Genomic DNA, 553788 nt, shown 5'->3' on the forward strand with positions numbered 1-553788 from the left:
TCCCTTCTCCCAGAAATGGTGGTCTTTCTGCGTGCATTTCCCGCTTCTCTTGTGACTGGGTCCCCACAGCCTTTCTTGGTGACCGTCACCTGCCCGCAGTCTTAGTCCCTTCTACATGAACTCAGATAGGACGACAAGACCATTGACTCAGAGTCGCATGGACCCGGGTTCGAATCCCGGCTCTGCCACTTGCGAGCTGCACAACCTTGGGCAAGTCACTGAATTCTTCTGTGCTGCAGTTTCCAAGCCAGACAAGGGCCAAAATATGTAGATAAGAAGAGAACGATCCTAACAAAGTCAGAGTGATCAAAGTAAGCATTAACTCCATTGGCCACGTGGGGTATGCCGGGTGCCATGCTAAGGGCTTTACACATACGGGTCATCTGAACCTCACCACGATCCAGGGCAGTGGGGCCACTGGCCCCATTTGACAGATGAGAAGACAGACCTGTAAGTCACAGTGACCATGGGTAGGATACTCAATAGTGATCGTGGGCGGGAGACTCACCTCGGAGCTAGACCCTGGCCTCATTGCATCCTCACACCGGCTCCCCTGCTGGTCCATCACTATACCCATTTTCCAGATAAGAACACTGAGTCTCAGAAGGGTCAAGGGTTGGACCACGCTCACCACGCTCATAGGCAGAGGCAAGACTCGCACTTAGCCCTCTCTGCCCCCAAAGCTCTAAGTTATACAGGCACGTGGTAGACACTTGGTGACCGGTGCCATCCCTCCCTTGCAAGCAGGGAGCATTGTCTGATGCGTAACCTGGCTTCTTCTTGCTGTCACACAGTTTTCTCATCTGCTCTGGCCTCCCAGAGAACATACCGCAACAAGGAAGAGCAAGTCGTCTCGAGTGCACAGAGAGTGACCTGCAGGAGAAGGAAGCAGGGCATCTCGTCTGCTGCCCACATCAGCGGGGCCCAGCCGCCCCCAGCCTGGGCAACCCCGGCTCCTGAAAATAGCCCTCCGCCAAGCCAGGGGTCTGGTTACAGGGAAAAGCTTTGAAGCAGAACAAGTGGAGGGACGTGGACATTGCTCATCTCTGAAGTAACGGCTACTGTCTGACCCGATGCAATCGATACACTTCTGCCCTTCCCACACGGAGGGGAGGTCATAAAAACAAATCTCCCAGGAGGCAGATGAAAGTGGGTGCCCAAAGTCGGGTCTGGGATGAAAAGCTGTTTTTAGCCAGAACAAACAAAACATCATCCCCGTCCTTCCAGCCGTCAACGAGGAAGGAAAGTGTGGGGCGTGCGGGATGTCGCGTTTAATCCTAAGAAGTGGATTCAGCTGGGAGCCGCCTACCCCACCTAGACTCCGGTAACTCATCTTGCGTCGTAGGTGTTCTCACAGAAAGGGCAGAACCGTAGCAAGCGTGCTATTTGGGGAAAAAAGGAAAGTGGGGAGCCGGCGACTCACATCTGTGAGTCATTTGAGAAGAAATGAGCACATTCTGCTGGGCACAGAGGTGGAGGAGGGGCTGGGGCAGTTGGTTCCCATTAAGCCTGGTGGCTCGAGCATTTGCTGCGTGTGGATCCGGGCTGGCCCCGGCCCCAAGCAGGAGTCCAGAACGCCAGAGCCCCTGGTTCGGCCTGAGAACTTCCCTCCTCCTCTGGGCCACTGACACGTGGGACCCCGGTGTCTCCCCTGGGCCTCGTGAGAGAGAAGTAGCTAAAAGGCCTTGGGACGCTATCCTCCAACCCGCCCCATTCTCCAAGGCTCCTAATTAGGTATTTACATGACAGACCAATTATGGCCCTGAAAGAGTGGTTCCAGACCATTGGGTAATTAGTGACATTTTTAAAATACGTTTTCAACCACACAAAACCGTGTTTATACAATGTTAAGGAACAGGCTTCAGACGCCAGAAGTGAAAAGAACTTTGCAAAGGCAGAAAGTCCGGCCCTGGAGTGCAAAGGGCAGTGTGTTCTCTCTGATGCTCAGGCCACCAGTGTGGGTTGATCTGCTCAAGGGCTGGTGGTCAGTTTTCCTGATTCCTGGAATCTAAGGACCTACTATGTGCTGCCCCAGGAACTGGGGAGACAAGAGGGACCACAGATCAGTCTCTTGACTTGAGGAGCTCACGATTCTCAATTGCACAGTGGCAGCTGTTACACTGTTATTTTCATTCATGCATACACTTAGGAATTCATTCAACAAACATTGACGGGACACTTCCCACGTGCCCAAAAAGAGAGAAAAAGACAAGCGAAGGCCTGGTCTCCTTTTGAGGAGTTCGCAGACCTGGATGATCTTGGGACTCTCTTTGTTCTTGGCATCTCCCTGCAGCTGTGTCCACACTCGGCGAATGTGCCAAGTGCTGCTCGAGGCTCAGGAGACTCAGAGCGAGATACAGATCTCGGTTTTTCCCAAGTTCACAGTCTTGGGGTGGCTTTTCGATATTATTATCTTCAGTTCATTCGTGCATTCATTCATTCATTCCTTCACTTGTTCACACACGTGCTGAGCTCCCACTCTGTAACAGAGGCGGGACCAAGTATGGAAGATTCAGAAATAAGCCAATAAGATTTGGTCCTTGCCCTGGGCTCGGAGAAAGACACGTGGGTCCGTGATGTGAGCAGAGTTAGAGAGTCCCATGGGGGTGGAGCCCCCAAGGAGGGAACTGAGCTCTGCCTGGGAGGCAGCCCTGAGGGGGTCCCGGTCTTAATGAAGGAATAGTGAGCAGCCCGGTAAAGAGCAGGGAGGGGGTATCAAGGTTCTGGGCAAAAAGCAAGCAAAGGCATACGAGCAAGAATGGGTGAAATGCATGGAAGGGCCTGGAAGGAGCGGCTAGAGATGAGCTGGGCAGGTGAACAGAGGCCAGGCTATGGGGAGCGACCGCGCTCCATGCACATCCTACAGCGGATGGGAAGGTGCTGGACCACGAGGTCAGTCCTGAGCTCTCCCAGAGGAATGGGACATTGCCAAGAGAGATGGAAGTCACCGGTCACCTTCTAAACAGAGGGGTGTCCGGCAGGAGGGAGCGGTCAAACGTTGACTGGAGTTGACCATGTCGTGAGTTTAAACAAAATGCCATGAGGAGCAGGATCTGGAGCTGTGGCCGGAAGAGTCCTGATGGAGGCAGGGAGTAGAGGAAAGACAGGGAGGTCCCAACCCCTGCTGCGCCCTTCCATAAGCCCGGGACCTTGAGCAAGCCACCGATTGCTTCAGCCCTTGGTTTTCCCATCTGTAAAATGGGGAGCTCACCACCTGCTAGACCTGTGATTGTGACAGTGATAGCGATAACAGCCTATCCACTTAGCCCGTATGATTAACGTGAACTGCGACCGCTGACACTTCAGCACTGATCATCTAGGCGCCGTTCTAAGTTTTTTATGTGTTACTCATTTCATCCTTATGTGTGTTCTATATGACTCAGCCCCATTTTGCACATGAGGAAAGTGAGGCCCAGAGAGGGAAAGTAACTTGCCCAAGGACTCTGCATTCTTGAAAGGCCTGTTCAAATGCCCTCTCGTGCAGGAGGACTCCCCAGAGTGCGCGGCTCCCTCCTCAGAGCAGTCCCAGCATCTCTGTCTGTTACCCTCGCCTCTGACCTTCAACGTCACCTACGTTGGCCGTCTTGTGGTTCCTTTAGTGCCCATATGTTATTTTCCTGCTTTGATTTTCCCAGATAGAGTAGACCCTCCTTAACTATTTCATTCAATTAACAAGTCGTTGTGTGTTCAGCATTGTTCTGGCCACTAGAAATCAGCCTGTGAACAAAATATGCAAGGACTCTGTCCCCAGGAGAGAGATCCTACCATGAACAAGTGGACATATAAGAAAATTTCACATAGTGAGCAGTACTACAAAAGAGATGAATTCATTAACATGTTATAACAGAGTGAATGGGGTGATGGGGAATCTTCCTTAAATAAGGTGGTCAAGGAGGCCTCTCTGAGGAGGTGGAATATGAGCCGAAGCCTTAAGCAATCAAAGGACCCAGCCATGAAAAGAACTCGAGAAAGGGAGTCCTAGGCAGAGGGAACAGCACATGCAAAGGCCCTGAGGTAGGAACAAATATAGCACTTCAAGGAAAAGAAAGAAGGCAGTCGTGGCCGCATGTGGTGAACCTGAGGAGGTGAGGTGGGAGGTGAAGTGAGAGAGCTAGATGCTGGCCAGAGCATGGAGGCCCTGGGGAGGAGCTTGAGCTTATTCTGAGTAGAGTTGGGTCAACAGATCATTTACTTTGAGGAGCTCATGAACTGAACTACACATAGTTGCCAGAGTGTGTTGGTCCTATCTCTTGTGAGCATCACCAGCCTCTCCCCATCCTGTATCAATTAGACCACTAATTCCATCGCTCCCAACTTCAAAGGGGCAAAATGGCGGAGACTTTATAAAGAACAATAAACCCGGGCTGTGGCAGGCTGCAAGCCCATAAACTTTTACCAGCCCCTCAACTGCCTAGAATACGCCAGTCTCTGCCTCGCCACCGAGGAACTGCCTTTATCCACAGCCAGCACAATAAAAGCTTTTTATGGAATCCCATGCCGCCTGGGAGAAAAATCCTGGAAACAATCTTTGCCTCAATGAATCAATCTAATTTGGAGTGATCAAGGCTGTGACTGGGCATGCCGATTACAGTCACAAATTGCCATTGATCTATGCTTGGGGAGCCCCCACCAGACACTCAGTCAATGTGTGACCTGGGCAAGTCACTGTCCCTTCCAGACTCAGTTTCTCCTATTTGAAACTATGGGTGTGGGCCACTCTAAAGGCCTCTCTTTCTACATATCTGGAAGTATGTAAGTTCTTCTCAAGGATTCCCTAAGAGTTTACTGGGTGACACTAGGCATTGGCAGGTATGTGGGGAGACGGCGCACTCACGCACAACAAGTGGTCTTATGAATTGGCACAAATTTGTGGAAGACAGTTGGGCACTGTGTAGCAAGGACCTTTAAAAAATAATACACACACTTGGATCCAAGAAATGATCACAACAGAATACAAAGGTGCAGATCAGGGGTTCTCCACTAGGAGCGCTTGTGCTCCCCCCACCCAAGGGACACTTGGCAATGTCTGAAGACCTATTTGGTTGTCACATCTAGGGAAGGGGGTGCTAGTGGCATCTAGTGGGTGGCGGCCAGGGATGCTGCTCAGTATCCTGCAAGGCACAGGACAGTCCCCCCCGCCAGCCCCCCACAACCAAGAACCATCTAGCCCGAAATATCAAGAGTGCCCAAGTTGAGAAACTCTGGTTTAGATAAAAGGAAACTCACCCAGTGCTGTTTCAGGAGACTTAAAATAAAATTTTAAAAACTGAAAAATACTTCAATGCAAAATAAAAGGGACTGAGTTAAGTAATGTGTGTTAAACCCACACAAAAGGATTCAACGCAGCCAGAAAAAGGTGAGCAGTTTTGCGGTCAAAAGCCGGGAGATCGTCTGCTGCCGGGGTTCAAATTTGCCTCCAGCACTCATTACATGAGCGACCTTGGGCAAGTCTCTACCCTCAGGAGTCTCAGTTATCTATCTGGAAAATGCCAACAAGAGTTGTCACTCCTTCAAGGGGCTCTGGGGGACTCCAAACACCCTGGATAAGATCCTGGATCAGATCAGATCCTGGAAGGATCTGAGATTAGTGGGCTCAGTTCATTCCTGGCCCTTGCGTGCATTTGAGTTTGCAACCCTGGAAAATAGCACAGAAAGCATGTCTGCTAAGACGAGCCAGCAGCTGGCTGAGCGTCACTGTGGCCTCTGCCGCTGACCTTTAACTAGAGTCACGCAGCGAGAGCCCCGGCTGGGCGCTTGGTTTCACATTTTCTCAGAGATGCCCTGAGCTGAGTATCTTACGTGCATCATCCCATTTCACCCTCACAGCCGCCCCGTGAGGAAGGTTTAAGCATCATTCCTGTTTTATACACGAAGAGATCGAGGCTCAGAGAGGTCAGGGACTTGCCCAAGGCCACCTGCTGATGAGGAAGGGGTGCAGGTAAGACTCTACACCAGGTCCGTGTGACGCCAAAGCTCAGGTCCTCTGCTCCACGCTGGATGATGTTCTTGAAAGGCCTCATATTACAAAGACTTAAACAGGCATTATTTATTAGAGTTCCCCAAGTCACATGGGGCCGGGGACCAACTTGTCCCTGTCTCCCTGGTATTCTCCTAGTTTTTGCATCAAAAGTGCCACGTTCTGGAAACCTTCTCAGCCCTCAGCAAACCAGGATGGTTGGTCCCCTGCTGGGGGTCAGGACGGAAGTCTGTGTCTCTGCTTCCCTCGGGGCACCCAGGCCTGGTGAGGGAGAGTTTAAAAGTGGGAAATTTCAGTCTTCTAGGGGCTTAGAAACTTCTCCAAGGCCACAGGGAGAGGAGCCAGAGTTCTGGCCAACGTGTCAGGAAACCTGGTCCTGCCACCAAGTCACTGCTTAAACCTCCTCAGGCGCTTCTCTCATCCAGTGAAAACAGACACGATTGGGTTAAATTGCCCCAAAAGTCATCCATCTATCATCCCAATATCAGGCCTTCTACTCACCCTTCCATAATAGAGTGTTGTGGTTGGCTGCCCGGACCTGAAAACCTGCTCTGATGCTCTAGCTGTGTGACCTCGGGTAAATGACCCACCTCTCTGAGCCTCAGTTTTCTCAGTAAAATGGATAATAATGGAAATCCATGGCACAGTACAGTACATGGAAAGTCTTTATAATGGGGTTTGGCATACTGGAGGTGTTCTGTAAGTATTGGTTAATATTATAGTAACACTCATTAATGGATGCATTTACTTTACTCAGCAAATATTAACTGAGCACAATATACGTGACACAAACTCCGCACGGCCCCTGCCTTTCCCATGAAACATCCCAGATTCTAAATCCAAATGAATTAACGACCAACTCCTTTCCTTCTGAAGTCGAGATTAAAGAGAGAGGGAAAGGCAAGGGAAGAGAGAGAAGCGATGCTCTCCCACGTATGTAAGCCCAAACACATCCTGCTCTGCACAGCCAGCCATAAATCCATCACTGGGCCAGGGCGCTTCCCAGCTGGCAGGGCGACCGTGCGGGGCTCTCTACCCTGTTCCTCCATCACCGGTGGTAATTGCCAGCTGGATAAGTATCAGGCCAACCCACTTCCCTCATACCTCTCAGCTCGGCAAGCAGGGAACAGCATGAGGAAAAAACCTCCCTTCCCCCGGGTCCGTGCGCCTCCCAGCCATGCCAGCCTCGGGAGGTCCCTGCCAAGAACGCTCCCCACCCTGGGAATAAACGGCCTCGCGGAGCAGAGTGTGCCAATGCCTTAAATTGTTTTGTGTTTTTGTCACTATGAATTAGAAGCCGTTAACAGAAGGCCGCCCAAGGAAACTGAGCACAAAGTATATTCGGTTACAAATGAATGGGAGAGCTTTCTTGTTCCTTTTTTTTTTCCTAAGAAAGCGAGCACGAACGTTTTTTGGTTTTCCTTTTGAAATCGCTGACCCATTTGGAGCTAGGTTCTTGGAGCCCAGAGGGTGTAAAGAGCACATCCTCCTGGGCGCGGAGGAGAGGTCCCTTCTGTCAACATCCTTGCCCAGGCCAGTGGGGTTTGGCCTGGAATGCCCCTTGCAGACATGTGGTCAAGGGCAACCTTTGGAAGCGTGGACGCGCGGGCTGTGCAAATCCTGGTGTGGGAAGGAGACGGCACTGAGGTGGGGGCTGCATCCATGTGAGCCTGTTTCCGGATCCCCAACCAGTGCCACCAGCCCTGCTTGACCACTGCCCTCTCCACAGCCTTCCCACCATCCCGATCCCTGGCTAAGCGCGGGGATTCTGAAGTTAGTAACTGCAGGACAAATCCTGCATCTCCCCCTCCCGACTTGGGCAAACCCTGTGTGCCTGAGTTTTCTCATCTGTAAAATGGGGAGAATACGGGTACACCCTCACAGGGCTGTCCTTACGATTAAATGAGGTAATGTTCACTATAATCTTTGATACCAATGTATGTCCAATAAATGGAGCCGACTATCACAAGTTACTTAGCTCCTCTGTGCCTCAGTTTGCACAGCTTTAGAATGGGGATCTTTGGGGGAGTTGTCATTAAGATTAATTTAATTACATTTAATTGGTCAAATATCAGTTGCTGAGTGTGTATTTTCTGCCCAAAATCATGCTGAACGGTCTACATACATTTTCCTATTAGATCTCTATAATAATTTGGAAAGCTCAGCATCATTTGAAAAATGAGGAAACTGAGGCTCAGATAAGGACTATTTCAAAATCAGTCTGATCCCAAATCTGTTAGTGTCTCTTAAAGTACGCCTCCCTCTGGGATGAGAAGGCACAAGAACTTATGGGAGGTCCTCCTTGCTTTCCCTTCATGCTCTCTGAACAATCGAGTCTAATTTGGTTTCCTTGTCTCAGGATTGGGAAACCCAAGAGAGAAGCATCTAGGGTATGTGATAAGAAGGAACAAATATGCACCATAAATTGCCCTGTTAGTCTAATTTCTACCCCAGTCTTGTAGAAATTTGGTGAAGATGCGTCACTTCTCCAGATTCTCATCAACTTGGTTACATTGATCAAATCAAGTTTCTGGGGTATATTGACCCACAAAGAACTACCACCATCATCACCATCATCATGGCCGTTACCAGCATCACTACCATCTCTACGGCCATTACCACCTCTGCCATCACCACTGCCATCACAATCACCATCACCACCATCATCATCGCCATTACCACCATCACCTCCACCACCTCTTACCACCATCACCAACCCCAGTACGATTAGCACCACCACCGCTTCCACCACCACCACCATCTCTACCACCACCATCTCTAACACCACCATCACTACTCCAGAAGGTCTTCTCCTTAGAACAAAATCTAAATTTTGGAACAAGGAAACATTTAGTTGAGAAGTAAGGCAATTGGATGCATTAGCAAAGCCGTGGAGATGAAACTGAAAGTGTGACCACACATAATCCTCTGAAGTAGTAAACATTCCAGCCAATCCCAACTGCCTTTACATCATCTGAGCCAGAGTTTCAGCCCAACTAGATGCAAGATAAAGACAAGAAGAGATAGATGTTTCTCAGAAGGATGGTCACGACATAATGTCTGCAGGAAAAAAACAGGTCTTAGAATCAGGCAAAAACGTGTTTGAATCTGGCTCTACCATTTACCAGCTGAGCACCCCTAGGAAAGAACCTAAACCTCTCTGATCCTCAGTTTCCTCACCTGTAGAATGTGGATAATGATGCCTGCCTTGCAGTTTTGCTGTGAGGGTAAATTGCAATCTCGTCAGTACAGTGGCCAACACCGATAGGCTCTCAATAAATATAGTATCACATTATTAAACCTGAGATCACTTCAGAGCCTTATTTTCTACGCACTCACACCAAAAACACTCTTATTAGATGCAAGGTAGCAGCTCATTATCCCAGAGCCAGTGGGAGAAGTTAATTCTGAAGAAATTAAGACATTTGCAAAGTTTGAAACGACGATCTCTTATTTTGTTGTCGTAAAAAAGAAAATGCTACAAATTGCAACACAATCAGCAATACAGAGGAGATGCACCTCATCAGAGATGAACTCTCTCAAGAAGAAAGGGTCATTTGGCGTGGCCGAGGACAATTGAACTCACGATGTAATTCCAGTGAGTTGACAAATCCAAACAGGTACAAGGAAAAAGCTCTCTTCTATTTTCAGTCCTGCTTCTTGTGATATTTCTTTTAGATTTGTTATTCCCTCTTTGGGTCAAAAAGGAAACCCATTCCATGATCAGAGAGGTGGGCTTCTCATTTTCCTAAACAGTTCCCATTCAGCAGGGAGTTCATTTTCCTGTAATCAGATGGCTCAGCCCAGAGCTCCAACTCGGGTGGTGATGCAGCAAGAAGGTAGACACAGAGCTTGAAGTTTGATCTCCCTTCCACTCTTCCCCCTCAAAGGGGAAGATCATCCAGTCGCTTTGAATGAGCTTTGCTCACTGGGGGTTCCATGTTCCTGGAAAGAAGGAGTCAGAAGCCACCCAGGGAAGATAAACCAGAGGACCTCATGTTTTCATCAGTCAACAGCAAACTGAAAAGGAAAGAAAATGTCGTGAGTTGTTCATCGGGGTAAATGTATTCAATACCAAGGACAGCCCTTTACTCTGAGATTCTGTTCTCTTTATATTTATTGTTATGACAAGATTCTCTCTTTTGCAATGGAACACAAGTGAGTAGTGCTCACCAGTCTTTTTTTTCCTTCTCCTGCCAGCTAAAAGGATTCAGATTCTTACTGCCCAGGGTCCTCCTTCTTTGCCCTTGGGGGACAAAGAGTCTTCATTTGCTGGACAGTTAGGGGAAGGGGGGGGAGCTTTTCTGATGCTGAATCAGAGAAAGGGAGGAAGACACTGCCACCAGAAAGAAGAATGGAAAAGGAGAAGAAAGACTGAGGGGGTGAGTGGTTAAGCCAATCTCCATGGCACGGAGCTGGGGCAGGGTGAGGAAGGCAGGGGGAGACCGGAGATGGGGAGAAATTAAAAACCCCACAGAAGGGGGCTGAGAGTTTGAACTTATGCTTCTTTGAAAGTAGCTTCACTTCAGAATGGAAACTTTTGGGCCAGGGTTTTAATCAAGTTACACATTTACAAACTGATAGAGATTGCAGATAGCAAATTTTTAAATAGGACTTAACTTGGCAAAAGAAAATGTTGGCAGCCTTGTGTCAGTCTCCCAACAAGTTTTAGAATCGCATCGTTTGTGACATTCCAAAGTTTACGAAGCATTGCTTTGGCACACAGAGTTGATCTTTTTCCAAGCATTGTTCCTTTTATTCTGGATATAATGGGGTCTCTTCTTAAAAGAAAATGGGAGGATAAGCCACCTTCTGAATTTAATTAAAATAAACAATCTCTTAATAATTTTTTAAAAGCTGATTATTGACTTATGAAAGCTTATATGATCCCAGGTTTGGGGGGTAATGGAAATGGAAATGAACATTTAATGTTTGGGAGTAACTTCCACATGGCAGGCAGAGGCTGACTCAGGGGGCAGGGAAGGAGGTAATGAGTTTTCATAAAGGAGAAATTGTGATTGATGGAAGGGGGAGGGCGCAGGAAAGGAATGGATCAAGAATGACTCCCAGATTTTTGCCCTAACTACTGAATTGGCTGTGGGGCATTCCCTAGGCTAAAGAACATCACAGGAAGACAAAATTGGAGGAAAGAAGGAAAAATCCTAAGTTGTATTTTAGATCTGCAGAGTGCCCAGAGAGGTACTCAAGTGCCGACACCCAGGAAGCATCAAGATAGATGGGTGTGAAGTCCTGGAAAGACATGGAACACGAGACTTGGATTTAGAAATCAACCATGTAGATGGTCCCAGAGAACACCACTTTGTATCAAGCTCCATCCACCCTCTCACCACCCTCACGTCTTGTCCATCTTCAAAGATTTCCTGTGAAGATGCAAACCCCACTCCAGAGGAGTTACTCTTAATTTCCTGTCATTTAATTCTCAGTAGACAATCTCGAGAATAATAATAACTATGACCAATGTCTCTACTGCACCGATGGTTTTCAAAGCAGCTTTACCTACTAAATTCCAAGTCTGTCATGGGATTCTTTGGGTTGCAAATGACAGAGAGCCAATTCAAACTAGCTGAAGCAAAAGTGGAAGGTGTTGGCTGGTGTGTTCATTCAGTTCCTACAGGAAGCAGAAGCCAAGATGGATTCAGACAGTCAAGAGACTTATTGGGAGACACCCGTGAAGGGCAAAGGAAGAAGAGACAAGAGCAGACGGGAGAGCCTTCAGACTGGGACACACTGGTCGGACACCGGGGAAAGGAGAGAGGAGAGGAAGGACGGCAGCGCAGCTTCCATCAAGCCTCAGTGAGGCCAACGCTCTAGAACCCCCACCAGCTCAGTCATTGGCTGGAGCAGCCCAGGGAGAGTGCGGCTCCACAGCGAACCCTGTGCAGATCCAAAGTTGTGGTAGTTAGAGGCTTCCAACCATGCCACTCCCAGCCGAGAGACCTGAGCGGCACGTCTCCGTGCAGCCCCGTGTAGCTGAGAGGTAAGCGTCAGACACAGCGGATCCAAAATTCCATTAGAACATGTCCTTAGATGCCAATCTCTCTCTCTCCTTCTATTTTTCTCTCCATCTCTCCTATCTTCTTTCCTCTCTGTTAGCTTCATACTTCTTGTGAGCTCAATTGATGCAAAACCAAAAATAGCTCTCAGCAACACTAGGCTTAGCGTATTTCTGGAGAAGCTCATAATTTCTAAAGGAGGAAACCCACTCCATTCCAGCATCCGTCCTGACTCAGCAAAGGACTCGTGAGTCCACCCCTCAATCAACCCCCTACACCCAAGGGAAGGGAGATGCCCTGAAGAGCCAAGCTGAGTAGGATTGGAGAGAAAGGGGTCCCTGATTTAAAGTCCCACCGGAGTGACATGGAGCAGAGAAAGGCAGTCAGTAAGAATCCACTATCACCTTTAAGGCAAGTGGGAAGCCAGGGAAAAAAAGGCTGATTCTTCAGCTGGGAAAAGAATACACAGGGCAGGCTAGGTGAGCACCATTTTATTTTATGAACCGCTAGCTAAAGGTTAGTTTGGCCAAAAGAACTGAGGCTGGATTTCATCGGGCATTGGGTTAAGTGTAAGGGGAACAAGAAAATTCTCATAGTAAAACTAATTATGATTTCTTTTTGAAAAAAATAAATAGACGCCAATGAGAAATGTTAGGAATCTCAGAATTAAACTTCAACAGCGGGAATTACCATTTCCAAATGATGCATTTCCCAGTTTAAAGGCACGGGCTGTGGAATTCTTGTCCCAGCTCTGCTACCTTCTAATTGCAAAGCTGTGGGTGATAAGCTCTTTGCTTCTTTATCTCAAAGTGGGAGGGGTGAGGGAATATATTTTATAATAAGGTCATTGTAAGAATTAGCTGCGATCATAAAAGCACCCAGCACAGTGCCTGGAATTTAGTGAGTGCTCAATACATTTGTGTCTAATATGATTAAGCCTGAAAGATTCTGTGCGCTTCAGCTAACATTGGCTTCCTACCCTCTAACACCAGTGAACCACGCCAGCAGGCCTGAAAAAGCCCTTTGCTTCATAATCCAATAATCCCATGGAGCCCTAGAAGGGGAAGAAAGTGTTCCAAGCCCAGTGGCTATTTTTGGAAATGAAGCATCATCCCATTATTTGCAGAAGAAAAAGGGAATGGAGCAGAGAGTGGCTCTTCAGTTATCCTCTGCCTACAATTAATAGCGCCTTGGGGAAGTTTCCATTAGAGCGGGAGAGATGTTTCAACATCCTAGAACACAAAGAACCTTGACAATTGTCCTTGATTTACTGTGTCTCTGAGGCTGTATTCTAGCTCCAACCGCAATCCGTTTGGGTCAGCCCAAGTTTCTGCTCCTGTATGTTCAAGGGCACGGCCTCGAGCCTGGAGTGGAGGAGGCGTCCCAGGATGCTCCCGTGCTCTGCTCTGAGCCTGGCTCCGCCCTCGAGGCCAAGGGGTCCCCAAAGTTCTTTGGAGTTTGTTTCTTGCATCTTTTGGAAGTTTGTCTGGCTAATCCAGATACCACTCTAGGGCAGCAATTTCAAAAAAAGAAAGCAAAGATATAAAAAAGCTTATCTTTAAAGATCATGGTCTGTGGCCCTGCTGGCTGACAGGAGGGAGCAAAGCATCAGCTTTCTCTGTGATCAGATGAAACGAAGCAAACGGCGAAGAAGCGTTCCCTTGAATAAACATTGGTGGGAGGAACGTACTGTTAACTTTGGCAGGTGGGAAGAGAGTGCTGTGCACAAACTTTCGATGCAGAACAGGTACAGAGTGATACCTGGCGGGCTCAAGCCAGCTTCATCAAGGTCATACTGGATACCAGAATGAAGAGTTGGCACTGCGTGTTTTTTTTTTTTTTTTTTTGATGGGAAAGATTCACCCTGAGCTAACGTCTGTTGTCAATCTTCCTCTTTCTCTTTGTTTCCCCGCAAAGCCCCAGTACGTGGTTGTATATTTTAAAGATTTTATTTTTTTCCTTTTTCTCCCCAAAGCCCCCCGGTACATAGTTGTATATTCTTCGCTGTGGGTCCTTCTAGTTGTGGCATGTGGGACGCTGCTTCAGCGTGCTTTGATGAGCAGTGCCATGTCCGCGCCCAGGATTCGAACCAACAAAACACTGGGCCGCCTGCAGCAGAGCGCACAAACTTAACCACTCGGCCACAGGGTCAGCCCCCATGCTTGTATATTTTAGTTGTAAGCCCTTCTAGTTCTTCTATGTGAGCTGTCGCCACTGCACGGCCACCGACAGACGAATGGTGTGGTTCTGTACCTGGGAAGCGAACCCGGGCCGCCAAAGTGGAGCACACCAAAGTTTAACCACTAGGCCATCAGGGCCAGCTGGCTCTGGGCACTGCTTTTGAGAGGGGGTTAGATCAAGACAGCATCTTCAAAGCTCACAGCCTTAAAATACATAATTAGAATAATTCCTGCAATTATCGGGTGATTATTATGTTACGCTATGTACCTCATTTCATCCAAGCAGATTAAAAAAGGAAACTGAGGCTCCAAAAACAGAGCAAAATGGCCCATCGACTCCACTCGTAGCTAACACACCCAACAGAAGTGACGGCATGTGTCACCAGAAGACAAGCACAAGAATGTTCCTAGCACCTTTATGTATCACAGCCGAACACTCAGAATGGTACAAACACCATCAAGAGAAGAATGGATGACTACGTAGTGCTATCTTCATACAGTGGAATTCTACGTCACAATAAGAAATAAACTACTGCTACGCGCAGCAACATGGATGAATCTCACAGATATTATGTTGAGTGGAAGAAGCCAGACACAAAAGAGTGTATTCTGTCTGATTCCATTTATGTGGATTTCAAGGACAGGCAAAACGAATCAATGGAAGATAGAAGTCAGAGTAGTGATTGCCTCTTGGTGGAGTATAGATCGAGAAACAGCATGAGGGAACCGTATGGGGTGCTATATCCTGGGTGGTGGTTACATACAAACACGGGATATGTAGATATATATACACAAGTACATGATATGTATATTACTCATATATGTCAGTAGTCATATAACATTAGTGTACCAAACACACTTGACTTTTCTGTGTTATACCTAAATAAGTTTGCAAAGAAGAGAGGGAGGGAGGGAGGCAAGGGGACTTGCGCAAATTCTCACAGCTAGTAAATGACAGAAATGGAATTTGACCTCCCATCTGCCTGGATTCAGAGCACAGTTGAACTACTGGGCTACACTGCCTCTTAGCTGGGTTTATGTTGACTATTGAATAAACATCTGTTGATGGATGGGTGTCTGTTTATGGAAACTTAGCCGCATTAGCTCACCGGCATTCAAGATTTAGATCCCGAAGAATTCCCTCTGACCTTTCCTATCACCCCTTTCAGTATCTCTCGTGGTTCTTGCTGAGGAAAATTTAGCTACAGCAAGGCTATAATGAGCTTCCACTGCAGGCTGAAGTTTCGTGGTGAATCTGGCCTCCTTCTCAGGCCATCTTCGAGTGAATGTGGACAAGAAGAACAGAGACAAGTATTGATCCTTGTTCATTATTTAAATGCATATGGCGGCAGGCAGCTCTGCTCAATAAAACCCTGACAGAGACGCCTCAGGTCTGAGTGATGGCTCCGGCAGCACCCACGGGCTCCTCAAGGGCCCTGAGACTCAGTTTCCCCAACTAAAAAACTAGGAATGTTGGCAGGCCCATCCGGTCAAGCTGATGGCTTGGGAGGCTGTTATGATTACACTTCCAATGTGTGATAGCTTTGATATTTTTGTATTCGTAGCACAGGGGAAGCATTCTGTAATTTTTCTCCTGCTAAGTTGAATTTAAAAACAGAGTATCTAAAATCCTGTGGGTTTATTAGAGTTTCAGCGTGTTCATAGAATTAGCATAGTGGTTAAGAATTCCAACCCCGAGAGAGAGACTTTCATTTTCATCCTGGTTCCGCTGCTTGCCCACACGATCTGCTTGGGCAAATTGCTTCACCTCTCTAAACCTCAGTTTGCACGTCTGAAATTGGAGACAGTATTCAGATATACCTCGTAGTGCTGTTGTAAGCATTACATAAGTGCTAATGCTTATCATGGCACCTGATCCAGACTAATCTTTCAACAAGTATGCTGTCATTCTATACCAACAATGATAATGATGACATTGGTGACCAGGACAATGAGTATTATATACTCTGGATTCCCCCTTTAGCTAGCCAGATAAAAGAAAAAGCCATTTTTGAGATTTATATTATATTTAAGTAAAAGTCAATTCTAAAACATCTTACAATGACTTTTGACAAATCACCTAAACTTTCCAGTTCTTTGTTTTCCCAACTAATCTAAAGGACTAAATGGCCTATAAAGGCTCTTTTAGCTTAAAACCAGGATTCTATAGAGAGAGCTCTTGGGGACATTTCATCTGCATGCCCTAATCTGGAGTAATGGAATTACAGAGCAGGCTTCTGGAGTCTTATTTCTATGAGGACTCCGTGGACTGGGAGAGAGGAGTTCATGAAGAGTACTCCAGAAACGGATAAACAAGTCCCGAGATTCTGGGAAAACATTTTTGACAAAGTTTTACCCCTAACCATAGAGTAGTTACCCAAGTGGACAGTGTGGTCTCAGAAGTTGAGACTCATCCATTTTCATTCATTCATTCATTCATTCATTCATTCCATATGTATTTGAGGTGCTTCTCAAGCCAGTATTGCTATCTATGTCCATTCTCACTTATAAGGGGGCAAGGGAGTACCAGGAAGCCCCAAGTGGATTCCCTGAGTTCCCTGCCCCCTTTGTGTAAACAAGACCCTTCCTCCTGCAGATCAGGGTCAATAATTCCTCTCAGTATGGCAACTCCTCTTCTCACTGGCTTGTTTCTAGACCTAAGATATCTATAGTGCCCCCACCACAGCCGTAGCTTGTAGTTCAATGGGACATTTGCTGTGCTCCCAAGAAGATGTTCCCTTTGGGGTCCGGACCTCCAACCTGGAAGAACCAAGAATGGAAGCAATGGGAAACATAAATTCCCCAATGGGTCATTAGGAGTGATGGTGAGTGAGGCCACTCTTGTTTTCACCCCTTGGTTACTGGACACATGCTTTCCTGTTGGGGACAGCACATATTGAGGCACTGATCTAATGCAAACCCTGCATCCTGAAAGATGGCTCCCTATACATCCAGAGAGTTGCCTCCGAGTTGTTCAGATGCATCTTTAGAAGACTGCTCCAGAACGTCGCGAGGGCAGCTTTTTCTGGAGGATGTGATGTATTTTACAACGAATGAATAGTTGCTAAGTGAGCCCCCCGTCTCATGCTCTGTAGTGTGAGATTCCATGCCTGTGAGTCAGGCATTCTGCAAGCACCCAGATAGTGGTGCCAGCTGAAGATCTATAGGCCAGAGAGGCAAACCCACCCCTGGAATCAGTATCTATCCTGATGGACTGCTGGTCCTTCCACAATGAAAAAAGTCCAGTGTCATCAATTTGCCGCCAAGTTGCTACCTTGTCTCCTCAAAGAATAGTGCATGGGGCTCAGTGTTGATCTCTGTGGCTCGTCCACTGGACATTCAGAGGCAGCACTAATTAGATCAACCATGGAAAGTAGGAGTCTGTTTTATTGGGCTACTATGAATGTCAACTGGCAAGTCATTTTGGCTACCTGTCTTTTCAGTATTTCTTTATGCCTTCTATAGTAAGTATTACCATGTATACAAAAATCGTCACGCTCTGCACGCCCTTCCTTAGTTCCGTCCACATGCCTGTATCTCAGACCTCCTTGTCTTTGATCTTCCAGCCATTTTCCTTCCAGGCACCTGACCAGACAGTCGGGTCATTAGCCACTGCCCAGGAATCTATATATGTTCTCACCTCAGGTTACTTTTCCTTCCATAGGAAATGGATGACTGATGCACCAGTCACAGTTTTGTCTATTAGGAGCTTTTTCTGTCTTCACACCTCTTTCAAAGCCACCCCTGAATGTGTCTACAACGCAGTACCATCCACTTTCAGCTTATACTCACATACCAACCTGATTCATCCGTAAACAAGCTTGGGCTTTTCCTCCATTACCAGGCCTAGCATATTTGCAGCCAGGTTATGCTGGCATTTAACCCTAGTTATTGGCCCGGCAGCAAGGAAAGGAGGTAGGTGAGGGGAAAGGGGGCATCTGTTGCCCTGGGCCTCTCAGCCCCATACCACCCCAGAGAGGCTGGGCAGATGAAAAGAGGGCACTTCTTATCCACAGCTTCCAGCTTCATTCTCATTTTGGAGAAGTTTGAGGAAGGAGATGGTGGTTCCTAGATGTGAGGGCGAGATCTCTGCAGCATCTTCCAGCGTGGAGGAATTTCCAGCGCCTCTTGGGAAGGAGTGAGCCAACTCTTCAAGCTCTCGGGGCTCATGAAAGTCTACAGCACCAAAGTCTTCCAGGGCATCCATCCAGATGTCCCTATCTCATGTCAGAGTCCCAGATTTTCCCAAGCAGTTTCCCCGGCGTTATCGTAACAGACCAGCCACGAGTGAGCATTTAAGCTTTGCCGGAGCTCTGTGACTGAGCAGATCCTAAGTCTGCTTCCCAGCTGTGTCCACTTTCACACTGAAAGAAATAAGGTCCTCTTTGTAAGGTACCAAAAAAGCTCCTTGGCCCTCACACTTAGCTTTTAACTCCTTGTTACCGGCCCTCAGATTCTCATTATTCCTCTGGAGAGAACTCACGTAACAGCCACAACCAGCCAACTCCACTGTCCTTGAAAGCATCGGCCCCCTGCCCTGTGTCTCTCAAATCTCTGAATCATTGCACCTGCAAGGATTTTCCCCTCCACTGGGATGTTTTCCTGGGTTACCACCAGTGACTACCACCATGTTTTCCAGCAATGGGGCTGCCATTTTGCATCAGAGACTGAAAGCGACCTGTTTCCACTTGGTATGCAGTCTTATTCACGTGCTGGGTTGTGAGTGGGCCAGAGACAAATCCCCTTCTTACCACCTGCTTTCTGGGGTCACTCTTGGTACCAGCTGTGTTCATTTGGGTCCTCCATCAATGCATACACTAAGACAAAATTAGACCTGCAAGAAATTCAGCAGGGGAAAGATCTGTGACAGATGAAGGGGAGGGAGCAGGAGTAAGCAGGGAGAGCCTTCAGAGCGTGATGCACCACAGAAGAAGAAAGAAAAAAAGCAGGATGAGGTAGGAAGAATCTTAGATTGCAGCTTGATTCCAAAAACGTTTTAGCCAGACCAGTGAGAAGATGTCAAACCAAAGTTGCCTGTTAGAGGAGTCATGCATCCTGCAGGAACAGACCCTCAGCAGTTCCCCTGAAGGGCTGTGACTGGCTGGGACAGAACATGATCTCCATGCAAACGTGGCGGTGGATCCAGGGGGAGGGCAGCTGGCGTCTTCAATCATTAATACGTCCCATCGCAGAAGATGTGAGTGGTGCATTTTCATAGCCACCAGTCCGATAAGCCCCAACTAACCTGAAATACCTACTATGTGTCCAAGAATGTGCCAGACATTAAGGATATAATGGTGATTAAGACAGACATAGTTTGTGTTCTCAAAGTCTAGTGGGAAATATTAACATGTATATGTAATATATGAAAATGTCATATATGTAATAATAAACCAAGATATATATTAACAAGTTAAATATAAATATATTATCCTATGAGATCATATGTTATGTATACACATATTAAAATATAATTGCAAGCCAAGAGAAATGTTCACAGGGAAAAGGTCAAAATTTTATGGACACAGGAAACAAAGTCATCTGACACAGGACATGGGGTTTGAGGACATTTCTCTATTGTGGTGACCTTTAAGCTAAGGTCAGAATGATGAATAGGAGTTACCTAATTAAATAGGAGTGCAGGGGGGAAAAAACTCCAGACAGATGGAACAGCATATGCAAAGTGCCAATTGTGGGTGGAGAATGCTACTTTCAAGGAAAGAAAATCAGAGTGACTGCAGCCCAGGATGTTGACATGAAGCTGGAGACACAGACGTGGACCAGCTAATGTAGAGTAAACCATTGACAGGTTTTACATGAGAGGTAATATGTCAAGATTAAAACGCTTCAAGATTAAAAAACAGCTGTGACTACATTGCAGAGACAGAAGGAGAATGGGGAAGAGTGGACATGAGAGTCATTAGGAGGCCACTGCAGTGGCCCAGACCATAAATGATGGTAATGTGGAGTCAGATGCTAGCGGAGATAGAGAAAAGAAGTAGATTCTGTAACGTGCCTTTCACCAGAGCAAGGACACCAGGGAACAAACATATTGGGAGGGTGGGGACTGGAGATGATGAAAACTTATTTTTGAGTACCTTTGAGATACCCAGGTGGAGACATTTAGAGAGCATCTGGTTATATGCCCTGGGGTTCAAAGGAGCTGCCTGGAGGACAGGTATAAATTTGAGGACCACAGAATAGAGATGGCATTGACTCCATGGGAGTGGATGAAGTCACCTACGGAGAGAATGTAGGGACTAAGCTAGAGGATCTCCAATATCTCATGGCTGATACAGGAGGACAAGGTAAAGGGATGGAGAAGCAGCCAGAGCGGCAGGATAAATCAGAAAATTAATGAGAGACTATGAACTTATTCAAAACAAACAAAGAGTTTGTATCAAGAGGGAAGAGCGTTTAATTGTGTCGAATGCTGCTGAGAAATCACATAACATGAGAAATAAAAATATCCATTGGATGGTCAAGTAAAACGAGCATACCCATTGGATTTAGCAACATCATGGAGGTCCTCAAGGAGTGTAGGGAGACAAGGATGGGTGGAGAGGTAGGGATGTGAGCCAGACCGGAGAGGGTTAAAAGTGGGAGATGAGAAAATGGAGACAGTGAGTACAGAGAACTCTCTATCCAAAAGCTGTCATTGAAAATGACACCTACCACCCTTGATTGGGTATGGGTCTGAGGACGTATACTTCTATTATTAGACTGCATTATACTTCTATTATTCCATGTGTGGCTCTGGAAAAGGAAAGAAGTCAAGTCTCTGAATAGGTCTCTCTATCTAACTTTGAGGCTTGAACTTCACTTTCTGATGAGTTCAAACCTAATGGAATGCAGAGCTTCGAAGGGGTAAACCTCAAGTGCTAACACACATACACACATTCACTCACACACACATGCACAGGCATACACGCATTTTAAGAGGCTTATATACAACTCGTAACTCTTCTTGGACATCAAATGGCTCTTTATAGGCTCCATTTTGATGACCTAAGTATACTACAAATTAAACAGAAACATAAGGATTAAATTTCCCTCGAAGTACCAGGGCTTGGAGGAAAACTAAGAGGAAAGAAAGAAATGCCTGGATGATCATGTTGTGGTTTTTCCTTTCCTTCATAATTCTGAAACTTTGCAAATGCAGTCTTAGAGAGCACACCAAACCCATGTGACATCAGCCACCACATCCCACGAACGCCGTACCCTGAAGCATCTTCTCATGCCGTCCCCTGTGGGCAAGAAGGAAGTGGGAAGACAGATTCTTATGCTCTTGTATTCATGAGTGGAAGCAGAGCCTTGCAGACTAGCAGGATTCTTAGAGGAAGGAATTCAGACACAAGGCCCCTTGTTTTAATCTGAGGGCCTGGTACTCATGATGAGTGGGGAGTGGCCAAGACTGGGTAAGACGGCACATCTTGTGCTTCTCTAGCTCCTTTGCGTTAGGCCATGGTAATGGACAGCTGTTGTTTTAGTCTGGTTGGTACCCACTTTCCCCTTCAGTGGGGCGTACCTCTCCCCCAGTCTATGCAGTTGAGATCCCTGGTCCCCGTAGGACATATGTGAAGCAGAGCCTGCCAATCAGAGCAGTGCATCTCAAAAGACAGGGATTGGTTCAGAGATGGGCAAGTGACAACTGATAACCAATTAAGGAAGTGAATAACTCCCGGTCTTTTCTTAGAACTATTGGGAAAAGAGGTGCTCCCTTTCTGGTGCACTTCAAGCTGGGAGAACAGTACATAAATCTGGAACTGTGGGTGCCATCTTGTCATGTTATTGTGAAGGGAAAGCCTGGCTGAGAATGGAGCCCATATGGAGGAAAGCATGAAAGAAGAGTGAACAGAATAAAACTAAGTCTTAAATATATCATTTGAGCCTTTGGATCCAGCCACACCTAAATTCAAATCTACCAAATGGTTTTTTTCAGTAACTCAAGCCTACAAGTTACTTTTCGATTAATCCTATTGGTTGAGATTTCGTTATTTTCAACTAAGAGTCTTGATTGAGCCAGCCTTTTTTGAGGTGTCCGCAATATTGTGAACTATCTATTATTTTTGGAAACTATTTCTGCCTTGACTTTACCCATGAGTTAATGACAATAGGGATCCCTTGCATCTGGGCTGTGCTTCATGCTTTCCTGAACGCCTTCACCAAGGGTGGAGAGTTGGAGTGGCCATCCTGCTTGTTACAGTCAGCATCTGCCCAACATCTGTTCCAATGGGTCCATCCTCCTGCTACACAGATTGATAAATATTTTGGACATCATCTTTGCTTTTGCCTACATGATCACATTTACACTGCAAACCAAGTGGCAGCAGACCAAAGACGGGGCCACGAAGCACATTTTAGAGATGAGCAACATAAGACTCTCAAGTGACTTCTCCAAGTTAATCAATGGCCAAACCTGGGTCTGAAATCCAGACTTTGGTACCAAGGCTCTTTGTGCCTCACTGTTTTACACAAAATGTAAAGATACACTATATTTTCCCCTTATTATTTATCAGAAACTGGGCTAGGGGAATTACACACAATGAATATTCACAACAAACTCAGGAGGTTGGTTTTATCTTCTTCTTCCTCACATTGTATATAAAGAACCTGACACTCAGCGAGGTTAAGTTCATTTTGCTAGGAAGTGGCAAAGACAGGATTTGTACTCAGATCTGCCTACTCTAAAAAACGATGTGGCTTCTTCCCTCAAGAATCCAGTTGTAGAGACAGGATATGCAAACCTTTATTAACCATGGGCTAAAAAATACAGTGGATGTGATTATACTCAGATCATATATGCTATAGGAGATCAGAACAAGGAGGGGTCAACTGAATTTGGGCCACTCAAGAAACGCTATTTGTGATTTTATAATACCGAGGCTGTTTGTAGAAACTTGAGGAGCTGCATTAAGTCTTGGATGATGAATGGGGCTTAGTTAGGCAGAGACAAGGGAATTCTGGGTAGAAGGGCCAGCACTCAAAAGCATGTAAGCATGGGGAAAATCTGGAAATGTTCAGGAAAGGAAGCCAGTCTTCCCAAGTCAAGGATGGCTAATCAGCTTTATTTCACACGCCAAGATTCATCAACTGAGAGTGGTTGCCTGGAGCACCACGTTGAGGACCTGGATAAGGCTGCGAGTGAAGTCGAGGGAAGAGTTCTGAGATCGCTTAGTGATGTCTGCCATGGACACTAGGTTGGAACCTGGTAGCACAAGCACCATATATCTGCCATCCTGAGATTGCTGAGCACAGGGTGTATCAAAGAATGAGTAAGCAAGAAGGCTGAAGTGCTGTCTTAAGGTATATCACAGAGAGTTATCTTCTGTGAGGACATGGAGTTTGGACTTGATTTAATGGGTAAGAAGGTGCGATTGTGAGCTGTTGAACAAGGAGGCTCCCAATAAAGTCAGGACATCAGTATGTGAAATAACTAGAAGGCAGCTATGTGAAATTTGGTTCCTGGCCACTCATCTGAAGAACCTGGTCTTCTTCTCATGGAGCCAGTCATCAGGTATCAAAATGATGCCTTAAAAAGAAGAAAAAAAGTTTTATATTCGTTAATAGGTAAAAGCTCAAGTTGGAAGCAAGCAAGCACCTGGCTTTCACCACAGCTGCAGGATTGGCTAATGTCACTTCCACAACCCTGGCATCTCAACGGTCATTAGATCATTTCCATTGTCTTGGGATATGATATTCCAATGAGGGAGATAGTGTCACTAAAGACTATGGTCTGACCTGATCTCATCGTAGGGCGCCAACTCACGACATTTTATCCTTACCATCATCGCTCAGGTTTATTGAGCATATACTATGTGCTAGGATAAGCCTTATTATACATTTTTGTCTCAGTTTATCCTCACAATAACCCTAAGACCTGCCAGTGTGCCCATTTTATAGGTGAGTAAACTGAGGCTTACAGAGGAAATATGAATTGTCCAAGGTGGAGCTGGAGATACAAAGGGAGGTCTATCCATTGCCGAGGCTGTGCTGTTTACCACGATTGTCACTTAGGCCATCGCTGTGCACACATGGACTCCAGCATCTCATATTTCCACTGACATCACACCATGCAAACCACAGACAAGCCTATGTGAGTGCACGGCGGCCTGAGACTTCTGCCCCACTCCTTTCCCAGACAACGTCGACAACCAAGCCACAAGAACCTGGAAATGAATTCCTGTGTGAACCACGCACACCGAAATACCTAGAGTCAAGATGGAGGATTGGGAGTGTCTGACCCCAAAAGCATCATTTCCAAGGTCTGTAGAAAATATGTCTGAAGCATTAAATACATTCCTGAAATTGGGGGTAAGGAAACATCATAGATCACGATTGGGGTTAAACCTCTAGTTTCCCCAAATCCACAACCCTCCTGGAAGCCTGGGGTTCACTTCAGTTTCCTGAGGCATCTAAAACTCCCAGTGTCTAAGTCCAGTTCTCTGCTCTTATGTGTTCTCTTTAGGATGATGACAAAAACAAAAACTCCAGGTGCACCTAATGCCATATTTTAAATATATCTCTGAAGAGCTGGATGGTGACCATAAACTTTCCCATTCTGGTTCCAGAAGACTTGTTTATTTAACTGATACATGATAAGACCATTTTCTTTCACCTTTAACTTTTTAAAACGCACTGTGGTTTTTGTAGATTTCCTTTTCCCACGTACAGTGTCACCCACTTCCATTTTCATTATCTATAAAAGCTGTATACTTTCCATCAAGCACATATTGTTTTCAATAAGAATCCATTTCAGGGCATGTCAGAGCTGAGTAGAATCTCTCTCCAAAAGCTAAAGAAGGTTTTTTCCCCTTGTCTTTACTTGGATCTCTACAGTGGGATTATTGTAAACTGTGATGGAGGTGTGAACCTCTGAAACACTGATTTGAAGAACGAAGATTCCTATGGTTCATTTTCCAGTGCCCAACACTGTATCAGTCAGGACAGGCTGGGTTTTGCTGCAGTAACAAGCAAGCCCCAGTTTCAGAGCCTTAAAACAGCAAAGCCTTAATGCTCGTTGCCACTACTTTTGTCTTGCAGGTCAGCTGGGGGCTCTGCCCACCATGTCCTCACTCTGGTACCAGGTTGACAAAGCAGCCAACATCCAGAACCTTGCTGGTCACCATGGCAGAGAGAAAGACACGTGTGGCAAATTGCATACTGGCTTCTAAAACTTCCGCCCAGAATGGATGCATCACTTCTAGTTGTATTTAGTGGCCAAAGTCAGTCATATAGCCATGGCCACCCCTAACTCCAGGCTGCAGGGAGGTGCAATCCTTCCAGAATAAGGTCAAGAAATATTGAGCATCACTGAGCAATGATGACGTCCACTATCGTATCACCACATCATGCCATCCGTGAGGAAGGCGTGCACGACGATAATGAGGACAGCTCATCTTTACAGAGTGCTTCCTATATGCAGATATGAGGTTAAACATTTTGCACACACTGTCTCATTTATTCTTTAGGACAACTCTATGAAATTGGCAACTTTACCCCACTTTAAAGATGAGGAAATTGAGGAACAGGAAAGTTGCATCACTTGCCCAAGGTCACCAACTAGTAAAGGGTTGTGCTGAGACTTGAACCCAGGTGGGTAGCCCGGCCCCACATCCTGCCCTTCTAACAGCTCTGCCATAATGCCTCCCAATGCTACCATTGCTATTCTTACTGATATGCCTCTCAGCTCGGTTTTCCTTATCTCCACAGTGATAACGATGAGGCACGCCTCTCATGATTCTTGTGTGGTCCACCAGAGAAAATACAGCAAAACTGCTCCCTATGTCCAGTCTTACCAGGCACTCTCTGGTTCAGTGGACACCTAGAGACTCAGAAACAATCAACAAAATGAAAAATCGACACAGAGACTGGGAGGAAATATTTGCAAACCGCATATCTGATAAGGGGTTAATTTCCAAAATATACAAGGAACTCATGCAACTAATAGCAAATAAAATAAAATAAAATAAACCAATTAAAAATGAGCAAATTAATTGAATAGACATTTTTCCAGAGAAGACATACAAACAGCCAACAGGCACATGAAAAGGTGCTCATGGATAACCATCAGGGAAATGCAAATCAAAACCACAATGAGGCATCACCTCGCATCTGTTAGGATGGCTGTTATCAAAAAGACAAGAGATAACAAGTGTTGATGAGCATGTGGAGAAAAGGGAACCCTTGTGCACTGTTGCTGGGAATGTAAACTAGTGCAGCCACTATGGAAAACAGTGAAGAGGTTCCTCAAAAAATTAAAAATAGAACCAGCATATGATTCAGCGAGTTCACTTCTGGGTATGTGACGAAAGGAACTGGCATCACAACCTTGAATAGATATCTGGATTCTCATGTTCACTGCAGCATTATTTACAGCAGCCAAGGTATAGAAACAACCTGTGTCCACTGACGGGTGAACAGAGAAAGAAGATGTGGGATGTGTGTGTGTGTATCCACATGTACACACACACATATATATACACACAATGGAATATTATTCAGTCTTTAAAAAGAAGGAAATTCTGCCATTTGCAACAACACAGATGGACTTTGAGGACATTATGTTAAGTGAAATAAGCCAGGCAAAGGCAAACACTGCATGATCTCATATATATGTAGAATCTAAAAAAGAAAGTTGAACTCAGAAACAGAGACTAGAATAGTGGTTTCCAGGGGCTGGTTGGATGGGGGAAATAGGGAGAGGCTGGTAAAAGGGTACAAAATTTCAGTGATAAGATGAATAGGTCTGGGGATCTAACGTACAACATGGTGACTATAGTTGATAATAACGGATTGTATAATTAAAATTTGCTAATAGAGTAGGATTTGTGTTCTCACCAAAAGAAAATAGGTAAATCTGTGAGATGATGGGTGTGTTAATAGTGGGAATTCTTTCACAATGTATATGCACATCAAATCATCACATTGTACTCTTTAAATATATTTACCAGTTTTATTTGTCAAATATACCTCAATAATGCTGGAGGAAAAAAAGGACCATCATTTTTAAGCAAGAATTTTTAAATTCATCTTCTTGGTTAAGGTAAGAGAAATAACGTATCTCAGCTGGCCACCTAGAGATAAAAGCCGGAGGCTTCGGAATTATTCTTGATACCTCCCTCTTCCTTCACCCCACATTTCCATCCCCAAGTCTTTGCAGTTTACCTCATCTCTGTTTCTCACCTCCATTCACTTCTTTCCAGCCTCACGTCTGCTTAGTTCAAGCCACCATACTCTCCTGCCTGGACGATTGTAATGGTCTCCCCTTGAAACGGGCCTTCGAGTTTCCACTCTTGTCCCAGTCTTTTCTCCACCCTGAAGCCCGAGTGGTGACATCTGACATGTCCCACCTTTAGTGTGAGTGTGCGATAAATATCTGTCTGAGCCCCTGGATTCAGCAGTGTCTGAAGCCAGCTCCCCTTGGATGTTTCAGTCAGCTTTCTGTCCTTCGCAACTAATGCACCCAGGCTGCGCCATCGTCCTCTGCCATTCCAGACCCCCTTAGTTATCTGTATCCAACGCCCATCACGTGTTAGACACACAGCGTGTGTTTGCCAAAGTGAATTGATCTGGATGATATTCAGAGTCTTGCTCTACATCAAATGCGGCCTTGAAAGGGAAGGGCCTTGGCTTTGTCCTCAGAAAACCCTCAAAACATCACGGCACAAAGACATACAAGTCAAATCTAACGGTTGACAAGAGTTGTCTCTGGGCTTCTTCTCCTCCACCAAGTGTTTTTTTAAGAACAGTTGGGGGAGTTTTTCTCACTCCCTTAAATGTGGTTTTGCTTACTTCCCAACCCCAGGAAAGGCTCTCATCTCCTAGGCCTCTTTCATTTTCAAGTTCAGCCTGGAAAAAAAAAAATGTGCGTGTAGAAAATCCTATAATTACCGGATCTGATTTTCATTTAAACTTTTCCTCTCTGACATCACTGCAGAGTTCTTCGGTGAAGGGCAGCTGATGAGGCCCCGATGTGTGTCTGTGATAGAGAATCTGCTGGGGGCAGGGGAGGGTGTGTGTTTGTGAATGTGTGTGTTTGTGCGAGTGTATGTGGGGCATTTGCATGTGTGTATGTACAAATGCACATTTGAGCGTGTGAAGGAAAGTGCATGGAGTGTGTGTGTGAATGAGTGTGCTATGTAAGTGAGTGTGTTTTGAATATACACATGTGTATCGTGTGTATAAGTATGAGAGAGTGTGTGTGTGTGAATACGTAGGATGCTAGAATGAATGTGGGGAGGTTTGTGTCTCTGCATGTACATGTGACTGAATACGGATGTGAGTGTGTGTGCTCGTGGGTGAATGTATGTGTGTGCCTGTGGGTGGATGTGAGTGTGTGCATGTGTGTAAGTCAGCAAGAGCTTTACAAGCCAGGACAGCATTTGAAAAGACATATTAAGTGCTAGGCAAGAACAGAAGGAAGAGAGGACACCAAGAGGGACCCCAGTGCAGCGAGGCTGAGCGTGAAGTCTCGGGATGGAGATGCAGAGAGACCTCAGCTCTGCAGGCAGGAGGCGTCCGTGTGGGAAAGCAGAGACGTGAGCGCACATCGAGGGTGGGAGGGCTTGGAGTCAGCCCCAGAGAGTCCATGCACAGAGCTGTGCCTGGGAGAGTCCTCAACAAACCTGTAAAGAGAGTAAGTGGATGTGAGAAGCTTAGAACAAGATGTTTATTTCAGATGGGAGAGCCTAGAAATTTTATAGGGAAAAGTGTGCCTAAGGTGGCAGTGGGTGGGGTCTTTGAGGACAGACGCTGGCCTTATTTAGTATGTAATGATGAAGACCAGGAACTCCAGAGCTGGGCTTCGTGGGTTTGATTCTAGGATCTGCTACAGCATCTCGGGTAAGGTAACTGACATTTCCCTGCCTCAGTTTCCTTAACTGTAAAATGAGGAATAAGGTAGAATTTGTCTCATAGGGTTGTTAATGATGATGTTTAGATGAGTTAACACGCATACAGAGCTTAGAATAATGTCTGGCTATTTAAGTGTTGGTTATTGTCATCATCCCCGTCAGCAACATCAGCACCTCCCCATCAAGTGAAGTGCTAGCTATAAATGTAAAAGGCATCTCATCTATGTTTGCTGAATGAATGAAGTGGTTTTGGATTGATAAGCCAGACTTTCCTTCCTGAGGCCTTGACAAACATCATTTCCTCTGCCCAGAACACTAGCACTCTTTTTCTGACTCTTTGCAGCCCTGCCTCGGTCTAACTGCATTTTATCCATCCCCCTGGTCTGCAGTGAAACTTCATTTGCTCCAGGGAGCCTTCCCTGACCTCCCACATCCTCCAGACATAAATGTCCCCAAGCATCCTTGCAACCTTTCTTCCTCTGTAAGTACTCATTCGATGTCTTCACTACTTGGCTGGACATCCATGAGGTCAGGAACTTTCCTCTGCTCACTTCGGTAAACGCAGGACCTGGTACATAGCGGGTGCTCACTGCATATTTGGTGAAAGAATGAATGATAGAGCATGTGCCACTCAAACTTGAACGTGCACGTGAGTCAACTAGGGACCGTGTAAAAATGCAAACTCTGGGAATCGTGTGAAAAAGCTGGGACTCTGTGTCTCCTACTAGCTCCAGGTGATGCTGATGCTGCTGGTCCACAGACCACACTTTGAGTAACAGGGTCCTAGAGTACCTACTTGTTCGAGGATTTTGAAAATATAAGTATTTTGATGCCATGTAAACATGGACATAGATGGAAAAGAAAGCAAAGTTCACATGAATGTTTAAAATCAAGGTCAAGGTTTTGAGGACACGTATAAAACCACAGCCCCAGGCCCATCAGAGATTCTCGTCCACACTTCTTGATATGCATGGGGTTCCTTGAGAAGAAAAGTTTGAGAACTCCTGCCCTACCCAATATCTCAATCCTGGAATGAGGATCCCAAGGCCGCAGGGAGACAACCCAGAGCCAGTCTTAGAAATAGGTGAGCCAGTCCATACAGCATTTCTGGGTTACCAGGAAGAACTTTCTCCCCCAAAAACATCTCCCCCAAACACACCAGGTTCCACCTGAGGGGACAACACAGCAGGGCTCAAAGGTCCACCTGAGGGGACTGCTCAGCCTCTGCCACCCCGACTTCCCTTTGGTGAACCGTCCCTGGGTATGGCCAGATTCTGCCTGGGGGGCTGCCCTGCTGCCTGCGGCCTCTCCTGGCCTCTTCCTCAGCCCTCCCTTCAGCCCCGTGAGCATCTCTGATAAACTCGCTCTTGGCTCGAGCAACCCACAATTGCTTCTGTTACCTCTAAGCAATACAGTTCCACCAACACTTCATCGTTGCTTTGGGCAAATGCATTGGTCCCCAATAAATAAAGTAAAAGTGAAAAGAAAATAAATAAGCAACAGTTATGAACAACCTAATTATTTCTAACAGTGCAAGATCGGTTAAATAAATTATGGGATAATCATTAAACAGAGTATCGTGTAGCCATTAAAATGAACGCCGGTATCTCACAGACATAACATTGAGCAAAAGATGCCCCACCAGAAAAGCACATAACGTGTGATATTATTTGTACACAGTAGGAAACTGGCAAAATGAATCTGTGCTGTTGAAATCAGGATACACCATCTTCGTCAGGGTGGTCGAGACTGGGAAAGGGGCTGCGATGTTCCGTTTCTTGCCGTGGGTATTGTTTCCGAGGATACACTCACCTTGTGGAAATTTGCTGAACTCTGTGATATGAGCACTTCTTCTGTATGCATATGACAGTCCAATGAAAACATTTAATGATGAAAAAGAGTAGTTTTAAAATTTTGCTTCCAAGACTCTGGAAAGCCACATGGAATTCCTCAAAGACCACCACATGAGGGCAGAGGGGGCCTGAAGCAGGAGAGTGGAGGCCAAGCGGATAAGACTCCAGGCTTCCAAATGCGGTGAATCCAGAGCAGTTCCATTCGTGTCTCCTTTATATATTAGGGAAGGAGGGAGGGCAATGTGCTAGAGAAGGGTTCACCGGGACACTCAACTGTATCTATAATGTGTTAAAATAAGTGTCTGAGAGAAGGAGAGAGAGAACAGACACCAAGCTCTATTGGCATTTTCTGTTTTAACTACCAAGCTCTCCCCATTCCCCTGGGAGCTGAGACCAGCTCTTATCCACATCCAGAATCTAGCATGGTGCTGGATTACTAGTCAATGCCAACAAGTGCTTGCTGAGTGACTGAAAGAATTAAAATGGTAAAATCAGGTCCTTTGAAACATTGAGCTCCTAGATCGAGACTTGCCTGAAGCCACCCCTGCTGTGATGCTTTCCATTACATTAAATTCCTTTTTGTGTGAAATCCAGTTTCAGCAGGGTTTACTAAGACTTGTATCTGAAAGATTACAAATAGCTACAGTGCCTTATTCTCTTTGTGCCTCAGTTTCCTCATTCCTCATGGTCCTATGAACACATGAGGAAGACACGAATTGTCAAAAGCATAGAGTTTGGATCCAAATCTTTGCTCCATCACTAGCTAGCTGCAAGACCTTGACTGAGTCACCTCATTGCTCAGAGCCTCAGTTTCTTCATCTGTAAAATGGGGACAGTGCCTACTGGATAAAGCTGTGGGAAGTATTAAATGAGATGATGGCAGCGCTCTTCACACAGCATCCAGCACACGGTAGCACTCATTCAGCGTCGGCTGGACATGAAGCTCATTTCCCTCACCCCCCTCATAAAGGTTTCATACATGAAAAATGAGTTAAGTTTATACAAAATCTCTTGCCCCAGACAGTAGATCACTATTATTATTATTAGCAAGGTAAACGGATTTACAGAAACCAGAGCAGACCAAAGGCCAAAGGGAAGCGAGATTGTTCTGGAAAACAAACCAAGGAAAGGGGGTGCACACAAGTGGAAGAACCAGGCTTTGAGGCAAACGTGGCTGTTTGGAGGGAGAGAAATGCTGGTGGAAAATGGAAGAGAAGATGAGGATTTTCGAGCTTTAAAAAGAACTACTTTTCTCCCAACTCAATTCAGAGAGAAAAGTGCAGTCAGATACAATCAAGGGCTGACAAACAGCAAAATATTTGTTCCGGTAAATACACTCATCTCTTGCAAACTCACTTGAAGCATTTTCTGCTTTCTAAAGAAGCTCTTATGAACTCCGAGCCGCAAAGAATCACCTGGCAAGCGGCTGTTCCGAGAGGCCACTCAGTGCTTCCGAGAAAAGGCGGCCCAGCCCTGGACAGTCAGAGCCCAAGGTCCTGGATGGGGTGTCACGGAGGGTGACCTCAGAGGGGCTTTGTACCCGCAGCCACTTAATGCACTAATGGAGATGGCACCGTGCACGAGACGTGAGCCACAGATGGGGCTCCTCCAACCAAGGAAGGGCGGGGAGGTGGCCGGGGCGATCTGAGGACTCCCGCCAGAGAGAAAGGAGGGTGCCAGCCACTGTCTTCCTCACTGTTCCATGCACCAATGTCCAGCTGCGGTCACAGGGCCTGGAGAGAATGAGGGTCCAGGTCCTACGTGCCCAACACAAAAATCACACAAGCCACGATTGTTATTTAGAATTTTCTAGTAGCCACATTAGAAAAGAAAAGAACAGGTGACATTAATTTTGATAATATTTTCATTTAACCCGTAGACCCCAACTCCTATCCTTTCAACCCGGAATTGATGTAAAAATTATTAATGAGATATTTTACATCCTTTTCTCCCTAAGTCTTGAAAATCCAGTACGTACTTGATTGACATTTACAGAGCACGTCATTTGCATCAGAAGAGCCACAGATGATGGGCGGCTGCCATATTGGAAAGCTTGGCTGTAGGCCATGCCAGGCCAGCAATTGCCCCCAAGGACTTATATTTCGTTTTCCTGAGAGTAATAACAAGTTTAAATTTAGAAGGGAGGTACCTCTCAGGAAGCTGCGAAGTCCTTCTTTTCATTCTTGGTGCTCACTGGTATTTAATTCTGGGAGAGGAATCTCGATCTTTCTCTCTCTCTGCTCTGCTCTGTCTTTCTCCTTGTTTGCTTCTGTGTTTCTTCTCTGTCTTTGTCTCTCTTTCTCTCTTTTCTCTGTTTCCCTCTGTCTTGCTGCTCTCTGTTTTCATCTCTCTAAATCGGTCTCTGTCTCCCCTAAAATTAATTTTTTTCTTCTTACAAAAGTGAGCCCGGACATGGACACAAAATAACAGAAATGGAAGGGGGCAGAGGAAATTCTACCCAGATGGGTCAGTGGGGGAAAATGTCTCTGAAGATAAGTCATTTAAGGAGATGCCTCCAGGATGACAGGGGACTAGCCGTGGGAAGATGGCTGGGAGAAGACTGTTCCAGACTGAGGGAACAGAATGTGCAAAGACCTGAGACAGCCAAGAACTGGATCAGTTCCAGCAACTGAGGGCTTGGGGGCGGGGGTTAGGGGGATGATGACGACACTGGACACGGGAGGACGGTGGAGGGAATCATCCTAGAGGAGAATGGCGTGAGATGGGGATGAAAAAGGTAAAGACCAGCCGATGAAATGATGGGTGGATAAACAGGACATTGCTATAAAGATGATTTGTCCTTAGGAGCAAATCTCACAGAGAATACATAAGGATAGTTGATAAAGAACATTTTATAAACTGTTTCATGCTATAGTTTGGAAGAATAAAAGTGAGGCAAAGGACTAAAACTACAAATTTTATATATAACTCTCATGGAGTGGGACAAAAAAGTTTTTCAGTTTTAGGTACAAAGAAAGAAAAGCATGAACAACAGTGACAGGTCGCATGGGAACATTTGAGTGAAAAATCATGAGCCTCTGCTTAGGTCCTCCCGTCCAACTTTCCACGACACTGTCTCCCGTACGTCCGCCTAGCACATCCTTTAAATGAACTTTTCATAATGAGTGTGGCCTTGAAAACTTCTGTGACAATGGAGTATTAGGACCTCAATTACTAGTCACCCGTTACCTGGTAGACCAACTGGATATGTCCCACCAGTTGTTCTCTAATGGGCAATGAGCCCCAGCAAACATTCTCAGCCTCCCGCCTGGGACCCCCGATCTCTTTCTCCTTCTCTACCTCTCTTTGTACTTCTCAACTTAAACGGGAATCCAAAACATCAAGGGAAAGTTTTTTTTTTTAAATACAGATTCCCAGCCCATCTGCCAGGAACTCCTGCGGTAGTTTGCCTGGTGCGGAACCCAGAAGCCTTCATTTTCCCATCCCCGCTTCCCAGATGATTAAGATGCCAGTGGAGGGCTGATGCTACGTTATGAAACGCTTGTCTAAGGCAGCGCTGCCCGAGAGCCCTTCCTGCGAACCGCAGAAAAGTTCTCTCTGTGTTGTTAAAGGCAGTAGTCACTCCCCGACGTGACTACTGCCCACTTGAAATGAGGCTAGCAGAAACGAGAAACTGAATTTTCAATTCTAGTTAATTTTAATTTAATTAGCCACATAAGACTAATGGTATGAGCCTTTCTTCCATTAATAAAATTCATGGCAGCAAATCCCTGGTTAAGGAAATTCTTGACTCTCTACAGATTGTTTTGGGTGTGCATAATTACCCATCCTCCACAATTAAATCAGTTTGGAGATATTTATATATGTATGTATATTTGAAGATGATAGACGATAGATAGAAAGGCAGATAGGTAGATAGATAAATTTATTTTTTCTTTCTTTTTTTTTTAAGATTGGCACCTGAGCTAACATCTGTTGCCATCTTCTTTTTTTTTCTTCTTCTCCCCAGTCCTCCAGTACATAGTTGCATATTTTAGTTGTGGGTCCTTCTGGTTGTGGCATGTGGGACGCCGCCTCAGCGTGGCCTGACGAGCGGTGCCACGTCCGCGCCCAGGATCCGAACCAGCAAAACCCTGGGCCGCTGAAGCAGAGCGCATGAACTTAACCACTGGGCCACGGGGCCGGCCCCACTAATTTTTTCTTAACGCGAGCTTACCAGTAATTATCATTTAGTTCCAGGCTCATCAAAGAGTCTCGCTCAATATTTACCCTCCCCAGAGCACCAGCCAGATCCAGCCCTTAGAATACAACAAAAGTCAGCTAAGGCAGGGCGCAGATGCCCCAAAAAACTCTCTTCAAAGAAAAGCGCAGGTCTTCTCCTCTTGTGCACTCAATACTTCATGTGCACAACTCCCTCATGGACCCCAGCTGCCCAGAGCTCACTGAGGTCATGGGAAATGAGGTTAAGGACGGAGAAAGTCACATGGCTCAAGGGTCAGGAGACACTCACATACTGGAGACCTTGAGAAAGACTCCCGCGGGTAGGAAGCTCAGTGTCCCCACCTGTAAAATGGCTAATGAGCTCAGGATCCCTTGACTTCTACAGTTCTTATTTAAAACAACACAACTTACCTACATGTATGGAAGTGGCCATAATATATTTATATATTTGTTAAGTGAATAAAGCAAGTTTCCCATTTTTGTGAGATATGTGTATATACACACACACAGATTATTATAATACGTGGATATACACACACAGTACAGGTAACCACACCGCTCCGTCTTTCAGTCCATGTGATTTGGATGGAGTTGGCTCCACCTCCCTCCCCAGCTCCAGGGGTGGACATGTGACCCTGGCCTGGCCAATAAGAGAACAGTCCCGCCCCCCCCAAAGCTGTTCAGGTTGGGCGCATAACCCACACCGGCCAATCAGAGTCAATCCTGAGCCTTGCCAAGAACTATGAGCAAAGAGCTCTCTTTCTTCTGGAGAGCCAAGTCTGGAGGTGCCCTGGGCCATCTTTAGGCCAGGAGGAAGAGCCTATGCAGAAGACACAGCTGAGCGATTAAGACATGCAGAAGCTGACGGTCTGCCCTGAAGCTCCAGACCCAGCTGTACGTGACAGTATCTCTACTCTGGGCTTCGTAGGCTAGTAAGTCAGTCAATAGATTCCACTTTCATCCTGAGGCCAGGTGGGGTTGGCAGTGACTTGCGACCTTCGATAATACATAAGTGACATTGGCTGGTAGGGTAAGAAGACGACCTCCATTTTTTATATCACGGGCTTCTATTTTTGTTAGATTCTTTTTCACAATGAGTATGAATTTACTTTTTAAAAGTGCTTTGATGGCCTCGGTCTTGACAATAAACATCACACATGTGCAAAGCTCTTGCTGCAGATCAAACGCTGGACTGAGCACTTTGGGAGCATTATCTCATTTAATCTTCCAGAAGGACCCCGTAAGTCAGGACTCTAAGGTGGTTCTGCTCTTATGACCATTTTATAGATGAGGAGACCGAGTCTGGAAAAGGAGAAGCAATTGTTCAAGGTCACGCAGCTAATAAGCAAAGAGACGAGACTGGGACACATGTCCGTCTGTCTCCAAAGATCCAGTTTTGTCCTGGTAAGAACACGACACCAGAGGATCCTTAATAAAGATCTGTCTTGGGTCCTAGAAGACAAGGTCCCACAAGGGGCCTTGTTCATTACTGAGCACCCAGCACCTTCCACAGTGCCTGGCACCGAGGGGGCTCAACCAACACTTGGGGAGCGAGCAGATGCACGAATGAATGAGACGTGCTCTCTGAGACTGGAGGCCAACGTATATGAAACACCCATTGCGGGCCGACATCTGAAGCATTCCTCCCAGCTTCATCGGGGATGTATCTTAACAGCTCAGACATGCTTTCCAGTTGAAAACATTCATTTAATTAGCAGGCATTTTCCAAAACGGATGTGCCTTCCTCAATCACTGTGTCTGCGGCAGACATTTGTTGAAAAGGTGCCCCCCTCCCCCAAAGATCAAAGCTTCTGCTCGGCAGACCTTTCTCCCCCAATTACTTCCATTGGAGCAGGACAGCCGGGCGGCCGGGAAATGGGTCACAACATGCAAGAGGTTTTCCCTTCGTACAAAAGATGCTTGTGGTGTGAAGTCCCTTTTTTGGGGAGGGAAAAAAAAACTATGTCTTTTTAAAAGCTGTGTCTTTAAAAATGTTTCTTCTGCCAACATGGGCTTCTGACGGTGAACTGCCAAAAACCATTTCTCGTTGAGACCCAGCTTCCCTCCCAAAGACAGTACCAAGAACCATCTATAAGACACTGTTTCATTGGGTTTGTTTCATTGCTTCCCAATGTTTGCGGCTCCTGGGATGGGCATTCCGGCCCTTGTGTTCTGCTTTGCTTTGACCATTAAAACTCAGCTCGCGTCGAGACTCTGCGCCCTCTTGTCTCTTGAGTCCCTGTATCCTAGAGCCTTGGGCAGCAGTAGGTATGAAGCAGAGATGGTGTCGATATTTCGGGGAAGATGTTGCTCCTTCAGAAAACATGATTCTCCCAATCCACTGAGGTATAGCTGGAGTTGGTTAGATCAAGTCTTTGCCCTCGACCCTTCGATAGCTCCCCATTGCCCTCTGGACAATGAATGGATGCCTTAGCATGGCTCACAGATCTCAATTCTGCCCACTCTCTGACCTCAATTCTGTCCCCTTTGGGCAAACAACTGGTTTGTAGTTTCCAGCATCCTGCTTCCGCCTTCACCATCGGCCCCTTTGTCCCTGCCCTTCTGGGTCCCTGAAACGTCCTCTCTGTCCCACCTTCTTCATCTGGTTAATTCTACTCCAGGTGAGGTGGCACCTCCTCCAGGAAGCCTTCCCTGCTCCTTCCATCCACCCCCCCACCCGGAGAATTGAATTCAGTGCCCTCCCCAGTGCCATCACAGCTCACCCCTCCCACAGCACTGCTGGCCCTCTCATACGCGCCCGTTTATTCCTCCATCCCCCTCGCTGGACCTGAACCCCTTGCGTGCTGAGTCTCAGAGCCTGGCACGTAATAGACCCTCTTGGAACAGTCGTTGAATGAACATATAAACACACGTGGGTGCGGGGAGGGAGCCGAGCATTCAGGTAGAAAGTAGTTGAGTTTTCCTCATGAAAGCGGTTGAGTTGCAGAGTGTGGAACATGATAAGGAAGGCAGTCACATCCCATCCCTTACTCCCAACACCTGGGTGCACAGACACTAAAGGTCCCCTGTCGAGGGCCCAGCCAGGAATTCAACTCTTACCTACAAGGTAATTCCAGCCAAAGGGGTCTGAGTCCTCCCGCAAGCTAACTCCGCCCCACAGCCTGAACCGGCAAATTCGGCTCCCAAGACAAGCCACTCAGAATGAGCCTTCAAGGTCACGGTGAGGTCGGGGTGAGAAGAGAAGGTTAAGAAGATGGGAAGGTGGAGATTCTGGGACAAGCGTGCTCTCTCCCCTTGGCTTTTGGTCCCGGTCACATCCCTGTCCAGCAATTGCCAAAGAGCCAGGGCTGAGTAATGAAGACACAGTGGGAAAGACTCTTCAAGACTGGAAGCGTCTTTTCCCGGCCAATTTCGGAGTCCCAGGAAAACCCATTTTACCGCCCTTCCCTGGTCTGCCCCACGTGGCGCTTTACCAGGTCAGTGGGTTTGGTATTCTTCTGCTTCTGAGCATCGTGGGCAAAGCTCACTGGTAATCAGGAGAGGCCTCCACCTGCACGGCTTCTCTTTAGGACAGTAAGTTTACACTCCCATCTCTCAGTCTCTCCAACCTCTCGCTTCCCTAGGCCATGGCTCTAAGAAAAGTTCAAGGGGACTTCTGGCTCAGTGGGTTTTCCTCATGAACAGAGAATCCGTTCCTGCCTCAAAATGTATGCTTGAAACCCATGCTTAGATATCCTAGTTCAAAGCCCCCTCTGCCAAGCCTTTGAAATCTACCTTTGCGTCTTTTGGGCTGTGTGACCTTGGGCAAATAACTTAACCTCTCTGAACTCAATTTCCTTGTCAATAAGTAGGAGAATAATAGACCTCTCTCATTAATTTTCATGGAGATTAAATAAGATGATATATGCAAAGCATCGAGCATGGCTCCTGGCTTCAACAAAGTACCTATCACCAGCAATTATTACTCCTTCCTTGAATGAGGGCTTGCAATAGAACACCATCTTTTCCTACTCAGATTTTGCAATCCTAAAATAATACACTGAACAAACAAAAACAGGTTTTGCTGTCTGATAGAAATGTTGAGCCCCAGAAACACAGACAAGACAAAGAAGCGATTTGGTTGACTCCAGGATGCATCATGGAGGAGTTTTGTTATTTTCGTTGTTAATACATTCCTGATAGCCACTTGTTTCCTGGTTATTTGCCTCTTTGGCTCGGATTGGCAGAATTGCAGTTTCTTGAGGTTTTGACTGCATTTGGAAGCTATGTTATAAAAACCTTGAAGCCTCTACGAAAATGAAAACTTCCTTTGCTTCCCCTTTCTCCCCAGAGTGTGGGGCCAAACGCCCCTCCGATCTGGAGGACAGTCCGATTTCAAATGGTCTGCAGCAGCAATTCCACAACGATCCGCTGCCTCCGAAATTATAGCATTTTGGCATCTAAACTGTAATTCCCTGCCTTGCCTTTCACACTGAGATGTGGTCAAGAAAAATCCTTTGTTGGTTCCTGCATCCCACGTTTTGATTCAGATCATTTGAATCTATATTTATGGTATATCTCCCTTTTTTCTTCATCCAGGACCTCCATCATTCAACCATTATATTCAACTGTCAGTCACCTTCCCTATTTCTAACAATGTCACACACATACACCAATGCGCAGACACGCACCCCACACGGTCATCTCCCGCCTCTCCCTCCGCCACAGGCATCCCCATCATTAGGATTTATACTCCATAAAAATTTTGGTTAAAAGGTTTGAGAAAAAGCAAATCCCTTTCATTATTGCCACGGGATATGTGACGGTGTTGTCATGACACCACTAACCAAAGAACCCATTTTTCCCTGAATATCCGAAAGGACTTGGGTAACGCTACAAAGTCACAGTTTTGTTTTCTGGTCGATGGTGGCAGGCCAAAATACACGCACACCAAGATAAATGGTTCAGTTTAAGTCTAGCAAAACATTTCTCAAAAGCCAGCCGGCCCCACAAGCTGCAAACACAGCGCCTTGGCTCGATTACTCTCCTTCTTCTGTAGGTCTCTCGACGATATGGTTGACTATCCAGAATCAGCCCCAAAGTGTCCGTCCACACCCTTGTCCAAAAGACCAAGAACAGCACCAAAATCAGCCCTGGGAGGAGTCACCGGGGGGCGAGTGCCATCTGCTGGCCATTTTCGTAAGACAGCTTCCAGCTTCTCAGCCCACACCGTGAAATGTTTCCCCATTTGGAAGCTGCAGGAAAGAAGTCGAGGGTCACGTCAGGCCCGGGGACACATGATTTTACTTTATTCATATCCTCTTAGGGGGCAGAGGCATTTAGAAATAAGTTTCTTTCACTTTTTTTTTTTTTTTAGGCATTTAAAGGCAAAACAGAAATCTGGGAGAAATCTGCTTATAATTGCTTGTATTATTGTTATTACTTTGTTGTTCCAGTGTTATATTGGTGAAGAAGAATAATAAACTCTTTGGGACTTCAGTTTTACACACTCATAATCAGGAGCCCTCAGTCAGCATATCACGGTTTGCAAAGGCATTTATGATCCTTCGTAAGTTTACGAGACCTTAACACAACCAGAGCAAAAAAATAAAGAAAATTGAGAAAAATAAAACAGAAACGAATGAGCTCATTCCCAAAGAAACAAGAATGGAGCTAGCGAACATGTATTTTTGTGATAGGTTGATACATTTCACATGAAAATAAGCGTTTCAACTTAAGATCAGATGGGCTCATTTCTTTTTTCCAGGCTCTTACAGCTTTGTAGTCTACTAAAATCCGGGGAAAACACAGACGGTTCTCCTTTTTAAATAATTTTGCCCACTCTGAGAGAGAAAACAGAAAACCTCATGCCTAAATGTGCTTCTGCAGAGCTCACTTGCCTATATTCCTTCTGGTTTCAAATCAAACAGTGAATTGGCAAAACTGGCAGAAGAGAAAGGACGGCTTTCTTTAAAAGAACGTGTGGCGTGTTTATATTTGTAAGATTCGCCAGGAAGCATGTCAATAACATACAAAGTCAGATAGTCTCTTTCCAATGGCACCATATGGAAGTTGTCCTAAATGATCATGGGCATAAGTTTAAACAAATATATGGACTGGTATAAGTTGCACAGACACATACATGTTTCGATCTGCCATGCTCAGCAATGCCGTGCTGGAGGAGCCTTTTCCTCTGGGTGGCCGTGTGCAAGCTCTCTGCACCGAACAAATCTTTGGGATTCTAATAGTTGCTTTTGTTTGTGCTCTCTTCCGGCTTCAGTGGCACCTAGAGGCTCCTTTCTGGAAGGGGAGGATTTGGTTAATAGTTCCTAGTATTTTCAGCCCCCTGGTTGATTTCCTTCCTTTCTAGTATTTTTAGGTCCTGAGATAAAACCTCATTTATAATAAAGTCAAAAATCCCTGGAAAACATTTCGTCAATGAAACATCCAGCTTGGCTGTTCATTATTTTATTGAATGAATGTTATTTTTCCTTGAAACCTGGAGATTTTGTTCTGATTATTTAAAGGCAGAACTGGGTGGGGTTTTTCTAATGTTTTAAGATGCAAAAATCTTAAGAGTGTTAGCTTTTTGCCTAAAATAACCTTTCCAAAGGCACAAGTTTGCTAGGAGCAAGCCATTCACTTTAAGAACTAGGAGACGTCAGCACCAGTTTCAATTCTGGCAGATCCTAATTAAATATCTGGTTCAGCGTCTCTCTCTATCATTGCGTTTTACTTACGGTCCCTGGTCTAAAATGTTGAAATTCTGAGGCATGATCAAATAATATTTTTAATTGAAACTCATCAAATAAGGAGTTCTTTTTCTTTCTTTCTTTCCTTTTTTTTTTTCTTTCTCTGTTAAGGAGTTCTATTTCTTTACGGGGTCCTTTCATTATTTTCCCAGAAATTTCAGGAGGTTTTTGTAAGCATTGTACATTTGAAATAACTGGCTGCTAACTTCGACCTAATTTTCTGCCTTGTTTGAAAAGGATTTTTTGTTTGGGTTTAGTGGGGTTAGGATTGAGAGTGTGTGTGCGTGTGTGTGTGTGTGTGTGTATGTGTGTGCAGAAAGATAGAGCAAAAGAGAGAAAAAGCACGCAAATAGTTTTGCTTTGAAGTCGCTACATAATTACCATTAAGGTCTATGAAAATGTACTGAGTCGCAGCGCTCCTTGCTCAAATCTGATGAATGAACAGGCAAACAGCGTCTCAGAAGACTTTTCAAAAGGATGGATCAAATTAAGGACAAGAAGAAATGTACCCAAGGTAGATGGAAAGATGTTGTGGTTTCTGTTGTTGTTTACTTGTAGAGAAGCATTAGAAAAGAAAGAGAGGAAGGAGGAAGATGGGAGAGAAGGTGACGGGGGAAAATGAAAAAGAGGAAAACATTTATAGAGACGGGGTGAGTAAAAGAAGGAGAGAGGGAGGGAGAGAGGGAGGAAAGGAAGGATGGAAGGAAGGCAGGGAGAGAGGAGAGAGAGAGAATGAGAGAGAAACATTTACCGAGCTGGTTTATCTTTGTTTTTCTATTCAAAGCCCTGTGTCCTTGATGAAAAAATTAGACATTACAGACGGAACACAAAAAAAGAAGGGAAAACTCGTTGGTTTTCCTTTTTCATTTCCTTTGTTGGAACACTGGCTTGAAACATCTGAAGAGAAATCGGTTGCAAAGTTGGAGAATTTTTTTCTTCTTTCAGCATTGATCAAACTAGCAGCCGCTTCCCAAGAAAGTTCTTAATGCCACAGTGCCCCCTGGAGTATGGTCTGGAGGGCACCCTCACTTCCACCTTCCACTTCCCCACTTTCTAGTTGTTTTTCTTACAATGGGGAGAGGATTGGGGCAGGCGAGGAGGAGTGAAGGGGGTTGGAAAATTTTTAAACAATCTCAGAACCTTTTGAAGAGCTGCCACTGGCCAGGGGAGAGGAGGATTTTGAGAAATAACTTCCGATTTATTTCAGATAGCAGAAGAAGGAAGGAGGGAATAAAACCCTCCCCTTGATTTTTTTCTTTTTCTTCCCCCTTACCCCCTTAATCCTATTTTAGTTGAGGTCTGACCTTGGAAATTTCCAAAAGACTTTAATCTCTTGTACTCCAAATTGCTAAAGAGAGCTGAAAGAGAGAGCGTGTGCATGCGCGTAAAGGCTATTTAAAGTTGTTTATTTATGAATGGGTTAGACTTTCCTGATAGTAAAAATGTTAACTAGTTCATTAGGCACTCTTCGTAAATTTCAATCTTCTTTTTTTTTCTTTTCATCTCCCCCCTGTTTTGTTTTTTGTTTTTTTTTTTTGTTTTTTTTCAGATACATAGATTCAATCATTAAAACTCAGCTGAGAAAAATGATCTTAAGCTATGCCTTCTGCCTCTGGGTAGATCTGATCCACGCCAGCGGTAATATTCTCAGATAGCTGGGAAATGCCATTCGATATTTTCTATAACTACATTGCTCTTCTCTACCCCTAACTCTTTCAGAGAAAACAAATTACCTTCATGTCGAAAGAAGGGGGCGGTTGAAAAAACAAGAGAAAGAATCATTTCCATAAATATTTTCAAGATATAAAAGAAATCCGGGCACTGTGCAGATCTCAAATTTGGGGAGGTACGAATTCACTGAAATCATGAAGTATTTCATTTTTCAGATGAAAGACTCTCATTTCTCATTACCATGTAGGGTTCTGATGTAATGTGAAGTGTCACTTGGAGGGGTCTTGGTGATTAAGTCTTTTTTCTTTCTTTTATTAAAGGGACGATTTTCCTGACGTGGGTTATAACTTCATTCTGATCTGAAATTTCACCCACCCTCCCTCCAGCCTCGAAAAAGGTCCATATGTGTGACTGATTTTGAAAGAATAACAAATCCAGTTGTATACTTATTTTTTTAACTGCTTCTGATTTTATTGAACTACGAAATGCACAAACCACTTTGCTATCATTCTCAAAGGTCCATTTTGAATCATAAGATACGTCAAGGTATAGTTACTCACATTTAAAACATTCTGTAATTATAGGAAGAAAGAATAGAAAAATGGCTTTTTTTAAAAAAAAAAAAGGATTCTTGGAAGCAATTGACTCTCAAGAAATGTCTGTCTTTTATAAAGTTCATAATTTCCCAGTAAATTCTTTTAAGTTAATAAGCATCTTAAGCACAAAGAACCTTGAAAGCTCCCTGCCCCCCCATCTGCCACCACACACACGCAGGAAAAAAACTCAAGTCTTTTAAAATGTGCATTTTTTTCTAAAAGACCTCAGAGACGGAAATATTTCTCAGGAAATGTCACACACGAACGTCTACATAATATCTACATGAAATAATAAATCAAAATCAGCTTTTTTTATCTGACAAAGCACAATAAACGGGTTTGGAACATTATTTTTGTACATGTTTTTTAGCTCTCCAAAAAACCCAATAATAACTAACGCCCTATTGGGAAAGATAACGTGTGTTTTCTCGTAACTTGGTGGGAAAAATATTTTTTTTTTGCTCTTTGTCAAGGAAATTAGATATATATTTGGGGGAAAAGAATATAATGTTTCACTGTGATATGATCCAAAAAAAACCCAGGAGATTCAAAGTCCGACTGATGCTCTCTGCTAAAATTTCGCACCATTGTGCTGCTTTACCGACAACAGATTTAAGAGCCCAGAATGGCTGGGTGAACCTCAAATTTCCTGACTTCCAGCCTCTCATGTCTAAACATCAAATTGTTATTTAAACGTCAGCCGGCCTCAGAAGGGCTGCCATTTTTTTTTTCTTCTTTTGCTCGCCCATGTCTATTTCCTATCATTGCTGGTCCTTGTCTCCCATCACCTGAAAGGTACATATTGCAATTTACCCCAGTGACTGATACGCTTTTCTGGGCAAACTGAGTTCTTTTTTTCAAGGAGAAGAGTATTTAACAAGAGAGGAGAAGAATCCTAGAATCATGCAGTTTCCGAGCCGAGAGAAAGTGACGATATAGAACAAATAAAAAGGAAAAGAGAGATCAAATGAGAAGATGAAGAACCGGGGGTGGGGGGAACCCCAGATTCGTCAAGGGAGATCTGTTGGGCTGTGCCTAGAAAAATATTAACCGTCGGAGAGTCACACGCCTTTGTGAACTTTTCAGTTACAAAATCAAATTCTAGAACCTAACACGCTGTCAGGAGCCCTTTCTAAATATTTCAGCCCCCTAGTTCCACACCATTTGTGGACTCCAGATCATTAATTTACTACTGGATTGTTAATTACAACAGAGTAATGGAAAACCCGGCTTGTAGCTTTTATGGACACCGCGTCTGTGCAAGCGACTGTTTCTCCTTCCAGAGCCTAAAAGCTTAAACTTTAACTGCATTTTAAGTATTTGGGACTGGGGTGAAAAGGCGACCTGTGGGTCTTTTGAGCAGGTAAGTAGTTAGTTATTAAAATGGGCTTTGAAGCTCTTTCTTGGTGTACGCCTGCATATTTTAAGGGTCCCGGCAAAAAAACAACTTTTTTTTTTTTAACACACTTGATTTGGATTTCATTGAATTGTCTGCATGCGCTGATATTAGGATATTTTGATGAATTTAATTCCCCCAATCCCTCTGTAAGAAAGAAAAGGAACTCTTTCTTGAAGAGATTTAGAAAAGGAAGAAAAATCCTTTTTAAAAGGCTTGTGGTAGGGGGTGGTGGGAATAAGTGGTAAGAAGGCTTTATTTCCTAAAGCTCAAATTCCCAAAGAGGAAGGATGGTCTACCTAAGAACTGAAACTAATTCACCTGAATTCCTTTGTCCCTGCTTGGCTCTTCACTATTAAATGATTCTTTTCACTAGCCAATAAAACCAAATCAAAAGCGTGTTTGGGGTGGCGGGTGGTGCCAGGCAGTCCCCTCAAAGGAAAGCCAACTTTCTGTGCTGTGTTTGTTTTGGTTTCTCCCAAGAGAATTTTCAGAGAGGGAGCTGAGGTTTGGGCCACCCTGTTCGGGTTCCACTCTGATGAGGGACCGCGGGAGACTCGTTCGCTCTTGCCCGGGCACTGAACTGCCTTCGGTGTCACCCAGGAAGGTAAGAGAAAGGACCCCGTCTCAGCCAGATCCACAAACCGGTAGCCCTTTTCTCTTTGTTTCCTTTTCAAAGGCTGTTTTAGGATCCCTGCCAACGCAAAGGTGGAGGAAGCGTTCGTTACTCTTTAGAAAACAGCTCAGACTTTCTGCATTTTCACAGCCCTATCTTTTTTTAAACGACAAACAGTGGTCACCGCCTTCCATCCTAGAAGATGTCGAGAAGATGTTTGCAAAAGATTTGGGAATCCTTAAAAGCAAGTGGCCATACAAAAAGACAGAGATTTAAAAAAACACAACACTAGGACTGTCCCCTCATTCGATGCCTGACGTCCTGTTGGTTTGCATGGTAAAGAACATAAGAGAACGGCACAAAAAGTGCTTAATAATGATTCCTAGCACAAAGGACCCAACACAGAGGAGGCATTCAATAGTGAATATTTAATTTTAATAGAGTTAATAGCCTTTCCAACTCTTTCTTCCCATTGTTAAACTAGAAAAGCTTTTTCCCCCCTCTTTTATTGTAGGAGATCAAGTAGAGGAAGAAAGGAAGATAAGACTGCTCAGTGATCACTGTCCCTGGATTTTCTCCGCTCGAGCGAGGCTCGAGGCCTTTCTTCCAAGTCTCTCCCAGACAATGACATGCATCCGATTGAAAAATGGATGAACTAAAACCTATTGCTGTTCTCCCGTCCAAATTGGATTGGTTACCCAATTTGACCGAGTGCTTAGAAATGAGTCAATAAGGCAACTAATTAATAATTCAACTGGGGGGAAAAAGTCAATTTCTCAGTGGCACACAGATGTAGGTGGGGGTTCACCGTGAGCACCTTGCTCTGTCACTCCAGCAATACCTTGTGGCCTTGAAAATCTGCAGGCTGAGTTCAAACAGGAATTCCGGGTTCAGCCGACTTTGCATTAGGTCTCATCTTCCCAAGGGAATATAGAGTGGAGGGAAATGATATGCAGAGGGAAAAAAGCTGTGAGAAAGCGTTCATGGAATACAAGATAAAGTAATAACATATTCTATGTGACATATATTTATAAACTATATTGCATAGTAAAAAATATAGTTGTTATAATCAGAATGTAGCAAGTATTTACTCCGTCCTAGGTACTAAGTACCTTGAATACATTCTCTTATTTAATCCTTGGGGCCCCACAATGAGGGAGGTGCTACGATCCCCATTTTACAAGTAAGAAAACTGAGACTCAGAGTTCAGCCACTTACCAAACAGGCTCACACAACAGTAGAGAAAATAGCGAGATTTTGAACCTAGACTCATGGATTCCAAACCCTGCTTTCCAATTTCTGTCCTCTAAAAGCATCGGGAAAATTAACCAAGCGGCTTGTTGCCAATTTTCTTGTTGCCCAGGGGAAAACTGAATGGCTTCCAAGACTCGCCCTAATTGGCTGTGTGGAAATGGACAAGGCATGGCCCCTGTGGGTCTCAGTTTCTCCTGGACAAAATCAGGGACGTCTTCTAGCAGTGGCCCCATAAAATAATCTTATCATTCGACACTCCTGGCTCGACCAAGAAACGTGTTTTTAAGAAAACGTCAGATGTTCCGTCTGTACCGAGAGACGACAAAACTTGAAAACACACTAGGATTTTTTTTTATGTAGAGGGTTCTTAAGAGATCATTTAGAGGAGCTTTATGATTTAGTTGTTAAGAACTAAGGCAGCCTGTGTTTGGTTCAGGCTCTACCACTCATTGGGAAAGCAGGCCCTCACCTCTCTGAGCATCAGTTTCCTTACCTATAAACCTGGAATAATAGTATTAACAATACACACATACCTCATTGGGCTGTTCTGAGAATTTGATAAAAAAATACTTTATACAGTGAATGGCAGAGTGCCCGGAACGTCGAGAATGCTCAGTAAGTGGTCCCTAGAATAAGGATGATGATGGTGGTGGAGTTGATGATGGTGACAATGGCGACGATGGCAGTGATTGTAGTAAAAACGGTAATGAGATGATGATGTTGGTGATGATGGTGCTGATGATAAAGGTGATTGAGATGATGGTGGTGGTGATGGTTTTAACAGTGAAGGGGATGAGAATGATGGTGTTCATTTATTCAGTTTACAATGGAGGAAATTGAGGCCCCAAAGTCATATACTAATGACCAGCCTAACTGAAACCAGAAATCTCTCTCCCCAGTGCTGGCTCTCTGCCTCTCCCATTGCCCCATGCTAAAAATAAGCGGAGCAGGATTTGGCCGAAGGCAACTGGGAACTGCAGGTCATGGCTGGGAATCAGCAGCCTTGGCTCGCCCTGCACCCGCGGCTCGTTTTACAAGGCCAGAGAAATCACTGTGTCCTCGCCAGACCTCATTCCCTGCTTTATATGGACGATGCCACCTCCCGACGCTTCACCGGGAGGTAAGGGGAGGAGGCAAGGCCCAGAAAGCTGCTTCTTAACCAGTAGCTCCGTGATCCTACTGCAGCCGCCCTGACACTGCATCTTGAGAGATTCTCCCCAGAGGAACTGATTCGCTTTCTGGTTTCAGCCCAAGAGACAAAGTAACCTATTGAATTTTTCAATTTAGTTTTTCGGATGGAGCTAAGTGGTCCCTCGAAGGGCTTGTGATCAAGACTCTGAGAAACCTGAGTCGAAGGGAAAGAGGAGAACACGAGAGGAAAAAAATACATACATGTCACGCCATGGAGTAGCAGCAGAACTGATCGTTTAGGGCAGAACGCATCCCCAAAGGGCACTGAGTTTTCCTCATCATCAGAGAGAAGGGTTTTAGGATTCAAAGGAGCCCTACCATCAGGGGACAGACGCCCCACGAGCCCAAAGCTAACAAATAGGAAGAGCAAGGGATGCTGTTTCTCTTACGGCATCCATGGCAGACATGGCTAACAGATAGTGGCATTCTCCACCAAGCCCGAAGCAGCCTCCCAAGGCTTCGCACACACAGAACTCTGGGCAGCCATGAGCAATCGATCAGAGTGGACAAAAAGGATGAAACCCATTTTCCGCTTGGCATGTGGGAGCAAGACCAGTAAATGATTCATCAGCTCTTATGCCTGCTGAAAAAGCCATTAGGAGATTAGGTGAGGGGAGGGGTTACCCTGCGGAAACCAGGGGCAACAGCCCGATTTAGGCCTCCCAGCCTAATCACATTCCAAAATGGTGGGTGCTATTTCATTCATTCATTCACTCATTTATTCATCCGGCCATCCATCCATCACTCATTTCTTCATCCATCCATTCATTAATTCATCACTCATTTATTCATCATCCATTCACTCATTCACTCTCTCATTCATTTCTCATTCATTCATTCCCTCATTTACCTTCTTAATCCTTCAGCCCTTCATTCCTTCTGTCATTCATTTTTTAATTCAACAAATATTTGCTTAGTGTGTGTTTTATGTGCTGGGCATTGTCCTGGATGCTGGAGACATAAAAACAAGCAAGACAGACCCATCCCTGTCTCCATGGAGCATATAGTCCCACAGAAAAAACTGAATTTAACAACTACACAATTAATTATTTCTCGTCAGTTGTGATCATTGCAGCAAGGAGAAACACTGGATGCTTCGAGAGCATAGGTCAGGGCCTCAGCTTAGACCAGTAGGAAAGACGGGGTTAGGAACAAGGGAAAGAAAGTTTCCCAGAGGAAGAAACATTTGAGGTGAACGCTTCAGGAGGAGTGAACTAGACAAAGAGGGCAGAAGTGTTTCCAGGCGGAAGGAGCGGCTTCTGCAAAGGCCTAGAGATGGGTGAAGCATGGTGGGCTCTTGGAAAGGAGAGGGGGTCGGAGGGGCTGGAGCTCCAGGGATGCAGGAAAGAGTGAGGCTAGCCAATGCTACAGAGGTGGGCAAGGGCAGCGCCCTTCCCGCACATGAGTCCGAGTGGGACCCTCACCTGCTCCAAACCCTTCGGTGGCCGCCCCAGTCCTCACAATGAACTCCTAGCCCCTCCGCACGTTCCGGCCCTGCTGTCCTGTCCACCTTACCCCACACCAGCCCTTCTCCCTGAAGACACTCAAGCCGGACCAAACACCCAGTTTCTAGAAGGGGAAACACTAGAACACCAGGCCCTTAGGAGCAGAACCTCAGCGTGGTTTGTTTCCCGTGACATCCCCCGCCGTCGGCTTTGGCACAATGCCAGCTGCATACACGAACTTGAGAAATACTGTAAATGTTCAGATGGGTGATTCTTGACTCCACCCTTGGCACCGTGCCCAGCACGCGGCACTGAAGGCTCAGGTGTTGGAAGAAAGGAGGGAGGAGAGTGGAGGCGGGAAAGGAGGGAAGGAGAAGGAAGGAAGGGATGGAGGCAGGGAGGGCAACATCCACGTGAGTCCCGGGAAAGGGTCACGCCGTAAACCAAGCTTTTCAAAACTCTAGTTCCCATATAAAAAGACCCAGTCATTCTAAATCATTTCAAGAACAAATTATTTAAAAAAAAAAAAAAAGGTTCAGACTCACCAGCCTGGCAATGCGGGGTCCAGGAGTGAGAAGGACGGCTGGCTCTAAGGGAGATGGGTGGGGCGCTTTGGGACTCTGCAAGCCAAAAAGCGTTTTTGCGGCCTCGTAATTTCTGAAAGCTCTTGGCAAGGTTAACTGGCTCCAGGCTACTGCAAAGACCTACTGCCCGGTCTTTGCAGTTCCTCAGTTCCGCCTGTGCACCTAACGCCGGCCAAGCTACCTGTTGGGCCTCAGTTTCCCCATCTGTAAAATGAAGCAGTTGGGTTAGATCATCTTTAATCTGACCCTAGACCTTATGAGTCTCCCTTAGGTTCTCTTCTTGGAATCCCTTCTATCCATTCACATGAATCCCCAAAATATTAGTAATAATTATGATATGATTGGATTATTATTATACCAGCTTACCTCTCATTGAAGGACTTTCATTCCCTCTTCACAACCATCCTATAAGGTAGATCTGCCATTTCCCTTTTACAAATGAGGAAGCTAAAGTTCAGAGAGGTTACGTACCTTGCCCAAAGTAGCACAGCCGGGAAAGAGAAAAGCTGGAACTTGATCTCAGACATCCCAAAGCCCACTCTCCCCGACCTTTATCCACAAATCCTGCAGGTCCTGGTGGGGCCAATGTTTACCGAACACAAACACAGGTTTCCTGGTCAGTGTGCCACTCTCCCTGAATTTCTGCCAGTCGCCTCCCACCTTCACAGGGTCTGTCCGATTGGAAGGAGTTTCAGAAAGTGGCTTTTTAGTCACTTCTTCTTCCACATCCCTAGGGTCCCTCTTCCTTTCAGGTGCAACTGGGCAACTAATGACCCCAGAAGAGGCGGCAGCCATGCTGGCCTCTGACTCTCGGCATTGGAAATTAAATAGTCAATGAAAGGCACATTTTCAACCTCAGCTCAGCTAGCAGGAATTTCCCATGATGCCTTAAGGAGCATCATTTTGCCTCATCCTCTACTCCTCTCCGTATCTAGGCCGGGACCTGGATTGAAAGCGCTACAATAAAAGACAGAGGGATGCCTGCTAATTATTTCCATTTTGTGGGCTTTGAAATGCTTATTTTTGCCATGCTCCTCTCATCGGGTGTGATTAGTGGACTACTTTAATTACCTAGAAACTCTGGAACATTGCTGGTGGGTCCTTGGGTGAGCGTGGTTTTTAGGCGAGAAAACTGGCTCATTTCCTCTCTGTCAAATCCAATTAGCTTCTTTCACCGATCAAAATGTAGCACTGAAGGTACCAGAACATCATCACTTGGTCCCATCTGTGATCTGAGGTCCTGTTGGTAGCTCAGTCCTGCCTGGTGGGTAAGAACATGAGCTCTAGAATCAGAAAGTCCAGCTGTGTGACCTCAGGGACATTACCTGAATTTTTAGAGTTAGTTTTCCAATTGGTAAGGTGGGGACCCATAGTTGTCCTAGTTGTTGTCGTTGGCCTGCTCCTGACCACAGAGCCCAAGTCCTGAACTTGTGTGCAGGTAGTTTATCTTGAAAGGGATCCGAAGAAGTGAGAGTGAGCAAATGAGGAAGAAAAACCCATTTTTATGGGTGTATTATCAAGGTCTCTGCCCCATGCAACAGAGTCTCGATTTTGCAGGGACCTCCTGAGGACCGTCTACGGAGTGACTCCCAGAGCCATCGACCGCTGGGACAGGAGGCTGGAGTATTTATTCACGGGCTCCTGTTGTCCATTGGGTGAGCCCCTGCACTCACAGACAGTTTGGGTGCCGTCTCTCAGGCTCCCAGGGCATCTGAGAAGGCCCCGGGACAAACGCAGAAACACGGGGAACAAGTCCTTGCAACTGTCAACGTAAGGTGTGTCTGAGTTCACAGGGAACTGTCCACTGCTGCCGAAGCTGAAGTCAGAATTGACTGGACGAGCCGTGAAATGGCGCCACGGCACCTGTGACATCTGCCTAGAATTCTTCTAAAATGAGATGAGATGGATCCAAGCCGATGATAAGCACTCGATAAACAATAGCTGCAAGTGGGAGTGTCGAGTACCTGGGATAATTCCACAAGTACTACACGGTCAACTCAGAATAGCAAATGAGTTTCCTCTCCTGCGCCAACTCTGGTCCGTTGGGAGTGGCTGCCTAGGGCTCTGTTGTGGCAAGGGTTCTGAGACACCATCTGAGCTCAGTGGGAAGCAGTGCGGTGATGGATTATTGATGTCTGCCATGAGAATAGGGTGGGGAGTAGTGGAACGTAAGCTGCTTATCTTGTATGGCCAATATTTTAAATATATGTTTCTTTCTTCAAATCTTCCATTTCACACCTAGAGGTTAAGTGTCCTCATCTGTAAAATGAGGATAATACTGTGCTAGACCTTCTGGCCTCACAAGAAGATGTTGAAGTGATAAATTTGAAAGTGCTTTGGAAAGATGTAAGATACGCAGAAATTTGAGAGCTCCCAGTCAACTCCTTCCTCCCCAAGAAGTGGGGAGGAGCTTTGGGGAGTAAGATGGCTCTCTAAGCAGACAAATGTGGTTCCCCTTGCTACCTAAATGTACTGAATGAGGTTGATTGATGGCTTGGGGACCCTTATTTGGTAAAGATCCTCAACGGTCAATAAGTTGCACTTTTTTGCCTATTTTTTTATCTAAATTTAAATTTTTGGTTTTGATTTAAATTTTCTTTTGGTGAAATAGTACACGAATTTCCTTGTGGACCCTCCACACAGCCAGCCCATCTGGTTTGGGTCCATCTTGCTCCAGGGATGGGACGTTAATGGGTCTAAGCCGGGAGTCAGCAAACTGCAGCCCGTGAGTCAGTCACCTGCTTCTGTAAATAAAGTTTTATTCAAATACAGCCACGCCCACTCATTTGCATACAGTCCATGGCTTTGTTCATGCTGTAACAGCAGGGCTGATAGTTGCAATAGAGATCATATGGTTTACAGCCTAAAATAGTCACAGTCAGGCCCTCTGAGAAACAGTCTGCCAGTCCCTAGTCTAAGCTGATCACCCTTCCCATCCCCTGGGTACCATGATTGGTTTGTAGATAAAAACTTTTTATTTTTTGCAGGGGAAGATTTGCCCTGAGCTAACATCTGTTGCCAATCTTCCCCTTTTTTTACTTCTCTCCAAAGCCCCAATACGTGGTTGTAAGTCCTTCTGGTTCTTCTATGTGAGCCACTGCCACAGCATGGCCACTGACAGACGGGTGGTGTGGTTCCATGACCAGAAAATGAACCTAGGCCGCCAAAGCAGAGAGAGCACTGAACCATAACCACAAGGCTATCAGGGCTGGCTCCGTAGATAAAATTTGACCCAAAGCAGGCCAGTGAAGCTCAAAACTCTCTTTCCTCTGGACTTGAAGCTGAGAGGTCTGGAGCCCAACAGCCATTTTGCAGCTATGAGGAAGGATTCATCTTTCTGACCTCAAAGATCAAGGAGAGGAGGCAAGACACACAGAATAGAAAGGGTGGAATAAGAGGAATATAAGGCTCTTAAGAGGTCATAGACGAATAAAACCTTTAGCGGCTTCAGGCAGTGGTGCAATTGGAGCTGGCCCTAAAGATTAGAGGCATTTGGCCTGAAGGACAGAAAGAAAAGGGTGCTTCAGGTGGAGGCAGCACAGTTCAAGGCCTGGGCGGGGGTGCATAGAGAACCTAAGTGGGGCCACAAGGAGCGCTTTGCTGGGGAGGAAACGCTGTCCCACACCAGCAGGATTGGAAGCCACGTGCAACCACTATGGAGACTCTCGTTTCATGTCTCAGGCTACAAAGATGTCCTCCAGAGCTTAAAGGACAGAAAGGGAAAGGCTGCTTAGAGATAAAAGAGTAACAACACTTTGTGACATAGCAGCCAGCCGCAGCCTGGTGCCCAGGGGCTCTCTGGGAGGAAGCTTTGCAGCCCCCGACTGCGGGAGGAATCGCCCACACCCTGAGCACAAGCGTCAACACTTACTTGGTCTCAGTTCGTTTCCTAACTGTCCTCTGAGGGGCGCCCCGTTCTTACATCCATTTCACAGAGGCAGCGACTGAGGCTCAGACACGTTCGATAGCTCGTCTGGGACATGGCGAGGATTTGAACCAAGCTCCCTGCCACAGCTCCTCAACAAAGTCCCCGCCTGTCCCACGCCGGCGCCCTTGTTGCCGGTTAGCCGTTTCCTGGGCGTGTGAAGGAAGTGTTGGAAATCCCCGCCGCTCTGTCGCTTCTCCTGCCTCTGCTGCCCACCGCCGTGCTTCCGCGGCTTATGGTATTGTAGGGTGATGACATCCTGTTTACCTGGCCACATCCTGGGCCTTATGTGGGGATTCCCATGCTGGAGATGTTTCCTGGATAAGTCTCAGGTGGGAGAGGGGCCAGGGGCATCCCAGCATTCCCAGGGGTTGGCTCCATCACCCCCAGAATAAAATTCAGATTCCTCGCCATGGCCCACCGTGGTCTTGCTCCTGCCCACCTCTCTGGCCCCATCCCACCCCACTCTGCCCCTCACCCTTGGACTCTAGCCACATTAGCCTTTCTTCCTTTTCTCTAACATTCCATGCTCCTGCTTACCCCAGGATCTTTGCACAAGCCATTCCCTCTGCCTTGGAAGTTTTCCTTCCGTTTAACTCCTGTGCATCTTCCAGACTCACCCAACTTCCCTTCCTCTGGGAAGCCTTCACTGACCACTCCCAGAGCCAACCAAGGGCCCCTCTTGTAGACTCCAACAGTCCCTGTGCCTGTCCTTTCTGGAACTTACCACAAGTGTATTTAAGTAACTGCTTGGGTCCTTCTTTAATACCAGCCCTCCCCTCTAGAATGCAATCTCCACTGGCCAGAGCTTGTGTACCCCATATCCCTCACAGTCAATAAGTAGTTCACTGAATGAAGAAATGAAGAGCCCCGCACAGGCCCCCCCGCCGGCCCCCAGCAGGCTGCTGACAGATTTTTTCTGGGTAGAGAAGGCAGTTTCTGCACTCACTTCAGTAAATATTGACCAGATACTATGATGCAGAAGCACCTGAAGGACGGGACCTGGCCCCAGAGGCCCACAGTGAGGGAGAGAGATGCTCGTACCCCTTGGTGAGGGCAGTTCCTAATTCTCTGGTGGTCGCTTTATGCCAAGCCCTGCACCTGATGCTTAACACGTGGCATCTCTCTAGAAAACTTGTTCCCTTTAGCAGATGAGGACAGTGAGGCTTAGAGGAGCCAGGTTAACTTGCCTAAGATCACACAGCAAATAAGAGATAGAGGGAGCCTTGGACCCCACATGCATCTCACTCTGGGGCCCAAGCTCCTAACCCCGCCACTCTGCCCCCTCTGTTTTCATACACAGCAGAAGGCTTAAGAGCTATAATCGGGTCCAAGGATTCGAGGGGGCAGGAGTATAGAGCAACGGCGAGTTAGCTCCATCTTGGAAATCAGAGAAGGCTTCACAGAGGAGGTGACATTTGAGCTGGACCTTAAGGGTTAGGATGGATTTGAATACAAAGCAGCACCTGGCATTCCAAGCAGGGGGCAGAGCCCGAGCAAAGGGGTGGAGCGTCCCCTGTCCCACCTCTTCCTTGGCTCCCATGGAGAGTTAGTGTCAAGCTGGGGCTCCGACACTCGAGGAGCTATGTAAATGAAGGGGCAAGGTTCCCCATCACTATTTTCTGCCCCAGCGGGTTATCCAGCTCTCACTCTGAGATCTGGGGCAGAGGAGGTGGGAAAGGCATCGGGACAGAGGGAAGGGAGAGGAGAGAGGAGAGATGGGGACAGAAGGTGTCAGGGTGGGAGCAGGCAGAGCCCAGGAGGGACCATCGGCCCCCTCGCCCGCCCACTGGGGAGCCTGGAGCAAGTCGCCCTGCTCAGGCCTCCATTTCCCCATCTGTGGGGATGCCCTCCCGCCAGCCCCATCCTCGACTTCTCCGGCTAACAACTTGTCATCCTCACGTCTCAGCTTAGAAATCCCTGGCCCCGGGAAGCACCCTCCCCCCCTTAGGTTAGATGCCGCTCCTCCATGCTCCCCTGGCCTCTGTGCATGGATCGCCTGGGGCGCCTGTCTCCCCACTAGGCCATGAGCTCCACGAGCCCAGAGGCCTTGATGCCTCCGTCTCTGCTGTGCGCCCAGCACCCAGCCGGGAACCAGACCGACTTTCCATGGGGCTTTCAAAGTGGACAGACGACCCCAGGAAGACAAGACAGGCAGAGGGGAGCTGAAGCCACACTCTTCAGCAGTGTTGACCCGCCCTTGGGTGGATGGACATACGTGCAGACCCACAGACAGAGTCCACGTCTCGTGGTGTCCCTTTAATTCCTGGACATGCCCTGGACGGCTCTGTTGTACAAGGACACAGGCGCATGCGCTCCTTGCCAGGCCCTAGCAATTTTGCCTTCATAAATTTTGCTTTCAAATTATTAACAAGGGCCTCTCAAATTACGCACACTGTCAGCCCCCAGAAAAGCTGGGTCCTCCCCAGCCTCTACCCTTAAGGGATTGTTCTGGAGAGAAAAGTCAAGACACTTTTAAATTTTAAGAAGTTACGCTACTCCAGCTTGGAAGCCAGACCTGAGACGCCCCACCCAGAAAGGTCCAGAAACTGACAGATTCCAGCCAGCTTATCAAGTGACTACCAGCCAAGCCATGACTCCGCTCACCCCCAGATCTGGCATCAGAGGTGCCGTCCCGGGTCTCGGCTCAGGTAGAACTCACCATGGCACGGATGTGATGAAACTCTGCCAAACAATTAAATAACTACCTAAGATAATCCATAATTAAGGGCCAAAGTATTGGGTACAAACTGTAAATAAGGAAAGAGAGGGGGAGTCCAAGTTGGTTGGAGTCATGAAAAATTCTCATTAATAGAACTGCTAACAACAGGTGCCATGTAGGGAGCACTTTCTACCTGCCAGGCACGTTGCCAGCTGCTCACTACAGACACACTCTGCGAGAGTATCATATCCATTTTGCAGATGGAGAAACTGAGGCTTTAGAGAGATTACATGACTTGCCCAAACATCGAAGGAGAGCGAGCTCCACAGCTATTTCCAGTCCTTGCTCCGTTGCTGGCTATGGGTACTTGCTGGCCCTGGTTGCTGAATTTCCCCCTTGTCGGTTCATCTTCTTCCCAAGGTTCCTGTTCCCCATCTCCCAGTGGCCAATGAAAGCGAGGATGCTCCAACCTCGGAATTCAGACTCATGAGAGACTGTCTCCTCTTCTCTCCCCTCCCCTCCAGAATTCCATTCTCCTCTCCCATTCCGGTTCTTGGGTCCCTGTACAGGGCTCTGTCTGGAGGTCCCCATGGAGCAGTGGTCTCACACTTTCAGGAGCCCAACCCCAGAGGACCAGACCACTTCCTGCCTGGAGATCGCCCAGACAGACCCAGGACTTAACCTTCGCTCAGGGCTCACAGTCAGCAGAGAGCACCTGCGAGTCCGCAGCTTTTCTTACAGGCGTGTTACCTCCCACGCGCTGGGCTCCGGCGGCTGGAGGCAGATAAGGGGCTTGATAAGTGAGGACTCACAGAGGGAGAGCCCCACGGCAGGGGGAGCACAGCGAGGAGCTGCCTTCGGCTATTCCCATCACTCCTCCACACCTCTGTTTCTCAAAAACGCATATCTTCATTTTTCCCCGTAATATATATGATGATTGTTAAAATCTCAATATAGAGAAAATAAAAAGTCCCCTTGATCTCACCTCTCACAGAGATCTGTAGTTACCAGTTTGATGTATTCTTCCAGCCTTTTCAAGACTCTTTTTTAGATAAATAAGATTATCCTACACATATTATTTTGTTATCTACATTTTTCATCTAAAGAGACAGGCATCTACCCCCGGTGATACAAACATACTTACCCTATTTTTCTGAATAGTCACCCATTATTTCATTGTTTGGGTGTACTACAATTTATTTACCCCATTCCCAGTAACAGACATTAAGGTTATTTCCAATTTTCAGTATTATAAACAACACAGCAATGAACATCTTCGTCTACACGTCTTTGCTGTTATTTATTTTTTTAGTCAGTTCCTGGAAATGCGATTGCTTCTAGGTCCAAGAGCCTCACATGTTTAAGGCTTTTGATACATATTGCTCAGTTCTCTGAGTCTCTTTGTCAATCTGTTACCCCACCACCAGTGTGTGAAAATGCCAGTTTTTCCATATCCTCGGCTTACATGTAAATAAAGAGGCAGCACCAGCAGGTTCTTTTTACTTTTTATTTTTAAATAACTTTAGGCTTAAAGAAAAATTGCAAAAACAGTAAAGAGAGTTCCCACACGCCCTTTACCTAGCTTTAACTGTTAACATCTTCCGTGACCATAGTACCATTATCAAAACCGGGAAATTAACATTGGGACGATACTCTCAGTTCATCTACAGACTTTATTTAGATTTCACCAGTTTTTCATTAATGTCTTTTTTCTGTTCTAGGATCCGACCCAGGATCCCACATTACATTTATTACATTCTCTTATCCCGTCTCTTTTAATTCTCTCCAATATGTGACAATTCCACTGTCCTTCTTTGCCTTTCATGACACTTTGAAAGAGGACTGGCCAGCTATTAGGTAGAACGCCCCTCAGTTTGGATGTGTTGATTTTTCTCAGGATTGGACGGAGGCTTTTCATTTGGGGCAAGAACGCCACAGAAATAATGTTCCTTCTCAGAGCCTCATGTCAAGAGGTTTCAGATGCTGTGGTGTCTCATTACTAGTGATGCTCACCTTGATCGCTTGGTTCATATGGTGTCTGCCAGGTTTCTCCGCTGTAAAGTTACTGCTTACCCCTTTGCAATTAATATATATATATCCTGGGGGAGATGGTACAGTTGAGGTTATGCCAATATCTTTCTTCTCACACTTGAGGTTATGCAAATATCCTGCTTCCCACTTGTCTCAGTATCCATTCATGGATCTTGTCAGATGCAGCATCTTTTAAAAACTGGACCAATAAGGGGCTGGCTTGGTGGCGTAATGGTTAAGTTCGCTCTCCGCTTTGGCGGCCCGGTGTTCATGGGTTCAGATCCCGGGCGCAGACCTAGCACCACTTGTCAGGCCACGCTGTGGTGCATCCCACATAAAACGGAGGAAGATCGGCACAGGTGTTAGCTAGAGACAATCTTCCTCAAGCAAAAAGAGGAGGATTGGCAACAGATGTTTGCTCAGGGCCAGTCTTCCTCACAAAAACAAAACAAAACAAACTAAAGAAAACCTGGACCAATAAAATTAAAAATGCAACCCCATGGCCAAGTGGTTAAGTTCACGCGCTCCACCTCAGTGGCCCAGGCATGGTTGGATCCAGGAGCTAAAATGAAATCATTAGGGCTTGAGTTCTCTCTCTCTCTCCTTATCTTGGAGCTCTATTTTCATTCACCCTCAGGAAAATTCTCTCTGCAGCTTTCATAGTAGTTCTAAGCTACTTCCTCTCAGATCCAACTCCAGTAGACAGTGAGCACTTCTTTGCCAACAGTCCAACAAGTCCTGGAATGGACTCTGGGTAGCCTGGGATGATAAGCTATGACCAGGCCTTCCTGCTGAAAAGCCCCAAGTGCAAAGCTCACAGGCCCTATAGCAAAGATCCAGATAAGGGGACAACGCCCCAGTGCTGAGTTCAAGGGCTAGAACCTTAGAGCTTGGTGATGTGGTTTCTGAATCAGAGAATTACTGCCTTATGTACAATAAACATTGTGCCTGGATGCTGACACAGTGGAATATGAAAGGCAGCAAGTCTCTATTCTGCCCACCTTTGACATGGAGGTCATCTCACTCTACTGAGCCGATCAAAGGTCACACATGCCTCAATGAGAATATGAGAGGGGAGACAGTGACCCAAGTCACCACGTGCAGGCTTGTGTCTTCTCTATATTTTATATTGCTCATTAAATGCTTCAGTAGTAACGCCACCAAGTGCAAAGGACTTACTCTTGACCATCTTCAAACTCCGACTAAACCTTGTAATCTAGTCTAACATACCTGGTTGGGTCACGTGCCTCCCTCTGAACCAATCACCAAGGCCAGAGGGATAGCATGCTCTGATTGGTCATGTGCTTGCTGTTGAACCAATCACCAAGGCCAGAGGGATGGAGTGCTCTGATTGGTCATGTGCTTGCTGTTGAACCAATCACCGAGGCCAGAGCGATGGAGTGCTCTGATTGGTCATGTGCTTGCTGTTGAACCAATCACCGAGGCCAGAGGGATGGAGTGCTCTGATTGGTCATGTGCTTGCTGTTGAACCAATCAATCGAGGCCAAAGGGATGGAGTGCTCTGATTGGTCATGTGCTTGCTGTTGAACCAATCACCGAGGCCAGAGGGATGGAGTGCTCTGATTGGTCATGTGCTTGCTGTTGAACCAATCACCAAGGCCAAAGCGATGGAGTGCTCTGATTGGTCACATGTTAGCCCCTGAAATAGGGAGGTGGCATCTATCCTACCTGAACCATTAGATCTAGGAGTAGCACTTTCCCAAAGAAAATTAGGATGATGGATGCTGGAACAACAAAAACAACAGATTCCAGTGTGCATCTCCGCTGAAGGAAGCAATTATTTGAGAACATTCTTGTCTTCAATTCCACACTCAAGGAGTGTTTGCTCTCTCCAAAGGATCAGAAAAATTTTATCCTCCTCATGAAATCTATCACCATTACCAATGCTTCGCTTGTGGGGGCATTCAGCTGGGCTGTTCGGAAGCAGACCTTCCAGACAGCATCTCTGGCACTCAGGAGATCCGGACTGAGGCCAGATCGACTCTGCTGATGCAGACCAAATCAATTCTGATCAGTTGATGATGGTCTGTAGTGCTGTATCAGGATCTGAACTCAGTGTAGAAGAGTGCGATGATTGATTAGTGATGTCTGCCTTGGGCACAGGCAAGGAGGATAGGAGCATGTTTGCAATGTATTGCTCATCATTGAATATCTCAATGGCACCTTCCTGCTCTACATGCTAGGAGTCATCCAGCCTACATACTAACATGCAGGTCAAGGCACTAAATTTTGGAGCACACATTGTGTATCCCTCAGGTGAGGGGGCATACAAAATGAAGCTTTGAATACAAGCTTTGTTCTATCACGGAGCTTACTTTTAACTGGGAAGGCTAGACATTTAGGAAAACGTCTGGATGGTGGACTCAGCCTCAAACACTCCCAATGACTCCTGCCCACTTCTTCCAGGCTTAATTGTCTTCAGTTCCCAGGAATATCTTTAGCCTTGGTTGGGCAGCTGTCTCTGCTCTTGCCCCTGGATTCAGGAACCCTTTGTAAGGTGTTAAGGACAGATAAGGCCCAAATAGAGACTCCCTTCTTGATGTAATCAGAAACATGAAAGAGCAGCGGCAAAGAGAGAACATTGCATACCCAGGACACAGTCCCCTCGTGCCTGAATCTTTAGGACTGGCGCATTCACTGCCTCCTTGTGTTCATGGCGATGCCCAAAACTGATGCTACTCATGGAGAGAGTCTCTCGAATGTTACAAACAGACGCACGCAAGTGGAGGAGGAGAGTCTGTTGGGTGGCACTGATAACCTTACCATGCACGGGAGTCATCTGAGGATCTTGCTAAAATGCAGAGCCTAACTCAGTAGATCCAGGGTGCTTCCAGGTGATGCCAATGGTGCTGGTCCACGGACCACACGGAGCAGGGGGCTGGGTAATGGAGGACCAGAATGCCTGGCACAGACCAGGTGCTGTGGGAGGACAGGGAAGGGGACTAGGGAGCGGGTAAGCTGTCCTGCACGGGACGAGGGTAGGAAGGGACATGAGTAACGTCTGAGCATCTGCATGAAAGCCCCAACCTAAAGCCTCACAGACAATGTAAAAAATAAAATAAAAATAATAAATTCCTGTCTTCCTTCCCTCCTTAATTCTTATGACCCTGGAAGTAGGTGGAACTGCTATTTCCACTTCCCACCCACCCCAACACACACACACACCTTTCACATGGGGAAACTGAGGCTTGGAAGGATGAGTAACCGGTCACAGGTTTCACTTTGGGTGAAGAGTCAAGCCAGGATGCTAGAAGCCAGCTCATGCCTGCAAGTCCCACCACTGTGCACTGTGTCATGGGACCTAAAAAGGGCTTCGAGGGGACCTGGGGGGTGTGCAGGACCAGCTTCAGGGCCCTTGTCCAAGGGCCTCCAGTTTCTCAAATAATGAGGCCAGTTGGAAGCTGTTAACCCAGATGGGAACCAGCCAGCAACAGGTGACAGGCCGCTCAACCCATCAGCACTGCTTTCAGCCACGCACGCTCCTCGCTTCCCCTCCCCAGCTTCCGGGGGCCCTGATGCACCTGCCACCAAATGAGCTGTGGCCGGAGGGGGGACCTGAGTCTCCCCCACTCTGAACTGGCTTCCGTGTCCTCCCATTTCCTGGAGCCCCTCGGGAGAGCCGTCCCTCCAGGTTAATATATAGTGTTAATGAGGGGTAGCCAGCGGGAAAAGGCAGGGTCGACTTGAGCCAGAGCTTGGAATGAAGCCAGGGTCTCTCTGGCCATAGATCCTCCCTCTCCTTCCAGGCTCGTGTGCTGTGTGGGGAGATTAAGATGTATAGTCTGCAAATGGACTAACCTTTTCCAGGCCTCCTTAATGAGGCTTCCTATAATGGAGCCATTTCTCTTTCGTATGTATGTGTACCCCTTCACACACACACACACATATTCCTTAACATAATCCATATGGAAATAAAAATCTCTCCCCTGCTCTATTTTTTAAGTGGACTCTATAATGGGCAGCCCTTTTTCCCTTTGAGTGAAAATCCACGGTTCAACAACACGCATTTCCAGTGAATCAAGAAGGTAGTTCCAGCCGACTGGCTGGGCCCCCTCTTAAACCTCAGCTTTGTGGGTAGCAAGCGATCAATGGGACGGGCTGTTCTTCCAGAGGATAGTGGGAAGGTTTGTACCAGGTACGGCGAAGTCCCCAGGAGACATACTCAGTTCCAGGACTCTCTCTGGATGAGGCGGCATGAGCTGCTTCTAAACCTAGATCCATGCAGTGGGAGGACCTGAGGTTTGATATCATTCGGACCTTTATCCACCTAGAGGGAGAAAATTCTAGCCTCTGTTGTGGCCAGGTACCTGCCAGCTCTCAAATGTACAAAGGGGAAAATTAAAAAGCAGATTCTGAAGCTGCAATCCTCCCCCCCCCAACTCTTGACTTCTCAACAACCACCAATTTAATCCCCATTAGGGCTGCAGACAGGAACCCTCTGGGGATTTCAGCTGTTTCAGTTCCACCCCGGGTCAGAGTTCCGTCTGACTTCCCAAGCAGCAGGGGCATCCTCAGGCCTGTCTCAGACACACGAGCCCTGAACTCAACATGTCAAGCATGAGCAGTTGCTCAACATTGAATCGTCTGACCTCAAGGTCATGAAACTAGAAACTTCAGTATCTTTAAAAACCCTGACCACTTAGACATTTAAAGGCATGCTCCCAAATAACTTGAGATGAAGAGGAAATCAAAACCAACAATTGCAACAAGAAAAGTAACAATAATGAGGATACTGCTTATTTTAAAAATTGCTTTGGAAGTGCCCAAAGCTGCAATCAGAAGCACAAGTCATAGTATTAAATGCTACCATTAGCGTATTTAAAAGGGTACAAATAATTGAGCTGGGCGTCAACTCAGGAAGTTAGAAAAGAACAACAGAACAACCCAAGAAAAATGCAAAGAACTATTAACAAAAAAAGAAAAGGAGATATACGTGAATTTAGATTTTAAAAATCCAGAGCAAAGATGCAAGACTCCAAGGGGTCTAATCGAGAAAAAATAAGCAAGATACACAGAATTAGGAGGAAGAGAGTTGGTGGAATAACCACAGAGATGGAAAAGATTAAACACAGCAAAGCCTCTTGGTCAAGGGCAAAAGTCTATGCTGAAATATTTGCAGCATCCAGAGGTTAACATTTTAATTATAAAATAGTTATTAATGTTCCGATATAAAGCATGCATGCAAGTGAATAGGAAAATAAAAACCCATGGTAGAAGAATGAGCAAAGAACGTGACTAGGCCACTCAGAACAGAATAAATACATATAGGAAATTAACATATCAGAAAATGCCCGAGCACGCTGTAAATCAAAGAAGTGAACATAGAAACGACTGTGATGTCATCTGCTCCCCGTCAAATTAGCACAGTTTTGTTTCTGTGGTTGCTCTTTATGTGAATGGCTACCTGCAACAGGAGTGGTGTGAGATGAACCAGGTGCTCTCCCGCGTAGGTGAGAGGAGTGTAAGTTAGTAGGTTGGTCCATCCTTTCTGAAAAAATTCCTTGGAAACGTTTCAGACGAAAGTCCAGCAATTTCCCTTAGATGGAGAGGTTATCAATGTAACTCTTTACAAAGGCTTATGGACTGGGGCCTGAATTCTCCAATCTTCTTCTTATTTGGGGTCCCGAGATACCAAAAGAATCAAATTCGGGGTGCACAAGAATGAGATCAAGCCAAGAATGAGGATGCCTGGCTCCTGGCCTGCACTCTGCCACCACAAACTTGTATGACCTTGACAAATTATTTAATTTCCCGCAACCTGTGTTTCACCGCCTGAGTAATGAGGGAGCTAAATTTGATCTCTAAGACCTTCCTCCAACGCTGACATCTTGTTTTATTCTCTTCCCAGTGCCCGGGTCTTTCTGATGTCTTTGAGATGGTAACATTTCTGCACAAGAAAGAGGAGAAAGATTAATGGGATGGAAGTCAAGAAAAATGGACTAACCCACAAAAACAAGAGAAAGTTCCTGACCTCCCCTCCACTTCGTGGCCTGCTTTTCCTAAAGGCATGATAATGCTTTGTAACTCAAGCTCTCAATAAGTGTGTGTTGAATTCATTAAGATGTAATATGAATGAATGAATAATATAGAGAGCTTATTTCCACAAGTTTGTTCTTGCTCATCTCAAATCACGAAAAGGATGTAATAAAAAATATCGATCAGTTGATTAGGGTCCCTCCATAAGAAGTGGTGGGCCAAGGAAGGATATACATGGACTCTGTTTTCTTGTCCCAAATGAGGCCTTACTTACCAGGGCCACAAGCAGAATAAGCACCAGCCACTGTGGCCAAAAATTCCCAAAGCAACTGGTCATTTCCGAGGGGAGAAAAGACAGCCAAGCCAGTTAAAGGTGGTTCTTCAGAGCTGGGAGTCCTGTGGCCGATGGTGTCAGCCACAGGGACTCAAGCATGTCCATCCATTCCTCAACCATCATTGTCAGCCTGGTGGTCAGAATGGAGGAACCACCGAGGGCAAAGGCACATTCGGGTGTGGCTACCGCACAGTGTGGCTCTCTGTCATGTGATGGGCTCAAACCAAATTACAAAGCAGGTCAGCTCAAGTTGGGTTCAGCCAAAAGGACAACCCCATGATGCATGTCACCCCTCCCCAGTCTTTCCCCTCCAGCAGACGTCATCTTAGTCTTTCCCCCCACCCCGTGCCCAGATAGGACCTCAGAATCCTTGCAACTCTGCGCCTTCCAGGCTGCCAATAGCAGCTGATGAGAAGCATTACACAAGACAAAATGTGTCTGTGATCCCTGGTCCAGATAAGATCTGACGTGCAGGTAATGGGATTATAGGCTGGGTTGTGCCCTCCCAAACTTCATGTGTTGAAATCCTAAGCCCCCAGGCCCTCAGAATGCAACAGTGTTTGAAGCCTGGGTCTTTGCAGAAGGGATTAAGTTAAAATGAGGTCATTCGAGTGGGTCCTAACTTCATAGGACTGATGTCATCGTAAGAAGAAGAGATTAGGACATCGACAGACACAGAGGGAAGATGGTATGAAGACACAGGGCAAAGACGGCTGACTGCATTCAAGGAAAGAGGCCTCAGGAGAAACCAACTCTGTTGCCATCTTGTTCCCAGATTTCTGGCCTCCAGAATTGCGAGAAAATACGTTTCTGCTGTTTAAGCCCCCGGGCTGTGGGTCTTTGCTGCGGCAGCAAACCAGCACAGTGGGCACGTTGATCATTTGTTAGGGGAAAGAACTAAGTGACAGAAGAGTACGTAAGATATAAATTGAATCACACATCCGGTGTGAATGTGGGGGGGGGTGCACAAGAGAACGTGTGCACCCACAAAGGACAACATGCAGAATGTTCCCCGCCAAAATGCTCACAGTGGCTCTTTCTAGAAGGCGGGATTATAGGTGATTGGAGAGAGTGAGGGAGCGGTTTCTTGTCCTTGCTCATCAACACTCCTTTTTCAGTGACCACGTATTAATTATGTCATTCTAAAGGATTTAAAACAGTGTGTACATATCTGACCATAATAACAGCCAATCCATATATGATGCTAACTGTGTGCCAGGTGCTTACTGTTTTATCTATTTGAGCTCATCTAATCTTCACCATCACCCCACGAGGTAGAGACTGTTACTATCTCCATTTTCCAGGTGGGGAAACTGAGGCACAGAGAGGCTAAGTGACTTGGCCAAGATTACGAAGCTGAGATGTGGCAGTGCCAGGCCCCCAAACTAGGCGGTCTGGCTTCACGTCCATGGCCTTGACCACGAGGCTCGCCTGCCTCTCCACCGGTGCCCGGTCCATTCAGCACTTTACTAAGAGTGTATCTGATCACATTTGGATTTAGTGCGTGATTTGATGCAAGCGTGCATGAACACACACACAAACACACTCAGGCACGTTTAGTGTGCTTCACAGTCGGCAAATGGCTTGAGTCCTTTCTTCTTGAGGTTCACAATTTCATTGGCTTTGAGACCCCGCACCGGAGAGGGTGATGCCCCTCTTGCAAATAGACGGATGGAGACCTCAGAGGCTCCACTCCCCCAGGTTCCAGGGGGATGACCCTTATGTTCTTGGATAAGCGGGCAGAGTAAGCAGCCCATTCATATTTTATAAGTTTGTTTAATGGAGGCTTATTTTTTGGGTTATGTATTTTTAAAGACCACATCTCTCAGATGGATGGAGACACTTCGCTGATTCTCCTCTTACAGCCAGGGAGCAGGAGGAAGCCCAGCCCTTCTGGGGCCGAGGAGGGACAGAGAAGAGTCACAAATGGACAAATGCCCATCAGCAGGGAACTGGGTAAATAAATTATGTTGATCGGCATAATGCACTCTATGCAGCTGTTAAAGAGAGAGAACCGGATCTGCAGGTCCTGTCGAGGAAGAGAGTCCGTGATATACGGTTAAGGGAAAAAGTCAAACTGCAGATTACCAGGATGATATGATCCTATATGGGGATAGAAGATTCTAGAGTGTGTCTGTGTGTCATAACGACCAAGGGTGTGGACCCCGGTTGAACAAAGCAGAGTTCACATCCCAGCTCCACTAATTACTAGCTGTGTGACCTTGGGCTTTCTTAACCTCTCTGATCCCCAATTGCCTCACCTGAAAAATAAGGAGAAACCCCAGGACCCATCCCATCCACAACGTGGTGTGCGGTGACGTGAGAGAAGGTGTGGAAAGCACTTATATTTGCTTGGCACATATTAAGCACTCGAAAGATGCTTGTTATTATTTATTATGATTATTATTTAGAAAAGGTCCAGAAGGAAACCTGGCAAATTTTCCGGTGTTCACCTTTGGGGAACAATATTGATGAAAAGGAGGCCTTCAATGTGTACCTCATACATTTATTGTATTTGAACTTGGCAATGTATATATTTGACTCGTCGTTAAAATACAATAAAGTGGATTTTTTTTTTTTTTTTTAACGAACGAAGCTGACTGCTCTCCCGAAAGGAATCACGGGAGTTCTGACGTTTCCAGCAGGCTCCTTTCTCGGGAGCTGGTCTTGTTGCCACGCTCCGGGGGCGGGTCCCGTGGGGTGGAGATGAGAGTGAGTTACTCCGAATCTCTTGGGTGGAAGCATCAGCGAGGGGGTCCACGCCTTCCAAGACCAGACCGTGGCGGTAAAGTCTGCCCTCTCTTACTGACAATCCCCACATCCCCTCTTTCGGTTCACTTCGCGCACACTGAGCACACGAAGCTGCACCGAGGGGCAGATCTACCAAAGCTGAGGGGCTGAGGAAGGCAATACCCTAGCAGACAGGCGGCGGTAATTTCCTGAGTCCTTCCAAGCGTCAGGCGCGACTCCAGATACCTCTGTGCCACCTCATTTCACTGCTCAGAGAAATCCTTTAGGTAAGCCCTGATTGGTCCCCTTTCTTACAGAGGAGGCAACAGCTCAGAGAGGTGAAGACACTTGCTCAAGGGCACACAGCTCATCGCGGCTCAGCCAGAATTTGATTCTAAGTCAACCTGGCCACAAACGTAAGCTTTCCATGGGGTGCACAGTAACAACCTGTGTGCTCTGTCATCGGGAAAGGGGTACGCTCTTCCCGTGGGCCATGAAATACCTAGACGCCCTCTGCTATCTAAGTAAGACCAAAGGAGAGTGCAGATTATTTCATATTTGCGACTTCCCCTGAAATTTTGGGGATAGCCCAAGTTCAGTGTTTCCCAAATTGTTTCTGGGACCCCATTCTGTTTTGTGTGACGTTAATAAGCGTTTTGTAAGAAAAGAGTTTCAAGAACTAATAATTTTAGGGAGTTCTGGGTTAAATTCATTTTGTGTAGTAGGTTCTGTGGTTTCAGGACTCGTCAGAGCCTTCATTAGGCCAAGAGGGTGCTACTGAATTCAGCGTTGCCCAAACTCATTTGATCACGGAACCCTTTTCTAATGAAGCATGTCCCAGAACAGAACTCACTTTGAGAAATGCTATCCTTGGACAAACAGGACTTTCTTTGTCTTGCTTGCTTTCCAAGCACATTAAAAACAGTAGAAAAGTTTAAATACGCTGAAACCTTAGACCACAAGAAAAATTACCTACTTCTCCCCTGGAATTGTCCCTGAGCCTTTAAAACACCTCCTGTCCTCAGGTGCACATCTGAATACAAGGCGACTCCAACATAAGGGGAGCTGTGTATGAGGGAAGCCCATGCTTTTCCCCCTGGGGAGACCTAAAAATCATGTTTAAAAGTTATATAGATATAAAACTTGAGTTTACCAACTTTTAGGGACTCGAAGGAGTCAAATGTTTACTTATCTTATATAATTTATTAATTGAGTTGGACATTTATTTTAAATGCCCTGTAATGTAAAATAACGTCGAGGCAGAAAATCGACTTTCTCCCGCTCACACGTATCATGAAACAATTCAATTCAAACTCTTTGCCGCACGTTTGTCTCAGGAAAGCCCCGTTAGTCGCCCTCCCGCAAGGCGTTCAGCTTGCGTCACATTCGCTTCTGCCTGAGTCGTTGAGAAATGCAGCCGTATTGAACCCCCCAGAAATGCCACCCCCGGGCCGCAAGCGCTGGTCCTCGTCGCACAAGGCCAGTTGTGACAGCTGGGCTGTTCCCCTGGTTCCCCCTGTAGGCGTCCGCCTGTGATGTCAACAATGTCCCTGCTTCCAGAGTGGTTTGTAAAGTGAGCTTGAGAAGACTTGCTTACGCGACATCAAACACTGGCAGGGCTGAGCCACAGCTCCTGGAATGACTCTGCAGTCTCCGGTTCCGACAGGTGAACGCCGGAATCTTCCAGAGCACTCGCTTTGATGCCCCAGTCCCTCCCAAATAGGACTCAGCTGCTCTAAAGAAAATAATGGGGGGGGGGCGCGCCCCTTGACACGAGAGATCTGGCAGAGACAGAAGTTTCTGGGCCTCCTTCTCTCCCGCGGGGTGACAGCAGGTCGGCCTCTCCGTTACAGATGGGCGCGTGCGGTATTTTGAAGGGAAGCCCTCCCAACTAGGAGGATGTCGGCGCTCTGGCAGCCTTGAGTGGGTTAAGCGCGAGCTCTGCCCTCCAGCTCGGGAAGGAGTCAGGCCTGATGTGGCACGGGCCTCTCGCTGCCCAGGGCCAGGAGGAGCGAGGGCAAGAAAGGAAAAATTATTGACTTAGGGAGAGCGCTCAATTGCAGCCTCATGAGTAAATGGGCCATTTATCCCCTGGCCCCGAGCTCCTTGAAAAGGTGGCCGTCCATCACGCTCTCCCCGGAGCTGGCCCTTGATGAGCTGTTCTATCAATGGGCTAATTTAGCTGATTACAGAGGAATTTGAGAGGAACGGGCCGCCCGAGCCTGGGTCCGGGCCAGCAATGCATTAAAGTCCAGCGGCGTCTCCATCACTCCCCACTCGGGGCCGACGGGGGCGTCTTATTCCTGAAAACATGTCCCATCTGATGGGCTTTCGTTAAACTCAGCTCCAGCTTATCAGGTGATAGGTGGGAAACCTGCTGCCACAGGGCCTGGATTGTTCTGTCCTCCGAGTCCTTGATGGCGGAGGACGGCCTCTGGGACCAGGGCCAGGCTATTCTCGGCTGCTGGTCAGCAGCCTGTCAACACCCAGCCCCATGGGATGGGGGTGCAGGAAGAGATGGAGAGGCCCAGGCCGGACTGTCGTTGCACTTTACCCCTCTGACTTTTTACAGTGCACAAGGTTTGGAAAATGCCCCACCATCTGCCAACTCAGGAGGCCTAAACTCACATACAGGTAGAATGGATGAACAACCATGCTAGGAATCTCCCCGCTCCTTTCAAAAGGAGTCACCTTTAAAATCTCTCTCAATAGCCTCTAACATTGCCTACAATTCCTGTCTTTTGGATTAAAGTATTGCCTTATCCAGCTACCCTACTTAAAACATTGACTTGTTAGCCATTTACACTTTAGTATGAGTTAGTCTATCCACTGTATTTAAGGTGCTAGGAACAGGACATATGAAGAAAGTTCAGAAGACAGAGGTCCATCCAGCAGAAGGAGGGCTGAGGGATGCTACATTGGAGAGCACAAAGGCTTTCAATTCTCTGCACAATTAGGGCACTGCAGGTTTCAATGGAGGGAAAAGGAAGGTACTTAAAGAGAAGGGAAGAGGGCCCGAGAATGTAAGAAGCTTGTTGCATTCTCAGTTTAACAGAGAGGGCTCCCAAATGTAGAAAAACATGAACCTTCCAGCTCAAACCTTTGTTTAAAGGAATAGGAGAAATGGGCTCATATAGACAGCTATAAAGCGACTCGGGTATCAGGCATTTCTATTAAGGAGGGTCTGAAACCATCCCCCTCTTTTTTAGTGGACTTTCCTATTAGGACGGTGTTGGTATGTAAGTAACCACATTTGTTTATTTCTCCAACTTAATCCCAAGCCCATCGGTATTTGGCAGAAATCTTTGGATTGCAAGCAACAGAAATCAAATTGAAACCAGCCTGGACAAAAGAGACTTTATTGGCTCGTGTAGCTTTAAAATTTAGAGGTCTGATTTCAGGCATGGCTGGATCTAGGGGTTCCAATGATGTTGCCAGTAATCTCTTCCCAGCTCTCAGCCCTCTTTCTCCCACTTTGTTGTTTCTCCCTCTTTGTTCCTAGACAGGCTTTCCACATGTCGTTTCGAAAAGGCTGCCAGGAGCTCCAGACTCACATTCTCCCAGCTCAGAAACCTGCTAGAAAGAGAATCTCTCTTTCCCGAGGGCTCCAGCGCCCAGAGCTGGTTCTCATGGACCCATTCGTGTCTCATACCCATCCCTCAACCAGTCACCGGGCCCACGGATGGACCGCTCCGTTAGCCAGACTGAGTCTCATGGCCAGCTTGGATGTGATGAGGGTCGGCCGTACCCAGGCTGTGTGCCCTGTGAGTGAGAGGGGTGCTCCTCCAAAGAGAGATCACGGGAAACAACAGCTTTCCCTGTTCAACAGATGGGTGCAAGAAAGTGTTCTGGGTTCCCACACGGACAATTCTAGATCCCGGTGGTGGTACCTCCAGGAGCAGGACCCATAAGCCCTCACCCAGACAAGTTCATCGCCCTCTGGAGATTTACTTCGTGTCCCGATAGTCTGAAATCTGCTGATCCTTTTAGATTTCCAACCCAGTTGGCTTGCCTGTGTCTTAAATGGTCCATCGAAGACCAGCTGCTGGGAGAAGAGGCTTGATCTCAGAGGAAGCGTGTGGGGTTGGGTTCCAGAAAGCAGATTCCTTTCTTCATCTCACGGAGTAACTTTGAGCCAAGCCAAATGACCTCTCTAAGCCCCTCGCTCGATCCAGCCCCACAAAGGGTGGTGAGTAAGAGCTTCTCTGGAACCAGCACTGTGTTTACATCAGCAGCTGTCCTGTGTGACCTGGGGATAGTAAATTAACCTCTCTGAACCTCAGTTCCTTCATCCATAAAATGAGGTTCAATAACCTCTACCCATTCGAATTGTTCTGATGATTGGATTCATCATACACTCGATGTTATTCGAGCTGCTACACTTGCCAGGCACAGTGCCAGGTACTGGGGAATATGAAAAATCAGCAAACTCAACAAAACTCTCCACTATTACGGAGTTTATATTCTAGCAGGGGAAACAGGCAATAGACATTAAGAAATAAGTAAATTATTTTGAGTGTTAAAGGATAGGTTCCATAGGGGGAAAAAATAGAGCAAAGCTGTAGACCTTAGGAGTGAATACGGAGGGGAGAAAAGTTTCAATATTGAATAGGATGGTCAGGGTGAGTCTCACCGAGAAGGTGACATTTGTGCAGACTTGAAGAAAAGGAGGGAGGGAGTGAGGAGGTGGGGAAAGAGTGTTGCAGTCAGAAAGAAGAGCTGGTGCAAAGGTCCTGAGGTTGGAACGTTTCTATATAGTCAAGAGCAACAAACAAGCCATTGTGGCTAGAGAGTGAGCAAGGAAATGGACAGAGAAGAAACAAGGGGTCAGATCCTGTAGGGCCTTGTGGCCACTATGAGGACATGAGCACATGAAGTGTTTAGCACAACTCGGCCCATGGAAGGTTCCAAGAAGTGGAAGGGTCATGATGAAGATGATGGTGACGATGCTGCTGCTGAGGGTGAAGATGCTGCTGCTGATACCCATGGTGAAGATGCTCATGCTGGTGGTGATGATGACCACAAGGTGATACGAGGTGGTGTCCTGCACTCCAGCCACAGCATCCAGGCTAACGCAGACATACTCTCACCTTTCTGAGCTGCTCTGAGGATTTCCAAATTAACACAAGCAATTTGCACTTTGAACCCGTGCTGAGAAAACGGCTCTGTAAACATAGGGTGTTTCCTGCCATCACGAGTCTTTATCATGTGCCCGACACCATTATCACCAGAAGGTCACCAGGTGGCACCCATTAGCAGGGCTGACATTTGCCCTGCTTCCACTTCGCTCTTCTTCCCTTCCTCCTGATATCGGCAGAAATGCCCTGAATCCCGCAAACCACCCCTGGATATTGTGTGTTCCTCACTCATGGCCTTTTGCCCAAACTGAGCGGGCCATTGCCTGGGTGATACATGAGATGTGAGTCCAAACTATCTGGATATTATTAACACCAACTGACAAGGCTCCAGGCTATCAGCATTGACATCATCTGACAGCGCCTGCCTCCTCGTGGCTCCGGGCTCCTGGAAGCCACTCCGAAGTGTAACTAATGCTTCTCCGATGGCCATCGCCCCAGCTGAGCGGCACCAGAGCACCGTTTCTCTGAAGAGGAGTTTCCCAAGCACGTCCAGCACACGGAGAGACACACATGGGAGGTTGTTGAGATGGCCTCTGAGGATGTCCCGTCCCCTGACCTCTGACCTGACTAAGTGAGCTCCTCCTGTCACCTAAATTCATGTTCCAAAGCCACTGCAGTGGGAAGGCTCTTTTTCTGAAGTTTCATTCGGAAACGGTCGAACTATTCGTTGTCTTCCGAATGCCCCCGGGAAGGTCCAGACTCCTTAGACGAGGCTCTCCATGACCAGGCCTCTGCCCTCCTCTCCAGCTTCGTCTCCCACCAGCCCCTCCAGCCAGGTCGAGAACTTGAGAGCTGCTATGCCTTCACCTCCCTATCGCCCATGCTGTTCCCTCAGCCTGGCCAGCCCCGGTGTGTCCACCTCGCCCGTGAAGCCTTTGTAGACCCCCAACCCTGGCCAGGAGCCCCTGCCATGTGGCCACCCGTCCACAACCCCATGGCAGCTCGTCCCGCCCATGCTGTGATGTGCCTTGATGTGGCTCTCTCATCTCCAGACATGGTACCCACTCCCCCTCGGCTCTCCACCCCTGAGGAAGGGATCTACTCATAGCAGATGCTCGTAGCTGTTAGTCCCTTGGACAGAAGAACCAGTTGTGTGCTTAGTCACATCTGATCCTCACTTCATGCCCCAAAGCAGTTGGAGACACAGAGTCCAGAGTGCACTGTAGCAGGCTGGATTGGCAGACCGGGGTTCAGATCTCTTCTCCATCTCTTATCAGCAGATACCTTGGGTAACTCGACCTTTCTAGTCACAGTTCGTCCACCTCTACAAGGGGGCTAGCACTCACCACTTCTTAGAGCTATGCTGAGGACTAAACAAGATATTCTAGTGGGTATTCAGTGAGTGTGAATAATCATGATTATTATGTTCTCCACGGTGAAGGCAGTGGTCCCCACATCCACAAAGCTAAGGATGTTTGTCTATTTGTTCCCTGATGTTTTGCAGGTGCGTGCCACAGTGCCTGGCACATAGTAGGTACTCAAAAAGCATTTAATGGGGGCCAGCCCTGTGGCGCAGAGGATAAGTGAGCACATTTCACTTCGGCGGCCCGGGGTTCACTGATTCAGATCCCGGGTGTGGACATGGCACCGCTTGGCAGGCCATGCTGTGGTAGGTGTCCCACATATAGAGTAGAGGAAGATGGGCATGGATGTTAGCTCAGGGCCAGTCTTCCTCAGCAAAAAGAGGAGGATTGGCAGCAGATGTTAGCTCAGGACTAATCTTCCTCAAAAAAAAAAAAAATTTAATAAATGAACAAACAAGCTGGTCTTGCTGGATGGAGGGAGAAGCTCATTGTATCTTTAGAATTATTGGCTTCACCTGTAGGATTCCCAAGATGTCATTTCCCCATTCCCAGAGGCCCTTGGGTGGCAGGGCACGGGCGGAACATTTGAACGGGCTCCCCGTGGTCACTCTGTTCTCCATCGCTTCAGGAGCCTCAGCATCCGATGACTCGCATCTCCATCATCCCCCCTCCTTTCGCAGTGCATCCCTGCCCTTCCAGCCCCGGTGTCTAAAAGCCCCATATTAGCGTCAGAAACGCTCGTTGCTCCCGGGCTGATATTATTTTCGTGAGGCCCAGGGACCCCGCAGAGGCTTTTAAGTGAATACTTGGTAATAGAACAATCAACTTAAAAGATTAGTGTGACACAGACCATGAAATAGAAAGTATTGTGGCCAATTGATTTGGACCACACTTATGGGTTTGTGAAATGAATTTCATTTTCTGGACCAAATGGAAGCCCGTCTTATAAATCACTGCCGCTCTTGGAGATTAATAAGGGAAACAGGCTTGATTAAGAATTCAGAGCATTGGGCCCCTTGCAGATTTATGGACCCAGAGGTCTTGCCACAGGGATTTCAAGATGTCCCACCTGTTAATTGTCATTTAGGAAGATTAACCCTGGGGCTTCTGGCTAAGATTTGAGGGCAGGGCCGTAGCTCTGTTGGGGAAATAAGGTAGATTCTAAGAAATGCGTTTCTCCGTGCGTTTCCAACCGTCCCCCAGAATGGACTAGTCTTGTGGCCTTTGACGTAACGTTCTGCGGAGTGTTTGCTAAATTCTGGCCAGGTGGGGAATTTGATTTGAAAATCCTTCCTCATGTCTGCTCAGACTTGGCAGAGCAGGGTTGAGTCAAGATTTTCAAATAAAAACGAAACAAAAGCAACAGGAGAGAAAGGTATGTAATGAAAGGGAGCAAATGCGAAACAGCCCCATCCTCTCTCTGATGCTCGCACACCCTGCCTGTGGGAAGGTTTACGTCGAGGGCTAAGGCATTTGGCGTTCGAGAGTGTCTTTGGAATTCCTTATCTGTCGAAGTTCATCTGCTCAAGACCAAGAAGAGAGCAGAGCTTGTGAAGCTGGTGTGGGGAGAGGGAACAGGAGCACGCTGACAAGGTGCACGCTCACTGGGACAGAACCAGCCTGTTACCCAGTGAACTGTCCCGCTTTGGGATCCAGTATTTGCAAACGTGTGCTCTGCACACAGGGAGGCAGGCTATCTCACACTCTACTCTGTAATATTTTTGGCCCTGATGGTTTCAAATCTAGCAAAAGTTATTCAGGACGGCGTCAATAATGATGAGAAAGGAAGGACGACGGAGGTTTTTGAAAGGCTGATAATGTTCTGCTTCTTGATCTGGATGTGAAATTTTATCAAGCTTTATACTTAAGGTGTTCACATTTCTGATATTTCTATTTCAATAAAAAGTTAAATCTTTAAAAAGCAGCATGAGACTGTTGGAACCTAATGAGTATGTCTATTATTCTGCAAAATACTGGTAGATGGCTTAAGTGAAAACACCAATTAGGACACCTCGTGTGTGGTTTGTTTTCCTCCAGGCATTCATTCATTCATTCATTCATTCAACAAGCGCAGTAAGCCAACTCTGTTTATTCTACAAGATTCTGTTTTACCTTCTTCGGGGACTGGTCATTATCTAAAATTATCTTGCCATTTATTTATGACGTATCATTTGTCTTCTCCCAAGAGAATGCACCCTCCTGGGAGCCGGGACCTTGTCTTTCCTGTCACCGTGGGATCGCCAGAGCCTGGCACATAGTAAGCACTGAATGAATATTTGCTGGTTTCCCAAATAAAAGAAATCCAGGTCGTTCCCTCAGCTCCGGAGCCTGCGGATGCAAACCCCAAGAGCAGCACTAGGGCGCATGGTCATTTTCAGTCAGCAAATATCAGCGAGCATCTGGAGGCTCTGGAATTATAGCCCCGAGCAAAACTGAAACAATCCTGCGCAGACTCCCGCCTCTGGAGCTTAGGGTGGGGGAAAAAAGCAATTAAGGTAACAGGTGATAAGAGTCATGAAAGCGGAAAAAGAAAGTGTCACTGGAGGTCGGGAAGAATGCAATTAGAAGTGAGACGAAGCACAGGCAACAGAAGCAAAAACAGACAAGTGGGACTCCATCAAACTGAAAAGCTTCTGCACAGCAAGGGAAACAATCAACAGAGTGAAAAGGCAACCTGCGGAATGGGAGAAAATATTTGCAAAAAATAATCTGATAAAGGATTAATATCCTAAATATATACGGAGCTGTTACAACTCAATAGCAAAAAATAATAATAATAATAACCCAATTAGAAGATGGGCAAAGGACCTGAATAGACATTTCTCAAAAAAAAGACATACAACGGGTAGATAAAGAGGCGTTCACCATCACTAATCGTCAGGGAAATGCGAATCAAAATCACAATGAGCTGTCACCTCACACCTGTCAGGATGGCTATTGTCAAACAGACAAGAGATAACAAATGTTCAGGAGGACGTGGAGCAAAGGGAAGCTTTGGGCACTGTGGGTGGGCACGTAAATGGGTGCCGCCACTATGGAAAACACTATGGAGATTCCTCTAAAGAATAAAAATGGAACTACTATATGACCCAGCTATTCTACTTCTGGGTATGTATCCAGACGAATTGAAATCAGGATCTCAAAGAGGCATCTGCACCCCCATGTTCACTGCAGCATCATTCACAACATCCAAGACATGGAAAAACCTAAATGTCCACCAGTGGATGAATGGATAACGCAAATGTGGTATATACATACAACGGAATATTATTCAGCCTTAAAAATAAAGGAATCTTGCCATTTGCGACAACACGCATGAAACTAGAGGACATGATGCTAAATGAAATAAGCCAGACACAGAAGGACAAATACTGCATGATTTCACTTAGATGAGGAACCTAAAATAATCAAACTCATGGAAGCAGAGAGTGGAATGGAGGTTCCCAGGGGCCGGGGAGGGGAAATGCAGAGGTGATGGTCAGAAGGCGCAAAGCTTCAGTGACACAAGATGATCGAGTCCTAGAGATCCACTGTGCAGCATAACGATCAGCGTTAACCACACTGTATTGTATACTTAGAATTTTGCTAAGGAGGTAGATGTGAAGTGTTCCTATCACCAAAAATATAAAATAAAATAAGGTACAATAGAATAAAAATATAAAATAAAATAAGGTACAATAGAATAAAAACACAGAGGAGAGGAGGAAACTTTCGGAGGTGATGGATGTGTTTATGTGTAGACGGTGGTGATGGTTTCACGGGTGCATACTTATTTCCAACTCATCAAGTTGTACAATAAATATGTAAAGCTTTGTGTATGTAATCATACCTCAATAAAGTGTTTTTTTAAAAAAAGAAAGAAGGAGAAGGAGAAGTGAGAGAGAATGAAGTGGATGCTCACTGCAGATGCTCAGTAAAGAGCTGAGCCACCTCGAAGGTGGAAACTGGAATATATAGCACAGACTAGCTCTGAAGACCCCAGAGCCCCTTCCGCCAAGAAGCTCTGCTGAATTCCCCTCACATCCCCGTCATAAGCCCGTTCACCTTGAGTTTTAGCCTAAGTTAGAATCTCTTAAAACCAAGTGCTGTGGACCACATTGTGCCCCCCCCAAACCCCAAATTCTTGTGTTGAAGCCTTAACCCCCAGTGTGACTATTTTTGGAGATGGGGCTTTTAAGGAAGTACTTAAGGTTCAATGAGGCCATAAGGGTGGTGGCCCAACAGAGCTGGTGTCCTTACAAGAAAAGGAAGGGACCCCTAGAGCTCTCTCTCCACACACGTGCACCCAGAAAAGGCCACGCGAGGACACAGCAAGAAGGCAGCGGTCTGCAAGCCAAGGAGAGAGGTCTCACTAGAAACCACCTCTGCTGGTGCCTTGATCTTGGACTTCCAGCTTCCAGAACTGGGAGGAAATAAATTTCTGTTGTTTCGTCCATCCAGTCTGTGGTATTTTGCTAGAGCAGCCTAAGCAGACTAAGATCCCAAGTGTATCGGGGTTTGTGCCTTTCAGTTGCACATTTTAGCTGGAACTCTGCTAATACAGATGTGCCACGAAGGCCCTAGTGGAGCAGCTTTTATTAGCCCAGAAAGAGTCATTTACCATCAGTATATTACTAGACATCCTATAAATCCTGCTAGGGATGGGCGATCAGAAGGGATCATTGGCAATGGTTTAAACATCGTCCCTGTAAACTGTCTTCCGGTTCATTCATTCATCCAACAATTACTGAGCGCCAGCCAGGCACCCAGGTTGGCCAGGCCCCAGGGAAGCAACAGTAAACAAGGCATAGCACGTCCTGCTCTCATGGGGATGTTCTAGTGTGGAGGGACCGAAAATAAACAAGACAACATCAAAGAGTGCTAAGGGCTCTGAAGGAAACTGGAATAGGGTGACACGATGGGGAGCCATAGAGGGGGGTGGTTGACTGGATGGTCATGGAAGGTCGCTAAGAGGAGGTGGCATCCTGATGGTGCTGAGACCTAAAAGGCCAGCAGGGGGCCAGCCGACAAGAAGACCTGGAGAGAGAGCATTTCAGGGGTACAGGGGCGATCACCCTGAGACAGAAATGAGGTCACGTCAAAGCCCCTTCAGCCGAAACTTAGAATGAATGCTGGATTTGAAGGGAGGAGCAGCTCCTCAGCAACTCTCTGCTGCTTGAACCGGAGAATCGCTCACCTGTTTCATCGTATGCCGTCCACACCTTACCTCCAGCCGACGTGGGTACACCAGAAGTTCCCAGAGCACTGGACCAGGCTGATCCAGCAGACGTGGGTGTGGATCCCGCCCCACCTCTTGTCAGCATCAGGGGCTATTGAGAGCAGTGCACTCGTAGGGGAGGGCAATATTTATCTAGTTGGATGCCATTTGTTCAAATCTTATTGTGTCCCTCAACTTCGTTATTGAAAGAGTGGTCCTCAGACCAGCAGCATCAACATCTCCTGGGAGCTTATTAGGAACACAGGATCTCTTGCCCCACCCATACCTACAGATCAGAACCTGCATTTCAGCAGATCCACATGAACGTCATAGATTGAGGCTCATTGCCCTGCAAACCACTTTGCACCCCTCATTTTATTTCATCCTTGGAAGAAAGACATTAGAAGATGCAGACCCATATGCAAAAACATGACTTCGTCCTCTTCTGCTTCATCTTTGACTCACACCCACTTCGTTTAATAGGTCTAGAGAAATACAATGACGACGTGGGTGGGCAGAGGCACGATTCAGGAAACAGACAAATCTGGAGATGGCTCCTCAGTCAGAAGGGCTCAGAAGGAAGGAGACCCAGAAATGTTTGGTCTTCTTTTTCTATTCAGCTCGTCCCAGAAATCAGAGTCAAATGGGGACAGATTCCCCCCCGAGGAAAACCGAGACCAACCAGCCGCACTGAGTCATGACTAGGGCGCTTTACGGGAGGCGGGATGGTCCTTTGGAAGAAGCTCTTGTATGTCCCAGAAAGGGGGCAATTACCAGCAGTGGTTACACACTGCTTCAGGGGCCCCCGGCCCTCAGGACCAGAGGTCTGTCTTCACCGAGGAATCGGACTGTTGCTACTTCTGAATCAGAGTTATCTTCAGTGGGGAAGAGCCTCCAGAATTTGGCCAGATACAGCTGGTGCAGCAAGGGGTCATTTTCCCGGAAAATTAGGGCAGTCGTGCCTACAAAGCCTGAAGCAGGAAACTGCAGGGTCAGTTGAAATGGTCTCAGCATCCACGGGTCAAATTAAAAGCCAAAGAGAAGAATATAATCTATAATTCAGGAGCCCCACCAGAGCAGAATAACGACATTAGAGGGAAACGCATCCACACATGCAGGAGCGCCTCCATTGCCTGCACGTCTTCAGGAAAACGATTACGATTATTTTGCCCAGGAAGGAAAAATGTTTCCGAGAATCGATGAAGGACACTGTTCAGAAACGTCCATAAGCTGGCTTAGGAGATAGCACAGGAAGGACCCGAGTACTTTACAGATCGTCTAAAGGTGCTGATGGTGCAATCAATTACTCAGGCAATCCTCTAACTTTAGGAGCATCCTCTGAAAGATGGATTTTCCCATCCCTGCCCCTCAAAGTCGTCCTCCCAGGTCATCAATTCTGCCCACCCTCCAGGAGCAGAAAGTAAGGAGATGAACCACGCACGAGGACGCCTCACAGAAGTTCCAAGGCCGCCCTTGACCTCCCTCCCTCCCATCACTGGGTTGAGATGGGGATCCATCAGGGAGGGAAATCCAAACCGCAGCCCCAAGGTCACAGGAATGGAAAACCAAACCCTGGGCAACACAGATTCCCATACAGAGACAACTGAGATTTCTCTAGACCAAGGGTCAGCAAACTTTTTTCTGTCAAGGCCCAGGTAGTAAATATTTTAGACTTTGCAAATTGTAGGGTCTCTGTAGCAGCTGCTCAACCCTGCCAGTGTAGCCCGAAAGCAGCCAGAGACGATATGTAAGGAAATGAGCATGGAGTGTTCCAATAAAACTTTATGGACAAAAACAAGTAGTGGGCCAGATTTGGCCCACGGGCCAGAGTTTGCTAACCCCTGATGCAGAACAATTTTGTCCTATCTTCTCATTTTACAGATAGAGGCCACACACCTTGGTCAACAGAGCTCGAGCTGAATTCAGGCCTGAAACGTTGACTCCGCCTTTTAAAACTCTCTCCACCAAACCACATGGTCCCTTCCTCCCTTCCTTTCTGCCTTCCCTCCTTTATTATGTGCTAAATACTGGGGAGACCATCACAAACACACAGGCCCTGCATTCCCGAGCCTCCAGCCTAGAGCCATCCCCAGAAACCAGTCTTTAAATAAGCTTACTTCCAGAATCAGCATTAAGTTTGCATTGGCTTGTAAATATTAATATTCTCAACCACTGCAATTAAATCATTAGAAAAGTACTGACTTGAGGCATGCAATACTTCTGAAAATGTGTTCTCCCTTTTCATAGGTACATAATTATTTCTTGATTAATTATACAACTCATCATGCTCCCTGAAGGGAAAAAAATTTTGATGTGAGTGGAAAGACAAATGGCCCATTATCTCATCGTTCAAAGCTATCTACATTAGCAATCGAGCGTGTATTCTTTTGCTTTTTATTTATCTTTACATAGACACAGAGATACGGGAGAAGATGTGCGTAAGGGCGAGTTGGGGACAGGACGGTAACAAAAATGAGATCTTTCTAGCACGCGTTCCGCACAGGTGCAGCGCTGGCTTCACGGTAAAATGCACATTCATTCCCACCAACTGACTTACCAATCGTTTTTGGGAACAGCCGGTTGTGAGCTGGCATTTGTCCGAGTTTCTCAAAAGCCGGTGGGGTCTAAGACGCAGCGGTGTTGGTGGGGTTGGGGCGAGGCAGGAAGACGGGCAGGAAAGCTTCTGATCTTATCCACATTAGGAAAGGTGACGATACGAGCCTCATCCTTGAGTGTTTAATTTTTTAGCAGCATTGCCTAATGGTCTCACCTTTTTGGATGACTTTGAGGGTCCAGAAATAAGCAAGCCACCATTAGCAGAGAATATCGTTTACAAAGATCCTGACCCACGAGCATCTGTGGATAAATAACCCATGGATGGGACCGATTTGGCACAGGCCTCCAGGGAGTGGACTGGGGTTTTTTTACCTTCTCCATCTCAGATTTATGAACCTGACAAGCAAGGAAAACGTGAGACCCTCTCAGGCTGGGGCGACTCGGGGTTGTGACATCGAAAACCCCAGGAGCTCAGTGGTTCCCTCCTCTTTGAGTGGCGCCTCCTGTCCGGTAAATCATCCGTGTCGTGAGCCAATTCAAGCACAGCCATTTTCGGAAGCTGGCAAGCGGAGCACTTTATGATCCATCCTGATTAATCCCAACCATCCGTTTTCGAGCCCTGACGAGACAAAAGTATTCATTTAGGATTTTCTCATTTGCAAGCGACAGATGCCAACTTTGGATTACGTAAGCCAAGCAGGGCATTCTCGGAAGATTACTGGGTGGGTCGCAAACCCTGAAAAATGGACTCAGAAAAGACAAGAAGCAGGGCACTGGAGGCAGAAGTGGGAACTAAAAGCGACATTCTTCAAGGCACTATGGGCTGGATGAATCGGCTCCCACCATTTTTAGACTTTGCACCACTCTGCTCAGGACTTCATTTTCTGGAGAGCCCATCTGATCTTCTGGGGTCCCACACTCACCCCACAACTAGGGACAGACAACACGTTGACTGACATCCCCACCATTGAGAGAAGGGTGGCTTCCCCCAAGCAAAGCTGGACTGATGTTTCCGGGGAGAAGGGGCATGGATGCCAAGGAGGCAGAAATCACAGATGGCTGCAGGAGATGTGCTGCAGCTCAAAGCTGACTTCAGTTAGACACAATCAGAGGAGCTCACAGTCCGCAGAATGCATGGTTGGTTGTCCTTCTGTAGCCTAGTGGCCCATTCTTCCTTAGGCAGGTGATATCTGGGGGGCCTAGGGGGCAGGCTACATTTCTGAGCTTTCCTCACAGCTAGGTATGATCATGTAATCAAGTTCTGAGTTCTGGACAAAAGAATGTAAGCAAAAGCGGCTTTGCTCTTTTGCTGGCTAGAATGAGGATATGATGGCTTGAGCTAGAGCAGCTATATTGGGCCATGAGGTAACTTTGGAAATAGAGGCATGCATGGCACAGCAGCAAGCTTGATCTTGACTGCTCACCTCTGGACTTTGAAAAGACTGAGAAATAAACATCTAGCTTGTTTACGCAATCAAAATTTGGAGCTTTCTGTGATAATCAATCTAGTCCTAGGTAATGCAGAGTGTGTATGGGGTAACTGTCATTCAAGAGAGTCAAAGCAAAAGCAATGGAGATTCGGGAAGCCAAAATCCCGAGCTACATGGAGACAGAGAATCAGGGAAGGTTTCGTGGAGAAGGGTGTGTTTGAGGCAGGAATTGTGGAATGAGAAAGGGACAGGAGTGAAGAGGGCCCGTCAGTCCAGCCAAAGAGAATAGCGTAAGGAAAGGCAAAGAGCAGAAGAGCTTCCTTGGCTGTGTGTGACTGAGGCCGATTTTTCATACACAGGAGACTGATGAAGATAACGCCGAGAAACAGGGGTGTTGGGTCAGATTCTGGAAGGTTTTGAACTCTAAGATAAAGAGTTAAAACTTTGTCCTCTAGGCCAGGGGTCAGCAACCGTTCCCTGTAAAGGTCCAGATAGTAAATATTTCAAGCTTTGTGGACCACATACAGTCTCTGTTGTGACTGCCTTGTTACAGACAAAAGCCACTATGTAAATGAACAGGCATGACTGTGTTCCAATAAAACTTTATTTATAAAAGCAGAAGTCCAGCCCACAGACCTTGGCTTGCTAACCCCTGCTATAGGCTTCAAATCCCCAAAGTGTATTGCCTTGACCACCTGTGCCTGAATATGCTGCAACAGAAACATGGTTCCGTCAGCAAAGAACACTGGGAAAGAGTACATCCTCTCTCCATCGCCTAGAGAGTCACAATGCACGTTAGTACAGTAAAGGCTCTGATAAGTCCTGCAGGAAGGAAACCTGTGGGACCTTGTTTAACACCCCCGCACTTCTCTAACTTATTTTATGACATTTTTAGTTCTACAGAAGAGTCCTTGGAAACCTTGTGTAAGTGATGGGGAGCCAGTGACGAGGCCCCACTAAACCAGGGGCTTCCAAATGCTGCATTATGCTGAAGTTTTCATCAGCCCTCTGTGCAATGATCAAAGCCACATCGATGTAGTAAGTTTCTCAAAACGCAAACTTCATTTGATTTGCAGAGCTGTTCTTAATTTGGAAATTATGGTCCTTCTAATTTGATGTTCCATTTTTTTTCTTTTATAACGTGCTAGTTTTAAAAGAGAGTAACCATCATTCTTTTCAAAGTACTTAGTAGACAAAATTAAAACCTGACAGCTCTATGATGAGCCCCAGACAATATTTTTGCTTTAATTTTTAATTGTGCAATTAGCACACATACAGAAAACAGCACAAAGTGTAGCTATACAGCTGAATTATCGTAAAGTGAACACCCGTGTAACCACAATTTGGGTCAAACAATAAAATATTCTCAGTGTCCCGAAGTCCTTCTGTTGTCCCTTGCTTTTCATCACTGCCTCGCTCCTCTCCAAAGGAAATCACCCCCCTGATTTCTAACTAAAAGTTAGATACTTTTTAGTTTTCTAAGTGGAATTATAAGTTGCATATTCTTTTGTACCTGGAGGGGGGAGGGGGGTTTGCCCAACGTGTTTCTGACTGTCATCCATGGTGTTGCGTTTAGCACAAGTTCATTTAATTTTTCGTGATGCACAGTATCCCATTGCATGATGGGCAATTCCACTTGCTGCCAGTTTGCAGCTGGCTGCCGGGAACACTTTGTGCATGCATTTTTTCACATGGGCACACATTTCTGTTGCATACACACACACACACACACACATAGGTGTGGCATTGCTGGACCATAGATATGAATACAGTCCCACTTTGGTTGGGTTAGCCGTATGTCCCTGGATGGTCCCAATCGATGTCCATTGAACCGGTTAACAGTGCCCTCTTTCCTTCTCAAAAGTGAACTGGTTTGGACAATAAATGATGTGGCCACCTTATCTGTAGTGGGTGACCCCAAACCACTTTCCAAAGAGGTTGTGCCAATTACACTCCCACCAACACTGTGGGAGTTCTAGTTGTTCCACATCCTTGCCAACACTTAGTATTAACAGTCTTTTTAATTTGAGCCACTCTGGTGGGTGAGTAGTATCTTATTGCGGCTTTCATTAGAATTTCTCCAACGTCTCATAAAATTGAGCACTTTTTCATAAACGTCTTGACTATCTGGATACTGTCTTTTGAACGTTCCTTTTCAAGTCTCTTGTCTGTCTTTCTGCATGGTTGTGCCATCATTTTCTTATAGATTTGGGAGGGGTTTCTTTACATATTCTGCATAGAGCCCTTTGTCAGGCATACGCATTGCAAACACCTGCTCTAGCTCTGGGAGCTGCCCTTTCATGCTCTTAATGTATTTTTATAAATTCTTGCTGGTCTGTGAAGCCCAAATGCTCTCTTATTAACCCAGAAGCAACGTAGGGCTGGTGACCTAGTCGTCCGCTCCCGAGGCCAGTGCTGTCCAACAGAACTTTCTGCAATGAGGTGGCTATGGAACATTCGATCTCCCTGAAACTGAGCAAGTGAATCCTTAATTTTATTTAATTTTCATTTAAAAAGCCAGATGCAGCTAGTGACTGCCTTGTTGGACAGTGCAATTTCAGAGCCTGGCACACGATAAAGAATGGACGACAATGAACGAATCAATGTTTCTGAGCGGAGAGATGACTTGACAAAAGTGGCCTTTTCGGAAGAGTGACGAAGCTGAGGAATCAGGCTGAGACTTCTGGGCGCGACTACAGTGGGTTCCAAACTGTTCGTCTTGCCGCAGGGGCAGGGACTGTACTGCTCCTCTTAGGTAGGATCTCCAGTGACCAGCACATAGTAGGACCTCTATCCATATTTGTTCAATGAATGAACCAGTCACAAATCAGCCACAGACAGTGGAGTGTGAGAGTTACAGGCTCAGGTCTCGGCGGCAGACGAACCGTGTTCAAATCCCACCACCACTCCTTCCTGGACATGTGAGCTTGGTCCAGTTATTCAAGTTCATGACTCAGTTTCCCCTTCTGTAAAACAGGGGTACTAACAGTCCCTCCTTCATCGGGGGGTCAAGTGAGTTAATACACGTGGAAAGTATGGGCCTCGGGGTCTGGAGCAAGGCAAGCACAGAGTGATGTCAGCTCTTCGGGCAGGGAACGCAGAAATAAGCACATTAGTGACTTTGCTAGGACACGAAACATGTGGCGTTTACTGCCTTTCAAGACAGTTCTCTCGCATTTCATACCGTCGCCGTCCTCGAGCTCCTTCCGTCCCCGTGTCTTGTGTTTCTGGCTGGTTTGGCCATGCTTCTCGTTGCAATGCAATTTCATGGGGTTTGGGAAGAGATGATGTTCCTTGAAACTTCCGCCCACGGCTCTCTCGAGATTTCTCAGAGATAGAAAAGCAGATTTGGCTCCGCTCTGAACCCGTTTCAACATTCTTTGCACATACTTCAAAAACCCGAGTGCTCTGGACTTCTCACTCATTTACTCTTGGCAAAAAGCAGCTTCCTGCTTCTGCGAAGTTAAGCTTTCAAGCTTAGGGGAAAAGGCTTTTTGGACAACAAACAGCCCTTTAAAAACAATATTTTGATGAGTTAAGTGTAAATGAATCAGAAACACATGGATTAAGCCTCTCTTGATGTACACATGGGTTTAATAATTATTGGAGGTGGGGGAGAAGGGAAACGGGGCTGGAAAAGCCGTGTCTTGGGTTTTATCAAATCGAAAATGTTTGAGAAGTAATTCAAGACATTCCACACACCCCCAAATGTAGCCAGATTTTCCGATTCCACTTCCAAGCAGCCACACAGGATCTTTCTAGTAACGATTGAGGGTTCCAAAGCGCCAGGTTTTCATGGCTTCTCATTGGCTGGGCATGAAGCTATAATTTATGAGACCCTTCCAAGATTTATATATTGCCATTATAACAAATTCCTTCCAAACTGAACGGTACCCAAATGCAGCTTTATAAATATCTTTCCTGTTAGAAGCCTCTTTCTATTCACAAAACGCTCCTTCTTTGCCTTTTTTCCCCAGCCCCCCCTTAAGCCACAGATTCTGCCCATGAGGTCTCAGACCAATGACGAGGGAGGGAATTAATTTTACCACGGCCGAAACCTGTTTCACTTTGGATTGAGTTTTAAATGACTTGGGTCTATATAAGCTTCGGGTCATAAGAAGGTTATAGCTCAAGGGCTCATAAGTTAGGTGAAGGGTGAAAGGGGCGGAATTTTATAAATGCTTATTGCTTTCATAAAAAGAAAAGCGAAGCTGTGTTCGTGGTGAACACAGCCAAACACTCAATACGTCAGGGCCCACGGTTTCCTAGAGGAAATGTCCCATATCGCTTTGGCGGGCTTTTGTCTTCCTCCATGGCAATGACGTCATCCATGTTCGATAAGTCACTTCTTGCTCATGTCACCATCCATGCGTCTTTCCTCCAAATAAATTTTGGGTCACTCAAAGCTCTGTTATTGTTAATGCCATCAACTGGATGCTGATTCCTAGCCACCTGTGGACAGCACAGCGGAACGCTGCCCGGTCTTTTTGCTCCAGCCTCTCACCTTCTAGTGCTCTATCAGACAATGCTCTGTTGCTATTCACAGGCTTGTCATGGCCAGTTTTTTCGCAAGTGGTTGACCAGGTCCTTCTTTCTAGTCTGTCTTAGTCTGGAAGCTCCGCTGAAACCTGTCCACCATGGGTGACCTGCTCGTATTTGAAATACTGGTGGCATAGCTTTCAGCATCACAGCAACATGCAGCCGCCACATATGACAACTGCCTGATGGATGTTGTGGGACTGACTGGGAAAGGGACCCGGGTCACCGCAGTGAGAACACCAAATCTTAACCACTAGACTGCCATCACAGCTCTGGGGGATCCTAAACTACATGGCTTAATGGGCAGCAGAAAAGTGGGGTGAAGGGTGGGGGGAGAGGACACCCTGCTTTTCTAATTCATGACCCCAGAGGTCTTGTTTCCAGGGACTTGCTCACAAGCCCCATCCACCATGGCTTACAGGGGTTATCAGGAAGAGAAAGAGAGTGAAGACTGCATGAGGTTGAGGGGCAGGCACGTGAGTGCAAAATTGGAATGGGAGAGTTGACTGTTTTAGCAAACACACAGGGGAGATGATCCAAGATGCCACATAGGGCAGCCATGGTGACCAAGCCATCTGTGGTAGTCAGCTATGCCACAACCAGCCTGCATAACAAGCTACCCCAAAATTCAGTGGGTTTTAAGGACCATCAGTTATTCTCGTGTTCACAGCTACAACCAGCTGAGCTAGGATGGAATTCAGGCTCCAGATTCTGACTCTGGGCTCCAGGCTGTAAATTGGGGTCAGATCTGTTTGAAGAGTCTTGCCCCAGTGGTCACCCACACGTCACATTCTGGAGCCCAGATCTGCAATTCCTTCTCAGATACAAACACTATTACTATAACACACTGCTTCTTGTTCTCTACCGTTCATGACGTAAGTACTGAAACACCGAATTGATACCTGTGTTCCTGGGGCTGAGAGCAGGAGACATGAGGTGGTTACCAGACCCAGCGAAAGAGAGTCGTGTAGCAAGGGCTTCCTGGATGGAAGTGGTGTCCTTGAGTCCAAGGACACAGCGAGACCAAGGAAATCCAGAAGAGGAGCCAACGAATAACTTCAGCAATTTCCCACTCCTCCCTCCCTCCCATCTCCTTCCGGCAACACCACTGGTGAAACCCAAGTAGGAGACAGAGGGCAGAGGAACCCATTGATGCCATCCACACCATCAGCTACCTGGGCAGAGGGCAGAGAAAGATGGAGAGTGGAGCCGGAGTGGCAAGCAGAAAAAGATCCAGCACAAGCAACATGCTCAGAAAAGAAAGGACCAGACGATTCTGGATGTGTTCATGGGTACAAGATAGCAGCTGCCAGTTAGAATAGAATAGGCAACACAGAGGAAGTCAGGAAACCTGGATTGTCAACCCTACGGTGCTGCATACAAGCTGGACCTCAAATAAGTCACTTTACCTCTCTGTGTCTCACTTTCCCGATCTTTGAAAGAGGGTAGTTTGATACCCCCTGAAAGGATCACCTGAGGTTTAGATGAGCAGACAGGTAGGAAAGTACGTATGTTTCAAGAAGGCGGAGTTTTGTTCTCTGCTACGGCTCCAACAGAGTCTAACACATAGTAGATGCGAATACATATTCCTATAAATAAATAATAATGAAATTGAAACCCAAGCAATGTCTTCTAGAATCCCACTGGGGTGGATTCACAGCCCCATCTGCCCAATGATGGGGTGGGGCTGTGTAGACGGAAATCTCCTTGAGGCTGTAGCCATCGACCTATCTTAGAAGCAGGCCACGCATTCAGAGCTGGTCCTTTCATAAACTGAGTCACGACGGTGGTAATGAGTGCCAGTGAGAAGCCTACCGGCAGCTAGAAAGAATAGAAACCCAACTCAAATTGGTGTAACCAAAAAGGGGGATTTATTGGTCCCCATAACCAAAAATTCCCTATCAGTTCACGCAGGTTAAAACAGGGACCCAGGAGTGAAAACAAGCGCCCAGCTGCTCTCCATTGCTCCGTTCTGTCTTGGAAAGTGTTAACTTTGGAGAGTGTCCGTTTACCTTTGGACTTCCGCACAAGGCCCTCTGAAGTCCAGAAGCTTCCTTTCTGTTAGCAACATGCTTGCCGCGTATCTCCTCCCCATTCTGAGGAAGACAGTCTTCTCTGGAGGCTCTCTGGGAAGGGAAAGGGAGCCCATCTGTGTCAGAAACCCAAACAAACGTCTTCTTGCATTTGACAGGCTCTGGTTGGTTGAACGCTCATCCCTGAGCCAATGACTGCCATCTGGGGAGAGGATTCACTCATCACTTGAACCGGTTGGACCCTGGAGCTGGGTGTTGGGACGATCCCCCGCAAAGCACGTGGCTAAGAGGGATAAATGCCTGCAGAGAATTGCTAGGTAGCGCTACGGGGAAAAGAGTGAATTGAATGCTGGAGGACCCACTACGCACCACCACCTCACATTTGGGTCACCTTCTTACAGTTTCCAATGCTTTCCCCACACATTATCCCCATGGAACCCTTATCCCCACAAAAGCTCTATAAGGGACATAGTGACGTTTTGGGGCTCCGTATTTTCCACCTTGTTTACCAAGAGGCCACACATCTCTTCCTTGCCTTCCGCGACACCATATTAATGGCTTGAAACCAGCCGTCATGGAGCATTTACACCACAGAAACTGACAAAAGCTACAAGTCAGGGCTTTTTTGTTATTTTCAGAGAGCCAGTTTCCTAGAAGACCGTTGGATGTACTGAAGGTCTGGCTCTGAGATTTTCCACCATGTCCCCCAAGAGGGACAGAGAAGGATCTGTTTACCTTGCCCCATCCACCCTCCATTCCACCTCCACAACTGTCTTCAGAAAACACAGATCTCACTAAGACGCTCCATGTAAATCCTCCCATGGCTGCCCATCGCTTCACCTTGTCTTTCCAGACCCATTCCCTCACTCATCCTTTGAGCTCTGGCCGTAACAAGCTGGTCCCTAAAACACCAGGGGTTTCTCACCTCTGTGACTTGGCACATGTAGTCCTCTCTGCTCAGAGCAGCCTTGTCAGCATTGTCCATCTGATGGACCCCTCTCTTCCGTCAAGACCCACCTCAAATCTTTGTGTTCTGCAGCTCCTCCGGGCAGAGCTGACCGGTCCTTCCCTGTGGGCCCATCACATCTCTACTCCAGGACCAGCCACTTGAACTTAATTATTCATTGACACATCGGTCACCCCAAAAAGACCGCCTACTTTGTTCACTGTGCATTCCCAAAGCCTAGCACAGAACCTCACACACAGTAGGTAGTTCGAAAATAACTCTCAAACTAACCATGGATAAAACAAATACGTATTTATCACCCATTATGTGCCAGACTCTGTGCTAAGCACTGGACATTGTGACAGGGATCGAAACATGGTCCCTGACCTCAAAAAGCTCTGATTAGGCTTAGAAATAAACAAAATAGAGACCTGTCCTGATCATCTTCACGTCCCCTCCACTCAGCATTTATTACATACTAAACACCTGTTTGTGGTGAGAATGGTGGTTCAAACCCTCCCTTGGCTGATTCGGGCCAGCGGGAGAGCGTTTGTGACTCAGCTGTCGTTTGTCATCCACCATTGTCACCAAGCCCCATTAAGCATCCTTGTGGCATAAAGGCAATGCAAGTTACGGACACGCAAACCCTGATGGCTGAGAGCCTGCATGCAGCTGATGACCTCAACTCTCAGTAAACAGGAAAGAACAAAGAGGCAGAGACACAGTGCTCCACAGCGAGAACGGGAACGGGACGCACGGTCCCCCAACAGGATCAGGGCACAGGGACACAGAGTACCAGGACCTCGGGCCAGCCGCCCTATTTGGTTGAGAGAAAGAGCATGAATCACCACCTCACTCCCACTCTAAGGAGAAATGAAACGACGAAGGCTTGGATGGGAGGAGCTCAGGGCTGGGAGATGATAGTGGCGGACACAGGTGACGTTTTTGAACTGCTGTCTACGCTCCAGGCACCCTGCTGAGTGCTCTGTCTCTGCCTGGTCATGGAATACCCATAACAAGCCTGATGTTAACATTCGCTTTATACAATTACAAAACTGAGGCTCAGGAGCATTAAGTCACTTGCCTAAGATCACACAGCCAGGAAGAGAGAAGGATGGGTTTCCAACTCAGAGCTGTCTGATTCCTGAGGCTGAGTTTGTTTTTTAAAGATTGGCACCTGAGCTAACAACTGTTGCCAATCTTCTTTTTTTTTTCCTTCCTCTTCTCCCCAAAGCCCCCCAGTACATAGTTGCCTATTCTAGTTCTGAGTGCCTCTGGTTGTGGCATGTGGGAAGCCGCGTCAGCGTAGCCTGATGAGCGGTGCCATGTCCGCGCCCAGGATCCGAACTGGTGAAACCCTGCGCTGCCGAAGAGGAGCACGCGAACTTAACCACTCGGCCACGAGGCTGGCCCCCTCAAGGCTGATTTTTTTTTCACCATAGCACACCACACCACCTCTGAGAAGTTAGAAAAGAGGACAAGACAAGTTTTCACCCACTTCTTCCAAGAGGGAACAAGTTTGGGTCGAGTGTGCATAAAAGTTTGAGAATCAGCCAGTCTTCAATTTGGCTGACTCAGGCCAGCGGGAGAGTGTTCTTGACTCAGCTGTCAATCCGCCATTGTCACCAAGCGCTAGGAAGCATCCTTGTGGTATAGACACAAAGCAAGTTGTGGAGACAAAGACCCAGATGATTCTTGGCTCTGAAGACCCTGTTGGACCTCCCGCACAATCCTGATATTTTACTGGTTATCTTTCTGTCTTCTTCCTGGGATATTAGGTGGGTAGATACAAGAAAACATTCGAAGGTCCTAAAGGAGAAACATCTACAATATAAATCCGTCACCCAAACAGAGTGCCACCGTGAAATATCTCATTACCTCTTTGCCAAGGAGCCTTCGGAGAGTGACCCTGTGGAATACATTGAGAGTGATAGGCTAGTTCTCACACAGTGGTTCTTGTAGGGGACCTGTGAGGTGCTTTTTGGCCACCCATCACCTGTTGAGCACCTTTGGGGAATTTCTCATTATAGCAGTCAGGGTCCCTGAAGGAAAGGGATAGCATACTCCCCCTGGGTTCCTGGGGAGAGTTTAATAAGGGGATTATTTACAAACGTAGAGGACGGTCAAAGAGAACCGACAAGGGAAAGTGCAACGCCCAGGGGCTGGCAACAGCTGGGAGCCGCTGCTACCCTGGTTCTGAAAAGGAAAGAGGGAAAGTAGCTGTTAGAACCTGAAAAGAGAAAGTCAAGTAGAAGAGGAAGCTTTGAGGAGAATACTGAGCTGTGGCGGAAGGCCTTGATCAAGCTGGGGTGACCAGACAGGAGGAGCCTGGATTGGAAACACTCCGGGCTCCATCTCTGCAAACCCAACCCCACATCTCACGCCAGGACCTCTCCACAGATGATTCCAACCAAAGCCGGAAGACAGGCAATCCCATCGATGCAGTCCGGTTGGGTCCGTTTCCCGGGGTGAGAAAGTGGATCCGAAAGGACTGATGGGAAAAAGACGGCACATCCACTTCATGAATTCAGGCCCCTGGAGGTAGAGCCTGAAATTCACCATCCCAGCTTCCCTTGCAGCTAGAACCCAAGCATGTGACCCAGGCTCAGCCCGTCACACGTGGTCGTGTGTGACTTCCATTGGGCTGAACGGGGATTGCCCACAATGCCCTCTGCCCTTGTGGTGGGGAGACGTCCAGCCTTCCGAGGGCCCAGTGACAGGTTCTAGTGGAGGTGTTCTGGGCAGTGTTGCTGGGTTGAGTTGCAGTGCCCGGACCTGGTAGAATAACCGAGGGATATAAGTCACATTGTGCAGACTTTAAGTCTGGTTTTCTGTCCTGGAAATTCTGTGAGCTTTCTGGTACCACCCAACACAATCCTTTGCCACCTAAACTGGCTAAAGTAGGTGCTGTTGCTGGCAACTAGGAACTCTGACTGATGCACTCTTCTACTCAAGAATCTCCCATGGCTCCCTATTGCCATCAAAGCACTAAACTCCCCCACAAGATTCTTCAGGACCTAGATCAAACTCAACTTACTTTCCAGGCCTGAGTGAAATCCTCTCCCCACTCCCCTCTCCCCTTCAAGTGCCTTGCTCTCCAGCCACAAAGCCGCCATGCTCTTGATCACCTCCACGCCTATATACGGGGTCGCCCCCTGCCTTCCATTTTCCTTCTTCTTTATCTGACAAATTCAGCCTTTGAGAATGGAGTACAAAGTCACCTCCTCCATGCAGCCTTCCCCTACTGCCTCTAGGAAGATCCTATGATCCTTTCTCTGCTCCCTTAGTGCTGGGCTGCTATGTCTACTGAAGTTCTTGTTATGCTCTCGTGTGTTTACACATCCATCTCCCAGGGTCTGTGTTTTAGACTCTGTAACGGTTTCCTAAGGCCCCGCTACCAGATTACCACAAACCCAGTGGCTTAAAACCACACAAGTGTGTTCTCTCACAGTTCTGGAGCCGAAAGTCAGGAATCAAGATGGCAGCAGGGTCGGTTCCTCCTGGCGGCTCTGAGGGAGACTCTGTTCTGTGCCTCTCCGAGCCTCGGAGGTGGCTGGCGACCCTGGATGTCCCCTGGCTGGCAGAGGCACCCCTCCGATCTGCCTCCATCTTCAGGGGGCCTGCTTCCTGCGTCTCTGTCTCAAATCGCCCTCTCCTTTCTCTATAAGGACATCCATCAGTCATTGGATTTAGGACCCACCCAAATCCAGGATGATCTCATCTCGAGATCCTTAATTAATTACATTGGCAAAGACCCTATTTCCAAATAAGGCCACAGTCACAGGTACGGGGGAGAGGACTTGGACATATTTTGAGGGAAGGGGACAGGATTCGATCCACTAGAGACCCTCAGGAAAGTGTGAGGCACGGGGCAAGCACTCAAAGACTGGGCTGAGTGATGAATGCAGATACTTGGTCCACTGTGAAATCTCAGCACTGAGAACTCTGCCTGGCATACAGTAGGGACTCAATAAATGCTTGCGGACTGGGTGAATGAGTGAATGAAGTATGCGGAAATCTCTAGGGTGGGTCAAAATGCAGTGTTTGCTAACAGCACTCCCTTTCCTTCAGCCGTGACTTTTATCCCCTCTCCACCAGGGACCAGGGTCAAGCGCGAGGAGCACCTGCCACGAGAGAATGAAGCTGCTCCCCCACTTCTCCTTCTCGGCCTCACCCCCCACCAATGCTTCAGTCAAATGTTTTTATAGCCGACGAACCCAGCCAGGCAAGCAGGATTGGCACAAATCCCCCTTTCAATTCCTTAGCTATCTAATTTCCTTTTTCTTTCCCCTCTAATTTTATCAAGGTGCGGTTGACAAATAGAAGCTGTATATATTTAAGGTGTACGACTTGGTGTTTTGATATATACACACGTTGTAAACCAATCAACACAACCAAGCTAATTAGCATATCCATCCCCTCACACGGGTACCGTTTTCTTGCGTGTGTAGTGAAAACACTGAGGCTCTACCCTCTCAGCAAGTTCCACGTGTACAGCACAGTATTGTCAACTGCAGTCACCACGCTGTGCATTAGGTCCCCAGAACCTAACTTGCATAACTGAAAATTTGAAATGGGAGAAAGTGTGTGCAAACCGTATATCTGATAAGGTGTTAGTATCCAAAATATATAAGGAATTCATACAACCCAATAACAAAGAAAAAACAATCTGATCAAAAAATGGGTAAAGGACCTGGATGGACGTTTCTCCAAAGAAGACAGACAAACGGCCAACAGGCACGTGAAAAGGTGCTCATCACTAACCCTCAGGGAAATGCAAATCAAAACCACAACGAGGTATCACCTCGCATCTGTTAAGATGGCAGTTATCAAAAAGACAAGAGATAACAAGTGTTGATGAGGATGCGGAGAAAAAGGAACCCTTGTGCGCTGTTGGTGGGAACGTAAATGGCACGGCCACCGTGGAAAACAGGAGAGAGCTTCCTCTGATTTCCTTTTGCGCTTCCTGCAAGTGACGGGCTTGTTATAAATTGAACGTTCTCACGAGAGAGAGTCTCAGCATTTCCCTTGCTCTCCCCTCTGGCCCAGCCTACAATGCCACCATAATGGCTTCCCTCGGGACAGGAGGTAGGAAGGGAGGAGGCAGCGAGGGGTGTGAAAGAAGTCGAGTGTGGAGGCAGGAACAGCTCAGACCCCCGCCTGGTGGCTGGACCTGGTGGTGAGGGGGAAAGAGTGACTCCAAATGCAAAGTCAAGTTTCTCCTCTTTTGTTTGAAAGTTACGAATCTACGTTTGACGCAGACTCAACCTCGCACAAAAAGAGAAGCCGGGGTCAACCCCCAGGTCCCAGGTCCCTGATCAGCTAACAAAAGCTCACCACATTGTGAATTGTCTAAGGAGCAACCCCAGTATCGTGTGTCTGTTGCTGCACGGGCTGTGAAGCTGCTCTATCTTGCCTTAATTCTCTGCTCCAGCTCTTGGCAGACGTGTTGCAGGGTGAACAGTGGCTCCCCAAAGGATATGTCTACCCGGGACCTCAGAAGGGGGCCTTGTCTGGAATAAGGGCCTTTGCAGAGGTGACTGAGGTGAGCACATCTGGGTTGGGGTGGGCCCTGTAGTCAATGATGGGTGTCTGGATAAGAAAGAGCAAAGAGAGGACACACAGAGAAACCCAGAGGAGAAGGCCGCGTGAAGACAGAGTCAGAGACTGAAGCGATGAGTTACAACCCAGCAAGGCCAGGAGCCACCAGAAGCTGAGGAGTCAAGGAAGGCCCCGCTCCCAGCGCCTCTGGAGGGAGCGTGGTCCTGCTGACCCCTGGATTATGGACTTTTCACCTCCGGAACTAAGAGAATAATTTCCGTTTCTTAAACGACCAAGTTTGGCAGTCCCAGAAACTAACACAGCTGCGATGCCAGGCAGGCCATTCCGTCTGTCCTCTCTAGCCTCTGTTTTCTCACCTGTGAAATGGTGGACTAATAGCTACTTCTCAGGCAGGACAGGAAGATCTGTGGGAGGACGCACCCGGGGCAGGGCTCAGGAAACAGTAGCTGCAGCGTTATAATTCTTAGATGCCCATCAACCACAGAGGGGAGATCCGTGAACAGACCATTCCCACGTCTTGGGCCGAATGTCTCGGGTACAGAGAGAGAACACGAGGATGCAATGTGTCCTTCTCGTGGACTCCAGCCCTGGACATCAGAGCGGGGAGCTGGGAAGGACAGCATAAAAGCGGAGGAGACCTCAGATGACATGGGGGGGTCAGGGACCCTGGAGGATGAAAGGAGAGATGCAGACAGAAAACAAAAAAAGAGATCACGCTCCTTCCGATGCTTCTGAGAGGGCCTGAGACACAGCTGTGCGTCGCTCGGAGCCTGTTTGTTTTTCTATAAAATGAGGCTAAAAATAGAATGTCTCTTACAAGCTTGTTCTGAGCATGAGATGAAATTCTGTATGGAACATACTTGATATAATGCGCGGTATTCATTCGCTCATTCCACTAATAATCATTGGACCCTTCTGTGCACCAGGCACCACGCTAGGCAGATAAGAAGCACTCAGTAAATGCTCTCCATCGTTTTTAGTTCTGTCATTGTCACTGGGTGAGCTGGGAACATCTCCATGGACCACGGACATCCCTGATTGTGGAAGAAAGATGCAGAGAGACCATCCTTTCTCCTCTCCCTGAATCCCAATCAGCCTCCAGAGGTTCTCTCTGGCGTCCCTCCTGGAGGCATCCAGCCATCATCCAAAGAGTTTTCAGGACCACAAAGGAGGAGAACCCTGTGGGCCACCTCCTTCCAGCCCTGCACCGTGGGAATCCGTCCTGAGGACACAACCCGGCTTCCCAGAATGGTGGGACAGCCATAAATCTCACCAGTGACTTCAAGCTGATTGCTGCTCTGCTGGGAAACCGGATGCAGGGACTTCACAAGCTGCATTGTGCCCTGAGACCCAAAAAGAAAGGTTACTTCATTTATTCATTCTTTTATTCATTTGTTCAAGAAATGGTTATTGAGCATCTCTACGTGTCAGGGACTGTTCTGGGCTCTAGGAAGATAAAGGGGAGAAGAAACAGACAATGTTCCTCCCATCATGGACCCAACAGCTCTATTTATTGTACAGAGAAATAGACTATTTCAAACCATAACCAAGTACATCGAGGGGAAGTTACCCAAGGTGATGAGCGTGTTTACAGAGGGGTCTCATCATGGAGTTCAGGAGAGGGGACAGATTGAAGAAGGTTGAGGGCTGAAGAATAATGAGTAGGAATTAACCAGGCCAGGAGGGAAGTGGAGAAGGATTCCAGACAGTGGGAACAGCTTGTGCAAAGGCCCTGTGGTTACAGGCAGTATAGCTGGAGGAAGAGAGAGAGAAGGGCTTACAGAGAGCAAGGAATGAGATGGGACTGGAAGCGGGCAGGGGTGAGAGTTGCAGAGTCTTCTAGGCAATCTTTAATAACAGAGCTAACATTTATAGAGCACATCCTAGGTACCAACTGCTCTGCCCACTGCTCTGCATGGATTGGCCCTGTCACTACCCACACGGGCTCACAGGACTGGTGGCTTTCTCTCAGCTCCATTTCACAGGTGGGAACCCAGGTCAAGAAGGATAGGAAGTCCTTGAAGTGTTTTAACCTGGGTGTTTTGGTTCTTGTTTTGTTTGTTTGTTTCTATAAGCGAAGGAAGACAGGGAGAGTTTTTGGGAAGTGGGTGGGAATAAGAGGGGAGGGCATCGGCATGCATGACTTGAGCACAGTCCCCAGGACAAGCAGATGAGCGAGAATGATATAGTCACCTTACGTTTGAATAGCACTTTTCCTTTTCTGTTTATGCTCTCCTTAACTTTCAAGGAAGTATTACTATCCCCATTTTCCTAGAGGGGAAATTGAGGCAACGACAAGTGGAATAACTTGCTCTGAAACCGAGAGTACTCACAAGTCCTAAAGCCAGGATTTGAACTCTACCTCCCTGACTCCTAAACCAGTGCTCCTTTCTGCTATGTCCAGCTGCCCCCGTGGAGCACCAGCTCTCTCTGCCCCAACTCTGTCATCCCAGACACCGTCCCCTGATAAGACCATTCCCACAAACTCACGGAGCACAATCGGAAGACACTTTCCATAGGAGCTTTAGTGAGCTCTACTCTGGTTTCTGTACTCTCCTTTCAACAGGAAAAGGATGAAAACTAAATGGTTGTCAGGGACTTAATCTTTTTCAAAGTAACTTTTTATAGGTCAGGACCCATATTTTCATCCTCATTCTCCTATTTTTCACATCTGTGATCTTGGCCAAGTTTATTTTAACCTCTCTGAGCCTCAATTCTCTTGCAAAGACTGTTAAGACTGCTGTTGTATAAAAAGATGGCTAAGACTGTTGTGAGAACAACACAAAAAAACACGAGTGAAGTCTGGATATAGCGTCAGGTGCACAGAAAGCCCTCAGTTAGGTTAGCTGTTACTGTTGCTATAACGGTGATTATTCCTGTTGTCGGCATCGCTCTTCATACCTTGCCGGCCAGTGACCCCGCGATTCAGAACAATGAATGAGCTGTCCTCAAGAATTTCCTTCATGAAAAGAAGAGCCAAAGGTAGTCACAAGACAAGGCATCAGCCCATTTTGGAAAGACTTTAACAAACAAGCTTTGGAAAACAACAGAAAATGAATTATCTGATAAACTGCTGGTTAATTGGGGGAGAAGTGTGTACGAACTGAAATCTGTGGAGGAGGCTCCTCACACAAGTCCTGAATCATAGCAGACGGACAGACTTCTGCTGGGACAGTTGTTGTGCCTCCCTCCACCCTGCAGTAAAATCCCGAGGACGTTATATCCCCATCGGGCACCTCAGAACCACCCCCTCAGCTGTGACAAGAAAAATTGGGTTAACAGCTGCTTTTCTTGAGCGCTTATTCTTTCCAGATACCATGTTAGTCTTGATACACATCAACATATGTTACATTCCACTTAAGCATCGTATCAACCCTCTGAGTATTTATTCTTGTTAGCCCCACTTTACAGATGAGAACACTGAGTTTCGTTAAGCTGTTTGCCCAAGAGACAGAGGCAGGTTTTGAACCCTGGGCTGTTTGATCCTACACTCTTAGTCCATTTTGCTCAGTAGCCCCACTGGTTGGTGTCCAAGCCCTTTCTCGCTCTAAAGATAGCACACTTCTCCAGTGTAGACCCACTCTTGGCCCTGCTTCTTGGAAATCCTCTTATAAACATTATTCTTCCATAGGTCAGTCTTGGCAGCCCCGGGCAGGGTCAGAGGACAGCCAGGCCAGGGAAGCTGAGTTTCTAGGACCATAAATCCCCTGTCTCTGACATGTCCCTTAACTGCTTACCTTTGGAAAACATGACCCGGGATAAACCGGAGGAATAGCAGGCCAAGTCATAAAGCAGCCACCCAGGGAACATGGGGTGTCCGGGTTATGTTCCTGACTTTCCAACTGGGCGATGACAGCAAACTGGCCCACTCTTACCTCCCCCTGCAAAACAGCCTGACCCATCGAGATGCTACAGGAAAGTCACCAGAGGTCTTCTCTCATCTCTCCCCAAGACATCCATTCTTGCCAGATCCCCTCTGAGCCATAACCCTGTGGCTGTCCTTCACCCTCTGATTTGTTTCAGATGTGTGACTATGATACAAAAGCTCAGATTTCAAAGCCCCTGTGGACTGATGCTCCAGCTTCCTGGGCGCCAGGCTCAGCATTAAGGTCCTTTCCCGTGGATGGGTGGATGGATGGGTGGATGGATGGGTGGATGGATGGATGGCGCCAGCACACACCACTGCAGTGGCACCATGTTCCCAAAGGTTTTCATCTTTCTGACAGAAATGGCACCCAGAGGGAGGCAAGTGGAAGAAAGCTGGGGGGAAGATTAAACCCTGCTAACCCAGGGCTGAGCAGTCAGAAAGCTCGAATGACCACACACTGGGGTGCGGGTACTGGGGGAACCTACAATCATTGCAGACCGTTTTCCAACAGCAGCATCTGGGGCGGGGTTCCAGAGCCTCAGCAGTGCATCGACATCATGTGGGAGAGCTTCTTAAATACCACTGACTGGCCCCATTCCTGAAGATTCCAATTTGATTGGCCAGAAGTTGGACCTGGATGTTGGCAGCTGTTATGGCCTTTGTTCTCTAAGCTCCTTACGTGATTGTGTTCGCTCTCTGTTGCTGCGTAACAAATCACCACAAGCATAGGGGCTCAAAACAACACACATTTGCTGTGGCCAGGAACCTGGGCATGACTCAGCTGTGGCCTCTGCTTCGGCATCTCTCACGAGTCAACAATCAAGGCACCAGCCAGGGCAGGAGTCTCATCTGAAGGCTTGGCTGGGGAAGGACCTGCTCCCAGTGCTGTGGGCAGGATCCAGTTTCTCGCAGGTTGTGGGACTGATGGCCTCAGTTCTTTGCCGGCTGTTGGCAGGAGGCTGCCCTTGGTTCTTTGCCACATGGGCCTCTCCAACATGGCTTCTTGCATCATCAAAGTCAACAAGAAAGAGGATCTGCAGGCAAGATGGAAGTTACAATCTGATGTAGCGTATCACAGATGCAGCATCCCATTCCTTTGCTGAGTGCTAGTGGTTAGAAACACGTCACAGGACCTGCCCATACTCACAGGGAGGGAGTTACCCTCATGGGTAGAGATGAGGAGACAAGGTTCACTGGGGGCCATCTTAGCATCTCTCTACCACAGGGTTACTAACACACAGCCAGGGTGAGAACCGTCAATCTAGGGCAAATCCCTCACACCAAACCTGTACTTCTCATGCTTCAAAAAGCATATAAATCTGCTGGAGGTCTTGTTAAAATGCAGATTCTGGTTGGTGTCCGAGACTCTGCACTTCTTACAAAGTCTCGGATGATGTCAAGTCTGCTGGTCCTCAGACATGGCGGGAGAAGTGAGGAGCGAGAGGATGTCACAGGGCTGGAGTTTTTCAGGTCCAGCTCCCACTCTGTCTTTAGCATCGTTAGACTTAAGGCATCATCCCCAAACGCTGTAAAGCATAAAGCTCAGTCCCCAGGACACTGGGTTAGCCGGAATCTTGTCTTCAGTAATGCATCACTGAGCATGCCTCCTGTTTCCAACCTAGTCAGGTGGTCACAAAACCCTAATAATTTGGCTTTCGACTTTTCTCTTTATCGATCAAAGGAGTTGATGCCTGTAAATGCATAGACGTAACACACACATTATATAATGCAACACATTATATAACACACATTATATAATGCAGATAATGTGGGGATGCTACAGAAACATAATATTTACTGTCGACCTACTGTAAGCCCCAAAGGAGACCAAAATTTTAAAAAGAGAACAAACATCGAGTTTTCAGTACAGACCCTTTCAATTAAAAACGTGAGGGCCATATTTCCTTGATTCTCAAGAAACAATGCTGAAGTCCAAATGTGTATTAAACGGATGCGTACAGCTGATAGAGTGGTTTTTTGGTTTCCCTAAGACATCGCTGATAACTTGGTGGATACGTTTATGGCAATAATCTAAGTCTCCCTGCCTCCACCTTTGCCCCCTAATCCACTCTCAGCACAGCCGCCAGAAAATGTAAGTCAGATCAGGTGCCCCCTCTATGCAAACCCTCCTGTAACTCCCATCTCACCCAGAGTGGAACCCGAAGTCCTTAGCATGGTCGACTGCGTGATCAGGCCCCCTTGACCTCTCTGACTTCATCTTCTGCCTCCCTTCCCATCATTCATTCTGCTCCAGCCACATGGGCCTCCTGGCTGTTCTCCGAATATGCCAAGCACAGCCCACCCCAGGGACTTTGCACGTGCAAGTCCCTCTGCCCAGAACTCCCAAGCTCCAATATTTGCTTGTCTCACTCCCTCCCTTCCTACGTGTCTCCGCCCAAATGCCAGCTTAGCAGAGGGCCCTTCCCTATTACCCTATTTAGAAAGGCCCTGTATCCAGCTTTAGTTGACTTCATTGTACTTCTCGCTTGTCTGGCCACCCAAACCAGAAGGTACACCCTCTGAGACTAGAGACTTGTCTGCCTTATTCATTGCTGTGTTCTCCACACCTAAATAGTGTGCGGGCTGCAGTTGGCACTCAAATATTTTTTGAAGGAATGATACGTTGATGGTGTCTTAGAATTTAGAAAATATGATAAATATGGCCCTTTTTTAATCTCTCCATAACATAGTGAAGTAAAAATTCCTATTAACCCACCTTACAGATGAGGGGTCTGAGGGTCAGAGAGATCAGCTAAGTCACCGGGTGCCAAGCTGGTAAGTGGCAGAGCTTGTATTTCCTTGTGGCGTGATAGCCTGGGCCTTCCCCTCACTCCATCCAGGGCCCCAGGTGAGGTCGGAAGGGACAGGTGAGTCCAAGCTAGTAGTCAGAGCTGTCCCCAGGGGACCCAGAGGGTCTGGTGCCCCCTGGGGTCTGGGTGCTCTCTTCGAGAGCCTTGCCCCCTGGAGGCAGGATACCAAATCCCCAACCTTCTCCCCAGGTGGAGACCAGCACTGTCTTCAGGGCCACAGCCCAGAAAAAGAGTAAGGAAGCTGCTCCCCCGGCATTCCTAACCTTAGACAGAGAGCTTTCCCCGGGTGTGTCACCCACCACCATCCCTGGCCCAGAACGGGCATGAATAGTTCCTGAATTACTTTTAGTAAAGCTTCATCTAAACTGATCTGGATTGTAACACCTGCCACTTTAAAACCATCCAAAGATTGAATAAAGGAAACTACACATTGCCTTCTAACACCTCTTGACTCAGTTTCCCCCAGGGTACACATCAGCATCAGCAAGGACTTATAGGGAGGCTGTACAGACCTGGGTTCAAATCCTGTCTCCACCACTTACCAGCTGTGTGACCTTAGGCAACTTACTTAACTTCTCTGTTCCTCATCCATAAAATGCATATAGTTCTAATCTCATAGGAATATCGGGAGAATTAAATGAGATAGTTTGTGTAAAGTGCTTGACACATACTAAAATACTCCATAAATATTAAGGTTTAATTTTTTTAATCTATGCGGCAGGTTGTCCTTTATTTTGAGGCAACAACCAGTTTGTGAGCACTTCCAGTATGCAGGTCTTCTATGATATTATTTCATTCCATTCTCGCGGCCACCCACGTAGCCTGGTTCCACAAATGCCTTTCTGTCCTGAAGCATCATCTATACAGAGGAAGAATTGTATCATTTCAACATGCAATCAAGCTGAAAACTATTAGGTATGTTATACATCGTGTCTTAGTAACAGCGCATCTCAGTGTGGACCACCCACACTTCAAGCACTCGACGGCCACGTGGGCTGGTGCTGCTGTACGGGACAGCGCAGGCCGTCCTGGATGCAAGCTCCCGTAAGTGACTGTCATCTGAGATCAAGATGCTTCTCTCTCCAGCAAGTCCTTCCCTCCACCCCGAAAGCTCCCGTCTGTCTATAGCCGCCGGCTGCTCCCTATAACTTCGAAGAACCACAGGGGGGCAGAGTCCTCTCCAGAGCTGTACCAGCCGAGCCCAGCCCAAGCACGCCTCTCCTCCAGGCGACAAGAGCGTGCAAGTCGTGAGGTTCTGCCCTCTCTGCCTGCCCCGGCCAGCCTGCCCTGCCCTGCATCCTGTGCCCTTGCCAGTGCCTGTCTTCTCTCTCAGCCTCAGCCCCGAGTGAGGAATGCAAACCGACGAAGCAGGCATCTGAGTGTAAATGCACAAGCACACACAGCGGAGCAGTGGGGACTGTGGCAAACGAGGAGCCACGTGCCTCATCCAAATGGGCTGCCTCTTCTCACCTTCCAAAAATTGCTGCCGATCCAGACGTGAGCCCAGTGTGGCTAGACCTCCCAGCTTTTTAAGCTAACTGAGAGATTGGGATTATTATGTGAAATCTCCTGACATTTACTGCTGGCTCAATAGATTTTTTTTTTAACAGACTTTATTTTTTAGAGCAGTTTTAAGTTCACAGCAAAACTGAGCAGGAGGTTCAGAGGCTCCCCATATACTCCCCTCTCCCATCCATGCACAGCCTCCCCCATTACCAACACTCCCCATCACAGCGGGACGTTTGTTACAATCCATGAACCCACGCTGACACATCATTGTCACTGAGAGTTGACACTGGGCTTCACTCCTGGTGTTGTGCATTCAGTGGGTTTGGACAAACGTGTAATGACATGTACCCATTATACGTCTCATACAGAATAGCTCCACTGCCCTAAAAACCCTCTGTGCTCTGCCTGTCCATCCCTCCCGCCCCCACCTCCAGCCCCTGGCAGCCACTGATCTTTTTATTATCTCCATAGTTTGGCCTTTTCCAGAAGGTCGTATAGTTGAAATCACACAGTATGTAGCCTTTCTGATCGGCTTCTTCCACTTAGTCATACGCATTTAAGGTTCTTCCATGTCTTTTCATGAGTTGATAGCTTATTCCTTTTTAGTGCTGAGTAATATTCCATTGTCTGGATGTACCACAGTTTATTTAACCATTTACCTACTGAAGGGCATTTTGCTTGCTTCCAAGTTTGGGCAATTATGAGTAAAGCTGCCAGAAACATCCGTGTGCAGGTTTTTGTGTGGACGCAAAAAAAGTTTTCAACTCCTTTGGGTAAATACCAAGGAGCGCAATTGCTGGATCACGTGGTGAGAATGTGTCTAGCTTTGTAAGGAACCGCCAGACTGTCTTGCAAAGCGGCTGGGCCATTTTGCGCTCCCACCAGCAATGAACGAGAGCCCCTGTTGCTCCACAGCCTGGCCAGACCTGGTGTTGTTTGTTCTGGATTTGGGCCATTCTAATAGGTGTGTAGCGATAGCTCGTTGTTACTTTTCCACAGACTTTTTAAAATACACTATGAACCCCCAAAAAAGAACAAAAACTTTCTGCATAACCAGCGCATCTGTTCTAGAATAGCAAAAGGGGACAGTGTTCCGCAGAGCAGATCTCCAAACCGGGGTGCCCTGCACTGGGGGTGCCCGAGCTGATCCACTGGGGAGCCGGGAAAATAGCGACACACGGGTTTCCATTTGTCTTTTCGTGCCATGCTTTTTAAAGTTCTGACTGTGTGCCTGTGTGGTGACATTCCTACTGGATGTGTGCAATGTGGCAGACGTTCTGGTCGCCTGGGTCACCAACCTTTGGCTCACCCAGTTTCAGTTGTACACAGCCAATGGCTGTGTGTGAGCTGTACTCTCTTCAAGCTGAGGGCCCCACCTGTGTCACTCCCCACAGCTTTCTGCATGGACCCCAGGGCCTTGGCTAACTTCCTGAGGGCTTGCTGCACTGCGCAGTGCAGTGTAGCCCAAAAGTGCAGCGGGGTGGATGGTTCGGGAGGCAATGCTCAACTGATGAGCGGCAGGTGCAGACGGACAAACGTGTCGCCTCCAAGTCTCTCGACAGACAACTCCAGGAGACCTAAAATCAAGCCCAGCTGTCCACAGTGACAATCCACTCACAAACACATCATTGTGTTGACTTTGCCTCCGTCCCTGCCCATCTCCCCTGCTCCTCCACTCTTGTCACCTGGGACCATCTCCAAGCAAACTCTCTGTGCCCAAACCCAGTCCTCTGTTAGGCTCTGCTAAAAGAGGAATGAGAATTGAGACAGCACATAGTAAACGAGTACCATCACTCATGCAGACAGTTAAACATAAATAGATATACATGCGTTGGCGTCGCACGTGCAAAAACAGTTTCACTGATACCGGCAGAGAATCAAAAACATTCCTAGACCACGACTCTGGCGCATCCGATACGCAGAGACAAGGTTGAGTCCCACGCAGGAAGATGAGGTTGTTAGGCCCTTTTGTCACAATTGTGCTATTGTCGCAGGAGCATCCAGACAGTCCTACCTACCATGGACAATGGTTTCAGAGAACACAACTCCTGCCATTTTTCTGGCAGTAGACTCTATTTTTCAGAGAAGTTTTAGGTTTATAGAAAAATTGCCAGAAATTACAGAGTTCCCCTGGACTCCTCGCCTCCCTACACCCCGCTTCGCACACAGTTTCCCCTATTATTAATATGTTGCATTAATGTGGCACATTTGTTACACCTGATGAACTGATATTGACATGTTGTTATTAACTAAGGTCCATGTTTACATCAGGGCTCCCTCTCGGTGTCGCTCAGTTCTGCGGGCTTTGACAAACAGATAAGGACAGGCATCCGCCATTGCCATCAGACAGGATAGTTTCTCTGCCCTGAGGATCCTCTGTGCTCCACCCGCTCCTCCTGCAGCCCACCACCCCGGCAACCACCAATCTTTTGACTGTCTGTAGAATTCTGCCTTTTCCCAAATGTCATGTGGTCAGAATCATACACTATGCAGCCTTCCCACATTGACACCCTCCACCTGGCAATATCCATTTAAGTTTTCTCCGTGTCTTTTCGTGGCTTGATAGCTCATTTCTCTTTAGTGATGAATATTATTCGGGCACATGGACGTACCACAGTCGGCCTATCCATTCATCTGTGGAAGGACACCTTGGCTGCTTTGTCATTTTTCATTGCAGACTCGTCGTCTGAGTCAGCTTGGGCTGCTGTAACAAAATACTATAAATCGAGTGGCTTACACAACCGACATTTATTTCTCACCGTTTTGGAGGATGGAAGGCCAAGATCAAGGCTCCCGGTGGGGGCCCGCTTCCTGGCTCGCAGACGGCTGCCTTCTTGGTGCGTCCTCACAAGTCAGGGGGAGAGTGAACTCGGGTCTCTGTTCTTCTCACGAGGACACTAATCCCACCCAGAGGCCCCGCCCTCATGGCCTCTTCTCACCCCAGGGGCCCCACCTCTAAATACCATCACACTGGGGGTGAGGGCCTCAACATTGGGGGTGACACAAGCATTCAGTCCATCAAATTTGTCTTTCCCAAAGTCCTATGGGGGCCGGGCAGGCTTCTAGCCCAAGAGGCAGACGCAGGGCCCCGACCCAAATCAGCCCTGTCCTTCCAGGAGGCCCTGGGCCCTCTCTGTCCTTTCCCAGAAGGCCCCTCTGTCACTCATTCCAGCAGACTTCCTGGAGACGCCTCCGTTCCGTGCCCAGGAGGAGCCCAAATGTGTCCGAGTAACGGTGGCAGAAGCAGCTTAAGCTCCGGTTAAAAAGAGCCATTACCACCCAGAAAGGGGACACAATGGAGAAAGCCATCACACCCCTGAGCTCCTTCTCCGGAAATCATGCTTTGTCAAAGGCTGTTGGGCCCTGACAAAATGGTGTGATAGAAAGCAGTGTGAATATGAAATGGAAACATCAGCAGTCAATCGAGGATCAGGTCGAGAAGGTCATCAAGGACTGTGCTTTCTTTGGACACACACTTCTCACCAGCAATGGGGCAGGCCTCAGCCGGGGCCCTCTCCACTGTGTTAGAACCTGGCCAGCCCTGCCCCCACCATCACCACCATCCCAGCTTCCCGAGATCTAAGGAAGCAGCTCCTTATCTCCAAGCCAAGGGGTCAATTCAAACTCCAACCATTGTGGCACAGTCACAGCCTCTTCCAGGCTCCCTCTTGAGTTCCACCTGGATGTTAAATTTTTCTTTTGTGCGTCAGCATGTTCCAACCCTCCATTTTAGAATCACATACAAGAAACGACATGTGGTCCCATAGTGAGTTAATGGCACAGGTGGGACAAGAATTGAAGCCCCAGAATCCTGGGCGAGAATGGTTACCCTTGAACTCCTTCACTAATTAAGAAATATAAGAAAACGGCTACCATCCTATTTTCTGATCCTCAGTTGTCAAGCTTTGTCACAGAGGAATCATTTGGTTTAAAGTAGCAGGAAGAAAAATTAAACAATAAAGAGATTGTATTGGCTTCCATTAAAAAAAACACACATACATAATAGAAAGTAAGGATTCAGGTGCAGCTTGATCCAGGCACTCAATGCTACTATCAGGATTCAGCCTCTTTCCTTCTATGACTCTGTCTTACCCAGTGTCACCTTCATCCTAAGGCTGGATACTCCTGCAGTCACAAGAAGAGTACTCACTCAGATTTGGCACTTTTAGTTAAACAGTCAATCTGATCCAATCCCTGGCTAGAGGAACAGGATTAAACAGTATGACTTGGGCCAGTCAGGGTCCAACCCTACAGCTGAAGGTGGACTCTGTCCTTTCACTCTGAGGCTGCTACACAGCAAGGGAAAGATGGAGTCAACACTCAGAGGTTACCAAAGAGATCAGCCCAGAGCCTCCCCAATGAGTAAACATTAGCCTGACGCTCTTCTCACGTTGAGCTCTGCATTGTAATAAAACGCTGGCACGCTCTTTTTTGGCCCGATCGTCCAGGATGACTCTGCCTAAATCTCTAGGCAGAACATTCATGGAAATAAACACTGCCGGCTCTCAGAAAACCGACCCCTCTGGGCTTCTGATGCGCCTTGAATTAATCATAAAATTCCAGCCACTTATTTGGTTCTTAAGGGCAAGAGACATGAAACGCCACAGACGTTTTTTGTAGCTACGACTAAGAAGTCTTTCTGTGACCTGCCACATGACCTGTGGGTGTTCCTACGAGTTAGAATCCATAAACCCAAATAGCTCAGTGTCAGAGCTCACCAACCGCACCGGCGCTTCCAGAGTCCCGAGGGCCTCCTCATCGTCCACGGCTCTGCCGAGTTCCCCAGGGAAGGCACGCTCTCCTGGAGCTCCAGGATGGGGAGGTGGGTCCCCGGGCCTTTGGACCCTCTTGAGAAGGTCAGGTTAAAAAGAAAGTGCGAGCCTGTCTTTCTCTTCTGCCTTGTCACTGCCATAGAGGATTACTGAAACTTTTAAAAATTAATCGATCACTCAAGCAACGTCCAAGTACGTGGTGGTTGTGAAAACGTTAAGCAACGTGTAGAAGCATAAAAAGTTGACTATTTCACATTTCTCTTCGCCCCCCCAAACCCACCTCTCTGCACAGATGTGGACCCCATTCATATTTTGATGTGTATACTTCCAGATAATCTCTCAGCATTTATATAGCGTGCATAGACACACACTCTAATTTCATCTTTAAAACGCCATAAAATGTGATATTTTTAATACGTAATTGTATTTCTAAAATGTGTTTTTCCATTTAAAAACATAGCTTGGCAGTCTACCCCTTGGAGACCCACCTACGTCAGTCCAGGCAAATCCACCTCGTTGCTTTGAACGGTTGCGTAGAACTCCCTACTATGAATGGCCCATGGTGCAATTCATTCATCACTGCACTAAGAATTCATCTGGATTAACTCCTTTTAGTCTCAGTTACCCATCTGTCTTCATTCCCTCCTTCTCTCCCCCGTGTTTACTCCTTTATATCCCACTGGCCTCCCTGCTGTTCCTCAAACACACCAGGCAGGCTCCTGCCCCAGGGCCTTTGCACTGCTTGTCCCTCTGCCTGGAGTGTGCTCCCTGAGATAGCCACATGTCTCTCTCCCTCACTTCCCAGTCTTTACTCAAAAGCCACTTGTCAGTGAGGCCTGTCCTGGCCGCCCTGACTAAAATTCCAAACCCACCCTTAGCCTAACACTTCATACCTCACTTCTGTTATTTTTTCTCCTTAGCACCCAACGCCAGCTCCTATATGATCTGTCTTTCCCACCAGAATGTCCCTGACCCACCAGGCAGGGGTTTTCATCCGTTTTGTTCAATGCTGCGTCCCCAGTGCCCAGATCAGCGCCTGCGCCTTGTAAGCACTCAGCAAACGCTTATTGAGTGAATGAATGATGACAGCGCTACGTAATTAGCACTCCTTTTCCCCATCTTACTAAAGAGGAAACTGAGGCACAGAGAGAGGAAGCGCATGTTCAAAAGACTGAACACGCCCAGTGCGATGACCCCCTCGCTCAAGACAGTCAACTGCACTCTCAGCTGCTGCTGGGCGTCTCTCGACAAATTCGTGTAACAAACATTTCTTGAGCGCCTGCGTGGAGCTTGGCTCTGTATAGAGTAGATTTGGGCTACAATTCGGGCCCTGCCCTCAAGCAACCTACAGTTTGGTGGATGAGCAGGCTAGAATACCACAATGACAATTGAGAGACGACCTCAGGATCTTGATGAGGGGTGTTCACGAGACTCGCGGGTTAGGGAGGCTCCCTGGAAGAGGTGACACCCAAGGCGAGACCTGAAAATGGAAGGAAGAGCATGGCAGGGGAAGAAACAGACGTGCAAAGACCTGGAGCCTGGGAAGAGAGCATGGTTAGGTCAATATCCGCTGCAACTGAACAAGGAAACTGACTGCATTTGGCAAAAGGTACCCTGGTCCTTTTGTGGGTAGCCAGCCAGGAAGCCCCAACGGCTGCCAGCACCTGCGATGGGAGAGCCGCAATCATTTTGCTGGCACTTAAGCTGGCCCTGACACTTCCAAATGCTGGGGGCTCCTTCTGCTTTAATCCACGGAATTAACTTCTGGCCCTACCAGCGCCATCCTCTGAATTGCCGGAGGGCAAAGGTCAACGCATTAAGCAGGCAGATTAATACCCAGCCGTAAATCCCAGGGGCAGCGTTTAAGCGGCAGTAATATTTCACATGGGATCGCGCTGCCATCGATCGGCCCGTCCTCTGGAGGGTGCGCGCCGCGTCCCGGGCCGGTGTTTACGAGCCCTCCCAGGGAGCGCCCCCACACGCTGCCCTTTGATCAGGGAAATCCAATACCCGGGGCCTGGGCTTTATGGGCAAGCAAGTCTAGATTAAGGAATTAACCACAGGAGATTACAACAAATAAAAGTGTGCTGGCCCCACCGCAGCGCGGCCCTGCGGGCAGGTGGGGGCCGGGCCCTCCTCCCGACTCGGTCCTGGTCCTCCCAGAGCCGGGCTGTCAGGGAGGCTGAGTGTGTGTGTGTGCGTGTGTGTGTGCAGGTGTGTTTGTGTGTTTTCTCATCTAAACTCCCTCACGGACTTCTTTTTCCTGCGTCCACTCTCCATGGAACCTTTCAAGGTACCAATATAGACGTGACATTTCCTAGAGGAATGGGGACTCCGAGGCAATCCATTGATTGATTTATTTCTCGGTTCAGCCATTCCTTCCTCAAACGTTTATGAGGAAGAGATGTGGTGGCACTGTTGTGGGTTGGGTTTGTCCCCCCCCAAAAGATATTTTCAAGCCCTAACACCTAGTACCCGTGAATATGACCTAAATTGGGGAGGAGGGCCTTTGCAGACGTGAGCTAAGATGAAGTCATACTGGCTGAGGGTGGACCCTATGTCTAACCATTGGTGTCGTTAGAAGACACAGAGACGCACAGGGAAGAGGCTGTGTGACCGTGGAGGCCGAGATTGGAGCGATGCGGCCACAAGCCAAGACGTGCCGAGGATTGCCAGCAACACCAGGAGCCGGGGGAGCACGGAACAGCTTCCCCCTCTGGGCTTCCCAGAAGGAACCAACTCTGCAGGCAGCTTGGTTTTAGACCCCTGGCCTCCTGAACCGTGAGAGAGTAAATTCCTATTGGTTAGGCCACCAGTTTGTGACAGTTTATTACAGCAGCCGCGGGAAACTGATACAGGCAGGACGGCTGCAGCAGTAAGTGAAAAAGACCCGAAGTCTACCTGCCAGACCCTCCATCCCCCCGGAGACAGACGAGGAGCAAAGTGAGCTCAGGGCCCCCTGGAGGGTGAAGGAGGGGCCCCTAGCATGGAGGCATCACGGAAGGCCCTCAGGAGGAGGTGAAGTTTATGCTGAAGCATAAGGATGATTGGCATTGGCCAGACAGACTGGAAGGCAGCAGCGCTAAAGGCAGAGGGTGCAGCCAAAGAGTGTCCAGAGGTGAGGGAGACAAGGCTGCACCGGAGGAGAGGAACTCGACTGCTAGGAGCACGGAGAGAGACAGAGAGGATGCTGGGCGGGAGGCTGGTGAGGAAGGGTCGGTGGGTGGGGGTTATCCTGTGGGCAGAGGGGAGCCACGGAGGGGTGAGCGAGCTAGCCAGGGCTACACTTAGAGCTGATTCTGGCAGCTGGGCATTGTGTTCATCAGAGTGATGCTAAGTGTGCCTGGAGGTGCCTTCAGGTAAAGTAGATGCCGCTGTAGGACTCTCCCCGTTACGGGCTCCAAAGCCCCGCTCCTACCCTCTGTCGCTCCTAAAGTGCAGAAAACAGGGGAAAGGGCCTCTGGTGAGCAGGGCTCACAGCCAGGCACGTGGGCTGTGAGTGCCCTCCAGGAGTTTGCCGAATGCCTGCCCGGTATGAGTCCCAGAGCTCCAGCAGACGGCTCAGCCCCTGCTCTGCAGGAATATGCCGGAATGTGTGCAAGGGCACACTCCTTTGAATGTGCGTGAAGGCAAGTCAACAATGTCATCCAGTCTGCAATAACGGAGCCCAGGCTGCTCGGGAATAATGCAGAGCCAAGTCGTGGTCAGAATAGGGCAGAGGCGTCTGGGAAGAATTCCTGATTGAGAAGGTAAATTTTAAGCTGGGCTACAAAGCTGGTAGTTTCAATAACACAACAGCGATAATAACAAGAATGCGCATTTATTGAGCACCTGCTGTATGCAGCACTCATTGCTCAAAGGGCTCTGCAAACAGCTACCTCTTTTAATGCACCCCACAGGCCCACACTGCCACACCCAATTGGGTCTCACCACACCCAATTTACAGATGAGGGGGTTGGGCTGCAGATAGGTGGCCTGTTAAGGTCACACAGCGCTTGAGTGGCGCAGCTGGATGTGTCTTAACCTGAAGCCCGTGTGCTTAACCCCTGCCTGCCCTGATGTGCTTTCTGAGTTTTGAAGCAGAGGGTGATGGAAGGAGAATCAAGGAAAGGAGATGCAAATCCAGCAGTGTTTGGGCCTCTGTTTAATTAAGGAGGATGGTGGGGCAAGGATCCCTCACCCCACCCACCACCGTGACATGCGCACCTTCCAGTGTCTCCCCGAGAACAGGTCCCAAGTTCATCCGTCAGCAGCTGAGGGACCAGATGGGAAGACAAGCCCCAGCCATCGATCCATAAATATCCAGTCCTCTGTGCGGGACAGCCGTTCCAGGGCTGGCAAAGCAGGAGAGAAACTGACTCTTCAAGCCAAGTCTGAGGATTTCGGCAACGACCCCACCATTCTAGTAAGATCTACTGAGGAAGCTGCCCCCTGCACATCACGCGTCTTCCCCTTTCCCTCCTTCTCTCTTCCCACTGCACACACTGTGGCTGCAGGCTCTATGTGAGCAATGAAAACTCGAGAGGAGTGTGGCAGGTACCCCTCAGATGTCCACATCCTAGACTCCGGAAGCTGGGAATGTGTATGTCCCACGGCCGGGGGCACTCAGGCAGCAGACGGAATTCAGGTTGCTGCTCCGTTGACGGTAACATAGGGAGGGCACCCTGGCCTGTCTGGGTGGGCCCAGTGTAATCAGGAGAAAGGGAAAGAGAGTCAGTGTCGGAGGAATCTGATGTGGAAAAGACTTGACCAGCCACTGCTGAGCCGAAGATGGAGGGGCCCTGGGCGAGAGGGGGGCGGGCTCAAGAAGCTGGAAGAGGCACGCGAACCGACGCTTCCCCAGAGCCTGCAGAAGGAACGCAGCCCCTCTGACACCTTGCTTTGGCTCCATGACATCCAAGCTGCACATCCCAGGAACCCAGCGTGGTGCTGGGACATAGAGCCGCTCCGGGGCAGCCTGGGAACCCTCCAGACTCCTCTCCCTCCCATCTCACTAAATATGACCCCTGTCTCCCAGCACCCACTCTAGAAACTGGGTCTCCTCCTTCGTTCCACACTCGGAGCTGTCGACGCCACCCCCTCGATGGCACTCACCACTAGTCACTCCTCCACATTGTCAATGCCCACGCCTCGGTTAAGACTCTGCACATCTTGTCTGGAGTACTGCCATGACCTCTGTGATGATTAATTCACGTGTCAACTTGGCTAGGCCGTGGGACCCAGATAGTCGGTCAAACATCAGTCCAGATGTCACTGTGAGGGTATTGTTTTTAAATGAGATTGGCGTTTAAATCAGTGGACTTTGACTAAGGCAGATCACCCTCCATCATGTGGGTGGGCCTCACCCAATCAGTTGAAGGCCTTCAGAAAAAAAAGACCAAGGTCCTTTGAGGAAGCAGAATTCTGCTCCAGACTCCCTTCAGACTCAAGCTGCAACAGCAACTCTTCCCTGGGGCCCTGGCCAGCTGGCCTACCCTGAAGATTTTGGACTTACCAGCACCTGCAGTCACAAGCCAATTCCTTAAAATCTCTCTCCCTGTCTCATTCTCTCTCTAAATATGTATATTTATATATTAAAAAATATGCTATTTATATATAATTATGTTATATACATATTTATAAATAATTATTACGTTCTATCATATATTTATATATAAATTATAAATATAACTTATATTCATATATATATATATACACACACACACATCTATTTTTTCTGTTTCTCTGGAGAACCCTGACATAGCCTCAATCAGTCTCCTGCTCTTCCTGTCCATTATCACTCACGTATCTTCAGTCACAAAGCTTCCTTTGCCTGGAACCACCACCCTCCCGATTGCTCTCCCCCACACCCCACACCCTGGCGTCCCAGCTTGTCCCAGCCCACACAGAACTGACTGTCAGTGAGGACCAGCCTCCAGCCAGGCTGATCTGACCCCGAAGTCCATGCTCTTAGCTGTGGTTGCTCAAAGGCACACACACCTAATTCAAGTGGGCTTTCTTTAATTCTGGAAATTTCCAACGTATATAAAAGTGGGAAAAATAATATAATGCACCCCTCCCACCCATCTCCTAGCTTCAACAGTTATCAGCTCGAAGTTATTCCTGTCTCGTCTACACACATCCCCCTTCCTCATCTCTTGCATTATCTTGACGCAAATCCCCAACATCATATCCATGATCAACTTATTCATAAATATTTCAGAATGTATCTCCAAAAGATAAGGACTTTGGGGCCAGCCCAGTGCGCAGCGGTTAAGTTTGCATGTTCCACTTGTCGGCGACCTGGGGTACGCTGGTTTGGATCCCAGGTGTGGACATGGCACCACTTGGCAAGCCATGCTGTGGCAGGCGTCCCACATAGAAAGTAGAGGAAGATGGGCATGGATGTTAGCTCAGGGCCAGTCTTCCTCAGCAAAAAGAGGAGGATTGGCAGCAGTTAGCTCAGGGCTAATCTTCCTCAAAAAAAAAAAAAAAAAGATAACTTTTTGTCTTAACCTAACCACAATACCATTATCACACCCCCAAATTAAATAATTTAACTAATTTCTTAATAGTATCACATGTCCAGTCCCGTGTTCAGAATTCTAGTTATCTCACATATGGCATTAATGTGGGGTTTTTTTCAGTTTTTTTTTAATTTGATTGAATCAAGATCCAAGTAAGGTCCAGGTAATTCCAGGCACAGAATGTGACAGACCGATGTCTCTTTAAGTCTCTTTTAATCTGTAGGTTTCCCACTCTCTTAGTGTGAGCTCTCCCAAAAGCAGACCCAGAGACAAGGATCTGGGTGCAAACAGTTGATTTTCGAGGTGACCCCGGAAAGCATGGGGAGGTGACTCATAGAAGGAACAAGAGCCCGTAAAGTGTGCGTTCATCAAAGGCAGCCCTTTGGGGCCGCTGGGGCTCAGTCCCACTGCATAGCGCACGCTTCAGAGCTGCCCACCAGGGGGACAGGAATGGGAGCATCTCTCTGCCACTCCTGCTCCCCTTGGTGGAAGGTTGTTTCTGGGCATTAACTCCCCAGCACTTCTGCCTGCCCCACGGGCGGAGCCAGCACGCGTCAGCAGCCAGAGGGGACCCTCCGGCAGAGACACGACACCGACACCGGAAGCCGTTGGTGTGTAGGGAGCTGTCTGCAGCTGATATCCAGGGCAGACGGCCCACAGGCGGAGGCGCTGATGCTGTCAGCTACAATCTCCATTTTTAACATCCATCTTCTTTGTTGAAGTTTACAGGTCATTTTTGTTTTCTATTTTGCTGTAACAAATGACCACGAGCTCAGTGGCTTAAAACAACACAAAATGTATTATAATTATGGAGATCAGAAATCTGACATGGGTCTCACTGGGCTGGGACCAAGGTGTCAACGGGGCCGTGCTCCTTCTAGAGCATCTGGGGATAATCTGCTTTCTTGTCTTTTTCAGCGTCTAGAGGCCACTTGGCTCATGGCCCCCGTGCTCCATCTTCGAAGCCAGCAATGGTCGGTCAGATTCAACATCCAAACACTCTGATACTGACTCTCCTACCTCCCTCTGTCACTTGTAAGGATCCTCGTGCTTATACTGGACCCACCCAGAGAATCCAGGATAACCTCCCATCTCAAAGTCAGCTGATTAGCAACCTTAATTACACCTGCTCCTTCATTCTCCCTTCCCATGTCTCTTAATATATTCATAGGTTCCAGGGAATAGCATGTGGACATATTTAGGTGGCCCTCATTCTACCTGCCACAGGTCCTTTGTTCTGGAGAATGTCCCCAGTCCGGAATTTGCTAGTGCCTCCCCATGGCACCATTTTAGCCTGTTCCTCTGTCCCCTGTATTTTCCGCAAATTGCAGTTGAATTTCGAGACTTAATTGAATCAGTGTCGATTTACTCTTGGCAAGACTATGTCACAGGCGGCATTGCAAATGGGAAAGTTTTGAAGAATTAGTTTATTTCACAGGATGAGACGCACTGACATATCTAATAGACTGAGAATTTACAGCTGCTTCTAACCAGCTCTCCCTGTACAATTCATCGGGTGTCAAAAATTGGACTGGGAGAAGTTTTTCAAGGAAGACAACGTCAGGAAACCAGAGATATACACTTCTTGTATTCTTTGCACGCAAAAAGTCCCTTCTGTTCACCTTTGAGATAAAAAATAATCAAGAAAGAGAGCAGATTTTCAAAGAATTTTTCATATGGTTTAAAGTAGAGAAAAAAGAATTTCCTAAATGAGGCAAGAACTTGCATACCCAGCATCCTCTGACCAGGAGTTCTAAAAAGTACATTTTATCTCAAACTCAATTTTCTGAGCATCAAGGGCTCCCAGGTTTTCCGCAGGAGATGCGTAGAACCACACCCGCAGGAAGAAAGATCCCCAGACTGCATTCAAACAAAGGTTAGGTGAGCCAAAAGCACAATGAGATACCACGCCACACTCATTAGGATGGCTACTCTCAAAAAAAAAAAAAGAAAGAAAGAAAGAAAATAAGTGTCGGTGAGGATGGGGAGAAACTGGAACGCTCATGCATTGCTGCTGGTGAGAATGTGAAATGGTACAAATGCTGTTGGAAACAGTGTGACAGTTCTCCGAGAAAGCAAACATAGAACCAGCATAAAATCCAGCAATTCCGATTCTGGGTGTACACTCGAAAGAACCGAAAGCAGCGACTCAAAGAGGTACTTGGACCTCCATGTTCCCAGCAGCATTATTCAGAATAGCCACAAGGCAGAAACAACCCAAATGTTCATCAAATGATGATGGATAAACCAAATATAGTATTTATGTACAACAGAATATTATTCAGCCTTAAAAAGGAAGCAAATTCTAGGACGGGCCCACCGGCATAGTGGGTAAGTCTGCACGCTCTGCTTCGGCAGCCCTGGATTCTCAGGCTTGGATCCTGGGTGTGGACCTGCACACCGCTGGTCAGCCACGCTGTGGCAGCATCCCACATAAAATAGAGGAAGATTGGCACAGATGTTAGCTCAGCGACAATCTTCCTCACAGAAATTAAGGAAAAAAAGGAAGGAATTCTGACACATGCTACGATGTAGCTGTACCTTGAAGACATTCTGCTGAGTGAAATAAGCCAGACACAAAAGGACAAATACTGCGTAATTCACTTGTATGACCCAGAATGGTCAAATTCACGGAGACAGAAAGTAATGGTGGTTGCCAGGGGCCGGGGAGAAGGGGGGAATAGGGAGCTTTGTAAGGGGTATAGAGTTTCCACTGGGGATGATGAGAAAGTTCTGGAGGTGGACGGTCACGCTGGTTGCACACCATTGTGAAGGCACTCAGTGCTATTGACCTGGAAATTTAAAATCATTAAAATGTTAAATTTTATGTTATGTATAGTTTACCGGAATACTGAAAGGAAGAAAGAAATACAGTTGTGTCTAATTTCCTTACCATTTCCACCACTGGAAAAGTCCCAGCCTCAAAGTCAAGTCAGAAGAGAAACAGTTCGCCAAGGGACAAGTAAAGGAGAGACTGTGCCAGGCAGGACGAGGCAGGGAAGAAAAACCAGGCCGCCCAAAACACGGAGTTATTTTCATTTTCTTCCATTGTTGCCACTTATGTTTTCAATTTTCTAAAATTGCTACATCTCTGGGTTTTCAAATGTCAGAGGCAGAAAGTTTCTCACCATACAGAATCTCCCAGAGCCCTGTCATCAAATTACACACTGGTCAACAATGCCATTAACATTCATCTCTGTCACAGACGAACATCGTATTTCACAGCAACTGGTCTTTAAAAAAAAAAAAAAAAAAAAAAAAGCAAGCAACTTTAGACCAAAGGACACAGACTTGGCCAAGAGAGTGGAAAAAGACGCAGGCAGAAAGGGAAAATGTTTTTCAAAGAACTTTTAAGAAGGGGAGGAAGAGTCGTTGGTGATAAAATGTGGATTCTGTGCATGAAAGCCACAAAATTTTAAAGAACAGTGAATTTACCCACTTTCATAGAGCGAGGAGAGAATGGTTGAGGGTATGCTTTGCAGAATCGAGCACAGTTATACAAGTAAAAGAATGTGCTACCATTACATATATTTAAGTAATACATAATTTTTTGGCTCTTCATCATTGTAGGTTTTCTGACTAAAAATATGCAATCCATACTTATATGCATAAATTAGCAAATGGAAACTTTTCATAATTCTATCACATAGAGAAAACACCATTAACAATTTTGGATAAGTTCTTTCCAAATTTTTTTCTATGCAGAGAAATATATAATCATACGTGTTCTTATATAAGTAAAAAATGGTCACCCCCATATATATAATTATGTATGACATATACAATACATTATATATCACATTTTCTATGACAGAAAAATTTCCTCAAAAATAGGACCATATAAAACATTATCTTTCCACTTGCTTTTTTAGCTTAACACGGAATCACGGCCCTCTTTGCCTCTCGACACACGTCTATCGCCCTTGATCTTTTGAACTGCTGTATTGCATTCCGTGAAGAGCAGTGTTTGTCCATATAACTTCCTCCCTATTAACCGGCATGTGGGTTCTGATCTTTCGAATGACCTTCTAGGGGAGAGAAAGCAAGAGTGTATTAAGCCCCTTCTGAAAGAAAAGCATCATAAAATAACCTCTCTAAAACCCTCTTTCTTCAACCTACCACATAGAACTCAGAAAATTTAAACAGTGTCCTCTCTTTCTTTTGGGGGGAGTGAGGAAGATTGGCCCTGAGCCAACAGCTGTTGCCAATCTTCCTCTTTTTGCTTGAAGAAGATTGTCGCTGAGCTAACATCTGGGCCGGTCTTCCTCTATTTTGTGTGTGGGACGCTGCCACAGCACGACTGACAAACGGTGTATGTCCACGGCCAGGATCCAAACCTGTGAACCCTGGGCAGCCAAAGTGGAGTGCACCAACTTAAGCACTATGCCATGGGGCTGGCCCCCCGCCCCCAACGCTGTTCTCTCTTAACTCAGATTCCATTGTCAATTTTCTTTGTCTGTTTGCCCAGGGTTGGAGTCATTATAATCCTTGGTATGACACGTTCTTACCATTGGTCCATGATTTTATTTAACAATTTGATTAGTCATCGTTTGACAATGTTATTAGTTTATAGGAGCTCACCACCAACGGCAAAATCTAAGACCATGCCAACCACCCACGTCCACCTCCCTGGGCTCCCGGCCCATCTTCCTGCTCCTGCCCCCACCGTGGAACCACCATCCTGAATCTTATATTCATCAACCCCTTGCTTGCATTTTTTACAGTGCCTTTTTACATCTATATGCTCTCCTAAAAAGTATTCTTTTCTCTCCCTGAGGAAGATTGGCCCTGAGGTAACATCTGTTGCCAATCTCCCTCTTTTTATTTTTTGCTTGAGGAAGATTAGCCCTGAACTAACATCTGTGCCAATCTTCCTCCACTTTATATGTGGGTTGCCACCCCAGCATGGTTGACGAATGATGTAAGTCCGTGCCAGAGATCCAAACCCGCAAACCCAGGCCGCCAAAGTGGAGCATGCCAAACTCAACCACTACGCCATGGGGCCAGCCCCATTTTTTAGCCTTTTTTTAACTTAAAAAAAAGGATATCCAGTTGTATGCAATTTCTTGTGACTTTCTTTTTTCACCTGATATGACACCGCCATGCACCTTCATTTGGAGTCCCCCAGAAGCTGAGTAGGGGAGAGGATCAGCGTGCAAGTGTTTTTTAGGGAGAGATGGAGAAGTAAGACAGAGAAGCTCAGTCTTTGCAAGCTGCTATCACAAAATTCCATAAGCTGAGTGGTTCACAAACAACACACATTTATTTCTCACAGCTCTGGAGGCTGGAAGTCCAAGATCAAGATGCCAGCATAGTGGGGTTCTGGTGAGGCAGGACGAGACCGCATTCATGAGGGCTCCACCATCACAACCTAACCACCCACCACAGACCCCGCCTCCTAACATTGTCGCGTCGGGGGTTAGGGTCCAGCCGATGAGTTTTGGGGGGACACAGACATTCAGTCCACAGCAGAAGGGAAGACCATCAATTAAAACACGTTATCTGGGGTGCAACAGCCTAATGGGTAGGGTTTCCTTTGTGGGTAATGAAAATGTTTTGGAAATAGAAAGAGGTAGTGGTTGGACAACGTTGTGAATACACTAAATGCCACTGAATTGTTCACGTTAAAATGGTTGATTTATGTCATGTGAATTTCGACTCAATTTTTCTTAAAGCGCATTACCAAACCAAGCCCACTGGGGATGCCTGGACTTAACCTGTCTGGGGAAAATCAAGGTGTGTCGTACACACATTTCAGAGTTACGTGCCCCGAGCAGTGAGGGGGCTGGGCTGATAACACACCCACTCCCGTCAGTGGGTGGTCAAGAGCTCCTCCCAAGAGGCGCTATTTTGCTGGCCCTTCCAGCATGCAATGGAGGGGGCAAAACGGGCTCCAGTTGGCGGCACTAAAGACGGAAGCACAGGGTCACAGGTAGGACAGGCAGGTACCATCAGTGTCACCTGCATCAAAGTTCACCGCACCGTTGCCATCACCACCCTCCATTTTTTTGACGGTGATGTTATATTTCTTTCTTTGAAAATATGTCACTTTTTTCATCCACTCCATCACCAATGGGCATTTAGTCTGTTTCCAGCCATTACTGCACACCACGGCCCTGGGAACATTCTTATTTCTCTTGGTATACGTCCAGGAGAAAATTTCCTAGCTCAGAGGACATCTGAATTTTCAACATGAGAAGATAACACTAAGCTGTTTTTCCAAAGGAGATGCACCAATTTGCATTCCCTCTGCACGCCATGTTCTTCCCATCCCTTGGCTTGTCGGAGTTTTTAAATTTTTGACAAACAAAGGAGTGTAAAATAAGATCTCATGCTGGCCTTGATTCGCCTCATCATCAAGGATGTTCAACAGCTCTTCATAAATGTATCAGCCACGGATGTTCCCTCATTTGAAATGTCTGTTCACGTATGTTGCCCATTTCTCTATTGGGTTGGTGATCGAGCTATACTTGTTGATTTCTGGAAATTCTTTACATATGCTTCATAATACTCTCCTTTGTTAGTTGTGTGTATCGTATGTTCTCCCAGTTCGTAATGTGTCTTCTATATTTTTAAGTGTCTGCTGATGAGCAAAATTCTTAATTTTAACTGTCAAATTTATCAATCTTTCTTAGTTTTTGAAAGACGAAATATGTGACAACAGGGAACTGATCAAACAAACTGTGGTATGTCCATGCAATGGAATATTGCATAGCTATTAAAAATTATTTTGTTGAAAAATATCTCTTGTAACAGAAAGATGTTTGCAATTTAATGTTAATTAAATAAGTTAACAAAAACAAACATATCAAAAAGCAATATGTATATCAAGATATCACAGTATGATGTTTTTCTAAGTTTGATAATACCCTACATTGGCAAGCTTGTGGACAAATAAGTTCGCCCATTCATTACTGGTGAAGGATGTAAATTGGTACAATCTCTAGGAAATGCAATTTGGCAATGTCTATACAAAATTGAAATGTATATATAATTTGACCCAGCAAGTACTTTTCTGGATTTTTACCCAACCAATATCCTCACATGCACGCCAAGACAGAGACATATAATAATAGTCTGGCCCCACTGGTTAATAGCAACAGATAAAATTTTGAAGCAGCCATAGAATAGAACACTAGGTAACTGTTACGAAGAAGAAAATAGTCTATATGTGTTATAATGAAATCATCTCCAAGGCGAATTGTTAAATGAAATGGCAAGTTGTTATTGTGTGATGTGATTTGCACAACAAATATTTAAAGTAATGTAAATTCTTTGCGTGCATCATTTACATAGAACATCTCTGGCAAGGAGCCAAAGAAACAGGGAACTGATTCTTCCTCGGAGGGGACCTGGGTGGCGGTAGGGCGGCCTCAAGCCTCTTTGGGAAGTAGATGTTTTTGTTACATCCATTGGAGGTGAAGAAACTGAGAACAGAGCGCTCCTGAATCCTCAGTGGGGGGAGAAAAAAAGGGATCAAATGAAGTCATCTCTATGAATTCACTTCAAGTTTCTTTACCCTTTCTTTGTTCCAGGCTCTATGGGATAATAATAGCAGGCACATTTTGTTTGGTGACTAAAGGAGACCCCATAAGCAGGAATTCGCTCCCCACGGGTGCTCAGTAAATGGGAGTTTGTTTTTATAACAATAGTTATTAGGAGTATGATTTATTTCGCAGCTTATCTCATTACTTGGTTTTGCCAACGGCTCTTTGTATTAAATAAGGCAAGGATGGTTTCTGTCATACCCATTTTAGAGAAAATTGAGGCTCAGAAAGGTTAAGTCCATGGGAGATCCTCGCCCAGCTTTGGAGAGCACAGACAGAGATTCCAGGAGGAGGCGGTGCCTGCCACAGACTCTACCCCTGGATGACTGGGATCAAATCCTGGCTCGACCCCTCACTCGCTGTGGGACCCTGAGGAAGTTACTTAAGCTCTCTGTGCCTCAGTTTTTGCCTCTGTAAAATGGAAACAATGAAAGTACCGCTTCCTAGAATAGGAAGACGAGATGAGTTAATGAGTGTTCATTACTGCAGCCAGTGATCCTTTTAAAAACATAAATCAGATCATGTCACTCTTCCACTCAAACCCTTCCTCTGTCTCCTTTCTCACTGGGAATAAAAGCCAAACTCCTCACAGGGAGGGGCCCATGAGGCCCCACATGGCCTGGTTGTCCAGCTACCTCCCTCTCTGGTCACATCCTTTGGCTCACTCATCCTCCAGCAAGGTCCTGGCGGCACCCCCCCCCCCCACCTCCCGACACAAGCCCCACCCACCCTGCCTGCGGGTCTTCGGACGTTTGGTTCCCTCTGCCTGGAACGGCTCTCCCCACAGATACCTGCGTGGGTCCCTAGGCCACTTCCGATCCTGCACAAGCCGGCTTCCCCTGCCCGCCTCCCTCCTTATCCTGCTCGGACATTGCTCACTAGCCCTCATCACCACCACATATCTGTCTGTCTGTGTATTCATCTCTCCCGCTTAAACATAAGCTTGACGGGGGCAGGTCCCGCTCTGTTTTGTTCGTTGCGGCATCTCCAACACAGAGAACAGTGCCTTGCACCCCTCGAGCCCTCTGTAAATGACATCGCTCCAAGAGGTGGAGGGAAGGGCGTTTCAGGCTGCAGGCACAGCCTGAGCAAAGGCCTGGTGGTGGGGAACGGAGCATGACCCCAGCAGGGAACCACACGTGCTTCCTTCCAGCTGGTCCGCCAGCTCGCTTATGGAAATAGCCTCATTTACCACCAGGAAGCTCAGGTGTACGGATCCCCACGCTGTGGGCGGGGCGTCATCTGCATCCTCAACCTTCTTCATCCTCAGCCATCTCTTCTTTTCTGGGGGCCTCTGCAGCCTTAGCCTCCAGCCCCAAGCCTAGGGGTACAGACAGTCCCAGCCAGCAGCTTTGGGGGCCTTGGGAGGGCCTGTGTCTAACAGACTGAGGGAAAGACTTTGGGGGGGAGCCTCCCCCAGGGAAAGCTGCCTCGTAGATCGCTGACAGCTCACAGCAGATAAACAGAAGACAACTGGAGAGGGCCTGCATCTCCTCCACCCCTTTAAGAAAGGCACCTCGGGACTCTGGCTGGATGTCACCACAGGAAACCACACACACAGGAGAGCTGCCCAGCCAAACCAATGGTCGTTTATTAAGGTACCTGTCTATGCAGCCAGAAACCGGCCCAAGGGTGGGGAGGCTCCTGAAAAGGGTGGCCATCTTTAAAAAGAGAGAGGGGGGAAAACTCTATTTGAAACAGTTCTCTCCAGATGGGACGGGTACAAACTCAGGCCCTCAGCCTGGTTCCAAACCTCACAGGAAAAGGAACAGCAATGAGCAGCTTTCTAGAACCTTCTGGGGTGGAAAGAAGGCCCTCTCCAGGCCATTATGCTGGCTGCTTGGCCTGAGCTAGCCCCAGACTTGTGCCCACAAGGCTTTCTCTGAATTTATGGCTGGGGATGAGATGATAGCCCAGCGGCACATTTGTTTCTGCAAAGGGAGGTTGTCTTTGAAATGGAGCCAAGACGAGGTCTGAGCTGGGATTTCCTGGCCACGGCTCTGGGCAGATCATCCAGGATGGGGCTTCTCCCAGCGCCAGGCTGGCTCGGGCACGCTGCTCTCCTTCCTTGAAAGCTCGCTCCTTCCGTGGAGCCCGTGCAGGGTTTTGTGGCTTTGCCTGGAATGTTCTTGCCCCACCACACCAACCCCCCCCCACCACATACCACTATCCACCACCCCACGGCCTGCGCAGCTCCTCTTCATCTGTTAGATCTCCGTTCACCCAGGGGCACCTTCTCTGATCAGGCAGACAAGTGGAGAGGCCCTGTTGTGGGCTCTCCAGTACCCACCCCTTCCCCAGATTGCACGTCACCAGTGCTGATCAAAGCCGGCGGTTCAGCTCTCACACGATGGGCCTGTCTATGGCCATTCTCCTCTATTGCTTCTGTCGTGCTCACCAAGATAGCCACAGTGCATGACACATAGTAGGCTCTCAATAAAAGGTGCTGAATGAATAAATAAATGGACCCTCATGAAAAATACCTGAGTATACCTCAGGCTCCTAGACATGTGTCCAAACATTTGGATGCATGCATGAATGACTGACTGAAGGAATGAGTGAGTGAATGAATGACTGAGTGAATGAATGAATGGAGTGAGTGTGTGAATGAATGGAGTGAGTATGTGAATGAATGAATGAGTGAGAGAATGAGTGAACGAGAGAATGAGTGAGTGAGTGAATAAATGAGTGAGTGAATGAATGAATGGGTGATTGGATGCACCCTCGAGTAAGCAAAAGCGAGAATGAACAGTGGTGGCTCCCTCGGGGCGGCCCTATCTGTTAAGACCTCTTCTCTGTCTCCTTTTCTCTCTGCATCAGAGGAGAAGGCAGGAGAGGCTGGCATAAACACGTTCTAACCAAAATCCCACAGCAAGAGGTGGGCATTTCCCGAAGGGGCACCTGGTGGGGGGGCTTCCAGGCAGAGGCTGACCCCGAGGGGCAGCTCCGTCCCTGACCCCTTTCACCTTCCCTGGCTCTGATCTTTATGGGGCCGTCTGCCTTTCGGCATCAAAGGAGACAGCAGGGCCGCGATTTGTCCCACAACAGCTCTATAAAAATGTAATTACCCAATAACCCGCTGTCTGCAAAACAAACCATCTTCCTGTTTCTTCTCCCATAAAAAGCCTTTGACAGCCCTGTTCTATCAGCTTATAAAACCTGGACAGAGTTGACTTAGCCCTCACTGGAATGAAAATCCTCGAGGCGGGAGAGAAACACACCTCTGGTCTCTCAGCCAATCGGCTGCACAGTCTCGGGAGGTTTCTAGACAAGGCGAGAGGACCGAGTCATCTTGGTTCGATGTCGGACTGGACAATGCAGGGTCGCACCTAGAAAGAGCAAGGGGAGAGGCGGAGAGCCCAGGCCTGCCGCAGGCGTGGACAGCATCCTCAGGCCTCGCTGGAAGGTCCTTCCTTCATTTAGTCACTCAGCAAACAGGACCAGGCACCTACCACGCACTAGACAACAGGCTAGGCCCTAAGGGCTCACGTCCAGGAGACACGTGCTGGTCCTTCAAGAAGCTCACGTCTGTAACATGCACTTACTTTAGGATGACGGGGCACTTTGATCTGAGTTTGACATGCACAAGGTGTGCATAATCCTTCATTACGGGGATGGAGCAGGTCATAAAACGATAAGCACGCTGTGGCCCCATTTTGATTTTTTTTTAATTAAAAGAAAAAAATAATGGCATTTGAGGGAGGAGTGAGAGAATTCTTCTGTGTCTTGATTGTGGGGCTACGTAGTGGGTTGAATTGCGTTCCCCCAAAAAGATATGTCCGGAGTCCTAGCCCGGGTACCTGTGCCGAGGACCTTATTTGGAAATAGGGTCTTTACAGACGTCATTAAGACAAGGATCCAGATGAGATCATCCCAGATTAGGGTGGGTCCTAAATCCAACGGGAGCATCCTCACCAGAGAAAGAAAGGGAGGTTTGGCAGAGACAGGACGAGGCCTCGGGAAGACGGAGGCAGACGCTGAGTGCTGCAGACAGAAACCACGGAGCGCCTGCAGCTGGAAGAGACGAGAAGGATTGTCCCGGGAGCCTTCAGAGGGGGCGTGGCCCTGCTGGCACTCTGATTTTACACTTCCGGCCTCCAGAACTGGGAGAGAATCCATTTCTCTTGTTTAAGGCACCCAGTTTGTAGTAATTTGTGACAGCTGTCACAGGAAACCAACACAGGTGGCTCCCAGACTGTATGCATTTGTCATAGAACCGGTCACTAAAATGGATAAAATCTACTGTATTTAAATTAGGCTTTGATTTTTAAAGTATTCTGAAAACAAGGAGAGCAAGGACTTGAATAGACGCTTCTCCAAAGAAGATCTATGAACGGCTAATGAGCCCATGAAGAGATGCTCATCGTCATAAGTCAGCAGGGAAATGCAAATCAAAACCACAGAGAGAGACCCCAGCACCCCCACTGGGATGGCCGTCACCAAAAACAGAACGAAACAAGTGGTGGGGAGGATGGAGAGAAACTGGAACCCTCGTGCGTCGCCGTGGAGAATGCAAGATGTCGCAGCCACCATGCAAGATAGTTGAGCAGTTCCTCAGAGCGAAACATCCATTACCATGTGGCCCAGCACCTCCACTCCTAGGGAGGTGCACAACCGAATTGAAAGCAGGGACCCAAACAGGTATTTGTACACCGATATTCTCAGCGGCATTATTCACAACAGCCAAAAGGTGGAAATGACCAAATGTCCATCGACAGATGAACGGATAAACAAAATGTGGGAGGTGCATCACATTAGGTGAAAGCAGCCAGACACAAAAGGACAAAGCATGTGATTCCACTCACATGAGGCTCCTGGAACAGGCAAATTCACGGAGACAGAGAGCGAAATAGAGGCCACCAGAGGCTGGGTGAGGTGGGTAAGGAGAGTCATTGTTCACTGGGGACAGAGTTTCTATTCGGGAGGACGAAAAAGCTCTGGAAATGGATGGTGGCGATGGTTGTACCATATTGTAAATGCATTTCATGTCACTGATTTGTACACTTAAAAAGGTTAAAGTGGTGAATTTTATGTTGCCTATGATATAAGTGAATATAAATTTTGAAAATAGATGAGATGCCTATATGTCACCAGGCACTTGATGTTTTTTGTTTTCTTCTTTAAACTTTATACTTTTTGGCGTTTATAATACTTGTTTTCCTATGAATATATGTTGTATAAAGAACTCAGTCTGGTGGGGAAGAGAGAGGAAGAAGTCAGCGATTACAACATATGGTAATGTGCACACAGATGGCAGCATCTAACTCAGAACTGGGGGGGTACCATGGACGGGTCCCCAGCAAGAGGACAATGAGCAGGACCGAGCCAGGCAAAGAGATGGGGGTGGAGGGGAGAGGACATTCCAGGTGAGAACCAGCTTTGAAAATGCAATAAGACCGCCCAGTCTGATTCTTGGCCTGACTACATACTTGCTGTGTGTTCTTGAGAGAGTTAGTTAACCTCTCTGAGCTTCCGTTTTCTCTTCTGTAAAATAAGAATAAATAAGTGTATTTCCCCCAAAGGGTGTTGTGAGGATTAAGTGAGTTAGTACATATAAAACAATTCCAACAGTGTCCAGCTTATGGTCAAGACTATAGAAGAATTAGCTTTCTTTTTTTTTTAGTGACTATAAAGGACAGGAAACTTCTGGAAATAGTACAAAAGAGAAACGGAATGGCTAAAAGGGCCTGGGAAAAGAGCAATGTAAGAATCATCTTCACTGAAATAAAAAGCAAATAAGGCCTTGGAAAAAAAACAAAGGAAATCACAAATCCGAAAATAAAGTGTCCTATGACGACGGGATTATGTTTTGGACCTAGATATTTATAGCTAAGAAAATTGAGTTAAAATGGGTTTTGACTGAGCACAAAGATGCCGAAAATGCATAAAGGAATCAGGCTTGAAAGGCCGAGTATAAGTCAGCCTCTTTGGTGGAGAAAGCGCCACTGTATTCAACATTTGGAATTGATGACTTGGTGGTTTCCTTTGGGGAAGAAAACATTTTGACATTTCCCGGCAAGTCTTCCTTCCTGCCCCCTCGCTCCCAACGACATCCGATAGGAGTGGGACGTCCCGGCTTGCGCACTGACGGCTGCGTGCTCGCAGACAATATCCAGAATATTAGCCGTTTGCAGGCTTACCATGGTGTCCGTGTCTTCACAAAGATCTGAGCAGCTCCACTGCCTAAGCACCCCTCACGATCACAAATCACCGTTTCATAAATTCCAGGATTTCAAAGCCGTGGCATAAATTTCCAAGCTAGAAGAGCAGCACGGAAGCCTTCAGTGCTGGGTTTCAACCCTCTAGACTCTGTGGAACCATGGTCTGGGGTTCTGGCAGCATCGAAATGGCCCTTTCATCCATCCGAGGGATACGGATGGTGTGTTAAGCCAGTGAGAGACAGCGTGTGGTCTTTGAATGGAAGCCACAGTGTGTGTTGCAAGGCTCTTGGATCCGCTTTGAAATTTTGAATGGGGACACTCTGCTCCTCCTTCCTTCGTATTATCATCTTTTAAATGGGTATGGCAATGTTACTCTGGCACAGAATAAAAGGTCTTAAAGTCCTTGAGGGAAAGAGGACTGGGCCAGTTTAAGCCTATAAATATCAGGACTTTATTTTCCATTTGAGGGAAAGGTTTGGAAACATCCCTTTCTCCGTTAGAAACACATTCAGCTTCAAGTAACAGACTATCTCACTACAGTGGCTTAAATGAATAGGGATTCATTATTCTTACGTAACAAGAATTCCCGAAGCAGTCAGCTACGTGTTCTGGTTCAGCAGCTCTACCATGTCTTTGACCAAGGTGTTGATAAAAGAGCTGCTGCAGCTCCAGCCATCAGATCCAAATTCAAGACAGGAAAAAAGTAGAAGAGGAAAGTGCTGCATCTGTCCCCTTTTTCCAGGAGAATAATTTTTTCCCCAGAATCTCTTGCAACAGACCTTTGGGACAGAACTGGGTCACACATCTTTCCAGCTGCAAAGAAAGCTGGGAAATTAGGCAACAGAACTTAGACCAATTATGATCCCTGGCCTGGGTCTGGGCTCACTGGGAGTCATCGTACCCACTTCACAGGCTGGTGGAATGAAATGAAATGATCCATAGGCAGCAGTTGGCACTGCACCTGGCACACAGCAAGTATTTCACAACTGACAACTATTATGCAATTCTCAGTTTCTGAGATTCCTTTGGTCTCTTCTTTGAGTCATCTTGGCCTGGGCAGTCTTGGAACTCAGCCATGTCAACCAATCCATCTTTATAGGTGCTTTGAGATGTCTGAGATCAAAGGGCCCCAGAGCATCCATCTCTCCTCCTTTTTCCTTCCTACACAAATCGGGAAGTCCGTGGACTAACGTCTAACAACCCAGACAAGAAGAAAGAAATCAAAGAGTGATGAGAGCTTTAATTCCAAATAAAGACAGACCAAGCAGCTCTCAGATCTCTTAAAACCAACAGGGATCAGGTGAAGTTGCAGGATTAGACTCAGGGACCATCTGCCTGTTTCGAACCACAAAGAAGTTTCTCAAGTGATGGAATCGGGGGCATATGTCTTGCTTTATGGGGGCCCTGTGGCCTCATTAAGCCAAGTCAGTAAGAGGAGTTATTTAAGCAGATGGATAGAAGCCGGTGATTGTTTGGCATCTTATTGGCTAAGGGCTGATCCATTCTCTAACTCAACCTGTTCCTGACCCACGCTGCTAATGAATTGTTTCAGAGCCTCTCGCTGTTGGGCGGGTACCCTTGGGTGCCTGGAATGAGCAGGTATTCCCATGTTACAGAGAAAGAAGGTGAGAAACCCCCTCAAGGAAGAAAACTGACACAAGGTGTGGTTTACCCTCATTTGTCAGCTAAGGAGAAGAGAGTGGGGACTGAGTCAAAGGTAGGTAAACCTGCGCCGGGTAAACCGAGTTGGCCGCCCACAAATTCTGCCCTCAAAGTCCACAGACTCAGGTAGTCCCATCCAGGGATCAGAGCTGCGTTAAGCTCAGAAGATTATTAATAGTAATGACAACAATAATAAGGATTTAGCTGCTACTGTTCCTCACTGAGCCCTCACTATGTTCCAGGCACTGAGCTAAGTCCTTTGCATTCACCACCTCTTAGATCCTCCAACAGCCTTACAAGGCAGATTCAATTATTACTCTGTTTTATAGACAAACCGAGGCGCAGAGATCCTCTGTGACTTGCTCAGCATCGCTCACAGAAGCAGCTGCAGAATCAGGATGTGGCCCTAAGCTTTCTCAGCTCCCACCTGTGTCTATGTTTCTGGGGTTTGTAAGGATTCTGGAAGTTCAAGAAGCCTGGGCATCAAGCTCAATTGCTTCTTAGCTTCAGGAAAAAATTGTGAATCTACAGACTTTTTAGGAACATGAGCAAAGGAATCGGGACCCTAAATGGCCACCAGGTGTCGGCAATTCCCTGTTTGCCGGACACAGTACACCCCTGCTCTGATTGCGTGTTCCTACCAGCCCCCCGGGGAGGATGCTGAGCAAACCAGCATGTGCATAACCAGCATTCAAGACGGCGCCGTCTTCTTTCCTCAAAGTGGCCTGGGGTAGCCTTGGGATCCCCTTTCAAGCCACTCCTCCCACCTGTGAAATCTGGAGGGAGCGTTTCTCTCCACGCAAATGAGACTTAGGAAGACCCAGGGATACCAGCAGAGTCCCAACCCCTGTTCCTCTGGTCCCCAACCCAGCTGCTGTGTGTCCCCCAGGAATTCCGGGTCAGGGACATTGGGTAAGTGTGTTAGACCAGGTCCTCTGAGAAGCAGACACCAAAGCAGGGTCATCACGGAGGATTTTCTTGGGGGAAATGCCTGTGCAAGAGACAACGGGAAGGGAGCTGGGAGAGACAGACACGCGTCTGACCCGGATTGGAGGGAAGCAGGGGGCAGGCTGGTGGGAGCGTCCTAGATGCTGTGCAGCCTCAGGAAGGATCAGCGAGGCCTTAGGAGGGTCCTGGAGGTAAGTCAACAGCAGAGTAGCCCACCCATGTCTTCCGGGAATGGACCTGCCTCAGTATCCCTCCTCGCTCGGCCATCGGCTGGGGCAGCCTTGTGGGAAGCCAGGCCTGGTGTCAACACGGATGGACGGCAGAGCAGCAGCCAGAGCCCCGGGAAAGATGTGGTCTCTGTGGTTGGGGGTCCGTGAGGCTCGTTCTCAGGGCCACAGACATTACAGAAACGTGAAGCAGGCAAGGGTCCCTGGGGCGACCCCAATCCGGTCTCCGTGCTGGAGGACGCTGCGATCCACCTGCCTCGGGGGCTGGCAGAGGCTCACCTGGGCCCACCCAGCTGCCAATGGAGGGGGGAGAGCCTCCATGCGGAGGGCAGCTTGTGCTGGAGAAGCCCTGGGCCTGGGGAAGGAAGGAGGAGAGGAAAGAGAAGGAACAGACAAGGCTGGCTGGGCCCGATTTCCGAGGCGACCTGGACACACAAATTGCCCTGGCCACAGGGCGCTTCTCCCATGCTCAGCATGACCGTTGTGCGTTGTCAGGCCGGCCGGCATTTCCGTGGACTTCCTCCTGCGGGGGGGTCAAAGATGCTAGTGGTTAGGGGCCCAGGCTGACTCAGAAGGTGTGGGTTTGAAGCCTCACCTCCCCCCTCGCTCTCTGGATGGAATTGGGAAAATTGTTACTTTGCTGAACCTGTGTCCTCATCTGTAAAATGGGCTCGAGGAGATACCCCGTCCCAGGGCGGATGTGGAAAGTAAAGCAGAGAGAGTGGTGAGGCCTGATTGTGCGCCACTGTCCTCACTCGATAAATGGTCCCCAGAGTCCCACTTCTCACCCCAAATAAATGAAAACTACCCACTTCACAGGATTGTTGTGAAGATGGGGGGAGACAAGATGCATCAAACACTTCACACAGAAACTGGCACACGGCAGCTATTACTATTCCGTCTGTACCATGCATAGTAACCAAAATAACTAGCCCTCAACAGAGCATCACATGATCCAACCATTTAGGCCAAATGGACCATCTAAGTGTGTCAATTTTTTATTTTTTTTTTGCTGAGGAAGATTAACCCTGAGCTAACATCTTTGCCAATCTTCCTCTTCTTTTTTTGTATGTGCGATGCCTCCACAGCATGGCTGACGAGTGGCGTAGGTCCACACCCGGGATCTAAACCCACAAAGCCAGGCCGCCAAAGTGGAGCACACTGAACTTAACCACTAGGCCATGGGGCCTGCCTCAGTGTGTCAAATTTTGACAGGTTTATCATCTTTATTGCCCATATCAGTCAGCATCCTAGCCACAAACAGAAAACAGAGACAAAGTGGATAATTTCATGAAGGCACGATTTGCAAAGCCGTGGGCAGAGGGTAGAGAAAACACAAGGATGGTTCAGCCTCCCAGAGCCAGCCCCAGCGAGAGCTGTTAGAGCCCTAAGTAGGAGGGAGTGGTTCCTGGACCTCCAGAGCAGACTGTCTGGAGAAGGGCTGCTCTGACCTTAAGCAGAGGGACACAGCAGCCCACAGTGACCCCACACGAAGGGAGTGGGGAATCAGTGCCCTGACCCGCTCTCCTCCCTCCTTCTGACACCCTGCTGATGCTCCTTTGGGTGAACTCCCAGGAAGCCAGAGGGCTCAGGAGCTGGTCCTGCAGTGAGGGAGGTCAGAGCAGAGGACAGGATGGAAAAGCAAGGACAATGGACCTAGAGGGGCAAACAGAAGCTACCTGGCTTCTCAGGGACCCCAAAACCTGAGACCCCCATACCCCGACTTGTTCTCAGGTTTGTGACCAATAGTGATAGCTCTGACAATGACAAACGCCAGCATGTAAAATTGAAAGAACTCGCGTCTAAGAACCCATAAGCAAGAACTACTGAGCACCCACAACATGCTGAGCCCTGGTCAACAAGCCACACGCGCTCCCCACCCCCAGAGCTCCGAGTGTCGTGGAGGACACAGACTAGCACACAGGCAGTGCAAAGGCACCATGACAGAGAAATCCCTGGTGCCGTGGGAGCCCACAGCAAGGGCAGTGCTCCCAGCTGTGGGGCATCCGGAAACGCTTCCCGGAGAAAGGGACACCCACCTGGATGGGAAGGAAGAGAGGAGAGCCATCGTCCTGGGAGGGAGAGAGAGTGGGTATGAAATTAACTTTAAAGAATTCCTCAGGCTGGAGTGTGGTATTCGAGGCGGAAGCGGACAGAGATGAGGCTGGGACGAGGTCATGCTGAGCCTCGCAGACCTTGGAAATGGACTTGAGCGAGAGACTGGGGGCAATAGGGAACCATGGAAGAAGCTGAAGCAGGTGAGTGATGTGTATTCCAGACCCAGCAGAGAGGGAGGGAGGGTGGGAGAGAGAGGGCGGGGGGACTGAGCACATGTGCTGGGAGAGATCAAGCGCATAGGAATGGAGCTTCGCCTGGAACCCAGAGACAGGCGTGGGAGTCGGTCTGGTGTCTAATTTCTGCTGGCGTGTGCAGCCGGGAGAAGCGCATGTGTGACCTGACCTGGGAGGAGGTCAAAATGACCCACAAACAGCTGAACATTCCTGATCATTCTATTTCCAATCCCGGAGTTGTTTCCAGGAGCTCAGCGACGTCTCCCTCCCTCCCGAGTGCCCCCACCGCCATTGTCTCCCACACGCCCCCCTCCCCCTTCTCCTTGCCCAACTGACAGCTCACCCGGCTGCCAAAATGCGACAGATGGATGGGTGGGGGGAACACTTCGGGACTCTGAGGATGACACAAGACAGCTTACTCGGAAGGCAGAAACGTGATCTGTCCTCCTGCGGGCAGGCGCCACGAGGGGGGCAATGAGCTGCCAGGTATAATTAGCCTAAGCCCCAGCAACAGGTTCCTTGCCTCAATCCTGTCAGCACCCTCTCCCTGGCGTCTCTTTCTGGGGCCTGAGCCGCCTTGCCTTATCTAACCACTGCCCGAGGAAGCCTCCCAGCAGAGACGGGGCCTGTGGTCTGCCCCTCCGATGGGCACGGCCACAGCCATTACCCTCGGAAAATTAACAAAAGCAATAATAAGTAGTTCATAATAACGATCGATGATAACAGTAGAAACAGCAGTACTGCAATTACAGTGACCAGCTTGGGAGGGTACGCTTAGTGGCATGAACTTGGCAAAGTAGTGAACGGACGTGACCTCATTTAACCCACGCAACCAATCTACGGGGAAGGTGATTTTAGCCTCGTTTTCCAGATGACAACTGGGAGCTTCAGAGGACTTGCAAGAAGAGCAAAAACTGAACTCAGGTTTTCTGGACTTGCGAGCACAGATCCTTAACTGGTCTGTCCTGTTGACTGATGGTGGCCTCCGAAAAGTGATGCCATTGTTCCAGCTGGTTAGGGAGCTCCAGACTCTGACCTAGGATTCTGAGAACTGGACTCATTGGATTCTGACCCCAAATGACCAGCCCTTTATTCTCTGGGCGGGGGCGGCCTTGCGTACACAGTGGGATGCAGTAGGAGACAGGTGGAAAGGAAACTGGCCCCCGATCTTGGAAGGCATTAAAGGTGTTTGATGAAGACAGTGAAACAAACAGAGTCGGCCTCGATTTGGTGGATGTATTTCTAATCAGCCTTCTCCGAGCCCAGCTTTGGTAGCAGGCCCCACACGTCAGTACTCAGATGCATAAAGCATTTAAGGAACTCTTACTGGACACAATGGGTTGCTATAGGCACGCTACAAAATGCAGGCAGAGTCCAAAGGATGGCTCCTTAGGAGGGTCTAGTCGTTGATGGAGGCAGGACACAGCCTCCCCACGTGACACAGAGATACTCGTCACCGTCTACACATCTAGTGGCTACAAACCACTGTTCCGTGGCTCCTCGAGCGGGCAGGTGAGTTGGAGAAAGCAGGCCTTCAGCGGCCACAGCTTCCCCACACCCTCACCAGACAAGCATTCTCTGCATCCCCTTCCAGCTCCCTCCACCCATCCTCGAAGAGAGAACGAATTTTCCCCCTGGTAACTCCCGAACCATCAGCATCCTGTCAGGCAGCGGTATGCACGGAGGCTGATGGAGTCTTCTCCCGTGGGGTCTGGTCCAGTGTCAGAACGCCTTGTTTATGCACGAGCCCAGCTTCGGACTGAGCAGCAGACAGGCTGGCTCCGAGGCATTGAAAAGGTCAAGGATCCGGAGCCAGAGGGGAAACGGCAGGGGTTCTGCTCTAGACATTCAGGGCTGAGCATGGTTTCTCAAAGCACCAACGATGTGCTTTGTCCTCAAAGAGAATGAGACCCATCAGTCAGAGGAGAGCTTCTCTAGCAGAAGATCTTTCTCTCCAGTGCCTGACGGCCAAAACCCTCGGACAGCTGCCCTCCATTGGAAGCATTGCCTAAATCACTTTGCCCTTGGGGAAACTGAGGCAGGAAAACAAATGGAATTCTGCCATGGAACTGGGACCCACAGAGCCCTCAAGAGTAATCTCTAATTCCAATCAGGTGGAATAGTGGTGACTTAAACATAAACAGAGCCTTTTAAAATCTCGTTCATGCACCAGATGTTCCCACCGAGCGCTCTACACACGTTATCTCATTTAATATAGCGACACTAAGAGGTACTTATTTTTAGCCCCATGTTACATGTGAGGCTCAGGTTAAACCACTCGCCAAAGTTAACCAGCTGGGTAAGCGGCGGAGCTGGGGTTTGAACCCGGGTCTCTGTATCTGGGTTGGCCTCGCTGGCTCTGCTGGGAGGAAACGGCTGCGGTCTAGCAGGTGGGCGTCATAAAGGCACTGGGGCAGAGAGCTTGGGGAAGCCCAGATTGGAGGGAAAGGGCATTTCTATTCGCTGTTTGCTTTTCCCAGCACAGTTCAGGGGAGAAGGTGCCCTGACAGGCTGAACTGGTCAGACGGGGGTGATACGGTGCCGGACTCAGAGGACAGGCGATGACTCATTGCCCCGGTGTTTTACAGCTGGTGGGAAACACAGAAGGAGAAACGTGTTGGCTCGTATCTTAGAAGAAACTCTCCTCATTTTATACATGTGGAAACCGAGCCACAGATGGGAAGGGTCCTGGTCAAACATGGACTGGGTTTATCGGTTTCCTGGTTCCTAGAACACTTCTTTTTCAAATAACAACAATAACAACCATAATAATAACAAAAGCAGCCAACATTTTACTGAATGCTTAATATGTGTCAAGTTCTGTGCTAAGCATCTTATATAGGTGTAATACAATTATACATGTATTTTATATATATATATATATATATATATATATATATATATATATATATATAGCTCAATCTTCACAAAAGCCTCATGGATAAGTTCTAAGGCTCAGAGAGGTTGGGTCAATTGCCTAAATCACACAGCTAGTAAATGGTAGAAATAAGATGTTAAAACTTAGCCTGACTCTAGAATCTGAACTGGTCACTCCTACTCTATGCTTCCGCTATAGAATAGCATTCATTCAACAAACATTGCTTAAGCACCCACAAGGTTCTGGAGGAATGAGACCCTGCCTATGCACTCTGAACTCAGCAGTTCATCAGAAAAGCAGACACATGCATGGATAATATAATACAGCGTAAACATGCGTTAGTGGGGAGGGAAGCACATACCAGCCTGAGCTGGACAAAGACTATCAAGAGATGTCCTATGAGCTGAGTTTTGTGGGATAAGTAGGAGTTTGCCAAATAAACAAGGAAAAGGCATTCCAACAGAGGGAATAGCAAAACCCGAAGGAAGAGCTAAGAAGTACATTGTGTCTCTGGAGAAACAGCAAGAGATTGTAGTTGGCTAGAGTATGACGTGGCGGTGGAAAGAGATGAAGCTGAGGAAAAAGCCCAAACGCCCACCAACAGGTGGATCAATTTAAAAAATTGTGGTGTAATCATAGAATGGAATATTACTCTGCAAGAAAAAGAAACAACCCATATGAGCAACAATATGGACAATTCTCGAAACTATCGTGTGGAGTGAAAGAAATCAGAACCAGACACGAAAAAATATATACTGTATGATTCCGTTTAAAAGAAATTCTAGAACAAAAAAAACTCAGTGATAGTGATAGAAATCAAAAACAGTGGTTGCCTCCCAGAAAGGCAGTGAGGGGACCTCGAGGGTGATGGCAATGTCCCAGATCTTGACTGCCCTGGTGGTTATGTGGGTGTGTAAGTTTGTCAAAATTCATCAAGGAAAACTTGTAAGATTTGTGCATTTTATTATGCGCACATTATACCACAATGTGAAAAGAGAGAGAGGAGAGAGGAGAGGGGAAAGAGAGAGAGAGAGAGAGAGATCTTAACCTGAAGGACTGTGTACGCCTTGCTAAGGAAACTGGACTCTAGAAAGCGGGGGGAAGTTGTTGAGATGTTTACACACAGGAGTAATGACGTGGCTCGAGTTTGAGAAAAGTCACTCTGTGCTCAAAAGGAGGGTCGAGAGCTAGGAAAGGCAAGGAAGACAATTAGGAAGCTAGTCCCCAAGCGATGGCTGCAGATTCAAATAGGGCAGTTGCCATGGTGATATAGGGAAGGGGTGGGGACGCTCAGGAGGCAGAAGTGGGAAGGTCTGGATACCAACCGGATGTGGGACATAAGGACAGGGAAGAGCTGTGGAGGACTCTGAGGTCTCTGGGGGACCAGGTAAGTGCCACCATCCTTAACAGACATGGGACTGTTTTTAAAGGGCAAGGTTTGAGGACACAGGAGGGAGTTTGATCAATGAGTTTAGGTTGAGTTTACACATGGTGGGAGTGAGGAGCTTGTGGGACATCCAGGGGGAGACGGTCAGGAAGCACACGGATAAGGGAGACAGGGGAGAGATTGGGGACCAGTGAAGAGAGATTCAACAAGCAAGAGTGGGGGACAGTCCTAAAAGTTACCTTTGAGAATATGCTTCCCGCGTGCTTGACATCTCTTGATCCTCACAAGCCCCCTGAGGAGCCTGTCTCCACAGAAAGGGGTGTGAGTGGCTCAGAGTCACCCAACTGGTAGTGGGAGGAGAGAAGATTCAAACTCAGGCTCACCAACCCCAGTGCTGAGGAAGTTCCTGACCCCGAGGGCACAAGAGTGGGCAGGAGCCCTCCAGGACAGTGTGCTTCACGTCTAGCCAAAGCCTCCACTGGCCCATAGCTTTGTTGCCCCAGCATCATGGTCACCTGCCTCCCCCCATAATACATTTCACATCAACAAAACCTGATGGAGGACCATAGACATCAGGGAATATACAGGTTTCAAGAACAGGGTTCCTCCCCTCCAGGAGTTTACAAACAAATTCTAGACCATCTTTGGACCTATTTATTTGAGGAAACCTGTAGACCATGAAGGGGTTCCTCAAGGCCAAGTTTAGATCTGGGTCCCAAAACAGATCACCTCTCACTATAAACCAATCCTGGGCCCACTGTGCATCACCCAGTCTGGTATAGGCAGCAGCAACCTGAATCTTTGTGGAAGACAGTTCCTCTGTGCATTCACTCAACAAGTATTTATTAATTGCCAACAATGTGCTGGGCATCGTGATAGGCACTGGTGAACATGAATTTTAAAAAGAGAGAAAGAGAAAAAAAAAACTGCTTAAAGTGTCAGCAAAGCAGGGGCCCCGAAAAACTAAGGGAAAAAAATTTTTAAGAAATTTATATTTTATATTGCCTCTTAAAAACCACACAAATGATCATCGTAACAGCAAAAGTCAAATTTAAGTGGCATCACAATATTTTCAGTATGCTGGGTCTTTAGTCCGAGAAAGAGACCATGGTCTCCTGTCTCTCTGGAAGTGGGTGAAACCCATGTTAGAGAAGGTTTGAGTGTGGTAGAGTTTCTGAGTCAGAGAGGCGTGGTTCAAAACTCAGTTCTGCTCCCTTCCAGCTGTGTGATCTTGGACAATCCCTTAAATTCAGAGTCTTGATTTTTTTTGTCTGTAAAATGTGGATAGAAACAACTAGTTCTTGAAGCTGTTATATGGATTTCATAAAGTAATGTCAATAAAGTGTACCGTCTAAGTCAACAGAAACAGAAACTTTTATGATAAGATCTTCCTTCTCCTCGGCTGTATTAGTTATCTATTGCTGCGTAACAAATCACCGTGAACTTAGTGCCTTAAAACCACACACGTGTATTCTCTCACAGTCTCTGTGCATCAGGCATTCAGGCACAGTTTACCTGGGGTTCCTCTTTCAGAGCCTCTCACAAGCCTGCCATCAAGGTATTGACCAGGGTTGGGATCTCCTCGGAAAGCTCATCCGGAGAGGTTTCACGTCCAAGCTCACTCATGTGGTTGTTGGCAGGACTCAGTTCCTTCTGGGCTGTTGGGCTGAGAGTCTCAGTTCCCAGCCGGCTGTCAGCCAGAAGTCACCCTCATTTCCTTATCACCTGGGCCTCCCCAGCATGGCAACTTGCTCTATCAAAGCCAGCAAGGGAGAGAGTCTGCTAGCAAGAGCCAGGTGACAATCTTATATAATAGAATCATGGAGGTTCCATCCCATAGGGTTTTCCATATTTCATGGGTTAGAAGCAAGTCACAGGTCCTGCCCACACTCAAGGGGAAGGGGTTACACAAGAACGTGAATACCAGGAGGTAGGAGGCATGGGAGGCCGTCTTAGAGACTGCCACACTGCTGACACCTCTCTCACCTTCAGCAGAGGCTTCTACCACTGGCCCATCAAAGAGAATTCACCTGCTCTTCAGCCCAAAAGACCTGTAGCCGTAAGACCCTCGCCAACATGGCAGACCAGATGGCCACTGGCCAGGAGGCACCAGAAAATCCAACATCCTATCCTTGAATAGCAGCATGCAGAGGCGTGGCTTTTCGGTCTGAAATACAAATAACATGTGCTTGGTGATCTAATTGGATGTGCTGGCTCTCCTAAAGGCAGACTGAACTGTGATTACAAAGATTTTTATAAAAAGAAGATGTCCTGTTTGAGACTAGACAGAATCACATAGAACTCAGAAGACCTTTGAGCCCAAGCTATGTTTATTCATCTAGCAAATATTTGTTGAACATCTCCTTAATGCCAGCACTGTTCCAGGCGTTGGGAATACCATTGGTGATTTTTTAAAAAGACACCACAGATAAAACGTCTGTCCTCTTGGAACTCACATTCTGTTGGCAAGACCAGAAGGAGGGATCGAGGAGAAACAGAGTAAAATAAACGCACTTTCTGCAATATCAATTATTTGTCATATGTGACTCAATTATACTTTAAACATGAAATTTAAAATCCATGGTTTATTTCCAAATATAAGAATTGCTTTAAAATGTTTATTAACCATTCCAGTAACTATTGCCTCAGTAGAACAGTTTCCCCAAAATGAAATTAATTTTTAAATAACCATGAAAATCTTAATTGAAGTGGTAATTACATGAGTAAACACATTTGTCGAAACTCATTGAAATGTTACATTTGGAATGTGTTTTATTGTCTGTAAATTACACCCCGGTGAAAAAACAAATAAATAAAAGTTCATTTCAGAAAAAATCTACTTGAGAACTAACATGCCCAAAGAAAGATTTTTTTTATTTGGCATTATCATCAACAGATCACAAATTATCTGAAAATAGTGATTATCACCATATAATCAGTCATTTTGCTGAAACGGAAGTAAGAAAACACATTTTTACATTATGAATATACAGTAATTTGTGAATTATATAAGCCTTTATTTTATTGCTCATCCAAACATCGTCAACCCATTAACAGAAGACCGTCTTGCATGATTACAATTAATATTTGATATTTTTGTTGACTTTCGGTTATTAAAAACTATATTATCACATAAAAATTTTTCATTTTGTTTATAAGTTATCTATGTCAAGATTGGAGCCCAGGATGTATTTTACTTAACTTATTTATTATTATTTGTTATTTTGCATAGAACGTTTAAATTTTAGACGTTGAGGGTGTGGGTCTCCCCGGGTCCCCTTGTCCTGGGTTCACCCATGTCCAGGGCAGGCCCGCCAAGTGGCTCAGCTTCCACCTCTGAAGGTAATGCCTTGCAGCGGTTGAAAGCAAAGCCATGAGACTCACTAAGTTAAAGCCAGCTCTGCCTCTGCACAGCTGTGTGACCTGGGCAAGGCACCCACCACTCGGAACCTCAGTTTCTTCCTCTGTAAAACGGAGCTGACAATAGAACATACTCCACAGAGATGTTGAGAGAAGTAAATGTGATGACAGCCTGTAAGTCAGTTAGCACCAGTCCTAACAAGGCAAGAAATCCAACAAATAAATTAGCGATCACTAACGTTTTGGTGGAAACAAGAAAGCCCCCAGCCTTTCTCCGAAAAAAATTCCTTTCGAGTGTTTGTGGTAGGGCCAGTGTGGGAGGCACAGAGCTCAGAGAACTGGGCACGATCATGGAATCTCAGCTCATATTAGAAACCAAGGCAGAGGGAGGAGGAATGAGCAGAGAGAACAGGTCCACGGGTTGTGAGCTAATTGTGGCTCAGCTCTACCATTGTTCAGAGGAGAATGACAATGTGCGATACCCACAGGGCCCCGGACCCACCTGGGGACAAGGACAACTGCGTCACAAACACTGGTGGCCACTAGCACCACCCAGGGAGCTTGTCAAGATGCAGATTCCCAGGACCCCCACGGAAAGTCCGATTCAGGAGGTCCTGGGATGGGGCCCAAGACTCTGAATTTGTTACAAGCCTCTGCTTGTAAAATTATGATTGCAAGGACTGTTCTCAGGGCAATTCCAAGGATTCTTGCCCTTCTCATGTCCTAACTAAGCCATACTCATGTCGCCTTTTAAAACATGCACACTGTGTGATCAGTCAGAACGCCTGGACCTCTGCATCCCCCCAGGAGGGACAGGAATTCGCAGGAGATGGCTTTCTCCCCCTCTGGCTAAGACCCAGCTATGTTCCAGCGTCAGACCAGCACACGGGAACCACCAGACTTAGGAATCATGGGGCATCAAATACCAGGAGAGCAGACACCCAGCCCGGAGCAGCGGGTGGCAGACTCCTTCTGTAAAGGACCAAATGGTCATATTCTCAGCTCTGTGGGCCAGACAGTCTCTATGGCAACTATTCACCTGTCACTGTGGGGAGAAGCAGCCATAGACATACACAAACCATAGGCGTGCCTGTGTGCCAATAAAACTTTATTTACAAAAAGAAGTGGACATGGCCCCTGGGCCACAAATTTACCAACCCTCAATCAGGATCCAGATGGAATGGCTGTGAAATCTCAGCTCCACTCTGCTGTGGATCCTTGCAGAAGTCACCTAACTTCTCTGAGCCTCAGTCTTCTCACATGCAAATTCAGAAAAATAATAATACCAGCTTCATGGTGTTGCCATGAGAATCCTCACATTTTAAATACAAAGTTTTTAGCACCATTCTTGGAACTCAGCACACTATACTAAAAGTCAGCCATCACTACTGTCTGGTCTAGACCACCAAGGTTCTGATCCTGGCCTGCCCCTTCCCAGCTGAGTGACCCTGGGCCAGTGATGCAACCTCTCTGAGCTTCAGTTTCCCATGTATAAAGTAGGAATAATAACAGTTGTGAGAATTAAATAAGACAATAAATAAAAAGTGCATAGAATAATGCATGAAAACACACTCAACAGTTAGCTTGACTTACTATCTTTGTTATATCACGATTATAAATTACTGTCTTCTTATTATTCTGTCATACAGTGTCTCAGAGAGAAGAGATTGAATCAACACAGTAAGGGACAGAATCCCCCTACAAGCAAAGACAACAGCACCCAGAGCCTTGCCTCTTCCGAAAGCTCTTAAGGTTTGAGCCCTTCACCAAGGACCTCGACTGGTTTTTGCGCCCACAGGCCAGCTCAGAGACAGCCACACTGAGACCCGCAGGGCCAAAGCCAAAATACACTCATCACACTTGGCTTTGCCCCTAAATTCTTCCTAAAGGTGAAACAACGTCTAAAACCTCTGTGGGAGCTTTAAGACAAAGCTCTGAAATAGGGGGAAAAAAAAGTGGGGAGCCTATTTTAACAAATAGATCATTTTTGTCTGGTTTGAATCTTAGTTTCACACGGTTTCATCCTTCATGTAGTCTCCAGAATGTGCCATCAGCCTGTCAAAGACCAGAGATGTCTCAGTAAATATGTTAGCTGCGGTTATTTATACACATATGTATATAGTAAGGCCTGTGCGGATGGAGGTTCTCTAACACGCACAGAAGCCGACACAGTTCGCTTTCCTTAAAGGTGAGGCTGTCGCCCTCGGAGTCCATGGGCCTCGCTGGGTCGCTACAACACACGTGCGCACACAGTCCGCACAGCACTAAAGTAACCGAAGCCGTCGGGACTGAGTGGCGCTCGGAGTGACAATTTGGCAACTTACCTATGCCTGCCATTTGGAGAAAGAATAATTTATGATTCAAGCCAAAGTGCAGAAAACCAAGGCAGACAGAAAGAGAATTCTGATGAGCCCGGAGGAGTGAGCTGGCAGGAAGGGCCCCCGAGCCTCTAGGAAAACCGGGAACAAAGCAGCAGATGGCCCGGTTCGCCCAACGCGGCCAGCTGAGCTTCCAGGGCGGGTCTGCTCCCCTGGTGCGTCGAATCCAAGAATTCCAGGGCCCGGAAGGTCTTAAAAGTCTAATCGTGGACACAGCACAGTGGAGTCCATTCGTTTGACAAATGAGGAAACTGAGGCTAGAGCAGGGCCTGACTGGATCTGACTGTGGGTCACCTGCATGCCAGATGCGAAGAGTTTACCGCTTTATCTGGACGGTGACTCCAATCGGAGGGGTCTGGCAAGTCCAAATGCCCTTTCTTTGTAAATTACAAATGTTTGTAACTACAATTACAAATTCAGTTCGCAGAATATATGAGCTCCGTGGATTATTTTCTCTTCTGTCCACTGCTGGATCCCCGGCACCCAGAACAGCAGCGGGCACGCAGTCAACACGCAAGACATTTTTGTGCAATCGGCTTTCAGGAGCAGTTGTCCCTGGATTCAAGAGATCCCTGGTACAGCTGGGTAGGCTCTGCCCCCAAAAGGGTGCCCATCTGGGGGACCGAGTCATGAAAACAAACGATCTAGAGACTCAACATGTTTCATTCGCACTAAAGATTATTTCACGGCCTCTCAGTCAACAGTCCCAGAGACATGGACGGCCACGGATGAGCTCCGTGCAGCTAGGGGAATTGACTAAATGGTTGGGACTCCCCCGAATGCACTCCCGCCACGGCCCCACCTTTGCTTACGCTGTTACCTCCACCTGGGAATTGCTTCTCCTACCTCTGAATCCTCACATCCATACTTGAAACCCCAGCTCACCTGCAACCTCCTCCAGGAAGCTCTCTTTGCTTTTTCCTACACAGAAGCAATCCCTCCTCTCATGAGCTAACTCCAACACGGCCTTTGGGACTTTGCTTAAATGCCACTTTGTCAGGGGGCCTTCCCTGGCCTTCTGGTTGAAGTTAGATTTTCCTCCTTCAGATACTTTACTCTCAGAACGCTGACTGCACTTGCTTTATTATCTGCCTTCCCCCTTTAGGGAGTGAGTTTCATGAGGACAGAGATTATGTCTGTTGTTTCACTGGTGTACTCCTAGAACCTAGTGGTGTCTTGACCACAGGAGGCCTGAATAAATGGAAGGACAGATGGATGGATGGATGGATGGATCAACTAATCAATGAATGGTTGAACGAATCAATTAATAAATTAATCAGCGAATCAGTAAATGAAGCAATAAGTGAATGAGTAAATCAATGAATTAGTTACCAAACCAATGAATCAATAAATGAATCATTGATATGCTATTTATCCAATGTCTGCCATGCTGTTGAATTTATTTCTCAAAGACAGAATAACTCAGTGTGGTTTCCAGACCCAGGCTGCCTGAGATCAAATCTTGACTCTGTTGACCACCTGTGTGACCTTAGGCAAGCTTCTTAACATCTCTGCGGCTCGTTCTCCCCATCTGTAAATGAGAACACCCACACTGCCCACCCCTCACAGGACCGCCACAGGGCTAAGTGAGAGAACACACGTGCAGTGCTTGGCACATGACAAGTGCTCGATAAACGTTAGCTTCTATCGTTCTGATGTTATCCCACTTGGGGCAAGGATTGTCAACTCTTTGTAAGGCCCAACACCCAGCGCAGTGCACACATTTAGTTCTTAAAAATATCAGATACGTGGGGCCGGCCCGGTGGTGTAGTGGTTGAGTTTGTGCGCTCTGCTTCAGAGGTCAGGTTTCACACATTCAGATCCTGGGCTGGACCCACACCCTGCTCATCAAGCCACGCTGTGGCTGCGTCCCACATGCAAAATAGAGGAAGATTGGCATGGATGTTAGCTCAGGGACCATCTTCCTCACAGAAAAAACACAAACGGATACTTTAAATCTCTTTCCCAGGACACTTCAAAATTATGGGAATGTCAAATATGTCAGTGTCATAGAAGGAAGCCAAGGAGACGTGACAGCTAAATGCAATGCCTGATACTGGACTGGATCCTGGAAGAAGGCTAAGAAGGACATTATTGGGTCCATTGACAAAGCTGGATGACAGATGGTAGATGGGACAAAAGTATTGTATCCATGTTAAAGTCTCTGAAGCTGGTGACTGTAATGTGGTTACAGGAAGCTATCTGTATTCTGTGGAAACACACACTGAAATATTTAGGGGCGAAAGGCCATGATATGTAAAGCTTACTCTCAAACATTTCAGAAAAGTTATATATATATATGAGAGAAAAGGAAAAAACAAAATGTTAACTATAATAACACGTAACAACCAGTTGTTACTTGTTGTAACAAAAATATTACAATAGTAACAAGTAAAATGTTAACAACAGGTGTCCAGGTAAAGGACATATGGATGTTCTTTGTGCTATTCTTATCCTGGAAATTTTTCTGTAGGTTTGAAATCATTTCCAAATAAAAAGATTTTTGCGGATTGTGGGGTGAGTCTGGAACCACCTTGTGTTCCAGTTCTGGGCTTCCAAGTGACAGTTGGGTCTGAAAAGCAATCTAGTGAACCCATCTCCAGGAGGGGATCAGCTGACACGCCTGCAGATGCTGATCCCCATTCGTGGCAAATATTATGAATCAAGACGGCATCCTTTCTCAGACACAGCCTCAGAATCCTTCTCAACACAGCTACTGCAATCAATCAAGGTTGACTCTCTGGATGAAATAGCCATGAATTTGGTGCCCGTCAGAGATTTTTCTGTTCCAGCTGGAGACTCATCAAGATCCACAGCCTGTCTAATGAAGGTACTTCAGTTCCCGGAACGCCTAGGTCGATAGGCTACAAAGTACAGCTCAAAATCCTCTACACTTTCTCCCTACCAAAACTGAGAATTGATTTTGCTTTAGTGAAAGGAGGGTCTATGTGGTAGCAAGATGCTGGCAGTTAGATATCCTTGTGTTTGAATACCATCTCTGTCACCTCCCAAACTGGACAAGTTGCTACCTTCCTGTGCCTCAGTTTCCCCATCGACAAAAAGGAGCTAACCACCCCGAGGCTATGGTAAGGATCAGCTGAGGTAACGACTGTGAGTGTCTTGTACCCTTTACAGCTAAACGGTTTATGGACGGACCATGAGCATCATGAGCGTCAGCATCATTGTCATCAGCATCTTTCCCCTTTCTCCTCCTTCCAATTACCCCGGCTAATGGAGTCCTGTTTCTCTTTAGAGGGTGGACAGCCGCCTCTGGCCAAAGCATTTCCAGCTTGGGTTTTTCAACAACCCACGGAGCTCTCCTGCCTTAAGCCTGAATCATGATGGAGTTTCAAGAGAGCAGTTACATGTCCATTTTCTTCGATTATCAGTGAAAGGTTAAGTGCCCGGCCCTCAGCCCCAGATGCCCATCCAGGCTTTCCATTACGAGCCAAGGCGGAGCAGCCGGCGCTGCGAGCTCATTCTCCGGGCCCGGCCCTCCAGCTAATACAACCTCAGCCACTCTCTCGAGCAGAAAGCTTTCTCTCTGGGCAGAGCCAACCAATTTAAATGGCACTCAGAGCTCGTGCCCGCCTGTCATGGGCTCCGAGTACCGCAAGAAGCCGGAGCAATAGAGTCTATTAGGTCTCCTTTGTGCCATCTTGTCGTGAACTTCTAAGAAAAAGGCACTAAGAGGATCAGTACCCGGAAAAACCTTCATAATTGTGGCTTCTCTGCAGCGAATGAGGACAATTACCAAGGCAACCGGCCAATCCTTCTGGTTAAGGGCACGGGGAGTTTAGTCAAGGAGAGACTGTTGCGCTGTAATCAGACAGTAACCAACATTTTAAAAGGCCCTTGTGTAAAAACAGGAGGGACGGCAGGGGAGGGAAAGAGGAGAGTGGGGGGGGGAATTAATTTCCTCTCATTTTCTGCCCGCTCCATTGATTGTGGTCCACAGCCAAGAGGATGCGCTGTGTGCCCGTGCACCTGGGGCCGCAGGAGCTGGCAGCCGGGCCGGTGATGTCGGGTTCTGTGTACGTGTTTATTTATTATTTTCCCCTGGGCCCGGCATCTGCAGCCTCGACGTTGTGATAGGTGCAGCAAAGGTAGCAGTAAAAATCTCTAAGGACAGCATCGAGCCTCTTCCAGGATCTTCTAGCCCCGTGAGAATACAAATGATAGCGCATCCTTCTTCATCCAGCCTTCTGCGCCTCGGGTGCTGGTGTGGGGCAGATCATTTTGTGGCAGAAGTGCTTTTGCTCATCAGAGTGTCCCCTGTGAATGTATGTTGGAAATTAGGGTAATGTTGGGATGATGGGGGCGTTGGGAGTACACAAAACTCCACACGCTTTTCCATCGTGGGGACTCCAGAGTGGTCTAGTTGACTGAATAAGGACTGACTTCTTTCTCCTGGGCCGTGCGGGGCTCCTGGGAGGGTTGACGACTTTGGTGGGAATTTGTCTTTGGTGCGCAGTCTCCGTGTTCTCAGCCCTCTGACCCTGGGACTCCTGCCTTGGGCCGGCCCAACCTACCCATCCATAGCCAGCAAAATACTCCGTAACCTGCCCCGTGTTTGCTCGTCTTCCTGGTAAAATTAACAAAGCCATAATAAGGAGCCACCTTCTCCATAAAAGAGCTCCCCACAACAGGAGGTGTGAAAGGAGAGCTGTCTCCACTTGAAGAGCTTCATGTATTCACTCAACAAACACAGGCCAGGCACTATTCTTCCAGCATTTGGATAGAAAATTATTTCTAGGTTCTTTCCAGCTAGTAGAGTCTATCATTCTAGTTTCAGTGAGATAACAGTAATGAAAATCATAGCAGTAGAGATAAGAGTGACAACAGCAACAAGTGGACTAAGCATTTGCTAAGTGTCAGGCCATGTGTCGTGATGCCGCTTAAGCCTCTAGGATATGGTGGCATCCGTCAGGGTCCCAGCAGGAAGTAGGTGGCACATTCAAAGGTTTAATTGAAGAGATTTTAATCAAGGGTATCTCTTTTTTTCTAGATGTATGGCCATTTTTTTTCAATTTCCAGCTTTATTGACATACATAATTGACATATAACATTGTGTAAGCTTAAGGTGCGCAACGTGCTGATTTGATAGACACACATATTGCGACATGGTGGCCACTGTAGCGTTCACTGACGCCTCCACATGTCACATAATTACCATTGCTTTTCTGTGTTGAGAACATGTAAGATCTTAGCAACTTTCAAGTATATCGTACAGTATTGCCCAGTTCTGGGCATCTAATAAAGGCTGTCTTTACACAGGTGTGAACAGGGTCAAGGGAACGAACGAGGGATGTTGAAATTCCTGGGGCCAGCAATAGCGGGGAGCCTGCCACCCTCGGCCAAATGAAGGGGAGCAGGGTTCCCGGACCAGGGAGGGCTGGATGATGGGAAAGGAGCCCCCAAAAGGAGCTGGGGAAACAGAACATCCCAGTGTGCTCTCCTTCTGCCTGCCAATCTCTAACCTGCGATTTCCACAGGCCAGTCCCAACGGGAGACCAGAAGGCAAAGGAAGCTGTTACACAGTTGGTGCAGGTCAGCCCCTGGGAGCACAGGGCAGGGTAAGAAGGCCGGAGAGTGGATGGGGGGGTGGGAGGGGCTAATGGAGAGCAACCAGCACATGAGCGAACCCATGTTACAGACAGAAATATTGAGTCCTCGAGAGAGGAAAAACTAACCAAGGCCACCCTGCCAGCAAGTGATGGAGCGAGAATTAGAAGGCGTATCTGCCTTACACGAAAGCCGTATGGAGGGTGAGGCCCAAGATTCCTAGATCAGAAACACGGAGGGAACTGACAGAGTGAGGGGCGGGGCCAGTGGTCCTCAGCTTTAGCACGGACAAGGACCGCTGGGAGCTTGTTTAGATGCACGCTCCCAGGCCCTATGTCCAAAGATTCTGATTTGGTAGCTTGGGGAGTGAGGGTTGGGAATCATAAAGCACCCCTGGTCATTCTGGTGCAGGTGGTCCAAGACCCTTTCTCCCACCAACACAGGCCCCTAAACAGATGGATATGGGGCATCTCCATCAAACAGAATCACTTAAAGCAGACACGATGCTTAGTGATCCCAACAGAGCCACCTGTATAGGACCTTAAGAAGATGAACAAGTCCTTCTCCCACCTCCCATGGGACCAAACCCACCATGACCCAGAACATTCTAGATCCTTGATTGCGTCATCTAAACCAAATCAACTAAGAAACCACTGTCAAAGTTTCACTATATTTGCTACACATTCCTGTTATTATGAAACATATTCCTGTTATTTAAACATTAAAGATGCCTTGTGACTATCAGCAAGCTTGTATTTTTTCAGCAAGCTTATTTTTAATATAACTCTTCAAGAGTTAAAAAACAGATGAAAAAGTGAGGTCTGGGTTTTCTTTGCTATCTGCATGATACCAAAAGAAAACAGCCTCTAAGTTGGGCTTCCTTTTGGCCCCAGGGTCTGGTGAGAGACCCTGCCTGCTGGTGTCCCCCAGACCGAGGTTTCAAGCTCCCAGAGAAAGAGCCTGTGGTTCCTGGAGAGCGTTCGTCCCATCTAAAGGACGGCCACTTCTCAGCTCCACCCAGTTGTAGCCACGCAGATTTGAGGACCTAGTCTGTTATCTCCTCCAGTTTTTTAAGAGAGCCCAGAAATCCAGATTCTTATGTGGAATCTTCCCCTTTTTAAATGAAGGCAACTAACGCAAGGAGCATCACCAAAATAAAGTGATACAAAACCGCCACGGTGGGGACCAGAAAGTGCGTCTGAGGGCCACGAGTTTGCGATCCCCATTGCAGGCAAAGCCATCCAGGATCATTGGGCCTTGAGGCAAAGACAAACCCTGGCTGTAGTCCTGACCCTGAAGCTGATACCCTGTGCGTCCTTGGGCAAGTCCCGACCCCTCTGGGGACCCCAGTCTCCTTGTCTGCTCACCTGAAGGAGATGGAAGATGACAACCCCGAAGACCCTTTTCGAGAACTTCAAGTTTCCTGATTTGGTACGCTTTCCCCTCAGAAGTGAAGCCATTCAATCGCACATTTATTTCTAAGAAACTTCCACCGTTACCTTTAAGAGCTGCTTTTCCCAGTTCCCCTCCCACTTCTGTCTGCCTAATCTCCAACTCTGATCACCTTCTCCCCTCTCTCCCTAAGAAGCAAGAAGGTTAACCAAAAAGTATGGAACAGTTATCTGGAAAAATCTTTTGGGACAATATAGAGCCTCCTCAAGTATCTTCTAGTCCCGGGAGGACAGTGAAACCGGGGGCCAACTTGCTTTAACTATACTCAGTTACTTGTCTGTTTGCAAGAGTAGGTTGATAACCAATTACTAAGGCCACCCTATAGATGACACCTCTGATGCTCGGGTCACCACAGCAACGGGGGGGTGGGGGGTGGTGCTTACGTTTTTTCTGGAACTGAGAGTCCAGTTCAGGCTGGTTGAGACCACCGGCTCATCAAGTGGGCCTGTGCAGATGACGGATAAGTGACCCTTTGATGTCAAGGAGGGGAAAACTCCACCCTCAGACAGATCATGGTAGCACCGCCATTTTGTGAATATGCGTCCTGTGGAGAACCATGAAGCTGAACTACGCTTGCACAGATCATCAATTACCTCACCTCTCCTTACCTCCAAAAGTCCATTCCTACTTCGGACCACCCCGCCCCCTTCTCCCATAAATATCCCGTAGCCCCGTATTTAGGGAAGGCGGATTTAAGATCTGTTCTCCTGCCTCATCACTTGGCTGCTTGGTGATTAAATCATTTCTCTTTGCAACCGACAGTCTCAGTGACCGGCATAATCCTGCGGCGGTCAAAAGGAAACTGGTTTGCTAACAATAGAAACAATAGCGCATGCTTCTTCATCACCTGAGTTGCTGGTTTAGTCAGAACATTTTGTTACTGAAGTCATTCTGCTCATCAGAGCATCTCTTATGAATTTACAGGAAGGATGTTGGAAATCAGGGTGACGTTGGGACAGGACTGGATGATATTATGACGGAGGATTCAGGAATATTGGAACCCGGCCCCAGACCACAGGATGTCCCTGAGGGAACTGCATACAGGGAATGCACATGTGGAAGGTGGATCTGGAGAGTTAACCATAAACTGTCACGCAGGACTCCAGCTATCGTGGCTGGGCCACCTAGGAAGCACCTTCAGTTACGACAACCCTCGACCAAAAGCTGACTCAAAGCCTTTCCTATCTATTTCATCCCCCAGACCCAAGCCTAAATTTCAGCATCCCCGCTTCTGATGCGAGGATGTCCATGCCTCTTTACTTCCTGCCTGGATCATGGCCACAGCCTTCTAACTGGGCTCCCTGCTTCTTTTCCCTGAACTTTCTCTAACGTTGTTGACTAACGCTTTATTGAGGTATTGGAATCTTTATTGAAATACTGACAAATAAAAATGGTATCGACTTAAGGTGCACGTCTCGATATTTTGATACATATATACATTGTGAAATAATCACCACAATCAAACTAACTAACAATTCCACCCCTCATATAGTTACCGTGTGTGTGCGTGTTGAGAACACTTAAACATCTACCCTCTTAGCAAACTTCAAGTATACATTACAGCATCATTAACTACAGTCACCATGCTATACATTGAGTCTCCAGAACTTACTCCTCCTGCGTAACTGAAATGCTGTGCCCTTTGACCAATATCTCCCCATTTCCCCTCCCCCAGCCCCTGGCAACCACCATTCGACTCTCTGCTTCTACAAGTCTGACTATTTCAGATCCCACATATAAATGAGATCATATAGTATTTGTCTTTCTGAGTCTGGCTTCTTTCACTTAGCATCACATGCTTATGACTTGCTTGGATTAATAGAAAATGGCAGGAGTGACGTGTGGGCATTCCAGAGCCTAGGTCTTAAGACACTTTCAGCTTCCACTTTCATCCTCTTGGAACCCAGCTACAATGCTGTGATGAAGCTAGTCTAGAACACTGGAGGACCACATGGAGAACTAAGGCCCCAGCCAAGAGCCAGGACCAACTGCCAGCGGTGTGAATGAAGCCACCTTGTACATCCCTGCCCCCGCCGATCCCAGCTGAGTGCAGCCACATGAGCGGCCCCAGACAACACCCCCACAGGGCAGAAGTGAGTGGTCCTGGTGGAGCCCTGAGAATCACAAAACTGTGAGCCAATAAATGGTTGTTATTTAAGCCACTATCTCCTATTTATAGCAAGAGATAACTGAAATAGTGCCTTTTAAATATCCATCTCCAAGAAAGATTTCCCCAATGAGTGTGTTAGAATCTGAATTATGCAAATTGATGATTCCTATCCCCAGGGTCGGGTAAGGGGGTGGGGGACGAGAGGAGGCTTCTAGAAGGGGATAGAAGGAGCAAACGTTTTACCTTTCAGGGTCCTGAAGTGTGTGAACAGCTGTCATTCACACCAGTAAAAGCAGAGCACATGAGTTGTTTTATTGCGGTAAAAGACACATGGCACAAAATTGACCACGTTAACCATTTTAAAATGTACGTTTCAGTGACGTTAGGCACATTCACAGCGTTGTGCCACCATCACCGCTCTTGAGGTCCAGAACTTTTTCATCACCCCAAACAGAAGCCCCGAATCCATTAAGCAGTCTCTCCCTCTTCTGTCTTTCCCTCAGCCCCAGGTAACCACTAATCTACTTTCTGTCTCCATGGATATGCCTATGCGGGACATTTCATATAAATAGAATCATACAGTTTGTCATCTCTCGTGTCTGCTTTTCACTTAGCATCATGTTTTCAAGGTTCGTCCATGTCATAACATGTGTCAATACTTCCAGTTCTTCTTGTGGCTGATGAATATTCCATCGCATGGATGGACCACATTTTCTTTATCCGTTCATCCATTGATGGACAGACACTTTTTAGCTCTTGGGAATAAGGCTGCTATGAACGTTCACCACGCAAGTTTTCATCTAATCCGGTGGTTCTCCACTGGAGGCCCTTGTGCCCCTGGGGACATTTGTGACATTCTCCATGGTCACAAATGAGGGGAGGGGCTATTAGCATCTAGTGACTAGAGGCCAGGGATGCTGCTCAACAACCTATAATGCGCAGAACAGCCCCACCGCGAGAACGACCCGGCCAATGTCATCAGTGCCAAGATGGAAAGCCTCTGCTGTAACCCCGCCTCCACGGGGGCATAGGGCTTCCACGAAACTTCCCCTTGAGTGTGGATTCTTTCAGAGCCCCCAGCAAACGATAACTTTATCTCCTTCCCGTCCCCGAATTCACGGCCCCCAGCGGCCAGTTTAGCAACCTCTGATTCTTTTTAACACCCACCCTCTCCAAGAAGGAGATCAAAACAAAACCCTCCATGTCAATTTGCAGGAAAAATAAAAGGATATTGCTGATGTTTTTCTAAGCTTTTCATCCTTTTTAAAGCATGGGGTGGGGGGTCAAGTGGCAGGTGAAGAATAAAAGCCAGTGCTCGGCGCGCCAGCGACCAAAAGTCCACGGAAAATCAAAACAAGCCGGCTCTCAGTGTGCGTAATTACGGTACCATCAAGTCATGAAAGCTTGATTGGTTTAATGCGATTCCCTCGAGTGGCGGCAAGCGGGAAGGAGTGGGAGAAAGAAAGAAAATGGATATGAAAGGGGAGAGGGCGGGGGGAGACATGAAAGAGGGGACTCGGAGAGCAGAGACGGAGAAATTAAGATGCACCTGTAATTAAACTGCGCGCCCCGGGTGTTGGCCCAGCGAGGATCCACAGGAGCTCCAGGAACAGACGCGAACGCCGTCTCCAAAACGTGTCCCTTGGCCTTCACTCAACAAAGCACCTGTTGGTACTCTCTGCTTGGTGCTGTTTGGGCAGGGGACCCAGCAATGAGCAAAATAAAAAAAGTCCCTCCCATTCCTTCTGGAGCTTACGTTCAAGTGAGGAAAACAGGTGTTCAATGAAACAACAAGTAAAATGCACAGTATGTTACACAGAAAAATAAGGCAGGGAAGAGGGATAGGAAGTGTCAGGGATGGGGAAGCAGTGGAATGTAGGTGGCCAAGGAGGGGATGACAGATGAGCAAAGACCTGAAGGAAGAGGAGTGAGCCAAGGGCAGATCTGGGGAAAGAGCACGCCAGACATAGGGCAAAGGAAGTGCAAATGTCCTGGGGTGGAACATGCCTGTGGAGGAAGAGTGAGGGGGCCAGTGTGGCTGCAGCAGAGCAGGGAGAGGCCAGAGGGAGCTGCGGGCTGGCAGGTAACGGAGGCCAGATCACGTGGGACCCCCGTGCGGCACAGGAGGGCCTTTGGCTTTTACCCTGAGTGAGAAGAGAGCCCTGGATAGAGGAGGGAGACAGGAGTACTCCGCCTGCTGGGTGGAGAGGAGAGAGAAGCAGGGCAGGGACGTGGGTGTGGCGAGTGAGGCACCTGGGGGCAAAACGTCAGGAGGCGCTCCCTCTCAGTGCTCAGCGTGTCGCTCGCCTCACCCCGCATCCCAGCCCTGGAAGGAAGGGTTGTTTAGACCCTGATGCAAAATCCGTGGTGGACACCCACCACCCCATCCAAGGAAGGGCTTGTTGCCCTAGCCTCTAGGAGTCCGGTGGCAGATGCCTCAGCTGTCAGCCCCTCCAGGGATGGCCCTGGATGCAGACAGCTGTCTCTCCCAGGGTCATGCCCCTTCCCAGGGTGAGTTTTAAAATGTAGATTTTCTTGGGGCCTGTTTGGTGGCGTAGCGGTTAAGTTCATGCATCCCACTTCGGCAGCCCAGGGTTTGCAGGTTCAGATCCCAGGCACGGACCTACACACTGCTCAGCAAGCCACCTGTGGTGGCGTCCCACATAAATAGAAGAAGTTGGGGCTGGCCCTACGGCTGAGTGGTTAAGTTTGCACGCTCCACTTTGGCGGCACAGGGTTTCACTGGTTCAGATCCTGGGTGCGGACATGGCACCGCTCATCAAGCCATGCTGAGGTGGCGTCCCACATGCCACAACCAGAGGGATCTAAAACTAGAATATCGAACTATGTACTGGGGGGCTTTGGGGAGAAGAAGGGGGGAAAAAAAAAGATTGGCACAGATGTTAGCTCAGGGACAATCTTCCTCACCAAAAATAAAAATAAAAATAAAATAAAATGTGGATTTTATTATGGTTCTGGTATGATGAGGCCAAGGATCGGGAGACGACTGCCATAGAAAAGATTGTTACACTTACATGTCCTAAGAGGAGGGGACATGCGAGGCCACCACACAGGGGCCATGTGGGGAAGCACCAGGGTCAGGCAGGAGGCAGAGGGAGCAGGAGGAAACAAGGACAAGAGCCTTCTGTGGTTTCCCCCAGGAGGAACGGGGGAGGCAGAGTCAGCAGGTTTTGGATGGGCTATTTGAGGAGTTGGGGCAGGCTCTGGGGTGCAGGGGCTGGCCTTGGCTGTCTGGTACCCAGCCCCAGGGGAGGAGGGCAGGCGGACCGTGGCTTAGGGTGAGAGCCCACAAGGATTCCATGGAGGCGAGGGCTCTGGATGGGTTGATTTGCATACAAAAGGTGGGCTCACAGGTGGGTCACTTACAACCTCTAGGAATTTGCTAGCCCTGGGAGGGGCAGAGGCCACAACATCAGAAGAAAAAGACAAGTCTAATACAGCGGGGCCCACATCCAGTGACTGATCCACGCAGGCATATAAAGGCCCGGGCCTCCCGTTTTCACTGCTGTGTAGTATTCCACGGTACAAACATACCCAATTTTCTCGTTCTACACTAATGGACATTTGGGTCAACAGGCAGGTCACAAAAGAATTTCTCCAATGGCCAATAAACAGGAAAAGATGCTCCACATCATTAGCTACCATGAAAATGCCAATTAAAACCCAAATGGGACACAACTACCCACCCACCCGAATGACCAAAATTTTAAAGTTGGGGAGATTCTAAGGTGAGGCCAGGGTTACACAGGAGGGCTCCTGACACACGTGGGAGAGTTGAGGGCAGCCTTCGGTTCGTGGGGGGTTAACAGGGTCTGTTCCGCCTGGGTTGGGAGAGAGCAGGTCAGTGCAGCCCACATTCCTCATGCTGTAGCAGAATTAGTGGGCGTCTGGGGGTTTGGAGGGCATCTGAAGACAGAGAAGGAGAAAATCCTGTTTTGGTCTCCATGCAGGAGCTCATTTTTTTCTGAATCTCTCCAGTGACAAAGGACAGGGGAGCGTGGTCTCGTCTGCATTTCCAGATTCTTCTGCCTCTGAGTGTGATGGTAGCAGGTGAGGGGGCCGTGCTGATGCCTTTCAAGGCAGACAAGTGTGCTTTCTCTACCTAATCTTGCCTGAGAAAGGAGCCTAGAGAAGGAGAAGAAAGAGGAAGAAATGGCGGGTTTTCAGGCCTCGTTGTCTCTAAGCCGGACGTGGTCACCTTCATGGAACAAAGACAAGAGCCCTGGGATATAAAGACAAAGGAGACCATAGCCAGACACACAGTAGTGTTGCTGCTACGACAAGTTGGGGACTGTCTCCTTGTCACGAACAGAACGTGAGGAATGGAGTTGCTGCATCGCCATTTCCATCCAGCTTCAAGTTAGTCCCATGACCACTTTGTCCTTCCTCGGAAATGGTTAAATCCATCCCACTAATGCTGGAGAAGAGTCTCCATTTCCCCCTCAGCCCCACACTGCTGGTGTCCCAATTTTTATGAGTTGTATGCCCCTATATGTTATTATTGATCTTACTTGCATTTCTTGGATTGCTCGTGATGCGTTTATAATGTAACACGTGGTCCACCACCTGAAGTCACTAATCTGTAAATTGCCTCGTCACAGTCATAATTCCATCACTTGTGTATTGTTTTCCTTTTGCTTATGGGATGGTAAAAATTATTTTCTTTAATCTATTCTGGATCTGTTCTTGTTCTGGGTGACGGGCCTTGCAAATCGATCCTTCCATTTCACGGTTGGTCTTAACTTCTATTTTCAGATGGCATTTACTGGTTATAACACAGCAGAGTTTCATCTACTCCTTTGTAGTTTGTATTTTATATCTCCCTAAAGAAAATTCTTTTAACAATTTTGGACAATACCAGATGTTGGGGAGGCTATGGCGCAATGGCAACCCTCTGTCCCCAAGCCAAGCTGCGTGGTCCCCGGGTTCCTGGATGGGAAGTCAACCGTGTTCGCCAAAACCAAAGGAAGCCTATAACAGAAGAGGCTGATCAGAGACTTCACAGCAACCAAGTAGGTCTTTAGTAGGAACAGACACCAGGCAAATTCACCAGTCCTCCATCCCACCTCGTGAGCTCCACATTCAGCTCGGTTTTCCCAGGGAAGACAATAAACCCAAGCACAGTTGAATAGGGGCATATATTTTGGCCTCAGCACCAAAGCAAACGGGCAAAGAATGGATGCACCATCTCTGACACAGCTGCATGCTTGAATCCTGAATCTTGAGAGCTGGTGGGGACAAGGACAGTCACATCTCTGACATATTGCCTGAATCAGACCCGCGTAAAGTCTTGTTCAGGTCTGGTTGTTCTGATAAGAATCCAACTGGCTTTCAAAAAATAAAAATAATCTAAGAGGTTACAGTGATGGATATTGAAATTCAAATCCTGAAAGCCTTCTGCCTACGGGGCTCCAGGTGGCTCAGAGAGATTTTTTTTTTCCCCTCTTTTAATCTAAATCATGTTCCCAGACAGCACAGAGCCTGGTATAAATTCTCTTCTGCACTAATCTTTTATACACTTTTATGCTTGTCTGAGATGATTGAACATGACTCATTCATGGTTCTGTTTTCAAACACCACTGGTCGCTTCCAGTCAGCAACATCTGGTTTTTTGCAGTAAAAGGTCCCCTTTGTCTATCACAGAAGTCTGCGGTGTTCTTAGCAGAAGGGGAGTCTACACCGAGGGCTGGTCCAGCGCCAGGAGCTGCCACGACCGATAGTAGAGCCCAGACCATCTGCTCTATTTATTGATGGTGATCTGAAACCGGATGTCAGCTAAATGAACACAGCCAGCTCCACAGTGTAGACTGCTGGGTTTCGACCTTTTTGTTTTTATTCTTTTTGTTGCAAACCTTTTTTTTTTCAAACAAAATTTAAATAAAACTGAAAAGGATTCCTATTCAGGGTGAGACACACCCTCCTCTTTACTCTCAAGAGAATTCTTGGGGCACCTTCTCTGAAACATCCATGCTCCGGAAAGCCACTTGAAAGCCACTGTGTAGACCAAGTCCATGGTATAGTCCTAGTTAACACAGATTATCTCCAGGTGATTTTGATTTTCTTCTGCTCTTTATATATTTTAAGTTCTCTGTGATGAACATTTATAACTCTGTAATCATAAAATAAATTGAATGTCTTAAAGAAAAGTAGTATTGTTTGATGGTTCCTAAACATACCTCGTAAAGCATGAAGCCCATTTCTGGCAATCAGTCCATAAGTATTAACCAAATGCTAAGTGGGTGCCAGGCACTGTTCCTGGCGTTGAAGCTATGTTGGGGAACAAGAAGGATAGTGGGTGACCTCAAAGATCTGGCATTTTAATGGCAGGAAGACAGGAATAGGAGGGTTTCTGCTCACCTTCATGCTCCAGGAACTCACTTGAGGAATTTGTGATTTCCATGCCTGCAACTTGGGGCCCTGTGGGTCTAGAGACCCTAATACCCAGACGGAGGATGCTTCTGCCACAGGACTCAGGAATAGTCCCACTAAACTCAGGTCTATGGCTGCCCCTCGTCACTGGGTAACTCATGCTGGTTGGCCAGAAGGCATAGCAATCATCACACTGGCAACAATTCATTTATCCATTCTTATGTAGACGGAAATCCGAGTTGTTTCCAACTTTTAGTTACTAAAAGTGGCTAAAGCTGCTATAAAAATTCTTGCACAGGATTTTTTGTGAACATGCATTTTTCTTTCTCTTGGGTAAATACCTAGGAGTGGGCTGACTGGGTCATAAGGTGAATATATGACTGAACATTATAAGAAACTTCCAGTTTTCCAAAGCGGTTGTACCATTGCACACCAACAATGTATGAGAGTTCTAGTTGCTCCACATCCTTGTCAACATTTAGCGTTGTCAGATTTTTAGTTTTAGCCCATCTAGCAGGTGTGAAAGATCTCATTGCAGTTTTAATTTGCAATTCCCTAATGGCTAAGATGCTGAGCACCTTTCCACATATTTATAAGCCATTCATGAATCTTTTCTTCTAAAATGTCCATTCTTTTATCCATTTTATTGAGTTATTTGTATTTTTTGTTACTGATTTGTCGATTTTTTAATATATTCTGGATACAAGTCCACAACAGATATATGTGTTGTGAGTATTTTCTCCTCACCTGTGGCTTGTCTTTTTTGTCTTTTTAATGGTGTCTTTTGGTAAAGCAGGAGTTTTAATTTTGATGAAGTGCAATTTATCTTTTTTTTATGGTTAGTGCATTTTGTGTCTTTTCCAATAAATCTTTTGCCTGCCCCCAAGATTGCTGAGATATTCTCCAATGTTTTCTTCTAGAAGTTTTGTAGTTTAGCTCTCACATCTAGGTCTACGATTCTTCTCAAATTAGTTTTGGTTTGTAATGCGACGTAGGGATTGAAGTTAATTTTTTCTAACATTTATCCTATTGTTCCAGTGCTACTGGTTGAAAAGATTTTCATTTCCTAATGGAATTGGGGCATTTGATGAAAATTATATGTGTATGAATCTATTTCTGAAATTTGGATGCTGTTCCATTGATCTATTTGCCTGTAAGTCATATTCTCGCTTATCTTTTTCCCCTGAAATGTTTCCTTCATCCCTCCTCTCTGGAGAGAATTCTCTTAAACCCCTCGAATAACATTCCCATCACAGTCTCTGTTTTCAGGGAACTGGACCTCAAAGAACAGTCAACAGACATGCAAGTTAACGGCTAAATGAGATACTTTCAGCTGCTCATTTGTGCTAGGAATATCATAAAATATGGCAACACTGCAGAAAGGGACTGGCTTGGAGAATTCAGAAAAGACCTCTCTGAGGACATGACATTTAAGTCAAGTCCTGAGTAATGACAACACAAGTGGATGGTTGCAATGGGGCAAGGAAAATCATCCTTGGAGCCAAGAAGGTCTGGGAACTGAGAGCGAAGGGTGTTGAGTATTAGATCTTCAACGTCATGGCTGAAGCCACAAAGCACGGCGGTAAGAGAAGTTTTGGAAAGTGGGTCAGAGAACCAGCTGCTAACCAAGGTGGGAGTTTATTGAAAAATCCTTTGAATTAGCTGGGGATTTTAAAGGAGGAAGGAGTAGGGATCATGTCAAAGTGTCAGTGGAGAGCAGAGAGGACACCTACCCCGTCTCCAGGGGCCGAGTTCCCCGAGAGCTGGGAGGGAAGCACAGCCCACGAAGAGAGCTGTAGGGGAAGCATCCTCAGGGAGCAGCCAGCTTTCCTTCGGAGCAAGGATTTGAGGGGATGATTATGAGAAGGTGTTTAGGATGTAGAGAAGCGTGCAGACCATGGACCACAAGTTCCGAAGGGCACGGGGGAGGGGCCGGTGGGCAGGGAGACATGGTGATGGAGGCACATGAGGGTGTGTAAGGAGTAGGGCGGGAAGGAGAATCCGGTGATGACGGAGATGTTGGGGGGGGGCCTGGGCTTCTGGGGGTGTCAGTGGTGAATAGGACTGCAGTGTTTGGGTACCTCCTGAAGAAAGAACAGCAGCCAGCGGCAGCCAGTGATCAGAGACCCGGGGAAGGCTGGACTGGACCAGCGTCCCTCAGAGCAGGGTTTCCTAAACTCCAGGGACCACCTTCAGGCTTTTTGACGCGCCTGCATATCACTGTCCAACCATTCACATAGCCATTAACTTCCATTTAAAACTTGAAATCTGTTTAGAAAGGAAAACAGTAATATCCTTAAAATCTTGATTTCACGTGCTGACTATATTTTTGAACAATCATTAAAATCATAATTCCAGGGGCCGGCCCCATGACCGAGTGCTTAAAGTTCCGTGCGTTCCGCTTCAGCAGCCCGTGTTCACAGGTTCGGATCCCGAGCGTGGACCTACCCTACTCATCAGCCATGCTGTGGAGGCGTCCCACATACAAAATAGAGGACAATGGGCATGGATGTTAGTTCAGGGCTAGTCTTCCTCAAGAAAAAAGGAAAAAGAGGAAGATTGGCAATGGATGTTAGCACAGGGCGAATCTTCCTCACCAAAAAAATAAATAATAAATAATAATAATAATTCCATAATTTTATTAAAAGAAAAATTAGATCCCTAAAATGATCCTAATATCCAACCCCACTTGGGAAAACACTATTTTTTTTAATTGAGGAATATTTGGCAACTAAAAACTGTATATATTTAAGATGTCTAATTTGATGATTTGATATACATATATAATGTGAAATAATCACCACGATCAACCTAATTAATATATCTACCACCTCAGATGGTTAGCATTTTTGGGGGGGAGATGAGAACACTCAAGGTCGATCGACCCTCTTTAGCAGATTTCAAGTACACCATAGAGCGCTGTTAACGACAGGCACCGTGCTGTGCGTGGCATGCCCAGGGCTTATTCATCCTGCGTAACTGAAACTTTGTGCCCTTCAACCGTCACCTCCCCGTTTCCCCTCCCCCAGCCCCTGGCAACCACCACTCCACTCTCTGCTTCTATGAGTCTGACTGTTTCAGACCCCACATATCAACGAGATCACACAGCATTTGTCTTTCTGTGTCTGGCTTCTTCCACTTAGCATCATGCTCTCCAGGTCCATCCACGTTGTCGCAAATGGCGAGATTTCCTTCATTTATATGGCTGAATAACATTCCATTTTATATATATATAATATTCCAATATATATTCCATTATTATATATCTATTCCTGTATATATATTCCATTCCATTATATTATAATCTCACATTTTCTTCATCCATTCATCCGCTGGTGGACATTTGGGTTGTTCCCACATCTCGGATGTTGTGAACGATGCTGCAATGAACATGGGGGTGCAGATACCTCCCTGAGATCCTGATTTCATTTCCTTTGGATATAAACCCAGAAGTGGAATTGCTGGACCATACGGCAGTTCGATTTTTAATTTTTTGAGGGCCCTCCATACTGTCTCCCCCAGCAGCTGCATCAGTTTCCATTCCCGCCAACAGTGCCCAAGCCTCCCCTTTTCTCCACATCCTCACCGGCCCTCGTTCTCTCTTACTTCTTTGATGACAGCCCTCCGAGCAGGTGCAAGGTGATATAGCAGGTGGTTTTGGTTTGCAGGGAAAATACCACCTGATGGTATTTCCAAGTCACAGCCAGCACATTTCTAGGTGTGCCTCCTGCCGTGTGCCAGTCACTGGACTGGGGACACCACGGTGAGCCAGCAAGGAACCTAAAGTCACGTGAGGGATGGAGAGAAGAAAACTGGCTGTTATCACACATGTGATAAGTCGTATGACGAAGGAGCGGAGGGCGCAATGGGAGCCCGTGATGGAGAGAGAGTCCTAGAGTTTGGGGCGCGGTGGGTGAAGGGTCATCAGTGAAGGATGCTTTGGGGCTGACCTCACTTGATCAGTGGTTCTCAGACTTGACACGTAGCAGAATTCCAGGAGAGCTCGTTAAAACACACATCGCTGGGCCCCACCCAGGATTTCTGACTCAGGTGGGACCCAGGAATCTGCATTTCTAACAAGCTTTCAGGCGATGCTGATGCTGAGGGCACAAGGAGCACACTTTGAGGACCAGTGACTTAGACAATAAGGGATCAGGAGAGAGTCCGTGTCAGGGCTGGTTCAGTGGTTCAACATCGGCAAGTCGATGGGCCGTTTCTGTTAATAAGGCTGTGTTGGCACGCAGCCATGCCCATTTGTTCACATACTGTCTGTGGCTGCTTTCTTGCTGTCACAGCAGAGATGAGGAATTGCAACAGAAACCATAGGGCCTGCAAAGCCTAAAATATTTACTGTCTTTTACAAAGGAGAAAATCGAAGCTCAGAGCAGTTAAGCAACTTGCCCAGGAACACACAGCACATAAGAAGTAAAGACAAAATTCAAACAGCTCAGCCAGCCAGCCAGCCTTCCCCACCCAGAAGGCATGCACATGGCAGGTGCTCACTCAGTGATGGCGCCCTTCTTGCATTTTGATTCCCAGTGGGTCCTGCCAGGAGTATGCCCAGGGAGGCAGCCAAGAGACACAGGCCTGAAATTGTTCTACATGTGGGGTTGGGAGTGGGGAGGGCACCGGCCCATCTTTGGGCTGGAAGCTGCTTCCAGCAAGCCCACGTCAAGCTGAGTTTTCACCGTAAATATAAACCCCTCGTCAGCCCCCCTACCCCCGAGCCACATACAAGTGAAACTCAACCTAAAGAAATGACTCGGGGACGCTGGGCCCCAAGGGCTTGATGAGCAGAAAGGGCCTTTTAGTGACACACATATGTATTGAAAACCCAACTAGGCCGGGCCCTGCCTGTCCCTCCACCGCCCGGAGCCAGGAAACCATTTCTTACATATTGAAATGCGGCCTCTAAGCCGGGAGATTAAACAAGAGGCAGCCCGCTCATCTCAGGTGGAGTCTCGGAGGCCCTCCTGGTGGAACCGTAACAGGATCCCTCAGCGAGGGAACTAATCACCCTGAAAGCTTTGTGGGCCTAGCGGAGGGCGGAGCACAGAGACGGTTCCAGCTGGCTTCCCCACGGTGCCCCTAAGAAGAGAAGAAACCCACCCACGGGAGCCGGGGCGCTCGGCCTCACTGCAGCGGCAAAGCCCACAGCTGGAGACCAGGAAGGCAGGACGGCCAGGTCTGGGGCACTGACGGGGCTCCGCAAGTCTCGGTGGGGTGGCCTCTGAGCCAGCGCCCCCCAAAGAAACGTGCAGGAAGCCACCCAGGGCTGCAGACCCGTCGGGCCCTCTTGTGTTGCAACCACGAGCCTGGCTGGCCACCCTTCAGTGGGAGATGCGGTCCAGGAAGATGCTGGAGGCTGACGGTTGAAGAGTCAGGGGTTTGGGGTGTCCCGTGTGGAACTGCTGGCAGCTTGAAGTCAGACGCAATGGGAAGGTTCACACCACGGAAATCAGCAAACACAAAAATCGGGGTCTGCAGTGGCTGTTTTTCCCAAGAACTGGCTGACCAGCCCACCATGGTGTGAGATGCTATGACAGCTTCTGGACTGAATCCAGAAAGGCTTGAGTTTCCATCCCGGCTCTTCCACAACCAGCTCGTGACCTTGGCAAGTTCTTTATCCCTCCTGGCCTCAGTTGTCTCATCTGTGAAATGGGGCTGATACTAGTAACTAGGTCATAGGGCACATGAGGATTAAACAAGATGTGGAAAATACTTAACACGGGCCTCGCTGACTCGAGACCCACGTTGGCTTTCATTGCAATTAAAACAATGATATATTCATTTCTTTCTCTCTCCCAGCAGTTTCTTCTCACTGCCCAGATCACGGGCGCCCTTCCTCTCTGAAACCCCACATGCCTGGGTATCACGATATTAAGGCAGAATGAGGTAAATGAAAGTAAGTGAACAGTAGAGCCCCAGAGACCCGGGATGGGGGGGCGGTCCCAGCCTCTCAGCCCCTCAGCAGCTGCGGGAGCTCCAGTGGTCACATAGCGTCTCTGAGCCATCATGTCCTCATGAGTGAGAACGGGAGGCGGAGAGGATCTGTGAGGCTGCTGCCAAGATTCAGTGAGAGACACGTTTGTGAAGCACATGGCATCTGCGGGTACAGACGTGGGGAATCATTGCATCCCCCAAAGCTCGTGGGTTCTACAGAGTTCTATGCCCGGCACAGAGTAGGTGTGCAGTGAATTCTAATCGAAGGCCATCAACCCGGGGGATTCACAGCTGCCTTTCTCCCCTGCCCACTCCCAGGAGGCCTCAGCTCATCCAGCAGCCGTGCTGGCAGCAGCAGGACAGCTGGTTCTTTGGGAGAAGCAGATAGAGTCGGTACTCATCTGGGCGGTGCCCTTCGGAAGCCGATGGCGTCACCTCAGCCAGCTTCTAATCACTCTTTCCCATAACTAAGAGGAACGCAGGGACCAGCTGGTCTGCTTTCCTAATTTTAATCTCCATTCCCCAAAGAAACACACACCGTCCTGCTCCATGTGGCGGCCCAGGCCCTCCTCCCACTGGGAACGCCGTCCCTTCCTGGCTCCAGGAGTCCTGCCCGTCCTTCGAGGTAGGCTCAGCTCCAGCCTCTCCTGCCCAGGGAAGCTGGCCTTAAAGAGGAGGGATGGTCCCCTCTGGTTAGGGACAGTCACTGTTGACAAGTCCACATCCTCTGCTCTGGGCTGAGACACAGCTCCAGCCAGACCGGGGTCCAAAGCCAGCGTGCGTGATTTTAGGCAAGTCATTTGACCTCGCAGAGGCTTGATTTCTTGAAAAATTCCCCAGAACTACTCCAGGCGTTGAATAAACAAAGTATGTATAACGCAGAGCCTGGTCCTCAGCAAGCCCTTAATAAAGGGCAGCTGTTATTCCTAAGGAGGACAAGCCGCATCTTCTCCACCCGCCCAAGACACACACACACGCCTTCCACACAGGGATGCTCAGCAAGGATCTGCTGTGCACGGCTGGTGACACAGGGCAGCGGAGGGCCACCAGGGGTGAGCTGACAGTGCGGTCTCATTGTCCCCGTCAAGCGCCCGCTGTGTGCGAGAATTGCACACTGGGGAGAAAATCACGACAAAGGGACGAGCCAGAGGGTTCTGGATGTGAGGGAGGCCGATCTGCAAGGGGAACAAGGATTGTCTGCCACAAACAGGACGAGGCTTTCAACCATCAAGCTGCTGATCCTCCCTGAGCCCCGCTTTCCTCATCTGTAGAAACGTTAGGGATGTTGCGGGATTGTGTGAGCGGTCAATAAAACAAGGCACAGAATGTACCAGCACAGAGGCAGTTAAAAAACGTCCGCCTTTATCAATACGATTGTTGCTGGTGGTACTAAACCCCAGGGGGCGTTACCTCGGCGTAAAGGGTCAGGGAGAAGCAGGTGATGAAAGAAACCCTGGGCCGCTGGCCTTCCTTCTGTCTCTGAACGGAGAAAGGACCGTGCTGGGAAGAGCTGTACTAGTTAGGAAGGTGCTCAGCTGCAAGTAACAGTCTCTCCAGGCCCACCTTCAACAACGGGGTTTAATTTCCCACCTAACAGGGCCCGAGCGGGCTGCCTGGGAGCTCGGGGAGGCCCAGGTCCCAGACTGACATCACTGCGGCTCTCCTGACCTCAATTCACAGACTCAGCTCCGCCACCCTCACCTGCCAGCCTCCGAGGCAGCGGGGAGAGGAGAGGTGGGGCATTTCCCAGGACCCCCACAGCTGCCACTGGGTCCCACGGCCAGAGCCGGGTCATGTGGCTTCCCGTACACCAAGGTGGCCCTGGCAAAGGGACGGGATTTACGTGACTGCTTAGAGACCCGCATAATTCATGCCCTGGGGCTGGGCTCACCCTGCCTGGAGACCAGACCCTGTCCCTTGCTCCCTGAAACAGTGGGATTTTATTCACAAGAACACAGAGGCGGAAGCGCCCCCATGACCTTCCTCCCTGGGAGGCACACGAGCCTTGGAGCATCTCCCTCGCTTCCACACCCTCAGAACCCAAGGACAACAATAAACGGACGTCGTTTGCTGTGAGCCCAGCGTCGTGGGGAGCACTTCACGGGCCTGGTCTCATCTGATTAGCACAACAACCAGCCTGGTAGGTACCCCTAAGGCCCGCATTTCACAAATGGGGAAACTGAGGCACGAGACATTCAATACCCAGAGAAGCAGGAGGAGGGGAGAGGGTGTCCGTGGGGAGCCAGAACACTGTGTTCCGGTCTTGGCTCAGCCACAAACATTCTTGGTGAGCCTGAGTCCCTCCCCCTCTCTGGGCCTCAGCCTCCCCTTGTGTAAGAGGGACGCACAGAGCTCCATGAGCGGTAGGTCACGAGTGTTGCTGAGCATTAGAAACCTGGGGACTTTCTAAAACCCCCGGTCAGATCACAGGCCCGTTAGATCAGAACGTCTAGGGCGCGAGCCCAGCATCGGTGGCTTTGATTCGGTTCATTTTTTAAAGTTTCCAGGTGATTCCAACACGCAGCCAGGTTTGGGAACTGCTGCTCTAAGGGTTCTGATTTCCTGGCTGCCTACCACACAGCGAGGACGGCCTGGCATCGCAGGAAGGCATCGCCACAGATAAAATTAAATTAAATGTCCAGAACAGGCAAATCCCTGGAGATAGAAAGCAGGTTAGCGGTTGCCAGGCGCTGTGGGAGGGAGAACGGGGAGCGACTGCGAGGGGGTCCCAGCTTCCTTTCAGGGCGACGAGAATATTCTAGAACTAGAGACAGGTGATGGTTGAGCAACATCGTGAACGTGCTAAACGCCACTGAGCTGTACGTTTAAAATGGTTAAAATAGTAAATTTTGCTATGTATATTTTACCACAATAAAAAAATAAAAACTAACTCAATTAAAAGTACGGTGTGTCTCCAGCAAGGTCAGGACTCTGTGGTCCAGGAGGGGACACACAGGGTCGGAGCCCGGTCTCTGGAGGCAGACCTGGGTTCATATCCCCACGCTGCAACTTGCTAACTGGGGGGCTGTGTGCCCCTGAGCAAGTGACCTCACCTCTCTGGGCCTCCCTAAAACCGCAGGTAAGAAAACTCCTACCTGAGGGAGCTCCCCCGAGGCTGCAGGAGAATTTGCTCCCGATGCTTCGCTGGATGAGCGGAAAGCGCCGTGACTCTGAGCCACGGGAAAGCAGCCCCGGGGTTTAGGAGACCCGGAGCGCGGCGCCCAGAGAGGGCAGGGACCTGCGCACCGTCGCCCAGCGGGGCGGGGGCCAAGCAGCGGAGCATCCAGTTGGGCCGGGCCACCCACCTCTGCCCGACTCCCCCCGCCTTCCACGTGACCCCCGACCCCCGCAGCTCCGGGCGCCGCTTTCGGCCCCCGCCGCCGCCTCCAGGTGGGGCCGCCAGGTGGGGTCGCCCGCGCCGCCTCCCCCGGTCTGTGGCGACACCTGCCGGCCGTGCGCAGAGGGACGCGACCTCGCGGCGAGTCCCCGTTTCAGTCCGCAGCGTCATCCCGGAGCATCCTCCGCGCGCGCGGGCGGCGTCAGGGGTGCGGGACGCGCCGCCTCTCTGCTTCCCCCGAGTTTACAGACTCCCGGAAACTCGGCGGGAGACACGCCAGGAAAGAGGTGCAGGTGTCATTCCTTGCTCAGATGCAGAATAACTGGTTGGGGACATCCCGGCCCATCCTCTTTGAGGAGATGGCGGGGGAAGACTTAAAAGAAGCTAAGAAACTCTCCATGGAAAGGGGGTGAAGGTAATCCAAGCATTGGAAACAGCGTGTGCAAAGGGCCTGAGGTAGGAAGGAGATTGGCTATTTACAGAATGGCCGCGGGCTGAAACATAACACAAGTGTGGTATGAAGTGGGTGGAGACCAACTGAGACCCTCCATCTGTACTCTCGCTGTTCATCAGGAGAACTGAGACGTGGAGGGGAAAGGATTTGCCCTACGTTACAGAGTGAGGCAGGGCAGCCAAGTGTGGCGGACTCCCTGTCCAGAGTTCTCTCCACCACTCCACGCCAGCCGCGTCTGCTATTAGTGTCCAAGAATCCATTCAATCATTGAACAGACATTTCTTGAGCAGCTAGTATGTGCCAAGGACTGTGCTAAAAGCATTAAGGATACAATGGTGAACGAGACATATTCTCTAAGATGCTCCTTATCCAGTGAGGGCATCTAACCAGATGAGGAAGATTAGAGAGGGCTCCCCATTCCCCACAAGAGATAAACTCAAAGGAATGAATCTCTAATGGTGGAAATCTGGGATAAGTAGAGGAGATATCTTGGCACTCTTCAAAGCATACCATAGGAACAAATTATCTTTATCAATCCTTATCTCCATGTTTTTGTAGAAGTGAAAAGTTAGGTCACAGAGGGACTGAGTTGGGATACTGAGCTGGACCTCTACTGAGATGTCAGAATCCTGGTGGCAGATTAAGCTCCGAGGATGTGTCTTAGGAATAACAGTGCACCGCAGTTATCAGACAAGAGAACCTGTCCTCTGCCTTCTGCAAGAGGGAGGGTGCCCAATACCCACTGCCTGGGTCAGGTGGATGGGGCTAATGTCACCCACCACCATGCTCCTCCTCTTCATCGTCATTGTCCTTCAGAACTTATCATCATTGGCATCACTCAGAATTTACTCTGAACCCAAGTCCCCGATTTATTAAACCAAAGAAGGTGCGTGCCTCACTGCCCCGTTCCAGCTTTGCCGTTTGGGGCTGGGCCACACTCACAAAGGAAAGCTGCCCTTGAACAGCTCACGGAAGAGGCAGATTGATGTTTAAACAAATAATCCCAACCCGGGGGGGCGGGGGGATAAATGCTGCAGTGGAGGCCATCTCCACTCGAGAGGACGCGCAGACGGCCGTGGACTCACGCTGCCCGGCGAGGTCTTCAGAGAGAAAGGATACGTGAACCGCAAGACGGTTCATCCTCATCTCCAGCCGAGGGGCTCTCCAAGTGTGGTCCTGACACAGCAGCCCTTTTCCCACTCGGGGACCCGTTAGAAATGCGAACGCTGGATCTGAACCTCCGGGGTGGGGCCCACCCTCTGTGCTCGACGTCCTGCAGGTGATTCTGACGCTGGAGGAAGATAAGAGCCTCCGGCTGAGGAGGGAAGGCCCGGAGGAGCCTGTCACTCTGGCTTTTCAACAAGCACCCGAGTGGCTTCCCATGATCCAAGTGCCTGGGGACGGCACTTTAGTTAAAATCACTGATTTTTCTTTTCACTCAGCTTTTACATTCCCTTTTTCTTTTGTCTCAGAATTATCGTCTCGTCTTAATTCTGTGAGTGTCTTTGTTCTCGCAGATAGGACCACACCAGAAGCAAAAAGCGCAAATGTGGTCAACAAGGGACACAGTGACCACCTGTCCTTTGCCCGGGACTCTCCTGGGTTTGGTGCTGGAAGTCCCACGTCCCAGAAAACCTTCAAGTCTTGGGCAAACCGGGACAGCCGGTCACGCTGGGTGGGCATGTGTGTGCGTGCTGGACTGCCACCCAAGTAACGACATGAAATGCTGGGGGAGTTTCAAATCACAGTTTCTACAACCTTTTTATGTCCACCCAAATCCTAAGCTGAATTCTGTAATCTTCGCCCTCGTCCTCTTTATGATTTAGTATTGCGGATCGGCTGTGACTAACACGTTTCATTTTATGGCCATTGGACTCATGAATATCATTGAAACTTGACTGTGTGAGGTCAGAAGTGAACACTCTGTGATTCAGCAGTTCCGCTCTTAGGAGAAACTTCCAGAGAAATGAGGTAGAAGAGAGCCCACGGCTGCACTGTAATAGTCTTGAAATATGGAAACGTCAATGATCAACCAGAGAACGGACCACCGCGTGGTAGTGAAAATCAGTGAAGAAAAGCTCCACGTATCCTCGTGACTGTCTGAACAGCAGTGTTGAGGGAAGAACGCAAGTTGTAGAAGGCCCCACCTAGTATTGCATTTATATAAAGCATAACTGACTGCAAACAGGGCTGTATAAATTTTTATAGAGGCATAATATGCAATAAAAGTATAAAAATTGGCATGAGAATGATAAACAGGATGATGGTTCCCTCCAGAGGCAGGAAGGGGAGGATGGAGAGAAGGAGAGCCGCCAGAGGCTTCTAACTATGCTTTTTGACTGCCTGTTTTCTCTCTTAAGCTGAGACACATGATAAATCGCTATATTATTACAACAAAAATCATTAAATCATTCTCCATACTTTTTGGCCTGTCTGAAATATTTCATAGTAAGTGTTTTGCATACTTTATGGTTTGCGGAGGGATCCCCACTGTTTTTAACGCATAGTCTGCATGCCAAGGAAAAAACTTGAGAATGGCTGGCTGATTAAGCCAAACAGGAGTGTCTTGTGCTGTATCGACTTGGTATGTTTTCTTACGGAAAGGCTGTGTATTTTTCATGCATTGCTGAATTCTTGATGCCTACCAAAGGGCTTGACACCTTGTAGGTCCTCAATAACGTTTGCAAATGAATAAAATATTGATTAAAACTCTTCATTTTGGGGGCCACCCCCATGGCCGAGTGATTAAGTTCATGTGTTCCACTATGTCGGCTTGGGGTTTGTGGGTTCAGAGCCCAGGCACGGACCTACACATTGCTCATCAAGCCGTGCTGTGGCAGCATCCCACACAGAAGAACTAGAATGACCTACGACTAGGATATACAACTCTGTACTGTGGCTTTGGGGAGAAGAAAAAAGGAAGATTGGCAACAGATGTTAGCTCAGGGCCAATCTTCCTCACCAAAAAAATAAATAAATAAAACTCTTCATTTTACTGATGAGGAAGCTGAGGCTCAGAGGTGAGGTGGTTTAGCCCAAACCAGCTACTGACATAGAGAGAGGACCAGGGATTTGCACAGAGTCTCTCAAATTCCCCAGCAGAGTCCTGTCCCACCGCACCGGTGGGTCTCAAAGTGTGCTCCTGGTCCGCTCTGTTCTGGCAGGGTCAGCAGCATCCGCCCCTGCCCTAGCATTGCCCACAGAGACCTCCATCTCCCCAGCTCCCTACGTTGATAACGTCACACCAATTGGACCTGCTGAGCAGGAAGGGACAAGGATTCCAGAGGCCTTCGTACGACACGCAGACAAGACGGAGGAGATCAGCCCCCGGAAGTTCAGGGGCACAGCCCTCAGGGAAGTGAGGGCCACGGTGGTGTCAAGGATGTTGACATAGGGGGCTGCACTCACACCACCTGCAACCCAATGCCGGGCACGATGCTTGGCAGCCCTTTTAGGTTCTGGAGGCGACATGTCATACGTATGAATAAGCTACTTGGACCCATCTACAGGGTTACCCAGGAGGCCGCCAGCTGCAAGTGGGGACCAGAACGAAAGAAGGCTCTGTGAGGTGTTCAGGCTGCAGCACAAGCTGCATCACCCGGCAGGTACACCAAGACGACAGCGGTCCCCCCGACGTGGAAGATGGGACCACCACCTGGACTCCTCGTGCTGCTGAACCAAGAAGGAGAAGAACAAGGAGGCGTTAGTTTGCCGGCTGGAGTGACGGATCCCTGTGGCAGAGTGGAAACTGGGCTGCTTCGACCCGACGGAGGCCACGAGGGTGACGTCTGGAACCGGGGGTTCTCGGGCGCCCCTAGTCTTTTCCATGTCAGCCTGGCTGAGGACTCAGACCCCTCAGAAATGAAGCTTTGGGCCACTCCACCATGGAAAGGACCCCTGCCAGCTGAAGTCCCCACCGAGAGTGGGGGAAACACCGAATGAGTAGTGGGAGAAGGACACTCCGGAGACCAATTATGGCCTGGTGACTATGACTACAGAGACGAGGACTTTGCACGATTTTTATTTGCATGTTGTATGGATGTGTTTGTTCATGCATGCAGCCATTGTCGTCTTTTTTCTCCTCCTTCCCATTTTTATTTTATAGACAAGTTGTTAGAAGTTAACGTTACAGTTTAGCCTTCGGGGAACAGAATATCCAGGGGGACGGTGACTGGATCTCAGGAGTGACTGATATCTCCAGTTACAGAGACAGTCGCCCTTGGGACTGTGCGCTCCCTCATTCTGGAGAAAAGAGCGGGAACTGATCTGGAGGTAGCATGGCTTACCTTGTTGATAGGAATATAAAGTTCTTTTGCTGGTGACTATAAAATAAAAGTGTGCGTAGCAGGGTACATGTGGAAGCTGAGTCGTCAGAGGAGGGAACTGTGCTGTCACCAATTTAGTGCCCCTGGCTCCAAATTCACCCTTTTTGCCCACTCTGCAAAGATGCATCTGGGCCCTTAAATATTTTCCCTCTGCCGCGGGCATGAATTGCTCTTTGCGGGTAGAGGGTGCTGGAGAGGCCTCGCAGGGGAAAGGCCTCCATCCTGGCGCCGATGGGTTGTCACCAGGCTTCTCCAGAGCACCCCCTGGTGCCCGGCTCCCGCATGGCAGTCCACAGCATCCTGCAGCTTCCCCAGGCCCCTCGGGGGGCGGAGTTCTAGCAAGTTCTGCTGGCATGATGCCACAGCACTTCGCTGCCATCTCGGGAGCCACAGCACACCCTGCCTGCAAGGGCTGGCTCTCAGCCCTGTGGGGGGCTGCGGGGGCCTCCTTGGCCTCTCTACCTCGGCCCTAGGGTAGCCGCTGCTCCTTATAGCTGCGATTCCCGTGTTCTTCAGCATTCTCTGCGCTTCTTACCTAATTCTCACTAACAACTTAAGGCAAAGACAAACCTCCCCGGGGACAGGGACCACCTAGGAGTCATCTCCGGCCTGCCTCTCCCCTTCTTCCCTCCTCTCCTCCTCTGTCCCCTGTTCTCCCTTCTCCTCCTCGCCTTGTCACCTCCCCTCCATCGTTTTTGGAAAATAAACAGCTCCAGTTTGGATGCGCTTGAGATGAAGAATGCGTCAGATCCATTAGTGCTTGGCAGAGGGCTCTGGGCTTTCACCACGACGTTCCACTGGGAAGGGGTGGGCCGAGGGGGCCAGGCGGGCACAAAGGGCCTCATGGCCACCCCCCAGCCCAGAGGCCTGCACAGCGCTGGCCTCCCTTCAGGTGCTTCCTGCCAGCTCCATCTGCAAACGTGCTCCTTCAGGGAACGGGGACTGAAAAATCCACACAGAAGGGTCTAAAGAAACATTGAGACACACAGACAAGCCCTGAGGCTGGGGCAAGGGTTATGGGGTCTCCCCTCAGCCCCCAAGGGAGGAAGGAAATTGGCGCAGTGTGGGGCGGTCAGTGCGCCCCCTAACGGCCAGTTGCATTGGATGGAAATAGTGAAGTGTCATAAGCACATTATATATGAACATGTTATATGATAACCTGGGTTGTACGTTACCAGCTGGCTTTTGATAACGGATTGTGGGAGGTGCTGTGCCCGTCCCTCAGGAGGGCCAGATGGATTACTGCAGACCCACACGTTGGGATGCAACGCAGCCTTTTAAAGAAAGGGGTAGATCTCCGTAGCAGTGTGGAAATGTGTCCGTGATGCATTGATGAGGGAACAGGAGCAATCTGCAAATGTACATGTGAACGTGGACATTTCTTATTAAATCCGGAAAGGTTAAGTACCACCTTGTTAAAAACCATCATCTCAAAGGGAAGGAGTTGAGGAATGCAGAAACCATCACTTGCAACTTCACAGACTTCCGTAATCTTCGACTATTTGACCATGTGTGTTTGATCATCTTGTAATAGAACTGAGATATTTCCAATTCGGAAAATGAAGGCATGAAATGCACAAGCAGACTGAGGCCAGTCAAGTCCCTGTTCTGGGCCTCAGTTTTCCCATCCGTCAAGTGGGGATGACCTTCTCTTCCTCACGTTGTTTTATCTATTTAACAAATATCTACATGAACACTTTCTCTGTGCAGGGACCATGCTAAGCACTTTATAAATATTAGCTCAATCAGTCTTTATAACAGGCCTATGAGGGAGGGACTCTTATCATCCCCGTTTTATAGATGAGGGAACTGAGGCACAGAGAAGTTGAGTGGCTTGTCCAAGCTCACCCAGCTAAGTGGCAGAGCCAGGATTCGAACTCAAGCAGTCAGATTCCAGAGTCTGGCTTCTTAGCTACTATACAAGGTTGGGAAGAGTCGGTGAGAAGGTATGTAAGTGGTTTCCATATAACATGTGTCAGCAATCTTTGGTGGAAGGTAAGAATGCATCCCAGTCTCTACATAAAAGTACGTGCTCCCCACAAGCCCCGAGGACAGCTCCTGGCCCACAAAACCATTGGGACCCAACGGCTGAATTAATGATGGTGTGAATGAATGAATCAACAGATATTTGAATTACAGCCTTATGTTTCTTAGCTTTTTGGCGTGGCCAGCCTTTAGCCCAGGAGTTAGCACATAGTAGGGCTAACGGGTGGAGGGAGAGTGAGGTGAACAGCATTGGGCACACAGTAGGCCCTCAGGAATCGACTGATCAATTATAGCAGGGTGGCCTTTCTTCTGTTTCCTATAGCCCCACCCTGACTCTCCCACTAGTCTGGGAGCTCCTTGAGGGCAGGGACGCCAGCACCCAGTCCAGGGCCTGGCACACAGTAGGTGCTCAGGAAAGACTGAAGAACACGTGGCTGAGCAGAGTGGGGCCTGAAGGAGCAGAAGGGGCCAGGGCTGGCGCTGAGCGCTCAGACAGAGTGACCCCAAAGGTCCAGGGCCCCTGCCTCTATGGGCAGCTCAGGACGGTGCCTGGTCACGCCTGGGTGACAGACAGCAGGTTCCTCCTCTGGGAGGGGAGGCAAGTGGAGAAGAAAGCAACTGAGGCAGGTGCCCAGGCCTAAGGCCAGGCGGGCCCGGGAGGAAGCCTGCCGTCTGTCCACTGTGGGTCTGTGGCCAAGAAGACCCCACCTCCACTGTGTCTTTGTTGGGGAGCTCCTTCCGGTCCCCTCTGGGGAAAAGCATCCTGACCCCAAGGAAAAGGCTCTTGCAGGAAAATATATGCAGCATCCCCTAAAAGTCCTCCTTTCCCCCCAAAAAATCTTCAGCGTCCTCCTAGAAGTAATCGCACCCCAGGAAGAGCCTCTCCCAGTGAGTGAAGCCCCCAGGGGCAGCATAAAAGCAGGCCCGGCCTCTCCCGGTTTGCCCAGGCCCCACCCGGCCCTCCTGAAACCTGGACCATGTCAATCTCCTTTCACCTCCTTTTCTCCCGGAGACAAGACTCCCATCAGTGATTTTTGTCGAAGTTCACGTGCTTGAAAAGAATGTGTGGTCTCTGCTTGCGGGGTTCTCTGCGGGTCCATTAGATCTGGGCTGTTAATTGTGTTGTTCCGGTCTTCTCTGCTCTTCTCTCAATTACTGGGAGAGGCATCTTAAAATCTCCCACTGTCATTCTGGATTCGGGGTATGTTAAGTGCATACAAGTTTGAAATGATTCCAGCTTCCCGTGAATTAAGTCTTTTAACATTATACCGTAAGCCTCTTTACTTCTCACAGCGCTCTTAGCCATAACGTCTTTTTGGTCAGATATTAATCTAGTCGGACAAGCTTGCTCTTAGCAGTTGCCTGGCTTGTATTTTTGTATCCTTGCGTTTCTAATCTTTCTGCGCCCTGACAGTTTTAACTGTGTCTTTTATAAACAAGGTATAGCTGGTTATTACTTTTATTTTTATCTTAATCCAATAAGATGAGGCTTATTATTGGTATTATTGATATGTTTAGATTTACTGTGATTGCTGATATATCTATAGCATCTTGTTTTTGAACTATTTATCACACTTTTTCTATGAATCTTTTTTCCCCCCTTTTCTGTCTTCTACTGGATTGACTTTCTTTAATTTCCCCTTTTACTTTTCTTGGGTTAGAAGCCATACATTCTGGTCTGATTTATTTTAGGGTCTGTACTTAAATTTTTAATTTATCCCCTTGGCTTCAAGCTAACTGTGGATAATTGAGTTAATCAATGTCTCTTCTCTCCTCTCCAGCAAAACGAAGACTTAGAACACTTTTATTCAGATTATCCTGCGACAGTACCGTCATGTGCCCCATAACCTTGTCTTGGTCAACACTGAACTACACATACGAGGGTGGTGCCATAGGATTGGGACACACAGCCCAGGTGCGTAGTAGGCTTTGTGTGAGTGCCCTCTGCGATGTTCGCACAATGACGAAACCACCTAAGAACGCATTTCTCAGAACGCGTCCCCATCCTTCAGCGACACACGACTGTATTTATTTCCACGTGGTTTTATATCCTAGAAAACATTCATTGTTGTTGTTTTATACCATTGGTGCATTTCAGTTTACTCACATAGTTGCCAATTTCTTTTCACCTTTTCTTCCCCTCTTCTGTGCTTCCCCCTGCCTTTGGTCTCCTCCTTCGTAGATTATATACGTCGGTAGTTATTTCATCATGTCAGTTGATGATAATAGCTTTTGTTTATTTGAAAATGTCTGTTTCTGCCCTCGTTCTTGACCGACGGTTTCTCTGGGTGTAGCATTCGGGTGTCAGTTACTGTGTCCTCAGCTCTGTGGAGACAGTGACTTTTCTGTTGTTGCCGTTGAGAAGTGTGATGTTGGCCCTTGCTGGTGATCTTTCTTTTCAGTTGATTGAGATCTTTTCAGCTGATTGTGGTATTTTCTTTGGCTCTGTGTCCTGCCGTTGTGTTATGACATGCATTTCTTTGTATCTATCCTTCTTGGGGGTAGTTGCCCACGTTGAATCTGAGGATTCATGTCTTTCATCAGTTATGAAAAAATATTCTTTGAATAATGCCTCTGTCCAATTTTCTCTGTTCTCTCCTGCTAAAACATTACATATTTGTCAGACCTCATTCTAATGTCATGGCCTCCTAACCTCTTTTTTGGAAATACAGTTATTGTTTTCTTTATATTATTCTGTATTTTATTTAAAGGATTTCAGAACATCACTCTGAGAAGGGATCCTAGGCTTCCGCAGACTGCCAGAAAGGTCACAGCACAAGGAAAGTTGAGACTCTGATCTAAGAGGCTGTTTTGTATGTGATCCAAAATTTGTAGGTATCTTGTAAGCAGAGGAGTTTCAGTTTTGGAGTTCACAGTATTGCCAGAAAAAAAGGCAAAGTCACTCTTGGGGCTCCCCATGTGTCCCCAGCAGCCCCTGGCCCCGAGCTCATGGGCAGGTCTGGCGGGGGAGGGGACGGGGTCAGGAGAATCCTCGGCCTTAGCTACCAAATGGGTCTGGCCTTCGGTTAGCCCCCTGGTTGGGCGGGACGTCAGAGCAGAGACAACTGGCACCAGTAATTCAGGTCACTTGACAGGTACTCAGAGATGCTTCCTTCGGAAGGGGGTTCTCCATGACCGAGGGCAAAGGGACGGGGGAGCAGGGAGGAGCTCCTGCAGGGGCTGGTCCAGGCGCTGCGAGAACAGGGAGGTAAGAGGTGTGGATCCCACCTTTGTGCAGTTCACAGTCCCACAAGGGACAGGCCCGCTGGAATTTAATGGGGACATCGAGGCTCCCAAGTGGTGGCCCAATTGTTAGCGAAGGTAACATGCCCCCCACGGAGCACCTGATGCAGAGGCCGCTCCTGGGAGCAGCAGTGCACACGGGCAACACTGTGGTTTACAAACTGCTTCCACCCTCACAGCGGCCTACTGAGTTCCTCTTTGAAAGATAGGGAAACTGAGGCTCAGAGGGCAAGTCATGTAACTTCTCTGTGCCTCAGTTTCTTCATCTGTCGAATGGGGATAATAATGGTACCAACCTCTTTGGGCCAGTGTGAGAATGGAATGAGTTGATATACTTAAAGCGCTTACAACAGTGTCGCAGGTAATAGTAACAGCAGGTGTGACACAAGGGTTAGTGATCCATCTGACTCACACATCGCCCCAGCATCTGACCTCCCCAGTGCCTTGTTTCACTTTCTTCATAGACTCATCGCGTCTGAAATCGCTCCCTCATTCTCTGTTCCCTTGTTTACTGTGTCTCCGGCATAGATGCTGCATGTCAAGAGGGCAGGGACCTCGTCTGGTTTATCCACCAAGCGCCCTGGGCGTGGTAGCCACGATAGATATTTCTCAAGTCTGTGAGTGACTAGGAAGCTGACGGAGGTTTGATTTGGGGGAGCCCCCCATTCACTTTGAGCCACGGGCCAGTCACTCGCTGTGAAGTACGGAAAGTAGCCCCTGACAGGTGCGCACCCGTCAGCCACAGCCACACTTAGAGTCGGTGCCACCAGGTCCAGCCCCGTCTCCTCCAACAGCGTCCTCATCCCTGGGCCACGTTTATTTTGTGCTCCTAATACACTCTGCTTGGATCTCTATTTATAACACCTAGTGGCATTCTTGATTTCCTGGGCAGCCGGGGAAGGCTCTCGTAGGCAAGAACTACACTAGTCATTGCTGAATCTCTGGCAAGTGCCAGGCATCTGGAAGGTGTCTGAATGACTGACTGACTGAAGGAACGAATGAATAATGGATGACACCAGGAGAAGATTATCAGATATAAGATACTTGGTTTAACTTGAATTTCAGACAAATAATGAATACTTTTTTAGTATAAGTATGTCCCAAGTAGGGCATGGGATAGTCTTATACTGAAAAGCATTTGTTGGTTATCTGAAATTCAAGTTTAACTGGACATCCTGTGTTTTTATTTGCTAAGCCTGGCAACCTTATAGGAACGGCACCTACAGCAAGGGACTGGAAGTGGAAGGGGTGACAGAGGTCACACTTAAGTGTGGGCCTGGGCTTGCTGGGGAGGAGCACCCAGCAGGCAATGCGGTAGCAAGAGCAGTGGGCTCTGAAGTGTGGCCGTGAAGTATGTGAACCGGGGAAGGTGGCCAAGGGCCTGCGGTCAACCCCTCTGCCTCTGACTTTGTAAAGGGACAGTCAGGGCGTACTTAGGGCGGATGGCTGCGGAGGGAAGTGGAATGTCAGGAAGGTCACCTTGGCTGAAGGGAACACTCTGGTTTCATAGCCTGGGACTCTCAGGGTCTAGCCTATAACAGATGCTCAAGAGAGGCGTGCCCAGCAGAAACACACACGCACACGCACACCCACACACCTGAGTCCAGTTCCAATCTGTCTTCCCCAAGCTAAGCCTGATTTTGAGAGACTGGCAGGGGTGTCAGATATTTTGTTCACAATCAGGAAATACCGCTGTCTTCCAAAGTTAAAAAACAAGCAAGGAAAAAAACCTGCCCCACCCATTTCTACAGAATTTTGCGTTTTTTATTTTTTTAAGATTTTTTTAACTTTTCCTTTTTCTCTCCAAAGCCTCCTGGTACATAGCTGTGCATTTTTAGTTGTGGGTCCTTCTAGTTGTGGCATGTGGGATGCTGCCTCAGCATGGTTTGATGAGCAGTGCCATGTCCGCGCCCAGGATCCGAATCAGTGAAACCCTGGGCCGCTAAAGCAGAGCGCGCGAACTAAACCACTCGGCCACGGGGCCGGCCCCCTTGGTTTTTAAATTTTACTCTTTATTAGGGAAAATTTCAAACATCCACAAAGTCGAGAGGAGAATCCTAGAAGCCCCGTGGATCTGTCACCGATTTAGCCACCGCCAACATGAGGCCAGCCTGGCTGCCTTTCCGCCCTCACGCCCCGCACAAGGATGCACTCATTTCTCCTGGGAGGGTTTTGAAAGCAAGTCTCAGACATCATATCGTTTTACCCAACTTTACGACTTTTAAGGGGTTTGCACACTCGCTGGTGGGTGCTGTAGTCCCATTTTACACATGTGGAAACTGAGGCTCGGAGAGGTAAAGTTCTTGTCCAAAGGGACAGTTGTGCACGGCAGGGCTGGCGCCCAGCTGTCAGGACCCCGAGGCCCTAAGACACCCCTCCCTCCACGAGGCCCCAGGCCAAGCCCAAGGGGACCCAGCACTGAGCCCCCAGCCAGATCCCCCTCTTCCCCGAGGCAGGGCTCCAGACGGCCAGCCTTTGATCTCTGCCAGGGCCGAATTCCAGATGGAGGCCTCGCCAGCCCACGGGCAAGGCGATTGATGGGGTGTTAATGATGTCAGGGTTTACAGACAAACTCCGGGCCTGGCCCGGGGTGCGGAGGGCCGATTGTCAGCAGTGATGGGAACCAGACACCTCGGCCCCATCGGCTCACGGAGGAAAAGGCGCAGGGTGAGGACAAGGCCCCAGGGCTGCTCCCACCGGAGCAGCCAACAGGAGCAGGAGACACTGGCTCCTCAAGGATCCTGGGGCGGTCCTCGAGGTGTCGGGGGTGTCCTGAAACCTCTCTCAGTGGGATCCAGCAGGAAGGGCTTTGGACTCAGAGTCCAGCGTCAGCCACTGAGCATGACCTGGCTCCATCTTTCCCTCTCTAGGCCTCAGTTTGCACATCAATGACAAAAGAAGGTGTGACTGGGGTCAGAGGTCAGCACAGTCTTTCCGTAAAGGGCCAGGGAGCCAATACCTCAGGCTTTGCAAACTACACTGTCTCTACTGCAACTACCAGCTCAGCCGTTGTGTGAAAGCCACCACAGACAAGATCGAGTCCAGTGGGCATGGCTGTGTTCCAATAAAACTTTATTTACAAAAACAAGTGACGGGCCGCATTTGACCCTCAGGCTGTGGTTTGCTGACTCCCTGGACTAGACAGTCATTAAAGGCTCTTTGCACCTTGAAAAATGTGAGTCAGAGATTAGGCATCCCAAACACATATACGCACGGGGGCCAGGCAGATAACAGGAATGAGCAAAGCGAAAGCCAGCGCAAGGCACTAGGGAGTGGCAAGGACTGCAGCAAACTGGTGCCTCCGCCTTGACTGAAAGGGGGTGGGGCAGGGCGCTCTCGACTGGGCTCCAGCCGACTGTGGCCAGGTGGAAACGCAGACCAACTGGCTCCCACGTCTAGATGATTGTTCAAAAGAACAGCTGGAGATTTGTTTTTTAAAAACTGCGAATTACCCCATTTCGAAATGTTGGTTACTAACTCACTTTCAAAAACACATCGCATGGCCCCAATCCCGTCACACACGGCTGCAGGCCGGATGAGGCCAAGGGCCCCCATTTGCAATCTGTGCCCCACACTCAGAGTACCCCCCCTGCAGAAACTGTCAGCTATTTACAGAAGCACAGGGTCACTTGGGGCCTCGTCTTCCCTGCACTCTTTCCTTTCTGCACTGCGGAAGTCAGAGGACGGATGGAAGGGTCAAGAACACTGAGAGGGGAGGAGCCTGGCCTCGGCCTGCCCAGCTTCAGAGGCCTTGGCCCAAGGATCTCCCTTGGGGGGCCGTTTCGCTGTGGGCCAGGGACAAGTGACTCGTCAGGCTCCTTTGCCTGCAACTCGAGGGGACACAGAGCCTTCTCTACCGGGGAGGGAAGAAGGCAAGACTGTTCCTCCAGCCCCCTGACCTAAAGGCCCCGATGGGTGAGCTGAGAAGCCCCTGTAGGCTCGCCCCTCCAAGCCGGCCCCTCGGGAAGGCGGCGCTGCTCCTGGATGTCGCCCGCTTCCCAGGTGGGATGGCAGGGTGACCAGCCCGCCGTCTCTACGGCGACGGCCAACGAGACGTGTGATCCAGAAGCGGCTTCGCGGGGCAGGAGGCGAAGGGGGCGGGCGTGTGGGGCTGGCCCGGGACAGGGATGTTTGTTTTTATTTGGGGGGCCTGCAGGCCTGGGAGCCATTAAAAAAAATGCCTATTAATCTTCCTGTTGATCTCAGAGGGTAAAATTAGAGCCAGAAACGAGGCTGGAGCTGCAGGGACCCGGGGAGCCCATTTCACTGCTCTGTCCGTGAGAGCCGCGAGGGAGAGGAGACCGCCTGGGTCACCGCTCCTCACGAGAGACCAGAAGCGCCCGCGGCTGCATCCTCCTTCTAAAATCAGGGTTATGGAGGTAGAATCTATTTTCAAAACATGCACCCATTCTGGTGCAGCCACTGTGGGAAATAGTAAGGAGCTGCCTCAGAAAGTTAAATAGAATGGACATACGACCCAGGGAGCCCACTTCTGGGAGTGCAGCCGAAAGCACTGAGAGCAGGGTCTCCAAGCGACATTTACAGGCCCACGTTCCTAGCAGCAGAGACACAATAACCAAAAAGGGGAAGCACCCGAGTGTCCGCAAACAGGTGGACAAAATGCGGCCCAGCCAAACAACCAACTATCACGCGGTCTTAAAAAGGAAGGTAATTCTGCCCCAGGCTACAGTGTGGACGAAACTTGAGGACACCATGCTGCACCAAAGGACAAACCCTGCATGATTCCACTTCTATGAGGAACCCAGAGTTGTCAAATTCACAGGGACAGGAAGCAGAATGGGGGCTGCGGGGGGCTGGCGGTGGGGGGAGCTGGTGATAAATGGGACAGTGTTTCAGTCTGGCAGGACGAACGAGTTGAGATGAGTTGCACAAAAATGTAAATATCCTCACACTACTGGACAGGACAGTTCAAAGGGCTGTGAAGGTACGTTTTATGTTGGATGTTTTTTACACAATCAAAAATTTTTAAAAAGCACCCACTTTAAGTGTAAAGTCCTCTGGACTTTGCCAAATATAACATCACCCCAATCAAAATCGAACCTTTTCCCTCAGCCCAGAAAGTTCTCTCACGCCCTGGTTTGTAAACATTCTGCTGGATTGAAGCTGAATTCAACAGGAGTGATGTTCCCACTGCCCCAGGGTCTGGGCCCTACCGAAATGTCTGTGGCTGCAGGAGCTGGTTCAGCTTGGGTCCCTTCCTACCTGGGCCTCGAGGCCACTCGGAGGGACCACAGGAGGGACATTTGCTTTGGCTTCTTAATTTCTACAGCTGCCCAGGTATGACAGTGACAGCAGCGACCACACACACACACACACACACCATGGCCCCAGCCCTGTTCCCACCCACACACACACACACACACACACACACACGCCATGCCCCCCAGCCCTGTTCACACACACACACACCACGCCCCCAGCCCTCTTCACACACAGACACACACACGCCCCGTGCCCCTGGCAGCCTCTTTGCTCGCGACTGTGAATCTGCCAGGTAAGAGCCACACTGCCCTTGAAGCCACCCCCACCCCTGGCCTGACGCCCCGCCTGGAGTCCGTCCCCGGGCCGCGGGCGCAGACCAGCCCCGGCCGCCCAGCCCTGACTGTGGCCCAGACAGATTCGTGGTGAAGGGCGCCCCCTGGTGGACGACCTGAGACATAACCCAGATCCGTCCGCGCCGCCGCCGTCCTCCCGCAGAATGTACTCCATCCACAACACCTGCGGGGGAATAACAACCGGACGGCAGGGAAAGCCAGGAGACACCGTCTCAACCACGCGAGCAGGGTTAAGGTCGCCTGTAGCACGACAGAGGGACATCGGGTGCCCCTGACGTGATGCACGGAGAAGGGTACCTCACTTGCCCCGAAACGCATCATCTCGACTTCACCACGAGAACACGTCAGACGGGCCAGACGGAAGGACGTTCTCCGCAATAACGAACCAGCACACTTCGAAAGTCATGCAACGACCAGGAAAGAGAGAAACGATCACAGACCCGAGGGGACGCAGGAGACCGAGGAAGGCGTGCAACGTGGGGTCCGGGCCTGGACGCCGGAGCCGGGAAAGGCCACGAGGCGAAGGCGCGCGCTCGGAACCAAGCCTGGCGTTCGTTGGGAGTAAGGCCCCAGCGTCAATGTCCTGTTCCCACACCTGTACCACGATGACGCCAGATGTCAACCTGCGGGGAAGCGGGTGGACGGGATGCAGGAACCTGCACGTTACTTTTGCAACTTTTCAGCGAGTCTAAAATTATTTCAAGATTAAAAATTATAAAATATTTGTGGGCCTTCTTCCATAGACGGAAGACACTGGTCTCTAAGTTGGGGACACCGTCCCTGCCTTCATGGGACTTATGTCCTAGTAGGAGAGAGGACACACAGACAAGCCAAAGAGGTGCATCTGTTTGGAGTGATAGGGGCTTCAAAACAAAGAAGGAAGAGCGAAGCGTGGGTCAGGGGCGAGCTCTCCGTGGAGATGACTGTGCAGTTGGGACCCGAATGAATGACGGTCAGCCCCACAAACTCAGTCATCAGTTCCACAGATATTGCTTGAGAGCCCGCTATGTGCCAGGCGCTGGGAATGCAGAGGAGAGCAAGTCCCTGCATCCCGCCCGTGCTTACCTTCCAGGAGGGAAGAGAAAGAAAGTCAGTCAGTAGGCAGCACCATCTGTTCCATCACACTAAGTGCTGTGGACGAGAAGCAGGGAGGGGGCTGTGCTTTTCAAACAGTGTGTGTAACCAGGCCTTGCCGGGCAAGTGACAGGTGAGCCCCGGCCTCCAGGAGGAGGAATAATGAGAATTTCTGGTGGGAGGAACAGGACATGCAAAGGTCCGGTGGTGAGAGTGCGTTTGGCAAACTCTGGGGCTGGCAGGAAGACCAGTGCAGCTGGGATGGGGCGAGGGAGCGTGTCGGGGGCTGATGTGGACTCTTGCAAGCTGGACTTTATTCCCAGGATGGTGGGGTGCTGAGGAGGGTTCTGAGCCCAGGAGCAACAGGGTGCGGCTCATTCTTTGAGAGACCACTGTGGATGGAGGATGGAGAAGGAACCGCACAGAGGTCTGCGGGATGAGAAGGCAGCTCCGGTGGGTCCAGGTGAGAGTTCTGGGCTTCCATGACAGCGAGGGCAGGAGGGGTGGTAAGAACTCAGACTCTGCGGTCATTTTGAAGGTGGGGCTCACAAGATTGCAACAGATCGGATGTGGAGGGTGAGAAAAAAAAACACCAGTCCAGACCCACCCCGAGGTTTGGGGCTTGCACTGAGCATCTGGAAGAGAGAGTGGTGGAGGGGCACACAGGTTTAGGAGAGAAATCAAGAATTCCACTTCATCCATGTTGGAAATGCCTATTTGCCAAACACGGGGAGGGATGAAGTCAGTCCTTTTGTGACTCCTGGAAAAACAAGAACTGGCATTCACTGAGTGCCTGCTGCATGCCCCACACGGTACCGTCCCACGCAGGTGTCAGTCCACTCAGCCTTCACACCAGGCGAAGGGATGTGCAATTAGCATCTGTATCTTAACGGGTGAAAAAGCAGGCAGAGTGAGCCACGGTGCAGCCAAGATTTGAATTCAGGATGTTGGTGGCAGATTTGAGCTCAAAACCCCATGTTCCTGAAATGTTACAGGGAACTTGGGTCAAACAGGGATTGGTTGATCCAAAGAGGGAACTTCTCTTTCAAGTTTAGAAGGTTCTAGAAAAATGGCCAGGAGAGACTCGTCTCGCCATGGCTCATGACTCGGCTTACTCTTCGAATGTCTCGCACGTGCCGGAGAGGCAGGGTCCGTGGGGGAACCGTCAGCTGGTGGCACAGCGTGGTCCGTGCCGATGGGGGAAACACCAGCCTCTCTGGAGTCTGGGAGGGACCGGGAAGCCAGCGCAGTGTGGAACGGACCCCAGAGATGGGAGCCCAGGAAGCCAAGGCTTCGTCTGCACCAAGACCGGGCTGAGAAGAGCCTCAAGCAGAGAGAATGTTCTAGATGTGAGCCACACTGCAAGGTGGAGTTTTGTCCTACGAAGTAGAGGCAGAAAAACAAGACTTCAGTGTTTCCGAGGTTTGCTTTCCGGTGTGACCCTTTGAGAGGAGCTCCCTGTCCCATTTATTCCCCGACGAACTCAAGCCTTAGTGCAAGTCAAGGGCAGGGGGTCGATTCTATTCCCGCCCCTGCTCTGCTGCCCTGGACACCCCACTTCCCTCTCTGGGCCTCAGTGGGTTGGACTATTTTCACTCGTTCATCACCAAGAATCCAAAACGGTTGCTCTGTGCCAGGTTTAGACGCCACCCTACCCCTCTACCTTCAAGGCCAAGTTGGGGAGATGTAAGTAAACCGAGGGCCCTTCCGCAGTAGTGTGAGGGCAAGCACGCAGTGCGTGTTGGGTCAGCCCAGCCTGCCACGCCAGGCCTGGGATGGGAAAGGAGCTCCACGCAGTGGCTTGGGACAGGAGCCGGTGAAGGTTGACCAAGACCAGACCATGATGAGCCCGGTGTTCCCTGCTGAGCAGGCTGGACTTCCCCGAGACCACTGAACAGTTGGGGATGGACTGAGAGGGGCGGGCGTGGGGTGCAAGGTGGGCAGGGAGGCTGCTTGGAGATCCCGGGGAGACGTAAGGTGATGGATTGCAGGGGGACTTGAGAGTTGGCATCAGCAGGATTTGGCGATGGAGAAGCAGTTATCCAGGATGACAGGATGACATCGATGTGTCTGCCTGGGGTAAGTGGAGTCGTGCACGAATCACTCGGGCCCCGGACAGATCGCAGATCCACGCCCCTCTGCGATGACGTGGCGAGAACAGGAGCGCGTGCAGCTGTAGGCAGTTCCACTGTGTTCCCTCTCTTGGTTAACGAAATGGTCTCTCCAGAACGTTCAGGGCAAACGACGCTCTGTTAGTAAGGACGGGGCTTAACACGAGCTGGAAGCATGAAGCTGGGCTCTGCGCCTTCCCAGGTGCCCGGGGCCACCTTCCCCGGTGCTCGCCCACCGTCTGTCTCACGCTGGAGAGGCACGATCTTCCCGAGCTCAGCCGAGGGAGGGCGACCTTGGCAGACTGTTCTGAGCTGCAGGGGAGGCCACATGTGCATTTCCAGCTCTGGATCCGGGGCCTGGCTCTCGATGTGCCATCCAGTGTTCGCAGGCTGGTGTCGAGGGGACGGGCCAAGGCCGGCCTTCTCCATCTGCATCCCGGGCCCGGGGAGGAAAGCCGCCTGACGCGCAGATGGGCGCCACGCTAAGTTCGTGGTCTCAGAGCCGCTGGTGCTGTTCTCGTCGGCTCTCGTCCCTGATGTGCACCAGGGCCACTCCAGATCGTCTGAGACCTCCTGCCCTCCACACCCGGCTCGTGGGCTCTGGTCTCCTTCACAAGGAAACAAAGCGTCGGCTGAGGCGCTCTCTCAACCGAGGGCCGGATCCCTGCCCCTTGGGCCCTTCGCTCTGTCACCTGTCCTCTGTCCTGGCAGTTCAGCACGCTCGAGGGTCTCCCCAGTGAAAGAGCGAACCCAGCCAGGCTGCTCACGGCGCCACGCCCGGCGCTCGCCACCCGCTTCTCCCCCTCGTTCCTCCCCACCGCGTGTGCCCCCTGCCCCTCGGCCGAGCTCGCTCTCAGCAGGCTCATCAGTAGCCTCCTGGTCACCACAGCCGTTGCGCTGCCGTCTGCCCTTTACTGCTGAGGCCAGAAACCTCTGTCGTTCTGAGTCCCCTCCCCACACCCTCACCTACCTCATCAGCCCACAAGGTCTAGTGACTCATTCTTAGACAGCCCTTGGAGCTGTCACCCTCTCACCCTCCCCACGGCCTGGGGGTGTCCCCACTGCCTACACTGGGTGGGGGCCACCTTCGCCCTTCCCTCCGTGTCTACCCTCCTTCCATAGCCAGGAAAATGGTTCTAGAAGGTCAACCTGATCAAGCCTTTAACTTGCTTGTGACTCCTCAGCGAGTTCCCATTTTCCGCAGTCTTAATTCTTGAGCCTGGCTTGATCACCACCTTGGAATCTGGCGCATGCTCACACGTGAGGCTCCATCCTTCACCACTGCCTCCTTGTCCCCTTGCGGTCGGTTCCCTAGCCTTGAGTCTTGCCCACACGCTGCACCCACCCCTGGGACACAGCTCCCTCTGTACCTCCGACAGCTGCCTCCCACTGGTTCTGCAGACCTCCTTTAAAAGCTCACTTCCCCAGAGAGTGTTTTCCAGATGTGGCAGCACCTCGCGAGTGCCCACCATAGTGGTTCTCACACCACGTTGTAGCCCGTGCTTTTTCTCCCCTACAGATCTCACTACCACAGCCCACGTCAGGCCGGGGAGGGGGTCCATCCTGTTCAACGTGGTGTCTCAATGCCTGGCCCGAAAGAGACAGGACGACGTTGAGAATGTAGAATCAGTGAGCGACAGGACATGGGGGATGAGGGGAAGAGAGGTCAAGGATGACACAGATTTCAGGACTGATGAGGAGGACGAGAAAGAACAGAGGAACTGAGTGCCATGTCTAGAGTGACGTGGACTTTGAGGCAGAGGCCTCTGAGAGGCAGCTGAAAACATAGACTCTACAGCTACAGATTTGAGTGCCACAGGAGAGGATGAGATTATCTAGCCAGAGTTCACAGGAGAAGGGCTGGCCCAGTGGCATAGTGGTTGAGTTTCCATACTAAGCTTCAGTGGCCTGGGGTTTGAAGGTTTGGATTCTGGGTATGGGCCTACACACTGCTCATCAAGCCATGCTGTGGTGGCGTCCCACATACAAAATCGAGGAAGATTGGCATAGATGTTAGCTCAGGGCCAATCTTCCTCAGGTAAAAAAAAAAAAAAAAGTCCCTAGGAGAAAAGCTATCCCGAGTTTTAACACAGTAATGGCAGTCGGATGTACTGAGGTACCCTTTGCTAACTGCCTGCCTGCCCACATTGGCTCAGCAGAAGTTAAGTTGAATTGGACAAAATATTTCTCCAAGTGTGGTCCACTGACTCCTGGATCAGAGTGCCCTGGGGAGGGGAGGGCAGTTAATGCAGATCCCTGGGCACTGCCCCCCCAAGCTGACAGGATCAGAACCTGGGGGTAGCCTGGGAATCTAAATGCTAATCAGCTCTGGGGAACAAGGATTGAGACTTGCCCAGAGGCACGAAGAGTAATCAAGGTGAAGAATCGAAGGCATCAGCAAGATGGGGCTAAAGTGATGGATGGCTGGGTTGTGGGACAGCGCTGGACGCGGGAAGTACTTGTGCCCTATGACAGAGGTGGGCTGATAGAAACTGGAGACAGAGCCTAGAAGACGCCAAGCTGAGGAAAGGAACGGGTTTGCTCGTGGCCCACGCTGCACTGGGAAGCGGCCGCAATGTGCAGCTCTCGTAAGCTGGTCCACCGTGCCATGGACGGTCTCCTGGACCCCGAGGATCCCAGCGTGGGGCTTCTTTATCCCGCTTCTCCCAGCACAGGACCTGGCACCTTGGAGGCACACAGTATCTGTTGACAGAATCAACAAATTCCTTCTGCAAATACGTCATGGTTCTGTGGAATGGGGACTGAGGGGACCTAATGTAAGATGCCCCCGTGTAAGAGTGGCTTCTACATTTGCTGGGGAGAGAAGCCTGTAAGGAAGGGAGCTATCTAAAGCTGAAGGGCAGTGTCCAAGGGAAAGGAGGAGGATGGGTGAAAAACATGCTGCCCAGATTCCCCCGGGGCTGGGAAAGGCAGACAGCAGAGTGCGCGCACACACACTCAGGCAGGAGAGGGCACGTGGGGCTGGGGCTGTGGATGAGAGGGGATACTTTTTTTATTAGAATGGGTACACACGGAATAAGAAGAGCATTATGAAGGTTTGTGGATTGTTTTAAGGTAATCACTAATAGAATCTGAAAATGGAAGTTTCTTTCCAAAATGACTCCCCCCGCCCCCACCGAGGAAGACTGGCCCTGAGCCAACATCTGTGCTAATCTTCCTCCACTTTATATGTGAGCTGCTGCCACAGCATGGCTGCCGATGAGCGGTGTAGATCCGCACCTGGGAACTGAAGCCGGGCCACTGAAGCAGACCGTGCCAAACGTAACCACTAGGCTAGAGGGCCAGCCCCAAAACGTTTTTAAAAGATAAAAGCAAATAGCAGGGTCTATACATAAAAAAGGCAAAACTGAAGAGGAAAAGGAAATAAATATGTGCATTTACAAGAAGTGGCTGACAAGCCAAAGTGTAACACAGAACAGGAAGCACAAATGGTAAAAATTACCCTATTGAGATGAAATTATTACTCTATTAGGAAATAAAATGCAACAACTTGAATGAAGAGCACCTAACACAAAATGACAAAGGCGGAAAACAAACGGTTGGTCAAAGATATACTACTAGAATTCTAATCACAGGAAACAGGGGTAGTGATATTAGCATCAGAGGATAATTTAAGGGCCAGCCCGGGTGGCGTCATGGTTAAGTTCACACACTCCACTTCGGCAGCCCAGGGCTCACAGGTTTGGATCCCAGGTGCCGACCCAGCAGCACTCATTGTCATGTTGTGGCGGTGTCCCACGTAAAAATAGAGGAAGACTGGCAAGGCAACAGACATTCGCTCAGGGCCAATCTTCCTCAACAACAACAAAAAAGGGTGGGGATAATTTAAAGCAAAAAGTATTATGCAGAATAAAGGGTCATTATACAGACATACGTTATAAACCTTTGTGCACTTACGACACGGTACAAAACACGACAGCCCAAAATTGCAGTGGGAAATTTTAACTCCTACTATCTAGGCTTGAGGGCCAGACAAGGGCAAGGAGATAAGGAAAATATACTAGGACAGAGCAATCGATTTCAAATCTTACACTGTAGTGCTACACTGTGGCGATCACAGGCTTTGAAATGTGGTGAGTGTGGCTGAGGGACCAATTGTTAAATTTTAGTTAATTAAAATTTAAATTTAAAAACTGAAGTAGTGTAAAATATTCTTTCTGTTAAATTCAACTTTATCGTTTTGGTAGAACTAGATTTCACTTTAACCACTGAAAATTTAGCATCCAAATTTAGCGTGCTTAAACATAAAATAAGTACCAGATTTCAAAGACTTATTGCAAAAATGAGAATGCTAAACATCTCATGGACAATTTTTATATTAATTCATGTTGAAATATAATAAAATTTGGACATACTGGGTTAAATAAATTAGTAAAATTAATTTCACCTGTTTCTTTTACTTTTTTAATGTGGCTACTGAAAAATATAAAATTACATTTATGGCTCACATTATTTCTATTGGACAGCACTGCCTTATAGGACATTCCTTGTTTTGAAGGTTTCAGAGAATGTTTGCAAAAACCAATCATTACTAGATTACATTGTAGTGAAAGAAATTATATTACGAGAGACTTTAAAATCCAAGCAGAATTTTCTTTTATTAAAAAAAGGCAGATTGAAAAAGAAATAAGGAACTAAGAGTCTAAAAATAAAAATGAAAACATTAAACATCAAAACTTGGAGGATGCAATCAACTTGAACATAGTCCCACATCAGTCATTTTCATCCCTTTCACGGTTGGACACCTCTGGGAATCTGACACACAGCTGCCCCTAGGAAAATGCACACACAGAAAGGATTTTGCATATAATCTGAGGAGGGCCACACACATCCAGAAGCCCCAGGCTAGAAATGCCTGTCTCATCAAAAGAGAAAACAAATTACCCAAGCAGGCAACTAAGATTCAGGGAAAGGAAACACACCCTCAAGGAAACCAGAAGGAACAGCAAGACAAAAGTGAGGATAAAAACGGTAGATATGTTAAATCCATGAGCTGTTTCTTTGGAAAAGTCAAACAAAACTAAAAAACAGCACACTGCTAGAAAATAAATCAAGAAGGAAAAAAACGTCATAAATATCGTTAGAAGCGACAAGGGGCATACATTAGCATAAAGCACAGGCTCCAAATTCAGGGAGGACTCTCAACAATTGCATAGAAACACGTTGGAAAAACTCAATTTTTTTCCCCTGTAAAAATCTAAATTACCAACATTGACCGAAGAAATAGAAAACCTAAATCAACAACAATAAAAAGAAATTCCTGTATTTTCTCATATGTAAAATATATTTCTTCTGCTCCCCCAAAAGGCATCAGGATGTGCTGCACGTGGCGGTGAACTATTTCTGATTTTTGAGGTGCATTCCACTCTTTGACAGCCTGTGTTCAACAAACAGCCCTGGGGCCTACTCTTGGCCCAAGCCACAGTCAGCCCAGCACAAAGTCCTGTCGTGTAAACTCTCCCGTGTCACAGAAAAGGACTGAGAGCCCTCAGTTCATCCTGTGTAGCAAGCACGACCTGGATCCCTAGACCTGAGAAGGGAGGTCACTTCCGAAGCTTTGCGGTGGCACAAGAAACATCAACAGAAAAAAGAAATCGGCATGTGTATTAAAGTAGACAAACATCTCCTCTACAATTAAAAATCACATACTTAAAAGGAAGCAGACAGGACATTATTTAGGTAAATAATGCATATAATTAATAAGAACAGCATCAAGACCTCTAAGGAAACAAGAGACTTAAAAAGAGGAGGAGCTAAGTTGTAAATAAATGCTTGAGAAAAGTTCAAGCTCAAGATAAATAAAACAATTACCACCTCACACGTTAAACTAAAGATCTCCCCCCACAGCAAACAGGCAAACATTTCCTTGTGTCAGCTGTCTAATCTTAGCTCCAGCATGGCCAATTTTCCTGACTATTGTCTGGTTTTATGAACCAGGTAGATTGAACCATCCGCCAGCAAGGCAACGAAGGCATCAAATAGGCAGCAGCAGCCAGAGAAAGGCCGAGCGGGGCGGCTCACAGTCCTGGGTAAATCTAAGTACTCCGGGACAGGCGTGCTTTAACCCCTATAAACGAACAGAGCACTGAGTACCAGTCCAGACGAACAGAGTATTTAGCAGATTATTAAAACAAAACGTGCTTTTCTCACTTCCCTGCTTGTCTAAAAAAAAAAGTGAGCCTGACCTGGTGTCTGTCTGCATCTTCCCATGGCTGGAAACTCATGCTCATGGAGGAAACAACCCTTACAGAGAAAACTCAAGCCAAGCTCCTTCCTGGGGATTAAACTTTCTTCCTTATCAACTTCTATTTCTTACCTGCTTCATTACTTTGCAGATCTAGCCAGAAGCAGTGAGTATCAAAAGATCTTTTTTAAACTTGACCTGAGAACTTCAAGTGAAGTGGCGGCCGACTGGCAAATCTGGTTCCAAGCAGAGTAAGATGCCCAGGGCAAACCTTACAACCGTGTAATTACCTGGCGCAATAGCATTTTCTAATGGTGTCTCATTAGGTGTCAATGACATGGAATAATTACTGTTAAGGTGACCTTTTGTCAAGGGAATATAAACAAGGGAATCATTTAACACCAAGATAACATGGTAATACATTAAAATCACATCTTGATAGGATTTCAGCGTGCAGTGAATTCAAAAGCGAAAGAACCTGTCTTTATATAATTGCTAGCGTTGTCTAAACGACAAGTAGCAAAGACTGTTTTCAGTGTGTGGCTCGTGCTTTGGCATTTAGTCTGATGAGAAGTCGGCTTTTAGAAACTCCTATTGATAAATGACACTTTTATAAAGATTTTTATTGGCTCTTTGATACAAGTTGGGCACAGATCCCCGGACCCATGAATTCCCGAACTGCAGGAACATCAAACTATGCTACGGCGTCGCTGGAGGGAATGAACTAGTGTTAAGCAGAATCTGAGCAATGCAAATGTCTGGAGGCTGACGGTTCCTAAGTGCCAAGTCACATTTATCTACATCTAGTTTGCAAAATGTTTAAATGCATTCGACAAATAATTTTTCCTACCTCAGAGACTTAGCTTCTGTTGCCGAATTGGTAGACTAGTAGTGGTTATGAGAACAAAGTTCCCAGTATAAATAAAGCAACAGTCACTAATTGTCAGATAAAGTACCACCCAATGTATGAGCAGAGTATCCAAGCTAACAGATGCTTGTAAAAGCACCACCTCATTCTGATGATTACGGGGACACAGGAACCACTGGACTGCCCTGATGGCACAGGATGTGGGAAAGGCGAGAGTCTTCATAACGCTTTCGGCAAGCAGCATTACAAACAGTGCTGTGACCTGTATCTAAGGCAACGGGCACTGGATGAGACAGGGACCAGCATTATCTCTGACCCAACACGGGGCCTCCCTTTTCTCAGCCTTCTTCAACAGTGCAACTATGACAACACAGACACAGCTTTGTGGTTTGCAGAGCATTTCTCACAGCATCGCCCTCATCCCTCCTTTGCAGATGAAATGACTGAGGCTGAGCAGTCTTCATAGTTTTATCTCTAGATTCAGACGTTGTTAGATTCAGAACAATGGATATTTCTAAATAGATGGAGGAAGAGTAAAAGCACGGTCTTTCGAGTTACTCAGATTTTGACTATGAGCTCTGCCAAGTCCTGGGGTTTACCATTTTAGCAAGAGATTCTCCCCCAAGAGCATGCGGTTTTCCTCCTGGATGGACCCAAGGAGAGGAGAACGACGTAGTGGGTGCCGCACAGTCAATGAGCGCCTTGCTTGTATATGGTGTGTTGGATGACGTACTACCGTCACTAGCCTGTGAATTGGGGAAACAGCAAAGAGAGACGTCTGTTTATTCTAAGGAACGTCAAAAAGAAACTGGCTGGGACTGTGAAGAGAAAGGAAGTGGAAAACACACTTGTAATTTGTTCTGGGATTGACCGCAATCTTACAGCTGGGAGACACCGTTAGATGTGACCCACTGCAACAGTTAATAACGGAACTAAATGACAGGATCCCTAGTTCAACGCTGTGTGTGTGTGTTCAGGCTCTAAAAACTGATCTAAGGACACGCTGGTCCTCTGGAGTGTGAGAACACCATCTGAGAACAGCTGTGGGATGGGGGATTGGGGCAGTAAAAGCCTACGTCCAGTTTACTCTGGAAGGCGGAGCCGGGCTCCTAGTCAAGGATTGTTCAATCCACAAAACATACACCTTTTGAAGAGGTGTGGACCATTTTTATTACAAAGGCAGGATGGAGGGGAAAAAAGCCACTCAAAGTTTCAGTAATTCAATAATTTATTCCTCTAAAAAAGTGTGTAAAAGTATATAGCTCTCATTCACAAGGTATATATGAATGACATGTAAAATGGAGGCCTTTAGTATTGTTTCTTTTTATCAAAGTCTTTTAGTGTACTGTACCAGCGCTATACTGTAGTTTTTTAAATGAACTTCACATATTTTTGTATTCTTTCAAATTGTTTGCTATATATAAAAGAAGCTCACTGCAAAATGCCTGAAGGAAAAAAGGAAACAAAAGAAATTCAGAACTTCCCAGAAATGTACAGCTTTTACATTTAAAAAAGGTTCTGAAATATACATACAAGCATGCTGGACAATCCCGCCCCTCTCCCCTCCCTATTTCCCCATTTTAGTTCAAACCATGGTAAGAGTTCTGATTTCTGCAGAATTTCCAAAATTAAAAATAAAAAAAAAATAAAATAACTTCTCACTCTGTAGCAAATCCAGGGCTTGTACATTTCAGATTAATTCAGTAAAAAACTCACAAGTAAAATAATGCATATTTAAGGGAAATATTATACAGACTTTTTCACACAGAAGTACATAATAAGATTTTTTAAAATCTATTGCCATTCATTTATTTTTGCACAAAAACGTATAAATATGTCACCAGCTTTTCTTAACTTAAAAAACTTAAATAAAAGACACCAGATGAAAACTACCCTTTGCTGCCTTTTTTTAAAATTTTTGTAGGGGTTTTTTGTTTTTTGTGGTTTTTTTCTTTTTTTTGCTTAGAATCGGGTTTCTAGGGAAGAAAAGCCCCTGCATTAAAAACAGCCCATTTTAAAAAAAAATTCAAAGTTCTGATGAATTCTGGGAAAAAAGCAACCCCAAAGTGGTAAAAGATTACAAATATCTACTTTACAATTTGTCTTCTCACCAAGATAATTTTATACAAGTTTACAATCTTCATCATCTTATGCTCTTCAAAAGGCCTTGAGAATTTTTCCTTTCTGATTAAGAAAAAATAGCACTGCAATATTTTTAAAGTCAATTTTACACTGTACACATTAGATACAAATGGTTCGATATATCAGATTTTTTTTAACCTATACATTGCGAAAGTCAACCCCCCCTTTGATTGGTGGTACAGAGAACAAAATTATCCATTTACAAGTTATTTCTCTGCTTTCAATTCCCACCACACAACTTTTTTTTAATATAATGTTTTAAACGTTAGATTATTTCAAGAAAAATACTTTTACAAAATCATATCAGTTATTACATTTTTCCTTTTTTTGTTAACGACCAGGATATGGAAGTCTCTTGGAAGATTTAAAATGTGCATGATTCTCTCCACAGCTGACTAGGGCGCACGGCCTGATGAGAGCGGCTCGCAGGAGGCAAGCCCACGCCCACTGCCCTCAGACAGACACGCACAGCAACATAAGGGTTAGAAACGGAGTCTTAAAGACAATCCTCTTGGGCCTGGAATGAGGGGTCATAAGATACTTCAATTAGCCATTAATGCTTTCAAAAGGCATTTTTAAAAAAGTCCCACCATGAAGGCTCAACTTCAAGTACTAATTTAATGGTTAAGTTGTAATATTTCTTTGAAATAATATTCCTATGGTCCAGAAAAAATTCACCATATTTATAACTGATTTTATGAGCAAACACTTTCGACTGTGATATGTACATGAGTCCCTTTTGATCTAATGAGAGGAGAGACCTGGCTTTCAATAAGAATTCACTAGAAAATATATTCCCATTGTGACTATATAAAACTAATGAAGGTACTTGCCTCCATGGCTCTGGGTTGAGCTTGACTGCCTTCTGTATAAAAATGTTATCCTTCATGAAACGCTGGCCACTTTTAATAAGGAACATGGCAGAATGTTTACCCAGTTTGTTCTTAACAAAACCCACTGTTGGGTGGTTTTAAATATATTACTTTTTAGGCGTGATCTCCCCAATTTGTTTTCACTCCTTTTCCGGCTTCTAGGACAGAGGTATGTAGTCAAAGAATCCTATGGTGGATCTGAGTTGGGTTTCAGCTACTGTACCTGGTCCTTGTGAATTAAAAAAATTAAAAGAAAGTCACAAAAACTATATGACAAGACAACTTAAAATAAATAAACAAAATGAAGATGTCTCAGACCTTTTGTATCTACACACAGGTATGAAGTCAACCAAAGCACTCACGCCAATCTAGATGGGAGCACTAGGGAGACAGAAACCCCATTATGAAATTGTCTACTTGAGCTGGTTCTTATTTTTAAAAAGTCCCAGATTATGGAGTTCACATAACCCACAGGCCATACACCAATAACTAGAGGATTTCATCCAAAGGGCTAAACTGCCCTTATTTTTAAACAGAGACTGAAAACACAGACTCTTGTGCAAAAGGATACTGTCTCTTCTGTTTCCCTCTTAAAAACCAACAACAAAAAAAACTTCCTGTGGACCAGTGGTTTGGGGCTGCACACGCCATGACACTGGCTGAAAGTCACTGCTTATGGAAGTTTCCAGGTCCATGAGAGAAGTGTCAGTGAGTCACTCTGGTAAAGAACACTGCAGAAAGGACATGTGCCTGCTGAGAAGGAATCACAGTGCAGGACTGTGGAGAGTGGTCTCGAGAGGATGTGGGCTATCTGCAGAGTGTAGCAGGTTCCTTGGGCTGAGGCTGCGGGGAGAAGGAACTGAGCCAGAGAGAACAAGTGCTTTTCCAATTAAAGTATATTCATGATGGCATTGTACAACTGAGTGAGCACCACAAAGTGGACGGGAAGGCAGGAGGTACGGTCCTGGGTGGCCGGATTGCACGTGAGCCAGGACAGAGCGTTGTACTGCTCCAAAACGAACCTGCCGGAGGAAACACACAGATCAGAGCCCGACGCTGGGCAGAGGGGGGCTGGGCTGCAAGTCCTAACCCTCCAGACGCAGCAGCAAGAAGGCCTAACGTCCCTCCTTCACTCGCCCCAGGCTCCCTCCTATAGTCCCCTTTCTCCTGTTCCCTCTTCCTTCTAGACCTGCACTGTCCAATACGGCAGCCACTGGCCACATGGGAATTCAGACATGCTGTCCAGGCCCTGGGCTTCAAAGACTCAGTGTTAAAAAAAAGCATGTAAAACAGCTCCCCAATATTTTTATATTGATTACTGCTGAAATGATTACTTTTTATATATTTGATATTACTTTATCTTTTTGATATAACTGGTAAATTCATTACTAAAATTAACTTCACAGATCTCATTTTACTATTTTAACGTGGCTACTAGAAAACTTTTACTTAGCTATGTGGCTCACACTGTATTTCTATTGGACAGTGTTGCTCCAGAGGCCCTGGAAGCCAAAGCATGTTGACCAGGTTTTCTTGCTTAACTAGAACTTTCAAATCACTCGAGTCATTAGAAAACATTAAAAAATGCTTATGTATTTTCTCAAGTACATAAAGAATGTCCATGGCGTGTTAAAGTGCAAGAGCATTAGGCCACTTCTGGGAGGCACTTCACAACTATGGAATTCACGTTCTAGTTAATTTATTTACATAACGTATGCCAGGAAGGGGAAGAAACATTCTCAAAGCCATGTGCTTTAATCCAGACTCTGTCTTCAGACTACTCGCCCCTACGTCGATCTATTTTCCGCAGTGGGAAGTGCCTCCTCTAAGCGGGGGGCAGGGCAACTGCACCTGCACGGAACTCATCCAGCTTCACAAGGCATGTGCCACTGTCCTCCGCTCTATCAGGGGCTGCGGCTCTCACCAGCCCATCAGACAGTGCTCCACGGCACAGAAGGTAACAGCTCTTCCCTGAATGCCACACTTCAGTTAAGACACCTTGGAAAACAAGTGTAAAGGAATATAACTTCAAATTGTGCTGCTATGTTGACCAGGTCTGACTCTACCTTAAAACATCAGATGTGGTTTTGGAGTCAAGAGGATGTGGAACCCGCTGAGAATTCCTGGCAGGGAGCAGTTCGTCCGTCTGTGCTACAGAAATGTGGTGGTGCAGCGAAGCCTGGCGAAAAACAAAGATAGTTACCTTCCTGGTCCAGGCAACCACAGGGCAGAAAAAGGCTGGCCCACACCTGCCAGAGCAGATGCTCTCTAAGTCCTTACAAGTCAGGGCTTCTGTGAGTCTACGGATTTTAATCTGCTCAGTAATCCCAGTGTGATCCCAAATAACTCCATATCCTAGAGTTGAAAAAAAAGCTAGCTTTGCAAATGAACTGCAGATGACTGACTAACGTGCCTCTTCAGGTCGTAATCCGTAGAAGGCCTCACTGGATATGGCTGCTTGTGTCCTTGTGGTGGTGGTCTTCTTTCCTGATTTCCCACAAATCAACAGTTAGTTCTAGAGGCTCAATCAGGTTCTGATTCTTTTCCGTGGTGGTAGTCGGCGAGAGAACACTCCATGGCTGCTGCTGCGCCCTTCTCACTGCATCACATCAAAAGGCACCTAACCTCTGCTGTCCCACTGGAAGTAACAGGACTGATCGCCGGATTCGGCAGGTGCCAGCACTCTCCATCCCCCATGAAGCTCCCCACCATTTTTCCACTTAGTGGTTTCGGCACAGCTTACTTTATTAAATAACTAAGAAATATACTATGTAGAGGAGAGGCAATATAAATGCTTGATCCTCTCTCTTTATTTTTCAATTTTCAGATTAAAGAGCTGCTGCTCTAGCAGCTTCAAAAGGTCACTGATAATTGTTTTGTTTTCAGCACAATTATGAACTCACGGATTTGTTCCAATCTACTGCTGTCATCACGCTTTTTGATGATCAAATTGTCCCATCCCTGGGTAATGGAAACCTCTGCAAGCGGGCTCCTGGCTTCTTTGATAGGACCCTAATAACCTTAGGTAACTTCTTTGCTTTTAGGTGTGGTGAGATGTCTCAAGTTCATTGTGAGTACTTCTTACTTCAGAACTGAAATCAGTTACTTCTTCAAAGAACTCTGGTCCTTTCGAATGATAAATGGTATTGAGGAACCACAATTGTGGCAACAGAGGTGTTTATTGCTACTAAGCTGTAATTGCTGCTAAGCTTTTTCAGTAGACGGAGAAAAAAAATCTGTAGACTAATTTTTGAGAGAGGAAAAAGTAAATCAATCTAGCTTCATGCTGATAACTCTAATTCAAAATAAAGATTACATGGCTTTTTATATAGCTTCTTTGATTTCATAATATGTTAAAGTCATTAGGAAAAGAAAATGGCTTGAACTGTTTTTGGTTTAACCTTCCACTGTTTCTTTCTGAAACTATATTCAGATGTGTGTATACATATGTATGTATGTGTGTGTGTGTGTGTGCGTGCATCTTACTGATTACTCCATGGTAATCTATACTCCACAGAACAATTATATAAAAATATTCCTCTTTTTGTTATGGGTGACTAATTCTCCACTATAAGGATGTCCTACAGTTTACTGAACCAGTCCCTTACTGTTGGACATTTCAGTTGTTTCTAATCTTTTACATAATGTCATTTTTTGTTTTCGCCCATGTGTCCTTTGAACGGATTTCTAGAGGTGGGACTGCTGCCTCAAAAAGAAAATGTGTGGGGTCGTCATACTTGGCTTTCCCACCGGCACCAACACATTCTCCCCACAGCCCTGCCAACAGAGTACACTGGCAAACCTTTGCCCTTTTGCCAATCTGGAGGTGAGAAATGGATTTCATTCTAGGTTCTTCCATCTAAACTGAAGTGACAAATGTTTTTTTAATCCTTAATTTGGATTAAAAGGCTCCAAGGAACATAGAGGAAGAAGCAGACATAAACACGGAACTTCGTAGCTGACTCTTGTCCTGCTCCAATGAAGAACACCGACAGCCTGTGGCAGGCGAGGAAGAGGACTGCTAGTAATCTTCTTCTCCACCCAGGCTTACCCTCACTGACAGCAATGTGATATCGACTTGGAGAAAGACTGTTACACAGAACCACGTGTCCATCCGAGATGTACCCTTCGGGCCCCACAAAGTCTTCTCCTTGCGTTAATGGGATTCATTTCTTTGTGACATAGTTTTGGGCTCCTCTCTAAATACTACTCTCCACCTACAACTGTAATTAGAATATCCTCAGATTATAAGTAAATATGAGAGAAACAGGGAACAGAATCAGATTATGGTGATTAAGACAAAAATTTCTAAGCAAAATTGAACTTAAGTATGTCACTCATCCCCCAAAACTTCAAATATGGCAGTAAACCAACCTTTAGGAAGAGGGGGCACTGGTTCTGAGCCTGGGGACATGATGACCAAAACCACTGCGGGAGATTCTCAGCTCTGGCAGTTGATACCAAATACCCAAGGGCCAGAGGCTGCTGCTTCAGCTCCTCGGGTGCTTCTCGAGAAAGAAGGCGCTCGCCCTGGCTCTGAAAAACAAAGTCCCAAAAGCACACTCAGCATTTGCCACTTCAAACAAAGCTTTGAAAATCAACCTTTCATCAAGTCGCCCTGTACACTGTAGTGACTAATCCCCTTTCTGGCAGCATCTTACACAAAAACACCAGGTGACCGAGAAAGGTCAACAGGGAGGCACTATCTTTGCTGCACACACAGATATCTGATGAAAACTATGGCTCAGGCAGAAGATACCAGCAAAACTAATAACAGCAGTCAAGAACGTACAGATTTATTTTCTCTGGTTAAAAACTACAGAGGGTAAAACCTGTTCTGTGGCATCATGAGGTAACAAACTAAAAGCTGAAAGTGGAACCCTGACAGCCGAAGGTACCGCCACACCCATGTGCTCTTTCACCAGCAACCAACCAAAAACACACAAACACTTGACCGTCCACTGTCAACAACGCTGATTAGGAAAACGTAACATACTTCACCAGTCTCTGCGCAGCACTGATATTCATGGCCTGCCAGCAGGGTAAGATCAGCTCCTGAAGAAGCTTTTTAATTGTAAATTAATATGAACTAACCCCCTTAACAAGAGCCTTTCTGCAACTGACATTTTCCTCATCTTTGATTCTGTTAGCTAGTTTCAAGAGTTGAAAAGGTACCTTTTGTGCAAGCCAATAATAAGTAATGTGTTTGTTTTCAAAAGCCTTCTGTTTTGAGGGAAAAAAATCCTCAACCACTACATCAAGTTGTACTAATTCTGAGTTGGTTAAAAAATAAAAATTTACTGCAACCTTGAACAAATTCTTTCCTCTCTTATAATGTCTTAATTGGACATCAAAGAATGTTTAATGGCTCAGAAAGAGGAAATGCTGGAAGCCTCTCAGGGGTCACCTGGCTGCAGGTGCTCAGGACTGAAAAAGGCCACCTGACCAGCTTCAGAACAGTGCTGATTAAAATGTGCCATTCAATTAAGACTTGAAGGCTTGAGGCTCCAGCGAAGGGAGAAAACACAGCACACCTCTGTTTCTTATAAAACTAACATTACACTTCAATTACCAATTCTTTGTTAATGGATAAACTGAGTTACAACAACTGGTACCGGGAGGCAGTTGCTATTATTTCCATTTCACAGATAAGGTAACTAAGGCTGCAAAAGGTAAAGCAAGCTTGTCCAAGATTACAAATTGAGTAAGCCGTACTGCTGTAACTCAGAGCTGGACTTATCAAACTCCAGAGCACACAGGCTTAGCTGCTATGTTATGTGCCCCAGAATTCAACAACCCTAATGAAAACTACCCAGTGTAAAACATGTGCTCTCGGTTCCTATCATAACCATCTCCAATGAACCAATCAACTGTCATTAACCGGCAAATGACTGTGGGGGAAATAAAGACATTTAAAATCTCCCCCTTCCAGATGAGGAAATGGGGGGCTGGCAGTTCCATGGGGCGGTTCACGAGCTGCCCTTTCCTGGTTTACCTGCTCTCGGACTAAAGTTCTAAGTCTTCTCTCTTGACTGTCCTGCAGTGAACCGCGGCTGGAGTCCCACCTGACAGGAACCTGAGTCCTCTCAGTGTGCCTCTGTGTCTAAAGGAGTGGAAGCAGGCTGCTCACCCTTGTGCAGTTTACAATATTAGACATAGCTATGTTTCTGTGTCTCAACCCCTCAATCTCATGCTATTTTAAATACAAAGTATAATACAGTGATAAGGCATGAATCATCTAGCTTTTAAATGAAGTTAACACAAGCTACGGCAGAACCTTTAACTCTGCAATCTTTTGTTAATCCTCGTCCCATATCCCTGGGATATGTAAAGATGAAACTAGTTGTAAGCTCTGGTTTTTCCCTTAACACTCAGGCATTAACCTGGACATTCCTCCACAATCAGCCTTGCCGGGGCTCCGGCCATCCCTGCAGGCTGGCCATGGGGAAGCTTGTGATGCGTGAACAAAGGCACGTGAGGGACACGAGAACAGTCAGGCTCCTTTCGGAATAGTTAACCATCAATGATGTGTTCTTCAGTTAACACAGCTACCTGGCATGTTAAATAGGGCTGTTGAATTAGCCTCTGAAAAGCCACTATTTTGGCAAAAAATAAAACATAACTGGGAAGCACCAGGCAATCAAAAACTAATTTTTGCTAAGAAAAAAATAATTGCACAAAACTCTTGCAGCTACAAATAGGACTCCGCTTCTGATAAACCATATTCATCAGGAATAATGATACATTTCTTCCGAATGCCTGCCTTCAGTCAAAATGGAACAACTACAGAGTTGCTTTCGCACACTTATTTCTCTTGCACCTGGGTCTAAGACTGACAAGAAGAAAAGCACATGTAGTAAAAAGAAGATGACACTTCCAGAGGATTATTCCTGAAGGCTGAGGTTGTTTTAACCAACCTACTTCAGATGGTCCTTACCCGACTATGCTGGAAGTGAGAGCCCACACCAATTCCAGAAGGAGAGCCTGGGGAAGGGACTGGGGAGGAGTTGGGAGAGGAGTGGAGGTTCCCAGTCATTAATATGCCAATGTCATTGTCCATATCATCTGGGAATGGAAGGTCAACAAACATATCATCTAGAGGGGAGGGGGGAAAAAAAGCACAAAATTAAAAAAATACTCCATATCCTCAACTTATCCAATACACTCTTTTTGTTGACCTGTGACTGTAATAGACATGTGTTGTTCAGAACTTAGTAAGATTTAATGCATGACTACTGGGTGCAAAGTATTCCTTCTGCCAAGCATTCTTTCATTTTGTACTCTTTCCAAGGATCTCCTAATGTGAAGTATTAACAGAACGGAGAAATAAAGAACATAAATTAAAACTCCACATTTTGTATAGCCTCCAAAGGCACTTAAAAAGATGGCAAAACAGCTAAAGAAGCAATTTAATTATTAAACAAAGTTAAAATTGACACCATCCAAGAAAACAGCAGACTCCATCCATGCATCCAATTAGCATCTAAAATAATGGAGCCTGAATTAACGCACGTTAATAGGTGTGAACCTGCCCTGAACTGGAGGCCTATTCCAGAAGGAGATCAAAGCACAAGGTTTTCATTAAAAAATTCTCTCCCACATTATAAAAGTAAGGTACACTCACAGCAGAAAATTTGGAAAGGAAAGGGGAAAACCATTACCCATGACCCAATCACCTCCTTTTTCTCTTATTTGTTATTCCACTGTGATCATACTATACATGCTATACACATATATGGTAAGTATGGCATCCTTTACCCTCCCCATTTAACAGGAGCAAATGCTAGTAGCCGTTAAAAATTTTTCAAAAGACACTGCAAATGCCTGCGTAATATTGAGCGTTTTACAGTTTATAAATAACCATTTCTTAACAAGTGCCTTAACAGATATAACCACAACAATATAACCACAACAATATATTAAGAATAATCAAATAAGAAGTTGTTTTAGAGCAAATCAGATTCCCAATGATTAGCTAAAGGTAGGCGCTATCTTCATTTGGCCTAGTAGTCCTCATACATTCAAACCAAATAAAGAATACTTATTGAGGGGCCGGCCCCATGGCTGAGGGGTTAAGTTCACATGCTCTGCTTTGGTGGCCCAGGGTTTCGCTGGTTCGGATCCTGGGTGCAGACCCAGCACCACTCAAGACATGCTGAGGTGACAACCCACAAAGCTCAACCAGAAGGACCTACAACTAGAATATACAACTATGTACTCGGGGGCTTTGGGGAAAAGAAGAAGAAGAAAAGAAGATTGCAACAGATGTTAACTCAGGTGCCAATCTTTAAAAAACAAAAAAGGAAAGAAATATTTATTGAAAGAGTGACACCCACGTGCAGGACACTACCAAGCAGATAGTATTTTTTCGTCTTTAATGAAAAACAGGAGAAAGTTAATTACCCAGGAGAGGAAAGTATTTATTTGGTCTTGGTAACTGTGCAAATTAAATCTTCAAAACCAAAAAGCTTCTCAAACCTTCAATCCCTTCTTCCTATTTCATATTGTTTACTAAAACACAGAACACCCTGCAGCAGCCTGGTGACTCCATACTCTAGCTCTGTGCCTTACTGAAGAAGTTGAGCCTCTATCCATTTGGGTCTTCCACTCACCATTGTTGGGGCTAAATCCATCTTCATTGGGATAGTTGGCTGGAGCCACTTGGATGGTTGATGATGTTGGGAACACCAAGATGTGTGTACAAGAAGCATCTTGAGGGGTGTTAAGCTGAGATGACTGCATGTTTAGTGCGGTACTTCGGCCAAAAACAGAGCCCATTGTGACAGCATCTTAAAGGAAAAAAAGAATAGTATCAAGTCCTCTTGTGCAGCAGTAAACAACTCCAGGAATGAAGTTCTGAGAAGACCTGAGCTAGAGTGATATGAGTCTGACACAACTGCCATGCTGGACACCCATTTACAGCTGAGCCCAAGCATTTAAACAACTTCAAAGACACTGACTCAGAGCACATAGCTATGAGAGCCCAAGCCTCACTTCACACTGGAAAGGCTGGGATAAAACTGGATTGAGGCCACCAAATATGTCTAAATTACTTGCATAAGCAGTATTTCTACAAATCAATCTCCCACTTTCTTTCCTCCTGTGGTTGCTCACAATTTGTAAGTACCGTTCTCCTAAATGATACAATTCTATAGAAATGGTACTATTCAACTAATAATTGTTATTAACTAACATTTACTGAATGCTTACTATGTGAACACTTTATTCCTGTCATCTCATTCAGTCATCATAGCCACCTTGAGGTAGGAACTACTGCCCTCATTTCATGACGAGGACAGAGCACAAAGAAGTTATTAACTTCCCCAAGAGGTGCAGGCAACAATTAACCTAAGGTCCAACAAGCAGGCCAATATGGGATACCTGTCTCTCAATGGACTGATGACAAATAAGCTCACTCTCACACCACGACACTATTGACTTTTCCAGGAAGTGAGGGGACAGGGTCTCCCATTTGATCAAAGAAATATCTGGATGGTAAAAACAGGTTTAAAAAGTCTAAAACTGCTTAGCTATGGGGCTAGCCCTGTGGCCGAGTGGTTAAAGTTCCACGTGCTCCACTTGAGCACCCAGGTGTGCAGGTTCGGGTCCTGGGTGCAGACCTTCTCCACTCATCAAGCCATGCTGTGGAGGTGTCCCACATACAAAACAGAGGAGGACTGGCACAGATGGTAGCTCAGGGTGAATCTTCCTCTCTCTCTCTCACACACACACACACAACTGCTTAATTATAAAACAGCTTAGCTGCTAATTTTTCAAAAAATTCTGTGGCAACAATGTCTTGCCTATCCACACAGTGGCACTTACAGTGACTGAGGGCTCACTATGGGCCAGGTACTGTGCTGAACGCTTCACCCCTACTTGCCTTACCATTCATCCTCAGCCATATCAGAGTCTCTAAATATCCTCTCAAGGCTGCTTGGAGATTCTGTCAAATACCTGTCTTCAAAAGGATACTCAAATATGTATCATGCTGGTGTCCACTTTAGTAGTTTTTGGGGGGTGATTTCACACACTAACAACAAGTTGGGGTCAGGCATGACTCCATGACTGTAAGAGCTCTCAATTATGTCCAGAACTTAGGCTTTCCCCAAGCTATGGTCAACAAAGATAATAAAGTCACAAGCCACTCCCCTTGGAAGAGACCAAACGATTTCCATTTTTGAGCCCAATTTTTGAGTACAATCTTCTCTTATAAAGACAATAAAGATATATTCTACACTTGTCTGTGGACTTAAGTTTGAATGGACAGAACTGATGTGCTACCTAATTAATGAAACTGACAAGAAGAGATTTACCTGGCATCACTACAAAGGACCCCTGGGGTTCCATAGCAACCAGGCAGGCACTAAGGATAGAAGGAGAGTCTGCGGCAGAGATCCCACACATCCGGCACACGTCCTTGAGCCGTTTGCTGATTGTCTGTAGTGAACATTCTCCAAGGAGGATACTCCAATCTAAAATCAAGTGTCACAGGCACACACAGTCTTTAGAAAGTCACACTGATAGCAGGTTTGAGCATTTTACCAGTTTTGCCTGGTTAATTGAATTTCCAGGATTGGGGCCTAAAGGGAATACGGCTTTTTACAGGTTCCCCTCCTTGCTACAAAGAAAACATTACGTGACCTCTATTACACTTCATTAACAAAGAAACAAAGGCCTCCTATGCTGTAGACTTCACTATTACACTTCATTAACAAAGAAACAAAGGCCTCCTATGCTGTAGACTGAAGTCATCTCCGACATGACCTGTGAGAGGCCAGCACAGCCCCAGGTAGATTTAGGTCCTCAAATGCTTTCTGACAACGGGGCCAGACTGTTCTGTCCTTTCTCCTCCTTCTCCAGTTCTGGATCTTTCACTGCCCCATCAGCACTTCCCTTTAGAAGGGAGCACAGTTGGGGGCGAACCGCAGTGCTGTCACCACTGTAGGTTAGTTGTTTCCATGAAAGACAAGCAGCAGGAGAACGGAAGGGGAACCCTTCTGAGAACGCCCGAAAGAGCTGACAAACTATGGGTGTGAGTGAAGCGCTCCTAACGCTAATGGTTCAGATTTAAAAGTCGGCACAAATTTTCTTTCTAATACGTGTTTCTTGCCTCCAAACAAAGGCGCTCTGTCTGCTCAGAGAACTGTTGAGGGTTATGTTAGTCTGGGCACTGAAGAGCACTTGGTCCTCTCCTCTGACCCCGACACACACACAGGAAGCAGGTCAGACTCCTGCAGCGGCACACTGCTGTCGCGGCACGGCCCACGGACGGAATGCCACTCCACTGTAGGCTTTTCTACCTCCACCTATTTTTTCAAACAAGCTATTCTCCCCTTAAAGGGCAAGAGAAAGGAAAAATTTTTTCATATTTCGTATTCCTAAAGAACCTCAAACTGAAGTGGCTGAAATAAAAGTGGCCAGGAACATTAAGAAGGTATTTTTAAAAATCAGAGAGTAATCACACAGATGTGAGTTCTGTATTTAAAACCAAATAAGAAGGAAAAGACAGTATGAGTATTTTATCACACTTTGGTGATGAAGAATAGAAACTGGCAGGGCTGACTGTGAGACCTGCAGGTCCATACCTGATGCTGTCCCAGAAGCGCAATGTGGCACAGACCTCAGGCCCCCAAAGGAAGGAAATGCAGATTAGCAAACTCACTTCCCGTACACTAGGCTCTTCTTCATGTTTCACCCCTCGAAAGTGCGTTTGCTCTCAATCTTTTGACAGGTCCTCGGTCACACTCACATTCCTCTCCTCTTGGAGCTAAGAAGAGTGTGTCCCTTCTAAAATACCAGAAAGGGAAGGCAATTGCCCTAATAATTTTTCCAAAACACCAACTGACTAGACTACTAGGCTACGTTTTTATCCCCTCTTCTTCTTTTCTATTATATTCTAACTTTTCCCAAGGGTTAACAGTAGCTCAAAGCCTTTAAGAAATAAGATTGACTAAAAGGCATCCTAGGAGAGAAGATAGGAATTCTGACAGAAATGAAATGATGAATTCCCTAATGTATTAGACCTCCAGGCTACTAATACAAGATTCATTATAAGTAAGAAATTCTTTAAAAAATGAAAAGGGTAACATTTTCTATTAGTCTACAGTATAATTTGTTACTAAAAAATTTTGTGTACGATAGATTCCTAAGAAACCACTTATTTAATACATATTATGTAATATTTGAATCCACTGCTGTTAAAACCCACTGTTAACTGCTGTTAACTCACTCAGGCAACTTGTTACACTGCAAGTTATATCTGTACCAGGGGTTTTAATTTAGGGGTTCCACAAACACCTATAAAGCAATAACATGCACACTCTAATGCAAGAGTCAGCCAACTATGGTCCACAGGCCACAGCGCCCACCGCCTGTTTTTGTAGACAAAGTTTTATTGGAACACAGCCACGTTCATTCACTTAGGTATTGTCTGTGGCTCTGATGTGACAATGGCAGAGCTGAGCAGTTCCAACAGTGACCAGCTGTCCTGCAAAGTCAAAAATATTTACTGTCTGGCCCTTTACAAAGAAAGTCTGCTGACTCTGCTTTAATATACTTGCACATACAAAATCACAAAGCTAATCTGTGATATACGCTTTGCTTTTGTACAGACTTTAGAAAAAGACTTCTACCTATATGCATATATTGAACTTTTCATAAATGTGTCATTAGTAAGACTTTAAAAAAATAATCTAGGCCTGTTCATACTGCTCATGTAAAACTGTACAAGTAGCTACACTAGGACAGTAAATGAGCTGGGCTCGATGCCAGGCAAGGCAGCTGCCAGCGGTCAGCTGTGTTATGTTACAGTTCCTTTTAGTGCTTTGTGACTGACTGTTAGACTTATGATAAGGAACAGAAGCAGTTGGTAGCTCTATCTGGGGAAAAACATCCACTCTCTTAAGCGTCCAGTCTGAAGAATATCAGACAGTGGCAATGTGAATAAAGATGGATCCAATTTGCAACTACTTGTCCTTGTAAATCAGGATTATCTTGCTATTGTACCACCTAAACAAAATAAAGAAATATAAAACTCATCACCATCGACCACCAAAAACAAACAAACGAATGAAGGAAACTAAAGGCTGTTCTTACTTATAACTTCTACTATCATCCATAATCTCTGACATAAAATTTTTATGTTAAAATTGACTTGTTCTTCTCACTGATTCAGTATATAAATAAATGTTAGAAATTCTAATTTACTGAGTATCACTTCTGTATTAATAAAACATTATTTTTCTGCTTTATGTATTGGACTTCAATATTTTAGATTTTCTTTGGATAAATGGTTGGTTGCTAATGAGAAGTTTAAAGAACACTGGTTTATCTTGTACATTGAAAAGAATCAGAAAATACAATCTGCTTTACTCTTACTACTAGCTTTACAATTTTCTCCCTCAGCTCGGTAATGATGTTAGTGCAGCCCTTTCCCTTTGTTTCTCGTACATACTGCTTCAGGTATTTCTCACCTTTAAGCTCCCCATGGCCAAGACGCCCAAGTCGCCCGATTACAACTCTCCAGGGTAGAGACGTCATTTGGACAATACCTATGCACCATTCCCATAACTTCTGTAGTCCAATTTTACGTGCAGATACTTTACTCCTCCGTGATCTGAAATAGAAAGAAATGGGAAAGGGACCCCCAAATGAATCAAAGCTATCTCTCAGTAAGATAAAATCTAGAAAATTCCAAGGAACCCACCCACACAGTACCCACTGCATTTAGATAAGAAAATAAGAAAGGTTCATATCTGAGGAAAGGCACAGCATCAACGACATGCACCATAAACACCAAGGCTCCTCACCTGTTTGGTAAAGCAATATTTACAATACAAGTTTCTAATAACTCCCCATGGAGGTCAGTGCAGGAAGCCAAAAGCCAGCGCTGATCATGAGACAGACAATAGCCCACAAAGAGCACATTGTACTTCTGGCTCGCTTCACCAAACGTCTCTCCCAGCTCTGTCTGCTTGTCTTTGATGGGGGCCAATATAAAAGGAGGGGAGTAAAGCTGGATTGGACTGGGCCGCTGAAATCAAAATCAAAATCAGTATCAACACAAAGCCACTCAATGTAATATTTACAACAAAACCCAGAACAGCACTGAATGAAATCAACAGGGAGTAATGACAATAGATTGCCTCCCCTAGTACTCTCTATATAAATAGTAATGATAATACAGATAACAAAAAGATTGTTTAAATGATATAAGCTAAAATTTCCTTATTAAAAGAAATTACTAATTTAGAAAGTAAACCGACCCAACTTTATTAGCCATTAGGAAAGTGGAAATTAAAACCACAATGAGATACCACTATATACCCACCAGAATGTCTGAAATAAAAAAGACAGAGAACACCAAGTATTAGTGAGAATGCAGAACAACTAGAACTTTCATATATTGCTGGTAATACAATCCCTTTGGAAAAGTATTTGACTATATCCACTAAAGCTGAGCAAACACCTACTCTGTGATCCAACAAGATGCATATATGTGTTTACCAAAGGACGGGGATAAGAATGTTCACAACAGTATTAATTGTAATGATTGCTCCAAACAGAAATAACCTAAATACCCATCAATGGGAAATGGATGCTAAACTGTCATACAATCACACAAACACAACATTAAACAGCAAAGAGAATGAAAAACTACCACCACGAGCAACAAAACGAATGAACCTCAACACTGAGTAAAAGTCAGACACAAAGGAACATAAATTATACGATTCAGTTTATATAAAAGTCAAAATCAGGCAAAACTATGCTGCTGTAAGTCAGAGTGGTGATTACTGCAGGAGCGAAGGGACATTAGAGAGGCTTCTGGATGCCTGTTATGCTTTGTTTCTTGTGCTTGCTACATATTTTTACTTAGCGAAAATTCATCAAGCGGTACACTTATGACTGGGTACTTTCCAGTATGTATATTATATTTTAAATGTGTGTGTATGTATGTAATTTAAGAAATCAAAGCATTAACTACTACCTAAGACAAATATTTTAAATAGTCAAACTGTGACAAAATTTAACTGTCATCTTTGTTTACAGCTATTATACACAATTCCATATTTAATAAACTACAGCAGTTGTCAGCCAACTTCTATAAAGGACCAGATAGCAAATATTTTAGGCTTTGTGAGTCTCTGTCACATAATCTTCTCTTTTTAAAAATGTAATTCTCATGTCTCTGTAGCTGATCACACAAATACAGGCTGCAGGCCAGACTCAGTTCACAGTCACAGGGGCTAATTCCTGAACTATAAAGCATAAGAAATAGTAGTAATGGAATTACAGAACTTTAAAGCCAAAAGAGACCTTGGAAATAATCTAAGCCAATTCTTTCATATTAGGGACACAAAATATGGGCTTAGGGATATTCTAAGATATTCTAACAACTTGCTCAAAGTTTCAAAGCTAACCTTATCACTGCTCCATTCATTCTCCATAAACCTGGAAATTCCACTTCGAGGTATTTACCAAGAGAAGTGAAAACATAGCCACACAAAAACTTGTACACAAATGTTAAGAGCAGCATTATTCACAATAGCCAAAAAGTGGAAAAACCCAAATGTTCACCCACTAATGAATGGATAAACAAAATGTGGTATACCCATATAATGGAATATTATTTGGCCATAAAAAGAAATTAACTACTGAGACATGCTATGACATTGATGAACACTGAAAATATTTATGCTAAATGAAAAAAGCTAGACATAAAAGACGACCTATTGGGGTTGGCCTGGTGGTGCAGCGGTTAAGTTCGCATGCTCTGCTTCGGCAGCCCAGGGTTTGCCAGTTCAGATCCTGGGCATGTATCTACGCATCGCTTATCAAGTCAAGGTGTGGCAGGTGTCCCACATATAAAATAGAGGAAGATGGGCACAGATGTTAGCTCAGGGCTAATCTTCCTCAAAAGGAAAAAAAAAAGACGACCTACTGTATGATTCCATTTATATAAAACGTCCACAACAGGCAACTCCATAGAGGCAGAAAGTAGATTAGTAGCTGCCAGAAGCTGGCAGGAGGGGAGACAGAGGAGTGATTGCTAATAGGCATGGAGTTTCTGTCTAAGTTGATAAAAATGTTCTAAAATTAGTGGTGATGGGGGTACAACTCTGTGAATAAACTGAAACCACTGAACTGTACAAGTTTGGAAAGGGTGAATTTTTATGACATGTGAATTATGTCTCAAAAAAGCTTTTTTTTAAAAAAATAAAGAGTACAGGTGGACAGCTAATCTATGGACAGCTAATCTTTGACAAAGGAGCTGAGGGCCTACAATGGAGAAAAGAAAATCTCCTCAACAAATGGTGCTGGGAAAACTGGACAGCCACATGTGAAAGAATGAAAATTGACCATTCTTTTTCACCATTTACTGAAATAAACTCAAAATGGATCAAAGACCTAAAGATTAGGCCTGAAACAATAAGTCTTCTAGAAGAGAATATCGGCAGTACACTCTTTGACATCAGCTTCAAAAGAATCTTTTCGGACACCATAACCCCTCAGATGAGGGAAACAACAGAAAGAATAAACAAATGGGACTTCATCAGACGAAAGAGCTTCCTCAAGGCAAGGGAAAACAGGATTGAAACAAAAAAACAGCCCACTAATTGGGAAAAAATATTCACAAGTTATTTATCCAACAAAGGGTTAATCTCCATAATATACAAAGAACTCACACAACTCAACAATAAAAAAATCAAACAACCCGATTACAAAATGGGCAGGGGACATGAACAGACATTTCTCCAAAGAAGACATACGGATGGGAAATAGACACATGAAAAGATGCTCATCATCACTAATCATCAGGGAAATGCAAATCAAAACTACACTAAGATATCACCTTACACCTGTTAGAATGGCAAAAATATCCAAAACCAAGAGTGACAAATGTCGGAGAGGCTGTGGAGAAAAGGGAACCCTCATACACTGTTGGTGGGAATGCAAACTGGTGCAGCCACTATGGAAAACAGTATGGAGATTCCTCAAAAAGTTAAGAATAGAAATATCTTATGACCCAGCCATCCCACTACTGGGTATCTATCCTAAGAACCTGAAATCAGCAATTCCAAAAGTTCCATGCACCCCTATGTTTATCGCAGCATTATTCACAATAGCCAAGTCATGGAACCAACCTAAGTGCCCAGCAACTGATGGTTGGATAAAGAAGATACGGTATATAGATACAATGGAATACTACTCAGCCATAAAAAAGGACAAAGTCGTCCCATTCACAACAACATGGATAGACCTTGGGGGTATTATGTTGAGTGAAATAAGCCAGACAGAGAAAAGCAAACTCTGTATGACTCCACTCATAGGTGGTAGTTAACATACGGACAAAGAGAACTGATCGGTGGTTGCCAGGGGAAAGGGGGATGGGGGGAGGGCACTAGGGGTGAAGTGGTGTACCTACAACATGACTAATAGTGATGTACAACTGTAATTTCACAAGGATGTTAACTTTCATAACCTTAAGAAAAAAAAAAGAAAAAAATTATCTCAAAATAAAAAGGTAGGAAAAATTAAAAAAATGAAAAAATAAAGAGTCCAGGTGAGGTTGCCTGAAAAGTTTTGTGTAAAACAAAAGGTTAAATGTCAAATATTTTAGATGCAATAGATAGCCTGTGATAAATCACTAGGTAAAACATTATTCCCAAACTGTGTTTTAGGGATGGTAGATATTCTGTGAAAAACAAAAGGGATCTAGTGAGAGGATTTCTTCCAAAGCTTGCATGATAAATACTAAAATACGCTCTTTCTTATATGAGAGCGCAACTGCATGAGACTGTGGCACCGCAGAGATTAGAATTCCTGGGGCAGGAGCCTGGCTGTCATTTAGCACTGCATCCCCAGCACCTAACACAGCGCCTGGCACACAGTAAATAGTCGGCTGTATTTACTGGATGAAAGTGCAACATTCTAGCTGCAGACTGAGGGAGAGGCAGCAGTGAGCAATTAACCATTACCTTAATGAAAGAAAAAATTCGAAATCTCAGTAAATATTCATAACATTTGGTTCTTTTGTTTTTAATAAAATCAAACTATTTACTTCTCTCTTCCTGGTCCAAAGCAAAAGGAAAAAAAGCCTACTTTTGCCATGTATTTTAATCTAAGCCCCACTTTATCTCATGAGCTCCTGATGGTGTTCTGCCCATGTGTTATAATCTTTAAACACGTCACATAATGCCTTGGGGTATCTTAATATAGGTAGTCAGCCTTCCCTCTCCTCTATGCACAACATTATTAGTTATCATTTGAAATTGTGATCACTTCTTGCCAAAGCATAAGGAATAATTGCATCTGAATTGCAGAATAATCAAGAGATAAAGAACTAAAGGATTCTAAGTTTATAAAGACAATAACTGAATTTCTGGAGACAAAATAAAAGTAGAAACAAAATTTTTCTTTAATTCTAGAAAAAGCTTTTAGAAAACAGATGAGTTGCTCACAAAAGTGAAAAATTCAAACTCAAAAGAATAAACTAAGCTAAAAACTGCCAAATATAGAAATTTTATATAATCCCAGAAGGAAAGTAGCTAAGCAGTCTCCTCTCTCGGGATGAAGATGACCTGAACCAAGTTACTACAAATGCAGTAGTCGCATCGTTTTTCACTTCTAGGCTTTTACTTATAAAAGAGATAAGCATTTCATAGAGTTTTCCAGAGAAACTTACACTACCAACTAAAATCAGCAGTGTTTGGTGCTTTTAGAAAGTTTTCTTATGGTGAAGCGGTGTTTGCTGGCTTTCATAAACGAGTAATCTTTCACACAACAGGGTTGTGGAAACTTATTTTTGAAGGCTTTGAAAATTCTAACCATTGCCCTGTACCTCTGTTTTCAGGATAAAGAGATTGTGTAAAACTTTGGTTTAAAACATGTTTGGCTTTGGTGTTTTAAAATTCCCCTTGAGAAAAAAATTATGAGTACCCTTGAGGTACTCATCTGTGGGCAGCAGGTTTAAGAAGGAGAGAAAAAGCATTCATTTATCAACACAGGCACCGAGACAAGCGGAGGAGAAGGCAATCCCTGTACACGAATGCGCCTCAGAAGAGGGGCCGGGCCGAGCAGACACACGCAGCTGCTGCGCCCGGAGAGAACAGAGCTGGGGAAGGCAGCCAGTTACAGATTTCAGACGCAGGTCAGCGTCAACAAATAAAGAACAAAATAAATATCAGAAAGTCAAACATTAACAAGTACAAGTGCTAAGTATATTGCTGCCTTGGGTCCTACATCAAAAATCTGCTTGCCTCTTTTCTCAAAAAATGTTACAAGTTCAGAGAAGTATCTCCTCCATTTTAACTGAAGGATTAAAGAAACCTACCATTTATATATAAAGGTAGAAGACCAACTCTCCGGGCCTACATCTTTAATATGAAAGTACTGTTTTTGAAAATTCTGCCCGGCTTACTACCTACCTCTGGGTTCTTGAGAGTCATCTCGATGCTGGCGGCAGGTCCAAATCCCGTGAGGGACTTGATGTGGATCTGTGTAGGCAGAGGCCGCCTGCACTGGCAGTACACTGAAAACGCCATGGACTTCAAGTATTGAATGTAGAAAACGTGCTCATCCTTCATTGTCTGCAGCATGTACTGGCAAGGCACAATCTGCAGGTGCAGACACAAACGACATGAGAAACTGAGAGCTAGCCCACCAGTAAGAAGGCTGGAAAGTGGAACGGCGGAAGTTCTTTACTTGGATGGGGGAGGGAACTTTAGTTTAAGCACATAAATGCCAAATATAATATACTTCAAACTTAATTTCTTCCAGTGACATAATATCCTATATTCCAAATACACACCAGCAATTTAAGAAGAGGTGCCATTTTGTTGGTCAAGTTACACTGTCACTTAGAAATTACCCTGTGCTCACTTTAGGGGTAAATTCTCAATTTACTGCTGCCATGTCCCAAAATTTAAAAACCTGCTTTTTAATCCATTTCTCATTTTTATAATGTATACACACAGTGTGCATGGCATCTTTGGAGTTATTGTGAAATACTTGAGACACAAACCTCAAAACAAGGAGAAATTATCAACAACCTATTCTGCTAACTTTAATTTCAATCTTTTCATTCTATAAAATGGCTTTAGTTAAAGCGACAGTAAAACAAAACCCAAACACTCAAGGCATCCTTTCCCATCTATTAAAATTATTAAAAATTTTTAAATTATTACACTATGAAACTGGCAGGGGTGCAGTGAAAACAGGCATGCTCATTCACTGCTGAAAGGAATGTAAATAAGTATAATTTTTTTGGAAAAGAACTTGGTATTATTTATCAGTATCTATATCTAAGAATACACTTCAAGAAATGACCTGAAATGTGACAAAGAGATTATACGTAAAGATGTTTATTATGCCTTTATTTATAGTAGTGAAAATTAAATATCTAACTGTACAGGAATAGTTAAATATGGAAAATATGCAGTCATTAAAAATGTTGCTTGTTGGGGGCTGGTTCCATGGCCAAGCAGTTAAATTCACATGCTCAGCTTTGGTGGCCCAGGGTTTGCTGGTTCAGATCCTGAGCACAGACCTATGCACCGCTCATCAAGCCATGCTGTGGTGGCATCCCACATAGAAGAACTAAAATGATCTACAACAAGGATATATAACTATATATTGGGGATTTGGGGAGGGGAAAAAAAGAGGAAGATTGGCAACAGATCTTAGCTCAGCACCAATCTTCCTTACCAAAAAAAAAACCCAGAAAAAAAGCACACCTAAAAAAAAGTTGCTTGTGAGAATTTTAACATGGAAAAGTATTCATGAATACTATTAAGTAGAAAAAGACCCAAAATTATATTAAAAGTATGATTTCAACTGTGTAAACAAACATACAGAAAAAAGGCTAGAAATACACCAAAATGGTAATGATAGCTGAATCTAAAAGGTAAAATTATGAATATTTTTTCTACTTTCATGTACTTCCAATTTTTTTTTTAATCATGAACTTGTGTTTACTTTCATAAACACAAACACAACAAAAGTAAAAATAAACTTGCAAATAGTTACCTGGAGAATGAAAGAATTTCTCATATGCTCAGGTAAATTATCCAGCATCTCTGTGTAGCAGCGCATCAAACTCAACAGCCAAAAGTTTCCAGAAGTGGAGTCTTCCTCTGCAGTGTACGTGAAGGGGTCCACCATGTAAATGACAACAGCTGGAGGATAGGCTTGGCTGTCTGCAGAGTCGGGCTCCGTGGGAATTCCTATTCTCTCCCTTTCTGTAACACTGCAGAGACAGCCACTTATAAGACGTACAAAATAAATACACATTACACAAAATAAATCAGTTCTAGAGCACACTGACTCCCTGGACAATGATTACAGGTCAAACGTAACATTAATACGTATCATATTATCAAAATGAAGTCAAACCAAGGCAGGAAGCACCAAGAGGATGGAAAACAACAACATACTCCTCTAATATGGGAGATCTATTTTTCAACTCCCTTTTTTTCCTATAGTTATATTCTACAAAGATATTCTATTATACTATTAACAGCAATAGCTTACTATTACTATTATCTACATGTTATATTTATATGACAACATTAGTATTAATAGTAATACTTACTATTAAGCTAATAAGTTTAACAAAAATAAGTTAAATTCATAAGTCGTCTCAAACTCCTTAACAGAGGCTATAGATGACAGCTGTCATTTTCTTTCAGGAAGAAGAGAAGTGGAGCACGGAACTGGACTTAGAGACTCGTGAGGCCGAGGGGAGAGAGGGACGCAGAGAAGAGTAGGTAAGGGGTCCGAGCGGAAGGAAGCCACTCTTCTCGGTCAGTGAGTAACGTACCTTTCTTGTCCATCCTGTGAGGGCTGAGAGGAGCTCTGCCCAGACTCAGTGTCTCCAGCACAGCCCGCGTTCCCTTGAGTTCGATCTGCAGAACCGGCCCCAGCGCTGGGGTTCTGCCCTCCAGCACTACCACTGAAGCCTGAAGAAGAGGCAGTGCTTATCTGGTTAATACCAGGAGCAGAGGCGGCTGACGAGACGGGTGGCACGGAAGAACCAGATGCAGAGCCACTCGCTGCGGGGTTCGCAGAACTACCGTTAGACGTGGGATTAAATGTACTGCCAGCTGAGGGAGCTGCCGATCCTGAATTAGAAGCTAAAGGCCCAGCGTTCCCAGGTGTAGGTTGTCCCTGCGCTGCTGCTGGTGGGGTCTGGTATTTAGGTGGTATCAACAGGCTGCTATCGAGCTGCAGAGTGGCTAAATAAGGTGCTGAAAGAGTCCATGCAGAGAGGTGACTTTAGTGATGTTCTGCAGTGTCAAATTGAATCAGAAATCCACAATAGTCACTTTTTAAAAAATCGTGCTTTCGGGCTGCAACACTCTGATTATGACACCTAAAATGCAATCTCCACAGCTGAACGTATGCTTATATATTCAGCAAACATGGAAATGAACATGGAGCTACTGAGCATAAATTCTAGAGAAAAGCCTTATTTGGAAAAAAAAAAGAGAAAAAGAATCAATTGTAGGCTTTTCCTTTCAGACTGATTCCATACGCCTTCACCGAAAGCTGAAAGGCCATCTATTCCACAGCCATCACGGTATATTATGCCCCTACGTGTATACAGCTTCACGAGCTTCTAAGATTCTCTTGGAATCTGCGTTACCAATTAAGCAGATAACACCAAGTCATGCTGCTAAGTTTCTGAAATGTGAAGTAAATTAGATATGACTTCTCTAGGCAACTTTAAATAACTTTTTAAAGAATATACGTGCATATAAAAATTAGCATTTAACCACCTAGAACACAAAAATTAGACCTAAATAAACACAGGAATGGAGCGCTAACATTACTGGAGACAAAAGCAGCATAATGTTGCACCCCTAACGGGGGTTGGGGAATGGAGAAAGAGAAGCAATTTGCTGTTTTACTTGTCAAATTCCACTTTGGCAAATAAAGTGCTACTTACCCAGGTGATGGCGACAAACTTGCGCATACAGTTTGAGTCTGGAATGATTGTCGTTCTCCTCACTGCCCCAGGGCTGGGTGAACCACTCGCTCACAAGCTCGTCTGTCAGCTTCTGCGCCGCGGTCTTGCCCACGCGCATGATCCCGTCGCGCATCACTTTGCAGATGGGCTTGTGCTGCCCAAGCCTGCACATCTGACAGCACAGACAAGAGCGCTGTTTACAACAGGAGCCCCCCTTCAGGTGGCACACAGCGCAGCAAGGCGGACTCCTTACCACGCGGCAGCATCTTCCTCCTTCCTTTCACGTTACCACATGCAACCAAACCAACATTGCGAGCTGTTCCTTTCTGCTAATTATAACGTACCCTGAAACTGCTACCTGTCTCTTCAAATCTGGAACGAGCCCTCTAAAGAAAAATAAATATCTCTTCATCTCAACCACTTCCCTCTGCACAAGGGAAAACTGCTGAGCATTACCCGATTGCTGACAGTCAAATAAAGAACTGACCAGATTCCTGCCTACCAAGGCCAACTGCGACATATGTCCACTAAAACCTCTTAAGTGATCCCTACTCATAACGTTTTCCCATAAGATAATGTTAAAATTTTATGGGCCATCTGTCACACTGTTACAGACATTTGGAGATCACCAAGAGTAGAGGTCACTGAAGCAGTGGATATGCCGATCACCTTTAAAAAGTAAATCGTATTGGCACAATGAGATTCTATTACTAATCTCCAGGGCACTAAATGGGTGCTTACGGCAGAGAATTAATATGATACACCTGCAAAAAGTGACCTACCTAACTACCTGTTCCCCAGCAGGAGAGCCCATGTTATTGCCCCTCACTGGAGTGGACCAACTGAAGGCTTGCCAAGCCCCTACAAAGCTGTCTATTGCACACTCTTCTGAAGCAAGTATGCATTACAGCCAAATGAGCAATCCTAGGAAAATCATTACGATCTAAAAAGACCTGGCAATTCTTTTATGTTCTGTAACTTATGTTGAAGTCTTCACTTAAGAGAATGGCTGATCCTTAAAACTGCTTAGACAAGTTTTCTGAGTTAGGGTAATTATGATTTAATATTATTACGGATCCACGGACCAGGCAATATTTAGAAATGACTGTATCCAAGGATTTCCTTCAGTGGCTTGATTGATGCCCTTACCTCATGTGTTAGCATCTCCTTACTTTGTGGCAGCACTTAAGTTTACTATTTCATGTGTACTCATACATTTATAGATAGTGAACGTTCTGTTATGGAATATTTTTGAAATTCAAGTTAGCATCTCATTTAACAAACACTTTTATAATGCTTATAATGCCTGTCACAGTTCTAAACATTTTATAAATACTAATTTCATGTAATCTTGCCAAATATAAAGACATTAGAAGTATAAGGTTCAAATAACTTAGTGTGCATGTACATTGGCAGAAGAAATGTGGCACTCTTCAAAGATAGACACAATTCTAATTTTTCAAAAGTAACAGGAATTTATGTACTAAACATACAAAATTATCTACCTGGCTTATATATTATCTACCTGGCTTGTATATTATTAGGGTTATTACATTACTAACCTGTATGAAAATTTTAGTATTCACATGAATGTAGTGTTAAATAAAACATAACAGGGACGTGATTCATTAAACTTATCTTTCAATTCATAAATTTTCAAGCTAAACATTTTTATACTGTTTTCAGGAAGTTTCCCCTCCCCTTCAAAAAGAGTAGATGTACTTTGTTTTTGTAAAGCTCAACTTCTGAGCAGCCACTTTCCCCTGGTGAGCAATACTTTTAAACTCAGGCACAAAAATGGAGGAAAAACAGCTGACAGGATTTTAAGATGTGTGGTAAGGCCGGGAGATGAAAGTCGTCTAATCTCATAAAATATAAAATCAAGATGGGAAAGCAATTTACTTCCAGAAAAACTTGCCAATTCTTTTCTGCACCCTCCAACTATTTGCAAATTTTCTTTGAGATCTACTTTTAAGATATTTTCTCTTTAAAATTTAGTCATAACTAGAAACAACCTACGAACCTATATCATAAAAATGATTTTCATCTCTTTCTCACCTCATATACAGCGCTCAAGTCCCTGAAGAAAGTTTTGGCTCCTTCGAGCAAGGCCTCATTTTCTGGACACACCACGATATAGGCAACATCACGGTGGCCCCCATACGGGTCCAACAGCAGCCTCTCCCAAAACGGCAAGGAGAAGGGCGAGATGGTGAGGAAGTCCTTGTCATAGCCCACCAACAGAGTGGGGATGGGCAACGGCTCCGGAGATTCTTCTGAACCTAAAACAATGTTACACTTTAGAAGGTGGGAGAGAGCCTGTTTCCCACAACCTGGACAATTTAGAAGTTCCTGGTGCATTCTTCTTAATTCTGGCATCAGAAATTTCATTGTAGGTTGACCTGATACTCTTAAAAGTATTCTTCAAATCTCCTAATTACATGGCCCTTGATGAGAGTCAAAACATGCTTACAAAGGTTCAATAAGATCAGAGGGCAGACTAGAATGAGTTAAAGTTAGTTTTCCAAGCAACACTAGGTCATTTCCTTTAAGATAAGCATTACAATCCTGACTACAAAGAAGCTGAAAGAACTAGTTCAGGAGTATACCCAGCGACAATGTAGTGAGACTGGCAAGATGAGGAGAACTTAAATATTCTATTTAGGGTTATTTTCTTCACTGATCTTGTTTATGCCAAGGATGTTTAGAACACTTAACTCCAAAACTGACTGTAGGAAAAGAAAGAGATTATAAAACTTCTAGTCACAAAGAAAAAGATTCTGTTTTGTCAGTGAAGCAAGGTAGTAACTAAAGCTGTTTTTCAGGGAGCAAAAATCAGAAGGCATTCAAAGAGGGCAAAGACTGTACCATAGGTTCCCCGGCCTGCCATCTTGTGGAACTGCTGCCAGGTGAGCGGTCCCTGCACATGCTGGATATTCTCCCAGGTCCTGCCTGTGCGCTTCTTCTGGATGGCGTCTTGGAGAAAGGGCTGCAGGGACAGCAGCATGCGGACTACGTCTTGGGAGGACAGCATGCTGATGTCGAGCACTGGAACAGAAATGGAATGAAATGAAAAAGAACAGAAATCTTAGAGGGGAACTGGCACTCTCCTCTCTCTGGCCATCATTTTGGACCTCAGTTATATAGTCCATGACAAAGACATTATCGGCAGTAGATTCTATTTTTGGTAGATTCTAAAATACTTAAGATCAAGAAGAAAAAATATTCTTCTTTTAAAGTGAAGAAAATTTATAATTTATCATTGGAAATAATAAAAGGGGAAATAAGTTACTCTCTATAATAGAAGTTAAAACTGTAGAATTGCTTAAAAGTGGAAAGATGGATAGGTCTGACCTTTTAAAATCATTCAAACCTATTTCCATGGGGCCGGCCCGGTGGTACACAGGTTAAGTTCGCACGTTCCGCTTCTCAGTGGCCCAGGGTTCCCCGGGTGCGGACATGGCACCGCTTGGCAAAAGCCATGCTGTGGTAGGTGTCCCACGTATAAAAGTGGAGGAAGATGGGCACGGATGTTAGCTCAGGGCCAGTCCTCCTCAGCAAAAAGAGGAGGATTAGCAGTAGTTAGTTCAGGGCTAATCTTCCTCAAAAAACAAAACAAAAAAAACAACCCTATTTCCAAGGCTGTTCATAAGAAAAGAAAGTTGCAAAAGTTTCTTAATTATTGTATGACTTTTATTTACAAATATCAATGTTGGATTATATGATGAGTGGGAAAAAGGAACTTAAATAGAAGTTTTAAAAAACTTATTAAAATGTTCTTAATGTAAAGTATTTTCACAAAACGCACAGAGAAAGACAGTTCCACGCAGGCAGAGGCACATGAAAACATGGCAGAAGCAGCAACAGGACTGAAAGCTGTCTGCATACAGAAGGAGGGAGGGGATTCACAGTTTCAGAACAAGTAGCTTACAGGAGGGCTTCTTAACCTAGAATCTGAAAAACCTCTGAAACTCTATGCAAAACTGTGCATGCATGCATGAACATATGGTATTTTTTCCCAGGGGGGAAGGTCCATGATGCTCACCAAATTCTCAAAAAGAACCGAACAAAGAGCTAGCTAAGTTCGAGGCGATCAGCTGTGAATCAAAAGCAGTGGGTTCCTGAGGAGCTTTCCACACTCTTACTTCTCTGGCTGCTGAGGAAAGGGGCGTGAACGGAAATCGGAGGTCTCCCAACTAAATCTGAAACACGGGGCACTTAAAGGTTCTTGAGACATTGTTGGATGGGTCCCTAAATCAAACCCAGACTGTAAACTAGTGGCCCACAGAGTTATTTTTTTTAAATTCTGGAACAAATCTCTCCAGGAAATTTCCTATACAAATCTGGATTTCCAGCTTCTCTTGAAAAACGTGGCAACCCTGGGGCTGAGACCCATAGTGCTGCCTGACCACCACTTGCTGGAGCTGAGGAGCAGCTGTCCTCTTCAGACAGTTCCCCAGGGCCCCTGCTCCAGGGCCCCTGAGACTGAAGCAGTCTTAACTGCTCTCATCTTCAAGCCTGTGCTTCATTTTTCCTTATGGTAAAGACAAAAGTAAAGAACTTGTTGTCCCCATGGCTCTGTGAAAAGCAGGAAAATGACAGACGAAGAGAACCATAGGTTAGAGGAAAATAAAAGCAGACATAATTCTTTGTGAACTCTATTCCTGGGCAGACAAAATAGAAAGTGTGTTGCGAAAGGAGACAATTTAGGGCATTGCTTTTTGCAATCATTTTGCATCATTCATTTATATTATCTGTCTGGTACTTTTCAGCATCTGAATTTGGAACCCACGCCTCCCCTGCAAAATAAAATGTGCTGTTCTTCCTATCCAAAGATGACCCCACTGATCCGCCCACACAGACTGTTTTTCTGTCTGAAGGCCACTATCTGGTAAAAGGAACCACAAGATAATCACCCACATTTCTTTAGGAGAAAGACTGCTCTTTTCTTAATTCATAAATTCATCCAGCAGACATTAATTAAGGCCTGCTAAGTAAAAGGCACTGTGCTGAAACCTAAGCACTTATAAAAATGAGTATAACCCTTAAATACTTCCTTAGGAGTCTCCACCTTCAAGACGTCTCTTGCTTGGCCTACTCAGAAAACGCCTGTCATTCCCTACTCCACTGACCTCTGTCCTCTAGACACACTTTTATTATTCCAGATTTCAAACTATATTTAAGAAGCTTGTATAACCTTCTCCTCTACAAGACAGAGTTGTTCAGAAACAGTGTCCATGTTTCATTCATGTAAGCCCTCCAGCCCAGCCTCTGTTCTCACCACTCTACAGAAACTGCTTGCTAGGTCAAAAGACATGCTTAATCCTTATCTTACAAGCTCAGCTGCATTTTAATGCTTGTTGACCACTCTCTCTTTCTTGAGACTTGCTTACAGGGCAGAATTCAGCAAAGCTCTGCCCCAGGCACTCTTCTCATTCTATACTTTTCTCCTCCTCCTCTGTGCCCCTACTGGAGTTACCACCTACATGACAACTACTCCCTTTCCCCTGAGCTCCAGGCCCAGGAAGACTCAAGTGTCTACCGGACATCTCTACCTGGATATCTCAAAAGGAATCTTTAAAATTTCCAAAACTCAACTACGAACTTTCTCCACAGACTTGGTCTTCCTCCAGTATACCTATCTTTGAATGACACCACTGTCTGTCTGGGTATACAAGTCACAAACCTGTGTGTTTTCCTTAACATCTCACTTTCCCCGACCCCCATAATTCAACCCATTACCAAGTCCTGCAGTAATACTTCCTAAACATGTCTTGAACGTTTCTGCTTCTTTGCCAGGACATCAAGCCAAGCCACTGTTTCTTAATTGATCACCTGCAATAACTCCTAGCCTCCCCAAATCCATTCCTGCCATTTTCTAATCCACAGCCCACATTATGGTCAGAGTACATTTTTTTCTTTTTTAACCATACAAATCTGATGTCAATGCCTCTTCATAAACCCATTAATGATCTGTCTGGGCTGTTTGGATGAAGACCCAATGCCCAGCACATCTCAAAAGGATCTTGGGATTCTAGCCCCTGCTGGTTTCTAAGCACCTTTCAGTTGTCTGAAGGCCCCAAGCTCTGTACAACTCTGGGCCTTCAGACTTGCCACTCCTGCCTGCGACACAGTTCCTTGCTTCCTACCCTCTTTATCCAGTGAGTTTGTACTCATCGTTGAGATCTCAGATGTTACTATTTCTTCAAGGAAGTCTTCCCTGACCTCCAGCCTAGGGTGGCTCCCCTAACCCATGTTTTCATCACTTACAATGGCTTATAACAATATGCTTATTTGTGTAATTATTTGATGAATGTCCATTTTCCAGAATAGATTAGAAAGTCCCTGAGGGCAGATACCTTGTCTCCTTCAGCCACCACTTTATTCCCCAGAATGCATCACAGTACAGATAGACAGTGAATAAAGAAGGGAAGGGAACAGCAAGTTGCTTGACACTCTCAGAGCTCAACTCCAAAAATGTTTGTCCACTGGAGCTTTTAATAACAGAAGAGCCAGAGACACACCCCAGTAACTACAACACAAAGTAAAATGTAATCATTGTTACAAAAGACACAAAATACTGGGAAACAAGAGGAAGGAGAAACTACTCTGTAAATAGGTAGAAGGCTTCATGGAAGAAGCATCATAGAAACTTGATCTACAAGAACGGGTAGGTATTGTTTTTTGAGGACGATTAGCCCTGAGCTAACATCTGCTGCCAGTCCTCCTCTTCTCGCTGAGGAAGACTGGCCCTGAGCTAACATGCGTGCCCATCTTCCTCTAGTTTATATGTGAGACGCCTACCACAGCATGGCTTGCCAAGCGGTGCCATGTTGCACCTGGGATCTGAACCAGCGAACCCCGGGTGGCCAAAGCTGAATGTGCACACTTAACCGCTGCACTACCGGGCCGGCCCCAAGAATGGGTGGATTTAAACATGAACGGGTGGGCAAATTATCAGTGCGTATACTCATGACGACTTTGATATTCAGCAGTCAAGCTTTCCAATATGAATACAAGAGGAAATTTTCACAAAATAATCACTCTTCTCCAAAGGTGTTTCAATATAAAACATTTCCCCAGTCCATAAATTTAGGATGAAATCAACATAGTCCTCACTTTAGCTCTGTCTTTTAAAAAAAAAGGTTTTTTAAAGATTGGCACCTGAGCTAACATCTGTTGCCAATCATTTTCTTTTTCGTCCTCTCCCCAAAGCCCCCCAGTACATAGTTGTATATTCTGGTTGCAGGTCCTTCCAGTTCTGCTATGTGGGACGCCATCTCAGCATGGCTTGATGAGTGGTGCTAGGTCCGCGCCCAGGATCCGAACCAGCAAAACCCTGGGCCGCTGAAGCGGAGCACACAAACTTAACCACTCAGCCACGGGGCTGGCCCCGGTGCTGTCTTTTCTAAGAAATGAAATTTAAAATTGTGTCATATAACAAAGTAAAGGCAGTTTGTAAGTTATCACTTTTCAAAGTAAATCTGAATTCTGGGAAACCTACCATTGCTATGAGGCCAAGAGTGCACAGTGGCACTTCTCACCAGAGCTTCATCCACTTTTCCACCCGTGGGATTATCCACATACTGCCGGCCCTGCTCCAAGGCATTAAAGCATTCCGTCCAGTAATCATTATTATCTGCTTGCACCCGATCATAACTCCAGCTTACACAGGGAAGAGTTTGGCGACTATTAGAGGAAATATAGTCCAGGAAACTCAGTGAAGCAAAAGGTTGTGTATGTTGATTCTGGAGGAGGAGGAGAAGGCTTATAGGTGGCTCCTGGGACTTTCTGGCTCCCTCCATCTGAGGAAGGAAAGTGGTCTGACACATCATTAAGCGTCTCTCCGCAGCCTGACCAATATCAGAATTTTTCCCAAAAATATCCAACTCATCTTCCAGGAAGAGTCCTGAGTTGTAGCCCAGTTTGCGATTCATAATGGCACTAAACCCACAGGTGCAGCGGTACTGGTCCTCATTGGAAGAATCGGGGATGTAAAGCCCGACGTCCGCCCCTTTGATGTTCATGTTGCAGGCACAGATGCAACAGCTGTCAAAGTTTCTGTCTTTAAAGATGTTCATCACCGAATCGGAGAGAATCAGGGTGACATAGAGACTGTGGGCTTCGGGAATTGGCTGCATGGTAGCAGGCTCCACAGAGTTAAGGGGCCGCGTGGTAGAGGGGGTAGAGGCTGGTGACCCCTGATCGGTGCTGTCATATTTAACAGACCCTTGACCACTGGCAGTGCCCCCACCTCTGGGAGTTCTTGGGGTCCTGGGGGTTCGTGGTGTGGGAACAGAGAAGCGAGGGGTTGCTGGAGATGGCAAAACTCCTGCTCCACTGTTGCTGGCTGGGGCAGCGCTGTTCAACGTCACTGGTGTGTTCATCTGTGGTGTGTTCAAATAGTCTGGATCTGCGAGGCTCCCGACACTAGGCACGTTACTGCAACAAACAGCACCAAGTGAGAACAGGAGCACGTCAGAGATGCTGGAATACACTCATAAGCACCCCAACCTGGCCTGTGCATTTCTTATCATATATGCGTGCTATCACTTGGTATATTCAATTTTCTCTTTAAAAAAAGAAAAAGGATGCAAAAGAGTCAGTGCAGTGTATAGAAAAGCAAGAAGCAAGGTATGAAGAATAATTCAATATAGCATTTTCCTTCTACTTATTCCACATTTAAGCAATCCTCATCTTAATCTTTGCAGGGAACTTTTACTATTTTTACAAAAAAATATGATGCTGGGTTTGGTCAATGTAATTTTGAAAAACTAACTACTAAATGGAACTTTAACACATGAGTTCAGATGCTAAATTAGCTAGAAGACCAGAGGATGAAATTTCCATCCAATTTGCAATTACATTTTTGTCATTTTTTGTAATTGAAAGTCTGCCAGTGTACTTGTTCTCTGAGGCTATAATCTATATATGGTTCTAAACTAGTTACAATGAAATGCACATGAAAATTTAATATTTTCCCAATTTTGAAAATGCAGTCCTCTCTAGGCTTGCATTTTATAGTAATGAGTGAGCATGAGGGAACTCCATTTCAGGGAAACCCACTGGCCGGCGCTACACTACACTTAATACAAATATTACATACGCTGCTGAGAGGCCTTAGTGTTCATTAGGTGGTTGCACAGAAGTACACATATCAGATCACAGCTTCCAAACTTCTAACTTTTGTGGGGTGTAGGAAATTCTAGTTCATTCTTTATTTTCCAATATGCTCTGCATTACCTGTAGCACCATTATTTTTAGGTCCCAGAGACCGATCACACTGTGTTAGCTACCTTCTCATAAGCAGTGACTTCTTTTTGGAATAGCCACATAGAAGACAAAAGAGTGTCTACAACGTTCTACTGCCTTATTATTGTAAAAACTTCTCTTGATATACATTCTTAGATGCACATGTAAAACAGCACTGAGACCATTCTTTCCAATTAGAAGCTATCAAAAGAAGTCTTTTAAATGCTTAATATTCTTTTGAAATCCAGTAATACTGTGCTTAAACCAATGTTCCTCCAATAAACTTACAATTCATTCACTTAAAAGTGAAAAAAGAATGTCATAAAGTAATGACTCTTCAAATAATTTTCTTGCGATTTTTAATTAGCTATGCCTAAACTACCAGCCAGAAAATCCAAATCAGGTCCCGTAAAGAAATTTTAAATCTGAGGCACAGTGTTATCTTGAGTACAGATAAAAAATGACCCAGAAACCTTGATCAGCAATCACTGCTATCTCAGAGACCCAAATAATAAGTGTATAATAATGATCTTTACTCTAACTGGACTCCATTCAAATTTTCCTCCTCAAGAAAACCCTAAAATTATGCAGTTCAGATCAGAAAAGGAACTATGACTACTAACTGAAAACCTAAATATTAAATTGCTCCCTAGGTAGTAAGAATGGTTTATCTTGTACAGTAAGCTCATTTTTACCATTCAGTAAAAATGAAATGAGTACCAACCCTAAGCTAGATGCTGGATGTTCAACAGTGAAAAGGAGGAAGAAAAGTTAGCTCATGGCAAATATGACAGACATCAAGCGAGTGAATGCTGGTGTGCTGAGTGTGACAAGCAGGCCCCCAGGGGACGGAGACCACAGCAGGAGGATTTCACATAGTCTAGAACTGTGCTGGCCAATAAAGTAGCCACTAACCCATGTGCTAAATTTAGATTAATTTAAATAAAACTAAAAATCCAGTCTTGCTCTCAACTAGCCACACTTCAAGTGGCACACAACTACAACATGAGGGCAGTGGGGCCATATCAGAAGGCGCAGATACAAAACACTTCCTTCATTGCAGAAGGTCTGTTCACAGTTCTAGTTGAGAACACCAAGAATCTCTGGAATGGCAAATGGTAGATTCAACAGATGTAAACAATGACCTAAATATTGATTATTTAAAATATCATACAGCAAAGAGTTGCATGTCACTCTTTCGAGGAGCCTGCGTGTGTAAAAGATGACACCGTGGGAGGGGTTCTTGAAGCCGCTGCACTGTCTGCACGCGGTGTGCTAGCCGCTCCAGCTGCACAGTCCCAGTCTCTGTGAAACAAGCTGGAGTGCGACTGAGCACAGCAGCAGCAAACAGGCCAGGCGGGCGCATCGCAGTATTCCTGAGCAACTCTTCCTTACTGCTGGGAGTTGTTATTTCCACAGTACTACAACCATTCATTGCTGAGGACTTTCAAAGTTTTTGTGTGGGAAGTGGGGCAGGATTATCCCATTTTAAAGAAGGGAAGACTCAGGTAAAATGGTCCTTTAAGGTCAAACATAGAATAAACACAAAAGGCAGAACTTGAGTCCTATGACACTACAGCTGAGCCTTCTCAAGGCTAGGGTTCTTTACACTACTTCTCTGTCACGGTTTTTCATTCTGAGACTGACTTTATATACATGAGCACAAAATCTGTTTAAGACATTATAGTTGATCTTATCAAGGTAGTTTTTCATGAGGTCACAAATAAGTAGCCCACAGACTGGATCTGGACCACAATTTTGTTCTTATTGGCTCATAAATGGTAACTTTGAACCAACTGTCCACATTTTTAAAAAGGAAATTTACATAAAAATCCAGATCTCCAGTCTCCCACATTCCTGCCCGAACAACTTGCTGAAATCAAAGAGCAAAGGTCCGTTTAAACAGGGCGTACTCTCCACAGTTCCTCACAGACCCTGCTCACTCCTGCTGTCCCTCACAATGACACTGAGAATCAGTGACGCCAAGTCTGCTGCTTGACTCAGTCCATTTCATCCACACATGGCTTACCTGGTCCTGACAGAAATTTGAGTTTGTGGCTCTCTATTTTATAACATTTAAAGTATTTGATTAAGAAATTATTAATCATAGGGGAAACTGATTCTATGTTGTTAATGTAAGTGCTATATTTTGGACACTATGAAATATGTCCAAGCTATGATAAACACCTCCTTTTCCTTCCTTCATATCATATCACCGCTCTGTTGCTGCTTTCTTATACGACATGAGGTCAGTAACAGAAAAATTATCTATGCTAATGCTTCATTTTAAAGTGCCTTAGTAAACACATTTGAAATAACTAATTTATATAAAACAAAGTACTTACCACCACCACTCAAAAAATATTACCAATTCCAGTCTAGTGCTGGATTCTGTGGTAGACACCGGTTTGACTCTGAATGAGCATGAACACCATAGTTCTCTATACAAATGACCTTAATTTAGTTGAGAAAATAATGCACATTTTCAACACAAAATAATGTGCACACAAACGTGAATGGCCAATAAAGGAAGTATTAAATGATATGCTACTGTCATTGTTTTTAATAAATATTTAGTTAAGACAAAAATCACATTAACTGTGGCAAGAAACTTGCCCCAATCCCGCACATACTTGTAGCCATCTCTAATGAAAGTGGCTGCAGGTGGCATGGGCAGTTGTTCAATTTTGGGAGGGATTGCCCACGAAGGCCGAAACAGACAGGCATCAGGTATCTTCAGAGGTAGCAGGCATTGGCTCGGCAACATCTTCAGTGGAGCAAACATGGAGGATCCCACAAAAGGTTGAAAAGTTGGAACTTTGTGCACGTATGAAAAGTCCTATGACAACAAAGTGGGGTCAGTGGTAATGCCGGTAAATGACTTAGGACACACTGCAATAGTATCAAGAATGATTCTAATCCAGTATTTCTCTCATCTGATCAGTAGAAAAGTGCTAATGCCAGATTTCAAATTAATCAAAAGACATTATTAATTAATACACCAAGTGATGTACCTCATGATCCAATTCAGAGGATTCTTACAAACTTAGCATAGATAGCATATAAATAATGCTATTTTAAAGAAGATGTATATGAATCTGCTTCAAAACCACTCTGCCTTGTTAAAATTAATATATTGGCAACTACCTTTATTTCCTCAGGCTTAGGACTTCCTAATCCGTCTTCCACTTCCATTTTGAATTCTGTGAGCTGTGTTGAAACCATACTGACCATAGGGCTCTCCATCATGCCTAATGCTGTCACTGTCTCTGAACTGATTCCATCTTTATAATTCATCACAGGAGAAAATGCAGGGTGCTGTTCCAAAGAAGGAGGAGTGGGGAACATCCTTTGCAGGTCTGCAACTGCTAAAAAAAGAAAAGAAGAAAAAGGAAAAAAACAGAAACAAAAACAAAAACAAACCATTTCTTTTAATAGGCACGACTTCTAAAAAAATCCCAGTTCATAGCCAGGCACCCAATTTGGCATCAGATATAAAGCTAACTGAATGGTCATATCAGTTACACAATAGAATATTAATAAAGGAAGTCTCTAAGAAGAAGGCCATCAGCAGAAAAGTATCCTTTTCTGGAACTTTATCACGATCCTCTTAACGCCTTATGATTTGGCTTCACGTTAATTAGGTGAACAAAGCCTACATAACATACATTTTTCTTCCAACAATTGATTCCCTGAAAAGTCGAAAGAGATGAACTAAGTAGAAGCGAGAAGCAATCACATGGAGTAACCACTTTATTAAAGTTCTATCCCCGCTGACAAGTATGTACAAAATATTCCAGAATTGCAGAACAAGTGCTACATAGCAAATTTTACATGGAAAACCAGTCAGTCACTTACAGCACAGAAAATAAAAATGGCTTAGAGCGAGAAGAGTGGTTTATGTGTAGCAGGATTACTCAGCTAGTTTGACAAATCCACTAGACTCGCTACTCTTTGGGGAAACAGTTCCCATCTTCTTTCCAAACTGACATTAAAATGAAACTTCATAGTTAGGAATAACAGTCCTACCTAGAACCAAAAGTCAAGTCATTGAAAATCAACTGGGGGAAAAAAGTACCTTTAAGAAATACTTAGGGGGCCGGCCTCAAGGCTGAGTGGTTAAGTTTTGCACACTCTGCTTCGGGGGCCCAGGGTTTCGCCAGTTCGGATCCTGGGTGCGGACATGGCATCACTCATCAAGCCATGCTGAGGTGGCATCCCACATGCCACAATCGGAAGGACCCACAACTAAAAATATACAACTATGTACCATGGGGCTTTGGGGAGAAAAAGGAAAAAATAAAACAAATAAGAAGGTTGGCAGTGGCGCAGCAGTTAAGTGCGCACATTCCGCTTCTCGGTGGCCCGGGGTTCGCTGGTTCGGATCCCGGGTGCGGACATGGCACCACTTGGCAAAAGCCATGCTGTGGTAGGCGTTCCACGTATAAAGTAGAGGAAGATGGGCATGGATGTTAGCTCAGGGCCAGTCTTTCTCAGCAAAAAGAGGAAGATTGGCAGTAGTTAGCTCAAGGTTAATCTTCCTCAAAAAAAAAAAAAAAGAAATACTTAGAACAGTGATTCTCAACCCCTTTTTAAAAAAATCATTTTTCTATACCCAAGGTTAACCATCATTAACAGCAGCTCATTAAGGCACTGACTCTTAAAGAAGGGGTATATGTAATGAAATGCAGGTTGTGGTTGTGAAATCTGGCCACCAGGGGGTGTCCCATACAGCAAATTTTCTTACAAATTTGGAGCCACAAGTTTAAATCAGAGATTTAGAATGGTACCTGATATCCCATTTTCCAATCATATTGCTCTTTCTAGCAATTTCAACATTTAAATAGGCAAGTAGTAATCACTGAAGAGCCTAAGCTATGACTTCTAGCTCTGAATGAGTAATTAATAAAGAGTAACTGCACCATGCCCTGCCCTGGCGGAGCCGTATGAAGCAGGCACAGTGGCCTAGGTTCCACAATCCAGGTGCTCCTCGCACAGTGCTGCTGTGGTCAGGTCCCCTCCTCCCTCAGGACCTCAGTTCCTTCATCTAAAAGGGAAGGCTTGACTGAATGCGTGATTCTCACCAGGCTTTCTTTCTTTCCTTTGTTTATGAGGTGAGGGGAAAGCCTCCACCATATGGAGGCAGAAGACAGGTGAGATCTTCTGGATCAGATGACCTTCACCACACTTCCTAGTTAAACAACTATATCATCCTGAATAATTTGCCCTCTCTTGGCCTCAGGTGCTTATCTGTAAAACAAGGGGAGGAAGAGGCCAATAGACAGGGTTTCGGATCCCACCTCTCACTCCCATTAGAGAAGATCCACTTCTATTTATTTTCCGTAACAGGATTCTGCATGAGACTGCATTAGACAAAATGGTACCTGCCGCTGCTAAGAGAAAGAAAAAGAAAAAGAAGAAAATCTAAACCCCCAAACTGTTCTTCAAGGCACCGTTTTGCTCTGACACTACTGTACCCTTACAGAACGTAACAAGTCACAAAACTAGGGAGACGAGACAAGCCCAGCCCAGCCAGAAACTACCAGAGAACCAGTAGAGACACTAGACAGTTTATCAATTCTGTGGTGGAAGAACAGGTCTTCAAATGCAGCAGGAACCAGATCAATAAGTTTTCTTTAAAACAAGGCTGAAGACTTAACACAGAGTTAGATTACACTTGAACTACTTCCATTACCTTTAACCTCTCGCCCCGTTCCTTTTCCCAAGCCAAAGAGCAGCTACTAGTCAACTTTAACATAAAATTAATCTGTAAGTATAATATTTTAAACTATGACTTTCATAAAATCCTCAAATTCATATTACTTTATAGATCTTAATCACCCAGTAGATATTTGGAAAATAAAGAAACTATATAAATTCTCTTTGAGTTAAAATGACAATGAATTTAAACATAGCCATTCCTTCACTGACAAGTATTCTGGCTATGGTACAAAATTTTACCAAAAAATTATTTTATGAAATTAATTTTAAAATTTTCTCTAAGAAATGTACTGGGGCATTTTTCACTTAGGGCTACTCAACTTCTTTGATGCTGCCTAACACAGTTACATATCTCAGTTTTCAAAGCCTCAGCCTCCTTGATAATTTTATCAAAGGTAAAAGAGAACACAAAAAAAGTACAGATGAAATGAGATTCCACTTGCCAGAGATTCACTTTAGAAAGTGGTCTTCACCATTTCTATTATTAAATAGTCATGCGTCACACAACAAAGTTTCAGTCAATAACAGACCGCGTGTACGAGGGTGGTGCCATAGGATTGGGACATACAGCCCAGGTGCGTAGTAGGCTATATCTCTGGGTTTGCGTGAGTGCCCTCTATGATGTTCGCACAATGACGAAATCACCTAAAAACGCATTTCTCAGAACGTATCCCCATTGTTAAGAGACGCATGACTGTATTTTTAAGGAAGACTCAACCTCTAGCTTCAATTTCCTCATCTGCAAAATGGGAATAATATCTACCCCATTTTTTTGTGCAAGTTAAATGAGATATCTATGCACAGAAGTGAACACTTTGCCATGTACACCTAAACATTCAGTAAATGATGAAGTCAGCAATAATCAGTCCTCACTCCCAATTTTGGTCTGACTGGAAAAAGATGGAAATGCTGTGAAGTTACATGGAATTTCTGAAAAGAGATGACCCCAAATAAGTTTTGAGATGAAATAAAGAGAATTGGACTCAAAGTAGGTAATGCAGAAAGAACACAGAAACCCAGAGAAACACTCTGGTCCTCCAAAACAGAACAACACGGCTTGCCTGTTTAATTTTCTTGCTAAAAATGGCTAAAGTGAGGGTGGGAACAGCTACCAGAATGGACTGGAGTTGAGGTGTCTTGCCTACAATGCTCCACTTACTTATGTCCTGCCCATCCTTCCAGATCCACACTGCACTTTAGCTGGGACTCCTTAAGGACACCAACTATCTCCTGTCCTGGACTTCAAGCATTCACGCACAGGACTGAAGCCCTCCCACAGAAGCATCAGCACTAATTTCTCCAGATTCTCCTCGCCCCAGGGCACCTAGCAGAGTCCCTTGCAAACAGTAAGTGCCCTTGCAGAATAAATAAATGAAGCCAACTCAAATGCCCAATTTTTGCATTTGGCCTCCTCAAAGACTCATGCTTCAAAATCACATGCTTTCAAAGACAAAAATTCATAAGCAACTGGTTAGCAGTAAAATCTAAGAAAAACACTTCCGTTTTTATTATTATAACACAATACTACCTCAACACAGACTTGATGCTACACTAAACCTCGCTGTCACGGCATGCTGCTTTCTTGATTATCACATACACCAATGAACGGGTTTGGACCTATGCTATCCAACACAGCATCCGTTAGCCACACGTGGCTGTGGAGCACTCAAAATGGGGCTCGTCCAAACTGAGATGTGTTGTGTGTGTAAAACATACACCAGATTATGAAGAGTGAGGACAAAAGAAGAATGTGAAATATCTCAATATTTTTTATACTGATTACATGTAAAAATTACAATATTTTGGATACATTAAGTTAAATAAAATAGATTATTGAAGTTAACTTCATATGGTTCTCTTTACTTTTTTAATATAATATTACAAAACTCAAAATTACCTATGTGGCTTTCATTTATGGCTCACCTTGTATTTCTACTGAATAGAGCTGTTCTAGACATTAAATTTTATAGTATGTCTGTCTTTCCACCTCAACATACAAGAAAGCTGCTGCAGAGATGAGCACTTCTTGCCACATTTTCATTGCCTTGTCTCAGGAGCAAATATTATGTATATGACACCACACACACATTTACACATACATACTTTGTACACATTAAAAAGATCCTCTTAACTTTCGTGTATCTGTATTTTCCTGATGCTAATATTTTTGCTATACTTCAAATTCATTAACTTTTATAACCTGTACTTTATCATAAAATTGTGAGTAGCTTCTTCTTGAAACAATTCCTTGAATAAAAATGAGAGAAAGAGAGTACGTCATATACATACTGGGCTATAACACTAACTAGCAGGACGGTTTGTGAGTGAATAATCTTGGATGAGTTATCAGACATTTTAACATTTAATATCTCTAAGTATCACTTAATGTCAAAAAGGGCAGAGGATTAACTGATTCAATACAAAGGAAAAAATTCATTCATCTGACCTATTCCATATGGAGCTACTTTAATACTGTTTCTTTTAATCTGCGAGTTCTATGTTTGTAAAATTCTGCAGTGCAGAGTAATAAAAAAAGAAAAATGTTTAATTAAAAAAACTACAGCAACTGGCTGGCCATCATTATTCATTTTCATACATGTCATGCTTGAGAAAGCTCTGCATATTTTACAAAGCTATGGATCCACTCAAGCTGTCAAGATCCCATCTCTGTATACTTCACACTTCCACATTGGAGTAAATCAGCACTACATTTATAGGTTCATAAAACTTTTCGACTCATCCCTGTGACACGGTGGTTTTTCCCCTCAATTTGTTCTCATTACCAGTTGAAGTTAATGAGAAGGTATTAAAGAATGATTTGCAATGGAATTATGTTTCTGTTTCAGAGTATCCACAGAAGCTACCCTGACTTTCTTTTCTCTTATAGAATAATGTGGTTTCTTAGGGTAAAGGGTAACTAGAAAAAAAGAAAGTTTCTCCTCTTGCCAGCATAATTAATAAAACCAAAAGGAAACACAAAACTTTTGGTATGAATTGAACAAAGGACCACAGAAAACCAACAGTCATTATCCTTGTGTGAATTAAATGTATGGAAATTGACACATTTTAACACAAGCTTTTATAGTGGAGTATCGCTCTGAAAATCACTGTGCAGTATTTATCCTACTAGGAAAGGGCTATTAGAAAACCAAATCTAAAACACGTTTTTAACCTTAAAAGTTAACTCTTAATTTGAAAACAAAAGGAAAAGGAATTCAAATGAAGATGCTCTCTTAGCTGCCTGCCATCTTAGGAATACCACCTTATAATAAGTTTTAATTCGTAGTTAGTATTCTATTAGAAGGGAAAAAAAGGGGGAATCTCAGATAAGGCACCACTGAGTATGACACCATTTTATGTAGGTTAAAAGTAGTATGCCAAAGCTCAATTCCTTTTCTTACTTGGTGGGTAAGGAACAGCAGCTCTTCCATCCTTCCCAAGAGGCCGGTCTTCCGTCCCAACCGCAGGCAATTTTGACGAGCGCAGTGCAGGTGATACAGCCTTAGAACAGATTATTATTATTAAAACAGAGTAACACATTTGTACATAAGTAGGGCAGTAGTCAATTATTACTCAGTGTATGCCAACCTATATTTTAAAGGAAAGATAATTCCTTACGTAGTGTTTACAGGTCAACTTCTAGAAATAACAGCAGACAGTGAAACAAAGGAGATGGCGACCAACTTATCAAGTATGAGTAATCGAGTCTCTCCCCTTTTCACGGATCTAGTGGGGGCAGACTGTGCCATCCAAGCAGAGTTTGCAGACCCTAACAAATCTTCCCTCTCGGCTCATTAGAGAAGTAGTCCCAGGGATATCATAATCCCATTAGGGTGGTGCCTCCAAGTAGTAACTGGGTATCAGTCTGCCTTTCCTCGTGTTTGGAAGCAAGTAGCTAAAACAAATGATCTCAAGGCCTCCCAAACTATTATTCTTTTACTTTTCACCATAAAAAAAAAAATCTGCTGCTGCAATTTCCACAGTTACTGTTCATCTTCATACAAAATAATCTTATCTCATAAAATGATTGAAATATATTGAGATTTTTCTTCGATTGGTTATTCAAAACAAATTAGGTACCTTAATAGGCAAGATTACCTTAAGAACTCAAGTGAATTGGTGGCAAGATAAAGATAAAAAAAAAAATGATTCTCACAAGTAGAAGGCCTTGTATTTATGTCATAGAGTTGAAATGTAGAAGTCGATATGTAAAATTTCATCTCAAAGACATTTGGGATGAAAACTTGGACAATGGCCTCCCAACTCCAGTTACTAGTAAGACGAATTAGCAAAACGATTCTAAGGTAAACTGTTCCCTTGATTAAATGCCAGGCTAGAAATCCAAGTAAAGAAGAAACCATTTCAGAGAAATGAAAATTAGATTAAAAATGTCCAACTCTCCCTTGCATGCTAACATTATGAAAAATATATTCAAAAACAAAGTAAGCGTGTCTTCATTGAGCCCAACAGTCATTCATACTCATGCAGAGAGTAGGTAGGAAGGCTCAGAGCAGAGATGATGATCACCAGGGACGGTGGTTGTGAACAGCACAGGCCACTCCACAAGGCTTGCTTCTTTTCTCACTTCTCCCGTTCTACTTGTTGATGCCTTTTCTTTTCACACTTTGTTCCCACCATCACCACCAAAGCATCTACCCTAACCCTCAGGATCTTTAAAACCAGTCCTAGATAATGCTTGGCTTCACACAGATAGTCAAGTTCAAAAAGGATCTCCAATGCCTGGATCAACAGTAAGGAAACCTGTCATTTCTTCTACTAAAGTTTTTCACATTGTCCTGTCCTTTTCCTTCATGCAGCCACTGCCTGAATTCAGGTCTTCATGTTTTAATCCAACAAAATTTACCAAAGAGTACTCCTGATTCTGCATACCAGATTGATAAAAAACAGCACTCACTTCTACCAGGTCAGTTCCACACTTAGCAGCCTTCAGGGTAACACATTTCTAGTGGAGTTCAAAGTCCAAAGCCTTTAGCATGGCCAAAAACCTTTCTAGCCCTATCAATCTTTACCCACCATCCAGAAAACAGACCGATGGCCTGAGCATTATCCCCCAGAGCTCAGCTAGCTAGTCCATTCTTGTTGCTTAACCAGGCTCCAACTAACGGGACCTCTCCCGATTCTCACTAACCCAGTCTTGCCACATTTAAAGTCAAATCCATTCTTCGAGGCCATCATGATCTCATCATCTTCTAAGTACTTATAATACTAATGGTATATAATATCTGTTATTTAGACACATTTTATTTTAAAGTGACAGTGGGCTTTAGAAATCTGATTCCTACTTAACCTTCAAGCCTTAATTTAAACACTGCTCACTGGTCACTTTGTACTTGAACGTCCAGCATCTTTAGATTCAGGTCAATTACTGCACTCACAGCAATAAGTATATTTTTAACTTTTTTTTTTTCCTCTACTCTTTTTTTTTTTTTGGTGAGGAAGATTAGCACTGAGCTAACTACTGCCAATCCTCCTCTTTTCGCTGAGGAAGACTGGCCCTGAGCTAACATCCATGCCCATCTTCCTCTACTTTATACGTGGGACGCCTGCCACAGCATGGCTTTTGCCAAGTGGTGCCACGTCCGCAGCTGGGATCCAAAGTGGTGAACTCCGGGCCACCGAGAAGCGGAACGTGCGAACTTTGCTGAGCCACTGGGCCGGCCCCCTATTTTTAACTTTATTTATATGACATCTGTGAGTATTTCAAGTATAAGGGTGGAAATTTAACAATATCTGTAACCTTGAGTACCTACCACGAAGGAACTGATCATCAAATGATTAACAAGTATATATAAAATGGACGGATGGGAGGAAGGTAAGTACATAAATGAAAGAAAAATAAACTAATAAACTGCCTTCCTTGAAGAGAGGGCCCATCTCACTCATCTCTAGGTCCCCCAGAAATAACAGGCACTTCTACTTGCCCAAAGGTACAGAGTGGGTGAGGAGGACGAGGACACAAACTTCCTGACTCAGCTCAGTGTTCTCCCCAAAAATTATAATTCTTATGTCACTTTGATCATATGATGCTTTGTATTATTTGACTTCTATGCACATAAATTCTATTTCCCTACTATGATGCCATAATGCTAAAAAGTATAGATCATATTTGTATACCTCACAAAATGCAGACTAAGCTCTGACTTAATAGAGGACCAAACCTTACGTGGGTATCATCGTTAAAATCGGAGCTAAAGGAACCACACTCATACATTTCTATTAGTCTCATGGTATTTAGAAGGACTTTTTTAAATAAATGTGAAAGATTTTAATATTTACAACAGGAATAACACTAATGAAATAAAGCCCTCAGCAAACCAAACCCAACGGATGTTACAGACTACACTAATAAATTTTAGAATCCTTTCCAAGTATATAAATGCTTCTGAAGACCATTCAGAATCTGAAATAAGAGCCCTCAATTCAGGAGACCAAACTATAAATAACTACTGGAACAGACATAAGTCCTCCGGTTCAGGGAAGTTTTCGTTTCCCTTTGTGTAGCTATTGCAGACTCACCCCAAGTTCGTCGTCATCAGAATTATCAAAGATGTTGTCTAAGTCATGCAGGGAAGGTGCCAAATCTGTCACCTGTGTAAGGCTGCTGGAGCCAGCTCTGCCAGCAGCATTATCCTGCCGGACATCTGTGGGAAAGGAGGCAGAAAGACACAGAATGAGCAACTTCATCAAAGGAGGCAGCATGAGGAGAGAACAGGGATCTCAATGAGCAAGACCTGCCTGTGAACTGTTTCCCTATGTTTTCAGTTAAATTTAGAGACAATTATTTCCAAATATGTTTATCAGTTTTGAAAGGAACTGAAAAATGAACTATGAAAAATACATTAAGGATGAGATCAAATTATTGCTATCACAATAAGAATATAATCTTAAATTGAGAAGCATCTCCCTCGCATTTTATTTTAGCAACAATCCAAGTGAGGCAAATAATCATTGTACACACCTGTTTTAGTAGCAGAACTGAAAATAGACATGGCATTTTTCCCATCAGGCACCGGCGTGGAATGACCTGGTGTAGTGACATCCTTGGTACCAAATCCATCCTCTGACTGTGTAATAAATTCAGCCAAACAAAACACATGAACACCAACCCAAAGTGTGGAATATGAGGGAGAACACAAAGAATTAGAGGGTAGAATGGAACTTGTTATGAGCACAAGTATGATAAACCATGGTCTATGCAACCAAAGGAAATAAAAGGTATGTCCTTTTCCCTGAATTGAAACAGAACCAAAAACTCCCACACTTTCCCCTCAATCCTCTGAAGTATTCTGAGTCAATCAGCGTTTTATGTCTAAATGGTACTGGTGGCATTTGATGACAGATCTGCCACGGTGTTAAAAGCTGCCTTTAATATCATTTTGGAGGCTGAATTATGGTTCAAGCTTTCTGGATCTAGATAGATCTCTGTAAAGGAATCTAAGATGCATTCTCCTAAACTATACTGGCCTCTTTTAATTGTCTTTTTTCCTCTATTCTCAAGAATACCTCTTTAAATGGCCCAGTATTTTAGAATGTTTTAAAATTTAAGGGTAAAGACAGCAGACACCCCCAGTACTCATTTTTATGACGATGAAACCAGTAAAATTAATACTAACACAGTCTAGGAGCAGTGTTGATATTAATTCAGAAAGATATATAGGTAAAGCGCTTGGCACAGTAAACACAGGAAGCGCTCAATAAACAGTAGATATTGTTATCAACATTTTTTCTTTACATTTTGGGTATTTTGGAGTAATAATTAAAAAGAAATAAGTAGGGAGCATAGGCCAACAAGAATTAGCATATGAAAGGAAACATGCACTGTACAAGCTATAGCCTGGAAATATGAGGCTTCATTTATGTTCAGCTGACTTTTAAACAAAGGTGAGCCATGACATAAAAAGGAACAATATGCTGTTCAATACAATAGTACCAAGAGCATGAATATGGGGACAGAGCAATCAGGCAAGACTATCTCAAACATTCTGCCTCAAAAAGTCGTCCCACACGTGTTGTACTGACATAGATCGAAACCCACACCATATGCTGGACTCTCTCTATGTTAAATGGTACCTTATTCTTTTTCAGGGAATCTTTCTCTGTCCCTTGTTTGCATTTCTTGTTTGCTGTGAAGATGTATTTTATGTCTCCATCCTCAAAGGTATATGGGTCATTGACTTCTCCCAAACTGTCTCCAGGTTGTTGTGATAGAGGCAATGGGTCAAGGAAGTGGAGTGGCTGCATCTGCGGCTGCTTGTCTTGCCAGATTTTAAACCGTTTGTTAGGTTGTGCTAAGAGTCTAAAAGGGAAAATAAATGACAATTTAAAAAGAAATAAGTAGGGAGCATAGGTCAACAATATCAGCATATAAGAGGAAACATGCACTGTACAAGCTCCTGCCTGAAAAATAGGTAAAAAAAATAAAGTAAAAAGTTCGATGTTTAGAAAAAAAGAGAAGCATTTATGACACAAAGCATTTGTAAAGCTTAAACCAAACTTAAAAAGCTAAGATAAAAATTCACCTATACAGAGAATTTCTTCAGAGATGATATTCACAATTAAATAAAACTTAGTAGCCTTTGTCAAGAATCTATGTTTTGGTCTCTGATTCCACGGATTCTAGTTAACAGCACAGATGGGCTCTGAGGACAGACTGTCTAGGTTCAAACTGCATCAGTGTCATTTACTAACCGCATGATCCTAGTTTCTTTCTCAGCTATGAAATTACGGTACCAATGTGGTTGTGAGAAAGATTAAATGAGATAATCTGTGTAAATTGTTTAGAATAATCGGTAGGTCACAAGCACTATAAATATTAAGTATTATTACTAGACACATGATACATGCCTGAATGCAGGCAAAGCCTCCTTAAAGTGTCAACATACCAAGAAGGCACTGACCGAAAGATGGAAAGTCTCAGAAAGCCATATTCGTTGATTAAGAAACAGCAGGCCAAAAGTAAATTAATACTACTGTGCTAAATGCCACAATGAAACCTTTTTATGCCAGCATGTTTAAATAATGACGTGCATTAAACCCCACGAAGAACAAAGCATTTGACTGAAACACTTTCCAAATGCAGAGTGCAGGATGGTGAAGAAAATCCTCCTTCATTTTGGATCTGGAGGTTGAGCAGGGAGAGATGAGGAGGAAGGCTGATGCCCAGGAGCCCAGGGCCCTGGCCTTTCGGCGGGTGGTCAGGTGTAGGGGGAGGGCTGCCTTACCTTTGCAGTGCAGTGCTCTCTGAGTTTACCTCCATTTTGGCATCACATCTCTCACCCTGGAGCTCTGGAGGCCGGAACTCAGCATCGTCAAGGGGTGGGAGACGATAACTATGCCACCACTTATCTGATGACTCTGGGTTCGAGGGCCTAATCCCACAATATAAGGCTGTCTCGCTGACCTCTGCCATCAGAGGCAGTCTTTGGCCTACGAGGACAGTTCTGTCATCCAGAGTAGACAATTGCTGGAGTTCTAGCCCATTTCCATAGAGGGCTGGATTCACAGGAACAGATGGTGGGTCCAAACTCTCCGTTTCCTGACCTCGTGGCTGAGGGCTGAGTGTTGGTGGCAGAGGGGAAATAGGGGAATGAGGTGAATCCATAGGATTCAGATTCATTTGCTTGCTTGTATTTCTGGAAGGCACGGCCATTTGCTTATCATACTTCCTACTGCTAGACACCTCCAAGGAGGAGTCTATCCCTGCCAACCCTAGCTTCTGTCCTGCTGTGTCTTGTTCCATGCATAACTCTTCGGCCACGGAGGGCCTATGGTGAAATGGTATCAAGGGTCTCTTTTGCAACTTGTCTCCCTTTTCCTGTCTTTCTGTTGTTTTGTGCTTAGAAGAAGCAGGAGGTGGTAAAGACGAAGACGATGATGGTCCTGCACTGAACCCTGGTTGAGATATTGTGGGAGGTCTATTGGGTCCTACTGCACAACGTTTTAAAAGTTTATGCCTGAAATGAGAATTAAAATGAAGTCAATACAGATAAAAATAACTGTATCATTATAACCTTACAAAAGAGATGCCTCTGACAAGGTCATGTCTTTTTAAGCACACATTAGATGCACTAATACATTGAAAAGGACTCTCGGTGTTTACACTGCTAACCCTTACAAAAATACTGATTTTAAAAATCCCCAAATCTTTCAAATTTGGTGAGGGCCTCAGATATCTGTTCACATCGCATCTTAAAACCAAGAGTAATGCGATCATCTACCAAGAAAAAGAGAAAAACAGCTTCCTATTTCTATTTTACAACATTCCACTAACTCCAATATAGAATGGTTTATAATAGCTTGTAGTGTTGTATATCAGGAACAAAGCATCTCTTCCCTAAAGTGTGAAACTAAAAAATTAGGGTCAATCCTGAGAACATTTAAGAGGATAAATATGCTAGAAACCTTATATGCCACTATTATCAAAGAAAGAAGGGATAGGGCCAGCCCTGGTGGCCTGTCAGTTAAGTTTGGCGTGCTCCACTTCAGAAGCCTGGGTTCAGTTCCCAGGCACGGACATATACCACTCATCTGTTAGTGGCCATGCTGTGGCAGCAGCTCACATATAAAAAGAGGAATATTGGCAGCAGATGTTAGCTCAGGGAAAATCTTCCTTAGCAAAAAAAGAATAAAAAGAAAAGAAAAGAAAGAAAGAAGGGATAAAATAAAAGACAATTTGGATCTTACAGACATACATTAAAATGAGACAAGTAAAAAGGTCATGAGTGAATATTATAACACACATATACACATGCATTTGTACTATCTAAGCAGGAATAGCAAGTTTGCTCACATTCTAACATACTTCTTGGCAAGCGTGGGTGTGAGAAATTGCTCAGTAAGGGCCCACTAGATGATGCCAAGGTTTAATCTGTGCAACAAAGTTATATAGCAGGTCAGCCAGTTCCTCCCAATATATAAATCATTCCCAGGGAAAAATGTAGGCTCTCCTGCCAGTGTAGCAGTAACTCTCTGAGGCCACTAGGGTGACATTAAATTACTGCTGCATTGCACTAAATGATGCCCAGGTGGGCAGTAAAAGGGATTTGTGCGGCATAATGGTATGGTTTAGTGGGACAGCAGGATGGCCACTCTGCCCCATAAGGTCATTAAATAGTGTAAGAAGTGGACCATTCCATAACGGGTTTGGTAATCCTGCAGCAGATAATCTGAAAACACTCTTGCCAAAGTCTTTGCTACTCTAAAAGAAAAATCATGACTTTGAAGAAGGTGCTACTGTCAATAAGGCAAAAATTGTGCTTTAAATCAGCACAGTAAGAGATGAATGTCTCGTGAAAATATCTCAGTTCTATCTTCTAAGGGTGCTTATTTTAAAACCTAAGCTCTAAAAGTCTTTTACATAAAACTTGTTGATATAGATTTTCTCAGAGAGCATTTAACCACACCAGTCTTTTGATAGATATGTTATGGTAGCCTCTTCAAAGCAAGGACTGTTTGCAAAGTGGATAATCTTATAAAGTCATTTTTTCACTGTATTTAATGACTCAGCTACATTGTAAAATGGTTAGAATTAGGGATACGCCAGTAAGTAATGGACTATCATTGGAAACCTCTGAACAGGTAAGGGAGCTCACTGAAGCAGGCAGCAGGAAGATCAGGGGGAGAAGGCTAACTATGTGGGTGGTCCAGTGTGGGAAGGAAACAGAGGTAGGGCCAAATAGTGTAGAAACAAATGGTGACTAAAAGAATGAGGAACATAGAATGTCTATGATAGACATTTCGAAGGAAGTCACTGTGAAATGTAATAATAACACTGATCTAGAAAATGAAGAAAAATACATGATCAAGTTTCTAGACTGAGAAGGGAAAGTTGTGATAAAAATGACTGCAAGAGTATCTGATTTGTGAAGAAACAGACCTCTTGATATTAAAGATACTTCTTAAAGGTACCCCGAAAATACAAGACTGGAGTACATGTGAGAAGTCAAGTCTAGAGATAAACATTTGGAAGTTAATGGAATGGCATACATAACTATAAAAAAGACCTGGAAGTACAGGAATTTGGTGAAGAAATAGAGCAATAACTCCAGAGGACGAAAGAAAAAGTGTCATTTGTTTATTTACACTTCAGGTAAAAATAATTCAAGGTAGCAAATAAAAATGTGATAGAAATCAGTAAAAAGGTTACTTTTAAAAAGTGAGAAACTCTGGATTAAGAGCAGGAAAAATAAGATGAAGGCACAAGTGAAGTTAAACACACTAAAATTTTTATCCTATGCACTTCCTAAAAGTGGACCATAATTTGGCTGTGAGCTGTTTAGAAATCCATGTTAATAGAAAAACATTTTTTGTCATACAATTTACAATGGCCTAGAAACAAAAGCAAAACAGGGATTCAACTGGTATCCCACACCTATCCCAAGACTAGAGAGAGATTCTCACATGTTCGGAGGGAGGACACTTAATGAGCAAATGACTTCTTCAAAAACACCCTCCTTGAAAAATTGATCATGAATTTCATTAGGCTGATACAGCATCTATCAACGAAAAGCTTGCCTACGAAGGCAGAACTTGATAGAAGAGAATCAACTGAAGGGGCAGGGAAGGACAGGAAGAAGGTATCAAAACTGTTGCGTAAGTGTACAGACATATACAAAAGTTAGCCTACATTCTCAGGGGGCATATGACTGCCTCCCTACCCCGAAGCCAGTTCCTTAATGCCACATTAAGAACTCCCCAATCTAAACTAGAGAAATGAATGGCCAGCTTCTAAATGTACCTATCTCAACTGAACTTTTTATAAGTATTGAGCAGTACCAAATGTGAAAATGCAAACTCTGGAAGCAAAGCTACTCTAAGTGATTCATGCTGATGAGTAACCATCACCACAGGCTCTAACAGTCAGCTGAGCTGGGGGTAAGGCTGACGTACACTGAAGAAATCTAAGAAGCCTAATGAAAACCCATGACAATAAGGTTCTTTACTATCACAAGGAGTTTAAGTCAAGGGAATACCCACCGAGGAGTGCAAAACTTTTCTACGCAACGCAACGTGAGGTCCTACTCAAATATCAAAACGAATGAGCAGCCATTTCAGCTTTTAGTTTTGTGACCAAATGCCTGCCTCGGTCACCAAAAGACACCCGCACCAACAACAAAGTGTCTACGGAAGGTCTATTTAATCAGAACTCTACTAACTCCAGCCAACTTGTTTAACATCTCCCTCTGCTTGCACATTAAGAGGATCTAAAGACACTCATTTAAAGGGAAAGACACTGTCTTGCCAAACCGATGCCTTCAGTTTTGAAGTGGGCACCCTGAAGAAACTTGTGGGAGTGATTTGGTAACAGGGCCAGTTGTCTAAAAAAGCTCTTTCTGAGTCTTGCTAATAAGACTGTATCATCTGCATATAAGAAAAGACCAATCTTTTTCTTCACTACTAGAGGAGGAAGAAGATTTAAAACAAAACAAAATAACGGGGAAGAAGTGGTCTGAGAGGCCAGGAGACAGCCAACCAAATGTTCCACCATTCTGGTCGACCACTGTTCTGCCTTTTCCCCTACCCACCTAGAGCAGGAACAGCTGACTCTTTGGGTTGGATCCACAAAATCCCAAGTAGCAGGATTGTTAGCGGGCTCTTCTTCAAGAGTTGGAGTTGACATTTGGCTCCTCCTAAAAAATGGTTAAAAATGTGACTTGCATAAACATGAGATAATATTTATACCCCTGGGGGAAAAAATGTTAAAAACGAATACATTTTACATAGCAATGGTATCCTGTTGATGTATAGTTCAGAGCAACTCAGGGGGGAAAAAACCCCAATTACTTGTTCTATACACTAGAAGAAGCAGGATTCAAAATATTTTTATTTAAGTTTAACATACACGGTAACACAGGTGGTACACATAGCAATTAAAACATCTGGCACTATTAGTTGTTGCTTAAAAAAAGTCTCCTAAATTTTGTAGAAGTAACCTCAATTTTTAAAAATTATCTTTTCACAGCATCCATGAATTATACGCCCTCACATAGACTGCTTGAATCACTATTAAAACTCCTATATTTATCAGCATTTAAGGGCAGCACTCCACATTTGTAATGTGAACTAAAAGACAAGAAATAAAAATAGCTTCTCCAGGTCACTGATAATTGGGAGCAAAAAGCAGCTATCTATTGTTACACGGTGAAAACAAGAGCACTGGGCAATATTTCTGTACTGCCGCCTTTGCTACAGCTGACACTGCGAAGCGTTTCAACGCTGGCTCTGCAGGGAGTGCTCTTGCTCTCCACCCTCCCCTGCCTTTCTGGTGTCTCACTTTCCCATTCTGTGGCGCTGATAGAGAGGCTGGGGTCTATTAGAGCTGACGGAGGTGAAAGGTTAGCAGTGATAAGAATCAAAGATGGTAAATGAAAGGACAAGGAAAAGAAAACGTTAACTTGGAAGTTGTCTAGGCATTGCAGATAGAAGTGAAAAATATCTGCACCAATTATTCTAAAGGAAAGGATCATTTTAAGTGACAAGAGATACCTTTTTAACTCTAGAAAGTGACGTATGATTTTTCCATTCTATTTTGGGTTTTATCTACTACATCTTCTTCAGCAGCCTATTCTAGAATTCATTCATTGGGAAATAAATATTCAGTATGAATTTTCTAAAGCTATGTCCAAAAGGACAGGTTTTAAATCTGTACATAAAAATTTGAATAATGGTCACTTAAGAAACATTTAATTGACTTCTAAATGAGTGGATTCTTAGCAGTTATAGACAAGAATGTCCACATTTATTCTGTCCCAGAGAATCAAGAATCATTTGTTTACCTGCATCAATCAAGAAAGTGCACATATCAGTCATATTAAAACAGATAGGAAAACATGCTGAATATGTTTACATATATCTTGATAAGTGGAATAGCATCTACTGAGTACTGTTTTTCATTAGCATTCACAAAATTAAAATAATCACCAGCAATCTCTTAGAATCAATTCCCCCGCTTTTCTAAAAATATCTTAAGGAAGGAAGGAGGGAGGGAAGGAAAAGACGGGAAGGAAAGGAAGTAAGGGAGGAAAAGAAGGAAGAAAAGACAGGGAGGGAAGGATGAAGAAGGGGCAGCAAAGAACACAGTTTCCCCAAATTAACAACCAGAAGCACAGCAGCTGGTGCACACCCCTCTTACTGCCAGCAGTTCAGTTCAGAAACGTACTGTCAATGAAAACAGAACGTGGTAAACGTGAAAATATGGCGAAGAAGGGCATTTCTCTTTGCATGTAGGAAACATCCATAAATTGGTGCACAAAGGAAACCCAAACCCGCTGATTACTATCTTGACGCTCAGCGTGAATTTCTGAGCCACCTGTGCTAAAAAATGTCAGATGAACTATGATCTCCATAGAGATCTGAAGACGATCAGGAACTTCCAAAATGTCCTGAATAATCAAATCAAGTAAACGTCTTTATTTTAACATCTTTGTTCTGAATTTTATCTTATTATGTTCAAAAAGATGAAATACCGATCCAATGACCAGGTTTGGTCACACAATAATGTAATCTGATTGATCCTCTTCACATAGTAATCAAAGAGATGGTTACTAAACCATGATCCAGACATACTGCAAAAAACCTACTTGGACTGGGTTCTGTTGAGGATGCATTCCTTCCAGACTCGATGGACCATGTGATTGTGGAGTTTGGGAGGAATCTTCCCCGATCTCTTTGGACTGTGCATAGTTATCATCCCCCCGTCTTGGGAACCGAGGTGACTGAGCGCACTCTGCATACCTCCACTCTCACCTGAAAAAGAAAGACGACGTGGAACGTCAGAGTTTTCGCAAACAGTCTTCTAGTGCACAGACTGCCGGCTTATTAAACACAAACATTTCAATTGTTGAAACTCATATGCATGTAGCTTTGCCCCATTCGCTGGCAACAATCTGTAGCTATGAGTACATGTTGTTTCAGTCCATTTTTTTCCTAGCACTTTGTATGACTCTTTGTGTTCTGCCTAAAAGAGTTAATCACATCAACACACACAGACCCTCACAGTGTACCCATACACTACTCCACTGGTATTGAAGACAACTTAAACGGAAGGTTTCATACATCACAATATTAAAGATGGAAACATGCGTGATTGTTTTAAATCCCAATGCAATAAATATCTTTCAAGGCAATAGAAAACAGTAGAGGGAGCCTTCTGCTCATTTAGCTACATGGCTGTGAAACAACTGCACACAGTGCCCTGGGCAGGAGAAAGAACTTCACGGCACAAGGCATTTAACAAGGTCAAATTTCAAATTCGTGTGTGCAACTGTTTGTCCTTATGCCTGACACTATTTAGGAAAGCTCAGTACTAAAACACTCAAAGAGCTTGTCTCAACATTTTCTATCTGGGGATTAAAAATTCACTGGTTTCTCTCTAATAACTCCACTTAGTTTTCCCAACTACAGTTGGTATGTGATCCACTTCTATCTATTATGTCACTACGATTGCTGAGAATACTGGTTGTAGGTTATATTATTTTACTACATACAAGACAGATACTGAAGTCCCCTTCCAGTACTAAATTCTGATTCAATTACTTCCATCTATTTGATTTCACAAATATATTGTGGGCTTTATTCTCAATAGAACTATGGTGCAAAACATCTTGACCAAAATAACCAATTTAAGGTACTCTGGAAGCCTCCACTCTCATCCGAAAAAGAAAGAAGCAATCTTATATCACAAATTAACATTCTTGGTATCAATGAAACGCAATCATTTAGATGAGCTGAATGGTTAGGCTTAGCTCTATTTTTTTTTAAAAAAAAAAAGAAAGGAAAAAGAAAAAAAAAAACAACCCAACATGCCTACATCCTAAGGAACTGAAGCTTTCTTGTCCCTCAGAAAAGTACTGTTATATTACAAATGAGACAAAGGAGACAAGAAATTTGGTCTTTCATTACTACCTTTTATCTTAAAAGCTCTCTGACTTGGTTCATGTTGCAAAATAAGTCATTTCAGTTTTACAACAGATTTTCAGATGCCCATTATAAAACTAAGCAAAGTGAAGAAATAGACATAAATAACATAGCCCTCCAACCCCAAACACCCTACAATATAGCTCAAGAGACCCATACCATAATATCATAAGGGAATAATTTATGACCAAAACAGAAGAAAGACGGGGGAAACAAGCTTTTCTGGTTAACGCTGGCTTAATGCTCTTCATTAGTATTTAATGAGTTAACTGAAATATGTGTGCTATCTCATATGGAATTAAATCAGACTTGTACTCCCTGCCGCTAAATGCATACTGAACGTTGTTTCTCACAACTGTCTCCACAAAGAGAAGAGGCAGGCTCATGAACCTATCCACACGGGGCATGAGTGACTTCACCAGATGTAACTGGACCCTCGGTCCCCTGACACTCTGGAGAGTCTTGCCCTTTTTAGGGGGCAAAGTAACCCACTGTGTCCTCTCTGGGAAAACATGGCAATGCTCAATGTTAGTCACCTGCAGAATGAGAAAGCTGAGCAGGACTCTCTCTGATGCAGCATTAAGTATCCTAAGTTGTAATTCAACAGATCATAATACGAAAATTTGGACAAATTCAATTTATGACAAAGATAGCAGCTGCTTTTTAGTTTTTTGTCTGTCAGTTCTAGGCAGTGAGGAGGCATCAGGGGATTTATTTACCCAGGGCCTAGCACGATAACTAGAGTTAGAGGGGAAGGAATTTGAAGACCCATAGTTACGAAGTTCACAACGAAAGCTATGATAAACAAAACCTCTTGTTTTGGAATTATGAAATTTAGAGTTCTGAACTGATCAGCAGTCAAGGCATCATCCACACAGCAGGCCTTCAATTTGAAGTTGAATACAAATTTCACTAAGTACCAGGCACAACAAAAATGAACAGATAAACAAAACTGATGACAACTTACATAGTACAATTGATAAAAATCCAAACCTTGAAATGAAATATGATTAAAACTTCCAAAATACTGATAATTCTAATCTTTATATTAATATATCTTCTCAAGGGTGATTATTATAAGAGATTGGAAAAGTGCTTTTTTTCTTTTACAGTTTAAAGTAGTTTAACAAAACTTAGTTGATGGCAAATCCTTTTGACAAGCAATCATCCAAATTCTCTACTCTACCATATTACAGCTGGATGGACACTTTTTTCACCATCTTAGCAACTACATGGCTCTTAAAAACAGAGGCTACGTGTTGTCCATTTCTGTGTCTCCCACACACCGGGTAATTCCTTCCAGATAACTTAATAATGTGTGCTGAAACTGGAGTTTTGAGTACTGCTTTAAATTTTTTACACTACCATCTGTATATTGCTTCATTGCTTACAGAATGTCAAGTGCACTACCGAATATGTACAACAACCCTATCAAGTATGTAGGATTTAAAAGAGGAGGAAACTGAGGTACACAACGAGTATGAGGATTAAATAAGGCCACGCATCTAGTAAAAGCTATGGCCAGGTTTTAAAATTAGTTGTGTTTAATCACAAAGCCTACACTTTTCCCCAATATATGGTTTAACCATGAACATTTATTGAATGCCCACTATGTGTCGAGCACTATGCTAGAAACTTTGAAATACTATCTTACCTAATCCTCATGAAAATCACCATGTAAGTGTGTACCATGCTTGATAGTCTGCTTTCAAAGTCTAGCAGTCAAGACTTTATCTACTCTGAAGCTCCTGCTAACACGGCCCACATTAAATGCCTATAAATAATCTCATTTCTGCTCAAGTATGATGAATATCCTCTCCTTAATGACTAGATTTCCAATTAAAATGAAGTCAACCACAACAACAAAAATGTTAATATAGAAAATATACTACTCAACAAAGCAGGCAAAACCTCCCAATTTAAACAATTTTTGAATTTTTTCATGAAAAAAAGCTGTTTAAACTGTCAAAATTTTCACGTGTAGGTAACATTTTTCATTAATGTAGACAGATTACTGATAGGAGGAAGCATTTATCCAGGGCTCCTGGATGCCATTCTAACTTTAATCCAAGTCTTGTCCCTGGCTGGCCATGCCAACTGGACAAAGGCTTCAGCCATTCTCTGATTTAGTATTTTACATTTTAAAAAAAAAGCAATGTACATCTTGCCTCCTGACTGTGTGTGTACATGCACACACGCTCACATGAATGTATCAAGGGGCAGATGTGTGTGCAGAACTTAAGAGAAACAGCTAAACTGATTAATTGGAGTAAAGACTAATGTGTGCACAACTGAAACTCTGAAGCACATAACTTTTGTTTGAAATTCTCATTCTCTGTTTTGTAAAATTCCCACGTTGCTCTACCTCAGTCTCTTCCCCCAGGAATTTCTCAATGTGAGCTTTCTCACTTGCCCTATGGCAAGGGAACTACCTGGCTTTCTGGGGTCTCTTCCACCCAGGAGGCTCCTGGATTGCACTCACCTATGACAGCCTGTTCGGGAGAGGTGGGAGGGGTGAGAGGCATCCCACAGTTGCTTGGGTCCTTCACACTACCAAGTCCCTGCTGCCCAACTGTAATGTGACCTCCAGCACTTGCAACACTCTGAGGAACTGGGATGTCATTCTGAGAGATCAAAACAAAAGCTGATGGATAAACCATGCGAACACCACCTGTAAGGAAAGAGAGCAAGGAGAGAACCAGGCCTGAGAAAAAGTTCATACTAGACTGCCAACTTCATTATTCCAGTGGTCAGAGTCAAAGTTCAATGGTGAAAATGAGATGCTCATTAGGTACTAGTAGCCAAAAGTGATATGTTCCATTCTTTCATAAGTTAATAGCTGTTTAAACGTGTGTTCCAACATTGTGATAATAGCATTTGGAATACAGGGACCATTGGTGCTTCAGGCAAGATAACTACTCAGCATATACCGTGTCAAGAGAATAAAAAAAAGATGGGAAAATTATGGAGATTATTTTTGATGAATCTGAATGATTATCTTTTTAAATTAAGGAAGATGAAGAAGATAGAATAAAGTTCTTCAGGCAAAATATTTTCTCTTACCAACAATTACTTCAACTGCCACGGGGAAATCATCATCATATCCCAACTCCTCCTCTTCTTTCAATTCTTTCTTTTTCAGCACCATTGGATAGAAATACTGCCATTCCTCAATCAACTTACGGGTGGCTGGGTCTGACATCTTGTATGCTTGGCCTGTTAGCGTGCCATTTAAGCCATAAGGACTTACCAGTACTAAGGAAGGGAGGAGAAACATGTTACAGACCAGAGTCATAATTCCTACTTAAGTGTAATGCTACATGTGGTAATTTTTGGTTAAAGCATAGTATCACTTAATGTTTATTGTTCTTTATTTCCTAATTCCTTTTAAAGTGTGACTTTCAAGTTTCTCATTTTATTATTTCTCATTCATATGCTTCTCAACTCGCATCAGTTTTGCAAGGAAATCAAATGGGGGAGGTATAACACTATCAGACAGCTATGTCAACACATGATATATAAATTATCTATATATTAAAGAACATACACATCTGTTTGATAACAGCTCATACAATGTAAACACTGAATCTTCCCTAACAGAAGAATATCATCCAATACATGCACCCCAAAACCTGCCTAGAACTGGAACATTTTTCCTATGGCACCTGAGACTTCCCAAATATCTGCGGTAATTACAAAACACTGTTAATAAAACTTCTAATAGCAGAAAAGTCTTAAGGTACCAAGTCTGAAATACAATGCTTAGTTATAATTTCAGCTATGACTGTTTTGAAGGTCTGATGATTAAACTACTATAAATAAAATTTATTTTATTCAAAGAGGGACTCAAAGCCCCTCTAATCTTTCTCTTTCAGTATTTGACCTTGATGCCATTTTCACTGAGCTAGACACAAAAATGTAGTTAACATGATACTATGTATAACCCAGCCAGTTCCTAGCCTGGGGGTCAGTATTTCAACCTTCTGAATAACACTTTTCTGGGGATAAAGGTTATTCTTTCTTAATCCTAATTTTTAAAATATCTCAGCAAAGTCATTTAATGAGATGTCCCCTTTTTATGTCTATTTTTTAACAGCTGAATGCTATATCACATTAATCAAGACAGAGAAAGCTGTAGATATCACATAGTTCTTGATGCCTTTCTTCTACTCCTCACTGATCTAAATGGAATAAAAATACTCACTCCAACCAACACAGTTAATCAAGGGCAATTTTCCTGTATTAACACTTCTAGGAAATTCCCACATCAATATGGTTAATTATCTTCACTGTAATCATCAATAGGCCAACACCTGCCTTAAGAATGTACCTCCTCCACACCAATCGTGTGAAATAAACAAGATAGCGTCCCACAAATGTTTTCTATGATTCGAGGCATTAGTAACAAACCAGTAAGATTTAAAATAAGTGGTCTATAGGGTCCTGGTATTGCTAACATTATCTTTCCCAACTTAGAAGGTTAGTTCCCTCATGACTAATAATAATTCCTTCTGTTATTACCATAAATAAATGCTTGAGTGATAAAGTCTATAATGAAGTCAGATGGCCCTTAGCACCTTCATAGTCAAGGAAACATAGTATTTAAATAATTCTGGCAATCCGTAATATGCACATACTGTACAATTCTTAAGTGTACAGTTTGAGAATTGGGTTGTTTTGAATTTTATAGCAGTTCACACATAAAACACCACAAATTACAGAATGATAAAGTCTTAAAATGTCTTGCAAGAGGGGGGAAAAACGTAGGTATAAATTAGGACACAGTTAATTGAGGATTCACTGTTCTTTTATATTTTAAGGAAAAAAATGCTTAATTATCTCTAGGGCAAGAAACAGATGCTTTCATCAAATTAAATCAGAATCATACGTAGAAAACCGGAAAGCAATCATAAATAATATGGAGGCTAAACACTCATATGACAGACTGATATATCAATAAAAATACTTTAGTCAAGTCTGTTAAAATATCAGTGTTTTTTAAAAATTACATTTTGTGATATACTATTTCAACCAGACATCTCTAGTAATGATAAATTAGATTGAACCAAAAAAGATTTTTCCTAATGGTTCAATCTAATATTTCAACATTTAAAAACAGTTATTCACAGAAAATTCTGAGTTCCAAAGACAAAACCCAAAGATTTAGGATGTACAGTTAGCGAAAAGGGACATAGAGTTATTTTGGTGATATCTAGGTGATAAGCTGAGAATTAATCAAAATATGAACATCAATTAAATTACAACCAATGTAGTCTGTAATTAAAATAATAAAGATATTAACATCACTGAAAAAACTATATTCTACACAACTCTAGAAACTCGATTTTGCTTGAAATTTCAAAGACTGTTTAATAATAATTTTCTTAAGTCATTATGTTCTTGAAACCATGGAACAAACAAAACAACAAAAAACTTCAATTTATGAGACCTGTCAATTACTCACTGCATTCTATTTTTCAAATACTTATTGATCTTATTTTGTTCTGAAGGAAATTCTCTATATTTTATTTCTCAGTACTACTTCACATAAGACCATGTTGTATATATGATAAGCTTTAGGCAAAAAACTAGCAAGCTATTATTACTTAATTGTAAAATGATGGCCTTTCATTTCTTCTTCAGAAATTGACCCTTATGTTCAGCTTTAAAATGTCCATTTAAGATAATATCTCATTCTGTAAAACCGTACGGGGCAAGGTAACTATCCTCTTGGTGGGCGAGAGGTGGATGGCAGGGACGTCACCGTCTGCTTACCTTGAAACGGTGCAGGTGAAGACTGGGCCATGTGTATATGCTCCTCATTGATCAAATAAATTGGCTGGTGCTGGGCAATCTCCACACTTGTGCATACATTACTCTCCCCATGAAGAAAGAAGGTGAAAGCACAGGACAAATGCTCACTAAAAAAGAAACAATGAGAAACTCAACTCTATATTTTGGTAGGAAATGGGTGCTAGACACAGGAACTACAGATGGGATACAGGTTTACTTTATGACCATCCAGCAAAGCTTGCCTCTGATGATACGAACAGCATCCACAATCACTTCTAGTTGATTGTGGACAATTATATAACAATAACTTGTTGACAAACTAAATTAAAGCTTCCAGATAAATCTGAAAAATTACTTATGTTGCATTATAAAATTTTCAAAGCTATTGTGCAGAATGCTTCCTGTTTTATTTGCATAAAGTCTCTTATGCTAACTATAAACTCCTAAGGACAGAAAAAGAATCACATTTTTCTACCTGCTCATATGCTAGTATCTGAACTGGCTTTGAACTGACTGTAGAAACAATGACAAAAGTTTTGTTTATGTTTCATATGACTTAACAATAACATCAAATTTACAAGCTTACAACATTACAATAAGGGTAAAATCGTATGTAAATTCCCAATATACAACTGCTAAGGTAATACAAGTCTCTAAAGGGCTCCTAATATATTTAATTTTTGCAATTTACTTCTGATCACAAAATTTTATTAAAGCATTCCACTTCTCCATTTTCCACACAATTAGCTAAAAATAGATAAAAATGATATATCTTGGAGAAAAATAATTTCAAAATTACTACAGTGGCACATTCTTTCAAAGTTGTTAACTTTGGCCCTAAGCCAGCCGTAACATCTCCATTTCTCAAGACAGCACCTAAGAACATTTGCTGATGACATAAAATCACAGTAGGTCAGACAACCACCATTTAAAAATCATCTCTAGGATCTGCTTTTCAAAAGTTCTCTAAAGTATTCTAAAGTATATTTTGAGTGCTACTCAAAAACTTAAATTTTAAGTATAAAATTATAATGCTTTAAGGAAAAATTGAAATAAAAATCATAAAATTTTTACTCTATCACACAGTGAAGCATATACATTCTTCTCAGGTTGAGATACCCTGAGAAAATTTTCTGATTTACTAAAATGTGAAGTTTCATCCATAGGAAATACCCAGTCTTGAAATTTGGGTATTTAGCACAATAGAATAAAAACTTAACATAGTACCTAAAATTTTATAAGAATTTTGAAAAATTTAAACATCCCCTTGACACCAAAATTCTAAGTTTCAACTTCACAAAAAAGAAACAATGCATACAATTTAAATGTATACAGGTATAAAACAGTATCAATAATAAAAATGTGCTGTCCTTTATTTAGAAAAACGACACTAGAAACACATCATTCTCAACACACAACAATATGCCTGGCACATAAGAGGACTAAAATAGAGGGTTACTGACTGTGAATTCATTAACTTTCCATCTGTAAAGTTCAGTGGAGGGGTTGCAGCTGACTTATCCCTATGACGCACACTACCCCATGTCGTCAAGAGCATGTTTCTAAAACAACCGCTTAGAGTTATACATATTGAGTATGGCATAGAATATATCCTCTATTCCACTAAGATGCCCAACTGTACATGAGAACAAATACAACCAACATTTATCTATCAACTGGTAAGTGCAAAGAACAGTGCGAGGAGCCTGAAGTAACGATGAATAAAACATGGTCCTTGCCCTCAAGAAGCACGAGCTAACAAAAGATTGATATGAACGCACAGCAATAAAACAAAGCCAGGCACAAATACAGAAACAGAAATAAAAACAAAATGCCACAGGAAGGCTAAAGTGTACTCATTTTTTCAATTAGGAAGATCCAAATGCTTCAAAAAGAAAAACAAATGAAAGGGTTTCAGTAGTAGAGAAAAGAAAAGGTAAAAGAGAGAGTATATGACAAGGAGGAGATGTAGTTAAGAAGAGGATATAGTTTGGAAATTTTGAAGGGAGGAAAGACATGACATAATGGGAAAGGAGTCTGACAAAGAAGTCAGAGGTCACCCTTTGAGAAAACAAAAGGACTTGTATGTGAAAAATAACAGGGAGCCAATTTAAGGTTTGGTTTTAAAAAGTCAGCTGAATCTAAAGAATCGTGATGAAAACTTCAAAACAGTATTCATTTCCCAAAAGACACAGAGGAGAAGCATAAATGAAAAAGGTACGAATTGAATCAATGACCTAATTTTTTATATTGATAACTTTAAAAACAAAATATCCTTTTGAAAGGGGCAAAACAACCTAAGAAAAAACAGCAAGTTATGGTGGAAATATAACAGAGGCCACCAGTAGCTATACAATTTTGTAAATTACTTCACCTTCATGATGGAAGGTAAAGATAAGCTACTTGACCCCTCTGATCAGTTTCCTCGTAGGTAAAATCAGCTTTGGGCACAAACTGCTGGAACTCCCAGAAGTTCTGACTCAGGAGGTCCAGGGTGGGCCTCGAATCGGCATTTGTATCAAGTTCCAAGTGCTGTTGCTGCTCCTCCTAGCCCAAGGACCACACTTGGAGAACCACTGAACTTGACGGTACCCAAATCCCTTTCCAGCTAGAAAGTTCTGTTTTTTCTAAGATCATACGAAACAAGAGAGCAAGGATGGCAATACTGACACTAGAAAGTAGAATTCCCTTTTGACCTAGCTATACCACGTCTAAGACTTTATTCCACAAATAAAATTACTGTACAGTTATTGACCACAGCATTGCTTGTAATAGTTAAAGACTGAAAGGAGCCAAAAGGTCCATCAGTAAACAACTGGATAACTAAACTACGATACATCCCTACAAAGTAATACTGTGCAACCACTTCAGAGAAAATTATCAGAGTGATATGGGAAAACCTCCAACACAAACTCATAAAGATGAGGAAAAAAACAAAGGTACAAAACAGTTATGAATAATATACTCCCATTTGTATCAAAATGGGAAAGAGGGAAAAATATATACACTCACAATTTGCTTACACTGGCATAAAATTTCTCTAGAAGGATACAGTTTAAAAACCTACTAATTTTGTTTGCCTTTGGAGAATGAACCAGCATGACTGGGGGAGAGAAAGAGAGAATTCACAATATTCTTTTATACTTTTTGAATGTGGGGCCATACGTCACACAGAAAGTAATGGTGGAAAGATCTGAAGAGACCCTGCCTCCTATCCTCGTGCAGTGTTTGTTGGCCCAGCTAAAGAGTGCACCAGAGAAATCCACGGTGTTTCATCTTGTCATATTTGGCTCTTAGCTGAAGCCTGCTGAGACCATCTTTGATTCTGATTCTGTCATCCAACATACTGGCTATTTGATCAACAAGGTGTCAATATCTTTATCCATGCCATTGCTAAAAATGGTGACAAAGCCTATACCGAGGATAGACTCAGGTGTCATCTATCAGATAATTTCCAAGTTACAAATCCCCCAGAGTGCTGCCACCCATTTACTCTTTCTTGTCCACAAAGGATAATCTAAAAGAGTATGTCAAATGTCTTGATAAAATGCAGATACAAAACAACTGCCATATTTCTCTGATCTAGAAACCCGCCTCAAAGTAAGATTCAGGTAGTCTCATACAAAAGATAATCCCCCTCATTTTACAGATGAGAAAATAGGGCTATATCTGGCTTGCCAATGCCCTTCTTAAGAGGCACAACTGGAATTAGACTTGAAATGTAATGTTCTTCACCCTAGCTAGCTCGTCTATAAACAAGGATACTAATTTATATCTCTACCAAAATATATAAATACATATATATATACATACACATGGGAAAGATTTTCTGGGAAAATTTTGCTGGGAAAGATTCACCCTGAGCTAACATCTGTTGCCAATCTTCCTCTCTCTCTGGTTTCTGTCCCTCCCCAAAGCCCCAGTACATAGCTGTATATTCTAGTTGTAAGTCCTTCTAGTTCTTCTATGTGAGCTGCTGGCACAGCATGGCTACTGATAGACAAATAGTATGGTTCTGTGCCCAGTAACTGAATCCAGGCCACCAAAGCGGAGCGCACTGAACTTTAACTGCTAGGCCATCAGGGCTGGCTCACCAACTTATATTTTTATATAGATAACATGAGATCAGATTTCTGAATGAATACTAAAAACAAGTGGCTCTACAAATATAATTACAGTCATGCATCACTTAAAGACGGGGATATGTTCTGAGAAATTGCTACATGATTTTGTTGTTGTGCAAACGTCATAGAGTGTACTTACACAAACCTAGATGGTATAGCCTATTACACACCTAGGCTATATGGTACTAATCTTATGGGACCACCATCACATATGCAGTCCATCATTGACTGAAATGTCGTTATGCAGTGCATGACTGTGCAGATGTATTATGTTATACAGTGTTATTATAAAGTTAGGTGGTAAAACTTATTACAAGCTCCATACCTTTTCTTGCTTCTTCTACATCACCCACTTTTACCTGAACCTTCAATTGTTCAACTCTATCTATTTCATACACTCTCACCATATGAAAATTGAAAAGGGCTTTAGAAATAATGAAGCTCAACCCCTTTCTAATTCAGGAGGAAGGCAAAACTGTGCTCAAAGTTACACAAGAAGTTTAGAGCACTGTTGGAATAAGAATTCTGGTTCCCCTTCTTAACATAACGTTCACAGTACATTCCTGACACTCCCCCTTAGATCAAGGCTACATTCATTCCTATATAACACATTCACTCATCAGTATGATCACAGACTGTGTAACCTAAACCAGTCCCTCCATCATTTCTACTAACCCCTACTGCTATAGACCAGAAGGCACTATCAAAATGATACACAGCACCAAAAACATTGTAATTTCACTCAATCAAACTAAAATTGGAGCCTCACCTCTGTTCTCTTAAAGTACTCCACTTGACAAGTATTCCAACCTTCTCAACTCTGTTTATTCTCTACTCTTTACTCAGTAAATCAGGTCTGATTCAGGTAATTCTTTATTTAACCTCTTTTTCACCTTAAACGTGTCTGTAGTAACATTTATCTCATCCTTCCCCAGAGTCCTGGAGGACTACGTATTTCCTTTTCTCTGGAAAGTTACTCCCATACCCATTCTCTCCCACTTATGAATAGTCTTTATTTCTACCTCTTTACTTGCTCCAGGTCCCCCAACTCTGAAATACCCTCTCTTGACCATGTTACCCCTTTAAGGCTCCTGTTGTATCTTTCTCCATCTAATGACTAAGATCAAATAATCAACATGTAAATAAAATGATTACTGTAATAGCAGTATTAATACTAACATCACTAAATTATCTATAGATAAAATAAATAATTTTTGTGTTATAAAAGAAATAAATAAGATACTAAGATATAAAATAATGGAGAGATGCTATTTTAGAAAGGAATGGGTCAGAGAAAAGCTTCCCTGAAAAAAATGGGGAGCATTTAATCTGAGGCTTGAAAGTTAAGAAAGAGGAAAGCAGTAAAGACCATTCCACGAAGAGAAAATTACATGTGAAAAGGTATTGCCTTAGAGAGTTTAGCATTTTAAAGGAAATTTTTTAAAAGGGGTAATGTGGCAGCATCACTGTGAAAATGAAGACTGGTGTAGATGAGTTTAGAAATGTAGGTATAATTTCTTCATTCTCCGCCTCAAATGGCTGTAAAAAGAAAGCAAATCCATCTATATGCTGCTTGCGAAAGACACAAAATAAAATCACACCAAACAAAGGGATGAAAATAAAAGGTAGAAAATGATATGCCAGGTGAATCCAAATAAAAATGAAGCAGGTAAAGAAATAACAATAAATAAAACAATGAAATATTTTTAAAACTTAGGTTTATCACTACATATAGTAAACAGAGGAATTCAACAAGAAATTTAAACAATCTTGAATGTGTATGTACACAGCCATGTGGTACAGAACACAACTTAGAAATATATAAAGAAAAAACTGAATGAATTACAAGGAGAAACTGACAAATCTGCAATCAATAAAGATTTTAACATACTTTTCTCAGTATTTAATGAAATAACTAAATTATTAAGAATACCAAACAGGGGCCAGCCCTGTGGCCTAGTGGTTAAGCTTGCCATGCTCCACTTTGGTGGCCCAGGTTTGCCCAGGTTCCCAGCCATGGACCTACACCACTTGTTGGCAGCCATGCTGTGGTGGTGATCCACATACAAAATAGAGCAAGACTGTCACAGATGTTAGCTCAGGGTGAATCTTCCTCAAAGGAGAAAAAAAAAAACCCAAAGAAAAAACTCAGGAATGACAAAAACATACAAACTTGAGTATATAGGTTGGCTTTCCAGAAATCTATTTTCTTTGCAAAAACACACTGAAAATGTGCAAAAATGAATGGGATACTAACACACAAGACAAGTCCTGAATTTCAGAGAACTGATATCACGCAGACTACACATTCTCCAATTACAGTGCAATTTACTGAGAAATCAACAATTTAAAAAAAGGTTAAAATAAAATCCATTTGTTTGGAAACTTAAACATGCACTCGCTAAATAAATCATGAATTACAGAGAAAATCACAATGGAAATCTCAAAATACTTTACGTTGAATGACAACAAAAGTAATACATGTCAAAATCTGAGAGAAACAATACTTAGAGAGTAATTTATATCCTTATATGACTAAAAGAAAGTCTTAAAATAAATGAGATAAGCATTCAAATCAAGGTGAGGAAAAAAACAACAAAAAAGAGTAAATTCAATGAAAACAGAAGGATGAAAATAATAATGACAAAACATATTAACAAAACAGAAAAAAATGGAATCAATAGAAAGGATTAACAAAATCAAAATCTGTCCTTTGAGCAGACTAGCAGATGACAAACCACCAAGCAGAAGGATTCAAGGAGGGAAGCAGGGAAGACACCTGTGCAAGGAGGAAGGGGCACAAATCAACAATCCTGGGAACCAAAAAGAGGAAGGAACCATAGACACAGTACGAATGCCTTAATGACAAGAATGCTGTAAGTAACTTTATGCTAATAAATCTGAGACACATCAAATGGATAATTTTCTATAGAAACAGGAGATTTAGAAAATATTTTAAAAATAACTAAGAAATCCACCCACCCACTTCAATGCCAGCTTAGAAACTTTTATCAAACTTTCAAGGAACAATCTTTCTATTTAAATTGTTTCAACAAATAATAACGAATAAAATTCCTAACTCTTTCCATTAGGCTCCTACAATTTTGAAAGCAAAACTGGATACAGTTAGTTTCAAAAACAGAGTCACCATCTAACAACTTCATTCAATAAACACAGATGCAAAAATACCAAATTAAAAAATAGTAAGTTAAATTCAGAAGTGATCCAGAGATCTACAATACAACCAAGTGGGGTTTATGTTGGAATACAAAAACAGATTAACACCAGCAAATCCATTAATGTAATGCAGTACACTAACAGATGAAGGAGAAAAATCAAAGAACCCATCTAAATACACAGAGAAAAAGCATATATTCAAATTCAAAAGATTCAACAATCATTGTTTTTATTTTTATTTTCACTTATTCTTTTTTCTTTTTGAGGAAGATTAGCCCTGAGCTAACATCTGCTGCCAATCCTCCTCTTTTTGCTGAGGAAGACTGGCCCTGAGTTAACATCCATGCCCATCTTCCTCTACTTTATATGCGGGACGCCTGCCACAGCATGGTTTGCCAAGTGGTGCCATGTCCACACCCGGGATCTGAACTAGCGAACCTCAGGCCACTGAAGCAGAACATGCACACTTAACCGCTGCGCCACAGGGTCGGACCCTCATTATTTTTAAAATAAATTTTTAGCAAACTAGGAGTTGAAAGGAGCTATCTAACTTAAACAGATAAAGCAATGATCTTGCTTAACGTTAAAACTTTAGAAGGATTTCCTTTTTAAAAAGGGAGCAAGACAAGCATATCTGCTTTGATACACAACACTGTCCTAGATTCCAAGTCAATGCAATAAAGATGAGAAAAGAAAAAAGAGGTATAAAAACTGGAGAGGAAGAAGTAATGCAATCTATACTTGCAGATGATATAATTCTCTTAGATTTTCCGTGTAAGCAGTAGAAAGACTAATAGAATTAACGAGAGAACATGAACATTTGTAAGGTTGGCAGACACAAGATTAATAACAGCTGTATTCCTACATAGCATTTAGAAAACATAGTGGAAAAACAATACCCCATCAGCAATAGCAATGAAAACTAAAAGGTACCTAGAAAATAAATTAATAAAAGATAAATATTAGGCTTCTATGGAGAAATTTACTGAATATTCAGTTTGAAAAATATAAAAGAAGATATAAACTCTTTTAAAGATGTATCATATTCCTGGATACGGTATCAATATCATAAAGATTACAATTCTCCCTAAATTGATCTATAAATTCAACACAATTCCAACCATTATCCCACTAAGTTTTTGAAAAGCTGATTCTAAAATTTATATAGAAGAACAAAGCGTCAAGAAGAGCCAATGCAATTCTGAAAGGGAACAAAGCAAGAGACTTAACCTACCAGTAGCAAGATTTACTAGCAATCACAGTAATTACAACAGGGTAGTAATGACTCAACGACAAAAGCCAACAAAACCGAATAGGGAACTCAGAAAGCAACCCTTCCCATGGCTCCCCATCTCACAAAGTGTAAAATCAAAAACCCAGTAAATCGCAGCATCCAGCCCTGGTTACCTTTCTGACCAAGTGGCCTATTGCTGCCTCTCCCCTTCCCTTTCTCCATTCCAGCCCAATAAGCCTTCTTGCTATTCTTCAAACAAGCCAATCACAATTTCTCCTCTGGGCCATTGAACTTACTGTTCCCTCTGCCTGGAACTCTCTCCCTCACTTCCTACAAATTCTGCTTAAATGCCCCCTCCCCAGCAGGCTTATCTTCACCATATAATTTAAAGTCAAAACCTCCCATAACTCTCTTCCTCCCCCCCCCCATAGCACTCATCACTTTCTAATATTACCTCTGGAACATCAACCACAATGCTCAGAGACACTGTGGATCTAAAAAGAGTCTGGAAACAGGAAGGTCCTTTCTACATTATGTTTCTTCTATAGATATTGGGAAAGAAGCGAGATACAGAGGTAGAGAGGGGAAAAGAGGAAGAAAGGGAAGGAGGAAGGAAGGAAAGATTTTTTACAAAAAGAATAAAAGAAGAAGGATGGGGAGAGAGGGGGAGGGAGGGGAAGAGGGAAAAGAGGAGGAAGGAAGAGAAGGGGAAGGAAGAAGAAAAGGAGAAGATGATGGGGCAGGAGGGGAAGTTTCTGGAGTCTGTATGGGGCAGTGTGTGTGTTTACAATGTAATTCTGTCTCAGAGGCTCGACTGAGTTTACATTCAAATTAAGAACTTCACAAGGGTTTGTTGTACAGCTTTATCATTTGCCACTTGTTTCATTAAAAATCAACACAAGAATTTTAAAGAATAAAAGTAAAATAAATGCTAGAACAATTATTTTGTGACTAATAAACACCTAGGCTTCTAGTATGTCTGGAAGTTATTCACAAGAAGTGCCCTACATGAACACTATTGATGAAATAAGGGATCACTGCAGCGATTTATTAAACTATTTCCTAAACATGAAAGTCTTACTTCAAGTATATAATAGGACTGAGGGAAGCTTATTCAAGCTTAAAATCCTTTGAAGGCTTCCTCTCCCCCTCCCTCCTTCTCCTCCTTCCTCGCTTCTTTCTCTCTCCCTTCCTCGTTCTCTCTCCTCCTTCCTCTCTCTCCCCAATCCCTTTTCTTTTATTCTTTCTTTCTCTCTTTTCTCTTTTCCTTCCTCCCCCGTCTCCACCTCTCTGGCCCCCTCACTCTCCCTCTGGGTGTGTTACTTTATTTTACCTACGCTACAAGTACATCTCAAAATACATATCACCAGGTGATTCCAACTCTTTATTCTAGGCTTAAAAGACCTATTTCTTTCAGAATTAAACTAAGAGAAAGAAACCAACAAAACATTTTGTTTCAAAGTAACCCCTAGGTAAAGAAGGCAAAGTCACTTTGTGAGCAGTCAAAGCAAGTGACTCCTACCTCACTTTGGAGTTTCCCTAGACACATACATGGAAACTATGTTAGAGAAATCTCTTGTACTGCTGAACAGTTAAACGAACGTGAACTTATTCCCTCCTGGCAACGAGTGCAACAAGACCGTTAAAAAGGCATCGTTCAATATTAGCACTGGTACGCAATCACTCCTGAGCCACTCTCGCCTCCGCGGGCCATCCTGCTTCAAGACTGGTCACTTCGCTGTGCAAGCCGCACTGCTTCATGTCTATGCTTTTGTCTGGGCTGTTCTTTTGTCTAGAATAAACTTCCCCATCCTTCATCTGACTCCTACTCATCTTTTCCAAAAAATCATCTTTAAAGTCCCAGAATAGGCTAAATGCTCCCATATTTCTCTCTATCTCGGTCAAAGCACTTAATGTTCATCAGCTTTACGTCTTGTCCATCTGACTAAATTTTATGAGGACAGAACTCATGCTTTATCTATCATTTTGGACCCCAGCACTTTGCACAGTACTTGGTGTGAGTGGATGCTGCACTGATACTTTAGTTTGTAACACATTATATCTTTCCTCGAAAACTTTCTAGCATTTTACCAGGAGACTTGGAAATAAGTCTGGAATTCTGAGTCATGAGTGGAGAAGAATACGAGCGTATAGCCATGATATTCCAGCCAGGAATATAATAAGGGATACCTAGCCTTAGTCTTGAGAATTCCTGACAATCTCTCTAAACCATTCTTCCAGGGGAGCCTGCGTGGGGCCTATCACTGACAGCTATGGAGTATGATACGGTGTGACTCTCTTTGGAACCCAAGGCAGTTTATATTCCCTGGACTAGAAAGGAGACCAGCACAGAGTAAATAAGAACTAACCATACAGATCCACAGGGTGTTCTCTTCAGTAAATGCCACTAAGGAATTCTGTTCCTTTGCTCTATTATCCACCCTAAGTAGTTATGGCCAAATTAATCCTCCTAAAACATATTTGTAATCAAAACTACTACAGTACTCAATTCCATGTCATAAGCCCCCACAGCCAGAGGAAAAAACCTAAACCCCTCTGCATATTAGTTCAGGTCTTCTTACTATGGTACAACCCACTTTTTTTTTTTTTTTTTAAGTAGTATTTAAAACCCTACTTCCCTGTACAAACTCTCAATGACAGCCAGTCCGGAATGGACAATACTTTGTGCATATACCACTTACATTCCTGTTACTCCCCACAATTTCCCACTCCTTCATTCTCCTTAAATTCCATCTTTCAAAGTCCAACATCAATTCTACTTTCTCCATAGAGCCTTAATATTTATATTAGCTCTCTCCACACAGATCTCTTTCTTCTCTGTTACCAAAAGTACTTATTTCTTGTTTGGCACCCATACTATCAGAAGAACTCATTTAATCAACAAACATTTACTAAGCACATCTATCTATCTTGTGCCAGATACTCTGCTAGATTTAGGGATACGGAAAAAAATAAGACCAGAATCAGCCCTTAAGTATTTTACAGTTTCCTAAGCAAAGTACCTAAAAACTTTAAAAGGAACAAAAGTACTAACATGGAACTATGGTACCCACTGGCATGCACAGCAAGATCCAAAAGACTTTAAAAGGGGTAGAAATATGAAGATGGAAAAATTCTGGTAGGATACTTCAGTCAAAATTTTGCACTTTAATATTAGATCTTAAAAAAAATAAAACCTCTCATCATGTAATTATATCTTATTTGGTTTGTACCTTATGCAATCGTAAAGAATGATCAGTTTATATAAGAAATGACAGGAACCCATGGGAATGAAGAGAGGTCTAGCAAAAAAAAAAAGATTTTCTTATTATTTATAAAATATCTATTCCATCTTACTGTCATAATTGGCTAAAAATCTATATTCTCAGAGGTCCAACAAATAAAACTAAAACTCTATTCCAATAAAGAAAGAAATTAGGTTTCATTCTCTCTCTCCAACATCATGTCTCGCCACATTAATTCATATGTCCAAGGCTTCCATCACCCAATTTGTTTCCTTCTTAGGGCTTGTCATAATTTGCAATTGTTCATTTTGATGGTTTCCCCCACCATAATGTATGCTCCCTGAGAAAAGGAACCATGTCTGCCCATTGCCTTCTGTACCCCCTGCACCTAGCACAGCTCATGACACACAACACTTAATAGTCACTGAATACATGAATGCAATTTTAGTCATAACCAAAGATTAAATTACTCTTCTTAAGAAAGTTCCGTCATGAGGAGAACAAGAACAGTTGATGTGCATAGTGAATATACTTACAACGGGAAGAGGTTTAACTATTACTAGGAGGCAGTATGTAATTTGCAGTGATAGGAAAAAAGGCAACTTCTAAGCCTGTTTACTTAGGAAACACAGCGGTTGGTGCAGGTTGCACCTGTGCAGTTGGAAAAGGACTAGCATAAATGCAAAAAAGGAAAGACCAGTATTCCAGATCATTTTATTCTCTTACAATTTTCTAAAACTTAAAAAAAGATTTTTTTGCTTCTTACACTGAGTTTTCAGAATGCAAGCATTACACGTGCTTTCTAAACGCATTATGAATATTAAGAAACTCCTGTTCTTTTCACGGTGTAAAAGTGTTTTGATAACAGATGCACAACGCAGAATGCATTTAGATAATTTTATCCAAATGCTTTCTGTGTTAGGAACTTATTATCTTAAAATTTTCCAAGTTGTAATTAACCAAATCTCTTGCCAGAAGGAATCTGCCTCACTCTATAGATCCTCATTTGGGAATATTTTGCTAATGTTACTTTATCACTTCTTTCCCTTAAACACACATCATTTGCTTTGGCAGTCTGCATAAAGACTGTTGAGACCCTTTGCTCACCAGCATGCTGACCTTTCTCTCATAGGACAGGTCTTAACTTCCGTCTCCTTTTTAAAAGAGGGTGGCATTATAATATTCAAATAACCAGACAAATTATTTTACAAAACTCTGAGATGCTTTCACTATTCCATATATCTTCCCTTTAAATTATAAGTTAAACTTGATTACAAAGGCAATGAAAATGTCCAGGAAAGTTAATGGCACACAATTTTTTAAAAAAATGAGAGATAGTACTTGTATTTTAACTGTTAAATTATTATTACAATTCTATGAATAATCGCCCTTCTAAGAAAAAGAATTACCAATCACATTGTTACAATACAAACTTGCCTCAGTGAACAATTTTCCTTCATATATACGTATGTGTATTTATTTATATATAAGAGAAATTAAATCAGCAAGCTCTGTGACTGCTCCTTTCTACCCTTCCACCCTCAAAGCTAAGTCATTCCCTGGCAGTAAATTCAGCACTAGGGCGATGCATTAATTCTTTCTAAGCACAGGGGTACCGTTCCCGGCACTGTAGTGGTAACAGAGCAGCAGCATATCTTGCTTTAATGCAAAAACAGTGCCCTAGTGGCCTCAAGGACTTAATGTTTCTCCCTGGGTACCTCACTAGAAGCAAGTTGACAGTGTGGAGGCTCTGACACAGTATGTCCTTGATGCAAAGGCTGGAAGGATTTGAGGGTTCCCATCCTGATGGTACAAACTATATAAGATAATTTTCAAGATGCTAAAATAGACAATAGGAGCTGCTCCAATCAGGGATGTGTGCTTGAAAACCAGAAGCTGACATACACAAAACTTGAGGGAGCTTATGAAAATCATCTTATTAAAATTTCTCTTGTGGTTACTAAACTAGGCCAGATTACCTAGTCACAGTCTCTGGACAGCCCTTTGAAAATTCAATGGGAGTGTGCCTGGCAGAGAATACAGACTGAACTGACATTTATATTAGGTAACGCCTAACCACCAAAGTGCTTTTATTGCTCACTTTAACACATGTTTGGCTTCTTTTTGTTCTTTTTTAAAGTATAAAATGAAACCATTTTTTGGTTACTTTAAAAGATAGCAACAAAGTAGGGGGGAGTAATAGAAGGGTAAGGGAGAATGACAAATTTTTCTCACTAAATACTACCAGGGGGGCCGGCCCTGTGGCCGAGTGGTTGAGTTCATGCACTCCGCTTCAGCGGCCCAGGGTTTCACTGGTCCAGATCCTGGGCGCGGACATGGCACCGCTTGTCAAGCCATGCTGAGGCGGCATCCCACATGCCACAACTAGAAGGACCCACAACTGAGAATACAAAACTATGTACCGGGGGGGCTTTGGGGAGAAAAAGGAAAAATAAAATCTTAAAAAAAAAAACTACTACTAAGGCATTAGAAGGCTTTAGGTATTGTTTTGCCTCTCTGCCTGAGAGCATAAATTAGCCTTTCTCCATTGCTCCTTACTGCTAAACTGAAATGATGTATCTTCCCAAATTACAAAATATACTTGTATGGTACATCTTAAAATCAGGAATGTTGACACATATTTTACACAAACACCCAACCACCTGACAGCTTTTGCTGCCCGAGGAGGAGCCTGAGTGGCAGTCATGGTGGAGCTCTTGCCAGCTTCAAAGAAATGTAGGGACAGACCTCTGACATCTGCCGAGATTCCCACACCCAGCTCACAGTGGGGTGCATGACCTGCCAAAAAGCGTAAAGCAGATGGGAATTCCAATATGTTGTCATTCATCAGGTGAACAACAGCAAGTCGGGCTTCACCTATCTGGTCAAACGACGACAAAACAAGAAAATCTGGTAGCAAATACTGGTGCTAGGTATAGAGCCCTTCTGCTTTCACAGAGCGTTACTTCTCCATACTCCACTACTGCACCTTTCATCACATGAGTATCAATCCTTATTATTTCTCCTGTCTCATTATATTTATTAGATGTAAACAACCTTAAATACTTTTAGAATGAGATGAGGCAGGAAAAAGGGGAAGGATGCATGCTGAGATTCTCTCTCCCTCATAGCCCAATTCTATTCCAGGAGCTGATAATGTTTAGCATTACGTGACAGTATGTATTTAAGGGGAGCTGATATAAATTAAACAGTACAACATCATAAAATTATTTTATGTCCCTATTCACAGTAATGGTTCTAGTTATATTTTTAAAAGACCACCTACAATAAACAAAGCACGGAAAAAATCTACCTTTTTATATTGCTCTATTTCAGATCTAGCAGCTGACACTCAACGTGGCCTGGCCAGTTCTTTCCAGGCTTTCCAACATTTGGCATTAGCCTACCAGAGAGCAGGGCCTTTTATATTCAGCACTATTGCAAAATGTCTCACTCACCAGTACTCAAAGGAGGTCACAGTTTTCCCAGCAAAAAGGAAAATAAAATTGGAGTGGACACTTCTTTGGTAGAATGCTGATGTCAGCAAGTATTTATCTTCCATACTCTTCCCATGCCAAAGGCCTACACCAGAAGCCAGGTTTTCTTTTGCTTTATTTAAAACACAGCGCAGCCTTTAATCATCAGCATTACTCATGATCCCAACTCCCCTATCCCTAACATAAGAAAAATAAACCTGATGGCTAAAGCCAACAGAAAAATAAACATAAGATACTTCAGACTTTCCTTATAGTCTACTTAAAGTTATAAAGTCAAAGATAGCTATATGTTTTGCAATACATTCTACCAATTCTGAACAAAATTAAGTTTGATTTTCAACAGTTAAAAGCAATTTCTTCTAATGAAGTAAAATTCAACTGAGAGGATATAAAAGAAAAAGGAGATACCAGAACCAATATAGAATCAGTAGGTACTGTAAATCTGAAGGAGAGTATCTATTCAATATAACGGACAAATAGAAAACACAAGGTCCTTCAGGTGACGCAGCAACTAAAAAGCTGGCGTATATCCCAAAGATACCCAATAAATACCCACTCTTCAAATATTCTAATGCGTACAGTAGTTATGCAAACATTTATTTAATGACAGTCACATACAATCATCATCTGGTCACTATCAAAAAATATGAATGCTTAAAATTATAGATGTTCAAAAGTTTTTTTGAGAGCACCAATTTGCAAAAGGTTTAGAGATAAAAAGATTCTGACAGAGTATCTCCTTTCATTATCCAGAATGAGTAGCTTAAGAAACTTTCAGTTCATTTGTTCATTCAACAAATGTGGAAACACTGCCCTAAATGACTCTCACAGAGCTTACATGTTGCTGGGGCAATCAGACAGTTTAAACATTTTTAAAAAGATAATTTCAGGGGAAACAAGCAATGAAGAAAACAAAACGATGTGTTTGAGAGTGGCAGTGGAGACAGGCAGGGAAGAAGAGAGAACACGTTAGATGGGAGGGAGTGGTGGGTAGCAAAGGCTTTTCCTTCAAGGAAGGGGAAATGAAGGGTCAGCCCTGGTGAGACCCAGGAGAAAGGGGTTTAGGAAGAGGGCATATACAAAGGCCAGAAGTATGGGAACAAGCTTAATGTGCTTGGGGAACAGAATGGCCACTGTGTTGGAAGCTTATAAATAGGAAAGAGACAGACACAAATTGAGGTCAAAGAGGTGAGCAGGGCCTAGAGATCATGTAAGCCTTTCAAGAATGGGATGGGGCTTGAATTTTATTTGAAATACATTGATAAATCTTGCAGGATTTTAAGCAAAAAAGTTACCATGGTCTACTTTATATTTTGAAAAGATCATTTTCGTTACTCTCTGGCTAATTCATTTTGAATTGTGGAGTTAAGAGTAGAAGCAGCGAGAACAGCTAGAAGGCTATTTAGGCAACCCAAGCAAGAGAAAAGCATGGCTGGAGTAGGTTGGTAGCAGTGAAGACAAAGGGGCATGGATTCAAGATGGATTTTAGAAATATAGCTGACAGGACATGCAAGCAGAGACGCCATGAAGGTAAGGAAGAGGTAAGGAAGGGCGAGATACCATCTTTGGGAGACGGCCACTCAGGGATGGTACTTGAAGCCAAGGGGATGAGTGAGGGCACCGAGGCCTAAGTCCGAGAGACTCTAGATAAAGAAAAAGTGATACTGCTCAATCCCTGCTTTGACATCCTCAGCTTCTTTCAGGGGCAGAGAGGGGAAATGCTACTGTGTTTTCAGGACGCCAGTATGTGAAGCACATCTTTTAATGATACTTCTCTGTTTTAACAATAGGTAAAGCAAAAAAAGAAAGCTGTGGTGCTTTTTCTTAATTTCTGTTTGTTTTTGTGACAGAAGCTTCACACACACACACACACACACACACACACACACACTCTCTCTCCCTCTCTCACTCATTCCCATTTGTAATTTAATGAATTTAACTGAATCAAACTAATTGTCATATTTTCTCCTTTCAAAACTATCTTTCTAAAATTCACAAAGTTTAGTAACAAAATTTACTATAAACAAATAACGAAGTTATAAAATTATCTGAATCAAATTATCATCTGAATAAATACCAGTTCTGCTAATTAATAAGCACACCTACAAATCCAATTAATATCACGATCTGAAGTAATAATAAATGAAGCAATCACACAATCTGTTTTACATTAAATTCAGAGATTTCCACCTAAAATAATTTTCCCCTTTCATAATGCTAATAAAAGTGTGGGGGAATTGTGTTAGTTACTGTTCTTCCTCTGGATCAGGCTGGGTTATTTCCTCAAGAACAAGAGACTCCATCAGATCTACCACTTTCTCACTGAATGACTCTGACACAGTCTTTCTTACTAACTTTAAACGTGTATCAGGACTGGAAACTACCCAAACTCCTACCAACAGTAGAATGGATACATAAGTCAAGGTATAGTTACACAATGGAATACCATACAGCAATCAGAATAAACAATCAACAAGTACACATAATAACCTGAATGACCATCACAAACAATGTTGAACAAGAGGAGAAACAAAGGATGCAGGTTGTACGATTCCATTTATATGAAATATAAAAACAAATCAAACTAAACTAACCTGTTAGAACTCAGAATAGTGCTTATGCTTAGGAGGGGTGACAGTGACTTGAAAGGAAAATGAGGAAGATTTTGGGGGTGCTGGTAAAATTCTATTTCTTGATCTGAGTGCAGGTTACATAATTGTGCTCAATTTGGGGAAAACTCATTGAGTGTGGGCTGTATGTTATACTTTAATAAAAAGTTAACACATGCAATCTGAAAGAAATATAGCAAAATGTTAACATTTTGGATTATAAATGTTTTAGGTTAAATCTAAGTTGTAAAAGCATAAGTATTTATTATTTGAAATAAACAGAATAATGGTTTCCCACAGACGCCTGTGTCCTAATCCCAGAACCAGTGCCTATGTTATGCTATAGAGCAAGGAGGAAGTAAGGTTGCAGATGGATTAAGTTGCTAATCTCCTGACCCTAAAACAGGGAGATGACCTTGGATCATCCAGTGGGCCCAATGTAATTAGAGTCTTTAAATGTGCAAGAGGGAGGCAGAAGAGTCAGTGTCAGAGCAACATGATGTGAGAAACACTCAACTAGCCATAGCTGGCTTTGAAAAGAGAAAGAGGCCACAAGCCAAGGAATGGAGGCAGCCTAAGAAAGCTGGAAAAGGCAAAGAAATGGATTCTCCTCTAGAACGTCCAGAAAGGAACACAACCCTACCAACATCTCGTGGTGATGTGTTATAGCAGTAATAGGAAACTGATACATTATGCTCTTTATTTGTCTTTATTTTTGGGAATATGACATAATTTACACAAAATAAACTTACCTTAAACAATACACACACTTTAAAGAAAACACATGATAGAAAAAATGTTAAAATACTAAAAGTAGCCTGTTGATAAGTGTTAATATAAGGTACCATTCCCTCATATCCTTAAAGTCCTCCTCTAATCAAAGCATCCATTCACTGCTTCTTCTATTTATTTATTCAATAGATATTTTCCATTTCCATCAACAGATACTCAAGTCAGTTCTCAAATCCATTCACTGTATGGAATTAGGGCAATTATTTTAACAAAATCAATCTCTCAATTTCCCTGAAAAAAAAAATCCAATGAATTTTCATGTTATTCTTTATCTCCTGAATTCAGTGAACAAAACATGAATGAACGAATTTTTTTCAAGGGGAAGAAAGAGATCATTCTATCCTAATTCAGTAATATATAAAAGCAAAACAATGAGGAAAAACTCAATTTAGGAACATTAGCAAATAGCCATATGATTTCTAACTTATAATTTGACCTGATGAAAATCAGCCCATTCCAAAGTCAAGGCAGAGTCCAATGAAATTCTGCAAAGAATCTGAAGACTAGAATTTCTAAAATTAAATTTCTAAGGAAGCCTGTAGTAAATGATCAACCACACATACTTGTTAATGAGATATCTGAATAAACATTGATTGTAACTGTCATTTCAAGATAGCCCCACTTTTTTTTCTAATGACAGCTGAATACTATTACTTTAAGCAGCTAGATTTAAGATTACACCCACAGGGAAGTATCAAGAGGGAGACAAAGAATATGATGTCATACGACTTTTCATTATTACTAAATTTTAACTAACTGCTTAAAGGAAACAACATCTACCTGGTAGAAAACTTTTCAAGAGATAAATGCAGATAGAATTAGCCTAAAATTCAACTATAGCTTGTGTAAGTTTAGGACTTCCCGAAGAACAACCAGAGGGGGTTTTAACTGATAACAGGAGGCATCTCAATGTGATTGGCAAAAGGAGCTAAGGCAATCATAAAATGCAAGCACAGGACCAGATGCAGAGTATCTAGAACACAGTGTGGGGAGGTGGGTGTAACTGAAATCCCCACAGGAGACTGCTTTTCAAACCAGACAAGCTCATCCCCCCTAAAAACTATAGGCCTAGCGAGGGGCCGCTGTTACTGACGAGCATTTGCCCTGTACATAAGATAGGCTGCGGCAGAAAATGTTACAAATCACCAATTAAGAACAAGGGGGCTAACAATCGACTCTGCTCGAGCTCTATGGCGTGGTCAGTTTAATTCTGGATACCACACGTAAGAAGGATATTAAGCAAACTGGAACTCACTCAAAGGAGAATACCACAAGAACTTAAAACCACCCAACGTGACAACAATTTAAAGAAGCAGAGGTATTTTACCAAGAGATGAGACAACTTAGGGAAGAGACATGAACAATCTTTCATGCATAAGCTACACTCAAGTGTACCACACAATGAAGCCTATTTTGCTCAGCGTGGTATTTTATAATGGTTGTTAGAATAGTCTATGTTGTCCTAAATTGTAGCAAATATCAGTTTTACACATTGATCAAAACGTGACAACATACTGGTCAATACATTATGGTACACCAGAGAACTCAGGCATACCAGTCAAGCACCACTGATGTAGAGATCACAAAAAATCAGATTTCAATTCAATATAAAGATTTTCTGGGCCAGCCCCGTGGCCAAGTGGTTAAGTTCACGCACTCTGCTTTGGCGTCCCATGGTTTCGCCGGTTCAAATCCTGGGCGCGGACATGGCACTGCTCATCAGGCCATGCTGAGGCGGCATCCCACGTGCCACAACTGGAAGGACCCACAACTAAAAATACACAACTATGTACCAGGGGGCTTTGGGAGAAAAAGGAAAAAGAAAATCTTTAAAAAAAAAAAAAAGAGAGAGATTTTCTAACTGGGTTGTTTAAAGAAAAAAAAATGGGCTTACAAGAAAGGTAATATATTTGCCGTCCCTGAGGGGTGGTGGAGGAATCTTGGGCATATTGAAAGGGAAGAAGGACAGGATGACCTTTAATGGTGGCTTCAATCCTGAGATTCTAATGACTCTACATCTCAATTCTCAGATAAGCTGTGCCTGTTTTAAAATATCCCATACGGACTGATTACTCAGAAGCAGACAGAACACTGAAAGGCAAAGCACATCAAATTATAAGGGAAAGATGTACTGAGACAGGGTGAAGAGAGGTATCTTGAAGATAGCACTCTGAAACTTGCTAGAATTGCTAGTAAAGCCACAAATACATGAATTCTTAAATCAGTCCACTGAACCAAACTTTTCTGCTCTCTTTTATTACCAGGATTACTATCTGAAAGCAGAACTTACATCAATACCTATTTATAAGAGCAACAATATAACAGAGGTGAATAAACACAAATTTATTCTCCCTGGAAAGTAGACATTGAGGGTGACAGCCTTCAAGAGCAGCATCCTGTCAGACTGAAGTATCAGCCAGTGAGTTGGAATGAGAAAAACTGATATTGTGTGAATAGAAATAGTTATAAAAAGAAGAAAATCTTCCCTGAGTATGGTGCCATTTCACTGTTTAGCCTCGAGAGCTGAAGTCTCAATTCAATTCTTCCGAGGATAAAGGGCTGTATTTACCCACTGTTAGCCATTCATCTTGAACAGTGTACTCACAAAACAGAAACTTTTAAATTTCTTATTCAGCAACACTTAACTTCTGCGCCTGGGGTCATCACTGGTGAGAGTTCCTAGAAATATTCTTTCTCTGGAGATATTTTCACTACCCTGGAAGAAGTACCACCTTAAAACTCAATGGACGGTTCCATCCCTCCAGCCCATTTAATCATTAGACGCTGACTCCCCTCTGCATCGATTAAGCATACAACAGAGTGCAGTACATAAAACCACAATAAGCAATACAGAAGAAAGGATTAAAACCATGAAAAATGGATTAATTTATTCTATGCAATGCACTTGTAATTCTTCCACTTTCAGTCAAGATCACAGTACAGTTTAATAGTCTGGTTCAGGGACCAATTAATCCTTTTATATTTAAATCAATCACTGACTCCTCTCCGAATAATTTAGCCTCTACATGCTGCTTCCCATTTGATGTCTTTGGGGAAAGAGCACAGTTAACACTATGTGGCACATTAATCATGTTTGGTAATAGGAAAAGAAACGCATTATCCGAGAAATCTCATACAGAAAGTAGAGCATGCTCTAAAACTTGTTAGCATAATCGGCATATATGCCATCATTTTCTTAATTAAAAGAGGCAAGTTAAACCTGGAGCCAAGAGTGCACCCTGCATCCAGCTTTTCAGAGTATGTGTGCATGCATGTATGTATTTATTTTGATTATGTATAAAATATGTATCTTTGGGGCCGGCCCAGTGGCGTACTGGTTGGATTTGTGTGCTGCTTTGGTAACCAGGGGTTCACGGGTTTGGATCCCGGGAATGGACCTATATACAAAATAAAGGAAGACTGACACAAATGCTAGCTCAGCAACAATCTTCCTCAAGCAAAAAGACAAAGACTGGCAACATATGTTAGCTCAGGGCCAATCTTCCTTACCAAAAAAAAAATTTATATATATATATCCAGGAATAAAACCACTCCACACAACCCCTCCCTCCACTATGGTCAGATTCCTCTCTCCCATCCCAACCAAAAGCAGAATGCCTTGATGATGCTCAAACAATGGAAAAGGGGAAAAGTAACAGAAAAGCATGCATTTTATTCAAACTGGCATGTGTTTGGCATCTTGCCACAAAGCTGCGCCCTTTCCCTTGAATAATTCTGAAACCTAATTAATAGGGTTAATTCAACGCAATAGTCATCTGTCATATAAAGATTCTTACCACTGCATGTAAAGCAGATGTCCATGTTTTAAGAATATTTTCTCTAATCAAATGTGTCAAGAAAGCATTGAGTTCATGTGACTAAGAATGACAACAATGTACTAAATGGTACTTCTTACTCTGACCAATAGCAAGAGAAAGAGGTCCTCCTTTTCATTCCTGGATCTTATTCACCACAAGAATAACTCAACTTTGTATTCCAGTAGCCATACCATGGATTAAAAATGCATGATTTAGCTTCAGAAATTTCCAAGCAAACATAAGCACTTTTCAAATGATCCATAAGTAAGTGTTTTCAAAAAATGTTAACCAATTAACTTTGGATGTAGATCCAGCGCTGAGAAAACTGGCATCTGTATCTTGGCATAACCCAAAGGCACTGCTGACTCAGGAGCTCTGCCAGTCCAAACAATTCCAAAGGGAGGAAAGCACACAGTGAATGTTAGCTCTGTGCTCAATTCCCACCAGCCCCGAGAAATCCAAAGGTAAAAGTTTACGATCCACTCTGTCACACTAGTGAAGAAAAGTGAAAACACAGGTCATGCTACAGGTGGTGATCTGAACTCATAAGCGCACACAGCATCTAAAGACAAAAATTCAAAAGCCTGACTACATTCACTGTCAGTCTGAAGGAATATTGCTCTGGGCCCGGGAGCTGCGACAACCTTTGAGAATTTGGTTGACAATTACAACCTACATATAATTATCAGGTGGAAAAATATTGAGTGTCATTCTCCTTTAATCCCCAGAATAGTCACATCAAAGAAACACCTGGAAAGAATGTAAGTCTTTTGTCTGAAACACTACTAATTGAGATTAAATGAACAAACCAAAGCTCATCATCAAAAATCATCACCTTGTGCCTAGAATATGAAGTCACACCAGCTAACAAGCTACTAGCAACAGGATGTATCTATCTTGTGTTGATTTCATGGTGGTTGGGATAAGTTTGTGTGGATTCATGCACACTCCCCTGTCTAGTTTCCCCTTGCTAAGCAAGAGTCAGAAGTGCCACACATGCGTACAGAGATAGTACAGACGTTACGGTCACTACAAAACACACCAATGAATCCCAGCAGTTAAATGGAGGGGCGAAAAAACCCTGCTCTATGTGTTTGGGTAAAATGAACTCACATTTCAGTGACTCTATCTTTCAGATGGTGACTCCCAAGAGGGAAAATGCTACGTGCTCTTTCTGAATTCAGTTGGGGACAGTGTTCAAAACAAGGTCATAAAGGGCCGGACACAGCGTCCTTTTGAACAGTGGTGTACCTTCCCTTTCTTTCTCTTCTCTGCTCTTCAGCTAGCTGTCCCAATTCCGGGCCCAGGTAGCACTGATTCCGCTTGACTGAGAGAACAAATGAAAGCCTCACCGCATCCCTAAAGTGCCTTCTCTCAGGCTCAGCTCCCGCCTGCGCTGCTCTGGACAAATCCTTCCCATCATCCTGCAGCAGAGGCTGCCCTCAGCTTCTGAATGGGGATCGCAGGTGCTTCTTAAAAGCCCCTGACTTACCAGGCTCTCTCTTCCTTTACTAGACCATACGGACTTGTGACTTACTGTTCTTGGATCCACAGACAGTCAGTCCTGAAGTCTACAGCACAACCCAACATATGGATCACAGCATATTTGGTAAAGGTTTATAGGAAGGGGAAATGCCTTCCACAAATCTCACATTTCACATAATTTGATCAAACATCAAGACACGTAGATTTTCAAATAAATAACCCAGTAAGCATTATGATTAGCAAATAGGATCCAATTTAGAGTTATCATATTATCAGCAGCCATCTTTAGACAAGTTACAAGTAAAAAGGGACAAGAAGAATATTAATGCAACAAAAGTTATTAATGTACAAAATGATTTTTAACCAGCCTTTCAAAATCACCAGTAACAAGACATATTTTAAGTACATAGTAGGTAATGAATAAAAATTAGGTGAACTAATAGTGTCATTCCAAAGACAATATGTAAAACCTACTCTGGAAAGAGACTTATGCTTAAAAAAGGAAAAATGGGCTTAGAAAGCGTCTTATCTGTAAAGCCAATAGGAAAATCCAGTCTTATTATTCTCTGTATTGTCTAACACACCATGTCTACATCAAAATACGATAGGCTGGTTTAAAGTCACTCATACAAGGGAAAGAATTCTTCATCATTCCCTTACTTTCAAAAGTTGAATCAGTTAATTCTAAATAGTCATTGCAAAAAAACAAAACCAAACATAAATTCACTGAGTATCAACATGAAAGGCACCGGAATGCCCTTCCACTGACCCATTAAAAAAAGAAATTACAAAAGAAATAGTTAATACTATTGTGATACAAAATCCAAAGCTAAATGGATGTAAATAATGCTACCTCCCAAAATAATAGCTGGAATGGCCATGTAAAAGAAATTGTGGATATTTAATGCATTTATCTTATATTCTGTTATCTCTTTGTTAAATGAAACTAATTCAACATTCAAACACAACTCCAACAGTACTTTATATATGGAGAACATTTTAACAATTAATATACATGTAGTCAAACATTAAAATATAATTAAACAAACATACCTCTTCAATTAATAAGGGAAATTTTAATAGCATGGGAAATCATTACAGTACTTCTTTTTCATTTCCACCTGTATACAACTAATTAAATCCTTTTTACAAAAACATAATACCTTTCTTTACTTAACACCCAAGTAGGATATCCACCCAAGTTAAGCACTGGACAAGGACACAAAAAAACTAAACACAAAAATATCAAGCTAGTTGCTGTAAGGATTTATATAGAATGTTCCTGATATTGGGAAAATACTAATACTTTTATTTTATAAGTGGGTTTTCTTTATCCAACAAATCTGCACAGCTTAGCTATATGGTAGGGTTTTCTTTATCCAACAAATCTGCACAGCTTAGCTATATGGTAGCTTGATAGCTAAAATAATTTCAAGTAAGATAATGTCAGTGATTAAGAACACAAAAGTAAAGAAAATAGATTACGATAATGGGGAAATGGGGGCTGACAGTGGCACCACCCACAGACAGCTCCCGGGTCTCCTAGACAGACCTAGGGAGCCCTCGTAGCAGTTCCTGTCCCCCGGCTCCCACTCACCCTCCAGCAAGGGCCTCCAGACCAAACCCCAGGCTTCAGCACTAGAACTCTCGTTCCCGCCCTGCTGTCCGCAGAGACCGTACATTCCATCTGAGACACTGACCACTTAAGGCAGGGTCCAGTCTTCTCTTTTGCTTTCTCGTTCAATATATGGAAAGGCTAGATGGTGTTAAAAAGCTAAGGAAGTTTGACTACAACATTGACTGAATGTGTTTTTATTTGGTGTTATGAAAAACCTACAGTAAGAGTTGTACCTGCAAAGATATATGCTACCTTTTTCTTTCTTTCTTTTTTTTGGGGTGAGGAAGATTGTCACTGAGTTAACATCTGTGCCAATCTTCCTCTATTTTTTTTTTTTATGTGGGATGCTGCCACAGCATGGCTTGATGAATGGTGTGTAGGTCCACACCTAGGATCCAAACTCACAAATCCTAGGCCAGTGAAGCAGAGTGTGTGAACTCAACCACAAGGCCACCAGGCTGGCCCCTATATGTTACTTTTAATTGTTCCATTTAAAAACCCCTTTACTATTGTCTGAACAATCTAAGAACAAAACTTTGGAAAAGAATAAATACATAAATCTAGTGCAAAATCTCAGAGTGAAGTGATAAAAAATTAGTACATGGCAGTCAAAATGGAAAGAAAACACATTTTACAGGTAGACAAACCAAGAAGTGCATCTTGTGACATCCTGTGGGTCCATTCTCCAACTGGCAATGTTTAAGACGTAAACTAATCTAGAGACCACAATCAAGTTTTCTCCTTTTAAATACCCGGAAAAACTATTTTTCTGGATAAGAGCAGAAAAACGGGCTAAATCACCTACGTCTTACTTGTAGTCTTTTCTTATGCCTTTAAACTGGGAGGTGGGGCGGTGCATCAAGTTACAGACAGTCATTACTATTACTGATTTCTATTTTAAAAATCACTGTGTTTTTAACGAGTTTTTTAAAACTGAGGAGAGACAATGATATTCTAGTATTCTTGCACTGTCTCTACTCGAACCTTGTTCCCTAGGAAACAGCTAATGTCTCCATATCAGACCCAGCACAATTACTGAGTACAAAGGGAGTATGCTACAATGAGACATTTGCACTTTAGCAAAATGAAAATGACCGGCTTGTTTTTTGCTTTAATAGCAAACAAAAGTCTCTGATTTTCATATAGCACTTTCTACTAGACATATGCTGACAGGAACAGATTACATTATTTAACATGTTCTCACGTGCAGAATGTTACTATTTTCAGCAGCACTCTACTCTGGATTAAAACAAAGACACAACTAAAACCACCTTTATTTTTAGGCACTAGTGACAGCCTCTTTTGAAGTCATTCTTGTTAAAGCATAAGAGGAGATAGTTTTCTCATAGACCATGATGGATAAACATATTTCCCATGACCAAAAGACTTGAAATTAAAATCAAAACATTTTTATACATTTTATATTAGCAAAAGAAACAACCCAACAATAAGCATAAATCTTCTTGAATACATTACATAATTTCTATAATATTAACTACAAATCTCCTACCTTTTATAACCAACACTTTTTCTAGAGAAAGCACTTAAAATTCTGGCACAGCCAAAGAAACAGTGATAGATGAATCATTTGCAAAGTCAGGAAAAAGTGAATGAAATATGGAGAGTTCTTTTTCATAATCATTGTCAAAACCTCTAATTAACACTTATAAATAAATGCTTTTTGTTAAAGATTTACAAGTATTCAAACCAGGCAGTTCTACTGTAACTGGTTATTAGGTCTAAAAACATAACACGCACAGACATTTTATTTTGCCCAAAATATTCAAATGATAAAGAACGGCTGGGCAGCTGAAAACTCAGCCTCACTTACCACTATACTTCAACAAACTAAAACAAATATGGATTAAGAAAATACCCGGGAAATAAGATTCTAGACAGGGTGTTTCAAATGGTATGGGTCATGAAATCAATTTAGTAGACTCAACCAATATTTTTTCATTAAATAGAATAAAATAGAATAGAAAACATAAAAAGAATTTCAGACTTGTTTTAAGAAAGTGAGAGACACAAACACATATATACTGGGTTGCAACGTAAGATCCATTTCTTTGAATGCAGTCAAGAAAAATTCGAAAGTTCTTTGAAGGGTCAAGTATTGTGGTAAACCTCGATTTAATATCCTGATAGCATGAAGATTTTTCATTATAAAAAGCCCAAACCGTAATTTGAAACTAGATTCTTCCAGGTCTAACTCCATGGAAGTTAAAATTTTGACTCTGAGAGTTCAATTAACTCCTTCATGACAAAAGATATAGCACCAGTTTTCCTAGTGCTGGTACCCTAGCAGGTCGGGACAGTACATGCATTTAGAAAACAACTGGGAAGATGTACACAATCTGAAAACTTGTAAATTGATATGACAATTTCACCAAAACTTTATTAGGCAAGTCTGCAGGCTATAAAGTTTCTCTCTGTACACACGGGAAAAGGCACCATCAATGCTAAAACTCTCTATAAACTGAATATATCTACTGAATGGGAAATTAAGAACAAACACCACTGAGACATTCTAATAACCAGTGGCAGAAAGCCAAGCCTGGCGAACACAAAAGCAGTAAAATTAACTAAAGACTTCTCCCTCTGCATTAAAAGCACATCCTACTTACAAGAAGATGGTAATTCTTTTTCTTTTTATTAGTTATGCAAGCTCCATTTATAGATATCCAGATTCACTTAAGTTTATAGTTCAAGAAATGCACATTCTTCAAACAATAAAAATGCTCATTTTTCAAATGTTTAGCAATATGCTTTAAAAATGTATGTTGTACAAAACTGTATGCATAAAACATTACAAAAAAAAATATCTAAATTAGGAAGCCAATGTTTTATAAAGTCAATCTTAAAGAAATGGGTCATTCAGAGATTCTTCTACATCATAAGTAATTCCCACAGAATTAAAATATAAAAGAATATTAGAGTAGTAAAAAAAATTACATAATATTTTAATATTAAGAAACAGAAGGCATTTTGCTAAGATAAAATCATAGAATTCAATTAATTAGCATTTTTCTCAAATAATTTTTTTAAACTAGAAATACAGTTTTACTCTCTCCATAAGGGGAACAGTCTGGACTGTCTCTTTTAAACCATAATTGAAAAATTAATTCTAAGTAGCCTAGATATTAACTGTGTCATTGAGGAGTAAAAGTCGGCTATAGGGTCATATGCAAAGAGTAATGATAAAGGGCAACCAATTACATCAAGAGACAGCCACTGCGGAGCCACCCTAATTGACACGAAGGCAACAAATAAGGTGAACCATAGTCATAATTCTAGCATTTAAAGAGAGATGTATGTCAAAAAATCACACGCCAAAAAGCTACAATCAAATTCTAGCTTGCCCCTTGATGTAACAGCAGCAGTAGCCAACCAGTTTTCTGGTTTTGAAGCCTAAAGTTTATTACGCACTTAGCTAACTTTCAAAAGTGTACTTCCAAAGGCTGAGAAGCAGAGAGAGTTTCTTGTGGTAAATGTTGAGCACAACGCAAAAGAGGAGGGGGCAAGGATTAGAATGCAACACCATGAGTGACTTGTCTTTCGTTAGCTCAAAGAGAAGACCTGATAAACAGGACAGAGAAACAAAAAGACCAGACTAAAAGAATGACGAAGGTCATCGGAAACAGAAGCGTTGAGAGGGAGCGTCGTTAGGTCCAGTATTACCGGCAGTGGGTCTTACTGGGCCAAAAATTTAATTTTGGATTCCTAAAGCTATCTGTTTGATTTTGCAGGAGACAGAACCTAAAAGCATTAACTAATGGGGAACTTGCCCCAAGGTTTTACTGAGCTATACTGTAGAAATAAATTCTTCATCATCCATTGAGAAAAACATCTTGGTGCCACTCTAAAAGGAAGTTAAATCAATTGTGATCTTTGTAAGGAAAAAAGCTGGAAAGCATCATTCACTCTCTCTTTTTTTTTAAAGATTTTATTTTTATTTTTCTCCCCAAAGTCCCCCAGTAAATAGCTGTATTTTTTAGTTGTCGGTCCTTCTAGTTGTGGCATGTGGGATGCCGCCTCAGCATGGCTTGATGAGCAGTGCCATGTCCGCGCCCAGGACCCGAACCAGTGAAACTCTGGGCTGCCAAAACGGAGCGTGCAAACTTAACCACTCGGCCACAGGGCCGGCCCCCGCATCATCACTCTTAAATGTCAGTCAGTTAAGAACAGAAATCACTAATCATGTGTTAGGTTCTGGTTTGTGTTACATGGTTTTGACAAATTAACCATCCCAATCTTGCTTTGCTTAAGCTAATTTTACAACTTGCTTATACACTCCATCTCTGAGACATACCTAGAGACCGGGAAAAGGGAGCAGTGGAAGAGGGTGCTGAGTGCACAGGAGAAGCTAAGCAGGTATGAAAAACTAACAAGGAAGAATTTACAAGAATATTTCATATGTGAATAATTGAGAGTTTGATATATTCTGATTAAATGAGGAAGTCAAATACATTTCAATAAAATGATGGGCAATGTAATAAGTAATGTAAGGTAAGCCTCATCACTAATATCTCACAAAAGCACTGAAAAAGCCTAAGATATTTTCTAGGAAATACAATATATAATCCATTATTTCATTTATTATGCAGATATCTATCTTTCTGAAAGACTTAGAGGAAACATTTTCTCCAGGTGTCATGCACTATGTAAGAAATTAAGACAACTACAGCACTAATTTTACAGCTTCTTATTAAAGAGTAAAAATTCCTTTTTATTGAGTGACTTCTAAATTCTCAGAAAGATGTCATAAAATTAGGGAGTTAAAGACATGAATAAAACATAACCTCTATCCTCAAGGAACTTACACTCTAGGAGAAAATATAAAATGTAGCTACAGATAAGTATAACCAATGGTACACATAAATACTAGAGGAAAAGTATAGGTTTCCACAGAATTTCAGAAGAGATTATTCCAGCTGTGAGAATCAAGAGGCTCTGTGAAGGAGTTAGGACTAAAGTTGAGCCTTGAAGGATTTTTAGGATTCTGATAATGTTAGACTAAAAGCTTAGGAAGGAAGACACTGCAGGAAAGGAAACACTACTAGGAGCTAACTAATATTTATTGACTGCTTACTTAGCCAGGCACTATTCTTAGAGCTTTACACATATTAACCTTTAAATTCTCATAATTTACCTCTCTGAAGTAGGCATTATATTATTATCCCTACTTTGAAGCGATAAGAAAACAAAGATACAAAGAGTTGAAGTAACTTGCCCATGATCACATAGTTTGTCAAGGGTAGAGCCAGGTTTCAAATTCAGATTGGACTGACAAAAGATCCTTCATTCTCAAAGCACTGATCTTTACAACCCTAGCTGAACTGGCACGGAGAAGCTACATACATTTCAATAACTGTTGTCAAAAGGCTTTCACCATACATCAGCTCATTTAAGCTCTTCTTCCTTTAAAATGCTCATTAGAGGTATGTTAATATCCCCATTTTAGATGATGATACAAACTCAAGGAAGGTCACAGAGGCAAAAGTAGAGCAGAGACTCAAAACTCATCTTTGGCCTACAAGTGCAGCGCTTCATCACATCCACCTCTTCTCTCACAGGAGAATACATGTTTACAAACTGTTCCATGGCACCCAAGGGTTTCCCAGCAATGCCTCTCACAATGTGCCACAGGGACATTCCCCATTCTCACCCTCTATCCCACTTCAACGCAAATGGGAATCAGCCACAGATTTCATTTGAAAAACGGAGCTCTACCACTAAAAGAAATTTAACAACCATTTCATTCTCCCTCTCTCTCTCTCACACTCACACACACACACACACACACACACACACACCCCAAAACAACAGTCTGTCTAGTTACCTTATCCTCATTTACTGCTACATTTTGCCAAGATTGTGATACTTCCAGGCATGTTGAGCACTTTACATTTGTACATAGCTTTATAATAGCCTAGCTTTCAAGAATAATCAGAAAAGAATAGCTCTCATATAAATATTAATAACTACACACCTAAACCAATAATGATTCTAACTGTGAAGTTGAAACTCCTTTAAAGTAACACAATCATTAGTAAAAAGTTAATGGGCACCAAAATGGTTAAAACAATTAAAACAGACAATTCCAATTGCTGATGAGGATGCAGAACAACAGAAACTTTCACACACTGCTGGTGGGAGCCTACAGTGGCACAGCCACTTTAGGTAACTGCTTGACAGTATCTATTAAAGTTGAACATGTGTCTACTACTCTGTGACTCAGTAATTCTACTTCTAGGTATAAATCCAATAAGTACAAGAATGGTCTTAGCAGGATTATTCAAATAGTCCCAAACAGTCAACAAAAACATGTCAATCAACAGTAGAATACATAAATTAACTGTAGTATATTCATACAATGTGTTAAATAGCAATAAGAATGAATAAACTGCAACTGTACACAACACAGATGAATCCCATAAATACAATGTTGAGAGAGACAAATCAGACACAAAACAGTATAAACTGTATGATTCCACCTGATGAAAGTTGAAAGACATGTAAAACTAATCTATAGTGTTAGTGGGTTAGGGGTTCCTTTGAGGGGCGGTAGTGACTAGGAGGAGGCATAAAGGGGGTTTCTAGGACATTGGTAACATTCCATATCTTGATTTGAGTTCTACACATAAGGATGTATTCACCTTATAAAAGAAGATGGAGCTAAACACTTGCGATGTGCAAACACATATGTATATTTCAATAAAAAGACTTAAAAATTCCAAAAGGAATATGACTGCTTATAGAAGGCCCACTGCAAGCAGGATAATTAAAATATGTGCCACTGAGAAGAATACATGAACATGTAAACTTACGATCCCTACTTTCAGTGAGACTAAGTGAGGAAGCAAAGCACGTTCACACGAGAAGTTAGTTCTTTGAAAGACATTCCCAGAGCCAGCCCGGTGGCGTAGTGGTTAAGATCACACACACTGCTTTCGCGGTCCGGGATTCACAGGTTCAGATCCCAGGCTCGGACCTAGCACCACTCGTCAAGCCACACTGTGGTGGCATGCTACATAAAACAGAGGAAGACTGGCACAATGTCAGCAAAGCAACAACCTTCCACCAAAAAAAAAAAATTTCCTCCTATGACGACCAATATTTTAACAATGTTTCCAATTGGCCTTCCAATGGACGAATCACAGAACTCATGGATTTCAGAGCTGAAAGGCCTTTAGAAAATGCCACGGCCACCCCTGAAAGAACTAACTTCTCAACTGTAGTAAGTTTCATTAAATACCTGGGATGATAATTACGAGCTCCAAGACGGACAACCACAGCAAAGAATCAAAACAAGTCTGAACGGCAGTTTAGTGAGCTGTTGGCAGCCTGAAGATAAATTTGTTAGGAGAGGACCCTGACCACAAGATCAGCAACACTCTGAGGAAAACAGGAGAGTGGTAGAGTATAGCAAATACAAGGAAGGGTGTTACAATCAGACTCAACCTTGAGATCTGGCTATATCACTAACCAAACACATGACTTTGCATAAACCACTTGATTTTTAGCCTCATCTTTACAGTGAGAGCTACTAGATTATAACCCAGGGTTACTGTCAGGTTTAAAGGGGATACACACACAAGTACTTAGTGCAGAGTACACAGTGGCTATGACAGTGATGATGATGATGATAATCATGACAATACAGCGGTAGTAGGGTTCTGAACAGAAGACACAAGTCCAAAGAATCAGATCTGGAAAAAGGTACCTAATTTTTGAAGTGGCTTTCTAAGATCAGAGAAGGCACAAAAACACGTAAGAAAGCATGGCCGGAACAGCTCTGAGGACACTCACAAAGACAGAACTACCATCTGGATGCACTGCCACACAGTGACTAATAAGTTTCTCCCTAGAAGTGCATGTAATTCCTAACTTACTTACAAAGAAAATTCCTTTATTCATAATTCCTACATGCATCTGTAGGACCTTAGCTAAGACACAGTTAAGTATGAGAATCAGTTCCAACTATCGCTGGTGATGATAAATTTACAATCTAACTACATTTGTTTTCTTTGAATTCTCCAAGTAGCAATGAGATGAATGTGAGAATCATCATCAGATAAGATTCTCTAAGAAATTATTTTTTATCTAATCTTAAACGATTGCCTAATTATAGGATAAAATTAATACCTTGGGTACTAATTCAAATAGTATTTAATGATCCTAGAGAATGAATTACTAGAGATAAAAGATAAATTTTGCTTTCATTTCTGATCTTTATTTCTTTCCTTAAAACTTAACCAACCTCTTTAATTTGTCTTATAACTTGGTAGATTTAGTAAAATCCGGAATATACTGCAGTTAGTTATATGTATTTGGTTATTGTATTTCCTCCACAACTGACATAAATAGTAAAAGAGCCAAACAGTTTTGATAAAGGAATAAAAAATGCCTTTTTTTCCCCCTCCCCAGAATTAAATATATAAGCATGTAAAACAAAGTTAACCTAGAGGCAAAAGTGACCAGCAGCAGAATCCGTGTAGAGAACGAGTAGAGTCATTTAACAGAAAAGGAAGCCGGCTAACACCTGAAGGAAGAATCGTCATAGATTACTCCAAGTTGCTCAAACCACAGCCTATAAAATAAAGCCCTATGAGGCAGACAAGAGTCCCAAAGAGATTACCTTTAATAATACTCCCGAAATGGCAGAGGCACTTTCCACATGAAAGGTGCAACATACTCTTAAAGGATGAGAAAGACAGTAGCAGTAAAGCTGAGGAGAAACGCCACAGCTCCAAAGCTCTATCTCATCCATCGCTTATTCTGTTCAGGGCTGGAGCTAGCTGCACTCTAAGCGGTTCAGTATCCACATGACATCCAGAGTTGCACACCATCTGACTGACTGATGCCTGTTCATTAGCACTTAAATTCCATGGAGAGCATTCTAGGCAATCACCTAATAAAGGAAGATGCAGCATTCTGCTTATGAGGTATCGGTGACTACTCTTCTCCTCCTGGATAAGCCTAGTCTATCCCAAATTCAGACTACTGGTTTTTATTGTGGTCTCTGAAATAGTTCACATACGGAGATAGACAGTCCAAAAGTCCATTTCAATACCTTTACGCCCATCTGGCAAAATGTGCTCATTTCCTTCAACTACTGAAGTAGACTCTCAGAGGTCAAAAACATGCCCTGATTTTCAAAAATCTGGTATTCGAAATACGTAAATTTAGAAAAGAGACTTGGTTAAAAAAAAAAAATACTTGGTATTTTCTTTTAAAAAAAAGCTTCGATGGTTACAAAAGGAAACTTTACAGACATTTTAAATCATTGAGCTTACCTATATCTAGTACATTTATAAACAGGATTCGGTTCATTAAAACGTATAGCACACGTTTTTGGACCCAATACTTTATGTGCTCTGAGATAGCTATATCATTTAGTCAAGGACTCAAAAACCAAAAGTTCATTTATTTTTATTACTTGTTTACGGCAAGATATATAATAGAAAAAGTTTGAAACTCTTTAAATTATGAAAAAGATTCAACTATGGCCAATCAAAAGACATGAAATATGTTTTCTTCCTGACCAAAAAAAGGAATCAGCTGGCATACTTAAATTGAAAAATGGCAATTATTTCCTATTTAACAAGTTCTAAATGAAATGTGTCAGACTGAAAATCAGAATGCTAAGATCTGCCACTCCATTTGAGGCACACATCCTTCCCAACTGATCTGATTTCTCACTTTAAGAAGTGAATAAAGGACACAAAGAAAATATACCTTCATTTATTTTAAACCTAAACAAAGTCAAACTTCTAAAATTCAAAAACACTATTTCCCTCATATATATTCTGGAGATAATTCTGTACAATTATTGTGCTCATCAATGTGTATATGGAGTAAAATTAAAAATGCTGAGATTATTAAAAGTAAAAGAGAAGTTTACACTATAGCATAAAGGGATAATAACACCTTTCACTTTGTACAATCTCTATTCATAATGGAAAAGAAACAGACCATAGGTTAATCTACTATCTTGTTAACCATTTATATAGCTATTTTTAACTCCCAAAATGTTTTTTTGAAGGTCTTCAAAAGATGAAATGGGAAATCTTGCTTTTAGAGATAAGTTGTTAATAACTATTCTGAATCAATGTCGCTGGAAAGAGAATACCATCTAATTGGAAAAGTTGAATTAAACACAATCTAGTCCATTGTAAAACAATGACGGCATCATAGAGTACATGATGGTTTATCGACTTTCCTATTTAGCGTTTATGTATCCTCAAATATTATCATATTCCTCTACCCCATTCAGCAACATTCTAAAACATAAGCACTTTTTCATGCCTTTGAGTAGACTGAATCATGACCACAAATATAAAATACAAATACCTTAATTAAAAATCATAATATAGTACAAGTATGCAGATGTTACTAATAAAGTAATAAGGTGTTGTGCTTATGAAAGACCTATGAAATAATCATTTCCCTTTGCAGGCTTATATTAAATATATGTAATAGAATAAAAGTTTTTGTGTCAAGTCTGCTTAAACAAGCTTGATTACATAGGCAATATCCAAAAAAGAATCATACTCTGCAGAACTATTTTTATACTATAAAAATGTTTCTTAGTATAAAATACATTAAATATAACTGATTAATGTTGAGGGGAATATTAAAATAATGAAAAAGAAAAAAGATTGAGGAGCAAAAACACAAATGAGGCATCAAGAAAAAGGTTTGAAGTCACATTTCAAATCTGATTTAAGTGCTATTACTTTTAACATAATAAAAATTAAGATACAGAAGTAACAAACATAAATCATTGTCATAAAATCAAATATTATCACCCTAAACAAAATACTTGGGAAAAGTCTTTACCTTTTTTAACTGCAGGGCAAAAAAACCCTTCAATCAAATGCTGGAGTTATACACACAATTCCACAGATGAAATTCACACATTGTGAGACGAAAGCAAGGTAAGTTCAAGATTGTTCCTCTAGGTAACACAGGAGACAGTCCAGGATAATCTCACCTTCTCTGAGCTTGGAGCACTTCTCTGTGTATCACTAAGAGTATTTAAAGTGGTGCCAACTTGGCAAATTCCTAATAAGTCTCAAAAATTTTTAAAAATTAATTGAATTTTGAAAAGTTAAAAAAAATGTAGAAAGGAAGTCAACTGGCCAGGAGAAGTGCTACTGTGTGTTAAATACACTTGGCACTAAAAATTGAAGAAATATTTTAAGACCTGAGATGTCAAAAGCAACAGTTATGTACACTGATAATTTGATAATTTAATCATAAATTAAAACTATTAGATTTCATGGGGGGGGTGGATTCTAGATTCAACCATATCTTAAGTATACACAAAGATACAAATGACACTTGTTTTGTGGAGCTTTGACTTTCACAGAATCATTAACTCCGTGAAGATCAATGGAAGTGAAAGCTTGGAGATGAGAACAAAGTTAAAGACGTGAAACTATGGTGTCATCTTTAAAAAGAGGTTGCGGGGACTGGCCTGTAGGCACAGCACTTAAGTTCACGCACTCTGCTTCAGCGGCCTGGGGTTCGCTGGTTCAGATCCCAGACATGGACCCATGCACAGCTTATCCCCATGCTGTGGAGGCATCCTACATATAAAGTAGAGGAAGACGGGCACAGATGTTAGCTCAGGGCCAATCTTTCTCAGCAAAAAGAGGAGGACTGGCAGCAGATGTTAGCTCAGGGCTAATCTTCCTCTAAAAAAAAAAGAGGAAGTGGGAAGCTCAGGACAGTGGCATATGAGCATTTGTGTCTCCTGTCATTATCTATCTCCTGCTTTTCTTCCCCCATCTCTGAACCTCAGCTCACAACTATAAGCATGCTAAATACTAACCCAAAGGCTTCTTTCTGAGGTCTCAGAAAACTAAATTAATAAGAATATAGATTATTTTTTCTCATCTTTAATTTAGAAAAATTCTAAGTAATTTTAAAGCAATTTGGGGGAGAAAGTTTCATTTTTTTTCAGGTCATAAGACTCACTTATTTCCAAAACTAAACTCTATTGTTTGTTCTGACTTTTAAATTCCATCTTCTAAAACTGTCCACATAAGCATTTTTACCCAGAAGCTTTTTTATTTATTTAAAAATAAATTGTAGTTACAAAGAGCATGCCTATTTTAATGTAAGGTTATACAATTAATTCTCAATTGCTCAGCAGTAAGAAAGGCAATGTCAGAGAACCTTGCAATTAGGCAGAGCTGAGTTCAAATGTGACCCATTATTAGCTGCCTTCAGTTAATTAATCTCCCTGTATTTCAGTTTTTAATGCTATAAAACAGAGATAATAATGCTTAACTCATAGAGATATAAACATTAAACAAGATAAGATGCTTATTATACCCATGCTCTGGATATAATAGTTATTAAAATTAATTAAAGTCCACACCACAAATCAGAATGAAATGATGTACTCATCAGCGCACATCCCAAATTACCTAACATGAGTTTGAGAATGTGATTTAAATCTTACAGTTCAAATAAACATAGTAGAAAACACACTAGAAAGGGAAATCTACTCCAAAATCCAAATAACAAAGTATAGCCACATCCAAACACTAATACCTTGAATCAATTCTGTCCCATTGGTTTTCAAACTCTTTTGAGCAACACTGCCTAAATTTTATATACAGTGTCTCACATTTTAAAAAGGCAAGGAGGGGGCCCAGCCCCGTGGTCGAGTGGTTAAAGTTCCATGTGCTCTGCTTCGGCAGTCCAGGTTCGCGGGTTCAGATCCTGGGCACAGACCTACTCCACTCACCAGCCATGCTGTGGAGGCTTCCCACATACAAAAAAATAGAGGATGATCGGCAGATGTTAGCTCAGGGCTAACCTTCCCCAAGCAAAAGAAGAGGAGGATTGGGAATGGATGTTAGCTCAAGGCAAATCTTCCTGAGCCAAAAAAAAAAAAGAAAAAGCAAGGAAGAAAACACCAGAGTGGCCCAGGCTGCAGTGAAGGCTATTCTCATGAAGAAGGGCTCACAGTCCTGCACACTGCACGAAGCCCCAGAACTTTGCAGATCACTGCTTGAGCTGCTTCATGACAATCAAATCTGTCTACATGATGTCCCATAGAGAAAGTGGACACACCTTATGCCTTTCCTGCCTTCTTCCAAAATGTTGGCCCCTCCTCCTTTTTGTCTACTTTATTCCTCAAAGTAAGTTCAAGATTGTTCCTGTGGGCTCCAGAGGATACAGTCCAGAACAATACCCTTTTCTGAACTTGGAGCACTCTTTCTCTATCACTCATCTGGACACTCGGTAGCACCTTGCTACCTGAAATTATTCAACTTGAGGTACTTCTGTCTTAGTCCCACTCAAGAGAGGAGGTATGTGTTAGCCTCTGGGCAGCCAGGAAGATGACCCAGAAGACCACCTTTTTGTATTAGTAGTAGGCACTGAGTGTGATTTGAGGAAGAAAAATATATTCATTTTAATTAAGCACTGTTTTGGATTATCCAAGCCTCTAAACAGTATAATCTAGTTCCATATACCTTCAAAACAGACTCTCATTGACCTAGATAAAATTAACGTCAGTAGGGCCTAAGACTAATCAGGCAACAGCCTTTTTTAAGCACTACTATGAAAAAAAAAATTAATTGAAATAAACAGCTTTAAAATTCTACATGCTCTCTCTACATATATACTTAGCGCCGTTAACTGTGGTACTGTTATGATTCTACTAACATAAAAATGTAAACAGTAGTTAGTAACATTTCTTATGGGGAGAAGTTAATTTGATTAAACTTCTCTGCTCTTAAAAACTTTGGAATCTGGTGCCTCAGATGTCTCGAGTATGACCCCCTGGGGAAGAAGGCATGATTGGGAAAGCAAGAGGCTGTGGAAACAGCTTAGCTATGTCTTAGACCGAGAAGGGCGTTCCCAGGGTCTCATCAACACTCAGCATGTCTAAGAGACTGCTCGAGCAGAGGCAGACAAGGAAGACTACTTAAACACACACCAAAGCAACTGAGCCTTCTACAGGACTGAGCTGCCGCCACAGTCGATTCCTCTTCCAGAGCTCTTCCCTCTGACACTCTGACAGCACTACAACTCGTCACGCCAGTATGTGATCGAGCTCCACTCTGTAAAGTACTACTCAATTATCAATGGTGTGAGGACAGCGGCCACCTCAATTTTGTCCACTGTGAAAGCCATTGCATCTAGCACAACGTATGGCATACAATGGGGCTCTTAAAAAAGAAAAAGGAAAAAAATCTGTGTGTGTGTACGCTGAGTATCATGAATAGATGGCAAGAATAAATAAAAGAATTTTTACTCTCACCATCACAATGTGCTATCAATTTTTTACAATACAACCTGAAGATACAGTTTAAAATTATGCTAAATATATAAGATACCACATTAATAAATTTCCCTACAAGGCAAGATTACATGTAGAACATTTAATATTATTTACGACCAGATCTGAGCTTACTTATAAACAGTTTATAAGAATGTGAAGAAAATACAATTGCAATACACTAGAATCTCCTTCTGCATTCTGGCAGCACATCAAAAAACCTGTCCCAACAGGCCTAATATTGCATGGTCAGCGAAGAGGAAAAGTGAAAGGAGTCTTCTACTTTGCTGCTTCTCTGAAAAGGGAATTATATTAGGCCATTAAGTAGTCAGATACATTATTTTATTGCTTGCAAAGCCCCTGGGTAATAAAGAATGAGTACAAATTGCCACAGGCAGTTTTGGAGGAAAAACAGAACTGTGCAAAACAATGACAGCCGCTCTACTGCAGCACTGGACAACCGCAGCACAGAAAACAGCGCATCAGCTGTAGCTTTTCTGCTCGAGTCGAGCAGTTGGCCAGGGGAGAGAAGGAGCTATATAAGGACGTCATTCTGAAGAATCCGGGTGTAAACGCACAAGGAGGAGAAAGGTGATGGAACAGAAGAGTGTAAATGCATCTTATAAAAGCTACCTCAGGTCAGATTCAGTCACACACCTACATTTCCATTCGGTTCTAAATAAGTAAGACTTATGGGCTGCTACAGTGAAAAGCACATGCTCCTTGGAAACAAAGAAGTAAAAAAGGTAAATACCCTCTTTATTGAGGGGGACATTAATATTTTTTCATGAAAAGGCTAAGACAAAAATAAAGAAGGATATTTCTTTAACATGGTCTATGATCTAAGAAAATAGCTTACTTTCTGTGCAAGAAAATTAATTTGTGTCACATCTTATACAGGTAAATAGCAAGAATGAGTGATGTATTTCCATGGGACTCAGAGAATAAATCTGGACTCAAATCTTTAATCTTGCTTGAAGGATGTTGTAAAGTGTCATCTTTTCGTCTAAAGACCAGTTGCTTTATTCTAACCTCTTTATTGTGCTATTTCAAAGTACTATGTGAGAATTTTATTTTATACTCTACTGTTAAATTTTTAAAGTATAAGAATCCTTTAACACTATGGTTATAAATGATGTAAGAGCTTTAATTTTAATTACAAACAGGATTTCATTACAAAATCATGCAACAGTTTTTTGTAACAAAATACAAAAAACTCCTACTTATCAACGTTCAACTTTCAAATTTTCATCCTAAAGAAGAAAGAAAAGCCTCTAGAGCAAAAATATCAACTCTACCAGCTACCAACAGATGGCATCGGTAGTCACACGCAGCCATTCTAGTACCTGCTATTTCATCCTGAACAGTCAGCCAGGTTCCTGCTTAGTTTTATGGCGTTCTAATAAGATGATTGACCCTATCATATTTAACAAACACAAAAGCATATAAATAAGAAATGTATCATCAATAGAAATAAAATCAGAGATCATTTTAACAACTACAAGCGATGAGAAAGTGATGAATGTTTGTCAGTGGAAGTAACTGTGGAGGACAAAGTGAACCGTGCAATATTGGAAACAATCTATCACCAATAATCAACAAGAGAAGAGGAAAATTTATAAGATAGGAAAACATTACATGTGAAGATCACTATCACTCAGAGTTTGAATGCTTACTGGCCTAATAAAATTAATTCAGGGGAATTTAGAAGTGTATAAACAGGGTCAAGATGCTATAGAGGTAGAATTCAATGAATGGGTTCAAGGCCAAAAGAAATCTGCACAACACTGAAATGGAGCACAGAAGCAACACAGCTCCTCAACACCTTTGTTGATCATCAGATGGGAGCTTACCTGCCTCAACAATTCTAATATGTTCCACAACAGTATGCCTGGGGAAAAGGCACTTGATAGCGCTTTTATAAGCTAGGCACACCTGGTAACATAGATAATAGGAGATTACAGAATTCTAAGCAGGGGAGAGAAAATCTGAAAAAACCATTTTGATTATGTACTCCTATCAGTTAAAAAGTAAATGAGCGCACATTCCCAATATGCATCTATTTATTTTTCTAATTTTCTACACATTCCTCTATACTTCATTGCATCTAAGAAATCATCAATTGTAGACACACTGTCACTTTATTAACCACTAAGGAAGAAAAAAACACTAATTATAATTCTTACGTAAGAACCACAATTTGAGATGTTAAAATGCACAGGAAAAAATACATCTTAGAGACAATGAAGTGTAGTACTTGACTAACACTAATGGATTTTGTATATTCAAAAAAGACAAAGTCGGAATTACTAATAGAAAAAGACACAAAGTAACAGTTTTCTTTCTTGCACTTTAACAAACTGTCTTTTGCATACCAGTGCATCCATACCTCATTGGAAGATAGGATAAAAGAAGGAGACTGATAGAAGGTGAGGTTAGATCTCAATAACTGCCCACTGAATGAGTAAACAGATGCTTTATCTCCTGTATTACATCTATCACACATCACATGAACATGATCTGTGACGAACTCAACGAGACGGAAGGAGAAAAAGCAGACGATAAACATTTCTCATAAAGTAATTCCTCCCAAGTTCGCCATTAGAGGAATGCAACTGTAGGGATAAAGGGCACAGATTTTGGAGGAGAACAACTCTGGATGTGTCGCATGACTATCTACTCACTATGGACACTTTGGTGTCTCATCTATAAAATGAAGACAACAGTTCTTACACCACAGGATTAAAACGGGGGACTAAGTGAGTAAATGCACATACAGCTTTTAGCAAATGCTCAGAACACAGCGAGACTCAATAAGTGGCAACTATGGGATCATGGGAATTTATTTCATCCGTTAAATTACTTTAGATTACCTGACGTGTTAGACGGAAAGATGATATCTGAAAGCATGTGACTTAAAACCAGTCTTATTCACTAAGACCGCTTTTATATGTCACCGTCACTGACACAAATATTTCTGGGATGAACCCTCAGATCAAAATCCATTTTTGCCCATAGATTTGAGTGAAGATCAAATAAGGTAACTGCACCAAAAATTACATACTGCTCTCTTCATCTGATGTCAGGTTCGGGCTGGTGGGGCGCTTTGTTAATATAGCCCTGGGGAGTTCTCTGGGCCTCAGATGCGTCTGACAGTTGACAATACTAATGGAACAGCAAAGCACATTGTCGATGACACAAAGCCAGAAGAATCTCCAAAAGTGCAAGCCTCATTTTAATAGGACACAGTTTTCTTAACAAGTGCTTTTAAAACAAACACCAGTTTAAGTAAGAATTTATTGATAACCTGTGCTGTAAAACTGTTTTCTGATTACCACTTTTTAAACACTAACATTTTTCAAATATGAACACTCCTGTTACATTGCTTAGGATTCTCAAAATGATCAACTAAAGAATTCCACCTTGGCATAAACCCAAATGCGGATAGCAAAATACTGACGTTTGTGGTAAACAGAACAGTAGAAGCACTGGCCTATAAATTTGTTTCCTGACCCCAAGTGTCTCTGTTTATTGCCTTAGGATTGGCAATAGCTCTTCTCAGAATAAGAAATCTGAATTCTATCTACTACTTTGAACTGACTTTCCATGTATACTTTTCCGAACGTCACTGTTTTGGATTTGAACTCAATTTACATTTTAAGGACTCTCAGTCTGTGCTCTCCCTGGGACTGTTAAGATTCTAAGCTGAAATAATACCTGTTATTGTTGTGCACAACCATATGCTATTATCTCCCTAAAGGTTATTATGAGTATTAAATGAGGTGTTTATTTGACTAATAAACAAACATAACATATACCAGACACTTTTCTAAGCACTTTGTAAATATTAACTCATTTAATTCTCATAATAATCCATGAAGTAGGGACAATAATTACTTCTCTTTTACAGATAAAGTGAAACAAAGAGGTTAAGTAACTTTACTTGCCCAAGGTCACGAGGAAGTGGCAAAGCCAGGGTTTGAATCCAGGAAGTCTGCCCTCAGAGGCCGTGCTCTGAAGCAGGACAATAAAGTGCCTCCCTAAGACCTAAAGCACTCACCCGGGACTCAGTCTAATAAGGACTACGATCAACCACACAGTGCCCAGCTTACCACAGGAGCCTGCAGCACCCTAGAGGCCCAATTAAGATGATACACAAAACACACAAGTACTTCTAGATTACACTTACATAGCACAGAACTCTCTAAAGATACAAATTAATACTACTGCTTGAGGAATTTAAAAAGAACTCGCTATTGAACTACTTTAAATCACTCTCCCAGCACTGGGAGCCTGGATTTTCTCTTAACATTGTTAAATAAATCTTACAAATAATTAGCCGTTAATATTTTGGTCCTATCAACATTTAGCATTCAATTTCAATTATAAGCTAGAGGTACTAATTTTTACAAGAAAGTACTCAAGCGTACTTTAATAAAAAGATTCAGAAGAAAATTAAATACATTATTTTACATTTACTTTTTTTAATAAAAGATCAGTATTATTTTTTCTGATTGATAGTGTAATATATGCCCATTGTAGAAAACTGGGAAATACTAGGGTATAGAGAAGAAAACAAGAATCCCTAGTAATTCAACATCATCTTTATTTTTCAATGTAGTTTGAGACATTTAATTTTCAGATGATGACAGCTTCTTTCTTTCAATTCTGAAAACATGATATTTCATAAACCAAAGTAATTATCGTCAAGGTGCTTCAAGAAAGAAATGTTCTTCAAATAGGTGAGAAACATTACTCATAATTGTTTTAAATCATGAGTGCTTTCTCTACTTTTTACGCTTCATGTAAACTAAGTTCAGTCAACTGACATGATTGACAGAATGCAATTAACTCAAATGTTTTAAAAAACAATTTCAACAAATTTTGATAAAATGATAGTCGTGTTTAGAAACTGATTACTAATAAATGACAAACACTGAAATTAAAATTCATTCTCTTCCACAGTACAGATAAGCCCAAATAACTCAAGTGGTATCACTCAAGCATAACATGTTTTAGCTTGGTTCCAGATATGCCAACAAACTGGAACAGAAAACTAACTTTTGTTCTTCAAAGTACAGTGTCCTATGAACACGAACTTTCAGGCAAAACCAATACTATTTAAATGAATACCTATTTGAAAGGCACTTGTACTTTCAATACATTAACATCAATAGCTCCCAAAGGCCAACTGCAAAATCTAAGCCCCGTAACAGCCAATAAAAGGAAGAAACAGTAGTGATAGAAAGTAGTCAGGTACACTGACCTACTCCCCCTCTTCCCATAAAGGCTTACACTCATGTGTCGCTTAACGACGGGGACACGTTCTGAAAAATACGTCATTAAGCGATTTTGTAGCTGTGCAAAAACCATAGTGTGCTTACACAAACTAGAGGTACAGCCTACTGCACACTTAGGCTGTATGGTACTTACCTTTTGGGACAACCATTGTACATGCGGTCCGTTGACTGAAACGTCATTATGTGGTGCATGACCACATTTGATATGATTTTATTTTATTCTCATTTACAGGGCAGATAAGACTATTTGTTCACCTTCCGATTTTCTAAATAGTAACAATCAATACTTAATGTTTAAACTGATCCTTTTAAATATCTTTTTGTCATTTTGAATCTGTTAATCAAATCAGTGAGCTCAAATAAATCAGATTAGTAAAAGCACTCCAATACTGTGGTGATTCAGTATTTGCATGAGTTTGGGGAAGTGACTCCTTACACCTCAGGAAACTTAACTTGCAAGTTTTCAACTTCTACACCTGATCTGATTTAATGTTAATCAAGCTAGCACTGGTTTTTAATATAGGCTCAAACGGGTTTCTAAGCAAGTTGATTCGTTATTTGAAGAAGCACCAGGCTTGTCATTCTGCAGATACTCTTGATAATGACCCTTTATGCCCTGGTTTTTAGTCACTGTGTTTAAACACAGGAATATTTTCATCATATTTCATGAATAGTGATGAAACAAAGAAAGAACTCTTCCGATGAATTTTATAAAACCTCAGGGTTCCCATAAACTTCACATATGTCTACATACCCAGGGCTGACTAGCACCCTACAATAACCCGTATGCCAAGTCTTGGCCAGTAAGCATTATTTGACGTGGGCCATGCTCTATCCCCCTCACACATCACCACTACCCGCACTACCACTTAGCTCCCAGTCAGCCTTCTGCCCCAAACTCCACACCCTCATTTCCAGCCGTAACTCCCTAGGATGAGGAGGATTACTGGCTTATAAATTAGCTCCCTGAAATATGCAGAACAGAGTTGTGACCTGATCTGAAATGTGTAGGATTAGATTTTTATTCACACTGGATGTTGCCTAACCAATCCTGGTTCCATTTTGCAACTCTGCACATTTGTAAAATTCCCCTTTAATTAGTACAAGCAATTGGAGGAAAAAGATTAATAGAAAACCTGGCGCTAGAGTGCACCCAACACTGCAGGACACAAGTCGACTTATGTCTGCTGGGAAATGCAGTCAGGACTGGATGTGCAAGACAACTGCTTTTGAGTCTAAGGAAAAACAGCTTGAGTCTCTGAGGACAGAAGGAAGCTGAAATCATAGACATTTATTATAGAAAGGTCCTTAAAAATGATCTGATCTAACTCCTTCATTTTCTTGACAAACTGTGGTGAAGAATTAGTTTAAATATTTCAATCAAAATATTCCAGTATCTGCTCTGTGCTGGGTATTAGTTCATGGATTAGATTTCGTACAGAGACTCCTGTAGTACACACATGAAACCTGCCTGTTTAGGACACACAGTTCACTTTGAAGCCTATAAAATGAACTGACAGGCAGTTTGAACAGAAATCTAAGTCCTGGAACCACCTGGAACCACAATTCAACATTGTGGCGCTCTATGTAAGTCACTTAACCTCTTATTTAACAAGCCAAGGGACCGACTGTCTTACCTCACAGTTCCTCCCAACTCCAATAACATAACAAATCAGATCCCTTTGTTCAAACAGATCAGCACTAAGTAGGTTGAAAGTCCACATTTGGAAACTAGGAAATTGAATTAAAATAGAAAGTGTTTAATTTTCCCTAATTTTATGGTATTAGAATCTTCTGAATAAAATATCAAAGAATACATAAGAGGCCATTCAGAGTGAATCTCTCTTGTGAGTGTGACAAGGGGGCCTGTGAAGGAGGTGAAGAGGGGGTTGCCTTCCAAACTGCCTGATTTTTTCATGGGCATGTATTACTTCTATAATTTTTCTAAAACAGCAATTTTAAAATAACTTACAAGGACTTAAATCACGGAAGGCAATGTGATGTAGCAGAAAGTACAATGAACTAGAAAAGGAGAGAAAAGATTTCCAGTCTGACTCTCTCTAGCTCTGTGACCTTGGGAAGTCTATTTGAGTTTCAACATTCTAGCTTTCTTATGAAAACAAAAATGAGTCTGCTCACTGTGTCACTATCCTGCTGGACTCAATTTTATATTAACTGGTCTTAGGTTACTTTTCTCTCATTTAGTCGTTCAGTGCACCCATCAACCACTGAAAGAACAGTAGGCATTTAACAAAAGTAAGAGAGAGTGCAAATTAATTTCCCTATAATGAAAATAATTAACAATCAAAAGAAATCTATCACAGTTCTGGAAATGTTTAATTTGCTGAAGAAAAAGAGAGAAGAGATAAAAGATAAACTTGGTGAAAACCCAAAATCCATTACTGAGAAAAGTAAATAAATATATATTCAGACCTTGAGCTCAAGGTTTTATTAGAACGCTTTCTAAACATATCTCAGTAAAGTGATTAAATAAAAAAATTATTCTCAATCACACAAACTACAATTCTGCTGGGGTTACGATATTGTCTTCTGCTTCTTATTGATTGATGGGGTATACTTTCTGTCTCTACATACTAACTCAATTATTGATCTACCTAATGATGAATCTGAATGCATGAAATTATTCTTTGCAGCTTAATATCCATCCTATATCAGAGAAAAATAAGGTTTGCTATCGCATTTTTCTTCCTAGCTTTGTGTGACCAATAACAGGGTCATGTGATCATCAAAGCAGCCTTCTCATAATTTATGATTAATACATACCTCTTCATTGTAGTTTTCTCCCATTTTACATCCCTTGAATAAAATATGTTGTTAAATATTAAAACAAAGTCTCCTTAAGCATTTAAGCTATGCCCAATTTTTGAACTTAAAAGAATGCTCGTTTCTTACACCTCATCTAATGGATAAAATGAAAAAGAGGGGAAAATAACATTTTTTTCCTCCCTAATTCTATGTTTGGCTAAATGCTACAAATAAATTGTATCTTTCAACTTACTATTAAGCACCAAACAGTCACTGACTATTTAGGCGAAGCTTCAAGGAGCAGACAGAAAACCTCACCTCTCTGTACCCGAGTCTCTAGTCCTTTGATCCAAACATTCAAATTGATTTGAGATACCTGACTACACTAAAGATTTCCATTTGACAGCTCTAGAGGAAGACGCAAACCACGTGACTACACAAGGGGGCCCTTGACAGAGCAGCTTCCAGCTCAGCCCCTTAGGACAGGTGCCCTGACCATTGCCTATTAACTGGGAGAACGTGCAAGTATGGGAACTTCTTTCTTCTTCCTAAATATGCATTCAAATACCCTACTTGGGGCTTCACTGTGCAAGCAAGGTTCCTAACGGAAAAGCATGATTAGGAATCTCCTTCAAAGTCTTGAACACTGCCATCTCTGCAGTCTTCTTTCTGTCTGGTCTCCACAAATAGTTTTTCCATTGTTTGCAGTAAGACTTTCTAGCCCAGGAGCTAATTTTAGTTGTTTGTTCTTTATTTCACACTTAACATTGAGCCTCTACATTTTCTCTTTCTCTCCCTTTTTCATTTTTCAGAGGAAGACAGTACTGATTATTTGCTTGCTGAGATCAAGGGCAAGAGCCTTGGAAGCAAACTGATTAGCTCTGTCTCGGTAGCAGTGGGACCCTGGGCAAGTTACTTACTTATTTCTCCATGTCTCAATTCCTTTAAGTAAAACGAGAACTATCACTAATTTAACAGACTGCTGTGAGGAACGACAAGACACCAAGTACCTAACAAGCAGTATGCATAAAGGTCCTGCCCTGCTAGCAAATGCGCTCTTAGCTCTAGCACTTTCTACCTCTGTGTTACTGCAATTCTCTAGATCTCCATTTTCTCATCTGTAAAACCAAATAACACAAAGCTCCAGGTATGTAGTGAATACTGAAAATAATTTATGTAAAGCATTTAGCAGAGTATCCCAATAAATGTCAGTCCTAACTCAGAAATACTAACTCTCTTTCCTTCCAACTTGAAGCAGTGCTACCGAGTATCTCTAACTTAACTTGCTCTTTATCCTCTCATTTGAACTGGGCTTTCAGCACACATCCAAACCTGTACTGTGGGCTCCAGGAAGCATGACTGCCTTTCTGCTGGTGCCTTTCCCTCAAACTTGAAGCAGATGCCAACTGATTAAACCCACACGGAAAGGCTATAGTGGCACGAGTGAGCACTATAAAAACATTCAGGTTAACACTCTCACAGGTTTTAGGTGCTTCTCAATTGCAATAATGGGAGATCAACTCTACCTTCAAAAAAGTTAACATAAGAGGTAAGAGCCTGCAGACTGTAAATGCCAAAATCCTTGGCAGGAGACAAAATAAAATAATACAAAAGACAATAACTAAAAACAGTTCCAAGCCACGTTAATGAAATCTACAGAAGCAAGGAGTCAAGAGCAAGACGAAAAGTCTATGCATGAATCGCCATAATTTAGAGGCCAGTTTGGAGTGGGCCCTCAAAGAAGCCTTGACTTTTCTGAGGTTTTTTTTTTTTTTTCTCTTAAGCTTTTTAAAAATCTTTAACTCTCAAGATAATGCTTATCTGTGGTTCTGGATTTTGCCATTCTGAAATTCTAACAGGCAACTATTTTAATTTTTTAGTCATTACTAGAACAAGGTACGTCTCTATCCTCAGGAACTATCACAATTCATCTAAGCTTCAATACTTCAGAACTTTATCAGGGTTCTAAACTTGCTATATTGATGCTACATGCTTTGGATTCCCAGAGCATACTTTTTGCCCACATCTGTTCACCAAAAAACCACTCTGGCATAAGGCAGTACACTGCCCAGAAGCAGAATTCACTCGCGGCAGCTCTCCACCACTAACAACACCTAGACCGTCTGCAGGTGTTTCTGAGTACACGCACACCACTTCAGTCACATGCAGACCCTACAAGGCAATTAATGCACCGTCTTTTACACATCTTGGGCCCTAGGCAGAGAGAAAGAGATGTAAAAGAATTTCTATGTAACTCTCTGGACCACTCGGGAGTCCTCGTACTACAAGTTCTCTCTCACATCTTCCTTGCTGCTATGCACACACTTGCTCTCCAGTGGGCCAACTCTCTCCTGGAGACACCATTGTCACTTGTTGTTATTGCTGTTTTTCTCCCGATGATTCTACTCCAAGGCACCCAAATCTGAGGTCTGTCAAAACACATTTAACTTCGTGAATCTTTCCCCTCCACTAGAACCCACATCAGTATCTCCCAGTTTTCACCTCTAGCACTGATTATTTCACAAACCAAGACACTAATTAGACACCGTGTCTTACCTCTAACTGCTTCAAGTGTTTATGTTACCTTCCTAATACTACTAACGTTCTTTGGCAGAACTTTGTCAAGTTATTTTACTCATGTCCACCAAATGTCAAAGTAAGATCATTTTAAAAAAACACAAAAAAACTATTGTTAGAAAAGCGACTCACAGAATATAGATAACAAATAAACTCTGAAATCAGCAAATCTGATCGAACAAATGTTCAGAGTGAATATAATGCATGTTTTTGCTTTCAAATAGTTCATAGTCCTATCTGCGTATATTTGGAGTGATCTTCAACATATCATCACTATCCGTTAAGTAAAATAAAGCAATGCAACAATGGGTAGAGTATGTATACCATTCAATACACTATCTGTATAGAAAAGGGAAATACATACATACACACTTGCATATGTCTGCATAAACTAATATCTGGAAAGATAAAAAGAAACTGATACTAGGATTTAATGCTAGAAGAGAAAGTGGCTAACTGGGCAAGGAGCGGAGAAGAGACTTTTCTATCTATACTATTTTGTGCTGTTTAAATTCTATACTATATACATGTATTTATCATTCCAACTAATAATTTAAATAGGATAAAATAATTACTTAGAGGGCTTGTCTGTTGAAGACATTTTCAGATATGTACATTTTAGTGAATTAACACAAGAATTAAAATGCTCTGCTGTGAATCCTCCACTTTTTAGCTGTGTGGATCTCAGCTAATCACTTAACCTATCTGGACAGCAATTTTCCTCTTAAGGGCAGAGGGAAGCAAAGTGAGGCCCAGGGCCAATTCCATCCTGTCACCTATTTTTTTGTCAATAAAGTTTCATTGGAACAATCTATGCCCATTTGCTTACATACTGCCTACAGTTTCTTTCATAGAACAATGTCAGACTTGACCAGTTTTGACAGAGACCATATGCCCTGTAAAGCCAAAAATATTTACAAAAGTAAGTTATTTATTTCAGAGATGTACACCATACTCTGACATAAAGCCTAAATTCTAGATTTTGAAATTATAAATAAGAAACAAAGGAGGGGAGGCAGTGCGCTACACTGAAATTGATATAATGCTTTAAGACCACTGAAATAAAGCTCAAAATTCTCCAGTTTATAGTCCAATTTTTTCTTTAAGTGAAACTTAACCTCTATAGTTATTTTCTTTTAATCTCAGCTAACAAAGAAATACTTTAGCCAACTGTCTTCAAATATACATACTAAGGGGTTCCTTTGTTTTCTTACACTCTCAGTACCAGACACCACTTTGTAAATGATACTTGTCAATTTCAGTGGTACGTAATAATCCTTCAAATAGTGCCCAACAACGTTCTCTCTAGGCTCTACTGTGTGCAACCAACCAGAAAGGCCTCCTTCTTTCTATAAGGCATGTTAAGATCTCAAAATGTGTTGAAGCTGTTTCTACTAACAAGAATTGCAACTCACCGGCCAGCAACGGGGGACAAAGTCCAACAGGGTAACATATCCTTCCTACTAGGAATACTTGAACTAAAGGAACCATCACAAAGAGCCCAAATGCTCAAATGTAAAACTTGAACAAACCAATCATTCGATAATAAAGAACGCTGAGGAAAAACTCATGTAAAACTGATAATGAGAAGAATCGAAGATTTTAACACATTTATAAAATATAATATTTTAAAGGATTTAAGATAACAATGGTAAAGATAATGTTTCTGTTTTATGACGTAACTCAATATTTTATGTTAGATGACTTTTAAGACCTCATTTTCCATTTTGATCCTAGAGTAAACTAAATAGATTAACAACGGAAAGAAGTATGCTCCATTCAGTTCAACCAAACCTGAAATACCCTTTGTACTAGAAATTGTAACAGACGTTGAAGAGAACAAAGGGAAAAATAATCATGCAGACTGGATACCAAAGTAAGTATGATTCTGTTTTAAAGATTCAATTTAGGAATAATGTAGGAATGAGTAAAGGAAGAAGGAGATTAAATTCTCATCTTCCTTAGTACAAATTCAAGAGAAGAATAAAATTTTAAAAAATAAAAACAAAAACAAGAGTAGTAGTAACAACATGCTATTAATAAATTTAGAAGTAAAATGTCAGGAAAAGACAGCTAGAAAAGTTGCCTCAGGGAAGCAAGCAGCTCAAAGAAGAGAGATCAAAGTTAACTTGAGTTGCAAGGTAAGACAGAAGAGTGGGGGAAAAAGAAGGAGAACAAGAGAGAAAAGGACTCTAGACTATACTAGGATCGTGAAGGGCAACTCTGGCTGGACAAAGAGGCTTCTACTGGGGACCAGGTATGCCAAACAAAGTTTAGGTAACATCCTAAACACAAGTGACTCCATATTATGTTCTTATATGGGAGAGTGTCTCACCAAAAGCAGTATAACAAAACCACATACAGGGCAGAGTGACCAGAAACAGGAAAAACTCCAAGTCAGAAGACCCAGACAGGCAGAAGACCAGATATGAAGCTACAACAGCAAGGAGGCTTCACAGTTACAGAAGTTAATTTCGCCTTAGCACTCACATCTTGCCATATTCTTTAACCATAAATATTAAGCTATTATACTGCAACCTTATACAACTGCTAATAAAACCCTAAATGAAGTATATTATCACACTCTATTGAGAGGTCCTCAGATGCAAATTTAATATCACCACCTCCACTACTAGCGCAACCAAGCACCATTACAACCACCACCACATGTTAGGTTCTGTGCTAGCCACTTTACGTATGCTATCTTATTTAATCCTAAACCATCTTAAAAACAATCTCCATTCTACAAAAAAAAGCAAATCTAGGCTCAGTAATTTTAAGTAGAGAACTCTATTTGGTTCTTTCTTTGCCCTTGTCGCCTCCTGGACTTTCCTTCCTCTTACTCTCCTCTCATTTCTCATCCTACCTCATTCCCTAAAGGAAATTAATAAGAACTGCATAGGAACATTTTTATATGTTTTAAGAATGTCTCAGAACAGGGCTTTATACAAATGCCAACTCAGAAGAGAAATAATGAAGATCTTTCATGCCTTTAAATTTTTAAAAATACATTTAATGTTTATAAATTTGGGGGCTGAATCTATAAACATTAACACCTTAAAACAGTATACAGTACAAAGTCATTAATAAATCAGGAAAAATTCACATCAAACACTGGAATCACTGAGAAAATAGGTATCATTTCTTTAATCAATTAAGTAAAATATTGAAATGAAAGTCTCCTACCACAAAGTGAGTCAGCCCCAGAGGCTGAACAATCCCATTTTAATAGACAAACAATGTCAATCTAAATGAAGCACAGCCAACAGCAGGGCATCAAAGCCATGTGAAGTTTCCTCTTCAAACACTCCCCAGGTTCCTCTTCGGGTACTAACAAAGCAGCTCCTTCCAAACCAACACCGCTCTCCCTCCAAAGAGGAACAAGCATCAATTCAGAGGAAAGTATTAAAATCTGCTACAATACTAAGTTACCAAATGCAGGGACTGACAGTTTCCCTTTTGTTGTTGTTGTTTTTGTCTTTTGTTTTGACACAACTTTTAGCATGAGGGCGACTGAACCACAGAGGATAGCTAAAACTGACAGAAACCCCACCTCCAGTCTTACTGGCTTAAAGAACCAAAGGATTAGGTTTAAAAAAAACCCACCACGTCCAGGAAATGAGAAAGGAAACCCTGGAAAGAAGGAGTCAAAGATAAGAACTCTGCTCAAGTCTCTGGGTGAATTATGTGCCTGGCAGACCTAGCCCAGCTAAGACTAAATCAGTGCTTCTCAATCAGGGGCAATTTGGCCTCCCACGGGACATCTGGCAATATCTGAAGACATTCTGGGTTGTCACAACTGAAGGAGGAGGGTGCTACTGGCATCGTGTAGTTAGAGGCCAGGAATGGTGCCAAGCATGCTACAATGCACCAGACAGTCCCCTATAACAAACAATATCCAGCCCATAATGTCAGGAGTCCTGAGGTTGAGAAACTATAGGCTAACAACAGTCAAGAGATTTTACCTGCTACCCAACACAGGAAGCAAAGAGTTTGGAGTTTTGAGTACAACTAAAGTTAACTATCTGCTTAAAAAAAGCAAAAACAACTAAATCAATATTCTTCAGAGAAATATAACAGAATCCAGAGTCTTTATATCATTTACAATACCCAAAATATAATTCAAAATGATTTAGCAGATGAAGAAACAGCAAAACCTACCCCATAAACAAGAGAAAAGACAACCCAATGGAGATAATCCAGATATTTTATTTATTACCCAAGATTTTACAGCAATTATTGTAATTATGCTTAAGGACATAAAACAAAATGCGCTCATAATGAATAAGAAAAATAGAAAATCTCAAGTGAGAAATGGAAATGATAAAAAAGATCCAAGAGAAATTGTGGGAAAATTACCATATCAAAAATAATATACACATTAGCCAATTATTTTTAGTCTTAGTGCTTCTTTCAGACTCTGTCTTCTTTTATGTCCATGCCGTAATGATTTTCACTAAATCTTGACTATAATTACATCAAAACTAAATGGAGGTGAAAAGCATGATATCTTTTAAACAACCATTTATTAGAAAACCAATGGTTTACCTAAATGTGTCATGATAATATTATACCTTTTAGGATTAATAATCTACGTAGTAGAAATATATATTAGACTATAACAAGAAATTATAGATAATCTCAAGAGCCTCATATTTTTGAGCCATTCTAGAGAACTAATTTATGCTTAGTGTGGCTGAAATTTTCCAATTTAAAATTAAGAAAATGTCCCCCTATCTCCTTCACAAATAGTCTACAAAGTCTCATTTTGTAAATAATGACATAATAGATGTGTTAATGAAAAAAAAATAGTACTATAATAAAAATAGGAGCAGTCATTTCCCTTAGACATGTCTGTTTTTACCCTGCCATAAAAATTTCCCACATACTATTGATATGCCATGAGAAATTATGAGTGGAAATTACCTTCCAGGCATATATATTTTTATGCTTTTTCTAAACTCTAAGACACTTCAGCAAAGTACCTTGAATTAAGCTACATTTACAAGGCAGGAGACATATAAGTACTCAATTTAAAAAGCAGTTAATTTCCAGAGAATCAGTTTCATTAATCTATGAGAATAATCTAGTCGATATACTATGATATACTTCTATGGTGCTTAGACTAAGTCCATAAGGTTTACATGATCAGAGAGACATACTATGACTGACATCCTAAATGAGACAAGAGACATGACCAAATTGAACAGTACTTCCTTCACACTACCAAAACGTTAATAATTTGAACCTCTATTCATTCAGGTCCTGACCCTTTAGTTGACTTTTTTCCAACAAGGGAAGTGGCCTTGAGCTAAGACATCTTAAGCAAAGTTCAAATAGGTGGTCAGCTATGTTATAAAACTAAAGGACACGTCAAATTAACTCCCACTTGGTACCTAAAATTTCCTCTCCCCTCTTCCTAATATGACTATGAACATCATTACTGAAGTTAACACAATCTCTTTCTCCAGACATGTTCTTTAAAATTTTATACCCTTTGGAAGAATAATAGCAAATCCCTTGGATTGGTGGATAAAGGAGTTACTTTCTGTTTAAAGCAAAACCAAACACAATGAAGACAATATGCTCCTGGTGGTAGAGAAAGAAAGAAGTAAAAATACATACAGATACATATACGCATACACACACCCCCCTGACACACACACACACACGGAAAGAAAGAAGGAAAGAGATACATGTGGACATGTCTAGATTTAAAATTTTCCTAGAATCAGAGAATCTGGAAGATGAAAGACAAGGCAGCTAGAAATAATAAATGCTAAAACTAAAGTCCAGAGGGATTCAGTAAGTCCCACAAAGTCAAATAGTTAATGGAAGATCATCCATATTTCTGCATGGATGGTCTGGCCAACAAGGAGAGCTTTGTTTTCAGCTTAGTTTTAGTCCTCTATCAGGAATAAAAAAAGGAATTACAAAAATGATATTTACCCAACCTCTCTAGTATGTTAAAAACAAGGTATATCTCTTACTGTAAAGTGTTTCAAATCCTTCTTGAAAGCAGACAGTATATATTTAAATATATTTTATTTTAAAATAAGAAAATGAATTATTGATGTTGAGGATATAAGTTTTTATTGTATACTTCTTAGACCACCAATAGCAAAAATGAAAACTAAAAATTAATGGTGATAGTTTCTTTTTGGTTATTAAGGAAAAAGAAGAGAAAGAACAAAAAAAAAACAAAAAGGGCTACCTGGAAAACATATAGCTGTTTAACTGTCATCACCTCTGATTCAACTGGTCCTTCAATTTAACATTCTCTCTTCTATGCATCATGTTTATGAAAGTACAAAGCCTGGTATATGACAGACCCTTTTAAAAACCATAGAGAGTTATCACTTAATTTTACCACAGGCTCTTACTAAATGTTTGTCTCTTCCTTCCTACATGCAACAGATTTTCACTTTGCAGCTACCTGTAACAAATACAGCAAGAACTCTACATTCAGTATCTTCATTACAACTCCCATTTGTAACTCAAACTACTACAATCTGAAATTCACTCCAGTGAAGCTGCTCATGTTGTAGTCACCACGACTACATAACTGCCAAATGCAATAGCTCCTTTAGTATGCATTTTACATGGCCTCCATGGCACACACAGCTGACTGATCCCGAAACAATGCATGGTCTTAGCGACACCACTCCTCCTGGTCCTCATTGCCCATTGGCCTTTCTTAGTCTCCTTTGCGGATCCCCCTCCTCTGCCCGTCCTGTAAATGCTGACGCTCCCCAGGACCCTAACTCCATCCCTCTTCTCACTTTGCACAGTTTTCAAATATACTCAAGTGACGAAATATATAATATCTCTTGATATATGTTCCATCAGCTAAACTAGCAGAAAACGACTATATATTTTATAGATTTACCAAAAAAATGCTGTAAAACTATTATGCATGGTAAGTCCAAAGTGTTCCATTAATATTCTCTTATGGATTTCCCATAGCTAGTCCTTATTAACATATAAGTCACAAAAGGCACCACATATGCAAAGTAAATTTATGAGGAAAACTGAAAAGTTACCACTATAATCTTATTTTTCTGCACTAGGAAGAGACTCCCTTGACCTTTCACACTAGAAGTATCTGTTTACAAGTCAGCTTACCCTCTCCAGGAGGGATCTCTTTCCCTGTCTGTTCATCTTTGCATCTCTAGAAGGAAACACAGATGACTGGGCTAAAACAAGGAGAGGACAGGAAAGAGGAGGATGGGGAGAAAAGTGAGAGGGGAAAGAGAGGGGAGGGTGAGGAAACAGAGGGAAGGGAAATTTTAAAGTACTAAAAAATAGTCTCCTACATCCAAATATTTCATCAGTTATACAAAATCCATTTTTTACCATTAAAACCAAAAGGCATGGGTATTTCTTCAATATGTATGTTAGGTAGCATAAGAACATAAAAAAAGAAATAATTCTAGGGGCCGGCTCCGTGGCCGAGTGGTTAACTTTGCGCCCTCTGCTGCGGTGGCCCAGGGTTCAGATCCTGGGCGCAGACATGGCACCATTCGTCAGGCCACGCTGAGGTGGTGTCCCACGTCCCACAACTAGAAGGACCTGCAACCAAGATATACAACTACGTACAGAGGGGTTTGGGGAGACAAAGCAGGAAAAAAAAAAAAGAGAAAGAATTCTAGACTTAAGAGTAAAGTTCCAAATGAAACAGTATAAAAGCAGTCAAAATAAGGTTTTTCCAATTCTCTGTGCGTGCACATGCACACGTGTATCAGCTGACAGCACACACAAAAGTAATCAGAATATCTGAAAATATGTGAGGCTATCTGGAGTATCATCCAAGAGCAGGGCAGATTTGCCCATGAGGAAGAGATGGCTAATTAATCCAGAAGATGCACCAGCAACTTGGTCTTTGTGTTAACTCAGCTACTGTAACACCTGATACCAGAAAACATCAAAGGTCCAAACTGTTTGCTAAAAATGGCATTCAAAGACTAAAGAATATAGACTTCAAATTCTGAGGTAATCAAATGTGGGCTGCAACTAGATTAAAGTAGAAAACGAATACCTTTCCAATAGAAAGAACCTCTGTGATTTGAATAATTTCTAAATTATTTTAGAAGAATATATTTTTCACTGGTTTGTTTTTAATCATATTCTGGAAGCAAAGGCTTTTTCAAGTTCAACATACTTTAGAAACCAGCAATTCTGTTATGTTTGATGTTAGTTGTCACAATTCTGTGGGATAAAGCTGAAGTTTTCTTCCCCATTTAACACATTCCCAAGGATATGAGTAAGAAAAGACATCTTACTATAGGAAAAACATTATATGAATAAATTTATTTTATGTTTCTGGGCCTGCCTGGTCAAATACATATATATATATATACACACACACACACACACACACACACAATAACTTTTCTAAAATTATCCTTAGCATCATCTCTTATCAAATATTAACACCTTTTTAAGACTTCATGAGCAAATGGTTTCATTCTGCTATCAATACAGAGAGAAATTATAGCTCAAGAAATTATACGCTATTACTCCAACATGTGAAACCTATTCATCAATATATTCATTTGTCCCCACTATTGGGATAACTTTAGCTACATAAAATATGCAGTGTGTTAGGTTGTATTTTAAAATTATTGAACAAATGTATCATATGTTAGTATTACTTTATACTTAGAATACTATTCCTGAAAATATATTCCTTTTATTTGTATCTAATGGTGTCAAATAAGAGCATTCCTAAAAACATTAATTTGTACCTACAATTTGTTTAGCACTGGGCAGCAAATTTTCCTCTCCACTGGTCACTAAATTGATATGCACACAAAATTAAGATTAAAGAAAATTTATTTTTGGTTTTTCTCAACTAAATTATAAACTAGCCACGCAAATTATCTCATTTAATCTTCAGAATAACCTTCTAAGATAGTAATTACCAATATCAACTCAATAGCAGCAAAAAACGAAAGTTTTGAGTCCAGAAAAAACTACACAACTTGTCCAAAAGCAAGCAACTTGTAAAGAGAGATATGGGATGTGACCACACATCTTCTAATTCTAAATGCCCTCCTCCATAGCATCACCCTGTCCATCCAAAATGACTTCGCCACTAGGATCTTGTTCCAACATCCCAAAAGAGGTTCTATTTTCCACTCAGAGAATAAAAGTAGAAAAGTCATGACAACTAAAAAAGTTGACTATAGCAAATGCCAACTTTTTAAATTTAATCTTTGATTTAAAATTTTTCTAACTGTTAATGTCTTCTAAAATATTTTTTCAAAATCACTAACATTTCTACACTACAAGAAAACAAAGTTCTACATTCAATCATGAGTAGAAAGTCTAAAAATAATAAAATAATTCAATTTCATTCTCGGAAATCAATAGCCTCCTAGTCATACAAAATCAAATTTCCAAATATATTACAGGTATTATTTCATCTGGTTTGCTAAACTTAACAAGACTTTTGGGATCAAAATGAAGTGTAAAGATATACAAACTCTTCATAAAATAGATAACTACATTTGACTTTTAAACATTATTTTTTACTATTAAAATACCAATTTCTACTCCTTCAATTCCTATTTTATTTCTACATTTCCTCTTCAACCTCAAATTCCTATCAAATCAATCACACAAATGCCTGTTATGTGTTGACCAAAAGTTTTAGGACTGGCTCAGTTAGTCCACTGGTGACCAGCTGTGAGAATGCACACTAAGCATGGAGAGGCAAACTAAGAATGGTAAAGATCACTGTGGTAAAGTAGCTCTGTAGTTAACCATTCAGACTCATAAACACAAAAACCAAAACTTCAGCCACTAAGAAAACCTAAGTCCTCTGTAAATTTAAGGAGAACACTAAGATTAAAAAAAAAAAAAAAAAATCCGTGAGACATATGCATTAGGTTAAACCAAATATAAATAAAAGAAAAGAAATTCCTCTTCCATCAATCAGAGCACTTGTCAACAAAATCACGCTTTTGCACACCCACGCAAACTCAGACCTTCCTAAAAGCATTAGCACCCCTTTCAGGCAAACAAGAACATGCAGTCAGGTGTCGCTTAACGACCGGGATACTACACACCCAGGCTCTATGGTGCTAATCTCACGGGATCACCGTCGCATATGCGGGCTGTCATTGACTGAAACATCACTATGAGGAACATACTGTACATAATACCTACGTTTTATTGAAATAGAATTTTTTATAAATCCTAAAGGATTTTAAATGTACTAAAAAGGGAAAATATTACAAGGAATTTCATAGCGATTTGGCAAAAAAAAGCCATTCCCTAATTTGTCTGATTTGAAAAAAGAAATGCCAATTTTCATAAATTAGGTTTGGTTAATGAGGAGAATCCACAACCACTTCATCAAAGCTTTAAGAAATACAGGTTGGAGAGAAGGCTGCTAATTAACTCTCTGGTAGGAACAGGGAACTTAAGAAAGTAAAGGTTCCAAAAGAGACAGGAGTTCCAGTTGACATTCTGGCAAAGTACGTAAAAGATCTAAGCGCAAGCCTACCATATAAGGCTTCAAGAGCTCTTATTTGCATCCTGGAGCTGGGATCCCTAGCTTAGGACAAGTTCACAGACAGTAAAATAGGATCAAGACAGTGTACCCTGCTCTCCTGAAATGAAACAGTCTCCATCAACTTATGATACTAATTAGGTCTATGCTGTGTTCAGAGGTAAGTGAGGTAAATATTCAACTTTGAGGGTTTTGGGTTTTTTTGCTGAGGAAGATTCGCCCTTAGCTAACATCTGCCACCAATCTTCCTCTTTTCTTCTTTGGTTGAGGAAGATTAGCCCTGAGCTAACATCCATGCCAATCCTCCTCTATTCTGTTTGTGGGTCGCCACCACAGCACAGCTGACAAGTGGTATCTGTCTGCGCCTGGGATCCAAACCAGTGAACACGGGCCGTCAAAGCAGAGCACGCAAACTTCACCACCACACCACAGAGCTAGCCCTGAGGGTTTTGGTTTTTGATTCTTGTTTATTGATCTAAAACTCTATGCTTGTTTAATATTGAGGAATGCCTTTAAAGCCATGTTTATAATAAATGATGGTTAAAAGTTTAGGATTGTTTAGAGAAGAAATCCACGGTCCTGGTTTGACTACTGTCAAAGATGTGTTGACTGACTTTGAAAGCTCATCAATCAGTTCTATAAAAACTGTCACTACCTGAATTCACTTGACTGTTTTTAAAGTTATGCCATATAACTCTTTAAGGAAGAAAGATAAAGAAGGATAACAAAAACAACAAAATAGTACATTTCATTTCCTAATAGTGTGGTAATAATGGGCTTAGACATGGGTTATGGACAATCATCTTTCTAGTGCAATTTTTAATATTCCACAAAAATTTAATAATACAGTATTTAATAACATTATTAGAAAATAAATAAATAAGCTGCTTCTCCCACCCACCTCTTTCCCAAAGATAGTCATGGTCAAGTAAAAGAAATCAAAAAACAAGAGTGTTAAAATGACTCACCTTTTGTTGACGGGCTTTTCATCCTTTTCATAGGGTCGGACAAACCACTTCCCAATCCTAACGAAGTTCTTATCCATTAGGCACCTACAGTAATTACACCCAGAATTACTTTTACAGTTTTAATACAACTTAGCAAGTCACTGAGTCAACAATCACAGGTGAGATACACCATTGAAAATAAAAACATCACCAATTAAACTGTCAAAATGTTTTCTTATCACTTAAAATTTTTTTGTTATACTTACTGAAAGAACTTTCTGACTTCAGGCATACAGTTTTATGACATATTATTCCTGCACATGTAAAAAAATGAAGCAAAATTGATTGGTTGATCTATTCCTGAAATGTTTTACACTTCTCAATTACTTCAAATCCAATCACACTACTGCATTATTTTAATTCTTGTGTCATCAAGAATGGTGGGAATGCAGGCAGCATTTCTTAAGAGTACTTCAGAGATATTCTTCCAAGTCATTGCAAGCCATTTTGCAAGTTTTAATGCTGGCTCTTCCTTGCTTGGCATGTGATAGGCAATTCTTTAGTAAGCATCTCAGTAACAAAAACATAGCATAGCCTCTTCTACTAAGGTATTTTCCGTTAGTAGGTAAGCTAAAGCTCTTGGTTACGGCTTTGTAAGAAAACAAGGAATTGCAATAATTTCTTCAGTAACAAATATTTGCTTTCCTCCTAAGTTGTGCCTCACTTGTGTTTCCATGCCGTTTTGCGCACACTGTTTCAATGTCAAATCACAGAGTAACCTTTCTGAAGACATGTTAAGTGGCAATTAAACTCAACTCGTATAATACCAAAAATACACACAATTCAAATGAAGTGACAACAATATAGACAGCTATGACCAATTTCACTTGTGTGCAGGCAAATGACAACTATATCATAATTGTGATCTGGCCAATTGTGAGATGCCATCATCTGTAAGGAGTATGCCTGATTTTAAAAATATTCAAATATGAGAAAAAAGGTGCATACTGAAATTGATAAAATACAGTAATCACTAACATTATTCAATGAGATGACATATTTTGTAAGAAAAGCTGTAAGAAAGCTGGGTGTAATTCTACACAAGGTTCTACCTACCAGTGAAAGAGAAGAATAACAATTCTTTATTCAATATTCAGGTAATTCTGCACATGGCTTTTGCCTCTATCATTTCCACACCAACAAGGAGCATGGAAACAATTCAAGCCTTCACCCAACTCATTAGAGATTAGTTGGGTTAGTAAATGGCAATAGTTTTCTGTTGGCTACAATTTAACTCGCTATGGGCAGAGCCAATCTGGATCACTGTTACATCAAAAAGGCACTGTCATCAACTGGTTTTATTTTGATAATGAATTTCTACAACAATCTTCCTGTTTATAATGAAGGAAATCATTTTCAAAGCAACCTCATCTGTTTTCCTAAAATTGCTTTCAGAGTTCACTTGCTTTTCAGGTTAAAGACTATGTGACTCCATTAAAGGTAGAATATGAAATATGGAATACCCAAAAAGGTAAAAGTACCAAGCAGCAAAACTGAAAAAGTATCGCCACAGTTTATCCCCTATCAAAGACACTTAATTGTATTTTTTGCTAGACTACATACAGATATTTCCACTGAAAAGCTCCAGTGTTTGATATCAGGTTCCTTCCTTCAGTAACACCACCAATATCCAGTACTAGAATCACTACAACCACCATCATCACATTTGATTACCAGGCACAGCATATCATTTAATTCTTGTAAGAATTATAGGAGATAGATGTTACAATGTCAATTTTTTCTTTAAAGATTTTATTTTTTTCCTTTTTCTCCCCAAAGCCCACCAGTACATAGTTGTATATTCTTCGTTGTGGGTCCTTCTAGTTGTGGCTACAATGTCAATTTTTATACATGAAGCAGCTGAGGCGGAGTGAGAATGTCACCTAGACAAGGTCACACAGCTAATGAACAGCAGAACTGGGATTAAGCCCAGGTATATCTGATCACAGAGCCAAGACACTGAACTATTACCATAAATGGACTCCTATGCTATCATATTTCCTCAATTCTTTCCTCTTTCTTAAAATCCAGATGCATCCTGTTAATTGATGGGCCTATTTAACGTTTCTTTAATCTCCAAATGATGTTGTTAAATTGAAGGTATATCTGGTGATAATTCTTAGAAGAAAAGCAATAGGGCATGTAACAGGTACAGAATCACATCAAACACTAAACACTTCTACTGACATATCCTCCCTTAATAAATACCTCCCTTAATAAACATCACTGTAAATAAAGTATTCATTCCTTCATATATGTCTTGAAGGTCAGAATTCAAAAGAATCATTTATTCAGTAACAGAGAAAACAACAGGAATTTACAGTTTATGGATAGAAAAAAAATCCAAGGCTTGAGACAGTATAATATACAAGATAAACAGACAAAATCTCTCTGACTAAAGAGGACAATGTATAAAGTTTGTTTCAAAACCCTTGTCCTTCTATGAAGTAAAAGTCACAAATTCTATCTGCTGGTTTCATTCCAGAACAAAGAAACTTGGGGTTGAGGGGTGGAGGAGCAGCACTGAGCCAAGACCACTCAAGGACAAAGGCAAAAGGCAAAAAAGCTAAGGAAAACGCTATCTGAGAGTCTAACTCTCTGTGCTAATGGATCTCCTGGAGTTTCTGCTGTAGATCACACTTCTTTGTCAGGCAATGTCAACAAAAGGTTATCACTAATACACAGAACAGTCATGGAAACTACCGATCCTTCAATCTGAAACCATCTGGTTCCAAACGAGAGTCATAAATGACTTACGTGATTTTCAACTGCTAATTAGTTTCCATGTGCTCAGTGATTTCCTACTCATTGAAAGGAAAACATAAGAACACAGAATTGCACTGGATGAGGTAATGTTTTACTCAGTTTTCTAAGTAGTGGATTTGCAATTGCCTTATCTCTGCATAAGCGAGCAGTCACAGTCATGTCAGCAGTGATGTGGCAGAAAGTCAGCAAAGTCATCAAGTACCTTAGAGAAGGTTCGGACCAAATTAGTCAAGGTGCTGAGTACTGTACTCCCTTTCTCTGCCCTGCCCCTCAACCCAATAGAGAATTCACTGCTCAGTTAGATGTCAAGATGAGTAAGTATGAGGGGGAAGTTTCTTTTTACCCAAGAAACAGGTAAAAAGAAGTCAGCAATTATCAATATCAATTTCTATACTCTTCAATCACCTATGTCTCAACTTTGGCTGGTCCAAAAACCAAACTTCACTCACTTACACATACACACCCACACCCCCCCACACACACAACCAGGTAGCACAGAAAGTATTTCCACCTGCCGTTTTGTACTTTGCCCTGGAGGAAATGCGAGAAGAGGGGGTATGTTTTGCTAAGGAAGGCAGTTCTCCCACCTGACCGACACCTGGGACTATGCTGGCTCCACAGCACACTATACTGAGGTTCCAAGCCCTTGGTTCTCAATCACTCTGGGGTCATGATTCTATGGTAAAAATAATCTAATGGAAGTTATTACAGACTCTTTCTCCTGAAAAATGCGTGGAAGAGTAAAACATTGCATACAATTCCACAGGATTGGTGAACTCTCTGAAGCAGATCCTAGATTAAGAACTTCTGTACTAAATACTACCATTAATCACTATTAACCCTGCTTTGGCCTGGAATTCCTTTCTTGTCCCACTCTATCCCTTCCTCCTCTGACTTAATTCTGTTCATCTTTCCTATCCCAGATCAGCCTGCCCAGTACGCTAACATTTACATATCAGCACTTTCACCACTGAGTTGTAATGATTCATTTCTGTGGCTTCTTTCTCCTAAGAAACTATGCACAATTTAGGCGCAGGCACTGTATCTATCTTATTCACTGACAATATCGAACAAATATAAATGTCTGTTACATTCTATGCTTTATATTCTGCTCCATATTGTAGGTGCTCAATAAATATCTGAGAAATGAATGCTATACACCAAGGAGTATTTTCTTATTCAACTATAATACTGTTATTCTTCTTGTTTGTAACCACTAATCATGGACAGTGTCATACTGTTAATTTTCTTGTGTGTATGTGTGCTTGCTAGTGAGACACACAATGTTGGAGGAAAAAGATCTGCAGGTTTCACTTTTTTATAGCCCATCACCTCTCACTCCAGACTAAAATCACAGCACATACTCAACATGTAGGGAATCACATAAATACTAAAACTGTTCTGGAAGACCAGCACTTCTGCCCAGATGCTTTTATTATATGTGAAGAACAGAAATAAGGAAATCTTTTTAAGAGAGATAATTCTAAGATATAAAAATTAAAGAATATCAGAAACATAATTTTCCCTTTTTATACTCTATTAGCCTTTATTTTATTATTTTTGAGGGACAAAATTTATATTTAACTTGAAAAATAAACCTAGCAGACATACTCCATGCGCTGAAAATTACTTCAAATCAACATCATCAATAGTGCTAAGAATACATTACCAGTTAACCCCGGTTGTCTACTCAGTAACCCCAGTCACTATCATTGAGATTTTCAAAATCACCTTACTATTAAGGTATAATATAATTCTGTAAAGTAGTACAATATTATTTTGCAAGATCACTAAGTGATTCCAGATTTATAAAACGTTCCTTAAGCAACAGTTCTAGGAAAGAATTTCTCTTTAGAAATAATTCCCAGCCCCCTACCATCTCCCAGAAATCACTGTCTCAAGAAGAAAAGAAACAGCTGCTGAAAAATGAAAATGAAATCAGGTTTTGTGTGCATGTGCACACATAATGTTTCTGTGTCATGCCATATGGCTCTAAATAATTAACTACAAGAGAAACTTGACTGGGAAGTCGGCAAGCCCCAATCTCTAATCCGAAAGCCACGGGCAGACCTCATGTATGATTACAAGAGCAACAGCAGTAGCCACAGCCTAACTCAGCAAGCCACTTCCCAGATGGGATAGTTGAGAAGTTTAGAAGGGAGCCACAAGTGGCTCTCGCTCCTTCGGTGTCACTCTAATTAGGTAGGTATGACAGTTTTCACAGACTAAAAAGTCCAAGGATGGTGTTCCTCTACCACACCCTTAACCAAACTGTACCTTAATGTTACCACCTAGTTAAGGAGCTGCTCAGATAGACTAAACTGTATACAAACAAGTTCATACCGGAGTAGCCTCGCCAGCATCAAAGCCTTTACCTTACCACTCCAATCTATATCAAACACATACGCAAAGAGGTCTCCCTCCTAGAAACTGCAGTGCTCCCAATTCCCAACCAAATAAAAGAAACCGCTATGATGTAGGGGCTAAAAAGTCTCTTTCACCTGCTCCCTTCTATCTTCATGACTTTGGGCTCCTACTGTGCCTGAGGTGATGCTATGTCCTCTGGCCAAGCAAACTCTATTATTTCCATCCTTTCCAAAATCTCGGTAAGGTTAGCTTTTTGGTACACTAAGCCTCACCTGAAACATCAATTCTAATGCAATTCCAAACAACCATAGCTCTCCTCTAGTTCCACACTTTTAGTGTCTAATCCCATTCTCCAACCACAAAACCAAAAAATTTAATTTTTTAAAAATTTAAAGTCTTGATCCTTTCCCTGTCCTAAAAACACTAAATACATATAGAAATATAAACTGATTAATTTTAATTTTAGGGTGAATATGTTTCTCTCTAGACATTTATAGTTAGTTATCTACTTTCATTCACTTGTGTCTATAACGTTTGTAGCGTCTCTTCCTTTAAAGTATATGCCCCTTGGTCTAAAGATTCATTTTCTTCCTTCCTTTAGAGAACTGCACACTGTCACAATTCAATAAAATAGGGATTTACTGATTACTCATTTCCTGCTCCTGTTATCACATTATACCCAAGAACTCTCAATGTTGCAATGTGTTCTATCATCATTTCTTCAACTAGGGCTATACCTACCACCATGCTCTACTGAATATATTTATTATTTTGAAATCTTTGGGCCACCACATTCAAGAACAGTGCTCATTTGCCCTCTGAGGATCACCTCTATTGGATCGCAATACAGGACATTGAAAGCTAGTAATTTATAAATATGTTACACTCATACACTGCATAATGACAGTTCAGTCAACAGCGGACTCCATTGCAACAGTGCTCCCCTAAGATTAGTACCACAGAGCCTCGGTGTGTAGTACACTATACCATCTAGGTTTGTGTAAGTGCACTCTATGATGCCTGCACAATGACAATCACATAATGAAGCATTTCTCAGAACGTATCCCCCTCGTTAAGAGACACATGGCTGTGTGGTTATCCTAATTATAATTCTAATTTTCTTCATGTTATTTTTACTGTACTTTTCCAAATAAGTATCTTCACTCTAAACACCAACTCTTTGGCAAACCAAGAAGCCTTGGGCCAAAGGCAACTGTACAGCTGTGTTATGAACTAACGTGGGGTGAATATGCTGACAATCCATGAGGAAAGCAGCACCAGTGGACTACTCTGAAGAGTCATTATGTTTCACACATGTAAAATATCCACAGATTAAAGTCTCCCTAAGAGAGCAAGGACAGGACAGAGCAAAACAGCTTCAAAAGACCCATGTAATCTATTGTGCACAAATCAATGATTTGTATTTTAGAGGAAAAAAATCTTTTCATCAAAATCAGCTTATGTGGGGCAACAAAAGACCCCGAATTGCTAAAGCAATCCTGAGTAAGAAGAACAAAGTTGGAGGCATCACAATCCCTGATTTCAAAACATACTACAAAGCTACAGTAATCAAAACAGCATGGTACTGGTACAAAAACAGGTGCACAGATCAATGGAACAGAATTGAAAGCTCAGAAATAAAACCACACATCTATGGACAGCTAATCTTCAACAACGGAGCTGAGGGCCTACAATGGAGAAAAGAAAGTCTCTTCAACAAATGGTGCTGGGAAAACTGGACAGCCACATGTAAAAGAATGAAAATTGACCATTCTTTTTCACCATTCACAAAAATAAACTCAAAATGGATCAAAGACCTAAAGATTAGGCCTGAAACAATAAGTCTTCTAAAAGAGAATATAAGCAGTACAGTCTGACATCAGTTTCAAAAGAATCTTTTCGGACACCACAACTCCTCAGATGAGGGAAACAATAGAAAGAATAAACAAACGGGATTTCATCAGACTAAAGAGCTACTTCAAGGCAAAGGAAAACAGAATTGAAACAAAAAAAACAGCCCACTAATTGGGAAAAAATATTTACAAGCTACTTATCCGACAAAGGGTTAATCTCCATAATATATAAAGAACTCACACAGCTCAACAACAAAGAATCAAAAACCCGATCAAAAAATGGGCAGGAGACATGAACAGACATTTCTCCAAAGAGGATAGAAGGATGGCCAATAGACACATGAAAAGATGCTCATCATCACTAATCATCAGGGAAATGCAAATCAAAACTACACTAAGATATCACCTTACACCCATTAGATTGGCAAAAATACCCAAAACCAAGAGTGACAAATGTTGGAGAGGTTGTGGAGAAAAAGGGACCCTCATACACTGTTGGTGGGAATGCAAACTGGTGCAGCCACTATGGAAAACAGTATGGAGATTTCTCAAAAAGTTAAAAATAGAAATACCTTATGACCCAGCCATCCCACTACTGGGTATCTATCCTAAGAACCTGAAATCAGCAATTCAAGAGTCCCATGCACCCCTATGTTCATCGCAGCATTATTTACAATAGCCAAGATGTGGAACCAACCTAAGTGCCCAGCAACTGATGACTGGATAAAGAAGATATGGTATATATACACAATGGAATACTACTCAACCATAAAAAAGGACAAAATCATCCCATTCGCAACAACATGGATGGACCTTGAGGGTATTATGTTAAGCGAAATAAGCCAGACAGAGAAAGACGAACTCTGTATGACTCCACTCATAGGTGGAAGTTAACATATAGACAAGGAGAACTGATCGGTGGTTACCAGGGGAAAGGGGGGGGTGGGGGGAGGGCACAAAGGGTGAAGTGGTGTACCCACAACATGACTAATAATAATGTACAACTGAAATTTCACAAGGTTGTAAACTATCATAATCTTAATTAAAAAAATCAGCTTATGTGTTTTATTCTAAAAACTTAAGAAAATTAAAGTATACTAGCACACATAATGCCAATTTGACAGCATTATGCCAGACATTTTAAGTATTTCTACAGAGGTACAAAAGCAAGATTTTCATAAGTCCCGTATGTGGTGCAAATCACTGAGGCCATCATAAAAACTCTGGGTGATATGAACTGCAGACATTTCCTGGCTTCATTTTTAAAAGCTTTTCAACTCAATGTCTTACTTCATTTAGATAGAAATAGGTGAGAAGGATATGGTATATTATAAAAACCATACCAATTATAATAACATAAGAGTAATAGCCACTAAACCTGCAATAATAAAAATGCCAAATGAAGAAACTCCTGAAAAAAGACTGCAGGCCTTTGTTTTCCATAATCTATTCACAGACAAAGTACATTTCCATTAATGAGGAGTGTGAGACAACCTAAACTTAAAATACAGAGTGCAACCTTTGAGAAGTTCATTAAAATACATAACAAAATCCCACTCAATTGCAAAGGCTGATGAAGAACAATCTGAACTAGTACATTATTAGAAAGAGAAAGAGAGAGAGAAATCGGGGGGCGGGGGGGGGAGGGAGAAGAATCTACATAAGTAAAACCAAATTAATGGTATTTTATCATCCTGGGCATTGTGCCAAAAAAGGATAATCAATCATTAAGAAAACAGGAAGCACACTTACTTTCTCAGAAGAGAGGAAAAATAAGCACGACTACATGATCTAAAACTATAAAACTTGGAAGACCTAAACCTTCAGATACTGAAATTCTGACTAAAAAATTACAAATGAAGAAAATACCAAAAGAAGCCAACATGCCTCAAAGTTTTTAAAGACATGTCTAAATCCATCCATAACTGTGTTTAGAGGCATATCTGTGTTTGGGTAATATTGCCAGCACCTGTCTGGAGGACAGACTCTTAACAGCGAGAAGACCTCATTAAGAGGTATGGTAGATTGTATCCTTTCCCCAAGTATGCGCTCTACCTCCCTGTCCTGCTGACATCAAGCTTGGCCATGTAACTTTGGTACCTCCCGCTGATGGATACTACTTTCTCATCCATCTGACTGTAAGTTTGGTGGTAAATGTCTGGCCAACGAAATGTAAGCAGGAATGCCATACACCACTTCTGAACAGAAGCTTCAAGGGGCTATTTCATATTTTGCCATTGCTCTTTACTCTCTACCAGGAACCCAGCAAGTCTTTGAAGGAGCTACCCCACTGACACGACTGCCACCTGGGGAGAAGAAGCTATAGGGCAGTGCTGCAGTAAATCACACTGCACAAGCAACAGCAGCAAGAGATCAACGTCAATTGTTTTAAGATAGCAAGATCTTTCAGGTCTTTTGATAGTGCAGCATAATTGAGCCTAACCTGATTGATGAAAGAGGCCACTGCAATACTCCATGAAACACTCATGAAGTTTTAAAGTGGGCCAGCAGCAATCAAAATGAAGACAATGGGACTGACTAGAAGGATATCTGGAAGACTGGAGGAAGGGTGGCAGTGGTAATGGTGGGTGTGGGGGCAGGGGTAGGGGTGGGTGTAGGGGTAGGGGTAGGGGTGGGGGTGGGCCTGGGGTTCAGTACTATATGATAAGAACCACAAACAAGGGAAAAAATTAACTCAGGGAACCAAGACATTAAACAGTCTACCACATGGAAGTATGATTAGATGAATTACACATGACCCCCATAGAATTGAATTAAGAAAAAGAAATGAAAGTTACAAGGGGACAGATTTCTGCTCAGCATAAGGAAGACTTTCTTTCTAACAATGAGTACACTCTGAAGATGAAAAGAACTCCTTTTGGAAGGTGTGCTCACATAACCAGAAGTATTCAAGGAAAGGATGGATGACCACATAAAAAGGATATTGTAGAAGGGGATTTCGGAATTAGCTGGGTAAATAGACTGATTTTTTGTTTTTGTTTTTTTGGTGAGAAAGGCTGGCCCTAAGCTAACATCTGTTGCCAATCTTCATCTTTATGCTTGAGGAAAATTGTCCCTGAGCTAAGATGTATGCCAATCTCCCTCTATTTTGTACGTGGGACGCCTCCATAGCATGGCTTGACGAGCAGTGTGCAGGTCTGTGCCCCGGGCCACCAAAGGAGAGCACATGAACTTAACCACTGTGCTACTGGGCCGGCCCCTAGACTGACTTTCAATGTTGTGTTCAACTCTAAAATTAGCAATATCAAATACTCCTATTAGCTAATATTAACAGCAGTTAACCATTTATTGAGCTCTTACAATGAGAAAGGTATTGTGCTGAGCAAAACAATCCTTCACCATTTTATAAGTAAAGAACAGGGGCTCAGCAAGCTCAAGTCACTTGCTCAAGTCAAATAGTTATTTGATCAGCACAGCCAAGACCCAAAATATCTCCTGTCTCTGAAGGCAGTGAAGAAATGGGCTTCTAGAAATGTGTGCCCTTGTAAAGATATGTAAAATTAAAGCCAGATAAGTTAGCTTCTGTCTGACACCTAAACGGAAAATACTCTTGAGCGAGAAGTATTGAGGTTTTTTCCTTAATGGACAGGTGACATTGGCTAGACGTATACAATATAGTGTATGTAAAAATTGGAGAGTTATAGAGGAAATGAGTAAATGATTTGAAGTCACGTTACCTTAGAATTTAAAATATTCTACACAGCATCAATTCAGTATTACCTCAGCACCAATCAACAGCAACAAGAAATGAAATCATCTTATTCTGTGTGAAGTTTATAACGTTACTTTAATTTCTGTAGAGAAATGTTTTTTTAATAAATCACTGCAGTGACTCCATCTATATACAATAGCAACTGCCGTCTTTTAGAAAGAGGATCAATTTATATGACTCCTGCGTAGCTGTAAGTGAGAGCTTCTCAAGGGAATTAGTGGAATTCTCTTTTAATTAAACAAACCCATATGCTTAAAAAAATAAAAAGCAGAAATAATGAATCACTTGCACAAGCTTTGTTAATAAGCAACCTAAGAAAAAACTGGTTTAGGAAGCACAAACACCCTTCAAGTGATACACTGCTTGAGGACCTGTTTCAATAACCTCAATTCTGGCTTTCAAGCTAGAGTCTCAAAACATCCACACTGGGACACCAAGTTGATCCTATCTGAGTGGAAATGGAAAGGCATAACAGGAAATTGCCAGGAATAAGACAGTAAACTGTATTTCAATAAACTTAGGTTTTAAACAGAAAATAAGTTACAGCAAGTGGTCTAAACTATGGGAAGAAGAAGAGGGCAAGCATGTATTAGCCAAATCAGTTTCTGTTGACAATGAATAAAGACAGCTAAAAGAAACCATTTAAAATGTTTCCCTGCCTCATGAGTAGGGTAATTTTCATTCACAGAACACAGTTACTTAAAGTTTGAACATTATTTTAAAGGACAAAAGTATTATTACAATTTTTCAAAAGAATCTCACCTTGTCCATTCCAATTGTAGGAAGGGAGCTAAACAGCTTGATTACTATTTTCTAAAAGAAACACTGTTTTATTTGTTTCAAAATAAACTCATATAGCAGATTCAAATCAAAGTATGCAAAATAATAAATTTATGGGGAAAATGAATTAATGACTATTGAACATTAACGACGTCAAGTATTATGCAGCACACATCATCACACCACCTAACAAAAACTCAAGGTGCACAGCATCCTATAGATAATTTAAAGGGCATTAACTAAGGCTTAGTGAGGTTAGGGTACCTGATCAAGTAACAGACCCTGAAATCAAACCAAGGTCTAACCCGAAGTTTAGAACTATCCCAACCTTTATCTCATGACATACTGCATACATCACAATTAACTTTCTTATAAAATAATAATTCAACTTGACCTGGACTTTAGTTTTTACCACAAATTCTGAATTTATGAGCACAGAATAAATGAATTATCTGCATTTCTCTTCTCTCCCAATTTTTCTGCTCTAATTTTCTCCCAAGAAAGAAAAGAAATATGTTACCATTTAAAACACAAAAGACTGAAAAGAATACAATTCGACCACACATTAGTATTTTTCTGAAAAAAATAAATTTTGATAGAAACAACATGGTGAGCTACAATTTTTAAAAATATATACTTTGTTCCATATACATTAAAAAAGTTTATGTAAAAAGGACTGTGTTTAAAGATGCATTAATTACCATACAGATATAAAAGTTTATTCTAGCACAGCATTATGGAAACAGTAAATTTTCCTGAAAGGACTGTGTGTGTCCTTTTGCTCTATTTTGCAGAGGGAGAGAGAAATACCAAATATCTGGAATATTCAAGAGTACTCAACTCTTAAAATCAATGCTTCTAAACGTATACTGCCCTTAGTCACAGATGGCCTCTAGGACTACTCCAAAGCACAGAGGTAGGAACTAAAATTCAGAATGAAAAATAGATAAATTTAGTGGGAAAGGTCTTTTGGAGTGACTTAAATGATGACAACTTATCAACTGTAGCTTAAGAATCCTAAGCAGTGCTATTACCCTAGATATTAGCTTGGATAAGAAACTTCATGGCACTAGAATGCCCTTTCAGCTTTGCTCACCTAAAAGTACTATATACAGACTCAGGAAGAGAAATGAAACAAGTTTTTCTTTACAAGTTCTTAATTAACTCATCCTTTCTCAACTATCTCTCTCCTTAAAACACTAGCCAGAGCCTGGGAACATATTGTTCCGCCAGAAAGCAAGGAGGTGCTCCAACAACGATGAGGACAGTTCAAAAAACCAGAGGAGCCAGGATGAAGGGGTTTCCCCCGGCCATATCTAAATAAATGATAGTAATGAATTATAATCCATTAAGTAAAATAGGAATCCATCTTTCCAAATTTATATAGATAGAAAGATTAACAGAAATAGATAAATACATACATGAGAGAAAATGAAAAGCTCTTCCTTAAAATAGAAGGCTAACGAATAAAAGTAGAAGGAATGGTGGCATTTGAAAATTACCATTACAGCCGCAATAGTAATAAAGATCTAGACAAGGACCACCAGTAGAGGATAAAACAAGTGAGTCAAAATTTGAAAACAAACAATTATTACACAATCTCATTGCATCTGGCCATAAATCACTTATTAATTACAAAGAGAATTAACAAGTATCATAGTTAACAAGTACTTATTAATTTACAGTGGAGAAACCTAGCAGAATACCACCTTAAACAAAGGATTAACAATGTTAACATCATTAATAATGGAACACTGAAATCATGGGCCTCCTGCTATGACACACTGAGAAGGACATAACAACACTTCTCTAGAAGTATTCTTACTAAAAAGCATAAACTGAATCTCATCATGAAGAAGCTATCTCAAATTGAGGGACACTATATAAAATTTATGGCCTGAACTCATGCAAAATGTCAATGTCAAGAAAGAAAAAGAAAGGCTAAGGAAGCCTTCCAGATTTAAAGAGACAGGAAAATTAAACATAATATATGATCATGGACTAGAGCTTGGGGGAGGGAGGTTAAACTGTAAAGGACAGAATTGGGACAACTGATAACATCACTTGAACTAAGGATTAGACAATGGCATTTTATCACTGTTAAATTTCTTAATTTTCATAATTGTACGTGCTTCTATGAGAGGATATCCTTGTCCTTAGAAAGTGTACACCAAAATACTTAGGGTTGTAAAAAGAACAATCTCAATTGTGCAAATAACTCTCAAGTGGTTTAGGAAATAACCTTAAAAACACACACACAGACACACATTGGGGGAGGTGAGAGGGTGGGCAATCACACAAATTATAAAGCAAATTGGGCAAAAGTAAAACTACTGGTGAATCTGACTAGAAGGAAATTAGAAGTTCTTTGTGTTATTCCTAAAACTTCTCTCAGTTTGAAATTATATCAATATACAAAGAAGCAAGAGATCTGTACAATGCTATTTTTATAAAACTGTATGTGAAGGCATTCTGAGCATTCTAGGACACTCTGACTGTCCAGCATTACGCCTGAGGTGTCGGCACCACTGGCTGCTGGCCCTCTCTTACCTTTCTAACAGATTGTGGATCGCTTTGAAGAGCAGCGTCCTACATTCATAGGAAAGGCCGTTTTCCCAGAGTCCTTCCTCCACAACTGAAAAAAACAAAACAAAAGAATGAACCAGCAAGCGGGGCATCCAAATAAAAATAAAAGAAACTTTTAAAACATTTTTCTAAAGCAAAGTTAATGAATTAATATAAATTATCTCACACTGAAACAGAGAAACTATGTTAAATACTTGCCCAAAGTCATAAAATACTTAAAGTACAGAATGAAATAAATGTGTTTTAATTCGTCTTTGAAATATAGATATGGTCTTTCCAAGGTGCTTCTTCAAAATTTGAAATTATTCAAAATTCTCAAATTAATCTTTCTACCTAATAGTGTCACAAAGACTAATTTTGTCAAAGTTCTATTTAAAGGTAACAAAAATGTCACAAATTAACATGAAAGTTACTACATGTATTTTCAGAGGGAAAATCAAAAGGAAAAGATATCTAAAAATGTGAGAGTTACACAAATTTCTCGAAGACAGTATGTTTCGAAGACGGTATCCGAATAGGATTTTAGCAACATGATTTTAGGGAGAATGTCAGGAAATTACATCTTAATATAACATCAAATTTATTTCCTCAACTCATAAATTTCATTAATGTTTGACATTTGGGGAAATATCATATTTGCCTTTGAAATATGTTAACATTGAGCCACAAGTAACTAACACCAAGAGAACCCAACAGACTAATAATGTCCCATATATTCCTAACATTCTTTCATATGTATAAAAACATTCTAGAGAAGACAGTTAATGTCCTTTTAAATTATATTCCTTTAATTCAAGATATCAAAAAGTTGGAAGGATGAAAACCTTCGCAGAAGAAAATTTCCTCTTCCTTTTACTTGTTATCTTGACAAAAGGACTCACCAGAGAAAATTTTGACTGAGAAGTAAAACACATATTAAATCCACAATTCATTTTTAATGCTCTTACCAAACCAACGGACATCTCAAATTGCATATCCATATTCTCCAATTAGACAGACTTCGAAAAAGTCTATTTACATTCACAGGTTTTATCTACAGGACTTTTTTCAAATGATAAAACTGGATAAATGTTTTTTCTTGGTATGTCAGGTAACTTTACTTTCCTGCCTATGTGGCTAATCATGATTTACCAAATTTTCCCAAAGCAACCTCTGTCAGAAACATTTTATGGTATTTATAACTAGAGACATGGAAATAAAGTACAGCAAATAAATAAACACTCCTGCGAGCAACAGACTGTCTCTGTTCAAGATAAAACATCCAAAAGTTTTCTGCAATCCTCTGGAGATGTCATGAATCTCCATTCTCACACATTTTTTTGGGTAGAGCTTTTCCTGAGTGAGAAACAGAGCTAACATTTCAATAAAGGGAACACCCCATATTAATTTGCTTTTCTTTCCTAACAGGTTTCACTGACTCTAAGACACCATCAATTTTAAGATGCATCGTTATTTTATATATCACTGGTGAGGGAGGAGCGGGGAGAAGCTGCCAATTGAACTATAACATGGCTCTGTTATCACTGAGGATTTTTAATTAAAGAGCTCCGTTAGATTTATTAACACATAATTTTCAAATATCACTATTGTACATACATAAAACGGATAATATAAGCCAAAACAAAAAAAAAACAGTTAAAAATTCTTAAAATTTCATCGACATCAAAGTCCAACTCTCCTGAATGACTCTTCAAGTCGGTCACTGGTGTCAGTGTTTTCCTATAACAGTCTTTTGCTATAAAGAGTGTTGGTGGGGGCTGGCCCCGTGGCCGAGTGGTTAAGTTCACGCGCTCTGCTGCAGGTGGCCCAGTGTTTCGTTGGTTCGAACCCTGGGCACAGACATGGCACTGCTCATCAAACCACGGTGAGGCAGTGAACCACATGCCACAACTAGAAGGACCCACAACGATGAATGCACAACTATGTACCGGGGGTCTTTGGGGAGAAAAAGGAAAAAAATAAAATCTTTGGGAAAAAAAAAAAAAGAAAAAGAATCATAGAACCAAACACAAAGCCTAAAATTATAAAGCTTTGAAAACATAGGAGAAATTTTTTAAAAGCTTAGGTTCAGTAAAAATTTCTTAGATATGACACCAAAAGCATGATCCATAAAAAAAAACTGTTAAACAGAGCTTAATCAAAATAAAGAACTCTGTTCTTCAAAAAACTTGGAAAAGTTATGTTAAGCTACAGAAAACACAGGCCACAGATAGGGAATAAGCACTTATAAATCACATATCTGACAAGGACTTGTATTCACAATGTGATATTCTTAAAAAGAAATCCCAAAACTTGACAGTACAAGAAATATTTAGAAAATGGACAAAAGATCTGAAAAGACACTTAACCAAAGAGCAGATATGAATGGCAAATAAAAACATGAAAAAATGCTCAAAAACATCAGTACTCATTAAAAAAATGCAAACTAAAATCACAATGAGATATCATCCATTAAAATGGCTTAAAAGAAAGACTGAAAATATTAAGTGCTATTGAGCATAGAGAGCAACTGGAACTGTCATATACTGCTGATGGCAATGCAAAAACAGTCACTTTGGAAAGCTGACTTTGGCAACTTTTTCCTAAGTTAAACAGCCCAGCAATATTCTTCCTAGGTACATAGCTAAGTAGAGTTAAGAACTTATATTCACATGAAAAACCACAGCAAATGTTTATGGTTGTTTTTATCATAATTGACAAAAACTAGAAATAAGCCAAATGTCCCTCAGCTGGGGAAAGGAGAAATACTAGAAAATCCATATAATGGGATGCCTTCAGAAATAAAAGGAACTACTGATAGACTCAAAACATGGATGAATATCATGCCAAGTAAAAAAAGCCATACTCAAAGGCCACAGGCTCTTACGATTTACTTGTATGGCGTTCTTGCAAAGGCAAACTTAAGATAACGTGAACTGCTCAGCGTTTTCCAGGGATGGGGGTGGTGGGAGGGCTTGATGACAAAGGGCCGTGGCAAATTTAGGGGTTGATGGAACTGTTCTGTATCTTGATTGTGGCCGTGGTTACCTAACTGTGTACATTTGCCAAAACTCACAGAACTAAACACTAAAAAACGTAAAATTTACTCTCAATCTTTTACTGGTCTAATTTACATAAACTCATTTTACTATTGGACAAGGCTCCTGGACCTAAGCCATCATGAGTACGCTTAAATTGATTTTTTATGTTTTAGTGTGGAAAATGAGAATACTCTAAACATACATACATTTAAACACAATTGTTTTTATCCAAAGGATATGATGTCTGGTTAACCTTCTTTCATAAATTTTTAAAGTAAAATAAAATTAAAAAAACAAAAGTTTCAGCAACAAGAGACTACAGACCAAAGTGGTCCTTCCCAACAGCACAATATACTACTAGTTATATTATGTACTTCATATTAAATACTGTAAATAATACGAATATAACAGAACAAAAATATCTTAGAGATTTTATTTTAATATATTAAACATTTAACGTATTTTAAATACTGAAAATTAATTTGAAAAAATATCTTTATTAATATTGCTTTTTATATGGCAATTTTCATGTCTTCCTTTACATTATAAAAATATATAGTATTATATAAATTAATATAAAATTTAGGCACCAATTTAATAGAAAATAAGGAAGAAAGTAATAACATGAAGAAAACATAACTACATTAAGCTCTTGTTTAAGGAAAATACACTAAAGCTTAAAAAGCAATAGAAATTTATGTATTATCCTGTAAGTTAACCAGTAAAATTTAAAATATAAGTCCGCAAAGATATTTAAAAATGGTACAGTGTTTGGACTTCACTGGAACACTTAAATTTTGTAAGACTTACATATTTTATTAAGATTCAAGAGTAGTCAACAATTTACCAGAAGTCAATGACTGTGATCAAAGATTAACCACTCTAATAAATACTATCAATTTATGCTATGAATTTAAGGATAATGCATTAATTTGCCAACTTTTAATTTACTGTCTATACATAGCCAATACACTTACAGAAAGGAACATAAGTCAAACCATACTTTATCTCTTACCTACTTCATGTACAGAATTTCCAGAAATACAAGAGTGATGTGTGTTTCAATGAATCTCAAAAATTTCAAGGGCCAGCCTGGTGGCGTAGTGATTAGGTTCACACACTCCACTCCAGCAGCCCAAGGTTCACGGGTTCGGATCCTGGGTGGGACTTACACACTGCTTATCAAGCCATGCTGTGACAGGTGTCCCACACAGAAGAACTGGAAGGACCTACAACTAGGATACACAACTATGGACTGGGGCTTTGGGGAGGGAAAAAAAGAGGAGGATTGGCAACAGATCTTAGCTCAGCGCCAATCTTCCTCACCAAAAAGCATATCTTTAAAAAGAAAAATTCCAAAATAAGTTAAATCTAGAATGGCATTTTTGGAATCTAATAATAGATATTTGGCCAACATTCACTGGCCAACAGTTCTTGGCTGTTACACCTCAAAAACCAGTCTAGAAATTAAGAAAGCTCTCAAAAAGCCATTATAAACTTTGAAAACCACTGTGAAACAGAAACTACTTTGAATACTTTGCAGAACAGCTATCAAACATAAACAGCCTTTCATTTAAAAATAATAATAATAGGGGCTGGCCCCGTGGCCGAGTGGTTAAGTTCGCACGCTCCGCTGCAGGCGGCCCAGTATTTCGTTGGTTCGAATCCTGGGCACGGACATGGCACTGCTCATCAAACCACGCTGAGGCAGCGTCCCACATGCCACAACTAGAAGGACCCACAACTAAAAATATACAACTATGTACCTGGGGTCTTTGGGGAGAAAAAGTAAAAAAATAAAATCTTAAAAAAAAATAATAAAAAGTAACAATAATAAAATAAAATAACTAATAGTGAAGGTTGATTTTCTATCCAGAAAACAATCTTTCTCGTTTTCTGAAGCTTTATTATATGTGCCAAGCTTTGAACCACGTACTATATAAAAATGGGGGGGAAGGGAAGATACTTTTCGCCACAAGACTATGAAATACTGTAAAGGACATGTGGCATTCACCTTTGCCACTCAGCATCTGATTTCTTCTATCACTGGAAACTGCCTATTTTATGAGTTCTGGTTGGAGTCAGATGGTCACCCCTAACAGATGAAAATACTGATTCTCTCTTCTCCACCCTCTCCAACAATATGGACAAGGATATAAATCCTAAACTCCACTAGATGCTCCTGCACCACACCTTTGACTCCAGATCTAGTGACACAAAAGCAAGTGGAAGGAGAGTCCTTTCTGTCAGTGCTAGAAATACAGGCTGCAAGATAAGTTTCCGGCGCTAAAGTAACTGGAGCATCTAATGCTTGGTGGTGATGCTACTAGTTTTATCCTAAAAATGCTACATAGTTCTGTGAATACTCAATATTTTTTTAGTAAAATCCTTTCCTTTTCTTAGTTTGCAACTAAGAACTCTGACTGACACAGTTTATTCTAATCTCCATTTTATAAATGAGAAAACTAAGGCTTAAAAACCTTAAACTTGCCCAAGGTCACATAACTACTAAGTTCAAGAATCTAGAGTCAAACATAGCTATACTCTGCAGCTAACAGGATCAAATGTATTTTATATCCCCTTTTATAAATGGTAAATATACAAATTATTCCATTAATTAAACCCCTCAAAGGGAAGCAATTTATTTTCATAGCTGCAGTGACCAGGACATTTCAGATATTCATAAACACGTGTTGAGTTGACCTGATATTATGTGTGCACATACCTTTCAAATTTCATTGGAATTAGCTTCAATCTAAAATCTCTTTATATCCAGTTAAGAGGATTAGTGGCAAAGACGGGATTGAAATCCAAGTTTTCTGACTCTAATGCCCATGTTCTTTCCAATATACCACACTACTCCACAGGCTTAATGCTAAGTTAACACACTCCCTTTTTTTATTCTTAGTACTGGCTAGAAAGGCAACTTTCGACACTGAAGTTAAATTTTCCTTTGGATCCACAATTTGCACCTTGAATTAATATTTTCTAAATAGCTGCAAGTAACTTTCTCAAAGGTTAAACAAAACTGAAATTGCTTCTGCAATCTATTTGTACAACTCCATGGTAGAGTCAGAGAAAATCATATAACAGCTTTTTCAACTAATTTATCTGAAACACCTTCCTTCGAGGTAAAATTAAAACCAACACTTGATTTGCTTGACACTGAGATTCTTCAGAATGCATCCTTTTTTGGGGCAGCCAGAGAGTAGATAGTCTAGGTTAAGTTTCTGTAAATGACATGAGATGCATTTACAACTTAATTCTCTACCTCCCTTCCAAAGTGGACTGAGAAGAAAAGGACCTGCCAAGAAGCTTGTAAGAAAGCCTGCAGGTGCTGTGCCCTATCTTTATGAAACCGACAATCTCCCCAGGGTATACTGTCTCCATTTTTATAAAAAATAAAGTAAGTTTTAAAAAGCCTTCCTCACTCTTTTGATCTTTCGAGTTTTAATTTAAATGCTTATTATTAATTCCTTAAGAATATAAAGTAGCAAGACTATCTCTACAGACTATATTTATAAATCTACTGAGTGTAATGGAAGAATTTTTCTCAAACTTTGTTAACAGTCTCAGAAAAGAAAGCACCAAGAGACCTAAAATGTGTCTACAATAAGTGAGTGGCAAGAATCAACCGAAACAAATAATTCCTAAATTAAAACATTCCCCTGCTGTTCTGTGGTCTACTACAGCCAGACTAAAACTGAAAAATAAAACTAAGTACCACTACAGCTGCCTATTTACAAAGAAAAACTATTTTGGCACTAAATTTATCTCAGTTAAATCGTGAGAGTTATAATCAGAATTCATTTAAATTGCTGTTATTCACCTTTTTTAATATAGTAATCCTCATAAGCAAATAAACTGCAAAAGTATTATATAAATGGGTTTTTTAGAGGAAGACAGTGCTTTAGAAAGGAAAGTCTTAATAGCAGTAATTACTGCTTAGCACCCAAATAATTTTTCCAAAATCCTCACAAATTGTAATACAACTTTTTTCAACTTTGCAAAACATAGCTCCTTGCAGAATTAATAAGCTTCTTTGAAAGAAAAACCATATAAAAGGTTCAGGAAAAAAGTCAATATGGCACAATATCAAAGCACCATACACTTCAATGATTTTGTGTTTCCCAGCGGAGATCTTGGACAGATATCCCTTCCGATTCGACAAATGAAACTGACATACTTTACTTGACGGGGGAAAAAATGAGAGGAGGGAGAACGGAATAGGGTAGGGAGGAGCATAAAGATTGTGAAACCTTGAAGAAACTCAAGCTCATGCTTTTAGAATTCAGGTCACCCTGCCTTACACAGTTTAAAAGTAGAATTACTTTCAAAGAATACATACTTCCTCTGAGCTATGATACATATTTCCTTTTAATGTATCATATTGCAGCAACAGCTGAAATGAACGTCTAGACATCAAAAACACTTCTTACTCCCACCTACTGCTTTTTTACCTCAGGCATCAAAACTAATGAAACCTATTATCCAGAACATTGAATTCAGTAACCACATTGGCCATTGCAAATATTGGAGGGGGGAGGGGCACTTTCAGGGATGGCATTCCTTATCCAGCCATTAAAATTACTGAAAATCAAATTTTGCTCCAAACTCCAGAAATACAAATAGATTAAAGCAAGACATATGAAACAAGAAGATTACTTCCCAGTTAGATTTCAGTGGCAAACTGCTAAAGATAGCACAGCTCTGAATCCAGGGTTTATAATCTGCCCACTGCCTTTGTTTTCAACCTCCATCTGCAATATATAAAGCACACTAGTTTTGGGGGGGTTTTTTTAACTGTTTTAAATCACTAAATCTACTACCTAAGAATTGCACAAAGCAGACATTATAATAAGAAAACATTTACCAATTTAATTTTATGAGTGGCATCAAATGAAATACTTTAAAGATGGAGAATTTTGATTTCTCTATCTGCTTTCTTAAAATCGAGTTACAAAAAAATTGAGTAACAAAGTAGCATTATGCTACATTAATTGTGAAATGTTACATTTTACCCATAAAAAATTCAATTACATACAACACTATTGATTGATCACAGTTATGCTGCCATCGATTGCCTTGTAAAGTCTATATTTGAAGTCATTAATAACTAAATGGACTTATTACTTATATCAAATTCAATCCACTTAGACTCTGATTTCTTTGAATTGTTGCGTGGGTGTAGAATATTTGGTATCACTTACCAAATCTATTTTGAAAATGGATTTTAACTTTCCCAGTGTCAATTCATCAATCAAATAAGAATTAGCATTAGAAGAGACATATCAAAATGCTCCGTTTTGACCTATTTGCAACTTTAAATGATTACCAACACTGATAATATTCGCCAGATAGAAGCAGAGACGTGATTCAAAATGTTAACAGTATAAAGTCTTACTAAGGAACCTCTAACAGCATGAGTTCTCTCCCAGTTGCAGGATAACCAGAATTTTAATGACAGTTTCTACACAGTGCTGTAGCAGTTAAGACATGACCCAAGTTAGCATTTCAATGGCTCAGAGGACTCCATATAAAGCCACTAAACTTTAAATTGAAGGAGACCATAAAACTAAATTTCTAGATAAATTGAACAAGACCTTCAAAAGACAATTGCTACAGAAAACAGTCAGGCTACAATGTTACTTTAATAGCTACACGGTGAAAAAGAAATTTTGCACAATGGTTGTTAGTGACTTCTAAGAACCAAACTTTCCCCCATTTGCTACTCTTTTCAAAGATCTTTAAATAATTATTACTTTTTTACTCTTTAAAGTTATAAATATGCTCTTAATTTTGTCCTATAACATGCATAGACAAAGGCCTAGAAAGACAGCCATCAAAATTAACAGCTATCTTTGGTTGCAAGAATAATTATTTCTTCTTTACCTCTTTGTGTATTTTCCAGATTTTCTTCAATGGACATGTATTCCCTCTATAAGCATACATCATATTTGAAATAAGTTCCTTAAATAAGGCTACTATTATTGATTAAACAGCCACATGCTTAAAAGAAAAGAGCCACTTGCTCAGAAATTACAAAAAAGATGAAAATTCTTAGGACAGGAATCACTATAATTTTGAGAAAGAAAACCAGATATGTGGTTCAGTTAGAACACTGATATTTAAATCCATCAATGCTACAAAATAAACATTTTATAAACTTCCTCTAAGACAACGACTTTCACCAAGATGACTCAACGACTGATTTATTTCAACATTGGCACAACTGAGCAGAAAAAATTAAAAATACTTCCTTCGACTCTTCACACACAACCTTATTAGAAACACACACACATGCACGCACACACGCCAGATTGCTACTAAAATTTTGACAGGGCAAGTCCCCAAATTGCCTTTTACACTAAAGCTCAGACAGTTGTCTGTCACTGCTATTACAGTGAGTAATCCGTGCAGCTGTAACTGTTTGAAATGCAGCTGTCTCGTTCACATTCTCTTCCCACCCCCACTCATGCAGCATTTCTGTTCTAGCTACAATAATCTTAAAGAGCATTTTACAGGAGGCTTAGCCTTGGCTGAGGGCACTCTACGGCGTGACCGAGAGAACATGGAAACACGATTCATTAGACACGCCTGGAGTGATAACAATGGTGCTGCTTCTTGCTGCCTTTCATTTCGTACATCAGGCTGAGACTAATGCATTCTCGTTACACAACAAGCACATTTATAGACAGGAAAAAACTGTAATCACCTTTGATTAAGAGACAGCATATTTTTCCTATATAAGCCGCCAGCCATACTGACATAGTAATTATTTTTTAACTGACAGGTTAAAATAGCAAATGTAGCAAAAATAACATCTGCCCAAAAGAGAGAGAGAGAGAGAGGTGGAGAGAGGGAGACAGGGAGAAAGAGAGGGAGAAAGAGAGGGAGACAGGGAGGGGGAAGGGGGAGGAGAGAGAGAGAGGGAGAGAGGGAGAAGACAACTCCTCTGAAGACTTCACACACACAGAGGTTTCTGCAGACCAGGCTCAGCGCCGCATCCTTGAGGCCTGATGGATACTTGGCTTGTATTGAAACTAGACAGTCTACGGCAAATAGAACAGATTCTTATGAAGCAATCCCACTCGACATATCTGGTTCTTTGGAGATAAAAATAGAATTTTTTTGTCACTTTAACTATAATTATCATTGACCTACCTTCTTTCCACTTCTCTCACCATAGAACAATATTCAACAGCAGTATTAATCCCCTTCCCTTTTTCCATTATTCCACTTTTACTACAAAATAATTTGTTTTCCTTTATATAAAATTCTAGACCAAAACAGAAAACTTGCTATCTATTTTAAGTAAGACCAAAACAGAAAACTTGCTTTCTATTTTAAGTAAAACAGTAAAAAAAGAAAAAAGTAATTTTGATTAAAAATAGAAATGTAGAATAATTACTTTATATCAGTCTATCATTTCACCCAACCTCCATCAATCACTGCACGTGCCAAAGGTTTGAATTTTAAATACAAAAGTCCTAATTTAAACTGGAAAAAAGTCATAAGCCACATGATATTGACAACATGTGAAGTCAATTTTCTCATGGGATTTTGAAAAGTGAACCACTCCACACACCCACACAGTCGCAGTCTTTTGTGGGTTCATGTGTATGTGTTGCTGGGGGGAATTTAATAGTTGACAGAAAATACACATTAGCCAGGAATTGAAAGATTACAGTTAAATCAAAATACTGGAAAGTACTTTTTAAAGTTAGCAGACTCTGAATAATTAAACATTTTTTTTTAAAAATAGTCTCTTTCAAGCTTTCTATAACACTACCGTATTTTACACTAAGAACATCCTACAAAACTAGCAAAACAATTTGCACATGTGAAAATCTGTCAAAACAGTAAAGAATCACAAATAAGCAAATAATAGAAAAAGTCTGGTTCACAAAATTTGGAGACCTAAAATAGCTTTATAAAAAAGTTTTGTAGCACAAACAAGTTTTTGTAAAACGGTTGATGCCTGAGCAATTTTCAGTTGTTAGATTTTAGAGTTTCTGACCTATGCTACCACACCAGGTTAGAAACTAGGAAATCTGCAGCCTATCTTTAACGTGTCTGTAAGTGCACCACTGAGTGCTAACAGGAAGTTAAACACAGTGTGTTTTGAAGGAAAATCTGACGTGCACCATACTATATTAGAATAACACAAGTTTAAAATGTTTATCTGGAATAAAATAACAAGCCCTATTACAGAGGACAACATCTATACAGCTTCTGCTCTATAAGTGCCCAAGTCTCCTCGCTTATTTTGGTCTTCCGCACTGTACAAAAGCATGACTCCTTCAAAATTAATCAAATTACTTCTGTAAAGTTTCCTCTGCCTGTCTTCTGTTTGGAAAATCCAAAATTAATGATTAGTATCAAACACATCACCACAAAAAAATTTTTTTTAATTCAGTTTAAACGAATTCTTAGTAATCAGAGCATTGATAAGTAACTACTTGGTTTACATATGAATTTCCATTATATTAATCAGGCTCTTAGAAGAAGTACAAATTAATATTCTTCACTTTAAAAGCCAGAATGTATCATTCTCCCCTCAAGTCTTCAAACTTAATGTGTGCTTTTTTAATTCAAAAACAACCTACTGGTAAGCAATAAAAGCTTCTCAAAACTTTAAACTGAAATATATCCAGGAAAAAAGTCTTTATCCAAAACTTTTAACAAGCTAAGCAGTTTCCAACCCATAAGCAAAAAATTTACAAATGACCTAAATATTCCAACACTGCCAACATTTTTACTTCACGTCGATGTTTCAACACTACAAGATTCCTTTTCAGTAACACAATTCAATTACAAAAATGGCAAGCGCTTTGGGAAACGAAGATCAGTGACTTATACAGTGGTGTGAATGAGTTCAATCCTATTTGCTCTCTAAACTCAGCCAGAATGGCATTTTGATTGGAGGGTGAGGTGACCCAGTAATTTTGGATAGGGCACAATCTGGGGTAGGGAAGGAGTGGGCAGTGTCATAGCGCATGGGGCTGCGGTTTTCTCCCTGTGGTCCTGGGAGTACTATGTCCTGGGGAAGAGCCCCAGCATGTCTCTGGCCCTTTTCATCTCCACACCACAAACAGTACTGTTGCAGTTTTATCCAGTTATACTTTTATCCACTATAAATAATGGAGTTCTACAGAGGGTTCATTTTGAAAACATAAGTAAACACCAAGAGATTGCAAAGAGGATGGAATTTGGAAACCACTGGAAAAGGAAAGAGTAAGTAGGACCAGAAACCCAGAAAGCCTGCATCACTCCTTCAACGCTAACTCTTCACTGGCTCTGCTGCTGCTTTTGTAGCTACCTCTACTTTCTTTGAGATTCTTTCCAGCTCTCAAACTGCATGATTCTAACAAGGTGCACTAGAATGTGGGAAAGTCTTCCGAGATAGATTGTGAAGATTTCATCCATTTGTAGAGTCAACTCCTGGCCAATCCACTCATTCTCATCACAAAACCCAGAACCCAAACCAACACTAAAGTTAAGCATTACAGGTTAAATCAGCTTTTTATAGGCTAGCCTTAGAATTTATCCACCAGTCAGAAGAGGTTTTTCATGGGGAAAAATATATATATATTTTCCAAATAATAAACTTATAAATGACCTTTTGGAATACACGGTATTAATACCTAAGTTTGTTAACTGGTGTTTACCTGTGTTGATTCTCCTTTGCGCAGTTTAAAAACCAACTATTATAAAGTATAATAATTAAAAGTTGCTTTAATCAGCATTTACCACATAAGGGAAAAGGAAAGAGTTCTGATAGTGAAGAAGTAACTCAGGGAGCTTCTGTGGTGCCTGTACCATTTTCTGGGAGCCATACGTCAGATGTTTGCTGTACAATAATTCACTTATTTTGTATGCAATTCTCTATTACAGCAAACAATTTTAAAGCTTGTTTTTAACTATGCTTCAAAAACAAAAAATACATATGGAATTAAACAAGGTTAAAATTCAATTGTATATATACTGTGATCACAACTTTTAAGAGACATGTTCAAATATCTTGTCGTGGAATACAAAAGCTGTAATAATTACTATAAATTTTTACCCAAACTTTTTGTACTATATTTTAAATATAAGTACCCTTATATAGCCCCTAAAACAATAGTGAATACCCCAACTAAAATATGCATATACTCAAAGGCAATATTACCTCTAAGAATGACTTAGCAATTCAAATGTTTATCAGATAAAAAACAGCCTAAAGACAAAACGCAGTCCACACTGCACAGATGTTGTTTGGACAGAAGATACACTGCCACTCTGTAAAGTACAGATATATCGCTGTTACGTTTCTTTTACAACCCAGCTGCACCATGAAGCAGAAGCTTTTTAACTGGTCTCACTGCTTTCACTCAGGGCACACCAAGTCCATTCTCCATGAGGGAGCCAAAGTGATCTTTTCAAAACTTAAATCACACCAAAACATTTTTCTGCTGAAAACCCTACTCCTAGGGCTTCACATGGCATTAATAATCTATTTAAGCTCCTTACTATGGCCTACAAGGTCTCACCCGATCTCATCTCTAGCTATCGCTTCCATCTCCCACTGGTATACCAGTTTCAATAGCACTGGCCTTCTGTCTGTTTCTCCAACAAAGTGAGCTTAAGGTTTTTGCCCTTACTTTTCCTTGGGTCTAGCTGGCTTATTCAGGTCTCCACTGAAACGTCAGCTCCTCCCAGAGGCATTCCCTAACTTAATCCTCTTATCTAAAGTAGCCCGTTCCCAGTCACTCACTTTCTCTTCAATTGCTTTGTAGCACATGACCATATGAAATTACTCATTTATTTATAACCTGTCTTTCACCTACAGAGAACGTCACCTCCAGATGCACAAGGGAATGCAAATACTTATGGGTTACTACACTGCACAGAACCTTCCACAAAGAAAAACACTGTGAACTCAAAAAAACAGCCAAAGTGGAGCAAAATGCAACTTGCCACCCAAAGACAATTTAATGTTACTCAACTTTTCAAACAAGGGAATATACATGACATGGGAACATGCTATACTGTGAACCTTAGGATTCTGACACTATGCAAAACAGCAAAACAGACACTTCTATAAAAGGCTTAGCTTTTTCCCTGTTGATGATTTAAGGAAAGTTGTACACATTCTCAAGAATTGTGATTCTATATTGTTTCCATGGAAACCAAACAGGGTCATAATTAAAGCACAAAAACATTTCTATAGAAACAAGTATAAATGAAAGATGTGATGAAAATAAGATCTTATTTGAACCTATGATAATTAACAAGATTAGAATGACTAATAAGAAGGATTCTTGAGGGGAAAATCAAGAAAATTATATTAAACTAAAATGCTTTACAATAATGACAATAAACTATCACAATTTAAAGCAGTTACTGTCATGAAGTGGGTCTCCTATGAGTTTTGTGTGTTAAAATCAGACAATTCTAGGGGCCAGCCTGGGTGCATAGTGGTTAAGTTTAGCACTCTGCTTCAAGAGTCTGGGGTTCACGGGTTCAGATCCTGGGTGCAGACCTACACACCATTCACCAAGCCATGATGTGGCAGCATCCCACGTAGAAGAAATAGAAGGACTTATAACCAGGATATACAACTATGTACTGGGGCTTTGGGGAAGGGGGAAAAAAACGAGGAATACTGGCAACAAATGTTAGTTTAGGGCCAATTTTCCTCACCAAAAAGCATACTTTAAAAAAAAGAAAAGAAAAAAATAGGTACAGTGAGCTAAAAGTCCCTACATAGTTATGTGAAGCCACATTTACAAAGGCATAGAGGAACCTTTTATTTTCCTTTGGGGAGTGAGGGGGGTAAAACAATGCAAAAAAAAATTTTGTAGAAAAACACTATAGAATCATTTCTTTCTAAGTTTTAGCAATTTTATATGATTTTCTTCCTGAAAAAATCAGCTTCAATATCATTATTCTCAACTATATCTGGTTTATTCATGACACCAAATTTTTGTGATTCTTTCTCAAAAGTTTTTAAAACTAAATTTATTGTTTTTAATCACATATAACTTGGACATATGAGAATCAATGATAAATTCTCAATTTGAGAGATAATATTTAAAAGATGTATTTCACCCATTTGAGGATCACCCAAATATTAAACTCTGAGCTAGATTACTAAAAATCCTATTTTCAGCAGAGATGCTTAAAAATGAAGGTGACTAAAGAAGAAACTAAAATACAATCACTCTTTTAAATTAACTATACAACTATTCACTATTCATATTCATTTTGTATCCTTCGGTCTGGAAAAAACAAGGCCTCTTCTAATTTTCAATTAGTTATATGCTGTCCTATTTAATTTTTTCCCTAACCGTTTTGCCCTTTTGAAGGTGAACTTAAATAAAGTCAAAGACATATAATACACAGACAGTAATTTGGAAGCGGATTTTTGCCTCCCCAAACCAGACATTATGCCTTGTCAAGGGAGAAACTCTGTATAAATAAGACTATTCATAAGATAGGAAGCATCAAGCACATGCCCATTTACCTCCAGGGCAGTCACCAAAACTTCAAAGCACCATTAAGCACAGCATCAGTGCTTTTGTCTAAAAGATCTCAGAGGCTATAAGTGATCTTGGTATCATAAATATCTATGACTTCCAAGGAAACAAATAGGTTTATTAACCCCACAAGAAACTGCCTAAACATTTCTTATTAACTATGAAAATCACAGCCTCCTTCTTTGAAGGTGATCGTTCATGCACAAATTTAACAAAAAAACTTCTTGGCCACATTGGAATAACATAAAAATGTTTTATACTTGCTTTACTTTAGTTCAGGTTAAGAAGAACTATTTTAAAAATAAAATGCTCCAGATTGTGCAGTTTCAATTTTCCACTGCTCATTTTCTATGACAATCTGACCAAGAATTTCCCTGGGAAGGAAGGGAGATGTTCTGAAACCTCATTCTCAGAAAAATAAATATCTGTGATAACATAGCCAGCTTTTCTGGAAGTATTAATGAAAAGGTAATGACATCATAAACCGAAAGCCAGTTTTAGAAATGAGCAAGTCAAGCTCATCAAGGCCAGAAAGGACTTTCTGGAAAGAATGATAAGCATCTTGGAATCTCACTACTTCTCTCTCACACTGAGCTCCAATCTGCAGCCATTTCCCTCTGAGCCAATGCACTTGATGGGTGTGATAACAGATGGATCATTGTATCTGCCAACTTCCTGTGATGTACTGTATGGGAACTGATAATTTAGTGGCTACAGAAGTCCTACAACAGACAATGCAAGCAATCCTGGTATGCAGTAAGTAGCTGCATGCAGTCCTTTCACAGTCTGTAGGTGTTGAATATATGTGGGTTATTGTACAATGTAAGCTTTCTGCAAGCAGCTACGCCACTCTGAAGAAAGAAAGATTAAAAACTGGGCAAGGTAAGAACTAAATAGACAAACAAGAAAGAATAAATATATCTAAAGCGGCATTTTTCACTTAAAAACACATTGAAAATTATACGTTGCTCAAAGGTCTTACTAGAGTTTCATGACCAGTTAATTAGAAATATAAATAGAAAAAGTATCCATTGTTGGCTTGGTTTTCAGTTTTTGCAACCTGGGCAATATTGACATTTTGGGTGAAATAATTCTTTGCTGCAGGGGGCTGTCTCATGCGTTACAGGACATTTAGCAGCATCCTTGGCCTCTACCTGTTAGATGCCAGTAGCACCCTACCCTTAGTGGTGACAACCAAAACATGTATCCAAACACTGCCAAATGTCCCCCTGGGGGACAAAATCCCCACCCCAACTCCACCCCACATCCCTGCCTGAGAACCACTGAAGAAGACAGTCCAAAATTGCACTCTTTCAATTCTGATGTTTATTTTGGCGGGGAGGGAGAGAGTATAAGGAAAAGAGAATGTTTATTTGTGGAAATTATATATAAAATAATCAAACATAATCTATATAGCGTGGACCAGCTAAGCACATATTACTAAAAAGAGGAAAGACCATCTAAAGATTCAGTGGGTGAACTGTCCACCAGGTTGCATAGGGAAGTGGAAAGGTGACTTCCATTAACAAACATGAGTAGTGTGCTTACTTCTCTCTGCAAAACAGGAAAAAATTCATAGCTCTGCTACAATACTGTGTACAAACGATACTGATGATGCTTCCTTCACAAATCCTCACCAAACAAACGCTATGCTATACTGGGCACTGATTGACAGAACTGTCAGCTTTAACAGATGCTTACAGATTAAACTCTCTAGGTTTCAGGTTCTGGTTAAAAGAAGTTTTTCGTATTTTTGCATACACATGTAAGTGTGTGTGCGCATGTATACACTCAAAATCCCAGTGCAATCACATTTTAGAGATATCAGCACCAAATTAAATCTGGCCATGTTCTTTTACCTGCACAGCTCTGCCAAGTTTACTCAGTAGTGAGGAAAGGATTAGTTTGTCATTTTTGCAGCAATTCTCAAAGTCTAAGGCACAAAATCTCTTTTAAAATATTATTTTAGGTTACTACACAGTATTAGCACTTGGAGTAAAAGTCCTATAATCAAATTAAGTATGCTATTTGTACATGGAAATGCAGTTCTCTTTCTTCACATTTCTTTCTATCTGCTCTTTTCGCAATTTCACTACTTACCAACCCTGAGCTGTATACAAGGTGGATGAAAAGAGAGACGGGGGAAAAACAGACTAACTGGGGAAAATGAACTCAACATTACTTGCTGCACAGTTGTAATTCTTTTATTAGGAGAAATTAAAACCAGAAATTCTTGAAAACTATGAATAAATTTGATTTACTAATGGCAATATAGGCATAAAGAGAAGAATCTTTGGCAATGTGACAGAAGGAACACGGACTGAAGAGGCAAAATTTCCCCCAACTAGTAGACGCCACTGGTACCAGTGAACAAAACCAGAACAAACTTCTGGCAGGCCCCAGAGCTTTTCTTCTTCTTCCTACACTTCTCTCTCTTCTTTACTACATGAGCAGCCTTTATTTTCAAATTCCCAAGGTGCATCCATAAAACATAGCATTTTACCTTGCAACACTCCTCCTGCCTGTAAACAGCACTGAGAAGTCTAACTCTGAGCTTCCCTCTCCACCTGCCTCTAGGACTCCTGATGCAAACGCTCACTCTAAGCAAGAGTAGAAACAGGAACTCCTAACAATCTGGGCACTGCCTATGTGTGCAGAAGAGCTAGATCCCGCATGGTTATAGACCAAGCTGCTACTCCAACTTGTGCTCTGCTCAAAAACTGGCCTTACCAGATTCTGGGACCACGGCAACGAATCTGAGGTCTCTGGATATAGATAGATAGGCCTCTCAAGGCCACAGCTCACCCAATTTGACTCGGTCTGTTTTGCAAAGATGGTTGCCACAACACATTCCATGGTACATGTTCTTTATACACTGTGACATTGTTACTCTTCCTAACAAGTGGTAGGGTCTATATCCCCTCCTCTGAATCTAGGTGGTTCTTTGCGGTTGCCTCAACAAACAAAACGTGGCCAAAGTGACACTTGCCAGTCTCCAGATTCAAAGCTGCAAAACTGGCAGTCTCCGCATCCTGCCCCTTGGAACACTCGTTTTTGGAATCCAACCACCATGCTGTGAGGAAACCCAGTCCACATGGAGAGGCCACATGTGGTTGTTCCGGCCGACTGTCTCAGCTGAGGTCCCAGCCAACAGCCAGCATCAACCACCAGCTATGCAAGCAAAGACACCTCCAGAGGATATCAGGCCCTAGCCACAGAGTCACTCCCAGTCTTGGAGTCTTTCCCGAGGAGCCCTCAGACATTCTGGAGCACAAACTAGTAGTTCCTGCTGTGTCTGAAGTTTGGACCCACAGAGCCCACAGGCATAATAGTTGTTTTTTTGCCACTAAGTAACTCATCCAGTGCAACCACGGTCCCAGGCAGAGTAGATTCAAAAACAAAACCATTATAGTACTTCACACTAGTTTTGCTGTAACATGATCTGGATGATTTATCATTGGGTGACGAATCATTAATGTCAAAGTGGTACATTGACAGTAGAAAGACTGAATTTTAAAGGTACATGATTTCATGACTAAACACAATATAAACAAAGATATAGAGATTCAGTGAAATGAAATAGTAAATTTATACTTTACAATATTACATATTAATATAGGAAATTTTTATGAAAAATATAATGAAATAACAGAGAGGATACTAGGATGATCTCAGTTCTAACACAAACTGCCTATGTGGCTTTTAATTCATGCATTTAGCCATTCCACAAGTATTTCTAAGTGCCTATGATGTGCTAGGCATTACTCTAGGTGCTGAAAATTCAGTAGTGAACAAAACAAACAGGTCTCTATTTTCATAAAATTTTCATTTTAGTTGAGAGAGGCAGATAAAAAGAGAGTAACAATTTTATTTATATAAGATTATTCCAATCCACGTTAAATGCTATGAAGACAATAAAACTATTGCTATGAAGGTCAACGGAGGTAGGAATGGGATGCTACTTTATATAAGATGATATGGCAATTTTAAAACATGACCCTAAATTTTTTGACACTCCTCCCCTTGAGAGATAGTGTCTCTATCTCTTCACCTTGAAGTTAGAGGGATTTGTGACTGCATCAATCAATGAGCAGGGTAAAAGTGAAGCCATGTAATCTCTAAGGCTCAGTTATAAAAGGTCACGCAGCTTCCACCGTGTTCCCTGGAACACTCGCTCTGGAAGTCCTGATGTATTAAAACTGTCTACCCTGAAACCACTATGCTGAAAGGAAGCCTAAGCAACTGCAGGGACTCCAGTCAGCAATTCCAGCTGAGCCCAGCCCTCCGGCCATCCCAGCCCCAAAGTCAGAGATGAGTAAGAAAGCCTCCAGATGGTTCTAGCACCCAGCCATTCAATTGTCCTAGTTTTCCCAGCTAAGGCCTCAGACATTACATATCTACTATACCCTGTCTAAATTCTTGGCCTAAAGAGTCTGTGAGCATAATGAAATGGCTGTCATTTATACCACCAAGTTTAAGGTGCTTTGTTACACAGCAATAGATAATTGGAGCAAGTGATAAGGAGAAAACCACTAGAAGGGGTAGCATTTGTTCTGTGACCTAACGCTACCAAACAGCCATGGTCATGGGGATGTGAGGAAAAAGCTGTCCAAAAAGGGAGAAGAGTAAGTACAAGTCCTTATAGCAGGAAGGAATTTGGAGGTATGCAATAAGTCAATCAGATGGCAAAGGCTAGATGACACAGAGTTTTATATGCCTTGATGAGTTATCTAGAAATTATTTTCAGCGTACAAGGAAACCACAGCAATGCTTTAAGTAAGACAGTTTTTCAAAGACGTCTTTGGCTGCTGTGTGTTTCTTGATGTTAAATGAGGAAAATGAACTAAATGCTAAATTTCCTCTAGCTCTACTATGCAAAGACTCAGTGTTTCTCAAAATGGGTCTCCAGAAAATTCTTAAATTCTCTACAATACATTTATCTTGTATTTTCACAAAATTAAGTAATCTTTTAAAATTAATGCTTATTTGAGGGGCCAGCCCCATGGCCAAGTGGTTAAAGTGCTACGCGCTATGCTTCAGCAGCCTGGGTGTGCAGGTTCGGATCCGGAGCACAGACATACTCCACTCATCAGCCGTGCTGTGGAGGCATCCTACATACAAAATAGAGGAAGGTTGGCACAGATGTCAGCTCAGCAACAATATTCCTCAAGCAAAAAAAAAAAAAGAGGAAGATTGGCAACGGATGTTAGCTCAGGGTGAGTCTTCCTCACCAAAAAAAAATGAAATTAAATTAAATTTAATGCTTATTTGGGCTCATCAGAATGACTTCCTCATAACTGAATGTCACCACACAATTTCAGTGTGCATGTGTTTACACGTGTGCTCCCCATCAAGAACTAATGAGAGAAGAGTGCAGACTTAGTATCCATACGATACACTCACACCAAATGAGGGCCAAACAAAGCTACAGTAAGCTGCGCAAAGGAAAGTTTTACAGCAATTCAAACAGGAGGAAATGGCGGCAGAACTGAGTCATCACATCACCGGCAGCAGCAGAGGCAAGCAAAGTTCAACAGATCTGTTTAAAAGCAGACAGCACCAAACTCTTGCTATGAGCAGAAAGTTACATTCAACTAAACACTAGGTAGCATAAAATACTACCTGTGTTTAATCTATTTTTACTGGTTACATAGTTTTGATAGTTATAGCTAACCTATAAAACTGTTTCAGTTTTATAATTTTGTAATGCTATAAGCATAAGGCATTTACTCCAAATTAGTGGTGTCCAAATCTCTAAAATCATAATACAATAAAATGCTTTCATTAAAAATGGTGAATATAAATTGGTAACTTTCACAATTAATGCGTTATATGCACATTTTCATCAACATTTTATTTTCCTGAGTACACTTAAGATCCCAGCTGACCTATGTCAACTATTTTAAGTAAACTTGAACAGAAAATAGATGAATCAGCAGTAAAAATTAAATAACCAAAAGTAAGTTATTTTGAAGTAATTCTGTGTTTTAAGAAATCTTCTCCTTCTAACTTTGTCTCTACTTGGTCTAATTCAAGCACCACCTCTCTAAATGAACATTCCAAACCATTCCGGCCCAGGTTCCTCTGAGAACCTCTGAACTCCCATATATTATCCACACCTTTCCAAGGCACGCTGCCTGACAGTGTTAGGTATTTTCTGCATTCTTGTCACTAAGATGGCTGACAATGAGATTACAATATTGGTGGTGGTGGTGGAGGTATTTACCGATAATGACAACAACAATGGCAGAACCTATCATTTACTAAGCTATCATTTATATTTCAAGCACAAAATTCATTCTCCATAATAATCTCCATTGTATAGATAAGGAAATTGAGATAACAGGAATTACACAATTTTCTCAAGGCCATAAAGCTAACTAAAGAGCCAGAATTCAAAACCTTTGGTCTGTTTTATAACACTAGTGTGATTCAAAGCACAAGCCTTTGAAAACTCCTATCAGAATCAGAGAGTGTGAAAGAGAAAAATTCTCAGGGACCCCCAAATTACATTAAAATCTTAGGGAGATGGGCTTGGGAATCTATTAACAAGCTTCCCAAGTACATTCTTAACAGATACTGAAGATTAAGAAACACAGTGTGCCTAATACTCTTCTGCCTCCATCTAGATTATATTTTTTGAGAATACGGACAGTCTTATAGCTCTTCCTGGTCTGTAGTATTGTGCCTTGCAAAACAGTAAGAGCTTAGTAAACGCTGGCTGCCACACTTCCATAGTGACATAAATAAAAATAAACCATTTTTTACATTTTATAGTTGTTAAATTCTAAAATCCACAAAATAAATTTTATAAAACATAGTCCCCATTCTATAGATATTTACAGTCTAGACTTAGAAAACAATGATAATTTCCATGGTTTTCAAGGCTTTTTCTTTTTACATATTGGCGTTTATGATGTTGTTAAGGATAGAAACTGGAGTAAAGGATAGAGAATAGGATGGTGATAACATGGAAGGCTGGCAGGGGAAAGACTGTAAAGAAAGTTAAAGAACCAAAGACCTCTTGGGTGGTCCTGGACTTCCCTCTCAAGGCTCTCTTCTGCAAGAGAAGCAGAGGCCAAGCTGGAAAGCTCCCAAGGCTACAGCAGCCTCTCACTGGTTCCATCCAGCTCCAGAGCTTGATGCTTCAGTGAGGGGGGTTGGTGAGTTAAATTGCAGCCTTCCCATACCAGACATTTGTCTGTGAGCGTGAGGATAAACCTGGGGAAGCTCAACTAACATGTGTCTCATTTTGGTCAAGTCATAATTCCTCAAAAAAAAATCTGCCACATTGCGACTTACCCAAAAATTCTAAACAAAGGTTACTAGCTAGCAGTGAAAGGTGTGAAAGCTTTATTCTGTAGCATTTTTTTTTTTTTGGCTGTTTTGTTTAACCAATGATTTTTAAGGCACTACATCTCAAGGTGTTTTAAGACAACTAAAATTTCTGCCTTAGGATGCTTTCTTTAGTATCTAAGAAAAAAGGAAAGAACTAGTGTTTTCAAATCAAAACACCCTTAAATGCCTATTTTACTAGTAATTGCTGAAACTCAGAGCAATTAACATATCTGGTTAATGGAGGACACCATAAAACCATAATATAGTTGAGGAATATTTCTGGATTCTCTGAATCCACAATGATTACTACGTTCATAGTAACAAAGGGGTCAAGAAAAGAATGGGTTGTAGATGAGACACTGGGCTTTCATCAGAAAAACAGAAATGCAATGATATGCCAAACTTCACACTGCCAACCAAAGGCCCTTTGAACCAAGAATATCATAGAGCATATTTCTCAAATTTTAACTATGCCAACATTTCAACTTTGAAAAAGGGGAACTTTATATAGTGTCCTACATCTTACTAACTGCACAAACTGAAAGATAAATCATAAGGTGCTCAATGATGGTTGACGAAGACTTGGTAGGTTTTCTAATTCCACTCAGCAGGAAGCAATGCACCACAATGCAGATTCCCCTTTTTTCAAAGAAGGATACCACAGTCTCTAAAGAAAATACGGCTTTTCAGCGGCCAGTATTATAATCCCACCAGCGGGTCTCAGTTCATAAGTGAAACAGTTTGTCATCTAAAGTCACAGCTAAAATGTTTTGTTATACTTATGTTTTTTTAAGAAAAAAGATAAATGACTCTCCTATATTTACTATAAAAAGCTATTTTTTTAATATCATCCCAATCCGGTTTTAAAATCCTTAAGGGTAGAGAATATGTCTTTTATCTCTATTTCATACAGTACCTAACACAAGGTACTATGTTGTTGAGTATTTACTAGACGAATAGATGGATAGGAACTGTTCCAGTTTCCAAGTCAGACAGGACTTTTGAAACAATTTTAAGGATACTTTGTTTTTATAACTCACCTAGGAACAAAATTACCATGAAAAGAAAAATTTGCATTACATGAGCAAAAAGCATACTCCCTTCCCTTTTCCAGCATGTTCTATCCTCGCTATCCTGCTGTATTTTCCTCCAGAGCATTTACCCCCATCTGACATACTATATATTTATGTGTGTCCACTGTCTGTCTCCTTGCCCACCCCCCCCCCCACTAGAATGTAAGCTTAATGAAGACAAAGATTTGCTTACTTTGTTTTAAGGCTGTATCTCCAGTGCCCAGAACATTCCCAGGGACACATTAAACATTCAATAAGTATCTGTTAAATCCATCTTCAGGGTTCATTAACAGTGTTCTTGTTTCTTCTAACAGCATCTTTAGAGTTCTAGTTTTACACTAACAAATGGGTAAGTCTTACAGATATATATGCAAGTAAACAAAAACTATTTTTCATCCCTTGCGAAATACTGCTATCTTGGAGATGTAATATAGCAGGTACCTGGAGAAGGGCATGTTTGAGACGGCAAGCGATCACATCCTTGTCTAATCACAAAAAAGGACCTTGAAAAGCAGACAATTACTGAAACTGGGCTAAAACCATAATCTTCAACAACAAACGATCATCGATAAAGTTAAATCTCGCTCACGCAGCAGCAAAGAAGTGATTCAGCACTGACTCGGACACTATCGAATTACTGACATATTCCTGTAACATCACAAACTGTTTCGGGGAGGTTCCTAACTAGCATCATTCCTATGCAGCAGGACAAATGGCTAAAATGAAACAGGCCTCACATTTTAATCTAATTACTTTTAAAAGTTTATCTGCCTTCTTCAACTGTAAGTTCTTTGTCTACAAGGTCTGTATCTGTTGTCCTGTTTGTCTCCTTCAACCGCTGTATTTCAATATTTGTTTACTTTTTTTTTAAACCTGTTCCCTGCCCATGAGAACATAATAATTGCAAAGGCAGAAAAGACAACAGGCCTGAACACAACAGATAAATATTTGTTGAACTGAATTCACTACAGAGATCAAGATGCCAATAAAATTAATCTTCAATCTACAACCTTATTTCTAGACAATTCAATTATCATACTAAATATCCATACCAGGAATCTAATATGAAGGCAATTAAATAAGCCTCAATTAATCCGTTAACATTCTGTTTCAAACCAATACTAAAGCTATGCATAACCAGCTATTGTAATTATATAAATGAAGAGCTATAAACATTAGGTGGCAGCAGCAGTACACTGTATTATAATCCTGAAATTGATTTTTTATATCCTCATACATAGAAACCTGATTCATAAATGGGGTTACACAAAAAGCCTCACATAAAATGTGCAAAAAGAACTGAAACTGCAATAACAAGATATATCATCTCTCTGTACCTAGATTTTTTGAATTATTTCTATAATAAAATAATTGAGCAATATCAAAAAGCATAAGCAATTTCCTATAAACGGATTCAAATTTTTGCTTTGTACTTGCTCTTTCACATTCCACATCCAAGCTGCCAGCTCCTACCTTCAAAACCACATCTACCATATGACCACTTCTCACTATCCTTGCCACGCCCACTGCGATCCAGGCCACCACCAGCGTTCACCTGGATCATTATAACAGCCTCCTTGCTTCTGTGCTTGCCCTCCCCCTCCCACCCGAACCCAATCTACTCCCCACAGGACAGCGAGAGGGATCCTTTAAAAAGATAGGTCACCTTGTTCCTCTGCTCAGAATCCTTCAATACCTTTCCAACTCAGAGAAAGGTCCTACTCTGTCTTCAACACCCTTTGTGAACTGTCCCCCCACACACTGCACCTGAGCTTCACCCCCACTACGCTTCCCATGCTCACCGCACTCCAGCCCTCCTGTCCTTCACCGGGTCAGCAAGCACTCTCCGCCTCAAGAGCCTTTACATTTGCTGTCCTCTCCTCCTGATATGCTCTTCTGACAGATAGCCATCCCCACGGTTTTTCCCAACTCCTTCAGGTCTCTGTCCAAATGCCACCTTAAGCACTGAGACTTTCCACGACCACTCTATTTGAAACAGCAACTGGACTTCACCGCTTCATTACTCTCTATAACACTAACCGGCATCTGACACACTTTATATTTTACGAGTTTACTTCTCTACTATCTCCCCGACTAGAACTTAAAATCCACAACCACCACCATTTTAGTGTTTTTGTTTCTTTTATTCCCAGTGCCTTAAACATTAGTGCCTGGTAAGTAGTGGTTAGTCAAGTATTTGTCAGTAAATGACTTCTATTATCAAACAAGCATATAGCTCTAGTTTTATAGCTGTTTCTTACTCAAAAGACTACATTAAAAGTTCAAACTACTATTGATTTTTTTGCTACTTTTTAAGTTCAAGTATGCACAATTCGTGTGTGTGTATGTATAAAAATAAAGTGACACTTTCATAATACTTTAAAGCAATGTGAATTTAAGTCAAATGTGGTACAGTGGCCATCATGTTAGAATTATATTTTTTAAAAATAAGAACTATATCTAAGTGTCTGAGTATCAGAATTGCAAACAGCCAAGCTCTTCCTTGTACCCAAATCAAACAGGTGAATTCAAAATTGCTAGCTATATTTTATCTTATCTACTGACAAGCTTTGTGGGTTCAGGCTCCGCTGGCTTGAGAGAGAGAAAGAATTACCGGTTTGCTCTCCGCCAAATGACTCTGTAATCGGTGCTGATTGCTTAATTCTGAACTACATCAGTAGCTAACCACTGATTATGCAAAGCCCAGATTTAGTCTGTTTGCTTTACTGTTCACATACTGTAGAATAAACACTTGGGCAAAAGATGGAAATACTAAAGAACCTCAAGAAACTTTCAAAATATAGTACACCTCTAAAATTCTCAACTGTCCTTTATCAGGATGATCAAGATTACAGGTAACCTTCTAAAAAGTGACTCCGCATCTAATCTAAACATATATGTAAAAAAGCCATCACTGTCACTTCTTAATTGTAATATGTGGCAAGAGCATTTTTTCACATAGCATTCTTGTACATGTTCCAAAGAAAGTTACGAAATTGCTTGGAAAAGTTTCTTGTTTTCGTTGTGCTTTGCATTATTTTATTGTCGTGAGGGGGCATGAAGAGAAATTTTAGAATTTACAAATGCTGAATATTTTTCATCCTTTTCTGGTGTCAAACTACATGAGGCCACGTGCTACTGTGCCACATCAATGCAGAGAAAAGAAAATTACTGTGCCACATTTAATGCACACAACAAATGAAATACAATACAAAATTATCTCTTGGTCACAAATTAACTAAAAAGAAACTACGATCAACGGAGCCATGGAAATTTAGGCATACCCTTGCTTCTTGAAATTGGCTTAGAAAGATCTTAATTACAAATGGGTTATGTTTCAAAATTTCATTTGTAAATCACTGGCTTGGAATTCAAAACTTCGTTCTCTTACAGAAATGTTAAATACCTCAGTTAGGTTTCCAGCCTGTCCTGACAACTGATATTACCTTAATTTACACTTCCTGTTGAAGTCGATTCACCTCCATTATTCTGCTCTGAGACCCCCTTCTTCTACAATGTTTCAACTCAACTGTGCACTAATTGACTTTCATGGTCTAAGCTAGATATATAACCACCATGCTTACTACATATTGCTAGGAAAACAAGCAAGCAAACTGCAGAGCAAGGCAATAAGAGAAGAGGACCTGAGAATACTGTTCTTCATGTCTCTGGAGAGAGCTGGACCCTGATGAGTTGGTCATCTTCATAAATGGGATACCCTAAAGCTACAAATCCTAAACCATGTAAAATGAGTATATAAAACCCATTTCCAAGAAAAAAAATTCCCAGCAATTTGTACCTTTATCATAACAGGTTATGGATTAGCTAGAAGAGACCACACACATACACCTCCTTTAAATTCCCAATTATTTAGCCAATGCTACAGAACTTAATAAAAGCCAGGTGGCTACACAGAGCCACAGAATAGGCACATATGCAGCTTATCTTTGCTTGGCTTGTCCTTCACCCCTGTGTCCCATATGCCGCACACAAGGAAGGGTCCTGACGGAGCTGAGAAATTCTTGCTATTCCACTGTCCCAAACGTTTAACTCATCACTTGGAAGTACTCACACCATGATTCCATTTAAGGGAATGTCTGACAATAAATCAAACTCAGCATCAACAAGGCCACATCCTCATCTAGGATGAGAAAGCAATGCTGGTGCCCAAGTATTCCTGAAAATTCTCCTATTTCCTGCCTTCCACTGTCTGAAAAAGCTTGGCTCCCACCAGTCCAACCCTAAGAGTGACTTCAGATTCCTTTTCTGAAATTGTGGGTGATCTGACACTGAGTTTGGCCTGAGGATCTTGCCCCAAAACTATCTTCCCACAAAAAAATTCTTTTAATGAGAGAGCCTTTCCCAAAACATGGAATTTTTGCTCAAAGCATTCTCAACATAAATTCTCCATGTTAATGGTTAATCAACTTGGCTAATATAACTAATAGCTCACCAACTGTACTATTCACTATGAATATATGTTCCCTAAAGCTCCAACTACTTCATAAACAGACTTTTAAAGATTAACTGAGATAACAACTAAAGGTACCTAAAACAGTGTCTCTGGCAGAGGGTAATGTTTCATGAAAGACTGTGGCAGTCTATGCACATAAGTAGTCTGACTACTTACATTAATATATCTAAGGGATTTAATTATTTGCTACCTAACAGCCAACATCTATGCTACACTGCTTCAAGTTGCACTTCGTGGCATTGCTATAGTGTTTCTACTCCGTGAGTGCTCCACTTAATTCATCCCATACCACTTACGAAGGTAATTACATGTGTCTGCGTGTCTAACAAAATAGCATTGCAAGGCACATGACTCTGTTGTCAGTACACTAACTTCATATTATGATCCCATTATCTTCAAATGGCCATTTAAACAAAATTGGCTTAACAAAATCACCTCCTTCAGATCAATAAATTAATATCTGTCTGATACCAAACAGGATAGCCAAACTTCTAGAAGACAAACTGCTCTGCAGAGGGGATGGGGGCAGGCTTAGTCCTTCTACATCTTCTGGTATAATAATAGGTCTAAATGGCAGATGGGAAACCTGAACAGGGAACCCCGCCACTTAAGCTCTATGCACATCACTCTGTGGCCCTTAGGAAACGGACACGACAGTACACATACAAAGATTTTCTTATCACAGGCTGAAAAACAACTTAGGATAGACTCTTCTGGAGCTGAGTCCCAGGGCAGGTGGAAGCTTGGCCTTAGCTCATCTTTAAAGGTCCCTTCAGTTCTGAGATTCTGTGTGCTCTCCTGCTGCTATATGGTTTTCAAAGTAAATGGCATATAGTAGTTCCTGAGTAACCGTTTCAAGTACTTTATCAATTCGTCTAAGCCTACTGAGGGAAAATTTAAAAATTCCCCACACAACAGTAACATGTTTTGACAGCATGTTCCAGGCTATCTGCAATAGCTGAACAAATCAACAAATAAGAAAAACTGAATTCTTTCCTGTTTTTGACAAGAAAGGTTTAAAAATTTGCTAGCAAGAAAATTACTTTAAATTTTGATAAAATTCTCTAAATAGCCCCAACTCAAGAAGAGTGGCAATAGTCTAAATATAGACCAAAAGTATCAAACATTTGTCTATTATAACAAAGACAACTATCTTGCAAATATTTATGGTGTGGCAAGAAGGTATTACTGGAGATATAAGAATAGTAATTATACTCCTGGGCCCATGCCCTCAGAGTTGTTAAGATGTATATCCATTTAACTGATATTCAACAAATATTTACTATGCAAACTCTGCGCTTATTTAGAAAGCTTGTACTGTAGAAAAAGAGTGGCTAATGCAGTGTGTATAGCCAGATTTTGACAACAATGAAGATAAGGTAGTCAACCAAAAACTTATCAAAAACAGCTCTTTTGCTTTTCCTATTAAAAAGGAAAGAAGGCCATGTTTCTGAAGCCTTCATATCACTTATCATTTCACATACTAAAAAACAGCCCTCACTTTGCTATACTTGTCTAATTTGGCAACATTATACAGGACATAATGCATCTAGTGTTTTTATGATATGGGTATAAGGCTGACTTTGAATCTTAGAGAAATGTCAGATAGTTATAGCCTATCAGACTCTTTATATCATGAGTAATTTCTATCAGTAGCAATAAAATATAAAATAGAATTGTTTTACTGTTACTGCTATCCTTGCTGAGTACAACCACAGTAAAAAGGTATGGTGAAACATGTCCATACCTATAAACATTCCCCAGGCAACAGAGCTCTCTCTGGCTTAAAGGAAACCTGAAGGAGACCATCTTGCATTGACAACTCTGCTACAGAAATCTTCATAGGAACATATTATTAACACCATAATTACGGTAATAAAATTTCTCCCTCACCATATATGAGGATCACCCTTGTCACTGCAGCACTGAAATGACAGCAACAAAATCAAAATCAGAGAATGCCAGGGCGGGGGCAGGAGATGAGGGTAAAACAAACATAGATAGATAAAAAGATTCAGTCTTCCAAACACCAGATGATTTCACTTATATGTGGAATATAAACAAGTACTGGGACAAAGAAAACAGTTCAGCGGTTACAAGGGGAAGGGGGGCCGGGGGGCACTAGGGGTGAAGGGGAGCACTTACGTGGTGACAGTCAAGAAATAATGTACAACTGAAATCTCACATTGATGTAAACTATTATGAACTCAATAAAAAATAAAATAAAATAAAAAAATAAAAGAAGATTCAGTTTTCGCCTGCAAATCCGGAAAACAGGTTGTAGAATAGCCTTATAGAATGAAAAAGGATAATGAAATGGTCTTTCCCATGTCTTTTTAGGCTAATCAGATAAAGACTCAGGTGAGAGATGCAAAATCCAAACCCTAATAGAATAATAAAATTCTAAACATAAATACTAAAGATTTCTTTCTAGGCTTTAAAATAACGCATCCCTAATATACCAAACTATAATTTTGTTACCTTACAGGTGAAATGACAGGGACTTGCACTTTCGACAATATTCATTCTTATACTGTTAATTCTTTTTATACAGTGAGCATGTGTTAATTTTATAGTCATAAAAAATAAATTATAACTAAAACTGATTCCTTAATCTAAGAAACTATTAACATTATTGGTGTTAGACAACATGCAGTTATTAAATATACTGCTAAAAGGTGAATTATTTCAAGCTGCTAGGAATGATTTAATGCTAAAGTCATTCGTTTCCATTCCTTCATATATACATATACACACACACATACACACACATTCATTTATTTAATTACATGAAAGTTCAGGAGAGGAAGAAAAAGGTATTAAAGACATTCAAGTATTTCCTCAATTTCTCAGTACGCCAGTAACTCTCAACTCTCCCCTCTACAATTATATTTTATTCTTAAAAAAGAATACTAAATACATTTTTATGCAATTATGCAGTATCTTACATTAAAATTATTTACATAACTGTTGCTGGTGAAACCTTATAAATGTGGATATTTCTCTCCTACAAAATGAGGAGAGCTACTATGGCTCAAAAAGAGAGAATAAAGTCTGAAAAACTCTTATGTCAATAGCAAAAAAGTGCTTTATATAGTAACCACCCAAAGATAAAATCAGCAAAAAAGTGATGTGCCAGGTTGACAACCTGTGCAGAAAATCTGTTTGCTTGTTTACGTCTGCCAATTCACCCACTCTGCATTTCTAGCTAAAATCACCCTGCATTAAAATATATATATATATAAAACAGCTTATTTTGATTTTGTTATCTTGGGGAGAGGAGAGGACAAGGGGAAGTGCTGGAATTTCGGGTGCTCTCTGGGGAAAGTGGGGAACTGGGTATGGTGTCCATCTGTCCACTCAATATCCACAGTTTCAAATTTTTCACTCAACTTCGGTTTCCCATCTAAATTTGTTCTTCATTACGCCTTTGATCCATTCTTCCTACCACTTCCCAAGTTACCTTACTTTACACAGCTCTGATTATGTCACTCACTTGTTTAAAAATTTTCACCACCTAAAAACAAAGTCCGATGATCTTAGAGTTGCACTTTTTTTGCCCCACCTATTTGTTCAGTTTTCTCTGTAAACTTTCCACTGTCTGTACGTTCCTACCCATAAACAACTCGCCACTGGAGACACTTGGAGCGTACCCTACATTCATACCTTTGCTCATACACTGTACCACGTACCCAGAATAGGCTACCCTGATCCCGTCTCTGCCTGCTACTATGCGATGTTTTCCATAAAATTTCCCTCATATCCCTCCAAGTGAAACTAATTTCTCTCTTTCCTGACTTCGCATTCTCGATTATATTTATATTACAGAACTTCTCTACATCTTGTCATACGCGATAGTTAGCTATATACAATAAGTCTTACAGCCCAATAGAGTATAGGCTTATCAGACGGAGCTGCCTCGTTTTGAGCAATCACATTCTATTGTTAAATACACCCCCAAGAACCCTAAAAAAGCACTCCACATTTCAGATAATCAATAAATATGTTTGATTCACCTGTGATTCCATCTGTGCATCCTGCTCCCATGTTTTCACTTTTTAATTCTCATTTGACAATGAAAACTAGCTTCATAAAGAGCCCAGGCTTATGTCCAAAAAGTCAAATGGTTTGTGACTGAACAAGCAAGAGACTTAAAGATCAATATCTGCTATTTGTGATAGAAGTTTCTCACCATTTATCTAAATGCCAAATCCTCCAACACTATTTAATCAGACCTTGAAGAACAGGTAAGAATTGGAACAAGGAAACAGGGAGATTAAGGAGAGCTGGGAGAACAGAGCGACTGAAGCAGAGGAAACAACATGAATAAAGGCCCAGTCAAAACAGACATTGGGAATGGTCTGGCCAGAGAGGAGAGTGGGAAATGTTAGGTTCCTTTCATATGCCCCCAGAGAACCCGGAACTAGCTTGCGATAAAAAATATTTGGTAAGTGAACGATAAAATAACATTCATTGAAGAAAGGGCTGGGAGGAGGGGAGAGAGAGGGGGAAAAAGGGTAGAGAAAGGCAGAAGGAGAGGGGAGGGGGAGGGGGCAAGGGAGGGAGGAGGGGAGAGAGAGAGAAGGGGGAGGGAGAGAGAGAAGCAGGGGAAGGGAGAGAGAGAGAGATGACATTTCTTTCATTTTGGCCTGTGATAATTACATTTTTAAAATTTATTGACTAAAGTAGTGACATAAACGGATGCACTCATTTCCCTTGAACTGGATCATATACAAAAAGAAAAAAACCCTAAGCATATACATTTAATAAATGCACACATGGAGAGATTTAGCTCTCAAAAGAATGGCTCTAACTGCACAAATTTTTGTAAAGACCTAGTCGGAATCAGAGTTGACGCTGAGATCGCTGCTATACCAGCATGGCCCTAAGCCAAACCTCTTATTCTGGCTGACCGTGCAGGCTGTGTCACCAAACATTAACTTTACACAACATGCAACAAGCCACCAAGTGTCTAGTCTCCTTGTGTCTGCCTAAGGCCACACCCTACCTTCACTTACAGTAGAGCCAACTTATCAACATACTCATATTATTACAACAAAGTCTTGGAAAGAAATCCAAGGCGGCAAAAATAAAGTCATTTCTACTCTTCTTATTAGCATCTAGATACTGTCATCATTTAGTAAATAAAATTTCTATAACGAGTGAGGCGGCAAAGTCTTAATTCACCAGGCTGGCATTTCAAATCTCCCAAGACTAGTGCCACGCGTCCATCCTGGTCTCCTCTCGCAATAGTCCTACTCCTCTAATGCACCTCTATTCTCTCACTAAATTTCACTGACTGCTCCCCATACAAGCTCCATTGACACTCAGGATCATCTATTACTTCTCTGACCTCCCACTGAACTCAAGCACACTGCTGTCACATTTGGCATTTCCTAATTTTTATAGTTATCTGTTTGCAGGACTCTAATTAAAACCCCTGGAAAATAGTGAAAACTCACTTTATTGATGGGTACTATAGAACAGTGAAAAATAGAAGCTTTGGAATCAGGTCTAGATTTGAAACCCAAACCTGCTGCTTCCTGATTGTCTAGTCTTAGGAAGGTCACTTAATTCTCCCAGTGTGAGTGTCTTCTTTTGTAGACGCAGTCTGCACTACATCACTAGCCGTGGGTCTGAGAACGCGAGCCAGTGCATGGAAAGCATCTGGCACTCTACTAGGCCCATGGCGCAGACCCAATACGTGCTAGTTATTATTACCATTCAACTTTGTAACCTCCTCCACCCCACTCCCCACAGGTCCATCACATCACCTTACTGTTAAAAAGTGGGAAAACTAAAGCTATTGAGAATAAACTAGGCCCATAATTTAAATTTTATCCTAACCAGGATTGCTGCAAACAGAATCACTTGGGGGGAAAAAACTGTTTAGTTATAACATTGTTATTCGAAAGGAATGTGTATAAGAGGTCTTATGAAGAAGCCAATTTTCAAATATAATTGGTTAAGAGATCAGAGATGTCTTAAGTTACTATAGAAATGTCAGAACTGTTAAATGCTTTAAATAAAAATGTTTCTTTACATCCTATCTTTAAATTGCTTCTTCGACGAAAAAGAAAATTATTTTAAAAGGTATCATGAAGAGACTCCATTAGCAAGGGATTAGGACAGACATTTAACAATAAACATATACAATGGAATTCTTTTCTTACACTGACTGTAAAAAACACAGTGAAAACTATAGGAAACTACAGGAAAATGTGGTTGTGATGTATCCTCTGGAGTGGCTGAACCCGAACAACAAGAAGCCACATTATAGCAGACCTAATCGCAGGAACAAATCTACAGCCAGCTTTGGAAAACCAGATTAAACCATAATGTCAGAAAGTAAAATGATGCCTTCTGCCTATAGTGACTATGGGAACGATGCGAACCAACGCATGTCTACTGTTAACAGTCCAAGGGTGAAAGTCAGTAAGTACAAAAACAGAGAGAAAGGAAGCAAAAGGTAATGCAGGTCTTTTAGAAAGACATTTCCGAAATCTCAGGACGTTTGAAAGCATTAACACAACTTCCATCCTCTGCGCTCTGCCACTTCTATGCTTCTGCAGGCCTTCTTCAGTTTGCCCAAGGTGGCTGCACGCCACATTCTTCTTACGTGGACCACTCCAATGCCACCTCTTCCCATTCACCCATACCCTCAATTAGAAGTGGTCCTCCCCCTTCACAGTGTCCTAAGCGTTTTCACTTACCCTGATTTGTAGTATCTGCATGCTCCATCTTATATGGAAATGTATTTTGTTTCATAGAAGTTCTCTCTCACCTACTGGATTATAAACTCACTGTAGATAGAATTTCTTATAAAGCCCCAAAAAGGCGGTGAAGAGAGTAAATACTCAGCAAATGTCTGCTGAATGAAAGAGGGATAAAAAGTAATTTTTGCAAAGGCTGAAATTATTTTTAGCATAATTATGTTCTGGCATAATTATAGTATTGTTTAGCATAATTATATTATTGTTCCCACATCTAAACAAACTTTAATAGCAACAATGGCTCATATCCTACTAACAAGAGAAAGGTAATAAAAAGATATTTTGTGTTGGATTTTTTTTTTTGGCTTTGTTTGGAAATAGGTGATTAACGCATCAAATTTTGGGTGCTGGCCCAGTGGCGCAGCGGTTAAGTGTGCACGTTCCACTTCGGCGGCCCAGGGTTCACCAGTTCGGATCCCAGGTGCGGACATGGCACTGCTTGGCAAGCCATGCTGTGGTAGGCGTCCCACATATAAAGTAGAGGAAGATGGGCAAACATGGTAGCTCAGGGCCGATCTTCCTCAGCAAAAAGAGGAGGACTGGCAGCAGATGTTAGCTCAGGGCTAATCTTCCTCAAAAAAAGAAAAAAAGAGAATAAATAAAAAAATAATGAATGTCTTTAAAAAAAAGCGTCAAACTTTGTCTGCAGATAAAGTTTCTTCAACTTTCAGCATAGGTCTACCACTCAAAGAATGAAAGCCACAACTGAATACATTTTATACAACACGTCACTGGCCCTCTGCTTGCCACTTCCCCTGCACTGGTCCCTCAGAAAGCAGAAGGGTATCTTGGGTAAGAATTTGGAGTCAAAGGCCCAGTTTTTTCAAATACCGAAAGGTCTGGAAGAAAGAGTGAGGGGGAAAGGGCTGTTCAACATTTGAAAACAAATTTAAGAGAAATAGCTAAATGAAATTCTGAACAGTGCAGTGTGACTATATAAGAAAGTGTACTTATTTTTAAAGATGCATACTGTAATAAGAAATGTCACAATTTATGGGACTTGCTTTAAAACTTTCAAGAAAAAAACTGATGGAGCAAAACGGTAAAATATTATTAACTTTGAAATACAGGTGAAATGCATGTGGGTGTTCAGTATGATATTTTATCTAGCTCTTCATAGATTTCCAATTTTTTGTAAAAGAAGTTACAAAGAATGAAAAAATTTGGAAAAAAAATTTTTTTGAGTCTGTGAGACCCGAATTCCAGTCCCCACTATGTACTATATGGACATAGATAAGTTACTAAAGCTCTGTGAGCCTTAGTTTCTCATTTGTTAAAAAATGACAGTAATACAAAGTTCAAAGCGTTGCTCAAAGATTAAATTAGCATGTAACATAATTAGGACAGTGACATCACAGAGTAATTACACAATATATGGTAGCAATTATTATTACTAATATTCCTGCTGGAAGGTGGAAGAATCTGGTTAAAGAGCCTTATTTTCTCACTGTACACAACCTACTGCTCTGGGGGCAGAGGGGATACCTAGAAAGATCAATCGCCTTTCTCTAGTCTAGTATTTGCCACGAGACTGTGGTAGCAGCTAAAAGCCACAAAATGGAACAAAGGAAGGAGGAAGCTAGAGTGCCACCTCCACCAGCAAGAGAAGGCCTGGAGCGTACTCTGTGAGTGGTAGCACCACAAATCCGCCCCCCCCCCCACACCACCTCCACCACCAATAAGTAACAGAGAAGAGGACCAGAAACAATTTCTCTAATAGAAATAATCTGATAATGTCATTAACAACAAAAATCAGTTGTTACCCATACAATAAAGAATTAAAGGTAAGAGTTGAGTATATTTAAAGACCAAAAGCAAGTTAAATTCACTCTCTTAGAAGAAATGATGGTCAATATTTCAATGGCACCTCCACACAGGAAGCAAATGAATTTCTCAAAGAAACATGCCAGACACATCTGCTTCTATTTTAACCCATTTCCGCTCCTGTAGGAAATTTTGTAAGCAAATAGAAAAACCTTCTAACTTAAATATGCAAAAAGTATATTTGGCTTAATTCTTCCTTTTGTGCTTAGAATACATTTGCCCATAAGCACACTGAGGGCTTACTTACACATAGTCTCACAGGTTCTTCCCTTCTACGAGTTGACAACCTTCAGATAAAAATGAACAAGTAACACTTTCATTAAAAATAGAAAAGACTCTAATATGTATACACATATCAATGTCAGTGAAAGAAAAATTAACAAGTAGTAGACATCACAACAAGCACAGACGTGGCTGCCTAAAGCATTGTTCTTGTGGCAGAAGCAGAAGCAATGATGATGTTGACATTATCAACAGCTTCTGCTCAGAGTTCTCTATGAGCTAAGTGCTGTGCTAAGTGATTCGCCTGTGTTCACTGAAGTAATCCTCAAATTCAATTAAGTATTATGACTCTAATTCCTCATTTTGTAAACAAAGAAAATGACACTTAGCAGTTTGCCAAAGGTCATACAGCTAGTATCCAAGAGACATGAGACCTGAACCCCAGTCTGATCCCAAAGCCCACGCTGTTGATTACTGAACTACGCAGCCTCTCGAATGGATGGATCCCCAAACCCACCATAAGGCTGGATCTGTGACTCTGGTACTGCCAAGACCAATTAGTGGCATTTACAATGATAAACCAGAGTCATCTTCCCACCTCCAAATAAAAAACTGCTAAAAGCTAGTTCCAGTCAGTATACTTTTAGGCGAAAGGAAAATTCTTCTTTCGTTTTAGAATTAGTTCCATGCAAAATATTTATTTTTCCCATATTGTGAGTTCAAACTCACCTTATCCAGAAAACTCTGTTTAGATGTTCTGAGAGTTTCAGATAATTAGAGTGTTGCTATACTTCAGAATGGAAAATTTGTGCCGATAATGCTTAAGAGACGCACTAATAATTCAATAAAATAACATTTGAAGCACCAACATAGCATAAAATATGCACACTCTTAATTAACTTTTTTACTTTTTTAAAATCTACTAAAAGATAGATATTAACCCCAACCACACAAAATAAGTATTCAACTTTTGGAACTAATATGTTGGGTAAAAAATACTCTTTTTCAGGCTGAACAACTGCAAATCCTATTATTTATTTTAAATTAATTTAATTTAATGAAGGCAGGCCAACAGGCTAGATAGAGCAAACATACTACAATGCAGTCACAATATGTGCATTTCATTTTGCTCATGAAAACATTCACAGGCTGAAATAGGACAGACCTGATGCAAGCTTATTAGTACTGGGCAACACCAGGGTTCACTTAACTGTTGGAGTAGCAGTTTGCCACACAATGTCTTAAACAACAAGTGTCTGGTCACACTTATCTATAACCAAGATTAAAAAACAAACAAACTTGAAACTGTTGACATACTAAATATTCTTTACTGCTCCTATTCATAGAATTTTTTTTGTCCTTCAAAACAAAAACATATTAATTCTTAGATCCATGTATTCATTCTTTTATTTTAATAAAATGATCAAAGATATGTAATTAGGGGCCGGCTCCGTGGCCGAGTGGTTAAGTTCGCGTGTTCCGCTGTGGCGGCCAAGGGTTCGGATCCTGGGCACGGACACGGCCCTGCTCATCAGGCCACGTTGAGGCGGCGTCCCACATCCCACAACTAGAGGGACATGCAACTAAGATATACAACTGTGTACAGGGGGGGTTTGGGGAGATAAAGCAGAAAAAAAAAAAAAAAAAAGACTGGCAACAGTTGTTAGCCCAGGTGCCAATCCTCAAAAAAAAAAAAAAAAGATCTGTAATTATACACATACATTTTATGATTACACCACGTATACTTTTATGAATAAAATAGTAAGGTAGTTAGTAAGTGGAAATTAAGATACCATTTGATTATTGTGTATAGAAATTTATACCCCAATTATTTTTTTACTCAACTCAATAGAGGAAAAATTTCTGCACGTCAATTATTTCCATGTTTCTACAGACAATTCACTCTAGAATGTTTTTTCTTATTTTTTTAAGAATGTTTTTTCTTAAACTTTTTATTTATCATAAGAATTTTTCTTCATTCTGTTATTGTAAACAACTGTCATGATTTTATTTCTCAAAAAATGTCAAATTCTTTAAATTTGTTTTACATCAGCAATAGTTAAGGTTCAAGTTCGACTTATTAAATTTTATTTTTGCAATAGTACTAAATATCTTTCCAACTATATGATGAACATTCTCCCACAAAAATAACTTGTAAATTACAACTTTTCATTGAAGCATATAGTACACATAACACAAGTACATCCATTAAGATGCCATTTTTTACTACAAATTAACTAATGAAAAAATACTGGATCAAAGGCAGCACAGTATAAATGTGAAGAGTCTCAAATTCCTAAGAAAAAGCACTAATAGTCCAAAAATTAAGTTGAATATATCTGAGGAGAAAGAAGTGATGTTCATTCCAAGTCAAGCATCAGTGGTTAAGGTAAGGAAAGGATGCTGCACACTGCAGGCCACGTTTCCAAGTACCAACCTCCCCCTTATACTCACGCATCAAAGCATCAAAAGTATAAACGACTATATGTGTAAGTATGTACAAGCAATGTCCAAAGATAAGTCAGATGTGGCGTAATTTAAACAAATGTGTGATATTAATTGTGAGAATCTGAAAGGAAGAGAAAAAGAGAACATACAATGCATTCTAAGAAAGTATGTTCATAAGATTTAGCATATGCAAACACGAAGGAACATTTAACACTAACAAAATGGCACATAAATTAGAGATGAAACAGAGTAAGAAGAGGAAGAGAGAAGGAAGCAAAAACACTGCTCCATGTGACTAGCATTTGGATAATGTTGATAATGATTAAGAGATACTGGATATTTAATATGTCAGTCATTTTAAATATACTATCTCATTTAATAATTTCTATAACCCTATGAGGTAAGCACTATTAATATCCCCATTTTACAGATAAAGACACTGAGGCACAGAAACATAAGGTAACATTTCCAAGATCACATGGCTACTGAGTGGTTCACTGGGATTTAAATGTTTTTCTGTTCTGTAACAAACCCAGAAATTTAAGAAGAAATGGTTCACGTCAACCATCAACCAATAGCTTTTAACATCTCATTTCTCTAGGGAAACCAAAAAACATATTCAATTCCATCTTCCTTCAACAACAACAAAAAACCCACTACCATGACTTTCTAGAAAAGGATTTTCTTTACTGAGTTTTTCTGTTTTAAAAGGACAATATTAAGAGTTAAAGATTCACAGCCTTGTATTTATTTAGAAGCTTCTTAAAATAAATAAATGAATTCTCTTTCCATGTCATTGAATAAAATAGGGTCAAAGTAGAGGCTCTGAGATTATTATATCCAACAAATAAAGGTCCCAATCTCAGAGTTTATGCAGACGTTACAAAAACCGTCTCAATAGTAAGTGTTTATTTTAGTATTGGCTGTCTGCCCAGAGACTGCCAGAATACATTTTAACCAAGTGGACAGAAAATGAAGTGGGATGGATCTGAACTCCACTTTAAATCCACTATGATCTATATAACACTACAATACAATTTCCTCTCTCATTACTTTTATATATAATTAGACTTACAAAGTGAACAGGCAATTTTTTTAAAGTCTCACAATTCATTTCTTATCACTTTAACTTACAGTTCACATTGCTATACTTTAAACTTATATTTTAATTGAATTTTGGAGATTTAAAGAAAAAAGCACTAAACCACTAATACTGCTATCTTGTTTTTAAGGTGACATTTATGAAAAGGATATAATACTAAAAGGACATACTCGGGTATATTTAACTGTCTGGAAAAAGTTATAAACATTGTACTGTGTTTGTGAATACATATAAATATATAAAGCTTTTATAGATCATATGTGCAGTATCTATACATTTAATTCCATAATAACAGCTTCTCTTGCTTTTTAAACTTAATGTTGAACTTCACACTAAGTGATTCTCGAGAGAAAAGAATTATAAATGTGCCACATCGTGTTCTTTATTTCAAAGCATCAGTGTGAAATAATAAAGAGCTAATGTAGTCCTGAAATTACTGTACATTTCATTAAAATTTCATCTCTTTGTCCCATTTAAGGACTCACTACATGCTTCTGGCCATATGGAATCACTTATACAGGCTCTGTGATTTCTTCTCCATAAACATTACTTCACTACTTGCACAGGAACAAAAATAACATAAACTAAGAAATAATTTACACCATTTTTATAGCTGAGTTTTCAACCTATCGACAGAAATTTAAAATTTTTCACAAAGGAATACAGAAGTCCCAAATAAATATTCACTGACTTACAGTTTACAAAAATAGCAACAACCAATTTTTAAGCAATACGATTGTTCAACTGTTAGGCTTTTTTTCAACATACATTTCAATGCTACTGAATGAAAGAAACTTCGTCAACATGAAACAATTTATTTGAACCGCAAAGCATCACAAGAGTGACCAAATCTCACTCTTCAAAAGGCTTGCGAGCACTGTTTAACAGTCAGCCCCGGAGCATCACGGTATAGCAGGAAACATCATGGAGCAAAGCAACGGGAACCTGGGTCGACCTCTCCTCCTACCACTGGTTGTACGAAACCGGACAAGTGATTTAGCCGCTTTGGGCCTTGGCTCTCATCTGTAGGAGAAAACTAAACTAGACCCTTACTGTGCAAACTTTTAAAGCAGAATCCTGGCTACAATCAAGCCCCCAGTATAAAACGGATAAAAGCAGACCTGCACTGAACTCCCTCCAGTAGCAACTCCTGAAGCGGTTCTGGGCAGCACCTAGGCTCAGTACAGTGCAATCTGAAAATGTGGGAGTTTGAAAATACCTATTACCTCTTGAGCACCTTCTAGTACTAACCCCCCATTCTTTGTAGTGTGATTAAATTAGCATAAACACATATTGCTGCTCCCGAAAATATCAACCAGAAACTAGATAAAGTAATTACGTTCAATAAATATTTACTGAATACTAGTTGCTAGATCCTGAGGATTAATGGTGAATAAGACATAGCCCCTCCCTTAAAAACAGCCTACAAGCTACAGGAGAGACAGATACAAGCAATTACAAAACAAACAAGCAAAAACTATTGTGGGAGTAGCAGACGGTGCTAAGACACACTGGAGGAGTAGCTTACTCAAACTGGAGATGTCAGGAAAGGCCTCCCAGAAAAAACTACACCTAAGCTAACAAACCAAATAAATACGGCTTGAACATTAAATGATGCGTTCTAACCTGACTGAATTCACTTTCTTTTCTAACCATGTCCCCCAACAAAAGACTCCCCCTTCCTCACTACACATTCTAATCTACTCATCCTTAATCTAATGTTCTGAGTAAAACTGACAATGCATTTGTCCATGTGAATATTCCATATGAGAAGAAAAAATATCCCTTCAAGAGTGAGTGTTATACGGAAATATCCACATGGGTGTGAGTTAATCCAACAGGGTTAAGGATGGGTAACGCTGCATAGGTATTTATATAAACTCTATCCACACATTTTCTATTGAGGGTAAGGGCCACTTTATGCTTAATATACCCTTCAGGTACAAAGAAATTTTAAATTTTTCAATGTTGTCACATGTCTCAACCTGACCCAGACATTATTTAATCTGTGTTTTCAGAAGATCTGAGTCAATACTATAGGTACTATGAGGTTTTTTTCAGAATCAATAAAATCTCATATATTTCCACATAACTCTATTAGGGAAACATAATTTGATCAATTTGTTACCTTGACCATCAATTTTTGTATAAAATTCCTTATAAATTACACTTTGGGGTCAAGTGATTTTACCTCTTTTTCTTTTACTATATCTTAACATTTTTATTGATGAAAATTCAAGTTCAACTGGCCATTAAAATCTTATTGAATCAAGACATTGTTAATGCAAAATACATTTTAGAATTCTCAGATAGTAATATAAGATAAACAAAACTGCTTAATACACTTGCGGAAAAAAAACCCCACAAAAAGTTTAATAGAAGACACCTAATGCAGGTATTTATAATCAAGAAGTTAATTATAATAGCACCCTTACTAATTAAAAAAATATATGAAGTCCAAGACATTCATTAATTATACATCTCATATAATAAACATTCATGAATAACTGCATTCTTTATAAAGTGAATAATTTAAAAATGTACGTGGAAAGGGTTTTTACAAAAATTCATAGTAAAGTTCTTCTAAATGGAAAAGTACACATACATCACACACATAATATTTGCTTAGAACTAAATTAAACTGAAATTGAGTTTTTAAAATTTTTATGAAACAGACCATTCCCTAACATAAACTGACCTTCCAGTACTATCTTCAAATTGCTAAGCCTTTACTACAGTAGAGAAGTCAAATTCACAATAACAATGTTTTCAATGCTATAATATCAAAAGAGTAAAATAATGATGTTTTTTCATTCACCGATGGCATCACAAGACAAAAGAAGCACAATAGAAAACCTTTCTTTTGAGAGAAAAGGAAAACACTTTAAGCTGCAGCGGCAAGCAGTGACCTATGTGCTATTTACTGCAAATATTTAAAGCGAGAAGTCCACTCACAGACTCGTGAGCTATGACTGGCTCCAAATGCGCCAGGTTTGCTTACTCCTCAGGACCCACGTGCTGCTGCTCGAGCGTCATCTTTGATCACATCCACGTCATTCTTTTCCCACCAGTACTATGCGCCAAGACACAGGAATGTGCACACCAAGAAAAAAAATGAGTTTCTTCCCACATAGTTTTACCTTTATTACTTCAGAGACGGGCATTAAAATGTATTTTAACAATCTCAGCTCATTCACTCATGGGCTAACCCTACCTGTCTAGAAACAATTAAACTTCCCCAACCAAATTTTACTATACAAAAGGAAAAAAAGCCCACCACAAAAAGGAGACTTAGGAATAGAAATAACATGAAAGAGAAACGCTTTTTGTTTATTTATTTAACCAAAACAGAGGCGGCTGCAGCTGCAGGAGCCTCTTCTGACTGATGTGACATGAGTCGCTACATTTAAAAACAGACACTTTAAACAGATGGCTATTCAGCTAAAGGCTTCAGGCATTACCTCCCACTCTCAGTCACATTTGCCAAGAAGAGGGCACTAGCTTTCTGCTATGGCTTCAGTATAGATACACTGACAACCATGCAGAGGACCACAGATTGGTGACAAATAACTGCTAACCAATGTCACTTTGCCCACCATAGTTTACATTTTTAAGAGTGCTGCTATTTACAAAGAAATACGAAGAAGCAAACTTTAAAGCCAAGGTAAAAAATTAATTTTAAATGCCCTAAATGTAGGCTGTAGCTAATATACAATTTAAAGACTACTAGACTACTCTGTACTAACAAATATTTCAAGTTATGTTTACTTCAAGTCACTGGTTCACCTCAGAAGTTTTCACAGCCAAAGTAATGAACAGCAAAAAGTGTAGCTGGAGTATAAACCAATTAAGGATCATCTTATACTCATATAATTAATTATTTTTAACCAGTCTTCCAAAAGCACATTACAATACATGCTTAAGAATACTAGCCTTCATACACCTGCTTTTGGATTATGAGGCTGTTGATCATCCAAAGAAACACAGCAGCCTTCTGCACTGGTGCTGCAGTCAAACTTGGGGAGAAATAACATCCAGGCTCCTGAGATGAAACCGTGCTAGAGTCTGTACCCGAGAAAGGACAGAGGGTCTTTCTGAGGGTCTGGACAAGACTGCGCAAGGACTTAGAGCAATGAAAAGGGCACCACCATTTCTCTGGACTACTACAAGAGCTTCCTGACCAGAATGCTCATGTCCACTTTTGGCCAAATCTACTTCTGCTCACCTTGCACAGTGAAGCCTGCCAGGGTCACACGATCCCCATCTCAATCCTCATCTGTACACATTCACCCAGCTCCCCACCTCTAATCTCCACCTAAAATATGTAACATGGATTCTCCTTGTTCTTAAGATAAAGACTCAAATCCTTACCACAACTAGAGAGCCATTCGTGGCCTCACTCTGCCTAGCCTATCACTGCGGAAACTCAGATCTGCCTCACCTGATACCACACTCCAGGGCATTCTCTCCACCAGAGCCACACTGGTCTTCTTTCATCCCTGGACTATACCAAGCCTCCTGCCACCAAGGGCTGCCGTCTTCTCTGCCACAGAATACTGTCACTCCTCTCTCCATCTACTTCAAATCTATTTCACTGCCCTATCTCGGTTCAAACACCACTTCTTCAGATAATTCTGGTTTCCTTTTATTAAGTCCTAGATTATCTAAGTGACACTGTGCAGTTCACAATTGCTGCACTTACCTTAGTTGCAATTTTTTTCATTTAGGTATGTGATTTCATTAATGTCTACCCCTCCCCCACAGCCTAAACTCAAAGATTGCCAGTCCAAATTTGTTTGCACTATATTCCCCAGTGCTTAGCACAGTGAGTGGCACAAACTGAGCACTTAAGAAATATTTGTTGAATGAATGAGTGAAGAGGGAGATTTAAAAAAAATCAATATGCACCTTTCAGTAGGAAAATTTATTACCACGTTTTCGATTGAAATCCCACTACAATTTATTTTCACTGAATTGGAAATTTGTGAAAAGCACTCTTTAGGGATCAAATTTTTCATGCTTTGACTTCAAGCATGAAGATAAAATTCTTCATACATGACCGTGTGAATTTACATCACAAAAATAACAGGGTATTCTAGACTTAAATCTTTAAAAACCAGACTGTGCTTTAAAGACACAAAAGATTAAAGATTAGTTTGTAAAGATAAAGAGATGAATAGGGGAATGGATTGAAAAGAAAACTCAGGCAGTAAAGGAATTCCCTGAAGAGAATAAATGGTTTATAGAAAAGAATATATTTTAATTTACTGTTAGAATAAAAAGATACTAGGGCATGAAACTATTGGCAAGAAAAGATTAATATGATTTTTTATACATGAAAAGGATCCCTCAAATAAAGGCAGATTAAACAACTGGTTAAAAAAAAATAGGAAGGTGTAGATTAGATGCCAGCCTGTTAAGCATGTAATATTTTATTACAAAAATGTCACAGTCAACAGCCCAGCAGATACTGTATAGAATTCACTTTTCCTCGTTAGAGTTATGCTGACTTACAGATTTGGAGGTTTAATTTTTCCCCCTAATATTTACACTTCTAAAACTCGTGTTCTTTAAGTAAGAGCCATCACTGATAAGTAGGTATTTTATGGAGAGATCACTCTGAGGTTGGAGAGATCAATTCATCATGTTCTGTGTATTCCATTAGGACACAATTACTGTGGAGAGATCCAAACATACAATATCAAATGGCAACCATTTAAATTTAGCTACCTTAAAAAAAGACTATGTTACTGCCATGTAGATATTCCAGTATGTTCTTTATAAATCAATAACCTAGATTGTTATTTTCTTGACTTTCTTATTTATTATTGCTTCATTGCTAACATTTCCTTCTGACATGTATTGATCAGGATAATAGCTATAATACTCCTGCTTTTCATGCCTGGAATTGATGGATTGCATTTTATAAAAATCCATATAAATTGACAAACAAGTTTATTTAATGATGTTTATTCAAAGGAATGACATTTTCACATTTGAAATATTCAAGATAAAATATGCTAGCTTTTTAAAAAACATAACTTACAGAATCATTTCAACACTTTATAATAATTCACCACATGTAATTTTTATAGATCATCTAAGCTACATGGACCAAGTCTATCACCATCGCCTGCTAAGCCAACCTAATCTAGTGCGCTCTACCTGTCAGAAGTACAAAACAAAGAGCCATATGTGAATGTAGTTCTCAAAGTTCAAAATGAAGCCGTTTACAAAGATTACAATTATTACAAGTTACAAAGATTTTCACTAAATTAGTCATGAGAACAAATAACAGTACTAAACAGAAGTAATATATCTCTTAACTCCCAGAATGGTGCCCGGTGCTTAATCAACATGTTTCTGACTGAATGAACAAATGAATGGCACAAAATTCTGAGACGAGAAGCTATGAGGCTCCTTCCGCACTTAGTCCCTGGCCTCCAATCAGAAGGAGGGTGAGAAAACTGGACCTGTCTTAAACGTGGGCAACCCACAAGCCTGCAGAATCCAACTCAATCTATATGCACAACACTATAATCCTGCCAGGTACTTCTTGGAAGTCTTTTTGTTTTATAAACTCCTATGATCTTAGTTGATACTTAGGGGTGATTCAGGGCAAGACAGAAACTAAAATAAGAATTCTCTTCAACATCCCTGAAAAGACAGTCCTGTTTAAACAATTCCAACAATGGTTGTACGAAGGAGGAAAAAACAAGCACCAGGCACATAATATAGACACACAAATACTTGTTGAAAGAACATGATCCAAAATAGAAACCCACTAGATAAGAGAAGAAAAACAAAAAACACCCTCTGACATGAAAGCCAATAAGAAGGCATAAAGGAGTCCTCGAAGTCTAACAGAACTAAGACGTCTGGTGAATCCAATCAAAGTGATCAGAGTTTGGCCTTAGGAAAACATTACTAAAATATAAATATTATATACAATTGTTACAGCATTGAATCAGTTATGAGACAATGGAACTTTGGGTGACATTTTCTTTTAAGGAATCAAAAAGCATTTGTCCAAGGAGACACAACAGCAAACATAACAGACACTAGACAACAGCAAGGCGCTCACTACTGTGGAGCAGGGACGCAGTATTAAACTTTCTCCTAACCTGAGTAAAACGTCCCAGAAACACATCCAATTCCTTTGATCCTGTGTTCACCAGGTAACCTTCTGATTCCCGGCTTAGTCTTCCAGGTACCAAGACAACATTACAAAGACATGTTGGAGAGTGATGAGGCTTCCTTATCATCGAAAAAGTATATCCACTCCGCCGCCAATTAACTAACAAGCATTGGAGATTATAACTCAACTTCCTTCCGATTACGATAACTGGCTTAGATGCCCAGAGCTGGATGGAACCTGGGCAAACTAATGGAACTACAAAGCTGAAGATGCTACCCTAAAGCAACGGTCTCAAATTTTTTGGTTTCAGGACCCTATTACATTCTTAAATATGATAGAGGACTCAAAAGAGTTTTTGTTCATATGGTTCTATTTATCAATATTTACTGTACTGGAAATTCAAACTAAGAAAAAATTTAAAATTTATTAATTCACTGAAACAATAGTAAGCCCATTATACATCATCATGAATAACATATTTTTAGGAAAAATAGCTATATTTTCAAAAATTAAGAAAATTCATGAATAAGAGAGGTACTGGTTTTCATTTTTGCAAATCAGTTTTATGCCTCCCTTAATAGAAGACAACTGGATTGTCATAACTGTTTCTACATTCAATACATTGTAATATCCTGTCTTGGTTAAGTATACAAAGAAAATCCAGCTCCACACAAATATGTAGTTGGAGAAGAGAGAAGCATTTTAACTACCCTTTCAGTTAATTGTGGATACTATACTAAAACTTGATAAATGCTAGTTTCCAAACTGTCAGTTGAACTGTAGAATCTAAAAACCACACTAATGAACTTTCCATATTCTGTCACATTAAAACCCAACAGTCTATCTTGCACTCTCAATGGATCTTTCACCCATGCAGGATTTTGTAATATCATGCATTTACCATTTGGAAAATATTGGTTCACTGAGTTATGCAGATCTTCTATATGTTGACACATTCTACCATACAATATCAAAAAGTCACATTTATTTATATCGGAAAAATCTGTAAGTATGGCGAACCTATCAACTCACAGCGGCTGATAGTTTTCAAAACTGTAATTTTCACATAAAATCAAAAGTTTTATCATAAGCAACAAATACTGTCCATTTTCCCTGACAAGCTCCTTTGTTTATTTTGGAGAAAATAGCTGCCAAATACCCAAGTGTGAATAACCATAATTTGTCAGTCATTTTTTCAGGTAGAAATGGTGACCCACCAAAAAAGTGGTGGGTTCAACACACCAGTCCAAAAATTGCACAAAAGCTTTCCCTTGAGATAACCACCATATGCAGAAGTGCTTTACGTACATACTTACTATTTTCTCTCACAGAATGTTAAAAAGACATGTACTCAAGAGTCAGGATTCAATAAAATTAGCAATTTTTACTTCATCAAGGGCATTTTGTCTTCTGTGAGCATGTGGCAGTGAGGAATACAATGACTACTAGTACAGTTTGGTGTCTCTGCCTTGAGGGGCACCACCAGTTTTAAGCACCGCTTTTGCACCATCCATGCAAATGTCAACACAGTGAAAAAAGGCAAATAATGTCCTAATATTACAAAAATTATCTTCAACCCCGAAAGAGTCTAAAGGACTCCCTCTTGCCCATATGGCTGCAGACTAGACTTTGACAACTTAAGGGCTAAGGTTTGCTGAGCGAGCATCCAAAGCATGTCCACTGGAAAGTCTTGCCTGGAAGAGCCAAATGGCTTCTCTCCCAGAGATTTGTTTCAGCTGCAGTGATGGTGCCTACCTAGCTAGTGATTTATAAAGACCTCTAATAATTCCCATACCGAGTTAAATCTGTTATCCTGTAACTCACATCCACTTTTTGTGGAATAAAACAGTTTCTGCCAACAGTGGAGACTATTTTATAGGTCTACAGAAATCAAATATGTTTCTTCCTCTCCAGGCTAAATATATCCAATTATTATAACCATTCCCCATATGACATGGTCCCCAGATTTAGCCCCATCCCAGCCACCCCTTCTGTCATGGCTCTAGTTTTCAAAGTTCTTCTTAAAACGAAACTTTCTAAAATGAGCATGTAATTCCAGACATCTCTGCTGAACAGAGCACGCAGTGAAACTATTAAACTACCCTGATCTGGACACGATGCTTCTATTAAGACAGTCTAGCTATCAGATTAACATTATTAGTCACATACCAAAACACCCAGCTATTTTTCACTCACAGTACTGTCAAGCCCCATCTCCTCCATGTATACCTGCCAACTGGCTTTTTCAAAGCCTCAACACAGGGCTTCATATTTATCCCTATGACATTTTACCTGTCGATCAGACATAAAGACCAAAGGTAATCTTTTGGAAACTTGTTTCTACCATCTAGATACTGGCTGTCCTCTCAGCTTTAAATTTTTAAAGAATCAGCTTTACGCAGATTTTAGAAATATGACTTCTTTCTCATTATGCAAGACTTTTGTTGTTATTGTTCCTAAATCAGCAAGCATTGAATAAGACAAAACCATAGGCAGAGCCCACTGACATAAAACTGCAGACCTTCTTTCTGAGCCACGAAAAATTCAATCAATATCCACTTGGACATAAGTTCCCCTAAAACATACCCCTAAATTTCATAAAAGTTAAAATCCTACGTAACTGCTTACTTCCAGTCAATGACTCTAGATAAGAACCAAAGAGCTCCTGTCTAACGAAAGAATCAGGTTTCCAGATGTAAAAAATGCAGTCAGATGACATTAGCACGTGATTCCCTTCCCTCACTCAACACTGAGAAAGGCCACGTCAAAATCCTCTTGCATTATTCCAGGTAGCCTGATGTTACTGCTAAAGAGATCCTTTGGCCATACATCTCAGACTATTAAATATATCCAAAAGAACAGTATCTTCCAGTTTCCTCTCGCTAGAAATGAGAAACCTCCTGTTTTCTGCAAATGGCCAGAGAAAATGAAAGTACATTTTACACAATTTAGCTCTTTCTACTCCCACTAGTTACTTTATCTGGAATGCTCAGCATCTACTCAAGGCAACAAAGCACACTAAACAGGTTCGAGGTCAAAAAGCCCGAGAGCCCCAGCTTCACACCTTCAGACTGAGTGACCCTGAGCCTTCACTTTGCACATGCGTTACCTTGAATCTGTCCATTTACTGGAATCTCAGTAGACTCGGAAAATTGCATATATCATAGCACCGTTGTGAAGAATAACAATTGAGATAACATACATAAAAATACCTCATAAACCGTTTGGCACAAAGTCAAGTCCTCAACATGCCTCAGTTCCCATCCTTCCCGACAGTGTCTTCCAAGGAGTAAGCACCCCCACATTACAGTATTATGCTTCCTTCCAATCCATTAAGGCAGAAACCAAGTATGATTCTGAGTTCCCACAGCAGATAAAAGCTGTCACTCTCAGTCCAGGAGCCAAGAGCTTTCACTAAAGATACTACAGATTGTGATATAATTGAGATCAGAAAACAGGCCTTGCTCATCTTCTGGATATAGGTGCATGGCACACTAGAAGCACTCAAAAGAAAAAAAAGTTTGCAAAACTAGCAATCCTCAACCTAAAAAACCTATCACCCATGGAAAACAGAAGTGCAGATTCAAGAGTGAATTTTTTCAATCAAAAATTCCCTGTTCATGGGGCTGGCCCCGTGGCCGAGTGGTTAAGTTCGCGCGCTCCGCTGCAGGCGGCCCAGTGTTTCGTCGGTTCGAATCCTGGGCGCGGACATGGCACTGCTCGTCAGACCACGCTGAGGCAGCGTCCCACATGCCACAACTAGAGGAAGCCACAACGAAGAATACACAACTATGTACCGGGGGGCTTTGGGGAGAAAAAGGAAAAAAATAAATCTTTAAAAAAAAAAAAAAAAAAAAAAAAAAAAAAAAAAAATTCCCTGTTCATGTTGTAAAAAATGACTGTAAAACCTTAAAACAAAAATGTCAATGGCTAAATATAACTTGGCCAGGTATGGGACTGTACGTGTTCTCTGAACATAATTATCACATCCTTCGACAAAACCACTACAAAGAGAGAGACCAACAAAGTCAAGAAACTATGTCACCATAATCCAGAGACAAAGGCAAAGACACAGGACTGTCTTATTTTAACATGGTAGGATATAGGGCAGTAAAACAAGTACTTTAAATATAGTATAACTAAAAAATATGCTATAATGAAAATACGCATTCCTATTTCCAAGCTCATTTCCTTCTTCCCTTGCAAGAACAGTAAGGCAATCCAACCAGGGATGTTGAACATACTACACTTCCTTTCCTCACGGGCCTTACAGAGTGTGCATTTGTTAGGTACCAAAATAAAGAAATATGAGACAGAGGGAAAGTGGTAAATACTTCTAAATATTGGCCCAACAACTGACAAGCTATCACCCATACAACCAATTCTATTTTCATTTCCACCTCACCAAATTAATAAAATTAAACACTTCAATATCACATACGTTGCCTTAATTACAGGTATCAAAAGAAAAAGGGGGGAGGCCGGCCAGGTGGCATAGTGGTTAAGTTTGCACGCTCCGCTTTGGTAGCCTGGGGTTCACAGGCTCAGATCCCAGGCACAGACCTGGCACCACTCATCAGGCCATGCCATGGCGGCGTCACACACAAAATAGAGGAAGATTGGCACAGATGTCAGCTCAGCAACAATCTTCCTCACAAAGAAAAAGAAGAAGAAGAAAGAAAAAGCAGGGACCAGCCCCATGGTGTAGTGGTTAAAACCCACACACTCCACTTCAGGGGCCCAGGTTCACAGGTTCAGATCCCAGGTGCAGACCTACACCACTTGCCCACCATGCTGTGGCAGCGCCCCATACAAAAAGTGGAGGAAGACTGGCACAGATGTCAGCTCAGAACTAATCTTTCTCAAACAAAAAACGAGGAAGATTGGCAACAGATGCTAGCTCAGGGCTAATGCTCCTCAGCAAAGAAAAAGGACTATCCATATATAAGGTCAATTGAGTGAATATTCTCACACTACAATATATGTGAGAGAAGAATGGCAAAGCCAGGATAACCCAGTGCAAACATTTATATTACATTTGGTAACATAAGGACTCTACATTTGCAGGAAAAGGTTAACAGAAGTACCACACAATATAAATAGAAAAGACAATTACCTAAAGAGAGGAAGCTTTCTTAGCGGCTAAAGAATTATCAGCTACAAGTATACAAATTAGAAAAAGCCACCATATAAGATGTAAGGCTTTTTTCTGATTAGTTAAGATGAACAGATTAAAGAAATTCACCTTAACTGACCAAAGACAAATAATAATTCTAACACTTAAACTCCAGGAAAAGGAATCAGTAGAGAGACGTGGGGCTCATTTAAATTATTAAAGCTGGGCCTCTGCTAGGGGTCAAGCTAGAGACAAAAGAAATAGAAAAGGTCTGACTCAAAGTAACCTAAGATCCAAAGTATGTTTGACTATTCAATTTTGCTGCTAAGAGATAGATACCACTTGGACTGAGCTAGCTTCTCCAATCCAGGCTTTGTCTAATATATTTATCTCTATGGGCTATCATAGTCTGTGGCATCGCTGTTACTAGCTCCCAACACCTATCTGAACAGATTATAAATCTACCTTCCAGAGCTTTCAAAGTGATTTGAAAGTCTATCACATGAGATAAAAGGCAAGTGAAAATCTGTATCTATGAAAATACAGAAATATCTTCACATAGAAAAATACTACCTACTGCCTCCGCCAGAAAATAAAAAGAACATTAAGACTCTAAAGAGTTAATACCCTTGGCCCAACACCACTACCCTCAAAAAAGTGTTAAGATTTATCCCAAACAAGATTTGGGTCATAATCAGATTTCATTCTTAAATTGTTTCACTACATATTCAAGAAATATTTCCAGAATCCCCTACTATGTGAAAAGCACAATCACTCCACAGAGGAAGCACACACGTACATGCACACTCACACCAAAGAAAGTAATTCTGACTAGAAAAGGATATTCTAGATAGAGTTAGAACAAAAACTACAGTATCTGAATACAAGAGCAAGAGAAAAATTTAAACACAGTGAGGAACTGGAACTTTTCCTAAATACATTGGGAAACAGTAGTTTCTGAATCCAGAAGTAGTAAGACTATATTTAAGAAATATCACTCTTGGGGTCACCTGGAAGATGCAGATGAGAGACAGCAGAGACTGAGGACAAGGAGAAAGTTTCGGAGGCCTGTGATGAGGACCGAGGAAAGTAGAAATGAAAAGGAAACTGAGCAACACACTAAACACACTAGGGAAGTAGAACTGGCAGAACTTCAGTGACTGTAAGTACAATTGAAGAAAAGGAAGGGAGAAAAAAATCACTCCAGGGATTCAAATATGGGGAAATAACCTAGAAATGACGTGCTTATACCATGACAATAAACATATTAATGTGGAAAAGTAAAAACTGAGGGAGGATTGTTAATAAATGCAAATGATTAACAAAAACCATACTAAATCTGACATGTTTGAAACACTCATGGAGGAGTCCAACATGATACTGGAAATTCAGGAATGGAGCTCAAGAAAACAGTCCGGCTAGTGATGTTATTATAACCAGAGAAGCTATGGGAGTAGAAATGTCCCCTGAAAAATCGAGTAGAGTAGGGAAGAATAAAGAGGAGTAAGAACAAAACTGGAAGGACCTCCCACCTGTCCCAGAGAGACAGCTAAGGTTAAGAAGACAGCCTCTGAACCCAGACTACCTGGATGGAACACAGCTCTACCACTTAACCTGTGTAACCTCAGGCAAGTTTCCTTAAATTTTTTGTGCTTCAGTTTTTTCACCTGTAAAATGGGGATAATAGATCCTCCTTCATACTTGAACTATGTCATTTTGTCTTCACATAAACCATATGTAAAAAAATTAGAGAAATAGTGAAGCTCACATGTAAAGTACATATAACAGTGCCTGACTCCTTCTAAGGCTCGATAAATGTGAGCTGCCATCGTCGTCATCAAAAAGGACTGTAAGAGGCAGAGAAACAGAAGAGTACCGAAGAAAGAGAGAGACAAGAGGATGTGAAGAATGTAAGCTGAATGTGAGGAAAGCTAGAAGTGAGCTGAGGTCGGGGCCCTTGGATCATCCTGTGAGACAGTATCAGCAGGCTCGCGGGGAAAGAGGTGAGACTGCAGTGGGCTGGGGAGAACCAGAGGCCGCGAGAGGAGCTGCCTCTTTGGAGAATTTAGAAAATGAAATGAAAAAGTCAGAGACAGAGGCTTAAGGAGCAAAGTCAAAGAAAAATTTTTGGTTGACAGGTCAAAAGGTTTAGGATCAAGATAAAAAAAGCCAGTAGACAAGGTAAAAATGGAAAATAAAAGAGAAAACAGATGAAACAAGAGTCATGAAGGAGGTGAGAAAACTTGGGTCACCATCACAAGAACACAGCTGGCATTAAAAAGTGTCCAATCTCCTTCAAAGACAGGAGGACGGGTGGGGAGGAAAGGGCATCAATTATCTCAGTAGCTCTGACCTATGGTATGTATGAGGGATTGAGAGCTGAGAACAAAGAGGGCAAATTTCTTGAAGTGCCTAGAGTGCAAGATGACAATTCCATATATGCCTCCTCATCATTCCTCAGATCCTTAAGATCTGGAATAACTTCTTAAATTAGCTCCTCTTGCATTTTTGTTAATTAGGTAAATTTTTATCAAAGTATCAGAAAACACACATACAGAAAAGTGCAAGTATCTTAAGGGTATAACTCAATTAATTGTCACAAAGTGAACACACCTGTGTAACAAGTACCTCTCCTCCCCAGCCAAACCATCACCAACACCCAAAAATCAGATAATCAGCTTTCTAGAACCCACCCCTCCCACACCCATCAGGGCCTCTCCCAACATGTGCATCCACTATCCTGATTTCTATTACCATGGGTTAGTTTTGCCTGTCTCTAAACTTAATGCAAACAGAAATCAGAATAACACTTTGAAAAAAAGCAGTTCTCAAGATCATCATACCAATTCAAAACCTTTCAAATCTTAGGCATACAGTCTCAGTTTCGGATAAATTCTCAGGTAAAGACAAATTCTAACATAATTTACACCTATTTTTACATTTATTCACCTGTCTTCTCAATGTAATTCTTACTCTCTCTGTGCCTAACTACTCAGAAACATCACTTTACCTTAAATCTCATTTTACATGAAAATTTCTCAAGTAATGATACCTAGTATAATTTTTAAATTACACTTTATATTGATATTAACTTGGTACTAGCCACATTATTCTTACTACATTTAATAGGTCTCTCTCATTACTGAGTATCTCCCTGCATGGTTAATTTTGTGTTATTAAAAACACAGAAAGATAAATCTGTCACGTAACAAAATTAACACAATAAAAGAGTTCATTATCATATTTAGAAGAAAATCAGTGTCAGGAGAAGTATTTATTAACACCACTTTAAATTGTATAAAATCAATTCCTTCACTGGAATTCCCAAGAAAGAATTCTTAATATAAATGTCACAGAATTTTCGAGAGAGTTCCACAGGTTTGTGTTATGTTTATGATGGCCAGCTGTTACAGTACTCTTTGGTATGCAACCAAAAACTTTGATAACAGAATATTTTGTATTCAAATACTTGCAGAAACCTAAGTTCATACAATTTGACAAATGACTCCACATTCTGCATAGTTAGGAAGAACTAGAGTCCTAAGGACTTGCAGAGCAAACTGTTCTTTGAGATTCAGCTGCAAAGCTATGTACTAGATAATTCTGAAAATTGAAGTCAAATTTAGAGCTAAGTTCAACTACGTAACTAGGAAAAGCTACGCAGCCATTTGAAAGGAAAAATATCATGTTAAAAGTATCAAATTCACAAACAGAAGAACAAGAATATATCTCTATAGGGGCTGGCCCCGTGGCCGAGTGGTTAAGCTCGTGCGCACCACTGTAGGCGGCCCAGAGTTTCGTCAGTTCGAATCCTGGGCGTGGACATGGCACTGCTCATCAGACCACTCTGAGACAGCGTCCCACATGCCACAACTAGAAGGACCCACAACTAAGAATATACAACTATGTACCGAGGGACTTTGGGGAGAAAAAGGAAAAAAAATAAAATCTTTAAAAAAAAAAAAAAGAATATATCTCTATTGACTGCACAATAAACACTTTAATCCCGTGATACATTTATAGCGTTCTTACAACTCACCTTGTCTTCCCTCATAGTAAATAGTGTTCGTCCTTATTTTCCTCCTACCAGCCCCTTGACAAAGAACAGTGTCTTAATCAACCGTGTAGTACCCAGCACGCACCAGGAATTGCAAAACTTTTTTTGTGGAATCAAACTCAATATTCACTTCTAAAATACTCTGATTGCTTAGCATTTGGAAGGCAGTTTGAAATGAGAAAAGAATCTTACTCATCTTTTTGTGAAGTGGGCTCTGAATTAATGTAAAGAACTGAGTAGAGACTATATACTACTTTTGCTCTCTATTAGTAAATCAATCTGTATGGATCAGAATGAATTTTTGTGAAGGGAATTAATGTTCTGCACTACCCATTTTGAAAAGTGTATTCTTATTTTGTCCAGCAAAGTTGCACTTTGAAAATATATACATATATTGTTTGTATAAAACAAAAGTAAAAGAGGAATACTGAAAGCAGAACACAGTTATTCACACTGGAAGGTAATGAGTAACCCTGGTTATGCTTCTTAAGTCTAGCCAAAGTTGTTTAAGAAGTTCCTCCAACCAGAGATTTAATCATCTCCAATTTACTTATGTACATAAAAGTACACAATTGTTTAAAAAGAATATTTTGGTGTCAAGAAGTCCTAGACATTATCTCTTTTGTTTTCCTAACTCATATTACAACATACAATTTTAACATAAAATTGATTCTGCCTATATTTAAACTCAGAGAAACTGTGGACACAGATAAAATAAAATGTTATGTATATGGATTAAGGACAACTGGGAAGGCTTCTCAAGGTCAAACAGTAGTGTCAGGTAATGAGGACATTCACATACCTGATCAGGGAACAAAATCTTTTTAAAAAATGCTATGGGAGATGAGACTGGAAGAAAGAAAATGGAGAAGGGAGGAGAAACCACACAGATCAAGGCAAAGTCTTGCAGTACAACCATACATAAATATGGCCGATCTCCAATGGATAGTCCCTCATTAGAGAATCAGCAGCTGTTTACCCATCCACAACCAGCTGTATTCAGAGTCTATGGCCATATCTATCAAAAGGATTTAAGTAATTACCTGAAATGGTTGTTCTAAAAGAGTCCAATGACATACCAGTAAGCACCAGTAAGCTGCTGGTCACATCTCATAACTGTTAATACCCCTTATTTGTGTATCTCTATAATCCAAATGACTTACTTCATGGCTTTTTCCATTCCCAATTGCTGTAGTTAACTAAGCTGACAGGAGCAGCTGAAAGTGAAATCCTTTCAGTCTCTGTGGCTTGGCCACACTGCCTTGGTTATAAAACCCCAACCTGGTACTGTTTACAACAGAAGACTCGTTACTGCTATTACTGCCTATCTGTGTGATGATGCTCAAGAAAGAAGAGAAGACACAAAGCCAAGAAAGTGAGGCTTAATAGAAGGCAAGGACAGAAATATTTTCTGGAATGGACAAATGGTGGGATGTGTCCAAAGTCAAGTCAAAAAGAATGAGAAATTAATTTTTTTAATAAGACCACTAAAAATAAAAAGAAGGATGCTATTTGTTGAATAAGTCTATAAAGATTACAGCTGACAATGTCAGGCTGAAGTGCTACTGGGTCAGGGACCGTCTCTTGACCAACGAACATAAATTTCTAAAATGCCCATGTTTCAGTGTCAACTACCATAGAACAAAGGCAAAGCTAAAGAAATATTCACTGCCTGCCACTTCCTCTTTCCCTCACAACCTCACTTTCAACGTCACTAAGGAAAATAATTGAAAAATAATTTCCTCAGACTCTCAACTCCACATCTACCAAAATACCAGAACCTGGGTCCCTCTTCTGTTACCATAAATCATTGGTACCCAACCTGGGGCAATTTTGACCTCTAAGGTACATTTGGCAATTTCTGGAGACATTTTTGGTTGTCAAGACTTGAGGGGAGAGGAGTGTACTACTGGCATCTAGTAGATGGAGGCCAGGGATGCTGCTAAACATCCTACAGTGTACAGGACAGCCTCCCAAACAATTATCCAGCTCACAATGTCAATAGTGCCAAGACCGAGAAACCCTGGCACAGATGAAGTATCTGTGCTCCTATCTAAAGCAAGTCCCTAGAGCATGCACTAGATCCCATCCTCTTCTCAACTACCACAGAACACAGGCCCAGCAATTCCCACCTCTCACTATGACAGCAGTTTGTATGCAATAAAAGGCAGACTCTTAATTAAGAGGATCCAACAGAATTTTATTTAAAGTAATATATATTTTAAGATATCTGAAGTACTATTCGACTCTAAAGGGCTAAACAAAGCTGTAGCAGTTCCTCCTTACTAATTACATTGTCTACATGTGGAAGAAAAATTTCTAAAGAACTAGAAATGAGCTCTTTCTTAAGTAGAAATTCATCTGGAAATCTTACCTATATACTTCATTTATGAATGTTCTTTCTTTTTTGGAAAAAAGTTACAATCTAACTTTAAAAAAAAATCTCATTCAAGCATTCGGGCTTCTGTTTGAGAATACACATGACATCAGCTAAAGCTAAATTTCTTTTGCACATCATCCAATTGGAATCTGGCACTGGCAACTTAGACAATAGGAATACAAAACACTCTCATGGCATCACAAATTACATTGTAAAACAATCATTTCTTTAAAGTAAATCAAAGTCTTAACTAAAATAATGTGTATGTGATGGAACAAAAGGGGGGGAAAGATTGTATTTCTACAGATTATGGGGTTTTTTCATTGGAACACTACAAGAATCTCAAAACAGACTTTTTTTGAGGGGCTTGCTTGTTTAAACATACTCTTACTACCAATGCTATGACCTAAAATCATATTTCAAAATGCTATTACCACAGTGAACTTGAGAGAACTGGAAAACAACTCATGAAGTTTATAACCCACAGGTCCCCCCACCTTTCCCTACCCCTCACTCTGAAATCCCACGGCCACTCATTATTGCCACTCCTGCCCATGCAAACCTTCATCTCCCTTGGCCCTCTCTTATTTCCTTGTATACTCCGTAAATCCAACTCCCCACCTGATCAACACCTGAACCTGGGCAGTTGAAGGTGACTACAAAAACCCAAACCTACATAAACTGGTCTTACGTTCAACTCAAAACCACGACTTGAGGGGGCCCCTGCCATCGTGCAGACAACTAAATCATGTTTCCCAAGGCCCTTCACTTTACTACTCTCCAAAAGATTAACCCTTTTCTTCTGTACTCTCCACAAACCTCTTTCTCTATCTTCGCTCTCAAGTAATGACCTTGCTTCCTTCTTTCAATGACAGTTAAGAACCATTGAAAGAGAAATTCCACATTCCACATCTACCACCTCTCTGCATCTGTACTCGTTGACTCTGCCTTCTCTCTTATTACTACAGATGACGTGTCCTTGCTCTTATCTCAAGCCAACCTCTCACACTTCTGCACTGTTTCCCATTTCCTATAGCTTACTGCTCCAGCAACTTCTACTCATACTGACTGGCATTTTCAATTTCTCATTCTCTATTGTATCATTCCCAACATATAAAACAAGTAAAAAAAAAAAAAAAAGGCAGAAGGGAGAAGTAGAGAAGCATAGATACCTTCTCATAAAGTGAGAGATCCACAAAACACAATGTGTAAACCAATGGACTCCAACAAACATCACATGTTTACTCTCCCCACCCTTAAATCTTGGTCATTACTCAAGGACCAACCACCCTCTTAAGATAGCCTTCCCCCCTGCCTCCCACCCCAAAGTCCCTGCAGGGCCCTTTCAGAGCACTTTGATCACCCTGCAAACACGCTGCTCTTCAAGTACTACAGAAAGATATGTCTGTTTATCTCCCCTCTTGAGATTTTAAGCTCCTTGAGGTTAAAGGCTGTATTTTAGTAACTACACTGCCCAGCACATAGCAGGCAAGCAGTGACTGTTCATCAAAGGGAAGGGAAGAAGGAATGTTTACATGTATTTCCTGTAGTATACAAATCTGAAAAAAAATTATTGAGAGAAAAGGTGATTTAAATGTATTACAACAATCTTTAAAAAGGATCAGAGAAGGATTTGAAAATAATAGCAGTCCACAACTGACAACAGTGTCTAACAGCCACCTGCTTGGGTGTAAATACTGGGAAATAAATTCACAGTGCTTAAAGCAGCTCTGCAGATTATAACTGTGCTAAAACTTCTGAGATTTTCACAAACCATGCTGTGTGCAAATATATATTTGTAAAGTTTTTAAATGAAACATCACCTACAAGCAATGTCTTCAGCTCAGTTATACTTAAATATAAGACTGGGAAGCTACATTTTAAAATGAACATTTTTAAATCTCAATCTGTAAAACTGAGTTAATGTATAAAATAGTATTATAAAGCATACCAAATAAAATGACTAAGTAGCACCAAGAATGACATTTCATTTTTAAATACCAAATTTCCAATTTGTGAACACCACCTTATAAATTCCAGAATTATCAATTCCTAGAGTTTATGAACCAACAAGTACTTTGGTACTGAGACCTCTACGTCAATTTTGTAATATAAGCAAAGCTCCCATTAAGGTGAAATGTCATTTTCAACTATAAGACAAATACCCCAATATGTGCACAATTTCTGAAAGTTCACTTCTGTGTAAAAATTCATAGGATTCAATGAAATTAAACAGCACTACTTTTTTAGCATAAGGAAATTCTTTCCCTAAGTGGGTTAATAAATTATTCTTGTGCAAAAAAAAAAAAAGAATGTGTTTGTGTGTCTGTGTGTGTAAAGAAGATGAACAAGAACAAAATAATGGCTTCCTTGACAAATAAATGAGAGAATTATCTAAGATAACTGGCTTAGGACAAAATTCCAAGGCTTTTAACATTACACTGAGCAGAAGCCAGCATAGCTCCAGATACAGTTTACAAGCCACCATGCCAACTCTCCTTAAGCCTCATTTAAGAAGGATTACTGCCTACAATCTAACCTCACCGTGCCACTGCTTCAGTGGCGAGTCCAAAGAACTGATTAAACAAACACGGGGTTTCAGCAAATGTACTCTTCATTAGCTACAGAGAACACACTGAAGAAGGCTATTCAACGTTCAGAAAGTCAGGCGCCCTCTTGTAAGGTTGCCACAATCTTTAGTTAAACCTTAAACTTTCAGGATAATTACAATCAATCTACAGTAAATGTGGTGGATGATATTCTATTGCAATATTAAATAACAAAAACTAACAGAAGTAAATTACCAGTTATAGAACATGGATGGTATGCAAAACAGAGTTCTTAAAAGTGCATAAATGGAAACTGTATACTTTCAGGAAATGTGGAGTTTGTATAACAAAGAAGAGAGGGATGTTTTCAGCTAAGTGGCAACTAGCCAATGTCTCACTTTGAATCAAATCTGTCACTGAAATGAGGTTTTCCAGGAAGCAATAAGAATAATAAAACTTTAGGCTTCAAAAGAAATGCAGTTTAAGAAAAACTTCTGTGGCAAATACTCAAAATGTAACAATAAATCATTTATCCAACCTGAAATCTACAGTTTCCGGAGATGTCAATCACACCAGACCTTTATCTATGACGCAAATTTGAACTACTTTTCTGATGTCAAATATTCACATACACACAAAAAAATCAATAAAAGCCATTATTTTGATTTAAATCACATATCTAAAAACCATTAACTATTTATCACTTGAATTGGCATTCTCGGTTTTACAAGGGAACTAAAAGTCATTCCTATTAAAGTTTCAGTACTATGTAAGGCTTTTTTGACAATCACTACCAAATATTTATGAGCCATGCCTATTAGAAACAGTATTGTGCATGGTGATGGGACTTTTCACAAGGATACAGTGTTTGAGTTTCAAAAGAAGACATTTAGGAATATCATAGGAAGCAATGCCGGTGTTAAGAGAATCACAGAAAGGTGCAGGAAACGCCAGCGCACCCAAAAGACTTGTGTCATATTATCAGCAGGTGGCAATTCACATAAATTTTATCAAAAATGCACCAAGAAATTTTACCATACAAGCATCTTTATTCTTGAAGTATCTCATTTGGTAAAAATTCATAAGTGGTGAAGGCTGGGATGCGATTTAATCAAAGTAGGAAAAACTACAAAATTTTTACTCTCCTACAAAGCAGTCAGTCGAAAGCAATATTATTGGATAACCAAAAGGAACAGATAAAGGCAACACCTTTCATATTTTTAAAAATACAGGAAACCTATATGCTAATTGGAATATGAATAACAAAACTCATTTGATCACTGTGACACAAGTTCATTCCTGAAGTGTTATTTCCAACACAAATTTTACAAGGATGTTTCAAAGATCTTTGTAAGCCTAAAACTGCTCTTAGGTAATACCTCATGAAAATCAACAGGACTGCTGAGCATGACATTTCACAACATTCAGGGTCAAAACTTTCTTACCATACCATTCAAAGTCCTTGGTAACCTGGTCCCATCCTACCTTTTTATCGATTCCCTATTACTCCTGGACCCGCCCACTTTTTACAAAAATACCAATTTTGCTGGTCACACACTTTTCTTTCTCCATGCCTTTATTCACTGTATTCCCTTCTCCTGAAATACATAAAATCTCATTTCAGCATCTCATCACACCCTTCTTTCAAAGCTTGTTTTCAAATCCTACCTCCTTCTCAAAGCCTTCTCATTTCTCCCAAGCAGCAATAATCTCTCTTCTGAATCACCATAGCATAGCTATAATTATTTCATGAAGCATCATTTTGCATATAACGTTATACTTAGTTACGTATCTTAGTATGTTTTCTCTCCCCTACTTGACTGAGTGCCCTGTGACTGGATCACACCTGCTGAATCAAAACAATCAGTAAACCATACAGCCCCAAACCAGAAAAGATTACACATCAGGTTCATAGAAAGCAGCAAAGTCTTCATGCTCACTCCATGGGGGGAGGGAGAGCTTCCATTTCTTTACCTGTATTTTCATTCCTGTCTAGGGGCTTTATTGCATAGCAAATTGTTTTTTCAGGATAACTTATGTGGATCCAATAAGTTAAAAGCTTTAGAATATCTCACTTAATTGTCACAGAAATCCTGAGTTAGGCATGCGGTACGAAGCCCATTATACAGCTGAGGAAATTAAATCTCAAATGATTAAGTAACTCATTACGAGGTCATTACATCAAGAAAGTGGAAAAGCTGTGCTCGAGTCCAAGCTTTGTGATACTTGGTTTATTGCTTCTGTTTCACTACATTACCCTGCCTCCAGATAACCTAGCAAAACCAAAAGACAAAACTTAGGGTAGGCGCAGACAAAAGAGCAAAGGATACAGTGATGACCTTTATAGTCTTCTCTAGTTCTAAGAGTCCATATTTATCGCATCTATGATAGATTTTTGTTGTTCCTCCAAACAGCAACCTAGAAACTGTGTTCCCAAATCTACTCTTTGCAATTCAATGTTCTCACCCTAACTAACCTAACCCACCTTTTCCACTGAGCTCCCAAACAAACTTTCAGCTCCCACCAGCTGCTAACTGCTACGCCACAAATAGCATGATTATGCTCAGGCTCCTATCACTTTCCTACCCACTCTGAAGTTTTGTTTTCTCCAGGCAAACTGCCCAAATGACTCCAGTCCACAGATTGCAGCCTCCTATGACCTATGAAATCACATTTCGCATTTTATTGTATGTGCTCTTATTTCTCTGAGGAAGTCAATATAAAGCAGTGGTTAAAACCAAAGACTGGAGCCACATGCCCTTCTCTACCACTTACTTCTGTGTCCTCTGGGGATTACTCAACTTCTCCATGCCTCAGCCCCCCATCTATAAAGAGGCAATCATGGGATAGTCCCTACCTCACAGGAATATCACGATAAAATGAGTTAATAAAAAAAAGTACTTTAAATAATCGCTGAAACATAAATAATGCTTCAGGGTTAGCAACTATCATTGTCATTTCTTTCAGTATCATGGTTAGTTTTATCTCCTCAGAACTATAAACTATCCCACAATGCTAGACTCATACTGTCATATTTATGTTATATTTTAAAGATATGCTTTTAAGTCTTCTAAAACATCTCAATTTATCAGATTTTCTCTAACATATCTTTTATTTTATAACACAAAGCAGTACATGCTAAAATTTTATTTCTATAATGTAGAAAATATAATCATGCTAATCATAGGGGATATTAAGGGGTGAATATCTGCTCCATTAAATCTGGAATCTGCACTGATCCAATTGTTCCATTTAATCAAACACCAGGCAAACTAGTAAGAGTTCTTTCTGACTTTAACAGCCAATTTTCCAGAGAAAGAGCAAGTGCCTGCTAAAAGATCTTAATAATCCACAGGGCCCAGAGAGTACTGCTTTTTTCTTTTTTAAGTTAAAAAAGGCTTTTCCTCTCAACAGAAATCAATGAAAAGCCTCTTGAACACAGCAAGAAGATAAGGTTGATTTTAGCTACAATGTAAATCCCTGCAGAATTTCAGAGTACCAACAATAGTGTCACTTTTCTCATTCATTGGATTTATTCCTGTTTTTTCAGGACTACAATAATCTGTGCAATGTTACTAACTCCTCACCAGTATTACATTTTACATAACATAATTAACAAATTATAAAATCACTGTCATATCACAGCTGCTATTATTAGTCCTGAAAAGAAATTCTAAATGTAAAGGAAAAAATTAATTATATTACAGCCAACAAGACCATTTTACATTTCTAAAACCCTGTTTTTTGAGTAGTTTGAGGATAGCTAAGTATTCATGTAAAAAAGTAAAGGGAAAAAAATCTGTGCCCACATTAAAGAATATATTGTTCAAAGATCCTCAATTTTCAACAACTATAAAAGGATGACAACAATCATTGAAATAGACATTGATTTGAGTTCAAATTTTATATTGCCAGCAAAATATACAGATGCCAAGAACCTAAATAAAACACAAAATAAGTCCTTATCTAGGGAAAGGAAAAATAATTCACTTGTATTAATTTTTAATTATGCATTTTATTCAGATAATTTGTATATTCACAAAAGATCTCACGTACTCTTCATCCAGTGATCCCCAATGCTAACTGCTTGCAAAACCATAGTACAATATCACAACCAGCATATGGACATTGATACATCAAGAAAGAGAAGACTCCCATCATCACAAGGACGCCTCATGTCCCCCTTTTACAGCCACACTAACTTTCCTCCCCTCCCACCCCTACCTACACTCCTGGCAATCACTAACCTGTTCTCTATGTCTGTCAGTCAGTCATTTCAAGAAGGTTATACAAATGGAATCATACAGTATGTAACCTTTGGGATTTGCTTTTTCATTCAGCATAATTCTCTGGAGATTCATCCAAGTTGTTGCATGTATCAACAGTTTGTTCCTTTTTATTAACTAGCAGTATTTCATTGTCTGCATATATTATATTTTGTTTAACCTTTCACATGATGAAGGACATCTGGGTTGTTTCCAATTTGGGGCTTTTATGAATAAAGCTGCTATACACACTGGTGTACAGGTTTTTGCATGAAAATACATTTTCATATATACGGAATAAATGCCCAGTAGTGTAATTGCTGGGTTGTATGGTAGTTGCACGCTTAGTTTTTTAAGAAACTGCCAAACTGTTTTCTATAGTAGCTATACCATTTTCCAATCCCACCAGCAATACATAAGTGATCCAGTTTCTCCACATCCTCTCCAGCATTTGGTGTTGTCATTATTTTTCATTTTAGCCATTCCAATAGGTATGTTTTAATTTGAATTTTCCTAATGGCTAATGACGTTGAACATCTTTTAAAATGCATATTTGCCTTGTGCATTTGTCTCTTCATGTCTTTCAGCCATTTTTTTTTAATTAAATGAAGTGTTTTGTTTTTGTTTTTTAAGATTTTTTATTTTTTTCCTTTTTCTCCCCAAAGCCCCCCGGTACATAGTTGTGTATTCTTCATTGTGGGTTCTTCTAGTTGTGGCATGTGGGACGCTGCCTCAGCGTGGTCTGATGAGCAGTGCCATGTCTGCGCCCAGGATTCGAACTAACGAAACACTGGGCCGCCTGCAGCAGAGCGTGCGAACTTAACCACTCGGCCACGGGGCCAGCCCCTCTTTCAGCCATTTTTTAATAGGACTATTTGGGTTTTTACTGCTGGACATTGAGGAATCTTTACATATTTTAGATACTAGTTCTTTGTCAGAGATAAGATTTGCAAATACTTTCTCCCATTCTAGCTTTTCTTTTCATGCCCTCAAAGGAGTTGTTGCAGAGCACAAGTTTTTAATTTTGATAATCAATTTATCAAATTTTCCTTTTACGAATTGTGCTTTGGGATCACGTTTAAGAACTCTTAAGTCAGTCCTGGATCTTGAAGATTTTCTCATAAATATATTGTTTGGAGGGGGGCAAAAGTTTTATAGTTTTACATTTTACATTCAAAACTTACATTTGCTTTTGGTTTTTTTTTGAGGAAGATTAGACCTGAGCTAACATCTGCTGCCAATCCTCCTCTTATTTTGCTGAGGAAGACTGGCCCTGAGCTAACATCTGTGACCATCTTCCTCTACTTTATATGTGGGACACCTGCCACAGCATGGCTTGATGAGCAGTGCTAGGTCGGCACTCAGGATCCAAAGCGGCAAACCCTGGGGCACTGAAGCGGAATGCTAGAACTTAACTGCTGCGCCACTGGGCCAGCCTTATGCTCCATTTCTAATTAAGTTAATTTTTGTATAAAGTGTGAGACTTAGGTCAAGGTACATTTTTTTGCCTATGGATGTTCAATTACTCCTCCACCAATGGTTCAAAAAGTGTACGAATTTTCAGCATATGCCTGTACATGTTTTATTAGATTTACACCCAAGTATTTTTGAGCCATGATAAATGGTATTGTATTTTCAATTTCGTTGTCCGCATGTTCATCGCTAATATATAGAAATACAAATGACTTTTGTACATTTATCTTGTATTGGTGACCTTGCTGAACTCACTTAGTAGCTCTAGACTTGTTTTTGCTTTGTTTTGGGGGGTTTTGGGGGTTTTTCTTTTGGCTTTTGGGGGGTTTTTTGTTGATTCCTTGAAATTTTCTACAAAAACAACCACGTTACCTGCAAATAGGGACAGTTTTCTTTCTTTCTTTCTGATCTGTACACCTTTTACTTCTTTTTCTTGTCTTACTGCACTGGCTAGAACTTCAATATTATATTGAATAAGAATGGTAAAAGCAGACATCCTGGTCTTGTTCCCGATCTTTGGGGGAAAGCATTCAGTCTTTCATTATTAAAAATGATGTTAGCTGTAAGTTTTTGCAGGTCTTCTTTATCAAGTTGAGGAAATTCCCCCATTACTATTTTTCTGAGACTTTTTATCATAAATGGATATTAATTTTGGGACTTGAGTTTGTCACAATTTGCAAAAGGGTTTCATGAAGAAGTACTGCTTTGAAACAGTTTTCAATTCTGTTCGTTTTTGTTAAGTATGAAGCTTGTGAATACAGAGAAATTGCTTCCTACGTCCAATCTGAATCACAGTGCATTCCTCTTTATTACACAACATATGCTTTACATCAACAGCCTCAAGTCCTATTTTTTTCAGGAAACAAGCCAAAACATGACCATTTGGGCCACATGTCAAACAATCTGAGACTTTTTGTTAAGTCAATTCATCAAAACTAAGTACTCCTTTGCATTCCATACTCTCAAAAATTCACTTGCTTTAATTTCAACGTAAATAGTGATGTACTGTACTGTTTCAAACGTGTGAAAACAACACAATTCGACCTTGGCAATGAAAATATGAAGTGCTTTCCTATTCTGGATGTTTCTGCTGCTACCTTGAAAATCGCAGCTTAGTTCAGTCAAGAAACAGTCACTTCCTGTCAAACACCTCAGACAAAATTCTATCCTCTCATCACCATTTACCTAGTGTTTAAAAACTGCAGTGCTACTCTCCAGGATCCAGTGGTGAAACCCTAATCAAACCCTGAATTTAAACATGTATCTGCTCCTAACTCTCAAATTTAAAACAAAATTTTAACAGCATAGAAACTTAGTTTTAATTTAAATGTACTATAGCATCAAAATTAAAGTCAAATTATTTCAAATCACTAAGGGACTATTAAAGAGAAGACAGAAGAGAGAAGAATACACCCAAAGTATTAATAATTTTTCTCCTATCTGAAATGGTATTCATTTTCTTAGTTAATAAGGGTAATAAATAGAAAAATTTTAAAATAGGTATGCTAAAATAGCTAATATTCAAATTGTTGAAAAACACATAAAATGATTAAAGTAATATTTTTTAAAGGTTTAACATCCACTAAAATAATTCATGAAATAAAGCAAAAGACAACAATAACAAATTTACAGGACTACAGAAGGGTTATGGCTATTGCCTTCATAGGACTGCCCCACCCCTGCACCCCCCATCCTCCTTTCCATGAAGAGACCACCCCTGACCTCATGCATCCAGGCACTCCTGCCTCCCAAATGACCAAGCATAATAAAGGGCTTTTTAAATCAAGTGTACCAAAATTTGAAAACTGCTAGCACAGCTGGAGAAACTTTAACTCTCTCTGTTAGTTATGTTTGCTTTAAAGATAAATGAAGTAAGTAGGATTTCTACCTGCTTTAAGAGAGAGTAAACAAAGGAAGAGTAAGAAAACAGGAATACAAACGCCAAAACAAAACTGACAAGAACCACAAATGAAAAGCAGAAGTTAACCTCACTTAAACACATTTAAAAAGAGAAAAATAGACACTTGGTTAACAGAATATACTACTAATAAAAAGATCTTATTGTCTACGACTTCATAGGACTTACTCTAGGAATGTAAGACTGTTCTTCCTCAAGTGACACTAGCTATATCAGGGGCCTGAATACACCAAAGTGTTAAACTTGTGTTACAAATCTACTCAGGAAGCTAGACAGTTCAAGACTTTCAATTTGCAGGACAGTGACAAGAACAAGTGAAGTAAGAAAGACCAACTCTTATTTCTATACTTCAACACTAAAATAAATAATTTTTAAACTAATCTCTTTTTAAAATAATCAGAAGTACTTTTTCAATTAATAAAAGTATTATACTGTGTGTCATCTTACAAGCTAAAAACCTAAACTTTAAAGTTAAATAAGCACAAATATCAATTGAAAATAGGTCTACATACTAATTTATTACTCTATAAATAACTTGAAATGTGAGCCACCTAATTATTTTTCAATATTTCTACCAAAAAATTCTCAAGTAGTACATCTAAATACATTATCAAATCTGGTCACGATGAGGATTTAGCATTAAGTAGAAATCTCAGGAAAAATCAGCTCCTCACAATTGCCAATATCCCCCAAAAAAGATAAGTAAGACTTCCTGATTTCTTATGATCAGAGTCCTCAAAATTAAAGGAAAAGGCACGAAGAAATGAAAACCACACATCTACCCTCAGAAGGAGAACATCACAGGAATAGTGGGAGCAACAATCAGAAACTGCCTCTAGTCCAAATGAGAAATGCAGGTCACAAGGAAACTGATCACTTGACAAGTATCTCATAAAAAACAAAAACAAAAAAACCTTAACAGTGAACTCAAATGAGAAGCTAGTCAAAGCTTAAAGTTAATTTGATTACTTAGAGTCACTAGCAAATAGACATTACCATAATTCAATTTCATGATTAAAAAGCTCTAACTTTCTGGCCTTTCAACAACCTATAAAACTTCAAATTACCAGAACCTAAGTAAGAATACTAAAGTAGAATCTTTTCTATATTCTATTTTTTTTAAAGGTAGACATAAACGACAAAAGAAGGGAAGGGAAGACCAAAAAACTCTGTCAGTACCCACGCCTCTATTTCTTTTTGAATATAAGGTGATTCCTTATGGTTAGAGGGATAGCAAAAATCACTCAATTTAAGACTACTTCATCTGTAAATCTTCAATCCATCTAATCAAATTTACTTCCACCACACTGAAAACACTTCAAAAACATAACGCCCACAAAGTAAAATAAATTTTGGCTGAATTTCATGAGGACAAAATTTATGTCTTAGAGAAAATAAAAAGATTCAGAAGATTTTTTTTTTAAAGATTGGGACCTGAGCTAACAACTGTTGCCAATCTTCTTTTTTTCTTTCCGTTATTCTTCTCCCCAAAGTCCCCCAGTACATAGCTGTACATCCTAGCTGTGAGTGCCTCTGGCTGTGCCATGTGGGACGCTGCCTCAGCATGGCCCGATGAGCGGTGCCATGTCCGCGCCCAGGATCTGAACAGGCGAAACCCTGGGCCACCGAAGAGGACTGCGCGAACCCAACCACTCGGCCACAGGGTAGCCCCAGAAGATTGTTTAAAAAAAAAAAAATCAAAGGAGGCTGGCCCGGAGACACAGTGGTTAAGTTCACGTGCTCCACTTCGGTGGCCCAGGGTTCATGGGTTTGGATTTCGGATACAGACCTACACACTGCTTATCAAGCCACACTGTGGTGGTGTCCCACGTACAAAAAAAAGAGGAGGACTGGCAACAGATGTTAGCTCAGGGCCAATCTTCCTCACCAAAAAAATATATGTATCAAAGGAGTGTTAAAGCATGACCAGAACTATAGAAGGAAAGAAATAAAAATTAGAGCAGAAATCAATGAAATTGGAAACAGGAAACAAAAGAGAAAAATTCACAAAATCTATAAGCTAGAAACCATTTTGTTTTGTAAATTAATTTACTCATAATTAAAGCTATAAACCTCAGGACTTCCAGTGCAGATGACATCATAAATCGCTTTGAAAACCCACCCTGCTTCTAATACATGGCAATACAAAGAGAGAAATTAAAAAGGTATTGGCCACCCTCAAAAAAAAAAAAGACAAACATCTCCACAAAATAGACACACACAACAGTAAGAGGGGCCGAAGCTGTGAGCCTGCTGGGCTCCGGTTTTAGAAGGATACCACTGGAGGCCTAGATTTCAAATCCTGTGTGAACAGGAATAAAAATGGCCCACCCGAGACAAGAGACCAGAGCCAAAATTGGACCAAAAGAGAACTGCTGCTAACAGCTGCCCGAGGGTAAGTATGCTGTGTGCACGGAAGTGTGGCTTCTAAGCTGAGTGCCTAGGAAAATGAGAATGCACAACTTAACAACAGGGCCTGAGCCACACCATCCAGTTGCCTGGCTGATGGAACAAAGACCCATCCAGCATCACAGGTCCCCAAACTGTCAATCTCCTATCTGATTTTGGATGGGGGCCCCAGTAGGGAGAGCCAGTTAAGAACACCTGCAAAACCACCAGATAAGAAGGGACTGTGAGGGTGGGGGCACTTGGCAGTCAAGTTGTACCATGACACAAGACGAAAACTAGGAAGACAATCTACAAAGACAGCAACTGAAATATGAAATCCCTCCAAACAAAACAGAATCAGAAAAGTCTGAAAAACACCAGAAAATGGTAGGTTTAATAGTTCATAAAAGATAAACATAAGAAAATTTATAAAATTTCTTTTATAAAAGGAAAAAATCATAAAACAAGCTAACGTGAAACAAGATCAGGTGGAAATGAGAAAATCAATTAGAAAGCTTAAAAACAAATTTCTGAAATTTAAAATTAGTAATGAAATTAAAAATTCAATGGAAGGGATGAAGTTTAAACTGGAAAAGTTGAAAAGAAATTGATGAACTAGAAGACAACAACCAGGAATTTAACCAGGCTGTAGCAGAGACAGAGTTTTTAGAACATAGACACTACAGGGGCTGGCCCTGTGGCCAAGTGGCCACAGTCCCGTGCGCCCCACTTCGGCAGCCTGGGTTCACAGGTCAGGAGCCCAGGCATGGACCTACTCCACTCATCAGCCATGTTGTGCAGGCATCCCACATACAAAAACAGAGGAAGACTGGCACAGATGTTAGCTCGGAGCTAATCTGCCTCAAGCAAAAAAAGAAGAACACTGGCAACGGATGTTAGCTCAGGGTGAATCTTCCTCACCAAAAAAAAGGACTGATAACAAATTTCCAAGATGTATTTTACAGCGCTTTCAGAACACGCAAACAGGCAATGGCAAATATTAACCTTGTATCAGCAAAGAGAAAAACTACATTGAGTCACATACTATCCAGACAGATGAGTAGTATAAGAAATCTTACACAAAGGGAATATTCTAAACTAATGTATAATCTAACTTTAAAGTGGCAAGGATAAAAATACTAATTCAATTCATCTAACCTAATTTTCAAATTATATTTTGAAAGTTTTCAGAGATGACCTCGTCCTGGAGAGTCAATATTTGTATAGCCTACATGCTACCCAAGAACACCACAGAGGTCTTCTGGATGTTTCCACAGAGTAAAACTGAAATGGAGGACCAACAAATAAGGTGCAATTAACAAAAAAGTCTGACTGGCCCAGTCTTCAGCTGCAACTCAACAGTCCTTGAAATCCACAGCTTCTACACCAAGAGAAATGAGGCATGATATGAGAGTGCTTTTCTTGTCAAAACTGTGGTAATAAAACTTGTGATTTGGGTAGAATAGATTATAGAACTGAATAACTGGATTTCCAGCAAAGAATAAAATTTCTTGTTAACTATAATCACATATACAAACAAAAAGCAAAACTAGTGCTATCAACAATAAATTACTGAATCAAAAATATCTATTTTGTCCCTTTAAATTTAAAATAAGTGGTCAGAAAAATAATAATACTGACAATGGAGGCTGCATTTACACTATGAAGTTTTAACTCTCTGGTGGTTCAGTTGTATATGGCTGAAGGATCTGATGGTTTTATCTGAACTGGTTAAGATACACAACTGGTTAAAGTTTTGCGTGTCTTAGCGGGACTACTGGATTTTAAAAAGTGCATTAATTTTAGTATTATGCAGGCATGGCTTCAAACAATCATCTACATTAACCATTTATTTTAATGGGAATACATATCATTAGGAATCTTTCAAAGATATACAGTAGTTTGCAAAGTAACTACACAAGTCTGAAACACAAACTATAGACAGAACATCAGTTCCCTGTGCCCATCAAGAAAAAGCATATTCTTTGCTGGTGACAAACAATATATTCCCTTTACTTCAGTCTACATCTCCATCCAGGTCATCCACAAAATTACACTGAGCTCCAGTGGATGAAAATACAGCAGCAGACAAGCACCCTAACCGCAGAAACAGGAGTGTGTGCGTAGCAGAGGAGCTGGCCTTGCTCACTAACTAGCACAGTTCAGGCAGCATGTATGTGACAGTAGGAGGAACACACTGCGCGCTTTTTCAGTTATCTGTAAATGTCAGCAGGCCTTTGGCTTGCTGCCATAAGGAACTCTTATCTCTGTTCTTTGCTTTATCTCTTTGTCCATTCTTCAGTCATTTAGCGCATCCACTACTCTATTTTCATCAGTAAGATGTTCTTCTGAGACAAAAATGGGAGCTCCAACTGCTTCTAAAGCAGTTACTCACCAGCTGCTAGCTAAAATCATGAAAATTAGAAAGCAACACTTTATGATTTTTTAATCAAAGGAGCATAACACTTCAAATTGACATTTACCACCCAGCAATCCATCCTCTTTTATAGAAAGCCAAAAAATATATTAACATGTTCACATAAAAGCAATCGCTTTGATAAGAAATTTTTACATAAGAGAATGCTTACTTTGAAAATGCCTGTGAAATCACAAACTCATTAACAATAAGAAAGACCCTCAATAGTGTTTATTCGAGTATGGCAGATAACCAAAACATGAGCTGTTAGTCATTAGTTTCCTTCTGCACACCAAGAACCCAATAATTTTTTACTGAATATTAAAAAAAAAAGTACTAAAGTGTTAAAAAAAACTTATTTTTAAGCATTTCATCTTTTCTCCTACTTAGGTCTGAACTGCGCCATCAATCTTACATCACAACTGGCCTCAATTTGCCCTTTCCTTCCATGCTGACATAAAATTCTATGTTTAAGTAACCCAAGAGTAGTCAATGTATCCCGTGAACGTCATATACCCAAAAAACCCCCACAAAAAACAAAAAACATGACTTTCTTATGTTATGTTGTCTGCTGTGAGTAGCTTTTCCTCCCCCCATCCTCCTAGTGAAATACTACTCTTCTTTAAAGGCAACCGTTCCACCTACTTTTGTGAAGTCTTCATCAATAACCAAACAGAATAAATTGCTATGACCCCATACAGAAGTTTAGGCCTGTCTCTCCACATTGAGACTTGCCTGACGACTTCACTCACTGGGTTAAAGGGGCAGAGTGTTTCAACTGGAAACCATCCTGAATATTAGTTATGGTTGCCATAACTTCGCTTTATAGTTACCTCTTTCTTAGAGTGCATCATCCTGCCTCCAACACCTCCTCTAGACTAAGAGCTCTTTAAAGGCAGGGGCCTCAAGAAATGCCTCTGATAGTCACAGCTCTTACCACTTACAGCTCATGGCTCTCCACATAGTAAGTATGCAAAAACTGTTTGATGAACAATAAAAACTGAATGCATGAACACGCTTTAAGAAAATCAGTACAATGAGTTACAGCTACAGCTCTGGATAGAGACAGAGATGCTAAGAAACATAAGACTTGAAGAGTCCAATTACACAAAGTTAATGTCTCCTACCACCTCTCTTTAAGTCCTAATTCCCACCTTCTCTGCCTGGAGGAACCACTAAAACTTATATATCTACATCTTGACACACTGATTAGGGATGTATAGCACAGGTTACTGTCTGATCCGCTCAGAGAAAAAGTTAACCATCTCCTCATTTGCTGTTCTTTCTCTCTACTATAAGCATCTGATACTGGCCACTTCCATGATTCCCTTCCCTCTCCAGTTGCCTTTGTCTCTCTCATCTCTTCCATCTTCTTTCCCGTATCAGCTTTTACATGAAAGGGCTGACCCATTTTATATGATACTAGTCAGCCGAGAAACATGTTTTATTCTATGCAGTTAAGTAAGCTTTGATTTTAATAGACTTTGTAAACATAATTTCAGCCATTTCTGCCTAAGAAAATCAAGAAGAGAGTTTACACAAAAGTGATACAGGCTTCAAGCACACCTCATTTTTAAGTCAAATAGCTTCCTATGGCAATATCCCCAACTGCAGGAAACACTAGTCTTTACTTAGGAGTACTAACTTGTGTCACCCTCGAGGTTTACAGAAGCCTATCATCTGACTTTTAAACATTCTCTATCTATTAGAAAATACTTTCAGCAAATGCCTAAACTTCTACTTTCAGTAAGCGTGTAAAACCATTAGCACTGAAGGCCCTAAAGCACTTTCAAGAAAATAGTTCCCATTCGGCCAAAAAGTCATCCAATTTTAACACCGGGTCTCCACATTTATTAAACACTTTTTTTTTTTAATTCAAATCTGTACCAGGAGAAATAATATTTTGGTGTAGTAACAAATCCTACTCTCTCCTACATCCCCCCAAATAAAGAAACGTATCTGCCCTAACGTGATATTTCCAACACTTATACCTTTACAGGAAAGGACATTGATTAGAAGGGCAAATTATTTTCCCAGGAAAATAATTTCGAGTTGAAGGTTATATGAGCATTTTCTATCCTAGACTGTGTTTTCTAGGTAATGTAATTTAAATGAGCAGAGAGCCAAAATACTTTGTTATGGTTGAAAGAAAGGAAGAAAAAAACCAAACATATTCTAAGTAGCCTATCTAAAAAAATCATATTTGATTAAATCCACTTACCAGCGTAAGATTTGTTTGATAAAGTGACAATAATCCTCTGCCTTTTAAGTGTCTCATTTCCTTATTAGACCAGGAAAAAAAGCAATAATGGCCACAGAGCAGTCATTCAACATTTCCAAAGCACTTTGTACTTTTTACAATGTTAAGGATTTAATATACTTTAGCCACCTTTCTCAGCACACACTGAATAAATGATGCTAAACAAGACATCAATTATATTCACAGTGAATTATCACATTTATTAGTAAAACATCACTTGTAGTTCAAAATAATTTGAAACATCAAGAGAAATAGGTGAAGAAAACTAATCTTTCCTATCAGGTCTAAATTATAAAAACTCTTGGGGAATTCATTCAACTAGCAATTGTTCAACTATTGTTGAATTATTCAGCAGGCACTACAGTAACAATGCTAAGGGTACGTATGGAGACTGTCCTCAAAGAGCCTCCAGGGAGGGAAGGAAACAGAATTCTAGTGCATGAGATCTATGAGCACACAACTGATAGACGTGACCCACACTTCAAAGATGGGACCTTCAGTGAACCTCAATTTTTTCTCAATCAATTTGAATTATTTTAATAATTAGATATAATTAATGAAATTAGAGAATACTAACCAGCAAGTTAAATTTCTTAAATAAAGGCCTGGAGGTCGAGAATTATCGTAAAAGTTCCTGTCACAGTATATTTAATAACTTTGTTGTTGCAATAACTTAAAGGGGGTGGGGCACACAAACAGGCCCATTCTTTGAGCTTAAAATAGACAGAGACCCCATTTGGAAAGGAGGTTACAAAAGAACAACAGCCTTCCTCAGATTAATTAGTAAATACACATACTAGCCTTGAAGCCATTGGCAAGATTCCAAACTGTAAAAGAAAACTGACTATACAAAGACTACTGGATCAACTACACAGAATAATACACATCCCCTGGCTTGATAAAGGAGCCCTCATGGCTGCTCATATGAGAGTGTCTATCTCTACCTACCTCCCAATTTTCTCTAAAGTACTCTACCCCAAATTGAAAATACCATTTGGAAATATTATACACAGAAGGCATAAAGGAAAGAACCACTACAAGGTGAAATCAGATAAGCATATTTTTATTTTAATACAATATAATCTATCATATAAACCTTGATCATCAAATATATCCATATAAGGGCTATGACAAGAAATCAAGAAACCCTGAGATGAACATGTTTCCTTCACTGAAAAAACTCTAAGAATGAAGAAAAAGAATAAAAATAGACAATAAAACAGGGAAATAAAAATGATACATATGTAGATCAACATATAATAGTGACTCAAATATTCTATAAATCTAGTATCTCGGTCTAAAGAAGGGAACTTCAGTTCATAGTCACCAGCATTATTAATGTACTTAATACCACGTGTGAAGCAAAGGACATCAACCAGGAGGCAACGGACTTCAGAGGCTCTGCCCAGGAGAGTGCCACCTCCTGGCAACTGCAAGCAGTGTTAGGAGCAGGTGCACAGGTGCTCTCTCCAAGAGACCATCCAAAGCTTTCTGCAGACCTCAAATGGATAAACGACCTTAAAAAGCTAAGAGCCACTCATCTAAGACTGTAAGTTTCCAACTTTCCTGTTAATTTTCCTTGAAAATGAACAATACAATAAGAAAACAAGTTTTAAGAAGAATCAGGTTAAGAATAAAGGTTAAAAGAACCTATCATCAAAACTCTGTGGAAATCTTTTTGCAGCATAAAAGAAATATACTTTATTCTATTTGTAAGCTGTAAAATTGAAAATTTAAAGTTTTAGGAAACTAAACTAGCTTTACAAAACAGATGTTGTTGACTGCGCCATTTAATCAATTCAAGTCACATTCCTAGAAGACAATATAGCCATCTGATGAGTTCAGCGTCAATGGGATGAGCCAAATCCCCACAACAGCATTTTACAAAAATAATCAGTGGTTTAAAGCAGGGCATGTGCAAAATTCCTGAAATAACACATACATAATTCACTGCCAAACTCAGATCAATTCAAAATCTGCAGAGGCAAGAAGCATTATTATGGCTCTGAAATCCATATTCAGTAAGGCTGTGTTCAGAAAGTTTCATTTCAATTTCAAGAAAATAAATGCCTAGAGAAGCTCGATAATGATTTTGGCAGATATCAGTACCCTTCGTTCAAAGCAGAATCATTTTACACAGCTTAAGATTTTTTTAAAAGATAAAGAAAAACACCAATTTATTGGACCTAAGTCTTGAATTTAGGGATGAAATGTCACCTCCGTAAGAAATATAACACTGTATCTTCTCAAACATTATAGCTATCCAGACAACAGTTAGAGGCAAAAGAGCGCAATGGGAAAAGAAAAAGCACAGCTTCGGTAGCACTCACACTGCCACTCTGGCTTTGCCTCTAATAACAGGTATGACTTGGAGCAACTGACTTCACCTCTTTGTGCCTTGGTTCACGCATTGCTCAACTGCCCGAAGCCGTGCTGCATAAGGAATCCCTAATCTCCCCTAATAACCAGCTGCCCCAGCCACCCCACAGCCCTAGTTCTGGGTTCTTCACAGCCAGCATCTTCCTGCGGATTCACTCAAGTCCTCCTTAAAACAACAATTTTAACGCTTTAGGAAAGTTAAAGTTCCTTCTCACAAAAGGCTTGGGAGTAAATGCAAAGTTAGAAGATTCTCAAATACGTAAGAGCATCTTGCAAAAGAAGGATGAAAGAGAAATTGCAAAAATTGTACAAAAGCACTGCAGTTTTTGCCAGAACCCCGTGCTAGGTACCTGGAAGCCAGAGGAATGGGCTTTGCTAAAACTTTTCAGATTTTATGACTGCTTTCCACAAAAACGCATGTAGGACCGTTAGTCTGAGTTTCTTCATCTGCCAAAATCGGCGGAAGAGACGAGCTGGACTAAAATCAGTGGCCTTCAAACCACATTTCTCTGAAAGGGGATCACTCAGTAAAAGCGCCTCACAGACATAGAACAAACGTCTGCACATCGCCAAGCAAGAAGAGTAACGGCTGTATCGCTTCATGTATGATTTGGTTTTACATGTAAGGTAAAACCATGGTAGGATTCCATACAAGATTTGGTTTTACAAGTAGAGTCTGCTTATAAATGTTTGCAAACGATACAAAATAAATACTCCTTAGAGTTCTATATGACATTCTATAAGTTTATGACTGTCATTTTGAAATTGAATTTAACCGTAAAACAGTTTTACGTAACAATTTTACAGAAACTTGCTTTGGGGTAGATACACTGATAGCCTACAAAGACTTAATATTGCAAGAGATATCTGGCATTACTTTTCAAGTAATATCATGGTGTGGTGCTACCTGTAAAAGTTAATTAAAAGCCTCAACAAAATTCAAAGAGTGGGTAAAATAAAGATACATTTATTTATTAAATGTTGAAACTCTTTTGAAACTAATTCTTTCAATGAGAACTGCAAAAAATAAAAGTTAAAAATGCCAGAAACTTGGGGCCGGCCCGGTGGCGCAGCGGTTAAGTTCGCACGTTCCGCTTCTCAGCGGCCCAGGGTTCGCTGGTTCGGATCTCGGGTGCGGACATGGCACTGCTTGGCAGCCATGCTGTGGTAGGCGTCCCACGTATAAACTAGAGGAAGATGGGCACGGATGTTAGCTCAGAGCCAGGCTTCCTCAGCAAAAAGAGGAGGACTGGCAGTAGTTAGCTGAGGGCTAATCTTCCTCAAAAAAAAAAAAGAAATGCCAGAAACTTGAAAGTCTGACACTACAACTAAAGGGACCCCACCAAACTACAAACTATTATAGCATAGAGATCCCCAAAAAACAACACAGAGAATGATGGATGGATGGATGGATAATTAAATAGTAAGTCCCAATAACTAAAGCATCAAGACATTTAGCATTATGATATATAACATTTAAAACCAAACTTTGAAAGAAACTGTATAACTTGAAAATTACAGACATATTAAAGTATTTGACAACAAAAGTTAATAGTGGGGAAGGGGAGAGATAAAGTCTTGGTACTTAGTTAAATATTTTATGAAGACTATTTAAATTTATTCCATCAAAAGAATTTCTAAATGAGTGAATTCATTCAACAAAATATGTAATAAATACTTTAAATTTCAAAATTCTTCTATATCAAGAATTTTCAACCACACAGTTGAAATATTAAAATATACACAACCATGGTTTTCAAATGTAGTACTAAAATTGATCTACATATTCTCAGAGACAAATAACACAAGAGACTCACTATACTTTTATCCAATAAACATTGAGAAAATCCAATTAACATTTAGCCTTTCCTTAATAACAGGCCCAAACAATCATGCTTACTTTCTTACTTCTATGGGCAGGAAATTAAATTCATGTTCCTAACTGATAGTGCTTACAAAAAATGGTGGTGGTATGAAGGGAATACAAAACATGGATAACCGAAGGTGTGTACCAACATATTACAACAACTACAGTTATTTGTAAACTGATGAAATTTCCAAATAAGAAAAAAAAAGTAAGTAATAACCCAAAGGAACCAAACATGTGCTTCCATATAAGCAGGATGTTCAGAGAATTACACCACTACACTTCACCCAAGAACTAAATGCCCACCTTGAACAAAGGTAGCACCTAAAATGTTATCCTCATGAAGTTCTAAAGAGAAACCATACCAGAAAACTGACAAGAAAGTCAGATACAGAAATATACGCTGTTTAATTTCTCTAAGCCTCTTTTAAGAACTTTGTTCAATGTGGTTAGAATCATAAAATCCCTGCAACTCAATTACTGCTAAAGTTAGTGTTAATTTACAAACAAATTGCTTTAAATTTTTCCAAACCAAATCCACATATGAAAGGAAGAATATACGGAAGATCCTTGGCACTGACAGATTTAAAGTTTTCAGTTTCAACTATTCAAGACGCAAAGAAAGGGCCACTGAAATGTAGCAACCCGCAATTGTGCAGAGGCTAGATGATGACCTTCCGGCACGATGAGGCCAGGGAAAGGGAGCAGTCACCTCACTTGCAAAGAAGCCCCACATGTGGTTTGTTTGCAATTTTTTGTTGTTGTTTATTTTTCTCTACTTGTTGCCAGAAACAAAGTAATTTTCCTGAAGCTATTGTTTTAAAAGTTGTGAGGGTTTTTTAGTCAGAAATGGATATTAAAAAAACAGCCAATTGCCAGACCTGGTGGTAAAAGTGAAGAGCTTAAGAAACAACTAATGTCAGCCAAAACACAAGGGAGAAAAGTCACTGGCGATCACTCAGATTTATGAACTGAACCAGTGAACCATATGCTTAGTCAGAAAAAAGAAAAAGCCTTCTGAAAAAATATTTCTAGTGAGTGGATCATCCAGGGCAAAAATTATATTTTATGGAGGAAAATTATATGTCATAACAGTATTTGCAAAAATGGAACTTCTGGAAAGCTCCAGGATACGTCTCTTCCAAATGTCAATGGTGTGCTGTATCACGATAATCTAGTGATCTGGTTCCAAAAGTCAACCTAACTCGAAGTTTCTACATACAAACATTAAGACTTATGGGCCACAATCTAGAAATCTGTCTACTTTGAGAGAGAACTTAACAGAACCCAACTTACCATAAAACCCCAGTGATTTAGACCAGCTGCTCAAGAGTCCTGAACTGCCAGGTGTCAAGTGAAATGCTGCATGCTGTGTTAGCTATCACGGGGGAGCAGCTACTGCCTAGGAAGAACCTGTAAGAAGTCTCCTAGCTAGGAAAGGCTGCTGTCTCAGTAGCCATGCTATAGGCGGCTCCTATCAGTTCTCCCATTAGTCCCCTTTTTCAGTGTAGATGGATGTTCTGATTCCTAACCCTTTAACCAGTCACCTCGCCTCTAGCGCGGGTCCTGGTGTTTGACTGCTGCCTTGCCTTTTAATATAGAACTTTGCTTCAGCCCCACTATACGTGCCCAGTTGCTACCTGCTATTCTTTATCTTGCTCTCCATTATACGTGTCCTCCTTTGGTCTACCCCTACTTTGTTTTGACCCACTGTTCCCTATGTCTGGCTCCTGCTCTTAATCCTAAATTTCGCTTGTCTTGTGTGTGGACCTCAGTCTGCTATCTTACTTTCATAGGCTAACCCAGCTAGAGTCCAAGATAAATTGGCAAAGGATAGGACATCATCCCTTTCGGAATATATGAAATGGCTAAGATGAAAGATAGGAATAATGTCATTGCCAAGAAGCAGCAGCAGTGCATTACTGACAGTGATCACAGCTGGCATCCCTCACAAACACTGCTTCTTTACCGTCTCCCCTCGCAGCTACCTAGGACACGATCGCTGAATGAAAAGGGATAGCCCTTTGCTCCAACTGCACACGCCTCCTACAATGACCCAATTACACACGTGGTTTGCCTTCTGGGGCACACTGGTTGATTTTCACATGGCTGCCAAAGCCTAACCAGAACTGAGAAAGCAGTGATGGAATCAGCAAAGGTACCAGTACAGGGAGAGAGAAGTCAGATTTTACTTTCATCCGCTTGTTCTAGAGTCCTGGCCTCACAAGCACTTCAAAATGCCAGTTAAACATGAATCCCAATAACGCATGAAACTTGAGATGGCACTTCAAAAAGATGTACTGTAAAAAGAACTTTTTACAAGTCCTTTTTTTACCTCGTTTTTCATAGCTTCTCACTCAGGGACACTCAAATAGAACCAGTTCCCTTCTCATTAGTTACTTGGGACCAAAGACATGACTAGATTCCTTCCTTGCCATCCATGAAGGAAGCACAAATGGTCACTCCCCACCCACCCCCTACAAGAATCACCTTCTCAACTGTTCTGCCAAAAATAAGAGGGGTTTTCTTAAAAGAAGAGTTAACTCCTTTTGACAGCCTTTCCCACTCCAGGGACTCCCTCCCCAATTTCTTCGGCCAGAGGGAGGAGGAAACCCAGGGCTACCAGTTGAATTAAGAAGAAACTGGGTTACAGACAGAATTATAAAAACAGGCATATTTTGATAAGTAGCCACCAATCTAATCCATTTGAGATTGACCCCAATTATTTTCCTACCCTGTCCTTTCATTCAAATCCATCTTCTGCCATCCCTGGAGCCCGAGAAAGCAATAACAATTACTGATTTGAGGAAAGAAAAGCTACATCACTGGGATGATCATAACCACACAAATTAAATCTCCCATAAAAATATATTTAATGCAAAGAAAATATTTTCCTCTTTGAAGAATTTAAAATACAGTGAATAACTAAAAACTCAGTTTTTTGTTTTAGCTGTATACAGAAAACATGAAACTTCAAAAAATGATAAATGGGACAAAATTAAGAAACCTAGCAGCCTCTAGGGGATTATCTTCAGCAGATACAGCAATATTAGGTATTGCTATATTTCTAAAAGTTGTCCAAGCGTAGGAACATCTAAAAGCTTACCTTAAAGCTCAGCTAACAGAGGCAAGCTGCACTACTTCTAATGAGCAGAGAAGGAAAGATGCTCCTATAGCTGGGAGACAGAAATAAAGTTATCTATACCAGGATATTCGAGACTCATCAGTCTCAGGAATGAACAGCCATCAGTGAAGAGGGATGAATGGAACTTCCAGAAAGGAAAAGAAATATAATGAGACACAAAATTACTAAGTCAAAGGGCTATCAGGGACAGCCTGGCCCCTTTTTCTTGTTAACTTGCACTCTTCTCTTTATTATTAATTACCTAGGGATCCAGAGCATAAGGAAGTTACGAAAGCCTTGATTCACAACTGAGTATCTGTTCCTATTTAAATATCCCAAAAGAAGATAAAATGCAAGAATAAATCTGCATCCTCTATACAACTCGCTGTGTACTAAGTTAAAAAAAAAATGTGTGTTCTAGACATTTCTCCAAAGAAGATATACTGATGGCCAATAGGCACATGAAAAGATGCTCATCATCGCTGATCATCAGAGAAATACAAATCAAAACTACACTAAGATATCACCTTACACCCGTTAGAATGACAAAAATATCTAAAACTAATAGCAACAAATGTTGGAGAGGTTGCGGAGAAAAAGGAACCCTCATACACTGCTGGTGGGAATGCAAACTGGTGCAGCCACTATGGAAAACAGTATGGAGATTCCTCAAAAAACTAAAAATAGAACTACCATACGATCCACCCATCCCACTACTGGGTATTTATCCAAAGAGCCTGAAGTCAGCAATCCCAAAAGTCCTGTGCACCCCAATGTTTATTGCAGCACTGTTTACAATAGCCAAGACGTGGAACCAACCTAAGTGCCCATCAACAGACAAATGGATAAAGAAGATGTGGTACATATATACAATGGAATACTACTCAGCTGCAAAACAGAACAAAATCATTCCATTTGCAATAACATGGATGGACCTTGAGAGAATTATGTTAAGTGAAATAAGCCAGCGAGAGAAAGATAATCTGTGTATGACTCCACTCATATGAGGAATTTAAAACTATGGACCAAGAACAGTTTAGTGGATACCAGGGGAAAGGTGGGGTGGGGGGTGGGCACAAAGGGTGAAGTGGTGCACCTACAACATGACTGACAAACATTAATGTACAATTGAAATTTCACAAGACTGTAACCTATCAATAACTCAATAAAAAAAAATGTGTGTTCTTTCTAGACTTCTTTGAATATGGCTTGTTTTGCAGATTTGACTTTGGGGTCACATTTTACACAATTATGAAATAAGGTTAAATTGTCAAATAAACCCTAAAAATCCAAAATAAAATGAAACAAACACACCTCACTGTGCAACCTGTTGGTGACAAAACCACACAGAGAGGAATTATTCTGAGTGACTTTAAAACACATTCCTAACGGGATATACACAAAGGAGAACAAGAAAAAAATCTGTAAAAATACATATATATATCAATAACAACAACAAAAGTACTGTTTTCAGTAGTGATATTGTTGACAGCAGTGTTGCTATTCTAAGATTGTTGTATTTAGAGTAGGGCATAAAGCAAATGAGAAACTGTGGTGAGCAGAAGCAGTTTTGGAACAGGAGAAAGAAGATACGGAGGTAAGAATGACAACATTAAGTAAAAACCCTGTAGTCCTGAACCTGAATTGCTAAGTATCAGTATGAATTACTATGTTCTTTATCTTTCAAAAAAAAGTGGGGGGGGGGGGCGCACATGTATTTAGGCCTGTTCACTGAAAAGGCCTAGAAACAATGACTAAGCTAGTAGTAACAAGAATTCCCAGTGCTCAGATTTTGTGGTCTCTAAATACCATACCCCACTTAAAGGAATCGGCATTCTTCAGCAAAATGGCTGATTCCAGACCTGGAGCAGAAAACGTTCAAGAAGGCTGGAACATCCTGCCATGCCAAAAAGCATGGAAGGTATCAATGACTACTAGAATCATGTCAAAAGGACTCAGAAGCCATATTGAATAGGCTTCTACTGGAAAGACAGGACAATGGAAAGATCAAGAGGGATAACAACTGTAATCGATTGAATAATATGCTTAAATCCATGAGTCATAATAATATTCAAAAATAAAAACTCATGGGACCTCTTTGGAGGAACAGTTAACTATCACTCCATGAAGTTAATATAGAGAAATGTCTTCTGAAAGTTTTTTTAAAATACTAGCCATATCACACCTGACATTTTAATAATAACTCAAATTAAGATTCAAATGCTCTAATCATAGGAGAAAGGGAGCAAAACTAATTCATGTATTCTGGATGAAGAGTAAAGCATCAGAAAAAAATGAAATAGTGTTACCCAGTCAAAAGTCTGATATAAAAAATGGAAATGTTAACCCCCTTCCCAAAAAAGAGTCATCATATGTATTTTATGCATTCCAATGAACAGGTCTGCATATACACATCTTGGTAAAATAAAATGTACCTACGCAAGAATTATCACTGATTACGGGGAGTACTCAGAGCCTAAGGGTTGTTTGAATTGTCAACATTGTAGGCACCATTACCAGTGGACTTTAAATATCCCAAGTATATTACAGAGAGGGCAGGCTCTGAAGTTTCTGATTCCCAAGGAAAAACTACAAACCAAGGAGATATGCCTCAATGTCCAACATCCTTTAATAACTTCTCCTTTGGATTAAATGAGAACCCTAATGCCACACTGAGGAAATTGTTTTAAATAGTCCCCAGAAAAATCACACAGGCTAGAGGTTATTCCTTTAAAAATTCACAGATTAAAAAAAAAAAAAAAAAAAACTACTACTACAACTGTGCTCAATTATCAGTCTCTGGCCCCTTCTGATGCCTTGTCCAGCTAACCATGACCATCCCATGCTTTTTTAAAACACTAACTCAAAAATCACTGCTCTTGACCCAGTTTACAAGCTCTAACCCCACTATCCTCTACTATACTTTCCTTCCTTACTATTCCTCCCCGCTTCCTACCAACTGCTGAGGGAGTGGTCGAATCACCATTAGGACCAACTTCCTACCACAGTAAGAGTTGTTCCAGACCAACTTAGACAGTGCCAAGGCCAAAAGAAAACCACAACGATACTTCGTCAAATGCTGAAGAGTCCTCAAACTGTGGTAAGCCCAGGAGATTTCCAAGTGCTTCTACTATAGTCTAGGCCCTTAATGCTAACAGCATTTCATCATGGATTAACCAAAATTAGGCTTCCTCCTGAAATACTCTTCTAAAAACTCTAAGAAAGTTAACCATTTTTCCCCTAAATTTTTCTAATGTTATGGGCATCAACTGCCACAAACTACACTAAGCCAGTTAGAGTAAGGACAAGTACAACTGCCTCCCTTCCACTGCAACTTACACGTTACCTGAGGTGCAGCATTCTGGGAGGGAGGAGAGGCAGGCTTAGTCCAAAGAGTACGTCACAGGGAGGGTTAGTTAGCAGAGGCATCTCACAATGATTTCCAACCGCCACAACACTGCACAGACATTCTCTAGACCACATTCAAAGGACCAGAATCTTCAGTGAAATCATTTCAGGAGAGAGCATAAGTTAGATTGCACATCTGGATCTTCAGCTACATTCCAAGGAAAGTAGACTGCTCTGAAATGCTGCCACATTTACATTCCTAAAGGAAATCGGAAAAACCACTAAGCAAATGGTAGGAATAATACTGTTACTTTTCCCAAACCTCTAAGAGCATTTAATAAATGTTTATTGAAGGAATTGCCTTATTTCAAGGAATACATATATCTCTTAAAATTTCTTTTTAACATCTCCTCAAAATAAAATAAACAGTCCAAAACCAATCTTAGAAGGTAACCAACATACACTTATATGATGTTTCTCTAATGGTATCATAGAGCCCTGAAATCCAACCACATGTCCTTCTGGGACAATGCATACATTCTGTACAGCACCTAACATTCATTGCACAAATACACACAAAAAGCTACCAAGGATTCTAAAATCCAAAACCGGCACAATTAATCTATCACATTTATTTTAGCACACAAGCAGAACTCTACCAAAACAAGCCTCTATAAATCCTGCCCGGGTTTAGGAGAAATGTAAATAGTAAACTGGCAAGATTATGATTAAAGAAACCTCTAAATAAAGCTAATGGAAGTGGAGTGGCATTTATAAGTGAAAGCTCATCAGGAGATCCAGATAAATCATGCGAAAAGTAGAGGCTGAAAAGCACTCTCGGGTTTACCACCTGAAGTTGTCCACTTTAAAAGCCTAGGAAAACCATCAAGAAAACGACTTCCCTACCCTAATAAGTAAGTTCAGCACCATCTCAAAAAGTAAGAAACGAAGGGAAAGAGAGAGGGAGGGAAGAAAGAAAGAAGGGCTAAGGGAGGACTTGGGAAAAACTGCAGAACACCCTTATTAAGCCCGGCCAGGTAAAGCAAACTTCCTACCCACATTCAGGCTCAATAATCTTCTGTTCGAGCACTTTTAGTGCCTCTTCCTTAAGATGGTGCCAAAAATAGCCTTTCTGCCATTTCCAATCACTGTTGCTTCTGCCCCCTAGACCACCACTGTCCAACAGAACTTTCCGTGGTGATGCAAACGTTTCGTTGTCTCTTCTGTCCAAGAAGGTAGCCTCTAGCCACACGTGGCTATTCAGCACCTGAAATGTGTCTCATGACTGAGGATTTGAATGTTTCGTTTTACTTAATTTCAATTACTGTAAATTTAAATAGCTACATGTGCTAAGTGGCTACCACAACAAATAGTACAATTCTAGAGAAGTAAGCCTGAGATTTCATTGCTGACGAAATGTACCTTTCTGGTGAAGGGTGGCTAACTGACTTGGAGAGGCATGAACACACAGGAAAAGCTGCCCTTGAAGTCCCTCTCAATATCAGCCGCGTAGGCTCCTAAACACTGAAAGACAACCCTGAAGCTGCTGTACTTATACTTCAACACAGCTGAATTTGGGAGCGAGAAGTACTTTTTATGATATGCAAGAAAGACAAATGACAAAAGAATAGAACAGAAAAATAAATCTAGACAGTTCCAAGGTTTTGCTTAGTTTACCTTTTTAAAAAATAAAAGTACTCATCACAGGTCCCAAACTGCCAATTTCTACATCGCTAGTTTAAAAAGTTCCCTTCCCAAGTACACTACGGCCTGTATCACATTTCAATCTTTCATTACATGCAGTTTAAAAACTTTGTGATACACGGCTCTGTTAGGTAGGATTTTCTAATAGTATTGTGACATATTCTTAAGAAGACCACAAAGCAACATGAGAACAGGACTACAGTAGTTCAATAAATAACTACTGAAAGTGGAAATAATGAAAAACAGCTTTTTTGTAATGTTTATTAAATTATGTGTACACATAACATTTTCTCTGAAAAAGCCAAATCTACCAGATAATCATATTTTACCTCTTAATTAAATTTTAAAGTTTGCAAATAACATCCTTAGAAACCCATGAGATTAAGTTGCTAATTGTTTAATAATTACAATTAATTTTTATAAAAGATTAAAATTGATACATTATTTTCCTATTTGAACAAATGTAACTCAAGAATAATGAACTCTCACATATAATGAGATTCTCTCAAAACTTCTGAATATCAGAGAATTCGATCCCATAATTGTCCTTGGTCTTCTCACCTTATAAGAAATACTTTCTTATAAGTATTTCTTTCTACTAGAAAGATTTTTTTGTAAAGGCCAATTACAGATAGTCAAAATTATTCCACAAATACAACACATATGGAGCACGTTAAATAAAATCTACTTCTCCAACCTAACATGGTATTCAAACAATCTCCTGCAGCTTACGTAACTAAAAAAAAAAGCCTTTAACCTACAGTTTGAGAAACACATGTATAGAAAAGAAAATCAAATATGTTCCACCCCAATAATCAAATTATACGAAACAACAGGGTTTAAATAATATCAGGAGGCTCAAATAATTCCTAAAAATACAGAGTCCTTACAGACAACAAAACTACAGCAGAAAAGCCACTGAGAGAATTATACGCTATCACCTCCTCCTGAAACTAAATTCCCAGTACAGTCTCGGAAAGTCGACAGTTATGCTCAAGGCAACTCCTTGACATGCTGCCATTAGATCTAGCAGACTGTCTTCTGGGATGTTGCTATGGCAACCAGAGATGGCTATCCTAAAAAAAAAAAACTACTATTGTCAATTATAGTCTCAACATTAGCATCTAAAAACAAAACCAATACTGGAGGGAAAGCCATTTTATAAATGAAGTATAAAGCCTACTACTCCCCATAATTTGCATAGCCTAATGAACTTTTACAGTTCAGACCTCAGTTCTCACTCTCCTTCAGTAAACCAAGCAGGTTTTCTTCCCACCAATTCCCTCTCACAAGAATGGGGGAAGCAATGGACTGACAGATGGAGGGGAAGGGGGACAGGAAGAGAGAGGGAGGGAGGGAAGACCTCCCAGCTACATAAAAACAAACCAGGAGTTTTTACCTTCCAACTGCTTCCAAATCAAAGGCAAAGGCAAGCATGAAGGGGCAAATATTTTGGAGTTAAAAAAAAAAAAAAAAACACTAAAATTATTTGCAAGTTTCTCCTGGAATGCATAAGTTACATTTTTTTCTAACATTTTGTAATTTATTCTTCCAAATTCCTAAATTTGATGCTTCTGATTTACCTGCACATAACAATCACTACCAAATAAGAGATCTTTTTATTTCAAGGGACAGTGGAGTGTTAATTTAGTTGCAAATTAGAAAAGCCAAGAAATGCTTTCTGAAACCTTTGCTCAAAAGACCAGAATTTAAAGTTCATATCTAGCAAACATAGCATTACATCCATCTTGTACGGATTCCCTTTATCACTCACACACACACACACACACCCCCTTTGAGGAAAAAACCCTGAGGTACCTTTAAAAGTACAATTAAGTCACGCAGTAAAGAGCAGGATTCCATAGTGATGTAAACAACTCCACTGGATACCAAGTTTTGAAAGTTCTTTTTTTTAAATCAACAGGTCAGGTTAAATAACAACTACAAAATATAATACTCTCCCCTGCCAATATGTTGTAGTCATGGAAACAACAACAAAAAACTAAACTCTTTCTTGGACCATCTGACTCATCTTGTTACACAATAACTCAGTTCTGAGAGTCAAGAGCCATTTAATGAAACTGGAATTACTTACCAAGAAACCAATCTATCACCCCTTACACTATCAAAAGGTTTTGTTCAAAAAAAAAAAAAGGAAGAAGAAGAAGAAGAAAAAGAAAAAAAGAGCTTCACAACACCTATTTCAAAGGTGCAAGGCTCAATCAAGTATTTTCAAAATATTAACTAAAAACCTAATTAACACAAAATCAAAATTTCACTACTACATTTACAGTTATGCCAAATTTAGATGAAATATAAGTAACACTAAAATTTCTCCCTATTTAGGCACCAGTAATATCTAAGAAAATATGATTTTCAGTAACAGCTTCTTTCTCTTGGTCTCCTTCAAACAACTTAGGAATGAGTAAAAACAGTTGGCTCAAAATTACTTCAATCAACATGCTCAAAAGTAAGACAGCACAGTCCATATTACAACTAAAAACTTTTTATCTAACTCATTGCAATTTCTATCAAGTGGCCAAAAAAGTGTACTTGGTTAGCTGTGCACTACTTTATCACTAAAAAGATCCTCATACATAGTAATCCTCGCTGCTGCACAGATGTGTGCTTTTACTGGACTAATGAACTAAATTCAGGCTACCTTATCTGAAAATCTAAGCCCACCAACCTGGCCGCACATAACTACTGTCAAACAGCATATCCTAATATTTTCAGGGCATTCTTAATTTTACAAATTATCAAAATCTACACAAAAATTATATTTTACTTTATTTTATTTATTTATTTTTTTGAGGAAAATTAGCCCTGAGCTAACATCTGCTGCCAATTCTCCTCTTTTTGCTGAGGAAGACTGGCCCTGAGCTAACATCCGTGCCCATCTTCCTCTACTTTATATGTGGGATGCCTACCACAGCATGGCTTGCCAAGCAGTGCCATGTCTGCACCACAGATCCGAACCAGCGAACCCCGGGCCACCGAAGCAGAATGTGCGCACTTAACCATTGTGCCACCCGGCCAGCCCCATACACCAAAATTTTAAAGAATATCATTATATACGCACAAATTGAACTAATATAAATTACTTTTAAATCTTCCAATAAAAAGCTGGAGGGGGCAGGAAGTAGTTAAAAATATTTTATTTTTGCTTTAGTTATGCTTAATAATCTACCATATTATAACATGATCTTTGTGCTTTTCACCCACAAACGAAGCTGTCTAAATGATAATTAATACTTCCTTTAAGTGACCATTCCCTAATATCTTTCCTTCAGAAGTGACAAAAGCCTATTTTCAGGTTATTTTTCTCAGCAGTCTCAGAGAAATCTGTCACCATGCATTCTATGTAATCTTCAAAGGCTTTGTCCATTGTCTAAAAGATAAAGCCAAGGAAGTCTTACACAATCTAATTCCTATCTACCTACCCTTCCAGCCTCAACCACCCTCTTCTATCCTGTCCCGTCTTCCACCACACAGCTTATAAGGCCTGAACACACGGAGTTACTCAGCTTCAATCCAATTGAACTTCTCCTATCCTGTTAAAATACAAAAACCTAAAGTGCTGGGACCACAGCTTTCTTACTTTGACATCTACAATGCCTAGCACAGTATTTAGGAAATAGTAATTGTTCAATGTATGTTTAATGGATAAAATGTGGATCCAGCCTCTTTCTCTACACTTCAGGTAGATTAATTTTTTTTTTTGAGGAAGATTAGCCCTGCGCTAACATCTGCCACCAATCCTCCTCTTCTTGCTGAAGAAGACTGGCCCTGAGCTAACATCCGTGCCCATCTTCCTCTACTTTATATGTGGGACACCTGCCACAGCATGGCTTGATGAGCAGTGCGTAGGTCTGTACCCGGGCCCTAAACTGGCAAACTCCGGAGCACTGAAGTGGAGCACATGAACTTAACCACTACGCCACCAGGCCAGCCCCAAAGGTAGATTAATTTTAATATCAATAAATTAAAACTCTTTTACACAAAAGTTCAATACTATTTAAGAACCAAAAAACCACATGCGATTAAAAATATACAAAACAGCTACTTACTGGCTTTCATTGTATTTCACCAAGAATGATGAAACAGATTCCTAATATTCTCCTTACCGCCAACTTCCTTGGACCAATTTATTTAACATAGTGCAGCCCAGAATAATCCTTCTAACTGCTCTAGACTCTCAAGAGATCCCACTGATGGTGTACTGAAGGGTGGTAAAATGCCTTATCTCAGTATTTAAGGTCCCCTGATTTGATCTGATCTCAACCACCTTTCCAATCTTATTTCTTCTTCTTCTATCACACCCTTCTCCACAGCCAAGCTCATAACCAATACTTCTCGACTGCACCTTTACCCTTAATAGTCACTTACACTAACCTATCTTTCCTTCTTCCTGTCCCTGAAACCCGTATGTCCCAAATCAACTCTCTAAAGCATTTTAAATGCCACTTCCTCCTTAAGACTTGCTTAATCTCAGGAACTGCAGGTCATCTCAACTCTTCCAAATTCCCAGAGCACTCTATCTGTGCCTCCGTTACGGTTCTTACCACATAATAAAGTGCATTACTGTTATTGCTAGCTATCACTCCTACTAGCATCGCTACTAGCATCAATACTACTAAGCACCTTCAAGAGTCAATGCTTGGCTGAGGAAAGGAGGAGACACAGATGCTTCAGGAAGAAGCTATATAAAGGTCTCAAAACAGCTGTAGAAAGTGGAAACCATGGTAAAGACTTCTCAAGAACACCAAGTTTAGTTTAAACATGTACTGATTGGTGATGTAAATACCGGGGAAAAAATTATGAAAGGTCACTGGACTGATCAACGTAAGACGCATGTAGCCATGGTGAGTACTGAATCCATCCTCTTGTGTTCCATCCTCACAAACATCCTACTCATGTAAGAGATACAGCTGGTCAAGAGAAATGTGGTGGTTTGAAAGATGGTAATTGTAGCAAGCACCAATGGGCTACTACCATGTTTGATTTGACATCAAAAATTCCCAAAAAGATGTATCTAACTAGCAAGGAGATCTGGTATGGGTAATATGTAAAAAACATGTCATAATAATACATGTCCAAGTTGGGGCAAAATTCCTTGTCTTCCACTCAAAGAAAGCTTTGATACTTTGACATTTTTGACAAAACTGATGATAATTTGGGAAGTCTTTCCCTTTAGCTTGATAGAATATTAACTGAAGACCCTCACTCAACTGTGTTGAAATGTCTGCTCTCACCCTATGAAGGTTATCACTGCCCAGAAAAGACAGCACAACACATGAGCATCACTAAGAGGTTGCTCAGGCACCTATCCACCTGGATGAAGTGAACAACCTCTGTGAGAAAGAAGCAGGGGCCCAGTGAGTGAAATCAAGTTTTTATAAGCAACTGTCTTGTCGTAGTAAAGGCACAACACGGAAAGACAATCTTGGGATGCAGGAGGTAAAGGATTAAGTAAATTTTTAAAAAATTTTTATTTTAGACCTGCAAATTTAGCTGTCTTCTACATCCCCCTTGAATTTCAAACATAAGATCAGTAAAGTCCTATCATCCTTCTTCCACAAAAAAAAAAGAGCTCATGTCCAGCTCATCTTTACATCATCTCACGGTAACAGCATCTTATAAAAGACAAAACTCCAACTTAGTTGGCTAAACATTTTAAACTGAAGAAACAAGTCCCTGACATCACAGCAGCAACAAAAATTTGGAAGAGGGAAAAACATGAACAGAATAAAGTACTACTCCCATCAGAGCATTTATCACCCTGTATTGCGTCCTTATCTCAAGGATAAGCTCTGAGAGACGAATAACTGAGCTGTCCAGTTCACCAGTGCATGCCAAATACCTAGCCCATTATCTGGCCCACATCCAAAGTGCAATAATACCTGAAGACTGGGGAAACAAAAAGACACCACAAGAATCAAGAAAACCCACTAAAAACTCACAAGTCTCCTGAGAATTATACCAAAGTAAGATGCTCTAAATTCAAATTTTCATTAATCAAACTTCTGGAAAAAATGAACAGCTAATTATATACTTCAAGCTCCTGGAAGGCAGTGACTATGCCATTCCCAGCACACAGCACAGCGCCCAGCACTCAGCAAATACTTGCTCAACTTCCATATCTCCCTCCTCCAAGGAGAAGAGATGCAATAATACAGAGATTCGATAACATAATATCTAATTAGCCTTTTTCTAATTAAACGTTTGCCAGGTCATTTTAGGAACTACTGAATTTTATTTTAACCCGGGGCAATTAGTGATCAAATTTATCTCAACCAAAACAGAATAAAAGATGGGATTTTAATTTTTTCTAACTTTACTCAGTAGTGTCTTAATCCTAACCTTAATCTAGCTAAGCAAAAACATCCCTTTAAACCTATCATTTAGTACACTGAACAATTATTGCCCACTGCCCCTAAAGATAACAAAGTCAGGGTCAGTTTTTACTCTGTTCTAAACAACAGGCACTTAAGACAACTCCGGCGATGCCAACAATTATAATTATGTCAACGAGTCAACATTTACAACAAAAACATGCTTTTTTATATCCAACATGCCTTTATCCCAATTCTGGAATTCACAGTTCAGTACTCTGTGTACTTTTTGGCATCTTCCAGAAATCCAATCTTCAGAAAACAGTTTCATACTTAATACACCAGTACTTTTTTTTAATGACCTTAAGACTAGACTTTTGAGAAAAGGATAATAAAGTTGTAAAAGACTCTCCAATTTCAAATTTCTTCTTCAAATAACCCAAGACAAATTCTGTAATTTAAGAGAGTGCTTACCAGCATTATGCAAAGCTCTTAAGACTAGCAGTAAAATATTCCAATGCTGGTTTTTCCACAGAATTGAATATATTTGGAATTCAATGGTAATATATTTTCCTCACTATTTTCAGAAATCCAAAAGCCCACAAAGGATACTTTAGAGACTTTTTCAATTATAAAAGGAACACAAATGAACTGGATATACATATATATAATTTTTAAATGATCTAAACAAATGTATATCTTAAAAATTTATATCATCATTCTTACAAGTTAGAATGAAAGTGCCAATGGATATTCAAGGTATAAAAGCCAATTCCGGGGCTGGCCCAGTGGCGTAGTGTTTAGGTTCATGTGATCTGCTTCAGCGGCCTAGGGTTTGCAGGTTTGGATCCCAGGAGAGGACCTACACACCACTCATCAAGCCATGCTGCCACGGTGGCATCCCACATACAAAAACTATGGGAAGACTGACACGGATGTTAGCTCAGGGACAATCTTCCTCAAGCAAAAAAGAGGAAGATTGGCAACAGACATTAGCTCAGGGCCAATCTTCCTAACCAAATAAGAAAAATAAGCGAATTCTGTACATAATTTTAGTCAGCTCAAAATATTTTGGAAGCAGATAAAATATAAATAATAAAGAGATATGGGGGTTTAAAATTTTCCCTTCCTGTATATCACTGGGCTTATTTTTAAATTTATACTGAATTTTAAAAATATATAATCAAGAAAAATGAAATAAATAGGAAGGTGCCTACTGATAAACATGAAGAATTAAATTTATATTTATGTTATCAGCGTACATTTCTGCCACATTCAAAAGAAAATCTAGCAAACTGTTAAAGGTAAAGGCAGATGTCTGTTTTTCCAGTATGCTAGTGTGCCAGTAATATAACAAACTAATTAGGGGACAGACTTAAGATAGATCAGCATTACAAATATAAAAATGAAAAAATAAACTTATTTCAGAAGCATACAAACATTTCTACACCCAAACCATTCATTTTATGACTCTATAAGTGATCTTTAGGAATTCTTTACAGAGATACAGTAATATAAAGACTGATTCATTTTTGTATGTTCATAATGTGATCTCAATTAAAATCCCCAGATAACCATCAAACCAAACTTTCAGAAGCATTCACCTATTGCATGCACATTAATTTAAATTTTCGTGATTTCAAATTTACATCATTTCCAAAGCAAAATTATTTTGAGTAAAACGTTAATACCAAAATTGAACCAGAGTTCTTTTTCAAGAAGTGTTCAACCTTTTAATGCCTAAAGACTGAATTCTAGAAAGTTCCTCTCAAACTAGGTTCAGCTGCCAAACAGCTTTTCGTGTGAAATAGCAAAAATATCTGTAAAGCTACCTACACGCACTAAAACTATAATGTATAGATTACCTTAGATCTGTTAATGCTATTATAAACTGATGAATCTTTTCACAAAATATATATCCAATAATCATGGGATCATTTTAAATCTCCATAAAATAACAATTTGAATTATTGTTCCAATGAATATTTACTTTTCCCAAACTCTATTTTCTTCGACTCAGAGATTTCTGAGAGAAAACTATGAACTCATTATCCATATGGCAGCCATCCAGGTTTCCTACTGCTTTCAGCAGGCCATCGAAATACAGAGACTGGGTTTAAACAAAGGGTAGAACCAAGCAAAGGTTTTTTGCTTTGATATACCTAGACTGGCAGAGGTTAAATTTTATAGTCCACACACTCGAGAATTAATTAACCAAACAAGTTACCACGAAAACTTTTAGGTACAATACTTAACCTTGGGAAAACTAAAAAAGCTGGACAAAGCTGTGTGGTTCTGCTATTTAAATAAAGCATCTCAACTTATATATTACTGAACTAAAAAGTCAGTGATTAGTCTGCAGTCCCTCTAGTGTTCAACTAGTTAAATTAACAGTCTCAATATGGTAAAGACTGCTACTTACTTATTTCATCCTACTAAATCTGCTCCACATATTAAATAAAAATGAATTTAATAAACACAAAACAAGGTGCAAAAACGAATCAGCAGAATCTTAAAGTTTTCCCGTAAATCATTTAAGATTCAGAAAGAAAGAGTAAATGCAAAACTACGTACTTTCCACTATAAGATTGATCATCAAGCACGCAGCATGATGCCTAGCACATAACAAGTGAACTATAAATATTTGATTATTGCCTAGTTCCCAGCTTCAACATATAACTATTTCAAACCATCACTTATTCTTAGTTTATTGCTACTATAAAATTAGGCACAATAAGCATAAATAAAAACTATTCTGCAAATAAAAAACCAAATGTGGGAAGGGAAATAAGCTTATTATGGCATGCAACATGAATCTGTAGTAGTAATCCTTGTTAATCAAACATTCTTGCTTATTCTATATATGTAATAGTCAATAAAAAGCCCAAAATACTCTGGTCAATTGATAATTAACATATACCATACACTTACTATAATTTTCAAGGATTAGATCAAAGTCCCTATTTAAAGCAACATGGGACATAGCTTTAATTTTTTATTCTAAAATCCCTTCATGAGCAAAGGCATAGATATTATGAATCATCTTTGCACAGCCAAAGCCAGAAAATGGTCAGTTATAAGAGATCAGTTTTCTAAATCAAATGCCTGTACATAAATTAATTAAGGTGATACTGACAATGCTAGGTGGGAAAGAATTCAAGTTTCATCTACATGTAGAAATTATGACCAAAACTCCGAATGGTAAAATAAATTCAGGAAGATTTAAATATTCTGACAGTGGAGTTCATTAAAGGAAAAGTATGACTATGAAATGCATTTAGACAGCATTTAAATCTACAAACTTTTAATAGTCATTTCATGTTCTATCATAAAATAAAGCTGTAATTCCCATATTATAGATAAGAATAAAAGACAAGCAAACTTAAATGACTCGTCTATGATGACATATATCACAGGAAAGGCATGGTGTGAACACCCAATCTTATTTTCAGTTTACTTGCCATACTTATCTTAGGATCTCTACCTCTCCAAAGGGAAAAGATAACAAAAGAATGGTGCATTTCCTCCTGGTCTCTACTCCACTTTGGAGACGTGAGGGTGAATAAGAGACAGTAATCCACAATCCGTGACCTGTACTTCTGCTGAATGCCAGCTGAGCTAAGGTCACAAATGGAAAAAAAGAATGATAGATGGTTCCTGGCCAAGAAGATGTGATTCACTAATGATGGAAGGACTCTTCAAGCATCCTCTGGGAGACACGGCTGCATTCCATGCGTCACCAAACAGAAATTTCAACCAATACAGGAAATTGGAGCTACTGCAGGTATACGTGCGAGAGTGCTTGCAAGCATCTTTGGAGGAGACAGATCAACTTCATTAACAGTCTTTGGAAAATGCCGTTTTAAAATTAGAGAACTTGCAAAGTACTAAACTTGCTACATTAAATATTTAGAAAGTATATGGAACCAAAAGGCTATCTTCCTAACAGTAGAAGAAAAGATGTATACTGACACTAAAAACCGTTTACTAAGGATTTCAGTTAAAATGTTTGCCCAAACCATATCCTAACTCATTATACCACGTAGTCTACAGCTATGATATTTAAAGAAGTTAGTGATTAATTCAGGATTTCAGGGTAAGAGAGAGAGAGCTCAGTGAAAGCTTTTGGCCAATCTGATTCTGCAGTGAAACACGCAGTTCCCAGAGAGAGCCTGAGCCAAGCAATCTTAGCTAATCATTTCTACACAGCAAGCCTGCACTCCAGCGTTGGGCTGGCAATTTATAACATATGTAGGGCAGCCAAGGTCATTCAATCCATCATGTATCTATAAGTTAACAAGGCTTCCGACACGTAAATATCATTAAGCACTTTAACCCAATAAACAGCACTCTTCTACAGCCCGTTCTACAGGACAAGCAGAACGCAAGCTTTTTGTCAACTGTTCAAACTACTTGCTATCTACAATACTAATAAAAATAATTTATGGAAAATAATTTAATTAATTCTAATAAAGCTTTTTAAACTATAACCTACAAGAAATAAGCAACTGTAAAAAAGGGAAACAAATTCTCTCACCGTCTTTTCAATATGCCGTTAAAGAGAAATGAACGCATCGAGAATATCTTTCCAATAGAGTCGTATACTTTCCCTAAAACAGTCTTCTATAACAACAGCATGTTCTCCTGTGATCCAGGGTACTAGGAAGACTTCACAGTATGCAATGGTGCCAGACTGATAATCTTTACACAAACGTCTATTTCATTCATTTACTAATGAGTGTAGTCAATAAACAGGTGCCAGGAATTATACTGGTCCTACAATTACAACAATGGGCAAAAGTCAGATGCAGGTCCTGCCCCCTGTGCAGTTTCCAGCCCACAGGGAAGCCCATGTAGTCCTATTCAAAAACTCTCAAAACCCCCAACTACCTATTAAGTCCAAACTCCTTACCCTAGTGTTTAATTTCCATCACTATCAGGCACAAACATGCATTTTCAATCAACTTCTCATCTGTTAACTCTTCCCCAAAAGACATTCCAAACTTTCCTACTCTATATCCTTATACATGCAATTCCTATATATACCTGAACTGTGCTTGCCCTGACATACCCACGTAACCAAATACCCAAATTCTACCCATTCTTTAAGGCTCAGCTCAAGAATCAACTCTTCCTCAAAGCTCTGCCTCCTTCCCTATCACTCCAATAGTACTGTGTCCCTCTTAGGACATCTGCAATAATGCTCTGTGCACATATGCTATCTCCCCTATTAGACTGTCAGCTTCTGAAAAACAGAGTAAGTTTGATCCATTTCTGTATTGTGCACAGCACTTAACACAATGTAGGCTCAATAAATATCTATTGAATAAATATATGGTGGTAATTCTAAATACAAAAGATCATTAAACAGTGATAATACTTTATAAAGCTCAAAGAAAGCCTTTAAAACATCCTCTCATATATCATTTTATTGTTACAAACTACTATAAATTTAAATGTGTGGGCAACTGAGCTGAAACAGTACTGACCCCAGGACATCCCATGAAAATGTTTTTGGCCCCTGAGTATCTTCCAGCTCACTGCCCCAACCCTACTGGGAATCAAACTGATATCCGTGAGTATCTGCATCGTCACGGATAACGCTATATTTAAGCCACTTAGCCTTTTTTGTAAAATGGATGTGCTTCCTGAGGATGGGTCAGGGAGGGCTCTGGCTGAGCTCTGGCTAAGGAAGCCGTTACTGCAGCAGTGGGGAAACTGCCCCCACCACGCCTGCTACTCAAATCAAGAGTCCCTCGTTACTCTCTGCATGAAACCAATAAATGACGTAGTAAATTTTTCCACAATAGAGTCACAATCAAGAAACGTTATTTCCTCCCTAAACAATCAGAGTTGTATGTAATTTGTCCAAGAATGGCAAGGCAGGTGTACTTTCCATTATTAATATCTACTAGGCTACTTTTAAAATAAGTTAAAAATATACTTCCGGAAATTGAACTGAGCGCGTCTAAATTTTTCTCTTTTAGACTATTACATTTCAGTGTAAATAACATGCCCTCTTATAAATAGCAAACATCAAAACTGCTTACATTTAAATAAGTCCACGATTACCTGTGAAAAAATAAAATAATCTTACTGAAGAGACCTCATCTTGAAGAGGTTCACACTTTCCTTATTCCGGCAGTCATTCCACAAATATTTACTTATTTCCTACTGGTGTCAGAAAGAACACCTTCGAGAAGATTAGCAAAAGGCTTACCTCCCCCAAGGCTAGCAAAGCCATAAATAAAGGTAATTTTTTAAATGGAAGATATTCTGTAAACGACATTACATTAAACAGGAGGAAGAGGTTTCTAATGACACACACATCTGTGAATGCTCTAACCTTCTCTTTACCATTGTATACACACAATCTCTCTCAACAGAGAGACACTCCACCTTTATCCAATTTTCATCTTATTCTTAAATTTTTTTTAAACAAGCCAGTTCTGCTGCATGATTAACTACAAACTACAGGGTATTATTCTACCGCAATACCCTGACAACCAGCTCATATTCAGTTACACTATCAGAATACAAAAAAAAAAAAAGAACTAATTGTATGATCATGTGGATATTATAGAAGCCCTTTCGTTCAATCCTAGATGGGCCTCGAGAGGATAATGCTTATTCTCTTGAACTCTCTGCCAAATCACGGTATGAAAGAGCCAGGATCAAAACAAGACCCAATTATACAAAGAGTGCATTTTATCAATGTCGGGTCTATAAGAAATAGGTATGTGGCCCACTACTTGTGAAAAATTCTTCAAAAATATTTACATAGATGGAGCTTTAAAGAAAATTATCAAACATTTACTAGCCATGATGATATTCAATGAGAATCTCTTCAGGTAGCATCAGGACAGGAGCTCAGAAATGAAATACTTAAAGCAACATAACGCAATTTCATAATTCTCTCGGCCTTAAAACAGATTTCTAAACTGTTGGGATCTTTTGGGGGGGTGGGGAGAAGCAGCCTATTTATGTCTTATTTCTACCATTAAAATATTTTTTATAGAGTAAAAAAATCTTAGTTCCTACTAATGCTCATTGCTGAGTGTATCTATATCCAATTCTAGTTACCATTTGCTCAAGAATCATAAAACAGAACAAAATGGAAACCATTCGTAAAGACTTTTTCAAACAACTATTCACGAAAGTTACGCACAGACATCTATAAATCGGTTTAGTCTACTATACTTTAAACAGCTCCAGAAACCATGTAACTTAACTCAATGGTAGCCTCAGCAACCACCTCCTGCTTCACCCAATAGTTACCATGTTCTTTTTCTACATGCTTCTGATTTTCAAGATCTGGGTCTGTTAGATCCATAAAAAGAAAGGGAAGGAAAAGACCTCCAACAACAACAGATCTGTAATTCCACCTTTTCAGATGCCTCAAAATATACTTCACAGAAGCAAATGCTAATCTCACATCAAGTTTAAATATTCAAATGCTTTGTGTCCATGTCAAGTTTTTGTCTATAAAACTATTTTTATTTAATTTTTACTTCCCTGTTATCAATTTGGTGTGTGCTCAGATCAGAGGATCAAGACTAAATGTATACACACTGACACTAGTGGAATCAACATTTGCCAAGTGTTATAGAAAACATTTAAAATCAAAAAAGATTTTAAGTCCTCTGTCCAGAATTATGCAAGCCAGTGTTCTTTCTATAAGTACAGGAAATAGACTTGATTTGTTATCAACAGAATTGTAATAGTTACGTAGGTTTTATTTAAAATAGTATGGTAAAGTTGATTTATTCACTTTATATGGCACAATCACATAGTTTCATGTTACATACTGCTTCACAGACGATAATGGTTTCAATTTTAAAAGGTACAAAATATGGGTTTGGGTTCCACTATGACTAGTGACATAACTAAGTCACAGACTTTTTCTAAGCTTCAGTTTCCCTCTGGGTACATTAACTGCAACAGTATAAACGGGAGAGAGGACACTCACTGAGTCCTCTCAGTGATGACCCACCAAGATCCATTCCCACCTTCTTGTTTCCTTAGAAAATCCCTGTTTTATTTTAAGGACTTTTTATTTCGTCTCCTATATAAAATACTCTAAAGAGTAAGACTGACCTAATGCCATCTGAATAGGTCAGCAAAGAATTTGCTTGTAAATTCATGTCAGCAATGGGTTTCCTTGTAAATTTTGTAGGAAAGAGTTGTTCTCTATATATGTAATTTTAGCTCCCTACCTCAATTTTAACATTTGAATATTACGTTCAAATATATAATATTTTCTTGAATTAATGAGACCCTAAATTCTACTAAGACAAACTTTTTCTCCAATTTACCACATTCAGATTCTTACACATCAACCTTTCTGAACAAGAGATAAAACAAAGAAATTGTTTTACTGGACAAAGAAATCTTAATACTACCTTATGTACAGGACTCTCTTCTAAATCTTAAAGTTTTCTATGAAAGAATAAGATTTTGAAATAAAACATACATAAATGGGAAAAAAAATCAAAAAAGCTATTCTTAAAATTGCTAGACTAAATACTCATTATCAGTCACAATGTATTTATCACTAAAATTACTTACATATCAAGGAAAAAAACTGTATGACACCAAATAACAATTTATCAACTTTTAGGTTAATTTTCAACCCAACTTGTTCCAGTGGTGATTTTAATACCTCATTAATGGGGGATTTTCCTCAGGTTTACTTCATACAAGTAGGTGACTTTACATCAATGCAAAAATATTAGATCATAATGTCTGTACTTACCAAAACATAAATCCCCCCAAAATCAACTGATTAGACCTAACTTATCCTTAAAGCAATAATCTCTAAAATATATTTTTTTACCAATTGTTTAATTTTCCTATCATTAGAACGTAAGCCCTTACATGCTATTTCACCACAATCTCAGTATAAAAAGTCTCATTTTTTCATAGAAAAAACTAATTACATGGTTCAGTAAGTTGCCTGTTGTAACACATTGATTTTATTTACATTCAAAAGTTAGACTTTAGCTTGTTCTCTCAATTTCAAGCATATTTAACTTAATAATTCTATCTAAGCCATTATATCTTTTTCTACTCTTCATATGAAAGAATTCTGAAGTCATTATGCTCTTATCATAATTTTACAATATAAATTTATTGCTTACCAAAGTCTTAATAAGTATTTTATTTTCTTTTTTAAGGATATAATTTACCATTTTCTATTAAATCTAATATTTCAGTAAGTATGCACTAGAATCATTTGGATAATTATCATATAATAAAAGCTATTACTATTTTACAGCTTTAGCAAATTAATTTTTTCAAAGCTAAACACAGGAAAATAGAACATACCATGATTATTTTAAAAATCAGAAGTTTTATCTCAAGACTTGAAGAATTTAGATCCCAGTGAAAATAAAGAACACTTACTTTATAAACTATTTAGAGCTAGGTACCATCTACCGCTGGCATGTGTTTTCCCTAAAAGTGCTTGTTTTTCATGAAATACAAATGTGCTTTTCTCCTATCATCCACAAAATAACAACAAATACAAAAGTTAAAAGAAAAATTTACTTTCAGGTGCATTGTGTTAACGATTTCAAGAACTGTAAACACCATGTAATGAAATCTCCACATAAGTGTTGGTACATAAAATATTACAAATCTAGAATGCTAAAAATAATATAATTCACTTGTTTTCAAAATCAACAGAATTTTATACTTGAAGAAAAAATAAGTCCAAACAACGTAAAAAAATTCTTTTCCAATTTAGTCAGAGACTAATTTCAATGAACCATAAATTGACCATCAATAACGAAAAAACAGAAACAGGCTGGAAACACAGGAATCAGATGTTGTCTTGGGAAGACATTCTCAAATTGAATGACATTTTACCCAGAGATAGTGTCATTCCTGTCAATTTTATATGTTGTCACTTTCACAGAAAGCAAACTTTTTTAATCTCAACTGAGAATAAACCCATTTACAATGCTGATTAAAATTATTTCATTTAGTCAAAGATAAGAAATCACCAAAACCCAACAGAAAATTCATGGACTATAAGTAACACAATAACATATTCCTACATACTTTATTGTCTTATGATTTTAGAAAATTCAATGTCACATGTTTCTTCTTAGTATGCTCGTCAGTGAGGGGCTATTCATTTTCAGGGTTTGACTTTGCCCCCATAATTTGCCTTTGCAGATCTTCAGTGTTTCTCTTCCTTTCTCCTCTGCTCTGCCTCCCTACCATTCCTGTGACTGAAGCATGCAGTCTTCATTTGATCTTTTCACTGCTTTTATAAATGATTCACGTTGTTTTCTGTCATTTTTAAATAGGCTCAAAGTGAGGCTTTTCCTCATGCCAGAGAGAAAAGTTGTTGAGGAAGAGGATATTCACACAGTCTCAAAATTTCACCCCAAATTTACCTAATAATTACAAAAGTAAAAGGGTATCTTTACATTGGAGAAATCTGGCAGACACTACTTTCACCAAGCCATCAACCTTAGTAGGATCAATACTGGGATAAACTGACATGCTGGGCTTCTGAGACAATGCCACAGGAAGTACATTATCACGTCCTCGATATTCTTGCCAAAACTGTTCAACCTCAATCTAAGCATGAGGAAACATTGGACAAATTCAGAATATGGAACATCTGACAGGACAACCGAACTGTTCCCTTCAAATGACACCAATATCACTGAAGGATCCAAAAAAAAAAAAGACAACCTGGGGAATATTCTAAATTAGAGGAAAATAAATTTCAATTTAGGTCTTGCCAAAAGTTAGAGGTTGAATAAACGGACCAGAAACCAAGAATGTTTGGCACTAGGGCTCACAATGTTGCTGTTATAAGTTTATGGAACACTTACGCATTAGTCCTGCAAGTGCATGTCTGCCCATTTGGAAAGTAATCAATCTACTACAGTCATGCGCCAGGTAACGATGTTTCAGTCAATGAGGAACTGCACATATAACAGCAGTTCCATAGATTAGTGCCACAGAGGCAGGTGTGCTGTATGCTATTCCATACAGGTTTGCATACGTACACTCTATGATATTCCAACAACAAAGGAGTTGTCTAACGACGCATTTCTCAGAAAGTATCCCCATCATTAAGCAACGCATGCCTGTGTATTTCTCTTACATACATACAGTGTTCTCCACTTTATACATATTTGTGTGCTTGTCTTAAACCCTTTTTAGTCTATAAACTTACCAAGGGTAGAGATTACATCAAACCCCTATAACTGGCCCCACTGATAGAGGTATGAACACAAGGAAGGACACATACCTATATTTGGTGCTCAGCCAGTGCCCTGCTTAAACACCACTATGTGGAAAAGGCAATAAAGTTACAAATCTACCTTACAGGGGATCCAACAGACTCAAATCTTGAAGTTCTGACCTCTTTATAACACAATTCAAGATTCACTATGAAATTTTGTTTATAGCATAAGTCTAGACAAATTTCATATGAGCAGGGGGCAGCTTTGATGCTCTAACATTTTATTATTCCCAGTTACTCCACCCAAACATTAAAACTCACACTCAAAAATATGATTACTTCAACTCAAAGGCACACTTTAAAAGTTAATATTTGACGTTTGCAACAACATGGATGGACCTGAAGGGTTTTATGTTAAGCGAAATAAGCCAGACTGAGAAAGACGAACACCATATGACTTCACTCATATGTGGAAGATAGATAAACACAAGGACAAAGAGAACGGTTCACGGGTTACCAGGGGAAGGAGGGTGGAGGGTGGGCACAGGGGGTGAAGGGAGCACTCATATGGTGACAGACAAGAAATAATGTACAACTGAAATTTCACAATGATGTAAACTATTACGAAATCGATTAAAAAAATAAAAAAGTAATATTTGATGAACATTAGCAAGCATTGAATGCTATGCAGAATAAACCAACTGTTTAAAAAATGCCAAAACGTTTTAATTTTGATGTACGAGTTCATGGTTGTCATCATAGTAGCAGCAGCAATAGTTATAATTACAGATGGTTCTCTGTGCTGTTTTAAGTACTTTAACTTTTTGTATCCTTATAACCCAATTGACAGTGAGGAAACTGAGGCACCAATAAGTTAAATTAATTGACCAGGGATACACAGCTAGCAAGTGACAGAGCAGGGATACAAACCCAAGCCCATTCTCTGAACCACTATGCCACACAATAGAAACAGCAAGTCCCCCCACAAGAGCCCAAATGTGTTTATGCAAGTGACAGGGACAGGTTATAAACGTGTTTTAGTCTTCTCTCAGACTATTTCAAAAATATTTCAAGCATTTAAACAAAGAGTCTAATATTATAAAACTAACTTGCATGTGTATCCTGTAGGATTATTCTCTTTCTATCGGGATACCTTACACATTTAAATCTAAGATGGTTGCTTTGGTAGTATATTTTACTGTCAGGATGTTAGTAGTATGCTATTTTGGGGACACTGTAAACACAAAGGGAAACGCCTCATAACATAACTAAAAAGCATTTTAAGGAACAATAAGTAAAATGTCCTTATAAAAATAAAATGCTGCAAATAATGGTACTACCATGCTTAAAGTTAACAGGGTTCTACTAAAATTTATTTTACCCAAAATGAAATGACTCTTACATATATTAGGGAATGAAAGTGATTCCAAAATATCCTCAATTTGTATGGCTACCAATTAAAATACTCCCTCTGTATCCCTTTTTGATGATAGCTCTACACGCCACATTCTCCCACAGGGAATCAAAGTGGTCTTTACGCCACTCATTCTTCTAATTAAGTTTCAAATACTTCCTAATATTACGTTGAACCGGATAAAACTACTGTTTTTCATCCACTTTTACCTACAAAAATGGATACTTCATATGCTTCAGCCTCATAACTTTCACAAATTCAACAGAGTAAAAAGAGTACATGTACTTAACAAAGTTAGGATTGTTTCCTCACTGTAACACTTCCCTGGCGACATGCAAAGGAATAAACAATTTACCCCATTTTTGGACTCAATACGAAAAAGCAAATAAAAATAGAAAGTAATCATTCTCATGAGAAAACATGCACAACATAATGTTAAGAGAAAAGGACTGGGTTACAAAACAGTATGACACCAATTCCATTTACACATAAAAACGCCAAATATTAACACACTGTCTTAGACTTCAGAATTTTTGTTTCTTTGTTCTCTTCATTTGGCGGTTCTGCTTTCCTATTTTTCTAACTAAAATGCAGTATTTCTGTAATTTATAAAAACAATTTAAAAAGAAGTTAATCTTTGCTTAATTCTTTACCACAAAAATACTTATTAATGAATCTACATATGAAATCTAAAGCAACTACAAAAAATTTAAATAGCCTAGTCTTTCTGTTAACTCAGTAACAAAGTCCATGAGAAATAACACGATAACTTAATGAGTTATTTCTAAGAACACTGATCATGTGCTTTCTTGATATGGATATAAACAACCTTACCCTATACATCAACTAAATAAACCTAATTAACAGTTGTGTTTGGTTTCATCATCATCATAAAACGATGATTTGCAGCACAAATCATCAACAAATAAAGACCAGACCAAAAAGTTAAAACAAGGGATCAATGTGGAGTAGAGAAATGTAAGGAGATTAAGAGTCAGAAACAATCAGGAAAAATAAAGGCAAAAGAAACTAAAACAATCAATAATGTTACATTCTTCTACTACATGTATAAAATTTTTAAAAGAACAAAAATATACACTGATATTTAAATGGATAAATATAAACTCTGTAAGTATGTTCTAGGAGGTATCTTATTTTTAAAATCCTGATAAACAGAATCCAGATGTATGAAACTAATCTTACCTGAGTTCCCTGCTCACTACATGAAATAAGCTTTGAGATGTCTGTAAGTTCTGAGATTTTGCTGATTAACCAGCTAAGTAAGCAATCTTACCCAGAAAGAGTTTTTACATTTATAAAACAAACACTCTAAAAAACATGAGGAGGAAAGTTTGAGTTGAATAGACAAACGGACTAAAACGTAAACAGTTCAATTAGTCCACTGTGGTTTACTGCCCTCTGGCTGTTGTGGCAGGAGATATCACAGATAAAAAATGGCTGCAAGGAAAAGCTAGGAAGGTGTCAGAAGTTGGCAGGAAATCCTTTAGGGAAATTGAGGCACTATTTAGAACAGACCTTCAAATATACATTCAAGTTAGTCTCGCTCCTTCCTTAAAAAAATGTTAAACATATCAACTAACAAAACATTTCAAATACTATCTGAACTTTTTCAACCACAAATTAACAAAATATAGTCTGAACACCATAAAAGTTGGCTCTAGGAGACTAAGTCAAAAGGAGTTAATGCCCTATCCTAACATTAGAATTAGTCTTGATTTAGAAAAATTCCTTAGCATATTAGATACAAACATTTAGGTAAAGAGGTAAAACTTTTACTAGAAATACAAAGAATATTGGTAAAATTTCCTCTGGTTATAAATCTGTGGTAAATATAAAAAAGTAGCTCTGAATAATGAAACTCTTATATTAATTCAAAGTTTCCAGATGTCAGATGTAATCTGAAGTTAAAAATTAGGCAACATTGCAGCAAATATTTCCTAGAATCCCCTAATTACATAAAAAGTAGGAACAAAGCAAAGGAAAACTTACCATGCCAAAATCAGACCAGAACCTTTATGTTAATCTTTCTCCAAAATACTACCCAATGTCATCTCATAATTTAGTCCACTAAGGCTTGCACTATGTTTCTATTATCACTTCACTATTTTCCACAGAGTTCAGCTGGCAATGAACCACAACAGCCACAGTCCAAGAAAACAGTTCTGTTCATCTCACTAACTTGCTAATTACTCACAATTCACTATCATTTTAAAACTGAATTTTAGCCTTGTTTCCAAACCAACATACCCAGGGGACACAATACTTTCCTTTAATAATAGTGGCTCACAAGGTTCTGATTCCCAGCATGTGGGAAAGGACAAGAGAATTCAAAAAAAACGGGAGTGGAAAGAGGAGGGGTGAGTGAGAATGCTCCTTTTGAGAGACACACCCATGAAACACTTGGGGTTTTCTTCTCAGCTAGTCTTAATAACCTGTTCGGAATTTACCACTGTTCCAAAAGTATATGACCCAAGTAATTTTTAAGAAAAAACAAAAACCTTACCCTGCAGTTCATGATGTATTACACCCACCAGGTTGGGTTCGTCTCCCCACCAGAATATCCATAACTCTTTGCAATCTGGTTTGACATCACGACGCCATACACACAGCAAGTTGGCTTGCAGACAGCGGATGAAACTTAACAGGATTGGATCATCTTGGGCTGGGGCTGAAATTATGGGTCCACAGTCCCCGTGCCCTCCAAAATTGTACCTACGCCATTTGATTCCCGTGAGTTCAGCCTGGAAAGACAAGAAAATTACAACACAAATCAGCAAATGTACGAAAATAAATATTTACACTACACTTCACATCATAAGATTTCACCCACTGAATAATGTATGTCAATTCTTCTTGGTTTTTAAAGAGGAAAAAAAGTCATTTCTTCCTATCAAGACTTCTACCTAGCTCTTTATATTAAATACCAAAATACAACAAACAGATAATCATTATTTTCTTTTGAATCATTTTTTACCTAAACATTTAGTGTAAAGTCTCTCTGTATAAAACTATTTTCTACGTTATTGCTCTTTATTCATTCATAAATTATATATAGAAATCAGAGTTTAAAAAGTAAGTTTGCAGAATTGCAACAATTTCTTTTAAAGGAGTGCCTCAATTTCTTCCCATCCAGAAGCTACAGTTTAAATCCTTTTTAATCAGAGAAATAGTTATTAGCATGCAGTACCATGGGCTTCATTACGAATGCCAAAAAAAGCTGCTCATAAAACTGATGCAAAGTTACCAACAATTTATTCATGTTATTTAACATGCAGCACACAGAAAAGCTTTGCTTCTATAACAATTCCCTAATGTGGTCTTTTGTTTTTTAAATACATTTTAAAACATGGGAACTTTAAACCAGATGAGAGCAGAACTCATATCTTTGTTTTATTACATAGAATTATATTTTAAAATTTCTTAAATCTTAGGTTTAAGGAACTAAACTTCAAAGATGTTTTAAGGCAAACAAAAGTTGAATTCCTTACTTAAGAAGCTATAAACTACAACTATGTATCCAAAATTGACAGTAAAACTGATCCATAATATAATTCTGCAGCAAACAGTCCACGGGTCCCTGCATTCACTCCTTACTCACTCACACTGTCCCTTCCCACTCCCCACCACCAAATTAATAAGTTTTGTCAACAAGTTGTTGTTCAAAAACCCAGTACCACCGGGTAGAAAAATAACTGTATCTTCCACTAATATAACTGAAGCCAATTTAAAAGTGATAAAACAATCAATCACTATAATGAACACATTTAAGAAAAGAATATCAATTTTCCTCAATCCAAAATAAAAGACTTCACAAAAAAATGGTTCCAAAAATAATATCCAAACTAAAACTGAAAATCAGTAATTTATCTTTTTACACTGTGAGATATGCAAATCTAATCTCGAATGAATATTCTTAGTAAAAGCTGGTACTGGCATCATTTAGGCTTTCCTTTTATGCTACTTGGTTTCCTCTGACTATAAAGGCACTACACGGCCAATGCAAAAAGCTCAAAAATAAATAATATAAATAAAAAGTAAACCAGAGATATTTTCTATAATCACATCAGAAATAATTATTAGCATCTTACTGTATGTCCTTCTTGTTTTTCTGTACATATACATTTTTAAAGTTGGAACAATACCGCATGGTTTTATAGCCTGCTTTTTCATTTATTATAAATATTTGTATATATCACTAATGATTCTTCATAGTGAATTTTTAGTGTTTGCATAACATTTATTCACTGTTTGGAAAAAATACAATTTATTCCCTAACAACTGGACAATCTTTCCCCTTTTTTCACTATTATAATTATCATAATTGGTGAGCATCCTTGAACAGTGTTATTTTCCTGATTATTTCCTTAGGAGAGACTGCCTGATGTAGAATTACCAATGAATATGAATATTTTAAGACCCATGGATGAGTGCTACCATACTGCTTTTCAATTAATAGTCCCACCAATACAAATAACCTCCTTCTAAATTGCATATCTTTTAAAATACCTGCCAATTTAATAGAATGGTATGTCCTTGTACTAATTTATAATCCTTGTTCTGCTTAGAGGAAGTCATTATCATATATTTAATCAGAAGTATAACCTGGGGCAGGCTTCCTGGGTTCAAATCTCAACTCTGCACTTACCAGCTATAAGCAGCAAGTACCTAGAGCTAGTTACTTAACCTTTGTCTCTCAGCTGCCTCACGAGTAAAATGAGGATAATGGTATTTATAGAGTTGGTTAAATTAGTTAGTACATACATAAAGCACTTAGGACAGTGCCTAGCACATGGCAAAAAGTACATATGATGCTGTTAACATTACTAGTAGTACTACCACTATTTCCCTTTGAATTGTCTGTTCATATCCTTTGTTTTTCTGTCACACAAGTTTCTTTGTTTCTTCAAATAAAAGTAATGCGTGTGTGTGTTTTAATCAGAAAGCCCAATATCAATTTTTAAATAAGTGTCAAAGAAAGAAATTAAATAAAAAGTCTAAAAAGGGGCAACCGAAATCAGAAAAGTTAAGTAGAAGATTAACTTTTCTTATTATCACCTAAGCTAGTGTTCTGTGCCTAAGGATACTGCGGGATGGGAGGGGGAGGAAGTCGAGAGGGGGAATAAAAAGATACCAGTTAATATGAATTACTAATACTTACATTAACCATATTTAAAAGGTTAGAAAATTAAGATTGATATCAGAGATTTAAAGATCAAGTGAGTAAGCCCCCCAGAAAATCTATGAACAGTAATGTACTCACTAGAATACTTTCACCTGTAACATCCAGCATGGTGCAGCAGACAAACTATTTGGCTTTGATTCAAGAGAACGGTTTCCTAATCCTAGCACTTCCACTAACTTCCTATCGGTGCTTCTAGGGTCTCAGTGGTAAAGGAAAGCCACTGCCACCTGCTCTATATTCTTTATGGAGTTGTTCTAGCAAGTGATGTAACATAAATGCAAGTGGCATAACAACAAGGCTACAAACAATCAATTCATAACTAATTCAGCCAAAAGAACTGAAAATGTCCAATTATTTTAAAACAATTTAGTTCCTTTACCTTAAAGCTAAATTAAATATTATACCAGTCTTCATTGAAAAATGTGACAATGAAACACCATTCAAGCCTAATAGAGACAACTAAGTAGAAACTGAACTTTCAAAGACTTAACTTTAAGTTTTGTATTAATGTGATAAGAGGAAAGACGACTTAGTGATAACTAAAATACTTTGTCGAAGAAAAAGAATTCCTATCATGGATGTATATTCAACTAGACTAAAATATGTTCTCATATGCCATGATCACGTTTATACCTAAAAATCAATTCCACACAGAGTTCTGTTGACCCAGTTTCTGATAACATATACCTCCAAGACTCAAAATTCTTTATCTAATGATTTCAAAATTATGAAGCAATCTTTTAAAATATTTCTAGATACAAATTACCCCAAAAATGCAGTATTTCTCACTGTCAAAGATGAACAATTCATAACTTAAGTTTAAAATAACATGGTTTTTAAAATATAGAATCAAAAAGATGAAATTAAAATATATAAGGAACAAAACCAGTATGTACATATATATATAATAATAAGCACAACCATCATCATTTATTTATCACCTACTTAATACCAGGCACCATACTACGGTCTTCACATATCATTTCTAATACGAGGCATCACACTAGAGTCCTCATATATAACTTCTAATCTTCATAAACAGACAGCTGAAGATATTAACACTCAGAAAGGCTAAATAATTCTCCCATCGTCACACAGGTAGGAAATGGCAGATCCCAAATACAACTGGATTTAAAGTATATATTCTTTCCACTCTGCCATGCTGCTTCATAGGGTTAATGGTAAAAATTAGCCCTAGAGGATCATAAAATAGTACAAAGAAACTGTCATCAACTCAATTTAGACAAGTGCTCATGGCCATGCTTTCTAATTTAAGAAAGTTCATGAAGCTTTCTTTAGTCTTCCAAGGTATTAAGAAAACTAGTCTGAGTGCCCACACACCACCCCAAGAATAAAAGACACTTATTTCACTCGGATAATTACACATTTGCCTTCTTTTACATGTTACGACTATCAGACTGCATCTATACAAGCTAATTCTTAGAGGATATATATAACCAACCAAGAAGATAACTATTCTAAGAGCAGGAGAGACTGGAGGGAAATTTTCTAAGCAATGGCTGGTATCTGTTGTGCAGGTAGTCAAGATCCTCAGAAAACTGAACGTAAACAGGGGGAGACTCCAATAGCCTAAACAGAAGACCACTAGAGTCATTTCAGAATGGTTCAAATTAAATAGATTACAACAGAATCTGGATAAATGCACTTTCTAACAGCATGAACATATTTAAAGAAATTTTATATTGATTCTTAATGCCCTATTCTTTAGGTACTATACATAGGAAATGAGCTGATAAATTCTCCCAGTAGAGGTTATTTATTTGCACTGACCCACTGCAATCAGATCCCTCATGACCAACAGCATATACTTGAAATGTGGCTCCCGGGAGTTAAAACTGTATTCAGAGGTCATGGAATAGAGTAAAACTAACAAGCCTTGTTAAAAATGAACCCACGGTGTAGTATCATGGAAAGAACACTGATTGGAGGTCAGGAGATTTGGGTTCAAGCCCTAGGTTTTCAACTGTTTACCTGTATGATATTAGGAAATCTACTCCATCTCAGGGCACCTCAGCTTCCCGACCTGTGAAGTGACACAGCTGATCTAGACACTATAAATGAGTTCCAGTCTCCCTGCCCAGGCTAATTACATCCCACTCACAAAGGAAACTCGTAAATCAGACTGAACCTTTATTAGATGCCTTAGAATGATCACTAAGAATAGGACAGCTGCCAGAAGACATCTGAATTTTCAAGAAAGAGTTGAAAGAAAGAGTTCTCAAACTACAGAGCAATTAGCTTAATATCAATCCCAGGCAGGATTCTAGGATGGTGTGTAGAAAAGGCAGCTGCGATCATCAGAGGCTACCCTGAGAGCACTAGGAAACTCCAAGTCGGCCTCACTCACCTCCTCCTGTGACAGGGTCACTCCTCTAGTAGATCAGGGAAACAGGGTAAACATATTAAGTCACCCCTCAATTCAAGTCATAGGAAGGAAAAAAGTCAGGATAATAGAAAACTTCTGTTAAAACATAACTACTCAGCTCGAGGTAACGACGGCAGAGTAAACACACACATCTGCTTTTGCTCTCTCTTAAATCCCTCTAAAACATCAGTAAAGAAGTTTGTTTCTTTTTTTTTTCCCCTCAAATCATAAAATCACAATGGTAGGTAGGAGAGGAGAAGAGAGCATCAAGATTTTGAAAGCTAAGAAGCAGATGTTCAAGAGGTAAAGAGGCTTATTATACCTAAGAAAACTGAATCCTAGCTATGAAGAAAGCAGAGATACAACCCAATTTACACAGAATCCCCTCGGCCTCAGGAATTACAAACACAAGTATCTGTGGAAGTAGGGATGAAAGGCAAAGAGGAGATAAAATAAGGAAAACTTGCTGAAAGCCTGCTTAGAAGGCACTCAGAAGTCAGGTACCCTCCCCACTGCCCGTCTTTAACACAGCAAATTTATTGGAAGAATATTGTCTGGGGCCAGTAAAATTGAGGGTGTCTGGACTGGGGACACAGGTGCACTGAGGGCAGGGAACCAGAGTGAAAACAGTGCATTAGGTGAGCATTACAGAAGGAAGGTCAAAAACCACTCTCTCCCACCAGCTCCTTTTCAGCACCCAGAAAGGTGGCAGACAGTCTCTCATCCCCTAGAAAGGAGCCTGAGAAAATATTTTCTGGGAAATCTGACCAGCTCAAGAGAAAAGACCTCAAGATACTGACATCAGAGGCTCCCCAACTAAGGAGCCAACCCAGATCAGCGACATGTAGGGCAAACAAATGTCACTCACATACTCAGAACTTCAAGCAGTTTTTTAGTCTACCATCCCTAAACATGAACAGACAAGCAGGAATTACTAAATAGTTGAGAAAAAACACTGAGGAATTACAGAGACAAAAAATGAATAGCAAAGCAACTTGGAGGAAACAGACTACAACGGAAGAAGAACACTTTTCAAAAAGTCTATCATTAATATTCTCAAAGAGATAAACTTTTCAGAAAAGAAGAAGAGAGAACTAAAAGAGAGCTCCTGGAAATTTTTAAATAATGATGCCAAAAATGATAAAACTCAATAGAAGGGCTGGAAGGTAAAGTTTAGGAAATCTTTCAGAAAGTAAAACAAATAAACAAAATTGAAAAATAGTGGGTTGGGGAAGACAAAATCAGAGGAGCAGCCTAGGAAGTTCAAAATAGAATACAAAAGCTTTCAGAAACAGAAAACACTGAAAATGAAAAAGAGGAAATGATCAATAAAATAATTAGGAAAATTTCCCAGAAAAAAGAATGTGAATTTCTAGATTGAAAGAGCTCTCTGAGGATCCAGAACAACAGTTTAAAAGAGACTCAGGGGAAGGCATATTATTATAAACTTTCAACACACTGCAGACAAAGAGAAAGTCCTTCAAGCTTCCACATGGTGAAGAGGTCACATACAAAGAATCAGGAATCAGAAAGATTTCTGACTTCTCAACAGCAATACCAAAAGCAAGAAGGCAATGGTGTGATAACTCCAAAACTCTAAAGGAAAACTATTCCAAACAAGATATCCTTGCCAATCTAAATTATCTCTTATGCATAGAAATAGAATAAATACATTTTAAAATATGCAAGGTCTTAAAACAAGCACCCTTTCTCAGGGAGCTACTGGAGGTGTCCCCTACCAAAAAAAGGGAATAAACCAAGTAAGAAGATGTGAGATTCAGGAAATAGATCCAACATGGGAGGGAGCAAAATGAATCCCTAAGATTACAGAGAACAATCAGATGATTCCAGGTTGTCAACTGCACACCACCGTAGAGGGGAACAAATCCACAGAACTACAGGTCAGATGGCTTCAGGAAAGACTTCGTCAACAAGAGAAGACTGACAGGACACCTGATATATCTGAAAGGCTTCAAAGGCAAAAAGTTTGGGGATGAGTTAGTTAAAAACATACAGAAGTAAACAACAAAAAAAAAAGAAGATAATTACCATCTTCAAGTTACCAGAAAAGGAAAAGTAATCAGTTTACTATACAGCTAAGCCATATATTAAAATAATCAAATGAATGTTAACACTGAATACTGAGCTAACCAAAATTACTATATAACTATTCTGGTAAAATGGAAGGATGGGAAAAGTATATTTGCTTTGTAGGAGCTTGCAAGAATGAGTTAATTCCTCATCTTCATAGTGAAAGATACAGAATTTAAAAACCTAAAAGTAACTAGAAGCTTAGTATTTAGAAACTCTTAAGAATCAAGACAATCAACAAAAGGGGATGAAAGTATTTGCCTCTAGACAAGGTAAAATAGGGTCGGAGACCAGGGAAATGCTATTCGTATAAACCTTTTAGAACTGCAGTCATGCGTCATTTAACGACAGGGATAGGATCTGAGAAATGCTTCATGAGGCAATTTTGTCCTTGTGCAAAGATCACAGAGTGTACTAACACAAACCTAGATGGTACAGCCTACTGCACAAAGAGGCTATACGGTACTCATCTCATGGGACTACCGTTGTCTATGCAGTCTACCGTGGACTGAAATGTCGTTATGCAGCACGTGACTTATTTGTTTAAGAACACAACTCTGATTTAAAAAAAAAATAAATAAAACCAAAAATGTGGTAGCAAAATATGCTGAATGCATACAAAAAGTTACTACTAATATTGAGAACCCACTTGTACCATTTTATAGACTGATTCTAGACAAATTCCTAAGCTTAAGAACAACTTAGTATCCCATAAACTGTGTCACAAAAGCCAAAAGGTTATTTACCATGTGCTAAAACAGTGTATTGTTGTTGTCTGTTTCTTTTCTCCATTTTAGATGATCAAAACTCCAGCTGGGCAGAGACATACTTCCACCTGCATGCTCCCTCCCACCTAGCTCTAATCATACTCTTCCACTCATAGCTAAGCAGCTTGCCAGGGATTCCCTCTGCGGAGGGGCTGAGGACAACAGGACACTGGACAATCCCATGCAATTCTCATCTAATACGGTATTTTCATGTTGTGAAAAATGCAATGTGGTAATTCCCCATAAAATCAAGTTGTATATCGAAGATGCCTTTTAACATAGATATTTTGCTGATTCACAGTAACTTTTTTCTTCCTCAACTGTAATTTCTTTTCAGCCCTCAGTTTACCAATATTAATTTAAAAACAAAGATAAAAGTTAAGCAGCTGTTTTAGCAGAAGCATAAGTGAAAAGGGCTCAGAAGTATAATCTGACATAAGTTTAACATAATTGAACAATGTGAAGCAACTACTAAGAAAGTTACTGCCATCTTAAGCCACATTAATAAAAGTACAGTATCTAGATCCTATACAACAGATCTTCCTTATCAAGTCACTGGTCAATGCTGCTTTCAGCTCCTAGCTCCATACTTTGAGAGGAATCTAGATAGAGCAGAACAAATTAACAGAGGAAGGACTTAGGTTAGTGAGGAAACCTAAACACGCCATATGGCTAGAGGCTATATGGCCTTATGTTCAATCCTTTCAAGCAAATAAACATGGCAGCAAAAATCATATGAAAGAATAAAGCCACAGTGGAATTAAGTTGAATGAATTTAATATGGAGTTAAGAAGATTCGGAAGAAATTTGAAAAGTCTTCAATTATATGAAAAACTGCTATGTAGAAGATGAATATGATTTGCTCAGCCCAGAGCCAAGTGGTGACAGAGAATCAAATGGAAAAACTGATGATTAAAACAACAACAGCAAGCACTCCCTCAAGAAAGAATCCCTGACTGAGATCCCTGAGAATCACAGATATGGGGGCTTAAGGAGAAACTGGTCAATACTAGATGGTTTCAAACATCAAAGCGTTGATTGGACAATATGATTTATAAGGTTCCTTTCAAATCTGAAACATGAATCACAAGAATTCTTTCCTTCAAACCATAAGATTTCATAACTCTAATATTGTTTGTATCTCAGTCAACTAGGTTAGAGATTGGCAAACTGTAGCCTGCAGGCTGGCCACTTGTTTTTGAAAATAAAGTTTTATTAGTATAGAACTATGTCCATTTATTTACATACTGTCTGTGACTGCTTCCACACTACAACTACAGGGTTGAGTAGTTGCAAATGAGACTGTATGCCCACAGCCTGAATTAATTACTCTCTGGTCCTACAAGAAAAAGTTTGCTGATCCCTAAACTAGAATAACATACACAGGCAAATATGACATTACCCATATAAATAAGAAGCACCAGAATTGTCCTCTCACCATAAACTAGAAATCTAGACAAAAAATATGAAACTACTGTTTTAAGATACTGGATAACAGAGCTAGGATCTCCTGAAAGAAGGAAAACAAATGAGGTGGGTCCCATAAAGCCTGAGGCAGCTGGAATTTGTGAGAGCACATCACCAGAAAGGAGAGAAGATGCAGAAAAAGAGCTCTAGAGATCTGATAGAGGTTCATTTGAGACTGTTCTTAAATACTAAGCTGCACATTCAAACAGTAAAATTCAACGGGGCCAGGCAAAGAACTACTAGAGAGCTATCATTCTAACAGCTCACACAAAGCTGGGAGACAGTCTACTTCTGAACAGAGTGAAAAACATTGTTAAATACCTTGGGCCTTAAATAGAGACCAGAGAAGAGTCACGGTTCAAAAGCAGGAAACTAGGCCTAACATAAAGACTGATCTAACCCACCCTAATAATCGAGCCTCAGAAATCATCATCCTCCTCATCATTATCTCATCTACAAGTAACTTATCTGCCAGCCAAAACAACATTCAAATCTTTAAAGAAATAAAATCCAGATTTTCAACAACATAATATTCACAATGTCCAGCATCTAATAAAAAATACCAGACATTCAAAGAAGTAGCAAAAGGAGACCCATGGACAGAAGAAAAGTCAGTGAAAAGAAACAAACCCAGAAATTAGAGTGACGATGGAATTAAAAATTATTTTTTAAAACAGTTATTATAAGTATGGTCAAGGATTTAAAGGAAAACACAGACTTAATAAAGACAGAAATGGAAGAGAGAAAATTTCTATACCTCAAATATGCAAAATATGAAACGAAAAATGCACTAAATGGGTTTAACAGCAGATTAAGTAATGCCAAAAAAAAAGGTCAGTGGACTTGAAAACATACAATATAATTATCCAAGCTGAAAAACAGAGAATTTTAAAAAGCAGAAAGAATAATGAGTAAAGCCAAGGCAGTCAGAATAATATCAAGCAATCTGATATACATGTAATTAGGGTCTCAGAAATCAAAAGAGGTGAAGGGAGGGGAAAAAGGCATTTTTGAATAATGGCCAAATTGTCCCCGAATTTCATGAGAACAATAAATCTCAGAACGAAGGAGTTCAGTGAACCCAAAGCAGCATGAAAAAAAAAAAACATACACCAAAACACATCAAATTAAATTTATGAAAACCAGTGACAAAAAGAAAAATCTTAAAAGCTGTCAAGAGGAAACATGACACATTACATAAGGGGAAACAAAGACAATATTTACAACAGACTTCTCATCAGAAAATATGCAAGCCAGAAAACAATGGAACACATAGAAAGGAAAAAAAATCTCCTTATCTAGAGTTCTAGATCAAGCACAAATATCCTTCAAAAATGAAGGTAAAATACAGATTTTTTTTTCAGATGAACAGAAGCCAATGGAACTGCACTGCAATAAAAGTAACTAGTATAAATGCCTAAAAAAAGTTTCTTCAGATGCAAGAAAAATATCAGATGGAAACCGGGATCTACACAAAAGATAGGAGCACCAGAAATAGTTAATATATAAATAAATATAAAACATGTTTTCTCATTTAATTTCTTGAATAGCTAACTGTTTACAATAAAAATAATAATACATCATGGACTGTATAGCAGATACAGAAGAAAAATGTATGACAACAATAGCTCAAAAGCCAGAAGGAGAAAACAGAAGTATATTGCTCTAAGGTTTTTGCATTATAAAGGAATTTAATATTATTTGGAGGTAAACTGTGATAAGATAAAGATGCACATTATAAACTCTTGACCAGTACTCAAAAAGTAAAAGAGGTATATCTAGTAAGCCAATATTGAGGATAAAAAGGAATCATTAAAAAAATTGAAGAAATCCAAAAGCAAGTAGGAAAAGAGAAAAAAAAGGAACAAAGAACAAATGCGACAGATGGGGGAAAAGCCAAGATAGCAGACTTAAACCCAATCATACCAATATAATTATATTTAATATAAATAGTCTAACTATTATTACAATTAAAAGACAAATTCTTAGAATGAATAAAATTTTAAAAGGCCCAACTATATATTATCCACTTTAACCACAAAAAAAGCACCTTAAATATAGACAAGTTAGGTTAAAAGGAAAATGACAGAAAAAGATATATTGTGCAAACACAAATTATAAGAAAGCTGAAGTGGCTAGATTAATATCAAAGTTGACTCCAAGAGGACTATTACTAGGAATATAGAGGGAAATTTTGTAATGATAAAAATGTCAATTCTTCAAGACACAAATCCCAAATGTGTAGGCACCTAATAACAAAGCTTCAAAATATATGAAGCAAAAACTGATATATCTAAAAGGAGAAATTGACAAAACCAGAATTATAATTGGAGATTTCAACAGGCCTCCTCTCAGCAACTGATAGAACAAGCAGACAGAAAATCAATAAGGATATAGAAAACATGAACAACACTATCAACCAACATAACCAAAGTGACATTTATAAAACATTATACCCAACAACAGAATACATATTTTTTCAAATGCTCATGGAACATTCACCCAGAGAAACCATACGCTGGGCCATAAACAAATATAAATGTAATTTTTAAAACTGAAATTTCCGAATAGAATTAAATTAGAAATTAACAAAATATCCAGAACATCCTCATTCCCCTGCAAAATCTAAAAAGTAAATAATACTTCTAAAAAACACATAGGACCAAAGAAAAAGATCACAAGGGAAACTAGCAAATATTTTGAATTGACTGATTATGAAAATAGACCAAAATGTGTGGGATACAAGTGCTCAAAGAGAAACCTGTGGCTTTAAATATTTATATTAGAGGGGCCGCCCCATGGCCGAGTGGTTACGTCCGCGCTCTACTTCAGCAGCCCAGGGTTTTGCAGGTTGGGATCCTGGGCACGGATGGTACTGCTCGTCAGGCCACACTGAGGTGTCATCCCACATAGCAGCGTCAGAAGGACCTACAACTAGAATATACAACTATGTACTGGGGGGCTTTGGGGAGAAGAAGAAGAAAAAAAAAGAGAAGATTAGCAACAGATGTTAGCAGGTGACAATCTTTAAAACACAAAAAAATTTATATTAGAAAGGAAGAAAGGTGTAAAATTGTTCTAAGTTTCTTCCTTCAGAAGCTAGAAAGAGAAATGTAAATTAAGCCAAAAGTAAACTGAGGGAAAGAAATAATGAAGAAAAGAGAATAAACAAAATATTAAAAAAACACTAGAGAAAACCAATAAAACGAAACGAAAAGCTAGTTATTTTAAAAGATAAATAAAATTGCCGAACTTCTCACTAGGCTAATCAGAGAAAGAGAAGACAAATTACCTGTATCAGGAATGAAAGAGGAGGAATTACTTCCCATGCTAAAGATACTGAAAGAATAGAATTATTGTAAACACCTTTATGCCAGTAACTACAATTACTAAGATTAAATGGACAAACTCTTTGAAAGAATCACCAAACTAACACAAAAAAGAAACAGAAAATCTGAACAGCCCTGTATCTATTAAAGAAGTGGAATTCATAATTTAAAACCTTCCTGCAAAGAATCCTCCAAGCCAAGACAGCTTCACTGGTAAAGTCGAGCACACATCTCAGGAAGAAATACCACCAGTCCTACATAAACTTTTCCAGAAAACAGAGGAGGGACTACTTCCCAAATCACTTTATGAAACCAACATTACAAGATCAGACAAAACCATTGCAAGAAATTTACACGCCAATATCCTTCGTAAAGTTGGATTTAAAAAAATTGGTAACAAATTATTAGCAAATCAAATCCAACAATATACAAAAATGATAACACACCCTCCACATGGAGTTTACATTGGGAATTCAAGCTTAGCTGAATTAGTTCAAAGCTCCATCAATGTAGTTTGAATCAAGTTTAGTTCAAAAACCCATCAGTGTAATTCCCCATATTAAAAGAACAAAATGAACCTACGATCATCTCACTAGACGCAGAAACAAACATTTAACAAAATTCAACATCTATTCATGGTAAAAATGAAGCAAACTAGGAATTAAAGGGAACTTCATCCGATTAAGGGGATGTTCAAAAACATAGAGCTAACACAACTAATGATGAAAGACTGAACACTTCCCACAGGAACAAAGAAGGGTGCACTCTTAGCACTTCTATTCAACTTTTACGGTAGGTCCTAACCAGTGAAATAAAGCAAGAAAAAAGAAACAAAAGGAATACAGATCAGAAAGGAAAATATAACATCATCTTTATTCACAGACATCATCATGTATATTTACAAAACTTAAAGGACTTTACAGAAAAGCTACTAAAACTAATAATTGAGTTTAGGAAAGTTGCTGTATATAGGATAAATATACAAAATTTAATTGTATTTCTATACGCTGACAGTCAACTGGAAAATAATATTTAAAAACAATGCCACTTATAACAGCATGGAAAAACATGAACTACTTAGGGATAAATTTGAAAACACATGTCCCAGACCCGTACACCAAGAACACAACAATGCTGAGAAAAATTAAAGACCTAAAGAAATGGAAAACTAGATTATGTTTATGGACTGAAAGACCTAAAATTGTTAACACGTCAATCCTCCCCAATTTGATCTACAGATTCAACAAAATCACAACTCAATCTTTGAAGGGTCTTTTGAACAAACTGACAGGTTGATTCTAAAACTTACATTGATAATGCAAAGTACCCAGAAGAGCCAAAACAATTTTGAAAAAGAACAAAGTCGGAGAATCTACCCTGATTTCAAAACATGCTATAAAATTTCAATAATCATGATAGTGTGACATTGGCATAAGAGACACGTAGGTCAAAGTAACAGAATGCAGAGTCCAGAAATAAACCCTTGCATACACACACACATTCAATACACTGAACTGATTTTTGACAGTGATGTCAAGGTAACTCAATGGGAAAGCACAGTCTTTTCCAGATACCCACATGCAAAAACAACTCCAACCCTTACCTCACATCACACAAAAAAACTGACTCAAAATGGATCACTTAATCACAGACCCAAACCACTTAATTACAGACCTAAACCTAATAACTAACACTATAAAACTCCTGAAAGAAATCGTAAGAGAATCTTTGCTACCTTGGAATAGCAATTGGAATTCATACATAGCTGGTGGGAATGTAAAACGGTACAACCATTTTTTAAAAGTTTAGCAGTGCTTTATAAAGTAAAGCCTGTATTTCCCACATCATTCAGCAAGTACACTCCTAGCTATTTACAGAAATAAAAACACATACCACACACAAAAACCAGCAGATGAAAACCAGTACAGTTCACAATCATCAATAAATGGATGGATAGGCAAATTGAAGTCTACCGATACAAGGGTCTACTTAGCAATAAAAGGGAGTGACCTACTTAAAGCAACAATATGAAGTCAGAGAAAGAAGACTTCATACTCTATGATTCCATTTATTAAAAAATTCTAGAAAAGGCACAATGAATCTACAGTAACAGCAGATCAGGGGTTGCCTGGAGGTGAGGGGTGATTTCACAGACATACGCATTTGTCAAAATTCTTGAAACTGTTCTTACTTGCTTAAAATGTGTATGTTGTATTCTTACGTAAATTATACCTCAATAAGGATAATAAAAAATATATGTATTAACGAAAGAATCCATGTAAAAAAATCTCTCAAATAAAAAAAGCTATTCTTAACATCGCCAAAGTACCATCTTGTGCATCTCCAAGATAACTGTGAATATCTTTTAAAAAGTATACAATATTTTTGAAAAATTATTTTCACACCTAACTCCATCAGAACACTGGTTAATGATTTATATTTATTAACCTTAACTAAAAGAGAACTATTGTGAAATTTCTGGGAACTAAACTATTTAATGAAGTTCATTAGTGACATTAGGATGATTTCTTGCCCAACTGCAATAACAACCTATAAACAAAAATTTACATTATTTTCTCTGTATAGCAGACATTGTTAATTGGCTACACAAACATGAACAGCTCCTTCCTCCACAGTAACATACACTCTCTGTTGCTGGGGATAAGAACGGTGCCCACTTAAATAACTACATTTCCCAGCCTCCCTGAGATTAACAAGCATGGCCAGATGGGTTGTAAGGAACTTCCTAAATTTCCTTAAAAAGGAAGGGTGTGGCCTTCCTACATTTCCTCCTCTTTCCTATCTAGAATGCCACCATGATGACAAGAGTCTGAACAGCCATCTTGGACAATATGCTACTTGTGATAAAGACAATGGAATAACAACAAAGAGTGAGCCTGGGTCCCTTGATGACCGAGAAGTAACCAAACCAGTTCTGAAATGCCTGCCTCCAGGCTGCTGGTATATAAAAAAGAAATTAATTTCTATCTTGTTTAAGCTACTTCTCTATTTTTCAATAAGCACAGGATTATGTTACTATACTACATCATTTTTGATATGAGAATGTCAGCAACTGGCTTTTTATTTCTAAAAAACTAAAAGACTTTCAGTGAGGTGGATTTTTTTTGAGACTATGCAATTACCTAGGTTTTTACCTTGCCCCAGTCATTGGTCAAAACAATAAGCTATCCTAATTTTTCATTTTCCAAATGATTCCCCAATTTAGAATAAAGTAGTCTAAGAGAAAAAAAATCTATCTGCCTATCTGTGGGAAGAAATTTAAAGCTGCATTATTACTCCATTAATCTCTGATAAAACTTTAAAAAAATGTAAACTGTATTATCACTCCATTAATCTCAGACAAATCTATATGCTCTAGTGATTTCTACTTTCATGCCTGCGCTAAATTATCCAGTCTACACTGTTAATTTTTAAAAGGCTCAGAGAAGAAAGAGACCAACGTTAGGAATAGCTGGAGGAGCTTCACAGAAGCCCTAAAAGGATTTACGCAGGAGAAGAGCATACAATACAATGCACTGGTTAGGCGTTCAGGCTCTGTAGTCTTCAGCTCCATCACTTGCTGGCCGTGTGACCTTGGGCAAGTTATTTAAATTTTTTGCTTTAGTTTTCTCATCTGAAAACCAGGAACAGTAGTATCTACCTCATCAGGATCTCAAGGAGAAAATGCATGTACTGGCAAGCAGTTCAGCAGCTGCAGCATTCAGTAAGCACTCTTAGAAAGAGCAAAAGCTCTGAGGTGAGAATGTGCATGACATGTAGAGGTCTGATAACATACAGGTTCCTATTAGTGAGTGGTTGGAAATTTTAAATAAAAAAGGAAAATGAAAGGCTTTTGAGGGATTAAACACTGTTGAAAAATAAGAAAATTCACAGAATATGAATACCTATATGTACGAAAAGATGTTCATAACCTCATTAGAAATAAAGAAAATGAAAATTAAAATATTGAGATATTTTTTGCTCAGAGTGGAAAAAATTAAAATGAGTAAGTTTCACTATTGACAAGGATGGAAGAACTGGGCATTTATATATAGCCCATAGGAATGTACACTGACACATCTTTTTAAAGAATTTATGGCTGTAACTATCAAAATTTAATGCATAACTGCACTATTACAGGGAAAAACACTGAATCTTAATGTTTCTCACAGTTGATGATTAAATAAACAATAGTACATCCCATCCTCAGAAAGAGGATACAACTGTTAAAAATAATAATAATAAAGAATGAGGTATATCTAAATTTACTGACTTGAAAATATTTTAAGATAATGTTAAGTGGAAAAAGCATGTTGCAGGAAAAATTGGAGAATTAGCCCCTATCTGTAATTTTTTAAACTATAAATAAGACTATCAACACAATGCATAAACTGTGGTGTAAGAGTGAATTATAATTGCACATTGTTGGAACATAACATTAAACTAAAACAGTAAGTTGGGAAAGAAGATAGTATACTCCATTTATAAAACGTTCAAAAATGGGGCCGGCCCCGTGACAGAGTGGTTAAGCTCGCACAGTCTGCTTTGGTAGCCCAGGGTTTCACTGGTTCAGATCCTGAGTGCGGACCTAGCACCACTCATCAAGCCACACTGCGGTGGCGTCCCACATGGCACAACCAGAGGGACCTACAACTAGAATATACAACTATGTACTGGGGGGTTTTGGGGAGAAGGAGGAAAAGAAGAAGAAGAAAACGAAGACTGGCAACAGATGTTAGCTCAAGTGCCAATCTTAAAAGAAAAAATTCAAAAACATATAAAATTATATACACACACACACACACACACACACGATATGCATGATTAAAACTCTGTTAAAAAATAGGGAATGATAAACATAAAATTCAGGATGATAGTTACCTCTGAAGGGAGAGGAAAGAGAGTGGGAAGGGAAGGGCACCAAAGGACATCACAAATGATAAAATGTTTTTTCTTACTCTGGGTATTAGGTACACCGGTGTTCACTGTATCATGATTCTTTCTACTTTATGTATGATTTACACACACTATTTTTATTTATTCCATATCTAATAGAAACAATTTTGAAACTTCTTATGTGTATAGGCGCATGAACATATATGAAAAAACAAGAAAAAAACCTGGAATGATACAAATTAAACTACTAGTAGTTACCTCCCCATAAGGAATGGGAACCTTCATACTAGATCCTTCAATACTGTTTGAATTTGAGACTGATGTAATTTTTTATTAAATTTATAAAATAAATTAGACTTTTCTCTTAAAATTCTAATTATGAAAATTGTAACCACATGGAAAATATTAGTGCATACAGCTGAATAAAGAACTATATTTACTTTGTGTTTATATCTATGTACAAAAAACATGCACATTAATAAGAATAGAAGAGTTGAGGTAAATCTGATCTAATGGAATGGCTGGATTCTAGGTAATTTTTCTACAGTTTTAATCTCTTGGAAGTTTTATTTCTTGGAAATATTTTGTATTTCATTAGTACTACCTCACTTGGAGAGAAATTAAAGAAAAATGACAACTGCAAGGAAGCCAATTCTCGACCTCCAGGGTAGCAACTGAAAAATCTAGCCACATGGGAAGGCTGAATGAATTACAGCCAATCGACAATGGATAGCACACGCTGTGCCAGTAAGTGCACTCAAAACTGGAGAGGATCCCCACCACACCAAGGAGATTACATGAAAAGGTCTGAAGTGCATATGTACATTTAGTGCTTAGCTGAGAACTGGGGCTGCCAAGTAAAAGTACAGCAGGGGCAGGGAAGGGTCCAGAGCACAGGCGCCCAGAAACGCGCTGAAAAAGGAAAGACTATGGAGGGACAGGCAGAGAGGGAGGGAGGAAGGGAAAATTTTTCCCAGTCTGTGAGATAAAAACATGACATGGCATAAAAATTACACCCTCAATACCTATAAAAAAAAAATGTCCACTCGGAAAGCTAAGTGCTGAGAAAACAAAGACCAGAACGACAGGAATGGACATTTAAAGGAACCAAAATCAGAATGAGGAATAAGCACCAAAGAGACGCAGTTTTCCAGTCTTTAAAAATGTCCTCTCTATGCTATCTACAATGCCAATTCCTAAAAACTGGCAATCTGCACAAAGGCAAGAAGGAAAACAGGGGTCAAAGTCCATTTCATCCCCCTACCAAAAACATCATCAACATAAAATTAATATAACAAAATCTTTAAAAAACTAAATGAAAACATCCCAAAGTGGGTTTACAGAGGAAAAATGTATCTGCTTTCTGCACTTATCACTATTAAAAGCAGAGGCCCTATGTAACGAAGGCTGATAGAGAGGGCCAACTGCTGTTAGGGTACCCCCCTCAGCATTTTCTTTCTTCCTGTCAGGGTTTCTCCATGCCCATTTCTGTTAATCAGAATTTCACGAGCTCTTCCCCCAGCAAAATATTCTGATTCCTACCTCCCACCCCCACCACCATTACCACCCAAACCTCTCCAAAGTCCCTTCTCCACCCACCCCACTAGTCCTGCCTTTTCCTTTCTTCCCTACCTTTTTTCTCCACCTCTCCCTTCTCTTATAAATCTTATTCTCAACTTAAGAGAGAAATCTTATTCTCACTGCCTCAAATCTTTTCTGAAAACTGGCAGGTTATAAGTGCTAATGTTTGGTTTAAACCTCTGAGTTCTGTAGGGCTTAATCTAACAGCAAGAACCCAGGCTCAGTGAATACTTTCATACATACACATCTGTGATCAAAGCGTAAGTCTTCTACTAACAACTACTGTCCATGTATGTTGCCAACTGTTCCTCCTTGTTTTGCATACACAAGAATGCAAATGCCATAAAACCAAGAACATCTATTTGAAAAGAACATCTATTTGCCATTTGATTCCTCTCCTATGACATATATAATTGGTCACCAAGTCCTGTCAATTCCACCTCCAAAATATTACTTGAATCCATTTCTCTCCATTCCCACTGGCCCTGTCTCATTTCTCACGTCTAGACTACTCTAAGAGCCTTCACACCTGTGGTTCCTCCACACTCCACAGAGTGCACATGAGTTTTCTCTCTGAAACATAAATCTGATCATGTCTTATCCTCCTTAAAACCCTTCAGGAAGTCCCCTGTGCATACAGAATAAACTCCAGCTCCTTCACGTCATCCAGTCGGGCATCAAACATCACTTTTCAGTCTTGTCTCTCATTTATTAAAGACTAGGCATTAAATAAAAGGTAAGTAAATTTAATAAAGGAGAATAATTTCCAAGGATGTCTAGAAATGTTGTTGCATAACTTATTAATGTATTATTTATGTGATTACTTAAGTAACTGACAAACTTCTTCATCTCAACCATACAATATTACCACCAAACTCAAACTTTTACAAAATAGCTAAACAAAGTTCTATCCATATAATGTATTAAAACCAGACTGGGGTGTTTAAAATATTTCCATTTTCAATTCCAATATTAAAATGTAAGGTGAATCACAAGGAATCTAAATCAAGTTATTTTCTAAAATGAGTGTTAATATACAGCACCAAATTTCTCACAGTTTTCTGGAAATTGTTAATAGTCAGCTCTTTGAGTTCTTAACAGTGTTTCACATCTACCATATGAGAAAGTTTGGCAACAAAATCCAAAATTACTTTAGAAGATAAACACCCACCTTAGTGAGTCCCATTCATTTTCCATCTAGAATATTCCTTGAGTTTACCATATACCACCAAAACAAGCATTCACTTTAACAGATTCATTAGAAAAGTTTCCCAAGAACAAGTAAATACTACTTCTTCAAATCAAATTTATAAAATTTACTAAAGAAGCCAATTTATTAGCTTACATATGTCAAAGTATGAGTTCTCACGAGAATCATTCTACTGTTTAATTAAATGTTATGGGATCTTGCAGACAGACTCAAGAATAGCACCATCTGTCTGGGTTGCAAAGCTCAGTTTCACCATGATATTACCAAACAGCAACAAAATATCATTTTCATACATCTCTCTCTCAAGTAATTTATAGACAACTAGTGAATTTAGTCTACTGGGATCATGACACTTGATTCGATCCATACAGATGATTACACTTTGTACGTAAACCAATATACTTCGAAAAGTATTTACAGTAATTTAAACTTTAGTTAAGAACTTGTCTATCAGAAGGTAAATATTTATGGTCTTCAGAAGCTAAGATGTAGATTTAAGCCTTGGTATAAATTCTAAATGTTAAACTGCTTAAGGTTTTATATAAATCTGTAAAACTAAAAAATGTCTGTTATTTGTTTACAATAATTATCATGCAGGTAAATTTTTCTAAAATTTCTACAGCCCTATGATTATATCACTACACTTTTGATAGGATTTCAATTCCCTTTTTTTAAGGTGAAAAGTACTTAAAAAGAGAAAGAATTATAAATAAAACCATCTTTGCAATCTGAAGAACACAGAAACAAAGGTGACTGAGAAATGTCTCATTATAAGCCTGAATTCAAAAACAGAAAATAATACTTGCCACTGCGATCATAACCTAAACAATTCATACAGGCACGCCTGCCAGGCATAACATCCTCTGCCCCTCCCCAACGCTGAGTATGAAGGCAGAGTTCGATAAAGTAAAATCTTCAATACACGAGTACTATTCTCCTAACGTTCAACTGTGGAAGAAATTGCTAAAAGAAGCTGTATGGGATAATAGATGGTTTAACTAGGCAGTCTCAAATGAGTAAAACAACACTAACTGGGCAAAGGTAACAACTCGGGTCTCATAGACCAAACTTGCTAATAAAACCTGGAGATTATCTCAACAGGATACTTTTCTTTCTTTATCTCAAGGTTCTGCTTAATGATTACTTCAGTTGTGCCAAAAATGGAAATCAGGATGCTATCTGATGTTTGCTAGACAAGCACAGACAGGGCACAACTTACAATTCTACTCCCCACTTATGATAATTTGCCTTGATCCCCAGAAAGCAAAAACGCCACCCCCACTTGATTTGTCCCAACACCTAATCAATGGACCACTGTACCCACCTCCATGAAAACTGTACGAAAACAAGGTTCACTGAAGCACTAGGCTCAGAACCTGGAAGGCAGCCGTTCAAGCAGGGCAGGAATTCTTGGCACACATCTCCACTGCATGAAAGCCAACACAACCAAAAGTAAAGTTCTTCCCAGGGTTTTTGCTCATCAGTAAGACCCCCATCAGAAGGTACTAAATTGCTGACTTAAGCAACAATTAGAGCAAAGAGCAGAACTAAGATAACAAATTACAGAGAAAGAAGAGAAGACACTGACCAAAGAAGCAATCCTTAAAATAACATTTTCTAGGGTGGCTGACTAAACTGTCTCTAAAAGCAATTCCAAAGGAAAAGGACGAAGAAATATTATGGACAATGGCATTGGTATCTGATCCATCTCAAGGGGGCTTTGACAAATACTTTCTCATTTGGGCAGATGTGTATCAGTTCTGGCATGACTAGCCAAAATCAGTTTTATAACTGTGAAGTGTACAACTTAAGGAGGTGACATTCGACCTTCTTAAAAAGACCATTAAAAGAAAATAAAAATAAAGATGGTTGATTGCAATAAGCACATCAAGTAAAATGCAAAACTTTTAGCTAAAATTTTTTCTAAATGTTTACTCAGGGGCCAGCCCACTGGTATAGTGGTTAAGTTCATGCGCTCTGCTTCAGTGGCCTGGGGTTCACAGGTTCGGATCCCCAGCACAGACCTACCAGCACTCATCAAGCCATGCTGTGCCAGTGTCCCACATACAAAATAGAGGAAGACTGGCACAGGTGGCCCAGCAACAATCTTCCTCAAGCAAAAAGAGGGGGATCAGCAAGAGATGTTAGCTCAGGGCCAATCTTCCTCATAAAAGAAAAAAGTTTATTCAGTCTCAAGCTCACTATCTTTTTTTTTTAAAGATTGGCACCTGAGCTAACAACTGTTGCCAATCTTTTTTTTTTTTTCTGCTTTATCTCCCCAAATCCCCCCAGTACATAGTTGTATATCTCAGTTGCAGGTCCTTCTAGTTGCAGCATGTGGGACACCGCCTCAGCGTGGCCTGACGAGCGGCGCCATGTCCGTGCTCAGAATCTGAACCAGTGAAACCCTGGGCTGCCTCAGCAGAGCGCACGAACTTAACCACTCGGCCACAGGGCCAGCCCCTCAAGCTCAATACCTTTAATCTTTGAATTTTAAAAGCACTCAAGCTACAACTGAGATTGTCCCCCTTCCTTCACACTTATTCATTCCTTATATATTCTCACATCTTTTATTTCTAAGAGGTATCTTACTCTTTTCCAGTGCTAACCCCATCATCTGGGTACCATCTCAAGCCAGGCTTGTTTCACCAATTTTCAACTCTTCTTATATCTTCCATCTTTCTTTCTTTCTCTCCACCATAGCTGCTCCTAAGTCCATAAACACAAATGAGGCTCTCACCTACTAAAAGATTTCCTTCAATCTACCTTTCAATCTCATACCCTCCCCACTCCCATGTCCCTGCTTGGTTCACCATGAACCTTCTTCACCTGAAAAGTGAAGTACTCTGTACCTCTCCCCTTCAAGGTGCACCACAATTGTCTTTGAAAACTACGCTTATTCTCTATTTGTATATCAGAGAAAGCAAAATTACGCTGTCTATTTAAAGCACATATAACACAGACATTCATGACTTAAATGTCTAGGCTACATGAGAAGTAATCCTAAACCAAAACCTAATTTGTTCTCAATGCACAAAATTTAAAGAATGATGGGTTACACAGTTCAACAATTCTAGTTTGTATATCTAAGAGAGCAATCCTAGAAAGGCTTTTAAACACATTATTAAATGTAATACCATTTAACACACTTGTTTTTCCTCAACTCATCTCTCATAATAGTTTCTATATCGTCTTGGATTATCTCCCGCTTTTAGTTTCATGTCCCATCTGCTCATTTAAGATTCACGTCTGTCCAGTTTCTGAAATATTTGTCACTTTAGTCATTAGCATTTTGCGTAATATAGCACTGTTTTTTTTAAAGTTCAGAACTGAATTATTTTAGAAAACTGATTATTTTAACATCACCATTTCTTAATCTAAATTGGCCTGCCCACACTTAAAATTTTCAACCTAACAAAAATTAGATTTCAATAAATTTTTATACTGTTCTTTAAAAAGAAACCAAGAACAAAGACCACAAATTAGAAGTGCTCTCCTACATACCATTTCCGTAAATATTATCAAAGACAGACTCAGCGTTGTCAACTGAGCCTCCCAAGAATGTCCTTTCCATTTCTCTCTAGCAAGCCACATGCATTATTTGAAAATGAATTACATAGGTCCTACGTTTCTCAAGTAACATACAAAAAGTTAACATTTCTAAATAATAGTTTATTGGCTACCCCATCCAACCTCATCACCAATTCTTTTTCATTTCACTGGGGCCCTGAAGTCCTCATCTACCAGACAAAATAGCAAGTAGAAAGCTTGTCTCTAGCGGTGAGTGAAGGAAGAAACAGAAAGGAAGAGCTGAAGGGCAAAGAAATACAGAATCCTTTCCTGATGACATCAGAGGACCTGCCGTTACTCTTGACGTTTTCCTAAAGGCCCATCAGCAAAGAGGAAGCAGCGGTGGACTCCTGCACCGAACCCGCTGCTCTGCCCACAGGTGTCCTTGCCTCACAGCCTCTCCCTGAGCCTCTCTCCAGGACAGCAGTCCTCTCCTGGGCCTAGAAGAGACCCCCGAGCCCGGGCCGCCCTCACCTCCACTGCCTGAAGCCAAGAAGGGTTTGCAGGGAGCGCCTGCTCTGACTGCCAGCACTCTACAGTCAGAGGAAACGTGCTGCTGACATTCTAAACAGGAACAATAAACCTAAGCTCATTCCCATAAAAATGTTGCCATAAATAGCATATGAGTTCTATAACACAAGTAATTAAGTACAATATAACATAAATAGGCTATGCATCATTTGTAGCAACAGAAGTAAGGGTAGGTTTTTATGTGAAAACAAACTTAGAAATTAACTTTTTCTAATATTTTACAATGTTGGAAACCACCTACACGTAAAATTCTACATTTGTGGATAAAAACTTAGGAGACTATTCATATTCAACATGACTAATACAAAAACTACAGATGGGGGGCCCTCCTTCTGCCAACAAAGTCTAAACAAAATTTTAAATGTTGCTGCATTATTAAATGAAAAACAGAAATTAGCTGGTAGTTGAGGATACAAACTTAGTTCAAAACATAGTAAGGGTTGTGACACGTGTGTCAGACTAAAACGTGATTTTGTCTTTAAGAAGAAAAAGATATTTATTAAGTACTAGTTCTGACATTCCCTGAGACAAATCTCAAAATGTTAATAGAACTGCTATTTAAAGTTCAAAGAGCACTCCGGAGCTGCCAAGGAATTAATAGCTTAAACTACCAAATAAGAGCCACAGTTCAATTCCCAGTCCCAGCCAGTCACAGCGCAAGGATGGCACAGTAAAATCATGCAGCGTATTAAAGACACACAACTGTGAATCATAGATACAAATGAGAAAAGTAGCATCTAAAGGTAAATTTCAAGTTTTTCTTCTCAATCATGGCAACTTTATGAGGAAAGACACAAGAAGAACAATTGAATCTTCTGCTCCCCCAAAACAAGTACAAATACAACATACCTGCCATACTTAAAACAAGTAATTTTGCCATTCCAACTTCCTGGTTAATTACCTAGGGCTACTCTATAACTTTAGTTGTAATTTTCTAAGCACACACCTCTTGATCAGTTGGAATTCTTTTTTAAAAAGATTTTCTGGAATGCATCTAAAATATTACCAAGCCACAGCACGTACAGGCTAGATAATATATATTCAGAACAAAGAGCTAAACATCTAAATAAGTTCAAAGAAAAATAACATAATTATGATCAAGACCTAAATGGGCAATGAGAATTCCCTTAGGGAATAAGATGGAGAAGAGCACAGTTGTCCAGTAATTCATTCATTTAACAAATAGTTAATGAGCACCTAACTACGAAGAGAATGCAAAGATGACTTAGACAGGGTCACTGCCCTACAGAAACTCATATGCTTTTCAGAGGTACACAGAAGGAGGTACACAGAAGAAGCAAGAGTGACTAGTTCTGCCTGCAGGAGTCAGGGAAAGCTTCACAGAGGAGGTGACATTTGACCTACTTAAAAGATGAGTAGGATTGCGCCAGGCTTATACACACGCAAAAAAACTAGGAACTGGTTCCTGAGTTAGACAAACGTATGTTTTTCCTTATTTCTCTTTAGGACATTAAAATTCAAACTTGAGAATTAGCAACACAAAATGTTTTTTCACTCCAATTATACTCTTTGAATACCTTACTCATTAGCTCTCAAATTAAACCCAGAAGAATTTAATCATCGTTCCTATTTAATGAAATAACATGGAACTATATGAAGAAACTTTGTGTGTCTTCCACAAAAAGATTCCTCAAAAGTTTATCAATGTTCTTTGGAGGGGAAAAAAAATCACAGTAGTTTTCATGCAGTTTAATACCCTTTTATTAGACACTTAATCTTTGAAATTTCCACTCAATATTATAAAAATTCTATTCACAATTATTTTACTTGAAATAATTTCCTCAAATTTAATTTTAAAATCAAATGTCTTAAATACAACCAATTAATGCAGTGATTTAATACAAACTGAAACAATTATTAAAGCAATCTAGTGAAGCTTGAAAAAAGAAAAAGTATTTACCTACAAGTTTACCTATTTCTCTTTATCTTCCCTTTTCCATTTTATAAGTTAAAGTTACAAGTTTAAACTATGCAAAATAAAGACACAAATGAAATTTTAATATAATCAACTCAGGAAGTTCCTTAACAGTAATGGAATGTCACTGTACTGGAAAAAGTACAAAATGTAGAAAGCTGTCAACCTGGGCTGTGTGCTATTTCACAGTAGCAGAAATACAGTTTTAATAAGATTCTACCACAATTCATGTAGAACGAAAAATTAAACATTCAGAAATACACAGAGTATGGAGATGCCAATGACATAACATTTTTCCCTGGACACAATTAATTCTCCTAATTCTCACCTAGAAAGACAGAAAAAAGAAGTCATCTTTCTTCTTTTTTTTCAGACTAGAATCCAAATGTATTCTACAAAATATTTTATTAGCTTAAAAAAGGAAAACAACTCTATTCCAACAAACACGCTAATATAAATGCAAGTGAAACAGGGGTTCCCAAAAGACTATGACAGCCAAATTAATGAGGATAGAATCTAATCTACACTACAGATGATTTTAAAAATTAAACAAGAAAACAATGTAGTTGAGTAGGGGAAATGTCTCTGAAATAAACAAACGCCAATCACAACATTTTAAAAGAATTTAACACTATGTTTATATCAACTAAAGCAAAGATAGAAAACTAAGCTGATGTACAAGTGACCTCATACTAAACAAAAATTGGACGAGCACATATATTTCATTCATGCAAATAAGTCTGAGTTTACAATTCCTCGTTTATGTTAATATTTACCAAGATTAATGGAAAATCATCTCCCCTATGTAATGAAGTGAATTCCCCCAACAGAACAAAGCTAACACCTTCAAATCTTTCAAATAAACAATGAAAGCATATACTATAAAAGGAAATTATCTGAATGGGATCAGAAAAAAGTTAAGTAATTCAAGAAGGAAAAAAGTCCTAAATTCCAAGAACACATTACAAATATTGATTCCATTAATTCCAAAACTCTAAGTCAGTCCTTTGAAACAAACATGCATGTGTGTGCGTGTGTGTGAATTTTTTTTTAACTACACCACACAGCATATTTTTAGGCTACCTAATTACCTCACTTTGCAATGCATTAAATGTCATTTCTCAAAATAGGAATGTTTATAAAATGACAAAAAAGAAATTCTGGCGGCCAACACTATACAACACACAGTTTGTAAAGCGGTATTGTCCATTTTAAACAAATGACACTGGTAGCAACGTTGCAGAAATCCGTCTTCTTGGTTTATAATAAATTGTTGCAATGCACAGTTCAGTAATAACAATACCTAATATTCAACCTTATTACTAATTCTCATAAATTCTGCCTAATCTCTCTCACTGGCTAGCTTCTGTGAAATAAACGTATCACCCACTTTATACAAATCAGTACCTTCTACTACTAGTTTAAAGGAGGGCAACATTATTTTCTTCCATCAAATAAGTTATTTCAGAAAAATATCTAGTCTATCTTTGAATCAAACTTTGAGAGACAGCTGAATTAATTGTTCATTAAAAACATCCAGATAAACAATCTTACTACTATTTACATTGAGTTTCATCTCAATTTTAAATAATTTGACAAAAATAACTATAGATGTACTTATCTTTTGCAAATGGTCATCATAATTTATGGCATACAGCACAAACTGGTGACAGACTATCCTCTTTATTAATCTCTAGAGTAGAGGAGATTTCTGAAAGTGTTTGATGAACACAATTAACTCACAATCAACCAGGCTAAATTAGCCAGTGAACGAAAAAGATAAATCCATTTTTCCTTACCTAGTTAATATAATCCACTATATTAGTTAGTATATATATACTATAATTTAACGTTATTTAAAGGAATGCCTAAAGAGATTTTTTTCCCCAAATAAATACCTAACACAATCATGAGAAAAATGACCAAAGATTCCACAGAAAGTGCTAAGCTATACAAGCACCTCACATAAACTCAATAAACACTTACTGTCCTTAAGGCACCCTTCACTCTCACAAAGAGGAAACAGACCCAACCTAACTTCCTCTCAGTGAGCACTTCAAGCACTAACACAGCAACGTACTCTGCAGCATACAAGTCTAAGGTACATTATTTTCTCTCGAAAATTATGAACTCATCGCACATACAAATGGCTCTTTAAAACGGTCCCGTAAACTGCTACACTATGCCTTAAATTGCTGTCTATTATGTACTTAAAAATATTTACTGGCAATTGGAGGTTAATATGGCAACTATTACCGGGTGGCAATTATTGCTATTAAAAATATATAAATACTCTAACACCATGTGCTACAAACAACATGCTAAACAGAAAACATACATTAGCAAAGTATAAATATTTTCATTAAAGAAAATGAACCATCATAAAAAAAAGATGCTTTAAGTGTAAATACTAAAATTGGAAACTGAGATGAAAAAATACCCTGTGTCTGTATTTTGGCGCTGGTGAAGATTAGCGAAATCACTCCCTTTTCCTCATTTTCAATTGGCAGTCCTCCCCATTTGGTTCTAGCTCAAAAGAATAGATGTCAAAGTTTCTACATTTACAACTATGTTCCTTCTCTACAAAAAATAAATTTCTTAAAAAAAAACAAAAGCAGGTCATCAAGAGATTACCTTAAAACCTTCAAATATAGAATTCATAGTCCTTAATAGAAATTATGTATTAAAGTGCACGTGTGTTTCAATTCGGGGAGGAAGAATCTGATCTTATCACCCAATCACCCCATAGTTAGGATGATTCTAACAAATAAAACAACAGGAACGTGGAGCATACATACTTAACATTCAGATCACCTCACGTCAAAGAGTATATACCTAAATCTAGCTGAAGGACACAAAATCGGGTTTCTCCATATCATTTCAATAGAGAAACAAAACTAAAGATATACGTACATCTGGAACTTATAATATGTCTTCCCACAAGGGTAAGTTGAATACCAGAGGGTACACTGTTATACTTTTCAAAAGGGCAGATTTAACACAATTAACTGAATTATAACTGAGTGAATCTATAACAAGAGTCTCCCAGAAATGTGATAGACAGCATGAGAAAACAGTTCTCAGTCACAAACGCACAGCCAGGCATGCATTTAATACAGTAGCTACAAATAACCTCACAACAGTAAGAACCAGAAACATACAATGACCCGTATCATATATACACAATGGCATTTTTCACATGGTAGGAAAGGGAGGCGGGGTTGAGAGAGAATTTAGGAAATCTGAGGCCATGAGGTAGAATATCAGAAAGCAAAGTAAGTAAAAGACTAACAAAAACCTTAAGGCACCTGATTGCACAATCAAGTTTCGCCAAGCCATAATGAACACCTAAAGGTACTGGAAAGCGGGTGGGTCATTAACGTGGTACAGAACTCTAATCTCAAGTTTATATTTCAATCCACATTAATATGAGTATCTAGGTAAATTCTCTATAAACAATACTTTTCTCTGCTCAAAAATACTGCAGGCCAAAAGAATACATACATGTTATTAAGCACACATGCTTTACTGTGAACAGGTGATGATTTTATCTCCTTCAGAATTAACTATACTATACAATGGACTTCAAGCAACATATTTTTAATATTCTCGCTGCTAATATCTAATGTTCAAAAAAAATTCAATTTGGAATGAGAAAAACTTACATCAGCAGCTTTTTAACTGATTTGTAATTTAAAAAATAGCACCTTATCCACTCTCTACAAAAGAATGTAGACATTCTATAGTCCTTTAAAAAAAAAATCAAAGCATGCATTTCCGCAGTTCTGCATTTCAAAGTTGCTACCTAAACAGTAATTCTGTTTAAAAAAAAAAAAGTATATTCAAAAATCAATTCCTAGTTTAAAGAGCTTTAAGAGAAAATACCCGAAGTACAAACCTTTAGTCAGTCATAAAGCAGAGAATCCTCTCCCACAAAATTTTCTCCAAAAGAACCTCGAGCATCTTATCTCTATAACATTATCACCCTTACTTAAGCTTTAAAAAAAATAAAAGATAAAAGAAATGATATATCTTAAAGACTGGCTACACATATAATAGACTTTCATTTGTCTACAAAATCTACTGTATATAAATTAGCCACATACACCCAAGCCATTACCAGTCAGCGTGATATATGGTAATCTGGGGGATCTCTCCTCACTAATATAAGTCTACTTGGTTATTTTAATTACCTGTTAAAGTGTCAATGTGGTCACCAGCCGCCAAACAAAAACCATTTTAAATACCCCTTAATCAATATGTTTGCTAATCTATGAAAGTCCCTGAATCTGAGTGATACTAAACGATAGATTGAGGGGGAGAAAAGAGGAGGCAAAATGAGTTTTATTCACATATACCAAAAGACCAAGAGAAAACTATGATCATACTGAGAGGAAGAATCGCAACTCGCAACTGAATTTTAAGATTAAATATCTGAATAAAAATGTTGGAAGAGAAAAAAAATTGACCTGATCTTACTACAGTGAAAGCACGGATACTATTGTCGCTGGGTCTTTGTAGGTAAAAATCGCATGTTTTGATCTTTTTTATCTGTATAATGAGACATTTAATAAAATAACACTTCTATTTGAAAAGTTGGCAAGAATCTGTATTTCTCCACTAGTCTCAAAGAAAAAAGCATCTATGCTACCCATAATTAAATGTAACTAATTACAATCTGAACACTAAATTATTTATCCAGTGTAAACAAGGATTAAGAGGAAATAATGCTCCCATCTACAGCAGAGGTTACAGAAAACAATTTCCAAAATGCACGCCCTCCAAAAGGCAGCCCCCCCAGAAAGGGTACACAAGTTGAAATAAGTTGCTTTTTTTAAGGCTACATTAAACAAACCGTTCAGCCAATTTTCCAATTATATTCTACGCTTGAAACATAATTGCCTTACATCTGTTTACAAATCTTTGCTCAATATTTAAACAAATTCGTAGTCTCCCGGGCACATAGCTATACATACAGTAACTCATGCACAAAGCACATATTTAAAGACCACGCACCGCAATTATTAGCCTAAACGCCAGGTTTAACAACGTGAATGTTTTCAGAGCTAGGTAACACGACCCAATAAAAAGCAAAGATGGCATTTACCACCAAATGTCACTGCCACCGCCAGGAACGAGTCGCTGGAGCCCTATGCATTTTTAATTTCGATGAATCTAGACGCCGTCGTCGGGTGCCAGGCTTCCAGGAGAACAATTGACACCCTAACTGCTTCGAGATTAAGGCAGACGGTTCAAACCCGAAGGAAAAGTTGTCAATTATCAGAGAGCGCGCGCGCGCGAGGGGAAGGCAGATAAAAGCGATGTTATCCCAGCGCCCAGCTTGTTGCTTTTGTGTGTGTGTGTGGATTCGTTGTTAGGATAGGGAAAACAGTTTTTAAAAGACACAGGAGGAAAGAAAGAAGAAACAGCTTTCTCCACCTTCCGTCGGCTCGGCGCAATGGCTCTCCGGCGGAGTGAGCCCGAGAGGCGGGCGGCTGCCGGTGTTTACACCCGCGGGGGCTTCGGTGCCAAGGTCCTCTACTGACACCATCGCGTTCCATCAACTGTTTGCGGGCGAAACTGCAGGTGTCATGATGGAATTTAAAAAAAAAAAAAATTCAAAAGCGGGACGGCGGGCGGGCGATCCCACAGGGGGGAGGAAAGGCTGCTTATCGCAGGCGCGGGCAGCCCCAGGCAAAAGCCTTCCACGTTTAGGGGGGGAAAAAAAGGGGGGGAGCGGGGAGGGGAGGGGGGTGTGATGGCAACAGAGGGTGGGCGTTCGGAGTGCGACCCGGAATCCGCAGCTCTGAGACTCGCACATGCAAATTCCACGCCGAGCGCCGCGCTCACAAACGATTTTTAAAGAGCCAAATAAACACTGGACGGGGTCCAAGGCGAGGGGGCGCCGATCCAAGCGGGGGAGCCGCGGCGGGGCGCACGGCGGGGAGAGGCGAGGGAGGGGCGAAGTCCCGCGGCGGGAGGAGAAAGTTGGTCGGCGGCGGAGGTCGGGCGCCCCCACCCCCCCCCCCGGCCGGCCCCCTCCCCGCCGCCCGGCGACTCACCAGCGAGAAGAGGTTGGAGTGACAATCCTCCAGGCTCGCCCCGTTCGCCACCCAGTTCGCTGCCGCAGTCATGATCCTCCGCGAGCCCGGCCGCCAGAGCGGGGCATGTCGGAGCGAGGCGTCCGAGGCGAGGCCGGGCCGGGCGGCGGCGCCTCGCCGGGGAGCGCGGGCCGCCGCCGCCGCCGCTGCCGCCGCCGCTACCGCCGCCGCCGCCGGGGGAGGGCGCGCGGGCTGGCGGGCGGGCGCGAGGCGCCGCGGCGACGCCGCGCCGGGGGCGGCGGGCCCGGGCCGGCGGGGGGGTCCGCGGCGGCCGCTCGGCTCCTTCCTACTCGGCGGCGGCGGCGGCGGCGGCTCCGGCGGCGGCGGGGGGCGCTGTCCGCGCGGCCCGGCGCCCTCCCAGCCTCTCAGGGCCGCCGCTGCCTCCCCGGCTGGCGCTGCGGGCCGGCCGCCGCCTCCGCCTTCCCTGTTCCGCCGCCGCCGCCGCCGCCGCCGCCTTGTTTATCTCCAGCCACCGACTCCCCCTCGGCCCCCGCCGGCGCGTGAGGGGAGGCGAGCCCCGGAGCCGCCGCCGCCGCCGCCTCGGAGCCGCCGCCGCCGCGGAGCGCGAACTCGCGAAGGGGGGGGTGCGGACGAAGCCAGCGGGCGACCCCGGCAGCCGAGCGACGTCCCCTCCTTCCTCTTCCTCCCCCACCCCCCCCTCCTCCCCAGTCAGCCTCGCTTCTCCTCCCTCCCCGGGCTCGCTCGCTCTGACAGCAATGGCGGCCGCCGACCGCGGCTCCGCCCGCCATTGGCTGGTGGCGCGTCACGTGACGGGCGCCGGCCGCGCGGGGGGGCGGGGGCGGGGGAGGGGCCGGGAGCGGCGGCGGCGGCGGCGGCGGCGGCGGCGGCTGCTCGCGGGCGGCGCTGCTGAGCCGAGCGCGGCCGTCTTCTTGGCCCGAAGAGGGAGGGAGACGGGGAGGGAGAGAAAGAAGTGCGGGCGGCGGCCGGCCGGCCCGGCTGCGCGGCCGTGGACTGCCCTCGTGGGCGCCGCGCCCCGCCCCCTGAGGTGCACGGATCCCGGCGGGGAGCATCCCGGGGACGCCCGCGGCCGAGGGCTCGGCGTCCCCGCGGATGCCCGACCGCCCAGGCTGGCCGGCCGGGCGGGGGCTCGCCGCGGGCCGGGCCGCAGGTCCAAGCGCTCCCGGGAGTGTCGCGTCGAGGTCGCCCTCCGTCGTCCGCCTTCTGCAGATGGGAAAACTGAAGCACAAAGAGATTAAGGCAAAAAGAGATTAAGTCACTTGTCCGAGGTCGCACAGCTGGGAACTGGAGGGGGCAGGATTCGAACCCCTGCACTCAGGCACAGGAGAGCCAAGCTCTTGCACTAGGCTTTATAAGCCTCGTCCAGGGATATTCTGGGCTGCCACTTAGTGAGCGCTGACTGTGTGCCAGGCACTATGCGCTGAATACAGAAGTGCCTTTTAAGGCCTTATTCCTAGGCGCTGTGTGCAAGCGTTCATTCATTCATTCATTGCGTCAATGTCTCCTGACCTCTTGCCATGTCCCTGAATCTGCTATAACTGCCAGGCGCTGTACTAGGCTGTGTTGGGAGCACACCCTCCCTCTTGGCTACATGCACTCAATAACCCAACATTTCCTGAGAGCATATGGCCTGGGAGTCCAGAGGAGTGCCAGTAACAGGAGGTGCTCTCCCAGCCCTCGAGGCATTTGCTCCTGGCAAAGGTGGGGAGGGGAGAACAACTTCTTCACTAACAAGGACCCAACACGGAAAAGCCAGCTGTTTCAGGTGGTTTGGAGTAAAAGAGAGGAAGAGTAGCAAACAGGGGAAAGATGGAGTGTAATAAAAGGAGAGAAATCTTAGACGTGTGAATTGAGCTTTGGAACTACCACAAGTAACTGCTAAAGAGAAACCCACGAGCAGCATATTACGAAGAGAAACCCATGAGCAGCATATTACGTGAAGTAGTATCATGGCTGATACTATGTTATAATCCACTGATACTGTGTTATAATGAATGTATATACAAAACACTTTATCAACATGCGTGGTGTTACTTGGTCCTGAGCAATCAGTCGGTTCAGATGGTCCATCATGTCCAGGTATATTTACTTCCCAGGAGGCCTTCATCCTACACCCCTGGTCACCAAATTCTCATTCTTCAGCAACTTTAGGCTTAACTTTTTAAAAAGTCTCCCAGAGCAAGCCAAAAGAAAAATGAGGAAAGGATACGGACAGTTCGGAGAATAGGAAAGACATAGTTTTTAAATATGTAAAAAGATGCTCACCTTCGCTCGTTGCTATGGACTGAATGTTTGTGTCCCCTTAAAATTCCTACATTGAAACCCTAACCCCTAGTGTGATGGTATTCAGAGATGGGGCCTTTGGCAGGTAATTAGATGGGGAGGGTGGAGACCTCCTGATGAGATTAGTGCTCTTATAAGAGGAGACATGAGAGAGAATGCTTTCTCTCTCTCCCTCTCCCCCTCGCTCCCTCTCCCTCCCCCATATGGACACATAACCAGCAAGAGGGCACTTACCAGGAACCAAATTAGCCAGCACCTTGATCTTGCACTTCCCAACCTCCAGAACTGTAAGAAAGAAATTTCTGTTGTTCCCCCTAAGCCACCCAGTCTATGGTAATTTGTTATAACAGCCCAAGCAGACTGAGACATTCATTATAAGGAAAACAGAAATTAAAACTATAATAAGTATTGGCAATATTTGAAAAGCTTAGGCAAATGTGGAGGGAAACAGAACTCTTAAAAACTGTCAGTGGGAGTATACATTAGCACTGGGTGTCACTTTGGAGAACGTCAAAATTTATAATGCACCTACACTTTGACCCAGCAATTTTACTTCTAGAAGTTTATCCTTCATAGATACTTGTACAGATGTATAAAGACCCGTAGTGCAAGGACATGAATTATAGTACTGTTTGCAGCGCAAAAACTGGAAGCAACCTACTTGTCCATCAGTTGGGGAGTAGTTAACAATATAATTTAATCCTGTGTAGCCATTAAAAATAATGAGTTAGCGTATGTGTACTAAAACAAAATAATCTCAAAAATAGCTTATTAATTGAGTATCCCTGGAAGGCTACACGAGACACTGGTAACATCAGTGGCCTCTGGGGATGGGGAGTCAGGGTGGAGAAAAGAATTACTTCTCACTGTGCTGTTCGCATTTTTTCTTTCTTTTTACCAAATATGTATGTTACCTGCTCAATGCACTGTTATAAACAACACAAATCAATCAATAAAACTGAAAATAGAACAATCAATCAAATGGCACCATAAAAGGAAATTAAAAAGCAAATAAACAACACAAGACAAAAGAAAAAAACCTTATCCAAGGAGATTTCCTTTCCTGTCAAAGCCAAGGCCCCAGAGTGAAAGAGAAAAGGCTAGAAGCGCAGTGTGCAATTGCCCTGGCAACATGAGAACAGAAGGAGAACCCAGGGGAACCAGGTTCTAGTCTCAGATGTGCCACTGAGCAGCCCTGTTGTCTCAGACAAGCCCTCAACCTCTTTGGGCCTCAGTTTCCTCATGTGTGTAGCAGGCAGCCCGGGTGATCCTTCAAGTCATTTCTAGCAACGAAACTCTGACTGTCGGCACCGTTGAGAGGCCTGATAAAGATCTGCAGAGTTCTTACTCAACAGAGAAAGCAATGGGAGTTGATGGAAAGCCTCAGGAGATAAGATGAAAAGAAAACACAACAAAAACCATCAACTGACTACTGGGAAACAGCAAAACACCAGGCACTCAGACTTCTGAGTCCAGTTTCCTATGTGGGGGGCTCATCAGAAGCATCCTTGTGACTTAGTTTCCCCATTTATGAGAATGCCTGCTGCCCAGGCAGGAAACAGACATTCCACTCTGCACAAGTCTCAGGTCTTATTCAGAGAATGACAGGTTAGTTCCCTTTCATGGTTACCAAATGTAATGGCAGAGAGAAAATGGAAGCAAAACTATGGCCAGAGGAGGAACCACTTATTCGAGAGACCACAGGAAACCGCCACAGCTGCAGGGTGGGAGCATTTTGCAGGAGTTAAGACTGTTGCTTCAGAATAAGACGCACCTGGCTTCAGATCCCTGCTCTGTTGTGCACTAGCTGTGCAGCCTTGAGCAGGTCATTTAACCCCTGCGACCCCCATTTCTTCCTGTGCATTGACCGCCCAGGATGATAACACAGAGAAAGTTCTTAGCACAGTGCCTGGCCCCATAGACAGTGATCAATAAATTGTAACAGTCCCAGACACCAGTCCCTCCTCATACAATGGCAAAGGACACCCAGTCACATCATTTGCAGGCTTTTCCCCTTTAACCTAAGCTTTACTGGATTTATTTTATTATAAACAACAAAAGTAACAAAATGTTAGCCAGAGCAGGTCAAACAACATGGGAGTATACCAAGAAAAAGGGAATCCTGTTCTCTCTACCCCGCTGAGATAACCAAAGTCAACAACTTGTGATGAATCCTTACTCTCCTTCCTCCACACTCACGCCAAATAATACAACTTGAAGACACATTTCTAAGGTTTTTTTTTTTTTACTTTTTACAAAAATGGGATCATGTCACATATATTGCTTTGCAATCTGCTTTTCTCACTTAACGATTTATCACAAATATACCTCTAGGCCTATATATCTAGATCTAGCTCATTCTTTTTTTAGTTGTATGATGTTTCCTAGAATACCTGTGCCATAATTTATCCAATTATTCCCCTATTCCTGAATATTCAGGTGGTTTCCAGGTTTTTTTCCTACTCTAAATAAGAGTGCAGTAAATATCCTTATCCATATATCCTTGGGTACTGACACTTTTATTTCTGTAGAATAAAGACCCCAAAATAGGATTGCTTTTTTATTGTTAATAAATGTGTATTTTTATTGTGAATAAATACAGCCGGAAGACTATCCCCAAAGGTTGTAGCAATTCATACCCCGTCAGGAAACAGGGGAACAGTGTCCACTTCCTCAACCACCTTGCCAGCGTGTGGATGTTGCCAATCTTTTTCAATTTTTGCCAACCTGTTGGTGAAAAACGGTATCATTGTTGTGTGAATTTGCTTTCCCTGAATTCTAGCGAGATCCGTCTTCTCTCAGGTGTCCTGACCATTTGCATTTCCTCTTGTGTTCCTCTTCCCCTCCTCAAGGCAGCAGCTTAGGATGAATGAGACCTAACTGCAATTCCAGTGAGACCTGTAAGGGGCCTGGCACAAGGACAAACACTGGTCTTCAGTCACGGTCACCTGGTGTGGACAGATACTTCATTCCATAATTCCTTAAAGAGTTTTCTGGATGATTCCATGCAGCAGGCTTAGCCTCATTCCTTCGCTTTCATAATTCAATTTCTAAGTTGAAGTTTTAAGTTCCCTCTGAGAGAATGGTCTTATACCAATCAAGCTGCACAGCCTTGAGCAATAATAGCTTTGCTCATAACCACCAAGGATTTCCTAATTGTTCCAGCCTCTCCCCTGAGACAGTGCAGAGGGTGCAGTTGTTGCTGGCTTGGAGCACAGCTTGAGGTCTGGGTAAGGACAAGAACTTCAGAATTGGACAAAACCTGGTCCAAATCCCAGCTCTGCCACTTATCCTCTTGACCACTTGGGCTGTCACTTAACCTCTCTGTGCCTCAGTTTCCTCGTCCCTAAAGCAGGATCATGCTTGTGTGATTTAGAGCTATTGTGAGCATTCAGTGAGTTATTGCACACTCGGCACTCACCCGCCTGACACATAGGAGGTGTTCCGTCTATGTCAGCATCTACTATTAAGACCTAGAGTTCCTTTTTATAAAATGTAGGAGACTGAACTCTAAGAAACACCACCGAAGAGAGAATTTAAGCAATGATTTGCGTTGTTAAAAATTCCAATGAGCCTTAAATTAGCTAAATTCAGTGGCATTTTTACGGACACCTTTGCACATGTAAGAAGGACTCTTGCTTCGGGTAACTCTGATTTTAGAATGAATTTAGCAGCCCACAATGAATTGCTTTCAAATAGCCAAAAATAAAGAAGTATGAATGATGTCCCCTGATATTTTTCTTCAACTACACTGCCGCTTGACCAAAGACAGGTGACTCTACTCATCATTTTTCAGCCTCCGCTAAGTTTCCATATGGCAGCCAAGGGCCACAGCAGGTGGTGAAAGGTACCACATGAAACTGACTTCTGTTTCCTCTGGATGGACACGCACCCCCCACACCCCCCCCCCCGAAACCTGAACAGCCTCGATGTGCAACAGCCAACTTGGGCTTGAGGGTGAACAAAACCATTTCTAAGAGAACAGCATGTTCACGGGGTGCATTCTCTAAGTCTTCCTCTCCAGGGGTGTGTAAGTGTGAATGCGATGCTCATGAAAGGAATGGCCTGCTCAGGTGGCCCAGAGCCAGGCGGTGCTCTAGAAGAGAGGATGCCAACTTCTCTGGCAATTCTGCCAGCACATCTCGCCCTTTCTGTTCTCCGTGCTCTAGGCTGGACCCGAGCGTCCAGTCGTTTTGTAAGGAAGACAAATGTCTTTTCATCAGTGGCCTAAATCAGAGACATCAGCTGAGGTCTGGCTAGGTGAGAAGGCATCTGATCTGGCCACCCCACCGGTGTGAAACTGCTTTTGAGAACTGACATCCAGGTCCTGGCATGTCAGACAAAGGCCACCATCCGCCAGGGACCATGCCCTGTCCCTCCAAACTGTCTGGCACTTTAAGTCTCAAGCCTGAGAAGACACTTTTCTGCTCCCAAGAACAGGTGTGCTGTCTCTCAGCTGGCTGGTCCCTGCCCCGGGGCCAGATCTTGCTTTCTGCAACAGATCATTTTATTTAAAAGCAACCCTTGAAAAGAGCACAGTCCTCACTCAGGCAACAATTTGGAGGCAATTTAAAAAACACCACGTGTGAAACTTAAGTCATCCGTTTGTCTTCCCTTGGCCCCAGTCATGGGTTCGTTGGGTTTCTCCAGTCTCCTGGGTTAAGTGTTCTCAGCAAGGATGAGGCCAGAAACTCATCTCTCCCGCCTGAGTCTCAGTTTTTCCTTTTTAAAATGGGCTGCCAACCTCTCAGGATGCTGGTGAGTTATAATCGATTGGTTTTTTAAATTGCGTACACAATTTCTCCGTTTTCAAATGTGCTGACTGCAACAGTCTGCTGTGGATAGAGACAGAGTACATCTAGAGAGACTCTGTTGCTGCTGTCGGTACAGATCGCTTCCCCAAGGAAATAAATTACATTTCATTCTCTATATATTGTTTACTTTATAGTCTCTTGATCTTACTTTGCTGACTTCTGGTTGTGGATTTTTCGGTAGCTTGGCTCCCACTTAATCACAACAGCTTCTGTAAATGTTAGCGAGTTGTGTTATGGGGATTTGCTACCAGCATTTCACAACAGTTACTGAACATCCAAGCCCCTTCTTCAGTCTACGAAAAATACCTCGGTAAATAGTCCCCTCTCTTAAAAGAATAATAGACCCTTAAAATGATTTTCCAGCAAGCAGACTTTATTTCATGTTAACCATGCAGTAACTCAAAGCACATTTTGCATTGTTCTCTATTTGTGGTTTTATGAAGAGGTCACTGTTTATGCAGCATGTGCACCCCAACAAGCCTGTTCTTTATAATCTCATCAGTCACTTCTCAAAATCTCAACAGAAGAAAGGCTTTCTTCTCCCATCTCCTAGCAGAGCTGCGTGGTGCAACCTGGAGGGGACCAGACAAGACATCCCCACAACCACATACCCAGTTAAACCCCTGCTTACCATACCATCTTTTCAGAAGGGGCTGCTGTCTGAGCGTACTTATTGAGTTCATTTAATGCCAGGCATCTAATCGTCACAATGATCTTATGAGGTAAGTGCTATCCCAGTCCTCATCTTACAGATGAAACAACTGAGGCCCAGAGAGGTGAAGTGACTTTCCTGAAGTCACACAGCTTGGATGCTCAAGGCAGGATTTGAGCCTCAGCCACTACTGCCTCCTGTACTAAGATGAGGCTAGAGAGCTCCCACATACTTCAGACACCCCCTGCCCCTTGTTCTGAGATTCCTGTCATCTTCATGGGCCAAGTGTTCCTCCCCAGAAATGTTCCATGGGGATTTGGAGCAATACAGCTCAGCCACTTACCAGCCATCTGTTCTTGGATAAGTGGCCTCACCCCTCTGAGCCTCAGTCTTCTCATCCATAATGTGGGTACAATTATACTGGCCTCACAGGGAAGTTGGTGATAATAATAACAAGCAGGGGCATATTTATTGAGCTCTTCCCATGTGACAGACACAGGGCCTGGTACTTTACACCATGATCTTATTTAATCCTCCCAAACACCCTATGAGGGAGATGCTATTATTATCCCATTTTGCAGATGGAGAAAGTGAGGGATGAAATGGAAATATCAAGAATGTGCCACCACCCAAGCCCGAGCCACTGTCTTTCTGTGGCTTTCACTCCCTCTGTCCCAGCCTCGCTATATTCTCTTTTCTACACAGCGGTCAGAAGAATCCTCTGCAAACCTAGGTCAGACCATACCACACCTCTGCTCTGGACCCTTCCATGGCTCCCATCTCCTTCCAAGTAAAAGCCTAACGCTTCACCCCAGCCTGCAGGGCCCTGTGTGACCTGGCCGTTGCTCTCTTGCCAGTGTTCCCCGTGCACTCTTGCTGCAGGCCCAGGACCTTCCTGTGCCTCTTCTCACACACCCAGCCTCAGGGCCCCCCGGCTCAGAGTCCCCACATTGGAAAGGTCCTCTCAGACCACTGCACCTTAAACGTTATGCCCCTATCGCTCCGTCTGGCACCACTCACTCTGTTTAATTTTCCCTTAGCATCTCAAATCGCCTGACATATGTTTGTTTTCGTGTATTTTTGCCTGTGTCCCTCTCCCCGTATTAGAATATAAGCCCCATGAGGACAGAGTTGGATTCTTTTTTCCCTGTTTGTTCACTACAGCATCCTCAGTGCCTAGAACATTGTTGGTCTTTAACAAATATTTGTTAAATGAAGGAAGTACAAAATAATATTAAGTAAGAGGTCTTGGCTAGTGCCTGGCACAGAGCAAGTGTCAGTAAACATTGGCTGCTAGCCTCAGAGGCATTAAACCACCCTGGCCACGGGCAGCTCTTCTCCTTGGTAGGAGGATGAGGGCCACGTCAGCTCCAAGCCTCACTCCGCCCCTGTTCAGAAAAATCAGACCCATGGGACCTGGAGGGCCAGTCCCCCGAGTAGCAGCCTAGAGAGGACGGCAGCACTTCCTGTCTTGGAGTGGGGAGAGGACCCCAAGCCAAAGAGGAGGGAGTTTCCCAGGCTTCTCCAGGGGTCTGCAACATCCCACAATGCACCTTCCACAGCATCAGTGGACAACTGCCTTCCAGAGCCAGAATCAGGGTCAATTCATTGAGCCTGCACATCTCAAATGAGTTCTGTGCCTCTCCACAGCAGGCTGGCCAGCTCTGAGGATTAAATTTTGTATAATAATTCGATTTTCCCTCTAATTTTGAAAGTAACACATGCCCTATAAAATATTCAAACATCAAAGAAATGTGTGATTTAGAAAATGAAACACCCCTTTCTCCAACCCAGATAACTTACTGTTAACAATTTAGCACACTGGATATTCAGCTAGAAATTTTTTCTAAGCTGTTCTAACATTTATTATTCTTCTTATTACTTGCAAAAATGGGATCATACCATATATAGCTTTTGCATCTGGCTTTTTTCCATTAATCAGGTTTATTGAGGTATAATTGACATATAGTAAAATTTGCTGGTTTTGGTGTAGAGTTCCATGAGTTTTGACAAAACCTCTACAGTTGTGTAAGCATCACCACAATAAAGGTTTAGAATAGTTCCATTGCCCTCCCAAATTCTCCTGTGCCCCTTTGTAACGAACCCCATCCTGTACCCCCAGCTCCTGGAAATGACTAATCTGTTCTCTGCCCCATACTTTACCTTTTTCAGGATGTCATATGAATGGAATTATAGGAGTTATATTATTGTGTCTGGTTTCTTTCACTCAGCACAATGCATTTGAGATTCCTCCATGTTATCACATGAATCCATGGTTCATTCCTTTTTATTGCTGTATAGTATCCCATTGTATGGATATACCACAGTTTCTTTATCCATTCACCGGGTGAAGGATTTTAGAGTTGTTTCTGATTTTTGGGCAATTACAAATAAAGCCACCATAAACATTCACATACAAGTTTCAGTGTGAATATAAATTTTCATTTCTTTGGGGTAAATATCCAGGAGTGAGATTGCTGGCCCATATGGAAAGAATATATTTAACTTTATAAGAAACTGCCAAGCCGTTTTCCAAAGTGGCTTTTCCATGCATCTTGCTTTTTTTCTTTTTAACCTAACAAATATATTATTACCAGATAAGATGTATTCATTTGTTGGTGAAAAACTTTCCCATCAGAATGTAAGCTCCATGAGGACAAGGACACTATCTTGTTCATCCACTCCTGTATCCTTTGCCCAGAATAGTGCCTGGCACATAGCAGGTGCTCAAGAAATATGCATAGGATGAATGAGCCCATGGACCTCCCTCCATGAAGAAAGGTAGATCTGTGTTATTAACCTGTGAGCGGGAACGTGGTGGATTCTGCTGTCTGGCTGTGTCTCGCTTTTCTCCACTCGTCCCTTCCTGTGGGTCCCTGGTGCTCTCCAGTTTTTCACTTCAAGACAAGGCTATTGACAGGTTGCATATTTCTTTGCAACCCTGTGTGAGTTTTTCACTAAAACAAATTCCTAAAAGTAGAATTGCTGGGTCAAAGGATGAAAGATCGCAACTTTCATAGATATTGCAAAAGGTGATGCCAATTTATACTTCCACCAAGAGTGGCGACGACAGCCCGCTTCAGGAGGTCACCAGTTTCACGGAAGCCTTACCTGCACTGAGTCTTACCAATTGGGGCAAATCTGACATCCACATGCCTGGAGGCTGCAGGCTCAGCAAGAACAGTGCTTCCCCGAGTCCTGGATTTCATACATGGGTACAATCTCCAGAAAGAAGGGTGGAGAACGAGATAGGACCACTCACTTCTTATTTGGTTAAGAAAGGACCAAAAAATCAAAACTAAACAAATCTACTGTCTACAAAACATAGTACCTCCTTTCATCTTATAAATAAAAGGATATTTCACCCCTTTGAAAAATTGGAAAGGCAAACTCTGAGAACAAAATTAATCAAACTGTAATACTTTTGGACTTGGCTTTGCTATTTCACTGTGGATTGGGGAAAAGAATGCAACACGGGTCTTGTGGATGGGTTTGGATGGGAGCCTGGTTACCACCAGCAGGCGGGCATGGAGACCCTGCGACGGCTCTAAATGAGAACAACAAAAGGTGGTTGGAAAAAATGAAACTGAACGGGGGAAGAAATGAAAGTGTTACAATTAGCTAATTGGGCCCAGTTCTTCTGGATGTAGTTTTATCTCCCCCACTGTGCACAGAGCTCTTCTCCACATCAAAGACTATTGTACGCCTGGAGAATTGGAACCAATGTTTATGGAGTGCTTTGAAGATGTAAAGTACTGTTTAAATGCTAAGTATTATTATTATTACTTTAAATTTTAAATACCGTTTTTTCTTTTCGGTGGGGAATTTTTAATATGTTTGTGGTTCTTATTTAATGCTGAAAGCGAGCCTGTCTGCTAAATCATACCTCGATTCAGGCCGGGGTAAGGCGAGCCACCCAACCTATGTTTGGAATACCGAACCGAATTCGCCGCTCTGTCCTTGTAAATTGTGTTTTCTGGGAAGATGAACACTGTCAATCCGAGGCTGTCAGTTTATGTAAGAACATGTCTCAAGATCTAATTGAAATACAGTATCTTTCCAGGCAGAGTTGATAGAGTTATCACATTACAGATTTTATTTGACTCTGCATCTCAATTCCTTCCTTTGTATAGTTTCCAGATTTCTTCATAAAACAGAAATTAGACACAGTCTTGACATTAGAATTTCACGAAGAAGCAATCAAATCCAAATTACTTCGAAGAAGGAAAGGACTATAAAAGTGACTAACCAAAATGAAAGGAAAAAACATTCTGGAGGGCCCTAGTTCATGAATTAATTTTCTTATTTGGTCGTTGGGACAAATCCAACTTAATTTAGGAGGTTGCCAGACATAAAACACAAGGAAAACTTTTGCATCTGTGGCTACTAAGAGCTTCAAGATAAATATTGTAAAGTTGGAAAGTTTTGTTTACTTTTCATCCTTTTTTTTTGACATAGAACTCAGACAATGAGCTCGACTGGTCAGTATCCCTTTCATGTGTTCAACGCGTGCTAATAGATGTTTCTCTGAGCATTGGAGGGGAATTTTTTTAATTAAAAAATCATCAAAGCTTAAATGAATCGCCCAACATAAAACTTGGATCCAAAATGGAACACAGTCACTGGGCCTTTGCAATTTCCTATGGTAACCAAAGACCAAACTGTGTTTTAAAAACTATTCTAGTAATGAGATTCACAAGAGGTCTCAAGTTACTAAAGTGGCTTTGAGCCTCTTTTGAAACTGAAGTAAAGGAAAATCTCATTAATTTGAACTGTGCTAATAATGGAATTTGTTAGAATTCACCCTGGCCTAAGCTGCAGTTTCCCCTTGGCCTACCTGTGCAGAAAAGTTTACCAGAGTAGCCGTGCAAAGAAGATTGTGCAAGGCACGCTTCAGGTCTTTAAAAGAATAAACCGTTTTAAAGCTTTTAGCACCTCACTCTTACCCAAATAAATTCCTGCCAAATCCAGATGAGTTTTAAATGTTGATTAGAGCAGACAGGAAGTAATACTACTTGGGAACACTTTCTTTGTCAAATTCTCCTCTGTACTCAAAAGAAATAAAGGTTCATTTTGTTTAAGGATTCTAAATAGTCCCTTTAATGCAGAGGGATCTCTTAACCTGCCCTTCATACCAACTGTCACACATGAATGAGGTTTTATTGAAGCAGTAGCAAAGATCTGTAATTACGACCACTAGCAAAGGAAGGAACTCAAAATAGTCTTTTTTTCCATGACACTTGTATGTGTCAGGCCATGTGCTAGGCACTTTCTGATTTCTTTACACTGTGCCCGGTAACCAATAGGTTCTTAGTAGGTGGTCACATTTACTATTAAAATTACTTTAATAGTATCTTCTTTTAGTGATAGGATGTTAACATCTGTTGACCTCATTGGTATCAATGGACTGATAAAGGATGGTCAAAGGAAAAGGAGAGATTATACATAACCAAAGAAATAGATAATAGATGATGGATGGATAGCTAGCTAGCTAGCTAGATGGATGGATAGATAGATAGAAGATAGAGATGATGGGCAGGTAGGTGGATGGATGGATGGATGGGTAGAAGGATGGATGGATAGATGGATGAATGGATGGATAGATAGGTGGGTGGGTGGATGGATAGATGGATGGGTAGATGGACGGATGGATGAATGGATGGATAGATGGATAGATAGATAGAAAGACGTGTGCAAAGCAAAGAAACAGGGAGAGGTGGCACTTTGGACACACTAGCCAGGTATCACTGAGTGGTTTTTCTCTCCATTTGATCAAGAACTGTGGCAGGGCACATTAGAAAGTTAGCCACGAGCCAAGAATGACACAGCCCTCCTGGTGATTGCAGCAAGCCATCTTAGGATTCCGTATTTGGTGCTCCTCTGATGGGGTCCCGAAGCTGTAGGGAACCAATGGGAGGAGCTCAAGCAGACTAGATCCCAATCTGTTAGGGAGGCTGGAGAAAAGCTTGGTGTGGCTGCTGCATGTGCCAAGTAAACATCGAAGTCTGCTAACTTGAAGGATTGGTTTGATTCCATGATGCCTGAGTCTGGTTTTCCTACCACAGTATTATTAGGATATCATTTAATGGGTACCAAGTCCCCATCCTTACCAGAAGGAAATGCCTCAAATCCCCACCATTCCATTCACGTTAAAAATATTCTTTTAACTTTTTTGCTTTATCTTATTAGAAAAACAATACCAAAAAATTAAATAATTAAGATAAAATAAGACAGAAAGGAAAAGAAACACAAACTCTTCATAAAAAATTTAAACAATATAGAAGAAGATGAACAAGTGAAAAGGGTCTATGATTCCATCAGTCAGTGATGTGCACTACTATGCACTTGATATGCACCAACATGTTGGTGAATATCTAATTAAGCAATAAAAACAATATAGTTCAAGAAGTCTTAGCATGCACCAGGCACCCGAGATAACAGAGGACAAGATACAGTTAAGCTTCCGAGCTTAGAGACTTCGCAATCTACTAGAGGAAACAAACAAGTTATTACAAGTGCGATGAGTACTTTGTAACTTGTGTTTTGCACTCAACAATGCGTCATAGGCATCTTCCCATGTCAAAATATACAGACGGTCCCCGACTTACGATTTTTTTGACTTGATGATGGTGCGAGAGCAATATGCATTCAGTAGAAATCATACTTCGAAATTTGAATTTTGATCTTTTCCTGGGCTAGTGATATGTGGTACAAAACTCTCTCATGACAGTGGGCAGTGGCAGCGAGCACAGCTCCCAGTCAGCCCCTCAGTCATGAGGATAAACAACCGATACACTGACAACCATGCTGTACCCATACAACCATTCAGTTTTTCACTTTCAGTACAGTATTTAATATATTATATGAGACATTCAACACTTTATTATAAAACAGGCTTTGTCTTAGATGATTTTGTCCAATTGTAGGCTAATGTAAGTGTTCTGAGCACGTTTAAGCTAGGCTAGGCTAACCTACAGTGATCTGTAGCTTAGGTGTATTAAATGCATTCCCAACTTATGATATCTTCCACTTATGATGGGTTTATCAGGACATAACCCCATTGTAAGTAGAGGAAGATCCATATATATAACAGGCATAAAAATATTATTCAGTATTTATCAGCATTTTCCCTTCCTCTTTTTTTTTTTTTTTCCTGAGGAAGATTTGCCATAAGCTAACAACTGTGCCAATCTTCCTCCATGTTGTATGTGGGTTGCTGCCACAGCACGGCTGCTGACGAGCAGTGTAGGTCCACGCCTGGGAACCAAACTGGGCCACCAAAGCAGAGCGTGCCGAACTTACCACTAGGCCATGGGCTGGTCCCCCTTCCTCCTTCTTCTAAATAGGATTCAACCTTTGCCTGCCTAACCCCTAGACTTTCACTGGGTTCATCCAAGACTGGGAAAAGCTCAGAGTGAGCACCTTGGTTTGCATTAGGAAGGACCTGAAGCTACCTGGTGTAGAACAGAGTGGCCCAAAACAGGAGTAGAGAGATTAAGAAAAAAAGGATGCCTGAGGACACAGAAAGAGCCCAGGCTGAGGTCAGGAGGAAGTGAGGAGAAGCATTTGCAGAAGCAGCTGCTGTGATGAGGGAGACTTCAGATTTTAAGGATTTCTCAAAGAGACTTCAATTAAGATGTCAACTATTTCCCAAAGCTTTGGGGACTGGGGACTGGTGATTCTTGGGAATGTGACACCATGTTGAGACTGGCCACAAGATGGCCAGTTGTAGTTTGAAACTATGTACAACTATCTTATTCTTTTTAATGGCTGTATAGTGTTCTATTCTGTGGGAGTACCAAATTTTATTTACTATAGACAGTAATGCAGGTTGTTATAAGTGCTTTTGGTATTAAATATAAACACTGGGATGAACATCTTTACAAATAGGTTCACTTATAAAGGATGAGAATAGATAGGTAGATAAGAGATGGATGGATGAATGGAAGGAAGGAAGGAGGCATGGAGGAGGAAAGAAGAGAGGAAGAAAGAAAGAGAGAGAGAGAAAGAAAGAAAGAGAGAAAGAAAGAATTGTGGTTTATCCATACAACAGAATACTACTCAGCCATAAAAAGGAACGAAATATTGATACAACAACGTGGATGAATCTAAATTCATTATGCTGAGTGAAAGAAGCCAGCATTCTGTGTGTTTCCATTTAGCTAAAATTCAAGACAGAGAGCAGATCAGCAGCAGCTGCCTGGGCACTGGGATGCTGGGCAGGAAGGAAGGATGACAAAGGGAAACAAAGGAACTTTTGCTAGTGATGATATATTCGTTATCTTGATTGTGATGACAGTTTCACTGGTGTATGCATATGTCAAAACTTACCAATTGTACAGTTTAAGTATGTGCCGATTATTGTATGTCAATTATAACTTCATAAAGCCATGAAGCAGATGATGATAGATAAAGAGACAGACACTGGTGGGGGGTGGGCATTTTAAGGGGAACAAGAGAAAAGAGATCCAGTAGCAACTGGTTCAGGCACCGCTGGGCTGGGGACTGAGGAGAAAGGCCAAGAGTCGAGTACAGTATGGACTCCGGTGGGATGCCACGGTGTGCTGAGGTGTTTTGAAGGGTAGGGCTTCTAGCGCTGAGGAGATGGACCAGCAAATGGTCTCACATCTGAGCCCCAAATCATACTAGCTTCCCATCTACAGGATGGGCCAGTTCTTGGCCCCTCTGCCCCAATACAGATTGCCCCAGAGCCCAGCACTGTGCCTGGCAAACAGAAGGCACTCAATAAATGTTTGTCAACATGAACAGACCCTTTCTAAGCACCACCCAGCCAGCACTAGCCCACAAGAGTCCCAGGCAACCCAGCCTTCCACTTGACAAAGGGCTTGACTACCTTCCCACTTCTGGCCTGGCTCCCACCTCCATTCCCACAATCCCCCACGCCCTGGCCTTGCCTTCCATCTTCCGCTCAAGCTTGTCTCTTGGACTTAATGAACAAATTCACTTCTCCAGGCCTACCCTGGAAGCTCCTCTTTGGACATGGATCTGTTCTCTCTTCTGGCTTCCACTGATTCCCACGGCTTCTGCAGTAGGCAGGTCATCTGAGGTGGTTAATTTGCTGGGACAGCCTTGGGTTCATGCCTCAGCTCTACCTCTCTTTATCTGTGTGGCCATGGGCAGGCGAATTCCCCTTTCTGTGCCTCAGTTTTTCCATCTGTAAAATGGGGACAGTAAGTAGCATCGACAGTAGAGCATTGGTGAGGACTCATGAAATAAAGGCACCAAGTACTTAGCATACCGTGTGGCACACAGCAGGCACTGAATCAAGGCTTAGTTTATTTTATTTTTTATACAGTTGTTAAGAGGTTAAGAGCTTGGACTCTGGTTCAGGATGACCCAAATTCGAATCCCAGATAAGTGCCCCTGGACAAGTGACTTTATTTCTCTGAGAGCTTCAGTTTCCTCCTCCACAGAGTGGAGGTGTTAGCAAATGCATCCATCAGGAGCCTGGCAGGTAACAGAGGACACATTGAAAGCGGGTAATTTGAGAGGGTTTAATAACGAGGTTATTTGCACAGGTGTGGGCAGGGCTTAGGGACGCTGACAGGGCAGAATGCAATACCTGGTGCCAGCAAAGGGAGGCGCTCTTCCTACCCCTGAGCCTGCAGGAGCAAGGAGAAGGGGTAATTCCAGAACCTGGAAAGGGGCGCCATATGGAGAGACTTATCAGACAGGAGCTGTGGCTTTTGGAAGAGGCACATGCAGCCCTCGGCAACCCGGCAAGAAGGAGCCAAGGGGATTCACATCTCAACCTTATTGTCTTCCATCCTCTCATCTCCTACCATTGCCTCTTCTTTTCTTGGACAAACCCACAGAGAGACCAGAGTGCATGGAAGCCCACTGATGCCATCCACTCAGGTGAGCCTCCTGGGCTCAGAGCAAGGAGAGAAAGGGGCAAGTGGTCCTGGACGGACAAAGAGGTAACATCCAGTATATAAAGTTCTACCTCAAAGGATCGATCAGATTAACTGAGATCACGTCAATAAGGCATTTATTTAGCACAGAGCAAGACTTCGGTAAGTGGCGACTCATGGTTACCCCAGAACCCTCCCTAGCCCGGGTTCTCAAGGTTGGTGCCAGGCCAGCCTTGATCCACCCTCCAGCGCTGAGAATGGAACAGAGCTGAGCTTCTCCTACACCCTGTGTTTACTTAGAGGAAACTTGGCTGCTGAGAGCAAGAGGAGGTTGACTGTGGTTTTCTGCAACAGCTGGGGGTGGAGGGAGGCAGAGAGAGGGGAGCTGGAACATGTTAGGGCCCCCGAAAGCCAAGATACCCCAGAGCCCAGGAATCTGAGAAGAGTCCACGTTGAGGGCAGCGTTCGCCTGCGTTCTCTGCCAAGGGGCTGTGGATTTCGGGGCTGAGCGCCGTGTCCCGGGACCTCGTCCCCAGGAGGCAGGGCCACGGGACAGCCCCCAGCGCCAGCCTTGTGGAATGTGCCACTCTTGGAACTGAGGCTCTCGGTTTTTAAAATTGGCTTGTAAATCTCCATGTAGTTTTCAGGCTTTAGGAATTTTATTTTATCTGGATTAAAGTCATGTTCTGCTTTGGCATAGGAAGGCGTTTATGACTGTTAAAACAAGAAATGAAAAATATAGGCCTGCAATCAGCCGGGCTGCCTCCTGCCAGAGTCTAGGGATTTGTCTTGGGGGCCAGGCTGAAGGTTTGCTGCCCTTCTCCCCGCACTGCTCTGTGTTTCTCCAGAAAGCTGGAGCTGGCTGCCTGGGAGCGGCTGACGCGATGGCTGGGAGGGTCTCAGGAACGAAGCCTTTGTCTTTGCTCAGGTGAGTCTTACCACCTCCCCTTCAGCCTGTTTCCCCCCTCAGAGCACACCCTCCGGGGCACTGGTTTTTTTTTTTGAAGAAGAAGATTAGCCCTGAGCTAACATCTGTTGCCAATCCTCCTCTTTTTGCTGAGGAAGACTGGCCCTGAGCTGATATCCATGCCCATCTTCCTCTACTTTATATGTGGGACGCCTACCACAGCATGGGGTGCCAAGCGGTGCCATGTCCCCACCCAGGATTTGAACCAGGGAACCCTGGGCCGTGGAAGCAGAGCGTGCAAACTTAACCACTGCACCACGGGGCCGGCCCCCAGTGCATTGTTTAAAGGCCTTTCTCACGGTCACTGTCACTTGGCTACACTTGGTCTAGGGGGCAGATGGCTTAAGTCTTTTGATTCATCATTTTAGGATAACTTTGAGTTCCCAAATTGCAGTTTGGGGCGGGATTTAGATAACTGGATTCCTTGGCCTACTTTGTCATCTTCTCTATACTCTCTTGCTTTTTTTTTTTTTTTCCTGAGGAAGGTTCACCCTGAGCTAACATTTGTTGCTAATTTCTTTTTTTTTTTTTTTTGCTTGAGGAAGACTATCCCTGAGCTAACATCTGTGCCAATCTTCCTCTGTTTTGTATGTGGGATGCCACCACAGTGTGGCTGATGAGTGGTGTAGGCCCGTCCCCGGGATCCCAACCCGTGAACCTGGGCTGCCGAACTAGAACATGCCAAACGTAACCACTACACCATGGGCCCAGCCCCTATATCCTCTTGCTTTTAAAGCATGCACACACACATGCACACACACTTCCGTCCTAATGGCAGAAGTTATGCATACTTCCCAAAGAACACTTGGAAAGCAAAGAAAAGCATCAAGGGGGAAAAAAGCAAAAAATCACAACAGAAAATCATTCAAGCTTTTGACAAACATTGTCCTGGTATTTTTCCTCCCATCCACCTAGCATCTATCTCTCCTTTTGTAACAGTATCACAGAATTGTGCAATCTTGTTGCCTGTATTTTCACTTACAGGTTGTGAGCATCTTTCCATTTCTGCAGATAATGCATTGTATTTTATAAAAATAATAATGAGCATGGAGGTTAAGAACTCAGCCTTTGTAGTCAGAGAGATCTGGGTTCAAATCTCGGCTCCGTCAATTTCTAGCGGCATCTTTGGGCAATTCCTTAAGCTTGCTGGGCCTGAGTATCCTGATCTGTGAAATGGGGACAGGATTTTATCTACTCCAGAGGGCAAGTTGCTATGAGGACAAATAAAATTGTGTCAAATATATAAAAGCCTGGGGGATGTGTAGGTCCCTAGTAAGTGCTCAATCAATTACAGTTCTTCTTTCTCCAGTGTTGTTCAGCAGGCACCGATGTAGGGCACTTGTCTGGGTTTGTCTTTCACGAGAGTGCAGTGTGCAGCGTCCTCTCTAAATCAGAACTTTGGGCTCCACAGCATTTGTTTCATGGTAAGCAGCTAGATGATTTTAAACTTCTATCTTCCCCAAGAACACTCGACAAAATTGGCAGCCTGTACTATGCAAAAATTCACCCAGAAATGGAAGAGAGGGACATTTGCACAAGCTGGGTTGTGTCTACAGAATTAGAAGGCACAGTTGGACTAATTTTAGTGTCTAAAAATTGGAGGAAACATTGGAATCAGGCTTCGTGGGAAGACAAGTCCTTGAAAGTGGCAAAAGGAACCACCGCGATTGGCTGAATCGACGACCATTCCCACAAGGTTTGGGCGCTGTCCCAGTGTGCGCACAGACCCTAACCGGCCGGAAGTTAAAAGGCGGGGGAGGGAAAAGGGTTAAGCGCCCTTTAAGGCTTCAGGTTAGAAATGACTCCGGAGACCTTCTTCGCAGTGCCCCTTCATTGTCTTGGTTTCCCAGCTATCTGCTTTCCTTTGTCTTGCCATAGATAATTTTGATCCCGTGGCCGGGCGGTCGCCTGTTGGGGCTCTCTGGCATTTTGTCCTTTGGGATTTCCGAGAGGGGCAGGCCCCTGTGCTTGGCCTCACGTGGGCAAACCGCACACAACTCGCTTTGTATCTGAGGAGCGGAGCGGGGGCCTGGCTCCTTTTCGTCGCAGCCAATCAGGCCGGGGCTGAGAATTTATGAGATGAAGGCGACCACTTTGAAGAAAGGCGCCCTTGTCTGCGGCTTCCCCATTGCTCGGTGGTGCGCGTGGGGCGGTGGGGAGGGGTGGGCTCAGCCAGAGGGCCGGCGCCCCGGGGATGGACGGGCAAAGAAAAGAATCTGAGAAACCAGGGTCAAAAGTCTTTCTGTGCACAGGAAAGAAAACTGAGCAGGCTGCCTTCCTTCTTGCAGGTGTATTCTCACAATGGGGAGCCACGGCCCTCCCCAAGGACCAGCGAGCAATGGGCGCATCTCATTCGCTGCCTGCATTTGCCCCCGCCCATCCAAGAGAGCAGAATCAGAGAGGGTAAGATGGAAACACTTCTAGAAGCAATCATGGCAGCCGATAATCTGGAAGCAATGACACCTCCACCAAGGCAGAGAGGTGCAGCTTCAAATCTTCCTATCTTTGTATGCTTTGGCTTCATATCTCTGAGTCTCAGTTTCCTCATCTCTAAAAAGAGGTGGTTAATAATAGCAGTGTGCTCATCGGGCTGTGCGAGGAATGTGTAAAGGCACTTAGCAGAGCGCCTGGTATGCAATAAATGCTGAGTAAGTAGGAGCTATCATTATTAATAGCAATCATCTTTGGTTTCCAAAGAGGTGTAGCTTTCATTAAAGCCAAGAATAAAGTCCATTCATTCAATCGTTATTTCATTCATTTGCTTAGGCAATCAATAAACATTTCACAGGACCTACTATGCGCTGCCTACTTTACTGGGGATGATGATGATAATAATAGCTATCACTTGCTTGGGGCTCACTAAGTGTCAGGCTCTGTTCTAAGCCCTTCCTATGTATTAACTTACATAAGCGTCACAACCAAACCCCAGCGGGGTAGGTATAGAAAAATTGAACTTTGCCAAGATCACACAGCTAGTAAGATTAGGGGTTGGGATTTGAAGTAAGGTCTGCCTGCCTCTCAAGTCCATGTCCTAAGCACTCTGCTAGTCCAAAACTAATAATTAACCCGTGATTCCTGCCCCCCTCCCTGGGGAAGTTCTGTCCTCTAGAACTTTCTGTAATGATAGCAATATTTGATATCTGCGTTGTCCAATATGGGACCAACGGGGACCCACTGAGGACTTGAAATGGGGCTAGTGCATCGAAGAACTGGAGTTTCAATTGTATTGAATTTGCATTAATTTCAGTGTAGATTTAAATAGCCACACGTGGCTGGTGGCTATGGCGTTAACCAGCACGGCTCCAGGAATGCGGAGTCTAGGTGAAGAAATTCACGTTACTCAAGGCGGTAAGAGTTAAGCTATGGCTGTGCCCAGGCTCCAGGAGCAGAGAGAGGAGAACACAGCCTTGCTGTGGGGTGTGGCCTGGGACAAGGTCACAGGAGGCTTGCGGGACAAAGTCATCTCTGAGCCGAGTCTTGAGGAAGGAGGAGCTGGCAGGAGGGGAGGTATTTTTAAATATACCCAAATATGCTGGGTTTCACAGCAGGCCTGTGCTCAACTGGTTCTTTAGTGGAGTTTAAAACCTGTAATCAAGACCCAGGGTCTTTGAGCCGCGAGATAACCCGAGCACACCCCCGAAGGATGAAAGAAGACCGGATTCAGAAATGTGTCCACCGTTTTTGTTCGACGGCAGGTAGCAGCTTGTGTTTGGTTCTCGACCGTCACCTCTCTGAGGACGTGCAAACACCTGGAAAACAAATGTGAAAACTTCACCGACTCATCGAAAGGCTCTGTCAATGTCGCATGAAGCCAGATGTCCAAGAACCAAGAGCCAGCTCTAGGCAGACAAAAGAGTAGTAATAATAATAAGGATAATGATGATAATAATGAAAAACAGTTACCACTTATTAAGACACTTGCTTTCTGCCAGACCCAATGTTAAGTGCTTTTGTGTATTGATCGTCTCACACAATCCTACAATCCATTCTCTCCATGGCAGCAAAGTGGCCTTTTTAAGACATAAACTCTAAATCAGATCAGGCTAGTCTGTGGCTAAAAACCCTTAAGTGGCTTCCCATTATACTTAGAATGACATCAAAGTTTCTTGCCGTGGCCTGCAAGGCTAGGCCCCTGCCTACCTATCCCTATCTGCTCCCACTCTCCACCTACTCACTAAACTCCAAACACATAAGCCCCTCTCTGGTGCCAAGTGCCAAGCTTTTGCCTGCCCCGGGACCTTTGCACTTGCTGTTCCCCCAATAAGCAACTCAACTCCCCACCCTAATCCTCCATTGGAATGAATGTGCTAGAGAGAAATGACCTCGTCTCTTTGATCACTGTTGTATCTCCAGCCCCTAGGACAGTTGGCACTCAACAAAAATTTGTCATACGATTGAAAGAATTTCAACCCTATGTACTAGGCATTATTATCTTCATGTAACAGATGAAGAAACTGAAAGTCAGCCTAGTTCATTTGCTCAAAGCCATATAACTTATGAGTTTCGACTACACGGCTGGAGGACTCTGTCTGTTTTCTCCTTGTCAGCTAGCTGTGCTGAGGCTGCACAGCCACCTTGGGGGGAGGAGCAGCCTTCGAGATGCAGTTTTCATCTCTTCACTCTGCAAACAGCCCTGCTTTGCCTCACTTAGTCCTTTATGGCCAGGATCTGTCTACACAATAAGAAACCCTAGCCTGCAAAACGACCCCGTCTTCCTCTGGCTTTTACTTTATGTTTTTCTTTGATCATAAAAATGAGTATTTAGAAAGACTGGAAAGTATAGGAAAAGATATATATATAAAGAAGCTGGGGGAAAAACCACTCACGACCTCACTACCCAGAGGCAGCTTGGTTAACGCTTTGGTTTCTTTACTGCCGCTCTTTTCTATCGTCTTTAATACAGAGTTGATATCGTCTCTGTATGTAATTTTGTGTCCTGCTTTTATCCCTTAATGCTATATCTTAAGAGTGTTCTCTGAAAAGTTTTTCATAAGCGTTAAAGCTAATGCTTGCATAATATTGCTTCGCTTGGGTTCATCCAGTTTGCTCAACCAAATTTCTTTTGTTTGAAGGAATTCCCTTTTCTCACTTGCAGTCAGCAAGCCAAAAATAGGACTTAAATGTAAGGAGACACACGTGCAATTATGACTCAAATATACAGAGATGCACGGACAATTATGTTTCCCTATTGAGATCAGAAAAAGGCATGGCTGTATTCCATCAGAATAATTATTGCTATTATTCGATCATTTCCTGGGATCTCATAGTATATGAAAGTTGTGGGTATTCCAAAGAAACTCTCAAATAATACCTAAATGTCCTTACTGGAAGCACAGGTTTTAGGTCTCTGCTGATTCTCAGCAAAATCCCCTTGGTTGACATGTCACCTACACCTTTTTGGCCACCACCCCTTCCCAGGATGCAGCTGCTGCCACCGCAACCAGGGGACAGGATAGAAAAGGGCCGGCAATCTGGAGGCCAGAAACAAAGGTTCAAGGTCCAGCTTCTAGGCTTAACTACATGCCCTTGGACGTGTCACATCTCCTCTTTCCCATAAAATGAGGATGATAGTCCTCGCCTCAGAGAACTGTGAAGGTCAAAGGAGGGCTCACACACGGAGGGTGTGTCGTAAACTGAAAAGTGCTATAAAGTTGTTTGGAATTCTTACGATCCGAAGAGTTATGACCCCAGTGGCTATTTAAAAAGACTTAAAGGTCAGCAGAGCCAATGTTTTCCAGCCCAAATCTTCAAAAGGCTGGCTCTTGTTAGAAGACGATGTGTATAAACTGGATTAGTGGGTCCTCTGCTTGTGATAAATTCACAGGGATGTGAAAGAGCGTGGGTAGCAGGCTCTGCTGTTACCTACCAGCGTCCATGCCCTACCCTCCTGGTCCTAGGAGGGGACCTGTTTGGTGTCAGGCATTCAGCCAGTCCAGGTTTAGCATGTGACTCAGCTCAAACTGACTCCACCCCCAGCTCCAGGGATGGGCCTGATTGGTCAAAAGATAATCCCTCCCCTTGCCAGTGATTGGTTCATTCAGCCACAGGGCACGTGATTCCACTCCCACCGTGAGACATGTGGGGACGGGGAGACACGTGGGGACGTGGGAGACAGGTGGGGCAAGGTCTCCTTGCTCGTGGTGAAGTATCACCAGGAAAAAGAGCCTTTCTTCTTCCCGCCTTGAACTGTGCAGCCATCTTCCTACCAGACCAGAGGGTGAAGGCAACACGGAGAGAGGAAGAGCCGAGAGAGCGTGATGGTGGATGATGATAACCATAACAGCAGCAAACATTTATTGAGCATTTAGCGCTTACCAAGTGCTGTTCTAAACGTATTATCTGCTCTGGGGGTGGGGAGGTGGCCCCATCGATGTTGGTGGCCCGTGGACTAAGAATGGTTTTTACATTTTTTAATGGTTGAATAAAAATCAAAAGAACGGTATTTCACGACATACGAAAATTATATGGAATTCCATGTTCGGTGTCCATAAATAAAATTTTATTGGAACACAGCCATGCTCACTCATTTACCTGTTGTCTTTGGCTGCTTTCATGCTAGAACAGTAGGGTTGAGTAGTTGAGCAGAGTCTGCTAACTGCTTGGCCAAGAGCAAAGCCTACGATAGTCCCATGTGGCCCTTTATAGAGAAAGTCTGCCCACTTTTGCTTTAGTGCTCACAACCACCCTATAAGGTGGTGTACTGTTGTTATCCTGTTTTTCACAGATGAGGAAACTGAGGCTCAGAGAGGTTGAGCAATTTGTCCAAGGTCACACAGCTATGTATAAGAGGTGGACTTGAGATTCACTGCCAAACAGCCTGGCTCCAGAGCCAGTGTTCTTAACCACTCTGGGGAAGAACCTAGATTCCCGATGACATTGTTGAGATGCGGAGGCAACCAATCCTAAACCTACCTCACTTTGGGACTTCCAGGTTTAAGAGGTGTATGACATGACCGTATGATGGAATCCAGTTAGAGACTGTGTTTCTTTTGTTCGCAGGTGAAGGCGTCCCAGCCAAGGCTGTGAGAAAGCACTTGAGAACCGTAAGAGCAGAAAGGCAAGGCAAGCTACCAGCTTCTTGGACCAACCGCCTTTTGTCCTTGCTCAGGGGAATACAAACTTTCTTTCTCCAGACACTGCAAGCGTCCGCAAGTTCTTCCCTTTAAAAGGGATTATGAAGGAAATCTCGTTTCAGAATTGCTGCTGCTTTTGGCAATCTGCAATATTAGCCTGATGAGGAATTACACTCGCTAATGAAATCTCGCAAGTTGGGTTGAGTCTAATTGTTGCTAGTGCTCGTAGTAATAACCTTTCTTGGGGACTTCTGTGCCTGCGCATCCCTCGCTTGGCTACAGCCCATGTGGAAAATCAATTTCCTCTAAATGTTTGAAGAATGGCACAGAAGGACCTGATTTCTTTTCCCTCTGCTGGAGTCAATCTGGAGACAGTGAGCCTATAAAATGAATGAAAATAGCTACGATTGCAAGATGCAGGGTGGAACGCCGAGCTAAGCTAAGCAGAGCTGATCGCACACTCCAAGTTCCAGCTTTTTGTCCTAAGGCCAGAGACAATATACATTCGTGTCCCAAATTGATGGGCTCTTAAAAAGTCACAGAACAGAAAGGATTTTACTTCAACCTGGCAATTTCACTTCTAGGAATCTCTCCCGCAGAAAAACTCCCAGGAGAATGCAGGACTGTAGGAACCTGGTTTGTGACGGTGAAAAATTGGAGGCAAGAGAATTATCTGACAATGAGAGACTGGTTAAAAAAAAATGGTGGTAGATCCATGCTCTGTAGCCATTAAAAAGAAAGAGCTAAATCTGTGTGAATTCATATGGAAGGATTTTTACGGTATGGTATTGGGTGGAAAAAAGCAAGTTACAGACATACATAGTATGGGTTCACTTTTGTAAAAAAAAACCTTCAACAACAATGTGCACATTTATACGTAGATGTTTGTACATGAGTAGAGAAAGATCTGAAAGGGTACACACCAAGTTGTAGATGGTGGTGGCTAAACTCAGGAGTGGGAATGGTGCAGGTGAGACAGGAAATTTCCCTTCTATAGTATTTCGGGTTTTTTTTACAACAAGGGTTTGTGGCTTTGGAACGAAAAAGGAAATAAAGAATTGACTTTCTGGCTTGTCTGAATACCACCGTGCCAGGTTCACCACTCTTTCTGAGGATATGGAAGATCACAGCTCAACTCCACAGTGTTACGATCCGGTCAAGCCAGTTGCAAGTCTGTTACACAGCTTAATCTGATAGGTCATAGCTCTTTCTAGTCCACAACTGCCACAAAGAGACTTCATCTTTAGCTACTTGCCTACTAAATTAGAACCAAACCAAAATGTCCTTTTGCCAAGGCCAGAATTTAAAGATTTGCTTTAAAAATAATTGTGGTAAAATATGCACAACATAAAATGTACGATTTTAACATGTACAGTTAAGTGGCATTGGGCTCATTGACGGTGTTACGCCATCATTGGCACTATGTGGTTCCAGAACTTTTTCATCAGTCTAAAGGAAACCCCATCCCCATTAGCATCACTCTCCATTCTTACTCTCCTACAGCCCCTGGAAACTACTAATTTTCTTCCTGTCTCTATGGATTTGCCTATTCTCGACATTTTGTATAAATGGAGCCATACCGTCCATGGCCTTTTGTGACTGGCTTCTTTCACTTAACATAATGTCTTCAAGGGTCATCATTCCTTTTTATGGCTGAATAATATTCCATAGTATGGACATGCCACAGTTTGTTTTATCCATCCCTCAGTTGATGGACACTTTGGATGTTTTTATCTTTTATATATAAGAATAATGCTGCTATGAACGTTCCTGTACACATTTTTATTTGAGCACCTGTTTTCAGTTCTTTGGGGTATATATGTAGAAGTGGAATCCTGGGGTCATATGATAATTTGCCTTTAACTTTATCAAGATTTGCTTTTAAAACCCCAGAAGGCCAGTTTCCTGACCATGGACGACAGGACATGAGGAGGAAAAGCTTCCACTGACATTCTCTGTTGTGTCCCCTGAGTCTAGGCAATTAGGTGCATAGATGAAGATAATCACTATGTAATTACCCTATCTACACTTAGGAAACCATCTGCTAAGATTCCACTTCTTCTAGAATATTCTGAATATTGCTATTACACGAAATTGGGGAACCGTTCTTCAAAATAAATTAATCAAATGATTAACCCAGGATTTCTCCTGTAAGTTTCACTTACTGTTACACTTGTGGAAATTCAACAATTCTGACTATTCCTAAGCATGACAGAATTAACCCTGAATCATCCAAGTGCCAGACCAAATTCTTCTGGGCTCGGGGTCTTGAAATGGACTTTTGTTGAGTGGCAGCCTGCAATAATCAGCTTTTCTGAAGGTGGGCTTAACTTGCAATCAGGAAAACATAGTAGTTAGGTTGCTTTGGGTCAGTAGGACCTGGGTTCAAGTCTCAACTCTGCTGTTAACTAACTTACCTTGGGAAAGTCACTTAACCCTTCTGAATCCCTCAGTTTCCTCCTCTGTAATATGGGATTGATTATAGGACATACTTCATGGAACATTTATTCATTCAACAAACAATTATTATGCACCTACTGTGCAACACATACCGTTTACCAGCACTGACTGAACCCTCGCCTCGAAAGAGTCCCTTGCCTTGTGGGAAGAGACAGACAATAAACATAATGATGAGTGGTTATAAGGTCGTTAGATGGTGATGACTTTATGAGGAAAAGCTAGAACAGGAGGGCTGAAGGAAGCTCTGCATTTTAAATGATGTGGTCAGCATAAGCCCCACGAAGAAAGTGGCATTTGAACAAAGACTCGAAAGAAGAAAGAAGATAAGTCTTGCAGCTGTCTGGCAAGAAGAACAGGTAGTGCAAAGGCCCTGAGGCAGGAGTGTTCTGCCGTCTTCACGGGAGGTCAAGGACACAGCGGGCTGGACCAGAGTGCAGGTGAGAGAGAATAGAGGGGTTGATTTTGTGGGCCATGGTGAGGACTCTGGATTACTCAGAGAGATCAGGAGTCTTGTAGGTTTCTGACCTGACCTGACATATTTCAAAAGCATCGTTCAATCTGCTGTGTTAAAAATAGACCACAGACAGACAAGGGCAACAGCAGGGTGACCAGCCGCAAGCCTCCTGCACTAACCCAGGTGAGAGGAAATGGCGGCTCGGCCCAGGGTGGCAGCCTGGAGGTGGTGAGAAACGGCCGGGTTCTGGGTACACTCTGAAGGTGGAGCCAGCACACTTTCCTCTTGGGAGGGTAAGGAAGATAATGTGGGCAGAGCTCTTACCACAAAGCCTGTGTATAGTGGGTAGGGAACAATGGGAGCCACGATTATTACTGGGGTGGGCATGGCGTGTTCCCCTGCCGGGGCTGATCAGAATCGAAAAAGAAAGAGAGCAAGAGGGACGCTGTGACGGTTCCCGTGCGATTTGCAGTGAGTTATGAGGCCACCAAAGGTAACGAGGCTTTCCCACAATGGAGCCAAGGCTTCTGCTCTTTCCGGAGAACTGGGAAGGCCAAAGCAGCAAAGCCACGTAATTTAGAACAAAATAGAGGTTTTAGGGCCAAGTTTTTCAGATAACGGCAAAAGCTCCTTTCTCGCAGTGTGTGAAAAGCAACATCGGTGGGAGAATGTTTGTTTCTAGATTCCCCGGCTTTGGAAATCGTCACTGGCAATATCATTGCAGCCCGGGTATTTATTTTTGGGTTCTCGATTGAACTGCTCGACTCCAGCAGAATTCCTTGCAGGAAGAAGAATCAATCGCCAAGAGACAATGGGATTCCTTTCAACTCACCTTCTCTTCGCTCCAAATTCCAGAGATGAGACGAGAGACGGCTTCTGAGGCTGATAGAGATGGATTTTGCCGGGGGAGTGCCAACGTCGCTCCTCCCGCCTCCCATCGGCCCTCTGCCAAAGTCTTCCCATCGGACATCTGGCCCCAGCAGGGAGAAACAGGGACCAAGGCACTTATTTTGGCTTTGACGTCAGCGAAGGAAGGCTGAGTAAATTCATCATTAGTGCAAATTAAAATCCACCAAACCATATCTCTCTTCGTTACATCGCCTGCATTTCTAGAGCTGACAGAGGTCTCGCTTTCCTTTTGTTTTTGTTTTGCTCTGGATTAAGGTGTGATTTTTTTTAAAACAGTTAATTGGAAGATAATAATGCCAGCGAGCTTATTGTTAATTATTTGTATCTGTACTTAATACTGAGAAGTGTGCTCTGTTCTCACGAGCTAATATTTGGCTTGTCAGATGTTGTTAGTCATTGTAATTAATGGAGCCCATATACATTTACTGGAGCTGTGGGTAGAGTTATAGGAACAGCGGGAGATATGAAATTTCTCCACCACCCCGCCCTTATCCCTAGAAAGAGAACTTTGGGGCGTCGAGTCCTTCTTGTGACATTCATTGGTTATCCGTCTAGCTTCTTTCCTCGCTGTAAGACCTTCCATATCCTCTCTCTCGGCTCCCTGTTATTTTCCTTTGTACCATCAGGGCCAGCTGCATTGCTTCTGGGGCCCAATGGAAAATAAAAACATGGAGGCCAGCCCCGTGGCCGAGTGGCTAAGCTCGCGCGCACGCGCGCTCTGCTGCAGGCAGCCCAGTGTTTCCTCTGTTCAAATCCTGGGCGCGGACATGGCACCACTCATCCAGGCACGCTGAGGCGGCGTCCCTCATGCCACAGCTAGAAAGACCCACGACTAAGAATATACAACTGTGTACCAGGGGGGCTTTGGGGAGAAAAAGGAAAAAAATAAAATCTTCAAAATAAAATAAAATAAAACAAAAACATGGATCCCCTTGTTCAAAAATTATTGAGAATTTCAAGATGGCGACAGGAGAGTATTAAACCTAATGCAGGCCCGCGTGACTGCGTAGGTTGCATGCCCATAAAACCAGCTCCGTGTTCCACCGATTGCCTTTTTAGCTTTCCCCAAAAGGCATCTCCCACCAGAATGTGCCCCATCTCTCTTCTCGAAAGCTACAACAGTGCACAGCATGCTACAGGGGCTCAAGGAACGAGCCAAAGAATTTTCCAAATGCAAGCTTGAAAAATGCAAAGTGTAACCATGTAACTCCCCTGCTTAACACCCTCCTCCAGATGGACAGAGGGAACTTTGTGAAGGAACAGAAATGTACTATGTTGACGGAGGGGTGGTGATCACATGGGGGCAAACATTTGTCAAAACTCATCAAATTGTAGACTTCAGGAGAATGCAGTGCACCGTGTATAATTACACATCAATAAAAAAATAGCATGAGGGCTGGCCCAGTGGTGCAGTGGTTAAGTTCACACGCTCTGCTTTGGAGGCCCGGGGTTTGCGGGTTCGGATCCAGGGCACAGACCTATGCACTGCTCATCAAGCCATGCTGTGGCAGGCGTCCCACATATAAAGTACAGGAAGATGGGCACAGATATTAGCTCAGGGCCAGTCTTCCTCAGCAAAAAGAGGAGGATTGGTGGAGGATGTTAGCTCAGGTCTAATCTTCCTAAAAAAAAAAAAAAAAAGCATGCCTAAAAAGCCCCCGATGGCTCCACATTTCCCTCAAGATAAAGTCTATTTTTGTCCCATGTCATACAAGGTCCTTCCCCAGGGGGCTGGCTGTTCTTAGTTTTCCAGCCTCACCTCCAGCGCTTCTGTGCTCCCATTTTCCAGCCGTGCTGACTGCCAACACGTCCCATTCTTCCGTGCCTTCTTACTCAACTGCTCCCTGGCCCAGGAGTGAAAAGTCCAATCCGAACGACCGCTGTGGCATCGGCACAAACTGGAGAGGACTGAAGAACTGGAATGGAGCTGAGCCCTGGAGCTTCCTGCTGTACCAGATGTTAACTCTGCCGTTTCTGCGTTGTGGGGGAGCAGACGGAGTTCCAGGGGAGACAGGCTGGGGAGAGGGGCACTTCCTGAGCTCCAGGTACTGGCTATTTACCAGTCGATATGGAGGTAATCAGATATCGTACCCGGCATAGTCATATTCGTATGTGCCTGTCAACCCACTGCCGAAAATGTGGGCCAGCCCTTCCTTATCTGGCCAACACCTTCCTCCTCCTCCTTCAAATCCCAACTCAAGGGTCTTCTCCCCCAGGAAGCCTTCCCTGACTCCCTCTTATCTCTTGATCTCTCCTGCCAATATCTCTATAATAGCATTTACCGTATTGTCCTAGATTAATTGATACACTTTCCTATCTTCTCTATCTCTTTAAGGCTGAGCTTCTGACTTCCTGTTCCGAGTCTAGCAAGGTGCCTGGCGCACAGAGACCCGAGTGCACACCTATGAGTGAAGGAACTTCCTTCTTGGCTTTCCCGACACTTGGTACAGATAGGTGAATGAATGTGTGAATGAATGAATGAATGAGTGGATTTTCTCTTTCCCTGATCTATAGTTCCTTTAATCGAGGTAGTGGGGATTCTTGGTATCTGGGTTTGGAGAGAGAGTATTGCAGCAGCTAAGATCTCCGACTCTGGACTCAGGAACCCTGGAGGGATCCTAGCATTTGCCGGTTGGCATATCTGGGCAGATGATTTGACCTCCCTGAGCATCAGATCAGGTCGTTATTGATGTGGGTTCACAGGGTTGTTGAAAAGCTCAAATGAGACAAGGCCTGCAAAACACTTAGCCATCAGCAGCTCTGACTGAGACAGAAATGGGACCCAGTCCACCAGGGAGCCGGAATTGGTGGATGTGGTCACCAGACAACAGGAAAAGAAGTCCTTTGCTGTTTCACAGCCGTCCTCAAACAAGCAGCTCTGATCTGGCTTCCATGATCTTGCCAGTCTCCTGGGTCCGATGGTTGCACAACAGAAGTGAGCATTTCCCTGCCACGAGAATCTAACCATTGGCAGACGTGACTGAGCCGGAATCTGGAAGACAATAAAAATGGGCAGGTTTTCATTTGCCTCCAACTTCCCATTTTTCCGCAGGAAGACTCCGACTTCAGCCATGAGAGAGAAAAGACCGTGGGCCTCGAGCTTATCAAGAAACCCACTCATGGGGGCTGGCCCCGTGGCCGAGTGGTTAAGTTCGCGCGCTCCGCTACAGGCGGCCCAGTGCGTCGTTGGTTCGAATCCTGGGAGCGGACATGGCACTGCTCATCAGACCACGCTGAGGCAGCGTCCCACATGCCACAACTAGAAGGACCCACAACGAAGAATACACAACTATGTACCGGGGGGCGTTGGGGAGAAAAAGGAAAAAATAAAATCTTAAAAAAAAGAAACCCACTCATGGATCGCCTTCCCAATCAAAATGCCTGGTTTTCAGCCTTTCTGGATGTTCTGCCCAAGAGTAATTCTTGGCTTAACATGGCATAAATTGTCCCATTGCCCCATACCTCCTCCTCCTTCCAAACCACGGCCTCCCAACCAAGTCCTAAATTTCCAAGAAAAGGCAGTTTTGCATCGTGCCTAAGAACTCAGACACCAGAGAGACAGATTGGAGTTCCAGCCCTTCCCTCACCGGTTCCTGGCTGTGAGATCTTGCACGAGCCTCCTAACCCCTCATAGTTTTATTCTTCTACCCCTCTCGGCAAGGAGAGACAACAGTGTCCACGTCACAGAGTATCTGTGAGGACTAAGTGACACTTACCAAGTGGCAGAATTGGATGAGAGTTCAGTAACTGTTGGCTGTTATCATACTTGTGGTTTTAAAAAGAGGATATGGGATGCCAAAAGTATTTTAAAATTTTGTAATAAACCCTGCTGACCTACAAAATTGAAAAGACTCTTATTGGAGAAATATTGTCATCATCTCCCTATGTGGTAGGCTGGGAAATGCCCCCCTCCCCACCAAAACATTGAGAGGCAAATCTTTGGAACCTGGGAATGTGACCTTATTGGAAAAAGGATCCTTGCAGCTGTAATTAAGTCAAGGATCTTGGGATGAGATCATTCTGGAGTTGAGGGGGTCCTGAGTCCAACACAAGTGTCCTCAGAAGAGAAGAGAGATGCACACACAGAGGAGATGGCCATATGAAGACAGGGGCAGAGACTGGAAGCCAGCAGCCACCAGAGGCTGGAAGAGACAAGGAAGGATCCTCGAGGGAGCAGGGCCCTGCCAACACCTTGATTTCAGCTTCCGGCCTCCAGAATTATGTGAGTAGATTCTGTTGTTTTAAGTCCCCTGGTTTTTGATGATTTGTTATAGCCACTCCAGAAACCAACACATCCTTTGGCACCTCCAGTGGGGAACCCAACAACTTGCCTCCACTGGGCAGTTTTGAGGATGAAGGAGATCATTCTGCAAGTTTCCTGCCTTAAGCTGTTTTGGTAGAAGCCAGCATGGAGCCCTTTCAGCCTGATTGTTAAGAGCAAACAGACTTGAGTTCAAATTCCTAGCTTCCCTTTTAATAGCTGTGCAATCTTGGACAAGTGACTCAGCCTCTCTGAACTTCAGTTTCTTCACATATAAAATAGGAGTAGTAATACACCTACCCCATGAGATAATGGGATGATTCAGAAGATACTTCTAATGTGCCTGGTATGCAGAAGATGCTTGACGAATGGCCGCTACGATGACTCTTTGGGGCAAACCCATCCAGCTTCTCACCCACGTGGCAAGATGCTGATGTGGTTATGGAGTGGCCTGTGGCCGTGGGGAGCCCACAAAGCTAAATGGCCTGAGTGGGTTGAACCTGTGGCCGTTCCCGGTTAGCACGGCTCTTTCCTTCTGAGGGAGAGGCCTGGCTGTCTCAAGGCGCCTGTGAAATAGCCAGCCGTTCTGGGCTGCCGCTTTATTGTTCCTTGCGGAAGCCAAAAAGTGATAGAAAGCCTTGAAAGTGAGCCGCGTGCTCCCAAGGCATCGCTCTGTGTCGGCTATGATCCTTCTAAAAGCGATGACTTCTAAACAAGCCGTGTTGACTCGATGGCCATCCCCGCTCCTACTTCCTGAGTATGTCTGTGTTCAGAAGGCTCTGCCATCCATGACCCTCCTACTTGCTGCCCAGAAGGGGCACATCCTTTCCACGGTTAAAAGGACATTTTTCCAATGAGAACAGGTCATATTTCAAACTGCATTGCCAAGGTATCAGGAGCCATAAAAGGGGGCATTTAACACCGTATTTATTTTGACTGGCAGAACAGGTCATGGCTGTAAAAGAAACAGCTCTTGAGAATGAAGCAGCCTCGCCGACTCTGGGCTCACTCTTTCTACCCACACACACACTGCTTAAAGCATTCCAGAGCTGCCGCCAACTTTCCTGGCAGAGCTCTTATTTCTTTACATGTATGTTGCATTCCATCTGTTTAATGTGCGCTCTGTGCCATCCGTGGATTTTGGCAAGGCCTGGCGAGGTGGCATGGCATGCTCGGGCTTGTTCTAAGCAAAGCAGGGCATGAGGCAAAGGGAGGCTGGGAGGCTCCTGCAGGAGTCCTGTTTCGCTTTTGGCTCGGGGGGCCTGGTGTTGCAAAGACCAAAGGGGAATTGCATAGCCGTTTCTCTCCAGATGTGGTTGAATTACGTGTGTGCCACTCCTGTGTTTCGCCCTACGCAGGAGTGTGGGGGTGCGTGTTTTACAGTTTCTGATACGTGGCCAGCAAAAGAAAAGTGATGGAGAAAGGTAACAGAGGGGGACATCCACTCGTACTCATGAATCTGGGGTTTCCCTAGAAACATTCGAAGGCCAGAAAATGCCAACACCTGGATCCGATCGTCCCAAGGCCTAAAGAAAACCGAACTCCATCTTTATATTATTCTCAAGAAGCATGAAGTACTCGGTCGGAGAAGCTGAGGCAACGTGCTGAGATCTGGATCTTAACTCATCTACTTGGAAGAAAAGAAAGCCAGGTTTATGCACCGCCAAAACATCTGGCGAATTCAGTTCAAAAAGAAAATGCACCTATCCAGTGGGGGAGAGAACAAAAGCCTTGAGGACCAGTTGTTGGGTACTGGATGACCAAAAACACTCCGTGGATTGACTCACTTCTCCATCAGTTCTTCTTGGGTTAGAGCTCTTCAGAAGGGGGAAGTGAAGACTCCGGACGGGGAAAGGAAGGGTTAAAAATATAAAGATTCACACCTTAGGAAAAAGTTTGAGTGCACATTTTTTTTCTTGACTCCAGCCTGGAGTGTGAACAGAATCCCCCTGTTAAGAAATGGAATTACTCACCTGAATCGGGAGGGCTGACATGGCACAGGAAAAAATAAGGTACAGGCTCCTAATAAGAAACAGCCACATGCAGAATAAAATTAGTGCGCGTTGTGTAATCCCAGTTGGCCAGTTGTAAGAACAGGGAGGAGAAAGGAGCACAGGGAACAAGTTTCAGATGCGATTCAAGAGGTCCTGGAACCCGTCCTGACCCTCTGGGTTGGAATTTCTGACTCTCTTCTCTGCCTTGACTCAGAATAGGAAACCGTATCCTGACCGCGCGTTTCTTTTTATAGAACTGAACTTTCTTGCCAACTTCCTCCAGAGCACAAGATCATCCCTCTTGGTCTCTAAACAATACGCCAATCATCGGATGGAAGTGAGGGGAGCGCTGACCTGTTAGCACCAAACACAGCCCAGGCCCGGAACGGGAGACACACAACAGGAGCAGAGCTGGCTTTCGTACCCGGCCTGGTAAAGACAACATGTTCTTACAGGTTGGAAAACCGTCTGGCTCATCTTTGTACTTTCTCTCTTTCTCCCACTTCTTCTAACTTGGATCGCATCATTGGGCTTTGACGTTGGCCAAGTTCACGTTTGCCAGTTACCGAGTGGATCATGAATGGTTTGTAAGATTAGTAATATGCTAGGGATGGGGAGACAGGCGGCCAAGTGTATACTGTCTATGTGATAAAATGACTTCTCTCAATCCTGATTCCCCACCCTGCCCGAAAGGCCAGCCGCGTGCTGTTGGGAATCACGGAGGACAAGAACTGAACGACTTCATTGCCATTCATTGGGTCGCCATATTTGCACTGGCAACGAAACCCCCAGGATACCCCTTGCCCTGGCAATCAGTGAGTGGGGGTCGTTTCTTGCGTATAAGATATGCTGGAGGTTGGAAGCCCCAAGGGGACATTAATAGAATGTGAAGTGTTAGTAGTCCCTCATTAAAAATGGATTTTGTTTTCAATGCTTTGAGGACGGGAACCGTGCAGTTGGAAACCGTGCTGGTAATTGGGAGCAGGTCTCCTGCCAGATTCGAACAGCTTTAAGGGGTATCCAGTTTTAGGTTTACAGTACTACATTCTGGCTCATTGAAATCGCATCTAAACGTTGCCAGAATGTGTCATAAACTACAAAATCTGTACAAAAATATATCTGTACATCATGGCTCTGCAGCCCTAAGTCATGGGGGTCAGGAAGCAGTTTGTTCTCGCTCCACATTGTTCTCGCTCTGTCTCGAGGCAGACGTGGAGCACCTGGGACAATTATCATTCATGGGATGCCGACCCTGGTCGGACCAGTTCGCTCAGCTGCTTAGGACACCGTGTTAAAGGGCTGAGGAGTCAGCCTCACCCTGTCCTGTGGCCATGGATGCCCTCCCTACCTGTGCTGCAGCAGACAAAGGCGTGTGACTAAGCCCAGCGGGCTATCCCCCCGTGCTCCTGGAGTGAAGTCCCACACGTCCTGCTCGCCTCGCCACTCTCATCCCTGATTACCCTTCACCCACTGGGCTCTACACACACAGCATCTTCTTCCAAATCCTCTGGTTGACTAAGTTCCTTCTTGCCTCTGAGCCTTTGCTCAGGCTGTTCCCCTGCCAGGAACTCTTTTCTCTTGGCTGACTCCTGCACCACACCCAGCACTCAGCTTACAGGCTGATCTTTAGTGTAAGCCCTCCCTCACCCCTCGGACTGGATTCCTTTGTAGCTGTCTTAGTCCATTCAGGCTGCTATAACAAAAACACCGTATATAGACTGGGTGGCTTACACAACACGCATTTATTTTTCACGGTTCTGGAGGCCGAGAAGTCCAAGATCAAGGCAGGTTCAGTGTCTAGGGAGGACCTGCTTCCTGGTTCCTAGGGCCATCTTCTTGCAGTGTCCTCACATGGGGGAAGCAGTGAGGGAGCTCGGCCCTCATCACCTAGCTATCTCCCAATGGCCCACCTCCTAATGCCCTCACATTGGGGGTTAGGATTTCAGAACTCGGGGGGACACAAACATTCAGTCCAGCGCAGTAGCACTTATCAAAATTGTCGCAGAACTTCTGCTCCATGTCTGATTAAAACAATGCTTCTCAAACTGTCATGTGTGCAGGAATCACGCAAGATGGTGTTAAAATGCAGATTCGGATTCCTAGGTGTGGGGTGGGGCCTGAGACTCTGCATCTCTAACAAGGTCCTGGGTCATATTGGTGCTGCTGGTCCGTGAACCCCTCCCTGAGAACAATGGTGCCGACCTTTCTCAATCAGGGTTCCATGAGAGAAGAAAGTTCGACAGAAAACCAGTTGAACTACTGTTTTCTCGTTTCTCCTAAGGAGGGTCCTTAACCAGAGCCATTAATCAGAAGTCAGTTCCTTGCAAATCTCGTATGCCTTGGGGCAGAGTTTCTCAACCTCCGGACTGTTGACATTTGGGGCCGGGTAATTCTTTGCAGTGGGGGCTGTCCTGTGCATTGTAGGGTGTTTAGCAGCATCCCTGGCCTCCTCCCACTAAATGCCAGTAGCACCATCTCCCAGTTGTGACAACCAAAAATGTCTCCAGACACGGCCCAATGACCCCTGGAGGCAACATCACCAGAACAATTCCTTTGGGACCTCCGGATGTCATTCTCTGGCAGTACCCAGTTGAGACGGGTGTGGGGTTGAAGAAAATGTTTTATTCATGGCTATAATCTCTTCGTCTAGCACAGTGCTCTGTATATGGCAGACCCTCAATATGCGTTTGTTGATTGATTGAATAAATGAACGAATAAATGAAAATAAACGGATGAAAATGAGCTCCAAAATCCTGCTTGGCTGGTGGGTGAACAGAGCTGTCTTCACGCAGTCTCCAACCTCCTCTGCCCCACCCTCCCCCTCAAAAAAACAGTAAAACTTAGCGGGCCAGTTGTCATTGAAGGCACAACTTTTCTAAATGTAGCATTTTCCAGAGTAAATATCCTTTTGAAAAAAACGCGAAGAAAGATTCTCGCTTGAGATCTTTTTTTAAAATGTCTCCAATGACTAAAATCCTCTTACAGTAAATATCCAGAGAATTGCATTTGCTTAAAGAAAAAAAAAATTTAATTGCTGTTTTTAGTCTCAAGTGTAGAAAGTACTTGAAAATCATGGACTTTTTTTTTTTTTTTTTGCGTCTGACTGGGCAAGTTATAAAATGGTAGAATTAATTTGGGTTCTAGATCGTTTCCAAAACTTCACCTTAGACTGAGGCCTCACGGATAAAGCAGCATTGAGAACTTATAAAAAAAAAATCCCTGTAGCAATAACTGGGAATTCAAGAAAAAAAGCAGTAGTTGTAGGAGTTTTTTTGGGGGGAGGGGCAGTAGATTTTATATGGTTTCAAAAGGAAAATTGCAAATAAATAAAAACAGATCTGCACCTTGCTTGAAAGCTATGGATTCGGGTTCTATTAAGAAAGAGGGAGAATTCATTCAATGTGTTCGTTTCCAACATATTCAGAGACAGACAAGTTTTCAAACCACATTGCTTCTAGAAAGCAAAGCCAACTTCTCGCTCCTCTCTTCCAAACCCTTGGGCAAATGGGATTTGGAGTCCTGAAGAGGTTTCCGGAAAAGGATATGGTGGTGGCGACATTCCAATGCTCTTCTCAGTGTATCCTTCTTTACCTAGCAGAGGCAGAAAGTCTTTTTTAGCTTGTATGTTTCCGGTGCAATCCATTGGTAGTGGCTGTAGGCATGGTTTTCGGAAAAGAGTGCTATGATTGATTGGTAATGTCTGCCACAGGCAGGGGCGTGGAGAATGACGGACCAGCTGTGTATTTGCCATTCCTGGATCCTGGTATGATCTTTTCCTCTTCCACAGATGTCCTAGGCAAATGGAGAACATTAAGAAGTCACTGCACAGCCGAGCATAACATGCCTCGCTCTCTTTCACACAGACACACCAAGTCAGCATTTCAATTCAAGAAAGCTCCCAAGACAGAGGTGACACAGAAACACACTTTGGGGGGAAACTTCCCCCTTCCCTGGAATAGGATACCATATGTGTGACTCCCTCTCAGGGTCAGTATGGCTGGAACATGCCATTTCTCCTCTATCCAGTTACCCTACATTCGACTCTGTCACTGTGACACCATATGCTGCCGGAACAACACATCCTCATTCCTTGGAATAAAAAGGTCTTTCATAAGACTTATTAAGTCTGAATCTTAATCATAGTCATCATTATTCAGTCTGCTTGCTGTCCACAATATTGAAATGAAGGGAAACAAGAAATAGAAAAAGACAAGTTTACGATCTTCAAGACACCGATGAATAAGAAACGATGGCGAAGAAAGCAAGAGTGACCTCAAAAAAAGAAACGTCTTAAAGTGTAAAAAAAAAAAATCCACAAATAGACTCTTAGCTTTCAATATTAGTCTTTACTTTAAAAATAAGGGGAGGGATGATTAAAGAGATGAATTCACATTTGAATACAATCCAAATGACTTAAGAACTATTTGGATCCGAATATTTCAGTTGGACAAGGAATGATGTTAAAATTATGTGATACATTAGGGGTTGAAGTGAAATGGAAATATTTCTTTCATTTAAAAGCAATTTTCTTGCCTTTGTGGGCCTTGAGAGTTTCCCAGGTTGTGAGTGCCAACTCCCCTCCCCCTTCTTTCCTTTAGATTCATGGAATCCTATTTAGGGGGAAAATGGAGTTTGTGTTTGTGAGAGCTCCTTTTTTAAATCGTGCGGCTGCAGGGAAGACCTTCCACGTAGAGCTGAGAGGTCGGTAATTTTGAATCCAAATTAGAAAGTTTTGGTAATAGCCATATGGCCGAATCACACCTGCATTTGCTGCTGGCTTCGCATCTCCCACCTCACAGATGATGTGGCCACGAGTGCCATCCCTGGTCAGTGTGGGGAAACGGGAAGTGCCAGCCTGGAAAGACAGGAAGCAAGTGGCTGAGCTCTTCTCCACCGCATCTCAAAAACAGAGGGCATGTGGGGGACCTCATCAAGCAGGACTTAACTTCCAACTCAGCAAACATTTATTTAGTGCCTACTATGTGCCAGGTGCTGTATTAAGGACTCTTACATGTGGCATCTCATTAAAACCTCATGACAAGGAGAAGCATCTTGGCGAACTCTGCCCATTTCTCAGTCCTCAGCGTGGATTTCATAGTCACCTTAGGGCGGGTCTCTCAGTCTCAGCACTGTTGGCATTTTAGGCTGGAGAATTCTTTGCTGGGAACTGTCTTGTGCGTTGTAGGATGTTTAACAGCATCCTTAGGATGTGTAGCAGTGGCCTCTGCCTACTAGATACCAACAGCATACCTCACTCTAGTTATGACAACCAAAAATGTCTCTAGACATTGCCCAATGTCCCCTGGGAGGGGAAAATTGCCCCCAGTTGAGACCCTCTCCCTTAGAGACAGGATAGTTTGAGCCCTTGGGCAGCTGTAGACAAACATTCCTTTTATTCCCCGCTATGGTCTGAGTCAGTGGCTCTCAAACCTGAGCGGTCTCTAGACGATACCATATAGACCCTACTTGATGGGCAGGAGATTTTCAAGGGTAATTCGACTCCATCCATTTTTGCCTTACAGGCTGGCATTGAACCTAACCTCTCTCTTAAATTTCATACCACTGGCCTCCCTGAAGAGCCCTGCAGTGGTCACAAAGGTCTTTCCAGCATGGAATCTCTCTCATGCCCAGGCTTTTTCCATGAAGCCAATGGTGACAACTGCCATTGCTGAATACTTCCCATGGAGTCGGGACACCTCACTGGATACTGTGAGGTAGGTACTATTTCTGCTCCCTTACAAGAGGAGACATTGAGGCTCACACCGGTTAAATAACTTGCCCCACATTGCACAGCTAATAAATGGTGGAACCCTTCTGATGCCCAGCTGTACTGCTTTTCAATAGAAAGTATGCACAGCGAAAACTCAATGACTATTAGTGACTGTTTACTAGTGGGAAACAAATCTGTCTAATCTGCTCATGAGCAGTTATTCAAAATAATTTCCCTGAACCAAAAAAGACTGATGGTATTGGCCAATCCTCCCAACCTCACGGCTAGCAAGGATATGGGTATTCAGGGTGTATATGTATATCTACCCCAAATTGTGTTTCTCTTTCAAAACACAAAACAGAAGCTACCCAAACGTGCATTAACTAACTGTCAAAACAAAACAAATCATTTCATTCGGAACTACAAAAAGACTGGAGTGTTGGCAGGTACCATAAAATAATCGTGATCTTACTTGCCACATCATAGCAAGATTACACATTTGCTCTTACATTTCCCCACGTGGCTGGGTGCTTCCTGAGGTCAGGGACTACTTACTCATCATCACTAGACCCCCGCAAACTACAGTTGATGAGTTACTGATTAATACATGAATGCACTTTTTAACCTAACACACACACTTTATCTCCATTCTCTCAGTAACTGTGGGTGGTATATATTTTGGAGATCCTCTTTATCATAGGAAGAGACTGAAACTGAGGGAGATAAAGTGACCAGCCCAAGGTCACCTCTTGGTCAACTATGGATCAAGTCTCATGCTTTGAACCCCAGAGCTCATGCTTTTTGCAATAAGGGCTGCCAAGATAAAGGAGGGTCGGGAAGCCCAGGTGTGGACTTGGTTCTGATGTCTAACATTTCTGAACTGTCTTTCTATTAAGCAAAATAAATACAGGGAGATTGCATCCTATGAGCCTTTAATGTACATGGATTCAGCCATGTATGCTTGTGGTGAGAAAGAGAGAACAATGTAATGAGTATAGGGAGTTCCCACAGCAGGCTATGGGATGTGCGCATATCCAGGGTGAGCTTGGGGTGGGACCACAGGATGGCTGATCCCTTGCCAGTCTCAGGAACCACCAGCCTCTTTTCATGTGTGGCCCTTGGCTCCCCTGAGTGGGAGTCCCATGTCTATAAATGTTTTTAAAGTATTTAAGGATCATTATTTCTCATACAATCTGACCCTTAAGTACAAGGAAATTGCTTCATCTGGTTCTCAGCCAAAGAATAAGGTGGGATAAACTGGCTGGGTAGAACTTACTGAATTGAGAGATGGTCTATGAATGACCACCATGGCTGCTTCCTAAGGGATTTCGAGGGATATATGTGACTATGACCAAACATGCTGATTTTTGACCCCAAGATATGCCTGAGAATTACCGGGAAAACATCAAAACCAGACCTTATGCAAGAGATCTATGAAGACGTAAATTAAAATGAGAAAGACAACTTTGACATTTTTTTTGAATGCTGGGCCTTGTTCATATACAGGCATACCTCATTTTATTGTGCTTCACAAATATTGCATATTTTTTTTACAAATTAAAGGTTTGTGGCAACCCTGTGTCAAGCAAGCCTATTGGTGTTAAAAGCTCAAATAATGGTTAACATTTTTTAGCAATAGAGTATTTTTTACTTAAAGTATGTACATTGTTTTCTTAGACTTGATGCTATTGCACAGTTAATAGACTACAGTGTAGTGTAAACATAACTTTTATATGCACTGGGAAACCAAAAAATTTATGTGACTTGATTTATTGCCACATTTGCTTTATTGTGGGGGTCCGGAACCAAAGCGGCAATATCTCTGAGGTGTGCCTATATACTAACTCATTTAGCCATCACAACGTGCCTATTGGTAGGTACTATTATTATTATTCCCATGCCATAGATAAAAAACTGAGGTATAGAGGGACTCAGTAACTTGCCCAAGGACATAGCTGGGAATTGACAGAACCAGGATTTGAACCCAGGTACCCGAGCCCTCTACACCCAACCACATTTCTCTCTCCCCAACCAGGGAGTGATCCCCAGAAGACTTGGACTAGAGTTCCTCATCTTTCCAGCTCCCTCAGACCTGACCCTGACCTGGAAACACTGGGAATTCAATAACGACTAGTTTTGATCCATCGCTTAGATTGTTGACTGTCCTTCAAAACATTTTGACGAGGGAAAAGGAACAACGACCCAGGAGCTCAACATTTCAAGGAAATCTATAGCTTGGTAAAAACACCAAAAGGAATGAAAACAAGGTGATAAAACGGAATATAAATAGCTCCACCATTATCTACAGAGTGTGTTATAATGCATAACAGTGGCTGGTCGGTGCAGAAAACACAGCCTCTTTGCAATGTTTTGTTTGTGTCACCGTTTCTGTTAGTGAGAAAGGAACACAAATAAAGAGTTAAATATTTTAGTGAGAATTCTATTAATTGGGCCGGGGATGGAATGCAGGCCTCTATTTGTCTTCACTCTGAAAAACGCTTCGCGAAGTCCCATCGTGTGTACGCGGGAGCAGGGAAGGCTGAGGCCCCTCAAGACAACTGTTTGCAGGCAAGTTGACAACCACTTTGCCAGAGTTCCTTTAATGAGCTAATTACAAAGGGCTCTTAGGTGTCTCTGAAGCCAGTCCTGGAGGAGCCGCACTTCAGAAACACTGAATGAGTCATTAGCACCTGAAATACTATAAACACTGTAGACTCTTAGAACATCTCATGAAATGAATGTATCTGCCACTTCAGGCTGATCTTCTGTAGTAGTCAGGACTTTTTCAGTTGCAAGCAACAGAAAACCAACTCAAATTGGCTTAAGCAGAAAGGAATGTTTGCCGGCATTAGGCATGGCTGAATCCCTGTGCTTAATGGATGTCAGCAGGAATCCGACTTTGTCCATTTCCTGGCTTTTCTTCCTTTGTGTTGGCTCCATTCTCAAGCAGGCTTCCCCTAAATGGTGTTAAAGCTGTTCCTGGCAGTTTCAGCCTTACATCCTACCAGCTTAGCATCCTAGGCAGACGAGAGCACCGATTTCTCAATCGTTCTGGCAAAAATCCCAGGGCTGTAATCCTTTGTCTCTGATTGGCCCAGCTTGGGTCACATGTGCATCCTTGAGCCAATCCCAGTGGCCAGAACAAGCAATACTCTTATTAGTCAGGACTGGGTCACACCTACCTCTAAAACCAAGATAGGGGCAGGCCCACTGGAACCACAAGGATCAAGGTATGGGGGAAACTTTCCCAGAGGAATATCCAGGTTCTGATGCCAGACAATGGGGTGGAAGGTAATGGAGAGATGATGCTGGGCAGGCAAAACCAGTGAGCGTCCTTGGAATCTTCTCTCTAAATTATCTCCAACAAGCAAGGTGTTCCCAAGCAGAGGAACTTCGTGTGGTTTACAAGTGTAATTTAGATATTTGCTTGGATATCTGACGCTTAAACATGGCCTGTATTGGCTAGAACATTCTGGAAATATTTTCTGCAAATTGCACTCACCCGCGTGGCTTGAAGTTTGGGGGGCTTTTCTTTCTTTCTCTCTTTCTTTTTTTTAATTCTTGGAACAAGTCCTTAAGAAAAAGAGGAACACAAATGCCACAAAATGATTCGAAGCAGACAGACAACTCTGAGAGCAGACAGAGATGGTCAATGAGCACGCAGCTGACGTTTCTCTGTCCTGACGACCTTTCCTCTGTTGAATAATATTCTTGGGAATCCTCCCTGCCTCTTTTTATGTTAATGACTTTGTGCCTATTACAAAAGCAGTACCTGCCTAAATCAGAAAGAACTGAATATACAGAAAGCGTCCCCAGTGAGTGCGCACACACATGTCCACACACATCATCGCCCACCATTTTATTCAGAAACATCTATTCACCCAGCAACACGCCCTATGGCTTGTCCACACACCATCTTAACCCCATTTCACAGATGAGGCTCACAGCATTCAAACTGACAAATGGGGGGCTGGGAACCGAACTCACGTTTGTCTGACCTCAAAGCCTTTATTCTCTCTGTGACTCCTCCTCCACTCCGTCTTACCACCTGAAGATTTCCTGAATTAACCTTACAAAAATGGTGGATTGTTCATAATGTCTTATGGCCTGCTTTTTCATGAGCCACATTTTCCCGTGCCATTTAACACGCTTCTGTGCAATTTTTTTGGACTGGGTTGAATCTGTGACATGGATGCGCCATAACTGACTCAATGAATCCCTGATTGTTGGACATTTAGGTTGCTTCTAATTTTTCAATATTATATGAATGCTACAGGGAGTCTCCTTGGGGGAACATTTTCACATACATCTCTGATTATGTCTTTGGGATGAATTCCTAGAATTGCTGGATCAAAGGCATTGTGTATTTTTAGTGTTTAATACCTATTGCCAAATTGTTCTTCAGAAAGGCAGACCCAGGGTACAATCCCACAGCAACGTATGAGTTTCTGTTCCCCAATCTGTCCCTCAGAGATTACTAGTCATTAGCTAATTGTGCCTCCCATCCCCTACAATGGGGAATGGGGACTTTTTCAAAGTATAAATCACTTAATGGTATTCAAATATTTTAATGCAAATGCAGTGGTAAAAATTGGTCAGTAATAATTTGCATCTGTCATTATTATGATCCGTATTGGGAGAGTTCATGCCCTTTCCTCCCAGTCCTTGAGACTGAGTCCACACCTTGGCACAGGACTCCAGACAGCACCATTAAGAGAACTCTGGCTACAAGTCAGGAGTGACGCACTGGCTTCAGTCAAGGACGACAGAAGGCTGATCTGCTGTAATGATCCTCGCTTATGACCGTAACTGCTCACGTTGCCGTGGGGCCCGTGCCACCCAACTTCCTTTTGTAGGGAAACCACCCATTTTGGGGAGCCACTGTCAGATGTTTTGTGTCCTGGGGTGGGTCCTGAATGGACCGGGCCTGTGATCCGTAATACGGTCAGACTCAAAACACAAGAGAATCAGACTTCTTTCGGGGTTTGAAGTTGAAGAACTAAAAATGACTGAAGCCAGGTGGAGAGTAGCTGGATCATGAGTGGGAAAGGGGCGTCGGAGGGAAGGCTCCATGGCTCCGTGTCAAGCAGAGGCGTGGCACCCAGTGGACGCCCAATACACGTATTTGTAGTTGAATGAATGCGTGAATGTATTTGATCACAGCGAAATCTCTCTTTTTCTACACTGTAGAGCACCCCCTCCTTCTTCTGGCAACAGCCCCGCCATTCCTCCAGGAATTCCCATGGGAATTGTCATTCTAAAATGGAACACCAGCAGGGGCAAGGCAGGCTCCTGAAGGAATGGGAAGGAGGGGTCTAGTTTGACACGGTCCACTTGACCACCCAAACTGAGAGGTGAGGTATGAGCTCCTCAGGGCCTGGCGTGTCTTCATGGTGTGACGCCCACATTCTTTTCCTGATTCTACGCCCACACTCCTCTTTGGCTTATTTCCATTCCCTGCACGCGTCCTGTACTTTCTGTCCTTAGCACATTCTCTCTACTGTTTCTCAACCCAGCATCTTCCTCCTTCCATCTCGCCCATGAAAATCCTACAAGGCCCATCACAGACGCCACCTCTTCCAGGAAGCTTTTCCTGATCTGCCCTAATTCATTTTCTTCAAAGCACTGGTCAGGACCTCAGATTCCCTTATCTGTGTATAGGATGATGGTCTGTCTTCCCTGCCGTGAGGCTCCCCAGGTGAGATCTTGTCTGTCTTATTCACAGCTGCAACCCCATGCCCTAGAACAGAGCCTGGGACATGGTAGGGGCTCAAAGAACTTGTCTTGACTGACCCAGCCTTGGAGGTGTCAACCAAGCAAGGTCAGTGGAAGGTTCCTCCCAGGAGCTGGACTTTCTAGTAGAGGGTGGGCATCTGCTGAGTCATCTGGTGGTCACCTGTCAGGAGTCCCTGCAGCCAAGGGCTGCAGGTCTATCCTGGTCCACACTCTTGAGGTCCGGGGGCTCATCTCTTCTTCAATTCCAGAGCTACCCCACAACCTTCTGATAAATGATTTCTTTGTTTATGAGACTGTTTCTGCTCCTTGCCACCACAGAACCCTCACCAGGTACTGATCTTCATAACCAATGTTCATTTGTTCCTTTGCAGAAAAGGAAACTGAGGCAGGGCCTTGCCCAGAGCCAGCATCACTTGTGGGCTTTGAGGGGTTTTCCCTGAATTCCCGTTGAGCTTTTCTGATCAACAGCCAAATCAGAACAAGATGAAGCTCCTTCACTCTATTTTCTAACTCCCCACCCCATTTTTGGCCACCCGACCCCCATGGGGCTTGTGTTCCTCCCAGCTCCCACATCTATCACAGACCATCTGATGTTCTGGGACCACGTGCCCTTAGCCCTCTCCATGCTTCTGTCCACTCCGATTGGGATTGGACTCGACACAGAATCTAAGACAGAACATTGGGATGACTTCTTGACCTGCCATCTGTCAGGATCCAGGTCTTAGCATCATTCGTTCATTCATTTACTAACTATTTGTTGAGCATCTATTATGCACGGCCCTCTTCTAGAGAGTTGGGCTATATCAGATCCCCGCCCTCATTAGATTTACAGTCCAGGAGGGAGAGATAAACAGTAAGTAACAAATCATAATAAATAAGTAAATTACCTAGTGTGTAAAAGGTTGTAAGTGCCCTAGAGGAAAAGGTAAGGGGGATTAGGAAGAAGCAGAGGGCTGGGTTGCAGTTTTGAACTGACTATTCAGGACTGGCCTTACGGAGGAGAGATTGGAGGAAAGACTGGACTGAGCGACACTGGTGCCTGGAGGAAGGGTGCTCCAGGATAGGGACCAGCAGGGGCGAAGGCCCTAAGCGAGGAGCTTTAAGAATCCAGCAAGTTTGGGTTCCAATCTCTAATTCTTCACCTGCTTTCTGTGTGAGCTGGGGAAAGTTAACGAACCTCGCTGAGATTCAGTTTCCTTATCTGGGAAAGTGGGGATAAAAATGAGACAAAGCAGCTGGAACAGAGCGGACACTCAGAAACTGCTATTAAAGACAGTCCCCGAGATTTGGGGACTGACCGCGGGGAAGTCCGAGGCAGCGGCGGGCAGCAGAGCCGGCCGCTTAGGAGCATCGGCGCCAGTTCTGTCATTTAGTAGCCCTGTGACCTTGGGCCAGTTTATGTAACCTCAGTCTCCTCGCTTGAAAGTGGGTTAATAATAGCAATGACATCAGAGCGTCCTTGTGAGGAATAAATGAGAGAATCCTGGAACGTGCACAGGAGGTGGGCCTGGCTCTGAAGAAACACTCCATGAATGGCAGCTATTTTTTGGCTGAAACCCTGGGGAGCGAGGCTTTCTTTTCTCCGTAGGATTGCTAAGCTGGTAGACCGTGAGCCGGGGAGCTGCTGGGGGCCATCTGTGGGCGGTCCTGCCTGCAGAGGAAGCCATCCCAAAGAAGGCAGAGCGGGGCGGTGGACGGAAAGGGGCTCCCGAGGACTTGTTTTTTTATGTAACTTTAAAAAATAACATTAAAAACTTATTACCATGGGGGCTGGCCCCGTGGCCGAGTGGTTAAGTTCGCGCGCTCCGCTGCAGGTGGCCCAGTGTTTCGTTAGTTCGAATCCTGGGCGCGGACATGGCACTGCTCATCAGACCACGCTGAGGCGGCGTCCCACATGCCACAACTAGAAGAACCCACAACGAAGAATACACAACTATGTACCGGGGGGCTTTGGGGAGAAAAAGGAAAAAATAAAAAAATCTTAAAAAAAAAAAAAACTTATTACCATGGGATTGCACCATACCCGCATTTAGCACATGCAAATTCAACTCTGTGCGTTTGGAAAACGAGCGCCATCCTCCGGAAGCAAAGGGCCAGGTAGGACTGAATTTGTTCCTCCGTGGCTTCCGTAACTGAGGGAGGCGCACCCCAGGCCCTTCTTTTCCGTCCTACGGCAGTGGTACCCACCCATCCCGATGTTTAGCGCCAGGATGCTCTTTTTAAAACTTCCCCAAATCGCACCACCCTGGCCATGAACCTGTTGTTTGAGAAAAGGCCTGACAACAAAAAGCCACTATGAATTATTCTCTACTTTTAAAGGATTTTTTTTTTCATTGCTGAAAATCTAGTCATATGTCATGTGTGGGAGGTATTGTTTATTCATTCTATGGACAAGCCCGTTTGCAGCCCCTCGCTATGACTCTGGACTCCGCCCGCCCCAGAATGCTGCAGCCTGCAGGTCACAATGGAGCCGTTCTGGTTGTGGCCTGCAGCCCCCTGAGTGGGTCTACAGCTTCCACGGAAAGCCACGAACTGATCCCCTAAGGGCGCTCTCCTCCTCGGAGTCTGATGAACAAGTGACACCTACATCCATCGATTTCCAGCTTGATGTATGACTAAGTGCCACTTTCTAGGAAACTGAGTTACTACAATTTACTAGTCACGACTAAAATTAGGATGTTACTAGGCTTTCCCAAGAACTCAGCTGCAGTGTTCTTCTTAGAAGTCTGGCTCCTGCTCCATGTCTGCCAACTTTGTAGAACTCCCACAGCACGAGTCGGAGAGGAGGAACTGGTGGTGTAGACAGGAGGAAGGGCCTTTGGCCCTGCCTAAGGGAGCCAAAGGTCAAAAGAATTTGAGAGCCGCTGTTGTAGGATCTGGGACTTCAGAAATCTCCTCTCTGGGGTGCTTTAGTCTTCCCTCCACCCCCGTGTCAATAGCTTTGACATTTCCAGCTGCCACTATGTCAGTCCTGACTGCGCACATTTAAACCACAATGAGTTACCCACACAACACACTTTGGACGACTAGTATCCGTAAATAACATTAAAATTCCGGTTCTGACCACCACATGCCTAAGACCGCCTTCAGACATCTAATAGATATTCATTAAGACTCAAATATGTCAGACATGTGTTAGTTCTGGGGCATACAGTGGTAATAAAGCCTGCCACATTCCCTATCGGCATTGAGTTTACAATCTGGTGTCAGAAAAAGACGTTACACAAGTAAACAGCAACGCAATTTTACAATTCTAGGTGTGTAGAAAGCTAAACGAAGCGTTGAAGTAGGGACTAGCAGGGGAGGCCCTGTTTAAACACAGTGGTCCAGGAACGTGTATCGGCCAGGGTCCTGGGGTTGTAAGCAACAGAAAATGACGCTGGGGTTTGTTTGGAAAGATGTGACTTCGTTCACAGAAGCAATGGGAAGACCAGACAAGGTGCAGGAACGACAGGAACCAGGAAAACTCTGGGGCTCTAGGGAGCATGAAGGAGTGGGGGGCCTGAAATGTCTCACATACAGGGTGTATCAAGGCCAAGCGTTTCCCACCCCTGGTTCACTCGGGTCAAGGGCCCCTCCTTGCTGGAGGAGGTGGTGGAGAGGCAGAGCACCTGGACTGACTGTCGCCCCAAGACAACATGGAACAGGGAGGGAAGCAGGGTTCTATGGCAGGTCCCCTTGGCTGGCCAAACCAATATGCATTTCTTCCTCCTTCTCTTCTGCCTGCTTCCATTGTCAAGGTCAATAAAAGCTAAACCCTTGCCTTCCCAGCCTCCCTTGTGGCAAAGGTGGTCACATGACACAGGTCTGGCCAATGGGATAAGCTGCCTAGGGTAGTGGGAGGTGTCTTGGAAAAACTTTTATTTTTGAATAAAAGGGGAAAATGTTGCTTCTCCCTGTTTTGAACATGAATATAATGCCTGGAATGGCATCCGTCAGCCTTCTTACAACCATGAGAGAAAGCCCAAGAGAATTACAGAAATACTCTTCTGGATACAGCTGTGCCATTGAACAAACTCTAGAATCGCCTGAGATCTTGTTTTGTGAGGAAAATAAACCCTTCATTTTTTTTAAGTCATTCTTTGTCAGGTATTCTCCTGTTACTTGCAGCCAACTATATTTTTAGGTGATTGTGGTCAATTATATTATTGTTCCCAACTATTTGCTCCCTTTTCTGTAACAGGATTGTACACCCCTGTCCATTGCCATGTGAATTGCAGTGCCTCTCAGACGTGGTGTGTCCTGCCCCGTCCGTGACAGACTTGGATGTATGACTTGTCTTGGCTAATGGAATGTCAGCAGATAATACGCACATTCCTATGCTAAGTCTGAACCAAAAGCTTTAAGAGAGAGTGTGCAATTCAGTTATGTCACCTGCTGTTTTCCATTGGCCATAAGAAAAACTTGTCCCAAATAGGGTCTGCTCCCTCAGCCTGTACCCTAGGATGACAGATGTACGGAGCAGAGCTACAGCAGCTGAAATGTAACCGACATGAAATAAATGTCTGCTGTTGTAAGCCACTAAACCCGGGGTTGTTTGTTACTGCAGCAAAGCTGACTAATACACAGAAAATGATGTGTTACCAAAAAAATTGGTATTGATGTTGGGCAGGCAAAATTAATCAGTATCGACTACTAATGACCTTCCTGAGAAAGTGACAATAAAGTGGAAATAAAAACCCTGCATAATAATCAGCCATGCAAAGACTCAGGTGAAGAGCATTCCAGGTCAGGGACCACATGTTAAAAGATCTGAACTAGGAAGACACTTGGCATCTTTAAGAAATTGAAAGAAGATCAACATGGCTGGAACATCCTCATTCTTCCTCCTTACTCTGTTCCCGCTCTCCTCTGTTTCCAGTCTTAAGCTTGGACTCGTGTTTCTCAAGCCCCTCTTCTCTCCTTGCATTTACTGACGCAACTCAGATTCACTGTCCCTGAGCATCTGCTTCTCTAAGGACTCAGCTTGCAGTCATCTCTAGCTCATCCCACTCTTTGCTTTTCCAGCTCTGACCCCAGGAACCAAACACCAGCCTGGACCCAGTCTGGATCCCCTGGACACACAAGGCCAGGCATCAGACAACGTGGGCTTTCTCCCTGTGTCACGACCCAGGCTCATTTTGTGGGGCTCCAATTAGCACCAGGGAAGTAGAAGCCCCTCCACATCTTTTAATTGGTGGCCACACACAGTTCGTTAAGCTTAACTAATGAGCCTTTATCAACTCATTTCTGATGCCGTGGTGGAAAGTTGAATTCTGTGTGCAGGTTGGGAAAGCAGATGGGTGGGTGTGTCTGTGTGGTTCTCAGTGGTGGTTTGTATTCCTAGTGGGCACTCATTGGATATTCAGTCGAAAACAGTAAAAACCCCAAGCGTATTAAACCGAATGACATATCTGCTCCTAAATCCTATGAAACAGACCCATTTTAAGATACCTCCCTGCGCACAGGTCCCGCCTCTGAGAACCTGCCTCCATCACGACCCTGAAATGCTCCCCCGTGGTTTTCCATTTCTCAGGATGCTTCTCAGTTCTTTATTGACCCCCTGCTTTGGTTTCTGAGAGAGTTGTGTCTTTGCAATAAATCCTGTCTTGCTCGGGGGAGCCTGAGTGGATCTCTGTTCCTTACGACTCAAGACGTTCAGACTAGACCACTTGCTCTCAATTCTGCCCGTGGCTGTGTTAGCTGCTAGGGATGATAGTGTCATTATCTGGAGAAGGGCTGCCCGCCTACCCCAAGCTCATCCTTTGGGAGAGGTTTAGCTTGAAGGTTTGGCTTTCTTCTTAGTGGGGTCAAGGTGAGCCTGCAGAGAGAGGAGCCGCGACAGGAGAGGGGAGTGGAGAAATGGGAACGAAGTTGGAGGCTGCCTGAAAGATGGACGAGGCTGCTGACTTTCCTGGAATTTAAAAGCTCGGGTCCCTGGGGACCAAGTTTCGCCTTGAAAACATATTTTGTTGGGCTGGAACTATGAGTTTTTTTAAATTTGAGGGTAAATGCTTCTGGGCCAGAATGTACTTCTTCGTTCGCCATAGTCTCCACTACTCTCTATTGTCATCCATGCAGTGGCTTCCTTCACTTAGTCACGTCACCTGTCTGGCTTCTGTAGCCAGCTGAGTTTGTCATCTGTGCTTTATGTAAAAAGCCTGGTAAAAAAAATGGTTTTCAAAGATCTGTCAGTCAGTTCAACACTGACCTTGCACTTGGAATCTCTACCAAAGTCCCATCTGATTAGCCTCTGCTCGTCATTTTAATGCATCGAATGTGCTAAGAGTCTTGTGCAAACCTGCCTTGCAAGTAAAAGGAGCATAACTAACGCCTCTCACCAGCCGCTGGAGCTCAAGGAGGAAAATAACCTTGGGAGTCCCCTTTGGAAGGGAAGAAGGTTGTCAGTGGGGTCGTTCTGCCTCTGGGACCATCTGATTTCTCATGGGAGGAAAAGCCAAAAATGTCTCTCTAAGCTAGAAGAGGGGGGAAAAGAAAATGCACTTCGGGACTGCCGTGACGGGGCAGGCTGGTCCAGGGGCAGTGCCGAGGGCAGGGGCGATGTGTCCAGGCCTGGTAAGAGACACTCCAGCTGCGTTCCCCAGCGCAGCCTGAACTTTCGACCTCTTTGTCTACTCTAATTACTGGAACCGGCAGGATTAATGCCTCGACCTACTTTCCAGTCCTTTTTGCTGCCGCAGAGCGATAAGGCCTCACTGGGCTTCTCTCTGTCATTTTAATGCAGCAGAACTCGCTGAGAAGTTGCATGCAAACTCCCATTTGAGCCGAAGGAGCATCTCATCTTTGAACTGGAGAAAGGGGCTCCTTTGCAGCTGGGTCTGACATTTAGGTTCTCTAATGTTACTCAACAAAGAGCAATCAAACACAGGAAAAAGTCCCCTACTTTGAGAACAATCGGATACAGAAATAAAAACAAGATATCATTTCATATCTACTAAATTAGCATAACATTTAAATTGATAACACCAAGTGCTGGGGAGGTTGTAAGAAACCTATGTGTTCACGAGTTGCTGGCTGGCACAATTTTATAATACAGTAATATATACCAGGGGCCATTAAAATCCTTGCTGTCCGTTGATCCAGTAATCTCATTCCTGGGAAGTTGTCCAAAGGAAATGGCTCAAAAGAAGGAAAAAGCTGTATATATAGAGACCTTCCATGTGGCGTAGAGACAGGGGCAGCAAAATGACCCACAGGCTGGCAAACCCATGGGCCAAAATCAGCCTGAGGCCTGTTTTTATTTGTCCAGAAGCTAACAATGGTTTTTTAACGCACTCTTAAAAGACTGTTAAAACAAACAAGCAGACAAAGAATATTTGAAGTTTGCTGACCCCAGAGGAAGAGAAAACTGATGAAGGCTGTGAAACAACATGGGGAAGTGCTTATAGTACATTAAGCTTTGCAGAATATAAACGGAATGGTCGCTATGATCTCAACTGTGTAAAAATATGTCATGTGCATACAGGCGGGAAGAAAAGGCACAAAACGAAATCTGTTGTTTGGGAGTAATTTGAAATGATTTATTTTTCTTAAAAGAATTCTTTCTTATCGGAAACAGCCCAGATACATGGGTAGGGAGTTTATTGTGTCAATGTGGCATCCTTATGATGGAGTACTACACAGCCGTTAAAAATGATGCTGTGGGTCTGTATTTACTGAGATGGAAAGATGCTCATCACATAGTGTCAGATGAAAAGGCAGGTTATAGAATAGCGTGCTTGGTGTTAATTCATTTGTGGAAATTGGATATGATTCATCTCTGTGTCTATGCTTGGAGAACAATCTGAAAGGACAGACACAACATGTTTATGTAGTCATCGCTGGGTGATGGGATTTGGGGTGAATTTTATTTTCTTTTTACTATTGAAGGTTTGTGGGTTTTTTTGCAAGGATCATTTATTATTTTTAGAATCAGAAACAAAGTATTTTCATGAAAACTTTTTTAATGGTGTGAAATGCTTTGACAACATAAGAGGAAAATTTGTCTTTCACAAGGTGGCTGAGGTCCTAAGAATCTGAGCAAAACTGTCCCCTGCCAGCTGCTGGCCTGCCTTGTCACTACGCCTCCACCTTAAATGTGCCTTCCTCCAGCCTGGGGCTCTCAGACACAGGCCTGAGATTAGGCCGAAGGGAGTGAGGCGTTTTCTTTGGGTGCAAAGTTTAAGGTGACACCAAAAAATCAGTACTCAGGATAAACATTTTCATGCTATATTTTTAAAAATCAAAATTAATGGGAAAAATCCATAATGAACAAAATATTAGCATTTTAAATAAAGATAAGATCAGTTTGACTGATTTTTCCTTTTGCCTCAGGCCTCACTATGGCTGGTCACTGCCCTGTTGCCGATCCTGTCTTCCTTTATAATGTTGATATTTCATTCCTCGAAGATTTTTGGTGTTAATTTTTATTCTTAAAAGGTATCATTAAAACATTACTTATCTTGATGCTGAGTTTTGGGGCACCCCCTTAAATGTAGTAAAAAACATTGAATTGTATACTTTCAAAAGATTTTTATAATATATAAATGATATCACAATGAAGCTGTCTGAGAACTTTATTTGTGGATGCTGAAATTTTAGTTTTGTGTAATTTTCATGTATCACAAAATATTTATCTTTCTTTTGATTTTCTCCCCATCATTTACGGGTGTAAAAACCATTCGCAACTTGTGCTCCGTATAGAAACAGATGGCAGCCCCGATGTGGCCCAAGGGCCATAATATACCCACCCCCGTTTAAAACATGGGAAATGCTTGACACAGAACCTGATGAACAATAGTTTGAGCTTAAAAGGAGTCAACTGGCCTCTTTGAGGCTGTGTCGTCTGACAGAAGCTGGGCTAATGCCTACCACTTGGGGTTATGTTGAGGGAATGTGGGCTAAGCACCCAGCACGAAGCCTCCTCTTGGGGGGGGGGTCAATATTTAGGTTCCCCCCACAGCCAAGAGCAGGGAGCTGAGCCAGGCCCCAGGCAGCTTGCTCTCGAGGCCAGGGGCTGTTGGACCAGCTGCGGTCACCACTCCTGTTCTCCTCACTCCTGTTCCCCGTCTGCCATCCGTAGCCCACTTCTCGCTCGTCTATCTCAGCAGAGTTCTTAATGTTGGTCCGGCAGCCGCCACCTCGCCCCTTATCTGCTTCGCGACTGCCTGAGCGGGCTGTAAACCTGCAGATAACCCTGGTTCTCTGGACGGGAGGGCGGAGGCCTTATCAGACCCTGGCTGCAATAATTAACCATGCGGGGAAATGAGAACAAATATTGGACAGCGAATGCCTCCTATGTGTCCCAGAGCCCCTGACTCAACGGAGCCGTGGGCTCTGCTGTTTCCTTATTGCGCTGCGTCTGTCCTCACGGCCGTTTTCCTGAAATTTCCATCACCCGGGCTCCTGTTTCCCCCACCTGTCCCCTCCAGGAAGCAGACCCCCACTCCTTAGCCTTCCATTTCATTCGCCTTCACCCTTGAAGACCTTGTCCTCATCCCTCTGCTTCCAGGCCATTCATGCCCCCAAATTCTTTCCACTTCATTCTGTCCCGTCGGACCACCAAAAAGGAAAAGGGGCCCATGAGGCCTCCATCACAGGCTTGTCAGGAGGATCAAATGAAACAAAGTAGAAGGACCTGGCGTGGTGTATTTGCCCACGTGTCCTTATGCCCCTGGGTACAGACTGTCTGTAGTTCAAACTTCACCCCCCAAGATGCAACAAACATCCTGCCCTACAAAAATGGTTCATAATCAGTTTCATTCATTCATTCATTCATTCAATAGCAAGGGGCTTCTGTACCATGTTGAGTAATTTGGACGCTTCCGTAGGGGTTGGAGGTGCTGATATTTTTAAAAGGTAAAAAAAAAAGACATCAAAACTACATAACTGAACATGTACGCTCCAAGCACTGTTCTAGACAAGAGCAACATGGTTTCTGTCCTCAAGGAGCTTAATAAAGTTGAGACGGGGAGCTAGGCACACAGTGCAGGCTGCTCACAGGAAAAACAAATCCATTCGGGCTAAAGGTTCAACCCCACAGGCTTCCTGAAGGAGGAGGAGTGTGAGCTGCCCTTGAAGGATAGATGGGGGTGGCCCAGGTTCGAAGGGGGCGCAGGCCTCTAAATCCCAGGACAAGGGAAAGGTCCAGAGGGTTGTTGCAGTGTTTTTAGAAACTGTTACACCAGCGGCCGTTCTTAAGCGCATTTTGAAAGGCTTGCTAGTCTCCCAACTTCTTTCACAATCCCACAATGCCTGCGCCCTGGAGGATCTGAGCCTTGGCTGCTGTGGGAGGTGGAGCGAGTCGCTGAAGCTTTCTGTGCTTCAGTTTCTGCATCCAAAAAAATGGAGACGATCAAGACAACCTCCCAGGGGTGTTATCAGGAGAAAATGAAACAACATATGCAAAACATTTGGAGGCTAGTAAAAGCTAGAAATTGTCATGCATATTTATCCTTGCCAACTTCTCCCTCCTGCCTGCTCCCCACCCACAGGCATAAGAAGGTGGAACAGATGCTAGACAGTTACAGAAAAAAACCCCCAAAAAACCCAACCAAACAAAGTATCACCTATAGCCTCCAATGGTTTATTAATGAATATCTCTAGGAGGGGAATCTGACTCTTGCCTTTTAGCTGCTTTGACAGTGGTTTAGACCCTGTTCATTGTTTACCCAGTTCCTTCATTCTTCCTTCTTAACAAAAAGCAATTTTGTTTGGAGTAGCAATGTGCCAGCCTCTGAGGTTGGATCATGATGCGTCTAAGCCACTTTGGCCATGTGACCCACTTTTGGCCAATGAGACCTAAGCAGAAGGCTTTGCTTTCTTAACAAATGAGGTTACAGCTGGCATTGCCTCTGCCATCATCTTCCTGCCTTGAATTGGAAAAGTGATGGCTGGAGCTGTGGCAGCCATAATGTGATCATGAGCAAGTTGTCAAAAAACTCTCAGACGTGACTAAGCTACTCAACCAACACCCTGATTATTGTATGGTGAAAAAGTAGACTCTAATGTGTTTAGCCACTGTAATGGTTTTGGTTACAGACAGTGCCAAAGGTAATCCTGACTGGTTGAGCAGGGTGGATCATAGACAGGCTTTCCTTCAGAGCACCAAACAGAAGTACCAAGTCAACGGGATCTGGGATCTAGAGTAAGGTTAGTAGGCAGACTCAGCAACTTAGAACTCAGGTCTTGGCGGTGAGGTCAGGACTGGAACGCAGGGCAGTTGAGCCCTCTTTGCTAAGCCAGAAACACGGCAGCAGATGAATGGGAGGAGGAAGTGCTTCCATTCAGCCCTGCAGGCTGAGGCATGTCGGGGCCAGAGGAATGAGTCTCCACCAGGAACAAGAAGGGCCCAGACACCCTGACCCCTGGCTAGATCTGCGTTCTCACTCCACTACATGCCTCGCCCCAGGCTCTGTCAACAGGTACCAGCATCTTGTTTCTCTGATTCTTTCTCATGAGGTCTTATTTTTACAACCTTCTCTCCTTGTTCACTTGCTCCTTAGAAGAACGTAGAAAGCTGATGGGGCGACAGGCTTAAAACTCTGAGGGGCTGTAGCCCCTTCTCCCCTCCCCCCCACCACGCAGAAACATCTGCTGAGCAAGCGACTGAATGCATGACTGAGTGGGTCCTGCAGTTCCATCCTGTTAGATCTGTGCTAATCCATAATAATTTCTGTTTGACTTGGGAATGCATTCTGTAATTTGAATTCTGCAAATTTACCTTCCTAATTATGTTCTCCTTTGGCTAACACAGAAATCACCCTGCACAGATTGAGTGACGGCAGGGGTCGTTTGCTGGGTGTTGGGGCGGTTCGGCAGATAATCCATATATTGGCAGTCGAGAGTTGTCTCTATCAGGAAGGTCAACTGGACTGATATTTGAAGCGTGCGGAGCGTGTGTGCTGCGTGCGTGCCCTGCTTCTGCATCAGCCAATCCATGGAAACCAGGTTAACTTAAAACCCACCTACCTGCCCGGTCTTGGCCTAGACTTCCTGACCTATGGTGTCGCTGTCCTGAGAGTTACAAGGTAGTCCATACCTTCAAAGATCCGGCGATGAGTTAGGTTACACCTGGCCCTGCTCAGCCTTCAGGAGCTCAAGACCTGAGAGTAGGTCCCCAGGTTAGTATATTAGATGCTGGGTACTGCATTATCCCCTTGCCTACCCAAGACACAGAGGAATGAATAAGTGAATGGTGGAATGGATGGATGAGTGGATGAGTTCTTTATACGATAGGTTCCCAGTCTCCAGGCTCCGTTCTCCAGAGGTAATTGTATGTGTTGCCTTCTGTGCCGTCTGTCCACCTGGATCTCCACTGACTGACCCTTCCGTTTGGACTGGGGCTGGGGTTCGCTCGGACCTTGGTTGACAGGCTCTACGTTCCCCTGGAAGGGATCCCAAGTGTTCAACCCAGCTGGGGATTCTTGGCCCCCTGTGCCTGGGCTGGGATACCCGCTTCCTGGGTTTGTTCCAATGTTTAGACATTTGATGGGGCCTGGCCTGGCCACGTGCCTTTAAGCTGGCAGGTCTCACCCCAGCCACATGCTAGCATTCAGTACAAATGAACCACTGACACTGTCAACTCATTCACAGCCTTTGTCCTGAACCATTCGCCTTGACGTTGTCGCTAGCTTGGCTTTTGTTCCTAATATCCTCTAGGTAGCTTGGCTCCAACCCCCATGTTAACCCTCAGATTGATTTATGATTCCACACCATTGATGGTGGTCTCATGGTTCCCTCCCGGACAATGGGTCACACTTGACTTCCTAAGGCACAATTGTGTTACTGAGCTCTGCCTCCCCTCTTCAAGGAAGCTCCACTCCAGTCCGGTTGATTACATCACCTTTGGCAGCTTTGGGTTAACGCATGGCCAAATCCAGGACTCTAGGACCACAGCGTCTTGCAGCCTTCTCTCTCCTGGGTCCACGCGGCCTCAGGATCTAGAGCAGGATGTCTATCCCTGTGGATCTGCTTGGATCGCCACCACCAGCCTCCCTTGATGTCTCTTGGCAGCTGTCATTCACACATGTATGGAATACCTACTATGTGTCAGGCACTTTGCCAGGCACTAGGGGTTTAATGGCAGCCTAGACACACACAGCCCTTACACGAAAACCTCCGGGAGAGACAGACATGTAAACAGACAAGGCAGCATGTTCAGAGCCAGAAGAGAAGTAGGAGAGCTCTGTGAACCATCACTGCACCTCCCAACAAGGGAAAGTCAGAACCAGAATGAGGGAGATGAAAACGGGGCCAGACACCAAATGGGTTCCAAATGGAAACCCCAGGGGATTGCTGGCCCCGACTTTCTTCCCTGGAAACCGGACCCACTTCCTCCTCTGGGGGAGGCATTGATGGCCAAGAGCCCTCTCTGCCTTTCGCAACTCTGAATGCCATGGTCTCTCCAATCACCCAGCTCTGGAGGAACAGCTGGGCGCTCTCCGCGCAGAGGGACACGTTATCAAACCTCCCCTCTCGAAAGCAGTATTGCTCCTGAGTGTACGTGGCGTTCCTGCCCGAAAGGAAAGACTTGGAAGAATTACCGAAAACACAGATACTGCAAATTCTGCCCCGAGATAATGGGGACAGGGCTTTCAAAGAACTCTCTGACTCTAAACAAAAATGAGAAGGAAGCTGGGCTCTTGTCCATGAGACAAGAAACCAAGAGACACGCGCAGTATGGAAGTCCTGGGGTAAGACAGTGTCAGAGTGACGAGCAAAGTAAATGGGATAAGTCAGGTCTGGTCCCCTCCCCCACACACGTAGCATAGCGGAATCTGAACTCAGTAATTTGAACCGGGCAAGGAGAGAAAGTCTAAAAGAGTAAGTGGTTCCAATGATAGAATTTATTTGGAAAGAAATTATTTAATTACCTGGAAGAAAGCAGAAGTAGTGGCAGGAGGTGGTGGAGCCATCTACTTAAATGAATATATAAGGCTTATTTGGTAATAGAACATCGCTGTTTTTATGCAAATCATGCCCAAAGTCCTCCAGAAAGTGCTTCCGCTTCCTCTTCCCCTCAGAGTGGGCTTCCCCTCCATCATACCCTCTGCTTTCGCGAGGTGGCATTTACCCGACTCATCGCCTCAGACCGGAAGGTGGACAGAGCGCGAGGAGAGAAGCTGGCTTCTCACCAAAGGATGGTCCAAAAATGCGATCCCTGTTACACTTGTTACACTATTAATCTCTTTATCAAAACCTTTTGTGTGAGTCCTGGTTCTCCTAAAAGAAGAGGCTAAAATGAGATTTAAAGCAGAAGGATTTTATTAGGGGAAAGATGTGAAAAAAATAGGGAGGGATCCAGAGATGGTTAGGAGGGCCATCAGACCCTGAATGAAGAAGAGAAGGGGAAGGAAGGTTTCGTGGGAGCATCCTAGACCACCGTGCAGTCTGGAAGGTTCTCGGGGCCCTTGGTGCATCGTTCCTCTGCTCCATCATTGCCTGGGAGCAGCAGCCCGCGGGATGTCAGAGCTGGCACTGGGGCCCTGGATCAATTACAGGCACTGGAGCAGCAGGTCCCAGAGGCACATGGTCATAACGGCTCCACCTCTCTTCCTAGTTACGGGGTTCCAGTTTCAAGTTCAAATCCGTGTTTGTCTGGACCAGGGCTTTCTGCGCGGCTTTTGAATGTGGGCGGCAATCGAAGACAGAAAGTTTGCACGCCACAACATTTCAGCAGCTGAATAGCGCGATGGTTTGTGAAGACCAATGGGCAAGTATTTAAAAAATCAATGAAGAGTTTCTCAAGGCTAGTCCCCTCCTGGCAGAAACGCTTGGGACACCTGTTCAAATTTCTTCATTTCTGCCCAGACCTGTCAAATCAAAGCCTTGGGGGTTGAGAACCAGAGGCCCCCAGCAGACGCCACATTTATAGATGGCTCCAAGGTAAAGGAAGCTCGTTTGAGAGGGTTTACACCAAACCCCAATTAAATGGTACCAAACAAGTGAAATCTAACTATATTTTCATATCACAATCTCCTACATTTTTCTTGCCACTGGAATCTGCATACATACACCCTCGTGGTTCAAACTCATTCTATTTTCCCAGCCCTCCTTTCAGACAGCCAAAAAAAAAAAGTTACAATATTCTCAGAAAACTGTGCTTCAGAGAAAGCAGTAAGGTTGCTCAATCGTTTCCCCTTGTTAATTTGAGGATCTTAAATTATGCATGTTGTTGTGCAGGCATTTGCATGTGGAATTCACATGGCTGAGCTACCAGTCTAGGAGACAAAATTAAGCATAATAATTCGAGTAACCTGTGTCTGGTCTCGGCACCTGAATTTCAAGGCTGACTGTGTCTGAGATAAAGAATAGATAATTAAATGACTTGGGAAAATGCAGATGGAGCGTTGCTGGGGTCCAAATAGGAAAGGAGATGCCTGAGCCCCCTCCCGCCTGCAGCCCTTCTGGACTGCCCATCCTCTCGCCTTCCACGCCCTCTGGATTTCATAACCTTCACGAGGCCGTTTCCCAGAAGGCGCTGACTGCCCGATTCCCATCCTTCAGGCTAGCTGGGCAGGAAGGCCAGAAGTGGAGTTTGTCCCCGGCCTGACGTGGGTAGCCTTGACTATAAAGAAACCACCACAATACAGATGGCCCTGAAATTTGAAGCGAGGCGACCGCAATATGCAGATCGGGAACTCGGAGCCGCGCGTCCATTGGCTGATTCCTGCTGTGACGTCACAAAGGGCCAGCCCCAACGTGGCCAGAAGTGCTGCGGGCAAGTTTCTGGACCAGTTGAAACGCTTTTTATTATTTTTGTGTGTGTGCGAGCCCTTTTTTTTTTTTTTTAAATCAGCTGGTGCTGGTTTCCTGCATTTCCTGTTAGGGGGAAAAAACCGTTTTCATGTACAGCGAGAGCTGAAGGACTCAGGGCCAAAGAGCGTTTTGTTCTCTGTGGGGCGGCTCTGTCTCTTTACTTGGGGTTGACCAGTGTTGTGCACGAAAATGACATGCGGAAAGCTGTAAATTCCGAAAAGCTCTGGGGACCTCAGGACCCTCTTCAGCGTCGTGGTTTCCAAGAAGCCCCAGACTGACCCAAACCCTGTGAGTCAGCTGGTGGAAGTTTTGGGCTGTGATCTTGACCCTAAACCTAGAGATGCAGGCACGGGAGGTTGAGGCCTCCTCCCCGCCCCCCTGAATTTTCCCTACCTCTCTTTGCTAGGTTCGTTGCAAACGCTGAATCAAGTTCCCTGGCTCATGAGCTTCTGACAGTCTCCCACCCAGCGTGAAGTTCCCAATTTCGATGTCTGAAGAGCAGAAGTTTATCACAGCCCAGAGAGAAAGATTATGGCAGGATCACAAAATAGATACCTACAAGCTTTGCACGTCCAAGGATTGTCTTTCCCAAACAGTCACCCTTGAAATGTCTGGCGGCAACTGTGACTGCCTCTTGGTCCCCTGAAGCCACTGGGAATTTTTCCAACATCTCTCACCACGGGGAATGCCGCCTCCCCAGACTGGCACAGACAGAGATGTGACACAACTGAAACTTTCCCTGGGGGTGGGCTGGGGTGAGGGGACACTGCGTTGTTGGTTTGATTTGCCCAGATGCCATGTTACCTCCCAGGAATAGCATCCATTTTTTTCCTTTGGGGAATCATCCCAACCTCATTGTCAGTCTTTGTTGGCATGGAGGGGATCCCCTGTCCCAGGCCTGGCCCATCCCTGTGTTCCATTCTCCTGGATACTCAGTGATTAGATGAGGACCAGGCACGTCGCACACATGGCTGGTGATGGTCAATCCTGGGACCTCATGGGAACTCTGAGAATCGGTGCTCTCTCTTCTCAGTGGGATTGCTAAACTGGTGAGACATAGCCAGGGAGCTAACGGTGACCATCTTTGCCCCAACAAAGAAAGAGGCTATTCAACAATGAAGTCAATACAAAAAAAGATGGGATAGAAGAGAGAGACAGATTTCTGACATTGTTTGAACACCTGGATCCAGCTGTGCCTGAAAGAAGACCCTGTACCTTTTAGTTAATGGACTCAGTACATTTTCATTTTGATGTAAGTCTGATTGAGTTGAGTTTCTCTTAACTCAGCAAGAGTCCTCACTTGTACATCCAATTGCAAGCCAAGTGTGACCCTCGAGGGTGGGCTTAGGGCCACAATAGGCTCCTCCCTGTATGGTTTCATGCTGATTCACTTCTGCTTCTCTAACACTTGGTAGGGGAGGGGAAGAGTTGGCATGACGGCACATAGATGACAGATAGGGGAGATTGGTTGTTGTGGAGTAGGACAGCTCTGGGATCGAATGAAGAGGATTGGAGTCAGAGCTGGGCAACTGACATCGCCTCTCTGAGCCCTCGCTTCCCTCCTCTGTAACAAGGGGGTAATAAAAGTCTCTGCCACTTGGTGTTGTGTGGAGGTTTTATGCACAGCGTCTGGGGAGATGGGCTCCCTGCTCCTGGCCTCTGGTGCAATGTAGGGGCGGCGAGCCGAGGGCTCTGAAAGCCTTCACTGCGGTCGTAACCAACAGCTCTGAGCCTCTGTTGACACTGCCGGCCACGAGCACCTGCCGAGCCAGCAGCCTGCACCTGCCACCCGCCACTCCAGGAAGGGATTCCGACCCCACCAGAGCAGGCGGCCTCCATTCTAGGCCGGATCTTGGCTGTGTGCAGAGTCTGCGAGCCCGCCCACCTGTTCTGCACCCCCAGCTGGGCTCCATCTTTGCCCGTCCCACTTCCCCTCTCCAGCTTCTGTCCTTGATCGGACGCCTTCCTTGTCCTGGACACTGTGCTAGGAACCCCAGGGTGGGCAAGGGAAGCAGTCTGCCTTCGTGGAGTGCCTACCACCTGCCACACAATGCTGAGTGTGGGCATTGCACGCGCTTATCCCCCAGCCTCCTGAACCCTGAGAGTTGTGTGAAACACCCATTTTACAGAGGAGCAAACCGAGAGCAGTGCCCACTGAAGGTGATGAGTCGGGGTCCAAATGCTGGCGTATTTCTTCAGAGTGTCTCTTCCCTCTGCTCTAACTTGCTGCCCACCACAAAAGAGATTACGTCATGGCACAATGTTGCATTAAAAACCTGGTGCACAATTGCACTCATGGGCCTTTATCCAGAGAAATAAAAACCTATGTTCCCACAAAGACCTGTACACAAATGCTTACAGTGGCTTTATGCATAATCTCCCAAAACTAGAAACAACCAAAATGTCCCTCCATTGGAGGATGGATTAAAAAACCTGTGGTCCATCCACACGCAATAGAGAGGAATGCATTAGTGATAGAAAAACTTGGACGTATCTCAAGGGCGCATGCAAAATGAGTGAAAAAAAGCCTATTGCAAAAGTTTGCATACTATATGATTTTATTTATATAACATTTTCAAAATGACAAAATAGAGAATAGATTAGTGGTTGCTAGGCACGGGGGAGATGGGAGCGTTAGCTATAAAAGGGGACCAGGAGGAAGCCTCTGGTGACAGATCAGTTCTGTATCCTGATTGCAATGGAGGTTGCACAAATCTACATGTGGGCAAACTGCACAGAATTATCCACATACTCACAAATGAGTATACTGAAAACCAGTGAAATCTGAGTCATTGGTCAATTGTACCAAAGCCAGTTCCTAGCTGTGGTATTGAACGATGGTTCTGCCAGATGTTTTCACTGGGGGAAACTGTGTGGAGGGTACATGAGACCTCCCCATCCTTTATTTGAAACTCCCTGTGAATCTATAATTATTATTATTTTTTTTAATTTTAAGGTGAAAAAACTCCAGCACAATGCCTAGCACATAGTAAGCGCTCAATAAATAGTAGCTATAAATCCTACTAGGATTCCAGCCCTTATGTAGCCCTGTTACAGAACAGGGAGTCAGACATATTAACCGACTCGAGTACGGGTGAGGGAAAGCGGAGACATGCGATAGAAATACACTGTGAGCCACACACGGAAGTAAACATTTTCTAGTAGCCGCATCAAAAAGGTAAAAAGGAGCAGATGAAGTTAATTTTAACAAGATATTTAATTTAACCCAGTAGACCCCAAATATTATTCCAACATGCCATCAATATAAAAATTAGATATTTTACATTCTTTTTAATTTTGTGCTACCACGTTGAAATGTGTGTATGTAAGTATAGCACATTTCAATTCAGATGCTCAGTTTTCATTGAAAAGATGATCTGTACTTCGATTTCATAAACTTTATGGCCGGAAAAGTAGATTCAGATCCTGCAGTTGTTCCAAACAGACTTAAAGTTTTCCCATAACTGAATGCAGTCTGAGTTTTGTTTTTAACTTCAATTTCAAGTAATTAAAATTAAATAAAATAAAAAATTCAGTTACGTCGTCGCACAAGCCACATTTGAGCGCACTTTTGGCTATTGTGCTGAGCAGGGCAGAGAAAAGGGGATGTGTGCTAGAGAACGGATTCCAGGTAAGATTTTTAGGGAAGTGGTGGCATTTGAGCCAAAGCTTAAAGGATCGCTATGATTTTACAGGGAGAGACTATGTCAAGTACGTGAAACATCGTGGACAAAAAGAAGCAGATTTTGCTGGTTGCCCACCCAATATCTATACCCCTTTCTCCCCGTACTTACTAGACTTTGATTTTCGGAAGCAGTGGCAATAAACCAGCTAAAACAATCTACATTTCCCAGCTTCCCTTCCAGATCCCGTTGCCAGGCTATTTCTGGTCAGCAGTGTACGGGAAGTGGTTGAGTTCATCTTCCAGGAAGGCTCCTTAAAAACTGGAGTCGACTCAGCTCACAGAGCCTTGTGCCTTTCCCTCTTCCTCTTTCTGCACGCCTGGAATGAAGACCCAATGGTCGGAATCACAGCAGTCATTTTGTGACCTTGGTAAGAGAAACCATGCATTAAGGATAACAGAGAAGAAAGACAAAATGAACATGGGACATCGATGATTTGGGGGCCACACCATGGCAGCCTTGGAGTTCTTTTGAAGTTAGAAGAAAATAAACCTCTATCTTTTTAAATTGCTGTTATGTCAGGTAGCAACCTGGCACAATTCCTAACCAATCAAGGTGTGAAAGTGTCAGGAGAAAAGTGGATAGTTTGGTGTGACTGGCATTTGTTAAACCATCTCAGGAAAATTATTTATTTATTGAATACTACTCACAGGGCTTAAAAAGTATAATTTATGTAACCACTGCCACGATAACATTTTACTGATCAGGAAACTGAGACACAGAGAGGTTAAGCCACTTGGTCAAGGTTGCACAGCTAACGGGCGGTGGATCTGGGCTTCCAGTCCAAGCAGTTTGACCAGAAGGGCTGCTGTCTTGAATGGAAATAAAGGAATTACGGCTGAATAATGGGAAGGAGTTTGGTCTGGGCTCACACACGTGAACCTTGGCCTAGATGCTCAGACCCCACTCGCTTCAGTGCCCGAGGCCCGTGTGGGTCTCTGAACACCAGTGGCAGCTGATCGACTTGGATTCACCATGCCAACATGTCCCCCCGCTTGACGGCCCCCAGACTCCAGGCCATGCTCCCGCCGACTGTGTTAACGGCCTCCTGGAGGTGACCTCTTGGCTACATACCGTGTTCTCCTCATCCCAACCCAGCGCCGGCTCAGCCAGGAGCTCCCTCATTTCCACCCCGGGGGGCCTACAGCATGATGGACTCAGGTCAGCCTCGCCGGGGCTGCCGTTCAGCTGGCAGGCAGCGGTCTGCCGTGTTGGGCGTCCACAGCTGGTGTCTGTTCTGATTGGCCACTGGCCATGCCATGCCACCTATTAAAGATGTTTAATATTACCCCTGCCGGGTCAGCAGTTACGGGATCTTGGGCAAGTCACTTCCCGGCCGAGTTTTAATGTGCTCATCTGTAAAATGGGAGCATAACCCTCCCCTCCCGGGGTCAGGGAGACAGCGAGGTTGGACCACGTCTGTAAAGAACTTAGCAGCATCCCCAGCTCCCACGCTTGGTGACTGGTGGTCACTACCGTCCTGCTGGCTGTGACCTGATGTGGGCAGGACAGTGCTCTCGCTTCCTGGGTCCTGAACCCGATACGTGGGGCATCCTTGACATGGAACGACCACAGTCTCTAGGCTCTAAACCTGTCTGGTGTGATGGAGGGAACTTTTCTTGGATTTAAATGATCTGGGGTCTGGTTCCAGCCCAGCGGCTGATGTGGGACAAGCCGCCACTGCCATCTCTGGGCAGCTGTCAGGGAGGGGGTTGTAGCAAAGGCCCCGGGGCCAGGCGGGCTGTGCAGGTGGGAGAAGCTGGGCAGGTGGGATGCAGGATTCAGACATGGAGAGGGGCTGAGGGAGCAGGCATAAGGCATGGGGACAGAGAGGGTCCGCTCTTAAAGGAGGCCAGTCCTAGCAGCCTGGGGTATCTCCTGGTGACCATGTGAAGGGAAAGGAGGTGGACATAAACATCCATTAAGCTCTTACTGTGTACCAAGCTCTCTCTGTATATGGGCTTATGTAATTTTTATAACATGGTTCAAGGAAGGCATTTTAATCCTCATTTGATAGACAAGGAGATTAAGGCCCAGAGACGGAGGTGAGTTTCCCAAGGGTCACACAGCTGGAAGGCAGCAGAGCCAGAATTCAAACCCACCCCTGACTGTCCACAGGAGTGTCGTTTCAGCTCCTTGAAAGATGCCCAAGTCACCCACCTCGGAGTTTTCTCTTGCGTGTGCCGCTCCTCAATCTTCAGCCTTCTCCCCAGCCCCCACCTCTTCCTAGGCTGGCTCCTTCTTGCCCTGCGGCCTTCAGTTTAAAGCCTTTGGGGAGGATTTCCGCGCCCCTCCCGCTGAGCAGGCCGCACCCGTCAGCGTTGTTCTCGCCCATCGAGCTGCTTGCCGCATCCAAGTCCCCATCACTTATTAACTTTCTGTTTGTTTCCTTTATCTAATCAAGGGCTTTCCTCTCAAGGAATTCACATTTAAACGGAGAAGAAAGGCACCGAACCCAGCAACAAATAATTATCCAGGGTGGGAATAAGTGTGAGAAGAAAGTAAAACAAGGCAATGGGATAGAAAGTGACCGACAGAGGAAGGGAAATTCAGATGGGGTGGTCAGAGAAGGCCTTTTGAGGAGGTGATGGATTTTTTCTTTCTTTTTCTGTTTCTTTTTGGGTGAGGAAGATTGGCCCTGAAGTAATATGTGTTGCCAATCTTGCTCTTTTTGCTTGAGGAAGATTGTCAGTGAGCTAACAACTGTGTCAATCTTCCTCTACTTTGTATGTGGGACGCCGCCGCAGCACGGCTTGATGAGCGGGGTGTAGGTCCACACCAGGGATCTGAACCCTGAAACCCTGGGCCGCCAAAGTGGAGCACATGAACTTAACCACTCTGCCACTGGGCCGGCCCCAGAGGTGATGTTTGTTGATGAGATCTGAGATTTGAGAAGGAGAGAGTCATCTGAAAATCCTGGGAAAGGGTGCTCCAGGCAGAGGAAACAGCATGTGCAAAGGCCCTGAGGTGGGAAATGAGTTTGGTGTGTTCAAGAGATAGAAAGAAAGCCAAGTGACTGGAGCTTCGCAGCCCAGGGGAGGGTGACAGGAGTTAGACAAGGCCAGGGACCAGATCATAAAAGGCCTTAGCGGTTGAGATAAGGAGTTGGTTCATTGCTTACGGTTGTCTCCTAACTAGACTGGGAGCTCCATGAGGGCAGGGCCCTTGTCTGTCGTGTTCATGGCTGTATCTCTAGACTCTTTGTACCTGCAGGTCCTCAGTAAACACCGGCTGCATCAATGAACACAGTGTTAACGCACTGCCTCTTACAGTCTCCATACGTCTCCTGTGTGTTTTTTGAGCACCTTCCCCACCTGCCATGCCCTGGCCTTTCCTTTGGGGTCGCATTCCTCCCATACCCTAGAGTTGAGGATGCACCCCAACCACGTGAGGTCATTCACTCACAAAGGCTCAGGGGTCCCCCTTCCAGGAAAGCTGCGTTTGCACAGCATGTCTCTGAGAGCTCCGCCAAACTCTGTGCCATCAGATGGTGGAATTCCAGGCCCACGTGTGTCTGTGCTCATCAGCACGTGTGGACACTTCACGTCCTGGCGCCCTCGGATCAGTGCAAGAAGGCCACCCCAGCTGTTAGGAAACTCGCTCACGTCAGTACCTCGTGGGCCTCTCTCTGCACGGGGCCCGGGGGTGGAGAGTGGACGAGCTTTGCTGGGGAGGCCCAGGCAGGGTCAGGACTCTGCGGCTGGGGGGCCCCCAGTCAGGCGCGGCTGTGCCCTCCAGCCCCGCCTGGGCGCTCAGCGCATCCCGCGCCTGTTCACCGTGTTGGGTGGCACTTACAAACGGTGGACACCCGTGGTCAGTGGGAGAACAGGGATGGGGACAGCCCCTGAGCTGCGTCTGAGTTGTCGCAGAGTTGACTTAACAATCCTCATACGTCCTCCCCTCTCCTGGAGCACAGGTGGCTTCATAAACACCAGGCCAGGCGAGCGAGGAGGGAGTGGAGGTAAGCGGCGCACCCTGGGTGGGGGAGGAGCGCGCGGTCCATTAAGGGGCGCCTGAGAGCAGGAGTTAATGGTCCCCCCAGGCCCGGGAGTTAATTCGGCCTTGAAAATAGTTCTCGAAAGCCATTTGCCGACAACTTCGGCCCAGCCATGTGCTCGCCGGGCGCATGTCTGCCCACCCACCGCCCTGCCCTCTTGGGCTGCCTCTCTCCAAGATGCTGGCCCAGGAAGGCACTGACCTGGCCCTGGGCTTCTCGAAGTGGGGAACATACTCCTGTGTCCACCACAAGGCTGGGACTAAGGGGAGGCGGCTGAGGCACCGGCCTCTGGCCCAAAATTTAAGGGGCCGCCAAAAAACTCAGTAATCAAGATAAAATATTTAATGTAGGGGCTGGCCCCGTGGCCGAGTGGTTAAGTTTGTCCGCTCTGCTGCAGGCGGCCCAGTGTTTCGTTGGTTCGAGTCCTGGGCGCGGACATGGCACTGCTCATCAAACCACGCTGAGGCAGCGTCCCACATGCCACAACTAGAAGGACCCACAACGAAGAATACACAACTATGTACCGGGGGGCTTTGGGGAGAAAAAGGAGAAAAATTTTAAAAAATCATTAGAAAAAAAAATTTAATGTAATATTTTTTCAAAAATTAAGATTAATAAAAACCTCCATGATGAACAAATATCAACATTTATAATAAAGACAGGGATCTTATCCTCACTCAGCCGACTCCAACCCTCACTGGAATAAGCTTGACCCCCACTCACGTGACCTTGACCCTCACTCATATGACCTTGACCCTCACCACATGACCTTGGCCCTCACTTGTGTGATTTCCATGCTCATTCATCTTGCTATAGCCCCAGTCTTGACGCAAGATGATTTTTGGTGGTGTCTATGTGAACATTTTAAATCTCAACATTTAGCTGCTTTTTTTTAATTATGGCAAGCGATCCCAGCTTTCCATTCATGGTAGGGAGATGACATTTTTCTTTCAAAATACATTAATTTCAATAAATAAAGAACCAAGTCCATTTAAAGAAATTTCGTGGGTAAATAAGGGCACAGGTGGTCTGTGGATGTCGCCAAGACCCTGGCGGTGGGATCTTGGGCAGAGGCTCCAGCGGGGACCCCCTGAGGGCGGGGCCAGGCCAACCTTCTCTTCTGCTCCTGCTTGTATGAAGGCGACTTCTGATTAAAGCAGTTCCTGAACAGGACTTCTCAGGAGTGTGGGCTTGACAGCGCCTGAACCTCTCTGAGCCCCAAGCGCCTTACCTCTAAAACAGCCCACAATCCTGCCCCAGAGGCCGGGAGGTTTCCGGGTGACGGTTATAATGTGCCGAGCAGGCATGAGCAGGGCCATATTGTGACTTTCATGGCCCCTTTCCCCATAAAAAATGCTAAAAGTTATATTTTATGACCGCAGGGGTATAAAGATGAATACAATCCAGCCTCGATTATATTCACCGTTACACCAATGCAGTCAAAGTGTGCATCTTGCTAATTGCAAGAAGTAAAATATTTTTGTGGGCTCCTAAAAGTACCGTGGCCGCAAGCTCTGTGCTTGCTGTGCCTAATGGAGAGGCTGGCTCTGGGCACCAGGGGCAAGCACTTCATCTTTTAATCTCCACAATGCCATAAGGCGGGTGGTATGAGCTCCATTTTATAGATGACAAAGAGAAGGCCCAGAGAGGTTCAGCAAGTTGCTCAAGGTCACACCGCCAGTGAGTAGCAGGGCAGAGATTTGAACCCAGATCCTCCTGCTTCTGGAGTCACCCTCCTGCCATGCCCCAGGAAGTGAGATAAGCTGGAGAGCTCCCTGAGTGATGGAAACTGTGATTATGTTCAGGGCCCTTCCAGGCCCACAAGGTGAAAGCGATCAGCAGGAGGCCCTGGTGTCCTAGCCTCTTGGTCGCCTGCCAATTTGGGCGGGGGCCTGGGTGACACGCTCAGGCTGGTTGTTTGCGAGTCTCTGGGCATTTAAGTGGCCACCCCGAAGCAGCAAGATGTCCTCAGAGCCTCGGAGACACCGAGGACCAGATTCCAGGAAAGCAGGTTGCTATTTGCCTCGTGCTTGTGGAAAAGGACAAAGAAAAAGAGGGATAAAGAACTTTGGACATAGACCAAAGCCATCCGGGTTCTTCGCTGCGTGTCCCCATGCGGGCTCCTCGATGAGGAAGGCCTGAGCGTGTCACCTGAACCAGGGGTCAGAGCCATTCCATTTCCACGCACACGACACTGCAATTTCCAACAATTGTGGTCGAGACGAGGATCCTCTCAGGGAGGGAAAATCCAAGCGAGTTTGCAGTTTCCAGCTTTGGCGTTTCTTGAATTATACATGGGCAAACCCCCTGGAAGGCTGCTTTGTAAGCCGTGAGGGGAAGGCGTGTAATTTTGGTCTCTGGCATTCTGCTGGAACACTTGAAGACGAGGCCCTCCCCAGCAAGTGGCATTCTCCTCCAAACCAAACGGCACATTTGATGCCTCTGATGGCTTCAGGCTGCCAGCAGAAAGGATGCCGTGGGGACCGGTCCCTCCTCTCTCTGCCACAGTCTTATCTCCTTAGGGCTTCTGTCCCTCGGAGGCCCTCACCTTGCGGTGGAAGCTGTGACCCAGGCCACAGTGACATTCTCCCCCGTTTTTGGCTGGCAAGAGGAGAAAGTGCTATCTTTGTACAGACAGGGAGGCAGGGACTAGAAAAGTGGACTAGCCCGGGGCCTGGAGGGGCCGCTCTGGTGTGGACAGCCACGCCACATCTCAGCCTCTTGGGGGAGATGGCAGCTCCAGGTCCAGACGGCCCCAGTGCCACCCAAGGTCCAGAGGGGACAGTGCCATTTCTGGCTTCTGTAATGAGGCAGACTGTCTCCAGTGGTCTGCAAAATGCTACCCATAAGAAGGGGCTCCTCGGCACTCTTCCCTCCCTGGGATTTGCCCGAGGACTGTGGGTGAGGGCATTCGAAGGCTCTGAGTTGGCTGGGGTCCTCTGGGTCAGTGGGGGCTCAGGGTGTGGGACCTGGTGACACTGATGTGTTGGAATAGCATTCTGTAACTTATTAGCTGTGTGACCCTGAGACAGTTACCGCAGCCGTCAGTTTCCCTGTCTGCAGAATGGGCTGATTACCTACTTCAGAGGGTTGCTGTGAAAATGAAATGCATGCTGAGCCCGATCAACTGGGCGGATTTGAAGCCCTCAGAAACTGGTAGCTAGCCTGATGATTCACATCTTAGATAAAGAGATGACAAATGGTCTTAGTTCCCACTGGTAACTCAGAGGGAGTGTGCGTGTGCATGTACACATGGGTGAGTGTGCGCCCTGAGCGTGAAAGTGTGCCTGCATGTGTGAGCACGCATGCATGAGTGTGCCCCTGAGCATGAATGTGCGTGCATGTGTGAGCACGCATGCATGAGTGTGCCCCTGAGCATGAATGTGCGTGCATGTGTGAGCACGCATGCATGAGTGCGCCCCTGAGCGTGAATGTGCCTGCATGTGTGAGCACGCATGCATGAGTGTGCCCCTGAGCGTGAATGTGCGTGTGCATGTGTGAGCACGCATGCATGAGTGCGCCCCTGAGTGTGAATGTGCGTGCATGTGTGAGCACGCATGCATGAGTGCGCCCCTGAGCGTGAATGTGCGTGCATGTGTGAGCACGCATGCATGAGTGCGCCCCTGAGCGTGAATGTGCGTGCATGTGTGAGCACGCATGCATGAGTGCGCCCCTGAGCGTGAATGTGCGTGCATGTGTGAGCACGCATGCATGAGTGCGCCCCTGAGCGTGAATGTGCGTGCATGTGTGAGCACGCATGCATGAGTGCGCCCCTGAGCGTGAATGTGCGTGCATGTGTGAGCACGCATGCATGAGTGCGCCCCTGAGCGTGAATGTGCGTGCATGTGTGAGCACGCATGCATGAGTGCGCCCCTGAGCGTGAAAGTGTGCCTGCATGTGTGAGCATGCATGCATGAGTGCGCCCCTGAGCGTGAATGTGCGTGCATGTGTGAGCACGCATGCATGAGTGCGCCCCTGAGCGTGAATGTGCGTGCATGTGTGAGCACGCATGCATGAGTGTGCCCCTGAGTGTGAATGTGCGTGCATGTGTGAGCACGCATGCATGAGTGTGCCCCTGAGTGTGAATGTGCGTGTGCACACACACACTCGAGAGGTCAAGAGAGGAGCATTCTCTGCCCTCGACGTGGGAACCTGAGCAGGTCAAATACTTCATTATTTAGATTCAACAGCTACTCATTAGGCGAGACCGGAGCACTTAGAAAGAAAAGCTGACCTACAAGTGTAAAATGTTATTATAAGTAATGACAATGATTATAGGATGAGGGTGTGAGCGGAGAGGGCAAGCCGAGAGG

At 42.5% G+C, this 553788-nt stretch overlaps 1 protein-coding gene and 2 long non-coding RNA genes across 7 annotated transcripts; 2 read left to right on the top strand and 1 right to left on the bottom strand.

Annotated features, from left to right (window-relative positions):
* Positions 1 to 42089: 42089 nt before the first annotated feature.
* On the top strand, positions 42090 to 65268 carry LOC123288066 (uncharacterized). Of its 3 annotated transcripts, XR_011505362.1 has the most exons (5): positions 42090 to 42267; positions 43303 to 45383; positions 45900 to 46023; positions 48186 to 48547; positions 52064 to 56036. It is a non-coding gene; the product is annotated as an uncharacterized lncRNA (long non-coding RNA). The 3 variants fall into 3 exon arrangements; XR_011505363.1 differs by lacking the exons at positions 48186 to 48547; positions 52064 to 56036 and adding an exon at positions 64994 to 65268; XR_011505364.1 differs by lacking the exons at positions 48186 to 48547; positions 52064 to 56036 and adding an exon at positions 46547 to 48166.
* Positions 65269 to 197043: 131775 nt separating this feature from the next.
* On the bottom strand, positions 197044 to 479063 carry MED13L (mediator complex subunit 13L). Of its 3 annotated transcripts, XR_011505365.1 has the most exons (32): positions 478852 to 479061; positions 446347 to 446584; positions 335649 to 335733; positions 321561 to 321644; positions 259506 to 259651; positions 256794 to 256985; positions 256213 to 256401; positions 252395 to 252560; positions 250340 to 250444; positions 246038 to 246769; positions 244887 to 245112; positions 243775 to 243880; positions 243333 to 243457; positions 240197 to 240296; positions 234222 to 234442; positions 233708 to 233913; positions 229327 to 230264; positions 224691 to 224870; positions 223881 to 224104; positions 221802 to 221994; positions 220674 to 221100; positions 219881 to 220100; positions 218281 to 218469; positions 212659 to 212882; positions 212323 to 212465; positions 209164 to 209322; positions 207460 to 207636; positions 205785 to 205942; positions 203222 to 203383; positions 200914 to 201026; positions 198809 to 199869; positions 197794 to 198492 (listed from the first exon to the last, which is right to left on the bottom strand). XR_011505365.1 is itself a non-coding variant. In XM_044775813.2 (31 exons), the coding sequence occupies exons 1-31, from the start codon at positions 478921 to 478923 to the stop codon at positions 199737 to 199739; spliced, it is 6633 nt and encodes a 2210-aa protein (XP_044631748.2). In that variant the 5' UTR covers positions 478924 to 479063; the 3' UTR covers positions 197044 to 199736. The 3 variants fall into 3 exon arrangements, 2 of the variants coding, with proteins under 2 accessions (XP_044631748.2, XP_044631749.2); XM_044775813.2 differs by having other exon boundaries at positions 197044 to 199869; positions 478852 to 479063; XM_044775814.2 differs by having other exon boundaries at positions 197044 to 199869; positions 234222 to 234439.
* Positions 479064 to 496548: 17485 nt separating this feature from the next.
* LOC139045924 (uncharacterized) lies at positions 496549 to 507234 on the top strand. The gene is made up of 3 exons (XR_011505366.1): positions 496549 to 497421; positions 499749 to 499863; positions 504460 to 507234. It is a non-coding gene; the product is annotated as an uncharacterized lncRNA (long non-coding RNA).
* Positions 507235 to 553788: the final 46554 nt, after the last annotated feature.

Source organism: Equus asinus, chromosome 8 (genome assembly GCF_041296235.1).
Source record: "Equus asinus isolate D_3611 breed Donkey chromosome 8, EquAss-T2T_v2, whole genome shotgun sequence".
Classification (NCBI taxonomy): Eukaryota; Metazoa; Chordata; class Mammalia; order Perissodactyla; family Equidae; genus Equus; species Equus asinus.

What these genes read in the sequence shown, in the direction of transcription:
- MED13L (XM_044775813.2), bottom strand. Translation starts at nt 478,923, where the DNA reads ATGACTGCGGCAGCGAACTGGGTGGCGAACGGGGCGAGCCTGGAGGAT. An exon ending in ACTCCAACCTCTTCTCGCTG is followed by an intron (nt 446,585 to 478,851) that starts GTGAGTCGCCGG and finishes TTGTCTTTCCAG; the next exon opens with GCTGAACTCACGGGAATCAA. An exon ending in AATACATCATGAACTGCAGG is followed by an intron (nt 335,734 to 446,346) that starts GTAAGGTTTTTG and finishes TGTTTTTTTCAG; the next exon opens with TTGTGGAGGAAGGACTCTGG.